This window comes from Pseudophryne corroboree, chromosome 4 (assembly GCF_028390025.1).
Source record: "Pseudophryne corroboree isolate aPseCor3 chromosome 4, aPseCor3.hap2, whole genome shotgun sequence".
Classification (NCBI taxonomy): Eukaryota; Metazoa; Chordata; class Amphibia; order Anura; family Myobatrachidae; genus Pseudophryne; species Pseudophryne corroboree.
Genome location: NC_086447.1, coordinates 336,509,534 through 336,918,668, shown reverse-complemented (window position 1 = coordinate 336,918,668; position 409,135 = coordinate 336,509,534). Strand labels below are relative to the sequence as shown.

At 44.5% G+C, this 409,135-nt stretch overlaps 1 protein-coding gene and 1 pseudogene across 1 annotated transcript; both read right to left on the bottom strand.

The window, feature by feature from the left end:
• Positions 1 to 15,482: 15,482 nt before the first annotated feature.
• On the bottom strand, positions 15,483 to 270,470 carry LOC134909502 (probable cation-transporting ATPase 13A4). Its single transcript, XM_063916437.1, has 30 exons — positions 270,361 to 270,470; positions 204,751 to 204,924; positions 202,769 to 202,903; positions 200,151 to 200,221; positions 199,984 to 200,064; positions 199,391 to 199,460; positions 194,701 to 194,835; positions 194,538 to 194,610; positions 191,888 to 192,019; positions 187,808 to 187,978; positions 187,266 to 187,423; positions 183,753 to 183,941; positions 173,591 to 173,652; positions 162,806 to 162,956; positions 155,134 to 155,220; positions 144,874 to 145,030; positions 130,346 to 130,463; positions 127,710 to 127,834; positions 108,452 to 108,621; positions 105,905 to 106,036; positions 95,051 to 95,130; positions 94,757 to 94,799; positions 83,976 to 84,085; positions 82,784 to 82,880; positions 81,256 to 81,328; positions 80,955 to 81,129; positions 78,867 to 79,036; positions 68,125 to 68,213; positions 35,202 to 35,282; positions 15,483 to 15,777 (listed from the first exon to the last, which is right to left on the bottom strand). The coding sequence occupies exons 1-30, from the start codon at positions 270,406 to 270,408 to the stop codon at positions 15,517 to 15,519; spliced, it is 3,618 nt and encodes a 1,205-aa protein (XP_063772507.1). The 5' UTR covers positions 270,409 to 270,470; the 3' UTR covers positions 15,483 to 15,516.
• Positions 270,471 to 406,427: 135,957 nt separating this feature from the next.
• LOC134912727 (5S ribosomal RNA) lies at positions 406,428 to 406,546 on the bottom strand (annotated as a pseudogene).
• Between the last annotated feature and the right edge of the window lie 2,589 nt (positions 406,547 to 409,135).

Sequence of the window (409,135 nt, the reverse complement as noted above, 5' to 3'; positions counted from 1 at the left end):
GTCTGGTGCTTGATATTATTATAATTATGTACTGTATGAAATAAGTGTCGAATCCATCTCTGTGGCATGTCAGTGTAAATGCGTGTGTTACCATATATTGCTGTGTTTGCTGCGCATATTTGCAAGTATAGCGACTTAAATGTGTGTAGTTTGTATGTTCTCTTTATGTAATATTTTTGACTTCGACAAGGTGGTACCACAGTAATATATTTTCATACTCATACACATATTTTGCTACACTGTGGGTGAAGGTGGTACCACAGTAATATATTTTCATGGTCATACACGTATTGGTGGTCATTCCGAGTTGATCGCTCGCTGCCGTTTTGCAGTGCAGCGATTAAGTAAAAAAACTGCAAAAATGCGCATGGTGCGCAGCGCGCATGCGCTAAGTACTTTCACACAAAACTTTGTAGATTTACACAAGCTCAAGCGACGTTTTCTTCATCGCTCGAGTGATCGTAGTGTGATTGACAGGAAGTGGGTGTTTCTGGGCGGAAACTGGCCATTTTCAGGGAGTGTGCTAAAAAACGCAGGCGTGCCTGGAAAAAACACAGGAGTGGCTGGAGAAACGGGGGAATGGCTGGCCGAACGCAGGGCGTGTTTGTGAAGTCAAACCAGGAACTAAACGGACTGCGGTGATCGCAGTCTAGGAGTAGGTCTGGAGCTACTCAGAAACTGCATCAAATTATTTAGTAGCAGTTCTGTTAATCTTTCGTTCGCTATTCTGCTAAACTAAGATACAGTCCCAGAGGGCGGCGGCCTAGCGTGTGCATTGCTGCTAAAAGCAACTAGCGAGCGAACAACTCGGAATGACCACCCTTGTGCATCACTGTGGGTGAAGCTGGTACCACAGTAACCTATTTTGATACTCATACACGTATTGTGTGACACAATGGGTGAAGGTGGTGCCACAGTAATATATTTTATTTCATACTCATACACGTATTATGCGACACTGTTGTTGAAATTAAACCAGTGTTTGATTACTATTTGTGACTCATACATTTATTGTGTGACATTGTAGGTGAAAGTAAACTGTAGCATTAGATTATTATCTCTGACTCATACATGTAGGTGGTACATTTTTTGCACAAATTGTGGTGTGTGCTGTACCCCACTTGGTTCGCATTTGTGGATTGATATGGAGGACAAAGAACTGAGTAGATGCAGGTGCTTCCAACAGTCATGATGATATAAGTCCATCAACGTTAGCTTAAATCAGGGCATGTAAAATCCAAGTCAAAGTCGGATTAGTAAAAGTCAGATTAGTGCAATAACCAATAAAAATGGTTGTCTATGCAAATAAAGATCGTCACCAATGCCCCCAATAATTAATTAAATTTTTTAAAATAAAAAAAAACGAGATTTATGGTAAGAACTTACTGTTGTTAAATCTCTTTCTGCGAGGTACACTAGGCTCCACAAGGATTAACACTGGGATGTAGAGTAGGATCTTGATCCGAGGCACCAACAGGCTCAAAGCTTTGACTGTTCCCAAGATGCACAGCGCCACCTCCTCTATAACCCCGCCTCCATACACAGGAGCTCAGTTTCGTTAACCAGACCAATGCCGTAGCAGGTACTAGAGACGACAATCGCTCGTACCTAGTTACACCACACACTCACTACAGAAGAGGGTGTCAGCGGCTATGCCACACCAACCCAAAGAAGCTAAGTGCATCAGGGTGGGCGCCTTGTGGAGCCCAGTGTACCTCGCAGAAAGAGATGTAACAACGGTAAGTTCTTACCATAAATCTTGTTTTCTACAGCAGGGTACACTGGGCTCCACAAGGATTAACATTGGGAATGTCCTAAAGCAGTTACTTATGTGAGAGGACACACTGTAGTGGGCACAAGAATCCGGTGTCCAAAGGAAACATCCTGGGAGGCAGAAGTATCAAAGGCACAGAACCTTATAAACGTGTTCCCTGAGGACCACGTAGCCGCCTTGCACAATTGTTCAAGGGTCGCACCACGGCGGGCCGCCTACGAATGTCCTACCGACCGAGTAGAATGGGCTTTAATGGTAACAGGAACTGGACGACCAGCCTGTACATAAGCATGTGCAATCACCATTCTAATCCATCAGGCTAGGGTCTGCTTAGAAGCAGGCCAGCCACATTTGTGAAAACCAAACAGTACAAAAAGAGAATCAGATTTCCTAATGAAGGATGTTCTATACACATAGATACGGAGAGCCCGCACCACATCCAAAGATCGTTCTTTGGAAGACAACTCAGGAGAATTAAAGGCTGGAACCACAATCTCCTGGTTAAGGTGGAATGAAGACACCACCTTAGGTAAATAACCCGGACGCGTTCCTTGAACCGCCCGTTCACGGGGAAAAATCAGATGGGGGGACTTACAGAATAAGGGGACTCAAGTCCAAGACACTTCTAGCTGAAGCAATAGCCACCAAAAACAGTACCTTAAGGGAAAGCCACTTAAGGTCAGCAGAGGCAAGAGGTTCAAATGGAGACTCTTGCAAGGCCTCCAGAACACCAACAGATCCCAAGGGGCCACAGGTGGTACATAAGGAGGCTGAATCTGCAACACGCCCTGGGTGAATGTATGAACATCAAGTAGGGCAGCAATCTTTCTCTGAAACCAAACCGACAAGGCAGAAATGTGAACCTTGAGGGAGGACAGACGAATGCCGAAGTCCAGGCCCTGTTGTAGGAAAGTTTAACAGTTTGGCCGTACTAAACTTGAAATAGTCATGATTGTGGGATGCACACCAAGTAAAGTAAGTATTCCAGACCTTATGGTAAATCCGAGCAGAAGCCTGCTTACGAGCCTTCAACATAGTTTGAACGACCACCTCAGCAAAACCCTTGGCCCTCAGGACGGAAGCTTCAAAGAAAGACGGGCCAAGTCCTGGTAAACAAAAGGGCCTGAATGAGGAGATCTGGCCGTTGTGGAAGTAGAAGGGGATGATCCAACGAGAGGCCCTGTAGATCTAAGAACCAGTGCCGCCTGGGCCACGCTGGTGCGACCAGAAGTAGGTTTCCTCCTTCTTGCTTGAACTTCCGTGTTACTCTGGGCAGGAGTGACACCAGAGGGAACACATACGGAAGCCAAAAGTTCCATGGGATTGACAGAGCATCCACGAACGCTGCTTGAGGATCCCTTGTCCTTGCTCCGAAGACCAGAACCTTGTGATTGTGTTGAGACGCCATCAGGTCCACATTTGGAAGGCCCACTTGTCCATGAGAAGTTGGATGGAGGCTCCATTCTCCGGCGTGTATGTCCTGATGACTGAGAAAGTCTGCTTCCCAGTTTAGGACCCCCAGAATGAACACTGCAGATTCTGCCCACTGAAGAATCTGTGATACTTCCCTCATTGCCATGCGGCTTCGAGTGCCGCCTCGATGATTGATGTACGCCACCATGGTGGCATTCTCTGATTGTACTTGAACAGGTCTGTACTGTATTAGATGCTGGGCCATTGTCAATGCATTGAACACTGCCTGCAGTTACAGAATATTTATCGGGAGTAGAGACTCCTTGGTCCACAGACCCTGAAGAGAGTGTTGTTCAAACACCGTGCCCCAACCTCTCAGACTGGCATCCGTCGTCAGTAGGACCCAGTTAGGTATCCAGAAGGGACGTCCCCTGCTCAATCGTTGGTCCTGAAGCAAGCCACCAGCTCAGTGACAGGCAGACCTCCGGAGACAGGGAGATCATATGAGATCTGAGCCGGTGAGGCAGGCCGTCCCACTTGGTCAGAATTAACTTCTGCAGAGGGCAAGAATGGAATTGAACATACTCCACCATGTCGAAAGCTGACACCATGAGACCTAGCACTTGCATTGCCGAATGTATCAACACTTGCGGACGAGATTGGAAGCATTGAATCCTGTCCTGAAGCTTCAGAACATTCTCCTGAGACAAGAACAACCGCTGGTTTTGAGTGTCCAATAACGCTCCCAGGTGCACCATGGGGGTAATTCTGAGTTGATCGCAGCAGGAACTTTGTTAGCAGTTGGGCAAAACCATGTGCACTGCAGGGGAGGCAGATATAACATGTGCAGAGAGAGATAGATTTGGGTGTGGTGAGTTCAATCTGCAATCTAAATTGCAGTGTAAAAATAAAGCAGCCAGTATTTACCCTGCACAGAAACAAAATAACCCACCCAAATCTAACTCTCTCTGCAAATGTTATATCTGCCCCCCCTGCAGTGCACATGGTTTTGCCCAACTGCCAAAAAATTTCCTGCTGCTATAAACTTGGAATTACCCCCTCTGTTCCGAGCAGGAACCAGGGAGGATTTCTTCCAGTTGATGAGCCACCCGTGGACTGTCAGATCTAGATGACACAGGAGAAGTTCTGGGGAAATTGCCAGGATCAACAAATTGTCCAAGTACGGTAGGATCCTGACCCCTTGACGGCGAATTGTAGCCATCATGACCGCCATTACTTTGGAGAAAACTTGGAGAGCCGTTGTCAAACCAAAGGGTAACGCCCGAAATTGGTAATGAAGGTTGCCCACCACAAACCTCAGATACTGCTGATGAGACACTGCAATAGGAATATTGAGGTAGGCATTCTGTATGTTCAGGAAGACCATATAGTCCCCAGGTTTCAAGGCCAGAACAATAGTGCGCAGAGTTTCCATACGAAACTTGGAGACCCGCACATACTTGTTCAAGGACTTCAGATTGAGAATAAGCCACGGGGACCTGTTCGGTTTTGGGACTAGAAACAGTGGTGAATAGTACCCCTTGCCTCTCTGAGTCAGAGGCACCTGTACTACCACTCTTGTGGTCAGGGGGGAATGTACCACCGAATGCAGAGTGTTTGCCTTTGTCAGGTACAGAGGAACATCTGCCAGGCAAAATTGATGAGGGAGAATGATTCTTGTAGGGTACGGCGTAACCTCGAGTGACGACTTCCCTTACCCAGGCATCGGAACTGGTCTTCAACCATTCCTGGGCAAAACCTAGAAGTCGAACCCCACCCTGGTATCCCCCAGAGGGAGGCCTGCCCCGTCATGTGGCAGGCTTGTTAGTTTTGGAAGCAGGCTGACGGGCAGCCCAGGCTCGCTTCGATCTTGGCTTGGCAGGTCTGGAAGCATGAGCTTGCTTTGGGTACGCCTGACCTTTTTGCTTTACCTGAGAGGATGAAATGGCCAAGGGAAAGTACTTTTAGCCTTCTGCGTGGAAGGAGCCACACTAGGTAGGCAAGCTGTTTTAGCAGTAGCCAGATCAGCCACACCCTTATTGAGGTCTTCTCCAAAGAGAATGTCTCCCTTGAAAGGAAGCACCTCCAGGGTTTTCTTGGAATCCATATCCACCGACCAGGATCTCAACCAAAGGATGCGTCTGGCCAAAACGGACATAGTAGCAGCCTTGGCCGCCAGCACCCCAGCATCGGAGGCCGCCTCCTTAAGGTACAGAGAAGCCATGGTGATATATACGAGAGACCTTGTCGAGCATGCTCAGATGCTTTGGAAGGCAGCTCCACCTCTAGCTCCTGAGCCCACGCCTCAACAGCTTCAGCAGCCCAAGTTGCTGCAATGGTTGGTCTATGCACAGCCCCCGTTACGGTGTAAATCATTTTTAAACAACCCTCCACACGTCTATCCGTCAGTTCCTTCAGAGAGGTGACGGTAGTTACTGGCAGAGCAGAGGAAACTACCATGCGTGCCACATGAGAATCTACAGGCGGAGGAGTTTCCCAATTTTTACATAGCTCCGCAGAGAGAGGATAGTGAGCCAACAGTCTCTTATTCGGTGTGAATTTCGTCCCCGGATTTTCCCAGGACTCCTGACGTATGTCAGCCAGGTGTTGAGAATGAGGTAAAACTTGTTTAACCACCTTCTTACGTTTAAATCTGTCCGGATTTTTAGAGACAGCCTCAGGCTCAGGTTCATCAGAGACCTGAAAAATGAGCCTGATAGCCTCAATCAAATCAGGGACATCCACCATTGACTTCCCTTCCTCATCAGAAGCATCTGAGTCAGTGTCTGTGGGGTCGGTATATGCACCATCCTCCTCCGAGGATGTATCTGGGACAGCAGTGGATTGTCAGAAGGTAATGGCTCATTTAGAAGATATCTTAGTCTTAGGTGGGCGAGAGATTTAGATTTAGTCAGTGACCGGTTCAATTGCTGTAACTGAGTGGAGATTTGATCTGCCCATGGCGGATTAATTGCAGGGACCATAAACTGCTGCATTGGCACATGTGGTCCCACAGGGGGTGCCAGTTTAGTTACAAGCATGTTTAACAGGATGGAAAAGGAAGCCCAAGGTGGGTCATTTGTTGCCCCCGGTGCTACAGACCCACTGGGGGGTAAGGAACCCCCTGAACCTGAACTCTCTGCTGCCAAATTTTCCTCCAAAATGTCTGCGGCATAACCACCACGCAATGTGGGAGAAGCCCCAGCTCTGTTGCCTCGTGTAGCTGACATAACAATAAGCACAATATTGGGGTACCTGGTACAATTTTTAGCAGTGATATACCTAGCAAGAACTCCCAGTGAAGTGGGACTTTCCTGTCAGCACAAACCGGGAATCCAAGAGATATATGGTGACTATAACTCACAAAGAAAAATACACAGCAAATATATTTTGTGAAATACCTATATCATTTAGAAAACCTGACACACTTAGCCCCCTCAGGTTACAAGATATAGGAGTAGCACACTGAGTGAAATACCTGATTTGGCAGCCACGCAGCAGCTACATGCACACACACATACATATATAGTCACAAGCATACCATGCAGAAATTATACACCATAAAACTGCACTGGACTAGCAATACAAAGTAATACTCAGTATAGCTATATATGTTAACAATAGATATAACAAAGCACAGTAGATACTGGATGTATATCACAGGGTGTTTGTACCACACAGCCCTGAATGTATGCACTCTATCTTAACTAACACTGTCCCATGACAGGTAGAATACTTAAGTGTCCTGTAAAAGGCACAGCGCTGACGAGCAGGCAGCTTTACAGAGGAGGATTTGCCCCAGCAGTCCCAGGAACAGCGCAGCTCCATGTGATGGCGGCTGACAGGGAGTGAGGGAGAGATATGCAGCTCCAGGGTGGGAACATTCACTGAAATGGCGCCCTGGGGCTGGGGGAGGGGCTACAGGTTAAGCCTTATCCCCCTGATGGCTTCCCCCCCGAGCGCTGCGGGCTTTGATTAAAACGGGGGTTTTATGAGAAAAAAAACCCCACCTGCACCCTGTGTCCCACTGACTAGTGGAGTGGCTTCCCCGTAACAGTGTCCACGCCAGCGCGCACGGCCCGCCTCCCACAGCTGTGCCGGATCATGGTTAACAGCGGGCAAAAGAGACCCCTTACCACCCCTTGTACCTGCGGCCACGCGATCCTGGAGGGCAGCGGCGGGTGTGTGTGACCAACAGAAGGACACCGGAGCCTCCGCTGTAGTTACCCGGCAAACAGGGTGCGGGAGAATACAGCGCTGCTGGTGGAGTGATGGAGCTGCAGCAAACGATGTCTTGTGTGACATGCATAAAAGCTGCAGCCCTTGAAGTCTTCAAAAGTTTTTCTTGCCTTCTGATTAAGCTATAATATGAGCTGCAATGGCAGCCCCCCTGTTGATTGCCTGCTTACTGCATGGCACCAACTTACAAACTGAGCTCCTGTGCACGGAGGTGGGGTTATAGAGGAGGCAGCGCTGTGCATCTTGGGAACAGTCAAAGCTTTGAGCCTGTTGGTGCCTCGGATCAAGATCCTACTCTACATCCCAGTGTTAATCCTTGTGGAGCCTAGTGTACCTCGCAGAAAGAGATTTAACAACAGTAAGTTCTTACCATAAATCTCGTTTTTTTTATTTTTAAAAATTTAATTAATTATTGGGGGCATTGGTGACGATCTTTATTTGCATAGACAACCATTTTTATTGGTTATTGCACTAATCTGACTTTTACTAATCCGACTTTGACTTGGATTTTACATGCCCTGATTTAAGCTAACGTTATAGAGGAGGCAGCGCTGTGCATCTTGGGAACAGTCAAAGCTTTGAGCCTGTTGGTGCCTCGGATCAAGATCTTACTCTACACCCCGATGTTAATCCTTGTGGAGCCCAGTGTACCCCTCAGCAGAAAATTAAATGAAATTACTAATCAATCCTTCCTTCCACTACATACATACTCTACCTCCCTTGGGCCCCTGATCTAGTTTTTTAAATAATACAAAAATGAGTTGCATATTTTGTTCAAACACATACATATTTACAACATGGTACATACTATGTGTAAAACTGGCTGAGGCAACCTGAGGCGCTCCACCCATGGACGACAAACAACTTCCAGCAGGGCAGACAACAGCATAAATCCTGGGAGTTATATTTCAGCAGGAGAGCCACAGGCTGCTTTTCTCTGATGCAGAACCGCAAATCTTGGTCCTATTATCCCCAACAACCACGCAGAGCTCAAAATAAACATCTGAAAACAAGGCCACCACCCTTCTATTAGATGTACAAATAATATGTAGCATATTGTAGCTGTCACTCATTCACACTGGGAGCAGCCATTTAAGGTCTGCTCCTTATGGTTATCAATATTCATGAGGATGTGGCACAAAATGGCTGCACACACTGTGTGTTAGTGACAGGTGCTCTGTAGATGTCACTCAGATGATCATGTTTTAGATGGTTGGTTGAATTTAGGATTGGACACACATTGGCTTCAGTGAGCCTACTTCAATATACGCCCTAAACATCTCTGTGCAATGGAATAAACAAATCAAACACTGCATGATATCTTCTGACAAACTCTCCATGCTTGATTAGCAAACCTTCTCCAGGTCAAAGATATTATTCTGGAATAGAAGAACTTAATTCTGTGTTGAAAATAATTTTAACAGATGATTAGCGAACCTTCTCCAGGTCAAAGATATCTTTCAGGAACAGAAGAACTTGATCCTAATTTGAAAATCATTTTAACAAATGATTACAGCATTTAGAAAATGCGCACTGTTGTCGCTTATCTTAGTCATCCAGCTATCTCGGTGCAATCATTTTGCTTAAACTGGATGAAAACAATATTGTGAGCTGTGAGGTGGTCAAAAATGTCTGGAAATGAGTGGAAATGAATGTTCTTGAGGGTTAATAATACTGTAGGAACAAAAACAGGCCCAAATTCTGTGATTTTAGCTGTTTTTATGATTTTTTCAAAAAAATACAGATCCAAAACTCGGAAAGGGCAGTTTTAGCAAAACCAATACAGATCCAAAACACAAAGGAGATACAGATCCAAAATCAAAACCCAAAACCCATGGTTTTGGCCGGTGCACTTCTCTAGTTGTAGTATATGTACATATTGGGCCAGATGTACTAAGCCTTGAAAAGTGATAAATATCACAGTGATAAAGTACCAGCCAATCTGCTCCCAACTGTCATTTTTCAAACACAGCCAGTGACATGGTAGTTAGGAGCTGATTGGCTGGCAGTTTATCACTGTGAAATGTATCACTTTTCAGGCTTAGTACATCTCCCCCATTATATTTGATGACAAGTATATTGAATGAACTTCAGCAAAGAGTATTTCTCTGACATCCTAGTGGATGCTGGGTACTCCGTAAGGACCATAGGGGGTATAGACGGGCTCCGCAGGAGACTAGGCACTCTTAAAAGAAAGATTAGATACTATATCTGGTGTGCACTGGCTCCTCCCTCTATGCCCCTCCTCCAGACCTCAGTTAGTATTTGTGCCTGGCCAGAGCTGGATGCACCCTAGGGGCTCTCCTGAGCTTCCTAGAAAAGAAAGTATTTGTTAGGTTTTTTATTTTCAGTGAGATCTGCTGGCAACAGACTCACTGCTACGTGGGACTGAGGGGAGAGAAGCGAACCTACCTGCTTGCAGCTAGCTTGGGCTTCCAAGGCTACTGGACACCATTAGCTCCAGAGGGATCGAACACAGGCCCAGTACTCGGTCGTCCGGTCCCGGAGCCACGCCGCCGTCCCCCTTGCAGAGCCAGAAGAACGAAGAGAAGTTGAAAATCGGCGGCTGAAGACTCCGGTCTTCATTAAGGTAGCGCACAGCACTGCAGCTGTGCGCCATTGCTCCCTTAGCACACCACACACTCCGGTCACTGATGGGTGCAGGGCGCTGGGGGGGGGGCGCCCTGGGCAGCAATTAGATTACCTTACTTGGCGAAAGGCACATAATACAGTCTGATAAACTGTATATGTGCATTAACCCCCGCCATTAAAGTACATAAAAGGACAGAAGCCCGCCGCTGAGGGGGCCGGGCCTTCTTCCTCAGCACACCGACGCCATTTTCTCTTCACAGCTCAGCTGGAAGGAAGCTCCCCAGGCTCTCCCCTGCAGTATCCTGGTACACAAAGGGTAAAAAAGAGAGGGGGGGCACATAAATTTAGGCGCAAAACTGTGTATATAAGCTGCTATAGGGGAAAAATCACTCAGTATAGTGTACATCCCTGTATTATATAGCGCTGTGGTGTGTGCTGGCATACTCTCTCTCTCTGTCTCTCCAAAGGGTCTGGTGGGGGAACTGTCTTCAAATAGAGCATCCCCTGTGTGTGTGGTGTGTCGGTACGCGTGTGTCGACATGTCTGAGGTAAAAGGCTCCTCTAAGGAGGTGATAGAGCGGATAAGTGTGTGGGAGGGTGTCTCCGTCAACAACGCCGACACCTGTTTGGATATGTGTAAGTGCTGAGGTAAAATTATTGCACAAAAGGTTAGGGAACAGAAAGGAAATCTACCCTGGTCTGTCCCTATGTCACAGAGTCCTTGAGAGTCTCTCTATGTTCACTATCCAAAATAACAAAGTATCGACACGGAGTTTAACTCCACTGTCGACTACGATAATGCAAAGTTACAGCCAAGAGGGCTAAAAGATATTCAATATATGATTATTGGAATAAAAGATGATTTGCATATCACTGATGACTCATCTGTCCCTGACACGAGAGTACACATGTTAAGGGGAAGAATGCTGAGGTAAATTTCCCTCCTCTCATGAGGAAAAAGAGCGGGAATCTCCAGACAAGAGACGGCAGCTTCCCACAAGAGAATTCTCAGGCTGTATCCTTTCCCCACTAGGGCCAGGATGTGTTGAGAATCTTCTCCTTGGGTGTCCTGTTTGCACTAGCTATTCTCAGGGATCCTGCAGATAGCGTGCACATTCTAGTATACTACCCAGACCGGCGATTGTGTCGGCATGGGTTTATAGCGCTGTGGCAGCGTGGACAGGTACTTTATCAGCAGAGATTGAGACCCTAGTATGCATATAAATATTTTAAGATGCTGTCTTAAGTGATAGATATATAATTATAAAGCATGCTCAAAGGGACATGAGTATACTGGGTCCTAGAGACAAAAGCTATGTCGATTTCTGCTTGACGTGTCCTGTAGAATATACATTGGACAGATGATGCCGACTTAAGAGGCATATGGAAGGCTGAGGATTGTGTGGAGAAAGGTTCTCGGGCCTGGTCTCCACAGCTATAGCTGGTAATTCTGATATTTTGCCTTATATTCCTGCACAGCCTAGGAAAGCACGACATTATTAAATGCAGCTTTTCGAATAAAGAAACAAGAAAGTCTGAGGTGCGTCCTTTCTTGTCAGAGCCGGGGGCAGAGGAAAGAAGCTGTACAACACAGCTAGTCCCCAGGAACAGAAGTCCTCCCCGGCCTCTACAAAAATCCACCGCATGTGGCTGGGGCTCCACAGGCGGAGCTAGGCCCGGTGGGGACACGCCTTCATAAGTTCAGCCACAAGTGGGTTCACTCCCTGTTAGATCCCTGGGCAATAGAAATTGTATCGCAAGGATACAGGCTGGACTGTGAGAAGATGCCCCCTCACCGAGGACCCGGCGGGCTTCCCCCCAAGAGAGGGAGCCAGTGTTAACTGCAATTCGTAAATTGTATCTTCAACAGGTGGTGGTCAAGGGTACCCTCCTTCAACAAGAGGGTGTTATTATTCGACCATGTTATAATCCCGAAACCAGACGGTTCGGTTAGACCCATATTGAATTAAAATCCCTGAACATATACCTGAAAAGGTTCAGGTTCAAGATGGAATCGCTAAGAGCGGTCATTGCATGCCTGAAATGAATCGGGACATAAGGGATGCATACCTTCGTGTCCCCATTTATCCACCTCATCAGGCGTACCTCAGAATTGCGGTACGGGATTGTCATTACCAATTTCACCAAGGTAATGGCGGATATGATGGTGCTCCTGCGGAAGCAAGGTGTCACTATTATCACATACTTGAATGATCTCCTCATAAAAGCGAGATCAAGAGAGCAGTTGCTGGACAGCGTATCACCTTCTCTGGAAGTGAAACGGCAACACGACTGGATTCTATATATTCCAAAGTCGCAGTTGGTTCCTACAGCTCATCTGCCTCGCCTAGGCATGATCCTAGACACAGACCAGAAGAGGGTTTATCTCCCGATAGAGAGAGCTCAGGAGCTCATGACACTGGTCAGGAATCCATTGAAAACCAAAACAGGTGTCAGTGCATCACTGCACTCGAGTCCTGGGAAGGATGATGGCATCATACGAGGCCATCCCCTTTGGCTGGTTCCATGCAAGGACAATGGAACTTACTGGACAAGTGGTCCGGATCACATCTTCAGATGCATCGGTTAATCACCCTATCCCCCAGGGCCAGGGTGTCTCTCCTGTGGTGGCTGCGGAGTGCTCACCTTCTCGAGGGCCGCAGATTCGGCATTCAGGACTGGGTCCTGGTGACCACGGATGCAAGCCTCCGAGGGTGGGGGGCAGTTACACAGGGAAGAAAATTCCAAGGTTTGTGGTCAAGCCAACAGACTTGCCTTCACATCAATATCCTGGAACTAAGGGCCATATACAACGCCCTAAGTCAAGCGGAGTTCCTGCTTCGCGACCAACCGGTTCTGATCCAGTCAGACCGCAGGGGCTCATGTAAACCGCCAGGGCGGCACAAGGAGCAGGGTGGCGAGGGTAGAAGCCACCAGAATTCTTCGCTGGGCGGAGAATCAAGTAAGCGCACTGTCAGCAGTGTTCATTCCGGGAGTGGACACGACCTCCACCCGGGAAAGTGGTGACTTCATCAGAAAGTTTTCACGCAGTTTTGCAAATTGATGGAAACTACATGGCGTCCCACCTCAATAAAAAGATAAAAAAGGTTTTACGCTGGGTCAAGGGACTCTCAGGCGATAGCTGTGGTCGAACTAGTAACACCGTGGGTGTTCCAGTCGGTCTATATATTCCCTCCTCTTCCTCTCAGACCCAAGGGCTGAGAATTGTAATAAACGGAGGAGTGTGAACAATATTCTTTGCTCCGGATTGGCCAAGAAGGACTCGGTACCCGGAACTGCAAGAAATGCTCTCAGAGGACCCATGGCCTCTGCCTCTCAGTCAGGACATGTTGCAACAGGGACCCTGTCTGATCCAAGACTTACCGCGGCTGCGTTGGACGGCATGGCGGTTGAACGCCGGATCCTAGCGGAAAAGGGCATTCCGGATGCAGTTATTCCTACGCTGATAAAGGCTAGGAAAGACGTGACAGCAAGACTTTTTCACTGTATATGGCGAAAATAGGTTGCTTGGTGTGTGGCCAGGAAGGCCCTACAGAGGAATTCCAGGGGGGTCGATTCCTGCACTTCCTACAGTCAGGAGTGACTATGGGCCTAAAATTAGGATCCATAAAGGCCAAGATTTCGGCCTTATCCCTTTTTCTCTCAAAAAGAACTGGCTTCACTGCCTGAAGTTCGGACGTTGTTACAGGGGTGGTTTGAGCCACTTAAGACCGTGGAGCTAAAATATCTCACGTGGAAAGTGGTCATGCTTTTGGCCTTAGCTTGGACTAGGCGTGTGTCAGAATTGGCGGCTTTGTCATGTAAAAGCCCATATCTGATCTTCCATATGGAAAGGGCAGAATGGAGGACTCGTCCCCAATTTCTCCCTAAGGTGGTATCATCGTTTCATTTGAACCAACCTATTGTGGTGCCTGCGGCTACTAGGGACTTGGAGGATTCCAAGTTGCTGGACGTAGTCCGGGCCCTGAAACTTTATGTTTCCAGGACGGCTAGAGTCAGAAAAACTGACTCGCTATTTATCCTGCATGCACCCAACAAGCTGGGTGCTCCTGCTTCAAAGCAGACTATTGCTCGCTTGATCTGTAGCACCATTCAGCTTGCACATTCTGCGGCTGGACTGCCGCATCCTAAATCAGTAAACGCCCATTCCACGAGGAAGGTGGGCTCTTCTTGGGCGGCTGCCCGAGGGGTCTCGGCTTTACAACTTTGCCGAGCTGCTACTTGGTCGGGTTCAAACACTTTTGCAAAATTCTACAAGTTTGATACCCTGGCTGAGGAGGACCTTGAGTTTGCTCATTCGGTGCTGCAGAGTCATCCGCACTCTCCCGCCCGTTTTGGAGCTTTGGTATAATCCCCATGGTCCTTACGGAGTACCCAGCATCCACTAGGACGTCAGAGAAAATAAGAATTTACTCACCGGTAATTCTATTTCTCGTAGTCCGTAGTGGATGCTGGGAGCCCGTCCCAAGTGCGGACTCTCTGCAATACATGTATATAGTTATTGCTTAACTAAAGGGTTATTGTATGAGCCATCTGTTGAGAGAGGCTCAGTTATTGTTCATACTGTTAACTGGGTATAGTTATCACGAGTTGTACAGTGTGATTGGTGTGGCTGGTATGAGTCTTACCCTGGATTCCAAATCCTTTCCTAGTAATGTCAGCTCTTCCGGGCACAGTTTCCCTAACTGAGGTCTGGAGGAGGGGCATAGAGGGAGGAGCCAGTGCACACCAGATATAGGCCCTCATTCCGAGTTGTTCGCTCGCAAGCGGATTTTAGCAGATTTGCTCATGCTAAGCCGCCGCCTACTGGGAGTGAATCTTAGCATCTTAAAATAGCGAACGATGTAATCGCAATATTGCGATTACACACCTCGTAGCAGTTTCTGAGTAGCTCCAGACTTACTCGGCATCTGCGATCAGTTCAGTGCTTGTCGTTCCTGGTTTGACGTCACAAACACACCCAGCGTTCGCCCAGACACTCCTCCGTTCCTCCGGCCACTCCTGCGTTTTTTCCGGAAACGGTAGCGTTTTTTCCCACACGCCCATAAAACGGCCTGTTTCCGCCCAGTAACACCCATTCCTGTCAATCACATTACGATCGCCAGAACGATGAAAAAGCCGTGAGTAAAATTCCTAACTACATAGCAAATTTACTTGGCGCAGTCGCAGTGCGGACATTGCGCATGCGCATTAAGCGGAAAATCGCTGCGATGCGAAGATTTTTACCGAGCGAACAACTCGGAATGAGGGCCATAGTACCTAATCTTTCTTTTAAGAGTGCCCAGTCTCCTGCGGAGCCCGTCTATACCCCCCATGGTCCTTACGGAGTACCCAGCATCCACTACGGACTACGAGAAATAGAATTACCGGTGAGTAAATTCTTATTTTCTGATATTATTACAATGCTTAAAAGTATGCAGTTGTTACTGAATAACAGAATTAATCACAATCACATCAATTTTTTGTAAACTTTGCAATCACATCATCGTTACAAATGTCTGTTCTGATGGAGATTCTTTTACATTATGTTGGGGTGTACAGTAAACTGGGTTACTGTACACAATAGCATCACAGTCCTTTACAGGAACAGCCTGAATTGCATAGTCTGTTCTGTTCTGAAGAGGCCAATCTGTCTCTTTCTGTAATGTCCTTTGCAATATTCTGTACTGACTTTTCGACTTGTAGTTAAATAGTCTCTTTATCCAGAGCCAGAGAGTTCTGTTTTCAATTAACCCTTCCTAGAATAAAAGATACAGGGATAATTGTTAAGAAACTTTGCAGTGAAGTATTTTTATTGTTACTGACCATCTTTAACTTTTAGGGGTTTATTTACTAAGCGGCGGCTTGTAAATTCTGCCACATCCCCATTTGTTTAAGGCCGTCATTTAAAATAGGATTTTAATTACCTACCAGTAAATCCTTTTCTCATAGTCCGTAGAGGATACTGGGGTCCATTTAGTACCATGGGGTATAGACGGGTCCACTAGAAGCCATATGCACTTTAAGAATTTGATAGTGTAGGCTGGCTCCTCCCTCTCTGCCCCTCTTACCAGACTCAGTCTAGGAAACTGGGCTCGAGGAGATGGACATACTTTGAGAGAAGGATAGATATGGATAGTGGTCAGGAGAGCTATGCTGACCCAACATAAAACAGGACCAGCAACAGCTGAACCAACATTACTTAACAAAGAAACAGTGCAGGAAGAACGAAGCACTGGGCAGGCGCCCAGTATCCTCTATGGACTACGAGAAAAGGATTTACCGGTAGGTAATTAAAATACTATTTTCTCTTACGTCCTAGAGGATACTAGGGTCCATTTAGTACCATGTGGATGTACCAAAGCTCCCAAACCAGGTGGAAGAGTGCTAAGGTTCCTGCAGAACTTATTGACCAAACTGAAGGTCCTCAGAGGCCAAAGTATCGAACTTGTACAACTTAGAAACGTGTTCGAACCAGACCAAGTAGCCAGTAGCGGCTCTTGCCATGGGCCAGCAGGCTTTTTGCCTGGGGAGCCGCTTCCCTGAGGGCGCCGCCTTCGTGGCAAGAGCCGCTAATAAGTATCCTCCCTCTTTCCCCGGCTCCAGCTAGCGCCGTGTGCGCCCGCTGCAGCCGGCGTCGCTTACTCACACTAGAGGTCAAAATTGACCCCTAATGTCAGTGCGGCGCTGGTATGGGAGAGATGTTATGACGTCTCTCCCATAGAGATGAGCCGGCACCCGGAGACAGCAGCAGCAGCGGTCTGGAAGCAGGAGCGAGGCTGGTAAGTATTGTGGTTTTTCTTTTAGGGTTTCAAAGCAGCGCTACTACTGGGGGCACATACAGGGGGCACAGCTGCAAGAGGCACTACTACTGGGGGCACAGATACAAGTAGCACTACTACTGGGGGCACATACAGGGGGCACAGATACAAGTGGCACTACTACTGGGGGCACAGATACAAGGGGCATATACAGGGGGCAAAGATACAAGTGGCACTACTACTGGGGGCACATACAGGGGACACAGCTACAAGTGGCACTACTACTGGGGGCACATACAGGGGGCACAGATACAAGTGGCACTACTACTGGGGGCACATACAGGAGGCACAGCTACAAGTGGCACTACTACTGGGGGCACATACAGTGGGCACAGATACAAGTGGCACTACTACTGGGGGCACATACAGGGGGCACAGCTACAAGTGGCACTACTACTGGGGGCACATATAGGGGCCACAGTTACATGGGGCACTACTGGGGGCACATACAGGGGGCACAGATACAAGTGGCACTACTACTGGGGGCACAGCTACAAGGGGCACATCTACAGGGGGCACATCTACATTGGGCACATACTGGGGGCACTGCTACAGGCGGAACAGCTACTGGCGGCAAATCAACTGGGGGTACAGCTAATGGGGGCACTACTACAGGGGGCACAACTACAGCGGGAACAGCTAAAGGGGACAAAGTTACTGGGGGCACACCTACTGGGGGCACAGCTACTGGGGGCAAATCAACTGGGCACACGACTACTTGGGGCAAATCTGGAGGCATAACTGTGGCCACGACCCTCCCCTATGAAGCCACGCCCTTTTTTGACGCGGGGGGGGCGCCAGTGGAAACTTTCGCACTGGGCGCCACAAGGTGTAGAACCGGCCTTGCAAGTAGCTGCTCTGCAGAGCTGCAAAGCCAAGACACCCCAGGCAACCGCACAGGAAGAACCCACTGACCTAGTCGAGTGGGCCTGTAAAGAGTTTGGAACCAGCAAACCTGCCGTGGAATAAGCATGCTGGATAGTAAGCCTGATCCAGCGTGCAATGGACTGCTTTGAAGCTGGACATCCAATTTTACTGGGATGATTAAAAAAAACAGCGAGTCCGATTTCCTGTGACGAGCTGTTCGCTTTACATACACCTTCAAGTCCCTCACAACATCCAAGGACTTTGAAGTAGCAGAAGTGTCGGTGACAACCAGAACTACAATAGGTTAGTTGATGTGAAAAGCAGACACCACTTTAGGAAGAAATTGCTGACAAGTTCTGAGTTCAACTCTGTCCTCATGGAAAATTAAATGGGGGCTTTTGTGAGACAAAACCCCCTGTTCCGACACACCTTTCTTAAAGAAAATGGACAAGGCTGAAAACTGGACTTTTATGGTGCACATACGTAGGCCCACATCCACACCTGCCTGCAGAAAAAGCAAGAAATGTGCCAGATGAAATTCCACCACAGAATAATCTCACACCAAGAGACATATTTCTTCCAAATACGGTGGTAATGTTTAGACGTTACCTCCTTCCTGGCTTGGATCATAGTCGGGATCACCTTGTTAGGGATCCCTCTCCTGGCTAAAATCAGCCATTCAACATCCATGCCATCAAACGTAGCAGCAGTAAGTCCTGATAGACGAATGGGCCCTGTTGCAGAAGATCCTCGCGAAGAGGTAGAGGCCACGGATCTTCGAGGAGCATCTCCAGAAGGTCCGAGTACCAGGACCTTCTTGGCCAGTCTGGAGCAATGAGTATTGCTTAAACCTTTTCCCTTTTTGTTTTTTTAAGAATCCTTGGGATCAGAGGAAGTGGAGGAAACACGTACGCCATATGATAGACCCATGGAGTCGTCAGGGCGTCTACCACCACTGCCTCTGGGTATGTCGACCTGGAACAATACCGCTTGAGCTGCTTGTTGAGATGAGAGGCCATCATGTCGATCTGTGGACATACCCATCGACGTGTCAAGCACCTGACATACCCATCGACGTGTCAAGCATACCCATCGATGTGTCAAGCACACTTCCGGGTGAAGACCCCACTCCCCCGAGTGCAGGTCGTGTCTGCTGAGGAAGTCTGCTTCCCAGTTGTCTACTCCCGTAATGAAGACCGCCGTGTTTTTCTGCCCAGAGGAGAATTCTGGACCCCTCTGACATTGCTGCTCTGCTTTTGTTCCGCCCTGCCAGTTTATGTACATCACTGCCATCACGTGGACCTGAATGGCCTGCAGAAGGGAATTGTATATGGTCCTGAGTTCCAGAATGCTGATTGGAAGGATGACTTCCTGACTTGACCATCTTCCTTAAAACTGCACCCCCTGGGTGACTGCTCCCCAACCTCTGAGGCTTGCATCTGTGGTTAACAGAATCCAGTTCTGAATCCCGAACTTCCGACCCTCGACGAGGTGAGAAGTCTGTAGCCACCACAGAAGGGAGATCCTGGCTTTTGGTGACAGACGGATCCTCTGGTGCATGTGAAGATGCGATCCGGACCATTTGTCCAACAGATCGAGCTGAAAGGGTCTTGCGTGAAATCTTCCGTATTGAAGCGCCTCGTAAGAGACCACCATTTTCCTCAGAAGGTGAATGCAAAGATGCATCGATATCCGGGTTGGCTTCAGGACATCTTGATTCATCGACTGGATTGCCAATGCCTTTTCCAATGAAAGGAATACTTTCTGCGACTCCGTGTCCAGTATCATTCCCAAGAATGGAAGCGTCCGTGTTGGCTCTAGGTGAGATTTCGTAAGGTTCAGAATCCACTCGTGATCCTTGAGAAGTTTGGTTTGAGAAAAATGCTGTCCAGCAACCTTTCCCTGGACGGTGCCTTTATCAGGAGATCGTCCAGGTACGGAATTATGTTCACTCCCTGTTTTCAGAGTAAAAACATAATTTCTGCCATTACTTTGGTAAACACCCTTGGTGCCATGGAGAGACCAAATGGCAGGGCCTGGAACTGGTAGTGACAGTCCTGTAGTGCAAACCGTAGATAAGCCTCATGAGGCGTCCAGATCGGAATGTGAAGGTACGCATCCTTGATATCCAGAGACACTAGGAATTCCCCCTCCTCCAGACCTGAGATCACTGCTCTCAGAGACTCCATCTTGAATTTGAACACTCATAAGTACAGATTCAACAACTTGTGGCTCAGAATCAGTCTTACCGAACCGTCTGGCTTCGGTACTACAAACAAGTTAGAATAGTACCCCTTGTTTTGCAGATGAGGTGGAACTGGAACAATGACTTGAGTCTGTACCAGTTTTTGGATGGCATGCTGTAAAGTTACACTTGTCTCTTGTGAAACTGGTAAGCCTGATTTGAAGAATCTGTGAGGTGGGAGCTCCTGGAACTTCAGTCTGTAGTCCTGGGAAATAAGATCTATGACCCAGGGATCCTGGCACGAACTTGACCAGACGTGACAGAAGAATTGTAGTCGTGCATTTGTCTAGTTCATCTCCAAACAAGGCCTCTCCTGTGAATGGTAGGCCTTCCACGCATTTCCTGGAGTCCGCGTCAGCAGTCCACTGGCGTAGCCACAACCCCCTGCGTGCCGACCCTGCTATAACTGTGATGTGTGCATTAAGCAAGCCTATCTCTTTCATGGCTTCCACCATAAAGTTCGCAGAGTCCTGCATATGCTGTAGGAGTAGAACAACATCCCCCCAGGCAAGGAATCTAACCCCTCAATTAAGTTACCTGACCATTTAACAATGGCTTTTGTGATCCACGCACATGCAATAGTGGGTCTCTGGGCCACCCCAGCAGCTGTGTACAATGATTTGAGTGTAGTCTTTGATGATCAGCCGAGTCTTTTAGGGAGGCTGCACCAGGAACAGGCAATACAATTTTCCGTGATAGCCTAGAGACTGATGCGTCCACTAACGGTGGATTTTCCCATTTCTTACTATACTCCAGAGGAAAAGGAAAAGATTAGCGCAACCTCTTAAGGATTTGATATTTCCTATCAGGATTAACCCCTGGTTCTTCAAACAGGGTATTCAATTCCTTTGACACAGGAAAAGTGACTGAGAATTTCTTTTTTTACATTAAAATAAGATTCCTTACACTCCTCTGACACCATATCAGGAATATGTAAAACATCTCTGACAGCCTCTATCAGACCCTCTATTCCCTGTGACAGAGCCGCATCACCTCCCTCCAAATCCACCTCACCCTCCTCCATGTTTCACCCGCCAGCGTCAGAGTCAGACTGCGATATATGGGCCAGAGATCGTTTTTGCGGACAAATGGGAGGGGATTGAGACGCTGTTTTGGGGACTGAGTCTCTGTTCATCATTGCGGGAAATTGCGGGTTCATCATTGCGGGACCCTCACAAATTTGTTCAAGGACTTGAGGATGAGAATGAGTCAGGAGGAACCATTCGGTTTCGGGACTAGGTACAGCGGTGAATAGTAACCCTTGCCTCTCTAAGCCAGAGGCACCGGCACTACCACTCCCGTGTCCAGGAGGGACTGTACCACTGAATGAAGAGTTTTTTTGTTTTCACCTGATCCAAAGGGATGTTTGTCAGGCAAAATTGAGGAGGGGGACGATTCTTGAAAGATATGGATTATCCGTGAGTGACAACTTCCCTTACCCAGGCGTCGGAAGTGGTCTTCAACCATACCTGGGTAAACCTTAGAAGTCGGCCTCCCACCCTGGGATCCCCCAGGAGGAGGACCGCCCCATCATTCAGTAGGCTTGTCTGATTTGGAAGCAGGCTGACGGGCAGCCCAGGCACGTTTAGGTTTGGGCTTAGTGGTTTTGGAAGTGCGAGTCTGTTACGGGTACGCCTGACCCTTTGCTTTACCTGGAGGTCGAAAGGAATGAAAGGAAGTACTCTTAACCTTCGGGACCAAAGGAGCTGTACTAGGCAGACACGCCATCTTAGCTGAGGCTAAGTCAGCCACAATCTTGTTGAGTTCCTCACCAAAAAGAATGTTTCCCTTAACAGGGAGCACCTCTTTTCTTAGAGTCCAGATCCACAGACCAGGACTGTAATCAGAGAATCCGGCGAGCCAGAATGGATGTAGTAGAAGCCTTGGCCACCAGAATACCGGCATCAGAAGCCACCTCCTTAATGTAATAAGAGGCTGTGACAATATACGAGAGACATTGTCTAGCAATACCAGAAAAACTGAACGGCAGCTCTGCTTCCACCTCCTAATCCCATGCTTCAATAGCTTCTGCAGCCCAAGTAGCCGCAATAGTGGGCCGATGCACAGCTCCCGAAAGGGTATAAATAGCTTTTAAGCAACCCTCCACACGCTTATCCATCGGTTCTTTCAGAGAGGTGACGGTAGTTACAGGCAGAGCAGAGGACTCCACCAGCCGAGCCACTTGCGAATCCACCGGTGGTGGTGTTTCCCAATTTTTACTTAATTCCGCAGCGAGGTGATAGCGAGCCAGCATCTTCTTGTGAGGTGTGAATTTCTTTCCTGGATTTTCCCAGGATTCCTGACATATGCCATTGTCAACTAAGTGGTCAGAATGAGGTAAAACTAGTTTAGTAACCTTCTGACGTTTAAATCTATCCGGTTTCTTAGAGGTAACAACAGGTTCTGGGTCATCATCAATTTGAAGAATCAGCCTGATAGCCTCTAATAGGTCAGGAACATCCACCTGTGAAACAGATTCCCCATCAGAAGCATCTGGATCAGTGTCTGAGGGGTCAGTATACACGCCATTCTCATCAGACGAAGTGTCTAAAACATGTGTGGATTGTGAGGAAGTAATAGCCCGCTTAGAGGATCCCTTGGACTTAGGCGGGCGAGGGTTAGGTTTGTTTGTTCAGTGAGTGATTCAATTGCTGTAACTGAGTGGACAGGAGATCTGCCCATGGCGGATTAACCGCAGGGACAATATGTGACTGTACAGGCATGTGAGGTCCCATAGGGGGCGTAAGTCTAGTTAGTAGCATATTCAGTAAAGTAAAGAAAGTAGCCCAATGTGGGTCATTATGTACCCCCGTTGCTACAGACTTACAGGGGGGTAGGGAACCCCCAGAACCTGAACCCTCCGCTGCAATGTTTTCCACTAATGTGTCTGCGGCGTCACCACCCCGTAATGCGGGATCAGACATAGACCTGTTGCCCCTTGAAGCTGACATAATCTGAAAGCGTGAACCATGGGCAACACAGTACAATATCAGCAGTATAATACCTGACCAAGAACCCCCTGTGCAATGTGATAGCACAAACAGAGGATTCAAGAGTTATACAGTGACTGAAAATCACAGGAAAAAAACACAATAAGAATATCCAGTCAAATACCTATATCAAATAATAACCCTGACGCACTTAGCCGTCCCCCCCCCCCCCCCCTCTCAGGGTACAGAAAATAGGGATAGCAATCTGAGTGAGATACATGAAGTAGAAATCACACAGCAGCTATATGCACACACACACACAGTCACATGTACAATTCAGAAATTATGACAAACAATAAAACTGCACTGGACTAGCAATACTAAGTAAAGCTATAGAGACTTATAGATATATCAATGCACAGTAAAGACTGGATGTATATCACAGGGTACTTGTAATACATAACCCTGAAGAGATTCACTATTTCTTAACTAACACTGTCAATAGATATGTAGAATACGTAAGTGTCCTGTAAAATGCACAGCACTGATAATGCAGGTGGCTTTACAGAGGAGACTTTGCCCATGCAGTCCCAGAATCAGCTCAGCATGTAATGATGGCACCCAAGCGCTGACAGGGAGTGAGGGAGAGAGAGAGAGATGCAGCTCCAGGGCGGGAACATTTACTCTAAATGGCGCCCTGTAGCTGGGGGAGGGGCTACAGGTCAGAGCCTTATCCCCTTGCTGGACTTCACCACCAGGTACTGTGGGCCATATTAAAATGGTTTATGAAGAAACGGACTTGTACCCTTGCCCTGGTGGTCTAGTGGGGTCCCTGTACCAACACAGTGTCTAGGCCAGTGCGCGTGGCCCGCCACCTAATGGCCGCGCCGGATCGCGATTTCCAGCGGATCCCGTCTGGGGTACCCTGTTACCTCCTCCCAAGATGCGGACACGCGATCCCAGAGAGCTGCGGGGAGTGAGTGTGCCTGACCTGACGAACCGGAACCCTCCGCTTTAAGTACCCAGCAACCAGGATGCGGGAGTATACAGCGCCACCGGGGGAGGTGATGGAGCTGCAGCAGGAGATGTCAGAATGACATCTAGCACTGAGAGTGCCTCTGCTGCAGCCCTTGAAGTCTTCTATCTTCACTTAAAAAAGCTCTTTTCAGCCTGTTAGTGACCAACTTACAAACTGAGCACCTGTGCACAGAGGCGGGGTTATAGAGGAGGCGGCGCTGAGCATCTTGGGAACAGTCAAAGCTTTTAGCCTGTTGGTGCCTCGGATCAAGATCCTACTCTACACCCCAATGTTATACCTGTGGAACCCAGTGTACCCCGCTGCAGAAATGTCTGTAATTTTAATAAAGGCCTTGGACAAAATGTTGTCCTTAAACTGCAGGTAAGTTTAGATTTGCATGTAAATTTAGTAGTTACCTCCTCTACCCTGAAACAGCGTATAAAGGAGATGAGCTCCCGTCTCCTATTTTGCCCACAAAAATCTATTATTACTTCCAAATGTTCTCTCCTTTTGGTATGTTCTTAATATAAGTTATACTCTTAATTTGAGAGTAGGAGAAAGGGAGAAGGCCAGCACATGTTCCTATTGGTGAAATTCAAATGGACCAGCATGATGTGAATTTGATACAGAATGTAAAACTCAAATTATTAAGCCCTGCAAGTTAAATCTATGAAATCACGTGCAATGCCCACGTATGTATGTTTATCCATCTTCAATCTGTACAGAGCAGAGACGTTTTATCAGATGAGGGAGCTCATATGCGGTCTACGTGCAGGTCCCCTCGCACTGGCGCATGTGCTGAGAAGACTCTAGCACTGTGCCAATGTCTTATTGCGCATGCATCTAATTCTGGGAAACTGGCACCAGTGATTTCTGCAGAGCTGGTAAAAAGGCAAGTGGGTACAGGGTGAATTGTGTGAACCCCCCTTGAGTCTTGTAACACCGGGCAGATGTAGTTTTATTAAGTAGTCCAGCAGGGAAGAGTGCTGACCATCCCACAATAATGCTAATTGCAGTGCTCAAGTCTTAGGGGCCTATTTATTAACATTATTTTTACTAAAATAATGTGAAAAAGTATGTTTCCACACCCTTTTTGACATTGTTTTAGTACTACTGAATGTATTAAAGGGTATTTAGAGAAGTTTTCGTGAAAAACTGCTCCATACCCTTTAATAGTAATTTTTTAGTAACCCACATCGCATTTCCCATACTTACTGTATAATGGGAAATGCTATGTGGCCGAATTTAGTAAAAACAAAAATGGACACACAAGCTGATCACCTTTAAAAAAATATATATATATATCATACTTACCAGTGCCAGAAGCCAGGGATCGGTGCTCCAGTGAGCACTGTCGGGGACCGGGGATCCTCCATGTGCTGCGCTGTGACCCCTGTGCAGTAAAGTCACTTTACCAAACCGGAGGTCACAGCACAGAAGCAGAACCCAGCGCCCGACAGCCTCCTGGAGCAGCGGACACTGGCTCCTGGGACTGGTATATATAAATCACAAGGGGGAGGGGGCTCTTTTGTGGCGCAGTCGTAGCAGTAGGGGGGACCCATCAGCGGCGATAGTGACAGAAGGCGGCGCATGCGCAGTAGGACATGGTGGATGCAGGGCATACTCTACCCCAGGCCCCCATTTGTCAGGGGACCCCTTGGCCAGAACACACTGATATCACTAGCTTTCCCTCATAAGCATAAGTAGAACCAGCAGACAGAATGCGAGCAGGACCATATGCAGTGCAGGTTTAGATATAGGAATATCATCTTTTATGAGCTACCGACAGCGCTTTCTGACCAGAGAGCTAGGAAGGTGGAGAGAGCTGTAAGTGACACAGGGATCCCAGCTTTTCCTCCTTCCCGCATGGGTGTCTGAGCGCTGTGAAAACTGTTATGCAACTAAACCATTTGGGTCTAGAGATACACACACACAGAGTCCTCCTGAGTCCTGTACCAGTGTGTAAGTAGTACAGAGGCTGCTGCTATTCTTGCATGTGACAAGATAAATTATTTTATTTTTCTATGTGTATTTTAAGGTTAAGTTGCCTTTGTTCCACTACATGAAAAGTTTATAAAATAGTTGTCTTTTAATTAGGTGGAGCTATAAACAGTACCCAGGCATTATTAAACTATTAGTTAAAACTAATATACACCATTGGTTTAAATTGAATATACACAATCTATATCTCCCACCATGACCCATTCCGTGAGGGACAAAATGCTCTCTACCTGGACTTCCTTCTTAATTTATGATTGCAGTCACCTGTGTTGAAATACCTTTCTTATCAATTATATATTAATAAAATAAAATATATTAAGTGGGAAGTCCAGGTAGAGAGAATTTTGTCCCTCCTGGAATGGGACATGTTGGGAAGTATGCGAAATTTAATATACATCCTCCACCTTCCATAGGGGTCCCCAGTCTTAAGTGTCCCAGGCACCCCCAAGGCTTAATCGAGCCCTGTACCACGATGATCCTGCGGAGAGGCATCGCAGGGACAGAATATATATGAGTGCGCTATCAACGGCAGCCCGTATAGGGAAGGTCAATTCCCAGAATAATTGGAAAGATAAGAAACAAAATATACTGGCGCCGGCTGTAGTTCAAATGACAATAGACATTTATACCAATAAAAATATATACATTTATTCAAACAATCTTAATAGATTCTAATCATTAAAAATGGTAGCAATTGCTCAAAGTATTGGGTATAAAGATAATTTGATAAAAAGATACACAAGGTACCACTGGTTATTCCCTTTATAAATGCAGTGTCCACAACTTCTGGCTAGGACTCTATTCCACTTTTGCTCACAAGTTCAATTGATGAAAGAAATTGTTACCAGACTTGCTTCCGGAAAAAGTCCCCTAGGTATCTCTTACATGAAGATCCAAATAGGCAAGCAGGGATATATCCGGGTCTGTGGATAACCTGTGCTGGAATTTTATCCGGTGGATGCAAAAGAGTCCATACCATCAGAGATGTTGGTAGGGGAAATAAGCACCTTGTGGTCCTTGGAAAATAGCTCAACGCGTTTCGCTGGTATGATGGCTGCCAGCTTCCTCAGGAGCATAGAACCAGTGTCTTACTGATACCCTTTATATACCCTTACAATCAAGGGGCAACAGGAGACATCTGTTGTCTCCATTCTGATACATTAAATAATATTTCATAAAACTTAATTCAAATCACAGCAGAAAGCAATCATTAATGTTTCCAGATCAACCTTTATATTTATTTATAAAAACAAAGCTTGAAAGTGGTACAAAACACTAAAAATATTTACTACAACTAATATCACATGATCGACTCCGATCACATGGTCATTGTCAGCCAATAAGCGCTATTTACAAGGCATTCATACATTCGCGCCCGTGGTCACGTGACCGCATCCGATCACGTGATCCCAGGGATGGAGCAAATCTCTTCCGTGCGGTCCACAAACACGGAAGTGACGGCCGCTGAGCGCAGCGCAGATGATACGGAAGTGAGCGCTGCGTTCCATTCTCGATGGAGCCTAGCGCTGACGGTTGGTTCTATATCGGAGGGGCTGAAGGGACCTTGTGACGTATTGAGGGGAGGAGCTACGTCACCAGGGGGAGGAGCTACTGGCGAACAGGGTACCCGAAAAGTACCCCCGCGGGCTCGCTTCGCTCGCCACGCTTCGGGCACGGTGGCTCGCTCCGCTCCGCTTCGCTCACCACCTAATTACTAAAGGTAATAGTTGGTGGCGTGGATAGTAGAGGAACTATCCCGCTGGCCTAGCTCCTCCCCCTTGAGTCGTAACTCCTCCCCCTTACGGAAAAGGTCCCTTAGCCCACTTGATTCTAGCATCTACCAATCTAATAGATACTATCTTACAATATAGAAGACTTTCATAATCCACTAGTTAATAGTAATCAATCTATCCCATAATTATCATATTCATAAGTAAGTTTCCATAGATATTATTCATTATTTAATAATCCACTGTATTTGATCCTATATTACTAACAATTATTATAGATCAATTATCACTCCATAAGTATGTATATAACATCATATAAATGAATTGCATTTCTAATAAAAAAAAGGGGGGGGGGGAATATTTGGATGCTCAGTTTTTTGTTTGTTTGGTTTTTTCCTTTGTATTTTATCATCATATATCCCAGAGCTTTCAGGGAAAGAAATTAGTCTTTTTTTTTTTTTAGGCAAAAAAGAAGTACAGGAAGACATCAAGGACTCAGGGGAAGGTACACACTAAATTAGTGGTGTATGTATGTGGGTGCATGCACTAAGTGCATGCAACCCACATCAATAGGTGCATACACCTTCATACAGACATATACACCTATACATAAATCCACTAAAGGTATGAAAATATGATGGTTCTAGAACAGAACAGGAAAATAAATTTAGACAAGATATATAGATCCTAAAGGCCTAAAGTTTTTATTGTATTGTATTTAGTTCTAAACTCTCATTTAATCCTTCTGGGCATAGAGAGCCAAATTTAAGTATCCAGTATATTTCTCTTGAACATCATTTATTGAACCTGCCCCCCCCCCCCCTAGGTGTGGGTTCGAAGTGTTTAATGCAAACCAGAGAAAGACTCTTCGGGTCCCCTGAATAGATCTGTGTAAAGTGTCTCGATACACTATGCTTATCATATTTCTTAATAATATTTCTGCGATGTTCCATAAACCTAACGTGCACGGGTCTGGTGGTCCTCCCAATGTAGTTGAGGCCACACCCACACGTGAGTAAATAAATGACAAAGTTTGTGTCGCAGTTCATTAAGGATTTCAACTTGTATTGCTCACTATTACCTGGTAGAACTAAAAAACATGTTTTTCTAGGCATATATGTACAAGTTGTACACCGGGACTTACCGCAATTGAAACACCCAATGGGTTTAGTAGATAACCACTCACACCCCAACGGTGTCCCGTTTTTTCTCTCAGTGGGGGCCAGATAAGTTGGAGCTAATATAGTTTTAAGGGATTTGTTTTTTTTGAAAATCACCATAGGTTTAGGGGGGAGCACTTGGTTAAGAGTTCGATCTTGTTTTAAAACTCTATAGTTTTTAGCAATAATAGATCTAATTTTTTGAGCCGAATTATTATATTTACATACAAAGGCTAATTGTCTCTCATTATTGACTCTAGCTGTATTATTTTCATTACTTTTGTCTTGAATTTTGGGAATAAGTAATTTCATTCTGTCCATATGGTACACATCTTCAAAGGCTTGTTTTAGTAGACCCTCAGGATATTTTCTTCGTCTTAAGGAGTCCAATAATTCATTAGCCTGTAGTGAAAATGTGTCAATATCAGAACAGTTACGTCTAAGTCGCATCATCTGCCCCCTGGGAATGTTTGGTTTCCAGGGGGCATAATGTGCACTATCAAAGTGCAAATAGGAATGTGTACTCACTGACTTTGTATGATTGGATGTGACAATGTGATTGTCTACAATGTCGAGGGTCACATCCAGGAAGTCAACGTGTTCCCGACTATAAGTGGATGTGAAGGTTAAATTAAATGTGTTGTGATTGAGATGTGATACAAAGGAAGAAATGCTGAGTGGGTCCCCATCCCAAATAATAAAAAGGTCATCGATGTAACGGCCATAGAAGACCAGGTTCCCCTCCCAGCCGCTTCCCCACACAAGTGAGTCCCCCATTTGGTCCGTCCCAGGGATCACGTGATCTGATGCGGTCACGTGACCACGGGCGGGAATGTATGAATGCCTTGTAAATAGCGCTTATTGGCTGACAATGACCATGTGATCGGAGTCGATCATGTGATATTAGTTGTTGTAAATATTTTTAGTGTTTTGTACCACTTTCAAGCTTCGTTTTTATAAATAAATATAAAGGTTGATCTGGGAACATTAATGATTGCTTTCTGCTGTGATTTGAATTAAGTTTTATGAAATACAGGTTGAGTATCCCATATCCAAATATTCCGAAATACGGAATATTCCGAAATACGGGCTTTTTTGAGTGAGAGTGAGATAGTGAAACCTTTGTTTTTTGATGGCTCAATGTACACAAACATTGTTTAATACACAAGGTTATTAAAAATATTGTATTAAATGACCTTCAGGCTGTGTGTATAAGGTGTATATGAAACATAAATGAATTGTGTGAATGTAGACACACTTTGTTTAATGCACAAAGTTATAAAAAATAATGGCTAAAATTACCTTCAGGATGTGTGTATAAGGTGTATATGTAACATAAATGCATTCTGTGCTTAAATTTAGGTCCCATCACCATGATATCTCATTATGGTATGCAATTATTCCAAAATACGGAAAAATCTGATATCCAAAATACCTCCGGTCCCAAGCATTTTGGATAAGGGATACTCAACCTGTATTATTTAATGTATCAGAATGGAGACAACAGATGTCTCCTGTTGCCCCTTGATTGTAAGGGTATATAAAGGGTATCAGTAAGACACTGGTTCTATGCTCCTGAGGAAGTTGGCAGCCATCAGACCAGCGAAACGCGTTGAGCTATTTTCCAAGGACCACAAGATGCTTATTTCCCCTACCAACATCTCTGACGGTATGAACTCTTTTGCATCCACCGGATAAAATTCCAGCACAAGTTATCCACAGACCCGGATATATACCTGCTTGCCTATTTGGATCTTCATGTAAGAGATACCTAGGGGACTTTTTCCGGAAGCAAGTCTGGTAACAATTTCTTTCATCAATTGAACTTGTGAGCAAAAGTGGAATAGAGTCCTAGCCAGAAGTTGTGGACACTGCATTTATAAAGGGAATAACCAGTGGTACCTTGTGTATCTTTTTATCAAATTATCTTTATACCCAATACTTTGAGCAATTGCTACCATTTTTAATGATTGGAATCTATTAAGATTGTTTGAATAAATGTATATATTTTTATTGGTATAAATGTCTATTGTCATTTGAACTACAGCCGACGCCAGTATATTTTGTTTCATATCATCGCAGGGACAGAGCTTGCTTGCAAGCTCTGTCCCTGCATGCGATAATTTATACATCCATGCAATGAACTCAATTATTGCATTGTGAGTTTGGGTGATTTTATCACACCGCATCCGCATCATCAGATGCGGATGGTAATAAATCAGCCCCTTAGTGTGCTAGACTGTAAGCTCACTTGGGTAGGAAACTAGTTATTTTCTTGATATTATTTAGCTTATTAATAGACATGCTATTACATATACTGTATTAATGCTAATACTTATATTAATGACATTTACCCCTCTCATACATGCATCTAAATCCCAGGGTTTTGCACATGAACGCGCATCAACCCAGGATTTCTGCATGTGTGAATGCAAATTACCTGGGACCAGTGGTGTAAGTAGAATTTTTTTCTAAGTGGTACTGATAGTAAAACTGGGCATGGCCACGTGTCATGAAGGGGGGTGGTCACACAAAACTAGTGGAGTGGCTACTTGACAATAGGGGCATGGCCACATTATGCCACACACGTAATGTCCCGTAGACATTATGCCAAACACCGTAATACTTATTACACATTATGCCAGACACTAACACCCATTACACATTATAACACACACCGTAATGCCATTACACAATATGCCACACACTGTAATGCCTATTACATATTATGCCACTGACACCGTTTTACAAAAATGCTCCTTATTAATTATGCCCCAGTGGTGGGCTGGTGGTATAATATTTCTTAATGGTACTCCGTACCATCCTACTTTCAGCACTGCCTGCAACTAAGTCTTGGGTTCCAGACCCTGCTCTTTACGAGGGTCAGGGATGAAACCCACGAATTTGTCGGCTTGCTAGACCCAGCAAATTTTTTTTTTCTCTGAATAATTTATCATATTGCAGTCTGGTGCGGGATAATTGCCAGTTTTTTCACTAGACCCAGCAAATTCACAGGTAACAAGTCCGAAAGGTATATCAGTGGCTCTGCTAGGTCATTAGCAGCAGAAGCCAAAAAACATTTTCAACATATTGGGCAATATTTACTAATATTCGTGTTTTGGCCGTTTTGAATGGTGTTTGAACTCGAATGGTATCGTGTGCATTTTACTGCAACTTTTTGAATCCTGATACGATCATTCACTAAGCTGCCGAGTTTTGCACAATCGTTTTTTCCGATGTCGATGTGATTCGTAATATCAGGCAGTGTTTTACGGGAGTGATGAGTAAAACACTGCCAGAAAAAACACAAGGAATCCCGGCCGGATCTGTGAGATCCGTGCAGGGCTTCATTGTGTACCTTAAAAAGTTGATTAAAGTCTTTAAAAATCTGAAAAAAATTGCGTGGGGTCCCCCCTCCTACGCATAACCAGCCTCGGGCTCTTTGAGCCGGTCCTGGTTGAAAAAATATCGGGGGGAAATGACAGGGGTTCCCCCATATTTAATCAACCAGCACCGGGCTCTGCGCCTGGTCCTGGTTCCAAAAATACAAGGGACAAAAAGCGTAGGGGTCCCCTGTATTTCTGAAACCAGCACCGGGCTCCACTAGCCAGATACATAATGCCACAGCCGGGGGACACTTTTATCTAGGTCCCTGCGGCCCTGGCATTACATAACCAACTAGGCACCCCTGGCCGGGGTACCCTGGAGGAGTGGGGACCCCTTCAATCAAGGGATCCCCCCCTCCAGCCACCTAAGGGCCAGGGGTGAATCCCGAGGCTGTCCCCCCCATCCAAGGGCTGCGGATGGGAGGCTGATAGCCTTTTTGACAAAAATTGAATATTGTTTTTAGTAGCAGTACTACAAGTCCCAGCAAGCCTCCCCCACAAGCTGGTACTTGGAGAACCACAAGTACCAGCATGCGGTGGAAAACCGGGCCCGCTGGTACCTGTAGTACTACTACTAAAAAAATACCCCAATAAAAACAGGACACACACACCGTGACAGTACAACTTTATTACATACATGCACACCAACATACACACATACTTACCTATGTTCCCACGAGGCTCGATCCTCTTCTCCATGTAGAATCCTAGGGGTACCTGTGAAAAAAATTATACTCACATAATCCAGTGAAGAATCCGGCCTTTGAATAATCCACGTACTTGGCAAAAAAATAAAACGCAAACCCGACCACGCACTGAAAGGGGTCCCATGTTTTCACACGGGACCCCTTTCCCCGACTGCCAGGACCCCCCCTGACTCCTGTCAAAGAGGGTCCCTTCAGCCAATCAGGGAGCGCCACGTCGTGGCACCCTCCTGATTGGCTGTGTGCTCCTGTAGTGTCTGTCAAGCAGCACACGGCAGTGATACAATGTAGCGCCTATGCGCTCCATTGTAGCCAATGGTGGGAACTTTGCGGTCAGCGGTGAGGTTACTTTCGGTCAACCGCTGACCGCAAAGTTCCCACCATTGGCTACAATGGAGCGCATAGGCGCTACATTGTATCACTGCCGTGTGCTGCCTGACAGACACTACAGGAGCACACAGCCAATCAGGAGGGTGCCACGACGTGGCGCTCCCTGATTGGCTGAAGGGACCCTCTTTGACAGGAGTCAGGGGGGTCCTGGCAGTCGGGGAAAGGGGACCCATGTGTAAACATGGGACCCCTTTCAGTGCGTGGTCGGGTTTGCGTTTTATTTTTTTGCCAAGTACGTGGATTATTCAAAGGCCGGATTCTTCACTGGATTATGTGAGTATCATTGTTTTCACAGGTACCCCTAGGATTCTACATGGAGAAGAGGACCGAGCCTCGTGGGAACATAGGTAAGTATGTGTGTAAGTTGGTGTGCATGTATGCAATAAAGTTGTACTGTCACGGTGTGTGTGTCCTGTTTTTATTGGGGTATTTTTTTAGTAGTAGTACTACAGGTACCAGCAGGCCCGGTTTTCCACCGCATGCTGGTACTTGTGGTTCTCCAAGTACCAGCTTGCGGGGGAGGCTTGCTGGGACTTGTAGTACTGCTACTAAAAACAATATTCACAATTTCACACTTGGCTATCAGACCCCCATCTGCCGCCCTTGGATGGGGGGGACAGCCCCGGGATTCACCCCTGGCCCTTGGGTGGCTGGAGGGGGGGGGACCCCTTGATTGAAGGGGTCCCCACTCCTCCAGGGTACCCGGCCAGGGGTGACTAGTTGGGGTTTTAATGGCACGGCCGCAGGGACCGATATCAAAGTGTCCCCCGGCTGTGGCATTATCTCCCCAGCTAGTGGAGCCCGGTGCTGGTTTCAGAAATACGGGGGACCCCTATGCTTTGTCCCCCATATTTTTGGAACCAGGACCAGGCGCAGAGCCCGGTGCTGGTTGATTAAATATGGGGGAACCCCTGTCATTTTCCCCCCCATATTTTTTCAACCAGGACCGGCTCAAAGAGCCCGAGGCTGGTTATGCTTAGGAGGGGGGACCCCACGCATTTTTTTTCCCCGTTTTTACACTAAAAAGACCTTTTCCCATAGATAACCATGCACAGATCTCACTGATCCGTGCATGGTTATCCAAACTCGACCGGAAAAAGCAGGTCTATTTTATTGCTGCTTTTTTTAACGAATCGAAAAAAAACAGATCCGCACTTGAGCACTCAGAAACTAACACCCAAATACGAATGAATAGTGAATGCCCGTATTCTATGAAATAACAGCCGCGTTTGACCGATGGTCTATTCATTCGTATTTGTGAACGTTGTCATTCAAACCATTACGAATAGTCCAAACACTGCCGATATTGGTGCTTAGTGAATTCCCGGATTGGGACTTAGAAAAAAAAACACAAATCGGGCAAACTCGGATTTTTAGTAAATGCTGGCCATTGTCTTTAATTCAAGGTATTGTGATGGTTAGCAGGCAAAAGTATTGGTATGTTACTATATTTTGTGGTTTAACCAATGTTGTGTATTAGGTTGTGTACACACAGTGAGATCCCTGCTATGTTCGATTTTGACTATGCGATTTCCCTTGAACTCCCCCAGAGCTCAGATAGCACAGATTGTACAGATTTTGACTATCTGTGCTTGAGATTTTGTCTATGTACGATTTTGACTAAGTGCCAATTTTGACTATACTTTGTACTAGATTGTACACTAGATAGTCAAGATTGACTTGCCTGCACAGTCTATCTAGCCTTACGATACCGACCCCACGGGAGCGCGCATCGGGATCGAATCTGTATCGCAAGCTGCCTAACACCTTGAGATATGCACTAACTTTTCATAAGATTTTGACTATATAGTCAAAATCTCACAGATTTATCTCACCGTGTGTACAAACCCTTAAGTATGCATTTTGTGTGAATGTCACGGTATGTACTGTAGTATTTTATTTGCTTACACCACTGCAAGGAAAATATTTACCTCTGCCACGTAAGACACAACGAACTGAACAAGGGCCATAATGAAGATGTTCACTCTCCAGTAATATGGGGTGCACACAAGCTACATGATTAAAACAAACAAAACTGTAAATATCCATTTCTTTCAGAAAATATGCAAAGAAATGACATTGTAAAAGCAAGAGAAATGTAGACAATAGTGCTCATACTGCCATACTATAAAATGGTTAAACATCACAAATTATTTTTACCTTGACAACAGGGAAAATGTTGAAGCACAATATAGAACATCTTTGGGATATTGCAGGAAATATTATAGAAATAAGAATAAAACCTTTTAGATGGTAAGCTAAATTATTTTCCATGGAATGAGTGCTACTGTCATACTGTAGAGCAGGGGTGGGGAACCTCAGGCCCGCGGGCCGTATAAGGCCCACAAAGCCACTTGATCCGGCCCAGCCAGGCTCACCTAACCAAGAGAGATGCCGGGTGCCCAATGAGATTTTGTTACCAGGGGTGCCCGGCTCTTTCCCCTCAGCTGTAGCCGGAGGCAGGAGCCCATTCCTGAGCTCCTGCTTCCGGCTCAGGCAGTGTACATGTGCGGTGCTATGGGAGAGTGGGCGGCCAGGCGGAGGGCAGCAGTCCGGAAGCAGGAACAGGGCTGGTGAGTATTGTGGTTTTTTTTTTCTTACTGGGGGTATAACTACTGACTTGGGACATATCTACTGGGGGGCAGGCTAATTTTTAAGATGATCATTTTTTTTATGGCCCCCGAAGGATTTTATAAATATCCAAATGGCCCTTGGTAGAAAAAAGGTTCCCCACCCCTGCTGTAGAGGAAGTGAAACCAGTTCAAATTGAGGTTAACAATTTTTTAAAAATACATATTAAAGGAGCTGTCCAAAAAAAAAGGATTTTAAATAACTACCGGTAAATATTTTTCTCGTAGTTCGTAGAGGATGCTGGGGTACACATTAGTACCGTGGGGTATAGACGGGTCTCTTGGGAGCCATGGGCACTTTAAGAGTTTAATAGTGTGGGCTGGCTCCTTCCTCTATGCCCCTCCCATAGTCTAGAAACTGTACCCGAGGAGACGGACATACTTCAAGCGAAGGAAATACACAGATAGTAGTGAGATTCACACCAGCTCACACATAACAAGGCAAACCAAGCTAACCAGCTTGAACAATTCAGTAACAGCTGAACAACAGTACTTAACCAAGTAACAATGGAGTACTTACCCAAGTAACAAGGTATTACCTAACCAAGTAACTACTGCAGGAGAATGATGCGCTGGGCGGGCTCCCAGCATCCTCTACGGACTACGAGAAAATGATTTACCGGTAGGTAATTAAAATCCTATTTTCTCTTACGTCCTAGAGGATGCTGGGGTCCACATTAGTACCATGGGGATGTACCAAAGCTCATAGTAAGGGAAGGAGAGCACAGAGGCTCCTGCAGAACTGATTGACCAAACTTTAGGTCTTCAGAAGCCAAAGTATCGAACTTGTAGAACTTAGCAAATGTGTTCGACCCTGACCAAGTAGCCGCTCGGCAAAGCTGTAAAGCCAAGGCAGCCGCCCAGGAAGAACCCACCTTACGAGTAGAGTGGGCCTTAACAGATTTTGGACACGGCAATCCTGCCATAGAATAAAGCATGCTGGATAGTGAACCTGATCCAGCGAGAAATCGTCTGCTTAGAAGCAGGACACCCAATCTTGTTGGGATCATAAAGGACAGAGAGTCCGACTTTCTGTGACGTGAAGTCTTCTTCACATAAATCTTCAAAGCCCTCACAACATCCAAGGACTTTGAGGTAATTGAGGAGTCAGTAGCCACTGGCACCACAATAGGTTGGTTGATATGAAAAGCCGACACAAACTTTGGAAGAAACTGCTGACGTGTACTAAGCTCAGCCCTATCTTCATGGAAAATTAAGTAGGGGCTCTTGCAGGACAAAGCCCCCAACTCTGACACACGCCAAGCAAATGCTAACGCCAACAGTGTGACAGCCTTCCAAGGTGAGAAACTTGACCTCCACCTCCTGTAAAAGCTCGAACCAATCCGATTGCTGGAACTGCAACACCACGTTAAGATCCCAATGTGCCATAGGAGGCACAAAGGGAGGCTGGATGTGCAGAACCCCTTACAAGAAAGTCTGAACCTCAGGGAGGGCAGCCAATTATTTCTGGAAAAAAATGGATAAGGCCGAAATTTGGACCCTTATGGACCCCAAACTTAGGCCCTCAGCCACAACTGCTTGCAGAAAGAGAAGAAACCGTCCAAGTTGAAACTCCACCGTAGGAAACTTTTTGGATTCACACCAAGACACATACTTTTTCAAAATGCGATGGTAATGTTTAGACGTTACTCCCTTCCTAGCCTGTATCAGGGTAGGAATAACTTTGTTCAGAATGCCCTTCCGAGCTAAGATCTGGTGTTCAACCTCCATGCCGTCAAACGTAGCCGCAGTAAGTCTTGATAAGAGAACGGCCCCTGTTGCAGAAGGTCCTCTCATAGAGGAAGAGGCCTCGGGTTCCAACAGTAGCTCAAGAACATGTGCGTACCAAGCTCTTCTTGGACAGTCCGGAACAATGAGGATCGCCTTAACTTTTGTTTTCTTTATGCGTTTTAGAATTCTTGAAATTAGTGGAAGTGGAGAGAACACATACACTGACTTGAACACCCACGGAGTTACCGGGGCATACACTGCCGCTGCCTGTGGATCCCGCATCCTGGAACAGTACCTCTGAAGCTTCTTGTTGAGGCAGGAGGCCATCATGTCTATTTGAGGTACACCCCAAAGATCTGTCACCTCCGTGAACACCTCCGGGTGGAGGCCCCACTCTCCTGGATGGAGTTCGTGTTTGCTGAGGAAGTCCGCTTCCCAGTTGTCCACTCCCAGAATGAAGATTGCTGACAGCACCACAGAGTGCTTTCCTGCCCAAAGGAGGATCCTTGTTACCTCCGACATTGCAGCCCTGTTCTTCGTTCCACCCTGTCGGTTTATGTAAGCCATCGTCGTTACATTGTCCGACTGCACCTGAATGGCCTGATCTTGTAGAATACGTGCCGCTTGTGGAAGAATAGATTCCAGACTGGACCACCCCTTGGGTGACCACGCCCCAACCTCTGAGACTTGCATCTGTTGTTAGGAGGATCCAGTTCTGAATCCCGTACCTGCATACCTTGAGAAGTGAGGCATTTGTAGCCACCATAGGAGCGAAATCCTGGTTTTCGGTGACAGCTATATTCTCTGGTGCATGTGCAGGTGAGATCCTGACCACTTTTCCAGGAGATCCAGTTGGTAGGACCGTGCATTTAATCTTCCGTACTGCAGAGCCTCGTAGGAGGCAATCATCTTCCCCAGAAGGCGAATGCACTGATGAACCGATACCCGGGCAGGCTTCAAGACATCCCGGACCATTGTTTGTATCACCAACACCTTCTCCACTGGTAGAAACACCCTCTGCACTTCCGTATCAAGGATCATCCCCAGGAAAGACAATCTCCTTGTCAGCTCCAAATGTGACTTTGGAAGATTCAGGATCCATCCATGATCCCTGAGCAATTGAGTCGTGAGAGCAATGGACTGAAACAACCTCTCTCTGGATGACGCCTTTATCAGCAGATCGTCCAGATATGGAATTATGTTCACTCCCCGTCTGCGGAGTAGAACCATCATCTCTGCCATCACATTGGTGAACAACCTTGGTGCCGTGGAGAGGCAGAATGGCAGTGCCTGGAACTGATAATGACAGTCCAGCAAATCTTAGATAAGCCTGGTGAGGCGGCCAGATTGGAATGTGAAGGTATGCATCCTTGATATCCAGGGATACCAGGAATTCCCCCTCCTCCAGACCTGAGATCTTCGCTCTCAGAGACTCCATTTTGAACTTGAATTCCCTCAAATAAGGGTTTAACGACTTCAGGTTCAAAATTGGTCTGACCAAACCATCCGATTTCAGTACCACAAATAGGTTTGAAAAGTAACCCTTGCTTTCCAGATGAGGTGGAACCGGAACAATGACATTTGTTTGAACCAATTTTTGAATGGCTTCCTGTAGGATAGCCCTTTCTGTCAGCAAAGCTGGTAAGCCTGATTTGAAGAATCTGTGAGGTGGGAGCTCTTGAAATTCCAGCCTGTACTCCTGGGACACTATATCCAGTACCCAGGGATCCAGGCCAGATGATACCCAGACGTGACTGAAAAGTCTGAGTCTCGCTCCCACCTGCCCGCTCTCCAGGCTGGGAGGTCCACCGTCATGCTGAGGATTTTGAGGAAACAGAGCCAGGCTTCTGTTCCTGGGAACCTGCAGGTGCAAGCTTTCTGGATTTTCCCCGACCGCCTCTGAAGAAAGTGGTAGGGGTTTTGGACTTCTTAACCTTTGCGGTCTGAAAGGACTGCATTGTAGATGCAGAAAAAGATTTCTTTGGTGTCTGAGTGGCTGAGGGAAGAAAGGTTGACTTACCCGCGGTTGCCGTGGATATCCACGCATCCAAAGTTTCCCCAAATAGAGCCTGACCTGTGAAGGGTAGGTTCTCCACACTTCTCTTGGATTACGCATCTGCAGACCCTTGGCATAGCCAGAGTCCCCTGCGTGCCGAGACAGCCATGGAAGACGTCCTTGCATTCAGATGACCCAGGTCCTTCATGGCCCCCACCATGAAACCAGACGAATCCTGTATGTGACGTAAAAACATTTCAATGTCACTTCTATTCATAGAATCTAATTCCTCTAGTAATGTGACTGACCACTTTACTATGGCTTTAGAAATCCATGCACAGGCAACAGTGGTCCTGAACGCCATGCCATGCTCAATCTTGCGGTTTGCCAGATCTTTCAAAACGGTAGACCCAGGGACTGGTAAAACCACCTTTTTAGACAGTCTAGATACAGAAACGTCTACTATAGGGGGGTTTTCCCACTTTATCCTATCCTCCTCAGGAAAGGGAAAAGCCACAAGAACCCTATTTGGATTTGGAATTTTTTCTCTGGGTTTTCCCAAGATTTTTCAAATAATGCGTTAAACTCCTTAGACGCAGGAAAAGTCAGGGAGGCTTTCTTATTGTCTGTAAAGTAAGTCTCCTCGACCTGCTCAGGTGCTTTGTCAGTAATGTGTAACACATCCCTAATAGCCTCAATCATGAGTTGCACCCCCTTTGCCAGGGATGCCTAACCGCCCCGCTTAGCCACATCATCATCTCCGAGTCGGTATCCATGTGGACTTGTATAATTTGGGCAAGAGCACACTTCTTTGGGCATATACCAGGGGAGTTTGAGGAGGCTGTGGGAACAGAACCAGACAAATCCTCTACAGATTTTCTCAAAACCTGCATTTCTGTCTCATTATGAGCTATCCTAGATGAAATCTGGGATATCATTCCCTTAATTGAAGTCACCCACACCGGTTCAGATTCAGAAGGCTGAGACATGACATTACAATCCTGAGTACATGGAATGGAATCCTCTGGGGAAGACACATACTCTGCAGCACAAGACACAGAGTCCCTGGACATGGTAATGTGAGAATTGTGTATGTACACGTACATACAGGAAAATGTCAGACACAGTTTCCCCCAAGTACCTTCAGAGAGACACAGAGTTAATCGAGCCAGCACCCCAGTAGGCAGTTATACCATAAAAGCCTGGCGCTGACTGTGCAACCTTAATAGGCTACACAGTGCAAAATTGTGACTAACACTCTTTCCCCCCCTTCTATAACCCCCTGGTACTGCACAGGATAGCTGGAGTTATGTGGAGGGTCAGCACTCCCTGTCAGCGTCTTCTGAGTAGGATCTGCAGGGAGAAAATGGCGCTGATGAGCTGCTGGATCCGCTCTGAGGAGAAGCTCCGCCCCCTGACATGGCGCGGCTTCCCGCACTTTAGGATTATACTGGCCTGAGGTAAAAACAGCGCTAGCAGCAGAAACACAACCCTGATAGCCTAGTGACCAGTTATAAGGGTAATGCGCTTGCCCAGGGCGCCCCTCACAGCGCCGCACCGCAGTACCTCTGAGCCGATGCTGCGCTTCAACCCTGATGCCGCCATACTCACTAGCTCCCCGCTTGACGGGTCACCGGCAACCTACTCACCACCAACATCTTCTGGCTCTGTTAGGGGGTGGTGGCATGCTGCGGGTGTGAGCGGTCACCTCAGGGGCTTGATTTCATCACCCCCAGGAGCTCAGTGTCCTGTCAGCGGAGATAGTGGCCATTAACATTAGGGGGTTGGATACTACTTCCCCCCCTAAGTCCACGAAGCAGGGAGGCTGTTGCCAGCAGCCTCCATGTGCCTAACTCTATTTAAGACAATAAAACTAGAAAAACTCCTATGGAGCTCCCCTAGCTGTGACCGGCTCCACCAGGCACATTTTCTAAACTGAGTCTGGTAGGAGGGGCATAGAGGGAGGAGCTAGCCCACACTCTTAAACTCTTAAAGTGCCCATGGCTCCCAAGGGACCCATCTATACCCCATGGTACTAATGTGGACCCCAGCATCCTCTAGGATGTAAGAGAAAGGGACAAATATGATATCCCAGTAGACAGGATGCTGGCCGTCACTATACCGCCAGCAGCATCCCGTCTTCCGGAATCCCGTCAGCAAGTCCCCTTGTACACGATCGGGACATGCATCAGGCCTAGTGGCCCAATTAGCTCGTCACAGGTTCTAGTCCCACTCAGTTGGTGGCCAGTGGCGTAACTACTGTGAACAAGTCCCGGGTTGAATTACCTGGTCAGGCAATATACCGGATTATTTGTGCGGTGTGAAAGGGGTATAAATGATCAGGTGGTGACTGTGGAACTTATAAGACATGCATGTCACATATTTTCACCTGAGGATCTCTTAATTTTGGTAGTGGTGGTGGGAAGGGGGGAGGTCAGGGGGGGAGGGTGCTGTCGATTTGCCTAGGGTACTGACAATCCTTGCTGCGGCCCTGCCCGCAGGATGCAGCTTATGCTGAGGATGTAGAGTGGTGTGCGGGGCACCTCCTGGCCAGCTCCAAGTCCCGACTACCGGTGCCACGATTCACAGACATTTAGGGGGTGGGGCCTAATTCTGTGACATGACCGCTCCCATCAGAGACCTCTGCTGGGTTTCAGGAGGTACAGGCAATGTATCTCCTGCTTGTCGTCATCCCCTCTTTCTCTCTCTCTCACCCTGACACACTCTCACTCTCTTTCTGAGACTTCCTCTCCCTGATACTGTCCCTCTCTCTCTCTCTGACATTATCTCTCCTCCTCTCTCTCTCTCCCTGATACTGTCCCCCAGTGCTGCAAGTATGGCAGTACAGGGTAGTACTGCGTACCGGTAAAAAATTGCCAGCCGGCATGCAGTACTGCTGGCCCGACTACTGTGCTTGCGGCTCCTGCTCTGCTGTGTGTGAGGGGAGAAGAGCGCAGCATGCAGCGTGCGCCTCTCCTGCCTCCCAGTGTTCAGTCCGGTCTCCAGCGGTGTCAGTGGCATGTATCTCTAATCTCTATCGTATCTCTAATGAGGCGCCAGTTCGTTAGTCAATCAGAGCTCGGGAACCAGCAGCTGTGGCTCCTGATTTGCTGCCAGACCGTGAGCTTTGATTGGCTTACAAACCGGTGCCTGATTGGAGATACACTGAGGGGCACTGAGGGGCAGGAGAGATGCGCAATACGCTCTCCTACCCTCACACACAGCAGCCTGGTGATCAGCACTGAGGAGGGGGGTGTACTTGGCAATGTGGGGGCATATGTATATCTGGCACTGTGGGGGCATATGTGTATCTGGCACTGTGGGGTGGCATATGTGTATCTGGCACTGTGGGGGCATATGTGTATCTGGCACTGTGGGGGCATTTGTGTATCTGGCACTGTGGGCATATGTTTATCTGGCACTGTGGGGCATATGTATATATGGTACTGTGGGGCATATGTATATCTGGCACTGTGGGGCATATGTGTAACTGGCACTGTGGGGACATATGTGGCACTGTGGGGGTATATGTGTACCTGGCAATGTGGGGGCATATGTGTATCTGGCACTGTGGGGGCATATGTGTATCTGGCACTGTGGGGGCATATGTGTATCTGGCACTGTGGGGGCATATGTGTATCTGGCACTGTGGGGACATATGTGTATCTGGAACTGTGGGGGCATATCTGGCACTGTGGAGGCATGTGTGTATCTGGCATTGTGGGGGCATATGTGTATCTGGAGCTGTACTACTAGGGGCATATGTGTATTTGGCACAATTGGGGGCATGTGTATCACACCCCTATTTTCAATGGCCACGCCCCATGTGGCACGCGGCCACACACATTTTTTGGAGCGCGTGCCTTCGGTGCACACACACAGTACCACTAAGGAATTTTTTATTACTTGCACCAATGCTGTGCCCCCCTCCCGACACTTTCTCTGTTTCTCACCGACACTGTCTCTCTTTCCCTCCTGATACTATCACTATCACTCTCCCTCCCTCTCTGACACTGTCTTTCTCTCCCTGACACTGGTGGTCATTCAGAGTTGTTCGCTTGCTGCTATTTCTAGCAGAATTGCTAATAGGCTAAAATCAAGCAGTTCTGCGCATGCATATGCACAGCAGGGCGCACGCGCTAAGCAATTTTACACAAAACTATGCTATTTTACTCACGGGCGAACAAAGCTTTTCAATTGCTCTGCTGATCGTAGTGTGATTGACAGGAAGTGGGTGTTTCTGGGCGGAAACTAGCCGTTTTCAGGGAGTGTGCTAAAAAACGCAGGCGTGCCAGGTAGAAACGCAGGAGTGGCTGGAGAAACGGAGGAGTGGCTGGTCGGACGCTGGGCGTGTATCTGATGTCAAACCAGGAACTAAACGGACTGAGGTGATCGCAATCTAGGAGTAGGTCTAGAGCTACTCAGAAACTGCAAGGAAATACTTATAGCAGAATTGAAAATCTTTCGTTAGCAATTGCTAATCTTTCGTTAGCAATTCTGCTATGCTAAGATACACTCCCAGAGGGCGGCGGCTTTGTGTTTGCATTTCTGCTAAAAGTAGCTAGCGAGCGAACAACTCGGAATGAGGGCCCCTGTCTCTCTCTTCCTCTCTCTGACACTATCTATCTCCTTCTCTCCCTGACACCCCCTCTCTCTCTTTTTCTCTCTCTCTCTCTCCCCCCACCAGCGCACTGTGTGTGTGTGTGTGTGTGTGTGTGTGTGTGTGTGTGTGTGTGTGTGTGTGTGTGTCTTACTCCCCTCACTCTCTCTCTCTTTCTCCTGCTTCCATAAGGGGTATTGTAGTGAAAATACTGGGGGGAAGGGGGCCCTTTCAAGATTTTGCTATGGGGCCAGTTAAGTTCTAGTTACGCCCCTGCGAGTGGCAATAAAGAGCGTTTATTGGGATTCCAGGCGTTGGTATTTCACAAGATGTTGGGATTCCGGTGTCAGCCTCCTGAATGCCAGGATCCCGAATGCTGGATTATTGACTGCATCCCATCCAAAACATTAGTAAACAGTGCTCCACTTCTCTAAATGAAGAATACATGTGCCAGCATTTTATTACACATTAATGATTAGTAACCCTTTTATATAAATTCTAAATATTGTAAGTAGTGACCCGTTATATAATTAAAAATATTATGTCTCCTTTATATGAATAAAAAATTTGCATTGATACCTCTTTATAAAACTAAAGCAAACTCTGACCTTATATTTGTTTTTCTTCATAAAGAGTCACTATTCATCATGTAGGGCAAGTGCCATTCATCATTATGATAACGTGAACACTACTATTTATGTTGTTTATTAGGAGACACTACAAGCTATCAGTGCATGCTGGCATTTGTAGTGCCACATATTCTTGCACTAGATTTATTTTATTTTTTTATTTGATACATACTGGCAAGAGGTACAAGAAGGAGCTACTCAGCATTTCATCTCTAGTTGCAGGGACCTGATCATTTCTTTGGGCCCCACCTAAAGGACTATGGACCTGATTCAGCATGAGTTGTAGTTACTACAGCTCATTCCACTAATATGCGGGGGGCACCCAGCACAGATCAAGGTCACCCCACATTTGAGTACTGCTCCTCCCGCTAAAATGCGAGCGCTTCACTACACTGCATAGTGCTCGCATTTTTAGGGAAGTCTCCACAGCCTAGCTGCGAAGGCAGTCTCCGTGCCATGTTTTCGGTTGCAGTGACTGCGTGTGACATCATACAGCCACCGTGGCCCATCCCGCACATGGTCCGGACACACCTGCATTTTCCGGACCTCGACCCCCCCTCAATGCTGCAATGCCACCACAAAAACACGTTGTCAACGCCCCTGCCCGCTCTGCAGAAATGCCTCTGCCTGTCATTCAAACAAAGGCATTCGCATAAGTGAGATACCATCACATCTCACTGTGTGCGCACGCGCAGTGTGGCTACTGCGCTTGAGCACACTGCACAAGGGCTACAGCATGCGACCGCATTCAGGGGCAAATGCAGGATTTATAAGCGGCGTTTTCTGTGTGTGCTTTGCTATGTTGTTGCTGCATATAACAGCGTTTAATAGCAGCACTGCGATGCGTATGCATCATGGTATGCCGCGCTCAGTCGAAGTTAATTGATAGTGGGAACATGCGTCCCACATTATGAATGACGCAATGTGGCAACAACATAGCAGGACACATCTATTTATACAAACTGGATCCCGGCGGTCAATATACCGATGCCGGGATCCCGATGGAGGACACCATCCCGGCGTAAATGTACTGACGTGAAACGGGATGCAGGCATCAAAAATATGATTTTAATTATCTGCCGGTAAATCCTTTTCAAGTAGTCCGTAGAGGGTGCTGGGGTCCATATTAGTACCATGGGGTATAGACAGGTCCACCAGGAGCCATTGGCACTTTTAGAGTTTAAGAGTGTGGGCTGGCTCCTCCCTCTATGCCCCCCCTACCAGACTCAGTCTAGAAACTGTGCCCGAGGAGACAACATACTTCGAGAGAAGGAATTACACAGATAGTGGCGAGATTCATACCAGCTCACACAAACATGCGAATCCGGCCAACATGGCAGAACAACTCAGCAACAGCTGAAACATAAATAACTCAGAACTTACCTAGGAACCAGGTAACACTGAACCATAAAACCAATGCAGCAAAACGAAGCGCTGGGCTGCCGCCCAGCATCCCCTATGGACTACGATAAAAGGATTTACCGGCAGGTAATTAAAATCCTATTTTCTCTTATGTCCTAGAGGAGGCTGGGGTCCATATTAGCACCATGGGGATGTACCAAAGCTCTTAGTATGGGAGGGAGAGCGCGGAGGCTCCTGCAATACTGCCTGACCAAACTTTAGGTCATCAGAGGCCAGAGTATCGAACTTGTAAAACTTGGCAAACGTGTTCGAACCAGACCAAGTAGCAGCTCTGTACAGCTGTAAGGTCGAGACACCCTGGGCATAGTAGAGTGGGCATTACCCGATTTCGGACACGGCAGTCCTGCAGTAGAATACGCATGCTGGATAGTGAACCTGATCCAGTGCGAAATCGACTGCTTAGAAGCAGGACACCCAATTTTCTTGGGATCGTAGAGGACAAATATAGAGTCAGATTTCCTATGACGAGCAGTCCTCTTCACATAGATCTTCAAAGCCCGTACAACATCCATGGCCTCTGAAGCAATTGAGGAGTCAGTAGCCACTGGCATCACAATAGGTTGGTTGATATGGAAAGCCGATACAACCTTAGGCAGGAACTGTGGACGAGTCCTAAGTTCCGCCCTGTCTTCATGGAAGATCAGATAAAGGACATTTGCAAGATAAAGCCCCCAATTCCGACACGCGTCGGGCAGATGCCAAGGCCAACAGAGTGACCGCCTTCCATGTGAGAAATTTGATGTCCGCCTCCAGTAGAGGCTCAAACCATGCTGATTGTAGGAACTGCAACACCACATCTAGATCCCAGGGTGCCGTTGGCGCCACAAAGGGAGGATGAATGTGTAGAACCCCTTTCAAAAAGGTCTGAACCTCTGGGAGGACAGCCAATTGTTTTTGAAAGAAGATGGACAAAGCAGAGATTTGGACCTTGATGGATCCCAATTTCAGGCCCATATCCACTCCTGCCTGCAGGAAAAGGAGAAAATGTCCAAGTTGAAACTCCACTGCAGGAAACTTCCTGGCTTCACACCAAGAAACATATGTCTTCCAAATACGGTGGTAATGTTTAGACGTCACCCCCTTCCTAGCCTGAATCAGGGTAGGAATGACCTCACTCTGAATACCTTTCTGAGCTAAGATCTGGCGTTCAACCGCCATGCCATCAAACGTAACCATGGTAAGTCTTGATAGGCGAACGGCCCCTGCAGCAGCAGATCCTCCTGAAGAGGTAAGGGCCTTGGATCTTCCAGCAGAAGATCCAGTAGATCCACATACCAAGCCCTCCTTGGCCAGTACTGAGCAATGAGGATTGCCAGAACTTTTGTCTTACCAGCTGAAGGACCTTTGGAATCAGAGGAAGTGGAGGAAACACATACACTGACGTGAACACCCACGGTGTTACCAGTGCATCCACCGCCACTGCCTGTGGGTCCCTCGACCTGGAACAGTACCTCCCCAGCTTCTTGTTGTGGCGGGAGGCCATCATGTCTATGTGAGGAACCCCCCACCAACCGGTTACCTCCTCAAACATCTCCGGATGGAGGCCCCACTCCCCTGGATGGAGATCGTGTCTGCTGAGGAAGTCTGCTTCCCAGTTGTCTACTCCCGGAATGAAGATTGCTGACATCGCTACAGCGTGCCTTTCTTCCCAGAGGAGGATTCTTGACACCTCTGACATGTCAGCCCTGCTCTTCGTTCCGCCTTGTCGGTTTATGTAGGCCACTGTGGTCACATTGTCCGACTGCACCTGAACAGCCCGATCCTGTAGAAGGTGTGCTGCTTGAAGAAGGGCGTTGTACATGGCCCTTAGCTCCAGGATGTTTAGTGGGAGAAGAGATTCTTGATTCGACCACCTTCCTTGGAAGGTTTCCCTTAGAGCGACTGCTCCCCAACCTCTTAGACTTGCATATGTGGTAAAAAGGATCCAGTCCTGAATTCTGAACCTTCGGCCTTCCAGAAGGTGAGGAAGTTGTAGCCACCAGAGGAGTGAAATCCTGGATTTCGGAGACAGGCGTATCCTCTTGTGCATGTGTAGGAGAGAGCCCGACCACTGGTCCAATAGGTCCAGCTGAAAAGGACGAGCATGAAACCTGCCGTACTGCAGAGCCTCGTAGGCAGCAACCATCTTTCCCAGAAGGCGTATGTATTGATGAACCGATACCCGGGGAGGTTTTATGACAACCCAGACCATTGCTTGAATCACCAACGCTTTCTCCACCGGGAGAAATACCCTCTGCACTTCCGTGTCGAGGATCATTCCCAGGAAAGACAGCCACCTTGTCAGTTCCAGATGAGACTTTGGAAGGTTTACGATCCAACCGTGCCTCCTGAGCAGTTGTGTCGTGAGCGCGATGGACCGCAACAACCTCTCCCTGGACGACGCCTTGATCAGGAGATCGTCCAGATATGGAATTATGTTCACCCACTGTTTGCGGAGGAGAACCATCATCTCCGCCATCACCTTGGTGAAGATCCTCGGTGCTTTGGAGAGGCCAAACGGCAGCACCTGGAACTGATAGTGATCATCCATCAGTGCAAACCTGAGATATGCTTGATGCGGCGCCCAAATGGAAATGTGGAGGTAAGCATCCTTGATGTCCAGAGACACCAGGAACTCCCCTTCCGTCAGTCCTGAGATGACAGCTCTCAGAGATTCCAACTTGAATTTGAACTCCCTGAGATAGGGTTCAAAGACTTTAAGTTTAGAATAGGCCGTACCGAACCATTCGGTTTTGGTACCACAAAAAGGTTCGAATAATAACCATTGTTCCACTGCTGAAGTGGGACCAGAACAATGACCTCTGACACCACCAATTTTCTGATGGCCTCCAGAAGAATTGTCCTGTCTGCCAGCAGGGCTGGCAAGCCTGACTTGAAGAAACGGTGAGGCGGGGGATCTTGAAACTCCGGTCTGTACCCTCTGGACACTATATCCAATACCCAGGGGTCCAGACCCGATGACACCCAGATGCGGCTGAACTGCCAAAGTCTTGCCCCCACCTGCCCCTCCTCCAGGCCTAGCTGTGCACCGTCATGCGGAGGACTTAGGGGTATCAGAAGCGGGCTTCTGGGTCTGGGAACCTGCGGAAGCAGGCCTCTTTCCTTTGGCACCACCACCTCTGAAGAAGGTGTTCGAAGGCTTATTCTTTCTAGACCTCGCGAGCCGAAAGGACTGTGACGTGGTAGATGAAAAAGGCTTCTTCGTAGCCGGTGCAGCTGAGGGGAGAAAAGGAGACTTATCCGCGGTAACCATGGCAATCCACACATCCAGCGCCTCCACAAAAAGAACAATAAAAAATGAGAACTACCTCAACCGCTCTCAGCTTGATGAAGTCCACTTGAATGTCTTAACCGTTCAGCAGTCTGTCAGTTCGAAAAAAGAGAGAAGGTCGTCTTCCAATCTTTTTTATATACACCTAGTCCATAGGATGGAGAAATTCCCTCTGGGTTAGTCCAAAGTCCCTCAAAAAGAAGAATGGGAGAACAGTATCGTGTAGTATGTCCTAGATTCGGGGACGATGGGTATTTCTAGATTCTGTAGTTAGTCACGATGGTTCGTACCGTACTCACGTCTACAAAGGAAGAGTTTCCACTCATAAAGGTTTCTTTATGGGTCCAAACTTCTCCTAGCTGGATGGATTGGGGTTCGCTTTCCTTTCAAATCCTCCCAGAGTGATACCACAGTGCAAAAGACAGGGAGAAGAACGACCCAATCAATAAATCACAATGGCGTTAGTTTTATCCACCCCACTGCTAGCTGAAAGTTAAATCAGCGTACCGTACTCACACTCAGAATGTATTCAATAATCACGTAAAGGTATCTTTAACCGTGGTTAAACGTTCAAACAGATCAACTTAAATGTCTGAATATAAATGGGCAAGCGTACCCCACTTACAGTCTTCAAAGGAGATGTCAAGCCCGTAGCGGTTTCTTTTTCCACTCCCTGCCTAGGAAGTGGACCTCCACCGTCAAAAAACTTTCAATCTCGGTGAAATGAAACATATATCACGAGTGGGAAGTGAGTAAAAAAATTTATTACAATAAATACCAATTGGGCACAATCCTAATAGACAGTCCAGAAGATGTTGACACAGTCAAAGAGATGAGATAGATCCGGATTACCTCACCTCAAATCATGGTAGTCTGGAAGGTCCGTAGGTAGTATATAGCCCTCACACCAACGCGTTTCGACCAGGAGGTCTTTGTCAAGGTGTGTGTAGAGGGCAGCTATACCTCTATTTATACCCCTAAACAGGAAGTCTTAATAATGTGGGAGGGGTCAATACATAATACATGAAGTAACAGTCTTCAGCGTTACATTAGGAAACTCACTCTTAAAAAATTCTTCAATGATCAAGAAATTAAGGAAAATGAACCTAGTACCTTCGGATTGGCCTTTAAACCGAAGTCCATATTTTATCCTACATTTAAAAAAGGATGCTACATTGAAAGTTTTGAAAAAATGGTGAAAAAGGATTTGGAGAATACAGAGTTTAAGAGGAAAGTCCGACACAATATGACTAGAAAAGAGAAAGAGGCTTTGCGAGGACTAGAGGAGAACAAACTCATTGTCATCAAACCTGCCGACAAGGGGGGTGCAGTAGTCATTCAAAATATTGATGATTACAAAAAGGAGATCGAAAGACAATTGGAGGATAACAATACTTATAAGAAATTACGGAGTAATCCATCGGAAAATATTAGCAAACGTATGTTGCATCATATTGACAAATACACACGTAAAGGTGTGATCACGGAAACAGAAAAAAAGTTCCTTATTATTCCCCATCCATCTATCCCAGTCATCTATACTCTACCCAAGATCCATAAAGATCAAGAACACCCACCAGGGAGACCCATTGTCGCTGGAACCGATTCTATAACTTCAAATCTGTCTCTATACGTCGACCATACATTACAACAATTGGTTAAAAAGACTCCCTCTTATTTGCGGGACTCAACGGATGTCATCAACGCACTGGAATCCATTGAATGGCAACCGGAATACTATTTGATAACAGCTGACGTGACCTCCTTGTACACGGTAATTGATCACCAACAAGGTATAGATGCCGTTACATCTTTTTTGGAGAAGGAAGAGATGGAAGGGGACTACCGAATGTTCATAATAGAAAGTATACGTTTCATCCTTTCCAATAATTTTTTCTGGTTTAATGAGACCTATTATTTACAACAACATGGCACAGCAATGGGCACCAGGTTCGCCCCCAGCTATGCGAATCTATTCATGGCACATTGGGAAGAAAATTCGGTTTTCAACAGCCATGGATTTGGGGCGAACCTGGTGCTATGGAAAAGGTATATTGATGATATTTTTTTCATTTGGAACGGTAACTCTGAAAGCTTGGATACTTTCTGTAAATACCTCAATGATAATTGCAGGAACATTCAATTAACCTTCGAGATCGGTCAGACAGCTGTCCATTTTTTGGATTTATCAATATTTATAGAAGATAATTCCATTAATACACGCACATATATAAAGCCAACAGACTGTAATTCGTACATCCCATCTTCCAGTAACCACCATCCAAATTGGCTTTCTTCAGTCCCGAAAAGCCAATTCCACAGGCTCCGGAAAAATTGTTCTAAATTGACCGACTACAGGGAACAAGGGAAGAGTCTTATAAAACAATTTGAGGGAAAAGGTTATACCAGGACAAGACTGGAGGAACCCTATCAGGAATTTGAAGCCACCGACAGGAACATTATGTTAAAATCTAAAGAACAGAAAGAGAGTAAGAGAGATGGAGGAAATAAGATCATGTTCATAACAAAATTTAGCAGCCAATATAAGGAGGTAGAACAAATTATTAAGAAGAACTGGGGACTACTACTCCAAGACCCCATCATAAAGGAATATCTAACGGAAAAACCACGGTTCGTTTATCGAAAAGCAGACAATATCCGAAAAAAAGTGGTTAGAAGTGTAGTAGAAGCACCAAAAAAGCTTAGAACTATCCGGTCAAAGGGTTTCTTCAGATGCGGGATGTGTCAAATGTGCAGAAACTGTAAGAGTAAAAATTCCACTATTACCCAATATACCTCCACAGCGAATAAGAAAAATTTTGAGATTAAGGACTTCATTACCTGCGACAGCAAAAATGTTGTCTATTTAGTCCAATGTACCTGTAATAAACAATATGTGGGAAGGACCACGCGGAAATTAAAAGAAAGGATGAGCGAACATCTTAGAAATATAAAAAAGGGAGTGGAAACCCACGGAATCTCATCACATTTTAAAAAAGATCACATGTGCAAACCTTCGGAGATTGCTTTATTTTGTGGGATACAATTAGCCCCAAATAATTGGAGAAGCACAGACATTGAGGATAGATTGGCAAGAACGGAGATGAGGACCATCTTTAATTTAGGAACCTTACAACCAAGAGGCATGAACCTCGATTTTGAAATTAAGTGGTTCCTGTAAAAACAAAAAAAAGGTATAATATGGACACTCCTGTCCATCACTCAATTATATATGATACCCTTCCCTTTCTCATTCATACAAACTGCAGATTCATTATTCTGATATTTTTCTGATACTGTTGTTCCCATGTTAATGTGGTCACAATTTGATTAAATAATTATTTACCATCTACATAGACACCCTCAATATTCATGCATACTGCTAACTAGGATCAGAGTTATCCTCCAGTGGGACTTTAGTAGTCTTTTCTCTACTATCTTTTTATATATACATCGGTATATTGACATCATTGTGCATTTTTAGTTGTAAGATACCATTATGAACTTTCACTTATTGAAAACGATCATGTTTATTGTTAAGTCCATGTAAAGTCACTCGTCGTATAATGGAATATTTTTAACTGTGTAGGAATGGTGCCATTATGTTTTTTCATTTCTTTATGCTATGAAAAAGGTTATGCCTACCTTCCCATTATTGAAAAACCCACCTACTACATAATGACACAATTTTAATGTAATTTATTTTTTAGTGTGAGATTTCATTAGGCTTTAATGAACTAATACCATGTTTATATACTATGTTAATGTTATATGTGCGTTCCATTGTGGTAGTGGAACGCACAATTATTATATAATTATTATATAGTTTTTTCTCATTCAGTTCCGGCGAAAGGTCCTTACGTCACTTCCGGGTGACGTTACTTCCGGTGACCGTGCGTTCCACGGAAATCTAAGGGAACGCAACTCTATTCAGTTAAAGGCCCATACGTCACTTCCGGGTGACGCAACTTCCGACGGCAGTGCGTTCCACGGACATCTAGTGGAACGCATGCCGGATGTCACATTACTCCCCAGACTCACTCCCGGGTACACACCAATTGGGAACATCCTCTCTGGCGGAAGTGCGTTCCACGAAAGAATCAGTGGAACGCACACCGTTTAATGTTCCCGGCCATGTATTTCCGGCGGAAGCAGTGCGTTCCAAACCTGGCAGGTGGAACGCACAGCACACTTAGGCTGGTTTTAAATAGTTTTAAGGAATTGAAAATGTCCCACAAATATATAAAGGACGCTCTACATATAAATGTTAATGTTTAATATGTTTTTACTTTGATTTTATCAGTTACTTCATGTATTATGTATTGACCCCTCCCACATTATTAAGACTTCCTGTTTAGGGGTATAAATAGAGGTATAGCTGCCCTCTACACACACCTTGACAAAGACCTCCTGGTCGAAACGCGTTGGTGTGAGGGCTATATACTACCTACGGACCTTCCAGACTACCATGATTTGAGGTGAGGTAATCCGGATCTATCTCATCTCTTTGACTGTGTCAACATCTTCTGGACTGTCTATTAGGATTGTGCCCAATTGGTATTTATTGTAATACATTTTTTTACTCACTTCCCACTCGTGATATATGTTTCATTTCACCGAGATTGGAAGTTTTTTGACGGTGGAGGTCCACTTCCTAGGCAGGGAGTGGAAAAAGAAACCGCTACGGGCTTGACATCTCCTTTGAAGACTGTAAGTGGGGTACGCTTGCCCATTTATATTCAGACATTTAAGTTGATCTGTTTGAACGTTTAACCACGGTTAAAGATACCTTTACGTGATTATTGAATACATTCTGAGTGTGAGTACGGTACGCTGATTTAACTTTCAGCTAGCAGTGGGGTGGATAAAACTAACGCCATTGTGATTTATTGATTGGGTCGTTCTTCTCCCTGTCTTTTGCACTGTGGTATCACTCTGGGAGGATTTGAAAGGAAAGCGAACCCCAATCCATCCAGCTAGGAGAAGTTTGGACCCATAAAGAAACCTTTATGAGTGGAAACTCTTCCTTTGTAGACGTGAGTACGGTACGAACCATCGTGACTAACTACAGAATCTAGAAATACCCATCGTCCCCGAATCTAGGACATACTACACGATACTGTTCTCCCATTCTTCTTTTTGAGGGACTTTGGACTAACCCAGAGGGAATTTCTCCATCCTATGGACTAGGTCAGGGCTGGCCAAACCAGTCCTCGAGATCTACCAACAGTTCATGTTTTCTAGGCCTCCTGGAGACCTGTAGAATTGTCAGTTAGGAATGAATGCAGCACATCTTAATTAGTAGTGATTACACCTGTGCACCAGCTAGGTGGTCTGGAAAATGTGAACTGTTGGTAGATCTCGAGGACCGGTTTGGCCAGCCCTGGACTAGGTGTATATAAAAAAGATTGGAAGACGACCTCCTCTCTTTTTTCGAACTGACAGACTGCTGAACGGTTAAGACATTCAAGTGGACTTCATCAAGCTAAACGCGGTTGAGGTAGTTCTCATTTTTTATTGTTCTTGTTGTAAGGTGTTGGGTGACACCAGGGTTCTACACAACTGCAGCCGCCCAGAGCGCAGTGGTTGACTATTCCTGTATTTTTTGTGCAAACCTCCACAAAAAGAGCCTGACCTTTGTATGGTAGGCCCTCCACACACTTCCTGGATTCTACGTCCGCAGATCAGTTGCGCAGCCAGAGACCCCTGCGAGCCGAGACGGACATGGAGGAGATCCCCGCAGCCATGGAACCAAGGTCTTTCATGGAATCCACCAGGAACCCTGCAGAACCCTGAATATTACGTAAAAATAAATCAACGGCACCTTTGTCCAGCGTAGTCGATTCCTCCTGCAGAGTGATTGACCACCTGGCAATAGCTTTAGCAATCCAAGCACAGGCTATAGTAGGCCGCAATATAGCACCTGAAGCCGTTTAAATGGATTTCAGCGTATCATCCACCTTGCGATCTGCCGAGTCCTTTAACGCAGTAGATCCCGGGACCGGTAATACCACCTGTTTGGACAGCCTGGAGACAGAGGCGTCAACTATCGGCTGGGACTCCCATCTCTTCCTATCTTCCTCTGGGAACGGAAAAGCCACCAAGACTCTCTTGGGTATCTGGAATTTCTTTTCCGGAGTTTCCCATGCCTTTTCAAAGATAGCATTTAATTCTTTGGATGCCGGGAAGGTGAGGGGGGGCTTCTTATTATCTGTAAAGAAGGCCTCCCCCACCTGTTCCGGAGCTGTGTCCGAAATGTGTAAAACATCCCTAACAACCTCAATCATCAACTGCCCCCCTTGGCAAGGGATGCTGTCCCCCTCAACATATCCCCGTCACCGTCTGCAGCGTCAGAGTTGGTGTCCGTGTCATCCTGCATAATTGCAAGTTCATGTTTGTGAGAATGCACCGCAGGGGACCCCGAGGAGGCAGTATCAGACCATACAACCATAGAGGACTGGGTGACCTGAGTGGTATGCTCAGTCCTAGCAACCCTATCGGAAATCTGAGAAATAGTCCCCTTCAGAGAGACTAACCATTCTGGCTCTCTATCTGGGATCTGTGCTAAAACAGTGCAATCCTGATTACATGGAATGGAGTCTTCCTGGGAAGACCAATCCTCTGCACCATATGAAACAGTGTCCCTAGACATGTTGTCACACACCCTCAAACACCCCACAAACACACAGGGTACTGGGCAGACAGAGTTTCCCCCCAAGAATGGCAGAGAGACAGAGAGATTGGAGCCAACCCACACACAGCGCTGCTAGAGTATAGGGAGACCCTAAACCCGCGCTGACTGTGTCCCTTAATAGGTGACACAGCCTTAACACAGTCTCCCCCCCCCCCCCCCCCCTTCTACAACCCCCTGGAACCGTACAGATAGCTGGAGTCATTCAGGAGGGACCTGGAATCCACTGGCAGTGAGCTGCAGGCTGGAAAATGGCGCTGAACGCTGCTGGGTCTGCTCTGAGAAGCTCCACCTCCTCAATGGCGCTGTCTTCCCACTCTTGTAGATTATACTGGCCCGAGGAATTTAGTGCTTGCTGAGATCCGCGGACCCCGACAGGCTTAATGTGCTCAGTGTAGGGCCCCGTGCTAGCTCAGGGCGCTCCTCGCAGCGCCGCAGTATAGTACTGCTGAGCCTTCCCAGAGCACGGTTAATACTGCGCTCCCGCCCTTAGCTGCCTTCTTTACACTGTCCCCCCGCTTGCAAGGGGGGACAGTGACTCACTCGCCACACTTCAGCTCCCTGAGGGGGTGACGGCTGGCTGCCGGGGCGAGCGTTCCCCTGCGGCCAGGCGTGATCAGACCCCTCTGGAGCTCAACGTCCAGTCAGCAGTAGCAGTGGCTCAAGACCCCGCAGGATGGACACTCCTCCCCCCCTCAGTCCCACGCTGCAGGCTGTGAAAAAAATTTAATTCTGAAATAAAGAAAATAAACTTTTCCCAAGAGAACTCTGTAGAGCTCCCCTAGCTGTGATCGGCTCCTCCGGGCACATTTTCTAAACTGAGTCTGGTAGGAGGGGCATAGAGGGAGGAGCCAGCCCACACTCTTAAACTCTTAAAGTGCCAATGGCTCCTGGTGGACCCGCCTATACCCCATGGTACTAATATGGACCCCAGCATCTAGGACGTAATAGAAATACAGACAGCCTGCACCCCAAACGTCCGCACCACGGGACGCACTGGGAAGGGGGGAGGATAGGTTCAGGCAGCAGAAGGGGGGTTAGGCTTAGGGTACACTCCCGGGAAGGTTAGGGTTAGGGACCGGAGAGGGAGGGTTAAGCACATATAGGGGGAGGTTGGGTTAGGCACCTAGCAGGGAGGGTTAGGTTTAGGCAGCGGGGAAGGGAGGGTTAGGGTTAGGCACCACTGGAAAGGGTTAGGGTAGGGAAAACATGAGGGTTAGGGGGCTAAATGTGGGGCTGTCAGTATTATAATAAACGGGATGCCGCTGTCGGCATACTGGCAGCTGGCATCCCATCGGGAACTTATACTGATCATAGATAGATAGATAGATAGATAGATAGATAGATAGATAGATATAATGGAAACCAGTCACTAGATAGATAGATAGATAGACGAGGCTGAAGTTAGCTTCTTATTCGGCCAGCTTCTTATTAACTTCTTATTCAAGCTCTAGCTCAGTGCTTTTCAACCTTTTTTTATTCGAGGCACACCAAACACTACTTTAAAATTGTCAAGGCACACCATCAGTTCCCCACAGAAAAAAACAAAATCCACACATACATTGTTTTGTTTTGTGTAGGCTAATCACATTGCTACCCACATGAATCATGTTGCTCCCCACATGAACTCACATTGTTCCCCACACAAATCCATAAATCCTATTGCTTCACACAGGAGAAACAACATAACAAATATTAGCCCCTACCGGTCCTCTGTCCACCTTCCTGTACCTCAGTGGCAGGGGTTGTTCATAGTGGAGTGCGGCAAATACTGAGCAGCAGGTGTGAATGTGGGTAGGCAAGGAAAGCAGTGGATGCAGGCGGGAACTGGAAGATGTGTATACAGGCCGGTGGGCTGGCTGGGTGTTGAGACGCGGCGGCCATGACCTATGATATCACACGGCTGCGTCTTCAAGGCATAGGTCATGGCCGGAGCATGACTGATCCTCTAAGAAGAGCCCGGCCAACAGTTCACTCTGAAGGTGCAGTAAGCTGCTATGGCTCCGCGGCACACCTTGCAACTGGTCGCGGCATACTAGTGTGCCACGGCACACTGGTTGAAAAAGACTGCTCTAGCTTCTTATTCACTTCTTATTCGAACTCCAGCTTCTTATTCAGATCATTCAGTTTTGCAAGGGTTAATGAGTCTTGGGTCACAAATTTGACACCTGAAATCAACAGAGTAGGGTCCCTTGCATATGACCCACTTGTATTTTGCTTGGCCCAACGCTGTTTTGGCCATGAAATACACTGGCAAAGTGGGCACAAACACCATAATTTACAATTTTGAATAAGTAGCTGTAGTTTTGCAAGGGTTAACTAGTCTTGGGCCACAAATTTGACACCTGAAATCAACAGAGGATGGTCACTTACATATGACCCACTTGTATTTTGCTTGGCCCAACGCTGTTTTGGGCATGAAATACACTGGCAAAGTGGGCACAAACACCATTTTATAAATTGCCATTTTGAATAAGTAGCTGTAGTTTTGCAAGGGTTAACTAGTCTTCAGCTAAAAAATTGACACCTGAAGTCAACAAAGCGTGGTCACTAACATATCACCCACTTGTATTTTGCCTGGCCCAAAGCTGTTTTGGGCATGAAATACACTGGCAAAGTGGGCACATACAGCATATTTTACCATTTTGAATAAGTAGCTGTATTTTTGCAAGGGTTAACCAGTCTTGGGCCACAAATTTGACACCTGAAATCAACAGAGGGTGGTCACTTACATATGACCCACTTGTATTTTGCTTGGCCCAACGCTGTTTTGGGCATGAAACACACTGGCAAAGTGGGCCCAAACACCATTTTATAAATTGCCATTTTGAATAAGTAGCTGTAGTTTTGCATGGGTTAACTAGTCTTGGGCCACAAATTTGACACCTGAAGTCAACAAAGTGTAGTCACTAACATATTACCCACTTGTATTTTGCCTGGCCCAAAGCTGTTTTGGGCATGAAATACACTGGCAAAGTGGGCACATACAGCATATTTTACCATTTTGAATAAGTAGCTGTATTTTTGCAAGGGTTAACCAGTCTTAGGCCACAAATTTGACTCCTGAAATCAACAAAGCGTGGTCACTTACATATGACCCACTTGTATTTTGCTTGGCCCAACGCTGTTTTGGGCATGAAATACACTGGCAAAGTGGGCCCAAACACCATTTTATAAATTGCCATTTTGAATAAGTAGCTGTAGTTTTGCAAGGGTTAACTAGTATTGGGCCACAAATTTGACACCTGAAATCAACAGAGGGTGGTCACTTACATATCACCCACTTGTATTTTGTTTGACCCAACGCTGTTTTGGGCATGACATACACAGGCAAAGTGGGCACACACACCATTTTATAAATTGCCATTTTGAATAAGTAGCTGTAGTTTTGCAAGAGTTAACTAGTCTTGGGACACAATTGTGAGACCTGCAATCAACAGAATGTGGTCACTTACATATCACCCACTTGTATTCTGCCTGGCCCAACATTGATTCTTAAATGAAATACGCTGGGAAAGTGGGCACAACCACCATATTCTAATTTACCATTTTGAATATGTAGCTGTAGTTTTGCAAGGGTTAACTAGTCTTGGGCGACATATTTGATACCAGAAATCAAGGGTTAGATTACCTCCTTATCGCACAGGGGAGTCATAGAGAGCCTATGTTGAGTTAAAGTTGTCTGAAGTCAGCTCCTATCCTAGCTTGAAGGAAGCTATACTCCGCAGGATTGGGGTGACGGGTCCCAGCAAAGCCCAAGAATATTATGAGTTGCAGCTGAACCCATCTGAGCCTCCAGTGGTCAAACTGGCATAATTGGCCAAACTGAGTAAAACCTGGTTACAGACAGATAAAAACTCTTCTCAGTGGGTAGTGGAAGTGATGGCTCTAGACCAGGCTATACGGGTATTAGACCGTGGTGTAAAACACTCGGCCTTTGCAGGCTGACCCCCAGATAATTGAGGAGCTAGCAGTGGTGATTGAGAGGTACCTGACCCTGGGAAATTTTAATAAAGCCAAGCAAGGGTTACAGCCAGTACCTAAGCCCAATACCCAGATCCCCATTGTTTAAACCAAACAGCCCATCTCCAGTCATATGTTTTGAGTGCAGAGAGCCCAGTGGATTGCAGCTCAGGGAAAACAGCACAACCTGTATTCAGTATGGCGCCTGGAATTATTTCCCCAGCTGAAACTACCCTGTTTCATCTGATGGTACAGATTGAAGGCTGGGATATCTGGGCCTTGGTTGATACTGGCAATGAATTGTCTATCATCTCTGCTAACCTGGTTCTTCCCGGGTCTGGTCAGGTTGTGCTTCTGGTAAAGATGCTATGTATACTTGGTGACATAGAAGAATGCCCATGAGTGCACCTGCCGGTGGTGCTTAAAGTAAGACCAGTAAAAATGGTAGTCACAGTAGCTTCCAAACCTTCTAATCCACTAATCCTGGGCCAGGACTTCCCAGTGTTGCAGGAGTTTGTCACCTGGCATGACATTGGCAGACAGACAGAGGTTAAGCTGTCGCAGGGGCTAAGATCTACTGGAAGCCAAGGTTGTATGACTGTAAAGCCCTCTCTTGCCAGTGAGATTAAGACACATTAGTCCCCCATTTGCGAAAGAGTGTCTTTGCAGGACTTTAGGCGAGATCAACATAACGATGGCAACTTGTCCAATACTGAAGGTGTACCTTACTTTATGTGAAAAACAATTTGTTTTACTTTGTAACTTATTTGCAAGGTAAAAGGGTTAGACCAGTTGCTGATTCCCCGAAAACACGAGCAGCTGGTATTGAGGGCGGCTCACATGCATTTATGGGGTGCCATTTAGGGGAGAGGAAAACTCTCCAGTGTATTCCAGCTATGGTTCTCCTGGCCAGGCATTCATGCTGCAGTAAAAAAAATATTGTCAGGAATGCCCAGTGTACCAAAAGAATGCACCCCAGACAGAATTTAGGGCGACCTTAGTTTTCCTGACTATAATTTCCATGCCTATTGAGCCAATTTTTATAGATCTGATAGGGCCAGTAGAAAAATCGGATCATGGGCATCAGTATATATTGGTGACGGTGGACTACTCCACCGGGTACCCGGAGGCCATACCACTATGTAACATGAAATCTAGCACTATTGTCCGGGAGTTCTTGATGCTGTATACCCGTCTAGGAATACCAATAGAGGTCCTGACTGACTAAAGTACCCCTTTTGTGTCTAATTAATGGAATACCTGTGTCGCCTGTTAAAGGTGGATAGAATTACCATTTCGGTTTACCACCCGCAGACAGATGGCTTGGTTGAATGCTTTAACAGAACCCTTATGCAGATGATGAAAAGGGCAGTGTCACAAGAGAAGCGAGATTAGACCTACTCTTACCTTAGCTAAATGTTGGCAGTTTGAGAGGTACTCCAAGCCTCTTTTATTATTTATTATTATTATTATTATTATTATCCTTTATTTATATAGAGACTTTATATAGATTGTATGGGGTTTAGACCCTTCAAACTCCTCTATGGTAGGCAACGCAGAGGGATACTAGATCTATTAAAAGATGGGTGGGAGCAGCAATTGTCCCAAGGGGATGCGGTCAAGATCCCGCCGGGATTCCGGCGGTCGAAATACTGACGCCGGAACCCCGACCGGCACAATCCCGACATATTCTGCCTCCGTGGGTGTCCATGACACCCATAGAGGGAGAATATAAAAGTGTTACGAGCGTACCAAGGAACCGTGCCTGCAGCGTGGCGAGCGAAGCGAGCCCACAAGGGGCTGCGTTCTGCTCGCCACCCCTGTCGGGATTGTGTGGTTGAAATTCCGGCGTCTGTATTTCAACCGCCGGGATCCCGTCCAGCGGGATTTAGTACTGATCCCGTCCCAAGAGCCTAATATCGTTCAGTTTGTGTCCCCAATTGTATGGCTGTCTAAGGCAAATTGCGCCACTTCTGACCAAGCATATGGTAAGAGCTCAACAGGATCAAAAACGCAGTCAGGGTGTTACTGCTGTCAACCGGACTCTCAGTAGGGGCAACAAGGTACTGATACTTGTGTCTAGGTACGGCAGGAAGGTAGAAAGAAAGAGGTAAAAGTCTACCATGTGAATTTGTTGAAGCCTTGGAAAGTGCCAGTCATCCCTCTTTAGTGGCCATGAAAACCCCAGAATGTCAGGTGCCTACTGAAGTAACTTTGAGTCCTAGCCAGAAACAAGAAGTGGTAAACTTAGTAGCACAGTACCAGGTTGTGTACTCTGCCCTCCTGGGGAAAACTCAAATCATACAGCATGACAATGTTACTCCACCCGGGGGGGGGGGGGGGGAGGGGGGTAGAACAAAGGCCATATTGTATATCTGAGGCCCAACAGGCAGCAGTAAAACGGGAACTGGAAGTGATGCGGCGCTTGGGGGTCATAGGGTAGTCAAACAGTGAATGGAATAATCCCATTTTTTTTAGAGCCCAAGCCTTTTGGAGCTTTGAGATTCTGTAATGACTTCAGAAAGTTAAATAAAGTTCCTCAGTTTGATTCCTATCCTATGCCCCGGGTTGATGAACTAGTACAAAACTTAGCAATAAGCCAGTATCTAACTACGCTAGATTTACTGAAGGGGTACTGGCAAATTCCTCTGATGGAAGCTGCCAAAGCAACAACAGCCTTCTCTACCACAGTGGGTTTGTTCCAGTATAAAGTCGCACCTTCCAAAGGTGGATGCAGTGTTACAGTCTCTACAGGCACAAGGGTTCACAGCTAACCTGGAGAAGTGTGCCATCATAACTGTGGAGGCAAAGTATCTGGGGTTTATTGTATGCCAAGGGTAAGTTAAACCTCAACCCAGCAAGGTGGAAGCAATCTTCACATGGCCTAAGCTAAAATGTATGTCGCAACTCAGGATATTCTTTGGTCTGGTGGGCTATTATCGTAGGTTCAGGGGTGGAACTTGCAGCGGTGCAACCGGTGCAATGCACCAGGGCCCCTCCACGATGAAGGGGCCCACAGCCGGAGGCACTACAATGAGTCAGACTGACTCATTACATGCCACCTGTCGGCGCGCTGCAAGCCGCCGGTTCCCCTTAACAGAATGAGGCTCAGCTGGTGTACAGAGCTGCAGTCTGGGCAGAGGGGGAGGTGGATGCAGTGGAGGAGTCTGGAGAAGGAGAAGGGGCCATCTTCCCCTCTCATTCACGGGCAGCCCAGCTGTTTCTTTTTGCTACCGGAGCCAGAGCATCACGTGACCATGCGGCTAAACTGTAGAGTATCTGAGGTAGTGCAGCAGCATTCCTTGTAAGGCGGTCAGGCAGCTGTGTGTTTATTTATTTTTATTTTATTATACATTTTTCTAATTGTACATTTCATCCGGCAAACTCAGAATTGCGGACCTCGAAGAGGCGGAGCCTACATTGAGGGGGCGGAGATTGGGAGGTGGTGGGCGGGGTTGTTACAGTAAGCTGGTCTCTCTGCAAATAGTAATGGTGACTGTGCATTGACATATAACATATAGCACAGCATAGAGTGACCCCACTAAGGCAGCCAGGCACAAAGTCATGTATTGTCACCCATGGTGCATGTGCTGCTGCTGGCTGCATGATGCATAGTGTGGGCATCTGTCTCCATGGGCCTTGTGTATCCTTGTACAAAGGAAGTGTCCCATCTTTATACAGTGAGAAGTCTCCTGAGTTTTTGTGGGAGTTGGATACAATTGGCCGACAGTTATCATATTGATATTCATTATGTCGACATGAAGAACTGTCAACAAACAGTCCCTTGTGATATAGCAGTTTCGTACTTTATACCGGTGACAGCAGTGCCTTTTTCTGGATCACATTGCATTGGCGATGTCTCAGCAGTGTTCTGGTGAGTATTTTCCCCATTATCCCTAATCCCTAAACCTTTCCCTAGTAGCTAACCTTAACCTTTTCCCCTCCCCACAGCCTAACCCTAGCCACCACCCCAGTGCCTCCCCCCCCCCCCCCCCAGCAGCCTAATCCTAAAACTTTACCGTAGTGCCTACAATATTGGCGTTATGTCTAAAATGAGCTCTACTGTGTGGCGTAACATGTATAAGAGGCACTACTGTGTGTTGTAATGTGTATAAGAAGCAGTACTGTGTGGCATAACGTGTTTCAGGAGCACTACTGTGTAGCGTAACGTATATATAAGGAGTACTACTGTTCAGTGTAATGTAATGTAAATCGGTGTAATTTAATAAGGTTGCACTACTGTGTGGCATAATTTGAAATGGTGGTACTATTGTGTGCCCACACCCCTTTTCAATGAGACCATGCCCTATTTTTTGACACACATGTTTTGGATCTTGGGGGGGGCTGGGGCAACGCATTTTGTTGCACCTAGGCCCACCATGGTCTTGTTCCACCTCTGCGTAGGTTCATGCGCGAATTTGCCACAGGGCAGCATCATTAACTGAATGTCTGAGGAAACAGTCCCCAGACAAGATCTAATCGCAGATGTGCTAAATGTAGCACATCTACGAATATTTACTCTGACATGCGGGTGGATGCCCAGCACAGGGCTAGTCCGCCCCGCATGACTGGCCCTAGCCCCACCCCCTCGCACAGGTACAAAACCATTGCACGGTGGCGATGATTTTGTACCTGATGAGTAGCTCACTGCAAACGAAGCTCCTGCACGCTGGCAGTCCGCTACTCGCCACATCCCGGGTCGCAGAGGCTGTGTGTAACACCACGCAGCTGCATTGGGCTGCCCCCCAACGGTCCAGACAGGCCTCTGTTGTCCGGACCGTGGTTCTAAAGCAGGTGGCATGCCCCTTCCCACCACGTGACCGCCTCTGCCTGTCAATCAGGCAGAGGCGATCGAAGCCCTGAGATGCTGATAGAATCTCACTGGGCTCCCGGAGTGCACACGCGCAGGGCGCACTCCACAAAGTAATTCAGACTGCGATCGCTGCCGCTGCAGTGATTCAGTCTGAATTACCGCCTAGGCCCGCAGAGACTACTTTGCAGAATTTAAGAAATGCTTTATGCGCAGAGACTGTATTGCAGGCTCCTGATTTCAGGTGTCAAATTTGTGGCCCAAGATTAGTTAACCCTTGCAAAACTACAGCTACTTATTCAAAATGGTAAAATATGGTGTTTGTGCCCACTTTGCCAGTGTATTTCATGCCCAAAACAGCGTTGGGCCAAGCAAAATACAAGTGGGTCATATGTAAGTGACCGCGCTTTGTTGATTTCAGGAGTCAAATTTGTGGCCCAAGACTGGTTAACCCTTGCAAAACTACAGCTACTTATTCAAAATGGTAAAATATGCTGTATGTGCCCACTTTGCCAGTGTATTTCATGCCCAAAACAGCCTTGGGCCAGGCAAAATACAAGTGGGTAATATGTTAGTGACCACCCTCTGTTGATTTCAGGTGTCAAATTTGTGGCCCAAGACTAGTTAACCCTTGCAAAACTACAGCTACTTATTCAAAATGGCAAAATATGGTGTGTGTGCCCACTTTGCCAGTGTATTTCATGCCCAAAACAGTGTTGGGCCAGGCAAAATACAAGTGGGTGATATGTAAGTGACCACCCTCTGTTGATTTCAGGTGTCAAATTTGTGGCCCAAGACTAGTTAACCCTTGCAAAACTACAGCTACTTATTCAAAATGGCAAAATATGGTGTGTGTGCCCACTTTGCCAGTGTATTTCATGCCCAAAACAGCATTGGGCCAAACAAAATACAAGTGGGTGATATGTAAGTGACCACCCTCTGTTGATTTCAGGTGTCAAATTTGTGGCCCAAGACTAGTTAACCCTTGCAAAACTACAGCTACTTATTCAACATGGCAATTTATAAAATGGTGTTTGTGCCCATTTGCCAGTGTATTTCATGCCCAAAACAGCGTTGAGCCAAGCAAAATACAAGTGGGTCACATGCAAGTGACCACTCTCTGTTGATTTAAGGGGTAAAATTTGTGGCCCAAGACTATTTAACCCTTGCAAAACTACAGCTACTTATTCAAAATGGTAAAATACGGTGTTTGTGCCCACTTTGCCAGTGTATTTCATGCCCAAAACAGTGTTGGGCCAGGCAAAATACAAGTGGGTGATATGTAAGTGACCACCCTCTGTTGATTTCAGGTGTCAAATTTGTGGCCCAAGACTAGTTAACCCTTGCAAAACTACAGCTACTTATTCAAAATGGTAAAATATGGTGTGTGTGCCCACTTTGCCAGTGTATTTCATGCCCAAAACAGTGTTGGGCCAGGCAAAATACAAGTGGGTCACATGCATGTGACCACTGTCTGTTGATTTCAGGGGTCAAATTTGTGGCCCAAGACTAGTTAACCCCTTCAAAATTACAGCTACTTATTCAAAATAATTAATTATGGTGTTTGTGCCCACTTTGCCAGTGTATTTCATGCCCAAAACAGCGTTGGGCCAGGCAAAATACAAGTGGGTGATATGTAAGTGACCACCCTCTGTTGATTTCAGGTGTCAAATTTGTGGCCCAAGACTAGTTAACCCTTGCAAAACTACAGCTACTTATTCAAAATGGCAAAATATGGTGTGTGTGCCCACTTTGCTAGTGTCTTTCATGCCCAAAACAGTGTTGGGCCAAGCAAAATACAAGTGGGTGATATGTAAGTGACCACCCTCTGTTGATTTCAGGTGTCAAATTTGTGGCCCAAGACTAGTTAACCCTTGCAAAACTAAATTTTTTGAATAAGAAGCTGGAGCTCGAATATGAAGTGAATAAGAAGCTGGCCGAATAAGAAGCTAACTTCAGCATCGTGATAGATAGATAGATAGATAGATAGATAGATAGATAGATAGATAGATAGATAGATAGATAGATAGATAGATGTAGAATCCAGATAGAAAGATAAATTTAGAAGCCCTAGAGAGAGAGAAAGAGAACAGGCATGTCCAAACTGTGGTCCTCCAGCTGTTGTGAATCTACATATCCCAGCATGCCATGCTGTAGATAGACAGAAACCCCCTAGAGAGAGATAGAGACTGTAGATAGAGACAGAGGGAAACCGAGAGAGAGAGAGAGAGAGAGAGACTGTAGATAGATCACACACAAAGCCACACTTATTCTTCCTCTGTAGGATCCCAGCTCCTGAGTGTGATCTCTGGAATCCCCTGTGTCAGGTCTCTCCCTCACACTTCGTGCTCTTGCCTCTGAGCAGCATGCCTCATTTCAGCTCAGCATTCAATTTGTGCTCAGGGAGGACTACTTGCAGTGTGGACAGCACAAATGGAGACGAGGGCCTCTAGAGGCACCCAGTAGTACTGCACTCGGCAATGGCACTGAATGATAGCTGCTCTCTGTCAGCGTGAGGCCGGCTCGTAACAGCCGTCCTCAGGTCAGAGATGCAGACAGAGTGTCTGATGGCCAGCACTGATGAGGGGGGGTTTCTGGGTACTCAGAAACCCCCCTGCATGCTCTACTGCCATTGCAGATTTCTTTCATCCTGAATTAGGCCCTATGCACAATGTTGAATAGTATTGGGATTGTCTGGAATGTAATGAATTGTCTGTTCTTTTATAAATTTGATGGGGGGGGGGGGGGGTTTCTCATATGAATCATGTTTATTTTCTTTAATCAGAAGTGACATTTTCCATGTGATTTTGCAAACCACCCTATAATATTTGGGACAGTTTGCATACTTCTAATATGTGAACATTTGGCGGTGAAATAGGGCTGATTTAAGTGCACTTTTAGCTTTAGTAACAAATCATACTTAGAAACAGAAAAAATATGCTATGTACAATACATCTCTCCTAGGATCTATTTTCTTTTATTTTTTTTATGTATTTTTTCCACTATTGTAAAATAAACTTGCCTGTGAAGTGATTATGAAGGTGTTCATTGAAATTAATATCTTATTGACAATGTTGTAATTAGGTGAGTGTGTACAATAAAATACTATACCTTTATAGCAGCGTACACAGACTCAATATCAGCAAAGAGGAGAAATACAAAGACTGCCACTTGTGCAATGATCAAAAAGGAATACAGATCTGCAAAACGAAGATGTATCATTATTTATGGAAACACATGAGTGGAGTGAATATTTCTATAATCCATTTATAATCTGTAAACTAGGAAATGCCTAATCCATGCACAAACCTATATATAATGGATTTAGTAGTTATTCATAAAGGGCCTCATTCTAAATCGGAAGCTTCTGTGTTGGCCTTAATGTTTGCCCTCAGTACCTACTTTCTGCCTTACTCTGCATAGATGAGCAGATAAATGCATTGTATCTGTCCATATTCATGCTGAATGTTGTGTTGCACACTGGTTTTCCATCTGCAGCTCCGATCATTAGTATTGGGACCTACATCCACTACAATTCACACACCACAAATGAGCATACAGTAGTAGTCGGCCTACATGCCCACGACACTACCACTAGACAGATCTTTTCTGTGCAATTACATGGCCACTGCCCATTTGCTGCACAGAAACGCCCATAAAAAAGATATAGTAATCCGTCAAGGGATGAATCACATCATCAGCTCTTTCAGTCTCCATCCGTATGTGTATGCATGGTGCAGTGCATGTGCAGTCTGCAATCACTTTGGGGGTAATTCCAAGTTGATCGCAGCAGGAATTTTGTTAGCAGTTGGGCAAAACCATGTGCACTGCAGGGGAGGCAGATATAACATGTGCAGAAAGAGTTAGATTTGGGTGGGTTATTTTGTTTCTGTGCAGGGTAAATACTGGCTGCTTTATTTTTACACTGCAAATTAGATTGCAGATTGAACACACCCCACCCAAATCTAACTCTCTCTGCACATGTTAAATCTGCCTCCCCTGCAGTGCACATGGTTTTGCCCAACTGCCAACAAAATTCCTGCTGCGATCAACTTGGAATTACCCCCTTTGTACGGCACATGCACAGTTTGCAGATATCCACAGGATCTGTCTGTATTTGGACTTGGGTCCAATTCAGAATCAGCCCCATACTAAGAATAAGGAGATTTATGGTAGACTTACCATAGTTAAATCTCTTTCTACGAGGTACACTGGGTTCCACAGGGAATACATCAAGGTGTAGAGTTGGATCTTGATCCAGAGGCACCAGCAGGCTAAAGCTTTGACTGTTTCCAGGACGCATTGCATGGCCTCCTCTATAACCCCGCCTCCGGACAGTGGAGCTCAGTTTCATTAACCAGTCCAATGAAGTAGCAGGTAAATGAGAAGGCAGATGTTAGTCACATAGAACCACATTCTCATGACAGGAGAAAGTATCAGCGGCTAATGCCATACAAACCCAAAGAAGCTAAGTGCGTCAGGGTGGGCGCCCTATGGAACCCAGTGTACCTCGCAGAAAGAGATTTAATTATCATAAGTCTACCATAAATCTCCTTTTCTGCAGCGAGGTACACTGTGTTCCACAGGGAATACATCGGAGATGTCCTAAAGCAGTTCCTCGTGGGAGGGTATGCACCGTAGCGGGTACAAGAACCCGGCATCCAAGGGAAGCATCCTGGGAGGCAGATGTATCATAGGCATAAAACCTAATGAACGTGTTCACTGAGGACCACGTATCCGCATTGCACAATTGTTCATCGGACGCGCCTCGGCGGACCGCCCAAAAAGATCCAACAGACTGAGTAGAATGGGCTTTGATAGCAGCAGGAGCTGGAAGACCAGCCTGTGCATAATCACCATTCTAATCAATCTGGCCAAGGTTTGCTTATTCGCCGGCCACGTTTGTGAAAACCAAAAAGTACAAAAAGGGTATCGGACTTCCTTAGAGAGGCACTCCTCTCCACGTAAATACGGAAAGCCCGTACCACATCCAAAGATCACTCTTTGGAGGACAAACCAGAAGAGATAAAAGCTGGAACCACGATCTCTTGGTTAAGGTGAAAAGAAGACAGCACCTTAGGCAAATAACCAGGGCGAGTTTGAAGAACTGCCTGGTCACAGTGAAATATCAGAAAGGGCGGACGACAGGACAAAGCTCCTAAGTCCGACACCCTCCTAGCAGAGGCAATAGCCAGCAGAAACACGACCTTAACTGTAAGATATTTAAGAGCTTCAAATGGAGACTCTTGTAGAGCATTCAAGACAACAGACAGATCCCATGGAGCCACAGGAGGGACATAGGGAGGCTGAATCCGTAAAACCCCTTGAGTGAAAGTATGAACATCAGGAATAGACGCAATCTTCCTCTGAAACCACACCGACAAGGCAGAAATATGAACCTTGAGGGAAGCCAGACGAAGACCTAAGTCTAGGCCTTGTTGCAGAAAAGCCAAAAGTCTGGAAGTTCTGAAACTGTATGCATCATAATTCTTAGCAGCACACCAGGTGAAGTAAGAATTCCAGACCCTGTAATAAATCCGTGCAAAAGCCGGTTTGCAGGCCTTCAACATAGTTTGGATAACCACCAATCCTTTGGCCCTCAGGAGTGAAGCTTCAATATCCACGCCATCAAAGCCAGTCTGGCCAGGTCCGGGTTGACACAAGGGCCCTGAATGAGGAGGGCGGGCATTGAGGAAGTAGAAGAGGATGCTCGATCGATAGACCCTGCAGGTCTGAGTACCAATGCTGACTGGGCCACGCTGGAGTGACTAGAAGTAGTATTCCTCCTTCTTGCTTGAACTTCCATAGTACCCTGGGCAAGAGTGACACCACAGGGAACACGTATGGCAGCCGAAAGTTCCATGGAATTGCCAGTGCGTCCACGAACGCTGCTTGAGAATCTCTTGTCCTTGCTCCGAAGACAGGAACCTTGTGATTGTGTCGAGACGCCATCAGGTCCACATCTGGAAGACCCCACTTGTCCACAAGGAGTTGAAACACTTCTGGATGGAGGCTCCACTCTCTGGTGTGTACGTCCTGATGACTGAGAAAGTCCGCTTCCCAATTTATGAGCCCCGGAATGAACACTACCGATATGGCTGTCAGATGGCGTTCTGCCCACTGAAGAATCCGTGATACTTCCCTCATTGCCATGCAGCTTCGAGTGCCGCCTTGATGATTTATGTACACCACCGTGGTGGCGTTGTCCGACTGTACTTGAATAGGTCTGTTCTGTATCAAACGCTGGGCCAAGTTCAATGATTTGAACACCTCCCGCAATTCCAGAATGTTTAGACTCCTCCTTTGCCCACCAACCCTGAAGGGAGTGTTGCTCCAACACCGCGCCCCAACCCCTCAGACTGGCATCCGTCATCAGAAGGACCCAGTTGTAGATCCAGAAGGGACGACCCCTGCTCAATCGTTGGTCCTGAAGCCACCAGCTTAGTGACAGACGGACCTCCGGAGATAATGAGATCATATGAGGAAGGCCGTCCCACTTGGCAAGAATCAGCCTCTGGAGAGGGCGGGAATGGAATTGAGCGTACTCCACCATGTCGAAAGCTGACACCATGAGAACTAGCACTTGCATTGCCGCATGTATCGACACTTGCAGACGAGATACGAAGCATCGAATCCTGTCCTGAAGCTTCAGGACTTTCTCTTGAGACAAGAACAACCATTGGTTGAATGTCCAACAACGCTCCCAGGTGCACCATGCTCTGAGCAGGGACCAGGGAGGAGTTCTTCCAGTTGATGAGCCACCTGTGGGCTTGCAAGAACCGGATAGTCAAATCTATATGATGTAGGAGAATCTCTGGGGAATTTGCCAGGATCAACAAGTCGTCCAAGTACGGTAGGATCCTGACCCCTTGAGGGCGGAGTACAGCCATCATTACCGCCATAACCTTGGTGAAGACTCGTGGAGCCGTGGTCAAACCAAAAGGTAATGCCCGAAACTGGTAATGGAGGTTGCCAACCACAAACCTCAGGTACTGCTGATGCGACACTGCAATGGGAATATGCAGGTAAGCATCCTGTATGTCCAGTGAGACCATATACTGTAGTCCCCAGGATCTAAGGCCAGAACAATAGAGCGAAGAGTTTCCATACAAAACTTGGAGACCTTCACAAACTTGTTCAAGGACTTGAAATTGAGAATGGGCCGGGAAGACCCATTTGGTTTTGGGACTAGGAACAGTAGTGAATAGAACCCCTTGCCTCTCTGAGCCAGAGGCACCTGTACTACCACTCCTGTGTCCAGGAGGGATTGCACCACCGAATGAAGAGTCTTTGCCTTCACCTGATCCGAAGGGACGTCTGTCAGGCAAAATCGATGAGGGGGACGATTCTTAAAGGATGCAGCGTAACCTTGAGTGACAACTTCCCGTACCCAGGCATCGGAAGTGGTCTTCAACCATTCCTGGGTAAACCCTAGAAGTCGGCCCCCACCCTGGGATACCCCAGAGGGAGGCCCGCCCTGTCATGCGGCAGGCTTGTCAGTTTTGGAAGCAGGCTGACGGGCAGCCTAGGCTCGTTTGGGTTTGGGCTTACTGGGTTTGGAAGTGCGAACCTGTTTTGGGTACGCCTGACCTTTTGCTATCCCTAAAGGACAAAAGGAGCAAAAGGAAGTACTCTTAGCCTTCAGCACTGAAGGAGCCACACTAGGAAGACATGCTGTTTTAGCAGACACTAAGTCAGCCACTATCTTGTCAAGGTTTTCTCCGAAAAGAATGTCTCCTTTGAAGGGGAGTACCTCCAAGGTTTTCTTAGAGTCCATGTCCACAGACCAGGATCATAACCAGAGAATTCGGCGAGCCAAAATGGACGTAGTAGAAGCCTTGGCCGCCAGAATACCGGCCTCAGAAGCCGCCTCTTTAATGTAATGAGACGCTTTAACAATATACGACAGGCATTGTCTAGCATGAGCACAAGCATTGGAAGGCAACTCTGTCTCCAGCTCCTGAGCCCACGCTTCAACAGCTTCTGCAGCCCATGTTGCTGCAATAGTGGGCCCATGCACCGCACCATTTAGGGTGTAGATTGCCTTCAAACAACCCTCCACACGCTTGTCCGTCGGCTCTCTCAAGGACGTGACAGTAGTTACAGGCAGAGCAGAGGATACTACCAGCCGCGCCACTTGCGAATCCACTGGCAGGGGTGTTTCCCAATTTTTACTAAGCGCCGCAGCGAGGGGTTATCGAGCCAGCATCTTCTTGTGAGGCGTGAACTTCTTTCTTGGACTCCTGACGTATGTCAACTAAATGGTCAGAGTGAGGTAAAACTTGTTTAACCACCTTCTGACGTTTAAACCTGTCTGGTTTCTTAGGGGCAGTGTCAGGCTCCTGTTCATCGTCAACCTGAAGAATGAGCCTGAAAGCCTCTAACAGCTCAGGAACATCCACTAGCGAAACAACTTCCTCATCAGGATCCGAATCTGTGGGGTCCGTATAAGCGCCATTCTCATCAGACGAGGTGTCTGGGATGTGGGTGGATTGTGAGGAAGTAATTGCCCACTTAGAGGAACCCTTGGTCTTAGGCGGGCGAGGGTTAGACTTTTGAGTAGTCAGTGATTGGTTCAATTGCTGTAACTGATTGGACAGTTGATCTGCCCATGGCGGATTAACCGCGGGGACCATAAGCGGTTGTCTAGTAACCAGCGTATTCAATAGCGTGGAGAAGGTAGCCCAAGGTGGGTCATTTTGCACCCCTGTTGCTACAGTCCCACTGGGGGGCACGGAACCCCCAGAACCTGAACCCTCAGCAGTTATGTTATCCTCAAATGTGTCTTCAGTGTCAACACCACGCAGTGTGGGATCAGCCACAGCTCCGTTGCCCTTTGTAGCTGACATAATCAAAAGCACAATGCAAGGCAACACAGTACAATATCAGCTGCACAACACCTGACAAGAACCCTCTGTGCAGTGTATCAGCACAAACAGGGAATTCAAGAGGTATATGGTGACTAAAAATCACAGAGAAAAATACACACTGAGTATATCCTGTGAACTGCCTATATTATGATAAACCTCATGTTATAGAATATAGGGATAGCAATCTGAGTGAGAGACATGAAATGGAGTTCACACAGCAGCTACTGTATATGCACACACACCATACTTGCCTACCTGACCCTCTCCATGATGGAGAAAATGCTCTGTTCCTGGACTTTTCTGGTAATGTATGATTGCCATCACCTGTGGTGAGCTAGTTAATTGATAAGAAAGGTGCTTCACCACAGGTGATGGCAATCATACATTACCAGGAAAGTCCAGGAACAGAGCATTTTCTCCCTCATGGAGAGGGTCAGGTAGGCAAGTATGACATACACAGAGTCACAGTTTGATCAATGCAGAAATTATGACATGCAATAAAACTGCACTGGACTAGCAATACAGAGTAGTACTATGTATAGCCATACTTGCCTACCTGACCCTCTCCATGAGGGAGAAAATGCTCTGTTCCTGGACTTTCCTGGTAATGTATGATTGCCATCACCTGTGGTGAAACACCTTTCTTATCAATTAACTAGCTCATCACAGGTGATGGCAATCATACATTACCAGGAAAGTCCAGGAACAGAGCATTTTCTCCCTCATGGGGAGGGTCAGGTAGGCAAGTATGTGTATAGCTATACAGTACACTGAATAGATATAACAATGCACAGTAAAGACTGGATGTATATCAATCACAGGGTACTTGTACTAAATAATAACCCTGACTAAATGCACTTTTTCTTAACTAACACTGTCAGCAGACATGTAGAATACTTAAGTGTAACTGTAAAATGCACAGCGCTGACAGGCAGGCGGCTTTACAGAGGAGGATTTGCCCAAACAGTCCCAGGATCAGCTCTGCTTGCTATATTGGCTCCCAAATGCTGACAGGGAGTGAGGGAGAGAGAGAGATGCAGCTCCAGGGCGGGAACATTTACTCTAAATGGCGCCCTGGGGCTGGGGGAAGGGCTACAGGTCAAAGCCTTATCCCCCTGCTGGACTTCACCACCGGGTACTGGGGCCATAGTAAAATGGTTTTATAAAAGAAAACCGACCTGTGCCCATGCCCTGGTGGTCTAGTGGGGTTCCTGTACTACCCAGTGGCGTAACTACTGCTCCCGCAGTCCTCGCGGTGGCTTGGGGGCGAGGGGCAGCGGGGGCGCCACTGATTTACAGCAGACTGACATGCGGACGAGCGTCCGCATGTCAGTCTGCAGTCTCCTTCCCTCCACCGCTTTTTGGAGGGACACGGAGGGCACACAGCGCGCCTCCCTGTGTCCCTCCTGCTGCATCATCTCCGGCGGCTGCGGGTCTAATAGGGGGAAGTGCCGTCCGTGAGCTCTAATTGGCTCACGAACCGGCACTTCCCCCTATTAGACCCGCGGCCGCCGGAGATGATGCAGCAGGAGGGACACAGGAGAGACGAACTGTGCCCTCCGTGTCCCTCCAAAAAGCGACGGCGGGGGGTAAATATCTGGCACTGGGGGCATATATGGCACGGGGGGGAGGGAAGAATATCTGGCACTGGGGCATTTCTGGCACTGGGGGGAATATCTGGCACTGGGGGCATATCTGGCACTGGGGGTGGGGTATCTGGCACTGGGGCATATATGGCACTGGGGGGGTAATATCTGGCACTGGGGGCATATATGGCACTGGGTGGGGGATATCAGGCACTGGGGGCATATATGGCACGGGGGGCATATATGGCACTGGGGGCATATATGGCACTGGGGGGGATATCTGGCACTGGGGCATATATGGCACTGGGGGGAATATCTGGCACTGGGGGGGGATATCTGGCACTGGGGCATATATGGCACTGGGGGGAATATCTGGCACTGGGGGGAATATCTGGCACTGGGGGGGGGATATCTGGCACTGGGGCATATATGGCACTGGGGGGGAATATCTGGCACTGGGGGCATATATGGCACTGGGGGGGAATATCTGGCACTGGGGGCATATATGGCACTGGGGGGAATATCTGGCACTGGGGGGGAATATCTGGCACTGGGGGGGAATATCTGGCACTGGGGGCATATATGGCACGGGGGGAATATCTGGCACTGGGGGGGAATATCTGGCACTGGGGGCATATATGGCACTGGGGGCATATTTGGCACTGGGGGGGAATATATGGCACTGGGGGCATATCTGGCACTGGGGGCATATGTGGCACTGGGGGCATATGTGGCACTGGGGGGGTATATGTGTACCTGGCACATGGGGACGACAACTATATTTGGCACTGGGGCATGTAAGTACCTGGCACCGTGGGGGAATATCTGGCACTGGGGACATATGTGGCACTGGGAGCACAGCCCTAGCAACAAGGACTACCTCCTAGCAATGAGCATGACACCCAGTGCATGAAACACCTGGCAACGAGCATGACACCCAGTGCATGAAACCCCTGGCAACGAGCATGACACCCAGTGCATGAAACCCCTGGCAACGAGCATGACACCCTGAGCATGAAAACCCCTGGCACCGTGCATGGAACCAAGAGCATGAAACCCCTGGCAACGAGCATGACACCCAGTGCATGAAACCCCTGACAACGAGCAGGTAATTGAAAAGTAATTAGAAGCCTTACTGTAGGACTTAATGTGTAATGGGCATTACGGTGTGTGGCATAATGTATCACGGACATTGCGGTGTGTGTCATAATGTGTCACAGGCATTACGGTGTATGGTATACTATATCGCGGGCATTGTGATATGTGGTATAATGTCCCAGGGTCATTGCAGTGTGTGGCATAATGTATCACGGACATTGCGGTGTGTGTCATAATGTGTCAGGCATTACGGTGTGTGGTATACTATATCACGGGCATTGTGGTATGTGGTATAATGTCTCAGGGTCATTGCGATGTGTGGCATAGGGTAAAACGGGCAGGGCATTGCGGTATGTGTCACAGGCATTACGGTGTATGGTATACTATATCACGGGCATTGTGGTATAATGTCTCAAGGTCATTGCAGTGTGTGGCATAATGTGTCACAGGCATTGTATGTGCTATAATGTATCGGGCATTGCAGTGCGTGGCATAATGTATCACGGACATTGCGGTGTGTGTCATAATGTGTCACAGACATTGTATGTGCTATAATGTATCAGGGGCATTGCAGTGTGTAGCATAATGTATAACGGGCATTGCGATTCCTGTCATAATGTGTCACAGGCATTACGGTGTGTGGCATAATGTGTCACAGACATTACGGTGTGTGGCATAATGTGTCGGGGGCATTACAGTGTGTGCATATTGTGTCGTGCATTATTGTGTGCGGCATAATGTCTAAGGGCCATTGCAGTATGTGGCATAATGTATACTGGGCATTACTATAAGGAGGAAAAATGACAAATAATGTAAGGGGCATGAATCAGGATTATTTTTCTTTCCTGTGGTGGCCAACGTATGGGCGTGCAGGTTGCAAAACTGGGGTATAAGGTAGTCTTTTCCTGCAATGCCACGCCCCTTTATGCGAAACCACGCCCACTCCAACAAAACCACACCCCTTTTTTGGCGCGCGCATATTTAGCCCTTTCTTGCTCCCAATTATGGAGCATGATGGGGGGGGGGCGCCGAAGAATTTTTTGGCTTGGGGGAGAAAAATTTCTAGTTACGCCACTGGTACTACCACAGTGTCCACGCCAGCCTCCCACCGGCCGCACGGGATTGCGATTAACAGCAGATCCCATTGAGGGGACCCCTTACCTCCTTTCTGTAGTGTGGCCACGCGATCCGGGAGAGCAGCGGTCGTGTGTGTGACTAACAATGAAGAAAACAGGCGACTCCGCTGTAGGTACCCGGCAACCAGGGCGCGGGAGTGTACAGCGCCGCTTGGGGAAGTGATGGAGCTGCAGCAGGAGATGTCTGACTGACATCTAACACAGTCAGTGTCTCTGCTGCAGCCCTTGAAGTCTTCAAAATACTTTAAAAGCTTCTTTCAGGGCTGCTGGAGCAGCCCCCCTGTTAAGTGCCTGCTTACTGCATGGCACCAACTACAAAACTGAGCTCCTGTGCACGGAGGCAGGGTTATAGAGGAGGCGGCGCTAGGCATTCTTGGAACAGTCAAAGCTTTGAGCCTGTTGGTGCCTCGGATCAAGATCCTACTCTACACCCCAATGTCATTCCCTGTGGAGCCCAGTGTACCCTGCAGCAGAAATATACAGATACAAATATACAGATGAGTAAAAAATATGCAGCACATGTGTACTCTGCATTTTGACTCAAGCCACTCTGCTCACATGTGTAACGTCATGTGTATCTCTCAGAAGAAGGAGGGACAAGTGCTTATGTGTGACTCCTATGCTTGCCTGCTTTTTAGTGATACCCTCCAGGAGTTAGAGGTCCAGGTGTGAGTAGTGGGGGCATGTTGATTACCAGCATTACACATTCGAGGGTAGCCATGATGATGTGATTTACAGCAAATATCATCATTATGTCCTGATCTACTTTACTGGAGAAGTGGAAGGGACACTGGAGGGGATGTGGTTAAAGTGCCAGCTGTCAGGAATCCGGTGTTTGAGATACCGATGCCGGAATCCCAACATGACACCCATAGAGGGAGAGTACAACCTGTGGTGAGTGCAGCAAGCAACCGTGCCCACAAGGGGCTTTCTAGTACTCACACCACTGCCGGCATACTAGCGGCTGGGATGCCACTGTCGGTATCTAGACAGTCAGCATCCCGGCCATCGGTAAAGCGTATGTATTCCCCACAAGCATGTGGTTTTTGTATTGACATATATACAACATAACCTTCATTTTTAAAATGTTACTAAAAAGCAAAAGTATCTTGTCAGTGATTCACACATGAATGTTTCACTTTCTCATTTTACATGCTACTTACAGTTGGTATACAAGCGCTGCCTGAATGGTCTGCCTTTGGAGAACACAAATTCTATAATAATTAGGTTGAAGCCTGTGAGAGGAAACATTGTAGTGGTATAATAATTCTCTGAAAATCCATGTTCCCTTATTGTAACATTTTCTGTGCTGAGGTTTAAGGGAAGACATGCACTGTGGATCAAGGAAACAAAGAGTTACACAACTGCTCGAGGAGTTCATGTTGTTTCAGGAATAAGTCTTATTTGTATTCATTTGTTATTGTGACAGCATTGTCATGCAATACTTCTTTTGGGATGATAACTTTATATAGATAAACAAACACAGAGGGGGGCGGGGGGTGTTCGAGTTGCCCAGAATTCACCCCGCCCCACAGCCTGGCCAGCGGCCACTACATGCAGTACACAGATAGGAAAGAACCTGCTGCACATGCCCAGTAGCAGATTTTCCTACCAAGTCTGTTGTTTGTGTCTGTGGGGAGCTCAATCATTTCCCCAGAGAGAGCATATGGTTAGTGGCTTACCGTATGCATTGGGACTGCATACTTGTGTGTGTCTGTGGGGAGCTCAATCATTTCCCCAGAGAGAGCATATGGTTAGTGGCTTACCGTATGCATTGGGACTGCATATGTCTGACTTACTGTATTACATAAACTGCACTATGTTTAGGGCAGACTATAACTTGTTCCTTGCTAATTATGAATCCTTCATGGACTGATGATAATCGCTCTATAATCAAACATTTGGAAACCCCCCTTCTTTCAGAAATCCTGTGTTTGCCGCTGCTTTGTGTTAGTAAAAGAACAGCAAAGATCATCTGCTAATAACGCAATACGCAGACTGTTTGCACCGACTTATCTGCCTAATGCACTGTGCAGCACTTCTCAACCTGTGGCCCTTGGTGTATTGCGCACGATAAAAGATCAAATAAATGTCAGCCAATATCCCTCATGCTCCACTGGATACTGCGTTGGCTCATGCAGTGACTAGCTACAAATGTAAGGAGTGGAGCATTGGCACAACAAAACCCACAGCTGCCATGTGGGGGCAGACCCCACAGCATGGTCATAACTAGGTCAGAGTAGGCTTTCCAAAATAGGACCCATGTACCCCCTGGCAGACATCTCAGCACCATGACATCTGTCATGGAGAGAAGCTGGGAGCAGGCAGACATTGGCTCAGTAGAAAAGGAGACTAAGAAGAAATGAAGAGGAAAGGAGCCCTAAAGTAAGTAAACTACAATGGTTTAAAGAGAACAGGGGGTGGGGGTATTTGGTATGTAAAGAACTACTGGTAGTGTGTGCTTTGGGTACAGACAGGTTCATTTACATGTATTTCTATAGCTTTCAGACTTTGTGTCACGTGTGTGCATGTCACTCTTCAGTGGGTCACTGGAGAAAACAAAATTGAGAACCACTGCTTAGTGAATCATACAAGTCATCCCCACCCCCCATCCACCAGTGTGAAAACAGTTCCCATGCAAAGAAAATGTGTGACCATGTAAGGGATTACACTTGTAAGCCCACATTCCTCATTAATGTGGCCATTTTTCTCCTAATGTACAGTACTATTAGTCCAAACCTCATGCATGCCTTACATCATTGCATATACATGACATTGAGACTGTATGTGTTCTATGTGTTTCATTAGTAACTTTTAAAACCCATTGACAGTGGGGATGCCCAGTTACAGACACCTCCAAGTAAGTGTGAACATGAACTCATTTTTGATGTAGGTTGGATCAATTGCAACCCACAGCAATAGATCACAGTCCAACATACACATTATCTAGCTTCTGATGCTTCTAAAATTGATCTAGAAATTGATCTTGTTGTAGAACACAGTAAAAGCAACACGTGAGCTAAACCATTTGTGCTAAAATAAGGGAATGGCCTCCCATAACTGCATTGGTGCTGCAAGCCTCCAAGTTATCAGCTTTGAGAAAAGCCTTACAGTATATAAGCAATGCAGGGATCTGTATGCTATGCAAAGAAATTTAGTCTGCTGTCCTGAAACCAGACATGCTTCAGTAAATGCCATAAATGCTCATCAGATGAAAAATAAGGGAATTCTACAGTGGACATAGCTCTTACCTGAACACGTCGGTTTCACTGAACCATGGCTGCTGCTGAAGCAAGAAGAAAGCAGTAAACTGGACTACCATGGTGAAAATTAAATGCATCAGAATTGAGAGTAACAAAGGAGGAGAGAAAAGATGTGCTGATGGTCGGTGCCGAGCAAGCTTCGGTGCAGGGGCATTCAGACTCACTAGAGGAAGAACAGAGCAGAAACATTGCTGCAGATCACTTGTGCTATCAGTCTGTTCTCTGCTCTAGTTCTCTGGATCTGGACAAAAATAACAAGACACTAATAGAAAAGAAAAAGGATACTTACTAGTTAAGGTGACTGAAAAGCTTATAGCCAAATCTTGCACGATGTACTGATAGCTTCCAAGAAGGGTTTGTTTCTGAAAGAAGGAAATTACAAGTGAGATTATGTACTGTATGTATGAATACAATTTAAAGATCAAGCACTTTAGACTTAAGGGGCCTACACACTGGGCAATGTTTTGAAAGCTATGAACGATATCATACATAATTGAATGATAAATTGTTAATATCTTGCAGTGTGGATGCATCAACGATGCCCGCAATCATTCATTGTTGATCGATCATCATTGATACATGCCAGTCGATTTGGATATAGATGTATGTACTCTCATGTCGTCAAAATTGATCATCAATATCGTCCAGTGTGTAGGTAAAATCAACCATCAATAATATCGTTGGACAATAATATCAATTGTCGAAAACATCGCCCAGTGTGTAGTCCCCTTTAGTTATATGCATTATAATAAATGACTGTACGTGCACAAAATTCTGTCCATGATTCTGTCAGATTACATGTAATACCCAAACATATCAGGCAATGGAGGGCTAACAAGGTTTGGCCTGTCACTGTGTAGCTATAAAAACAAAATATAGTTACTGCGTTGATATAAAAATAATAGTTTTGCCATGGTAGAATGAGCATCAGGACACATTTATATTTTAAACACTTAGGGGGATAAAAGCAGTGATAAAAGCGGAGAACTGAGCCAGTGGAGAAGTTGCTCATGGCAACCAATCAGCTGCTCTGTATAGTTTTACAGTATGCGAATTATAAATGTTACGTCAATGCTGATTGGTTGCCATGGGCAACTTCTCCACTGGCTCACTTCTCCACTTTTATCACTGCTCAGGTGAAAATTAATATGTCAATTTCATATTTAATACACAATGGGCTAAAGGCCTAATTCATACCTGATTACTATAGCGTGAAATTGCAAGGCGGACAATTATTGGACGACTGTGCATGCATACGGATCGTAATGGGCAGGTGCGAGGTCAAACTGCGTTTTTCAATTTATTGCTAGGTGAATGCAGATTGATTGACCGGAAGCAGACGTTTGGGGGTAGTAACTGGCCATTTTCTAAACATAAGCATGTACAGCAGCTCTATTGCCAATGGTTTATATTCCAATCTATCAACCTATGAATTCACATTAGTTCTCAAGTAAAAGTCAACCCTTCTAAATGGCTCATGCATCTTCATCTTGACGCATTCTCCTTTTACAATGGCTTTTATACAATGTACATTTTAATTACTGATGTAAACCAGGTTAATAATTGCAAATATGTGCTAATGTAGTTATGCGCTGCAGTTAATTATTTAATGCAGACAATAAATGAAGCAGTAAAATAAGTGAAGCCCAGAGAACACAATTCCAAGCACAATATAATAAGCAGGTGAAAGTATTTTAGCTATGAGAAACTTTTCATCTTAGTAACATTGAAATAAATAATACTTTCTTTTTGTTGTGCTTAACAAACATCAACATCATTGGATGGTACTTCTATGGAGGGTAGAATGATAGCCATACCCAAAAAAGAAGAAAAGTGGTAGGTACTGCAATCATGGAGTGCATCGTCAAGAATTTAAAGAGGGAGAATGATGTAACAAGCGTATTCCGACCTTCCCTGCCAGAGAAAACAACAGGTTGGTTAATAGTCATATACAGTATATTTAGCGTCATATAATTCACTACAAAGATGGATAAAACCAGAGCTGGCCCTGACCACTTCGAAGCCCTAGGTATGATTTTAGCTGGTGCCACTTAAATTGCAGCTAATTCTACCACCAAGAATTGTATTTCTACTGCTGATGCCACCTGGAGCAATGGCCCCTAGAGATAGTCTATTTGGCCTATGCCCAGGGATTACTCTGGGTACTACTGTGCACATAGAGAAATATCCACATTTAATTTTGTTAATGCAATGCAGATGCAATTAGTATTCATACCCAAAGGGCCTTATTCAGGTTTGTTAGTAAACCAAAAAAGTTAGCAATTGGGCAAAACCATGTGCAGTGCAGGTGGGACAGATGTAACATGTGCAGAGAGAGTTAGATTTGGTTGGGGGGTGTTCAAACTGAAATCTAAATTGCAGTGTAGATTAAGCAGCCAGTATTTACCCTGCACAGAAACAATATAACTCACCCAAATTTAACTCTCTCTGCACATGTTACATCTGCTCCACTTGCAGGACAACATGATTTTGCCCAATTGCTAAATTTTATGGTTTACTAACAAACCTGAATAACACCTAAAGTATGCTGATGTATACCCAGACAAATCATGATGAGAAGCAAGTTGGTGTTTTTGCATTCACACACAATACAGCTTTATTTTCACAGTTAGATTTAATGCTTTGTTTATTTTTTGGCAGTTTTGCAATGGGAATTATTATTTTTTGAATGCATTACATGTTTTGTATCTACCTGCAAAATCACATTATGATAACTCCTTAGAGTTAAAATAAGATGCACCCTCTCCAAAATCCAAATATGTCCACACAGTTTAAATGTAAATGAGACCCCCTTTGTCAAGACTTCAATGAAACAGTGGTTATAGACGGTGATTTACACAATACAGTATAATACATTGAGATGTTCTTGCTTAGTTTTAGTATCTTTTAGACAGTAATACTTTATTTTTATATATTTCAAGTCAAAAACAGTTCCCAACATTTTATGTTGTATACCTGTTGCAGATGAAGGGCAGAAGGACAACTTACTTGATGAGCTTTGGAACACATGTAATATTAGGAATATTTGAAGTGAAAGGAGATGCAACAGATGCTTCTAACTCTGACAAAGAAATTCCAGCATGTGCCATTTTAAGTGCCTTTAAAAAAAAATGAATAAAGTTTTATGAGTTTGAATAAACAAAATTATTCTGTATCCATATAATTCCATACATACATGCCAGTGGCGTAAGTTCGTCCCAGTTGCCAGGTGGTAAGATAAATATTGGTGCCCCCCTATTTCCTATATCAAGATAAATATATGTCACACATTTCTTAGCAGTCATACCCAGGATTAGAACCCATGACCTGTTACACTAAAAGCAGATACTGTACTGATGGAGCAATTTGCTCCTGTAGAGGAAGTATGAGCATGCTAATTATATGAAGTTAAGTGTAATTGTCAGAGAAGTATCTTCATATAGTTAAAATTCTCATATTTCCTATACAGGAGCAAACAGCTTCATCAGTAAGGTGTCTGCTTCCAGTGTAATAGGTTGTGGTTTCTAATCCTGGGTGTGACACTTGTAAAATGTGAATAATAAAGAGGGTGTGATTTGTAAGGTGCAGGGACCAGTGAGGAAGTCGGCCACTGAAAAGACAGCGGCAGCTATCAATTAACTTAGAGAGAGTGGGATGTACCAGCGCACTGGCTAATAAGTGATTCGTCAAGCTGCTGCAAATAAGGGTGACCAACCTATAAATCCAAGTATACAGAAAATTTGTAGTGCCCAGGAACCTCAGAATGTTGTATGGGAACCTTATGAATGAAAATGAGTAACGTATAATAAAAGTACAAATTCTTTATTTTTACCACAATGGTATATGCAAATCAAAATATCAGTCAGCACACACTACAATGTGCATTGAATGTGCTGGTTAAATCACTGTCTCTAGTGCAGCGGTAAATCAAATTACCAGCAGATATTTGGGATGCCTTATTACTAAGTAGGATTATGAGTGCAAAGCGTAACTGATAATTTACTGTATGATTGAAATATCAGAATAAAGTCACAATTGGTTGTCTGCAGCAGCAGTGGCATCACAAGCCTGGTGAGGGGGGTGTGGCCCGCACCCGGGTGTGACGCCTAGAAGGGGTGACACCACACTATGGGCTCCTTCGCAGTGACAGGAGCCGAGCGCTGCAGTGTGAAAGTCTGCTACAGCACTCGGCTCCTGTCATAGAAGAGGAGCCGACAGTGCTGGTGACAGTCTCCGGGGGCAGCTCAGTACAGCCCAACATCTCCGGAGATGCTTGGCACGCCCCCGGAGTGACGACCCCGCGAGGCCACGTCCCTTTGTTGTCGGCCACGCCCCATTATTGCCGCGAGCGCGCACCGGGTGTCACCCGGTGACGCCACTGTGCAGCAGTAATCTCCCGGTCAGGGAGTGAGTTGTTTTAGGATCTTTTTAGAGTCCAACTTGAAGAAAACAAGTCCTGTTAAGCTGCGACCCAGCGGTGTATGTGATAATCAGTCAGTGCAGAAAAGGTTCTACCAAAGCAGATTACGGCGTCCCGCTTTCTGTCCGTGGGTACTAGTACTTGCCGCCTTATCGGACAGAAAGCGGGACGCCGCAATCTGCTTTGGCAGAACCTTTTCTGCACTGACTGTTTATCACATACACCGCTGGGTCACAGCTTAACAGGACTTGTTTTCTTTAAGTTGGACCCTAAAAAGATCCTAAAACAACTCACTCCCCGACTGGGAGATTACTGCTGCAGACAGCCAATTGTGACTTTATTCTGATATTTCAATCATACAGTAAATTATCAGTTATGCTTTTCACTCATAATCCTACTTAGTAATAAGACATCCCAAATATCTGCTGGTAATTTGATTTACCGCTGCACTACAGAGATAGTGATTTAACCAGCACATTCAATGCACATTGTAGTGTGTGCTGACTGATATTTTGATATTTTGATTTGCATATACCATTGTGGTAAACATAAAGAATTTTATTTTCATTCATAAGGTTCCCATACAACATTCTGAGGTTACTGAGCGCTACAAATTTTCGGTAACAATTAACTTAATTCAATGGTGTCACAGAATGGGAGGAGAGGTGCCCCCCTTCAGAGCAGCAGCCCGGCAGCAGATGACTCCGTTGCCTCCCAGAGTTCTGCCTCTGATACATGCTGTATGTGTGTCAGAGTTTGCTTACAAAATAATCTAAGACCTATTGAAAACAAAGGCATTAAAGGCTTAGGGGTACATTTACTAAGCAGTGATAAGAATGGAGAAGTGAGCCAGTGGAGAAATTTCCCCATCAACCAATCAGCAGCTCTGTATCATCTTATAGTATGCAAATTATAGATGTTACTTCAGTGCTGATTGGTTGCCATGGGCAACTTCTCCACTGGCTCACGTCTCTGCTCTTATCACTGCTTAGTAAATGTAACCCTTAATCTGTGCCCACTTTGCCATTAATCAGTGAGAAATAGCTGGGATTGCATATGGCCAATAAATACGGTCAAATGTTAAAAGACGTTCGATTGTCATAGTTTTGTACAAAACATGCAAGCTGAGGGAGGTTTAATTTTACATCAATGCACATATTTGCCTTTCATATACATACAGTATATAGGTACACCAGTGATGTACTGTGAGGTAAATGGCTCAAGAGGCCGTGGCTAGTACCAGAGCCAGACCTACACACAAATATGAGCCAAAGGGTTCATGTGGGAATTATACACAGGTGCAACAGTATATACTGCTGGAAATTGATGAGTTCTGACCAGAGATGTGAATCCTGTCATAGACTTTTTACTCCACATTTTTCACTATAAAATGATTAGAATAATACAAAGAAGATATTTCTAATTTATTCTTTGGTTTTGTCATATAGTTTATATAGTTAAAACTCTAGCGTATATGTTAGTATGACAGGAAAGGCTCTACCTTACCTCACCGCATGTCACTGAGGTACACGTCCAGATTCTGGTTTTGAAAATTGCCACCAGAAAATGAGTATTGCCTAATTTTGTGGGATTGTTGGTCCCATTGGAAATGCACATGGTGGAAAAAGTAAAATGTAGCTTCATAGTCCATTCTGCTACCAATTTACGACTACCTCTTTATTAATTTCAGATGCTCTATTTTCTCCAAAATACATCTCAGATTAGTCTAGATTTTTTTTTTTTTTAATAATTATTCATGAGAATGAGTTTATGCAATGTGTCACTTATATATATTTGAATGTTTCTGCATTGGTTGAAATATACTGTACCTAGAAAGTCCCACATAAAGTTGTATTGGAATGATCAAAAGGAATCTCATGAAGAGACTTCCCAAGGACATGAAAAAAATATTTTTTAACAATTTCCTTTCCAAACCAGTCCATCCATTGCTCTAAATACACCTAGCAATCTCCACAAATGCCACACATTCCACAATCATAATCTTTATGCTTTGAAAACCATGTGTGCATCTGCACATGTGTGCCAGAAACAGCCTCAGCTTATATAACCCACATGGGGCAGTAATTTAGGGCTCACATACAAAGTGCATTCCCAGACGTTATTGATAGTGCAATTGGGTGCAGTACTGACACAAGGCTTCCATCTCTATGGCATAATGTGCTCAGTAGACAGACTTCTAAATGGTTAAACTAAATATCTGCTTTTAAGCATTGGAGGAAGCTTATCTACATTACTACAACTGTACAACACTATTTGTTTTATTAACAGTTATTTAAATAGTTATGTAGACTCAGGCAATGTTGGGAAGTATGAAGTCCTATATAAAGGAGCTGTGATATAAATTATGTTCAAGTGGCTCATAGAGCACATTGCCTAGTGTGTATCCACCTTATGAGAGTGGAGCAACATGGTGAATGTTAATGATCATATGCAGCAGTAGTGTTTTCCATGAATTATTTATTATTTATTTATTAGCAGTTCCTTATATAGCGCAGCATATTCTGTTGCACTTTACAATTAGAACAACAGTTATAGAACAAAACTGGGCAAAGACAGACGGACATAGAGGTAGGAAGGCCCTGCTCGCAAGCTTACAATCTATAGGGATATAGGCATTGATACACAAGGATAGATGCTACCTGTTACATAATGGTCCCCCAGATTGCTAGGTTCTTCATGGGTTGTATGATATGATCACCCAGCAATGTTGGAAGACAAAATGTGAGGTTATGTGGACTGTACAGAGAGGATGTAACTGGATAGGGAAGCATTAAAGGTTATGTGGGTGGGTCTGGAATTTGGTAGGCTTGCCTGAAGAGATGAGTTTTCAGGGAATGTTTAAAGGTTCGGAGACTAGAGGAGAGTCTTCTTGTGCGTGGGAGGGTATTCCACAGAGTGGGTGAAGCCCAGGTAAAGTCCTGTAATTTTGAGTGGGAACAGGTAATACATGTGGATGAGAGACGCAGATCTTGCGCAGAGCGGAGAGGTCTAGTAGGGAGATATTTTGAGATTAGTGAGGAGATGTATGATGGTGCAGTTTGGTTAATAGCCTTGTATGTAAGTAAAAGTATTTTATATTTAACACGGTAGAATACGGGTAACCAATGGAGGGACTGACAGAGCGGATCAGCAGACGAAGAACGTCTGGCGAGGAAGATTAGCCTCACAGCTGCATTTAAAATGGATTGTAGTGGTGAGAGCCTATGTTTGGGATGACCAGTAAGGAGATTATTACAATAATCAATGCGGGAGATGATGAGTGCATGGATTAGAGTTTTTGCAGTGTCTTGTGTAAGATAAGGGTGTATTTTGATATGTTTTTAAGGTGCATATAACATGATTTAGAGACAGATTGAATGTGTGGAACAAAGGACAGTTCAGAGTCAAGGGTGACACCTAGGCAGCAAGCTTGTGGGGTAGGGTGGATAGTTGCATTGTCAACAGTTATGGAGATATCAGGTTGGTAACTACTCTTGGCTGGTGGTAAAAAAAATTATTCTGTTTTGAAAATGTTGAGTTTGAGGTGGTGAGATGACATCCAAGAAGAAATGGCAGACAGGCATCCAGTGACACGAGCCAATACAAATGGTGATAAATCTGGGTGGATAGGTAGATTTGAGTATCATCAGCATACAAATGATACTGAAATCCGAAGGAGCTGATTAGTTTACCAAGAGAGGAGGTATAGATTGAGAACAGCAGAGGACCTAAGACTGAGCCTTGCGGTATTCCAACTGATAGAAGTAGAGAAGAGGAGGTAGAGTCATAGAAGTGAACACGGAAAGAGCGATTAGATAGGTAGGATGAGAACCAATTTGCAATACAAATTGTCAGTTCCGCACCAGCAATACACCATAGAGCCACATATGTAAAGTTAGTATATAACCAATATGAGTAGTGCTGATATCTAAACCATTAAATAGCACTTTATTATTGGTGGTGCTCCCAAAAAACTTTTCAACTACAGATATATAGGGGAAGGAAAGACAAAAGAATTCCTTTTTGGGAGCACTCTTCAATGTAATGTCACGTCTGAGGATTCTTGTGGATCCGGATTTGGGGAAGATGATTCTGGTGCACTTGGATCTCTGAATAACAAACGAGCAGGACGGATGAAGGTCTTGCGCATTTATTACTTGGAGTAGTTTAACAGGGTTCACCAAAGACAGTTGAAATAGAGATACGACTGTAGGTTAGCGGGTGGCTGAGGATACCGGAACCGTGACCCAGTACTTTAAAGGAGGATTTCCGAAGGCTGGTTACTGCGGCGTCCAGAACAGGTAGCTAGGCAGGACACGGGAACAGAGTCGGCAGTCTGCATAAGGCTATATCAGGAGGCTTGGGTACTTTGCTGTAACAAAAACCTGACACTGGAGACGCTGCAGGAGCACAGAGAACTAGCTTCACAGATACTGTGAAAGACGTTGCACTAGCAAATTCCCTCCTCCAGGCCTTCCTGTGTTATAGCAGCTGCTCTGAGCTAATTGGCCACAGGAAAGTGATAAATTGGTGAAGTGTGGGCAAGACAGGCTTTTCGCCCACATCCAAGATGGCCACCGGGAACACAGACCAGCCTGTTCACAGAAGCCCTGGCTCCACAGCAGCACCGCTAACCCCTACCGGAGGGACATGCTGCCAGTCTGCTGAGCTGCCAACCAGTGCCCCTGCCTGTCCACCCAGCGCACCGTCCGCCAGCTGGACCTCTCCAAAGGGACCGGACAGGTAAGAGCCGGCTCCCCTGCACAGTCTCCCGCCGGACCGTGACATGTAAATTCATACAAGATAGATTCAAAGTATGAGTCAAAGATAAATTGTGTAATGATGAATCATCTAAAACATAACATTTATTCTATTTTTTTTAAATAAAGACCTGTTCGGTCAAGATTTAAAAATATCTGTCTTATTCACTAATATGAATTCAAGACAAAGAAGAAAAGAGAAAGGTGAAATATATAAAAATCGGTTGTGATAGTATACAACAGTTGTTGTTCCACCAGTGTTTCAGATAGAAATATAAGTGATCATCTTAGCGATATCCACAATACCCAGTATTCTTAGGTGGTCTCCCATCCAAGTACTGACCAGGTCTATCCTATCAGCTTCCGAGATTAAAAGATCGGGCTGATTTCAGGATAATCTAACCGTGGACAATAATGAAATGATATCAGAAGGAAGAGAGAACCCACTTCTGCTGTCTGTACTCTGCCTGCTGTGTATCAATGGGTTAGTAGTCCCCAGGCTTTTCCAGATGAGAGTGTGTTGGAAAGAAGAACCATAACCATAGGGTGGTGGAAAATAGTTCACTACAAATTCTGATAATATTCCACTATCAGTATTGGAAGAAAGAAAGACACTTCTGCTTTCTGTTGTGATAGCAAAGTGTACGCTGAGAAGAGCTGAACTCTCATCAGCAATGCTATCAACCAGATGAGTAATAGAAAAATATAAAGTTATACACAGTGGTTAAATAGTCAAGAGTAGATCTTTTAAATAATTATTACTTTAATATAACATGAGAAATATTATAGTGAAGAGCAGAAAGCAGATAAATTTTGCTAGGTCCTTCAATGTTATAAGGTAAGAAAAATCCCAACTTATCTCCTAGCAGAGTATGAATCAAAAATCCTAATCTTGTGAATAATTAGACATCTCAAGAATCGCAATTAGATGTGCAGAAGAAAGAAAAAGAGCAGCAATAGATAATGGTCAGACATAAGGAGGAATTCTTGCACTGGTGTCCAAAGAATCTAATATATAATAGTTTTTCATTCATATATTCTATTTGCCCAAAAGAGCAAAATAAGCATTGCAAGCACTAAGCATTCAAATGCACAATGTTCAGCTGTACTTAATTGCAGTCCTGGGTTATGTAATCAAAGCAAAGGAGAGCAGCATCTGAAAGTGTAACACATAGGAATAGAGTGTGTACATTCGTCCTATCATATGACCATTTAGACATACATCAATCCAATATGTTAAGCTGCACTCATGTGTTACATAGCAGAAAAAAGTGGCATCATCCAAGGATATAATCACCATGTGTCAGCTTTTTAGAAACAAAGTATATGTATTACTGTGTTGCGAAATATTCGTTTGGAAAAAAGGTCCTGCATCTAAGAGCTGAAGTTCTCTCACACCAAATAGAACAATGTTGCAAGATACATTTAAACAGTAGGTCTGCAAAACTTATAAGACATTAATTTGTTATATGATAGTCATCAACACAGGATGATAATTAAGAAAGTTATGAAAGTATGCAACATTGAAACTGAATTCACATCGATGAGTATACAGGAACACAAGGGGGATTAAGATGGTTAATTATAAATACTGACCGATCAAAATATTAGTCAGCAATAATATAAACATATGACCCCCTTGTTAGAATCCCCTAATAGATAGCGTCGGTGTGGGGGAGGGAGGAGAAAAAGGGCATGGTGCCATTATGGATATGTGTTACCAGTCACCGCTGTATGTGGAGCCAGATCGAGCACTGATCATATGGATCTCCTCCACTGTCATCGTCCGGCACTCTCCCGCTTCCCCACAAAGTTTTCACACGCCGAAGTGCGGCGGCCGCCCAGTCCGGAAGGGGGGCGTGGTTGCAACGACGTCACCTGGTGACGTCGATCCCGATGTACGTTTCACCGCTGGGCTTGTTCACGGGAGCCTCAATCCCGCAAGCCCAGCTGTGGAATAAAAAGGAAGAGCATCCAATCATAACGGTTGAACTTGGATGTTATACAGATCATCCTAATTAACCCGATCCTTATGTGTTACATGATCATTGCTGTTATAACACAGCAGTCTTTGTCAATCCTAAGTACTACTGAGGTGGTTGACACATAAATTCAATCTGTTCTGAAGTGGGTCTATTGTAATTAATTAATTAATTAATTAATGAGAACCAAGTAAGGGCTGTGTCCTGAAGACCTAGCGATTGTAGTGTTTGTATGAGAAGAAAGTGGTCAACAGTGTCAAAAGCAGCAGAGAGATCTACAAGAATAGGTAGTGTGTAATGGCCTTTTGATCTAGCAGTGACTATATCATTCACTACTTTGGTCAGTGCCGTCTCTGTGGAGTGTTGAGCACGAAAGCCTGACTGAAGTGGGTCCAATAAGTTGTGGGAGTTAAGAAAGTGTGTAAGGCAAGTGTAGGCAAGTCTCTCAAGTAGCTTGGAGGGACCTGGTAGCTGAGAAATGGGACAGTAGTTAGAGAGTGTGTTTGGGTCAGAGTTGTGTTTTTTTTAGAATGGGAGTAATCACTGCATGTTTAAATAGAGAGGGAAAGATACCAGTAGAGAGAGAGAGAGATTACAGATTTTAGTTAAGGTTGGGATAAGCACAGGAGAAAAAGTTTTACTGATCTGTGAGGGTATAGGATCAAGAGGAGAGGTAGTGGAGTAGGAGGGTGAAAAGAGTGTTGATACTTCATCTTCACTTGTGGGATCAAATGAAGAGAAAGTGCCAGAGGGTTCAGGTGGGGAATTATACTGGTGTATCACTGAAACCTCAGAAAAGCCTACTGAAGAAAAACACCTCACATTTATTATATTGCTGTGACCCAAATTACTCCCTAACCCCACTTTCCTCATGATGTTACAGCCAGAGCCCTCATTTGTCCTGGGCAATGTATTGTACTACTTAGGGACCTCCTTCACTGTATCCATTCTTTTATTTTTATCTTAATGAATAAGACTTATAATGAATGAGTAGTTTCCTATTCTGTAGATCAGAAAAAATGACAGAAATCAAAGTGTTATGTTTCCCTGCCATATTCAGATTCAGCTACAGTATGTGGTGTTGGACACAGCTGCGCCAACATTTGTCCATATCGCAGATACCAGTATGCCATCAATTTCAGAAGAAGAGGTAGAAAAATGTAAGGTTTGAAGATAGAAAAGATATAATAATGGGGAGGGGGAAGGTAGAGCACAAGAGGAAAAGTGGTTTGTGAGGGCACACAACGGAAAAGGGAGTGTTGCCCATTGGTAGAAGAAGGTTTGGGGAAAGACATGATAAGAGGGGTAAATGGGACGGACTCATAAATGGTAGAAAGAAAGGACAGACAACCATGGGGTTGTTAAAGAGAGAAAGGTAAACAAACAAAATATAGGCAGACTAACAGATGTGGAAAGATAGGAACATACACATAGAAGAGGAGACAGATGCAGAGACACACAGAGGGCCCTGCCGCAGACTCCTGTGAAACCAGGCAATCTGGGGGAGGGCTTAGAAGGAGAAGAGAAGCTGAATGCTTTGTCCCAGGCAGTGGTGGCTCTGAAACGCACAACACTGCTGATCCCTGTGGAAAGGCAGCTAGCACATATATTACACACAACCATAGGTGTTTCTATAATGGGTGCAGTGAGTGCAGTGCACACGGGCCCCTGGGTCCATGGGGACCCACACTGCACACACTGCACCCATATATTATACTTACCCCTCCAGAGTCCTGTGGCGGCAGCCCTGCACTGTGGACCGAAATCATTTGAAAAATGTCCACCACTGCCATTTCCGAGTGATTTGCGCATGCACACTAGAGATTTCTCCGTGAACAAGGCACGGGCGCTATGTTTCAGGAGACCTGTGTATACACAGTGGACTATGGCATTATGACAGAGTCTACTGCTGCTGGAAAGGAGGGGACCCGCGATAGAGGGTGCATGCGGGTCCCTTCTTCTATTAAAACGCCCCTGCATACAACATTACATGTATGTTTATATGTGCTATCCCCCCCCCCCCTCCCCTCCATGCAATGCGTGGTCTGTGCAGCAGTCCATGGGCAGCTGCCATCACTGGCAGCAATGGATGAATGGTTTGTATACATGTCCGTGAGTGGGCTGGAAACCAGGTAGTAAAATAATCAAGAAAGGAGGGAGGAGAAGTGCATAAGAGAACCACACACCCATTGGAGTAGGAGTTAGGGTCACAAGCTGACACTATATGGCAATAGGAAGAATGTGCAGAGATGGTGGGAGAGACAGAAAGGAGCTTTATGGGGGGAAAGTGTCACACAGGAGATTTACTGAGAGGTGTGGGGGGAGGCAGGAGGTATGCAGAGGAAAAGATGAATGCAGGAGTTTTACTGACATAGTGAAATAATAAAATGTTATGTTGATAAGGAGAGACGCCAATTAGAGTTAGGGGGGGGTTGGGGATTAGGACTAGTCTCCTTACCACCTTGGTGTCGGAATCCTGACCTTCGGGATGCTGCTGTCAGTATTTTGACTGCTGGCATCCCAATAGTTGGGATCCCGATACCATCCCGCATGAAAAATAACAATACCAACACTTAATGTTATCACAACATAAATCTAGGTGTTTTCTTATCTATAATATTTGCTTACCCCACAGTCATTTGCTCCATCTCCACACATCCCAACAAAGTATCTAAAGCAATGAAAGCTTGTATAAATAGTAGTTCAGACACATTTTATTTTTAATCTTTTCCTTTTATATGTTTACTTATGTTTTAGTTTAGTAGTAAAGCAGCTATAGCACAAGGGTTATTTTACATGGAAAATGTTAGTCAACAGATTTTGGAAAACCAGGAAAGCGACTCAATCACAATAGTCAGTAACATCATGTAGGTTTATATAACAACTAGAATGCTTAGTTGTAACTTTTATCTTTACACTTACTCCAATTTTTGAAGTTCTTCAACAAGATTAGATTTTTGATTCGGGGTCATTCTAGCAAAAATGGTTCCATTTAGCAGTATCTTCAAGACAGAGAAGTGTCAAAAAGGATGAGCAAAAGTGCAACATGCTAAGTTCCAATACACTACATCTAATATTACTAATAATTACTAATAATACTCAGATTGTTATGAAGCACGTGTTACTGAAGCAGTACTCCTGATGTTGGCAGGAAGTAAGTTTCTTGCAAAAACAAAAACAATCATGTAAATAACAGCAATGTACAAACCTGGGACTACTTATCCCGGTTATCTGAATTAGCTGCAGACCACTGCATTCAATGTAACTCCATGCACAGTATGCTGTCCATGAGGCACCAGTGGGGAATATGTAAAACCTTCTATAAAGTAATAAGTTGTTCATACCAACCAATCAGCTTCTAAAAGACCATACACTGGATTTACTGGCAGTGGCTTCCCAATGGAAGCATTATCTGCTCATCACACGCCATTCAGGCACTCCCAGGAGAAGGTGTTTTCTCCCCATTGGATTGTTTGTCCAGAGTGTAATGAAAGTGATGCCAGTTGGAAGCACTCACCTGTCTTTCTGCCAGCCATGCCAGGCTTCTCAGGGCTGGCTGACCTCTCTTATCTTTTTGTGCAAGCACAATGGGTCTGGCAGGTGCCATAGCCATCTGAACCACCAACTGGACTGCAGTTTATGCAGTTACCACCACTCTAAATGGTAGTAGCCACCATTGCTCTCTAATGCTTTTTCTTTCTATAAATACATAAGAAAGAAATGTCTGCTTTTATACAGTAAATGTGATATCTTAAAAAAATATCATACTGTTTTGTGGTCTTCGGTACTGATAAATTATGTCCTGAGCACCTTTATGAATAGTCTGAAACACCCAGGACTTAATAGGAAAAAGGTGGAATTTGCCATGACTCATCCAGAGAGAGGTCCCACCACTTTTTTTCCTAGTAACGGAGCCAAAAGCTTGAGTTGCTTGACGAAGGTGATTCTCAAATGGGGAACAAGTTGTACCAGGAAAAGAGAAAACAGTAAGTGCATCTCTTAGGATACAATTGCAGTTACCACTATGTATTATTCAAATCATGTGGGCCCGCTATTGAGACATTTGCGAAGGGCCAACTCATAAAAGAGGGCCTGGTGATATAATTTTTTATCATATTATCATGTCATACAGAAAGTAAACTGTATTTTTCAGATATTTTCAGAGGGTAAAAATAAGAATTTACTTACCGATAATTCTATTTCTCATAGTCCGTAGTGGATGCTGGGGACTCCGAAAGGACCATGGGGAATAGCGGCTCCGCAGGAGACTGGGCACAAAAGTAAAAAGCTTTAGGACTACCTGGTATGCACTGGCTCCTCCCCCTATGACCCTCCTCCAAGCCTCAGTTAGGATACTGTGCCCGGACGAGCGTACACAATAAGGAAGGATTTTGAATCCCGGGTAAGACTCATACCAGCCACACCAATCACACCGTACAACTTGTGATCTGAACCCAGTTAACAGCATGATAACAGAAGGAGCCTCTGAAAAGATGGCTCACAACAACAATAACCCGATTTTTGTAACAATAACTATGTACAAGTAATGCAGACAATCCGCACTTGGGATGGGCGCCCAGCATCCACTACGGACTATGAGAAATAGAATTATCGGTAAGTAAATTCTTATTTTCTCTAACGTCCTAGTGGATGCTGGGGACTCCGAAAGGACCATGGGGATTATACCAAAGCTCCCAAACGGGCGGGAGAGTGCGGATGACTCTGCAGCACCGAATGAGAGAACTCCAGGTCCTCCTCAGCCAGGGTATCAAATTTGTAGAATTTAGCAAACGTGTTTGCCCCTGACCAAGTAGCTGCTCGGCAAAGTTGTAAAGCCGAGACCCCTCGGGCAGCCGCCCAAGATGAGCCCACTTTCCGTGTGGAATGGGCTTTTACAGATTTTGGCTGTGGCAGGCCTGCCACAGAATGTGCAAGCTGAATTGTACTACAAATCCAACGAGCAATCGTCTGCTTAGAAGCAGGAGCACCCAGCTTGTTGGGTGCATACAGGATAAACAGCGAATCAGATTTTCTGACTCCAGCCGTCCTGGAAACATATATTTTCAGGGCCCTGACTACGTCCAGCAACTTGGAATCCTCCAAGTCCCTAGTAGCCGCAGGCACCACAATAGGCTGGTTTAAGTGAAAAGCTGAAACCACCTTAGGGAGAAATTGAGGACGAGTCCTCAATTCTGCCCTGTCCGTATGAAAAATTAGGTAAGGGCTTTTATAGGATAAAGCCGCCAATTCTGAGACACGCCTGGCTGAAGCCAGGGCTAACAGCATTACCACTTTCCATGTGAGATATTTTAAGTCCACAGTGGTGAGTGGTTCAAACTAATGTGATTTTAGGAATCCCAAAACTACATTGAGATCCCAAGGTGCCACTGGAGGCACAAAAGGAGGCTGTATATGCAGTACTCCCTTGACAAACGTCTGAACTTCAGGAACAGAAGCCAGTTCTTTTTGGAAGAATATTGACAGGGCCGAAATTTGAACCTTAATGGACCCTAATTTGAGGCCCATAGACAGTCCTGTTTGCAGGAAATGCAGGAAACGACCCAGTTGAAATTCCTCTGTAGGGGCCTTCCTGGCCTCGCACCACGCAACATATTTACGCCAAATACGGTGATAATGTTGTATGGTTACATCCTTCCTGGCTTTGACCAGGGTAGGGATGACTTCATCCGGAATGCCTTTTTCCTTCAGGATCCGGCGTTCAACCGCCATGCCGTCAAACGCAGCCGCGGTAAGTCTTGGAACAGACATGGTCCCTGCTGGAGCAGGTCCTTTCTTAGAGGTAGAGGCCACGGGTCTTCCGTGAGCATCTCTTGAATTTCCGGGTACCAAGTCCTTCTTGGCCAATCCGGAGCCACGAGTATAGTCTTTACTCCTCTCCTTCTTATGATTCTCAGTACTTTTGGTATGAGAGGAAGAGGAGGGAACACATACACTGACTGGTACACCCACGGTGTTACCAGAGCGTCCACAGCTATTGCCTGAGGGTCCCTTGACCTGGCGCAATATCTGTCCAGTTTTTTGTTGAGGCGGGACGCCATCATGTCCATCTTTGGTTTTTCCCAACGGTTCACAATCATGTGGAAGACTTCTGGGTGAAGTCCCCACTCCCCCGGGTGAAGATCGTGTCTGCTGAGGAAGTCTGCTTCCCAGTTGTCCACTCCCGGAATGAACACTGCTGACAGTGCTATCACATGATTCTCCGCCCAGCGAAGAATCCTTGCCACTTCCATCATTGCCCTCCTGCTTCTTGTGCCGCCCTGTCTGTTTACGTGGGCGACTGCCGTGATGTTTTCCGACTGGATCAACACCGGCTGACCCTGAAGCAGAGGTCTTGCCTGACTTAGGGCATTGTAAATGGCCCTTAGTTCCAGGATATTTATGTGAAGTGACGTTTCCATGCTTGACCACAAGCCCTGGAAATTTCTTCCCTGTGTGACTGCTCCCCAGCCTCTCAGGCTGGCATCCGTGGTCACGAGGACCCAATCCTGAATGCCGAATCTGTGGCCCTCTAGGAGATGAGCACTCTGTAACCACCACAGGAGAGACACCCTTGTCCTTGGAGACAGGGTTATCCGCTGATGCATTTGAAGATGCGATCCGGACCATTTGTCCAGCAGATCCCACTGAAAAGTTCTTGCGTGGAATCTGCCGAATGGAATCGCTTCGTAAGAAGCCACCATCTTTCCCAGGACCCTTGTGCATTGATGTACTGACACTTGGCCTGGTCTTAGGAGGTTCCTGACTAGGTCGGATAACTCCTTGGCCTTCTCCTCCGGGAGAAACACCTTTTTCTGTACTGTGTCCAGAATCATCCCTAGGAACAGCAGACGTGTCGTCGGAATCAGCTGCAATTTTGGAATATTTAGAATCCATCCGTGCTGTCGTAGTACTACTTGAGATAGTGCTACTCCGACCTCTAACTGTTCTCTGGACCTTGCCCTTATCAGGAGATCGTCCAAGTAAGGGATAATTAAGACGCCTTTTCTTCGAAGAAGAATCATCATTTCGGCCATTACCTTGGTAAAGACCCGGGGTGCCGTGGACAATCCAAACGGCAGCGTCTGAAACTGATAGTGACAGTTCTGTACCACAAACCTGAGGTACCCTTGGTGAGAAGGGCAAATTGGGACATGGAGGTAAGCATCCTTGATGTCCAGAGACACCATATAGTCCCCTTCTTCCAGGTTCGCTATCACTGCTCTGAGTGACTCCATCTTGAACTTGAACCTTTTTATGTAAGTGTTCAAGGATTTCAGATTTAAAATGGGTCTCACCGAGCCGTCCGGCTTCGGTACCACAAACAGCGTGGAATAATACCCCTTTCCCTGTTGTAGGAGGGGTACCTTGATTATCACCTGCTGGGAATACAGCTTGTGAATGGCTTCCAATACCGCCTCCCTGTCGGGGGGAGACGTTGGTAAAGCAGACTTCAGGAACCGGCGAGGGGGAGACGTCTCGAATTCCAATTTGTACCCCTGAGATACTACCTGCAGGATCCAGGGGTCCACTTGCGAGTGAGCCCAGTGCGCGCTGAAATTCTTGAGACGGGCCCCCACCGTGCCTGAGTCCGCTTGTAAGGCCCCAGCGTCATGCTGAGGACTTGGCAGAAGCGGGGGAGGGCTTCTGTTCGTGGGAAGAGGCTGTCTGCTGCAGTCTTTTTCCCCTTCCTCTGCCCCGGGGCAGATATGAGTGGCCTTTTGCCCGCTTGCCCTTATGGGGACGAAAGGACTGAGCCTGAAAAGACGGTATCTTTTTCTGCTGCGAGGTGACTTGGGGTAAAAAGGTGGATTTTCCAGCCGTTGCCGTGGCCACCAGGTCCGATAGACCGACCCCAAATAACTCCTCCCCTTTAAACGGCAATACTTCCATATGCCGTTTGGAATCCGCATCCCCTGACCACTGTCGCGTCCATAATCCTCTTCTGGCAGAAATGGACATCGCACTTACTCTTGATGCCAGAGTGCAAATATCCCTCTGTGCATCTCGCATATATAGAAATGCATCCTTTAAATGCTCTATATTCAATAATATATTGTCCCTGTCCAGGGTATCAATATTTTCAGTCAGGGAATCCGACCAAGCCACCCCAGCACTGCACATCCAGGCTGAGGCGATTGCTGGTCGCAGTATAATACCAGTATGTGTGTATATACTTTTAAGGATATTTTCCAGCTTCCTATCAGCTGGTTCCTTGAGGGCGGCCGTATCAGGGGACGGTAACGCCACTTGTTTTGATAAGCGTGTGAGCGCCTTATCTACGCTAGGGGGTGTTTCCCAACGCGCCCTAACCTCTGGCGGGAAAGGGTATAATGCCAATAACTTTTTAGAAATTAGCAGTTTTTTATCGGGGGAAACCCACGCTTCATCACACACCTCATTTAATTCATCTGATTCGGGAAAAACTACGGGTAGTTTTTTCACACCCCACATAATACCCTTTTTTGTGGTACTTGTAGTATCAGAAATGTTCAAAACCTCCTTCATTGCCGTGATCATGTAACGTGTGGCCCTACTGGAAAATACGTTTGTTTCCTCACCGTCGACACTGGAGTCAGTGTCCGTGTCTGTGTCTGTATCGACCTGAGGTAACGGGCGCTTTAGAGCCCCTGACGGTGTTTGAGACGCCTGTACAGGTATTAACTGATTTGCCGGCTGTCTCATGTCGTCAACAGTCTTTTGTAAAGTGCTGACACTATCACGTAATTCTTTCCATAAGACCATCCAGTCAGGTGTCGACTCCCTAGGGGGTGACATCACTAACACAGGCAATTGCTCCGCCTCCACACCATTTTCCTCCTCATACATGTCGACACAACGTACCGACACACAGCACACACACAGGGAATGCTCTGATAGAGGACAGGACCCCACTAGCCCTTTGGGGAGACAGAGGGAGAGTTTGCCAGCACACACCAGAGCGCTATATATATACAGGGATAACCTTATATAAGTGTTTTTCCCTAATATAGCTGCTGTATATATTTATATGCCAATTTAGTGCCCCCCCTCTCTTGTTTTACCCTGTTTCTGTAGTGCAGGACTGCAGGGGAGAGTCAGGGAGCCTTCCTCCAACGGAGCTGTGAGGAAAAAATGGCGCCAGTGTGCTGAGGAGATAGGCTCCGCCCCTTTTTCGGCGGCCTTTCTCCCGCTTTTTTATGTAAAAATAGGCAGGGGTTAAATACATCCATATAGCCCAGGAGCTATATGTGATGTATTTTTTGCCAAAAAAGGTGTTTTTATTGCGTCTCAGGGCGCCCCCCCCCAGCGCCCTGCACCCTCAGTGACCGGAGTGTGAAGTGTGCTGAGAGCAATGGCGCACAGCTGCGGTGCTGTGCGCTACCTTAGTGAAGACAGGACGTCTTCTGCCGCCGATTTTCCGGACCTCTTCAGTCTTCTGGCTCTGTAAGGGGGACGGCGGCGCGGCTCCGGGACCCATCCATGGCTGGGCCTGTGATCGTCCCTCTGGAGCTAATGTCCAGTAGCCTAAGAAGCCCAATCCACTCTGCACGCAGGTGAGTTCGCTTCTTCTCCCCTTAGTCCCTCGATGCAGTGAGCCTGTTGCCAGCAGGTCTCACTGAAAATAAAAAAAAAACCTATTTAAACTTTTACTCTAAGCAGCTCAGGAGAGCCACCTAGATTGCACCCTTCTCGTTCGGGCACAAAATCTTAACTGAGGCTTGGAGGAGGGTCATAGGGGGAGGAGCCAGTGCACACCAGGTAGTCCTAAAGCTTTTTACTTTTGTGCCCAGTCTCCTGCGGAGCCGCTATTCCCCATGGTCCTTTCGGAGTCCCCAGCATCCACTAGGACGTTAGAGAAATAAGTATTAAACACATCAACACTTTTCTCAGTAAATATATTTGTAATGGGGCTATTGTAGTGACATTTTCGCCAAATGTCAGTAACAACCCATGCAATCCACTCAAAGAAAATTAAACCATAGATGTCCATAAATTACGTTACAGTATGTATAATAATGAGAAATGACCCAGGGAAAAATAATTGAACACATGAAGACATGGAGGTGCAAAAAGGCATGGAAAGCCAAAACACCAGCTGAAATCTGTCAGTAATTAGAAAGCAATCCTGCCCCTTGTCAGTGCAAATTAATATAAGCTGGTTCAGTCCCAACTCATGGCCTATTAAAAGGTGTCTCATTACCAAGGTGTCACACAAGAAACCTCTCATGATGAGTAACAGCAAAGAACTCTCTCAAGACCTTTGCGAGCTTATTGGGCAGCACAGACGGTGTAATGGTTAGTATTACTGACTCACAGCGCTGAGGTCATGGGTTCGATTCCCACCATGGCCCTAACTGTGTGGAGTTTGTATATTCTCCCTGTGCTTGCGTGGGTTTCGTCCAGGTACTCCGGTTTCGTCCCACAATCCAAAAATATACTGGTAGCTCCCTACAAATTAACCTAAGTGTGAATGTGTGTGCGTGTATATGTGGTAGGGAGTATAGATTGTAAGCTCCTCTGGGACAGGGACTGATGTGAATAGCCAAATACTCTCTGTAAAGTGCTGCGGAATATGTGTGCGCTATATAAATAACTGGTGGTAAAAATAATAATAATGATAATAATAATAATCATTGTTGCAAAACATGCTAATGACATTGGTGCAGAAGGATTTCTAAACTTCTGAATGTGCCAGTGAGCACTGTTGGGTCCATAATCCAGAAGTGGAAACAATGGCGTTTCTATAATGGGTGCAGTGTGTGCGGTGCACATGGGCCCCTGAGTAAAGAGGGGGCCGGCCTACACAGCACACTGCGCAGTTGAGAAATCACTTGGAGTTCTGTGCATCTGCAGTAGAGAAATCACTGGGAAAATGGCCACCGTGCGCAGGCGCAGTAGAGTCTAAGCCCTCTAGTGCTCAGACTCTACAGCGCTCCTGCAGAGAGGAGGGGGCCTGTATGGAGGAGGCAGCACATGGGCATCCTCCTCTCTTAAAGTGCCCCTGAGTGGAAATAACATTATTTCACCATAAACTGACCACGACCAGGTGCTTCTCACAAGATTTCTGACAGTGGAGTGAAAAGAATTATCATAAGAGTTGTCCAAGAGCCAATGACCACTTGTGAAGATCTTCAGAAAGACCTGGTATTAGCAGGGACAATTGTTTAAAAAAAAAAAAAAAAAAAAAACCAGTAAGTAATGCACTCAATCGCCATGGCCTGAATCACCATGCAAGACTCCATTGCTGAAGAAAAAGCATGTAGAAACTTGTTTTAAGTTTGCTCCACAACATTTGGACAAGCCTGTGAAATATTGGGAAAATACAGGGGGTCATTCTGAGTTGATCGCACGTAGCAACTTTTTGCTGCCCATGCGATCAACTAGACGCCGCCTATAGGGGAGTGGATTTTTGCATAGCAAGGCTGCGAACGCTTGAGCAGCCCTGCTATGCAAAAAAGTTTGCTGTAAAAGAAGACAGAGTATGAGTTACTTATCCTGTGCGATCGATCCAGCGATGCAGATCCCGGAATTGACGTCAGACATCCGCCCTCCAAACGCCTGGACACGCCTGCGTTCGCCAAACCACTCCCGGAAAACAGTCAGTTGACGCGCCGGAACGCCTTCCTCCTGTCAATCTTCTTGCGGTAGCTGCTGTGACTGCTTTCTTTGGTCGCGGCGTCGCTGCCCATTGATGGGTGTTCATAGGTGTGCGCAGGGGGGGTGCCTGGTGCGCACAGGCACCCCCTAATGTCTGACACCCCGATCTCACATGCCTGATGCAGTGATCGCCGAACAGGCTGATTACTGTCCCCTCTGCGCTGCACCCTGTCAGAACTGCATTACTGACCGGACGCCTGGGTTAATCAAGGGTGCCACTGACACCGGCTTTCAAATTCCCAGCTCCACCTCTATGTACAAAAACAGCGTGATGTGACGTGATTACGTCATGCTGCTCGCATGCCCACCCGTCACACATACAACTCTCTCCTTGTATGTTATGCCAACACCAGCCACTGATGAGGAGCAGCATGCAGCCAGCGTTCCTCTTAGGAAGACAAATTCAATACTGGCAGACGGCTGGCAGCAGCATTGACCCGTCACTCATTTTTCCAGCAGCAGCAGTACTAGTCTGTGACTGTCAGTGTGTGACTGACTTGTAAGTAAGCTGCTGCAGCTTACAGGGGAAAGAGAGGGGGAGCCAGATCAGGCTGAGGAGGAGCAGTGTAATTGCAGTGAGTGCCATCAGGGGTGTTTGTTTGGTGCACACCACAACATCTGCCAATGTATCTGCTTTATTAGGATTGGTACAAAAGGTGGATATTTTATATGCGTTGACCATCAATATATGGTGCTAGACACGCCCAAAAGGCGGTGCTACACCCCCCCCCTCCGACGGTGCACCCCCTAATAAAATGTGCTGCGCACGCCAGTGTGGGTGTTGCTGGGCAATGATGCACCTGCGCAATGCCACCGCCGCGCATGCGCAGTTCCAACCGGATCGCATGACTGCAAAGAAGTGCAGCGTGCGATCGGGTCGGAAGGACCCCCATAGTCTAGTCAGATGAGACCAAAACTGAACTCATTGGATGCCATAAAAATCTGCTGCCATCTACCAGGATGCTGAAGATGAAACAAGGGTATACAGTTCAGCAAGACAATGATCCCAAAACACAGCCAAGGTATCAGAGAAAAAAAAATAAAGCTGCTTGAATGGCCCAGCCAATCACCTCACTTGAATCCAATTAAAAATCTCTGGAAAGAACTAAAGATCAGAGTTCATAGAAGATGCCCAAGGAACCTTTAAGATTTGAAGACTGTGTGGAAGAATGGGCCAAAATCACACCTGACCAATGCATGCAACTAGTTTCTCTATGCAGGAGGCACCTTGAAGCTGTCATCATCAACAAAGATTATTGTACAAAGTATTAAATAAATTACAATAAGCATGTTCAATACTATTTCCCTGTGTTATTTCATATTATCACACATAACTTCATTTATGGACTTCTATGGTTTGTTTGTTTCCTTTGCATGTATGGATTACATGGGCTGTTGCTGACATTTGGTGAAAATGTAATTACAATAGCCTCATTATAAATATACTGTATTTTATTTAAATGTTGATATACTTATTTTACCCACTTACATACATAAATATAGATAGATAGATAGATAGATAGATAAATATTATTTGTAAGTATATATGGTTTGGGTATTTGCCTCATTTTAATGGAGTTTAACGCTATATTTTTTAATTTCACTTGCTCTTATATAAATATTAAGAGATGAATGCATTAAATATTCTTGTTACAGGACGTTACCTAGTTTCTATGATGCTGCTAGTACATATTCTTACAGAGCTCACCATTTAGTCCAGGGTTTCCTTCCATAATACCTGTATATTATCCAAGTGTTCTCCTGACAACCTAATTAAGGCGTGATAATCCTCACAATACAGTAGCCAATGGTAAGGAATGTGTATGACTTCAGTGGGAGCAGCATATAACATCATCTGAAGGTGTGGTGAGATCCAGAAAGGTCCAAACGTATGACGGGGCAGGCAAAGAGGTTGCAGATGTCATGCACTATGTTGCCTGAGGAGTTATATATAAAGGTGCTTATGACTTTAATATATTTGCCCCTTAAGATGCCCATGGTGGCATATGTAAAGCCACCTGTGTAAAAGATAGCATACCTTTTAATAAAATATTGGGGTCCCGATAAAGTTTGATTTACCCATGTACAGTAGCAATATGCAGAGTATACAGTTAATGAAAGTTAAAGTTCTATACTTACCTTTGGTAGTACATTGTAAAAGTGTTCAGTTATAATCGCGTAGGACTTTCCAGTCAGTACAAAGTGAAAGTTCCCCAAAATAGAGGAGTTTTTTTTATTTATCCACTCATCACTAACAGCAATATGGGAATCCTGAAAACAATATGCAGTCCTATTATCAAAGCAATTAAGTCACTAGTTATTCACATCAAAACAATTATTACCAATAATGCTATTAAATATAAAGCATGTATATGCATAAATTCTGGGATGGAAACCACAGTGCTCTACAATGCCCTTGGCCAAGGCTTTTTAAGGGATATGCAGAAAACCATCTAAGAGCTATAAAGTGTAGAAGTTGCCCATAGCAACCAAGCAGCTTTTACCTTTGATTTATCTAGCACAGTTTAAGAGATGACAGCTACTGTAGAATCCAATTGGTTGCTATAGGCAACTTCACTTTATCTCAGAGGTTTGCTAATTCTCCCTCATGCCTTATAAAAACCCCATAATCATCCTACCGGACAAAACCTTTTCCTAAAAATGATTTGTCCAGGCAGAGGTGCCAACAGCTCTGCTGGGCCCTGGTACTGGAAGGGGGCATGGCCAACTCAGTACTTCCCCTACTCTCGGCGCCACTGTGTCCAGGATTAATTCTTCCAGGGGATTCCCCTCTTTACTGATCATCAAATCCAGAGCAAAGTTTCAGTTTTAAAAGCTTGGAGACGGGATGCCGGTAGTCTGTATCCTGATGCTGGCATCCTGATCGCGGCAATGCAGACAGGGGTGCATTAGGTACCGTAACATTCCACCCCTACTCCCTAACCCTAACTCTCCCTGTCTACAGCCTAACCCTAAACTCCCCTATTGGTGCCTAACCCTAACCTCGCCCCGGTGGTACCTAAACCTAATCCCCCTTTCCCACAGCCTAAGCCTAACCCTCCTACCTTAGTGCCCAACCTGGTGGTGCCTAACCCTAACCCACCCCCTCCTCTCTGCAGCCTAACCGTAACCTTTCCCACCTCGCAGCCTAACACTGACTCCCCCTGGAGTACACCTAAACCAGTAGCGGCTCTTGCCACGGTCAAGCAGGCTTTTTGCCCGGGGCACCGCTACCCTGAGGGTGCCGCCACCACCATGGCAAGAGCCGTTACTAATCTACCCTCACTCCCTCCCTCCCCGCTCCCCAACTGCAGCGAGCGCCATGTGCGCCCGCTGCAGCCAGCGTCGCTGACAGACACTAGAGGTCAAAATTGACCCCTAGTGTCTGTGAGGCGCTGCTATGGGAGAGACGTCATGACATCTCTCACATACAGAGGAGTCGGCGCCCGGAGACAGCAACAGCAGTGGCAGCAACGGTCCGGAAACAGGAGTAAGGCTGGTAAGTAATGTTTTGTTTTTTTTAAGGTTTCAAAGCGGCGCTACTAAAGGGGGCACATACTGGGGGAATTACTACAGGGGGCACAGCTACAAGGGGCACAGCTACTGGGGACAGATCTACAGGGGGCACATTTACAGGGGGCAATGCTACAGAGGGAATAACAACTGGGGGCACAGCTACAAGGGGCACAGATACTGGGGGCACTGATACAGGGGGTACTGCTACAAGGGGCACAGCAACAGGGGGCACTGCTACAGGGGGAACTGCTACTCTGCTACTGGGGGCAAATTAACTGGGGGCACTACTACTGGGAACAGCTACTAGGGGCAAATCTACAGGGGGCACAAGTACAGGGGAACAATTACTGGGGGCACAGCTATGGAGGGAAAATCTACAGGGGGTACAAGTACAGGGGGCACAACTACTAGGGGGGCAAATCTACAGGGGGCACAAGTACAGGTGGCACAACTACAGGGGCACATACTGGGATCACTGCTACATGGTGCAAATCAACTGGGGGCACTACTATAAAGGGCACTGCTACTGGGGACACAACTACAGGGGGCACTGCTACAGTGGGAACAGCTACTGGGGGGAAATTAACTAGGGGCACAGCAGCTGGGGGCACAACTACTGGGGGCACAGCTACAGCGGGGCACAAGTACAGGGGGATAGCTGTGGGCACGCCCCTTCCTTTTGAAGAAGCCACACCCCTTCCCTATGAAGAATCCACACCCCTGTTTTGGGGCGTGCATCAACTGTATTTTACCTGGAGGGGGGGGGACGGGTGCCACAGGAAACTTTTGCCCTGGGCGCCACAAGGTCTAGAACCGGCCCTGACCTAAACCTAACCCTGGAGTGTGCCTAAACCTAAGGCAGCTATTAATACTTACCTTTGGGATCCTAATGTTGGGATTCCATTGTCATGATTCTGATCCTTTCGGGATTCCATCGTTAGTATTCTAACGGCTGTCGGGATTCTGGTGTTGGTATTACAGCTACCGGGATCCCAACAGCCGGGATCCTGAACATATGCCCAGAGTAATACAAATAGCAGAAAATTGGATTCTGGTAATAAAAATCAAATAACGTAAAAGTAGTTAAGCATAACTAAAATTAAGTCTGCCATTAAATTATAATAACTGTGCTGCCTTAATAAGTTATTTTAAGAAAAGTACAAAACATACTTTTGGTTTTGAAAGGTTTTCGTCGGTTTGGTTTTCTGTCATGGATTTCCAAGTAAGTGATGCCGGTAAATCTTTATCAGGTTCACAGGCCTCCAACATAATGATGTTACCGTTATCAGGAATCATCCCTGAATTTTTCCCAACTGTCACAGCTGTTTGAAGGTTATCACCTATAATAAGACATGATATATGGTAGTGTGTACAGGTAGTAACCATATTCATTTGTATGAAGAGATTTTTACTTTTAGCAAAAGTGCATTGGAACTGGCCATAACAGCATGAAGAGGTATGTAGAGCCATTGAGAGCGGGGACGGGATGGGGTATAGGGAGCGGCCTTATCATGGAGGCATGTCCACTCTCCATACACAAAATGGGGGAAAAAGAGTAGTATGTGTGGCACTTTGAAGTGCCACAGTGCTTTACAGAGGGGGGCATTGTGTGCCACTGTAACACCCAGGTAAGTGTCATGAAAGCTACACCTTGCTGGTTTTTGTTAACTCAGCTCAGTCAATTAAAGTTTTAATGCACTGTAACTTGTCGGTGAAGTCTTTACTTGCTGTAAAAGCTTTGTAATGTATCACTTTACCTTATATACATTACTCATCACAGTAGTGCTCCTTATTCACATTACATCATACTGAATTGATCCTTATTCACATTACATTACACCATATTGCTCTTTATTCATATTAGACCACACAGTAGTGCATTTTCTATACATGATTATGCCACACAGTAGAGCACCTTATACACATAATGCCACACATCAGTAATGCCTTTCTACACATAATACCACACAGTAATGTTCCTTACACATATGACACACATTATTAATGTCCTTTTACACATAATGCACCTTACGCATTATGTCAACCTTTAATAATGCCATTATACACATAATGACAAACATAATGCCCCATACACATATGCCGCACATTATTAATGAATTTATACATGTGACACAGATAATGCCCCTTACAAATATGCCGAACGCTATTGCAAAACGAACTTACCCAAACACAGCACTCACACGGCCGCCAACACTGTGACATCTGCCTCTGCTTGAATACAGATTTGTCCTCATACATCTTGCCTCAATATGCCATGCAGCTCCCGTCCATCTCTGCTAACGATGGGCGCCTTTTTTTGCAGAAAATGAATCTTATTTTCACTGCTATGTGACTAGGATGCACAAGCAGGTTCTGCTGACTAAAATGATCATTAACATGCCTATATTCTGTGTGCGACTGTCGCTGTATCTGCATACAAAATGCTACATTACAGTGATTTCCAGGAATATACTGTAACATTGTATTTCGTATGCAGATACAGTCACAGTCACACATAGAATATAGGCATGCTGCATATCATTTTAATCAGCAGAATCTGCTTGTGCCCCTAGGCATTCCAACGCCCTAGGCATTTGCATAGTTTGCCTATACCTAGGACCGGCTCTGGCTGCAGGTCTCTGCTTACGCTATATACTCTTTCTACGCTGCTGTGCTTTATGGTGCTGAAAGAGGACTGCTATTGCAGCTGTAGTCAACTAGCTGTGCTGGGCCTGGTAAGCCTGTGTAACATTGTTTAGTAAATACTCTGTGGAGTCTATAGTTCGATCTTGAGGAATGAGGAATAATAACTGGGGCTCTCACTGCTTGTAATAAGCGTCTGTAAGCGGTAGTGCATCTGTCCTCTGACTGCCGTTGCCACACTTCCTTCGCTCTGGTCACCAGGAACACCACTAAATTGGGTAAGTTACTACACAGCCCCCCTGCTCCAATTTGCTGCTCGGTGTCCTCATAAGATAGCCAATGCCCAACTGGCAACTATCCCGGCACATGGCTGTAACTGCCACACCACACGCCTTGTCTCTCCCTGAGATCCATAAGCCTCTTGCTGACTCGTCAGTGTCCATATGCCAGACGCAGCACTCAGGGCACAGTTAACCCTTTCCCTGCCACAAGTTTAATAGTGTCCAGCCAGGGATGCAGTTACCAGGGAAAGGGGCACAAAAGTTGCACTAGAGTTCATGGCAGGTGCCACACCCCTCAGCCAGAGGCAGATCTGGGGGTGGGGGGCAGTCATTGCAATCACTCCCACCTATACATCATGCAAGCAGAGGAAACCGATGCTTCTCAGTGGCAGCAGCCTCCCTGGATGACCCACAGCATCCCAGCATACAGCAGCCTGTGCTTGTCTGAGGAGAAAGGCTGCTGCCGCTTACAGGTAAAAATGAGAGGGCAGCAGACCTGGGCAACTTCAACAACAAGCCTGGGCCAAGGTAATTAGTATCCCTTTCCTTACCTCTTGGTGCCCCTGAAGGTACGTAACAGTGGTCAAACTCCTAAGGTTTAATTAAGGCATGGAGAATGGAGACATGATTGTTGCAAGTCATCCTCTGGTATTTTCACGGCAACTACACCATATATGTGTAAACAAATAATTTATTCCAAACTCACAGTATATTAAACAAAATAAGGAAAATGGTGAAAGTTGCAATCAGAGACATTTACCCACACTTTCCACTGCTGATTGACTGCCAGTGAATCTTTTAGTTTTGGATCTTTAATAACTTTGTTAAATTTGGTTTTGGTTTTGCGAAAACCACCCTCACATGTTTTGGTTTTGGCTTTGGATTTGTATGGGTTTTTTTCCAAACATTTATAAAAACTGCTAAAATCACATAATTTGGGCCTGTTTTTGGTCCTACAGTATTATTAACCTCAATAACATTCATTTCCAGTCAATTTTGATCACCTAACAGCTCACAGTATTGTTTTCATCCAGTTTAGGCAAAAGGCTGCAGCGAGCTGGTTGTTTACTGAGTGACAGAGCAGTGGCACAAACAGAGCAGCGGTATACAGTATAGTTGTTTGTCCCTGTGTACTTTTAATGAAGCTTTAACTTAGATACTCTCAATTTGACCTTATTAATAGGCTACCTGCCTCCCCCCCTTTTTATTTTGTTAACACTGCAAAACGTGCACTTGGTTAAGTTACTGCCTCCAGCAGCATACCAGCGGGCAGCACGTATGTCAGGATCCTGAACGTTGACAACGGGATTGTCATTTAACTGCCACTGTTCATATCCACCATTGATTTATTAATAACTGTTTTGGTGCATTACTCAGTCCTATATAGTATATGGGATGGGTTAACACTAGTATTCACAGAATCTCTTGCTTACATTGGTAGACAATTTATTTAGACCTATACCAATAGCCATATCCACGCTTATTATGTCATTTAACTAACCAAAATTTGAACTGATTGCATATTGCATTTTTGTATAGTTACAGTGCGGTATACACCTATTGTTTGGTACTTTAATTCTACCTGTCTGCATGGGTTTATTCATCTTGTGCATAAATACCCATATTTAGTTTTCTTACTACCTTTCTGGATTCTCACCAGCGATCCATAGGTATATGGGTGGTTCACCTTTTATACCCTTGCCTAACGCTGGCAGCAGATCCGACTAATTTTCTATATTTTCTGATCTTTTCTCTTACTCCTATTTTTAACAAACTTTTCTTGTTCTGTGAACTCTCATCAGCGATCCCAGAGTAATAAGGGTATTTGTAACCCTATTATCATGCCACACTGTAAATGCCCGGTTTCGTCCGAACTTGGAAGCTAAGAAGTGTTGTGCTTGGTCAGTACTTCGATGGGTGACCCCCGAGGAAGACCGAGTTTAGTTGAGGCACATTCTCTGTGCCTAACGCTGACAGCAGAGTCACTATCTATTTCTATTTTTTCTTGCAACAAGACGTATGATTGTCTAAATTGTTCTGTGAATATGACATCAATGGTTCATTCAGTTCAAACGCTGATTTTTTCATATGTGGAATTGTTAAATTTTTCATGTTCAGTTATATTTAAGACTAATTTTGGATATTGACCAGTAAGCACACCCGTGAGTTCACACAATATTGACTGATTTGGGGTTTTGATGACCACCACTTACCACTAACATCACATATCTGGTCCCCCTATTTAGGGCTACTATATGCATAACTATCAAGCGAGTGACCAACTATGTGACGTTTTTAACCATTTTGTTTGTTTATTTGCCTAGGACACATCAACTGTAACAATTTTTAATGATGGATTAATAAATCGTTATGGTTTAAATTTTCAATACTTTATTTTCCTTTGACTAATTCTAAGAGTGCATCCACACAAGAGTCTTCTTTTTCTCCACGTGTAACTGTTCAGTACAATACTGACTCAGGGTGCACCACCAATATAAACATTGAGAGGAATTTACTCATGTAATTGTTTAAATTTTGATTTGTTTATGCTGGTTAGCAAAGTATCATTGGTCAGTGCGGTATTCCCTACAATTGTCGTGGATAGACACTCGGCAGGTGCGTCAGTAGCACTGGAGCAGATGGTTACACTGAGAGCACAGGAGTAAATGGACACAGCTCAACACTGAACGCAGGAGAAGCCACTGGAGTGTATGGATGGAGCAAATCATAGCAGCATAAGAGCAGCCTCTATATTGGATGGACACTAGAGTTGGCAGACACAGGAGCAACACAGCCAAGCAGAGTGCACAGCAGTGTGGGTGAGTGGAACTGGCACAAGACTCACAGCTGCAGGGTCTTATATAGAATACAAAACTCGGCTGATGACATTTTACTTCGATCTGACATCTGGTGGAGAGATCCAAGTATCAGGTCTGGATTTCCCCAGATTGGGTACGTTAGGGTGGACTCGATCTTTGATATGCAATCCCCCTCATGTCTAATTTTCAGGGAAATAGACCTGTTTACCTTTGAAAAGCTGTTATTTACTACCCCCCGGACCTCCCTCCAATTTCAATGGCAACTTTGCTTCCTAGCTCCCTCACTTCTTCTCTTCCCTCCATTATGTTAGGTGACTTCAAAATTCCAATCGATATCCCACAAAATCCCCTGCCTCGAAACTCCTCAATCAAGTTGAAGACCAGATCACTCAAATGATCTTGTCTTCAACCGCCGTTGTGATATTTCCTACTACACCTATCCCCCATTCTGACCTGTGACCATCATCTTCTCTCTTTTAACTTGTCCCTGTTTCCTTCTCGACTTCAGCGACCTAAGGCTACCAATACTAAGTGTAATATTCATGCTATCAACATCATATCCTTATCATACCTGCTCAACTCACTTCTCTCCCCTCTCCTATTCTCTCTCTCTCTCACTCTCTCTCTCCTGTCCTGAGCAAGCCACTTACCTATACCATGCCTAACTTATTTCTGCTCTTCACTTTATTGCTCCGGAGACCACTATTCACTCTTCCAGATCCATACCTCAACTCTGGCATTCAAAAAAACCCCAGATACCTGCAAAAGTGTTCACATATCTTCAAGCTAAAGCAGAGAATATCATGCTCTAAGGCTGACTCTATTTCAAATTTATACACATCCTACAGTGCTGACTTTTCTCTCTCTAAACAGTCATATTTAAAAAAGCTCATCTTCTCCCAGTCCTCATACTCTAATGTCTGTTTGCCATTTTAAACTAGCTCCCTTGCTCAATCCCTCCTCGCCTTCTCTCCAAACTCTCTGCCCTTGACTTTGCCACCTACTTCACAGCTAAAAATGACTCCATATATATATGGACATCACATCCTCTCAGACCATCAGTACCCCACCCACTCCTTTCCCAGATTACTCCTACCCATCTACTCACTAACTCTGACTTCTTTTTCCTCCATATGGTGATGAAGTCATGACCATAATCTGGTCTTCACCCCTCCCCCCCCCCCCCCGTTTGATCCAATCCCCTCCACCTCCTACTTTAACTATCTCCTTCTGCCTATTCTCAACTTGACCACCTCCTCAATCTCATCAGCCATTGTTCTCTCTGCATTCAAGCATGCAACCTATTCTTAAAAAACTACCCTTGATTCCAACTCTCTCCAACTACTGACCCATCTCTCTAGTTCTCCCCTTTGCCTACAAACTCCTTGAACACATTGTTTACAACCACCATACTGCCTTTCGTTCCTCACACTCCCTGCTTGACCCATTTCAGTGTGGCTTCCACCTTCTCCACTCCACTGCAACTGCCCTCATGAAAGTCCGCAATGACCTCCTTGCTGACAAATCCAATGGCCACTACTCTGCTCATTCTACTTGACCTACCTGATGCTTTTGACACTATGGACCACCCTTTCCTCTTTTAAATCCTTTATTCACTTGACCTATGTGATACTGCCCTCCCCTGGCTGTCCTCTTACTTCTACCATTCCTTCTCTGTCTCCTCTCATGACTCCACCTCTCCCCCACTTCCACAAACAGTTGATGTCCACCAAGGTTCTGTTCTGGTACCTCTTCTACTCTCCCTCTATTTGTCCTCTTTTGGTGAATTCATAAGCTCTTTTGATTTTCAGTATCATACCTACGCTGATGATACTCAGATCTATCATTCCTCCCCTGACCTTTCCCGCGCTCTCCTCACTCATATCTCCAACTGTCTCTTTTCTATATTTTCCTTGACGTCCCAGAAATGTCTTAAACTAAACATGTCTAAGCCTAAGCTGATCATATTACCACTCTAATACACAACCTCTCTTCCCACAATTTCATTATATATTATATTACCTAAATGCACTCTCTCAAAGTTATCCTTGATTCCTCAATCTTCTTCAAACCACACATTCAGTATCTTTCACAGTCTTGCCATTTCCAGCTCAAAAATGTTTCTAGGATCACATGCTCTGTCACCCTGGATGCTACTAAGACCCTCATCCAGTCACTGGTCATTTCCAGATTGGACTACTGTAATCTTCTACTATTTGGCCTCCCTGACAACTGCCTCTATCCTCTCCAATCTATCCTCAGTGCTTCTGCCTTCGATACAGTGCCTCATAGGAGACTGATCAACAAATTACAGGAACTTCGTCTAGGTTACATTATTTGTACATGGATAAGTAATTGGCTGGATAACAGAGTGCAATGAATAGTGGTCAATGGGATGTTCTCCAGTTGGGCACCAGTAGTCAGCGGAATATCACAAGGGTCAGTTCTAGGCCCACTGCTCTTCACTATATTTATCAATGATCTAGGAATAGGCCTGGAAAACACATTATCAATCTTTGCAGATGATACTAAACTGTGTAAAGTAATTAATTCAGAAGGTGATGTGGAGTCCTTACAGAATGACTTAGTTAAACTGGAAACCTGAGCGTCTAAATGGGGAATGAGGTTTAATATAGACAAATGCAAAGTTATGCATTTTGGAAAAAAACACACACATTCATCCTACACTCTAAATGGGGAAAATATAGGGGTAACCGTGGTGGAATTTTTTTTTGGGGTGCTCATAGATAATAGGCTTAATAACAGTACACAAAGTCAAAGTGCAGCAAAGAAGGCAAGTAAAGTGCTTGCGTGCATTAAACAGGGCGTAGAGACAAGGGACGAGGATGTAATCCTGCCACTGTACAATTCATTGGTACGTCCACACCTGGAATATTGTGTTCAGTTCTGGGCACCGTATTATAAAAAATATACCAGGGAACTAGAAAGAGTTCAAAGAAGAGCTACTTAACTGATAAAAGGGTTAGAATCTCTGGAGTACGAGGAAAGGCTTGCTAGGTTAAATATGTATACACTAGAAAAGAGGCGTCTAAGAGGAGACATTATTAATATCTTCAAATATGTGAAGGGTAATTACAAGGAGCTAGCAGCGGATTTGTTTATTAAAAGAACTCTATATAGGACGCGTGGACACTCGCTTAGGTTAAAGGAGAGGAAATTCCGTACACAACATAGGAAAGGGTTCTTCACTGTAATGGCAATAAAGATTTGGAACTCCCTGCCAGAGAGGGTAATAATGGCAGACTCTGTAAATGTATTTAAAAGCGGATTGGACAAATTCCTAACTGGTAAATGTATCCAGGGCTATAGCATTTAACATATTGACATTGCATTATTTGGGAGTGGTAAGAATCATTGTTTTAATTTGGTACTAAGCCATTACTTCAGCAGACACATTATAATATGAATAGATTAACACAGAATACAGGTTGAACCCGATGGGCAGTTTGTCTCTTTTCAACCTCACTGACTATGTAACTATGTAACTATGCTCATCTTCCTCTCCAAATGTACCATGTCTGCCTCCACTGTCCTACAAGCCCTACATTGGCACCCTTCAGAACCCATTTCAAGCTTTTTACACTCACTTACAAAGCCCTCACCCATTCTTGTCCCATTTACATCTCTGACCTCCTTTCACTCTACACTCCCACCCTCCCTCTTTGTTTCACAAATGCTGTCTCCTGCCAACTGTTCCTCCCATTCTCACCTCCAAGATTTTGCCAGTGCTGCTTTCTATCTCTGGATTCTGAAATTCTCTCTCTCTCTCTCCATATCAGACTCTCCACCTCTCTACAAAACTTTAAACAGCTCTCAATTCCCACTTCTTCAGCAAACCCAGCCATATCTCATCCTAACCCTTTGTTCTATGCTCACTATCTACCCCATGTGTGTCACCACTTCTGTCTGTACCTCCCCTTTAGAATGTAAGCTCTCATGAGCAGGGCCCTCTTCCCTCATGCATTTTGGCTTCCCTTACTTATACTGTCATCTACTCTATACTCCCTATAACATCACTTAGCCATTGCTTTTAGCTACCCTGCTGCTTATTTGAGTGCTATGACCACTGATGCAGCAATAAATAAAACCATGTACTTATCCTGCAATGTATTTTACTGTAAGTCACTGTTTTCTTGTGTGCTCATTTGTTTATGTACTTTATTAGGTACTGCAGAACCCTTGTTGCACAATATAAATAATGGATAATAATAATAATAGATATAAAAGGAAAAAGATGAAACACTATTTAGCACTGTACTCTTTTAAAAAATTAAAATGAGATGCCTTAAAATAAGCAAACTGACATTGTCCATTATTTAAATATTGGTGAACTTAGCGCCTGGTTCATAGATGGCCATCGCAGGTGTGATCCGGTATACAGTGGCTGTACGAAAATATGAAAATGATGCAGCTGCCGGGATTTGTATTTGTATTAATTTTGGGTACAAAGACACAACCACCAGATGGAAGTCAGCCGATTATCGACCTTCTGGGTAACCCTCTGGTCATGCCACATGGCCATTGCTAGTAAGTGGGAGTAACTGTGCATGGCAGTTACTGGAAGTCACTGTGTAAGGAAGTAACTGCATATCGGATCGCAGTGGCAAGCTGTGACATGCCCCTGAAAATAGGACCGATACTCCTGCATTTTAGCCTCCATTACCATGTTTCCTACCACAAATTCTCACTGACTATCACTCTCTTTGCAAATAAATCTCCACTGCGACCACCAATACAGGAACATGCACATGCGCAATGCAACTGAGACGCACAAGCAGAGGCAAAAAATAGCTCTACTGCATACATCAACATTGCACCCATCTCTGCATCAGGCCATCAGTTTTGATTGTCCAAGTGACGTAATAATTAGAGATGAGCTGGCTCAGTCCACCAAACTTCTGTAATCTGTGTGAATCCTAGCCCGGGGTTTCCCCACCAGACTTCCAGGATTCCAAAACAAGGAAAAACGTCATCTTCCTGACATTGGATCTCACATGTTTTGGATTCAATATATGTCCCTCCAGCAGTGATTTGGGGGCTATTTCACACATTGGACTGGTGGAGGGGAGTAAGGGGATAATTCAGACCTAATCACTGCTGTGCGTTTTCGCACAGCGGGCAATCATATCCAAACTGTGCATGCATATGCACCGAAATGCGCAGGCTTCACAGACGACTGCAAAATGGATTGCCGGTCAGCGATGGGTTTGCGCAAAGGATCCATTTGCACGGGCGTTCACAAGAAGATTGACAAGAAGAGCACGTTTGTGGGTGGCAACTGACCGCTTTCAGGGAGTGTTTGGAAAATCACAAGCATGCCCAAGCATTTATAGGGAGGGTGTCAGATGTCAAATCCGCTCCTGAACAGCCTGCTGTGATCGCAGCAGCTGAGTAAGTCCTGGGCTGCGCAGAGACTGCACAAAATCAGTTTGTGCAGCTCTGCTACACATGTGTTCCCACACTTGCACAGCGAAAATACACTCCCACTGTAGGCGGTGACTATCTAATCACAGGGCTGCAAAAATCGCTGCCCAGTGAACAGGTCTGATTTATCCCCAAAGCTTTAGTGTACACTGATGTTCTTTTTTTTTTTTGTCCATGCACGCAGTGCTGCTCTAACTAGGTGTGTGCGGAGTGTTCAGGGTAGGGACACTGTTGGCGGAACTTGTCAATTATCTGTTTTGATTACTTTTACCTGCAGCTTTCCCCATTTTTGAAGTCCAGTGTCTCCTGACCCCACCCCTTCCATCACTATGATAGGACCGTAACATCAAAGGTCAAGACTGCAGCATAGCCAACCAACTGGACTTACACTCGGGGATTCAGAATTACAAACCACTGCTCATGTGCAGAATCTTGGCTTTATCCTGGATAGTGGCTTAACGCTTAAACATCAGATATCGGCCACAATCAAATCCTCATTCTATCACCTGAGGAACTTAGCCAGAATCAAGCACTTAATTCCCTCAGATGATCTGCCAAAAGTCATCCATGCATTTGTATCATCTCGAATAGACTACTGTAATGCCCTCTAGCTTGGTCTCCCAGCAAAAGAATTGCACTGCTTACAGCTGGTGCAAAACCCAGCTGCCAGGCTGTTAACCGACCAGTCACGTTCTAGCCACGTAACACCCATCCTCTACTCCCTTCACTGGCTGCCTGTAAAATGTCGAATCATCTTCAAGATTGGCTTACTGAGTTTCAAAGTCCTACATGACCAGGGCCCAAGGTACCTGAAGCAGCTTCTGACCCCATACTGGCCGACTTGATTACTGCGATCTGTAGATGAAGGACTTTTAGCAGTACCTAGAATCTCCCATAAATCATCTGGGGTTCGAGCTTTTAGTCATGTGGCTCCGACTCTGTGGAACTCACTTCCCTGCACAGTGCAAGAGGCCCCAACTATAGGATCCTTCAAAAGTAGACTCAAGACTTTATTGTTTATTCAAGCATTTCCATAATGTCCCCTTAGTATCTACATGCTTCTGTATTTTATGAAAAGCTTTTCTGTACTTTATTATTTTCTGTACTATATTATGCTATGTATCTGTTAAGCGCCTTGAGTCCTATTGGAGAAAGAGCACTATATAAATAGAATTATTATTATTATTATTATTATTATTATTACTACTACCTATGCAACATTCATGAACTTAACTTGAGAGCTCTTTATTATTCAGTCACACTGTCCTTTATTATATTTCAAGATGTTGACATACCTGGGATTCTAGAGAATACTAAGTATTTGAAACTTACCTTGTACTTTGTGAAAAAATTATTAGCATTGCAGCTGAACAGATCTCTGCAGTGTGTAGCTGCAAGGGATTGGATGTATGGTTGCATACTACATAGAACTACTCAACTTCAATGCTGATTTTTTTTTTTTTACAAAGTATAAGTACAGTATCTTCATATAGTTAGAAATCTCAGTTTTTATGCAGGATTAAATAGCTGAATCAGAAGGGTATTTGACTGGAGTGCAACAGGTTATAGTTTTGAATCCTGGGTATGGCAGTATATTAAAATGTGTTATTTATTGGGGGCGTGGCCTGACTTGAGAATCAGCAGGAAGCAGAGAGACTGAGCTCCTGCTCCCAAACGTGCCTATTGCTGCATAACTGGGCTTTCTCTATCCCCTGTGACCCCCATCTAAGTACCTGTCCGACCAGGCACCCTGATGTGTGGTTACGGAGCCGGGGGGGGGCATTATTTTGTCCTCTGTGGGTTGTAGCCTACACTGGAATTGAAGCCACGGCCTAAATCTCTACAGCTTCCCCGCCGGGAGGCTCCATTCGGCGCAATCTCCACTGCACTCCCCTTGACTGGGTGACCCCTCTACAACCTCCTCACAGCTTACCTTGCCACCTCCAGGGTCTCCCCAGTGCTGGTGCGGACGGCCCGTGAGCGGTGTGATCAGGTCCCAGTGGCTGAAGCTGGGAGAGGCCGCGGGGCCGCGCTTCCGGCGGGGAGCCATCTCATCAGAGTTACACGATTGTCGCCCACCACGGCTGCCCTCCCTGACATAGCTGGCGTGGAGCCACCCGCAATAGCCAGCCTTGGCCCATCCCATTGGAGTCGCCTTGCACTCGCTCACCTCGGCCAGCCGGGAGACGCCTTATTGGAGCTGCGCACGGCAGTGACATGCGGTGAGGTCAGAGGCTGGGGAGGCACAAATGGTGGTGGGTCTCAGTGCCAGGAGCCTGTCTCGCCCCCTACACAATTTAACTCTTATGTTCCTGCACTACATCCATGCAAACACAGGGAGAAAATACACACCGTAATAGACAGGTCACAGCCATCACCCTAGTGAGTAAACTGGTGCATACTAATTTCTGGGTGAGGTGCCCCCCATTGCCCCCTCACCTGCAGAACACCACTGGCCTAGTGCAGCAGGGTACACAGGGCAATACAGTCATCAGTGATAGTCAGCAGCACCTGAGGAGGTAGAGCAGGGGGGGTGGGATGTAGGCGCTGGTATTGTGAAAAGCGGTCTCCTGACTGCCGGTTACATTACTACATCCCGATGCCACACACACACACACACACACACACACACACACACACACACACACACACACATTCCTGTCCCCACATCACAACAGATAACACACACACAAAGAGTCCTGTCCCCACTCTCACTACAGATGACACACACAAAGAGTCCTGTTCCCACACTCACTACAGATGACAAACACACGCACAGTCCTGTCCCCACATCACAACAGATGACACACACACACAGTGTCCTGTCCCCACACTCACTACAGATGACACACACACACCTATCCCCACACTCACTAAAGATGCCACACACACACACACACACACACACACACACACACACACACACACTGAGTCCTGTCCCCACACTCACTACAAATGTTGCTGTCATACATACATACACACACACACGTACACACACAGAGTCCAGGTTCTGGCTGCTACTCACCCCAGTCACTGTGCACGGATCCTCACTTCCCTCCTCCCCTGCCATGCTGCTCAGCTCCAATGTCTGTCTTCCTGCACTTCCTGGATTGGTCACATGACCAATGCGAGCTGTCCATCAGAGCTCAAGCACACCCCCACTGTGAGGCATGCCTCTCATGTCTCTGTTCTTTGCAGTCTGGTCGCTGTGTAGGCCCGCCCATCTGTATAGGCAGTGTCCAACAGTGTGAGAGATGAAGCTGAGCTGCTGCTGCCTCATTTTTATCTCTCCCTGCAATTGAAGGAGCCCTGCAACCCTGGTAAGTTTTTTTTATCTATAAAAATGATGGCATTAATACAAAGAAGATGCTTATAAGTTATAAATATCTTCTTTGTGTTATTCCAATAATTTTTCTAGTGAGAACTGTGTGTATGACAGGGAGCATGACAGGTGAGGCTACCTCCCCTGACTGCACGTCCCTGGCGTGCGAGACGCCAACTATAGCCAGCCATCTGGTCTGATCTTGTCCTGTCCGGGAGCGTGGAGCCACTTACTGTGACCAGCGGTGACTCTTCTCAATGTAACCGTCTGGGATGGTCGGAGTGGTACGTACCAGTGCAAACTACCTGTACCTTTGCTCCCCCCCTTCCTCACCCATCCTTTTACCAAGGCTGCTTGACTCGCCTCTGACGCTTGGTCTCATGAAACAACTTTTGGCATTGTTCAAATCGGACATTGTAGCTGACTTTACGGCCGCACTACAGACTTGTCAACAGTCTGTGGACGCGATTGGACAACGAACAGATCATCTTGAAAACAAACTTAAGGAAGTGGTCAAGTCACATAATGATTTAATCGACAAATACGATGATTTACAATCTGAAGTCACAGAACTCAAATGAAAAACGTGCGATTTAGAAGACTGATCCTGATGTCAAAATATTAAAATCAGAGGTATCCCTGAAGACATCTCGAACTCTGACTTACCACAATTTGTCACTGATATTTTTCTGAAGCTACTTCCTACGGTGACGATACTCAAATTTTTGACAGACCACATCCACAGATTACCAAAGGCAAGAAACACTCCAAGGGATGTCCCAAGAGACACCTTGATGAGAATGCACTATTTTCATATCAAGGAGAAAATTCTCAGAGCAGCTCTTCCTTCGGATACTTCATCCGCTATCCTGGGTGACCTTCAAATATTTGGAGACCTCTCTGCAGCAACACTTGCTTTACGAAGATCCTATTACCTGGTCACTAAAGCGCTCTGAGCAGCGGAAATACCTTACAAATGGGGCTTCCCCTGAAGCTCCTGATCAGGAGAAACGGAACCACCACTACAGTGGGGTCCCTCTTAATATTAGGCGACTTTAACATCGCTCACAATCCACTGATGGATAGATAATCTACTCATCGCCTGTTGCGCCTGACCATGACATATGATGGTTCCCGAGCCTTTCGACATATTCTTCATGAATATGAACTGTATGATATATGGAGGGCTAAAAATCCTTCCTGTAGGGACTACACCTTTTTTTCCCTGGTCCATTCCTCTTTCTCGAGAATTGATCTAGTCATTTCCTACAAGTAGACCTTACAACAAGTATAAAAGGCCTCTATCTTGCCGGTGTCCTGGACGGATCATTCCGCCCTTCTCTTAAAATTTGTAACTTCTCCCTCTAAAGCCCCAACCAGAATATGGCGCTTTGGAGATTATTTACTGGAAGACTTAGTAGCCAAGCAATTCCTTACTCTAGCCATCTCTCAACACTTAGAGATGAACCATCCTGGGGATACATCTCAATTCAATAATTGGTGTGCTTTGAAGGCAGTGGTCAGGGGTGTGGCTATTCAGGCTGCAGCACGTATTAGAAAAACTTCCTTTCAGAAACAGGTGGAGCTGGAAGCTGTCATTTTAGAATTATAAAATAAACTTTAATTATCTCCAGATAATAAAAAGATTTATCGGACTCTCATGACTGCCAGAGAAGAAATTAATAAGATCTCACTTCAGGAGGTCCATAAAAATCTATTTAAATTAAAGCAAAAATGCTACACCCACGGTGACAAAGCAGGCAGAATGCTTGCACGAAAACTGAGGGGGAAAGCTGCTACAGACTGTGTGAAATCAATAAACACCTTAGGCTCGATAAAGGTATCTAATCCCTCAGACATAGCAAATGCCTTTGCCGAATACTATTCGTCCCTATATAACTTAAAGGATGACCCCTTGATCCCTCAACCCACTATACATTTAATTGATAACTTTTTAAATGGAATTAAACTCCTGACTCTAATTGAGGATACATTGCAATTCTTAGCATCACCATAAAGAAATTTCTGCTGTTATTGATTCCCCCCCATTGAATAAATCCCCGGGCCCTGACAGGTATACTAATAACTTCAACAAAAGCTTTAAGGAATACTTGGTTCCTCCCATGACTGCTGTCTTTAACCATGCATCTGAATATGGCTCATTCCCGGATGAGATGTTAGAAGCCTGTATAATTGCCTTCCCAAAACCAGGTAAAAACCCAATGTTTATGTCTAACTACCGCTCGATAGCTCTTTTGAATACGGACATTAAAATTTACGCGAAACTTATAGCAAACCGATTGTGCCCTTATCTACCTGGTTTGCTACATCAGGATCAGGTTGGATTCATCCAATGAGACAGTCCCCCGACAATACTAGATGGATTATTGACCTGAGACATTTATTTGAACATTAACTCTCCCCTCTTGCTGTTATCATTAGATGCGGAGAAGGCATTTGACCGTGTTCATTGGGGCTACATGCGGGCGGTGTTGGGTAAGTTCGGATTCACTGGTAGAATCCTATCCTCCATATTATCCCTTTACACTAACCCATCAGCCAAGGTGTATGTAAACGGCATGCTTTCACTGAAATTTCCTATTACAAACAGGACACGCCAAGTATGTCCTCTTTCTCCATTGGTGTTTGCGCTACTGATCGAACACCTATCGGAAAAATTCAGATCAAATCCTAATATAAAAGGACCAGAATTATTTGGTAAAGCTTACAAAATCTGTCTTTTCGCTGATGACGTATTACTCACATTAGTTGACCATCCCTCTGCGCTTTCCCATCTCTTCCCCATACTGGAAGAATTCTCTATAGTTTCGTATTATAAATTGAATAGTACTTTAACTGAAGCTTTGCCTATTAACCTTCCTGTGAATGAGATCCATAATTTGAAAGCTATATACACGTTCGACTGGCAGGATAGAGGTCTAAATACTTGGGCATACAGATTACACCGAATGTTTCAGATTTGATCTCAGCTAATTATTTACCTCTGTTACGACAAATCACACAATTGATGACACATTGGATGATGTACCTTGTGTCATGGTTTGGGCGTGTGTTGGCCTTAAAGATGATGATCCTCCCCAAAATCCTATACCTCTTTACAACTATTCCTATCCTCCTCCCCAACTACCTGATAGATAAACTTTATTCTGTTTTCAACAAATATGTCTGACAAGGTAAAAAAGCAAGATTGTCGAGAAAAATTATGTCTTTTGGTAAATCAAATGGGAGCTTGACTTACCCGGATCTTCGTAAATATCAGTCGGCATGTATATTAGCACAACTAGGTCCCTGGTTTACCCTAGATAACCCCATGCCTTGTGCCAAATGTGATAAGCTTCTCCCACTACCTCTGGCAGACCTTCTATGGCTCCCATCACCTGAGGGAAAATCCTTCACTAACAGACTACACTCTGTAAAGGTTTCACAGAAAATTTGGTTAGACTTTGTACATAAATCTGGGGACATATTTTTACCTTCCTCCGATTTACTTTAATTGGCTTGGCGTCCCTCATACCGGATCTCAGACTTGATGACTGGGTTTCTCGTGGAGTGCTTACCCTGAATGAAATTATGGACGGTGACTCCCTCGCATCATTCTCTAAAGTTAACTCCCAATATTCAGTGTCCCATAGAGATTTCGATACATTTTTACAAATACAACACTGGTGGAAGCAGACATCACCATATCCCCATAAACCCTCTTCTATCCCTATTTATATTCGTGAATTACTTACCAAAAGCGGTACTAGGGGTTCTATATCATGTTGGTACACTTTTTTGAACATTACTCAGAACCAGCATAAATTACCCTGTCAAACTAAATGGGAGGTAGATTTGAATTGTGGTATAACAAATGAAGAATGGGAATTGCTGTTTCAACAAGCCCAATGAATATCGAAATGCACCAACCATATTGAAGCATTCTATAAACTTTATTTATTATTTATTTATTAGCAGTTTCTTATATAGCGCAGCTTTTTCCATTGTGCTTTACAATTAGAACAACAGTTATGGAACAAAACTGGGCAAAGACAGACGGACATAGAGGTAGGAAGGCCCTGCTCGCAAGCATATAATCTATAGGTAAAAAGGCATTGATACACAAGGATAGATTCTACCAGTTGCATAATAGTCCATCAGATTGCTAGGTTCTTAATGGGTTGTATGATATGATCACCCATCAATGTTGGAAGACAAAATGTGAGGTTATGTGGACTGTACAGAGAGGATGTAGGGAAGCATTGAAGGTTATGTGGCTGGGTGTGGAATTTGGTAGGCTTGTCTGAAGAGATGAGTTTTCAGGGAACGTTTAAAGGTTTGGAGACTAGAGGAGAGTCTTATTGTGCGTGGGAGGGTATTCCACAGAGTGGGTGAAGCCCAGGTAAAGTCCTGTAATTTTAAGTGGGAACAGGTAATACATGTGGATGAGAGACGCAGATCTTGTGTAGAGCGGAGAGGTCTGGTAGGGAGATATTTTGAGATGAGTGAGGAGATGTATGATGGTGCAGTTTGGTTAATAGCCTTGAATGTAAGTAAAAGTATTTTATATTTAACATGGTAGAATACCGGTAATTAATGGAGGGACTGACAGAGCGGATCAGCAAACTTTTACACAGAGTATATTTAACTCCAATTTCGGTTACATAAAATGAACAGTGATATATCACGTAATTACTGGCGAGAATGTGGCAATATAGGATCTTATCACATATCTTCTGGTCATGCCCTACTATCATTAATTTATGGATCCTAGTATTCTCCCTTATATCTAAAGTGTTAGGCTTTAGGGCATCCCCTCACCCCAAATTAGCCCTCCTACATATCTACACAGGACACCTATTGAATAATGACAGATACATAATGAATCATATCTTAATTGCCACCAAGATACTCCTTGCATACCATTGGCGCACAAACATAATTCCCACGCTAGAGACTATTGAAAATGCAGTTCTATCACATGTTGAGTTTCAAACCGCAGGGGCGGCTTATTCCTCTTCAACCTCCTGTCCGCTTATTAGGTGGTTCATATGGAGTGATTACTGAATTCTAAGAAATCCTGGTGACCATACGCACTAAATATAAACCTATACTTTAGACCACCAACCTGTCCCTTTACCATTAAATTGTTTTGCTCTTCTTTATTAACACTTCCATATTTCTCAATCAGTCTATTTGTCTTTTGTTTACAACATGTGATTTGAGTTTTATTCTTATGACTATGTAATACTACCGGAGCCAGTATATTGCTGTCTGTATCATACTGCCGTACATCCCCCCACCTCCTCCCCTTTTTATTTCTGTACCCCCCATTTCCCTTTCTCATACACATGGTAAAACCTCAATAAAATTTCAATTTGAAAAAAAAGTGTTATTTATTAAACATGTTATATCTGCCCCACCTGCAGTGTTCATGGTTTTGCCCATTAGCTAACAAATTTGGTGCTGCGATCAGATCTGAATTAGGCCCTTAGTAATCAGCCAGCTCGCTGCAGCCTTTGGTCATTATAGGTGAACAAAATATTATGAGCTGTGTTGTGGTCAAAATTGACTGGAAATGACTGGAAATTAATGTTATTAAGATTAATAATACTGTAGGAACAAAAACAAGCCGATCTTTTGTGACTTTAGCAGTTTTTATCAATTAAAAAAAAAAATACAGATCCAAAACATGTGAGGGCAGTGTTGGCGAAACCAAAATCCAACGACGAATTTAAACCAAACTACAGGGGTTGGCGCACATCTCTAGTAATAATGATGGGTCATCATTAAATTAACTTGTAGAGTTATACAATTGTTCAGATTTATAACATGTATTGAATTCTAACACCTACCAGTCTAAAACTACAGTTCTTATTATCAATTACAATAAATATATGAATAAATATATACAGTACCTGTCACCATCACAGTTCTAATGTTGGCTTCGTTGAGCTCCTGCAATACCGCACTTGTCTCTGGCTTAAGTCGATTTTCTAGGATCAGTAAGCCTAGAAATATGAGGTCACACTCAACTTCTTCCCTTTAAAGAGATATCAAATTTTCAGTATAAATGAAATGCAAGCTACAGATCAACTAGCAGTCACACATATAGGATATCTACATTCTATACATGATGCAAAGAATGTGTGGTATTAGTTACCCCATTCTCACATAAAAAAAAACATATGAATGGCATTACAGTTAAGCTGGGTACACACCTTTACAATTATCGGACTGACCACCCAATTTCGGCTTACCTGATAGGTACAGGTGAAACTCAGAAAATTAGAATATCGTGCAAAAGTTCATTTATGTCAGTAATTCAACTTAAAAGGTGAAACTAATATATTATATAGACTCATTACATGCAAAGTGAGATATTTCAAGCCTTTATATATGTTATAATTGTGATGATTGTGGTTTACAGCTTAAGAAAACCTCAAATCCAAAATCTCAGAAAATTAAAATATTACATAAAATTAATTTAAAAAAAAGGATTTTAAATACAGAAATGTCAGCCCTCTGAAAAGTATAATCATGCATATGTACTCAGTACTTTGTTTGGGCCCCTTTTGCATGAATTACTGCTTCAATGCGGCGTGGCATGGATTCTATCAGCCTGTGGCACTGCTGAGGCGTTATGGAAGACCAGGATGCTTCAATAGCGGCCTTCAGCTCTTCTGCATTGTTCGGTCTCATGTCTCTCATCTTTCTCTTGGCAATGCCCCATACATTCTCTATGGGGTTCAGGTAGTTTGCTGGCCAATCCAGCATAGTAATCCCACAGTCATTGAACCTGGTTTTGGTACTTTTGGCAGTGTGGGCAGGTGCCAAGTCCTGCTGGAAAATGAAGTCAGCATCTCCATAAAGCTTGTCTGCTGAAGGAAGCATGGAAGTGCTCTAAAATGTCCTGGTAGATGGCTGCGTTGACACTGGACTTAATAAAGCACAGTGGACCAACACCAGCAGATGACATGGCTCCCCAAATCAACACAGACTGTGGAAACTTCACACTGGACTTCAAGCATCTTGGATTGTGTGCCTCTCCATTCTTTCTCCATACTCAAGGGCCTTGGTATCCAAATGAGATGTAAAATTTGCTCTCATCAGAAAAAAAGGACTTTGGACCACTGAGCAACAGACCAGCTCTTGTTTGTTGTTCTGGAGTGGCTTGACAAGAGATGGAGATTCTGACTTCATTTTCCAGCAGGACATGGCACCTGCACACACTGCCAAAAGGGGATCGGTATGAAATACCTCCAATCAAAATACCGACGTTCAAAATCCCGACACCAATGGACCGATGGTCAAAATCCCGACAAGGTCAAAATACCGACACGGACAAAATACCGACATTTAAAATACCGACAAGGTCAAAATACCGACATGTAAAATGCAACAGGTCAAAATACCGACATGCATTTTTTTGATTTTTTTTTTTTGTGTGTGTATGTCGACATAAATCAACATGGACACCATATAAAGTGTACCGCGTCCCCTCGCATGGCTCGCTGCGCTCGCCATGCTTCGGGCACGGGATTTTGACCATCGGTCAATTGGTGTCGGGATTTTGAAAGTTGGTATTTTGATTGGAGGTAAACTGACTGCATCCCGCCAAAAGTACCAAAACCTGGTTCAATGACCGTGGGATTACTGTGCTGGATAAGCCAGCAAACTTGCTAAGGATCCAATTGACTGAAATGCTTAGTTACATAAATGGTAACTGATTGATAGTGCTTTGTCACTATTACTACAGCAGGGCAATTATTACAGTATGTTCCTTTGGACCAGATGGTAGAGATAAGACCCTAACTCTTGCCTGGAGGGGGTCAGGCCAGGATCTTGATGGTCGGGATCCCGGCTATCACAATACGGACATAAGAATCCCGACATGGTTCAGAATGCCAGCGCTGGCATCCCAAATAGGAGGGTTAAGGTTATGCCCCAGGAAGGGAGGGTTAGGTTTAGGATGTGGGGAGGGGGGATTAGGGTTAGGCACCCCCACAGGAGGGTTAGGGTTAGGCTGCATGGGTGCGGAGGAGTTTAGGTTTAGGGTGTGGGAAGGAGGGTTAGGGTTAGTCACCACTGGGGAGGGTTAAGCAAAGGGGGGGGGTCAGAGGGGGTTACATTTAGACTGCAAGTAGGGAGGGTTAGGGGGGTAATTAGAATTGTTTCCCAACCCCTGTTGGGATTCTAAGAATCAGGATGCTGCAGTTTTTATTTTGACCACCAGCATCCCAACCACCAGCTTTTCAGCCCCAACCCATTTGGATCTAATGTGGGGTGTCTCCCTTAACTGTAACAATGGGTACAGCTAGATTAATACTAACACAAGCAGTGGATGAGAAGGACACCTGACATGTAGCTTTGCAAGGTGCAGCTAATACAACTGGTCCAGAACATCACACAACTCAGCCACATAACAGACAAGTTTTTGGACAGCAACCTACTCACCTCAGTAAACACCAGTGGTGGGAGGCTGCTTGGAAAGACAATGCAATATGATACTTTTTATTGATCCCAGTAGTTTAAAAATTGATATAACTTTTACCTGTCTATGTCTAGTGAATCTGGAAGTCCATTATTCTGCAGTGATCGATACGCCAATCCAATAACTCTGAAACCTTGTTTTGTGTAGAAGTCAAGCATCTTGGAAAAACCTCGGGGAACTATTTAAGAAACATGACAGGTTTATGTCTTAATTAAGTGCAAAACTAGTTGCCAGTATTGGAAACAATAAGGGGTTAATTTATCACCCGTTCTCAGTGAAATTGCCCTTCAAAGTGTTAGATTTATTATCTAGCATTTAGGAGAGTCAAAATTTGTTAGCTAATGGGCAAAACCATGGCCCTCATTCCGAGTTGATCGCTCGGTATTTTTCATCGCATCGCAGTGAAATTCCGCTTAGTACGCATGCGCAATATTCGCACTGCGACTGCGCCAAGTAATTTTACAATGGAGATAGTATTTTTACTCACGGCTTTTTCATCGCTCTGGCGATCGTAATGTGATTGACAGGAAATGGGTGTTACTGGGCGGAAACAGGCCGTTTTATGGGCGTGCGGGAAAAAACGCTACCGTTTCCGGAAAAAACGCAGGAGTGGCCGGGGAAACGGGGGAGTGTCTGGGCGAACGCTGGGTGTGTTTGTGACGTCAAAACAGGAACGACAAGCACTGAACTGATCGCACAGGCAGAGTAAGTCTGAAGCTACTCTGAAACTGCTAAGTAGTTAGTAATCGCAATATTGCGAATACATCGGTCGCAATTTTAAGAAGCTAAGATTCACTCCCAGTAGGCGGCGGCTTAGCGTGTGTAACTCTGCTAAAATCGCCTTGCGAGCGATCAACTCGGAATGAGGGCCCATGTGCACTGCGGGGGGAGGGGGGAGGGGCAGATATAACATGTGCAGAGAGAGTTAGATTTGGGTAGTGTGTGTTCAAACTGAAATCTAAATTGCAGTGTAAAAATAAAGCAGCCAGTATTTACCCTGCACAGAAACAAAATAACCCACCCAAATCTAACTCTCTCTGCACATGTTATATCTGCCCCACCTGCAGAGCACATGGTTTTGCCCATTGGCTAACAAATTTGCTGCTACGATCAGATCTGTATTAGGCCCCTAGTTTCCTTTAGATTGTAAGCTTGTGAGCAAGGCCTTCCTACCTCTATGTCCAGTGGCGTATCTATAATGGGTGCGGTGTGTGTGGTGCACACGGGTGCCTGGGTCCGGAGGGGCCCCACACCGCACCCATTTATTCAATACTTACCTTTCTGGTTTCCGTGCATGGGCTCCCTCCACTCCCATCATCATAGCCAGCAGCAGTGCTGTTAGCACTCTATCTGAGCACTAGAGACTCTGGAAAAGTGCCAGTCTACAGCAAATGCTCAAGTCTCCAGAGAAATGGCCACTGCACCATTTTTTTTGGAGACATGCACATGCATTGTAGACTCTGGCACTGTGCCAGAGTCTTTAGTGCTTAGACAGAGCGCTAACAGCATGGTTACGGGAGAGGAGGGGGGCCACACCCAGAGACTGAACACGGGTCCCCTCCTCTCTAGATACGCCCCTCTCTATGTCTGTTATTACCCAGTTATGTTCTCTTACTGTTGTTCCAATCGTAAAGCACAACGGAATTTGCTGCGCTTTATAAGAAACTGTTAATAAATAATAAATAAAATAACTCACATATATCTTAGTGATCTACAGGCAGTGTATGGGAAAGTGCTATTATTAGTGTAACAAAAAGCATTCCTTAACATTGCCACATATTGGTGAATAATTAAATGTGTGTACCCAGTATTTGTAAAATGCTAAATATTTATTAGTATATTCAATACTTAAAAAAAGAGATTCATTTGTCTCTGTACAGTTACATACTTACATACTGTGTTTTTTTTTTTTGTCTTAATAAAATGTGATACATGGGTTTAAAAATACAAATGAAGATAGATCTCTGATCAGAGAATTTCAATGCTGTGCTCATCTATGTCGGAGATGAGAGACCGCACCTAGATTATCTGGCCGCCTTTTAGGTAAGCAGGCTCCCGGATATTTGCTCAATCCAATGTGTTTTTTTTTTACATCCAAGGATATTTTAGGTGCAGCAAGGGCATATCAGAAGCACTAGGCATACCCTGAGTGATTTGCATTGCAACAATGTTGGGATGTATAGTACAGTATGTGTATGTGTTAAAGGTAAGCCATTCTGCCACAAAAACAAATCATGGATTTATGTACACATGTAAAAAAAAAAAAACATACTATGTAATAAATATTTAGATTTAGCATCATGGGAATGTATAAAATAAAATAAATTGAAAAAAAAAGTTTTGACCCTGGTTAAACTACAGAGTATACAATAAGAAGTTGATGCACAATTGTGTCCCAAGTTAATTAGTGACTTTCTGATTTCAGTGAAAGACTACAAAAAGATGAAAAAATTAATTGCCCCTGGAATACATGTTACTGTACATGGGTATGGTATATTGCAAAGACAAAATGCACTATGGGAGATAACATTCAACTGAAAAGAAAAGCTTCCCAAAAGATAATGGAGTAAATACCATTTTACAACATAAGAGTTCCACAAAAAGGAATTACTTTCCTCATAGGAGGTTGGTTTATCTCTAATTAACACATTAAACCTTATAATACTAAACCAAATATTACCTTCAAAATAAAATTAAATGAATGGCCTGTACATGACCTTAAAATAGCATATGGAATAAAACTTATCTATAACTGAAATAACGACAGAAACACACTGGGATCCAGACAGCCAGCAAATTAACTGCATCCCGGACACAGAAGCAGCTTGGCTTAAATGTCACAGCTTTTTATTCAATTATAATTAACCAAAGAGGAAAAGTGGCCAGGAGACGCTGCAATCTCAGTTCCAGACACAATCTGTACACTCCCACAGTAGAAAAAAAATAAAAAATTAAGTTATAGTTATTTTACACAGCATCCTCAAGAGGTCACTGTTTAAATAATCATATTTCATTTAGAGATAAGCGAGTCTAGTTCCCAAAAATAGCATTCCGAATCGGGATCCGAGTCCGGCTTGGGATTTACCACCTGACTCAGATCCCAAAACGAGACAAAACGTCATCCTCCCACGTCTTATTCTCAGTGGTTTTAGATTCTGTAAAGGTCCCCGGTGATTACACCATCTTCACTCCAGCTGTGGAGCTTGTATTGAGCAGACATATCCGTGCTGTATCCATCCAGAGATGCTGTGTTGTCCATCCAGGGGTGCTGTGTTGTCCATCAAGGGGCTGCTGTGTCCATCCGGCGGTGCTATGTCCATCCATCAAGGGGCTGCTGTGTCCAGCCGGCGGTGCTATGTCCATCCATCAAGGGCTGCTGTGTCCTCCAGGGGTGCTCTGTCCTGCCATCAAGGGGCTGCTGTGTCGGACATGGGGATGCTGTGTCCATCCATCCAGGGGCTCTGCCCAGTGTAAAAAAATATAAAAGCTAAAAATATAATTAAAAAAATCTATATTTTTTACGCTATACCCCAGTGTACTATACTATTGTTTTTGTGTGACACCTCTGGTCAGATTGCTATGTTGTTCATCAAGGGGCTGCTGTGTCCATCCAGGAGTGCTCTGACAATCTAGGGGTGCTCTATTGGTCCATCAAGAGGCTGCTGTGTCCAACAAGGGGTTGATGTGTCTGTCCATCCAGAGACTCTGCCCCAGTAAAAAAATTAATAAAAGCTAAAAATATAATTTACAAAAAAAAATATCTATACGTATTTTGTGCTATAACCCAGTGAACTACTGTATACTAATATTTTGCTGAGACACTGCTGGTCAGACCACAGTGTAATAATAATCATACATGTATTGCGACACTGTAGGTCGTACCCCAACTGTAGCTGGTCCGTATTCAGGGGTGCTGTGTTGTCCATCAAGGGGCTGCTGTGAACATCCAGGGGTGCACTGTCAATCTAGGGGTACTCTGTCGGACCATCAAGGGGCTGCTGTGTCCTCCAGGAGTGCTCTGTCCTTCCATCAAAGGGCTGCTGTGTCTGACAAGGGGATTCTGTGTCCGTCCAGGGGTGCTCTGTCAGTCCATCAAGGGGTTGTTGTGTCCGACAAGGGACTGCTGTGTCCATTCAGGGGTGCTCTGTCGGTCCATGAAAGGGCTGCTGTGTATGACAAGGGACTGCTGTGTCAATCCAGGGGTGCTCTGTCGGTCCATCAAGAGGCTGCTGTCTCCTCCATGGGTGCTCTGTACATCCATCAAGGGGCTCCTGTGTTAGACAAGAGGTGCTCTGTCCGTCCATCAAGGGGCTGCTGTGTCCGACAAGGGGCTGTTGTGTCCATCTAAGGGGTGCTCTGTCAATCTACCGCAGCTTAATATTCATACATGTATTGTGACGTTGTAGGCCAGACCACAGTGTAATATTCATGGTTGATGATTATTTTAGTGATAGCATCAAAATAGTCATGTCAGACAGTCCGTTTCACTATTGGCAGGACAAAAAAAGGCAATCTGGAGGCCCTTGCACAAACTGGCTTTGCTTTACTTAAGTTGCCCAGGTCCAATTTGTACTCAGAAAGAGTTTTCAGTGCAGCTGGGAACCTTGTCAGCAACAGGCGTAGGATGTTAGCCCAAAATGTGGAAGAGATGATGTTCATCAAAATGAATTACATTTTCCATGAGGAAGACATTTACCAGCAATTTCTTCCAAAAGTGTAATAGTGGATTCCTGCAGGGATGAATTAATAGTGTGTGAAGAAGATGTACACACTGATGTGGGTGAGGGATCAGATGATGATGATGATGATGACAATGATGACATCTTGCTTATGCAGAGCCAGCTTGTGCACATAGAGATCATTGCCAGCAATGTCCACTGCCCATTGGCAACTTGTTTTGTGGGGGCCCTAACAAACCAATCATTTCAGCCACAAGTGACAGTCTTTTGCTGAAGTGATTGTTTGGTAAACTGTGCATGTTCTGTTTAATTTATACAACATAAAGCTGGGTGGGAGGGGTGGAAGGGCCCAAGGACAATTATATCATGCACCTCTTTTCTTTGCATTATGCGCTGTTTGGAGCTTTGATGATTGTCTTCTTGAGTAGACGACGAACATGTTCGTAGTTTATTAAACTGCCACTCTGTCTTCCACTGCAGTGGCTTTCTGTTTTCTAGATGTGCCATGTTGGAAGTTTAAGTGCCTTATGTTTATGTCGCCCACTGCTGTCGCTTAGCTTAGTCATCCAGCTACCTTGGTGCAACCTTTTGGCCTAAACTGGATAATTCCAATATTGTGATCCGTGTGGTAGTCAAAATTGACTAGAAATGAGTGGAAATTAATGTTATCAATGTTAATAATACTGTAGGAACAATAACAGGCACAAATTCTGTGATTTTATCTGTTTTTATCATTTTTGTAAAAAGAAAAAACAAATCCAACACATGAAGGAGACACAGATCCAAAACCAAAGATCCAAAATCAAAACCCATGAAGTGTGCCGGCGCACACCTGGTGGGACGAATCTCACGACTGGACAATCTAGAAGGTTATACGCTGTTCAGGAGATACAGATTAAATAAACGGGGTGGAGGGGTATGTCTTTACATAAAACCTGATATACAGGAAGATATTCAAGAGGGGACTGTAAATACTGTTGAGACATTATGGGTAGAAATTGCATGCATGGATAAAGGAATAAAAAAGTTAGTATTGGCGTTATGCTACAGGCCGCCTGGTATTAATGTGTCTGATGAGGAATTGTTACTGAAACAAATTGAAAAAGCAGCAGGAGTAGGAAACATAGGCCCTCATTCCAAGTTGATCGGTCGCAAGGCGAATTTAGCAGAGTTACACACGCTAAGCCGCCGCCTACTGGGAGTGTATCTTAGCATCTTAAAATTGCGACCGATGTATTCGCAATATTGCGATTACTAACTACTTAGCAGTTTTAGAGTAGCTCCACACTTACTCTGCCTGTGCGATCAGTTCAGTGCTTGTCGTTCCTGGTTTGACGTCACAAACACACCCAGCGTTCGCCCAACCACTCCCCCGTTTCTCCGGCCACTCCTGCGTTTTTTCCGGAAATGGTAGCGTTTTCAGCCACACGCCCATAAAACGCCGTGTTTCCGCCCAGTAACACCCATTTCCTGTCAATCACATTACGATCGCCGGAGCGATGAAAAAGCCGTGAGTAAAAATACTATCTTCATAGCAAAGATACTTGGCGCAGTCGCAGTGCGAATATTGCGCATGCGCACTAAGCGGAATTTCACTGCGATGCGATGAAAAATACCGAGCGAACGACTCGGAATGAGGGCCATAGTAGTGATGGGAGATTTTAACTATCCAGAGATAAATTGAAAAAATGATTCATGCGATACTGCTAGGGGTAATATGTTTTTAAACATGCTAAATGATAACTACTTAGTTCAATCAATCGAGGAATCAACTAGGTACAATGCAATCTTAGACCTGGTATTAAGAAACAATGGGGGGTTGGTATCAAATATTATAGTAGGGGACCCCATAGGAAACAGTGACCACAATATGGTCACATTCAATATCAGTTTTCATAAGCAGTCCTATAATGGCTCAACTAGGACTCTAAACTTTAGCAAACCCAACTTTGACATGTTGAGGGAAGCTTTTAGGGACATTGAATGGGAAACTATGTTTCAAGAAAAAAATACTACAGAGAAATGGGATGTATTAAAATCCCTGCTAGTTAAAAATACTTTGCAAATTTATTCCCACAAGCAGCAAAAGAAGGAATAAAAACCCCAAACCAACGTGGCTTAACAAAAAGATAAAGAAACTAATGGACAAAAAAAGTCGAGCATTCAAAAAAACCAAATCTGAAGGGAATGCGAGTCATTTAAGCACTATAAGGATTGTAACAAAATATGCAAAAAAGAAATAAGAGCGGCTAAAGTAGAAACTGAAAAACTAGTAGCAAAGGAAAGCAAAGCAAATCCCCCATAAAAATTTAAATACATCATCAGCAAGAGATTAAAGAAGGAGAGTATAGGCCCTTTAAAAGACAAGTCGGGAGTCTTAAGCAAAAATGATAATGACATAGCGAACAAACTAAATTTCTTTTCTCTGATGTCCTAGTGGATGCTGGGAACTCCGTAAGGACCATGGGGAATAGACGGGCTCCGCAGGAGACTGGGCACTCTAAAAGAAAGATTAGGTACTATCTGGTGTGCACTGGCTCCTCCCACTATGACCCTCCTCCAGACCTCAGTTAGATTTCTGTGCCCGGCCGAGCTGGATGCACACTAGGGGCTCTCCTGAGCTCCTAGAAAGAAAGTTTATTTTAGGTTTTTTATTTTACAGTGAGACCTGCTGGCAACAGGCTCACTGCAACGAGGGACTAAGGGGAGAAGAAGCGAACCTACCTGCTTGCAGCTAGCTTGGGCTTCTTAGGCTACTGGACACCATTAGCTCCAGAGGGATCGACCGCATGGAACTGGCCTTGGTGTTCGTTCCCGGAGCCGCGCCGCCGTCCCCCTTACAGAGCCAGAAGCAAGAAGAGGTCCGGAAAATCGGCAGCAGAAGACTTCGGTCTTCACCAAGGTAGCGCACAGCACTGCAGCTGTGCGCCATTGCTCCTCATGCACACTTCACACTCCGGTCACTGAGGGTGCAGGGTGCTGGGGGGGGGCGCCCTGAGGGCAATATATGATACCTTGGCTGGCAAATCTACATCATATATAGTCCTAGAGGCTATATAGATGTAAAATACCCCTGCCAGTATTCCAGAAAAAGCGGGAGAAAGTCAGTTGAAAAAGGGGCGGGGCTTCTCCCTCAGCACACTGGCGCCATTTTCTCTTCACAGTGCAGCTGGAAGACAGCTCCCCAGGCTCTCCCCTGTAGTTTTCAGGCTCAAAGGGTTAAAAAGAGAGGGGGGGGGCACAAAATTTAGGCGCAATATTGTATATACAAGCAGCTATTGGGAAAAATTCACTCAATATAGTGTTAATCCCAAAATGATATAGCGCTCTGGTGTGTGCTGGCATACTCTCTCTCTGTCTCCCCAAAGGGCTGTGTGGGGTCCTGTCCTCAGTCAGAGCATTCCCTGTGTGTGTGTGCGGTGTGTCGGTACGGCTGTGTCGACACGTTTGATGAGGAGGCTTATGTGATGGCAGAGCAGATGCCGATAAATGTGATGTCGCCCCCTGTGGGGCCGACACCAGAGTGGATGGATAGGTGGAAGGTATAAACCGACAGTGTCAACTCCTTACATAAAAGGCTGGATGGCGTAACAGCTATGGGACAGCCGGCTTCTCAGCCCGCGCCTGCCCAGGCGTCTCAAAGGCCATCAGGGGCTCAAAAACGCCCGCTCCCTCAGATGGCAGACACAGATGTCGACACGGAGTCTGACTCCAGTGTCGACGAGGTTGAGACATATACACAATCCACTAGGAACATCCGTTACATGATCCCGGCAATAAAAAATGTGTTACACATTTCTGACATTAACCCAAGTACCACTAAAAAAAGGGTTTTATGTTTGGGGAGAAAAAGCAGGCAGTGTTTTGTTCCCCCATCAAATGAGTGAATGAAGTGTGAAAAAGCGTGGGGTCCCCCGATAAGAAACTGGTAATTTCTAAAAAGTTACTGATGGCGTACCCTTTCCCGCCAGAGGATAAGTTACGCTGGGAGATATCCCCTAGGGTGGATAAGGCGCTTACACGTTTGTCAAAAAAGGTGGCACTGCCGTCTTAGGATACGGCCACTTTGAAGGTACCTGCTGATAAAAAGCAGGAGGCTATCCTGAAGTCTGTATTTACACACTCAGGTACTAGACTGAGACCTGCAGATAGTGCTGCTGCAGCGTGGTCTGTAACCCTGTCAAACAGGGATACTATTTTGCGAACATAAGACGTCGTCTTATATATGAGGGATGCACAGAGGGATATTTTGCCGGCTGGCATCCAGAATTAATGCAATGTCCATTCTGTCAGGAGGGTATTAGAGACCCGACACTGGACAGGTGATGCTGACTTTAAAAGGCACATAGAGCCTTATAAGGGTGAGGAATTGTTTGGGGATGGTCTCTGGGACCTCGTATCCACAGCAACAGCTGGGAAGAAAAATTTTTACCTCAGGTTTCCTCACAGCCTAAGAAAGCACTGTATTATCAGGTACAGTCCTTTCGGCTTCAGAAAAGAAAGCGGGTCAAAGGCGCTTCCTTTCTGCACAGAGACGAGGGAAGAGGGAAAAAGCTGCACCAGTCAGCCAGTTCCCAGAATCAAAATTCTTCCCCCGCTTCCTCTGAGTCCACCGCATGACGCGGGGGCTCCACAGGCGTAGCCAGGTACGGTGGGGGGCCGCCTCAAAAATTTCAGCGATCAGTGGGCTCGCTCACAGGTGGATCCCTGGATCCTTCAAGTAGTATATCAGGGGTACAAGCTGGAATTCGAGGCGTCTCCCCCCCGCCGTTTCCTCAAATCTGCCTTGCCGACAACTCCCTCAGACAGGGAGGCTGTGCTAGAGGCAATTCACAAGCTGTATTCCCAGCAGATGATAGTCAAGGTGCCCCTACTTCAACAAGGACAGGGTTACTATTCCACACTGTTTGTGGTACCGAAACCGGACGGTTCGGTGAGACCCATTTTAAATTTGAAATCCTTGAACACATACATAAAAAAATTCAAGTTCAAGATGGAATCGCTCAGGGCGGTTATTGCAAGCCTGGAGGAGGGGGTTTACATGGTATCCCTGGACATCAAGGATGCTTACCTACATGTCCCCATTTACCATCCTCACCAGGAGTACCTCAGATTTGTAGTACAGGATTGCCATTACCAATTCCAAACACTGCCGTTTGGACTGTCCACGGCACCGAGGGTCTTTACCAAGGTAATGGCAGAAATGATGATACTCCTTCGAAAAAAGGGAGTTTTAATTATCCCGTACTTGGACGATCTCCTTATAAAGGCGAGGTCCAAGGAGCAGTTGTTGGTCGGAGTAGCACTATCTCGGGAAGTGCTACAACAGCACGGATGGATTCTATACATTCCAAAGTCACAGCTGGCTCCTACCACACGCCTACTGTTCCTGGGGATGGTTCTGGACACAGAACAGAAAAAAAAGTGTTTCTCCCGCAGGAGAAAGCCAAGGAGCTGTCATCTCTAGTCAGAGACCTCCTGAAACCAAAACAGGTATCGGCGCATCACTGCACACGAGTCCTGGGAAAAATGGTAGCTTCTTACGAAGCAAAATTCCATTCGGCAGGTTCCATGCAAGAACCTTTCAGTGGGACCTCTTGGACAAGTGGTCGGGATCGCATCTTCAGATGCATAGGCTGATAACCCTGTCTCCAAGGACCAGGGTATCTCTACTGTGGTGGCTGCAGAGTGCTCATCTTCAAGAGGGCCGCAGATTCGGCATACAGGACTGGGTCCTGGTAACCACGGATGCCAGCCTTCGAGGCTGGGGGGCAGTCACACAGGGAAGAAATTTCCAAGGACTTTGGTCAAGTCAGGAGTCGTCCCTACACATAAATATTCTGGAACTGAGGGCCATTTACAATGCCCTAAGTCTGGCAAGGCCTTTGCTTCAAAACCAGCCGGTACTGATCCAATCAGACAACATCACGGCAGTCGCCCATGTAAACCGACAGGGCGGCACAAGAAGCAAGATGGCGATGGCAGAAGCCACAAGGATTCTCCGATGGGCGGAAAATCACGTCTTAGCACTGTCAGCAGTGTTCATTCCGGGAGTGGACAACTGGGAAGCAGACTTCCTCAGCAGACACGACCTACACCCGGGAGAGTGGGGACTTCATCCAGAAGTCTTCCAACTGTTGGTAAACCGTTGGGAAAGGCCACAGGTGGACATGATGGCGTCCCGCCTAAACAAAAAACTAGATATTGCGCCAGGTCAAGGGACCCTCAGGCAATAGCTGTGGACGCTCTAGTGACACCGTGGGTGTACCAGTCGGTTTATGTATTCCCTCCTCTGCCTCTCATACCAAAGGTACTGAGAATAATAAGAAAACGAGGAGTAAGAACGATACTCGTGGTTCCGGATGGGCCAAGAAGAGCTTGGTACCCAGAACTTCAAGAAATTATATCAGAGGACCCATGGCCTCTACCGCTCAGACAGGATCTGCTACAGCAGGGGCCCTGTCTGTTCCAAGACTTACCGTGGCTGCGTTTGACGGCATGGCGGTTGAATTCCGGATCCTAAAGGAAAAGGGCATTCCGGAAGAAGTCATTCCTACGCTGATAAAAGCCAGGAAAGAAGTAACCGCAAACCATTATCACCGTATTTGGCGAAAATATGTTGCGTGGTGTGAGGCCAGGAAGGCCCCAACAGAGGAATTTCAGCTGGGTCGTTTTCTGCACTTCCTACAGCCAGGGGTGACTATGGGCCTAAAATTGGGTTCCATTAAGGTCCAGATTTCGGCTCTGTCGATTTTCTTCCAGAAAGAACTGGCTTCACTGCCTGGAGTTCAGACATTTGTAAAGGGAGTGCTACATATTCAGCCCCCTTTTGTGCCTCCTGTGGCACCTTGGGATCTCAACGTGGTGTTGAGTTTCTTAAAATCACATTGGTTTGAGCCACTTAAAACTGTGGATTTGAAATATCTCACGTGGAAAGTGGTCATGTTATTGGCCTTGGCTTCGGCCAGGCGTGTGTCAGAATTGGCGGCTTTGTCATGTAAAAGCCCTTATCTGATTTTCCATATGGATAGGGCAGAATTGAGGACTCGTCCCCAGTTTCTCCCTAAGGTGGTATCAGCTTTTCACTTGAACCAACCTATTGTAGTGCCTGCGGCTTCTAGGGACTTGGAAGATTCCAAGTTACTGGACGTAGTCAGGGCCTTAAAAATTTATATTTCCAGGACGGCTGGAGTCAGGAAAACTGACTCGCTTTTTATGCTGTAGGCACCCAACAAAATAGGTGCTCCTGCTTCTAAGCAGACTATTGCTCGCTGAATTTGTAGCACAATTCAGCTGGAGCATTCTGCGGCTGGATTGCCGCATCCTAAATCAGTAAAAGCCCATTCCACGAGGAAAGTGGGCACATCTTGGGCGGCTGCCCGAGGGGTCTCGGCTTTACAATTTTGCCGAGCTGCAACTTGGTCAGGGGCAAACACGTTTGCTAAATTCTACAAAATTGATACCCTGGCTGAGGAGGACCTTGAGTTCTCTCATTCGGTGCTGCAGAGTCATCCGCACTCTCCCGCCCGTTTGGGAGCTTTGGTATAATCCCCATGGTCCTTACGGAGTTCCCAGCATCCACTAGGACGTCAGAGAAAATAAGATTTTACTCACCGGTAAATCTATTTCTCGTAGTCCGTAGTGGATGCTGGGCGCCCATCCCAAGTGCGGATTGTCTGCAATACTTGTATGTAGTTATTGCCTAACTAAGGGTTATTGTTGAGCCATCTGTTGAGAGGCTCAGTTATATTTCATACTGTTAACTGGGTGTAGTATCACGAGTTATACGGTGTGATTGGTGTGGCTGGTATGAGTCTTACCCGGGATTCAAAATCCTTCCTTATTGTGTCAGCTCTTCCGGGCACAGTATCCTAACTGAGGTCTGGAGGAGGGTCATAGTGGGAGGAGCCAGTGCACACCAGATAGTACCTAATCTTTCTTTTAGAGTGCCCAGTCTCCTGCGGAGCCCATCTATTCCCCATGGTCCTTACGGAGTTCCCAGCATCCACTACGGACTACGAGAAATAGATTTACCGGTGAGTAAAATCTTATTTTTTTCAATGGTATTTACCAGAGAGGACCAAAAGCAGTGTCTAACACACAATCTCAATGAAGATATTGTCCCACTGCTAAGTGCTTATTTAAGTGAGGAGGTAGTCTGTGATCGATTAAAAAATGTAAAGATTAATAAGTCACCTGGTCCCGATGGAATTCACCCAAGGGTTCTTATGGAGCTTCACTCTGAACTAGCAAGACCACTATTTTTGATCTTCAAAGATTCAGTTCTATCAGGTATGGTTCCCAAGGACTGGCGTATAGCGGAGGTAGTGCCAATATACAAAAAGGGAAGTAAAGCTGAACCTGGTAATTATAGACCAGTAAGTCTTACATCTATAGTGGGGAAAGAATTGGAAGGTATTCTAAGGGATAGTATTCAGAGGGTCCTTGAAGCCAATAAGGTCATTATAAGGAACCAACATGGTTTTGTGAAGGACAGATCATGTAAAACCAACTTACTTGGCTTTTGTGAAACAGTAATTGTGAACCTTGATCAGCGTAAGGATGTAATCTTTTTAGACTTACCTAAGATTTCAACACAGTACCACACATGCGACTTATCAATAAGCTACAAGAAATAGGGCTAGGGAGCACAATATGCACTTGGGTCAAAAATTGGTTAGATAATAGGGAGCAGCGCGTTGTGGTTAATGGATCTTTTTCAAATTGGACTTAAGTGTTTTGTGGTGTGCCACAAGGGTCTGTACTTGGACCACTATTGTTCAACATTTTCATTAATGACCTAACAGTAGGTCTAGAGAGCATGGTGTAAATTTTTGCAGACAATACCAAATTGTGTAAGGTTATAAATACAGAGGGGGATGCCATGTCTCTTCAGAACGACTTAGTTAAACTAGATGAATGGGCATCAAAATGGAGAATGAGATTCAATACAGACAAGTGTAAGGTAATGCACTGTGGTAGCAAGAACAAAAATAACACCTACATACTAAATGGGGTAATATTAGGGGATTCTGTACTGGAAAAAGACTTAGGTGTTCACATAGATAGCAAACTAAGCAGCAGTACCCAAAGTAGGATTGCAGCAAAGAAGACTAATAAGATATTAGCATGCATAAAATGGAAAATTGATGCAAGTGATGAGAATGTTTTACTCCCATTATATAAATCACTAGTGAGGCCACATCTTGAATACTGTGTACAATTTTGGGCACCATACTACAAAAAGGATATCCTTGAGCTAGAAAAGGTTCAGAGGTGGGCGACCAAACTAATTAAGGGCATGGAGATGCTGGAATACGAGGAAAGGCTTGCAACGCTAGGCATGTTTACACTGGAAAAGAGGAGACTAAGAGGGGACATGACCAACATCTACAGATATATAAGGGGACCATGCACAGAGCTTGCGCGGGACCTGTTTTTGATAAGATCAGCACAGAGGACACGTGGACACTTGCTTAGGTTAGAGGAGAGGAGATTCCGCACAATGCAGCGAAAAGTTTTTTTCACAGTAAGGACAATACGTGTTTGGAATTCCCTGCCTGAGAAAGTAGTAATGGCGAACTCGGTCAACACCTTTAAGAATGGGTTAGATAAATTCCTTTTGGATAAGGATATTCAGGGTTATGGTACGTAGTCACGCACTATAGTTATTAAAACACAACGGCTGATATTGAAGCACAATGGCTGACATCAGCATCAAGCAAAATCAGTCCTAAATTAAAACTGCATAGGAGACCACAAATACTGTAGGTTGAACTCGATGGACAAATTGTCTTTTTTTCAACCTTAGATACTATGTTACTATGTTACTAATTTCATTATGATGCTACATTTTTGCATTAGCCTTTTTTCATTTATATTATCTTTTGCTTATGTTGCTTTATTTACCTGTATCAGGCTTACAGTAACGGATGACCATTTCTGGTGCTCCTTTCATGAACAATGCTAAGTTTCTGTCGCCAATATTCTGAGTGATCACAGACATGCGTTGCAAATTGGAGGAGAAGGGGAACTGATGCAGAATGATGATTCCTTCCACTGGCACCTAAATGGAAAAAAAAATATTATAATATGAACTTATTATGGTGAGTAACGATCAATACCACAAAAGAGGCCAGTTACTGACCACTGGCTACTCAGGAAACATTCCTGTGAACCTTGAACAACACTTTTATAGAATTTATACAAATCAACTATTTTGCTATGTAAATTACCTTAATAAATCCCTTAGAATCTTTAAAGTTTTCTACAAAGATTAGAATTGTGTTGGCAGGTAGCAGAATAGAGCCAGCACCAAAATTTAAAGACTTACCTGATCCCCTTGTTCTGGTAAGTGTTGGCCATCCACACAGACTCCTGGTTATGCTAGTAGTGAGTCTGCAAGATTCACTATTGTCCATAAAGTTAGCAGTGGATTGGATTATCGTGGTAGTTTAGATTTTGGGACCGTGAACCAATCTGGGCAGGCAATGTTACCACCTTGCCTACTTGCAATATCTAGCATTCTGATGGTTGAGAACAGAAAAGAGGCACTCCAGTGAAGAGTAAAAGCCACAAGACATCACAGAAGGAAGAAGAAGCAGCATGATCTGGAAAGAAGATTCCAGAGATCAAGGTAAAAGTTGCCAGAGAGGCGAGAGAGGATCGGTTAAGGCCTCAACTGGGTGTCATTCAAAGTCTGCAGATACAAATGTAGACATGCTTATCTTACTGCAATGCAGCATGCTGCATGATGTGCCAGGCTGTGATTATTTGCAGCTGGCGATTCCTCCATTAATTCCATTAGGAATTTATGGAGAGATTGCCAGCTGCAAATAGTTGCAGCCCGGTATGCCATGCAGTAAGCTGTGCTGCAACGTGCGGCATTGCAGCAAATATGAGCATGACTACATCTGTAAGCTAAATCTTTTTGTCATCCAGGTGCACTAGGCCACGAGGGTGGAATCCTCCTGGAGCAGGCATTCCTAACCATGGTCCTCAAGCCACACTAACAGTGCAGGTTTTAGTGATATCCAGGTTGCAGCACAGATGGTTAAATCAAAATAACTGAGCTACTAATTAAGTCACCTGTGCTGAAGCCTGGATATCACTAAAACCTGGCCAGTTAGTGTGCCTCGAGGACCGTAGTTGGGAATGCCTGCCCTAGAGGCTCAGCCCTAGGTAATTAATAGCCCCAATGGGCATGTGCCACACTGCCATGCAGGGGCATTGCCCCAACCCACTGTGCCGTGAAAATTTTGAGCCTCTGTGCTCCTATTACCATGTGCATACAGGTAGGCTTTTTGTCAACACAGATACTAGGCCTTGCATATGTTCTCCTGTATTGATTTGACCTTGGTACTTTCTGTCCACTGTGCCCCCATTCACTGACCCACTTTACAAAGTTAGAACAACAAAATAAAAAAAGACCAAGCAGAGAGGTGGAGAGATATTAACTACAGGCTCTAAGGTCACAATTACAAAAAATCTTCACAGAGCGAATGCAAGTACAAAACTAAAATGATATACAGGTTGAGTATCCCATATCCAAATATTCCGAAATACGGAATATTCCGAAATACTGAATTTTTTGAGTTAGAGTGAAATAGTGCAACTTTTGTTTTCTGATGGCTCAATGTACACAAACTTTGTTTAATACACAAAGTTATTCAAAATATTGTATTAAATGACCTTCAAGCTGTGTGTATAAGGTATATATGAAACATAAATGAATTGTGTGAATGTAGATAAACGTTTTTCAATGCACAAAGTTATTAAAAATACTGATTAAAATGACCATCAGGCTGTGTGTATAAGGTGTATATTGAACATAAATGCATTCTGTACTTAGACTTAGGTCCCATCGCCATGATATTTCATTATGGTATGCAATTATTCCAAAATACGGAAAAATCTGATCTCCAAAATACCTCTGGTCCCAAGCATTTTGGATAAGGGATATTCAACCTGTATACATTTTATACAGCAGCTAATAAGGTGGGAAAATGCATGCTAGGAAGCTAGGGGGCAAAGAGCAAGAAATAGGATTCACCATCTGCAGGATGATGAGGCTAGGAAGTCATACAACCCACAATGTATCACTAATGTTTTTGCAAAATATAATACAAAGTTATATAATTTAGCAGCTGATTCGTTAACTCCCCAACCAAATCAAGATACTATATCAATATTTCTCTCACGTTTAGACCTACCTGTACCAACTCTAACTCTAGATGATCTTTCTTTGCTGAATGCTCCATGGTCGGTTGATGAGGTAACATCAGTTATTAAAACACTACCTAAGGGTAAAGCCCCAGGGCCAGATGGCTTTATTAGTGACTTCTATACTTCTTTCTCGAGTACTTTTGACCCTATTTTAACCAATCTATTCAATGAAGCAACTAAAACAGGGTATTTACCTAAGGAACTTTTGGAAACACACTCACTATTCCTAAACTAGGTAAAGGCCACTCAGATTGTAAAAACTATAGACCCATATCCCTTCTTAATAATGATATTAAAATATTTGCTCAGCTTATTTCAAATAGGCTATCCACAATTTCCCTAGATTAACACATCCAGATCAAGTGGGTTATGTGAAAGGACGAAAGCCTCAGACAACAAACAAAGGGTCATTGATATTATTCGATTGTCATCTAGAGCACAAGATCAGTTAGTATTACTATCATTGATGCCAAAAAGGCCTTTGACAGACTTAACTGGCAATATATGTGACTTTTGTTGTCAATTTATGGATTTATAGGCCCTATTTTTGAATCAATATTGGCTTTATACCAAGCACCCAGTGCAAGAGTTTTTAATAACGGTTTTCTTCCAAGCTAATTTCTGATCAATACCGGAACAAGACAAGGGTGCTCTCTTTCTCCATGGATCTTTATCTTAGCAATGGAACCCTTGGCTCAGAAAATAAGAAATCCAGGAGACTTTTCGGGATTCCCCACTGTAAATGGTACTCATAAGCTATGTCTCTTCGCAGACAATGTTTTATTATTTGCCACTAAGGGGCCAATCAGCTCCTAACTGTCATTTTTCAAACCTAGCCTGTGACAAGCCACTTTATCTCCTTCCAAGGCTTAGTAAAAAGACCCTTAAACCTCTTATGTCACTACCCACCTTAATACTATATTAGATATATTCTGTAAAATTTCATATTACAAGATTAATACAAGTCGGAAACATTACCAATTAACATCCCTCCAAAAACTATGACATTACTCAAACATCCCAGTGTACATGGAAGTCTATGTACTGTATCTTACATATTTGCGACTAAATATTCCTGCTAATACTAGAGATGTTTTTAAGGTTAATATGAACCCGATGCTGAAATATTTGTCCCAACTAAAACATACATGGGACTCCTATGAGATTTCTTGGTTGGTGAGAATAGCTGCCTTTAAGATGATACTATTACCTAAACTAATGTATCTTTTCAGAACAATTCCTTATATATGTCCATCTCATTATCTCTTAAAATGTAGACGGCTTATGGTGTCTTTATGTGTGGAAAAATAAGCCTCCTGGTTAGGAACACACACTATGACATTATAGCAGAAATATGGGGGTCTTAAACTTTCAGATTTGCAGCAATACCAATACACATGCCTCCTAGCACAACTACATAACTGGTCTCTCCCTACCGGAATGAAGCCATGGGTAGATGTGGAGTCTGCAGCTACAGCAGGCTTTCCATTAATAGATTTATTGTGGATACCAAAAACAGACCGCCTTTGTATTAAGAACAGTTTACATACAATCACAGTTGTCTTAATGGTCTGGGAGAAAGTGATAGTTACGAGAGCAGAGTGGGGGTTATCATCTGGAAACCTATTGATCAATGCACTGAACACCCTGATCCCATATCTCTCACTGGAGAGGTGGATTATACAGGGAATTAACACTCTAATACCACTTTTATACCTAAAATAGCGGGTTGCAGCTGGGAGCCTGACACGGGTGCTACCCGGCTGCGACCCACGTCATTCCCCTTTCCCACTGCACTCACCAACCCGGCGTATCTTAGTTTTTTATTTTTTATAAATCTGCAAAAATCACAAAAAACTTTTTTCACATTGTCATTATGGGGTATTGTGTGTAAAATTTTGAGGGAAAAATGAATTTATTCCATCTTGGAATAAGGCTGTAACATAAAAAAATGTGGAAAAAGTGAAGCACTGCGAATACTTTCCAGATACACGTAAGTACAAGCAAATCAGTTAACCAATGTCCAAGATTGCCATGTCAAGGGACAATCCAGGGCCGTTTCTAGACAATTTGGCTCCCAGTGCGAGATTTCAAAATGCACCCCCCCATTGGTATAAAAAAAAATTGCGTGCCCCCCCCCCCCATATAGCCAGAAAAAAGCATGCGCGCGCCGAAGGCGCGCGCGCACCCGACAAGGCTGTGTGGCCTGATTAAAATGGGCGTGGTCTCATTTCAGTGGGCGTGGCCTCGTCTGATATCACACCCACCACAGGGGGAAAAAATAAAAATAAAAAAGTCCCCTTTTTACACATTACACCAGGCAAGTGTCCCCATATTACACAGCGCGGCAGGCAGGTGTCCCCATTTACAAAGTGCGGCAGGCAGGTGTCCCCATTTAACAAAGTGCGGCAGGCAGGTGTCCCCATTTTACACAGTACGGTAAGCAGATATCCCCATTTTATACAGTACGCAGGCAGGTGTCCCCATTTTACACAGTACGCAGGCACGTGCCCCCATTGTACACAGTACGCAGGCACGTGCCCCCATTTTACACAGTGCGGCAGGTATCCCCATTTTACACAGTACGCAGGCATGTGTCCCCATTTTACACAGTGCGGTAGATATCCCCATTTTACACAGTGCGGTAGGTATCCCCATTTTATACAGTGCGGCAGGTATCCCCATTTTATACAGTGCGGCAGGTGCCCCCATTTTACACAGTGCGGCAGGTATCCCCATTTTATACAGTGCGGCAGGTATCCCCATTTTATACAGTGCGGCAGGTATCCCCATTTTATACAGTGCGGCAGGTATCCCCATTTTACACAGTGCGGCAGGTATCCCCATTTTATACAGTGCGGCAGGTATCCCCATTTTATACAGTGCGGCAGGTATCCCCATTTTATACAGTGCGGCAGGTGCCCCCATTTTACACAGTGCGGCAGGTATCCCCATTTTACACAGTGCGGCAGGTGCCCCCATTTTACACAGTGCGGCAGGTATCCCTATTTTACACAGTGCGGCAGGTATCCCTATTTTACACAGTGTGGCAGGTATCCCCATTTTACACAGTGCGGCAGGTGTCAAGTGGGGAGGGAGAGAGAAAGAGAGAGAGAGAGAAAGAGAGAGAAAGAGAATACTTACAACTTGCCGCTCTTCGGGTCCCGCGCGCCGGCCGCCTCCTCCGTCGATGGTTATCTTCTCCAGTCCTCTCCTCCCTCTCTCTTCCACCCAAGCGCTCCTGCTCGGGGGGCGGGGCTTCACGGAATGACGCGTTTGCGTCGTGACGTCACGACGCAAACGCGTCATTCCGCGAAGCCCCGCCCCCCGAGCAGGAGCGCTCGGGTGGAGGAGAGAGGGAGGAGAGGAGTAGTCACGAAGTGCCGCGGCGGGCGCCCCGTGCGGTTGCACGGCTCGCCCGCCGCTAGAAACGGCACTGGGACAATCCCACATACGATGGACAAAAGTGGCCATAGGCATGCGCAGAACATTTTATTAGGGGGTGCACCATCGGAGGGGTGTATTTAGCACCACCTACTGGGCATGTCTAGCACCACCTATTGGGCATGTCTAGCACCACCTCTTGGCTCGCAAAGCAATATAAATCACATACCACAAGGGGCATTGTCACTGCAAATGTGAGCATGTCAACATGACACACCACCTTTTTCTCATTACTCTGGGAGCATTCCTTTTCATTCCATATGCACCTTACTTACAGTATATGGTGGTTTCTCACAACCGGGAACCTCTGAAGAAATGCCCTCCCTGGGCAGACAGCATCTTCTATCATTAATCACTATTCATGTAGGAAATTACATGGTCCAGAAGATGCTTCTTTGTGTAGGAATATAACCAAGATCATCATAATGTCACAGAGGTTCAACCAGACTCATGTCACCTCCTACCCCCCGCATCTCTAAGCCACACCACCATCATCTCCTCCCTGTGTCTCTCAGCCACACTGTCACCTACCAGCCACACCATCTCTTCCCCTCCCTGTGTTGTCTTTCACCACCACCATCATCCCCTCCCAGCGTTGTCTCTCATCAACATTCATCTCTTGCCTGCATCTCCCTGTCATGCATCTCTTCCAATCCACCTCACTCTGTGCCTCTTATACCCCTTTCACATCGCACAAATAACCCGGTATCGACACAGCATATTGCCGTATCGAAACGGGTCAGTGTGCGATGTGAAAGCTCCTTTGGTGAATTAGCGGGTCGCCTGACCCGGTAATTCAACCCGGTAAAAAAAGAAGGGTTATTACCAGGTTGAATACCGGGTCAGGTGCAGTGTGAATGGGAGCCATTCCGATGCGACATGGCTCCCATTCACAGCATAGGGAGAGGCGGCGCAGGACATGAGCTCATCTCCCAGCGCCGCCTCCACCCCCGCCCCTGCTGCTGCTGCGCCCCCCGCTGCTATGGCAACCGATCCGGTATATTGCCGGGTCGGAAAGCCAGCAAATGAGCGCAAATGCCGGATCACACCCGGTAAGGACACGTTTCTCTTACCGGGTGGGATCCGGCATTTGCGATCTGAAAGCAGCATTAGACTCCCACCCTGCACTCTGCCTCTCAGCCTGCCCCCTGCACTCTGTGTCTATTAGCCTTCACCTCCCTTCATTCTGTGTCTAGTTTCCCTTACACATATGCTCCCAGTAATGCCAGATACACATATGCCCTCCAGCGGTGCCCCTTACTCAATGCCCCCGGTGGTGCCAAATACACATATGCCCTCATAGTGCCAGATAAACATATGCCCCCAGTGGTGCCAGATACATATGCCCCCAGTGCTGCCAGATACATATATGCCCCCAACCTGCCAGATACATATATGCCTCCAGCAGTGCCAGATACATAAATGCCTCCAGTGATGCCAGATACACATATGCCCCCAGCGGTGCCAGGTACACATATTTTCCCAACAGTGCCAGATACACATACTGTATGCCCCCAGCGGTGCCAAATACATATATGCACCCAGCGGTGCCAGATACATATATGCACCCAGCGGTGCCAGATACATATATGCCCCCAGCGGTGCAAGATACATAAATGCCCCCAGCGGTGCCAGCTACATATGCCCCCAGTGCTGCCAGATACATATATGTCCCCAAGCTGCCAGATACATAAATGCCCCCAGTGCTGCCAGATACATATGCCCCCAGTGCTGCCAGATACATATATTCCCCCCAAGGTGCCAGATACATAAATGCCCCCAGCGGTGCCAGATACTTATTCCCCTAGTGCTGCCAGATACATATATGCCCCCAGTGCTGCCAGATACATATATGCCCCCCAAGGTGCCAGATACATAAATGCCCCCAGCGGTGCCAGATACATATGCCCCCAGTGCTGCCAGATACATATATGCCCCCAAGCTTCCAGATACATAAATGCCCCCAGTGGTGTCAGATACATATGCCCCCAATGGTGCCAGATACATATGCCCCCAGTGCTGCCAGATACACAAATGCCCCCCTGTGGTGCTCACCCTCCTCTGCTGCCGCCAATTCCCATCTCTGATGCTGAGGGGAGGAGAGTGCAGTGCGCATCTCTCCTGTGCCTCACCTCACTCACTGTGTCCCTGGCTGTCAGCCAATCAAAACGCAAGAGCCGGTCTGCGAGCTCTGATTGGCTGACATAAATAATATGACATGAATAAATAATAATAAAAAAATAAATATATATATATTTATTTGTGCTATACCCCAGTGTGCTATACTATTATTTTTCTACTGTCAAGCCATCTGTACCCTTTGTAAAGCCATAGTAAGTGGATGAAGGGACCTTAACCATCACAGACTGACTCCTCTCTTATCCGGGCATACTGAGAAAGATCCTTGAGTGCTATGCCATCTGCTGCTGCAGTGAGTGATCTTCCTCCCTGAAGGTGACCAGGAAGACTACTTGTAGTCTTTTAACAAAACAATTGACTATTAACCAATCCTTTGTTGAACAAGGTGGAACAAGTATGACAGCAGTCACCCAGTTGCACAGCGGATTACTGATGCCACAACAGCTATGCTGGCATTAGATGTGGTATCTGCCATTAATGCAGTGGGTTTTATCAGCTAATTCAGGTACTGTGTCCCCACTACCAAATCCCATCTAGATTCCATTTCACTAGAAAAGCAATTCCTATTCTGTACAAGCACTTTAAAAAAATCTTCATTAGTGTCCACAGATATGTGGACAAGCAGAACAGGGCAAACTAAAGATTACATGACTGTGACAGCCCACTGGGTAGTTGCATTGCCTTCAGCAGCACCAACAGCAGAGGCAGCATCTTACACATGCCAGCTCATTCAGATGCAGGCTACTTTGTGTATCACTAGTTTCATCAAGAGTCCCTGCTTGGACACTCCTCAGGATTTGTGATTTTAGACAATGCCACAAATATTGTGAGAGCAGTACAGCTGGGTTAATTCCAATATGTCCCCCGTTTTGTTCACACAATTAATTTAGTGGTATAAATTTTGTTTAAAAATGACAGGAGCATGCAGGAGATGCTCTATGTGGCCCCAAAAAATGTTGGGACATTTTTGACATTCAGCGAGTGCATATCAAAGATTGCAGTACCTGCAAATACTGCTGAAGCAAGAGGTAGTAAGTAGGTGGAATTCTACCCTTTATATGCTCCAGCAGATGGAGGAGCAGCAAAAGGCCATCCAAGGCTACACAACAACCTATGACATAGGGAAAGCAGGGAGGATGTAACTTACTCAAGCACAGTGGAAAATACTGTCCATGTGCAAGGTTCTCAAACCCTTTGAAGTTACCACATGTGAAGTTAGTACAGACACTGCCAGCTTGAATCAGATAATTCCTCTTATTATACTCATAGAAAAGCAGCAGGAAAAACAGAAGGAGGAACTGAAATGAAGCAATTCTGCTAAGCCCTTCATTCGCTTTGCCATCTATATTTTGGCAACCACACTTGATCCTTCATTTAAATCGTACGCTTTGTCTTTTTTTCCAACAGACACAAAGCTAAAGAGATGCAAGGAGCCATTGGTGAGAAAATTGTCACCTCAAGTAGAACATGACATGGCAACATCTACTCCTTCAGTTTCTCCAGCAACTTCGGCTGCAAGGAAAAAATTTAATTTTCTTAAGAGACCCACTGGTGGTAATGCAGATCAGTCAGCAAAAACCTACGCAATCGGCGTAGGACACTTCCCCAAAATGTGGAAAAGATGTTCATCAAAATGAATTACAAATTCCATGAGGAATACATTTACCAGCAATTATGTCCAGAAAATACAGAGATGACTGTAATGGTGGATTCCAGTGGGGATGAATTAATAGTTTGTGAAGAAGAGGAGGAACACAATGATGGGGGTGAGGAATCAGATGATGGTGACGACATCTTGCCTATGTAGAGCCAGTTTATGAATGTAGAGAACATTGGCAGCTTGTTTATGGCAGCCCAAACAAACCAATCATTTCAGCCACAAGTGGAAGACCCTATCACTGAAGTAACTGGTTTGGTAAACTGTGCATGTCCTATTTAATATATACAACATAAGGGTGGGTGGGAAGGCCTTCGACAATTCCATCTTGCACCTCTTTTCTTTGTATTATGCGCTGTTTGGAGCATTGCTGACTGTCTTCTTGTGTAGATGACAAACATGTTCATAGCTTATTAATCTGCCACTATGTCTTCCACTGCAGAGCCATTCTGTTTCCTAGATGTGCCATGTTGAAAGTTTAAGTGCCACATGTTTGTGCCACCCATTGCTGTTGTTTAGCTTAGTCATCCAGCTACCTTGGTGCAAACTTTTGGCCTAAACTGAATGAAACCAATACCAAAATCCACAAGGACGGTAAAGGCAAAACCAAACACAAAACCAAAACACGACATAGATACAGATTCAAAACCCAAGATTTAGGCAATATATATTGTACATTATATAAAAACACACAATTGACTTGCCTTTTTAGCCCTTGGTCCAGGTTTTACCATTGTGCAACTAAGCATATGACCATCTTCATTAACTGTAGCCTCATAATCTTCAAGTTCCTGTTACAAGTGATGACAGCAAAAGACAAAGTTACTTCTTTATAGCTCTTCAACAGAGTGCAACATTTAGCCATTGTGTATAAAAAGTTTTTTGTATATATAGATACACAGGCATACAAGATTAACCAAAAAATGGAAAAATGCACGTGCGTCTATGTATGAATAACATTCCTGCTCAACAATAAATATCTTTATAATAACTCCAATACAGGTTATCTTACTTATATAAAATTTCTACCTACTATGCTGGTCACCAAACAATTATAAAAACTAAATGCAGCTCCCACTTATAGCCTGAAGTTATGCTATATTACTGTCACAGATATACATACATAAGAGAGCGCATTAAGGGGGTAATTCCAAGTTGATCGCAGCAGGATTTTTGTTAGCAATTGGGCAAAACCATGTGCACTGCAGGGGAGGCAGATATAACATGTGCAGAGAGAGTTAGATTTGGGTGGGGTGTGTTCAATCTGCAATCTAATTTGCAGTGTAAAAATAAAGCAGCCAGTATTTACCCTGCACAGAAACAAAATAACCCACCCAAATCTTACTCTCTCTACACATGTTATATCTGCCTCCCCTGCAGTGCACATGGTTTTGCCCAATTACTATCAAAAATCCTGCTGCGATCAACTTGGAATTACCCCCTAAATTTTAAGTATATTTATTATACATTAAAGAACTCTTTAAAAATGCTTTTTAAACATTAGTTTATCATTCAGATGCAAATTAACACAGAAGAGCTATTGAAACACTGCAATTTATAATTAGCTGTTATAGTAATATAGGATAATTGACAAATTCATATATACGTCCAGCTTTAATGTACCCTTGTGAAGCTGAGAATTATATGCAGACCACTTGGACTGATAAAAACATAACTTAGGTCCAGAATAAATTGCTATATGTAGCGGCAATGGAGTCTCTGAATCCAATTTAAATGTCCAAACTGAATGCCTGATAGAAGTAATCACAAGCAGCCGGCTTATTTAAAGCACCACTTGGCTTCTCTCGTCTGTTGTATCAGTAAAATGTGCGGTTGCTGACAGAGAGCAGGACCGGCTAGATCAATGGAGAACTTTATCTCACCTCGGCCGAAGTCAGTAGTACTTTTGCAGGTATAGAACGGCACCCGGCTGCAGCAGCATGCCACTTAACTTCTCACTAGAGCCACTGAACTTCTCTTCACCAGACCCGATGTTAGGTGAGCTGTCTCCTCGCGGCCAAGGTCAGTGATGCTTATGCCGGTGGGGAGTGGTGTCCAGCTGCAGCAGTGTGCCGCTTAACTTCTCCTCGTTGGAGCTACTTAACTTCTCCTCCCCGGAGCCAATGCTGAATAGGATTGTCTGCAGAATAAAGGCATGCACTGCGGTCTGGAATAAGCAGGTGTTTCAACACACTAATGCAAAGTGTCCTTAATGCGTTTCTCCATTATGACAGTTTAACGGTTTCATCAGAAGGTATCCACCCAGTGTCGGACTGGGGCATGAAAGGCCCACCGTGGGAATGCAGTTATAGGGGCCCATATTTAGGGGTGTGGCCAGCCTACAAAGGGGGCATGGCAAGCCTCTACAGAGGCTTGAAATACACAATAGTTTAGTGCAGTGTAATGCAACATATCTACCGTGTATAATAGTCCACAGTGCACAGTCTGGAACCTGATCCCTAGATGAAGGAGCGGGCCCTTAGGCAGTGGGGCCTACCGGTGGTTTCCCTGGTACCCCTGTGGGCCAGTCCGACCCTGTATCCACCTGTACTTAATACCCTCCTATCTAAACAGGGTCTCCTCCAATCGATTGCTCTCACTCATTACAACAGACAGGTGTATTGCAGGTGTCATATGCATATATAAATTAATGACAGCTCAGTAATCTCTATAGCAGTGTATAATAGGGACTATATCCCTCATCATTATAACCATGTATATATTCCAATACATTATATAAATTTACATACACGCTAGAAGTTAACAAGATAAAAAAAAACATGTATATAAATATAACAATAACAATAGACAATGGCAACACGTGGATAGAGAGAATTGTCACAATTATACTAGTATGAGAGATAAGTGGCTATAGCATACCGTCAAACTGTTTATACAGTAGTAGGCATAGCCTAATGGATACAGGTGCTGCCTTGCAGTCTAATGCCACAAGTTCAAATCCCACTCTGCACTCTTTTTAACATTTATATTTTAATAATTTCTTTTATAAGTATATTATATTATTAGTCTAAAAGACCATTTTATTGTATGTTATTAATTATTTGTAATGTCCACTGATCTCTCAGCTATAGATCCGATAGATATGCTTATCTTATCAAAGACTCCAACTATACATCAAGTCTATCTCTAAAAATTAATCTATAAGACTTGATCTGCACTAATCAAAGGTATGTTCTTTTGTATGGGGGATATTCTTTTCAATTCAGAAACAGAGAATACATTCTATTCACAATACTAACTTCTACATTATTTTCACATAATATAGTTAACACCGCATTTCTTTGGTTTCCAAGGCGAGACAGAGGAAACGTTGAATACATTCTTGGAAGTATTCTAATACACTAACAATACCACCAACTGGTTGTCAATATCATCTAAAGCCCATATATCCATCTAACGTGATCAAAATGGCCCATCTAACGTAGACCAAAAAAGCATTAAGTCCCAGAATATTTAAAGAGACACTATATTAAACTGTATTAAAAGCAAAAATACAAGAATAAACAGTATTTTTAACATTGGGAAGGTGATTTGAGTTCGGCAAAAGGTTTTGTGGAATATTTAAATCAGAACCAATTTGGTTTAAAGCTCACCAGCCCAATTCACAAAAATAAGATCTCCTTTCTGGAGATTGCCCTTGAAGTAAAAAATGGTAATATAACTACATCCACCTTTAAGAAAGATGTCAATTGTAATAAATGTCTAAACTATTCTAGTTGCCACTACCAACCATGGCTTAGAAATATACCTAGAAGTCAGTATATGAGGCATTGACGAAATTGTTCAGATATTACAAAATATAATCAACAAGCCCATGATCTCATAATTGCACTCTTAGAACAGGACGTCCAGAGAATATTCTAGAGGAAGCAAAAGAACAGGCCAGAGCGGCAGATCGAGAGTCCTTGTTAACGACTAGTAAAATTAATTCCATACACTCTAAAGAGAATACTGAACTTAGGTTTATAACTAAATTTTATTCCAGTTCAAGGGAGATTAAAAATCTGTTAAAAAAGAATATGTCTAGCTTGAAGGCGGATAAATTATTGGCAACTCTGTTGGAAGTAGAACCCCAGATTGTTTATAAGAAAGCAAGGAATCTACAGAGCTTTCTAACACCTAGTCACTATATAGGTTCAGCCTCTGCCGTAAAAACAAACAAGACTTGGCTTAGTTCTATTCCTTTGAAAAACAGTTGCTTTAGATGTGGTCGGTCAAGCTGTATCACATGTAAACATATAGGGCACAATAGTACACACTTTCATTCCACCACTTATGGTACGGATTTTGAAATTAAAGGTCATATTGATTGTAATGCCACATATGTAAATTATTTAATAACTTGCATGTGTGGCAATCAATATGTTGGACGAACAACCCGAAAATTAAATACAAGGTTTTTAGAACATAGACGGAATGTAATGAAGGGGGTAAAAACATACAGTTTGTCTACACACATCAAATATAAGCACCAGGGAAGTCTGGATGGACTGGTGGTGCAGGGCATTGAGCTTGTACCCACCACAGCCAGAGGTGGTAATAGGTTTAATAGGCTCTGCAAAAGGGAGGCATTCAGGATTTTCTCGTTGGGCTGATTATCCCCTTTGGGTCTCAATGATAATCTAGAAATGAATAACATATGAGATTAGAATGAAATGTTAAAAATACTGTTTATTCTTGTATTTTTCTCTTAAATACAGTTTAATATAGTGTCTCTTTAAATATTCTGGGACCTAATGCTTTTTTGGTCTACGTTAGATGGGCCATTTTGATCACGATAGATGGATCTTTGAGCTTTAGATGATATTGACAACCAGTTGGTGGTATTGTTAATGTAATAGAATACTTCCAAAAATGTATTCAACGTTTCCCTCTGTCTCGCTTTGAAAACCGAAGAGATTTGGTGTTAACTATATTATGTGAAAATAATGTAGAAGTTAGTATTGTGAATAGAATGTATTCTCTGTTTCTGAATTGAAAAGAATATCCCCCATACAAAAGAACATACCTTTGATTAGTGCAGATCAAGTCTTATAGATTAATTTTTAGAGCTAGACTTGATGTATAGTTAGAGTCTTTGATAAGATAAGCATATCTAGCGGATCTATAGCTGAGAGATCAGTGGACATTACAAATAATTAATAACATACAATAAAATGGTCTTTTAGACTAATAATATAATATACTTATAAAAGAAATTATTAAAATATAAATGTTAAAAAGAGTATAGAGTGGGATTTGAAGTCGTGGCATTAGACTGTAAGGCAGCACCTGTATCCAATAGGATATGCCTACTATAAACAGTTTGTTGGTATGCTATATCCACTTATCTCTCATACTAGTATAATTGTGACAATTCTCTCTATCCACGTGTTGCCATTGTCTATTTATATTGTTTTATATATATATATATATATATATATATTATTTTTTTTATCTTGTTAACTTCTAGCGTGTATGTAAATTGATATAATGTATTGGAATATTTACATGGTTATAATGATGAGGGATATGGTCCCTATGATACACTGCTATAGGGATTACTGAGCTGGTCATGCATATGACACCTGCAATACACCTGTTTCTTGTAATGAGTGAGAGCAATCAATTTGAGGAGACCCTGTTTAAATAGGAGGGTACTAAGTACAGGTGGATACCTTCTGATGAAACCGTTAAAACATCATAACGGAGAAACGTGTTAAGGACACTTTGCATTGGTGTTTTGAAACACCTGCTTATTCCAGACCGCTGTGCATGCCTTTATTCTGCAGACAGCCTATTCAGCATCGGCTCCAGGGTGGAGAAGTTAAGCGGCTCCAGCGAGAAGTTAAGCGCACACTGCTGCAGCTGGACACCGCTCCCCACCGGCCTAAGCATCACTGACCTTGGCCAGGTATCTGAGATTAATACAGCTATACAAGTGATAGCTGGTAACAGCTGTATAATTATGGACTGGTATGCGTATGTATGATTTTGTCAATTATCCTATATTACTATAACAGCTAATTATAAATTGCAGTGTTTCAATAGCTCTTCTGTGTTAATTTGCATCTGAATGATTAACTAATGTTTAAAAAGCATTTTTAAAGAGTTTTTTAATGTATAATAAATATGCTTACAATTTCATGCGCTCTCTTATGTATGTATATCCATTTAGCCATTGATATGCCACTCATAGGGGGAATTGAATTGACAGCAATGATCTTCCCCAGCGATGATCTTGCCCAGGCAAGTCTGCACGACACCTGCCACACTTTACAGTGGAGGGATCTTGCACAAAAGTGTTCACTATCCCATAGGGTAGCAAGCACTTTTAAGCAAATCAGGGTGCTCATTGGTCAGACGAAGGGTGTGACCTGTCTAATACAGATCAACTTTAAACTACATTCTTATCTGGAAACCATTTCACCGACTCCAGCGCTGCACTCCATTTCCCTGATTTCACTTTAGAATTTTTAATCTCCACTCATCCTATTTTTCCAACCTTACAATACCACCAATAACCTACTAGTCAAACCCTTTTGCTAGGTGAACTCTCATCAGTGATCCCGGAGGGGGCAAACCAATTACTTTAACCTACTATCATACCAAACTGCGTACGACCGATATCGCCCAATCTTGGAAGCTAAGCAGTGGTGGGCTTGGCTAATACTAAAATGGAAGATCTCCTGGTAATACCGAGTTTTGTAGTTTTGAGAAATTAAGATACTCTGACCCTAAAACTGACAGCAGATTCACCACTTTTCTTCCTTCATACTAAGACCTAGCATCAGTGTCAGACTGGGGCGTGAAGGGCCTACCGAGGGAATGCAGTGGTAGTGGCCTAGTTTAGGGGTGTGACCAGTCTTAAGAATAACCATTAGAGAGTTCATGCTCTGGGCCCTTTGATAAATATATATAGTAAATACTGCCAGTGTATACATGATAATGTACCAGACTAATAACTGCAATGCACTGTAGAAACTACACCATAGTCCTGTGCAGTGTAAAGTAATATGCATAATGTATAATTTGCGTGCACTGTCTGGAACCTGATCCCTAGAGGAGTAGGTAGGCCCCCAGGCAGTGAGGCCCACCGAGAGTTTACTTTGTAACCCTGTGGGCCAATCAAACCCTACCTAGCATTGGCACATCTTGGAATAATCTTGGCAATACCGACCTGTCACCTACCAATGTTCATTGATATCATAATAAATTGTATTTTGGAGAATAGCTAACTTCAAATATAAATCCTAAAGTGTTTTTGAAAGCAGTTATTATAATACTCTATGGGGCCCTTTCTGACTTATCAACCCAATTTGGGTAGGATCAATTGAACATTCACTTTACTTGTAGTTCCATTTAATGAAGTACTTTTACCATCAGCTATGATACTGATATTAAAAGTTGTTTTGATTATTGTCAGATTGAATTGAATTTCCTTTTTGAAGAATAAACCCACAAAAGAATCTACAATTCTTTTTCTTGTAGTCACAGTGAATGTATGTGTTCAAGCTTTTCCAAATCAAATTTGTCCAACTTTTTTCTTGCAGTTTTATTTTAAAGTATGTACTGTTAAATATGCTGCTATTTAAATAAATGACTCATCATTAGCTAAATACACGATATGTGAACATATTTTTGCAAATTGTATGTTTGCATTCTCTCTTCTTGAATGTCCGTAGGATTCTCAAAATTAGGGATTTCACAAACTTGCATTAGAAATATAGAATTTGACAGCAAATAAGAACCACTTGGCCCATCTTGACTGTCCTAAACACATATACATGCACACACTTACACACTAGGTGTTTTTTTTCAGGAGCCAGTTAACCTTCCAGTATACTTTTGGATTGCGGGAGGAAACCCACGCAAGCAAGGAGAGAATATACAAACTCCACACAGTTAGGGCCTTTGTAGAAATCGAACCCATGACCTCAGTGTTGTTAGGCAGTAATACTAACCATTACACCATCCGTATTGCCCTCATTGAAAGCTATGTCTGCTAATACTTTATCCAATTGTAAAACGTATACTAATAAAATGTGACCGAGTTTATTCTTAGTGCAGGGCCTTAACCTGTGGGAGCAGAGTTTGACAAACTTGTATAGAAGCATGGGAACATATAGCCCTTTTCCACTAAACTCCCAGGATCAGCCCAGGATTTTGAACATGGTCTGAACCCGAGCCAGACCCTGTTCACTCCACACCTTCAACTCAGGTTATTCCCGGGTTGACCTGGTTTACACTGCACCTGTTTGTAGTCGCTCTGTTCTGTTGGCACCTGAAGATGACATCATCCATTGAATGATCTGTGTTATTTTTCTAGGACCCTGAGCAGTGTCTGAGTTATAAAAAAAAAAAAAAATCACTTACCCAACCAGTTACTTCAAACATCTTCAAGTCCAGTGGATCTCCCTGTAATTTTCCATCCAGCATGATAAGTGAATGACAGGTAGTCATTGCTTTAAATATGTGGGACCAGGTCAGAGTATGAAAAGAATTGAACAAATTCACATCCTGAAAACTGAAAAATGTGTTATGAATATTGTCTGGCGGTGTAAGTATGAAATCCTTAAAGATCACCGGCGAGATGTACTGACGCCTGAGTCCGGCGGCTGTGCGGGATGCCGGCCGAACTCAGACATTTTTTGAAAGGGCAATCACTTATGAGGCAAAACCATGCTCTGTAAGTGATTGCCCCTTTTAAAAAACGTCCGGGTTCGGCAGGCAGCCCGCACAGGTGGCATTACATCCCGCTGCATATCTGATTTTGTATAAAACTGAAATCTGATATACAGTAACTGACTATGAATCAAACAGGAACCCCCATGGAGGAACATTTTAATTGACCTTCAAATAAGTAAAGAGCATCCATTTACTATTAGAATATGGAAAGACCTTTCCAGCCTTGTCCATGTTTGAAAAACAACACAAAGAAATATATTGTAACTATTTACATTAACTAAAATGACAATCTACACATTATAAACAACATTAAGTTTATGATATATTTCTTTTATGTATTTTAAATCTACAGTATTTGCCCTTTCCATCACTGCTCCCCTCTATGGGGTTGACCCAATTAGGTGTGAGTTGGGTTCTGCAAGCTGCTCCCACGACGAACTGTAATACAATTCCAAATTCACATTTGCTTTTTTAGAGGAAATTTATGTCCCTGAGGGTGTGAAAAGGAAGAGAAATTTTGTAATTGAAGTCAGGGACTTATTTCAGAGGGTGGGGTTGGGATGGGTGCCGGCCGGCATGAGAGCCTGTCAACAGGATAGAACTATTTCTCCCTGTAGCCGAACTGCCTGCCTCTCTATGTTATCAGCTCACAAATTTATCTTCCCCCACTACTTCCATTGGCCACGTGCTGCTCAAGAAATTTGGGCTGATGCTGTGGCTGTACTGCACTGCCAGGTGTTCATGCTTAAACCGTGAGGTGTACACTCTTCGCCACTGCCCCTCCCCCTTAAAATCTGCCAGCCTCTGCCCAGCATATACTTTTCCCAGGCAGTATTGTGCGAGGTGCCACCTCCTTGCTCCCCCAAGTCCCCACCCCCTCCCACTCTCATACTCCGCTCGGCTAGTCCTCCCATGCAGCGATGTGTAAGGACCCCTCCTGCCCATCCCCTTAGAGAGTTCCACACCTTCCCTCTCTCCTTCTCTGCAGTCAGCATGCCTGGTCCTTCTCCTACCCTGCAGCAATGTGTGAGGAACCCTCTCCCAGCCCCCTCTCTCTCCTGTTCTGCCTGGCTCATCCTTCTCCCCCAGCCTGCAGTTAGTGTGTGAGGGAACATAGGGCCTGCTGCAAGATTCAGAGCATCAGTTATGTACCTGGGGTAGGCTGTGCATTTATTCATGTTATTTGGGAGGTGTAATGTATCTCAGGGGTCTATTCTTGTATTATATGGGCAGTGATGAGGATTGGGGGTACAGTAATGTAACCCTTGCAGCTGTAAATAGAATTGTCTGTCAGATAGGAAATAAGTCCTACATAACATCAACTCTAATAATGCAAGGAACAAGTCAGGATTGAATAAAGAACAATGCAAGAAGTTATTTAAAAAGTCCCTCATTGCTATCATACCTCCATTGTGAGGTATATATGTGTACAAGCTGGACACATCTAAATAACACATACTGTTAGTGTATTAGAGGGAACCTCTTTAAATTCCAACAATTTGATGAGAAAAGTAGTGGTGTCCTCTGTCCCTGCTGCCCTGCAGTCAATAATATGAACCCCTCTCACCTGTGTGCAACTGACACTCCTGTGGAACACGGAAATCAAGCCCTGTGAAACGCAACTGCTGCGGGTCCCATGGTAACCCGGGTCCATAAAACCGGAAGTGCGGCTACTTGACCAGCGGAGAGGGGGGTTTCCTGATTGTCTGCATGGTGGCAGGTAAGTATCTTGTTTGGGAGTATTTAGGAGGGGGGTTTTCTTATTGTGTATGTGTTACTGGTGTGGTCCTGAGAAATGGGCTGTGCCCCTGAAAACATTAGACTATTTGGCAGGTCTAACACAGATCTTTTGCACATGTAAGTCTGCAGAGTGCCTTTATTCATTGGATGTATATATATATATATATATATATATATACACAGATGGAGCTGCGCTCATCTGAGGTGGCTCCATCGCATAGCAGCGTTCCCGGTGTGACTAGGCGATTTGTCTGCCTAGACACGCTGGGAGCGCACAGAGATGCTCCCATTCAAGTGAATGGGGCACGTGCGCATCGCAGATGCGGCAGTAGGCACGCCCAGGCACAGATGGAGCCATGATTAGCGTGGCTCAATCTGTATATATATATATATATATTAGTGATGAGCGGGTTCGGTTCGTCGGAATCCGAAGCCCCCCGAACTTCACCCTTTTTACACGGGTCCGAGGCAGACTCGGATCCTCCCGCCTTGCTCGGTTAACCTGAGCGTGCTCGAACGTCATCATCCCGCGGTCGGATTCTCGCGAGATTCGTATTCTATATAAGGAGCCGCGCGTCGCCGCCATTTTTCACTCGTGCATTGGAAATGATAGTGAGAGGATGTGGCTGGCGTCCTTTCAGTTTTATTCAGGTGGCTGCAAATATCTGTGCTCACTGCTTTATTGTGGGGACTGGGGACCAGCAGTATTATATAGGAGGAGTACAGTGCAGAGTTTTTCTGACCAGTGACCACCAGTATTATACGTTCTCTGCCTGAAAAACGCTCCATATCTGTGCTCAGTGTGCTGCATATATCTGTGCTCACACTGCTTTATTGTGGGGACTGGGGACCACCCGTATTATATAGGAGGAGTACAGTGCAGAGTATTGCTGACCAGTGACCACCAGTATTATACGTTCTCTGCCTGAAAAATGCTCCATATCTGTGCTCAGTGTGCTGCATATATCTGAGCTCACACTGCTTTATTGTGGGGACTGTGGACCACCAGTATTATATAGGAGGAGTACAGTGCAGAGTTTTGCTGACCAGTGACCACCAGTATTATACGTTCTCTGCCTGAAAAACGCTCCATATCTGTGCTGCATTGTAGTATATAGTAGGAGTACAGTGCATAATTTTGCTGACCACCAGTATATAATATATAGCAGTACGGTACAGAAGGCCACTGCTTTACCTACCTCTGTGTCGTCAATTATACTATCCATCCATACCTGTGGTGCATTTCAGTTTTGCACAGTTTGCTGACCACCAGTATATAATATATAGCAGTACGGTACAGTAGGCCACTGCTCTACCTACCTCTGTGTCGTCAAGTATACTATCCATCCATACCTGTGGTGCATTTCAGTTTTGCACAGTTTGCTGACCACCAGTATATAATATATAGCAGTACAGTACAGTAGGCCACTGCTCTGCCTACCTCTGTGTCGTCAAGTACACTATCCATCCATACCTGTGGTGCATTTCAGTTTTGCACAGTTTGCTGACCACCAGTATATAATATATAGCAGTACGGTTCAGTAGGCCACTGCTCTACCTACCTCTGTGTCGTCAAGTATACTATCCATCCATACCTGTGCTGCATTTCAGTTTTGCACAGTTTGCTGACCACCAGTATATAATATATAGCAGTACGGTACAGTAGGCAACAAAAACCAATGTGTCTGGCGCTAGATTGATATGTACTAATCTCTATAAAGAAGAGAGGACAATCTATATTCGGCTGTCTTCCCAAAGTGGACCTGGAAATCCACCCAGTATACTAATGCAGACAAGAAAAAAATATAGGTGAAGGCGCACAAATATATAGTAACCGACTGCTGTTTTGATGCAAATTTGTAATTTATTTCTAATTAAATTTAAAATCTTAAAAAACACACACTAAAACAAAGGTAATTACCATAAGACCAACAAACATTCATAGGGTTAATACCACATATATTAGAATTCGCTCCACACAGACAATGCACACAGCAGTCGGTTACTATATATTTGTGCGCCTTCACCTATATTTTTTTCCTGTACAGTAGGCCACTGCTCTACCTACCTCTGTGTCGTCAATTATACTATCCATCCATACCTGTGGTACATTTCAGGTTTGCACAGTTTGCTGACCACCAGTATATAATATATAGCAGTACGGTACAGTGGGCCACTGCTCTACCTACCTCTGTGTCGTCAAGTATACTATCCATCCATACCTGTGGTGCATTTCAGTTTTGCACAGTTTACTGACCACCAGTATATAATATATAGCAGTACGGTACAGAAAGCCACTGCTCTACCTACCTCTGTGTCGTCAAGTATACTATCCATCCATACCTGTGGTGCATTTCAGTTGTGTGCAGTATATATAGTAGTAGGCCATTGCTATTGATACTGACATAATTCCACACATTAAAAAATGGAGAACAAAAATGTGGAGGGTAAAATAGGGAAAGATCAAGATCCACTTCCACCTCGTGCTGAAGCTGCTGCCACTAGTCATGGCCGAGACGATGAAATGCCATCAACGTCGTCTGCCAAGGCCGATGCCCAATGTCATAGTAGAGAGCATGTAAAATCCAAAAAAATATAGCTCAGTAAAATCAGTAAAAAATCAAAATCAAAATTGTCTGAGGAGAAGCGTAAACTTGCCAATGTGCCATTTACGACACGGAGTGGCAAGGAACGGCTGAGGCCCTGGCCTATGTTCAATGCTAGTGGTTCAGCTTCACCTGAGGATGGAAGCACTCATCCTCCTGCTAGAAAACTTAAAAGAGATAAGATGGCAAAAGCACAGCAAAGAACTGTGCGTTCTTCTAAATCACGAATCCCCAAGGAGAGTCAAATTGTGTCGGTTGCGATGCCTGACCTTCCCAACACTGGACGGGAAGAGGTTGCGCCTTCCACCATTTGCACGCCCCCTGCAAGTGCTGGAAGGAGCACCCGCAGTCCAGTTCCTGATAGTCAAATTGAAGATGTCACTGTTGAAGTACACCAGGATGAGGATATGGGTGTTGCTAGCGCTGGGGAGGAAATGACAAGGATGATTCTGATGGTGAGGTGGTTAGTTTAAGTCAGGCACCCGGGGAGACACCTGTTGTCTGTGGGACGAATATGGCCATTGACATGCCTGGTCAAATTACAAAAAAAATCACCTCTTCGGTGTGGAATTATTTCAACAGAAATGCGGACAACTGGTGTCAAGCCGTGTGTTGCCTTTGTCAAGCTGTAATAAGTAGGGGTAAGGACGTTAACCACCTAGGAACATCCTCCCTTATACGTCACCTGGACCGCATTCATCAGAAGTCAGTGACAAGTTCAAAAACTTTGGATGACAGTGGAAGCAGTCCACTGACCACAAAATCCCTTCCTCTTGTAACCAAGCTCCTGCAAACCACACCACCAACTCCCTCAGTGTCAATTTCCTCCTTACACAGGAAAGCCAATAGTCCTGCAGGCCATGTCACTGTCAAGTCTGACGAGTCCTCTCCTGCCTGGGATTCCTCCGATGCATCCTTGAGTGTAACGCCTACTGCTGCTGGTGCTGCTGTTGTTGCTGCTGGGAGTCGATCGTCATCCCAGAGGGGAAGTCGGAAGACCACCTGTACTACTTCCAGTAAGCAATTGACTGTCCAACAGTCCTTTGCGAGGAAGATGAAATATCACAGCAGTCATCCTGCTGCAAAGCGGATAACTCAGGCTTTGGCAGCCTGGGTGGTGAGAAACGTGTTTCCAGTATCCACCGTTAATTCACAGGCAACTAGAGACTTGATTGAGGTACTGTGTCCCCGGTACCAAATACCATCTAGGTTCCATTTCTCTAGGCAGGCGATACCGAAAATGTACACAGACGTCAGAAAAAGACTCACCAGTGTCCTAAAAAATGCAGTTGTACCCAATGTCCACTTAACCACGGACATGTGGACAAGTGGAGCAGGGCAGACTCAGGATTATATGACTGTGACAGCCCACTGGGTAGATGTATTGCCTCCCGCAGCAAGAACAGCAGCAGCGGCACCAGTAGCAGCATCTCGTAAACGCCAACTCGTTCCTAGGCAGGCTACGCTTTGTATCACCGCTTTCCATAAGAGGCACACAGCTGACAACCTCTTACGGAAACTGAGGAACATCATCGCAGAATGGCTTACCCTAGTTGGACTCTCCTGGGGATTTGTGACATCGGACAACACCACCAATATTGTGCGTGCATTACATCTGGGCAAATTCCAGCACGTCCCATGTTTTGCACATACATTGAATTTGGTGGTGCAGAATTATTTAAAAAACGACAGGGGCATGCAAGAGATGCTGTCGGTGGCCCGAAGAATTGCGGGCCACTTTCGGCATTCAGCCACCACGTGCCGAAGACTGGAGCACTAGCAAACAGTCCTGAACCTGCCATGCCATCATCTGAAGCAAGAGGTGGTAACGAGGTGGAATTCAACCCTCTATATGCTTCAGAGGATGGAGGAGCAGCAAAAGGCCATTCAAGCCTATACATCTGCCTATGATATAGGCAAAGGAGGGGGAATGCACCAGACTCAAGCGCAGTGGAGAATGATTTCAACATTGTGCAAGGTTCTGCAACCCTTTGAACTTGCCACACGTGAAGTCAGTTCAGACACTGCCAGCCTGAGTCAGGTCATTCCCCTCATCAGGCTTTTGAAGAAGAAGCTGGAGACATTGAAGGAGGAGCTAAAACAGAGCGATTCCGCTAGGCATGTGGGACTTGTGGATGGAGCCCTTAATTCGCTTAACCAGGATTCACGGGTGGTCAATCTGTTGAAATCAGAGTACTACATTTTGGCCACCGTGCTTGATCCTAGATTTAAAACCTACATTGTATCTCTCTTTCCGGCAGACACAAGTCTGCAGAGGTTCAAAGACCTGCTGGTGAGAAAATTGTCAAGTCAAGCAGAACGTGACCCGTCAACAGCTCCTCCTTCACATTCTCCCGCATCTGGGCTGCGAGGAAAAGGTTAAGAATTCCGAGCACACCCGCTGGCGGTGATGCAGGGCAGTCTGGAGCGAATGCTGACATCTGGTCCGGACTGAAGGACCTGCCAACGATTACGGACATGTCGTCTACTGTCACTGCATATGATTCTGTCACCATTGAAAGAATGGTGGAGGATTATATGAGTGACCGCATCCAAGTAGGCACGTCAGACAGTCGGTACATATACTGGCAGGAAAAAGAGGCAATTTGGAGGCCCTTGCACAAACTGGCTTTATTTTACCTAAGTTGCCCCCCCCCTCTAGTGTGTACTCCGAAAGAGTGTTTAGTGCAGCCGCTCACCTTGTCAGCAATCGGCGTACAAGGTTACTTCCAGAAAATGTGGAGAAGATGATGTTCATCAAAATGAATTATAATCAATTCCTCCGTGGAGACATTCACCAGCAATTGCCTCCAGAAAGTACACAGGGACCTGAGATGGTGGATTCCAGTGGGGACGAATTAATAATCTGTGAGGAGGGGGATGTACACAGTGAAAGGGGTGAGGAATCGGACGATGAGGAGGAGGTGGACATCTTGCCTCTGTAGAGCCAGTTTGTGCAAGGAGACATTGATTGCTTCTTTTTTGGTGGGGGCCTAAACCAACCAGTCATTTCAGTCACAGTTGTGTGGCAGACCCTGTCGCTGAAATGATGGGTTTGTTAAAGTGTGCATGTCCTGTTTATACAACATAAGGGTGGGTGGGAGGGCCCAAGGACAATTCCATCTTGCACCTCTTTTTTCTTTCATTTTCTTTACATCATGTGCTGTTTGGGGACTATTTTTTAAATCTGCCATCCTGTCTGACACTGCAGTGCCACTCCTAGATGGGCCAGGTGTTTGTGTCGGCCACTTGGGTCGCTTAGCTTAGCCATCCAGCGACCTTGGTGCACCTCTTTTTTTCTTTGCATCATGTGCTTTTTGGGGACTATTTTTTAAATCTGCCATCCTGTCTCACACTGCAGTGCCACTCCTAGATGGGCCAGGTGTTTGTGTCGGCCACTTGGGTCGCTTAGCTTAGCCATCCAGCGACCTTGGTGCACCTCTTTTTTTCTTTGCATCATGTGCTGTTTGGGGACTATTTTTTAAATCTGCCATCCTGTCTCACACTGCAGTGCCACTCTTAGATGGGCCAGGTGTTTGTGTCGGCCACTTGGGTCGCTTAGCTTAGCCATCCAGCGACCTTGGTGCACCTCTTTTTTTCTTTGCATCATGTGCTGTTTGGGGACTATTTTTTAAATCTGCCATCCTGTCTCACACTGCAGTGCCACTCCTAGATGGGCCAGGTGTTTGTGTCGGCCACTTGGGTCGCTTAGCTTAGTCATCCGGCGACCTCTGTGCAAATTTTAGGACTAAAAATAATATTGTGAGGTGTTCAGAATAGACTGAAAATGAGTGGAAATTATGGTTACTGAGGTTAATAATACTATGGGATCAAAATGAGCCCCACATTCTATGATTTAAGTTGTCTTTGAGGGTTTTTTGTAAAAAAACACCCGAAAATTTTTCAGGGAGGTTTTGCCAAAACGCGTCCGAATCCAAAACACGGCCGCGGAACCGAATCCAAAACCAAAACACATAACCCGAAAAATTTCCGGTGCACATCACTAATATATATATATATATATATATATATATAGATATATATATAGATATATATATATACTGTATATAAATACATACATCCACACACACATACATATAAACACATACTGTACACTCACACATGCACATTCTGGAGTCTCACCTAGTAGCAGTGTATTGTGGATACTGAGAGAAGAAAGCAGGCACAACATTAAGGACCACCCCCTCACGGCAAAATAACGTGATTAATATGTACATCAGGAGTGGACGGGGCTGAAATGACATATTTCTAATGGAATCTAGTCATATTGGCTCTGCCCCCTCCCCACTGAACCAGGAATTGTGGCAATTTTTTGTGAGGAGGCAGAGCTTTGTAATATCATGTCTGCTGTCTCTTGTCTGTCGGGGGAGGGGGGGTTCTGCTTACTCAGAATCCCACTTCCCCCCCATGTATGTCCTACTTAGTTAAGGATACATTAAATTCCTATTGCACATGTGCGGTGGCCATTTTTTTTACTGCGGCTGGAGCTCCGACAAGGGGCTCCGGAATGGAGTAATAAAACATGGGTGCAATGTGTGCAGTGTGGGCCCCCCCTGGACATGGATGCAATGTGTGCACCGCACACATTGCATCTATTATAGTAATGCCAATAAGTATAGTGTATAGAGCGGCTGGTGATGTAGTGTAAGGTATAAGGATATTTGATTTGGGGGTACTATGGTGTGGCCATGCCTCTTCCACATGCTATCATGCCCCTTTTTTGGTGCACGATGTAAATATGGGGGAGCCAGCCCCTTACTTTGACAGGTGCGCTTAGAACCCTAGATATACCCCTGCCCCTTGGCCGCCTCCCCTAATGACTAATTAGGCATTTGGAGGGTTCTAATTAGCTTAATTGGGCCAATAATTATTGTCATTATTGTGGGTTAAAAAAAATGGCCTCAAATTACTCCAAAATCAACTTCTCTTATGTGTATGCATCCTAAATGTAATTATATATTTCAACGAAAAATATTTCCATTTTATAATTTTATTACTTAGAAAAAAAATTGCACAAATCTGCCATATGACACCTTTTAGGAGCAACCAATTCATTCCTTGTGCCCAGTAACAGCCTGCTGTATGATTCTTGTAACAAATTTGTCACATTTTTTAGAGTCCAGGAAGTTCTTCCCAGTTTGTCATGCACTTCTCTCAGGTCGTATTTTGTAGAAAATGTGCACATTCTCGGCTTCCACAAATTGGCATGTCTACTTAGAGCTCGTATTTCTTGGTTATGCGCATTTGTGCGAAGTCTTCGAGTTTCATGAAACAAACTCGCATTAGCAGACTCACACCTAATTGAATCAAGTCCTATGTCTCCAACCATAGCTCCTGTAGAATGTAATCTCTTTGTGAGTTTCCTTTTGTGGTCTATATATAATTGTTTAATATGCATATTGTAATTATGTATATATTTAACTTTATAAACTTGTCTATTAAATGTCCTTTATGATCTCTCATGTTTTGTAATGTCACTGTATATTCTGTCCTATGTACTGTGCTGCAAAACCCTTGTGTCAACGGGAGCGGTATGCAAGGTCGACCACACAATGTCTAGGTCGACCACTATTGGTCAACAGTAAGTAGGTTGACATGGTTTATAGTTCGACAGGGACTTTAGGTTGACATGAACTAGGTTGACATGAGAGAAGGTCGACATGAGTTTTTGCACTTTTTTGTTTTCTTTGTACAGTGACCGGGATCCCCAATTAGTGCACCGTGTCCCCTCACATGGCTCGCTTTGCTCGCCATGCCTCGGGCAAGGTTCCCAATTGTAGTCCACGTGGATCGTAAAGTATGAAAAGGGTTAAAAAAATGATAAAAATGTGAAAAACTCATGTCGACCTTTTGTCATGTCAACCTAGAACATGTCGACCTAGAGTCCCTGTCGACCTAGAAACCATGTCGATCTACTTACTGTTGACCAATAGTGGTTGACCTAGACAGTGTCGACCTAAGTGTGGTCGACCTAGAGACTGGATACCGTGTCACCATACCAGAAAATTGACAGTTAATAATAACAATAACAGAAAGAAAACGGATTGTGGGATCATCTGTTACATATTTTCCTATTGATTAATTAATTAATTAACCTGAAACTTACCGACTGTTATCACAAGGAAGAATGCCATATACATCTAAGATGTCTTCTGTCAAAGTGCCTGTCTAGGTAAATATAAAAAGATACATTTTATTTCACTAAAGTTGATACTCCATTGTATATATTATAGTGTAGTGTAGAATTTTACCATATTCCCACTATTACTATTACTATTCGTATAGTTGCTCATTGTGAGGGCTTGCATTCTAAAGTGATAGCTTGGCTTTTTAAGTTAATTGTGAGTTTGAAACAGCAGCAGGTGAGTTAGAATACAGAAAAAAGTGAGTTTCATAATACAGAAACAGGAACACAAATCTTTGATAATTCCATTAACATCTGATACAATGTTTGGGCTAGTGCAGTGCAATGGATATAATGCATTTGTTTTGCATGAGGCATTATGGAGACTCAGCTGCTGTCCAATCTGTGAGGAGGAGATAGCTAAACTGCATGCTGAGATTTGTAGGATGTCTGTGTCCTTGAGGCCTCCGCTGCTTCAGAGAGCCACCAGACGACATTCTGCCTGGACTACTGTGGGTTCTCCAAGGCAGATATTTCCAGAGGGACACAGATACCTCCCATAAGCTGTGACACTGCAAAACTCATATGCTGCTCTTGCATACCTCCCAACATGACCCGCTCCAGAAGGGACACAATGCTCTGCTTCTGGATTTTCCTCTTAATGTATGATTGCCTGCACCCGTGTTGAACAGGTTAATGGATAAGTAAGGTGGTTCAGCACAGGTGATGGCAATCATACATTAAGAGAAATGTCCAGGAGCAGAGCATTGTGTTCCTCCTGGAGAGGGTCATGTTGGGAGGTATGCTCTTGCAGGGCTGGAAGATACAACTAATAGAGGCACTACAGAACAGGAGGATATGGGGACTTCTACTAACTATAGGAACAGGCAGAGCCGGCGTGACTCACTCTGTAAGGGAATGCAAAGCAGGTAGGTGCCAGGATGAGGAGGCGCTCTTCCTGCTCTGCATCCCTATGCTGTACAACACACACAGCCGCGCTCTCTGGCCCAGTAACCAGCTATACAAGGCAGCACTGTGGCTGCCGTGGGCAAAGACGGGCAGCGCCGGAGCCACAAACACGGCATCCCCAGCGGGCGGGCGTGGCTTTGAGCGCTGCACTTCACTTCAGGTCACTGGGCAGGGGAGGGTATGGGGGTGCAAGCAGGCTGGTTAGCAGCACCGGATTGAGGCAGCAGCAGCAGAGAGTAGGACGCAGGAGAGGAATCCATTTAAGTTCCTGGAGGTGAGATCACAAGGGACTTATTGGTAATTCTGTGTTCTGTCCCACGCCCCGATGTTTTGCCAAAGTCAATATGTCACCCCCCTGTGTTCTGTCATTGTGCCCCCCTGTGTTCTGTCATTGTGTCCCCCCCTGTGTTCTGTCATTGTGCCCCCCCTGTGTTCTGTCATTGTGTCCCCCCTGTGTTCTGTCATTGCGTCCCTCCCCATGTTCTGTTATTGTGCCTCCCTCCACGTGTTCTGTCATTGCGTCCCCACCCGTGTTCTGTCATTGTGACCCCCTTCCCTGTGTTCTGTCATCGCATGTCCCCCCTCCCTGTGTTCTGTCATTGTATGTCCCCTCCTCTGTGTTCTGTCATTGTGTCCCCCCTCTGTGTTCTGTCATTGTCCCCCCCCCCCGTGTTCTGTCATTGCGTCCCTCCCCGTGTTCTGTCACTGTGCGTCCATCCCCGTGTTCTGTCATTGCATCCCCACCCGTGTTCTGTCATTGTGCCCCCCCTGTGTTCTGTCATTGTGTCCCCCCTCCCTGTGTTCTGTAATTGTATGTCCCCTCTCCCTGTGTTCTGTCATTGTGTCCCACCCTCTGTGTTCTATCATTGTGTCCCCCCCGTGTTCTGTCATTGTATGCCCCCCCGTGTTCTGTCACTGTGTCACCTCCCCCCCGTGTTCTGTCACGAAGTATGGGAGGGAGGGCGCAAATTTATAGTTTGCAGGGGGGCGCTGTACACCCTAGCACCGGTCCTGGAAACAGGTAAAGGAACAGGAAAATTGCATCTCCAAAAAGGACTGCCCTTCTCTTGGGAGATTTCATTATTAGAGCAATAGATCTAGGAAATGCAAATGAAGTAGAGAAACAAGTAAGGTGCTTAACTGGAGCCACAGCTCCAAGGGATAAAGGGGGTAATTCTGAGGTGATCGCAGCAGCAATTTTGTTAGCAATTGGGCAAAACCATGTGCACTGCAGGGGGGGGAGGGGGCAGATATAACGTGAAGAGAGTTAGATTTGGGTGAATAATTTCGTTTCTGTGCAGGGCAAATACTGGCTGCTTTATTTTTACACTGCAATTTAGATTTCAATTTGAATACACCCCACCCAAATCTAACTCTCTCTGCACATGTTATATCTGTTCCCTCTGCAGTGCACATGGTTTTGGCCAACTGCTAACAAATTTGCAGCTGCGATCAACTCAGAATTAGGCCCAAAGAACACATGCTAAGAATTGTGAAGGCAGCAAGAAAAGATGACCTGGCTAATGATAAACTCATGGCCATAAAAGATTAATTTAGGGGCAGATGTATTAAGCCTGGAGACAGCATAAGGAAGTGATAAACCAGTGATAAGTGCAAGGTGATAAATGCAACAGCCAATCAGCTCCTAACTGTTGATTTACATATTGGAGCGATAGGCTGGTGCGTTTATCACCTTGCAGTTATCACTGGTTTATCACTTCCTTATGCCTTCTCCAGGTTAATACATCTGCCCCTAATTTAGGTAGGCTGACCATATTATCCCTTTAACCTGGGACACTCATGAATTACACAGGTTGTGTGGATGCTTAAAGCCATGTGAAATGCAGGCTTGTAGTCAGCCAGCCACAGAACCTGTGTAATTCATGAGTGTCCCAGGTTAAAGGGATAATGTGGTCAGCCTAATTTAGGATGTTAGGGACTGCTCTGAAGCAGGTGGCAACCACTGTAACTTTTTCGGAAGCATTGCCAGTACACAGAGGGGAAGACAGAACTCATTGCATCAGAAACATCAATGTTTGGCTAAGGACATGGTGCAATGAGGAGAGATTTGGAATTATAGGCCATAGTCACACCATCTAGCAAGATAGGAGCTTATACAAAAGTGATGGTCTGCACCCATCCTCAAGGGGAATTAGAATGCTAACTGAACAGTTTCTTCATTAAGAACTATTTAAACTAACAGAGGGGGACAGTGAACCAAATAGGAATAAAGAAATCTGCTACCCAAGCCCAGAGGTATGGTTTCTGCAGGCAGAGGGAATAGGAAGCATATCAACAGCAACTGAAGATAATTCAAATCAAAACCAAATAAACATAGGCAGAGAGAAGAAAAAACTGTAGCTGGGAACAGGAAAAGCACAAACAAAACTCTAAAATCTATGTGTGCAAATGCTAGGACCTTAGAAAATAAAATCCCAGAACTAATTGCAACAATGACAAGGGATGATCTAGATATTGTGGCAATTAAAGAGTCATGGTGCAATGAAAATCATGACTGGGACATAGCTATACTGGGATAAACTTTATTTAGGAAGGACAGAATGGGAAAAATTCAGAGGAGGGGAAGCAATGTATGTAAAAAAACCAAATCATAAATACTACCTTATTACAAAGTATTAAAGAAAAAACTGAGGCTCTTTGGGTGACCATTGCAACAGGGGAGAAGTCGATTCTTCGTATTGGCGTGATATACAGGCCACCAGGTCAGAACTGGACAAGAACCTTTTGCAGGACATAACTAAAATGGCATTGAAAGGAGAGGTAATAATCATGGGAGACTTTAATCTTCCTGGTAAACTGGGAAGTGTCTGTTGCTAGTCCCACTAGAAGTAGGGACATTTTAAGTTCCCTTCATGCAGCATCCCTCCAACAATTGGTGAGGGAGCCCACTCTGAAAGATGCAATATTAGACTTAATACTTACAAATGTAGACAGAATAATCAAATGAATACAGAATATCGGACGTAAAATTGGGTGAAAACCTGGGATCCAGTGATCATCATGCAGCATGTTTCAGCATAAATACAGAGACTGACTCATCCCATACAAATACAAAGGTGTTAGATTTTAGGAAGGCTGATTTTGTAGGAATAGGAAAACGTGTAAGCAAGTCTTTGGCAGAGTGAAGGAACTTGAAAGCAGTGCAGGAGAGGTGGGAAACATTAAAAAGAGCAACAATAAAGCCAACAGACCTTTGTATCAAAAGTGTTAGGAAAACCCCCAGGAAAAGGAAGCCAGTGTGGTTTGCGGAAGAAGTAGCAAATATTATGAAAGCAAAAAAAGATGGCTTTTAGGAAATATAAGCAGACACAAAATAATGAAGACAAAGAGATATATCTTGTCAGAAAGAAGGAGACTAAGAAGGTAATCAGATGTGCAAATGCACAAGCTGAGGAGAAAATGGCCAAGTCAGTGGGTAAAGGAGGCACAACTTTTTTTTAGGTATATAAGCAAAAGAGTAAAAACAAAAGGTGGAATAAAACTAAAGACAGAGACTGGGAGTTTTGTTGAGGGAGACAATGTAATAGCAGATCACCTTAATAACTATTTTTGCTCAGTAGTCACTACTGAAAGAGAGGGGAAGGGGCCACAGTTAAGATTCAGGGATATTCAGGAAAATGAAACAAGTACATTTACAGGGGAGAAGGTCCTAACGGAACTCTCAAAGCTGAAAGGGGACAAATCTATGGGGCCAGATGTCCAGTCCACCCTGCATGTCTGGCCCTACTTTCCCCCCCCCAAGGGTGCAAAAGCATTGCACACCCCCAATGCTTTTGCACCCACTGAGTAGCTCCCTGCCAGTGCAGCTCCTGCACTCTGGCAGGCCACTACTCCTCACGTCCTGGGTTGTAGCAGCTGCATGTGACATCACGCAGCCACCATGGACCGCCCCCGCAATGGTTCGGACATACCTGCGTTGTCCAGACTGCACCCCTCCAAAGGCGTTCTAACACCATTGGCTTGCCCCCTCACTCCCCATGACAGCCTCTGCCTGTCAATCAGGCAGAGGCAATCACAGCCCTGAGACGGGCACTCGCTCAGCGGGCGCACTCCACAAAAGGATTTAGACTACAATCACTGCCGCTGCAGCGATCCAGTCTGAATTAGCCCTTCTGTTCCACATCGCATACTGCTAAATAAATTTGGGATTGGATACTAAGGTTATTGAATGGATAGGATCTTGGTTGCAGGATAGAAAGTAGAGAGTTGTGGTAAATGCAGTACATTCACAGGAGGGAAATGTTGCCAGTGGAGTACCCAATGGATCTGTACTTGGACCAGTGCTTTTTAATATCTTTATTGGTGACATTGCAAATTACATTAAAGGGAAAGTATGCCTTTTTGCAGATGACACAAAGATATGCAACAGGGTAGACACACCAGGAGGGGTAAAACAAATGATTGAGGATTTAGGTAGATTAGTGGAATGGTCAAGAGGGTGGCAATTACAGTTTAATGCCAAAAAATGCAAAATCATGCAATTGGGTCTTAAAAATCCTAAGGCTAAATATAGTATTAATGGCACTATACTGGAAACTACTGAGGAGGAAAGGGATATAGGAGTCACTATTTCAGGTGACTTAAAGGTAGGTAAGCAATGTAACATAGCAATGAGCAAGGCTAGTCAGATGCTTGGCTGCATTGGGAGAAGAATCAGCAGCAGAAAGAAAGAAGTAATAATGCCATGTATTTGTCATTGGTACGGCCTCATCTAGAAGACTGTGTTCAATTCTGGAGGCCATATCTTCAAAGCGATATTAATACATTAGAGACTGTACAAAGAAGTGCAATTAAAATGGTGCATGGCCTACATCACAAAACATACCCAGAAAGACTACAAAATCTCAATACGTATAGTTTGGAGCAGAAAAGGGAAAGGGTGGACATGATAGAAATTTTCAAATATATCAAGGGTTTTAACAAAGTCCAGGAGGGAAACATTCTTCAAATGAAGAGAAGCAATAGGATAGGAGAACATGCACTGAGACTGGAGGGAGGTGGGTTTAGGGGAAATTTGAGGAAAAATTACTTCACAGAAAGGGTAGTAGACAAGTGGAATAGCCTCCCATCAGAGGTGTAGAGGCTACGACAGTAGAACAATTTAAACATGCATGGGCTAGACATAAGGATATCATTACACAGAAATAAGGATCAAATAAGGATTGAGATAAAAATATGGTAAAAAAAAGGGGCAGACTAGATGGGCCAAGTGGTTCTTTTCTGCCGACAAAATCTCTGTTTCTATGTTTAAATAATTGTAGTGCTCTGAATGATGGTTTACTAATACTGTATATCAGGGACGTGCAGTCAGGGGAGGCAGGGGAGGCAGTGCCTCCCCTGTCATAATCATTAAAATAATATAAAGAAAATACCTATGACACATATTCTGTGTCATAAGTATATGCGTTAGGCTTTATATTATTTTAATGATTCCTAGTGTGTAAAATATTCATTTAAATGAGGTTAGGAGGCACCGCTGTCGGTGCCTCCCGCTGTCAGTGCAGAGGACAGGAAGCGGGGAGGCGGGACCAAGAATTGGGCAGTAAAAGCCCATTAAAAAATGAAGCTTAAGCGGCACTTAGTGGAAGTGCCGCTTTGACAGGGGAGTGACAGGGGCGTGCTTTCAACCCATAGCACGCCCCTGTCGCTAAGACTGACCACCAGCAGCAGCGGTGTAGTGGGAACCTGCCAGCTGCCTCTGTCAGGCCGGAATCTGCAGAGCGGGAGGGGAGCTGCGATTCCCGGTCTCTGCCCAAGTCTCTGTCCCGCCACTGTTACGAGTGTGAGGTGCGCCTTCCCCTTGTCCCGCCGCCGCCGTCGTACCTGAGTCCCGCCGCCGCCATCCCTACTCAGCCAGTGAGACCTGCTGCCGCTGGCTGTCTGCTCCAGAGCGTCGCCGCAGCTGACAGGACCCGAGGAGAGTGTCTGTGGATGGTGGATTGTGACCCCCCCAAGGCGAGTACCAACAACACACACACACTCTCACTCTCTTTCTCTCTCTAGTCTGCTGATGTAATGTGTAAAAAAAAAAAAAGGGGGGACGCTGTCTGCCGTAATGTGTAACAAAGGGGGACGCTGTCTGCCGTAACACGCAACAAAGGGTACGCTGTCTGCTGTAATGTGTAACAAAGGTGGGTGCTGTCTGCTGTAATGTGTAAAAAGGGGGACGCTGTCTGCCGTAATGTGTAAAAAGGGGGACGCTGTCTGCCATAATGTGTAAAAAAGGGGACGCTCTCTGCCGTAATGTGTAAAAAAAAAAAGGGGGACTGTCTGCCATAATGTGTAAAAAGGGGACTCTGTCTGCCATAATGTGTAAAAAAGGAGGACGCTGTCTGCCGTAATGTGTAAAAAAGGGGGTCGCTCTCTGCAGTAATGTGTAAAAAAGGGGATGCTGTCTGCCGTAATGTGTAAAAAAGGGGGACGCTGTCTGCCGTAATGTGTAACAAAGGGGGGCACTGTCTGCCTTAACGTGTAAAAAAAGGGGACGCTGTCTCTCGTAATGTGTAACAAAAGGGATGCTGTCTGCCGTAACGTGTAAAAAGGGGGACGCTGTCTGCCGTAATGTGTAAAAAAGGGGGATGCTCTCTGCCGTTATGTGTAAAAAAAAAAGGGGGACTGTCTGCCATAATGTGTAAAAAGGAGACGCTGTCTGCCGTAATGTGTAAAAAAGGGGGACGTTGTCTGCCGTAATGTGTAAAAAAGGGGGTTGCTCTCTGCCGTAATGTGTAACAAAGGGGGACGCTGTCTGCCGTAATGTGTAAAAAAGGGGACGCTGTCTGCCGTAATGTAGAAAAGGGGGACGCTGTCTGATGTAATGTGTAACAAAGGGGGACGCTGTCTGCCATAATGAGTAAAAGAGGGGGTCTGTCTGCCGTAATGTGTAAAAAAAGGGGACGCTGTCTGCCGTAATGTGTAAAAAAGGGGACGCTGTCTGCCGTAATATGTAAAAAAGGGGTACCTCTGATCCCAATGCCTCAACTATTTCAACTCAAGGGTTACCTAAAACACATATTTGCAAAAAATAAATAAATGTTTAAATAAAAAAACAGAAGTAGGCAGGCACTGTCAACCTACTTCCATGTCATCACAAGTGGCGGTAAGGTTCATCGCTGGACTTTGCGGATCATTATGGCTGCAGTGCCTCACCAGCCAATGACCTCACTGCACGCCACTGCTGTATATTCTGATTTAAAGCTGTATGCACACTAGAAAGATATATCATTTGTTCAAGTGATGAATAATATATCCGTAGTCGATCAGCTGGTGTGTACACCCGAAATGTTTGTGAACAATGTCGATTACAGACTTATCAGGTCGGTCCTGCATCTCAGACAATGAGATATATCTTGAAGATCCTGTATATCGGCATGTCTGACTGTGAGTATGTCCGTCTCATATTCCGGCGGCAGGAACCACCGACAGGGACATCACTGCTGGCCGCCAAATTGTGGTGTCTGGCCTGACATAGCAAGCAGCCTATTGGTAAGTGTTTATGTTTACCAAATTGGCTGACAGCGTGTCAGCGGATCTGGCAGTTGGTGGAGAAGTCAGCCAGGTGTGTACTCAGCATAAGACAGGTCAGTCTGTTTATCATAGGAAGAAAAGCCCTAAGGCACACATATAAAGCTAATATTGTTCTGAAAACAAATGTGTGCAGTTGTGCGTCTTGCTCTGAACCCAAAAGTAAACTGATCCCATATGCTCATGTGACTGAAGGACCATACATTCCCCTGAAAAATTATTTCTCATTGGAGCAATTTGCGCATATGCAGAGTGACAAGGATTAATCAGAGGTGAAATACTGTAAGTGTCTTCTTACCGCTACGGTATTGGTGGAGAGATTTTCCGTAGCTGACATAAGCAGCAGTAGAAAAGTTATACTGTACTATCATCACAAATTAATAGAGACCTAGATCTACTAAACTGCTACTGTTATTTTATGTAATCTTACAATCTACACCAAAGAATGGCTGCAAATGTCAGTTCCGTTAAAGGGGATGAGCAATTATAACTGGCAGAAGAAGCGATCATGAGTAGATATTACTGTCATGTAACTGGCTCATGTACATTCATGTGTCACCGCTGCTGCAGAAATAATGAATCCTTTAACATTTAGGGTCTGATTCTGAGTTGCATGCTATGCCGATATTCGTGCAAATGGTTGATGTTTTCACCTGTGCATGTGTCTACGTTTCTAGCATGCATCCTACGGTGTGTACGCACAGAGTTGTAGTAGCAGGTTACATATTATTTACCAGAGGGCAGGATGCCAGCTGTCAAGATCCAGACAGTGTACCTTGACCGCAAGGATTGCATCCCGTAGCAGCACTTGATGAGTATTTGTATTGGGCATCCCTGGGAGGTGGCTATTCAGACATACAGAGATGCACTGTCTTACTATGGGAGTGTCGCAGGCATGTCGCATAACTCAGTTGCTTAATCACGCACACTGGAGGCCATTCTCTAATGGAGAATCTGCAGCTAGCATGAGGCTGGTGAAAGTTTCAATGAAGTGTTCAATGGTAGCATCTAAAGATGCACACAATAGTATTGCTGCATATAGACCCTCCCTCTAGTACCTAACACTAACCCCAACTCCGGTACTTACCTCTGGGATGTGACGGGATTAGGGCCATCTGGATCCCGACTGCTGTTTTTATGACCGCATACCACCGGCATCCCAGTTCTTACATTCAGATGTACACATGTACTCCAGTAGAAGGACTGATACTGGCATAAGTATAAAGTTGCAGACTTGACTAAAACTATCACAATAGCGTGCGACTCTAAATCTACACATTATGCCTGGTTCATGTATTTCTGCATCATTTACTACATGCAGAATTGTATTTTCTGGATTTCCTCCTTGGGCTAGGCTAGGCCTTTATCATCATCTGGCATAATTGCCTATATAGTTATCTTTGTTTATCACATACCTATGCTAAATCCTGTACTGCAGACACAGTCAAGAGGCATTCTATATACAAAGCCCCAATAAAAACATATCTGCCCAATTATATAAAAGTATTTCCAAATGTAAATAACAATTCCACAAAAACTTAAGGAATGTGCTCAGTGAAAGACTCAGCAGGGCATGTCCAAGATGATGGAAATTGTCTATGGAATGTGTATCACACAATAAGATTAAACTTACTTTATCAAAACACATGAGATTTAGTTGCCCGGCTAAATTAATCCTTTGAGGACTGATGCAGAAAATGCCCAGCTTCTTCAGCCTTGTCTGAGCATAGAGAAGAGCCAGCGTAATAGAAGCAGGAATAGCTGCATCCACCGTAGTGGTTAGCATCAGAAATGACATCAATACTATGTCATGAACACTGGCCTAAGGGTTAAAAAGATGTGAAAGAATTGTTAATCTATGGTTAGCATTATTTTCATAATTAATTTACAGTATGCACTGTTTTTAGCCCATATTTGTTTAAACCACAAAAGCAAAAGATGAATATATAAGTATAGACAATTTAAAAAATATTGGCACACAAAATGGAAAAAAAAAATAGTACTTAGTTTTGTTTTTATGTCATTAGGGAAACATGGGAACCTAGCTAAATACCTGAGATAATTGTAAACATTTATTATGTATTACTATTATTATTATTATTATTATTATTGTTGTTATTATTTGTTGTTATTATTATAATGATTAGATTTTTGTATCAATTGATAGGTGTCTACTAATGAGTTTTTCAAACCAAAGCATTGATATGACAAACAGAATACTGTGATGTTTAGCTTCATGCTACATGAATGTGCATGGTAGGGGAAGGGAAAAAAATGTAGTGAGCTTGGGATGGGTTGGGCATTGCCCTTTTATACAGTAACATGAAAAAGGCAAGATGAGACAAACTTCTTGTGACATGTCAGAACAAGAACATAAATATATGCAGAGCAGTATGTTGCAGTGAACCCTTCCCTTATAAATTACTGTACAAACTAAATATATGCTACATACGAGGGGTGTGCAATAAGTTTCCTGGATGCACAAAAAAGTATTATATTTACCATCAAAGCGAACAATACATTTTTCAAAGTTTTTCCCAGAGGTGTCTATGCAAAGTTGTATGGGCTCAAAACACTTGCTGAAGCAGCTGGACCAGTCTGAAGCACATATGTCTTCTACATGCTGGATGAAGGTCTCCACTGCGACTCAAAATAAGTCCTATGCATCTTGTGCTTGATTTGTGGGAATACAAAGATGTTTCAAGGGACCTGGTTAAGCTCCTGGATGCATTCATGGGCCAGAAAATCAACCACTTTCCAAGAATTGTGGGCAGATGCATTATGGTGATGGAGTAGAGCACCACAAGTGCAAGTTCTTAAAAATGGCTTCCAGCACTTGCTCAATCATTGGTTGGCATACCAGTCAGCTGCACAGCTGCGCTAAGCTATTCATGGAGTATAAAGTGGATGGATCCTGATGAGATGCCAATCTCCTTTTCTAAATGGGCCACGGTCATCCTGTCATCTACCTCAACTATGGCATGCACAGCTGCAACGTTGTCCTTGTTATGGCAGACACAGGTCGGTTGCAATCCTCCTTATCTTAAAGGGACCATCTCCCATGCCATATTTCTGCAAACCACACAAACACAGTGGGTTTGGGACGGTGCTTCCTTCCCAAAAGCAGCTTGCAGTTGGTCGGTACTCTCCTGCTCTCATAAACTACTCTTGTAGTCATAGAAGATCATGGTACTCCATAATGAGTTTGTGAAGGAAGTGAACATGCTGACTTCTTCGGTGTACAGTGCTACTTATGTACAGTACTGTTCTGTGCCTTTACATTTCACAAGAACTTTAGTCAGATATGACAGTTCACAACCAGACAGTCAGATTGTGTCTACTCTACCTATGCACTGCACATCCGGAAACTTACTGCACACCCCTCATATACAGCAGTTTAAATGTTTTTGTACAGCTGCATACATTTTGACATATTCCGGGCAAAGTGAACATCTCATATGCAGACAGAGGGTTACTGAGAAATGAAGTGGTATCATACCACCATGGGAAGTCTGCGGTCAGCTCAGGCTCCTCGCTGTGAATGGCCACATCAGATTAGTTTCACAGCATTGTCAGCTGGACACTTCCACCAATAATAACTGTAAAAGTTGCCTAGGGCATTATAGCAGGAAGAACAATGCAGGGGTTGATTTTCTTATTTCTTCTATTTATATTAATAACACATTGTAAACTTTTGCTCCAAATTAAATGTTAAGGAACTTGTAATGTACAAGTCAGGTAAGTAATCTATATTTTAACAGGTATACATTCAGAATCCTAGGATACCTAAAGCCAAGACCCCGAAGGCAAGTATACATGGGACAATTAGGATTTGGTTGCTGGGAGGGGGGTGTTAGTTATAGATGCTACCCGGGGGGGATTAGGGTTAGACTATAGGAGGAGGTTAGAGTTAGGCAGTGGGGGGGGGGTAGGGTTAGGCACTACTGAGGGGGGGTTAGGTTTAGGCACTAATGGGGGATGGTTAGGGTTAGTCTGCGGAAAGGGAGGGTTAAGGTTAGGCACTAAGGGGGAGGTTAGGGTTAGGCTGTGGTAAGGGAGTCTTAGGGGGTTGAGAGGGTAGAATACTTACCTCACACCTGTCGGGATCATGAACATCAGGACACCAGAGTTGGTATTGTGACAGCTGGCATCCCATCCGCCGGGATCACATACCGATTCCATCTTAAAATCTAAATTTGTTTTGTTCATTGCGTATTACTCAAAATATTGACTAATACAATGTTCTGCTAAGCATCCCAGACCTTTATTATATCTAATATTACTATACAAATGTGGGTGTTTTTTCAGTTTTTGTGGTCTCTTTACTAAGCCTTGGATGGAGATAAATTGGACAGAGATAAAGTACCAGCTAATCAGCTCCTAACGGCCATGTTACAGGCTGGGTTTGAAAAATGGCAGTTAGGAGCAGGTTGGTTGGGACCATGGGGTCTATTTACTAAACCCTGGATGGAGATACAATGGCTGGAGATAAAGGGGCAGATGTATTAACCTGGAGAAGGCATAGGGAAGTGATAAACCAGTGATATGTACAAGGTGATAAAGGCCCCAGCCAATCAGCTCCAATATGTAAATTAACAGTTAGGATCTGATTGGCTGCTGCCTTTATCACCTTGCATATATCACTGGTTTATCACTTCCTTATGCCTTCTCCAGGTTAATACATCTGCCCCAAAGTACCAGCCAACCAGCTCCTAACTGTCATTTTTCAAACCCAGCCTGTGACATGGCAGTTAGACACTGATTGGCTGTTACTTTATCTCCGTCCACTTTATCTCCATCCAAGGCTTAGTAAATAGACCCCTATATTTGTTGTTACATATATTTATGAATGTAACTCCATTAAGAAAGTTTCGGGAAAACAGAGAAGGATTAGCTTTGCTGAATACATACTTTTAGGCTCATTTATTAATGAGTGATACATTTCACTGTGAGTGATACATTGCACCAGCCAATCAGCTCCTAACTGTTATTTATCAAACACAGTCTGTAACATGGCAGTTAGGAGCTGATTGGCTAGTGCAATTTATGACTCACAGTGAAATGTATTACTCATTGATAAATGAGCCTACTTATGTATTGCATGTACAATTTGCACTGACTCGTTTGTATGCACAGGAACACTTACCTGATTCTTTGTGAAGACAATCGCTGTATAGATAACTAAAATAATATCAATACCCATGAGTCCCATGAGGAACCTAATGGCATCTCTGTGCAGCTTCACATCGACTGGCTTGTTATATAGAATGGATCTCACTAGGTCTCCCTTTGCTGTATTAAATCCTAATTAAAGATGTATTATGTTATTGACATCTGTTATTCACACCACTAGATTTTGCTAAATAATCACTTCACAATAATACAAATGTTGCATTCCTTTTTAAATCTAATGACTAAATAATTATAGACAGTGTATCATAAATCAGAATCAATCACTTTGAGACAATGAAGCTGTGTTGTATTGTGTAACAGCAGTAACATCAGTAGTGGCATACTAGTTATTAATTATGTGCAATAATTAGTCCTCTTCACTGGATGTTGTTTTGTGACTACAAAGTTGACTGTAATAATACAGTGTGACTTGTGTAGTATATGCAGTATTTGTAAATAGGTCTCTTTAAGTGTTTCACTCTTCCTGTGACTAATTGTTAGAATAGGAAAACCCACCAGTTTGTAGGACAACAGCTTTCACAAGATCTTGACCACTTCCCTTGGTCTGGATGACCTCAGTTCCACAAAAGAGAATATGTTTCTTGTAATCATCACCGCTGTGTGTTATCCATGGGATGCAGTTGTTTATATTAGGTAGTGTAGCTTTTGTCACTGGAATGCTTTCTCCTTAAATTTGAAAAATTATATTAGTAAATGGAGAGAAAAGTAGTTCACTAGGTTAATATTAGACTCTATAGGCCTCATTCAGTTTGAATATGTGTAAAGATGTCACTGCATGTTTGTTTTTTAAGCATTGAAGATCCAAGGTTCCTATGATCAGTGAATAAGAATTAATTTTAATGACCAATGACAATTTCAAGTGCAAAAATTAGGGCTTTCCTGTTTCAAGTCTTGAAGGCCACTAAACAGTGTGAACCGCCGACGCGCGTTTCACAGATAGTTTTTTCAGCTGAAAAAACTATCTGTGAAACGCGCGTCGGCGGTTCACACTGTACCAGAGTGTCAATCAATCGTGTATGGAAATGTGTGTTAGTGCCTAGTTAAAGATCCAGAAAGTTTTTGCACCCTAGTAGTTGGAGGCACATAGATAGAATTTAAGGCAGGATATGTACACTGATAATAGAAGCATAGTCCAGTAGTGTACCACAGCCTAAGTCCACATATGACATATGGTGTGGCTCTATCTAACTGGATGTGAGCCTCCTGCTGACTGTATCCAGTAATTGCTGGCAGTCACATGATTGATACTAAAAGCTACAAAGTATCAACAATCAATGTACACTGTCAGTGTGTTTTCTCACATGACATTCAATCTCTAATTATCCACAGCTGTGCATGATGAATTAAATCAATCATAAACTTGAAAAAATATCCAGGTGCAAACTGTTGCTGATCCAAACAATCATTACAAGATAGAGGAAATAATAAAGACAGCACATAGCACCCATATGTTTTCAGTGTTTAAAGTCATACAGAAAATGAATGTGTAAATGTTTGATGAGAGGTCTAGTGGATTGAGAAACACACTGGCAATATTCTTGTTACGTCTGTAACCAAGTATTTATAATAAATTTACACATAGATTGCATTCTTGTGTTGAAGGAATATTCTCAATTTAAATTACCAGCATATATAATTTCAAAGAATATATAGTGGGCTCCTTATAACATCCCCAAGATCTGATGCATGGTAGTCAGAGTGCATGAATGTGATAAATATCAATCAATTACAGCATACTACAAATTAGTTATAAGTACATATTAACCAGTGTGTGGTTTAGTGCGGGCTTATTGTACCTAAGCAGGGACATATTAATTAAGACATGAGGTATAACTAATAAGCATTTAAATGCACTTGAGGGATACATGTGAATAAGAGTAGATTTCCACAAATCACCTTCACTTATGCATGCTGGCTTAATTGAGGGACACATATGGCAGAGTAACACTAGTCAGGTATCTAAGTGTACTAGCTGCACATTGATTGAAAATTCTCCCATTGAGGCAGATCTGTAACAGTCTGTTTATAACTTGGTTCAGAAGACTACTGATAGAAGAAGCCTAATACTACGCATACAGGGTGTGCAAATAAACTTTATTGATACTCTATCAATTATAGGCATCACACATAATAGCACCAGATAAGGTCATAGTACCTAACAAGTTAATATTTTGGCAATGCAATACACGACACTCTGGGAACAGTGTGCATTTTTTTAACAATAAATGTCACACTTTGTCTGTCATTGTATGTTGGTTTTTAATATTTCACAGTTATAGGCCTTTTAACAATAATATAATAAAAGTTAAATTTTATGTATTCAATAATTTCTTGTGCGCCACTCAAGTCCAATCCTTCCTTCTTTCCCCTTTGTTAAATTAGTTCCTGCTATTGGCAACAATACAAATTGTATATGTAATGGATAACCCGCGCTTTAGAAATAATGTGGAGCTGCTCCTTTAAAAAATGGTAACAATAAAACGGAGTGAAAGGAGCGCTTAAGATGTATGAAAAAATAAGGGAAAAAGAAAATAATAATAAATTAAAATGAAAAATAATTTTTCTGCAAACACCTGTGAAAAGAAAAAATGGTTAGTGAGAAATGTTTACAGCACTTTCGTGCTAATGTGAGTGGTCCTGTGTGGGAGTCCTTTTTATAAATGCCGGCACTTTTGTCCGTACTGCGGCTGCAGTTGGGACGTCTAGCTAACTATCCCTATTGCTGCCTACCTTTCAGTCACGTCCAGACTGTAATTCTTTCTTGCGGATCGCATCCAGCCGGCAGGACGCGATCCGCAAGAAAGAATTACAGTCTGGACGTGACTGAAAGGTAGGCAGCAATAGGGATAGTTAGCTAGACTATTATTTTCTTTTTCCCTTATTTTTTCATACATCTTAAGCGCTCCTTTCACTCCGTTTTACAATACAAATTGTGGCAGCACCCCCATAATCAATTCAAATATATGAAATAGCAAATAATATGGGGTTACATAGTTCATTACATTCAACATATATCTAGTGCAGTAGTTTTCCCAGTCCCCTTTTTCCCTATATAAAAGTGACCCTATGGATTCTACATGGACATTTATTTATTTATTTATTATTTATTACCAGTTATTTATATAGCGCACACATATTCCGCAGCGCTGTACAGAGAATATTTGCCCATTCACATCAGTTGCTGCCCCAGTGGAGCTTCCCTATCACATGTACACACAGACACATTCACGCTAGGGTCAATTTTTGTTGGGAGCCAATTAACCTACCAGTATATTTTTGGATTGTGGGAGGAAACCGGAGTGCCTGGAAGTACACACGGAAGTACGGGGAGAATATACAAAGTCCACACAGTTAAGGCCATGGTGGGAATCGAACCCATGACCTCAGTGCTGTGAGGCAGTAATGCTAACTGTTACACCATCCGTACTGCCCCCCATGGACATGGGGGCAAAGGTGCTCCGTGGGAATGTAGGTATGTATATGTAAGTGTGACTGTGATTGTGCATTTATGTTTTATTAAAGTTTTACTATGTACGGTGTGTATGTCCTGTGTTTATTGCAATATTTCCTTTACTGTGTAACTACAGATACCAGTGAGGCCCTTTAATGCCCCTCATGCTGGTACTTGTGGTTCTCCAAGTACCAGCATGCAGGGGAGGCTTGATGGGACCTATATTTCCACTGTAAAAGTTAATATTTTATTCTCATTTTACACTTAATGGCTATCAGCCCGGCACCCACTGCTCTCCTCCCCCCCGTATTGTTTGGAACCAGGACCGGTCCAAGAGCCGGGTGCTGGTTCTTAAAAAACTGTGGACCCCTACACAAATTTTTCCCAGTATTTTAAGAACCAGGACTGCCTCAAAGAGCCCAGGGCTGGTTATGCTTAGGACCCCACACAATTTCTGTTCTGATTTTTAGCTATTTCAAAACTTCACACAATGAAGCCCTGCACGGATCTCATTGATCCAGCCAGGATTCATTGTGTCATGTTCAGTAGTGTTTTACTAAACTCCCCCGTAAAACACTGCTCTGCATTAAACTCACATTGACAAGAAAACTCGAATGATAGAAACACGGGAGCTTAGTAAATTAGTTTAGTTTTTTTTCAAAAAGTTGCAATATAAAATGGCTGATGCCAGCCGAGATTGATCTCAGCTAAAATCATCAAAAACATAAATCTTAGTAAATTTAGTAAATTTCCGCCCTTGTGAGGAACCTTATAAATACTTTCTTTGTTAAGGAAACAATCCCTTAAAAATCTTTAAAAGGAAAAACAGAATATCTTAATAATTAAACAATTAATATACATTCAGAAAGAAGAAGGCAATGACTTAAGAGATCAATATATCAGGGGAGAATTGGGACAATTTCCCATTCTACCAATGCTTGGGTAAGGGGATCAGGGAAATCCAACATTTTGGAAATCCCCAATTCTCTGATCGCCTATCATCAAAATCTACTGATTGATGGACAGGAGCGACATTGGGGAATCAGGGAATTTCCCAGCTGATGTATGGCCACATTACTATCTATAATATGATAATTGTATATAAAACTAGGGAATGAAAATACCTGTTAACATTGCTTCATTCACAATGCATCCTCCGCTAAGTAAAATAGCATCACATGGCAAAAAAAGCTTCGTTCCACGAATAACAATCACATCACCGGGAACCAGCGACTGAGACTGAACTTCTTCAAGGTCTGTATAAAATGGGAATTACACAGACTCATTTACATTACTGATTAATAAACAACTGAAACAACTTTATGGAAATCTCTGGTAATGGAAATGTATCTCTCCTAGGAGTGTGTAATAACTTGCAACTTTACGTGAGTTCCTATACCTCTTTTCTGTGTACAGCCCCCTAATAACAGGTCGGGATAATACTTAGCCTAATACTTGCTCTGGAAGATTAAGTACACAGTGGTGAAAAAAACCACATCGCATATGGTTCAGTGGGTATAAATTTATAACCCAAGGCAAATATGATTCTGTGTCTCTACTTTGTGAGAGATGATAAAAAGAAAAACTGCACCGAGAAAATAAAATATATTAAACAGAAGAAGGAACAGAACAGAATAGAAAAAACAAAAGGGGGTAATTATCAAAAATTAGAAAGTGGGCAGTGTAATGTATATAGACTTTCATGTGGTGAAGGTCTTCCCATGCAGTGGCGCATGCCAGGAGGGGTTTCTGAGTACCCAGAAACACCCCTCTGACAAACGGCAAGAGCGGAAAGTGCACTGAGGGAAATAATAATATTTGGCTGTCACCTGCATGTCCTTGACTGCAGTACTGCTGATTCGAGTGGGCAGCGGCCATCTTGCAGCTTCTGGCTTGCTACTCAGGGTGACTAAACTGTATTACTTCCCTTTAGCGTACTGCACCCCACAACACTGACTGGCACCCACTTGAATTAGTAAAGAAGGTAATATAAACTTTTCTAATAAAAACGGTATTTGCAGCTGATGAATATTATTAAGCTGCACATGTACAAGTGTTGGCTACTAGAGACAGTTCCAAAAAAAAAATATGTGTGTTAAAAATCAATATTCATTATCAAATTATCCAATTTCTAATTATATATTATTATTATTATTATTATTATTATTTTAGAATTGAACCCTGATAAAAATGAGGTAATCATGTTTGCATGACAACATAACTTTAGATGTGGTGAGCTCACGTCACACCCCATATTTGCATGTGGATAAATGCATGTGCATTAATAAATAAATAAATGCATAATTTGCATGTGGATAAATGCACACTGCATTTGCATGTGATAGCAACAGGACAGAAGAGGACAGGAATACGTAATTTGGGATGGAAGGAGGGGCAAATCATTTTAGGTAATCCAGGCAATAACGTATCCATTTATTTACTAGTCTTGTATAAAGTTACAATGTTTTTTAATGACACATGGTTGTATATTTTTACACCTTTTATGTTTAAGAACAAGTGAAGACATTAGAAATGAATGTTCCTTATATGGTAACAGTTTCAATCTGTAATATTGTTGCCTTTGCAATTGATACATTTACTATGTGGTATTGTTCTTTGTAATTCAGTTTGAATACTGTGCACAGTAAATTTTTAATAATATTGTAATACATATATATATATATAAAAGTATTTTTATGCATTCAACAATCAGTTTATTGTTTCTTTGACACACAGTGGTTTTTATATATTTTATATCTATATACATATATTGTTCCATACTCCGCTAATCCCAGGCACAATTGTTTTTCTTCCCTCAATTTATGGATTTAATTGTAACTAAAATATTTTCTTATTTAAGGAGTTTCTTCATTTATCCTGGGCAAAGAGGAAACCCATGGGACTTAAGGGGAGATGTACTAAGCAGTTAAAAGACTGGAGAAGCAAGCCAGTGGAGAAGTTGTGCATGGCAACCAATCAGCTGCTCTGTATAATTTTATAGTATGCAAATTATAAATGTTACTTCAATGCTGATTGGTTGCCATGGGCAACTTCTCCACTGGCTCATTTCTCCACTTTTTTCATTTCTTAGTACATCTCCCCCTTAGACTGTGATATTGTTGACTTTAGGTTAGAGTTGCTAAAATGGCTAATGCCATCCAAAGATGTTATTAGCTATGGGTGCCAGCTCCACAGAGCTAAGATTTTTGGATATTGGTACATTCTTAGTTCTCATAGAAAGCTGTGCGGAATACTTTTGCTAGTGAATATAGAGGTATATCTCTAATATCTGCAGCGGTACCCTCCTAGTAAATAAATAAATAAATAAATAAAGCAGCAATCCTCCAAAAACCTTTGACTCAATGCAAAAGCTGTGTAATAAATACAGCGGCGCTGAGAAGGGGGGGAACCAGGTACTAATTACCTGTTGAAGAGGCCCAGCGGGGCCTGGGTTGTGGTGAGTCCAGGGAAGCTGCTGCTGCTGAGTGCAGCAGTCTCTTCTGCCTGTAAGGGGGGGTTACCAGTTGCACTGATTGCGCCCCCCCCCCCCTTCCCTGGATCTGTGTCTGGCTGAGGGGTGCAGGCCAACGATGCTCTGCATCATGTTAGCAGTAGGCTTTTCATGTGTTTTTACCAGGGCCCGGCAAATCAAGATAGACAGTCTGTGATCTCTCTGCTCTAAGGTATTTTTATCCCTTTCTAAGGTTTTCCGCTGTAAACAGTTTTGCTCACTAGTGTTACAATAAACGTATGTCATGTATCCTTCTCTTTTACCTCCATTTTCATGAAGTACGGTAACCATAATGCTGTTATAGGATGCTGACATTTTGTGCAGTTTGACAGATTGCTAGGGAAAATGAAAACAAAAACATCTTAGATATTTCATACTTTGTGCAGGAATAGAATAAAACATTTATCATCTAATATAGATACATACCATTCTCAGATTGTATACGGTTGCAGCAATAGACAATAGGGTCATGCACACTATAGTCATGCAATATTCAAGGTATGATATAGCTATCCAAAAGCTTATAGAGTAAGCTTGAAAAAAATAAAATGGATTGAGAACCTGTAAAACAAATGACACATGAGTAATAATAACATATGTTGTAGATAATCACTTGTATAACAAAAAAGAGTTCAGTGGGAAAAAAAGGAATATGAGCACCAAATCACATCATCAGTCCAAGATGCACATGGACCACCGGTCACATAACTGTAACCCCACATGCATACAGTAGGAACCTGAAGGCTCTCGTTACTGAATCCCTTATACAATATGGGTACAGTTATTTGACATTACATTATATATAGTATACATAGAAACAGAAATGCCAATAATACAGTGCATGAGTAAGAGCTTGTTTTGCACACATAGAAAGATAAATCCGGCTTATGGGGGTAATTCAGATCTGATTGCAGCAGCAAATTTGTTAGTAGTTGGGCAAAACCATGTGCACTGCAGTGGGGGCAGATATAAAATTTACAGAGAGAGTTAGATTTGGGTGGCAGGGGCTGGGGCAGACATAACACATGTTATAACACAGACATAGATTTGGGTGGCAGGGGCAGACATAACACATGTTATGTCTGCCCCACCTGCTGTGCACATGATTTTGCCCAACTGCTAACAAATCTACTGCTGCGATCAACTCTGAATTACCCCCTATGTCTGGAAAATAAATTAATAATAATAATAATTTTATTTATATAGCGCTGTTTCTCCAATAGGACTCAAGGCGCTTAACAGCTACATAGCATAATATAGTACAGAAAATAATAAAGTACAGAAAAGCTTTTCATAAAAGTGCAGATACTAATGGGACATTATGGAAATGCTTGAGTAAACAGGAAAGTCTTGAGTCTACTTTTGAAGGATTCTATAGTTGGGGCCTCTCGCACTGTGCAGGGAAGTGAGCTCCACAGAGTCGGAGCCACACGACTAAAAGCTCAACCCCCAGATGAATTATGGGAGATTCTAGGGACTGCTAAAAGTCCTTCATCTACAGATCGCAGTAATCGAGTGGGGCAGTATGGAGTCAGAAACTGCTTCAGGTACCTTGGGCCCTGGTCATGTAGGGCTTTGAACTCAGTAAGCCAATCTTGAAGATGATTCACCATCTTACAGGCAGCAAGTGAAGGGAGTAGAGTTTGGGTGTTATGTGGCTAGAACGGGACTGGTCGGTTAACAGCCTGGCAGCTGTGTTTTGCACCAGCTGTAAGCGGTGCAATTCTTTTGCTGGGAGACCAAGGTAGAAGGCATTACAGTAGTCTAATCGAGATGATACAAATGCATGGATGACTTTTGGCAGATCATCTGAGGGAATTAAGTGCTTGATTCTGGCTATGTTCCTCAGGTGAAAGAATGAGGATTTGATTGTGGCTGATATCTGATGTTTAAGTGTCAAGCCACCATCCAGGACAAAGCCAAGATTCCACACACGATCAGTGGTTTTTAATTCGGAATCCCCGAGTGTAAGTCCAGTTGTTTGGCTATGCTGCAGTCTTGACCTTTGATGTTGCGGTCCTATCATAAGGACCTCTGTTTTATCCGGGTTCAGTTGCAGCAAGCTGGCACTCATCCATTCCTGGAGTTCAGCTAGACAGCCATTTAGGGTTGCTATTGGGTTATCAGTGCCCAGAGCAAAGGGCAAGTACAGTTGTGTATCATCTGCGTAACAGTGGTAGACCAGCACAAAAATAAAAAAAATAAAAATAAAATGTGGTTCAGAATATGTTCTAACAATGTGCTCTTGTGTAGAACTAATTCTTTTTTCTTTTCAGCAGATTGATATTCATCAGCTGTACAAAGTATAATATGATCTAAGCTTTCAAAAAACTATTTATTCTTTCTTGACCCTATAACCTTTTTTTAAATAAAAGCAAAACATATAGGTAAATTTTATTATGGTAAAAATTAATTTGCAAGTTTATGGTCTGCCAATTGTCTCACTTTTGGGCACATTTATTAAAAATCTTCAGGAAAAAAAGCTGTATTTAGAAGATAGTACTGTACCTGCAAAAATTCAGTATTCCCAGATATTAAGTATCCTTAAATAGGGGAGCCTGAGTTACAGGATGGGAGGATTTGGAATGTATAAAGCTGGAGTGATAAGAGGTTCACCTTAGCAGGTGTGATCTGACCCAACCAGGAGATGTAAAGGGGTATCAATTCATCTAAATAAGCTTTAATTGTAGAGAGGCATTGGGGGATGGGCAGACTAGATGGGCCAAGTGGTTCTTATCTGCAGTCAAATTCTATGTTTCTATGATGATAGCTGAGAAAGTTGAAGGGTAATGAAGCGACATCATTGACTGACACCTTTGCAGTAAGGAATTGACATACTGTAAGGCCAAGATCCCTGGGAGGAATATACTATTGAAACCCATCCATCTGACCACTGTGCTCAGGTCAGGAGACATAAAAAGCTTTTCCTGCATCAAACATTATAACCATCAGATATCTAGGGCCTGATGGCCAAGGATAGAAACATACTTAATCAGATGAATCACATGGGAAAGGGAGAAAATCTATTAGCTAATATTTTTTGGCAATAGTTAGTACATGAGGTGGGGTCCAACCAGGTTTGGGTATTATAATAATTTTAGCTAGTGATGCTGCCTGGTCTAAAAGGGCATCCTCCAAGATTTTGTTAAAAAATTCAGTTAGTACAGAGGACAGAACATCAACAGATTTGTTTGTAATACAAGGGGTCCCTGTCTTTTCAGGCAACAATTACTAAATGTTTGGTTCTAAATTCTTGTGAATTTGCAGAGGTATTTCTAACCTACAATTTATTAAGGCCAAAACAATTGTGAAACCACCAAGAAAATACAATTTATGCAGAACGGGTCTTGTGCCTGCACAGATCCACAACCATCCAACAGGTTTGCATACAAATTTGAATTAGGCTCTTTACACACATATTTGTTTTCTCTTTTTTTATTCTGGTTCGTGTTGATCTTTTTAAATTTCTGAAAGCGAATTAAGAGGCTTCTCACATAATTTCACCTTACACTCTTATGGGGATATCCTATTAGCAGCGGTACTTTACAGTTGCTAATAGGATTGCCGGGGGGGTATTTCCTTTAGCCCCGATGCAGGTGTACTTTTCCCCCTATGCCAGCACTTATTGAGGATTATGCTTGTATAATCCCTGATAAGCAGCCGCCAGGGCCGCAATAACACATGGAATCAGGGATTTAACCCTGATCCTATGTGTTATTCATTTATTAACAGTTTTATATATATATATATATATATATATATATAGCGCAGAAAATTCCATTGCGCTTGACAACTGGACACAATGATGAGACACAACTGGGTGATAACAAACTATCATAAAGGTGGGAGAGCCCTGCTCGCAAGCTTACAATGCTGAAAGAATGTTATCATGCGATCGGGGGTCCAATTTCCTCCATTAATAATGGCGTCTAATTGAATACCACAATAATGACCATTAGTCATAAATCGCAACATCCAGCCATTTTTAATGACTGAAATTGCATTGGGGCTAATTGGATACCCCCATTATTTGTTATTATATTATTATCATCAAAAGATACTTGAACTGTACTCATCTTTTGGCATTGGCCTGACTATACTATGATTGTACTAGCCAGGGCTTGCACATGTGAATCCAGGCTAGCAAGACGCACTAGTTTGTAACAGCAAGAAGAATCAGAATCCTTGTGAGTCAGTTATTTTTCATTGTCTTTGATATATTTTTTTATTTTAATTTCAATTTTTAGTAGACAATTAAGATTCTATAACGTATTTGTTAAACATTGTTAGATTTTTGAAGAATTAAGGACCTTTTTAAGAACTATTTATTCAAGGAATTATCACAAGAGATTGGGGCCCCCAATATACAGTATACAAAAGACCTGGTTTTACTTATGCATATGAAGATTCTCTGAAGGAGACAGCCTCTTGGTGTGTAGTGTATAATGTATAGCACTAGTATCATTATAAGACCTGTGCAGTGGAGAGATGAAGCTTAAACTGGTTACAGTACAAAATACATTGCAATCTTATCTACAGTAGGTGATAAATCATCCCTCCAATAAATGCCTTTATTATACATGAAATCATAGGACAGGTGAACCTGGCTTGGTGTCATCCTGTGTGAGATTGAGGAAGTGGGACAAGATGTATGATGATACAGTTGCATTACCATTCCCAATGGGAGGCCATGTGCATCATACAGTTTGTGTCTTCATTGCACATCTTCACCCACATTGCATGTCAGTGGGAGCTCCTCCAGGATCTTTACCTGATTTCACAGGAGGTCTCCCATTGATCTAATAGTCTCTTGGCTATAACCCAAAACTATTGTAGTAGCTGTGAAAACAATGTCCTTTTATTAAGTCCCATGTTATCTTGATTTTGCAATTGAACAACCAACATTGTGGACTAATCCGTAAACCAGTTCTACTATAGAAATGTGTCTGTGTTTACCTTTTTATAAAATCATGAGTGACAGGTATAATCTTTAGGACTATTGCAAAATCCCTGTGTCTATGTTGAATATACAGAATATTGATACATTGCCACTAACTAAATTGAATGTGCGCACACAGAGGTATTTCTATAGCATTAGTCCATATTATGATCCTACCTCTTTGACCAGTAGTGTCCAGATTGGCGTGATCTTCACTGTGATTGTGTTTAGCCCACAGATTTGTCGTCTGCCCAAACATAACATGAAAAATAACTGTACAACAGTTGCAGAAAAACATTCATAACATTAGCAAAGCTGGTAAAAAGAGAAGGTCCACTATAATTATCCTTTATCTATATTTTGCAAGCAAATTACGTCGATTTTAAAACCAGAAATGTTTTTATACATCTTAAATCCTTTCTCATTGGAGTTTGATATGGAATTTATCTACTACAGGGAGCAGGACCCAGGAACTTTGGAGAAAGCCCACAAGAACATTGGGAGAACATAGATTCTCTATGCAAATATCTCCATGATAACAATGGAACCCCAAACCCATTAATGGCTTAAAGCAATGGGGGAGATGTACTAAAATTTCTAAAAAGGATTCTATCATTTTCCAAGATGCAGTAGATAAAGATAGATCAGTCTATATGGGCAAAATCACCAGATAGTAAATCTACCCCCATGTGTTTGTGTGCTCCTCATTATTAATATCCAGAAAATAAGATAACGTGACTGCATATTAAGGTATGTAGAATGTTTCATACCTGATGTCTTGTTCTTCTTTGGAGAGACCAATCCCATATTTTGAATGGATGTCTGAGCACGACAGGCTATCATCTAGAACTCTGGGACAAAACACCACATAGTTATCCTTACAGTATGGATTTGATGCATGAATCTCTATTTCACATTTTAATTCCATTTGACTCACCCAATTTTTGTAAACTTGGATTCAGGAGGGACCCATACATAGCGTATTTTTTGTACTTGTATATAGCGCACCTAAAAGGTATTCGTTTTTTCTTATTAATCAATTCATTGTAACAAAAAAGGCATCTACTGCATGGTATCTTTAAAAAAGTGAAAAAAAAACTATATACGTGTTTTTACCCTTCTGTGAATTTTTTCAAATGTGTTGTTTAAATGATTATCTTATTGTGATGATGGCTGTTACATCACTGAACTTTTTATATGGTGTAAAAAAATTACTGTATGGCAAACAATATAAGTACAGCCATTCATATTGAGAATTACAAACAACGGGGCTATTCAATTAAACACACTACCGAACAGCACTAGGTTGAGTGCCTGGAGCTATTCAATTAACCACGGATTTCTGCTCACAACCTCTTGATGTGATCAAACAAAACTAGTGCAACAATGTGACTTGTTGGCTTACCGCCCGCGCAAGCAGCATCACACCAGGCACTTAAGACGTAGAATGCTGCGTACTGCGGCTAAACAGCATTCTTTAGGAGCAGTAATTTTCATCTCCCTACTTAAGTGTGGGGTACAGCTAATGGAATACAGCAGCTCCGGGCACTCATTCCCAACACTATTATATTGCACGTTTAAATGAATTCCTCCCACGGTATGTTCTTTGTATACAATAAACTATCATCATATGTTTTGTTACAAGGGAAGATAAATCCTCAAGTCCATGACATATACTGTACATTTCCATTAATGCTGGCTTTGTAAGTAAGGATTTTATTCAGCTTACAAACCATCTGCATATTAAGAATGTTGCAGAGTCTCAATAGTCTATATGGATATTCTATACTAGAATAGCAAAAGTGTGGTAAGATCAAGTTTATTTTATATTACTCTCACAAAAGACACTTTAAGTGGAATGTGATAGGTTGCAATTTGTAAGGATAAGCGAGTTTTCCACAAAAAACATGCAAGTTTTTAATAGGCTTCGAGAATATGTAAACACATCAAATTTACAAAAGGCATTCTCACACCGGCAAATTAAGGAAACTTGGAAAAAAAATAGGTAAAAAAAAAAAAACTCTGAAAAAAAATAGACTTGTTTACGGTTAGTGAGATAGCCTCAGCAGCAGTGTGTTTAGCAAAGGCCTGGACAGATCAGTGAGATCTGTGCACAGGCTTGGACTGGCCCACAGGGGTACAGGGGAATCCACCGGTGGGCCCCACTGCCTGGGGGCCCACCTCCTGCTCGAAGAATCAGGTTCCACACTATGTACTTTAATTATACATTATACATGTTACCTTATACTGGACTATGGGGTATTATCTACAGTGCATTGTTATTAATCTGGTACATTATCATGCATGCAGCAGCTGAATTTACTGTATATATTTATGAAGGGGCCCAGACGTTGCACTCTCTAATGGTTAGTCAAACCCAATGAGGTGGAAGGCCACACCCCCTCTGCAGACTGGCCACACCACTAACATGGGCCCCTACCACTGCATTCCCCCGGTGGGCCCTACATACCCCAGTCCGACACTGTCTGTGCAGACTTCTATCTGTTAAATGTTAATGAAAGTGTTATAAAAACAAAACAAAAAAACATAACAAGTTTCGGGCTCTGTGAGCCGGTTCTGGTTGTAAAAATATGGGGAGAGGGGAACAAAGGGGTCCCCCATATTGTCATCAACCAGCACCAGGCTCTGCAAGCCCGGTGCTGGTTATGCTTTATTGTTTTATTTTTTTAACACTTTCATTAACTTTTAACACATGGATCTCATGGATCTCATTGATCTCATTAATTTAACTTACTCCAATTAGCAGGCTATTACACACTGTGAGTTATGAAACAAACTCACATTATACTAATAGCTAGATGATGTGAGTCCATTCTCGCATAAAAACTTGACACTATTACATTAACCCTTATAAATGAATGCTTTGAAAACCATACCAACTGTTGTTAACAATATGGCAGTACAGATGGTGTAATGGTTAGCATTACTGCCTCACAGCACTGAGGTCATGGGTTAAATTCCCACCATGACCCTAACTGTTTGGTGTTTGTATATTCTCCCCGTGCTTGCGTGGGATTCCTCCGGGTACTCCGGTTTCTTCCCACAATCCAAAAATATACTGGTAGGTTAATTGGATCCCAACAAAATTAACCCTAGCGTGAATGTGTGTGCGTGAACATGTGGTAGGGAATATAGATTGTAAGCTCCACTGGGGCAGGAATTGATGTGAATGGCTAAATATTCTCTGTAAAGTGCTGTGGAATATGTGTGCGCTATATAAATAAAATAATAATAATAATATTTAACGTTTAGATTAGTTTTCAGTGGTGGGAATAAGCCCATAAGAAACTGCCAATCAAAATTAATTTGCAGATCTCAGACATACGAATGTATTTTCAAATCAAAACCTTTAAAACATTTTGCGCTACATTTTCTCAGTGGGTTGGAGCTGAAAATTCAAAGCCATACTAACATTTAGTGTAAAGCACGCCGCGCGTGTCAACTCCAACCAGCCTGAGAAGTAGCGGCATACAAAAGATGCTGTTTTGAAAATATAGCCCCTTTAATAGTTTAATCCTGGGAACAAAAAATTACCTTGCCATCTGGTTTCATAATGGATTTGCTTATAACTGAATTTTCATCACGGACAATCAGATGACCTGTTTTTTTGCTGGCTACATTAATATGGGTCTCTTTCACAAGGTTTCTTATGTATTCCTTACTTTCACCCTGTGCAAAGATTGAAGCATTGTGTTATTATGCATGTTCAACATATTACATTCAGAAAGCAATGGGAGAAAAATCACATTGAATAATCTGCATACAATATGTCCTAATAGTTTCTTTTTAAAATGAGATAAATACATTATTAGCAAAACTGCTAAAATGAAACTAAAAGTTTTTTTCTTTTTGAGAAAAAGTTGCTCTGAAAATGTATTTGCTTATGGGTATAAAAAGGCTACTGCCATAGGCAAATGCAGGGGGCGGGGAGCATCCAGTTGCCTGGACAACCCCTTCCCCACAGCCTGGCCAGCAACCACTACATGCAGTATAAAAGGCAGGATGCATCATGCCGCTGCTTAACATGACTTGTGGCATCAGAATTTCCTTCCAAGTCTGCTGTGTGTGTCTGTTGATCTGAGTGCTCACTTATCGCACTAAAGAGATAAGTGACTTACCATGATTATTGGGCCTGCATATGTCTGATGTACTGTATTACATAATCTGCACTATGTTTGGGGCAGACTATAGCTTGTTACATGCTATTTATGCATCCATCATGGGCTGGTAACAATTGCTCTAAAATCAAACATTTGGAACCCCTCCAGAAATCCTACGTTTGTCTCTGGCTGGATTTTGATAATTCCTATAAAATAACTCCAGCATCTGAGGTAATTTACAAAGGGAAAATTACTGCTGCATAGTGCAATTACAGGTTTGGGCAGGCTGCGTACCTCAACTTGGGAAAATGCTCTGAGGCTTACACTGGGCGCATAGCTCTGCAGACCAATATGGCAATATTTGCAGAGAAGCAGGAGTTTGCCTAGATGCAGAGCAGAGGAGTTGAGAGCAAAATGCTGGATTTCTAGTGAGGAGTTTCCCAATGCTTGACTTTAGATCCAGTTTGGACAAACCATGGAGAAGAGAATATAATTAGTACTTAACAAGTTATAGTCTGCTTCATACTAAGGGCAGAGCTCAGGTTCACAGATGTTTTCATGTACAATGATAACCTATTTCTCTTGGATATGGATAGAACACTTGCACAGCATATAATACTGGTCACAATCTTTTAGTAGTAGTGAGCAGGAGATGTATGGAATATCACAGACATGTCCCATGACTGGCTATTTACAGCTGTAGTTTATGTTTACTCCTACATGGTGATTCCTGAACTGCTAAAGATGTGACACTGAGTACAACCAGCTAAGATGTGGTCTATATCAGACCCTATTGTGTCTTATAGAATTACCACTGGTCAGTGCATTGCTGGATGCTGGCTTATGGTGTTACAAGTGGGCTGTGACCTATGTGAGGCCTATGATGAAGCCTGTGACTCATTACCAGGGTCCTGGGTATAGAATGTTGACCAATTAGATTATTCTTCCGGAGTAAGCTAGCATTCGGTCTACAACCACGATCAGCAACATCTTCCATAGTGACAATACGATTTCCCCCAATGTTCACTGAAGTCTGGACTGCACTAGAACACATTTACTATCTCTAATATGGGGTTTTTAGGGTTCACCATCCACTGTTCTACATTATGTGTGTAGATCTAGTCAACTTGTAAGTGCCTGTTCTCTTATAGGTATCATGTCTACTAATAAATCCTATTAATCAACTCTATTTTTGATACATTTCTAGGAAAAGTGGTAACAGAAAACTATGGTGTACATTATAAAGGGGGTTGTTTAATACACAAGAACTTATGCTAATTTTGCTGTCCTTATCTGATCTAAAATATATTAAAATGTTAACAAAATAAACCATGCCTTAAGAGCGTGGTAAAAAAACAAAGCAAATACTGGGCTAAGCAACACACTGAAGGGCTGTGTAAACATAAAGAAACTCACTGTGGTTCTGAGCAAGACAACGTTAGCTTCTGCCAAACTGCACGGAACGCAGTGACACCAAACATCCATCTCTGGCTTCCAATAGAAAAGGACTCTAAGAAAACCCAGAGAGAAAATGTAACCTAGAATACACAGAACCTTGCGCCACCTCTCTGTCCTGAATCCAAACAGTTCCTGCAAAACAGGTATAGAAATATAGCTGAACAACAGTTTAAAAGGTAATCACTGTTACATAGAGAAGTTAGAACTGGAATACTATTTGTTTTCTGAAAATTGAAAATGATCAATCACATGCATTTACATAATTATACAGGGTACCCAAGTCGTCATCCCCCCTTACCTGGCAGTAGCCAGGTTCTCTACTGCCTTGAGTGTACTATCAAACTAACTTCATGTGTTATAATGAGTCTATCCACGGCCAGCCCTGCTCTCTCTGCTGTTATCTGCAGCAGGCAGAACATGCAGAATTTCACAAGCACAATAGAACTAGTTTATCATCACATTTTAATCTATATAATAGAATAAATATATTTCAGGGTAATCCAAACAGTATAATGATATAGAATTCAGATATTAAAATGTAATCCTCCAGATTAACATTATTAAAGGTCAATGTTTACATTGTCCCATTTAGCTACTAAGGTGAAGCTGGTTTTTAACATGCCCAGTCCCATTCTCAGTTATGGATTCCATATGAGATTTCAGCATGGTTATTCCTGCAAAGATTCAGTTTAAACCTGATTTTTCTAAAGGATCTGTCCACTTTTAAGAAATCTCTACCAGCTCTGCAGCGATGCCCATTCTTATGTAGTATGTATATAGGACCTTATTCAGTATCGCATTGATGCAAAAGCCTCTGCCAGACAGGCGTGGCGATGCGGAGTTGCGGGGACATAACGACAGGAATGCAGGTGGGTCAAGGCCCTTTTTCGGGGTGGTCGCGTGACGTCACATTCGCCACCAACCCTAGTTGCGCCTCTGACAGTGGCAAGGTATTTCTCAGAGTAACATCGCCTGAAGAAGAGGCAGGGGAGATGAGTCCTACCACCTCTTTAGGATCACGGCTGGCAACAGGGGGGGTCAAAGGGGACACCCGTACTTGGCCCCTAGACTAAGAGGGGCCCCAAGGATGTGATGTGAGCCATCTTGTCCAAATAGGACAGCGAGCTGTAGGCGGAGTGACAGTAGCCTCTCACACACAGTAACTGTGCGGCGCAAGTGTGCACCCACTCTTCCAGGTCCAGCTCAGTTATGGGACATGACAGCTCCCTGGCCAGAATTCCCGTGCCCTGCACCAGCCTCTGCTTGCGGGGTGTGAGGGCTGCATGGTACCTGCTGTGCAGTGTTCGGGTCTAGGTACTAGGGAGTGCAGCGCAGGTGAGTCTTTCCCATTGTTAAGAGTGGCTTATATATAATCTGAGGGGGCCCCAGAAATATCACTGTACCGGGCCCCAAAATGTGTCTGTTGCCAGCCCTGTTTAGGATCACTTTATTTATACCTGTCTTTTATATACATTAAATGAGCTTCAATCCTATGCTGGATCTAAAAGACGGTGACAGTTTCATGTTGCATAGGAATTCCTGTTTGTAACCTGGATGTTTCCATAAGCTTGCTGCTGTCACAAGTTTAGCAGGCGCTGCTGTCAATGAGAATATGGTTGAACTCTCTAAAGGGGAATGGAGATGGCAAAAATCAATGTTTACTGAACTTTCTGGGACCAACATCTGAACTGAGATGGTCCTCAGTAGATCTCCCAAACAACCCTGCCCTTGGTGTGATGACACCACCATGTTATATCTGACTACCATCACAAATTTGTAACTGTATTACTATGCCGGATTTAAAGGTACGCTGATTAAGACTTCCGGCGGGCGGGCCATCCAGCATGGCTGCTTTTAACATGGGCTCCGGCTTGCAGGCTAGGAATTGTTAGCCATCCTCCCACATTATATCCCCCACTCTCCGGGAAAGCATATATAGCTGTTCCCTGTCCTGTGAGGAACCCATATCTACCCGGTTCGAGTGGGTAGTGTGCCCCCGGAGTCCGGCCCTCGTGGAGACGGCCCGCATGACCACCAGTGCGCTGTCTGGCACGAAAAGTGCTGCCCCGTGTCCGGCTGTCCCGACCCCCAGCACTGGCCCTGAAGCTGTTACGTGCCTGCCGCTTCTTGGTGTGAACGGCTGCAGGCGGTGGCCGAGTGGACCCAGTGAATAGCAGTGACAGTCCAGAGTCTCCTGCTGCCCGGAGACCGCCTGACTGCTCGGCCGGTGACGCGTGGAGTTCCCGCGGCTGCCCGTGACGAGAGACCCGGACGGAGGTGACCTGTGGCTGAGCGACCCCTGGACCCACCCCAGCCTCTCTGGCCCTTGTTTCCCGGGTGCTACCAGACCCAAGATCGGTTCTGAGGCGGCGGAGAGGAGAACAGCTTCCGCGATTGGAGGTGGGAGTGCGGCGGCGGAGGTTTCGGAGAGACACCTGCTGGCTGCTACGCGGTAGATGCCGACTGCACCTGAAAATGGAGGACGACTACCAGAAGCTGCCCAACCGCGTGAGGAGGTGAGCGGTATTCGTGCCTGAGACTCCGGGGGGGTATCCGTTGCTGCCTGTCCGCTGCATTTTACCTCCTGACCCTGCTCCCAAGCCCTGTGACTCTACATCCCGTAATCCCACTGATACCCCTGCTGACCTCAGTTGTCATCCTGCGGGGATCGGAGGACGCAGGGGAGTCTGTCGCAGGGGTCTGCATCTGTATCTGGGTCTGAGGAGCTTTGCAAGGAGGGCCTGCATCTCTGTACCTCGCTGCAACTAAACCTGATTGGCGGCTGAAAGACCTACTAACAGTAACGTTGACTGTGTCACTTGTTGCGAGACTCTGCTGCTGGGGCCACAATTACACCTTCATTATTATTGCTGCTTGATTTGCCTCACGAGGATTGACAACGCACTTGTGTGGGTTGCACTAGGAACTATTTTTGAGTTGAGGTACATCCTAGCCTCCGCTGCCACCTGGTGCCTGCTTGCAGTTGTGCAATATAACTTTACTGGCACAATTTCTCTGCTGTTGAATGCACGCTGCAGGGTTCCTTATTCTGAGCAACATCTGTAATTGCTAACGTAGTCATTGTTGCTTCTAATTGTTCCATTGATTTACCGCTTAGGTCTGAAAGTCGTTATTACTTTAACATATTCTAGGTTTCTGCTGTGCTGTGCTATCCCTGGTTACTCTCACAGGATTATTTATATCCAGCTAGCTATGGTACTGCTTTGAGTTTAATTTCCATCAGATGGATCCGCGACGTCATGATTATGGCGTGCCTTATTATGCTTAGTATGTAACTTGATGTTTTTCTTTTTTTATTTTTCGCTGAGTAGCTCTGACATATCTTCCAACTTGAGCTCTTACGTGAGGTGTTTTATTATCATATACCACCATGTGTTCACATCAGGGCCTGCTACCCTCTCTGTTTAGCGGTCTGACGACCGGGTGATGGACAAATTCATCCATAAAACTCCAGCGGTTAGACCTTCTCAATCCTCAGTGAATACATGAATGAGTAAAAACAAAAATACTGCGGGGAAGCTTAACCCCCCCTCTCCTCCGGGTGTGGGCAATCCTCAGGCTCGGCCTCAAGAAACAGAGGCTCTGCCTGACCAGCCCTCTTTACTACATATGGCACAGGAGATCTCGGGACTCCTCATGCCTCAAATTGACAAGAAACTTGAAAATATACCGTTAATTGATAAAAGATTGGAACAGATACAAACACTACTAGATTCCACACTTACAAAGATTGATCAGAACACCTCACGGATAAACTCCTTAGAGCAAAGGGTTAGTGACGGGGAGGATCAGATGCATACACTCCAACGATCCACTGCCACCCAAGATTCATCTATTGTTGCTCTGCAGGCAAAAATAGATGATCTTGAGAACAGAGATAGGAGATCGAATTTGCGCTTCGTGGGCATCCCCGAATCAATCAGGGATGGGCAGTTGGCTGATTTTATACTGCATGACATGTTCTCAGCTCTAGATATCTCAGACCCCCCATTTATAATGCATATTGAAAGAGCGCATAGAATTGGTCCCACTCGCCCTGATGTTGATGTGAGGCCACGGCCTGTCATTGCAAGATTTCTGGATTTCCGCATGAAGGAACATGTTTTGCGCTCTTACCTGAAAATCCCGCAATTGCTAGTGAATGGTAAATGTATTTTACTCTTTCAGGACTTCTCTGCCTCTGTTGCGCAAAAGAGGAGAGAGTTTTCTGACGTTTGCAGGATGCTTCACGAGAGCAATACTAAATTTGCGTTGATGTATCCAGCTAAGTTGAGGGTACATGACAATGGCCGCACGCTACTATTTGCTGATCCTGTTACTGCCAAATCCCATGTCACAAGTATGTTGACTCCTGAGAACCCGTAACATAAGTATTAGTTATTACTCCACAACATGTTTACTGCCTTGGGTGGGCTTATCTTTAACAACTAGGAGACCATGAGTCCCGTACCACACCAACCAGCTTACCCTTCAATGCAGTATCTATTATTCTTGTGGTCCTCGTCTGCGCTGCGGAACTCTAGTTGTTTTGGTATTCCCTGCTTTATATACTGAGGTGGTTTAATGTACACATGAATGAGGCCTTAGGTCTCATTATCTGCTGCTCAGCTTAATTTAATTTAATTTTACTTTACGTCAATTACTACAGTTATTATTGATGTGTTCCTCGCCAGTGCTACCGGACGGTTTAGCACTTGCGCTGTTACTAGTTTGGTTTGGAAAATGTGAAAATTGTTATGTGAAGCAATGTGTGTTTTGTTTGTTTTTCTTTTTGTTTTGCCCGTGCCGTGCCTCCCTCACCAGATCCGTTAACGAGCTCTATGGTTCACTGTGGTTCAGATTGTGCCTCTCCGCTCACTGGGATGGGGGAGGGCAACTGTGTGATGTAGTGTTCCTTCTGGATTGCCACCCTCGGGTGGGTGTAGATTAACAGACTCATGACTGCCTTCGATACAGGAGCCTCCTCCTCAGATGCTTTTTTTTAAGATTCTGTCCTGGAATGTGGGCGGCCTCAACTCCCCGATTAAACGTAAACGGGTCCTTACGCAATTAAAACGGTTTAAACCCCAGATTTTATTTCTCCAAGAGACCCACTGGATGTCGGGCGCCTCCTCTGCTCTTCGGGCACCTTGGTTAGATGACTGTATTTCCGCTGACAATACACGAAAGACCAGGGGGGTTTCTATCCTATTTAGTAAGAATTTACAATACACTATTCTGGACTCTATTATTGACCCACAGGGGCACTATTTAATTTTGGATGTGGAAATTTGGGGTACTAAATATACATTAGTGAATGTCTACGCACCCAATGTCGAAACTGCTGCCTTCCTCCGGGAATTGAGTTCTCAGTTGTTGCAACGAGACAATTTTCAGCTTGTCCTGGGGGGTGACTGGAACACTGTAGATGATCCTACTGTTGATAAATCTCCTGTCCCATGCACTTCCCAATCTTCTTTTTGGTCACACCTTCAAACTTTAATGGTCTCCCTCCAGCTTACTGACGTTTGGCGTCTCCTAAACCCCCCCGACAAATCATTCACTTTTTTCTCTGGGGTTCATCGATCCTGGTCCAGGATTGACTCGATTTTAATTGCGGATTCTCTTGTCACGCGGGTCGCGCATGCTGATATCCATAACATTTTGATTTCGGATCATGCTCCGGTGACATTGATGCTACAGAGAACTCTTCAGTCAGGGGGCTCCCCACACTGGAGGTTTCCGAGTTATCTTTATAATTGCGATGACTTTCGGAAATTCTTGATAACTAATTGGGCTAACTTCTTAGATGATAACCTTGAGCACTGGGATCGCCCGAATATCCTCTGGGGTGCAGCGAAGGCTGTTCTTCGAGGTCAAATTATTGAATATGTCCATAGATTGAAAAAGAAAAATCTGGCGACTTATACTGCACTACATTCAGAGTTAGATGCTGCGCTGCAGAATCACCATGCCCTACAAACTGAGGAATCTTTGCGGCTCTATTTGCAGGCAAAACAACTACTGAATGACCACTTGCTGGCGCAAGCAAAGTGGGACGTGGTGTTTTCTTCTCACAAGTATTACCAGTGGGGTAACAAGTCTGGTCAACTTTTGGCTAATATGGCTAGGAAGAAAACTGCTCGAAAATTCATAATGGCTGTTAAACATCGGGATACGGGGCATCTCCTTACCTCTTCCCCTGCTACAGTGAAGCATTTTGAATCTTATTTTGCCGACTTATATTGGGATCTCCCTTTTAATGAATGTGCTCATGCCGCACTTGTACCTGATTCAGCTTTGCCTCCTATAACGAGTACGCAGTCGGATTTTCTGGTGAGTGCAATTACTGAGGAGGAGCTTGTCTCGGCTATGTCCAAACTCCACCTGCACAAGTCCCCGGGCCCGGATGGCCTCTCCAATGAATTTTATAAAATCCTTCAGCCTCATATAACTCCGACTCTGCTAGAACTGTTTAACGGCCTGCTGCATCACCGTGCCCCTTTTCATCATTTCACAACAGCCCATACCATTATGATCCCCAAGCCTGCTCAGGACCCTCAATTGGTGACTTCATACAGGCCCATTACGTTGTTAAATACCGACATAAAATTATTCACCAAGATTTTGGCTGATCGACTACAAACGATTCTCCCCCACGCTCTAACTACTCATCAACTTGGCTTTGTTCGTAATACACATTCGGTAAAAGGAATTCGGGCTGCTTTTGCTGCAGTCATAGCCTCTGCTCATTCGCCCTAATCCAGGAATATACTCCTCAGCCTAGACACTACTAAGGCCTTCGATACAGTACTTTGGCCCCATCTATTCAGGGTCTTGGAACGTAGACTCTTCCACCAAGACTTTGTTAATATTATTCGTTACTTATATAACTCTCCTTCCACTACCCTCTTACTGAATGGCTATACCAGTGATCCGGTGGTTATGCATCGTGGCACACGACAGGGCTGTCCCTTGTCACCCTTATTGTTCAATTTGGCAATAGATCCCCTCCATCGTTTGCTATTGACTGATACTCAGTTTCATGGCATTCAGATAGGTCGCAGGGAGCTAAAGCTTACGGCATTTGCTGATGATCTACTGCTGTATGTTTCAGATCCGGGGACTTCCTTGACTCATATATTCAATCTACTGCAGGCGTATGGACATATTTATGGCTTCAATGTTAACTGGTCGAAGTCAGTGGCACTACGACTGGGGAGTGGTGCGTTTTTGAGAAACGGGCTGGGGGGTTTACCACTGACATGGAGCTCAGATCAACTCACCTATCTGGGGATTCAAATATCGAGACAACCGGAGCGACTTTACACCCTAAATTTTATCTCATCAGAAAAATTGAGGCAGAACTTGACTCCTGGAAATCTCTGCCTTTATCGTACATGGGGAGAGCGAATTTGATAAAGATGATATCATTCCCCCGTCTGATGTACTTTATACAGGCCATGCCACATGTCCTCATACCCAAAGATGTTCAACGCATCAATTTTCTTTTTAGACGCTTTATTTGGCAGGGAAGAAAACCACGTATAGCGTTGATTAAATTACAGCAAACCACGGAGAATGGGGGAATTAATTTTCCTAATGTTCTTTGGTATTCCCATGCTGCTCAACTACGGTATTTGCATGACTGGGTGCACAATGACAACAACTACACAAACACTGACTTAGATAGAGAATTTTTACAAGGGGGGGACCTGGTCGCCTTTTTACATTTGCATGCTCGAGAGGTGTCTGGGGAGTGGAGGAGGAATCCACTATTGTGGAACATTAAAAAACTATGTACTGATATGCGTAATAAACTAGATCTGAACTCCCACAAATCACTGTACCTTCCGTTCATGGCTAATCCGGACTTCCAGGAGGGTAGGGCGCATTATCCATTCAACATCTGGCGGATGGGGAGTGTCTCCAAGGTAGCTCATTTGGTGGATTCGCAAAGCTTGAGGCCGCTCACGTTCCAGGAAGCCACTGCTAGACATCCAGTTCTACTGGCCTATCCTGTGGCCTTTATATTAGCCCAACACTATGTTTCTGCTACTATTGGCTGTTTCTCACCTATGGATTGGAACAATCCGATAGATAAACTACTGCAACAAGCCCCTAGAGTTAGGAAAGCAATATCAATGGCATATGGATACTTTCGGACTGTTCTAGACTACTCTACGGGACAGGGAGGTATCCGGTCCTGGACGGAATGTCTCCCGGGGATCGAGACGACTGGCTTGCTTACGGCCCATGTAAAAGCTTGTAAACTGTTTCCCTCTTCTAGGTATAAAGAAATGTCTCTCAATATTTTGCACAGGACTTATTTATCGCCTCATAGACGATGTCTCATAGGGCTAGCTGACACACATGCTTGTTGGAAGTGTGGTTCTCCCCAAGCAGACCTTTATCACTGCTTGTGGACATGCCCTCTGATTAGACAGTTCTGGATAAGGATAAGGAATTACTTAACGACTAACCTAGTGAATTATTGGAGTTTGTGCCCACAATGGGTGCTTTTCGGTATATTCTCCCCGGACCTACGTCTCTCTCAGGGAAGTAGAAAGCTACTGCTAGCAGTTAGTATAGCAGCCAGAAAGGCTATTCTGCAAGTATGGATTGCTAGGGATCCACCTACACTTTCGTTGTTTAAGGCCAAATTATTTTATCTCTTTCGGATGGAATGGATAGGAATTTTGCTAGACAAAGATACTAAGATACAGAGATTCTTTGAAGTATGGGAAAGCTATATAACGACCTTGTCGACAGCAGTCAGGACATAGCTCCATAACTCTTTCTCTAATACAGAATGGTTTTTGACTAGAACGATTGCGGGGCATCCGCCGATTGTGCTATAGGACTGACTGCCATTCTCAGCTCTGTAGATGACTGGGAGGAAGTTGGCATACGGGCACGGGTTTTTTTTGTTGTTGTTGTTTTGTTATCCTCACCTGCACGCGTCTGGGTCAGCTGACTAGACCAGCTCTTAATCTAATGGTTACTGAAGCCCCGAGAGGCATGTTCCATATAAGTGTAATATTGTTGTTTGTACTGTGTTTAAAATGTCTCTTGATTGGGGACTCGGTTGTATTATTATTTACTCCCCTTTCGATTTTTCCTATTTGATATAGGTTTGACCTACTGTGAAAATTTATGTATGTATTACATATATTGCTTCAATAAAAAATATGTTTAAAAAAAAAAAAAAAAAAAAGGTAGACTGATTAGGCTGCAGCACTAAGCGGTATCCACCACTAGTAAGCAGGAGTGCACTAATAGCAGGAGGAACGCACTCATGGTATCCACCCTCCAAGGCCAGCCTAAAGCTTTTCATAGGCATCAGCCGGCCAGTCACCCACTGCTGCATCTTATCAAGAAGCAGTAAAAGCAGTGGAGGATTGTGGATATGTACAAATACTCACTGGTATTGAGGATTCTGAAACCTTATGGACTACATTTCACAGCATCCTTCATGGGCAGTCATCATCCATTGTGTTGCTGTTGTATCTGTGCATGCAGGACCCCACTTTCTAGGGGTTGCTGCTGTACCATGGCATGGCATGGCATGACTGATGCTTGTCCATGTCAGCATCTAGCTGTATGAAACTGCTACTTCTTAGTATGGGTGACCATCAATTTGACATTGTGTTCATTATGCTCTGTGACTTTGCATAAAATAAATGTAAGGAAACTCCTGGGAGTACTGTCATAATGAGTCATGATGGGTAACTGTGACACTTATGATATCACTTTTGGGTCACTCGTATAATGAGTACTAACTCTGGTGTAGTGTGAAAATTCTGTCATAACACCACCAGTGGCATACCTCTACCTGGTAGTAACAATAGTGATAGCAGTCGATGCATCATTGCCTGAGAGAGACTAGGCCACTGGGAGCATGGGACAGTTGCCGATGGGCCGGCACCATGCCCCCATTCAATAGCTTGCCACAGACCCTAGCAAAAAGGGCATATAAGGGGAGACCTGGCATTGGTTTTCCCCTTCTGACATTGATGGCCAGAATAGTAAAGTTTGCTTTGTCTATTGTGGTGCAGTGAGTATGACATCATTGGAGCCACTAATACACCCTGCTAAACAGGACCTACATTTAACAGAGAGCTACGAGCGGAAGACGGGACATCCCGGTCACGTGACCCCGAAGAACGTAAGCAACAGGACGTCACCTAGCAACCAGGAGGACGCTGTAAAGGAGGACGGGAGCCAGTGCAGAGACACAGTGGACGGCAGGAAGCGGCAGCAGGTGAGTCTCCGTACGCGGTGAGGGATTTCACGAGCAGACGCTCCGGAGAGCGCTGGTCGTGATTACCCAAACCCTAGGCACTGTTCGTCCCTCGAACCGATCAGGTACCAGGGGAACGCCTGAACACGGGCGCGACTCTCGGGACCAGGGGAGAAGTGGACGAACTAGCCCGGAGCTTTAACTCATCCACTCCTTGCCAGCTCACAATATCCAGCACTGCACTAACCTCATAGACTATCACGTACCCTGATATCATCCACTCCCTCGAGCGCTCTGAGAAAGTTTATGCGGGACGCCGCAAATTGTATGAACTGCATCTGAACTTTGGATACCAACGTTTAATAGACCTTTTTTGAAAATCCACACTACCCCATCATTCCGGACTGTGAGCATTTGCTCAAGCACCATTGCTTTTTTTATTTTTTTTATATTTTTTTCTATTTTTGACCTGTTTTTTATTCTTGATTTATCTTTGTTTTTTCAATTTAGAAATTTGCATCAATATTTATCATTTATTATTATTATTTTTATTTTTATGTTTTCATTTTTTTCTGTTACTAAAACGCACCATAACGGAGGTCAGTTTATGATTAGAATAAAGTCCTATTAATTTCTTCATTCAAGTCTGTTGTTCATTAAACTTACAAGGCAAACGGTACACACAGACACAAAATCTCCTTTCAGTTATCGTTTATTACTACTACCCTTATCAACTACACAGAACACTATCAGTATATAAACTTTCATCTTCTACAGATGAACATAGGACTGAGCGCAGTACAATTACCTGTCTATAGAGTATGACATCATGACAACACATGCTCCACATTGCTGGGAAGCACATAGAGAAGCAGCTGGAAGATGCAGGATAAGGTAAGTGGCTGGAGCTGGAGGGATGTAAGGAGCCAGAGCTGAAGAGACAGATGGGGGCTGGAGAGACAGTAGAGGGCTGGATAGAAAGAAGAGGGCTGAAGCTAGAGAGATACAATGAGGCTGGAGTTAGGGAGACAATAGGGGGACTAGAGAGAAGCAAGAATGGCTGGAGCTGAGGAGACACTGAAAGGCTGGAGAGACACAAGGTGCCTAGAGAGACACTGGGGATGATGTAGTCATATTGCGTTAAAGTTACAGACACAACAGCTGTATAAAATGCAGGGACTGCCTACAGCTAAGAATCAGGAGGAGTTAGTATCTGCCCCCCTCCATAGACCCTTCTCACTCAACAGATCTGTCCCATTAGGGCCGCTTCCAGAAATTTCCTTGGCTGGTTTCCATCCCAATGAGCCACTGAACACATCAATCCAATAATGCTGCAGAAGATCATGGATGCTTGTCCATTCCTACTTTGCTTGTGAGTGCAGAAGCATCAGAATAATGTTACTATTTAAGGACAGGTAAACTCTGATTCCAGAGGGCTCCATCTATTCTTTAGCCTTTAACTCTTAGGAGGACATGTACGAAGCAGTGATAAAAGCGGAGAAGTGAGCCAGTGGAGAAGTTGCCCATGGCAACCAATCAGCTGCTCTGTATACTTACAGTATGTAAATTATAAATGTTATGTCAATGCTGATTGGTTGCTATGGGCAACTTCTCCACTGGCTCACTTCTCTTCTTTTATCACTGCTTAGTATATCTACCCCTAATAGTCTTTAATCAGGCCCTGCGGTTTAGTATTACAGTACTGTATATCATTAAAAAGATAGTAGGGCACAGAGCTGATCTAAAGCGCAGCCATTTCTAACTCCCTTGCCTCATTTTTATACCATCAAGTGTAAACCATATTCTAGCAATCTAAACAGACCTACTGTACAGTGGCGTGAAAAAGTGTTTGTCCCCTTCCTGATTTCATCTAATTTTGCATATTTGTCATATTTAATTGTTTCATATCTTAACACAGAGTTTCAAATAAGAGAAAGACAACTTATTTAATCACAAACTACAGTTTTTCAATTGTCGTTTAATTTATTAAAGGAAAAAGTGTATCAAATACCAACTGCCCCTGTTTTTAATAGTAATTGTCCCCTTAGTTACTTATTCGACCAATGAAGCAAATTAACTGGGTTCAGTTACACTAGACACAATCAGGCTTAATTACTGCCAGACAAGCTTGGTATCTGCACACTCAGTATAGTATCAAAATTATTATGGATGTGTGGAATTCGTCACCACACGTCCATTGAATGGGACCCCTCTTTTCCAATTATTAAGTAATGTCCTATGTCTTTAGGGGGTGCCGCCAACTACAGTATGCATACATTCAGATTTGGAGAAGAAAAAGAAACAGAAGAATCTGTAGTGTTGACGCACTAACTAGGATTTTTATTAAAATATAACCTTTATTCGATATTCATTAAAATTATATTATGAATGATTGATCCAGACTACAGTGAAACATAGAGTTAAAAAATGACAAACTAACATATATGTGTATTTAAGAGATGAAAAGTGAATAAAGATTTAAAAAGTGTGTCCACGTGTGTGTTTGATTATAAGATCCTATCAGATAGCTATATGGGCATGAGTCTTGCCAGTATAGATGATTTTGATTAGTTATTTTGTCCCAAATGTTCTATCCCCCACTGAATCTATTTAATATGTTTAATTTCACTAGAAACTAAATTTACATATATCAAGACATCACTTACATTACTCACACTGTTAAAGGAAATGATCCTTATTTGTCTTACAGTGTGATTATACTACTATTTAAGGATATAATAGTCCTATTTTTATATAGTAGTAGATAGAGATTATACTCCTAAATCAAAGTGATGTTTCCTCCATTAAAGCTGATGGGTAAAGTTGTTTTTATGAAATATAGTAATTTCTGTTATTCGAATCCCACAGTCCACATTTGTATCGGTATTTAGCCAATATTTAGTCAGGCTGGAGATGTCAACAATATATAAAGCTTTCGTGAGGGGTATACCAGCCCCAATTTTATTAGAAAGCAGGCTATTTATCAGCACGGTTTCTTTCTAGTGCAAATAATTCAAATCAATTTTATTGAAGAGTGATTTTGCACATACCAAAACATAATTTACATTACTCACACTGTTAAAGGAGATGATCCTTATTTGTCTTACAGTGTGATTAAACTACCATATAAGGATATAATAATCCTATTTTATGTATGTATGGTAGTAAAATATAGATTCAGTGGTTAGTAATATAGGTAGAATCATTCATTTGGTGGCACTATATGCCCTCCCACTAGTGTAGGTAAAGAGAGTTTAATTAGAATTTTATGACTGAACAATAATATCTCTACGTATTAAATATAGCACAGTCGTGTATAGAGAGATGAATTTAATTAATCTAATAATAGGATTATAGTAAATGGATTAGAGCATTACGTACAGATCAGATACTGACTTTATTTTAGCATGTATATTTGGCTAGGCTATCTTACTGATAGCTTATGCAATTTTGGGTGCTTCAGCTGCTAGCTGGCTTATAAATGTTGCCAGTAGAATTGTTACAATGTACTGAGCTGAGTATGCTTGTGATTTGTTACTGTTTCCTAGTACTCATATGTTGCCAGTTGTGCTTGTTACAATGTATCGCGTGTCACTGCAGCCTGAGACTGTTCCCGTCTCACTGATTGTTATTCATCTGTAACTCTTCTGTGATACAAACATAGTAATATTCACATATATTTAAATAGCTGGTATTATTCTAGTGTGCAGTAACACATAAAGCACATTACAGCTATCAGTAGTGATATTATATTATATCGTATTGTGTTGTATATGTTCCATCCAAAATTATTATGGCATGCACAGTACACTCATTTACTATTGGTAATTAACCTGGAGTCCAGAAAGGCTCTGCTGGGTAAATATTATATAAAATCCAGTCAGGCTCTGTTGGATCAGTCTAATACCCATAGGCTCATATGAGTGTTCTTTCCCCTGTATTAGTGGGTATATGTAACACCATTGATCTCTCCACTACCTGCTGATACTATCAGCATGTGTGCCTTCCAAACCATTCACAATATTATAAAGCTCAGTCTCTCTCATAGGTGGGATCAGCTATTAACAATCATATATATCCTTTTACATTCATATATTTAGTACACACACGCGTGGACACGCTGTGCCCAACACGCGTGTTTCACTGCGCTAAAGCAGTTTCATGAGGGAGCTTCGTCAGGGAGCTGCTTTAGCGCAGTGAAACACGCGTGTTGGGCACAGCGTGTCCACGCGTGTGTGTACTAAATATACAATGCCTTGAAAAAGAGTCTCCTGACTCGAAACGCGTTGGATTTGAGGAGGCTTCTCTGCGGCGGACTTGTCCCTTTTTTTCTGGACTCTGAAGGAAGGTAGGACCTTGTCATAATTATACAATTATCTTCTTTTTTTGGAACCCCAAAGTTGGCCCCTTATGGTTCCAAGACGGTTCTTACTTCCATCAGAGCCGGACTCGTGCGCTGAGTTTAGCCGGTTTTATGTTATTTTATGCTGTATACCTGGAATAAAATTTTTTTTCACCTTCTTAATACCTTTGGAGCGAGGTTCTTTAAAGATACCGCTATATGAGGACATCGACCGTTCCACATGTGAGTGTGAGGTACGCCTCTCCTACCATTATAAAATTGGTTACTGACTAGCGACTGATAGAGAACCGCATATTTTTTGAAAGATACCGTTATGGGCATCCAGACACTTGTCTTTATGTAAGTCAGGTGTGTTTATAAGAATCTCATGTTTGCATTTGTAACCCAGAAAGATACCTAGGTACGCCTATATATAGCTTCTAGGATATCTTACGTATCTTGAACATACTACATATTGTGTGTCTATGTTTCACATTCCATATATGATCGAGCACTCCATCATTGAACATTGAACTATCACGGCAATCTCTGCGGAATGATGTCATAGAAAGAAACCGCTATATGAGGATATCTACTGTCCTTCACGTGAGTGTTAGGTACGCTCAGTTAAACCACCTATTGATAAAGAGCACATTACATCTCTAAAAAGATACCTTTATGGATCTGTCACCACCTGTCTTTGAGTAAGTCAGGTGTGTTCATATGAGGATACTGTCTCTGAATGTTGGGATTTAAAAGACTATCTATTTTCTGACTATTCATATCACCTAGTGAAAATCCCCAGTCCTCACTGACGAAATAATCCTTGTTAAAACATTTTTACATTTTGCCTATTGCAAACGATACCGCCACACATATTTTTTTTTTCTGTTTTTTTCTTAATATGGCTGAGCTCTCCATCAGCAACTGGACCTAAATTGTACCTGATCTTTCGTCTGGAGACAACCCAGCTAAGTATTTTCCCTAGCACTCTCATATTCACCATCACTGCTTGAACGTTAGCGCCATCTAGTCCACGCCACCACTATTTCCATTGTATCACAGAAGAGTTACAGATGAATAACAATCAGTGAGACGGGAACAGTCTCAGGCTGCAGTGACACGCGATACATTGTAACAAGCACAACTGGCAACATATGAGTACTAGGAAACAGTAACAAATCACAAGCATACTCAGCTCAGTACATTGTAACAATTCTACTGGCAACATTTATAAGCCAGCTAGCAGCTGAAGCACCCAAAATTGCATAAACTATCAGTAAGATAGCCTAGCCAAATATACATGCTAAAATAAAGTCAGTATCTGATCTGTACGTAATGCTCTAATCCATTTACTATAATCCTATTATTAGACTAATTAAATTCATCTCTCTATACACGACTGTGCTATATTTAATACGTAGAGATATTATTGTTCAGTCATAAAATTCTAATTAAACTCTCTTTACCTACACTAGTGGGAGGGCATATAGTGCCACCAAATGAATGATTCTACCTATATTACTAACCACTGAATCTATATTTTACTACCATACATACATAAAATAGGATTATTATATCCTTATATGGTAGTTTAATCACACTGTAAGACAAATAAGGATCATCTCCTTTAACAGTGTGAGTAATGTAAATTATGTTTTGGTATGTGCAAAATCACTCTTCAATAAAATTGATTTGAATTATTTGCACTAGAAAGAAACCGTGCTGATAAATAGCCTGCTTTCTAATAAAATTGGGGCTGGTATACCCCTCACGAAAGCTAAATATATTGTTGACATCTCCAGCCTGACTAAATATTGGCTAAATACCGATACAAATGTGGACTGTGGGATTCGAATAACAGAAATTACTATATTTCATAAAAACAACTTTACCCATCAGCTTTAATGGAGGAAACATCACTTTGATTTAGGAGTATAATCTCTATCTACTACTATATAAAAATAGGACTATTATATCCTTAAATAGTAGTATAATCACACTGTAAGACAAATAAGGATCATTTCCTTTAACAGTGTGAGTAATGTAAGTGATGTCTTGATATATGTAAATTTACTTTCTAGTGAAATTAAACATATTAAATAGATTCAGTGGGGGATAGAACATTTGGGACAAAATAACTAATCAAAATCATCTATACTGGCAAGACTCATGCCCATATAGCTATCTGATAGGATCTTATAATCAAACACACACGTGGACACACTTTTTAAATCTTTATTCACTTTTCATCTCTTTAATACACATATATGTTAGTTTGTCATTTTTTAACTCTATGTTTCACTGTAGTCTGGATCAATCATTCATAATATAATTTTAATGAATATCGAATAAAGGTTATATTTTAACAAAAATCCTAGTTAGTGCGTCAACACTACAGATTCTTCTGTTTCTTTTTCTTCTCCAAATCTTAATTGTTTTAAATAAAGGAGCGCTTGTTATGAATAGTACCGCTCATACCTGTAAAAAAATGGGTTAAAAAATAATGTTTACAGCCCCTTTTAGAGGTGTTTTTGTTTAAGATGAGGATATGGAGTGTTGAGGATTCCAAATGTATAATGGTCCGGTACCAGAAGTGGGTGATGTGCATGTGAAGCTGTCCCGTCCTGTCTAGCCCTACTGTCCCTACCTTGCAAGCCGCTGACCGCGGCTTGCTTCCGGTCTCCGGACCTGGTTTCCTCACCGCCTGTTAGCGGTATGCGAGCAAGTTGCTTTGCCGAGCGTCCAATGATGACGTGTAGCGGTACCCCCTTCCTCCGTCTCTCTCTCTCCAACGCGTTTCGGGGTTTAACCCCTTTCTCAAGGATGAGGGAGTGTGATTTCCTTTTCCTTTTTATTTGTTAAATTTTTAAAAAAACTTTCAAAAAACTTTATTGTTCTTCTGTTTAAAACCGGAAATGGTCATTCCGGAAGTTGTATATTTGGTGGCAACCATGTGCCAGAATAGTTCATTCTATTAAAAAGGTTTATTATATGGTATGGCGGTATTTTCAGTAGCTAAAAATATTAGGATAGATTTAAGATAAATTAAAAAAAGGGGGTTTAGGTGAATTATAGATTTATTTTTAACCATATTAGGCTTTCAAAAAAGCATTTATGTCTATTTCTACATTCAGGCCAGAAGGTTGCAATGTTTGCATGAAGTAGATCCATTTAGTTTCCTTTCTTCTAAGATCCAAACTTAAATTTCCTCCTCTCCAATTTTTTTGGACTTTTTGTATGCCCATAAACTTCAAACTAGATGGTTCCTGTTTATGATAGTCTTTGTAGTGTTTTGATACACTGTGAGTCTCCAGGCCTTTTCGTATATTGTAAATATGTTCTGAAATTCTGATTTTTAATTTCCTTTTTGTTTGTCCAATATACTGATATCCGCAAGGGCATTCCAGGAGATAAATGACTCCTTCTGAGTCACATGTGATTCTTTCTCTGATTTTATATGAGACACCTGTAGTCTTTGATTTAAATTCTGTTATTGGTTGAATGGAGTTTTTACTTGTCGTTTTGCATGCTTTGCAATTCAAACAGAAAAAATTACCGTTGTGTTCCATCCGATTCATTCCTTCCTCATGTAAGTGGCTCCGTACTAAATTTTGTTTTAAGTTCTTTGCCTTTTTATATATTATTTGTGGTTTTGATTTGATATATGGAGTCAGTTGTTTGTCCAAAAGTAAAACATGCCAATGTTTCTGTAAAATATCTTCTAGGTGATGGAATTGACTGTTAAATTGGGTAATAAAAGCTGTATTATAGTTATTGTTGTCTGTTTTGTGGTTGTATTGAATCATGTTTTTCCTGTCCATGGTCTTTATTTTTTCTATCTCTTTGTTTAGTAATGTTTCATCATATCTTTTCTTCATAAATTGGTCTCTCATATTTGTACATTGTTGATGAAAAGTGTCTTCTTGTGTACAGTTTCGTCTGAGACGTCTGAATTGGCCTCCTGGGATGTTTTGGAGCCAATTTTTATGATGATTGCTCATACGATTTAACATGTTATTACCACTGACTTTTTTAGTATGGTTCCTTGTATGTAATTGGTTATTCTGTACAAAAATTTCTAGGTCTAAATATATCACCATTTGTTTGCTGATTGTGAACGTGAATTCCAATCCATATTTGTTGTTGTTTATGTACTGCAAAAATTCTGTGAGTAGTTGTGTTGGCCCTTTCCAGATGATCAGTAGGTCATCTATATATCTTTTCCATAAGATTAGATGCTCTTGAAATGGGTTGCTGTTACAAATTTTCTCCTCCTCCCACCTAGCCACAAATAAGTTTGCGTAGCTAGGCGCGAAGGAAGAACCCATTGCGGTTCCTTTCACTTGATTATAGTAGACTTCATGATCCCAAAAGTAGTTCCTATTGAGTATGTATTGTATACATTCAATAAGGAAATTTATCTGTGCATTGGGTATCTGTGTACTAGTTGAAAGAAAAAATCTGCTTGCTTCACATCCCAAATCATGATTTATACATGTGTAGAGAGATCTTACGTCACAAGTACATAGAATGTATTCTTCTTGCCATTCAAAAGTGTCAATTATCTGTAAAATATGCAGGGTGTCTTTGAGATAGCTCTACTGTTGTTGAACCAGATCTTTCAGGAAAGAATCGACGTATTGGGAAAGGTTTGATGAAAGTGACCCTATCCCCGACACTATGGGGCGGCCAGGGGCATTGGTCAAGCTCTTATGGAGTTTGGGAAGTTGATAAAAGGTGGGAATTTTAGGATGTTCAACATATATGAACTCCTTTTCTTTCTCTGTCAGGATTCCTATGTCTCTACCTTCTTCTAAAAGTTCCAAAAGTTCTTTTTGATATAATCCTGTTGGATCTCCTTTTAGAGTCTTGTAGGTATTTGTATCAGATAATAAATTGAGAACTTCTTGTTGGTATTTCTCTTTTTCCATTATTACTAAACCACCACCCTTATCCACAGGCTTCAAGACTATAGATGTATCTTTCTTGAGTTCCTGTAGGGCTTCTTTCTCTTCTTTTGTAAGATTGTATCTTTTCTTTGTATTTTTGGAAATGTTTACGATGTCTTTCTCAACTAATCGTTGAAAAGTCTCTATATGAGGGCCTTTTACATGTGCAGGGAAAAATGTTGACGTTGGTTTTAATTGACTATGTTGAAATTCTGTTGATTGTTCACCCAAAAAAGGTTCTGTTGATTTTTCTGAATAAAACTTTCTGATGCACAATTTGCGTATGAATTTGTGGACATCTATGTATATGTCAAAGCTGTTTGCATTTGAATGTGGTGAAAACTTAAGTCCTTTCCTTAATAGGGATATGTGGTGCACAGATAAGTTCTTCTTACTTAGGTTGTATATTCCTTCGTCCTCCAGGCTGACTATTTTTTCTGTTGTAAGTCTCTTTTTGTGTAGCTTTTTTCCACCCCTGACCCCCCTTCTCCTGATGAGAGGGCCAGTCGTTTTGTTTTCGGTTCTCCTGAAGTCTGTTTCCATATTGGAGGTTGTGGTACCTCCATCAACTCCCCTAAAAAATGTAGTTCCTCTTCTTGGTCTTCCTCATCTTCTTCCTCTTGTCTGAGTGTTCTCTTTTTTGATGTACTCATTCATTTGTTTTTTTTCCACATTCTTCATAAGAGCTTGATATTCCAGTCTTTCCTCTTTCTTGGCTTCTTCTCGACCTTTATTGAAAGAATTCAATTCCACCGTTGATTTCTCTTTTCGATCATATTGAAAGTTTCTAGGATTGTACGGGGGATATTCTTTTTTCTGGTAGGGTGTTCGTGGTTTCTCCTTTATCAGGGTTTTAGTTGATATGTTTTCCTGATAGGTTTTCTTCATCTGTGGTCTATAAGAAGTATAATTTTTTTGTTGTGGCCGCACTTGTGAAGGGTCTCTTTTGTTCTGTTTTATATTTGTTATGTGTGGATTGGACATTCTTCTGTCATTCTTCATATATTGTGGATTTTCTTGATAATCCCTATAAAATTTCCTCTGTTTTTGTTGAATTATGTCTTCCTCTACACATGTATAAATCATGATTTGGAATGTGAAGCAAGCAGATTTTTTCTTTCAACTAGTACACAGATACCCAATGCACAGATAAATTTCCTTATTGAATGTATACAATACATACTCAATAGGAACTACTTTTGGGATCATGAAGTCTACTATAATCAAGTGAAAGGAACCGCAATGGGTTCTTCCTTCGCGCCTAGCTACGCAAACTTATTTGTGGCTAGGTGGGAGGAGGAGAAAATTTGGAACAGCAACCCATTTCAAGAGCATCTAATCTTATGGAAAAGATATATAGATGACCTACTGATCATCTGGAAAGGGCCAACACAACTACTCACAGAATTTTTGCAGTACATAAACAACAACAAATATGGATTGGAATTCACGTTCACAATCAGCAAACAAATGGTGATATATTTAGACCTAGAAATTTTTGTACAGAATAACCAATTACATACAAGGAACCATACTAAAAAAGTCAGTGGTAATAACATGTTAAATCGTACGAGCAATCATCATAAAAATTGGCTCCAAAACATCCCAGGAGGCCAATTCAGACGTCTCAGACGAAACTGTACACAAGAAGACACTTTTCATCAACAATGTACAAATATGAGAGACCAATTTATGAAGAAAGGATATGATGAAACATTACTAAACAAAGAGATAGAAAAAATAAAGACCATGGACAGGAAAAGCATGATTCAATACAACCACAAAACAGACAACAATAACTATAATACAGCTTTTATTACCCAATTTAACAGTCAATTCCATCACCTAGAAGATATTTTACAGAAACATTGGCATGTTTTACTTTTGGACAAACAACTGACTCCATATATCAAATCAAAACCACAAATATATAAAAAGGCAAAGAACTTAAAACAAAATTTAGTACGGAGCCACTTACATGAGGAAGGAATGAATCGGATGGAACACAACGGTAATTTTTTTCTGTTTGAATTGCAAAGCATGCAAAACGACAAGTAAAAACTCCATTCAACCAATAACAGAATTTAAATCAAAGACTACAGGTGTCTCATATAAAATCAGAGAAAGAATCACATGTGACTCAGAAGGAGTCATTTATCTCCTGGAATGCCCTTGCGGATATCAGTATATTGGACAAACAAAAAGGAAATTAAAAATCAGAATTTCAGAACATATTTACAATATACGAAAAGGCCTGGAGACTCACAGTGTATCAAAACACTACAAAGACTATCATAAACAGGAACCATCTAGTTTGAAGTTTATGGGCATACAAAAAGTCCAAAAAAATTGGAGAGGAGGAAATTTAAGTTTGGATCTTAGAAGAAAGGAAACTAAATGGATCTACTTCATGCAAACATTGCAACCTTCTGGCCTGAATGTAGAAATAGACATAAATGCTTTTTTGAAAGCCTAATATGGTTAAAAATAAATCTATAATTCACCTAAACCCCCTTTTTTTAATTTATCTTAAATCTATCCTAATATTTTTAGCTACTGAAAATACCGCCATACCATATAATAAACCTTTTTAATAGAATGAACTATTCTGGCACATGGTTGCCACCAAATATACAACTTCCGGAATGACCATTTCCGGTTTTAAACAGAAGAACAATAAAGTTTTTTGAAAGTTTTTTTAAAAATTTAACAAATAAAAAGGAAAAGGAAATCACACTCCCTCATCCTTGAGAAAGGGGTTAAACCCCGAAACGCGTTGGAGAGAGAGAGAGACGGAGGAAGGAGGTACCGCTACACATCATCATTGGACGCTCGGCAAAGCAACTTGCTCGCATACCGCTAACAGGCGGTGAGGAAACCAGGTCCGGAGACCGGAAGCAAGCCGCGGTCAGCGGCTTGCAAGGTAGGGACAGTAGGGCTAGACAGGACGGGACAGCTTCACATGCACATCACCCACTTCTGGTACCGGACCATTATACATTTGGAATCCTCAACACTCCATATCCTCATCTTAAACAAAAACACCTCTAAAAGGGGCTGTAAACATTTTTTAACCCATTTTTTTACAGGTATGAGCGGTACTATTCATAACAAGCGCTCCTTTATTTAAAACATTTTGGTATTCTTATTATGTGGAGCAGCTAATATACATAAACGCAGTAATAATCACATATTTTAATTCCAAATCTTAATTACTGCCAGCCCTGTTGAATCTAAACATCACTAAAATAGAACCTTTCCAGTCAGAGCCGGCCCTAGGCATAGGCAAACTAGGCAAATGCCTAGGGTATTTGGAATGCCTAGGGGCACAAACAGATTCTGCTGATTAAACTGATATTTGGCATGCCTATATTCTGTGTGTGACTGTGACTGTATCTGCATACAAAACACTATATTTCTGGAAATCTCTGTAACATAGCATTTCGTATGCAGATACAGCTACAGTCGCACACAGAATATAGGCATGCTAATTATCATTTTAATCGATGTGAAGTTAATTAAAGATCTCAACAAGCAGTATAGTATCCCATGATCAAGAGACCTTGCAGAGAAGTTGAGAAAGTAAGTTATTGAAATATATCATTTTGGAAAGGAATGTAAACCATTTCTAAAGCTATGGGTCTCCGGCGAACCACAGTGAGAGCTATTATCTCAAAATTGACACAATTTGAAACAGTGGTGAATCTCTAAGAGTGGCTGACCTACCAAAATTCCTCCAAAAGCACATCAATGATTCATAAAGGAAATCACAAAAGAACCCAGACAAACAAACAACTGAGGAAATGCAAGCCTCTCTTATCCTAGTTAATGTCAGCAATCATGATTCCGCCATGATTCATAATTCTACCATGATGCCAAAAAACACATTGATAACACCCAAACCTTTTGGACTAATATTCTATGGACTTAAAGTCAAAAATATAACTTTTTGGAAGACATGGGTACTTCTGACGAAAAGCTAACACAGTATTTCACAATAAAATTATACCAACAGTCACTCATGGTGTTGGTAGTGCAATGGTTTGAGGATGCTTTTTTACATCAGGACCTAGGTGACTTGCCATAATTGGAAAATGGAAACATGAGTTCTACTTTCTACCAGAAAATTTTGAGGAGGAATATTTGGCCATCAGTCCATGATCTGAAGCTTATGCACAAATGGGTTATGCAGCAAGACAATAATTTAAAGTAGGGATGAGCGGGTTCGGTTCTCTGAGAACCGAACCGTACCGGACTTTACCATTTGAGTCCGGATCCGAGTCAGGCTCGGGTTTTCCCACCAGACTCGGAAACCAGAAGGAGGCAAAACATCATCATCATCCCGCTGTTGGATTCTCATGGGTTTTGGATTCCATATAAGGACCCGCGCGTCCCCGACATTTTCACTCTGGCATTGGAGAGTATGGAGATAGGACGTGTCTCTGTTCTCTCAGTGTCCTTAGTGTCCGTGTCTTGTGCTGCATCTGTCCAGTCACAGTGGTTATGTCCTCTTGCTGCCATATGTCCATTGCTGCTGTGTTGTGCTGCATCAGTTCAGTGGTGGTGTATTGTGCTGCATCAGTCCAATGGTAGTGTCCTGTGCATCAGCCATCAGTTATTCCAGTGACCAGGCAGTCACAGTGGATGTGTCCTCTTTCTGCCATATGTCCATTGCTGCTGTGTTGTGCTGCATCAGTTCAGTAGGGTTGTATTGTGCTGCATCAGTCCAATGGTAGTGTCCTGTGCATCAGCCATCAGTTATTCCAGTGACAAGGCAGTCACAGTGGTTGTGTCCTCTTTCTGCCATATGTCCATTGCTGCTGTGTTGTGCTGCATCAGTTTAGTGGTGGTATATTGTGCTGCATCAGTCCAGTAGTAGTGTCCTGTGCATCAGCCATTAGTCAATCCAGTGACCAGGCAGTCACAGTGGTATACGTTGCTGCTATATGTCCACTGCTAGAGTATTATAATAATAATAATAATAATAATAATAATAATAATAACAACAACAACAACAACAACAACAACAACAACAACAACAACAACAAGTCCCTTACAGTGGTGTTGTGTTGTCCTGCATCAGACCAGTGTAACATAGTAACATACTGTAGTAACATAGTATCTAAGGTTGAAAAAAGACAATTGTCCATCGAGTTCAACCTATTTGTGGTCTCCTATGCACGATTATGTTGTATAAAATTTTAACTGAAGTTGATGACTGCAGTTATATTTTACCCCTCTTTTTTAAAATAACCATAGTGCGTGACTATGCCCCGTAACCCTGGATATCCTTATCCATTAGGAATTTATCTAACCCATTCTTAAAGGTGTTGACTGAGTCGGCCATTACAACTCCCTCAGGCAGGGAATTCCAAACACGTATCGTCCTTACCGTAAAAAAGCCTCTACGCCGTATTGTGCGGAATCTCCTCTCCTCTAACCTGAGCGAGTGTCCACGAGTTCTCTGTGTTGATCTAACCAAACACAGGTCCTGCGCAAGATCTGTATATTGTCCCCTTGTATATTTGTAAATGTTGATCATGTCCCTTCTTAATCTCTTCTTTTCCAGTGTAAACATGCCTAGTCTTGCAAGCCTTTCCTCGTATTCGAGCGTCTCCATACCCTTAATTAGTTTGGTCACCCGCCTCTGAACCTTTTCTAGCTCCGGGATATCCTTTTTGTAGTAAGGTGCCCAGAATTGTACACAGTATTCAAGGTGTGGCCTCACAAGTGATTTATGTAACGGGAGTATAATACTCTCGTCCCTAGCATCAATTCCCCATTTTATGCATGCTAATATCTTATTAGCCTTCTTTGCTGCAGTACTACTTTGGGTACTACTGCTTAGTTTGCTATCTATGAGGACACCTAAGTCCTTTTCCAGTACAGAATCCCCTAATTTTACCCCATTTAGTAGGCAGGTGTTATTTTTGTTCTTGTTACCACAGTGCATTACCTTACACTTGTCTGTATTGAAGCGCATTCTCCATTTCGCTGCCCAAGCTTCTAATTTAATTAAGTCGTTCTGAAGCGACTCAGCACCCCCCTCCGCATTGTTAGTATCCTGTGCATCAGCCATCGGTCATTCCAGTGACCAGGCAGTCACAGTGTTATACGCTGCTGCTATATGTCCACTGCTACAGTATAATAATAATAATAATAATAACAACAAGTCCCTTACAGTGTTGCTGTGTTGTCCTGCATCAGACCAGTGGTAGTGTCCTGTGCATCAGCCATCAGTCATTCCAGTGACCAGGCAGTCACAGTGTTAAATGCTGCAGCTATATGTCCACTGCTACTGTATAATATTAATAATAATAATAATAATAATAAGTCTCTTACAGTGTTGCTGTGTTGTCCTGCATCAGACCAGTGGTAGTGTCCTGTGCATCAGCCATCAGTCATTCCTGTGCCGCATATTGTGTTATATAACTCCAGAAAAATAATGCATAACAAAAATTTGGAAGATAAAATAGGGAAAGATCAAGAACCACTTCCTCCTAGTGCTGAAGCTGCTACCACTAGCCATGACATAGACGATGAAATGCCATCATCATCTGCCAAGGCCGATGCCCAATGTGATAGTAGAGGGCATGTAAAATCCAAAAAGCCAAAGTTCAGTCTGAGGAGAAACGTAAACTTGCCAATATGCCATTTACAACACGGAGTGGCAAGGAACGGCTGAGGCCCTGGCCTATGTTCATGACTAGTGGTTCAGCTTCACATGACGATGGAAGCCCTCATCCTCCCACTAGAAAAATGATAAGAGTTAAGCTGGAAAAAGCACAGGAAAGAACTGTGCGTTCTGAGATGGTATCACAAATCTCCAAGGAGAGTCCAAGTGTGTCTGCGGTTGCGATGCCTGACCTTCCCAACACTGGATGGGAAGAGGTGGCTCCCTCCACCATTTGTACGCCCCTTGCAAGTGCTGGAAGGAGCACCCACAGTCCAGTTCCTGATATTGAAGTTGAAGATGTCACTGTTAAAGTATACCAGGATGAGGATATGGGTGTTGCTGGCGCTGAGGAGGAAGTTGACGATGAGGATTCTGATGGTGATGTGATTTGTTCAAGTCAGGCACCGGGGGAGACACCTGTTGTCCGTGGGCTGAAGAAGCCCATTGTGATGCCTGAGCAAACTACCAAAAAAGCCACCTCTTCGGTGTGGAAGTATTTCTCCACAAATCCGGACAACAGGTGTCAAGCCATCTGTTGCCTCTGTCAATCTGTAATAAGTAGGGGTAAGGATGTTAACCACCTAGGAACATCCTCCTTTATAAGTCACCTGCAGCGCATTCATCATAAGTCAGTGTCAAGTTGTGAAACTTTGGGTAAGAGCGTAAGCAGTCCACTGATACCTAAATCCCTTCTTCCTCCTGTACCCAAGCTCCTGCAAGCCACACCACCAAAAACCCTCAACGTCAACTTCCTCCTCAGTCAGGAATGTCAGTAGTCCTGCAGACCATGTCACTGTCAAGACTGAGGAGTCCTCTCCTAACCGGGATTCCTCCGGAGGATCCTTCCTCCGGGGATTTCTCCGGAGGATCCTAGCTTTAAAGCCTACGTTGTATCTCTCTTTCTGGCAGACACAAGTCTGCAGAGGTGCAAAGACCTGCTGGTGAGTAAATTGTCAACTCAAGGGGAACGTGAGCCATCAACAGCTCCTCTTTCAATTTCTCCCACCACTGGGGCTGCAAGGAAAAAGATAAGATTTCCTAGCCCACCCGCTGGCGGTGATGCAGGGCAGTCAGGAGCGAAAGCTGACATCTGGTCCGGACTGAAGGACCTGCCAATGATTACTGACATGTCTACTGTCACTGCATATGATTCTGTCACCATTGAAAGAATGGTGGAGGATTATGGGGGTCATTCCGAGTTGTTCGCTCGCAAGCTGCTTTTAGCAGCTTTGCACACGCTAAGCCGCCGTGCGAATAGACACTTCTTAGCAGTTTCTGAGTAGCTTCAAACTTACTCGGCATCTGCGATCAGTTCAGTGCTTGTCGTTCCTGGTTTGACGTCACAAACACACCCAGCGTTCGCCCAGACACTCCCCCGTTTCTCCAGCCACTCCCGCATTTTTCCCGGAAACGGTAGCGTTTTTTCGCACACTCCCATAAAACGGCCTGTTTCCGCCCAGAAACACCCACTTCCTGTCAATCACACTCCGATCACCAGAACGAAGAAAACACCTCATAATGCCGTGAGTAAAATTCCTAACTGCATAGCAAATTTACTTGGCGCAGTCGCACTGCGGACATTGCGCATGCGCATTAGCGACTAATCGCTCTGTTGCGAGAAAAAAATATAGAGCGAACAACTCGGAATGACCCCCTATATGAGTGGCAGCACCCAAGTAGGCATGTCAGACAGTCCGTATGATTACTGACAGGAAAAAGAGGCAATTTGGATGCCCTTGCACAAACTGGCTTTTTTTACCTAAGTTGCCCCCCCTCCAGTGTGTACTCCGAAAGAGTGTTTAGTGCAGCCGGTAAACTTTTCAGCGATCAGCGTAGGAGGTTACTTACACAAAATGTGGAGAAGATGATATTCATCAAAATGAATTATAAACCTCTCCTGGAAGACCTTTAATAGCAATTGCCTCCAGAAAGTACAGAGGAACCTGTGATGGTGGATTCCAGTGGGGACGAATTAATACTCTGAGGAGTGATACTCTGTGAAAGGGGTTTAGGAATCGGAGGATGAGGATGAGGTCACCATCTTGCCTCTGTATAGCCAGTTTGAGATTGATTGCTTCTTTTTTGGTGGGGGTCCAAACAAACCAGTCATTTCAGCCACAGTCATGTGGCAGACCCTGTCGCTGAAATGATTGGTTTGTTAAAGTGTGCATGTCCTGTTTATACAACATAAGGGTGGGTGGGAGGGCCCAAGGACAATTCCATCTTGCACCTCTTTTTCTTCTTATCATCATGTGCTGTTTGGGGACTATTTTTTTAAAGTGCCATCCTGTCTGACACTTCCATATATGTCCAGTGGTACTGCCATTTAATTCCAGTGATTTGGACGTATACTGTAATTCCAGTGATTTTGCCATTTAATTCCAGTGATTTTGCCATTTAATTCCAGTGATTTGGCCATTTCATTCCAGTGATTTGGACGTATAATTCCAGTGATTTTGCCATTTAATTCCAGTGATTTGGCCATTTAATTCCAGTGATTTGGACGTATAATTACAGTGATTTTGCCATTTAGTTACAGTGATTTGGATGTACAATTACAGTGATTTTGCAGTATAATTCCAGTGATTTTGCCATTTAATTCCAGTGATTTTGACATTTAATTCCAGTGATTTGGACGTATAATTCCAGTGGGAATTGTTTGTGTCGCTTGGCTTAGCCATACAGCTAACTTATAGCACCTTTTCGACATCTTTGCATGAGGTGCTGTTTGGGGCCTAGTTTTTGAAACGTGCCATCCTGTCTGACACTGCAGTGCCACTCTTAGATGGGCCACGTGTTTGTGCCGCACACTTGTGTCGCTTGGCTTAGTCATACTGCAGCCTCAGTGCACCACTTTTTCTTCTTTGCATCATGTGCTGTTTGGGGACTAGTTTTTGAAAAGTGCCATCTTGTCTGCAACTGCAGTGCCACTCCTAGATGGGACAGGTGTTTGTGCCGCACACTTGTGTCGCTTAGCTTTGTCATACAGCCACCTCGGTGCAACTTTTAGGCCTAAAAACAATATTGTGAGGTGTTCAGAATAGACTGGAAATGAGTGGAAATGAATGTTATTGGGGTTAATAATACGGTAGGAGCAAAATTACCCCCAAATTCTGTGATTTTAGCCATTTTTAAGTTTTTTTCAAAAATCATCCAGATCCAAAACCAAAACTCAAAAGGGTGGTTTTGGCAAAACCAAGCCAAAACAAAAACATGAAAGTGGAATTAGAACCAAAACCAAAACACAAAACACGAAAAGTGCCAGCCGCACATCTCTATTAAAGCACAAGAGCAAGTCCACCACTGAATGGCTCATTAGAAACAAAATTAAGATTTTGGCGTGGCCTAGTCAAAGTTCTAACTTAAATCCATTTTAGATGCTGTGACAGGACTATAAAGAGGCAGTTCCTGATAGAAAACAGAGAGTTGTAGTGCATTCACAGGAGGGAAATGTTACTTGTGCAGTACTTTAAGTAACTGTGTAGAAAAGGGGGGTATACAGTGCTTAAAACACAGAATAATGTTAAATACACATTTTATTATTACATCAGAGAAAATATTTTTCCCAAATTAAAAAACAATTAATATTCGATAAAATTATTAAAAAGGAATTCCTTAGTATTGAATATAAGTCTCAGAAGTGTGCCCTTAGTGGAGATAATTTGATTATGACCAGATTTGTAATATTGCCAAAAAAAAGGGTGCGGATTTGCTAGCATATATACTATCATTGAGTATGTCCAGAAATTGACAATGAATGTTAATAATTCATCCACTTGGATGTGATTACCAGTTCTGTGTTCCAATTTAATAATAAAATGTGTATTTAACATTATTCTGTGTCTTAAGCGCTGTATACCCCCCTTTTCTACAGTTGTCTACTTCTAAAGGGTCTGACTACCCCTTATCTACTACAGCTGCTAGGTGAGACTACTCATCACAGCGCCTGACTATATACTTGTTATATACTGTGCTTGCACTTTAAGGATCTGTACTTGGACCAGTGCTTTTTTTTCTTTGAAGAAATCTTTTTATTTTTGTTTTATGTATATAACAGATGAAATGACACTTGACAGCCTTTTAATGTCTTTATTGGTGACATTGCAAATGGTATTGAAGGGAAAGTATGCCTTTTTGCTGATGACACAAAGGTATGCAACAGGGTAGACACACCAGGAGGGGTAAAACAAATAATTGAGGATCTAGGTAGACTAGAGGCATAGTCAAGAGCATGGCATTTACAATTTAATGGCAAAAAATGTAAAATCATGCAATCGGGTCTCAAAAATCCAAAGGCTAAATATAGTATTAATGGCACTATATTGGAAACTACTGAGGAGGAAAGGTACCTAGGATTCACTATTTCTGGTGACTTAAAGGCAAGTAAGCAATGTAACAAGGCAATGAAGAAGGCAATACAGATGTGTCGTTGCATAGGGAGATGAATCAGCAGCAGAAAGAAAGAAGTAATAATGCCACTGTATAGGTCATTGGTGCGGCCTCATCTAGAATACTGTGTTCAATTCTGGAGGCCATATCTTCATAAGGATATTAATACATTAGTAACTGTACAAAGAAGGGCAACTAAAATGGTTCATGGCCTACTTCACAAAACATACCCAGAAAGACTAAAAAATCTCAATATGTATAGCTTGGAGCAAAGGAGGGAAAGGGGGGACATGATAGAAACTTTCAAATATATCAAGCGCAGTAGCGGATCTTGCCACGGGCAAGCAGTACTTTTGCCTGGGGCGCCGCCTTCCGGAGGGCGCAGGGCTCCAACCGGAGGGCGCAGCACCAGGGCAAGATCCGCTAAAATCTCTGAATATTGACTGTCTTTAGAATTGACTTTACTGGGACTTCTCTGGATCTATTTTAAACGTTAAACTTAGATGGGTTTTACACCTATAGACATCTAACATAGAGTGTCTTATACCCTTGATTAGTGCGCATGAATTTGTTTTTTGTGTTTATACTGTGTTTTAGTGATTGGTGGAAGTCACGTTTAATTTCTGCAGCCTGATTTTAAGCAAGGAGCGCAGGTGATTAATTCTCTTTTGCATTCAAGATCCGCTGCTGCTGTGCCCCCCGCTGCCCGCTGTGAAGGGAAACTAGATGCGTACGCGTCTAGTTTCCCTTCGTGGAGAGGTCCTTTACTGTGCGGTGCGCGATGACGTCATCGCGCACCGCACATCATTTCAGTCTGTACATGGGGCGTAAATGACAACGCCCCCTGTATGAAGCCACGCCCCCTATTGCCACCCGGGGCGCACAGAGCCCCAGAACCGGCCCTGATCAAGGGTTTTATCAAGGTACAGGAGGGAGACATTTTTCAAAGGAAGAGAAGTATTAGCACACAAGGACATGCACTGAGACTGGAGGAAGGGAGGTTCAGGGGAAATCTGAGGAAAAATTACTTCACAGAAAGGGTAGTGGACAAGTGGAATAGCAAAATGCCTAATATAGATTAAATTCAGGAGCAACCAAATTGGTGGTGGTGGTGGTCACTTTAAATAATTGCAGCTCCCAGGTAGTGCTCTGGTGTACCAAATAGAAATACAAAGAAATAAACATATCACTAGATATCAGAGAGCGCAGATTCTATATTTAATTTAAAAAAAAATTGTAAAATACAAACATGTATAAAAATCAAACAATATATAATACATACATTCAGTGCTGGACTGGAACATGAAGGGCCCACCGGGGAACTGCAGTGGTAGGGGCCCATGTTTAGCAGGGACGTGCAGTCAGGGGAGGCAGTGCTTCCCCTGTCATTAATGATTAAAATATTATAAAGAAGATACTTATGACACATATTCTGTGTCATGAGCAGTGCCAGATTAAGGTCCATATGGGCCTGGAGCTGAAATTTATGAAGGGCCTATTTTATGCCACGGCAGGGTATGTGAAAACACTATGGGGGTGTGGCTAGTAATGTTGGGGGTGTGGTTGACGTGAGGGTGTGGTCTGCACAGGGGGTGTGACTAGCGCCTAACTTGAAAAACCTCAATCTCCCTCACTTCTTGAATGATATCAATAGTGTAATGTGAGAATCTACAAATGAACTAAGGAAGACATCTCTTGTTAATGTGACTGTAATGTGGAAAATGGTGCTTAGTGATGACATAAATATGAATCCTCTCTACGAAAGAGGCTACATGTTGCTCAGGGATGTCATCAATGTGAAATCTTTTTATATGTAAAAAAAAACCCCAAAAAACAAAGACTTTTACCTTTCTAATAAGTAGTTATACTAAGAAGATATATCAGGAATTGTGGATAGAGGGTGTGGGGTTGGAGGGAGGGCAGAACAGGGGGAAGACTGAGGTGACCCAGCATATAGTATTATGTGTATGTACATACATACATTCACACACACACACACACACACACACACACACACACACACACACACACACACACACATTGGGGTATATTCAATTGAAGTAGAAAGCTGCCGTCTGTCGGAAAGACAGCCGTTTTCAACTTTTTTAGGTCTACCTGCAGTAGTGATATATATATATTTTTTATATCATTATCATCTCTATACTAGCAGACGCAGTACGGTAGTCCACGGCTGTAGCTACCTCTGTGTCGTCAGTGCTCGTCCATAATTGTATACCTACCTGTGGTGGGGGTTTTTTTTCTATCTTCTTCATACTAGTAGTTTAGGAGTCTGCTGACAGTGTCCAGCAGGTCCGTCATTATATTATATATACCTGCAGTAGTGATATATATATATTTTTTATATCATTATCATCTCTATACTAGCAGACGCAGTACAGTAGTCCACGGCTGTAGCTACCTCTGTGTCGTCAGTCACTCGTCATCCATAAGTATACTAGTATCCATCCATCTCCATTGTTTACCTGAGGTGCCTTTTAGTTGTGCCTATTAAAATATGGAGAACAAAAATGTTGAGGTTCCAAAAATAGGGAAAGATCAAGATCCACTTCCACCTCGTGCTGAAGCTGCTGCCACTAGTCATGGCCGAGACGATGAAATTCCATCAACGTCGTCTGCCAAGGCCGATGCCCAATGTCATAGTACAGAGCATGTAAAATCCAAAACACAAAATATCAGTAAAAAAAGGACTCAAAAATCTAAAATAAAATCGTCGGAGGAGAAGCGTAAACTTGCCAATATGCCATTTACCACACGGAGTGGCAAGGAACGGCTGAGGCCCTGGCCTATGTTCATGGCTAGTGGTTCAGCTTCACATGAGGATGGAAGCACTCAGCCTCTCGCTAGAAAAATGAAAAGACTTAAGCTGGCAAAAGCACAGCAAAGAACTGTGCGTTCTTCGAAATCACAAATCCACAAGGAGAGTCCAATTGTGTCGGTTGCGATGCCTGACCTTCCCAACACTGGACGTGAAGAGCATGCGCCTTCCACCATTTGCACGCCCCCTGCAAGTGCTGGAAGGAGCACCCGCAGTCCAGTTCCTAATAGTCAGATTGAAGATGTCAGTGTTGAAGTACACCAGGATGAGGAGGATATGGGTGTTGCTGGCGCTGGGGAGGAAATTGACAAGGAGGATTCTGATGGTGAGGTGGTTTGTTTAAGTCAGGCACCCGGGGAGACACCTGTTGTCCGTGGGAGGAATATGGCCATTGACATGCCTGGTGAAAATACCAAAAAAATCAGCTCTTCGGTGTGGAAGTATTTCAACAGAAATGCGGACAACATTTGTCAAGCCGTGTGTTGCCTTTGTCAAGCTGTAATAAGTAGGGGTAAGGACGTTAACCACCTCAGAACATCCTCCCTTATACGTCACCTGCAGCGCATTCATCATAAGTCAGTGACAAGTTCAAAAACTTTGGGCGACAGCGGAAGCAGTCCACTGACCAGTAAATCCCTTCCTCTTGTAACCAAGCTCACGCAAACCACCCCACCAACTCCCTCAGTGTCAATTTCCTACTTCCCCAGGAATGCCAATAGTCCTGCAGGCCATGTCACTGGCAATTCTGACGAGTACTCTCCTGCCTGGGATTCCTCCGATACATCCTTGCATGTAACGCCTACTGCTGCTGGCGCTACTATTGTTGCTGCTGGGAGTCGATGGTCATCCCAGAGGGGAAGTCGTAAGACGACTTTTACTACTTCCACCAAGCAATTGACTGTCCAACAGTCCTTTGCGAGGAAGATGAAATATCACAGCAGTCATCCTGCTGCAAAGCGGATAACTGAGGCCTTGGCATCCTGGGCGGTGAGAAACGTGGTTCCGGTATCCATCATTACTGCAGAGCCAACTATAGACTTGATTGAGGTACTGTGTCTCCGGTACCAAATACCATCTAGGTTCCATTTCTCTAGGCAGGCGATACCGAAAATGTACACAGACCTCAGAAAAAGACTCACCAGTGTCCTAAAAAATGCAGTTGTACCCAATGTCCACTTAACATGTGGACAAGTGGAGCAGGGCAGACTCAGAACTATATGACTGTGACAGCCCACTGGGTAGATGTATTGACTCCCGCCGCAAGAACAGCAGTGGCGGCACCAGTAGCAGCATCTCGCAAACGCCATCTCTTTCCTAGGCAGGCTACGCTTTGTATCACCGCTTTCCAGAATACGCACACAGCTAAAAGCCTCTTACGGCAACTGAGGAAGATCATCGCAGAATGGCTTACCCCAATTGGACTCTCCTGTGGATTTGTGGCATCGGACAACGCCAGCAATATTGTGTGTGCATTAAATATGGGCAAATTCCAGCACGTCCCATGTTTTGCACATCAATTGAATTTGGTGGTGCAGAATTATTTAAAAAACGAGAGGGTCGTGCAAGAGATGCTGTCGGTGGCCAGAAGAATTGCGGGACACTTTCGGCGTACAGGCACCACGTACAGAAGACTGGAGCAACACCAAAAACGCCTGAACCTGCCCTGCCATCATCTGAAGCAAGAAGTGGTAACGAGGTGGAATTCAACCCTCTATATGCTTCAGAGGTTGGAGGAGCAGCAAAAGGCCATTCAAGCCTATACAACTGAGCACGATATAGGAGGTGGAATGCACCTGTCTCAAGCGCAGTGGAGAATGATTTCAACGTTGTGCAAGGTTCTGCAACCTTTTGAACTTGCCACACGTGAAGTCAGTTCAGACACTGCCAGCCTGAGTCAGGTCATTCCCCTCATCAGGCTTTTGCAGAAGAAGCTGGAGACATTGAAGGAGGAGCTAACACAGAGCGATTCCGCTAGGCATGTGGGACTTGTGGATGGAGCCCTTAATTCGCTTAACAAGGATTCACGGGTGGTCAATCTGTTGAAATCAGAGCACTACATTTTGGCCACCGTGCTCGATTCTAGATTTAAAACCTACCTTGGATCTCTCTTTCCAGCAGACACAAGTCTGCAGGGGTTCAAAGAACTGCTGGTGAGAAAATTGTCAAGTCAAGCGGAACGCGACCTGTCAACATCTCCTCCTTCACATTCTCCCGCAACTGGGGGTGCGAGGAAAAGGCTCAGAATTCCGAGCCCACCCGCTGGCGGTGATGCAGGGCAGTCTGGAGCGACTGCTGATGCTGACATCTGGTCCGGACTGAAGGACCTGCCAACGATTACGGACATGTCGTCTACTGTCACTGCATATGATTCTCTCCCCATTGAAAGAATGGTGGAGGATTATATGAGTGACCGCATCCAAGTAGGCACGTCAGACAGTCCGTACGTATACTGGCAGGTAAAAGAGGCAACTTGGAGGCCCTTGCACAAACTGGCTTTATTCTACCTAAGTTGCCCCCTCCCACAAGTGTGTACTCCGAAAGAGTGTTTAGTGCCGCCGCTCACCTTGTCAGCAATCGGCGTACGAGGTTACTTCCAGAAAATGTGGAGAAGATGATGTTCATTAAAATGAATTATAATCAATTCCTCCATGGAGACATTCACCAGCAGCAATTGCCTCCACAAAGTACACAGGGAGCTGTGATGGTGGATTCCAGTGGGGACGAATTGATAATCTGTGAGGAGGGGGATGTACACGGTGATGAATCGGAGGAGGATGATGAGGTGGACATCTTGCCTCTGTAGAGCCAGTTTGTGCAAGGAGAGATTAATTGCTTCTTTTTTGGTGGGGGTCCAAACCAACCCGTCATTTCAGTCACAGTCGTGTGGCAGACCCTGTCACTGAAATGATGGGTTGGTTAAAGTGTGCATGTCCTGTTTATACAAAATAAGGGTGGGTGGGAGGGCCCAAGGACAATTCCATCTTGCACCTCTTTTTTCTTTCATTTTTCTTTGCGTCATGTGCTGTTTGGGGAGTGTTTTTTGGAAGGGCCATCCTGCGTGACACTGCAGTGCCACTCCTAGATGGGCCAGGTGTTTGTGTCGGCCACTTGGGTCGCTGAGCTTAGTCACACAGCTACCTCATTGCGCCTCTTTTTTTCTTTGCATCATGTGCTGTTTGGGGAGTGTTTTTTGGAAGGGCCATCCTGCGTGACACTGCAGTGCCACTCCTAGATGGGCCAGGTGTTTGTGTCGGCCACTTGGGTCGCTGAGCTTAGTCATCCAGCGACCTCGGTGCAAATTTTAGGACTAAAAATAATATTGTGAGGTGTGAGGTGTTCAGAATAGACTGAAAATGAGTGGAAATTATGGTTATTGAGGTTAATAATACTTTGGGATCAAAATGACCCCCAAATTCTATGATTTAAGCTGTTTTTTAGGGTTTTTTGAAAAAAACACCCGAATCCAAAACACACCCGAATCCGACAAAAAAAATTCGGTGAGGATTTGCCAAAACGCGTTCGAACCCAAAGCACGGCCACGGAACCGAACCCAAAACCAAAACACAAAACCCGAAAAATTTCCGGTGCACATCTCTAGTTGGTATTAGGATCCCGACGGTTGGGATGCCAGCTGTGAAAATACCAACATGAACTAATTAACTAAGCTAACCCTGATCCCTAACCCACCTTTCCCGTAGCCTAAACCTAACCCCCCACCCACCACATCCTAACCCTAATGGGCCCTACACACTATGCGATCCGCTGCCGAGCTGCCCGACGGCGGATACGGCCGACGGGCGACCCGGCGGTGGGGGGGCAGTGACAGGGGGAGTGAAGTTTCTTTCTCTGGTGGTCTGTGTAATCATCGTTCGGGATTCTGGCGCCGAGATACTGATCAATGTCGGGATCCCGGCGCTGACTTTCCGAGTACTGTCCACACATTCGCACACTCCCTCCCCCCGCACTCTAATACACTCACACACTCCGGCCCCCGCACTTTATCACACTCCCTCCCCCTGCGCTATATCACACACTCCCTCCCCCCGTGCTCTATCAGTCACACATTCCCTCCCCCATGCTCTATCACACTCACACACTCCCTCCCCCTGCTTTGTCACACTCACACACTCCCTCCCCCTGCTTTGTCACACACTCCCTTCCTCTGCACCCTGTGCTTTATCACACTCCCTCCCGACGCGCTCTATCACATTCCCTCCCCCTGTGCTCTAGGACATTCCCTACCCCCGTGCTCTAGGACACTCCCTCCCCCCGTGCTCTATGACACTCCCTCCCCCTGTTCTTTATCACACTCCCTCTCGCCGTGCTTTATCACACTCCCTCCCCCCGTGCTTTATCACACTCCCTCCCCCTGTGCTCTATCACACTCCCTCTCGCCGTGCTTTATCACACTCCCTCTCGCCGTGCTTTATCACACTCCCTCCCCCCGTGCTCTATGACACTCTCTCCCCCCGTGCTCTGACACTCCCTCCCCCCGCGCTCTATAACACTCCCTCTCGCCGTGCTTTATCACACTCCCTCCCCCCGTGCTCTATGACACTCCCTCCCCCTGTGCTTTATCACACTCCCTCTCGCCGTGCTTTATCACACTCCCTCCCCCCGTGCTCTATGACACTCCCTCCCCCTGTGCTTTATCACACTCCCTCTCGCCGTGCTTTATCACACTCCCTCCCCCCGTGCTCTATGACACTCCCTCCCCCTGTGCTTTATCACACTCCCTCTCGCCGTGCTTTATCACACTCCCTCCCCCCGTGCTTTATCACACTCCCTCCCCCTGTGCTCTATCACACTCCCTCTCGCCGTGCTTTATCACACTCCCTCTCGCCGTGCTTTATCACACTCCCTCCCCCCGTGCTCTATGACACTCTCTCCCCCCGTGCTCTGACACTCCCTCCCCCCGCGCTCTATAACACTCCCTCTCGCCGTGCTTTATCACACTCCCTCCCCCCGTGCTCTATGACACTCCCTCCCCCTGTGCTTTATCACACTCCCTCTCGCCGTGCTTTATCACACTCCCTCCCCCCGTGCTCTATGACACTCCCTCCCCCTGTGCTTTATCACACTCCCTCTCGCCGTGCTTTATCACACTCCCTCCCCCCGTGCTCTATGACACTCCCTCCCCCTGTGCTTTATCACACTCCATCTCGCCGTGCTTTATCACACTCCCTCCTATGCTTTATCAGTTATACACTCCCTTCCCCCGTGCGCTATATCACACTCCCTCCCCCCGTGCGCTATATCACACTCCCTCCCCCCGAGCTCTATGACACTCCCTCCCCCTGTGCTTTACCACACTCCCTCCCCCCGTGCTTTATCACACTCCTTCCTGTGCTTTACCGCAGTCACACACTCCCTCCCACTGCGCTTTATCACACCCCTCCGCTGGCGCTCTATTACTCTCACACACTCTCTCACCCTTGCACTATAATAAATCCTAACCCATGCAGAAGCTCACATGCAAGACACACACATATATAGAAGTTCACATGGAAATCACACACTGAAGCTCACAAATACATACACAAGTCACACACACACATACAATTCCCCCCCAACTCACTCTTACCTTACACACTACAGCAGAGTGTACTCGCACTGGCTGGGCCGTAGCTGGATGTGCAGCAGCTTCTACTCTCCCTCGGCTCTCACAGCAGCAGCCATTTGAGCAGCAGGCAGGAAGCCTGAGTGTCCCGTGTAGCCCCGCCCCCTGGACCCCGTGTAGCCCCGCCCCCTTCCGATTTCCCTGCCCAAGTGTGGCTGCTTACAACATGTAACTGCGCGCAGGAGAGTGCGGAGCTTCATCCCGTCACTTGAAAGCTACTGTAGCAAGGAAACAAAATTCCTGGCTGCAGCAGCACAGCAGACGCTATGGGCCTATTGTGATGGGTGGGCCTGGAGCTGCAGCTCCACCCGCCCCATTGTTAATTCGGCCCTGGTCATGAGTATCTGCTTTATATTATCCTAATCGTACCTCCTGTCTAAAATGTGTTTGGGAGGCACCGATCGTGCTGCCTCCCTGTCAGATAGGGAAAGGTATGGAGAGCGGGGGGCGGGCACGGGCGGGGACTACCAATGGGCATTAAAAGCCCATTGAAATAACATGGGAAAGCGGCACCATTAAAGGTGCCGCTTTCACACAGGGACGTGCTTTCAACCTATGAAAGCACGTCCCCTGTCAGTCAGGCCACAGTGATTGGCCAGCGGATCCATCACTGGATCCGCTGTCAATCACTGTTGTGGGCGCGGCGGAGGTGCTGGCGGTGGAGGTGCGGGTGTCGGCGGAGGTGCTGGCGGCGGAGGTGCGGGTGTCGGCAGAGGTTCTGGCGGTGATAGGCGACGGAGGTGCGGGCGACGGAGGTGCAGGCGGCTGGGCGCGGGCGGCGGTGCAGAGTTTGGGCAGCGGAGCGGTACCAATTTCAAAAATGGCACCATAGCGTCATTTTTTAAATTCAAGATGGCCGCCGCGAGCCAATCACGGCTCGCAGCGTCATCGCCCCGCCCCCTCCGGCTGACTTATATAAGTCAGCGCGAGGGAGCGGCTGTCAGTCTGACGGCGGAGGAGGAGCGGAGAAGAGCTCCTGAAGGCATAAGACGTCGGAAGTCCTGGATGGGCGACGGCTATGCAAATGAGCTTAGCAGCCGCCGCCCACCAGGTGATGATCCTGGAAGCCCTGGGGAAGGCGGCGGCCATGCAAAAGAGCTTAAAGGCCGCCGCCTCCCAGGTGAAGACGCCGGAGGAAGACGCTGGAAGCCCTGGGGAGGTGGCGCCCCCCCCAGGAGAAGACGCCGGAAGCCCTGGGGAGGCGGCGGCCATGCAAAAGAGCTTAAAGGCCGCCGCCCCCAGGTGAAGACCCTGTCAAATAAACTATTTTTTTTTTTTTAAAGAGACTGGTGTTTTTATTTTAATATTTTCTTTACAGGTGGAGAACAGGTGCCAGCAGGCCATTTATGTCCGGGCATGCTGGCACTTGTGGTTCTCCATGTGCCAGCATGCTGGGACCTGTAGGCCACCTGTAAAGAACAATATTACTGTTCTTTACAGGTGGACCACAGGTGCCAGCGGGCCATTTATGTCCGGGCATGCTGGCACTTGTGGTTCTCCAAGTGCCGGCATGCTGGGGCAGGCTTGCTGGGACCTGTAGAGCACCTGTCAAGAACAATATTAACAATGAACCCCGCACCCACTGCCACCAAGGGTGCGGGGCATAGCACTGGGCTATCAGCCCAGTGCTGGTTGTTGCTCGGGAGATGGACCCCATTTTAATTTTTTGGGGTCCCCACTTCCGAGGAATTCCAGCCCTGGGCTGACTGGTTTGGGGGGGCAGATTAATGTTATGGCAGGGGGACCCCATACCGAGTGTCTCCCCTGCTATGGCATTACCCCATCCCCCCCATCCCTGGCTGGTTCTGCCCGGTGCTGGTTTCACGAATGTGGGGGTGGGGCTACACTTTTTTTTTTTTTTAACCCCACTCTATGGGGGGTGGGGGGGGGGGTGTTGGCTGCTTGTGCCTCCCCAGCCACCAACCTCACCGCACACCACTGATGTTTTGGGATGTGGCCAGTTGCTACAGAGGTTTGGGTAACCATTAGAGAGTGCGTCTTGGGCCCCTGATAAATCTATATAAAATACTGTACATACTGCTAGCGCATGTGTGACAATGTACCAGATTAGTGACAGCAATGCATTGTACAAAATGCACCATTGGCCTGTGCAGTATTATGTAACATGCATAACATATAATTCAAGTACACAGTCTGGAACCTGATCCCTAGAAGAGGAGGCGGGGCCCCAGGCAGTGGGGCCCACAAGTGGATTCCCCTGTACCCCTGAGGGCTAGTCCAAACCTGCACTTATTCGTAAAAAGTAGAGATGAGCGCCTGAAATTTTTCGGGTTTTGTGTTTTGGTTTTGGGTTCGGTTCCGCGGCCGTGTTTTGGGTTCGAACGCGTTTTGGCAAAACCTCACCGAATTTTTTTTGTCGGATTCGGGTGTGTTTTGGATTCGGGTGTTTTTTTCAAAAAACACTAAAACACAGCTTAAATCATAGAATTTGGGGGTCATTTTGATCCCAAAGTATTATTAACCTCAAAAACCATAATTTACACTCATTTTCAGTCTATTCTGAATACCTCACACCTCACAATATTATTTTTAGTCCTAAAATTTGCACCGAGGTCGCTGTGTGAGTAAGATAAGCGACCCTAGTGGCCGACACAAACACCGGGCCCATCTAGGAGTGGCACTGCAGTGTCACGCAGGATGTCCCTTCCAAAAAACCCTCCCCAAACAGCACATGACGCAAAGAAAAAAAGAGGCGCAATGAGGTAGCTGTGTGAGTAAGATTAGCGACCCTAGTGGCCGACACAAACACCGGGCCCATCTAGGAGTGGCACTGCAGTGTCACGCAGGATGGCCCTTCCAAAAAACCCTCCCCAAACAGCACATGACGCAAAGAAAAAAAGAGGCGCAATGAGGTAGCTGTGTGAGTAAGATTAGCGACCCTAGTGGCCGACACAAACACCGGGCCCATCTAGGAGTGGCACTGCAGTGTCACGCAGGATGTCCCTTCCAAAAAAACCTCCCCAAACAGCACATGACGCAAAGAAAAAAAGAGGCGCAATGAGGTAGCTGACTGTGTGAGTAAGATTAGCGACCCTAGTGGCCGACACAAACACCGGGCCCATTTAGGAGTGGCACTGCAGTGTCACGCAGGATGTCCCTTCCAAAAAACCCTCCCCAATCAGCACATGATGCAAAGAAAAAGAAAAGAAAAAAGAGGTGCAAGATGGAATTGTCCTTGGGCCCTCCCACCCACCCTTATGTTGTATAAACAAAACAGGACATGCACACTTTAACCAACCCATCATTTCAGTGACAGGGTCTGCCACACGACTGTGACTGATATGACGGGTTGGTTTGGACCCCCCCCCAAAAAAGAAGCAATTAATCTCTCCTTGCACAAACTGGCTCTACAGAGGCAAGATGTCCACCTCATCATCACCCTCCGATATATCACCGTGTACATCCCCCTCCTCACAGATTATCAATTCGTCCCCACTGGAATCCACCATCTCAGCTCCCTGTGTACTTTGTGGAGGCAATTGCTGCTGGTCAATGTCTCCGCGGAGGAATTGATTATAATTCATTTTAATGAACATCATCTTCTCCACATTTTCTGGATGTAACCTCGTACGCCGATTGCTGACAAGGTGAGCGGCGGCACTAAACACTCTTTCGGAGTACACACTTGTGGGAGGGCAACTTAGGTAGAATAAAGCCAGTTTGTGCAAGGGCCTCCAAATTGCCTCTTTTTCCTGCCAGTATAAGTACGGACTGTGTGACGTGCCTACTTGGATGCGGTCACTCATATAATCCTCCACCATTCTATCAATGTTGAGAGAATCATATGCAGTGACAGTAGACGACATGTCCGTAATCGTTGTCAGGTCCTTCAGTCCGGACCAGATGTCAGCATCAGCAGTCGCTCCAGACTGCCCTGCATCACCGCCAGCAGGTGGGCTCGGAATTCTGAGCCTTTTCCTCGCACCCCCAGTTGCGGGAGAATGTGAAGGAGGAGATGTTGACAGGTCGCGTTCCGCTTGACTTGACAATTTTGTCACCAGCAGGTCTTTCAACCCCAGCAGACTTGTGTCTGCCGGAAAGAGAGATCCAAGGTAGGCTTTAAATCTAGGATCGAGCACGGTGGCCAAAATGTAGTGCTCTGATTTCAACAGATTGACCACCCGTGAATCCTTGTTAAGTGAATTAAGGGCTCCATCCACAAGTCCCACATGCCTAGCGGAATCGCTCCGTGTTAGCTCCTCCTTCAATGTCTCCAGCTTCTTCTGCAAAAGCCTGATGAGGGGAATGACCTGACTCAGGCTGGCAGTGTCTGAACTGACTTCACGTGTGGCAAGTTCAAAGGGCATCAGAACCTTGCACAACGTTGAAATCATTCTCCACTGCGCTTGAGACAGGTGCATTCCACCTACTATATCGTGCTCAATTGTATAGGCTTGAATGGCCTTTTGCTGCTCCTCCAACCTCTGAAGCATATAGAGGGTTGAATTCCACCTCGTTACCACTTCTTGCTTCAGATGATGGCAGGGCAGGTTCAGTAGTTTTTGGTGGTGCTCCAGTCTTCTGTACGTGGTGCCTGTACGCCGAAAGTGTCCCGCAATTCTTCTGGCCACCGACAGCATCTCTTGCACGCCCCTGTCGTTTTTTAAAAAATTCTGCACCACCAAATTCAAGGTATGTGCAAAACATGGGACGTGCTGGAATTTGCACATATTTAATGCACACACAATATTGCTGGCGTTGTCCGATGCCACAAATCCACAGGAGAGTCCAATTGGGGTAAGCCATTCCGCGATGATCTTCCTCAGTTGCCGTAAGAGGTTTTCAGCTGTGTGCGTATTCTGGAAAGCGGTGATACAAAGCGTAGCCTGCCTAGGAAAGAGTTGGCGTTTGCGAGATGCTGCTACTGGTGCCGCCGCTGCTGTTCTTGCGGCGGGAGTCCATACATCTACCCAGTGGGCTGTCACAGTCATATAGTCCTGACCCTGCCCTGCTCCACTTGTCCACATGTCCGTGGTTAAGTGGACATTGGGTACAACTGCATTTTTTAGGACACTGGTGAGTCTTTTTCTGACGTCCGTGTACATTCTCGGTATCGCCTGCCTAGAGAAGTGGAACCTAGATGGTATTTGGTAACGGGGGCACACTGCCTCAATAAATTGTCTAGTTCCCTGTGAACTAACGGCGGATACCGGACGCACGTCTAACACCAACATAGTTGTCAAGGCCTCAGTTATCCGCTTTGCAGCAGGATGACTGCTGTGATATTTCATCTTCCTCGCAAAGGACTGTTGGACAGTCAATTGCTTACTGGAAGTAGTACAAGTGGGCTTACGACTTCCCCTCTGGGATGACCATCGACTCCCAGCAGCAACAACAGCAGCGCCAGCAGCAGTAGGCGTTACACGCAAGGATGCATCGGAGGAATCCCAGGCAGGAGAGGACTCGTCAGAATTGCCAGTGACATGGCCTGCAGGACTATTGGCATTCCTGGGGAAGGAGGAAATTGACACTGAGGGAGTTGGTGGGGTGGTTTGCGTGAGCTTGGTTACAAGAGGAAGGGATTTACTGGTCAGTGGACTGCTTCCGCTGTCGCCCAAAGTTTTTGAACTTGTCACTGACTTATTATGAATGCGCTGCAGGTGACGTATAAGGGAGGATGTTCCGAGGTGGTTAACGTCCTTACCCCTACTTATTACAGCTTGACAAAGGCAACACACGGCTTGACACCTGTTGTCCGCTTTTCTGTTGAAATACCTCCACACTGAAGAGCTGATTTTTTTGGTATTTTCACCAGGCATGTCAACGGCCATATTCCTCCCACGGACAACAGGTGTCTCCCCGGGTGCCTGACTTAAACAAACCACCTCACCATCAGAATCCTCCTTGTCAATTTCCTCCCCAGCGCCAGCAACACCCATATCCTCCTCATCCTGGTGTACTTCAACATCTTCATCTTCAATCTGACTATCAGGAACTGGACTGCGGGTGCTCCTTCCAGCACTTGCAGGGGGCGTGCAAATGGTGGAAGGCGCATGCTCTTCACGTCCAGTGTTGGGAAGGTCAGGCATCGCAACCGACACAATTGGACTCTCCTTGTGGATTTGGGATTTCGAAGAACGCACAGTTCTTTGCGGTGCTTTTGCCAGCTTGAGTCTTTTCAGTTTTCTAGCGAGAGGCTGAGTGCTTCCATCCTCATGTGAAGCTGAACCACTAGCCATGAACATAGGCCAGGGCCTCAGCCGTTCCTTGCCACTCCGTGTGGTAAATGGCATATTGGCAAGTTTACGCTTCTCCTCCGACAATTTTATTTTAGGTTTTGGAGTCCTTTTTTTACTGATATTTTGTGTTTTGGATTTGACATGCTCTCTACTATGACATTGGGCATCGGCCTTGGCAGACGACGTTGATGGCATTTCATCGTCTCGGCCATGACTAGTGGCAGCAGCTTCAGCACGAGGTGGAAGTGGATCTTGATCTTTCCCTAATTTTGGAACCTCAACATTTTTGTTCTCCATATTTTAATAGGCACAACTAAAAGGCACCTCAGGTAAACAATGGAGATGGATACTAGTATACAATTATGGACTGCCTGCCGAGTGCAGACACAGAGGTAGCCACAGCCATGAACTACCGTACTGTACTGTGTCTGCTGCTAATATAGACTGGTTGATAAAGAGATGTCTATGTAACTATGTATGTATAAAGAAGAAAGAAAAAAAAAACCACGGTTAGGTGGTATACAATTATGGACGGACTGCCTGCCGAGTGCAGACACAGAGGTAGCCACAAGCGTGAACTACCGTACTGTACTGTGTCTGCTGCTAATAATATAGACTGGTTGATAAAGAGATGTCGTAGTAGTATGTATGTATAAAGAAGAAAGAAAAAAAAACCACGGTTAGGTGGTATACAATTAAGGACGGACTGCCTGCCGAGTGCAGACACAGAGGTAGCCACAGCCGTGAACTACCGTACTGTACTGTGTCTGCTGCTAATATAGACTGGTTGATAAAGAGATGTCTATGTAACTATGTATGTATAAAGAAGAAAGAAAAAAAAACCACGGTTAGGTGGTATACAATTATGGACGGACTGCCTGCCGAGTGCAGACACAGAGGTAGCCACAGCCGTGAACTACCGTACTGTACTGTGTCTGCTGCTAATATAGACTGGTTGATAAAGAGATGTCTATGTAACTATGTATGTATAAAGAAGAAAGAAAAAAAAACCACGGTTAGGTGGTATACAATTATGGACGGACTGCCTGCCGAGTGCAGACACAGAGGTAGCCACAGCCGTGAACTACCGTACTGTACTGTGTCTGCTGCTAATATAGACTGGTTGATAAAGAGATGTCTATGTAACTTTGTATGTATAAAGAAGAAAGAAAAAAAACCCACTGTTAGGTGGTATACAATTATGGACGGACTGCCTGCCGAGTGCAGACACAGAGGTAGCCACAGCCGTGAACTACCGTACTGTACTGTGTCTGCTGCTAATATAGACTGGTTGATAAAGAGATGTCTATGTAACTATGTATGTATAAAGAAGAAAGAAAAAAAAACCACGGTTAGGTGGTATACAATTATGGACGGACTGCCTGCCGAGTGCAGACACAGAGGTAGCCACAGCCGTGAACTACCGTACTGTACTGTGTCTGCTGCTAATATAGACTGGTTGATAAAGAGATGTCTATGTAACTATGTATGTATAAAGAAGAAAGAAAAAAAAACCACGGTTAGGTGGTATACAATTATGGACGGACTGCCTGCCGAGTGCAGACACAGAGGTAGCCACAGCCGTGAACTACCGTACTGTACTGTGTCTGCTGCTAATATAGACTGGTTGATAAAGAGATGTCGTAGTAGTATGTATGTATAAAGAAGAAAAAAAAACCACGGTTAGGTGGTATACAATTATGGACGGACTGCCTGCCGAGTGCAGACACAGAGGTAGCCACAGCCGTGAACTACCGTACTGTGTCTGCTGCGACTGGATGATAAATGATATAAAAAATATATATATATATCACTACTGCAGCCGGACAGGTATATATTATATATTATATAATGACGGACCTGCTGGACACTGTCTGTCAGCAGAATGAGTTTTATTTTTATAGAATAAAAAAAAAACAACACACAAGTGAAGTCACACGACGAGTGTTTAACTTTTTCAGGCAATCACAATATAAGTATACTACTAACTATACTGGTGGTCAGTGTGGTCAGGTCACTGGTCAGTCACACTGGCAGTGGCACTCCTGCAGCAAAAGTGTGCACTGTTTAATTTTAATATAATATTATGTACTCCTGGCTCCTGTTATAACCTATAACTGGCACTGCAGTGCTCCCCAGTCTCCCCCACAATTATAAGCTGTGTGAGCTGAGCAGTCAGACAGATATATAATATATATAGATGATGCAGCACACTGGGCTGAGCCTGAGCAGTGCACACAGATATGGTATGTGACTGAGTCACTGTGTGTATCGCTTTTTTCAGGCAGAGAACGGATATATTAAATAAACTGCACTGTCTGGTGGTCACTCACTATATAATATTATGTACTCCTGGCTCCTGCTATAACCTATAACTGGCACTGCAGTGCTCCCCAGTCTCCCCCACAATTATAAGCTGTGTGAGCTGAGCAGTCAGACAGATATATAATATATATAGATGATGCAGCACACTGGGCTGAGCCTGAGCAGTGCACACAGATATGGTATGTGACTGAGTCACTGTGTGTATCGCTTTTTTCAGGCAGAGAACGGATATATTAAATAAACTGCACTGTCTGGTGGTCACTCACTAGTAAACTCTCTGCACTCTCTACACTTCTACAGTACTCCTCCTAGTCCTAAGCTCCAGTAAATCTCTCTCTCTTATAATCTAAATGGAGAGGACGCCAGCCACGTCCTCTCCCTATCAATCTCAATGCACGTGTGAAAATGGCGGCGACGCGCGGCTCCTTATATAGAATCCGAGTCTCGCGATAGAATCCGAGCCTCGCGAGAATCCGACAGCGGGATGATGACGTTCGGGTGCGCTCGGGTTAACCGAGCAAGGCGGGAAGATCCGAGTCGCTCGGACCCGTGAAAAAAACCATGAAGTTCGGGCGGGTTCGGATTCAGAGAAACCGAACCCGCTCATCTCTAGTAAAAAGGTTACATATCCTGACAGAGTGTAGTCTTTATGGAACTTTAGAGGTTTGCAATGAGCCAAATGAATCAGCTGTATATCCCCATATGCTCCTGTTAGCAGTGCAACTTTGCAGCTCCACAGTCTGGCAGTCACTGTTAGCGTTGCACAGAATAGCCTCCCAAGCTGTGCTATGCTCCACCTCCCCACACACTGTGATATGATATTAAGCAGTATAAATAAAGTAGACAGTGTCCCGTTTTTGCACTGGTTATTACTCACTTTAAAATGATTTTAAAAGTATTATAATAATATAATCGGAATACCAAAATGCCTGTACCAGTGGCTTATTCGTTAGCTATGCCATGCATGTTTTGCTGATAAGTACAGATGTGTCCTAATGTGAGAGGACGCCAGGCTGGGGGAACGGGGGAGGTTGCTCCCCTCCGTCTCCCCCGGACAGACAGCGGCGGGACATAAGGTAGGCAGCGTCGCGGCGAGGTTCCGACACGGAGGGGCTTGCATCCGCTGGGATTCAAGCCCCTCCAATCATGGCGCGGCGAGGTGAGTGTGGCGCCAGGCGGGAGCCAATCAGGGCCCGCGCCCGGTCAGCCAATGGGAACATGCCGCGATGAGCCAATCAGGGCTCATCGCGTCATAGCGCCGCCCCCTCCCAGCGTCTTATAACAGACGCTGCGGAGCGGGCAGTCGGCGCCGGACCCGGAGCAGTGAAGAGCTCCAGAAGAAAAGAAGAAGCAGCCGAGGAGAAGAAGAGGCGGCGGAAGAAGAAGGAAGAGACGGCAGTGGGGAACAAGAGGCGGCGCCCGAGGAGAAGAAGACGCCGAGGCGGCCGGCGAGGAAGAAGAGCCCGGGAAGTCCACGCGGATGTCCGGTGGAGAGTGCTGCAGTGTGTGGGAGGCAAAAGAGCTAACGAAGCTCCCCACTGCAGCCTCTCCCTACGGTCCGGTAAGCGGCCTCTTCCAGCGTGGTAGGCGGGCACCAGGCCCGGGCGACATATCAGGCACTAGGCCTGGGGGTACTATAGAGGGCATCAGGCCCTATGGAGTTTGCTAACAAGGTGGCATAAGGTGACCCCGGGCTTTAGGCCACGGTTACCCAACAAGCGACGAGTTAAGCAGGCACTAGGCCTGAGGCTGCAGTCAGGCCCTAGGTGTGTGCCATAACCAGGGAAAAAGGGGACTCTGCTTGTCTGTCCCGTGTTAGGCCAAGGAAGGGGGAACATTAGCAATAGGCCAAGGAGAGCTAGGACCTTGATCCTAACCTCGGCTGCGGGGGTCTGTGTCCCGGGACAGTCGCACCAGGGGAGGTGTTCCTGGTACAGGCTGAGCCCCGCTCTTTGGGTACCCCGGCGAGTGGGCTGTGTGGCAACTCGCGTTGGGCCCATTGTAGGTCAGGTACGGAGGGTCGGCTGACCCTCGTATCTTGGACGCGCCTTTGGTGCTCGGAGGGGGCTGTGGAGAGACCGTCCGGTTCCGCGCGGCCTGTATCCGGGTGCCGGAGTGGACGGCGATCCCCGTAGGGAGTTAGGGTATATCAAGGATTATCCTTCCGGTGCGAGGTAGCGGAACCTGCATCGGACCGGACTGGAAAGGTAACCCTCATTTGTATTGTATTCATACTGTGGTCCTGTATTTGCTTGTCCTGTTTATTGGAGCTAGGTGAAGTAGCCAACCAAGTTACACTGTTTGAAGTTCATAGTGAATAGGCTCAGTTCCGTTGTTAGCCATTGTTTAGTTTGTAGGGAGGCTGCTGTCATTTTCTCTCCAGGAGCAGAGGTTCACGACAAGCAAGTTGACAAGAGTACCAGTGTGAGTATACTCTGTGGGTGTGTGTCCTTGTCCGCGTTGAGCGCCGGTCGCGAGACCCCGCTAGGCCTAGCGGGCTTGCTCTCACCTAGGTGCGCAAGTGCCGAGTAGGTGACATTTTGGGTGGCTGAGGCCCACGGGCCGATGATGACATTCACCTAACCGGTGAACGTTGCGGCCACCCCGGTGTGCCACTTTTCCCCGGCGTGGAAGGAGTGAGCACGCAGTGATAGTGTCCCTTGTTTCCTTTAGCCGCCGGTTCCCAGATTGAGCCCCGGGCAGAGGCCCTGAAGAAGAATTTTGCTCGGACAAGCCGAAATAGAGTGGTCTGAACACGAGAAGCATTTTGAGGTAAGAAGCGGTACACTTGCACGGTCGCAGGCATTACACCGTACCAGCACCCTTACACTAATACATTCTTGACCGTAATGTGAACGCTTTAAGTCACGGCATAGCTTATGTTCACGGACCCACACGCACTATAGAGTAAAGAGTCAGGGGAGCAGAAACAAGTAGCGGGCAGCGGAGGGTAATTCACAGGGGTAGCAAGAGCTTATAATTATCCGGTAGTTATATGGTTACAAAGCAACAGCGGCAAGCGGGCGCAAGCTTACACATGTGCCTGCAAATAATAGCATACAATGGGGAAGCCACAGAAACAATTTGGTCAGATGTATTAAGCCTAAAGAAGTGATAAGTGCAAGGTGATAACACACCAGCCAATCAGCTCCTAACTGTCAATTTACATAGTGTAACTGATTGGCTGGTGTGTTATCACCTTGCCCTTATCACTGCTTTATCACTTCTCCACACTTAATACATCTGTCCCAATGGGTGGTCTTCTGTATGCCGAATGTCGGGATCCCGGCGCACAGTATACCGGCGCCAGAATCCCGACACCCGGCATACCAACAACTATTCTCCCTCGTGGGGGTCCACAACCCCCCTGGAGGGAGAATAAAATAGGGTGGCGCTCGTGCCCGCAGCGTGGCGAGCGCAACGAGCCCGCAAGGGGCTCCTTTGCGCTCGCCACGCTGTCGGTATGCCGGCGGTCGGGCTCCCGGCGCCGGTATGCTGGGCGCCGGGAGCCAGAGCGCCGGCATACCGTACGACACCCGTTCCAATGTATGAGGACACATCTGTATTGTTGTTTTCTGTGCTTATGTTATAGTCGAGCAACACAGCAACATTACATTGTGAAGGACTGGTCCATCAGAGTGGAGTTTGTCCTCAGAAAGCACTATACTGTATGCACCTTCAGTGAAACTTGAAATGATGCTTCTCCCTCCATTATATGTTAAATGTAGCCTCATGGAAAACATTGTAAAGGCTATGGAGATAAATGGTGATGATTTTGAGCATTTAAAAGGCCAGTTTCCAAAACTGAATGATGACAAATTGAAGGAAGACGTATTAGTAGACCCTCAAATAAAACTACTTTTAAAAGACAAGGGACTATGCATCAACGCTTGGAGTTGGAGAGTGATAAAGTGGAGAGAGATAAAGTACCAACCAATCCGCTTCTACCATGTTACATGCTGTGTTTGATGCTAATTTCGTAAAACCTTTGAGTATAAATTTAATGCGGCAGAATTAGCAGAAAACTATAAAAAGCTGATAGCTGGATACTGAATAACAACAAAAAGTTAGGATACAGTATGTGGTTGAAGGTACATTTCTTACATTCCCTGGACATTTGTAGTGCTGTGAGTGACAAGCAGTGGGATCTATTCCATCAAGATATTCCTACAATGGAGCAATTGTATCAAGGGAAATGGGATCCATCATTGATGGGTGATTTTTCCCAGGTTGCCAGGGACAACCACACTTTATATATGTGTGTCTTAAACATGCTTTCTATTATAAATGTGACTGTTTTCCAGTATTGTCCCTGCTTTAAACCATTCAATTAATTTTAGATTTGTAAAATAATGACATTAAAAAACCCCAACAAGATTATGACAGGATTACGGACCCATTCCCAGAAGAGAGAGATAAGGGAGATGCACATGCACCTACAGTATACTGTAGGTCATTTTTTGCAGTAGTGTTAATGTCTCTGACAACAAGTAACTTCAAAGGACTGATTTAAAGATTTACAGACCTTGGGGTAAATTTACTAAGGTTTGGAGTTCCATTTAAAATGGGATGTTGCCCATAGCAACCAATCAGCTTCTAGGTATTATCTTCTAGAAGGTGCTAGACAAATGAGAAGTTATTACGATCTGGGGCATGTAGCTGGATGGAGTGTTACGCAAGCCCAGCAGCCCGTAAGTCTCCTGCATACTAAAGCTTCACCTTTAGCAGCTGCCTTTCCTAGGTGGATTAAGTCCACCCAGTACTCAGATGCCCCCAGGTCTTAATGTGGACAAGGAAACTATTGGAGGCTGGGCAAGTGAAAAGAATATGCTGGAGTAGACACCCACCTGGCTCAGAGTGGGTTAAAGCTGGACAAATAGGCACCCACTAGACAAAACTAGACTGGCAGGTACTGGTAAATAGCAGCAGTATAACACACAGTGGGATCAGGACTGGATAAGACAAGACTGGAACATAAATGACAAGGAATGCTCTGAACTCACAGTGGTTGCTACTGGCAACAACAGAAATGCATGACAATAGAATACAGACAGGGAAAGCAGAACAGACATATAAACAACACAGAGTGCTCCAGGCCAGTGGATGTTACTCCTGGCAACTGCAGTACCAACACAAAGGAGCAGAGATAACTGAGACAAGGAATTGTTAAGAGAACAGACTAATAGGACTATGACAATGTACACAGATAACCAGGCCAGAGAAGCAACACAATCTCTGCTGGAGAGGAACAGAGTGGAGTCACGTCCCGGGACTGCAACAACACTTCATGAAACTGCTCCATCTTCCAATAGAAGAGGACTAAATCTGGATCATGGTCTTTAGGAGGAAGTTGTGAATCTTCTGCAAACATAACTGGCTTAGATTTTTTTCCTAGATCTTACAGGTCAGAAGTTCTTTCAGAAGTTGAGTGTCTAGGAGCTTTTTAGGGGACATGGCATGAACTACTCCATCTGAGGTCATGGCGGCACTCTCCCCTTCTGGGCACTCAACAGGATCTACCCCTCCCGGGCAGGGGTTGAAGTGAGCCAGAACGGGGCAGAACTGCATTCCACTTATTGCATGGGTGCTGGAGGGAGGGAGGGGGGAGTTCTAGCACCTCTGTAGGACCACTTTAAGCACTGCTCCCAGGTTCTCCACCGGCATTTCCCCTGCTGGGAACTCGGCAGGATCAGATGCTCCACAAGAAGCTGCAGGAATTTGATACATAGACACCCCTCTTGGGGCTACAGGACTTGACACCAAGTCAAATGCTCCACATTGACCTACAAGACTTGACATGAAGACAGACGCCTCTTCTTATGCTACAGGACTTGATGCTAAGACAGATGCTCCACATAGAACTACAAGACTTGACACAGAGACAGAGGCTTTGGAGTCAGATTACCTTTCCTAGGCCAGAGATTCAGAAGGCCCTTCTGGAACTGACCAATCAGCCATTATTTCGTCTACATCTCAGACTCCCCTCCTGTGGTCGGCACCTCAGACTCCCCTCCTGGACTCCCAACATCAAACACCCTTGAAGAGACCGGACCATCAGATTCCTTTGATGAAACCAGAACATCGGATTCCCTTGATGAAACCAGAACATCGGGTTCCCTTGATGAAACCAGAACATCGGACTCTCTCCCTGGGACTGGATCACTGGACTCTCTCCCTGGTACCGGATCATTGCACTCTTCCCCTGGGACCGGATCATCAGACTCTCTCCCTGGGACCAGATCATCAGACTTTCTCCCTGGGACCGGATCATTGGACTCTCTCCCTGGGACCGGATCATTGGACTCTCCCCCTGGGACCGGATCATTGGACTCTCCCCCTGGGACCGGATCATTGGACTCTCCCTCTGAGGCCAAGCCATTGACCACAACATCGGATCCTTCAATTAGACTCAGGACATCAGTTTCTTCTACTGAGGTTGGCAAATCCAAAGCCCCTCCCAGAGGTGCAGAGCTAGCTAGAGGACTCTTCGGAGATTGTGAAGTTAGAAGCATTACCTAGGGCTACAGGACCAGGGGTTACCCTAGGAATGAGGGATTCGTGTACCCTCAGTTTGGGTCAAAGACCCCCAGTTATAGACCTGACCCTCCTTTTGGGAAGCCATGACACTTTACTTGGGATTTGTGGAGTCTGGAGCCACCACTAGAGATGACTTGGCAACCAGTACCTTGATATGTTGAGCATAAATTTTACCTAACTTAAGAAGATAAGATATTTCATAAAGTGACTTGGACTTTTACAATACATGCAAAGCTTCTCATCCTTTCTTCGCTGCTGCTCAGCCTCAGAAAGTTTGGATTGCCAGAATCCCCTTTCTGATGTCACCCGTGACCTAGGGGAACCGGAGTTTACGGTCTTTACTGCACTAGCAGATGGAGAAGTGATTCTTGTGGTGTCCAAGGAATTCCCAAGCGCTTCAGGAATAAGACCATTGTTCCCTGAATATGGCTTTAACAACTGTTAACACAGAGACTGCTGAATCCTCAGTTGTTCTGGATCACCTGTGCTGGCAAACTGAGAAGGCAGCTAACAGCTGTTTTGAGAGGTGTAATTTCTTCTTTGCCCAAATGAATAGAAAAAGATTAGAAAAAAATTGTGTGCAGAGATCTGCTGCTGCAGAGCATCCACACGAATAGACAGCCCTAGAAAGGCTTGTGCTGTTAGATTTTGCATATCCTCACACCACTTGAGTCTGCTGGACAGGACCGTAGCTGGATCCTCATCTGGAATCTGGCTTGAGACGGAGGACTGGACTGGATTTTGCAAAGCAGGACATATCTTGCAAAACTCCAGTATGTTTTGGCTGGTCATAATATTACGATCTGGGGCATGTATCTGGATGGAGTGTTATGCGAGCCCAGCAATCCTCAAGTCTCCGGCATACTAAAGCTTCACCTTTAGCATCCGCCTTTCCTAGGTGGATTAAGTCGTTAAAGGATAAGAAAAAAGGATGTGGAAAGGGGGGTGAAACTCTGCACTAGTCTAATAATTTTACGTTGTTACGAGAAACCCTGAATAATATCCATATATTATTACATTCATTAGAGTAAGTCCTCGGGGGTGCTACCAGAGACAAGGTAAAAAGTTACAACAAACAAAAAAGGAAATAGCGGGGGTCATTCCGAGTTGATCGCTCGCTAGCAACTTTTTGCAGCTCTGCGATCAGGTCAAAACTCGGCAAAACTGCGCATGCACCACAGTGCGCAGGCGCGTCGTACAGGTACAAAGCGGATCGGTGCTCGGCGATGGATTTAACGAAAAATCCATTCGCACAGCCGATCGCAAGGAGATTGACAGGAAGAAGGCGTTTCTGGGTGTCAACAGACCTTTTCCAGGGAGTGTTTGGAAAAATGCAGGCGTGTCTAAGCGTTTGCAGGGCAGGTGTCTGATGTCAATTCCAGGACTGGACATCCTGAAGTGATCGCCGCAGCTGAGTAGGTTCAGACCTACTCAGAAACTGCACAAAACTTTTTTGTAACGCTCAGCTGCACAAGCGTTTGCACACTTGCAAAGCTAAAATACACTCCCCCATAGGTGGCAACTATCTGATTGCAGCGCAGCAAAAAGTTGCTAGCGAGCGATCAACCTGGAATGACCCCCAATGTCTCTTTGTTGGCGCACTTCAAGAGATTAATTTTAAAATATAACTTTTACTATATTGATTAAAAGTCATCCAAACACAAAATAAAGACATTACACCTAAACATACCTACATATATAAAAAGTAAATAAAGTGTATAAAGTATATGAATAAATATGCCTGTACAAAATCAAGGGTATAGCATCTATTGGACAGTCGCTCTATAATAAGTATACATATAAAAAGGTAAGTATTGAGGAATTGTAACTATTTCCTCAAGGAATCACTATTTAAATATATGTATCCAGATTAAATCAGTAAGTATCATGTATACATCCAATGTGCTGCAATTATTTATAATCATTCAATGATAAGTATATGAATGAATATACTCACATGCCCTCAAAGATACAGCATCTACAATAATAGGACCTACACATTAGGCAATATAACTGAACGATATGAATGTTCTCGTTCATTAATTAACAAAAACTCGTTCATATCGTTCAGTGTGTAGGCACCAACGATGAACGATGCGGTGGTGCCGGGTCACTTATGCATGCAAGCCAATATGGACATTCTAATCCATATTAGCTTGCACTGCTATGGAGCCGGGTGAAGTTTCTTCACTCCCCCGTTACCTCCCCCCGCTGTCGAGTCACCTGTCTGCCGTCTCGGCCGCCATGCAGCTCAGCGGCGGGTCGACGAATGTGTAGGGCCCTTTATTGTGTAGATAAGTAGATGTGGATAAACTACAGTATGAGTATGGTCTCAGGGAAACAGTGTTCATCAGGCCCGTAACTAGGTGTGGGTGGATGGTGCCTAGCACATAGCGCATTTGCGCTGTGGGCGCACCATCCACACCCACCTCAATTGACTGCCACTAGACACAGTGTTCCCCGCTATAATAAATAATAGTAGTGTTGCGCCCGGCTACTTCTATGCCGGACGCATCGCTACTGATTTACATTATAGCCATTAGCGCTGGGCACTACAGTGATCCGACTGTCTCTTCATGTGCTCCGCCCCGCTCTCCTTCCTCATCGCCTGCTGCAGCTGCACAAGTGTCTCCTCTCACATCATACAGCACAGGCCGGGCAGGGAGTCGCGCAGGGGATGCCGGGAGGATGGAGTTTATTGAATAGACTAGCGGCAGCTCCAGCCCGCGCTCACAATAAGAGAACACCAGTACTGCTAATCACACAGGTACGTATATGCCTCTCCCCTGTGTGCTCTTCCCCCCTTCCTACAGTGGGACATCCAGGTACTGAGCTGGCTGATGCTGCCTGCTGCTGCTTAAAAGAAGCACAGCATCTCTATCTTCTCTCAGTTTCCATCCTCTCCCATCTCACCTCACCCCGCTCTCTCTTCTCTCCCTCTCAGCAAAAAATAAGGGCGTGGTGTGATGGGGGAAGGGGCGTGGTCAGTTATGCCCCCTGTAGCTGTGCCCCCTGTAGTTTTGTCATCTGTAGAGTTGTGCCCCCAGTAGCTGTGCCTCCAGTAGTTTTGCCCCTGTAGCTGTGCCTCCAGTAGTTTTGCCCCCAGTGCTGTGCCCTCAGTTGTTGTGCCCCCATTAGTTTCACTCCCAGTGCTGTGCCCCATGTAGCTGTGCCCCTGTATTAATGCTTCTAGTAGCGCCGCTTACCCAAAAAAATATAAAAAAATAAATAAATAAAAAAATACTCACCATCCCCCCTCCTGCTTTCCGACCACTGCATTCCTCCATCTCCGGCCACCGGCACCGCTCCTCGGATCTATGGGAGAGACGTCATGACGTCTCTCTAATAGCACTGCGAAGACACTAGAGGTCAATTATGACCTCTAGCATCTATAGCCGCTTCCACAATGCCATGCAGTGTGCCTGATGTCATCGCGCACTGCATGGCACCAGTAGCGAATCTTGCCACTGCGGCAGCGGTTTCACCCTCGGGACAGTGGCACCCTGGGAAAAAGCCTGCTTACCCGTGGCAAGATCCGCTACTGTTCTCACCCTCTCTCATCTGCACTGTAGGCGCATCCACTGGCAGACACATGATAGGGCCGTGTCACACAAGGGAGACCAGCATGTAACTGGCAAGCTGCAGCACCCAGCAACCATATCAGCATGTAATATACATTGGTTCCCGGGCGCTGTAGCTTGTGGTCTCCATGCTGGTCTCTCCCGCTGTGTCAGGACTAGCCGCTCCCCCCGTGCTGTTGTCCAGCAGCGCCGGGCTCTAGGAGCAGTGACTCCCCACCATGCTGTGGGCTCACCTGAAGAGTGGCGGCACCCCCAACAGCTGGCAAGTTTCTCCCTCTCCCCCCGCCTAATGTGTAAAAAAGAGGGACTCTGCCTGCCTAATGTGTAGAAAAGGGGACTCTGCCTGCCGTAATGTGTAAAAGGGGACTTTGCCTTCCATAATGTGTAAAAGGGGCTCTACCTGGCATAATGTGTGATAGGGACTCTACCTGGCATAATGTGTAAAAGGGGACTCTACCTGGTATAATGTGTGTAAGTGGTGCTTCTGTGCAGCGTAATTTGAATAATGGAGATTTCTGTACAGCGTAATATAAATTGGTATTATTTTGTGGCCACACCGCTATATTTTTGGTACGCACCTTAGCCCTGTTTTGTTAATGGAGGGGAGGGGCACCATTGCGGTTTCTTTCACACAGCGCTAAAATTTTAGTTACGGCACTGGTGTTCATAAGTGCCGCACCATGTGTTCACTTAATTTGCTGCAATTTATCACTATTTGCTAGATTAAGTAAGGCTGTAATGTCACAGTACATTAATACTATTATAGCAGTGAAATAAATATAGTTATTCAGCCCAACATCATTGGTGCCTATCAAATATTGACTGATACATATATTGCATCAGACATATATCTGTAAGCACCATGGGGTATATTTACTAAGGTCCCGATTTTGACCGAGATGCCGTTTTTTCTTCAAAGTGTCATCTCGGTAATTTACTAAGCAAAAATGACGGCAGTGATGAGGGCATTCGTAATATTTTGGAAGTCCTTGGAAAAAAATCACGAATCAATACACCATCGGTCAAATACGCCTGCAATTTGGTAGAAATCGGTCATTTACTAAAAAGTGCAAAACACAAACACTGCCGACAATAGCCAAACACTGCCGTGCTAAAATACAAATAGTGAAAAAGTGCTAAAAAAAAAAAACAGACCTGCTTTTTTATCCCGTGTTTGTATAGGCATGCACGGATCCATGAGATCCGTGCATGTTTATCAGTGGGAAGGGGTGGGAAATGTTATAATTTTTCACACAAAAAATGCGTGGGGTCCCCCCTCCTAAACCAAACCAGCCTTGGGCTCTTTGAGCCGGCCCTGGTTGCAAAAATATGGGAAAAAAATTGACAGGGGTTCCCCCATATTTAAGCAACCAGCACCGGGCTCTGCGCCTGGTCCTGGTTCCAAAAATACAGGGGACAAAAAGCGTAGGGGTCCCCCGTATTTTTGAAACCAGCACCAGGCTCCACTAGCTGGACAGATAATGCCACAGCCGGCGGTCACTTTTATACAGTGCCTTGCGGCCGTGGCATCAAATATCCAACTAGTCACCCCTGGCCGGGGTACCCTGGGGGAGTGGGGACCCCTTCAATCAAGGGGTCCCCAGCCACCCAAGGGCCAGGGGTGAAGCCCGAGGCTGTCCCCCCCATCCAATGGGCTGCGGATGGGGGGCTGATAGCCTTTGTGAAAAGTGTTTGATAATGTTTTTAGTAGCAGTACTACAAGGCCCAGCAAGCCTCCCCCGCAAGCTGGTACTTGGAGAACCACAAGTACCAGCATGCGGCTGAAAAACGGGCCCGCTGGTACCTGTAGTACTACTACTAAAAAAATACCCCAATAAAGACATCACACACACACCTTGAAAGTATAACTTTAATACATACATGCACACCAACATACATACATACATACATACATACATACATACTTACCTATGTTCCCACGCAGGTCGGTCCTCTTCTCCAGTAGAATCCATGGTGTACCTGTAGAAAAAATTATACTCACATAATCCATGGTTGAAAGCTCCTCTGCTTGTAATCCTTTTGTAATCCACGTACTTGAAAAAATAAAAAAACGGATACCCGACCACGAACTGAAAGGGGACCCATGTTTTCACATGGGACCCCTTTCCCCGAATGCCAGAAACCCACTCTGACTGATGTCTAAGTGGGTTTCTTCAGCCAATCAGGGAGCGCCACGTTGTGGCACCCTCCTGATCGGCTGTGTGCTCCTGTACTGCCTGACAGGCGGCACACGGCAGTGTTACAATGTAGCGCCTATGCGCTCCATTGTAACCAATGGTGGGAACTTTTTGCTCAGCGGTGAGGTTACTCTCGGTCAACCGCAGAGCAAAAAGTTCCCACCATTGGTTACAATGGAGCGCATAGGCGCTACATTGTAACACTGCCGTGTGCCGCCTGTCAGACAGTACAGGAGCACACAGCCAATCAGGAGGGTGCCAAACGTGGCGCTCCCTGATTGACTTAAGTCCAAGAAGGTTCCATCAGCCAGAGGGGGTTCCAGGAATTCGGGGAAAGGGGACCCATGTGAAAACATGGGTCCCCTTTCAGTGCGAGGTCGGGTATCCGTTTTTTTTATTTTTACAAGTACGTGGATTACAAAAGGATTTACCGAGGAGCCTAAAACACTGGATTATGTGAGTATAATTTTTTCTACAGGTACACCATGGATTCTACTGGAGAAGAGGACCGACCTGCGTGGGAACATAAGGTAAGTATGTGTATATGGAGGTGTGGATGGATGTATTAAAGTTATACTTTCAAGGTGTGTGTGTGTGTGTGTGTGTGTGTGTGTGTGTGTTGTCTTTATTGTGGTATTTTTTTAGTAGTAGTACTACAGGTACCAGCGGGCCCATTTTTCCGCCGCATGCTGGTACTTGTAGTTCTCCAAGTACCAGCTTGCGGGGGAGGCTTGCTGGGCCTTGTAGTACTGCTAATAAAAACAATATCATTCACTTTGAACAAAGGCTATCAGCCCCCCATCCGCAGCCCATTGGATGGGGGGGACAGCCTCGGGCTTCACCCCTGGCCCTTGGGTGGCTGGGGGGGGGGGCCTTGATTGAAGGGGTCCCCACTCCACCAGGGTACCCCGGCCAGGGGTGACTAGTTGGATATTTGATGCCACGGCCGCAAGGCACTGTATAAAAGTGACCCCCGGCTGTGGCATTATCTGTCCAGCTAGTGGAGCCCGGTGCTGGTTTCAAAAATACGGGGGACCCCTACGCTTTTTGTCCCCCGTATTTTTGGAACCAGGACCAGGCGCAGAGCCCGATGCTGGTTGTTTAAATATGGGGGAACCCCTGTCCATTTTTTCCCCATATTTCTGCAACCAGGATCGGCTCAAAGAGCCCGAGGCTGGTTTGCCTTAGGAGGGGGGACCCCACGCAATTTTTTTTTTACATTTAAACATTTTTTTTTTTTTACAAGGTGCACAATGAAGCCCAGCACGGATCTCTCAGATCTGGCCGAGATTCATTGTATTAAAGTCGGCAGTGTTTTACAAGTCACTCACGTAAAACACTGCCAAAAAAACCGAATGACATCGACATCGGAAAACCCGAAAATGCAGAATACGGCAGCTTAGTAAATTAGTCGTAATCAATTCAAAAAGTTGCATATTTACACTTTCGATGTCATTCGTGATTGAACTTTGACCTCAAACGGGAAAATACGAATCTTAGTAAATTTACCCCCATGTGTTCACTTGATTCGCTGCAATTTATCACTGTGTTTGCTAGACTAGATAAGCCTGTAATTTCACAGTATATTGATACTATTATAGCAGTGAAATAAATATTTTTACTCTGCCCAATATCGTTGGTGCTTGTCAATTATTTGCAGCCAACCAGTACTTGCGGTTTATACAGTTTTAATTATGGAACATGAGATCATTGCAAGAATAAAGATACATTGTATGATAGAGTTCATCCAGCTCAGGGTACAGTGAGGGTAATTCCAAGTTGATCGCAGCAGGAATTTTATTAGCAGTTGGGCAAAACCATGTGCACTGCAGGGGAGGCAGATATAACATGTCCAGAGAGAGTTAGATTTGGGTGGGTTATTTTGTTTCTGTGCAGGGTAAATACTGGCTGCTTTATTTTTACACTGCAAATTAGATTGCAGATTGAACACACCACACCCAAATCTAACTCTCTCTGCACATGTTAAATCTGCTTCCCCTGCAGTGCACATGGTTTTGCCCAACTGCTAACAAAATTCCTGCTGCGATCAACTTGGAATTACCCCCAGAATTGGAAACAGTTACGAGGTTGAAATCACCCATTGCTACAAATGTGTCAACTAACGGCTGCATGTAACTAGCAAATCAGTAATTATACTGAGCTGACTGAACAAAGTGCAATCACTGAACAATTGAATAAATCACTGACTGAATAAACAGCAATCGTTAATGAAAAAGAAAAACACCATAATAATAGGGACACATTGTGGAAAATGAAGTTTAATAAGACTGATCATTATAATAAACAATAATTACCAGCATTATTCACAATTTCTCATATACAGTAGGTATCAGGTGGTGGCTGCAAATAAGTGACATGCACCAACGATATTGGGCTGAGTAAAAATATTTATTTCACTGCTATTATAGTATCAATATACTGTGAAATTACCGGCTTACTAAATCTAGCAAATACAGTGATAAATTGCAGTGATAAACAACAGTACCCTTATCTTGCGCCCAAACAGGAACAGCACTACTGAAGAGATCTCTGTTGACAGATCTCAATTACATACAATATAAAACACAGTTCCCAAGTGCACTATATTAAACATATTTACAGCAATTCTTCCAGAGAAACCCAAGTGGATGTACAATATGCACTGGAGAATACTATTTCCTGGGGACCTGAAACAGACAACCCCTCACCTAATAATCACCCAAACAAGAGGCCCAAGGCCAATTAGTAGATAATATTGGTTTAATATCATAGATTAAACACATAAATGTTAAAAATAATTTTACACAATCTTTACATATAAAAAATATATAAAATATAACTGCCAGTAAGTTATGTCCAGTATGTTCAGGATATGTTGTTAACTTTAAGTACTCCCTCCCCTTTTTCAAGGTGTGAGCTCAAAAGGGAGAATTTTCACAAACTGGGTTTATAGCTTATGACTGACAGACCCAGCGTGTTTCGTCTACACGACTTCATCAAGGGTAATTTGTTTGGGGATAAATAAAAGAAAGGAAAATAATTTCCTTAGTTGAAAGACAACACCGAATATAATATAGTAAATTTTAATTAAGGCAGGTACCTACCGATATAGAAATCAAACCTATTAAGTACTAAAGAGTTTATACATAAGGGATCAAACCTAAAAGTAAAAGAGAACACATTATGTAAATGTGTTCATAAACGGAAACTGAAAGTCAGATGACTTTTTCTAAGCGAGGGACCAAACCTTGAGAATGAATAAGTTCATCTCCTGTATGGCTCCTAAAATTAACTTGTGTTAAAGGCTCTTCTAGAGGGTGTAGTATGGCTGAGCGCCGGTCTCCTGACCGCCGGTCAGCTTACCGACGCTGGGATCCCGGCAGCATACCGACGCCGGGATCCCGGCGGGGAGGGGCGAGTGCAGCAAGCCCCTTGCGGGCTCGGTGGCGACCTGCGGTCGCCACGGGTTCTATTCCCACTCTATGGGTGTCGTGGACACCCACGAGTGGAAATAGTCCCTGTTGGTCGGCATGCCGACCATCGGGACAGTGACCCGTCGGGCTGGTGGAGGAGGTCATGTGACTGTTGGTCAGCTGACCGGCGGTCACATGAATACCATCCCTTCAAGAAAGTGGTGACAACAATATTCCGGTGTCTATCAAACCACCGGACAAGAAGGAAAACCAAATATAGGCAGGGACCAAACTGGAATATCTCAATGAAAAGGAGTGGCAGATTTCAAAAGCACATACCTGAATATATTACACGACTTCTATATTCTTGAATAGTTTGGCTCAGATTTTGGCACAGAAATATAAAGATCTATAAAGATCAAACTTGACTAATTAAATGATATGGGGTGTGTCAGTCATTAAAGACCACAATAAAAAAAATACATAAACATACATGCCAGAGTAATATAGCTGATTTAACAGACATAAAGGTATGAACACTGAAACTTCCCCAGTAAGGTTCACAAACAGATCTTTGGAAGTAAAAAACAATATTTAAATTAAAAAACACATAGTTCAACAATAACTAGTTCTTTATAAGAACTTCTATGACTCTTACCTCAAGCCCATAAAAACAAAGTGTAACGCGGATAGCTCAGACACTCACCCTGATAGTTTTAGCAGCACCCATATGTAAGGAAGTTGCAGAATAGTATGTTGCTTACCACGGCAGCTATTTAAGCTCCCTCCATGGTTAAATCACTTCCTCTGATCAGAAACTGATTCAGGAGTAAATACGAGATTATAGCATAGCTTTGAGTTCAGATTCACCACCCACTAGGTTATCAAATGGATTTGTCTAACCACATGGGAATAAAATATGTAGTATATACTTAAAAACCATAATATTGAGCTAATGAGGAACTGAATGGTCTACACCTGCCCGGGAGAACGTATTTCTGATATGCGTTCCACCTGGAACACTTACCATATAGAGCCTGGTGAGTATCGCATCCACCTGACTGTAATGATGTCCCACTCCATCTAATTGGATGTACTGTAAACTAACTCTGACGTTAAAATCATCAGGGACAATCCCCCCTCTCTGACGCGAATCGCGTCAGTGACCGCGCGGCAGAGCTGTGTTAATAATACCCCTGACGCTGTTTGTGCCAGGGATATCGGACATCCGCCAGTCGCGCCCACAGCCACGCTTACTCCCTCCTGATGCTCTCCACATCAGAGGTGTCTGACAGATAAGACAAGACTGGATCAGAATGGGAATATAAAGGGAGTACTAACCAATGACCAGGTTCATTACAGACAAGCCCCCTTTAATTACTAACTCAGTGGAACTGTGCTGCTGCACATCCACCAGGCTCCTGACTTTAACAAGAAACCACATGCTGGAGTAAGGTAACAAGGCATCTCCCATCAGGTGTGCTGCTACAGCAATTAAACAGACAGAATAGAGCTGCAATTAAACTGACAGAACAAAATTGCAGACAGCACATGTAACAGAAGTAGAATCTGATTGGTTGCAATGGGCAACATCCCATCTTAAATAGAACGCCCATCGTAGTAAATTTACCATTGTTGTAAGATTTTCTTTGGATGATGTTGATTGCCATATACAGTATTTACTTCAGACACATCTAAAGTATACATTAGACTTAATACACTTCATTTTAAAAATGCATGTAACTCAAAGCACAGCCAGGTAATACTGTATGTGTACTGACTCATATTGGTGCATATGTAAAATGACATCCTTACTATACTGTATTTAACTCTAAATCATCTTATATTGTGTATTTATTACATCATCTTGTTTAGAAAATTCAAGTCACAAAAATGCTTGCAATAAAAAAGAATAGTCAGGCAAGATCAGATTATGTGAAAAATAAGCAAGTTACATAACTTTCACAATCATCTTATCTATGGGATATAAGTTTATTATCACAATACAGGTACTGTAGCTGTTGTGTGTAGGGGTACCACCTCATCCCTTTAATTCTGGACACATATTAATTACACAGGTTCTGTGGCTGGCTGACTTCAAGACTCAATTTCACCTGCTTTTAATCAGCCACAGAACCTGTGTAATTAATATGTGTCCTTAATTAAAGGGATGAGGTGGTAACCCTAGTTGTGTGTATACACTTGTATTTAAAAATCCCAGAAACAAATAAACCCTAAGAGTAAGAGTAAACTCACCATTTCATTGTCTTCCCCCTGGTTAAGAATGGCATGGTTCTCTGCCATTTCTTCATGAACAAGTATCACAAGTACAGCTGAGCATGGGAATGTGACAGTACCTTATTCCTCCTGATCTGCAGTGTTTCTCACTGTGATACTTTTATTCCCTGAAAGTACATCCTTCTCATTTGCCTAAGGACTCTGATTGGAATATGTACAACACATGACACATTATTACTATTTACAAATATATAAAGGGACATTACAAGGATTCATCAGGAGATTTGTTTATTGAAAAATCTCTACATAGGACACGTAGACACCCTCTGAAGTTAGAGGTGAGAAAATTTCATACCCAATGAAGGAAAGGGTTCTTCACAGTAAGGGCAGTAAGGATTTGGAATTTCCTGCCTGAGAAGGTAGTATTAGTGGACTCAATCAATATGTTTAAAAATGAATTCGATAAATTCCTAACTGAAAGAAATAGCCAAGGATATAGCATTTAAAGTGAGTGTATTTCAGAATATTAGTTTTAGTTAGAATTAGTAACTTAACTTCATCTGGGTCAGTATCAGAGGGGATTAAGATCTTAGGGGGCCCTAAGCAAGACACCGATTTGAGGCCCCCTTCCTCAAACAATCCATAGCACTATAGTTTTGTTTCTGATTTATGCCCCTCACAATATTTGTTAGCTGTGTATGTGTCTATCTCTACAGCTACTACTATGTAATAATATAGGTCAGTTGTAAAGCGCAATAGAATATGCTGGCGCTGTATAAGTAATGGGATTGGGACCTGCTAACAGGTGAAGGGGTACATTTTCTAAATGTTTTATACATGTTTTTAAATTAATGTTTAAGATTATCTTTTAATTAATTTAGCCTATTTTGTTACCTTTTGCTGTGTTGCACATGTGCACATCTGCAAAAACAAGCCAGCAAAGTAGGAAGTTATCCGTTTGGGATCCGGTCTGAAGATCAACACTGTCTAGGTCGACAATGTTTAGGTCGACCACTATAGGTCGACAGTCACTAGGTCGACAGTGTTTCTAGGTCGACATGTGCTAGGTCGACAGGTCAAAAGGTCGACATGAGTTTTTCACATTTTTTTTCTTTTTTTGAACTTTTTCATACTTAACGATCCACGTGGACTACGATTGGAACGGTAATCTGTGCCGAGCGAAGCGCTAGCGGAGCGAAGGCACCATGCCCGAAGCATGGCGAGCGAAGCGAGCCATGCGAGGGGACACGGTGCACTAATTGGGGTTCCCAGTCACTCTACGAAGAAAACGACACCCCAAAAAAAACACCTCATGTCGACCTTCTGACCTGTCGACCTAGCACATGTCGACCTAGAAACCCTGTCGACCTTCCATCCCTGTTGACCTAGTGACTGTCGACCTATAGTGGTCGACCTAAACATTGTTGACCTAGATACTGTCGATTTGATGAACCACACCCATCCGTTTATGTCAACCCTGTGCAGCCTGACTCTTAAAGTGACAGTATCCATCTATCCTCCCCCACCCAAAATGTAGCAGGCAGGCTCCTCACAGTCAGTGTATGCTGCCCTACTCTGTTAAACATTCCCACTCACCCTTCACTGTCACACGTACCCACTCACCCCTCACTGTCACACATTCCCACTCACAGCGTCACACATTCCCATTCACCCTTCACTGTCACACATACCCACTCACCCCTCACTGTCACACATTCCCACTCACAGCACAGCGTCACACATTCCCACTCATCCTCCCACATTCCCATTCACCACTCACCGTCACACATACCCACTCACCCTTTACTGTCACACTTAGACACTCACCATCACACATACGCACATACCCCTCACTGTCACACATACCCACTCACCACTCACTGTAACATTCCAATTCACCACTCCCTGTCACACATTCCCACTCACCACTCCCTGTCACACATACCCGCTCGCCATCACACGTACTCACACGCCGCTCACCATCACATGTACACACTCGCCACCACACGTACCCACTCACCGCTCACTGTCACAAGTACCCACTCACCACTCATGCATACCTACTTACCACTCACTGTCACAGTTTCCCACTCACCCCACACTTTCCCACATTCCCACTCACCCCCTACTGGAACACATTCCCACTCACTGCTCACCATCACACGTACCCATTCACCCTCACACATTCCCATGCACACCTCACCGTCACACATACCCACTCACCACTCACTGTCACACTTACCCACTCACCGTCACACATATGCAGTCGCACTCAGCGCTCACTGTCACACATACCCACTCACCCCTCCCTGTCATACATTCCAAATCACGGCTCACTGTCACAAGTACCCACTCACCCCTCACTGTCACACTTACCCACTCACCATCACACATATGCACTCACCGCTCACTGTCACACAAACCCACTTACCCCTCCCTGTCACACATTCCCACTCACCACTCACCGTCACAAGTACTCGCTCACCCCTCACACATACCCTCTCAACACTCACTGTCACAAATTCCCACTCACCACTCACTGTCCAACATACCCACTCACCCCTCACTGTCACACATTCCGACTCACCCCTCACAGTCACACGTACCCACTCACAGCTCACACGTACCCATTCAACCTCACAGATTCCCTTTCCCCCCTCAGCATCACACATACCCACTCACCATCACACATTACCACTGACCCCTCATCATCACCCATTCCTACTCACTCTTAACTGTCACACATTCACACTCACCCCTCCCTGTCACACATTCCCACTCACCCTTAACTGTCACACATTCCCACTCACCCCTCCCTGTCACACATACCCACTTACCCCTCACTGTCACACGTACCCACTCACTGCTTACCTTCACACATTCCCACTCAGTGTTACATATACCCACTCACCGTCACACATACCCACTCACCATTCACCGTCACACATACCCACTCACCGTCACACATACCCACTCACCGCCACATGTACCCACTAACCGCTCACTGACAAACGTATCCACTTGCCGTCACACATACCCACTCACCACCACACATACCCAGTCACCGTTCACTGTCACACGTGCCCACTTGCCTTCACACACACCCACTCACCATCACACGTACCCACTCGCCACTCACCGCCACACGTACCCAATTGCCCTCACACGTACCCACTCACCACCACCTCTTGTTAAGACCAGCACAGAAAAGACATGGACACCCACTTAGGTTAGAGGAGAGGAAATTCCGCATAGAGAGGCGGAAAGGTTTTTTTCACAGTAAGGAAAATACGAGTTTGGAATTCCCTGCCTGAGAGAGTAGTAATGGCAGACTCAGTCAATACTTTTAAGAATGGCCTAGATAAATTCCTAATGGATAAGGATATACAGGGTTATGGAGGATAGATCACGTACCATAGTTATAATAAAATGAGGAAATACAACACAACGGCCGACTTTATGAACAGATAAAATTACTCCTGAAAATAATACAGAGTAGGAGAACACAAATAGGTTGAACTCGATGGACAGATTGTCTTTTTTCAACCTCACAAACTATGTAACTATGTAACCACACATACCCACTCGCCGTCACACGTACGCAGTCGCCGCTCACTGCCACACATACCCCTTCACCGCTCACCGTCACACATTCCAACTCACTGTAGCACATTCCCATTCACCCCTCATTGTAACACATACAGTTGTGCTCATAAGTTTACATACGATTTAAAAAGAGCAAACAGTTGTTTGACAATAAATGGCTTCACCCAACCACTAACCATGAGTGAAAGAAAAGTTTGTGAGTTATCATTCATATTCTCTGACAAATGGCCAGAAAATCACAAATTCTGCTAGGGTATGTAAACTTATGAGCACAACTGTATTCCACTCACTCCCAGAGACCCCAGAATAACCACACAGTCATACAGTAGTATCCTCCCTCCTCCCCTCCAATGCAACAAATGCCCCCTCTGCCCATCTATAGTACATCCAGGTGTCTCTCCACCTCCCTCTCACCTTGCCCCAGCATGACAGTGTCAAAAGCTTCACCATGTCAAAAGTGCTTCTTCCGGACACAGGCGCATCATGGCTCCCAGCAGCGGCAGGATCCCAGCAGCGGCAAGCTCCCAGCAGTGGCAGTCACACTGCGCCCTGGTTGGCTACTCTCTAAATACATGTGACATCATACGCATGTGCGTCATGATAGTCACATGCACAACACCTTATTTGGAATGGAAGGACACAGGCAAGCGCAGGAGGAGCACTGGCAGGCACCAGGCAGCTGTCTAAACACTGGCAGCCTGCCGGAGCCATTAAAGCAAGCTAGTGCAAGCAGATTTTTTTTAAAGCTGTGAGTCAGCCAGGCAATTTCGGTGGGCTCCTGGGACCCACCAGGCCCTAGGCATCCGCTTTGGATGGCTTGTGGTAAATCCGCCACTGGTCAGTAATATAGTTAAACTAGTTTTAAATACAGATTAGTGTACTAAGAATAATAATAAAGGTTGAACTAGATTGACATTTTGTCTTTCTTCAAACTCAACAACTATGTTACTATGTTACAGCTGTTTTCCAATACATGTAGAGTAGGGGTTATTCAGGTCTAGACCTACACAGCTAGACTCACCCCACAAACAACACTCATCTTTCTTTTTCTTATCACTATGGGGCCTATTCATTATACTAATTACACTACTCAACCGCCATTTTGCATCTGACATGAGATATATCAATTTCCAAGTAATTTTGTGCGTAGAATCCAAATATACCATCAGTAAACTTGATCTCACGTAAGGTGTTTAAGATATTATGAAAAATTGTAATTTAAGAACTAAAGTATTCAATCACAGAAAGTTATTAGTAAGACCGTTCTGCCTGCGCTACGGGGTGCACATTCTACCCAGACTCCTCATCCTCTATGTCACCAGAATCTCCCCCTCATATTCCTCATTCTCCTCCATGTGCTGGTCCTGGGGCAGAACCCTCCTCTTAGCACTGGATGCCATGTTGCTTGTTGGCTCCTGTCCCACTATATCACAAAGAAGTGACCAGAGAGAGAAACCTATGTTGCTGGAGAGAAAAACACTAGTACACTCCATTGGATAAGCCACATAAAATCATTTTACCTCCTCTTCACATTAAGTTGAGCCTATGGAAGAATTTTGTGAAAGCTCTGGATACAGAAGGCCAGGCTTTTAGTTTTCTGAAGAAAATGTTTCTGTAGATAAGTGAAGCAAAGCTAAAAGAAGGCATATTTGTTGGCCCCCAATATAGCAAACTGCTTACAGATTAAATATTTAACGCTAGATTGACTGCTGTGATGCATGGAGTAAACACACACACAGGTCAAGGAGACAGGGAGGTTACGCCGCCAGTGGGTCTAGGGATTATAATGCTCTGGCTTCTGCAGCCCTGGAGAATTAGGCCCAGATTTATCAAGCCTTGGAGACTGATAAACTGCATGGAGATAACGCACCGGCCAACCAGCTTCTAACTGTCATTTTTCAAACACAGCCTGTGACATGGAAGTTGGGAGCTGATTGGTTGGTACTTTATCACTCTCCAAGGCTTGATAGGTGGGGGCCTTAGTTAATTAACACAAGTCAAAAAACATACAGTCAGCATGCAGCTGCAGCCCAGCCCCTAGCCCCTCCCAGTCCTTCCCAGCTCCACACTGCATGACACAATTGTCCCGTCCCCCCCTCCTTCTGAGCATGGCTACGCGTCTAGTTTCCCTTCGTGGAGAGGACCTTTGCTGTGCGGTGCGCGATGACGTCATCGCGCACCGCACATCATTTCAGTCTGTACATGGGGCGTAAATGAGCACGCCCCCTGTATGAAGCCACGCCCCCTATTGCCACCCGGGCGCACAGAGCCCCAGAACCGGCCCTGATCAAGGGTTTTATCAAGGTACAGGAGGGAGACATTTTTCAAAGGAAGAGAAGTATTAGCACACAAGGACATGCACTGAGACTGGAGGAAGGGAGGTTCAGGGGAAATCTGAGGAAAAATTACTTCACAGAAAGGGTAGTGGACAAGTGGAATAGCAAAATGCCTAATATAGATTAAATTCAGGAGCAACCAAATTGGTGGTGGTGGTGGTCACTTTAAATAATTGCAGCTCCCAGGTAGTGCTCTGGTGTACCAAATAGAAATACAAAGAAATAAACCTATCACTAGATATCAGAGAGCGCAGATTCTATATTTAATTTAAAAAAAAAATTGTAAAATACAAACATGTATAAAAATCAAACAATATATAATGCATACATTCAGTGCTGGACTGGAACATGAAGGGCCCACCGGGGAACTGCAGTGGTAGGGGCCCATGTTTAGCAGGGACGTGCAGTCAGGGGAGGCAGTGCCTCCCCTGTCATTAATGATTAAAATATTATAAAGAAGATACTTATGACACATATTCTGTGTCATGAGCAGTGCCAGATTAAGGTCCATATGGGCCTGGAGCTGAAATTTATGAAGGGCCTATTTTATGCCACGGCAGGGTATGTGAAAACACTATGGGTGTGTGGCTAGTAATGTTGGGGGTGTGGTTGACGTGAGGGTGTGGCCTGCACAGGGGGTGTGACTAGCTCCTAACTTGAAAAACCTCAATCTCCCTCACTTCTTGAATGATATCAATAGTGTAATGTGAGAATCTACAAATGAACTAAGGAAGACATCTCTTGTTAATGTGACTGTAATGTGGAAAATGGTGCTCAGTGATGACATAAATATGAATCCTCTCTACGAAAGAGGCTACATGTTGCTCAGGGATGTCATCAATGTGAAATCTTTTTATATGTAAAAAAAAACAAAAAAACAAAGACTTTTACCTTTCTAATAAGTAGTTATACTAAGAAGATATATCAGGAATTGTGGATAGAGGGTGTGGGGTTGGAGGGAGGGTGTCGCCTGGACAGGGCAGAACAGGGGGAAGACTGAGGTGACCCAGCATATAGTATTATGTGTACATACATACATACATTCACACACACACACACACGCACACACACACACACACACACACACACACATTGGGGTATATTCAATTGAAGTAGAAAGCTGCCGTCTGTCGGAAAGACAGCCGTTTTCAACTTTTTTAGGTCGGAAGGGGTTCCGACCTATTCAATGTACCCCAAAATTATAGCTGCCGATCCGTGTGTTTCCGTGTGTTCCGACAGGTTTTGGCTCCCTTACCGACCATCTCAATCCGACTTTAAAAAAAGTCGGATTGAGATAAAGGACATTGAGGGAGCTGAGAGGAGGAGACGGGGGAGAGCAGCGGCTACAGCAAAGCATATGCAGGAGGATGGGGCACTGCCGCCGCTCACGGCAGCGTCCACCCGGCTCCAGCAAGCGAGGTCTTGCTTGCTGGAGCCGGGACGCTGCGGTGAGGTCTGGTGGCTGTGCCCCTTCCTCCGGCTAAACTGCTGTAGCCGCTGCTCTCCCCCGTCTCCCCGATGTCTCTCCGCTGCTCACCCCCTGTCTCCCTGCTGCTCTCGGATTGAGATGACAGGAACGGTCAAATCTGATCGGATTTGGCCGCATTGAATAGGTTCTGTCAGATCCATTCCGACAAATTCATGTCGGAATGGATCCGGTTTGAATTGAATATACCCCATAGTTAGATTGCCTATTACATTGTCCATAAATTAATCTGAATTGGTTCTGGACCACCAATCCAACGCACCCTTGCAAGAGGCTCACTTCACCCCAGGGTGCCACGGCGCACAGTTTGAGAACCACTGGCATAAGACACACGGAGACGCACCATCTTAAGGACATGTTATAGGAGTGTCACTGCAGTTGTAGCGGAATCAGATGATTAATCTTTGGAGGCAGTAGTCGGTCAGAGATCTGCACCTAGCATGGGGCAGGTGCAGGTTTTCAAGTTTGTGTTTCAAGATGCGCCAAGAGGGTTTGCAATGTCTAAAGAAGCTGAAAGTGGACATGTCACTGCTTGCATATGTATGGCTGTACACCAAAGACGTGCTTGTACCAATATTAGCATAAAGTCGCAAACGCTACAGCGGCAAAAGAGGCACACGCGGATGTGCCCGACTTTGACTCAGATTTAGGCCCAAATTTTTGGTTATTATATATGTTTTAATGGGGTTGGTATTAGAGATGAGCGGGTTCGGTTCCTCGGAATCCGAACCCCCCCGAACTTCAGCCTTTTTACACGGGTCCGAGGCAGACTCGGATCTTCCCGCCTTGCTCGGCTAACCCGAGCGCGCCCGAACGTCATCATCCCGCTGTCGGATTCTCGCGAGGCTCGTATTCTATCGCACAGCCCGACCTGTAGCACTGCAAGGCATGTAGCACCTCGGCAGCCAGACTAGACAGGAGGAGAGAGAGCCCAGAGTCAGTGCCACACAAAGCTGCAAAGTTAAAGAAATTCTGCGTGAATAAAACTGTGCGCATGTGTAAAACAATGATGGTAGGAACCAACGATGGCATGCCATAGCATGGTTTCATGGTTCCTCTCTTATTCTCCATCGATGGGAAACTATCTACTGAAAACACACCAATGGCCATCCCTAATTCTGACAATGGAGTATTGCTACCAAGGATGCTGCACCCCTGCAATGATGGGGGACTACTGCTGGTTCATTTTAGAGAGAGACCAATGAGCCACTGCACATACGGAAAGCATCAGCAGCTACTGAATTCAGCTCCCTAAATTGAACGAAAACACATATTCACAAGACTGATGCAGAGAACTTTTTAAAAATTTGTTGAGTAGTGTTATCATGGTCCCCGATAATTACGTTTTTAACTTGCCGAAGGGTGCCTGAGCAATTTATAATTGCTCCGGCATGGAGACAGCTGATCCAAAAGTCAATTGTCCCAGTGAAACTGTCAAGTCTCACCTCAGCAGCGCTACTGCACATGTGTAGCCATGGGTTCTTGCATGTGTGACCTCAGGCAGAAGAATGCTGGACTCCTACCAATAGGTAATTGGAGATGGCAAATGTTCCTGCAGTCAAGCATGAAAATATTGTATTTTTGGAGTTTGATAAATGTACAGTAGTTCCCCATACTAATGTATGGGGACAGATGGTCAGATCAGGAGGGAGAGGTAAGCAGGAGGCATCCATGATACATTTCTCTTGTGTTACCTTTTTAATTAAAAGCCCTGACTCTTAATTTACTCAAAAGTAAGTTAACATTTACATTTTCACCTGCTCTTGTATATATTAAGTGATGATGAATAGACCCCTATAAGGGAAGAGTGTTCTCACTAAATAGCGCCATCATATTGCTAGTTATTTTTCTAATCATTATATTATTCTATCAAACAATACACAAATAAAACTAAGGGCCTTATTCCAAGTCACGCAATATACCAATATTCACGCAGATAGACGATGTTTTAAGTACTGCACATACGTCTGAGTCACACTGCACATGCGTCCTAATTGTTACCACAACAAGACTCAACATAAATTTATATGCAGTTGGTTTATATGACAGTTTGGTTTTTATTGGGAAATATACAAATAAAATACTAATAATGGTATTATTAATAACAATACTATTAAAAATATTATTACTCAGCGCAAAAAAAAGGTTGCTATATATAAATGCCGTATAGTAGGTCGCTAACCATACAATGAAGCTGCTCCCAAATGAGTACTCTGAGGTGCTCACTAATAAAGTAAAAATGGGAAAGGATAAATAAATATTATCACAAGGGAGCGCTATATGTTTTTCAATCATACCTGGCTTATTTCTGACTATCCATTTAACAGTCTCTCATTGGAGTTACAAATAGCACCTGCAGTGTGCTTAAACATCCTAAATTGGAGCTCCTATACACACATTGTCTGTGAACTCTACACTAAAGAACTGTGGTAACAGAGATCCTTTTATGTGCAAGTGATTATTATTGGTGTAATTTGCATTTTTTATTATATTGATCTATTTTAGACATTCTTTTAAAATATTTTACATAATAAATTGTTATTTGAACCATTGAAAAACATATAGCGCTCCCTTGTGATAATATTTATTTATCCTTTCCCATTTTTGGTTTTTATTGGGCCTTCCTGGGAGGTAATATGGGGGATGACCAGGCTGAAGCAGGCATGTAGTGGGCATGTCGCACAATCACTAGCACAGGACACCGTACTTGGACGAAGAAGCTGCACCTGTCATAAGGCTGGTGAAAGCATCTGATCGTGCATCTAAAAATGCAGAAAGTGGGATTCTTCGTGTTCACAAAGTTTGTTTATGCATTAGCATAAAGACCAATGCCAGATTAAGAACCACATGGGCCTAGAGCTGAAATTTATGGCGGGCCTATTGTGTACCGCCGAAGGAGGTGTGACCAGCAAAAATACTAGTACTAGAGTCTTCTACTAGTGTTCAGTGCACTGAATATCAAAGCAATCTAAAAATGCGTAATATGGCCCAGATTTAACAAGCCTTGGAGAGTGATAAATTGCACAGTGATAAACTACGAACCATTCTGCTCCTGTCATTTTTCAAACCCAGCCTGTAACATGACAGTTAGGAGCTGATTGGCTGGTTGCTACTTTATCACTGTGCAATTTATCACTCTCCAAGGCTTTATAAATCTGGGCCTTTGGTTGTTGGTGTACAGTAGGTGCTGGCCAGTGTCTAACAGAAGTGTGTAGGATGTAATGTGTATGCAACACATACAACATGAAACATTTGACAGTACTCAGGGTGAGTTTGTGAGGTAAGCGTGTAAAGACAGGTACGGATGTGGGGGTCGCTGGCGGTCAGTAGAAGTCTGCTGAGGGAACACTTGTATAGTAGTGTCCTAGGGATGATAGCAAGATGTCCGGCTTTGAGTATGGGCTTGTGGTTTTGTGGTGCCAAGCTCTCTGTCAGTGCAGTTATATATGTATGCCAGCTGGTTGTTGGTATAACTTAGTTGGTCAGAGATGTGTGCCTCTGTCTGCAGCAGCAATTCATCCCGGCTTCCCTTAGCAATCAGCAGCTGCCAGATACATCAGTCACAATCTCCCGGGCTGCTTCCCGGAGCTAAGCTTGGCAGCTGCCAGGGGAGGGATGGCAAGGAAAACCAGCCAGAGAAACTTCTGTAAGCAGCCCCAATGGAGGCAGGGTTTGCTGAGGGGAGAAGGATCCCCCAAGCGGGACGATTAGTGGCCCTTTCAGCATCCTCACAGCTGTGACTCCACTCCAACGCCACTAACACAGCCCCTCACTGTGCACATAGTTTTGCAGTTTTGCTGAACGCACAAAGACTGAGTGTCCACAGACATGCAGATCACCTGTCTGAGCATGGCTGCCAATGTGAGGAACCCAGAGTCTGTCCACACACACACACGCAACCTATTCCCAAGTCCCCCCCCCCCCCCACAGTCACTCCAAACACAACCTGTCCCCTTCAGTTACTACTACACATGCACAGCCTGTTCCCGCCAAAACACACCGCCCCCCCACACACACACTAGTTACTGCAAACACAGCCTGTCCCCTACAGTTACTACACACACAACCTGTTAGCCCCAGACCCACCCCCGTCCACAGTTTGCCCTCTCCAGTCACTACACAGACACACAGCCTGTCCCTTCCAGTCACTATGCACACACAGAGTGTCCCCTCCAGTCACTACGCACACAAAGCCTGTCCCCTCCAGTCACTACACAGACACACAGCCTGTCCCCTCCAGTCACTACACAGACACACAGCCTGTCCCCTCCAGTCACTACGCACACAAAGCCTGTCCCCTCCAGTCACTACACAGACACACACACAGCCTGTCCATACACACACCTTTTCCCCTCCAGTCACTATGCAGACACACACACAGCCTGTCCCCTGCGGTCACTACACACACACACAGCTTGTCTCCTCCAGTCACTACACACACACTCAGCCTGTCCCCTCCAGTCACTATGCACACACACAGCCTGTCCCCTCCAGTCACTACGCACACACACAGCCTGTCCCCTCCAGTCACTACGCACACACAGACTGTCCCCTCCAGTCACTACGCAGACACAGCCTGTCCCCTCCAGTCACTATGCACATACAGCCTGTCCCCTTCACTCACTATGCAGACACACACACAGCCTGTCCTCTCCAGTCACTATGCAGACACACACACAGCCTGTCCCCTCCAGTCACTATGCAGACACACACACAGCCTGTCCCCTCCAGTCACTATGCAGACACACACAGCCTGTCCCCTCCAGTCACTACACAGACACACAGCCTGTCCCCTCCAGTCACTATGCAGACACACAGCCTGTCCCCTCCAGTCACTACGGACACACACAGCCTGTCTCCTCTAGTCACTATGCATACACACAGCCTGTCCCCTCCAGTCACTACGCAGACACACTGCCTGTCCCCTCCAGTCACTACGCAGACACACTGCCTGTCCCCTGCAGTCACTACACAGACACACAGCCTGTCCCCTTCAGTCACTCCACAGACACACACAGCCTGTCTCCTCCAGTCACTACGCAGACACACATCCTGACCCATCCAGTCACTACGGACAAACACAGACTGTCCTCTCCAGTTATTACGCATACACACAGCCTGTCCCCTCCAGTCACTATGCACACACACACAGCCTGTCTCCTCCAGTCACTATGCAGACACACAGCCTATCCCATCCAGTCACTACGCAGACACACAGCCTGTCCCCTCCAGTCAATACGCACACACACAGCCTGTCCCCTCCAGTCACTACGCACACACACAGCCTGTCCCCTCCAGTCACTACGTAGACACATAGCCTGTCCCCTCCAGTCAATACGCACACACAGCCTGTCCCCTCCAGTCACTATGCAGACACTCACACAGCCTGTCCCCTCCAGTCACTATGCAGACACACACAGCCTGTCCCCTCCAGTCACTACACAGACACACAGCCTGTCCCCTCCAGTCACTATGCAGACACACAGCCTGTCCCCTCCAGTCACTACGGACACACACAGCCAGTCCCCTCTAGTCACTATGCATACACACAGCCTGTCCCCTTCAGTCACTCCGCATACACACAGCCTGTCCCCTCCAGTCACTACGCAGACACACTGCCTGTCCCCTCCAGTCACTACACAGACAAACAGCCTGTCCCCTTCAGTCACTATGCAGACACACACAGCCTGTCGCCTCCAGTCACTCCACAGACACACACAGCCTGTCCCCTCCAGTCACTACGCAGACACACATCCTGTCCCTTCCAGTCACTACGGACACACACAGACTGTCCTCTCCAGTCATTATGCATACACACAGCCTGTCCCCTCCAGTCACTATGCACACACACACAGCCTGTCTCCTCCAGTCACTATGCAGACACACAGCCTATCCCATCCAGTCACTACGCAGATACACAGCCTGTCCCCTCCAGTCAATACTAGTGATGAGCGGGTTCGGATCCTCGGGATCCGAACCCGCCCGAACTTAACCTTTTTTTTCACGGGTCCGAGCGACTCGGATCCTCCCGCCTTGCTCGGTTAACCCGAGCGCGCCCGAACGTCATCATCCCGCTGTCGGATTCTCGCGAGATTCGGATTCTATATAAGGAGCCGCGCGTCGCCGCCATTTTCACACGTGCATTGAGATTGATAGGGAGAGGACGTGGCTGGCGTCCTCTCCGTTATAGTAGAAAAAGACTGAGTATAAAGACTGAGTGACTTACTTATAATTGTGGGGAGGATTGGGGACGGGGAGCAGCTGTTAGGGAGTACAGTGCAGGGTTTTGATTATACCACCAGTGAGTTTAATCCTTTGTTTGTTTCTCTGCCTGAAAAAAACGCTCCACCATATCTGTGCTCACTCAGTGTGCTGCACTGCTGCATGATATATCTGTGCTGAGTGCACTGCTCACACTGCCTAATTGTGGGGACTGGGGAGCAGTTATAGCAGGAGTACAGTGCACAGTTTTGCTGACAGTGACCACCAGTCCAGTATACGTTTGTCTGCTTGAAAAACACTCCTGTCTGTGGTGGCTTTTTTTTTCTTCATACTAGTTTAGCAGTCTGCTGACAGTGTCCACCAGGTCCGTTATTATTTATTATACAGTATATTATATTTATTTTATATATATCTAGCAGTACGGTAGGCCACGGCTGTACCTACCTCTGTGTCGTCAGTGCACTCGTCGTCCATAAGTAATATAATACTATACTATCCATCCATCTACACTGTATACCTGTGGTGGCTTTTTTTTTCTTCATACTAGTTTAGCAGTCTGCTGACAGTGTCCACCAGGTCCGTTATTATATTATACAGTATATTATATATATAAGCAGTACGGTAGGCCACGGCTGTACCTACCTCTGTGTCGTCAGTGCACTCGTCGTCCATAAGTAATATAATACTATACTATCCATCCATCTACATTGTATACCTGTGGTGGCTTTTTTTTTCTTCATACTAGTTTAGCAGTCTGCTGACAGTGTCCACCAGGTCCGTTATTATATTATACAGTATATTATATATATATAAGCAGTACGGTAGGCCACGGCTGTACCTACCTCTGTGTCGTCAGTGCACTCGTCGTCCATAAGTAATATAATACTATACTATCCATCCATCTACATTGTATACCTGTGGTGGCTTTTAGTTGTGCGCTTTAAAATATGGAGAACAAAAATGTGGAGGTTAAAAAAAATAGGGAAAGATCAAGATCCACTTCCACCTCGTGCTGAAGCTGCTGCCACTAGTCATGGCCGAGACGATGAAATGCCATCAACGTCGTCTGCCAAGGCCGATGCCCAATGTGATAGTACAGAGCATGTAAAATCCAAAACACAAAAGATCAGTAAAATGACCCAAAAATCAAAATTAAAAGCGTCTGAGGAGAAGCGTAAACTTGCCAATATGCCATTTACGACACGGAGTGGCAAGGAACGGCTGAGGCCCTGGCCTATGTTCATGGCTAGTGGTTCAGCTTCACATGAGGATGGAAGCACTCATCCTCTCGCTAGAAAAAAGAAAAGACTTAAGCTGGCAAAAGCACAGCAAAGAACTGTGCGTTCTTCGAAATCACAAATCCCCAAGGAGAGTCCAATTGTGTCGGTTGCGATGCCTGACCTTCCCAACACTGGACGGGAAGAGCTTGCGCCTTCCACCATTTGCACGCCCCCTGCAAGTGCGCCTCTTTTTTCTTTGCGTCATGTGCTGTTTGGGTAGTATTTTTTTGAAGGGCCATCCTGCCTGACACTGAAGTGCCACTCCTAGATGGGCCAGGTGTTTTTGTCGGCCACTTGGGTCGCTGAGCTTAGACACACAGCTACCTCATTGCGCCTCTTTTTTTCTTTGCGTCATGTGCTGTTTGGGGAGTATTTTTTTGAAGGGCCATCCTGCGTGACACTGCAGTGCCACTCCTAGATGGGCCAGGTGTTTGTGTCGGCCACTTGGGTCGCTTAGCTTAGTCACACAGCTACCTCATTGCGCCTCTTTTTTTTCTTTGCGTCATGTGCTGTTTGGGGAGTATTTTTTTGAAGGGCCATCCTGCCTGACACTGCAGTGCCACTCCTAGATGGGCCAGGTGTTTGTGTCGGCCACTAGGGTCGCTTAGCTTAGTCACACAGCTACCTCATTGCGCCTCTTTTTTTCTTTGCGTCATGTGCTGTTTGGGGAGTATTTTTTTGAAGGGCCATCCTGCCTGACACTGCAGTGCCACTCCTAGATGGGCCAGGTGTTTGTGTCGGCCACTAGGGTCGCTTAGCTTAGTCACACAGCTACCTCATTGCGCCTCTTTTTTTCTTTGCGTCATGTGCTGTTTGGGGAGTATTTTTTTGAAGGACCATCCTGCCTGACACTGCAGTGCCACTCCTAGATGGGCCAGGTGTTTGTGTCGGCCACTAGGGTCGCTTAGCTTAGCCATCCAGCGACCTCGGTGCAAATTTTAGGACTAAAAATAATATTGTGAGGTGTGAGGTGATCAGAATAGACTGGAAATGAGTGTAAATTATGGTTATTGAGGTTAATAATACTATGGGATCAAAATGAACCCCAAATTCTATGATTTAAGCTGTTTTTTAGGGTTTTTTGAAAAAAACACCCAAATCCAAAACACAACCGAATCCGACAAAAAAAATTCGGTGAGGTTTGCCAAAACGCGTTCGAATCCAAAACACGGCCGCGGAACCAAACCCAAAACCAAAACACAAAACCCGAAAAATTTCCGGTGCACATCACTAGTCAATACGCACACAGTCCACACACAGCCTGTCCCCTCCAGTCACTACGCACACACACAGCCTGTCCCCTCCAGTCACTACGTAGACACACAGCCTGTCCCCTCCAGTCAATACGCACACACATCCTGTCCCCTCCAGTCACTATGCAGACACACAGCCTGTCTCCTCCAGTCACTACGCAGACACACAGCCTGTCCCCTCCAGTCACTACGCAGACATGCTGCCTGTCCCCTCCAGTCACTACGCAGACACACAGCCTGTCCCTCCAGTCACTACACAGACACACAGCCTGTCACATACACAAACACACACACCCAGCCTATTGCCTCCAGTCACTACATACAGCCTGTTCAAACACACAGTTGCCCCCAGACACCCCACCCACATCATGTTTCCCACACTCACTGGGCCACCTGGACACAGCATGCAAGAGTAGAAAAGGATGCAGTGCCCAGGCAAATTTTGGGGGGTGGCCTAATCACGGCCATGTGGCCATGCTTCCTTTGAGGGGAAAAAGCCTACCATTCAGCCAGCAGTAGCCAGCCAAGCGGTGAAGCAACCCAGTGTCCGGTGATGGGGAGGCGCTTGTGGCATGTTCACAGTGTGACATCACGGCGCAGGGATGGAGCAAAGACATTTTGCAGCACAGGGAAGACTTCTGAGGCTGTGACAGGTGGGGAAGTGAAGGGGAGGGGTTGTAAAGTAGCAGTGTCAGTGGGCTGTTTTTAGCAGCTCCTGTGTGCCTATTATGATGGGCAGGCCTGGAGCTGCAGCTCCACCCGCCCCATTATTAATCTGGCTCTGATAAAGACGCCAGACACGGCTACAGCAAAAGATGCAGCTATGGCCGCATCTGCACGCAATTCAGAAAATGGACCAAAACCTGGGTACACACTTTTACCATAATACATGGAATGTGATTGTTATTACAATTTCACTGACGACTGAAAGTCCAGACGAACATACAGATTATTGTATACACACTATAACACTCTACCTTGTGATTTGTGATCCTCATCTTTCAAAACCATCTGCTGAAAAGATTGTAATTTTGTACACACTATTGGACCATTACGTGCACACTTCCAGGTTTGCTTGACATTGTGAATTTGAGGAAGAAAAAGGAGAAGAAACCTGTATTGTTGACGCACTTAAGAAAGAATAATTTAAAAAATTAGTCTTTCTTAAGTGCGTCAACAATACAGCTTTCTTCTCCTTTTTCTTCCTCAAATTCTTGTTGTATATATACTGTAGTTGATAGCACCGCCTAAGTAGATGAAACATTGTTCATGATACAAGAGAGGGGTTCCATTAGTGGCTGTATGGGAATAAACCACATACACTCACAGTATTAATTTAATATATTATGAGTGTGCAGATACTAAGTCTCCTTGCTTGACATTGTACAATCACGTTGCAGAAATATTGAGACAAACATAAAAACAAATCTGTAGACACAACATGCTTTATTGATATAAAACACAATCCTGTGTGCTTACCCTCAACAGGCTGAGTCATTTGATCTGCAATAACATTGTTTAGGTGTATACACAGCTTTAGGAGAAATTCAATCAGTAATGTTTTCTTCCAGTATTGACCCGATATGTGCTCAGCCATACATCATGCTGTTGAAGTATAAAGTGCGCTACTGCGCTATCACCAGGAATGCTACTTTATTGAAGCATTTTCTTTAGCAACATGGCCACTGTTAGGACTTCTGTGCCATTATGCCACTGTGTTAGAGCACCAGAGTGGGACATGGACGTGTTCCACTTAGCTCCAAAGACCCAGAGAGTATTCTGCTGAATCCTGCACTCCAAATGATGCATTACTACACTTCTACCCTCAATATAACACTGGCAGGTGCTCTGTATGTTACTGTGCTAAAATGTTATACCAAGGTATACTCAGGCGCTTGTGGCATGAGACGCTTTGCTTAGCAGCTGCCTCTGAAAACCGGGGAAGTCACTTCCACAATATACAAAGAATACAGAAAAAACAAAAAGGAGGAGGTGCTATAGTATATCAATGTACCAGAGCGATTTAAGTACTCTAATTATACAATTTATTATTGCAAAAAAAAATCAATATTAAAAATGATAAACCATTAAATTACATACATGTCACTATGTATGTCAGGCACAAAGTATTGTGCACTAGAAGGAGTCCATTCCATTAGTATTCCCCTGTATCAAAGAAATGTGTCCAAGTAAGAGTGTTCCTGCAAATGTGTAGAGAAATCCAGTGGGATATAAGGAATTCACCGTTAGAGGATGGTATGCTCCGATTTCTTTAGGATGAGCTTCTCATGCAACTGTTATGCACACCAGTGCCAGCAGGAAAGTACTGGTGTCAGAACTGTTATGCACTCCAGTGTCTGCAGGAATGTACTGGTGTTTGAACTGTTATGCAAAACAGATGGACTCACAGACAAACTGGGGGATATGACATAATGTACACAGAAGGTGATAGGGTAACAAAATACACACAAAGTGAACAGAGAAGCCCAGAGGCTAAGGAACTGGGTATCTCCCTTGTATTAGAACTGCTAAGATGGAAAAAGCAAGATGTTGTGTTTTAATACGTAGAGTACCCGAAATGCTGTTGCTAAGGGCAACAGCAAAACCCTAAAGGGTTACCAACGGGTGTGGCAGTAAACTCCTTGGTCAGAGATGGAATGATAGACACAAGGAGAATCTCCACAATCCAAATTCTCACTTGCAGTGCACAGGTTTTAGCTTACTGCCACTAAACTGACCCCTGACACCTAGCACAGTGAGACAGGATTAGACAGGCAAGTCTTAGAATACAGCTGCAAACTTGCTAAGTTCACAGAGTAGTAACAGAACCCCAGCAAGCTAAACGACTGACTCCAGTCTTACTGCTAGGTCTGGATTGGCAGAGTGTAATACCAAATTCCCAGGCCTATTTGCAGTAAGCAACAAACAAATACAAAGCTACACAGTACTGGCTAACGTTCATGAACTGACTAACCAACAAAGATTCAGCAGCATCTGCTTACCCTGAAAAGAGGCCTTATAAAGCAGGTGCTGTCCACGCCCCACTCAGACCTCACAGACTGTGAGCACAAAAACCAGCACCGGATCCCCTGCCGTGCACAGAGCCTATAACCACTGCACAGCAAAAGACCCGAACCGGAGTATCAGCTGCGCTCAGGTTACTCCACTAGCACTTGTCTCCCGGTTGCCATGACGACGTGGCAGCACAGGGCAGGAGACCCTAACAGTACCCCCCCTCTGACGAGGGGTCAAAGAACCCCTACCACCGGGTTTATCGGGGAACTGCGAGAAGAAAGAGCGTATCAGTCTGGGGGCATGAAGATCACAACTGCGCACCCACGACCGCTCCTCCGGGCCATACCCCTTCCAGTGCACCAAAAATGACAGCCGACCCCGAACCACCTTGGAGTCAAGAATCCTTTCAACAACAAACTCCCTCTGGCCACGTATCAGAAGAGGGGAAGGTCTTCCACTGGTAGAAGGATTACTAATCGCCCGTTTTAAAAGGGAACAATGAAATGTTTTATTGATACCCAAAGAACGGGGCAGATCTAACTGAAATGCCACCGGATTGATAACCCTGGTGATCTTATAAGGGCCGATGAACCGGGGCCCTAACTTATGAGATGGCTGTCTCAACTTCAAATTCTTGGTAGACAACCAGACGAAGTCTCCTAATTTGAAGCTGCAGGGTCTTTTCCGCTTATCAAAAACCCTTTTGGTCACTAATGACACAGACACAAGGGCTTTCTTCACTTTCCGCCAAATACCTCTAAGGACCGAAACCACAGAGGAACCACCAGGCGTGGAGTCCACGGGGTCAAAAGAATTGGCCTTAGGATGATGCCCATACACACAAAGGAAGGGAGAGATCCCTGTAGCAGAGTGAGCCGCGTTGTTATAGGCAAACTCCGCCATGGACAGATGAGCAACCCAGTCAGTCTGACACTTGGAGACATAACACCTGAGGAACTGCTCCAAGGACTGGTTCACCCTTTCAGTCTGCCCATTAGACTGCGGATGGTAGCCTGACGACAAGCTGACAGAAATCTGGAGATCGGAACAAAATGCCCTCCAGAATTTGGCCACAAACTGGGATCCGCGGTCAGAGACCACATCAAGTGGCAACCCGTGGAGACGCACAACATGCAGCATAAATAATTCAGACAGGCGTCTGGCTGATGGCAGCCCAACCAGTGGAACGAAGTGCGCCATCTTCGAAAACCTGTCAACGACAACCCAGATGGCTGTCATCCCCGAGGATTTGGGCAAGTCCACCACAAAATCCATTGAAATGTGGGTCCATGGCTTAGATGGGATAGAGAGTGGATGTAATGGGCCAACAGGAACCCCTCTAGGAGTCTTATTTCGGGCACAGATGTCACATGCCCGAACCCACTGATCCACATCCTTAGCCACCGAGGGCCACCACACCGCCCTAGATAGCAACTCCCGAGTTCTGGCAATACCCGGGTGACCTGCCGACTTCTTGGCATGGAATTCCAGGAACACTCGCTGTCTTAACCTAGGAGGCACAAACAAAAGACCTACCGGAAGGTCTGGAGGAGCCTGCTCCTGTGCTCTAAGGACTAATGATAAGAGGTCCTGGGTAATGCCCACTTTAATACATGATGGGGAAACAATGGGCAACGGCTCCTCGGTGGTCTCCTGGATTGGAGCAAAACTCCGCGAGAGCGCATCAGCCTTGATGTTTTTTGACCCAGGGCGATATGTTATCAAAAAATTAAAGCGAGCAAAAAACAAAGCCCATCGTGCCTGCCTGGCATTGAGACGCTTCGCTGACTCTAAATATGCCAGATTCTTATGGTCAGTGAGAATTGAGACCACAAACTTAGCCCCCTCAAGCCAGTGTCTCCACTCCTCGAGTGCATCCTTAATAGCCAACAATTCCCGGTTACCCACGTCATAATTCATCTCGGCAGGCGAAAATTTACGGGAAAAGTAAGCACAGGGATGAAGGCGATTATCAGACACTCCCATCTGAGAAAGCACTGCCCCAATACCCATCTCAGAGGCATCCACCTCCACCACAAAAGGACGCTCTGGATCTGGGTGTCGCAGCACCTTGGCCGAAACAAATGCCCTTTTGAGACGGGCAAAAGCCGCTTTAGCCTCACAAGACCAGTGAGCAACATCCGCCCCTTTCTTAGTGAGTGCCACCAAGGGCGCCACTATAGACGAAAATCCAGCGATAAATCGTCTATAAAAATTTGCAAAGCCCAGGAAACGCTGAAGCGCCTTCAAACTAGTGGGCTGCACCCAATCCAGGACTGCCTGTACCTTGGAACCCTCCATTTGGAAACCTTCTGGGGAGATAATATATCCTAGAAATGCGATTTGCTGAACTTCAAATTCGCACTTCTCCAGCTTTGCCCCAAGCCGGTGGTCTCTGAGTTTCTGGAGGACTAAGCGTACATGCTTCCGATGTTCCTCCAGGGAATGGGAGAAGATTAGGATGTCATCTAAGTATACAACTAAGAATCTATCCAAATATTCCCTGAGCACATCATTCATGAAATCCTGGAAGACTGCCGGGGCATTACAGAGCCCAAAAGGCATCACCAAATATTCATAATGCCCTGAGTGGGTATTAAAGGCAGTCTTCCATTCATCCCCCTCTCTTATTCGGATTAGATTGTACGCACCGCGTAGGTCAATCTTAGAAAAAATGGTGGCAGTACAAAGCTGGTCAAACAAGACCGAAATGAGAGGCAGTGGGTATGAGTTTTTAATCGTGATACGGTTCAATTCCCTGAAGTCGATGCAGGGTCGCAACGAACCGTCCTTTTTACCCACGAAGAAGAACCCCGACCCAACTGGAGACTGTGAAGGTCTGATAAATCCCTTAGCCAAGTTCTCCTGAATGTACTCTGCCATAGCCTGAGTCTCAGGACGTGACAGGGAGTACAACCTGCTCTTGGGAAGCTTAGCATTTGGCAACAAATCAATGGCACAGTCATAGGGGCGATGGGGAGGTAGTACCTCTGCAACTTTTTTGGAGAACACGTCCGCAAAATCTGCATAACACCCTGGCAATCCTGGCAAACTTAGCTGCGAGAGCCTGACTGGAAGGCTCAAGCAACTCCTGAAACAATCAGTACCCCAACTAAGAATCTCCCCAGAGACCCAGTCAAATTGAGGATTGTGGGCCCTTAACCAGGGTAACCCCAACACCAATGGGGCAAAAGTACAGACAGTCACATAAAAGGACAATTTTTCAGAGTGTGTGGCTCCAATAAACAAAGAAATCTGGCTAGTGCAAGAGGTAATTTTACCTTGGGATAATGGTTCCCCGTTTAACCCACAAATCTCAATTTCCGATGCCAAGGGTACTAAGGGAACAGAGTGTTTCAGGGCGAATTGGCGGTCCATAAAAACCCCGTCGGCCCCACTGTCCACAAAGGCCTCAGTCTTGACAGTTTGACCGAGGATCTTCAAGGTCACCGGAATGATAAAAGTCTTCTTGGGAAATTCTGACTTCTGGCCTGACAGGATATTTCCCATCACCCTCAGGCCCTGAAGTTTTCCGGCTTTTCTGGGCATGATACTACCACATGACCTTTATTCCCACAGTACAAACACAACCCCTGCTGTCTCCTCCGCGTCTTCTCACGCGAGGAGAGGCGGGTAGCCCCAATCTGCATAGGCTCCTCAGAAAATTCCTCAGAGTCTGAGGTTCCCTTGGGAAGGAAGGAAATCTCAGTCTCCCTTTCAAGCCTACGCTCTCTCAGCCGTCTATCCACCCGGATGGATAACTGCATGAGCTGATCCAAGCTATCAGGCAAGGGATATTGTACCAGTTGGTCCTTTATCTGGTTAGAAAGACCTCTTCGGTACTGGTGTCTCAGGGCTGGGTCATTCCACTGGGTATCATGGGCCAACCTCCGAAACTCCGTACAGTAAACCTCAACTGGCCTGCGCCCTTGCTTAAGGATCGAAATCTGAGCCTCGGCTGAGGCCGTCTTGTCAGGGTCATCATACAACATGCCCAGTGCCGTAAAAAAAGCATCAACACTTTTAAGCGACGGACAGTCAGGCTGCAACCCATATGCCCAGACCTGTGGGTCTCCTTGTAGCAAGGAAATCACTATGCCCACCCGCTGAATCTCCGACCCAGAAGACTGAGGCCTAAGCCGGAAGTATAGCTTGCAGCTCTCCTTGAAACAAAAGAACTGCGAGCGATCTCCAGAAAAACGATCCGGGAGATTTACTTTCGGCTCCTTAACCCCTGCAGGTGCTGCTGCTGCGGGAGCTCCGCCAGCAGCCTGGGAGGTGTGCATTTTAATGGACAAATCATTAAATTGTCGAGTCAGGACCTGCACCTGATCGACCACCTGTTGCAACGTATTTTGAGGGGTATGCTCCATATTCCCACAAAATTTCAACAGGAGTATTAGGCTGCTGAATATGTTATGCACACCAGTGCCAGCAGGAAAGTACTGGTGTCAGAACTGTTATGCACTCCAGTGTCTGCAGGAATGTACTGGTGTTTGAACTGTTATGCAAAACAGATGGACTCACAGACAAACTGGGGAATATGACATAATGTACACAGAAGGTGATAGGGTAACAAAATACACACAAAGTGAACAGAGAAGCCCAGAGGCTAAGGAACTGGGTATCTCCCTTGTATTAGAACTGCTAAGATGGAAAAAGCAAGATGTTGTGTTTTAATACGTAGAGTACCCGAAATGCTGTTGCTAAGGGCAACAGCAAAACCCTAAAGGGTTACCAACGGGTGTGGCAGTAAACTCCTTGGTCAGAGATGGAATGATAGACACAAGGAGAATCTCCACAATCCAAATTCTCACTTGCAGTGCACAGGTTTTAGCTTACTGCCACTAAACTGACCCCTGACACCTAGCACAGTGAGACAGGATTAGACAGGCAAGTCTTAGAATACAGCCGCAAACTTGCTAAGTTCACAGAGTAGTAACAGAACCCCAGCAAGCTAAACGACTGACTCCAGTCTTACTGCTAGGTCTGGATTGGCAGAGTGTAATACCAAATTCCCAGGCCTATTTGCAGTAAGCAACAAACAAATACAAAGCTACACAGTACTGGCTAACGTTCATGAACTGACTAACCAACAAAGATTCAGCAGCATCTGCTTACCCTGAAAAGAGGCCTTATAAAGCAGGTGCTGTCCACGCCCCACTCAGACCTCACAGACTGTGAGCACAAAAACCAGCACCGGATCCCCTGCCGTGCACAGAGCCTATAACCACTGCACAGCAAAAGACCCGAACCGGAGTATCAGCTGCGCTCAGGTTACTCCACTAGCACTTGTCTCCCGGTTGCCATGACGACGTGGCAGCACAGGGCAGGAGACCCTAACAGCAACACGGTATTAAGAGTCCTCCTACTGTAGGTGCAAACAACTGGATATTTGTTCTCCAAGGTCTGGTCAGCAAGTTGGCAGTAATCAGGGGATGGTCCGGTCCTATCTTTTATGTTCCTGACTGTGGTATAAGAACCCCTGACATGTTTCGCTGCATTCAGCTAGCAGCTTTTTCAAAGGTATATGCTGTTAGTACAAATGGGGTTTATATACCCTATTCAATATGGTGTCTGAATAGCACCTGGTGACATAATTAACTATTCAAGTGACAGTATACATGTAAACCAAATAAAAATATACAGGAGACAGACCCATTCCCCAAAGGATGGACAAAATATGTAAATAATTAAATTTTAAGTATTATTTTTCAATTTCTTAGTACGTGTTGCTAGGCAACTTATGTAAACAGGAATGTGTATTAAGTAATTTAAACCTATCATAAGATTTGTTGTCTCTGTCGTCTCTATAGAAACGTTTCCTGTCTCCTTTTGATTGGTTAGTGATGTGTCAGCTAAGTGCATTACAATCCATGCATACTGACTACATCATCAAAAGTCCTGGTCAAGTGACCATCTTCCGGTCACGTGACCATCTACCGGCCGCGTGACCATCTACCGGCCGCGTGACAAAATCGTTAGAGCCCCGATCATGTGACCACGCTCGAGCGTCGCCCTCATTAGTGGAGACTGAATAGATCAAAAGTCCTGCGTATACACGTCAACTGAGTGCGTCCTCGGAATCCCGATCACGTGACCGCATCCCGGTCATGTGACCCGCTTCTCAAAGTTATTCTATTATTCTAGGTACCAGGAATGCTACTTTACTAAAGCATTTTCTTTAGCAAAATGGCCACTGTTAGGACTTCTGTGCCATTATGTCACTGTGTTAGAGAACAAGAGTGGGACATCGATGTGTTCCACTTAGCTCAAAAGACCCTGAGAGTATTCTGCTGAATCCTGCACTCCAAATGATGCATTACTGCACTTCTACCCTCAATATATCACTGGCAGGTGCTCTGTATGTTCCACCCAAGCTAAACCCATCCAGAAGACTTAAGTGTATAACATTGAGTATAATACAAAGTTCTTCTGCTACAGTTCATATACAGTAAACCAAACGGATGTGGATTATTAGAGCCACACTAAAAAGGTCTACAGTCAATGGGTCTACTACTAATGGTAGACATGCATTAGGTCGACAGGGTCAAAAAGTCATGATTAAAAGGTCGACATAAAATAGGTAGACAGTAAGAAAGGTCAACAAGATCAAAAGGTCAACATGTAAATGGTTGACACAAAAAAGGTAGACACAATTTATTTATTTTTTTTTTTTTTTTGGGGGGGGGGTGTTTTGTCACTTTTCTGCCACAATGAAGTTCCATTAGTGTACCACATCCCCTTGTATGGCTCGCTTGGGCAAGGTTACTATTCCCAATCGTAGTCCACGTGGATGGTAAAGTATGAAAAAGTTGAAAGAAAAACGAAAAAACTTGTGTCTACCATATGTGTGTTGACTATTGTCGTGTCGACCTTTTGACCATGTCGACCTTTTGAACTATCTTCATTTTACATGCAGACCTTTTGACCCTGTCGACCTAATGCATGTCTACCATTAGTTGTAGACCTATTGACTGTAGACCTTTTAAGTGTAGATCTATAGTCCGGATAATAAACCAAACACATGGTTAAGAACAGCTGTTTTGTGCCTCTAGTCTCCGCTTGTGTTGCAATTACAACCTACATTTCATTATCAATAGCACATGCATACAGTATCAACAGGTTATGTGCTCAGCATGCTTCAGCTGAGTACCTAAACACTGGACACATTAGGCGCCAGAAGAAAAGTCAAATGTTAGCAAGGATTGTCAGCATAAAGTTAACCAGATAAGTTAATCAGTGAGACTACACAACTGTTTTCACTGCACAGCATGTACACAAGCTGCATCCATGGCGGGCTTATTAAACTGAATGGTTCAGAGAATTACACAATATGGAAATTTGCAATTGAGATGAAATTGAAGAGTGAGAGTTTACAGAGACTTATAGTTGACCCAGGTGCAGTGGCGTAAGTTCGTCCCAGTTGCCCGGAGGCAAGATAAATATTGGTGCCCCCCTATTTCCATATTAAGATAAATGTGTGCGTGTGTGTGTGTGTGTGTGTGTGTGTGTGTGTGTGTGTGTGTGTGTGTGTGTGGAGTGTTCTGAAAAATAATGTATATTCTATATTTTTACATTTAATTGTCTTTTATTTTGAATCACACATTTCTTAGCAGTCATACCCAGGATTAGAACCCATGACCTGTTACACTAACAGCAGATACTTTACTGATGGAGCTATTTGCTCCTGTAGAGGAAGCATGAGAATTTTAACTATATGAAGTTACGTGTAATTGTCAGAGAAGTATCTTCATATACAGTAGTTAAAATTCTCATATTTCCTATACAGGAGCAAACAGTTTCATCAGTAAGGTGTCTGCTTCCAGTGTTATAGGTTGTGGTTTCTAATCCTGGGTGTGACACTTGTAAAATGTGTATATTCAGTATAATAGAGAGGGTGTGATTTGTAAGGTGCAGGGACCAGTGAGGAAGTCGGCCACTGAAAAGACAGTGACAGCTATCAATTAACTTAATTCAATAGTGTCACAGAATGGGAGGAGAAGTGCCCCCCTTCAGAACAGGAGCCCGGCGGCAGATGATTCCGTTGCCTCCCAGAGTTCTGCCTCTGCCCAGGTGACAGTCCAGACCCAGACAACATAGAGAGAGCTATAGGAACAATAGGCTTAAGTGTTGAAGTGCAGTGTATTCTATTATACATGGGAAAATGTCAGCTAAATACATGTGGACAGCACTATGAGCAGCATATAAGGACTGAGGTCTGATTAGAATTAATATGAGTCATGTATTGTTTAATAGTAAGTTGAGTGAATGCATGAGTTTGAGTGACTACATTCATAATATGTAACTGTAATAGCCTCTGAGTTACAGAGGTGTGGGACTTTTGTGCGAGTTTGCCCCTTTTTATAAAGCAGCAATCATTTGCAAGGCAAAACCAGTGTGGTTTAGCTTGTGATTGCTGCTTTAAAAATACAGCTTGACTCACACAAAAGTCCCACACCTCCAGCAGTTAACATCTGTAGGAGTCCGAATCAATGATGAAGAGATCGCCATGGTGATGCTACAGTACTTAATATTTGAATTTAATTTCCTGGTAGTAGCATTAGAAGCTAACACAGACAAGCCATCTTTAGAAATGATCAGGACAAAACTGTTACAGTTCCAAGAATGTGTGCCAGTTGAGTTAAATGCAGAGAAAACTGCATTACATACTAAGGGGTAAATTTACTAAAGATCGATTTTTGATCGATTTTCTGTTGTTTTTGCAAATAAGTGATTTACTAAAGTCAAAAACAATGGCCCTCATTCCGAGTTGTTCGCTCGGTATTTTTCATCGCATCGCAGTGAAAATCCGCTTAGTACGCATGCGCAATGTTCGCACTGCGACTGCGCCAAGTAACTTTACTATGAAGAAAGTATTTTTACTCACGGCTTTTTCTTCGCTCCGGCGATCGTAATGTGATTGACAGGAAATGGGTGTTACTGGGCGGAAACACGGCGTTTCAGGGGCTTGTGGCTGAAAACGCTACCGTTTCCGGAAAAAACGCAGGAGTGGCCGGAGAAACGGTGGGAGTGCCTGGGCGAACGCTGGGTGTGTTTGTGACGTCAACCAGGAACGACAAGCACTGAAATGATCGCACAGGCAGAGTAAGTCTGGAGCTACTCTGAAACTGCTAAGTAGTTAGTAATCGCAATATTGCGAATACATCGTTCGCAATTTTAAGAAGCTAAGATTCACTCCCAGTAGGCGGCGGCTTAGCGTGTGTAACTCTGCTAAATTCGCCTTGCGACCGATCAACTCGGAATGAGGGCCAATGTGAAATTGAACAAAAAAACCCACAAACTTTAGGACAAGTTAGAACATTGGACCAATAAACAATACTTTTTCATAAACATCTATAAAACTGTCTGTTTCAAAATTGACCAAAAACCAAAAGCAAAATTTACCAAACATTAGACTTTGACTGACAGGTACATCTGACTTCTAAACCAGTTTCTATTGGCCCAAATTTCTTAATGATACCTTTAAAAAGAGACACAAATATGTGGTGCAATCTAGTTGTTGGAAAAAATGGCATTAGTAGGCAATGGTGTGCTCTGCAGTTTCTTAAGATATGCACATCATCACTTGACTGAGAGAACCCAGGTGCCTGAATCAGATGAGCAACAGCAGCTTATTGAGGTGCCTTGATCCTACGAAGGTCTAGGTTCTTTCATGAGCAGATAATTCTCAAGGCATTTTCTGCTAGCAATGTTATACAGATGTTCTGCCTCAATCATTCCAACATGCTGTATGACCTTGTCAAGACTCAGCTTGAGCCACACACTGCTCGGATACATGCCGTATCTTTCCTGCATAAGCTACTGTATGCTCTCCATTTATTTGCAACAGGCTCCTTTCAGGCAGTTTCTGGTAAAGTGCTAGGCATATCGTAGGCTACTTTTGGCAGACGACTCACACAGGTCATGGGAGCTCTCATCCTCATAAAGACCTACATCTGCTTTCCCAGGCAGGAGTCATAGTGAGCGTAACCTTAAATAGTATTTATAGTTTTGTAGTAAGATATAGCATATACTGTATATGTATATGTGTGTGTGTACAGATAGATAGATAGATAGATAGATAGATAGATAGATAGATAGATAGATAGATAGATAGATAGATCAAACAATAATAAGTGTGCACCCCAAAAGATTTCTGAGGTCAACCTTGGGCCTACCTAGCTCCAAAGGATACAATCAAAGTTCCTGTACACCTTAATTCACAGAGGCGGTATTTACCATAATATAATTTATTAAAACTAATTCATAAAAAATTGTATAAAAATTTTCTTATGCAGTTATTAAGTTTCCAATGTTCATTTTTGACAGAAATTCTCCTTCTCCGCTTCTTGTTACTGAAGACTGGGGATCAGAGAAAACAAGATTAACCCAATGCGTTTCATCTCGTACAGAGACTTCATCATGGGATCTATAAACATAGAGTATATAATTGAAATTTGTACATTACATGTCAAATATATACATGACAAGAACAATAGTAGAACAACAACACGTCCTGGCTAGGATAATAGAAAATGAGCAAGAACATGAGTAAAGAAGGGGAGACAAAGAGGAATAAAATGATTAGATGCGACCGCAATAACCCTGTCCTCGGCTACAGTGAGCATGCGCAGGTACCATCCTGCACGTGCGTGGATGCCGAATGCGTTTTGAGTTGCAGCGGATGCGAACTCCTCTGCCTAATTGACAGGCAGAGACATTTGCTGGGTGGGCAGGGTGCAGCAATGGAGTATTGTGGGGATGGCATGGGGAAAATGGTGGTGGCTCGGTGTCATTTTTGGGATGGCTGCGTGATATCAAATGCAGACCCCCCAATGGGAAAAATGGCGGCTGACCGCCTGCATATACAGCCTAGCTGTGGCTGCAGGGGGTTATCGACAATTGCTGCAACCACAATGTTGTGATCGAAGCTGGTGGCCCTGTTCTGCAATGGGTGGCCCCCAGCATGCGAAAGAACGGATTGCAAATTCTGCTTTTCAGGCTTTCTCAGGTTTTCAGGTGATCGGAAACAGTTTGTGAACTTTCGGGAAAGTTGTAAGCTGTATTTCAAACTCAGGCCTTTCTCTTTAGGTTTTGAGACCCAGCGCGTAGCGATAATCATTTCCTTGTTACAAGGTAACCCTCAATCTTGGGCCTTTGGCTTTTCAGCAGATCACCCTAATCTGCTTTCTTTTTTTAAGGCCCTAGGTGTTCTCTATGATGATCCAGATCGTTCAGCAACTGCAAAGGCCCATCTTCGTTCTCTTAAACAAGGGAGAAACTCCGCTGAAGTGCATTGTGCTGAATTTCGCCGATGGGCCAATGATTGTGGCTGGAATGACCCAGCACTTCGGAGTCAGTTCCAGTTAGGATTAACTGAACAAATCAAGGATTTTCTTGTCCAATATCCTTCTCCAGCCACCTTGGATGCACTCATGGAGTTATCCATCAAAGTTAATAGGCAAATTCGGGAACGAAGAATGAAAAAGGAGGTCCCCTCACCTACATACATCCTGTTGGTCGTTGCCAGAAGTGAAGGGGATATGGAGGATCCCATGCAAATCGGGGCTTTCCGTTTAACACCGCGAGAGAAGGTAAGATGTCGCACCCTTGGGCTGTGTCTCTATTGTGGAACCAAGGGACATCTGGCAAATAATTGTCCACAGAAGGTGGAAAACTAGTGGACCTTGGAAATTTTGGGAGAGTCTTTTTGGGTCTCTGTTCAATCTCCCCAAATAATTCATTGTTGTTACCCGTTAGGATAACAACCCCTTCTGGTCCTTGTGAGAATTCTGCTTTTGTTGATTCTGGGGCTGCCGGTAATTTTATAGACCTGGAATTCACTCTTGCCAGAGGAATTTCTGTTGAAACTCTTTGCTCACCTATTTCCGTGTGTGGGCTGGATGGTAGTCCTCTCCAAAATGGTCGGGTCAGTACCCAGACACCAGCTCTCCAGTTTTTTGTCAGAATGTTCCATTGTGAAGAGTTATCTTTTTTCCTGGTACATTGTCCCCTAACTCCAATAGTTATGGGCCTGCCTTGTCTTAAGATGCATAATCCAGTATTCAACTGGACTACTGGAGATTTGGTTTATTGGAGTTTGGGACGTGCAATCAAATGCTTGACCATGCTGGTTCATCCTGCATTTCCTGTCCCTGAAGGGTTGCCAACCCAGTATATGCCTTTTTTGGATGTTTTCTCCAAACAACAAGCGGAATCGATGCCTCCTTACCGTCCATATGATTGTACAATCAATCTTATACCTGGTGCTAGACTCCCCAAGGGCCACCTTTACGCTCTGTCCTTGCCCGAGACAGAAGCTATGGAAGAATATATCTGGGAGAGTTTAGAAAAAGACTTCATTAGGCCTTCTAAGTCACCGGTAGGAGACGTTTTTTTCTTTGTCGGTAAAGAGGATGGTTCCTTACGGCCATGTATTGACTACAGGGGACTGAATAAAATCACAATCAAAAATTCCTACCCCTTACCCCTGATTACAGTCTTATTTGATCAGCTCAGAAACGCTACAATATTTTCCAAGATCGATTTACGAGGGGCATATAATCTCATTCAGATTCGGCAGGGAGATGAATGGAGGACCGCATTCAATGCTCATTCGGGTTATTACAAATATTTGCCCATGCCTTTTGGACTCTCCAACACTCCTGCGGTCTTCCAGGATCTCATAAATTATGTTCTTCGAGATTTCCTCCGAAAATTTGTGGTCGTCTATCTTGATGATATTCTGATCTATTCTGCCACACTGAAAGAAAATTGAGTTTATGTTAAAGCAGTCCTCACCAAACTAAGAGAGAACCATCTGTATGCAAAATTGGAAAAGTTTGAATTCGAGGTTGAGAGGGTGGCGTTCCTTGGATACATCATCACCTCCAAGGGGGTTTCTATGGATCCTAAGAAACTTCAGGCAATTGTGGACTGGGTCCGTCCTTCTAATTTAAAAGCCATTCAACATTTCCTTGGTTTTGCAATTACTACAGAAGATTCATTGCTTCATTTTCCTCAATTGTGAGCCTGACTAAGAAAGGTGCAGATTCTATGCATTGGCCACCACAGGCAATAAAGGCTTTTAAGGACCTCAAGAAAGCATTTATCTCCACTCCTGTTCTCCGGCATCCTGACCAAATCTGCCCTTCATTGTAGAAGTGGATGCATCTGAGGTAGACGTTGGAGCTATCCTTTCACAAGAGGATCCACTCAGTCATAAGCTCCTGCGCCTTTTTCTCTCGAGAATTTTCTTCCGCAGAAGTCAATTATGACATAGGGAATCGTGAGCTTCTTGCAGTCAAATGTGCTTTGGAAGAATGGAGACACTGGCTGGAAGGAGCTAGGCATATAGCAACCGTTCTCACTGACCACAAAAATTTAGTCTAACTTGAATCAGCTAAAAGACTAAATTCTCGACAAGCCAGATGGGCACTGTTTTTTGCTAGATTCAATTCTATCATTACGTATAGGCCCAGCTCTAAAACCATCAAGGCTGACGCTCTATCCCAAAGCTTTTTGTCTTGCCATGAAACCTCTAAGCGTACTGAGACAATTCTTTCCCCAGGGTGTATCCTTGCTGGCCTAACCAATCTTGTCTCTCAAGTCCAGGTAGCACAGATGCATGCCCCATCTGAGACTCCTTCAGGACTCCTGTTCATTCCAGAGAAACTCAGACCAGCTGTGTTATCTGAGTTCCATGACAACAAGACTTCAGGACATCCAGGGGTTAATAAAACTTTACATCTTCTCTCACGCTCAGTATGGTGGCCAACTATTAAGGCAGATGTTCAAGAATTCGTTAGGGCCTGTCATGTCTGTGCCAAAAACAAGTCTCCTCATGTGCTTCCCTCTGGACAATTACTTCCTCTGTCTGTACCCTCCAAACCATGGACCCATTTGTCAATGAATTTTATTGTAGATTTACTAAGATCTTCCAAATGTTCGGTCATCTGGGTAGTGGTTGACCGTTTCAGTAAAATTGCTAATTTCATTACTCTGTCAAAATTACCTAATGCTAAGGATCTCGCATCTTTATTCATTCAGCACATATTCCGTATTCATGGCCTACCAGAGGACATTGTCTCAGATAGAGGCTCTCAATTCATTGCCCGTATCTGGAGATCTTTTTGTGCAGAACTAGGAATCAATATCAGTCTCTCTTCAGGATAACCAATCTTTGGAACAATATTTACGCTGTTATATCTCTAAATGCCAGGATGATTGGGTTGACAATCTGTCCTTTGCTGAGTTTGCGTACAATAATTCTGAACATTCCTCTACTTCCATGTCTCCTTTCTTTTGTGTTTCCGGTATTCATCCCAAATTCAATACATTCACTCCATAACGGCTGTCTAGTTCTTCTTCCTCTTCTTCTTCTTCTTCTTATTCTCCTGTGTCTTGCATCAGGGATATTTGGAGGAAAGTATATAAAGCCTTGGAGGACCTGGTCTAAGAAATTTGCTGACAGATTCCGGAAATCTTGCTCATTTAAAGTGGGAGACATGGTATAGTTATCTACCTGAAACATCAAGCTCCGCCAGAAATCTCAAAGTTGGGTCCCCATTACATTGGACCATTTCAAATCATCCAGAAAGTCAATCCTGTTGCTTTTCATCTACAGTTACCCAGGTCTCTGAGAATCAATAATAGAAAAATAGAAACATACATAGAATTTGACGGCAGATAAGAACCACTTGGCCCATTTAGTCTGTCCCTTTTTTTTATCCTTTAGTCAATCTCAACCCTGTTTGAACCTTAATTCTTTGTAAGGCTATTCATATGCCTATCCCAAGCATGTTTAAATTGCTCCACAGTCTTAGTCTCTACCACCTCGATGGGAGGCTATTCCACTTATCCACTACCCTTTCTGTGAAGTAATTTTTCCTTAAATTTCCCCTGAACCTCCCCCCCTCCAGTCTCAGTGTATGTCCTCGAGTTCTAATACTTCTCTTCCTTTGAAGAATGTTTCCCTCCTGAACTTTGTTAAGACCCTTGATATATTTGAAAGTATATATCATGTCCCCCTTTTCCCTTCTCTCCTCCATACTATACATGTTAAGATCTTTTAGCCTTTCCGGGTAAGTTTTGTGATCTAGGCCATGCACCATTTTAGTTGCCCTTCTTTGTACACTCTCTAATGTATTTATATCCTTCTGGAGATATGGTCTCCAGAACTAGACACAGTATTCCAGATGGGCCCGTACCAATGACCTATACAGTGGTATTATCACTTCTTTTTTCCTGCTACTGATTCCTCTCCCTATGCAACCAAGCATCTGACTTGCCTTTCTCATTGCTTTGTTACATTGCTTTCCTGCCTTCAAGTCACTTGAAATAGTGACTCCTAAATCCCCTTCCTCCTCAGTAGTTTCCATTATAGTACCCTTGATACTATATGTAGCCTTTGTTTTTTTGAGACCCAAGTGCATGATTTTGCATTTTTTAGCATTAAACTGTAGTTGCCACAATTTTGACCATTTCTCAAGCCTACCTAGGTCATCAATCATTTGTTTTACCCCTCCCGGTGTGTCTACCCTGTTGCATATCTTTGTATCATCTGCAAAAAGGCATACCTTCCCTTCAATACCATTTGCAATGTCACCAACATAGATATTAAAGAGAACTGGACCAAGTACAGATCCCTGGGGTACTCCACTGGTAACATTTCTCTCCATAGATTGCACTCCGTTAACTACAACTGTCTGTTTCCTATCCTGCAACCAGGTTCTTATCCATTTAACTGTTTTATAATCCACCTCCATGCTTTCAAGTTTATTTAGCAGTCTGTGATGTGGGACAGTGTCAAATGCCTTACTAAAGTCTAGATATGCTACATCTACAGCTCCCCCTTGATCTATTATTTTCGTCACAGAGTCAAAAAAGTCAATAAGATTTGTTTGGCATGATCTCCCACCAGTAAAGCCATGCTGTTTTGGATCCTGTAAGTTGTTTGATTTAAGATATATCACAACTCTTTCTTTTAATAGTTTTTCCATTACTTTCCCTACTACTGATGTAAGGCTTACTGGTCTGTAGTTACTTGCTTCTTCTTGCTTCCACTTTTGTGCAGTGGAACTACATTTGCTCTTTTCCAGTCCTCTGGAATGGCACCTGTATTTAGTGACTGGTTAAATAATTCTGTTAAAGGTGTAACCAGCACATCTATTAGCTCTTTGAGTATCCTTGGGTGTATCCCATCTGGTCCCATTGATTTATCCACTTTTAGTTTTGAAAGTTCTGTTAGGACCTTCTCCTTTGTAAATGTACTTTCATCTACCTTATTTTTATGAATGTCCTTGCAACTTAACTGTGGCCCCATCCCTTCTTCTGTAGTAAATACTGAGCAAAAACAATTATTTAGGTGATCTGCTATTGCCTTGTCTCCCTTCACTCTCTGTCTTAAGTCTTATTATTCCTCCATTTGATTTTCTCCTTTCACTTATATACTTAAAAAAAGTTTTGCCCCCTTTATCTACTGACTGGGCCATTTTCTCCTCAGCTTCTGCCTTTGCACGTCTGATCACTTTCTTAGCATCCTTCCGTCTAACAAGATACACCTCTTTGTCATTATTATTTTGAGTCTGTTTGTATTTCCTAAAAGCCATCTTTTTTGCTTTCACACTAGTTGATACTTCTTTTGTGGACCACACTGGCTTCCTTTTCCTGTTGCTTTTCCTAACCCTTTTGATACAAAGGTCTGTTGCCCTTAGTATTGCACTTTTCAGTTTTTCCCACCTATTCTGCACTCCTTCCAAGTACCTCCAGTCTGCCAGTGAATCACTTAAACATCTCCCCATTTTTGCAAAGTCAGCATTTCTAAAATCCAACACCTTTGTTTTTGTGTGATAGGAGTTTGATCCTGTCTTTATACTAAACCATACTGCTTGATGATCACTGGATCCCAGGTGCTCACCCACATATTTGTCAGATATCCTATCACCATTTGTAAGAATTAAATCTAATATTGAGTCTTTGCGAGTGGGCTCCCTCACCAATTGCTTGAGAGATGCTCCCTGTAAGGAATGTAGAAATTTGCCACTTGTAGCTGAACTTGCAAAAGGCCCCTCCCAATTTACATCAGGTAAATTAAAGTCTCCCATGATTATGACTTCTCCCATTAAAGCCATTTTAGTGATGTCCAACAATAGGTTCCTGTCCAAATCCTGCCCCTCGCCTCGTGGTCTATAGATCACCCCAATGCGAATAATGTCCTTCTCCCCGGTTTCTATGGTGACCCAAAGGGCCTCAGTTTTGTCTTCAATATTTTGTATTAAAGTAGCATTTATGCTTTTTTCTACATACATTGCTACCCCTCCTCCTATTCTTCCAATTCTATCCTTCCTAAATAAATTGTATCCTGGTATAGCTATGTGCCAGTCATGATTCTCATTGCACCATGACTCTGTAATTACTAGAGATGAGCGGATTCGGTTTTACTCGGTTTTACTCGGTTCTCAAAACCGAATCTTATTGGCTATCCAAAACACGTGACATCCGTGAGCCAATAAGATGTCGTTTTGAGAACCGAGTAAAACCGAGTAAAACCGAATCCGCTCATCTCTAGTAATTACCACAAAATCCAGGTTATCCCTTGTCATTATCGCAATTAGCTCTGGAATTTTGTTTCCTAAGCTCCTAGCATTTGCACACATAGCTTTAAGAATTTTATCTGTGCATTTGTTATTAGAAGCCATGTCCAGACCGTACAAAATAAATGACAAGTTTAAAGTTGAAATTACCTGTTTGGGGATGTTGCTCAGAGGTGTTTTTTTTTAATAATCAGGAATCACACTCTGTTCTTTACACCACAACTACACCCCACTAAATGTAAAGATATAGTACACCTGACCACAATGGCCAAATGATCAAAGGAGGTAAACACCAGAGAGCATGCAATAGTAAACTGTTTCACGGTGCAACTTCCCCACACATGCAATGCCAATTACAAGCCAATCATTACATGTATACATACATTAGAAGTTGCAAATAAGTTCATTTGTAGATGTTGTTGGTGCTTGATGTTTCCTTTCAGTTTTCGTACAGTTTAAGTACAGGCTAAGTACAGTAAAGGCTGAAAAACCACTTATATTTCTCCACTTTGATTTCTACAACCTTCCTATGTCAGCCAGGCTATGTCAGCTTTGTATCCGTTAATATGTAGGCCAAATACCAAGTGTTTGTATTTCCCCTGATTAAGGCCACACCTCACTACCCAACACCCACAGAGGGTCAGTGAGAAGAGCAATAATACCTTCCATTGTTCTCTGTTGGCATTTGTTTCTAAAAAAATGAAAGTAAGAGGTTTCAGGAGGCCTTCCCCAATCCTTGTTCAAGGACATCAAGAATTTGTTGTTGAGAAAATTTTGGACTCCAAGTATGTGTGGGGTCAAGTACATTTTTTAGTTCATTGGAAAGGCTACGGTCCTGAGGAGAGAGCATGGGTGCCTGGGAAGTTCCTTCATGCTCCTGATTTAAAGAGTTTTTTTCAAGAAATTCCCCCAGAAGCCTGAATCTAGGGGTTTCTTAACCCCTCTTCAAGGGGGGGGGGGTACTGTCAGGTCCCAGGGATGCCACGCCCCCGCTGACCTCCGCCCGGAACCTAGCAATAGGCAGATGCCAGGCACAAAGCTCCCTGGTCCCCGACCGGCGCCTAGCAACAGGCAGACGCCGGGCACTGGAAACCGCTGGGTGCCTAGCAACGGGGACGCTGCAGGCAGATGGCATTCCCCGTTGCCTGGATCTTAGTTCTCTGTATGTCAGACGTGCAGCAGGACAGCTGCACGTCATTTAGGGTTATTACTGGGACCTCCAGGATTGGTGCAGCAGCATATTTATTCCCTTCCTGGTCACTCCAACGACGCTGGGGATAGTTCTACTTCAGTGTGAACCCTTTAGCTCATTGGTATCCTGTCGTGTTGTACCGTGACCTGGAGCCTGTACCTGTTCGATCCTTAAACAGATCCTGTCTGCCGGAGTTCAGATTTTTTGTGGAGATTCCACACTTGACAGTTTATTATTGCATTTTATCTTTACATCTCTGAGCATTGTTGCTTTCACTGTTTAGTTGCTTATTACATCTAAGACCATTGTTGGTCCCATTATCACTCGTTCTTTTGGTGTTGCAGGGTTAGTTAGGTTTTCCCCTTGCTCTCTCGTACTCTCAGGTGGTGCCTTGTCACCTTATGAGACCGGGGGCATCAGAGTTTGGGCGGAACCTAATCCGCCCATTGAAACCTGGCTGTCGTGGGTACAAGAACTTTAGCACCGCAGGCACCATCCGACCACTGCGAGGGGTAATGGAGTCAGGGGTAGAACACGAGTGATCACAGTCGAAAAACCACAGCTGCTGCACCCGGTGAGTACTTAATTCGTAACAAAAGTCCTATTCACCCAATGCATGTTGCACTGAAGCCCGTTAGGGGCCAGCAAGTAGGCTACGGTTTTGTAGTGCCAGGGAATAATGACATTGGCTGTGCCAGGAGAGGATTGCGGAATGATTGCTGAGCAAAAGGAGTGCTAGGACTTTTTTAAGTTTGTTTATTCTCTGTATGTACCTGTGTGACCAGGCCTAAGCCTGTGTATGCTACGTGCACACATCTGACAGTAAAAGACACTGAGTTTAACCGGAAGACCTGCCTCATGAGTCCTTATTTCCAGTACCAGTTTTATTATACATATATATATATATATATATATATATATAGATAAAGATATAGATAGATATATATATCAACAGAAAAATGTACAGGTGTGCCAGTTGATTATAAATCCAGTACACAGAGCACTCCTCTGGACTGAGGCACTGATAAATTTATTACAGCAGCATCAGACCCCTGGAGTAATGGACTTTCTAAAAACAAGAATTGAGAGAAAGTGCGCTCATAGTGCAGATCAGTTTTTTTTTATAAAACAATATCACAGGATAAGTCACCAAGCAGAAGTTCAGACTCGTCCTGATAACCCACACTGTGGGCTGGTTACCACATGGTGAAGTTAATTCCACAAGGCAAATGCTGCATACCCCAGTCCGTTGATCGGGACCACACACCGCGCTGCCGGCTATGGATTACAGCCGTGACTCATCAGGACACCGAGACACGGGAACGATCAAAGCCGACGTGTTTTGTAGAACAATTCGTCAGGAGGCTGTCCTGTCAGACGCTGGGAATGGTTTATATAGCCCACAGCCCTACAACTGAGATCGTCGCAACTTAAATGCCGGGAAAGCTGTCCTGCATTATATCATACCAGCGTCAAATTACACAGTAAAACTAATTAATAGATGTCTAAAAAATACATATATAAATTACAGATTATAATACACATAACATAAAAATACATTTTTGTTTATATAAAAACATTTACGTTCTCAAGGAATTAAACAATAACACAAAATAGACAAATAATTAGTGAACAATAATCCACAAAAAAGCAGTTAATATCCATATACATGTATCAAGTACATATTCCATTTTTTTCTCTATTAGATTCCAATATGAAGTGCCTGAATAATTACTATATATGAAGACTGACTATTTCAGCTCCGTGTTCATATCGGAATGTTAGCTTTTCCCACATATAATGTGAGCTGTGTAATATATAACAGAACTAATTAGAGAATTCATATCCAAATAGAAGCAGATATTTAGAAGAATATTGCAAGAATATTACAAAAAGATGTATCTACATATTAATCTTCGTCGGTAACAAATAAAAAATGGATATGGCATATTAGGTGGATTAAGCAGACACTGTGTTACAATACCACTCCATCTTAAATTATTGATACACTTTACTAAGCCTAGTAAACCCCATCCATTGATCATTACATAGAACTCATATCCTTTTTACTAATTAACCACTAGACCTAAATCAAAGGGCGATCAAGGAGCACCTACTGAGACAAACTAGATATAATGATTTGGCTAAATGATCAAATGAAAAAGAGAAAGAATAGAAGAGAGTGCGGAAGTCAGGTACCTAAAAGAGGCATGTACTGATTTTTGCAGACAGTTCAAGCGCCCGTTTATTCAAATTAGCGCTCCGTAATAAATGAAGTGATCTCGTAGTTTTCATTAAGACCTCGCGGGATCAGCGTATCTAGAGATAGAATCCAAAAGGTTTCTCTTCTAAGTAGTTGTTCTTCCCTATTCCCTCGATCTTTATTGTGGGCAACATGCTCAATCCCTAGAAACTTTAAACAACTCAGATCAGCATTATGATGGTCTGCAAAGTGACTGGGAATACTGTGATTCAGGACACGATTCCTTATGTTCCGAATATGTTCTAAGATTCTAATTTTTAATACTCTATTAGTCTTACCCACATATCTCAACCCACAGGGACAAATTAGAACATATATGCAAAAGGTTGTATTGCAATTAATGAACGATTTTATACTAATAAGGCCCTGTTGTGTATTACCCTTGTCTGCTAAAAGGCACACCTTGTAGTTCCCACAGCTAAAAAAAAGCCCTTTAGTAGTACCCAAAAAATGATGATGGTCCTTTTTATCAGTCTGAACTTTAGCTAATTTGCTTTTAGACAGCATGGATTATACTGTCTATGCCCTTTTAGAAAGCAATTCAGGCTTCTTAGGGAGCTGGGGGCCCAAAATCGGATCAAATGTTAAAATATGCCAATTTTTGGGGGATATTTTCTCCAACTCCCTGAAACCTGTACTGAATTACCAGTGGACAAAACAGTTTCTTCCCATTAATATCATTTTTCTTGTACTTAAGCAGAGTTTCTCTCTCTCTTACTTTCTCTAGAGCTGTGTGTATGAGTTCATTAGGATATCCTCTCTCCTGGAACCTCTCAGTATACACTTCTGCCTGTTCATCAAATTTAGACAGTGTTACAATTTCTCCTGACCCTCATATATTGTGAGTAGGGAATATTTTCCTTCCACTGAGGAAGATGACAGCTATTAAACTCTAAGAAGTTGTTACTGTCAACCTTCTTAAAGTAAAATATATTTCTCTAACGTCCTAGAGGATGCTGGGGACTCCGTAAGGACCATGGGGATAGACGGGCTCCGCAGGAGACATGGGCACTTTAAGAAAGAATTTAGTTCCTGGTGTGCACTGGCTCCTCCCTCTATGCCCCTCCTCCAGACCTCAGTTTGATACTGTGCCCAGAGGAGCTGGGTGCTTTTCAGTGAGCTCTCCTGAGATTGCTGATAGAAAGTATTTTGTTAGGTTTTTTATTTTCAGGGAGCTCTGCTGGCAACAGACTCCCTGCATCGTGGGACTGAGGGGAGAGAAGCAGCCCTACTCTCTGAAGCTAGGTCCTGCTTCTTAGGCTACTGGACACCATTAGCTCCAGAGGGATCGGTACGCAGAATCTCACCCTCGCCGTCCGTCCCAGAGCCGCGCTGCCGTCCCCCTCGCAGAGCCAGAAGACTGAAGCCGGGTGAGTATGAGAAGCAAAGAAGACTTCACAGGCGGCAGAAGACTTTGTGATCTTCACTAGAGGTAACGCACAGCACTGCAGCTGTGCGCCATTGCTCCACACACCTCACATACTCCGGTCACTGTAAGGGAGCAGGGCGCAGGGGGGGCGCCCTGGGCAGCATTTGGGACCTCATATTGGCAAAAGACCACATATATACAGCTGGGCACTGTATATATGTATGAGCCCCCGCCAAAAATTACAATTTAAGAGGGACAGAAGCCCGCCGCCGAGGGGGCGGGGCTTCTCCCTCAGCACTCACCAGCGCCATTTTTTCTCCACAGCACCACTGAGAGGAAGCTTCCCAGGCTCTCCCCTGCTGATACACGGTAGAAGAGGGTTGAAAAGAGAGGGGGGGCACATAATTAGGCGCAAAAAAGATATAAACAGCAGCTACTGGGTTAACATTAAGTTACTGTGTTATTCCTGGGATATATAGCGCTGGGGTGTGTGCTGGCATACTCTCTCTCTGTCTCTCCAAAGGGCCTCGTGGGGGTACTGTCTTCAGAAAGGACATTCCCTGTGTGTGTGGTGTGTCGGTACGCTTGTGTCGACATGTCTGATGAGGAAGGCTATGTGGGAGAGGAGCGGGAGCAAATGAATGTGGTGTCTCCGCCGACGGCACCGACACCTGATTGGATAGATATGTGGAAGGTTTTAAATGATAATGTTAATTCCTTGCATAAAAGATTAGACAAGGCTGATGCATTGGGACAGTCAGGGTCTCAACCCGTGCCTGATCCTATGTCGCAAGGACCGTCAGGGTCTCATAAGCGCCCACTATCCCAAATTGTTGACACAGATACTGACATGGATTCTGACTCCAGTGTCGATTACGATGATGCAAGGTTACAGCCAAAATTGGCTAAATCCATCCGATATATGATTATAGCAATTAAGGATGTTTTGCACATCACAGAGGAATCCCCTGTCCCTGACAAGAGGGTGCATATGTATAAGGGAAAGAAGACTGAGGTAACCTTTCCCCCCTCACACGAACTGAATGAATTATGTGAAATGGCTTGGGAATCTCCAGATAAAAAACTGCAGATTTCCAAACGGATTCTTATGGCGTATCCATTCCCGCCAATGGACAGGTTACGATGGGAATCCTCCCCTAGGGTGGACAAAGCTTTAACACGCTTATCCAAGAAGATAGCCCTGCCGTCACAGGATACGGCTACCCTCAAAGATGCTGCTGACCGCAAACAGGAGGTTACCCTGAAGTCCATTTATACACATTCAGGTACCTTACTAAGACCGGCAATTGCGTCGGCCTGGGTGTGTAGTGCTGTAGCGGCATGGATGGATACCTTGTCTGAGGAAATTGATACCCTAGATAAGGATACTATATTATTGACCCTGGGGCATATTAAAGACGCTGTCCTATTTATGAGAGATGCTCTAAGAGACATTAGTCTACTGGGCTCTAGAATAAACGCTATGTCGATTTCTGCCAGAAGGGTTCTGTGGACTCGGCAATGGACAGGTGATGCCGACTCAAAAAGGCATATGGAGGTTTTACCTTACAAGGGTGAGGAATTGCTTGGGGAGGGTCTCTCGGACCTGGTCTCCACAGCTTCAGCTGGAAAGTCAAATTTTTTGCCTAATATTCCCTCACAGCCTAAGAGAGCACCGCATTATCAAATGCAGTCCTTTCGATCACAGAGAAACAAGAAAGTCTGAGGTGCGTCCTTTCTTGCCAGAGGTAGGACCAGAGGAAAGAAGCTGCACAACACAGCTAGTTCCCAGGAACAGAAGCCCTCCCCGGCCTCTAGAAAATCCACTGCATGACGCTGGGGCTCCACTGGCAGAGCTGGGCCCGGTGGGGGCACGTCTTCGAAATTTCAGCCACATGTGGGTTCACTCCCAGGTGGATCCCTGGGCAATAGAAATTGTGTCTCACGGTTACAAACTGGAATTCGAAGAGATGCCTCCTCAACGATATTTCAAATCGGCCCTACCAGCTTCATCCCAAGAGAGGAAAATAGTGTTAAATGCAATACAAAATTGTATATTCAACAGGTGGTGGTCAAGGTTCCCCTCCTTCAACAGGGAAGGGGTAATTATTTGACCATGTTTGTAGTCCCGAAACCGGACGGTTCGGTCAGACCCATATTGAATTTAAAATCCCTGAACCTATACCTGAAAAGGTTCAAGTTCAAGATGGAATCGCTAAGAGCGGTCATCGCAAGCCTGGAAGGGGGGGATTTTATGGTGTCTCTAGACATAAAAGATGCATACCTTCATGTCCCCATTTATCCACCTCATCAGGCATACCTCAGATTTGCGGTACAGGATTGTCATTACCAATTTCAGACGTTGCCGTTTGGTCTCTCCACGGCCCCGAGAATCTTCACCAAGGTAATGGCGGAAATGATGGTGCTCCTGCGGAGGCAAGCTGTCACAATTATCCTGTACTTGGACGATCTCCTCATAAAAGCGAGATCAAGAGAGCAGTTGCTGAACAGCGTATCACTTTCACTGGAAGTGTTACGGCAACACGGCTGGATTCTCAATATTCCAAAGTCGCAGTTGGTTCCTACGACTCGTCTGCCTTTCTTGGGCATGATTCTGGACACAGACCAGAAAAGGGTTTATCTCCCGATAGAAAAAGCCCGGGAACGCATGACCCTGGTCAGGAACCTATTGAAACCAAAACAGGTGTCAGTGCATCACTGCACTCAAGTCCTGGGAAAGATGGTGGCATCATACAAGGCCATTCCCTTCGGCAGGTTCCATGCAAGGACTTTCCAATGGGACTTACTGGACAAGTGGTCCGGGTCACATCTTCAGATGCATCGGTTGATCACCCTGTCCCCCAGGGCCAGGGTGTCACTTCTGTGGTGGCTGCAGAGTGCTCACCTTCTTGAGGGCCGCAGTTTCGGCATTCAGAACTGGGACCTGGTGACCACGGACACAAGCCTCCGAGGTTGGGGAGCAGTCACACAGGGAAGAAATTTCCAGGGTCTTTGGTCAAGTCAAGAGACTTGTCTTCACATCAACATCCTGGAGCTAAGGGCCATATACATCGCCCTGCATCAAGCGGAGACCTTGCTTCGCGACCAACCGGTTCTGATCCAGTCAGACAACATCACCGCAGTGGCTCATGTAAACCGCCAAGGCGGCACAAGGAGCAGAGCGGCGATGGCGGATGCCGCCAGTATTCTTCGCGGGGCGGAGAATCATGTGAGCGCACTGTCAGTAGTGTTCATTCCGGGAGTGGACAACTGGGAAGCAGACTTCCTCAGCAGACACGACCTACACCCGGGAGAGTGGGGACTTCATCACGAAGTCTTCGCACAGATTGCAAGTCGGTGGGAACTGCCACTGGTGGACATGATGGCATCCCGCCTCAACAAAAAGCTACAGAGGTATTGCGCCAGGTCAAGAGACCCGCAGCAGTAACTGTAGATACCCTGGTGACACCGTGGGTGTTCCAGTCGGTCTATGTATTTCCTCCTCTTCCTCTCATACCCAAGGTGCTGAGGTTAATAAGAAAAAAAGGAGTGAGAACAATCCTCATTGTTCCAGATTGGCCACGAAGGACTTGGTATCCAGAGCTGCAAGAAATGCTCACAGAAGACCCGTGGCCTCTTGCTCTAAGACAGGACCTGTTGCAACAGGGGCCCGGTCTGTTCCAAGACTTACCGTGGCTGCGTTTAACGGCATGGCGGTTGAATGCCGGATCCTAGCAGAGAAAGGCATTCCGGATGAGGTCATTCCTACGCTGATAAAGGCTAGGAAGGACGTGACATCTAAACATTATCACTGTATTTGGCGAAAATATGTTTCTTGGTGTGAGGCCAGGAATGCTCCTACGGAAGAATTCCAGCTGGGCCGTTTTCTTCACTTCCTAGAGTCCGGAGTGAATTTGGGCCTAAAATTAGGCTCCATTAAGGTCCAGATTTCGGCCCTATCCATTTTCTTTCAAAAAGAGTTGGCTTCTCTACCAGAAGTTTAGACGTTTGTAAAAGGAGGGCTGCATATTCAGCCTCCTTTTGTGCCTCCGGTGGCACCTTGGGATCTTAACGTGGTATTAAGTTTCCTAAAGTCACACTGGTTTGAACCACTTAAAACGGTGGAGTTAAAATATCTCACGTGGAAGGTGGTCATGTTATTAGCCTTGGCTTCGGCAAGGCGTGTTTCAGAATTAGCGGCTTTGTCACATAAAAGCCCCTCTCTGGTTTTCCATATGGATAGAGCGGAATTGCGGACCCGTCCACAATTTCTGCCAAAGGTGGTATCATCTTTTCATATGAACCAACCTATTGTGGTGCCTGTGGCTACACGTGACTTGGAGGATTCCGAGTTACTTGATGTAGTCAGGGCTTTCAAAATTTACGTGGCCAGAACGGCTAGAGTCAGGAAAACGGAGTCGCTGTTTGTCCTGTATGCATCCAACAAGATTGGTGCTCCTGCTTCAAAGCAAACTATTGCTCGCTGGGTCTGTAACACGATTCAGCAAGCGCATTCTACGGCTGGCTTGCCGTTACCAAAATCGGTCAAGGCCCATTCCACTAGGAAGGTGGGCTCTTCTTGGGCGGCTGCCCGGGGGGTCTCGGCGCTACAGCTGTGTCGAGCTGCAACTTGGTCGGGTTCAAACACTTTTGCAAAATTCTATAAGTTTGATACCCTGGCTGAGGAGGACCTTATGTTTGCTCAATCGGTGCTGCAGAGTCATCCGCACTCTCCCGCCCGTTTGGGAGCTTTGGTATAATCCCCATGGTCCTTACGGAGTCCCCAGCATCCTCTAGGACGTTAGAGAAAATAAGATTTTACTTACCGGTAAATCTATTTCTCGTAGTCCATAGAGGATGCTGGGCGCCCGTCCCAAGTGCGGACTTCTTCTGCAATACTTGTATATAGTTATTGCTTCAATAAGGGTTACGTTACTGTTGCATCGGGCATGAACTGATGCTATGTTATTTGTCATACTGTTAACTGGGTTGTTATCACAAGTTATACGGTGTAATTGGTGTCGCTGGTATGAATCTTGCCCTGGATTTAAAAAATCCTTTCCTTGTACTGTCAGTCTCCTCTGGGCACAGTTTCTCTAACTGAGGTCTGGAGGAGGGGCATAGAGGGAGGAGCAAGTGCACACCAGGAACTAAATTCTTTCTAAAAGTGCCCATGTCTCCTGCGGAGCCCGTCTATCCCCATGGTCCTTACGGAGTCCCCAGCATCCTCTACGGACTATGAGAAATAGATTTACCGGTAAGTAAAATCTTATTATTGGCCACACTTGTGGCACAAATGCTGCCCATGGCGAAACCACATACCTGTTGGTACCACTCTTCCAAAAAGGTAAAATAATTATATTTCAAAACAAATTCAAGACAATGACACATAAAAGTATGCTTTATGTCACTAACCCCTGGATCCTCTCTTAGTTTATTTTCTACGGCCTGAATCCCCTTATGATGTGGGATGGATGTGTATAATGATTGTACATCTATAGAGCACATGTATGACTCATGCCATTGTAGATTATTTATCAATTGCAATACTGCTGTGTAGTCCTGAATATACGAATTCAAACAAGGAATATATTTCTTGATACAAGTATCAACATATTCAGATACTCTAGATGTTAAAGATCCAATCCTACTAATAATAGGTCTGCCTGGGGGCTGGGAGAGGCTTTTATGGATTTTTGGGATGTGGTAGAAAGTAGCCATACATGGAAATTTATTATAAAGATAATTATACTCAGTCAGATATATACACTTAGAAGTGAGTCCTTCCTTCAGAATATTCTCCAATATCACTAGAAACCCACTGGTAGGAACTCCTTAAAGTTTTATATAGGACTCTGTATCATGAAATAATCTATAAGCTTCTTCCACTCCGTGTTTGGGCCCCCTCCTCTCCCGTAGCCGTCGCGCCGCTGCCAGCGCTCTCAGCGCTGTAGACTCTGGCACAGTGCCAGAGTCTACAGAGCATGCGCAGGACTCTGAAAAATGGGCGCAGCACCATTTTTTCGGAGTCCTGTGCCTGCGCTGTAGACTCTGGCACTGTGCCAGAGTCTCTAGTGATCAGTGCACTGGCAACGGCGCGACAGCTACGGGAGAGAAGGGGGCCCACACATGGACAGCGATGGACTCCGGAAAGGTAAGTATAGGAGAAATGGGTGCAGTGTGTGTGGTTTGGGCCCCCCCTGGACTCAGGGGCCTATGTGCACCGCACACACTGCACCCATTATAGAAATGCCAATGATCTGAACAGTCTGGGGAGGAGAGGAAGAGGCTGCCCAGCTGCTCGGGGAGCGCTGGCCATTCCCCCAAAATATAAACAAATGGCGGTGGTAGCGTGATGCCCCACCCCTTCTCATGAGACCCCACCCATTTTTGCAAGGTCATGCCCCTTTCCCATCTGTGGACACGCCTTTGGCAGGGCATGTTCCGCACTGACAGTTACAGAAGTTGGGAGGTTATAGTACACACACATATGGTATGTATATTATATGTATGCAAACAGATATATAAGTGTATTTACATTTGTAGATACACAAGTATTTTCTATCATCATCCGCCAAGTGACTAGCACCCCATTCACTTCCACCCCCCATTTTATCTTTCTATCTCTGTCTCCCACCTTCTCTCTTGCTCTCTCTCCCACCTTCTCCCCATTCTCACTCCCACAGTTTTCTCTCTTTCCCCAACCCTGCTTTCTTAAACTCCCCACCCCCTTTCTATCGCCCTCTTTCCTGTGCCCCCCCCCACCCCCTGCCAACTAAATTAAAATAAATATGATGGTATATGCACTGTTTCATTTAAATAATTATCGTGCAGCTGGTGTGGCTGTTTCTCACCACTCCTTTTCCATGTCTGGTACCTAACCCCCCCCCCTCCCCCTTCACCTCTGTCTGTGTCTATGTATCTGCCCTGTACCTTATCTTGGTCTATCCTCTACCTCCCTTTCTTTCTATATCTGTATGCAATCATTCCCTCATCTATCAAACCCCCATCTTGCCCTATCTCTGTTCTGTTCCCCTGCCATGTCACTGTTTCTTTCTCTTCAGTTTTTTTTTTTTTTGCAATTTGGTGCAGGAAAAACTATGCCGGGTTGTGCACCTTGTAGGGGGAAGTCATTGTCAAACACCCTTTGGGCTATCATTTAGCTGGGGAGAGAAGATGCTGTGAGGGGCATCAATGCAACATCAGGCACAGTGCTGCAGCACTGACACAATGGAACATAGTAGAGGTGTAGAACTGTCACCTGGCCACTGTGGGGAGGGAAGAAGGGAAGTGCTTCAGCCAACAAGAGACACATAAATGGAGACACAGAGGCAGAGAACTGGTAATAGAAGCATATAGAGGGAAGATTGGATCCAGTGAGTACTTGTCTTTATGCTGCAGGACCTCCTGTGCATGTGCAGTCATCACACAGTGTTTACTACCAGGGGAGAGATTCAGAGGATCCCTCTTCTTGTAAAAAGGAGATTTATGGTAAGAACTTACCTCTGTTAAATCTCTTTCTGCAAGGTATTCTGGATTCCACAGGGAATTACATCGGGGTGTAGAGTTTGATTTTGATCTGACGCACCAACAGACTAAAAGCTTTGACTATTCCCAGGATGCATAGCGCCACCTCCTCTATATCCCCACTTCCAGGCATTGGAGCTCAGTTTTGTTAACCAGTCCAATGCAGTAGCAGGTAAAAGAGACGACAACCGTTAGTAGCCACATAAAACTACATTCTCATGACAGGAGAAAGTACCAGCGGCTAATGCCATACAAACCCAAAGAAGCTAAGTGCATCAGTTTGGGCACCCTGTGCAATCCAGTGTACCTCGCAGAAAGAGATTTAACAAAGGTAAGTTCTTACCATAAATTTCCTTTTCTGCAGCGGGGTACACTATGATTCCACAGGGAATTACATCGGGGATGTCCTAAAGCAGTTCCTCATGGGAGGGGACGCACTGTAGTGGGCACAAGAACCCGGCGTCCAAAGGAGGCATCCTGGGAGGTGAAAGTATCAAAGGCATAGAACCTTATGAACGTGTTCACTGAGGACCACGTAGCCGCCTTGCACAATTGTTCAAGGGTCGCACCACGGAGGGCCGCCCAAGAAGGTCCAACAGACCGAGTAGAATGGGCTTTCATGGTAGCAGGAGCTGAAAGGCCAGCCTGTACATAAGCATATGCAGTCACCATTCTAATCCATCTGGCCAAGGTCTGCTTATAAGAGAGAATCAGATCTCCTAAGAGAGGTGGTTCTCTTCACATAAATACAGAGAGCCCGTACCACATCCAAATACCGGTCTTTGGAGGATAAACCTGGAGAGGTAAAAGCCGGAACCACAATCTCTTGGTTAAGGTGGAAAGACGATACCACCTTAGGCAGATAACCAGGGCGAGTCCTAAGAACCGCCCGGTCACGGTGATAAATCAGAAAGGGTGACCGACAGGACAGGGCACCCATGTCTGAAACCCGTCTAGCAGAGGCAATTGCCAGCAACAACAAGACCTTAAGAGTAAGCTATTTAAGGTCCACAGACTCAAGAGGTTCAATCGGAGACTCTTGTAAGGCATCCAGAACCACCGACAAATCCCAAGGAGCCACAGGAGGAACATAGGGAGGTTGAATCCATAAAACACCCTGAGTGAATGTATGAACATCAGGCAGAGTTCAAGTGGAGCAGCTGGTCACACACACTTGGATCACCTTTGGCTGCTTCACCCCCCTCCAATCGGAAAAAAGGACTACAAAAAGGACTTTACTTGGGATGCTACACTGCACATGAGGACAAGATCTCCACTTCCGTATAAAGGCACCGTGTGACTGGTGAGGACTCACAGAACCTTTGTTGAGGTTCGAATATCTTTGGATGTACCTCCAGCTGTGAATGTGTGCATAAAACTGTCCGGTTAAGACTGTGCTTCATTAGTCCCTGTATTGCATGTTCATTCCTCTGAAAAAGGAGGGGAGGGCAAAAAATCCACCATTGGTGTTCCAGGCAGCTTATTAAGCTTTTATTTATATTTTTATCATTATTAAAATTATTTGTTTTTTAAGTGTTGTGCACTCATCCATCTGTTTTAGTTTTATTTGGCGCTGCTATTTTTCTGTTTCTGTATTGTGAATAGTAGGTTTTGGCTATAATCTACCTATAGCAGCTGCATTAGAACAACACACCCATAAGCGCCCAATTCCACCTTTTGTATTGTTTAGAGTAGCAATTTTTCTCTGAAACCACATCAACAAGGCAGAAATATGAACCTTGAGGGAGGCCAGACGATGGCTTAAGTCCAGGCCCTGTTGCAGGAAAGCCAAAAGTTTGTCAGTACTGAACTTGTATGCATCATAATTCTTAGCCGCACACAAGGTGAAGTAAGAATTCCAGACCCTATGATAAATCCGAGGAGAAGCCGGTTTATGGGCCTTCAACATAGTTTGAATGACCGCCCCAGAAAACCCTTTGGCCCTCAGTACTGAAGCTTCAACAGCCATGCCATCAAAGCCAGCCGGGCCAAATCCTGGTAGACACCAGGGCCCTGAACGAGGAGGTCTGGGCACTGCGGAAGTAGAAGAGGACGCTCTATCGAGAGACCCTGCAAGTCTGAGAACCAATGTCGTCTGGGCCACACTGGAGCGATTACAAGTAGTATTCCTCCTTCTTGCTTGAACTTTCGTAGTACCCTGGGCAGAAGTGACACCGGAGAGAACACGTATTTCCATGGAATTGCCAATGTGTCCACGAACGCTGCTTGAGGATCCCTTGTCCTTGCTCCGAAGACTAGAACCTTATGATTGTGTCAAGATGCCATCAGGTCTACATCTGGTAGGCGCCACTTGTCCACTAGGAGTTGAAAGACTTCTTGATGAAGGCTCCACTCTCCGGCACGTACGTCCTGACGACTAATGAAGTCCACTTCCCAGTTGAGGACACCCGGAATGAACACTGCCAATATGGCTGACAGATGGCGTTCCGCCCATTGAAGGATTTTTGACACTTCCGTCATTGCCATGCGGCTTCGAGTGCCGCCTTGATGATTTATGTACGCCACCATGGTGGCATTGTCCGACTGTACTTGAACAGGCCTGTTCTGTACCAGAGGCAGGGCTAGCTTCAAAGCATTGTACACTGCCCGCAACTCCAGAATGTTTATCGGGAGGAGAGATTCCTCCCTGGTCCACCGACCCTGAAGAGAGTGTTGCTCTAACACCACGCCCCCAACCGCGCAGACTGGCTTCCGTCGTTAAAAGGGCTCAGTTGGAGATCCAGAAGGGACGACCCCTGCTCAATTGCTGGTCCTGTAGCCACCAGGTCAGTGACAGGCAAACCTCTGGAGTCAAGAAGATCATGTGAGTACTGATCTGGTGAGGCAGGCCATCCCATTTGGAAAGGATTAACCTCTGTAGAGGGCGGGAGTGAAATTGAGCGTATTCCACCATGTCGAAAGCCGACACCATGAAGACTAGTACCTGCATCGCCGAGTGTATCAACACACGTGGGCAGGATAGGAAGCATCTTATCTTGTCCTGAAGTTTCAGGACCTTCTCTGGAGACAAAAACAACTGCTGGTTGTGGGTGTCCAACAATGCCCTAGGTGCACCATGCTCTGAGCAGGGATCAGTGAGGATTTCTTCCAGTTGATGAGCCGCCGTGGGCTTGCAGGAATTGGACCGTCAGTTCCAGATGACGAAGGAGAACCTCAGAAGAGTTCACCAGGATCAACAAGTTGTCCAGATATGGCAGGATCCTGATACCCTGACGACGGAGCAGAGCCGTCATGACCACCATACCTTTGTGAAAATTCTTGGAGCCGTGGTCAGACCAAAAGGTAAGTCCTGGAATTGAAAATTTAGGCTGCCAATAGCAAACCGCAGGTATTGCTGATGCGACACGGCAGTAGGTATATGCAGGTAAGCATCCTGTATGTCCAGGGATACCATATAGTCCTTGGGCTCCAAAGCCAGAACAATAGAGCAAAGAGTTTCCATACGGAATTTGGAAACTTTCACAAATTTGTTCAGACTTGAGGTTAAGAATGAGCAAAACTGGCGAGGGGGATGTTTCTTGAAAGACATGGCATATCCGTGAGCGACAACTTCCCTTACCCAGGCATCCGTAGTGGTCTGCAACCATACCTGGGCAAACCGTAGAAGTCGGCCTCCTACCCTGGGATCCCCCATGGGGAGGCCTGCCCCGTCATGCAACAGGCGTGTCTGTCTTGGAAGCAGGCTGACGGGCAGGTTTGGGCTTAATGGATTTGGAAGTGTGAGCCTGTTTCGGTTACAACTGACCCTTTGCTTTACCTGGAGGTTGAAAGGAATGAAAGGAAGTACACTTAGCCTTCAGAGCCGATGGAGTAGTACTAGGCAGACAGGCAGTCTTAGTGGATGCTAAGTCAGCAAAAATTTTGTTGAGATCTTCCCCAAAAAGGATGCTCTTTTCAAGGCTGCCTAGCGCAGCCCTCCCTGTTAGCTGCCTGCACTGCAGGCACCAACTTACAAACTAAGCTCCAGTGCCTGGAGGCGGGGATATAGAGGAGGCGGCGCTATGCATCCTAGGAACAGTCAAAACTTTTAGCCTGTTTGTGCCTCGGATCAAGATCCAACTCTACACCCCGATTTAATTCCCTGTGGAATCACAGTGTACCCCGCTGCAGAAATCTGCAATATGTAGTCCATAGGCTGTAATGGCTAACACCAGCTTAAGATAGTGTAAGCTAATGTGCTACAATATATTTAGCACATCTACGATCAGGTCGGAATTAGGCCCATTGTGTGATGTACTGTTGCAATGCCTTTCTTCCTATGTAAGCATTGTGATATTAACATAGTGGCACCGCACAAGTCCAGGAATGCTGGAGCTTGTTGTGCCTCTACTTTACAGCCACAAATTCTACCATGCCTGAATGGTTTTGTGAGGTCTGGGATATAATCGGGATAGGTGTTAGTGGTGGGGTTACATGATGGATGCAGTGATCCCCTACGAAGGCGGTACTTTACTATAATACTGTATCTACTTTGGAGCACACTTTCGCAATAATTTATCAATGTTTTTGATGGGCAGTACTAGTGGCAGCTGTAGTGTAGGGTATAGAGGGGTCAGTAGCGTAAGGTTAGAGGGGTCAGTAGTGTACAGTATAGAGGGGTCAGTAGTGTAGGGTGTAGAGGGGTCAGTAATGTAGTGTAGGGTATAGAAGGGTCAGTGATGTAGTGTAGAGGAGTCATTGATGTAGTGTAGGGTGTAAAGGGGTCAGTGATGTAGTGTAGGGTGTAGAATGTTCAGTAATGTAGTGTAGGGTGTAGAGGGGTCAGTGATGTAGTGTAGAGGAGTCAGTAATTTAGTGTAGGGTGTAGAGGAGTTAGTAATGTAGTGTAGGGTGTAAAGGAGTCAGTAATGTAGTGTAGTGTGTAGAAGGTTCAGTAATGTAGTGTAGGGTGTAACACCTGCCTCACCCCACCACACGTCACTAGTGTAGATGGTTCAGTGATGTAGTGTAGAGGAGTCAGTAATGTAGTGTAGGGTGTAGAAGGGTCAGTAGTGTAGGGTGTAGAGGGGTTAGTGATATAGTGTAGAGGATTCAGTAATGTAGTGTAGGGTGTAGAGGAGTCAGTAATGTAGTGTAGGGTGTAGAAGGTTCAGTAATGTAGTGTAGGGTGTAGAGGGGTCAGTGATGTAGTGTAGAGGAGTCAGTAATGTAGTGTAGGGTTTAGAGGGGTCAGTGATGTAGTGTAGGGGTTAGCAATGTAGTATAGGGTGTAGAAGGGTCAGTAGTGTAAGGTGTAGAGGGGTTAGTGATGTAGTGTAGAGAGGAGTCAGTAATGTAGTGTAGGGTGTAGAGGGGTCAGTGATGTAGTGTAGAGGTGTCAGTAATGTAGTGTAGGGTGTAGAAGGGTCAGCAGTGTAGGGTGTAGAGGGGTTAGTGATATAGTGTAGAGGATTCAGTAATGTAGTGTAGGGTGTAGAGGAGTCAGTAATGCAGTGTAGGGTGTAGAAGGTTCAGTAATGTAGTGTAGGGTGTAGAGGGGTCAGTGATGTAGTGTAGAGGAGTCAGTAATGTAGTGTAGGGTTTAGAGGGGTCAGTGATGCAGTGTAGGGGGTTAGCAATGTAGTATAGGGTGTAGAAGGGTCAGTAGTGTAAGGTGTAGATGGGTCAGTGATGTAGTGTAGAGGAGTCAGTAATGTAGTGTAGGGTGTAGAATGGTCAGTAGTGTACGGTGTAGAGGGGTTAGTGATGTAATGTAGAGGAGTCAGTAATGTAGTGTAGGGTGTGAAGGGTCAGAAATATAGTGGTGGAGGGTATAGAAGGGTCCCTTATGTATTGTAGGGTGTATGGGGGGTCAGTAAAAATACTAATCCCAAGTACTTAGCACACGGTTATTGAATTAGGATTCAAAATGCAGGAAAAAGTACACAATCTGGGTAAAAAAAGGCAAAAGGTTAGAGATTCGATATGTGCCATGTGTTGTGCCATGTATCATTATGCTCATGAGGAGATATGTTAATTTTTTTGTAGAGGGAGTGCAAAGGAAATTTTCACTCTGGGCTCTGCTGGGCACTGATTGACATCACAGTAGTGTGCGGTCACTGAATAAACTGTTTAGTAGGACAGTGTTTGGGTTCAGGAACAGAACATGGGACCCCCTAGATTAGCATAGCTAAACTGCTTCAAAACATCATTAAACCTGTTCAGAACATTCAAAGGTGTACCCTCCCGGGCTTGCTCTGCTCACCACAGGTTACTACTATTCCCCATAGATGTCCACGTGGGTAGTAAACTGATAGCCCAGGCCAGGGCTTCCATGTTCTGAAATTGAGCCCAGTGTTTGATATCACAGCGTGATTTGCTATTATTCCTAGTTATCAGGTATTCACTGAAAAAGCTTTGTTTTGAGACAGTATTCAAAATCAGAGTATGATTTGCTACCTGGGTTGACAACAGGGGGCCCTGTCTATTTTGTCAGTCTGAAGCCCGACAATTTCTAATGGCAGCCCTGCACACACAGGCTACCCTCTTCTGTATTCTCTCCCCTCACAACCCCCTTCCCATTCGCTGCACCCGAGACCATAGGAGTGTGCATGGGGTGTGCATTGTGTGCACAGGCATACCCTAAAGCCGGCCATATCAGGGTTGGATTAATGGGAGGTGAGGGGGGGGAAGCGCGGGTGACAGTGATATGCATGGTGCTGCCCATTTACTTGGCGGGCAGCCATAGAGATGGAGACATCACCGTTGGCACTTCAAAAGTGGCACCATCCACCAGCTAATCAGAGCTCGTGGACTGACAACCAATCAGGAGCAGCCACTACTGATTGGCTGCTGGTCCGCGAGCTAGCCTCCAGTTGGCTGAAGGCGCGCGCCACATTTGAAGTGCCACCGATGAAGTCTCTGTGGACTGTTGACTAAGCAAGTTAACACTGTAGTGTAGGGGTGGGCAAAACACGGCCCGCGGGCCGGATGCGGCCCGCACACCGATCCTGCCCGGCCCACTGCCTCCCACCAGCGAGCAATGACAAGCGGCCCGACCGGCTGAGCTGCTTGTCATTGCTCTGCACTGCAGTACCTCCAAGCTGCCAGCGGCGCCTCTCTCCCCTGCTGCTCCTGCTGCTGCGTTGTAGCAGCCTCCTCCAGAGTCCCCAGTGACAACGGCTGTGTTCAGCCGAAAAGGGGGGGGGCTACGTGCCGATGAGGGGGCGGGGCTACACGGGACCTCAGGGGGCAGAGCTACACGGGACAAGAGCCAGACTGCTACAGATCCATCCTTCCTGCCACCGCCAGCCAGATCAGTAAGTTAATGGGAAAAATGAAAGAAAGGGTGTGTGTGTGATAGTGTGTGTGAGAGAGTGTGTGTGTGTGATAGTGTGCATATATTTGTGTGTGCGGGCAGTGGCGTCAGACTGTTTTTAGATTTGGGGGAGAGATCTTTAGCTCTCGCTGTACCGACCCCTCCCGTGTTCTGTCCCCATGTCACCCCCATGTTCTGTCACTATGTCACCCCCCCCCCCGTGTTCAGTCACTGTGTCACCCCCCGTGTTCTGTCACTGTCACCCCCCCGTGTTCTGTCACTGTCACCCCCCCGTGTTCTGTCACTATGTCACACCCCCCGTGTTCTGTCACTATGTCACACCCCCCGTGTTCTGTCACTGTGTCACCTCCCCGTGTTCTGTCACTGTGTCACCTCCCCGTGTTCTGTCACTGTGTCACACACCCCCGTGTTCTGTCACCGTGTCACACATCCGTGTTCTGTCACTGTCACCCCCACCGTGTTCTGTCACTGTGTCACACCACCCGTGTTCTGTCACTATGTCACACCCCCCGTGTTCTGTCACTATGTCACACCTCCCGTGATCTGTCACCATGTCACCCCCATGTTCTGTCACTATGTCACCCCCCCCCCCGTGTTCTGTCACTGTGTCCCCCCCCCCTGTATTCTGTCACTGTCACCCTCCCCGTGTTCTGTCACTGTCACCCCCCCTGTTCTGTCACTATGTCACCCCCCCCGTGTTCTGTCACTATGTCACACCCCCCGTGTTCTGTCACTGTGTCACCTCCCCGTGTTCTGTCACTGTGTCACCCCCCGTGTTCTGTCACCGTGTCACACATCCGTGTTCTGTCACTGTCACCCCCCACCGTGTTCTGTCACTGTGTCACCCTCCCGTGTTCTGTCACTATGTCACACCCCCCGTGTTCTGTCACTATGTCACACCTCCCGTGTTCTGTCACCATGTCACCCCCATGTTCTGTCACTATGTCACCCCCCCGTGTTCTGTCACTGCGTCACCCCCCGTGTTCTGTCACTGTCACCCCCCCCCCGTGTTCTGTCACTATGTCACACACCCCGTGTTCTGTCACTATGTCACACCCCCGTGTTCTGTCACTGTGTCACCTCCCCGTGTTCTGTCACTGTGTCACCTCCCCGTGTTCTGTCACTGTGTCACCCCCCCGTGTTCTGTCACCATGTCACACATCCGTGTTCTGTCACTGTCACCCCCACCGTGTTCTGTCACTGTGTCACACCCCCCGTGTTCTGTCACCGTGTCACACATCCGTGTTTTGTCACTGTCACCCCCCCCTCCCCGTGTTCTGTCACTGTGTCACACCCCCCGTGTTCTGTCACTGTCACCCCCATCCCCGTGTTCTGTCACTGTGTTACAACCCCCCGTGTTCTGTCACCATGTCACACATCCGTGTTTTGTCACTGTCACCCCCCCTCCCCGTGTTCTGTCACTGTGTCACACCCCCCCGTGTTCTGTCACTGTCACCCCCCCTCCCCGTGTTCTTTCACTGTGTCACACCCCCCGTGTTCTGTCACCATGTCACACATCCGTGTTCTGTCACTGTCACCCCCCCCTCCCCGTGTTCTGTCACTGTGTCACCCCCACCGTTTTCTGTCACTGTGTCACACACCCGTGTTCTGTCACTGTCACCCCCCCCCTCCCCGTGTTCTGTCACCGTGTCACCCCCACCGTGTTCTTTCACCGTGCCACACACCCGTGTTCTGTCACTGTCACCCCCCCCCTCCCCGTGTTCTGTCACCGTGTCACCCCCCCATGTTCTGTCACCCCCCACCGTGTTCTGTCACTGTATCACACCCCCCGTGTTCTGTCACCCCCACCGTGTTCTGTCACCGTGTCACCCCCACCTTGTTCTGTCACCGTGTCACACCTTTCCCCAGGGGCCATAACACACTGGATAATTTGCTTGCTGCACAATAATTATCCTAAATAAAATGTTAATGTGTAAAAAGGCTCTCTACCTGCCGTGATGTGTGTAAAAGGGGCTCTACCTAGTGTAATGTGTGTAAGTGGCGCTGTGTGGCGCAATTTGAATACTGGAGACTATTGTGCAGCCTAATATGAATCTGTATTATTTTTTGCCCACACCCCTTCCACATGAAGCCACATCCCTATATTTTTGGCAAGTGGGACGAGCTGCTATTTTGTATGTGGCCCTCGGATACTGACAGGAAATGTCAAGTGGCCCCTCAGCTGAAATAATTGCCCACCCCTGCTGTAGTGTAATGTACTGTACACTCCTAGTACCTGTTGGGGGAGACAATTGAACAGGAGACTGGGCTACAGGAGAGCCATGCACCAACACAGCTGGCCATCGCTGTCTGCTTGGGACTTTCCACACTCTGCAGCCCTAAGGGAGAAATCACAGAGACCACACCATTCAGATCCTGGCACCGCTAATAGGTAAGGGTAGGGACAGCTGCAGCACCTTCTTTTCTATACAGTGACAGCATGACTACAGTTACTTCTTCCAAAAGGAGCTACTGTATATACATTTAAACTGTGTGTGTCATTTATGTGTTATAGTGTGGTTCTTACTGCTGATTTGCATAATGTGTATAAGGGCTCTCTTGTGTGGTGTACTGTGTATAAGGGCTCTGCTGTCTAGAAAAATGTGTATAAGGGCTCTGCTGTGTGGTGTAACATGTATAAGGGCACTGCTATCTGGTGTAACATGTATAAGGGCACTGCTATCTGGTGTAACGTGTATAAGGGCTCTACTATCTGGTGTAACGTGTATAAGGGCTCTGCTGTCTGGTGTAACGTGTATAAGGGTTTTGCTGTCTGGCGTAACGAGTATAAGAGCTCTGCTGTCTGGCGTAATGTGTATAAGGGCTCTGCTGTACGACATAATGTGTATAAGGATTAAGGAGTACTACTGTGTGGTGTAATGTGAATAACGGACACTACTGTGTGGTGTAATGTGAATAACGGACACTACTGTGCAATGTAATGTGCAGTGAATTTGTGCCGCTGCTCTGTCAGTTAAGGCCCATACACACTAGAAGACTTGAAAGATGTGAAAGATGAACAATGTGGATAGGATCAATTTCCCTTGAACTCCCTGACAAACGAGATTTATGTTCACACTGAGCATTTTTACAAATGATGTGATCGACGAATGATCTGCTCTGCTGGGATTGAGGGGATTGAGCTGTATGCGTGGACGACTGGCAACCTGCTTCTAACGACCACGGGCGGGTGCATCATTCATCGTTTGCTGTGTACACACTAGAATGATCTGAATGATTTGATCATTCACACAGTCGCTATTACTCATATCTATGGTAAATATCTTCTAGTGTGTATGGGCCTGTTCGGCGCACATCTCCTATGTGACCCTTTGTGACGGCATGTATCACACCCCTCTAGTTATGGCCCTGTGTACTAATCTCGCCTACTTTGGTGTTGGGTCCACCTATCATTGATTTGGTGCTGCCCACATGAGGCCACTTTATCATTTTTTTCCAGGGCCACTTTTAGTTCCCAATCCGTTCCTGAACATATGTATAATGTATAATTCAAATGCACAGTCTGGGTCCTGGTCCCTAGAGAAGGGGGTGGGCCCCTGGGCAGTTGGGCCCACCGGGGGTTCCCCCTGTACCCCTGTGGGCCAGTCCGGCTCTGGTGGAGAGTGCCATAGGCTACAATTGCTGACACCATCTGATGATCTCAGCATTTATCTAGGATGCTGCTGTCCCCCATACATACATCGAGAAGGTACTTCATATTTGCGGGTAGTCCCTGAAAAGTATATCCAACAAATATATATTATTCTTTTAACAATTTTTTTTATTGAAACATCAAATATCATATACATACACATTTTAAGGAATAAAGGTGCAATTATTAAAGACAGAGATAATTAGAGACAATGGTGTAATATATGGAATACATCAGGGCGCAGTTTTAAATCTGCCGCCGGTCCATCAGCCAATCAGAGCTCGTGGACCGGCAGCGGCTGCTGCTGCAGAACCACGTGCTTTGACTGGCTGACAGACCGGCGGCTGATTTCAGGCAGGGGACCGCTAAAGATGGGACTGAGAGGCAGGAGAGGTGCATGCTGTGCTCTTCTCCCCTCACACAGCAGCAGCAGCGGAGGTGGCTGTAGCAACGGGAGCAGCAGGAGAGGCCGGCGGCAGTGAGCAGCACTACAGGGGGCATGTGTATCTGGCACTGTGGGGGGCACGTGTATCTGGCACTGTGGGGGGCACGTGTATCTGGCACTGGGGGGCATGTGCATCTGGCACTGGGGGGCATGTGTATCTGGCACTGGGGAGGGCACATGTATCTGGCACTGGGGGCATGTGTATCTGGCACTGGGGGGCACATGTATCTGGCACTGGGGGGTGCACGTGTATCTGGCATGGGGGGCACGTGTATCTGGCATGGGGTGGCATGTGTATCTGGCACTGGGGGAGGCATGTGTATCTGGAACTGGCGGAGGCATGTGTAGCTGGCACTGTGAGGGCATAGTATGTGTACCTGACACTGTGCGGGCATATTATGTGTATCTGACAATGTGGGGGCATATTATGTGTATCTGGCACTCTTGAGGGCATGTTTATCTGGCACTCTGGGGGGCACGTGTATCTGGCACTATGGGTGCATATTATGTGTATTTGGCACTGTGGAGGCACATGAGTATCTGACAATGTGAGGGCATACTGTATTATGTGTATCTGGCACTGTGGGGGCATATAATGTGTATCTAATACTTTTGGGGCATTTAATGTGTATCTGGCACTGTGGGGGCATATAATGTGTATCTGGCACTGTTGGGACGTATAGTGGGGGTAATTCCAAGTTGATCGCAGCAGCAAGTTTGCTAGCAATTGGGCAAAACCATGTGCACTGCAGGTGTGGCAGATATAACATGTGCAGAGAGAGTTAGATTTGGGTGGGTTATTTTGTTTCTGTACAGGGTAAATACTGGCTGCTTGATTTTTACACTGCAAGTTAGATTTCAGTTTGAACACACCCCACCCAAATCTAACTCTCTCTACAAATGTTATATCTGCCCCACCTGCAGTGAACATGGTTTTGCCCATTTGCTAACATATTTGCTGCTGCGATCAACTCAGAATTACCCCCAATGTGTATTTGGCACTGCACTGCTGGAGGCATATGTGTATTTGGCACTGCTGTGGGCATATGTGTATCTAGCACTGTACTACTGGGGGCATATGTGTATCTGGCACTGCTGGGGGCATATGATGTGTATCTGGCACTACTTGGGGTGTATGTGTATCTGGCACTGTACTAATGGGGCCATTATGTGAATCTGACACTATTCTGGAGACATTATGTGTAAGGAACACTACTGTGGGCGTTATGTGTAAGGCTGCTATTTGTGTATGTAGAGGTGGTGTGAAAATATATTTATTTATAGTTTGAAAAGTTTTGAGGCCATGCCAACTTTTCCAGGAGCACAGGGCACTAGTAGGTCTGGAGCCAGTCCTGGAATACATAACGGTTTTAAGACAATTAAGTAATGAATCAATAGGCTCCATCATAGATAAATCCATTACAATAAAGATTAAGATGACATACATATCACAGTTGTAAGAACCGCAGAGAATAGGTGCCTTGTCGTCTCCTCCACCTCTACCCCTGGCACAAAATTAATATGTAAAAAAAATGGAAGACACATGAGAGACATAGATCTTGCGAAGAGTGAAGAGATCGGTTAGGGAGTTATTTTGAGATGAGCAAAGAGATGTATGTTGGTGCGGTTTGGTAATAGCCTTGTATTTGTGCACCGGAAATTTTTCGGGTTTTGTGTTTTGGTTTTGGGTTCGGTTCCGTGGCCGTGTTTTGGGTTCGAACGCGTTTTGGCAAAACCTCACCGAATTTTTTTGGTCGGATTCGGGTGTGTTTTGGATTCGGGTGTTTTTTTCAAAAACCCTAAAAAACAACTTAAATCATAGAATTTGGGGGTCATTTTGATCCCAAAGTATTATTAACCTCAATAACCATAATTTCCACTCATTTTCAGTCTATTCTGAACACCTCACACCTCATAATATTATTTTTAGTCCTAAAATTTGCACCGAGGTCGCTGGATGACTAAGCTCAGCGACCCAAGTGGCCGACACAAACACCTGGCCCATCTAGGAGTGGCACTGCAGTGTCACGCAGGATGGCCCTTCCAAAAAACACTCCCCAAACAGCACATGATGCAAAGAAAAAAAGAGGCGCAATGAGGTAGCTGTGTGACTAAGCTCAGCGACCCAAGTGGCCGACACAAACACCTGGCCCATCTAGGAGTGGCACTGCAGTGTCACGCAGGATGGCCCTTCCAAAAAACACTCCCCAAACAGCACATGACGCAAAGAAAAAAAGAGGCGCAATGAGGTAGCTGTGTGAGTAAGCTAAGCGACCCTAGTGGCCGACACAAACACCTGGCCCATCTAGGAGTGGCACTGCAGTGTCAGGCCGGATGGCCCTTCCAAAAAATACTCCCCAAACAGCACATGACGCAAAGAAGAAAAAAAAGAGGCACAATGAGGTAGCTGTGTGACTAAGATAAGTGACCCTAGTGGCCGACACAAACACCTGGCCCATCTAGGAGTGGCACTGCAGTGTCACGCAGGATGGCCCTTCCAAAAAATACTCCCCAAACAGCACATGACGCAAAGAAGAAAAAAAGAGGCGCAATGAGGTAGCTGTGTGACTAAGATAAGCGACCCTAGTGGCCGACACAAACACCTGGCCCATCTAGGAGGGGCACTGCAGTGTCACGCAGGTTGGCCCTTCCAAAAAACACTCCCCAAACAGCACATGACGCAAAGAAAAATGAAAGAAAAAAGAGGTGCAAGATGGAATTGTCCTTGGGCCCTCCCACCCACCCTTATGTTGTATAAACAGGACATGCACACTTTAACCAACCAATCATTTCAGTGACAGGGTCTGCCACACGACTGTGACTGAAATGACGGGTTGGTTTGGACCCCCACCAAAAAAGAAGCAATTAATCTCTCCTTGCACAAACTGGCTCTACAGAGGCAAGATGTCCACCTCATCATCATCCTCCGATTCATCACCATGTACATCCCCCTCCTCACAGATTATCAATTCGTCCCCACTGGAATCCACCATCACAGCTCCCTGTGTACTTTGTGGAGGCAATTGCTGCTGGTGAATGTCTCCATGGAGGAATTGATTATAATTCATTTTAATGAACATCATCTTCTCCACATTTTCTGGAAGTAACCTCGTACGCCGATTGCTGACAAGGTGAGCGGCGGCACTAAACACTCTTTCGGAGTACACACTTGTGGGAGGGCAACTTAGGTAGAATAAAGCCAGTTTGTGCAAGGGCCTCCAAATTGCCTCTTTTTCCTGCTAGTATACGTACGGACTGTCTGACGTGCCTACTTGGATGCGGTCACTCATATAATCCTCCACCATTCTTTCAATGGTGAGAGAATCATATGCAGTGACAGTAGATTACATGTCCATAATCGTTGGCAGGTCCTTCAGTCCGGACCAGATGTCAGCATCAGCAGTCGCTCCAGACTGCCCTGCATCACCGCCAGTGGGTGGGCTCGGAATTCTGAGCCTTTTCCTCGCACCCCCAGTTGCGGGAGAATGTGAAGGAGGAGATGTTGACAGGTCGCGTTCCGCTTGACTTGACAATTTTCTCACCAGCAGTTCTTTGAACCCCTGCAGACTTGTGTCTGCCGGAAAGAGAGATACAACGTAGGTTTTAAATCTAGGATCGAGCACGGTGGCCAAAATGTAGTGCTCTGATTTCAACAGATTGACCACCCGTGAATCCTTGTTAAGCGAATTAAGGGCTCCATCCACAAGTCCCACATGCCTAGCGGAATCGCTCAGTGTTAGCTCCTCCTTCAATGTCTCCAGCTTCTTCTGCAAAAGCCTGACGAGGGGAATGACCTGACTCAGGCTGGCAGTGTCTGAACTGACTTCACGTGTGGCAAGTTCAAAAGGTTGCAGAACCTTGCACAACGTTGAAATCATTCTCCACTGCGCTTGAGACAGGTGCATTCCACCTCCTATATCGTGGTCAGTTGTATAGGCTTGAATGGCCTTTTGCTGCTCCTCCAACCTCTGAAGCATATAGAGGGTTGAATTCCACCTCGTTACCACTTCTTGCTTCAGATGATGGCAGGGCAGGTTCAGGCGTTTTTGGTGTTGCTCCAGTCTTCTGTACGTGGTGCCTGTACGCCGAAAGTGTCCCGCAATTCTTCTGGCCACCGACAGCATCTCTTGCACGCCCCTGTCGTTTTTTAAATAATTCTGCACCACCAAATTCAAGGTATGTGCAAAACATGGGACGTGCTGGAATTCGCCCAGATTTAATGCACACACAATATTGCTGGCGTTGTCCGATGCCACAAATCCACAGGAGAGTCCAATTGGGGTAAGCCATTCTGCGATGATCTTCCTCAGTTGCCGTAAGAGGTTTTTAGCTGTGTGCGTATTCTGGAAAGCGGTGATACAAAGCGTAGCCTGCCTAGGAAAGAGTTGGCGTTTGCGAGATGCTGCTACTGGTGCCGCCGCTGCTGTTCTTGCGGCGGGAGTCAATACATCTACCCAGTGGGCTGTCACAGTCATGTAGTCCTGAGTCTGCCCTGCTCCACTTGTCCACATGTCCGTGGTTAAGTGGACATTGGGTACAACTGCATTTTTTAGGACACCGGTGAGACTTTTTCTGAGGTCTGTGTACATTTTCGGTATCGCCTGCCTAGAGAAATGGAACCTAGATGGTATTTGGTACCGGGGACACAGTACCTCAAACAAGTCTATAGTTGGCTCTGCAGTAATGATGGATACCGGAACCACGTTTCTCACCGCCCAGAATGCCAAGGCCTCAGTTATCCGCTTTGCAGCAGGATGACTGCTGTGATATTTCATCTTCCTCGCAAAGGACTGTTGGACAGTCAATTGCTTGGTGGAAGTAGTAAAAGTGGTCTTACGACTTCCCCTCTGGGATGACCATCGACTCCCAGCAGCAACAACAGCAGCGCCAGCAGCAGTAGGCGTTACACTCAAGGATGCATCGGAGGAATCCCAGGCAGGAGAGGACTCGTCAGAATTGCCAGTGACATGGCCTGCAGGACTATTGGCATTCCTGGGGAAGGAGGAAATTGACACTGAGGGAGTTGGTGGGGTGGTTTGCGTGAGCTTGGTTACAAGAGGAAGGGATTTACTGGTCAGTGGACTGCTTCCGCTGTCGCCCAAAGTTTTTGAACTTGTCACTGACTTATGATGAATGCGCTGCAGGTGACGTATAAGGGAGGATGTTCCGAGGTGGTTAACGTCCTTACCCCTACTTATTACAGCTTGACAAAGGCAACACACGGCTTGACACCTGTTGTCCGCATTTCTGTTGAAATACTTCCACACCGAAGAGCTAATTTTTTTGGCATTTTCACCAGGCATGTCAATGGCCATATTCCTCCCACGGACAACAGGTGTCTCCCCGGGTGCCTGACTTAAACAAACCACCTCACCATCAGAATCCTCCTTGTCAATTTCCTCCCCAGCGCCAGCAACACCCATATCCTCCTCATCCTGGTGTACTTCAACACTGACATCTTCAATCTGACTATCAGGAACTGGACTGCGGGTGCTCCTTCCAGCACTTGCAGGGGGCGTGCAAATGGTGGAAGGCGCATGCTCTTCACGTCCAGTGTTGGGAAGGTCAGACATCGCAACCGACACAATTGGACTCTCCTTGTGGATTTGTGATTTCGAAGAACGCACAGTTCTTTGCTGTGCTTTTGCCAGCTTAAGTCTTTTCATTTTTCTAGCGAGAGGCTGAGTGCTTCCATCCTCATGTGAAGCTGAACCACTAGCCATGAACATAGGCCAGGGCCTCAGCCGTTCCTTGCCACTCCGTGTGGTAAATGGCATATTGGCAAGTTTACGCTTCTCCTCCGACGATTTTATTTTAGATTTTTGAGTCCTTTTTTTACTGATATTTTGTGTTTTGGATTTTACATGCTCTGTACTATGACATTGGGCATCGGCCTTGGCAGACGACGATGATGGAATTTCATCGTCTCGGCCATGACTAGTGGCAGCAGCTTCAGCACGAGGTGGAAGTGGATCTTGATCTTTCCCTATTTTTGGAACCTCAACATTTTTGTTCTCCATATTTTAATAGGCACAACTAAAAGGCACCTCAGGTAAACAATGGAGATGGATGGATACTAGTATACTTATGGATGACGAGTGACTGACAACACAGAGGTAGCTACAGCCGTGAACTACTGTACTGCGTCTGCTAGTATAGAGATGATAATGATATAAAAAATATATATATATCACTACTGCAGGTATATATAATATAATGACGGACCTGCTGGACATTGTCAGCAGACTCCTACTACTAGTATGAAGAAGATAGAAAAAAAAAACCACCAGAGGTAGGTATACAATTATGGACGAGCACTGACGACACAGAGGTAGCTACAGCCGTGGACTACCGTACTGCGTCTGCTAGTATAGAGATGATAATGATATAAAAAATATATATATATCACTACTGCAGGTATATATAATATAATGACGGACCTGCTGGACACTGTCAGCAGACTCCTAAACTACTAGTATGAAGAAGATAGAAAAAAAAAACCCACCACAGGTAGGTATACAATTATGGACGAGCACTGACGACACAGAGGTAGCTACAGCCGTGGACTACCGTACTGCGTCTGCTAGTATAGAGATGATAATGATATAAAAAATATATATATATCACTACTGCAGGTATATATAATATAATGACGGACCTGCTGGACACTGTCAGCAGACTCCTAAACTACTAGTATGAAGAAGATAGAAAAAAAAACCCACCACAGGTAGGTATACAATTATGGACGAGCACTGACGACACAGAGGTAGCTACAGCCGTGGACTACCGTACTGCGTCTGCTAGTATAGAGATGATAATGATATAAAAAATATATATATATATCACTACTGCAGGTATATATAATATAATGACGGACCTGCTGGACACTGTCAGCAGACTCCTAAACTACTAGTATGAAGAAGATAGAAAAAAAAACCCACCAAAGGTAGGTAAACAATTACGGACGAGCACTGACGACACAGAGGTAGCTACAGCCGTGGACTACCGTACTGCGTCTGCTAGTATAGAGATGATAATGATATAAAAAATATATATATATCACTACTGCAGGTATATATAATATAATGATGGACCTGCTGGACACTGTCAGCAGACTCCTAAACTACTAGTATGAAGAAGATAGAAAAAAAAAACCCACCACAGGTAGGTATACAATTATGGACGAGTACTGACGACACAGAGGTAGCTACAGCCGTGGACTACCATACTGCGTCTGCTAGTATAGAGATGATAATGATATAAAAAATATATATATATCACTACTGCAGGTATATATAATATAATGACGGACCTGCTGGACACTGTCAGCAGACTCCTAAACTACTAGTATGAAGAAGATAGAAAAAAAAAACCCACCACAGGTAGGTATACAATTATGGACGAGCACTGACGACACAGAGGTAGCTACAGCCGTGGACTACCGTACTGCGTCTGCTAGTATAGAGATGATAATGATATAAAAAATATATATATATCACTACTGCAGGTATATATAATATAATGACGGACCTGCTGGACACTGTCAGCAGACTCCTAAACTACTAGTATGAAGAAGATAGAAAAAAAAACCCCACCACAGGTAGGTATACAATTATGGACGAGCACTGACGACACAGAGGTAGCTACAGCCGTGGACTACCGTACTGCGTCTGCTAGTATAGAGATGATAATGATGTAAAAAATATATATATATCACTACTGCAGGTATATATAATATAATGACGGACCTGCTGGACACTGTCAGCAGACTCCTAAACTACTAGTATGAAGAAGATAGAAAAAAAAAACCCACCACAGGTAGGTATACAATTATGGACGAGCACTGACGACACAGAGGTAGCTACAGCCATGGACTACCGTACTGCGTCTGCTAGTATAGAGATGATAATGATATAAAAAATATATATATATATATCACTACTGCAGGTATATATAATATAATGACGGACCTGCTGGACACTGTCAGCAGACTCCTAAACTACTAGTATGAAGAAGATAGAAAAAAAAACCACCACAGGTAGGTATACAATTATGGACGAGCACTGACGACACAGAGGTAGCTACAGCCGTGGACTACCGTACTGCGTCTGCTAGTATAGAGATGATAATGATATAAAAAATATATATATATCACTACTGCAGGTATATATAATATAATGACGGACCTGCTGGACACTGTCAGCAGACTCCTAAACTACTAGTATGAAGAAGATAGAAAAAAAAAACCCACCACAGGTAGGTATACAATTATGGACGAGCACTGACGACACAGAGGTAGCTACAGCCGTGGACTGCCGTACTGCGTCTGCTAGTATAGAGATGATAATGATGTAAAAAATATATATATATCACTACTGCAGGTATATATAATATAATGACGGACCTGCTGGACACTGTCAGCAGACTCCTAAACTACTAGTATGAAGAAGATAGAAAAAAAAACCCCACCACAGGTAGGTATACAATTATGGACGAGCACTGACGACACAGAGGTAGCTACAGCCGTGGACTACCGTACTGCGTCTGCTAGTATAGAGATGATAATGATATAAAAAATATATATATATCACTACTGCAGGTATATATAATATAATGACGGACCTGCTGGACACTGTCAGCAGACTCCTAAACTACTAGTATGAAGAAGATAGAAAAAAAAACCTCACCACAGGTAGGTATACAATTATGGACGAGCACTGACGACACAGAGGTAGCCACAGCCGTGGACTACCGTACTGCGTCTGCTAATATAGAGATGATAAAGATGATAGAGATGAACAAAAAAAAATAACACTACTGCAGGTAAATATTTATATAATATAATGAATGACGGACCTGCTGGACACTGTCAGCAGAATGCGTTTATAGAATAAAAAAAAAAAACACCACAGGAGTGTTTAACTTTTTCAGGCAGACAATATACTGGTGGTCACTGGTCAGTCACACTGGCAGCAAAAGTGTGCACTGTACTCCTGCTATAACTGCACCCCAGTCTCCCCCACAATTCAGCTGTGTGAGCAGTGAGCACTCAGCACAGTCAGATATACATAGATGATATTATCATGCAGCACACTGAGGCTGAGCACAGATATGGTATGTGACTGTGTATCGTTTTTTTTTCAGGCAGAGAACGGATTATATTAAATAATAAATAAAACTGGTGGTGGTCACTAGTAACTATCAGCAACACTCTGCACTCTGAGTACTCCTAATGCTCCCCAAAATTACTAAGTTAGTAGTAAATCAACTCAAGTGTCTCTATCTATTCTAACGGAGAGGACGCCAGCCACGTCCTCTCCCTATCAATCTCAATGCACGTGTGAAAATGGCGGCGACGCGCGGCTCCTTATATAGAATCCGAGTCTCGCGATAGAATCCGAGCCTCGCGAGAATCCGACAGCGGGATGATGACGTTCGGGCGCGCTCGGGTTAACCGAGCAAGGCGGGAAGATCCGAGTCTGCCTCGGACCCGTGTAAAAAGGCTGAAGTTCGGGGGGGTTCGGATTCCGAGGAACCGAACCCGCTCATCTCTAGTAAGTATAGGTCTTTTATATTGAATATGGTAGAATACAGGTAACCAATGGAGGGACTGACAGAGCGGATCTGCAGATGATGAATGTGAAGCGAAGCTTAGCCTAGCAGCTGCACTGAGAATGGATTGTAGTGGTAAGAGTCTCCTTAAGACCAGCAAGAAAACTATTGCAATAATCAATGTGGCATATAATGAAAGCATGGATTAGAATTTTAGCAGTGTCTTCTGTAATATATGGTCGTATTTTGGATATGATTTTTTAGATGCATGTAACATGATTTTGAGACAAATTGAATGTGGGGAATAAAGGACAGTTCAGGCAGCGAGTTTGTGGGGTAGGATTGATTGTTGAGTCATCAACAGTGATAGAGATATCAGGTTCATAACCACAATTGGTCAGTGAATATATAATCAGTTCTGTTTTGGAAATATTAAGGTTTGGGTGGCGAGATAAAGTCCAAGATGAAACGGCAGAAAGGCATTCAGTGACATAGACCAATACAGATGGTGACAAATCAGGGGAGGATTGGTAGATTTGATTATCATCTATGTACAGATGATACTGAATCCAAAAGAGTTGATTAGTTTGACAAAAGTCATGGTATAGATTGAGAAAAGCAGAAGGACAAAGACTGAGCCTTGTAGTACTCCAACTGATGAGGAGGAGGATTCAGAGAAGCAGACACTGAAAGAGCAATTAGATTGGTAGGATGGGAACCAAGAAAGGGCTGTGTCCTGAAGACCTAGGGCCTAATTCTGAGTTGATCGCAGCAGCAAATATGTTAGCAATTGGGCAAAACCATGTGCACTGCAGGGGGGACAGATATAACATGTGCAGAGAGAGTTAGATTTGGGTGAAGTGCATTCAAACTGAAATCTAAATTGCAGTGTAAACATAAAGCAGCCAGTATTTACCCTGCACAGAAACAAAATAACCCACCCAAATCTAACTCTCTCTGCACATGTTATATCTGCCTCCCCTGCAATGCACATGGTTTTGCCCAATTACTAACAAACTTGCTGCTGCGATCAACTCAGAATTACCCCCCTAGGGCAGCTCATTGCTCGTGAACGACTGGTAGCTCACCACTACAATCATGGTAGCTCGACCCCTGGGGTGCTGCTGGCCAACCTCAGAAGGATTCCACAATTGACTCCTCCGAGTCCGCCTCGGATAAAACAGATGCTAGAGGTCAAGTATGACCTCTAGCGTCTGAGAGGGATCACTGTGCTACAGCACTACTCAGAAGTGCCAGGAGCGCTCAGTACTGGGAGAAGATGTAGCTTTGTGCAAAGCTCATATATGTATCCTTTGGCTCCTATATCTGTGTATATCTGTCTCTGGTTCTAGCCAGTGCCTCCTGAGCCATTAATCTCACCGCATGTCCCTGGATTACAGAATTTAGTTAAGCACTTACCTGGCATGGTTGCATCAGATGTGACCACACCAGCAAGTGCTTTATCTGAACTTTTTTTTACAAATATAAATTTTTTTACAAAAAGTGTTTTTTTTTTGTTTTTTTTACTAAAATCATTTTGGATAAGGTTAAAGACATGTTCTTCACCTAATTCACTCATTTAAAAAACCCTGACAATTTCTGAGTGATTTTTTTTTTGGGGGGGAAAAGGGGAATCATCAGTTAAGTGGTTATGGTTGGGTGAGCACAGGAGACAGAGCATTACTTATTCTGTGGGGGTGTAGAATCAAGAGGAGAGGCAGTAGAGTAGGAGGATGAGAAGAGGGTTGAAACTTCATATACATTTGTGGGATCAAATGAAGAGAAGGTGCCAGAGGGTCCAGGTAAGTAATTGAGCAGGTCACTGGCTAAGGAAGAGCATATCATTTCATTTTGGATCTTATTGATTTTGTTCTTGAAGTAGGAAGCAAGATCTTGCACACTGATAGTGGCTGGTGGGTTGGATGAGGGTGGGTTGAGAAGTGATTTAAATGTACTGAAAAGTTACTTGCAGTTAGAGGCTTGAACAGAGATGAGGCTATGGAAATGTGTTTGTTTGGTAGTATCCAGGGCATTATGATAGGAGTGGTACATAAGGGGTCATTCAGATCTGATCGCTAGGTAGCGATTTTTGCAGTCCTGCGATCAGATAGTCGTAGCTTACAGGGGGAGTGTATTTTCACTGTGCAAGTGTGCGATCGCATGTGTGCACAAACTGATTTAGTGCAATCTCTGCGCAGCCCAGGACTTACTCAGCCACTATGATCAGGCTATTCGGGACTGGATTTGACATCAGACACCTTCCCTAAAAACGCTTGAACCCGCCTGCATTTTTCCAGACACTCCCTGAAAACAGTCAGTTGCCACCCACAAACGGCCTCTTCCTGTAAATCTTCTTGTGATCGCTCGTGCGAATGAATCCTTCGCACAATCCCGTCGCTGACCAGCGATCCCCGTTGCAGCCGTGTCATGCGCTGGTGCAGTGCAGTGCATACGTATGCGCAGTTCGGATCTGATAGCCAGCTGTGTGAAAACGCACAGCAGTGATCAGATCTGAATGACCGCCACAGTCTTATATGTTAGAAAGTCACTTGGAGTATGAGATTTATGCCATTTACATTTAACTTTGCGTAACAGTTTTTGTAGGTGTCTTGTTAATTTAAAGTGCCACAATTGACATCTAGGCCTATGTGGTAGCTGGAGCCACTTCATTGAGTGCTGATTCAGGTGTGACAAAAAGAACGAGAGACTGTATAGGATAGAGAGAATATCAGCACCCTGTTTGTTATGAAGCTAAGCTGGCTGGAACTGGTTTGTGTGTTGATAATGGAGCATAGGGGGTTAAGGTTGTCAATCAATCAGTTAGCCAATAAGAGTTTGTTTGGGATGCAAGTTGTGTTAGGTTATATAGGTTAAGGCTGAGGAATTCAAATTCCTCTTGCCATTTTGGGATCACCGGATTGGTATAGTATTAGTATCACCCAGCAGGTTTTGCATTTTGTCATATTATTTCTCAATTTCAATTTATTTATCCTTTTATTATTTAACATTATTCAATTACTCTGTCATATTTAATAATTTTGCTTTTAGTTAATATAGTTCAGTTAAACTTTCTTTTAAGTTGGTGTGTTATTTTAAGTTACCTCAGTTTTCAAGCATGCCCCATCCCCGTCGCAGTGCCCCGCCTCCTCGCCGTTTAGTGGAGGCAGCTAGGCCACTCTCGGCCGCCGCTGCTTCTCTGGCGGTGAGGGGGGCCCGGCGCTTCTCAGTGCACGAACCGGGTCACGCGGCCCCCGGCGTCAGCTCTGTTTCAGCTGCGGCAAGCGGACCTCCGCCTCCTTCCCCCTCAGTGCTGAGGATGGCTGCCAGCCCCGCAAGCAACCCCTGCCGGCCATCCTCAGTTCAGGGCAGCGAGTCGGGGGACTCTACTCCAGCGGTGTTAAGCCCCACCCCCGACACCATTTTACTTAATACAACTGCAGGGCAGTCTTCTCCCACAGCTTTAGGAGCTGGGGGGATAATTACAAGCAGCAGGTAGCGCAGTCTCCAGCTAGACTGCAAGGGGGAGGCAGCTTGTTAGCCTCACCCACAACAAGGGGTGTCGGCAGTGATAGGGGGCAAATAGTGGGGTCTTCTGGTATTGTCAATCCACCAAGTGTGGTGATACCGGGTTTAGAGTCGCCAAGGGCATTATACAGAATGCCGGCTCCTTTCCAATATCAATTAGGCAGCGTGCAGCCCCCATAGGTAGCTTGGTCACCATATTTTAACCAGGGAGCTCAGCAGCATTTAATTCACTTGCCTTTCACTGGGCAACATCAGTTTATTAACCCTCAATTCCCTCAACATGTAGGGCAATTATATCAGCCGCATATCTTCCCACAATTTGCACAGTTTGCATCGGCTCCACAGTTATATAATCAATACGGGCAATTAGTGCAGCCAATGCCAAACCAATTTATAAACTCGCAGCAGTTGGGGCTACCACCTTTGCCACAGGCTCCTCCCCCAGTTTACCTCCGTCTCCGATGCAGTCGTCGGCAGTTCTTCCTCATATTCTCTCTGAAGTGCAGATGCCAACGGATGCAACTTTGGGAACGGATTCTTCTGTTCAGGCAAGGATTAATGCAGTTTTGTTAAGCCCGCAGGTTGTACCTTCTTATGCAGTTTCTGTAGACATGTCGGCAACAGTTGATCTGCAAGCAATGAGTCAAGATGCAGCGGGTGCGCCGCGCAATGAGGGACGATTGAGTACAAGAGATTTGGACGCGGGTCCTTCCACATCAGGAACTGGTGAGAAAAACGTAGAAGGAATGCATATTTTTGCAGCCTGTTATATAGAGTCTCGTCAATCTGAATTCTTGAATGTTCTAGAGTACTTGTATTTGGTACATAATATGTAACTGACAGCTAGGCATAACATTTGGCGTCAGTACGATGAGTTATTTAGAAAGAAGCAAGATGGTCAAAATTTTAAGCTTAGGTTTCAAAGACATTGAAGTCTGGTTGGAGGTAACTCAAAGCAACAGGACTTCCACGGATATAGCGGGACGCAGGCAGCCCTTTCAAGCCAGATCAGGTTTTAACACAGCAGGAAGAGGGAAATGTTATGCATTTAATAACGCACAATGTGGTAGAGGAACAACGTGTCGTTATAGACACGTCTGTTTGCTGTGTGGAGGAGGCCATGCAGCAAAGGATTGCAATAGGCCCACAGGTCAGTCAGCTGGTAGAGGGAAGCATAGAGCAGTTCCTAGGTAAGGCAGAGTCACCGGTAAATTTAGAAGTTTTAGAGCGTTGGTTGGGCCGCTATCCTCTTAGGGAGGAGGCGGCAATCTTATTACAAGGTTTTAAGTTTGGTTTTAATTTGCCAGTGGTTAAGCCGGTTTTAATTTCAGCCAGGAGGAATTTTAAGTCAGCTAGAGATCTACCAGAGGTGGTAAGAGCTAAGATTGCTGCTGAGGTTGGGTTGGGTCATATGTGTGGCCCTTTCAAGAGTCCACCTTTAGCTGAATTTTGCGTTTCTCCATTGGGCGCAGTTCCAAAAAGGAGCCTGAAAAATTTCGGATTATTCAGCACCTTTCTAACCCGGAAGGGGGCTCAATAAACGAAGCACTAGATCCTTTCTTTTGTAGTGTGAAGTATCAGTCTATAATATAGATATAAATATTTAACTACACAAGAGAGCGCAAGATAGTATAGTAGTAAAAACAATTTATTAAAATATTGACCATATAAAATATATAAGCAACAATATTGCTGAATAAGCAGAGCTTTAGAATCCACTGACCACCACTAATATAATGTTGGATCAATAAAAATGTCCCATTTATTTTTATATTAGTGTCTAGTTGTTTCCACTAGAATGAGACTTTGTAATCCTATAGAAAGTTCACCATTTCAAGTTCAAAAAGAAAGTATTTAGAAGATAAACAATGGTTATTTGGAGATCCCTCTGTAAATTTTGTGTTCACAAAAGCATTTTTTATTATTATATTTTATTGGCTCTGTGGGGCTGGTCTCTTCCAAGTGCTGCTGGGATTTCTAAGTGTGAGTTGTAAACAGCAAAAAGGTGAACTCTGATTAATCTCTGTCTATCCATATAGGGATAGTAATTTTGTGAGAGAAAGTAATCTGATTCTGATTGTTTGTATCTATACTGTTTCTTTTTGTTTTAATATATCTGTACTGGTTTTTTGGTTTTTTTTTTGGAGGGGAAAAAAATAAAAAAACAAATAAAGTGTGAGGTGAAAAGCCAGAGGGGTTAACTCAGGTGTGAGTAATCAGGAGTACTCAGGAGGGGGAGGGGCTGATTGAAGCAGCTGGCTGAGCCTATATAAGCAGTGACTAGACTCTTGGAGCCTGCTCTGTGGGGCTGGTCTCTTCCAAGTGCTGCTGGGATTTCTAAGTGTGAGTTGTAAACAGCAAAAAGGTGAACTCTGATTAATCTCTGTCTATCCATATAGGGATAGTAATTTTGTGAGAGAAAGTAATCTGATTCTGATTGTTTGTATCTATACTGTTTCTTTTTGTTTTAATATATCTGTACTGGTTTTTTTGTTTTTTTTTTGGAGGGAAAAAAATAAAAAAACAAATAAAGTGTGAGGTGAAAAGCCAGAGGGGTTAACTCAGGTGTGAGTAATCAGGAGTAATCAGGAGGGGGAGGGGCTGATTGAAGCAGCTGGCTGAGCCTATATAAGCAGTGACTAGACTCTTGGAGCCTGCTCTGTGGGGCTGGTCTCTTCCAAGTGCTGCTGGGATTTCTAAGTGTGAGTTGTAAACAGCAAAAAGGTGAACTCTGATTAATCTCTGTCTATCCATATAGGGATAGTAATTTTGTGAGAGAAAGTAATCTGATTCTGATTGTTTGTATCTATACTGTTTCTTTTTGTTTTAATATATCTGTACTGGTTTTTTTGTTTTTTTTTTGGAGGGAAAAAAATAAAAAAACAAATAAAGTGTGAGGTGAAAAGCCAGAGGGGTTAACTCAGGTGTGAGTAATCAGGAGTAATCAGGAGGGGGAGGGGCTGATTGAAGCAGCTGGCTGAGCCTATATAAGCAGTGACTAGACTCTTGGAGCCTGCTCTGTGGGGCTGGTCTCTTCCAAGTGCTGCTGGGATTTCTAAGTGTGAGTTGTAAACAGCAAAAAGGTGAACTCTGATTAATCTCTGTCTATCCATATAGGGATAGTAATTTTGTGAGAGAAAGTAATCTGATTCTGATTGTTTGTATCTATACTGTTTCTTTTTGTTTTAATATATCTGTAGTGTTTTTTTTTTTTTTTGGAGGGAAAAAAAATAAAAAAACAAATAAAGTGTGAGGTGAAAAGCCAGAGGGGTTAACTCAGGTGTGAGTAATCAGGAGGGGGAGGGGCTGATTGAAGCAGCTGGCTGAGCCTATATAAGCAGTGACTAGACTCTTGGAGCCTGCTCTGTGGGGCTGGTCTCTTCCAAGTGCTGCTGGGATTTCTAAGTGTGAGTTGTAAACAGCAAAAAGGTGAACTCTGATTAATCTCTGTCTATCCATATAGGGATAGTAATTTTGTGAGATAAAGTAATCTGATTCTGATTGTTTGTATCTATACTGTTTCTTTTTGTTTTAATATATCTGTACTGTTTTTTGTTTTTGTTTTGGAGGGAAAAAAAATAAAAAAACAAATAAAGTGTGAGGTGAAAAGCCAGAGGGGTTAACTCAGGTGTGAGTAATCAGGAGGGGGAGGGGCTGATTGAAGCAGCTGGCTGAGCCTATATAAGCAGTGACTAGACTCTTGGAGCCTGCTCTGTGGGGCTGGTCTCTTCCAAGTGCTGCTGGGATTTCTAAGTGTGAGTTGTAAACAGCAAAAAGGTGAACTCTGATTAATCTCTGTCTATCCATATAGGGATAGTAATTTTGTGAGAGAAAGTAATCTGATTCTGATTGTTTGTATCTATACTGTTTATTTTTGTTTTAATATATCTGTACTGTTTTTTTTTTTTTTTTTAAAGGGAAAAAAAATAAAAAAACAAATAAAGTGTGAGGTGAAAAGCCAGAGGGGTTAACTCAGGTGTGAGTAATCAGGAGGGGGAGGGGCTGATTGAAGCAGCTGGCTGAGCCTATATAAGCAGTGACTAGACTCTTGGAGCCTGCTCTGTGGGGCTGGTCTCTTCCAAGTGCTGCTGGGATTTCTAAGTGTGAGTTGTAAACAGCAAAAAGGTGAGTTAGAATACAGAAAAAGGTGAGTTTTATAATACACAATCAGGAACACACATTTGCAGTACCATTAAACTTCTGGTGAGGCTGCAAGGGGCTGACCTTGTGAGGGAGTGAGAGGGTCTCTTACTTGGAGTAGCAGAGGGGCTGTGATTGTGCGGGTGTGAGGGGCATTTTTTTTTTTCTTAGCAGGAGCTGGAAGCCGAGTGAAAAGGAGGAGCAGTGATCTGGAACAACTGCAACTGCTAAGTGGAGTATAGGTGCCGCAGGAGAGAGTACTACGGCTGCATAAAAGTGAAGGACCAAGAACCGCACAAAGATAGATAAGTATAAGCCAGCTTAATTATTGTATAAGTGAGATTGCTTGTCTTCTATTTTTTATTTTTGCCGCTTTTTCTTTGAGTGTAACAGGGAGTTAGACCTTACAAACAATATGGGAGGGGCTGTGATTGAGGACCTCACTCAGTGCATGTCGTAGAAGATGTATGCACACCTGGAGCTACCGGCCCAGTGTGAATACATCTGCACGAGGTGTGCGCGAACGGTTGCCCTGGAAGCCCGGGTAACTGATCTAGAGCAAACCGTTACGCAACTGAGGGAGATTCACAATCTCGAGCGTAATTTAGACAGAATGGTGGAGGAGTTGCGGGAGGGGTCACTGGTAGAAGAGGATGATGATCAGGTAGCCAGTTGGGTCACAGTTAGAAGGAAGAAAAAAAGGGGGAGGCACGACATCTCCGAACTATCAAACCCGAACAAATTTGCCCGATTGGACGAGGAATCGGAGGATGATAGTGAAGAAATGACGGTGCCGGAGGAGACTGCTCCCTCTAGCATCCAGAGGTGCGGTCCCTCTGGCGCGGTTGGGATAAAAGATAGAGAGGTACCTAGTCAGATGGTTGTGGTAGGGGATTCTATCATCAGGAAGGCAGATAGGGCAATCTGCTACCGGGACCGTGATCGCCGTACAGTATGTTGTCTCCCGGGTGCTCGGGTACGGTACATCGCGGACCGGGTAGATAGATTGTTGGGAGGGGCTGGCAAAGACCCGGTGGTCTTGTTGCACGTTGGCACCAATGACAAAGTTAGCGGAAGGTGGGATGTCCTTAAGAAAGACTATAGGGACTTAGGAAAGAAAATGAAGGCAAGGACATCTAAGGTAATATTCTCGGAATTATTACCCGTGCCACGCGCTAGTCCAGGGAGGCAGAGGGAGATTAGGGAGGTAAATGTGTGGCTTAGGGATTGGTGCAGGAAAGAGGGGTTTGTGTTCCTGGAACACTGGGCGGACTTCTCAGTCAGGCGCCATCTCTTTTGTCGTGACGGATTGCACCTGACTGAGGAGGGGGCAGCGGTGCTGGGGGGAAGGATGGTTAGAAGGTTGGAGGAGATTTTAAACTAGGAGCCTGGGGGGAGGGTTTAGCTAGAAACTACGGGTCATGCAGTGAGAATAGTGGGGATGGCGGTAGTAAACGAAATGGGGGAGAAGTTGGGGGGAGGGTAAGAGCAGGCGGTAAGGTTACTAACATGGGTACTAAAAGGGATTTTACCAAAGCACTAACCAATGACGATTACAGGTCATCCTTGCCACATAAGGTGAAAGATGTCCCTAACGCAAGGGAAAATACTTATCTTAGTTGTATGTATGTAAACGCCAGAAGCATTACTGGTAAAAAGGGTGAACTAGAAATACTTGCAGCAAGCAAACAGTATGATATTATAGGCATTACTGAAACTTGGTGGGATGAATCTCATGATTGGACAGTCAATCTAGAGGGCTATATACTGTTTAGGAGAGACAGACTAAATAAAAAGGGTGGAGGGGTGTGTCTGTACGTAACGCCGTTTTTAAAACCTAATATATGGGAAGATATTCAGGAGGGGACTGTAGACACTGTTGAGACATTATGGGTAGAAATTGCATGCGGGGAAAAAGGAATAAAAAAGTTAGTATTGGGTGTATGCTATAGGCCGCCTGGTATCAACGCATCTGATGATGAATTGTTACTAAAGCAAATTGAAAGAGCAGCAGGAGTAGGAGATATAGTAGTGATGGGAGATTTTAACTATCCAGAGATAAACTGGAAAAACGATTCATGTGATACTGCTAGGGGCAATATGTTTTTAAACACACTAAATGATAACTACTTAGTCCAACTAATTGAGGAACCAACTAGGTACAATGCAATCTTAGACCTGGTATTAACAAACAATGGGGATTTGGTATCAGGTATTATAGTAGGGGAACCCATAGGAAACAGCGACCACAATATGGTCACATTCAATATCAGTTTCTACAAACAGCCCTATACTGGCTCAACTAGGACTTTAAACTTTAGCAAAGCAAATTTTGAAAAGATGAGGGTATTTTTCAGGGATATTGAATGGGAAGGTTTGTTTTTAGGAAAAAATACTACGGAGAAATGGGAGGTACTAAAATTCCTGCTAGCTAAAAATACACTCAAATATATTCCTATGAGTAGCAAAAAAGGGTATAAAAATCATAAACCGATGTGGCTTAACAAAAAGATTAAGGAACTTATGGGCAAGAAAAGGCGAGCATTTAAAAAATACAAATCTGACGGGGAAGCACAGTCATTTCAGCACTATAAGGAATGTAACAAAAATTGCAAAAAGGAAATAAGAGCGGCTAAAGTAGAAACTGAAAAACTAGTAGCAAAGGAAAGCAAAGCGAATCCCAAAAAAATTCTTTAAATACATTAATAGCAAGAGATTAAAGAAGGAGAGTATAGGCCCTTTAAAAGACAAGTTGGAAGTCTTAAGCAAAAATGATAATGACATAGCGGACACACTAAATGAGTTTTTTTCAACAGTATTCACTAGAGAGGACCCAATTCAGGGACTGACACACAATCTCAATAATGAGAATATCACACTGATAGGTACTTATTTAAGCGAGGAAGTAGTCTGTGACCGATTAAAACATTTAAAGATTAATAAATCACCAGGGCCCGATGGTATTCATCCAATGGTTCTAATGGAGCTTCACTCTGAACTGGCAAAACCGCTATCTTTGATCTTTGAGGATTCAGTTATATCAGGTATGGTTCCCAAAGACTGGCGTATAGCGGAAGTAGTGCCTATATTCAAAAAGGGAAGTAAAGCTGAACCAGGTAATTATAGACCAGTTAGTCTTACATCTATAGTGGGGAAAGTATTGGAAGGTATTCTAAGAGATAGTATTCAGAAGTTCCTTTAAACCAATAAGGTCATTAAAAGGAATCAACATGGGTTTATGAAGGACAGATCCTGTCAAACCAACTTACTTGGCTTTTATGAAACAGTAAGCGCAAACCTAGATCAGGGTAAAGACGTGGATGTAATCTTTTTAGACTTTGCCAAAGTGTTCGATACTGTACCACACATGAGACTTATCTACAAGCTACAAGAATCAGGGCTAGGAAGCACAATATGCACTTGGGTCAAAAACTGGTTAGATAATAGGAAGCAGCGCGTTGTGGTTAATGGATCTTTTTCAACTTGGACTGAAGTGCTAAGTGGTGTGCCGCAAGGCTCAGTATTAGGACCGCTATTGTTCAATATTTTCATTAACGACCTAACAGAAGGTCTAGAGAGCATGGTGTCAATTTTTGCAGATGATACCAAATTGTGTAAGGCTATAAATACAGAGGAGGATGCAGAGTCTCTTCAGAACGACTTAGTTAAATTAGAAGCATGGGCAGCCAAATGGAGAATGCGCTTCAACACAGACAAGTGTAAGGTAATGCACTGTGGTAACAAGAACAAAAATTACACCTACCTACTAAATGGGGTAAAATTAGGGGATTCTATACTGGAAAAGGACTTAGGTGTCCTCATAGATAGCAAGCTAAGCAGTAGTACCCAAAGTAGGACTGCAGCAAAGAAGGCTAATAAGATATTAGCATGCATAAAACGGGGTATTGATGCTAGGGACGAGAGTATTTTACTCCCGTTATATAAATCACTAGTGAGGCCACACCTTGAATACTGTGTACAATTCTGGGCACCGTACTACAAAAAGGATATCCTGGAGCTTGAAAAGGTACAGAGGAGGGCGACCAAACTAATTAAGGGCATGGAGACGATGGAATACAAGGAAAGGCTTGAAAGACTAGGCATGTTTACATTGGAAAAGCGGAGACTAAGAGGGGATATGATCAACATCTACAAATATATAAGGGGACAATACACAGAGCTTGCGCGGGACCTGTTTTTGATAAGATCAACACAGAGGACTCGTGGACACTCGCTCAGGTTAGAGGAGAGGAGATTCCGCACAATACGGCGTAAAGGCTTTTTCAGGGTAAGGACAATACGTGTTTGGAATTCCCTGCCCGAGGGAGTTGTAATGGCGGAATCTGTCAACACCTTTAAGAATGGGTTAGATAAATTCCTATTGGATAAGGATATCCAGGGGTATGGTGCATAGTCATGCATTATAGTTACTATAAATAGGGATAAAATGCAATGGCTGACAGCAGCATCAGTCAGAAATTTTAGTCAAATCATCATGCATAGGACACCACAAATAGGTTGAACTCGATGGACAATTGTCTTTTTTCAACCTCAGATACTATGTTACTATGATACTATGTTATTGTTGTTCTTTTTTATTTTCTAGTATTTAAATATAAAACTATAATTCTATTTAGAACCCTTTTATGGGTCCATTATATGAATATATTAGCTATCTCTTAATTACCAATTATAAACCACATTACAGAAATGTAACACCAATTCATTATTATAGCTATTTTTATTATTCTTATTTTCATTTGTTATTTATATATTATTAATTATTTACCATCAATACCATTATTATACAAGAGAGGATGATAACACATAACCAAATATCGTATATATGCACATATGTATACGCGTGTGGATAGCACCCGTATACATACACGTGCACACACAGGTCCCAAAAATGGCCTGAAAATGGAACCATATACAGTGTAATCCTATAAAATAAAATTATATATAAAAAAAAACAATCAAGAATTTCAACAGATATATGTCACATGGAATACCGATGAATAAGTAGTACATATACATTCATTTTAAATGAAGTATCGACCTCAATATTTGTTTTCTAGGGCTAATTACAGGCATTCCTATTATGGTCTGTATAACTGTATATTAAAGCACTTATATAGACACAATGATCTAGTGTTCTCGATATTTATTCTATTATATATTAATCACCACATTAGTGCACCTATATGTTCACATACATTAGATGTGAGGGACCCAACACCAGAAATAATAGGACGTCCAGGAGTTGATAGGAGTGATGGTGTTGGGTCCCTCACATCTAATTTATCAGCTTTTGTTGATTCATTTCTTCAACCACATGTCACTACTCTTAAATCACATATTAGGGACTCCACACATTTTTTAAACATGGTCAAGAATGTGAGGTGGAAAAAGAACTACATGTTCTTGACATGTGATGTTGAGTCCCTATATAGTAATATACCTCATGGCCGGGGAATAATGGCTACTGAATCTTATTTAAAAACAGATGAATCTATGGACAGCCAATTATGTCAATTTATAGTGGATGCCATTAGGTTCATATTATCACATAATTATTTCACTTTCGATGGTTTGTTTTATTTACAGGTCCTCGGTGTGGCGATGGGTGCCAGGTTCGCCCCAAGTTTTGCCAACCTCTATATGGGTCAATTAGAACAGTCCCTCATTTGTGGAGGCCCATTTGGGCGAACCTGGTACTCTACAGTCGCTACATCTATGACCTGTTCTTTATTTGGGATGGGGATTTACAATCCACCGTATCATTTCTCACATACCTTAATTCTAATTATTTTGGTTTACAGTTCACTAGCACAGTTCACGCTTCACATATTAATTTTTTGGATATAGATCTAATAATCATTGATGATACAATTGTTACTTCCACTTTCCGTAAGGAAGTGGATACTAATAATTTCTTAAATTATAGAAGCTGCCACTTTCGTCCGTGCCTTAATAACATCCCAAAAAGCCAATATCTTAGGATCCACCGCAATTGTTCTCAGATGGAACAATTTGAGAGACAAGCTTTAGAACTTACTTCCTCGTTTAAGGATCAGGGCTATCCCAATAAAATAGTTGAGAATGCTTTATCAGAGACACGTTTGAGGGATAGAGAATCATTATTGTCATTCAAAACAGAAAAAGATTCTTCTCTCAAAAATAATGCACAACAGCCGAGATTTGTTACTAGATTTAATACATGTTCAAAAGAACTTCAAACTATAATAAATAAAAATTATTCTGTATTGAAAACATACAGAATTTTATCTACTATACTAGATGAGAAACCTTGCATCACTTTTAAAAAAGCTTTAAATCTACAAATTTACCTTGCTCCCAGTCACTTTAGAACAGTAGATACCCACTCAATAACCAACAAGGATATGTGGCTACATAGATATAAAAAGCCACATGGGTGCTACAAATGTAGAAAAAAGAAGTGTAGTACCTGTTTATTTATCATGGATAGGACCACTAAGGTACATTCAAACACTTATGGAACACAATTTGAGATACGGGGCAGTATAAATTGTAGAACTAATTATGTTGTGTATGTCATAAGTTGTGTGTGTGGTACCCAATATGTAGGTCGAACTACACTCCTGCTACACACAAGCTTTTTGGAACACAAGAACAACATTAATAGAGGCACTAGTCAACATAGCCTGGTTAAACATGTCTTTGGAACTCATGATGGAGACGTTAAAAGTATAAATATACAAGGTATAGAATATATTGAACCTACTGTTAGGGGAGGGGATAGGTATAATCTTTTGTGTAAACGTGAGGCTTTCTGGATACACACTCTGGGTACTCTCTTTCCTGATGGTCTAAATGACTGTATTGAAATGAATAATGGCCCTCATTCCGAGTTGTTCGCTCGGTATTTTTCATCGCATCGCAGTGAAAATCCGCTTAGTACGCATGCGCAATGTTCGCACTGCGACTGCGCCAAGTAACTTTACTATGAAGAAAGTATTTTTACTCACGGCTTTTTCTTCGCTCCGGCGATCGTAATGTGATTGACAGGAAATGGGTGTTACTGGGCGGAAACACGGCGTTTCAGGGGCGTGTGGCTGAAAACGCTACCGTTTCCGGAAAAAACGCAGGAGTGGCCGGAGAAACGGTGGGAGTGCCTGGGCGAACGCTGGGTGTGTTTGTGACGTCAACCAGGAACGACAAGCACTGAAATGATCGCACAGGCAGAGTAAGTCTGGAGCTACTCTGAAACTGCTAAGTAGTTAGTAATCGCATTATTGCGAATACATCGGTCGCAATTTTAAGAAGCTAAGATTCACTCCCAGTAGGCGGCGGCTTAGCATGTGTAACTCTGCTAAATTCGCCTTGCGACCGATCACCTCGGAATGAGGGCCAATATCTGATTTAGATGATTTAGTGATTAAAATAAGATAGATTACAAAATTATGGCCTTAGACACATGTTGGTGTATGTGAACATATACAGTAGGTGCACTAATGTGGTGATTAATATATAATAGAATAAATATCGAGAACACTAGATCATTGTGTCTATATAAGTGCTTTAATATACAGTTATACAGACCATAATAGGAATGCCTGTAATTAGCCCTAGAAAACAAATATTGAGGTCGATACTTCATTTAAAATGAATGTATATGTACTACTTATTCATCGGTATTCCATGTGACATATATCTGTTGAAATTCTTGATTGTTTTTTTTTATGTATAATTTTGTTTTATAGGATTACACTGTATATGGTTAAATTTTTCAGGCCATTTTTGGGACCTGTGTGTGCACGTGTATGTATACGGGTGCTATCCACACGTGTATACATATGTGCATATATACGATATTTGGTTATGTGTTATCATCCTCTCATGTATAATAATGGTATTGATGGTAAATAATTAATAATATATAAATAACAAATGAAAATAAGAATAACAAAAAATAGCTATAATAATGAATTGGTCTTACATTTCTGTAATGTGGTTTATAATTGGTAATTAAGAGATAGCTAATATATTCATATAATGGCCCCTTAAAAGGGTTCTAAATAGAATTATAGTTATATATTTAAATACTAGAAAATAAAAAAGAACAACAATAAAATATAATTTAAAAAAAATGAAAGTATCTGAGGTGGTACTTGAACCTGGGCCTCTATAATTGGGTACTCAGGGGATTAGTGTGCTGAGCCACACTGTCTCATAGTAATTGCAAGCTCCACTTGATATATTTAACATACTGATATAATACTAATATGCTGAATATCTCTCCGTGCTGACTATATTTATTTATTTATTAATTTGAATGGTTATATATGTTTAGATAAAAATATATAGATTGTTTTGTATCTTATATTGTAAATATTTTGTTGTATATACTTTATTGCATTTAATAAGGCTCACACCAAGTATTAATCCACACATGTGTTTTCAATAAAATGAGCGACCCAAGGAGGAATTTTGATTGGATAAGTATCTCTTTAAATAGCAGTAACCTCCAAGGCTTAGGAACTTATTCTGATGAATCCGACTGCCCTTACATCGGAGAAACGCGTCAATTAGGGCTGGAGCCGTATGATCCACGCTTCTGACTGCCTTGCACACTTGTGTCAGACTTACAGCTGATCTTCCTTGCTGAACCTGAGCCGTGCCTGCTCCCCCCTGGGACCTGCTAACGTTCACTCACTGACACACTTGGGACCTGCCTTTGTCTCCATATCGCTGCTCCCGCACTGCCTGGTTGTCCTTGTGCTATAGGACACGGCAACTGCATCATCTTATCTGTGGTGAGCTTAGTGTCATATTGATGGATGTGTGTGTGGGGGTTGAGCAGTGAAGTAAGAAGCTGACTAGGAGAATCTGAAAACCAGACTCCTTCAGGTGGCTACTAATTAACACCACAAGCATACTTTTGTGAACACATCATTTACAGAGGGATCTCAAAATTACCATTGTTTCTCTTCTAAATACTCTCTTTTTGAACTTGAAATGGTGAACTTTCTATAGGATTACAAAGTCTCATTCTAGTGGAAACAACTAGACACTAATATAAAAATAAATGGGACATTTTTATTGATCCAACATTATATTAGTGGTGGTCAGTGGATTCTAAAGCTCTGCTTATTCAGCAATATTGTTGCTTATATATTTTATATGGTCAATATTTTAATAAATTGTTTTTACTACTATACTATCTTGCGCTCTCTTGTATAGTTATATATTTATATCTATATTATATATTGTTTATCAGTGGATTACAGAAACCCCTTATGGGAGCTGCAGCTATTTATTAAATGCATTAGTGTGAATTTATATTAGAATTTTTACCATAAGCGCCTGTATTGATTTTGCTTTGTTAGGAATATAAATATTATTTGTACATGAAGTATCAGTTGTTTGAGGATGCTATTGCTTTGGTGCAAAGTTTTGGTTTTGGAGCTTTATTGGCAAAAGTGGACATAGAATCTACATTTAGGTTGTTACCGCTGCATCCCAACTCATTTAAGTATATGGGTTTTAAACTGGATGGTCAATTTTTTGTGGATAGGTGTTTGCCTATGGGCTGTTCAGTTTCATTTTCTTAATTTGAGTTTTCAGTTCCTTTCTGCAGTGGTGCATAAAAGCAGGCACTAAGCAATCGGGAGTCGCTCATTATTTAGATGATTTTTTTATTGGTTGGCCCTGCGGATAGTTCAGAGTGTCAAGAGTTGCTTTTTTCGGTACAAGCACTTTTTTCAGTCATGTGGATACCTATAGCAAAGGATAAAACGGAAGGACCGGTGACACGCTTATACTATCTGGGTATAGAAATCGATACTGAAGCAGGGTTTTGAAGATTGCCTCCGGAATAAGTTAATCGTTTAAAGAATTTGTTGGAGAATTTTATTTCGGCAAAAAAGATTACTTTGAAGCAGGTGCAGTCACTTTTAGGATTAATGAATTTTTCTTGTAGGGTCATGCCGATGGGAAGGGTTTTCAGTCATAGGTTAGAAAGAGCCACTGCGGGGGTTAAGAAGTCGCATCATTTGATTCATATCTCATCAGAATTGAAGGAGGATTGTAAGATTTGGCTTCTTTTCTTGCAAGATTTTAACGGGGTTCGCATTTGGTTGCATGAGGAATTGAATAACCGTGGGCTTCAACTTTTCACAGATGCTTCAGGTTTGGTTTTGGGGCATATTTTGAGGGCGAGTGGTGCGCTGAGGCTTGGCCGGAAGAGTGTCGTGTAAAAGGACTTACTAGCACTATGCTTTTGCATGAGCTTTTTCAAATTATTGTCGCAGTAGATATATGGGGATATAAGCTTAGTAATCATAGAATTGTTTTCTGGTGCAACAACTTAGGGGTAGTTCAGGCGATAAATAACCAGAAGACTTCATGTTCGCATGCGCTGCATTTGCTGAGGCATTCAACTTTAAGGTGTCTGCAGAGAAACATTGAATTGAATGCTGAGCATGTGCCCGGGGTTGAGAATGAGATAGCGGATTCTTTGTCTCCTTTTCAATGGGACAGATTTAGAAGATTAGCTCCATCAGCTAGGGTGAATGGTTTGTCATGTCCTGATTTTGTATGGCAGATCATCAAGCTGGCATGAAAGCTTTGGCGTTGAAAGCATTGGCCCCTGGAACTTTGAGAGCTTATTCTGCAGCTTGGGGTGATTGGCAGGCGTACAGGCATACATCGTTTCCAGTGGTAGGGGTAAGAGTTGGCAGGATGCAATTTTGGAGTTTGTATGTTTATGGCATGAGAGAGGTCGTTCCAAGGCGGCTATGTCAAGTACGTTAGCAGGAAAATCTTATTTTTCGCGCATAGAAGGTTTAATAGATCCCACTAAATTCTTCATTCTTTCAAGGGCATTGAGAGGATGAGCTAGGGAGCAGTCAAGATTTAGCGATAATCGTAGACCAATTGATTGAGGTCTATTGAAGGATTTAATAACGGCTGTTTCAGGTATTGCATTAGGTGATTATGCAATCAGTCTTTTTAGCTTAGCATTTGCAATAGCTTTCTTCTGAGCTTTAAGGGTAGGAGAATTAGGGGCAAGGAATAAAAGATCAGTGGAGACGGGTATTATGGAAAATAATGTTGTGCTTATTAAAATTCAGCATTTAAAATGGATCAGCTTGGGAAAGATAAATGGATCTCTGTTCCTGCGCATCCGGAGCCGAGCATTTGCCCAGTAAAATTAGCAGAATCATCCAAGTGGGGAGAGGCAGTGGTTGGTGCATATGGATCTTATTCTGTTATTTAGATTTCAGTTTAACAGCGTGTTTAATAAGTGTCTGATAGCGTTGGACCTTCCATTAGAACAGTATGGGACGCATTATTTTAGAATAGGAGCAGCGACTTGTGCAGCAGCGGCAGGTTCTTCCGGCGAAGAGATTAAGCATTTAGGACGATGGAAGTCAGATGCTGATAAGGGTTATATCCATGGTGATAAGTTGCATAAATAGAGGCTTCCAGCGAGGTTGGTGTTTGGGAATCCCAGGGCCTTAAGCTACGCGCCGTTATAGGGGGTTTGGGGCTCTTTTCACCTTTTTCCTCGTAAAATTTTGAGGTTTGGTGTTGTTCACCTCCATCTGGGCCGCCTAAACAACTAAGTATTTTCCTTTCCCTGCAAACAATGAATGGAATTTGTATTATTATTAAACAAATTGTGTTTTACTTTTTCCTACAGGTTTTTTGACATTATCAAGCCAAGTGTGGATTGTGGGTCATTGTTATGTATATTGGGCCGGTAGGCATCCGGAGGCTAAGTCGATCCCTTTCGATATTAGGTGGAAAGGAATAAGGGCTGTGAGATGGCGTAATTTATTGAACTTACTCTCGGATTGTGAAGGGAAGTGGGGTGCCCCAGATTGTTTAATAGTGCATCTAGGGGGTAATGATTTGGGTACTTGTAAAGGTATTGAACTCATTAACGACATAAAGAGGGATCTTAAGTTGGTTATGGAACATTGGACGTTGGTTAAGCTGTTATGGTCAGGTGTTATACCACATAAATTTTGGAGGGGCACTCAAGGGGGAGCAGCGTTCGATAGAGTGAGGAGAAAGATTAATGCTGCGACTTCCAGGTATGTCCTTAGTTTAGGAGGACAAGTTGTAAAGCACCCAGATTTACGATATGAGAAGGTGGAGTTGTATAGGCTAGATGGGATGCATTTGTCTGAGACTGGTATGGAGTTATTCGTCACAGCTTTAGTAAATGGTTTGAAGGAGTTGTGAGGCGTTGGTTTGTGGTGGCAGTTTCGCAGTCTTGAAGCCTTCGAATTTGGCGGAAAGCAGTGCTCATCGGCGGCTCAATTAAGTGCAGCAGAGCTTGGCTAGCATTTCCACTTTGAGAAAAGGCAAGTTGGTCACTACCTCAGGGGAGGACCAGGTCACCATCTTAAGGAGGGACCAGCACTGTGCTAGTTAAGGGGATATGGTTCTACCCAAGACGGATTGCGCAAGGGGCGGAAACTCCGCCCCATTTGTTTAACGATTAAAAAAATTTAAGCCATGGCCGAGTTGGCACTGCTTTTTTCGCCACCAGTGATTAAGATTTCTAATTCTGTTTCGAATTTAAATAGATTTGGCTGTGACCTCCTTTTTTCCAATCTATACAGTTGTCTGTGTCTTTATTTATTGATTGAATTATTTAAGTTGTCACGTAATAATAAAATATATGGGTGACTTATAGCCATTTCAGGAGAAGGGAATGCATAAATTGTCGAGAGCAGTTGTTGAAGAGAGGAGGAAAGATCTTGAAAGGTTTAGTGGTTCTGCTAAACAAATGAAATTATTGAAGTATTATTTTATAGTATAATATGAAGTATTATTTTGTTTTAGCTGCCACCACAGCAGGTGAATGTAACATTAAGGAAAGGAGAGACAACAGAGTCAGGTTACATTGAAAATAAGCCACAATCACACAATATTGTTTAGTACAGTGGTTCCCAAATGGTGTGCCCAGTTATCCTGGGGTGCCGCGATGCTCTTGCAGGGGTGCCTCGGGTTGGTGGTCCAGGACTACATCAAATTATTTATGGTCAAAGTGATAGGCAAAACCAGTAGTAGTGACTGCCAATCACAAAACATGTGGACAGATGCACAGTTGTACACCACTGCATACTGTAACCGGGCCTAAGGATGACAGGTAGGCATAATTTACTTAATTTAATATTCTCCCACATTTATCAATTAAAAACTTTTATTCTAGGGGTGCCGTGAAATAAATGCTGATTCTCTAGGGCACTGTGATTCAAGAAAGTTTGGGAACCACTGGTTTAGTAGCTTTATTGTGCCTTGTAATGACTTACCTCAGCAGGGCTGGAACCAGACAAAAATGACAGGGGGGTGAACACCACAATTAAGATGGGGTGGAGGGGTTGTGGCCAGGTGTATAAGGGAATGTGGTGCCTCATGTAAATATAGGGTTCACCTGTATATGATGTTCCACCACAAAGCGCCACTGGAGGGGTTAAGTCCTTGGAGACACAAAGTGTTGCTGGATGAAAGTTGTGACAATCCAATACAGCCCCAACAATGCAAATAAAAAGTGCTGCACTACTACATCAGAAATGATCTACAAAGACTCTTGGGTTGGCGTTTTTTATGGCAATAACCATCTACAAGATTGCACCTCTGCAGCTGTATGGAAGAGTTTATTGCTATTGCCTCCTAAACTATAGAATACAGAAAAAGGGAACCATTCGATCATGGTGAAGGCAGCCAGACGACCTGCAAGATTTCTACGTGTTTGACCCTAGGTTTTCACTTTACAGCCCACCAGACGTTGTCCCTACAGCAATGTTTTGGCAATCATATTCACTTACATTACAATAAGAAGTGTTCACAATTTCACATAATAGAATCCCTTGATACAAGAAGCATAAAAAGGGGGAGATGTTTCAAAGACAGACGCCCACTGGGGCGATCGCAAACTCATTCACAACTGCGTACACATACACAGCCGATACGCAACAACAGGGAACATCGACTGCTAGGGTAGCCCTATGGCTAGCACACTGGCTGTGGCAGTAGCAATGCATGCACCATGCTTCTATACATAAATGATCCCAACTGAAGGTAAACACCCCAAAAATGTCCATGACACGCTTACATTTTTGAAGCCACTTGCCATTACCACTCCCAAATGGCCACTTCTAGTCACTCACTCTGCCATGAAATCCTCACTTCCAGCAGAATCGCAAAGTCACCTTTACACATGCGCAGTTGCCTGAATATTGGCATTGCGCACAAACATGAATTAGGCCCTAGGTCACTAGATCGACATATGCCATGATCACCAATAAGGGGAGGGGGGGTCACATTGTGTATTTTTGCCCCACCCATTCATCACTATGCCGCTAATTGCATTATCATGCCCCTTAGCTTATCCCGTAGGATTTCCTGATTTGCTAGGAAATTGTTGTGATGTGGTAAGGATCCCTTCTCTTCTACACATCCATGTGAATGTTTTGGGAGGTATACAGAGCTGGCCTTAGGCATAGGCAAACCAGGCAAATGCCTAGGGCCTTTGGTATGATTAGGGGCATCAGCAGCTTCTGCTGATTAAAATGATATGCGGCATGCCTATATTCTGTGTATGACTGCAGCTGTATCTGCATACGAAATGCTATGTTACAGTGTATTCCTGGAAATCACTGTAATGTATGCAGATACAGCCACAGTCGCACACAGAATATAGGCATGCTGCATATCATTTTAAGCAGCAGAAGCTGCTTGTACATCCTAGACACATAGTAATGCAAATAATATAATGCATTTTCATAAACAAAAGGCGCCCGACGTTAGCAGAGCTGCCAGCTGACTCATGCCAGGCATCTTCTGCAGAACTAGCGGCAGTGCTAGGGGGCACCAGACAAAATTTTGCCTAGGGCATCATATTGGTTAGGGCCGGCTCTGGAGGTATACCATGTGATCTAACAAGTAAGTCCCACAGAAGTTCACTCACCACATTACTTTTTACTTACCAAGATCTATGTACAAACATTCTTCCTAGCTGTGTGCTGACATATAAACTGATTAATTAGAATAATATATACATACTGTATATAGAGCATTCATGCGACTACAGTATAGTCATTTATGTACTGATCTGTGTATGTCATATCAAGAAGTAAATACTTTGATTCTTGTACCAGTTTTAGCTCATCCAGTTTCTCTTCAATAAAGCTGAAGTTAAACTTTCCCAAGGCTTCAATACTTGTCAGTCTATAAATGTCTATGGTACAGTATATGTGGACAGAACACGTGTCATGTGCTGTTGCTGAATACAGTATGTCATTGTTTTTCTACTTTCGACTACAGTAGATGATGTGTTGCTCCAGTCATGAATGTGCTGCTGATGAACTCCATGAACCAAAAAGCTGAAACAAGAGCTAAATTGTTAAACTAAGATTATGAATTACATAACGCTTGTTGGCTTAAAGGCATGAAGAAAAACTATTAAATAGATAAATAACAAAAAAGAAACCATAGTAAATCAAACAAAAAAAATCAAACATTAAATACAAAATCCATAAATTCCTCTACAGTACTGAACTGTAGTTGTGCGGAGGAGGTTAAGATAGTAGATTGTTCTAAGCAAAAGCTACAGTATCTCTTCTTCCTATGTGTATTGTATTGGAGAATTTTGTGTTGTTCTACTGTGAAAGCCTTTTGCTAAGATGCAGCACTTTCCATAGAGGTATATTTCATAACATATGCAAACTAGGGACTCAGAATATCCCTCAGACCACAGATACACTGGGCCTAATTGAGGTTTATGTATAAATTCAATGGTTTGGTAAGGGCCCCAACTAGGCGGGGGCTAAGGGGGCATATGCCCTGGGTGCATGGTTTGAGGGGGTGCAGAGGAGTTACAAAAGAGCAGAGTTTCTTTTTCTTTTCTTTTTTACTGGCAGTGCTGTGCTGCTCCAGTGAGACAGCAGTTGGCTCCCAAGGCAGTGTCTCTGACCCACCTGTCTGACCGCCGCTGGTGCCAACGCTGTACAGGTGAGCACCAGTATCTGGGATCTCTCCTATGCCAGCTACTGGGCCAGATGTACTAAGCCTGAAAAGTGATAAATATCACTGTGATAAAGCACCAGCCAATCGGCTCCTAACTGTCATTTTTCAAACACAGCCTGTAACATGGCAGTTAGGAGCCGATTGGCTGGTGCTTTATCACAGTGATATTTATCACTTTTCAGGCTTAGTACATCTCCCCCACTGTCTTAAACTCTCTTCTTTGCCATGCAGTGCAGTGACTAGCATGCCATGCACTGGGCAAGCTATAGAAGTGAACGGTTGGGGTTGTGTTTTTCAGCAGGCTATGATCCCGGCTGCCTAACCAGCACCAACTGATAATGGGGGTCATTCCGAGTTGATCGTAGCTGTGCTAAATTTAGCACAGCTATGATCAGGAACACAGACATGCGGAGGGATGCCCAGCACAGGGCTAGTTTGTTGCGCATGTCAGTCCCTGCCCCGTCACTGAAGTACAAAAGAATTGCACAGCGGTGATGCTTTTGTACTTCAGGAGTAGCTCCCAGCCAGTGCAGTTTTTGAGCTCTGGCCGGGATCTACTCGTCACTGCCCGGCTCCCAGCAGCTGCGTGTGATGTCATGCAGCCGCTTTGGCCCGCCCCCAGCACGGTCCGGCCACACCTGTGTTGGCCGGACCGCGCACACAAAACGGCAGCCAAATACCTCTGTGCCGCCCCCTCCCGCCCAGCGACTACCTCTGCCTGTCAATCAGACAGAGGCGATCGCTAGGCAACGACAGCCATGCGCTGGCGCATGCGCAGTTCTGACCTGACCACTGTGCTGCGATAAACTGCAACACGCGATCACATAAGAATGACCCCCAACAAGCTGCCGGCTACACACCATTAAGAGGACACACTGCCCCAGGCTTTTGCTTGCTAACAGGTGCAATCAGCGAAGCTACAGAAATAAAAGACTCACTTTGCTAGCTATCTACTTGGCAGTGGAAACTAAGAGCCTGGACTACCTCCAACTCTCACCGAGTATCACTACAGCAGCTTTGTGGTGAATTTAAAAACAGACTTTATTATCGGCACTGTGCTCCCAGTTCAACCTCTACTTTGCCTCCTAGATGGGGGGGAATTGGTGTAGCTTTTAGGGGGATGTGATGTAGTGCAGCATATGGGTATGTAATGAAGTGTATAGGGGCATTAAGTTTAGTGATGAAGTTCAGCATGTAGGGGATGTGGTATAGTGATGTAGTGCAGTGGATCGGGGAATGTAGTGCAGTGATGATGAAGTGTTATGATATAGGGGGTAATTCATAGTTGATTGAAGCAGCAAATTTGTTAGCAGTTGGGCAAAACCATGTGCACTGCAGGGGAGGCAGATAAAACATTTGCAGAGAGAGATAGATTTGGGTGGGTTTTATTGTTTCTATGCAGGGTAAATACTGGCTGCTTTATTTTTACACTGCAATTTAGATTTCAGTTTGAACACACCCCACCCAAATCTAACTCTCTCTGCACATGTTATATCTGCCCCCCCCCTGCAGTGCATATGGTTTTGCCCAACTGCTAACAAATTTGCTGCTGCAATCAACTCTGAATTAGGCCCATAGGGGGTCATTCCGAGTTGATCGCTCGCTGACAATTTTAGCAGCGCAGCGATCAGGGCAAAAAATGGCATTTCGGCCATGCATATGCCTCGCAATGCGCACGCGCGACGTACGGGTACAATGAACGGCCGCACAGTGATTGACATGAAGTGGGCATTTCTGGGTGTCAATTGACCGTTTTCAGGGAGTGTTTGGAAAAACGCAGGCTTGGCTGGGCGAACGTTGGGCGGGTGTATGACATCAAATCTGGACAGGAATAGGCTGAAGTGATCGCAAGCGCTGAGTAAGTTCTGAGCTACTCTGAAACTGCACAAACTGTTTTTGCAGAGCGCGGCTGCACGAGCGTTAGCACTTCTGCTAAGATAAAATACACTCCCCAGTGGACTGCTGCATAGCGTTTGCACGGCTGCTAAAAGCTGCTAGAGAGCGATCAATCTCGGAATGACCCTATAGTGCAGTGATATAGTGCAATGTATGGGGACACACAGGGGGGCATGTAGTGGATCACACTGCTGATATTTGATGCTTAGGACATTTGGAGAACATAAGGGAATATTGGCCCTCATTCCGAGTCGTTCGCTCGGTATTTTTCATCGCATCGCAATGAAAATCCGCTTAGTACGCATGCGCAATATTCGCACTGCGACTGCACCAAGTAATTTAACAATGAAGATAGTATTTTTACTCACGGCTTTTTCATCGCTCCGGCGATCGTAATGTGATTGACAGGAAATGGGTGTTACTGGGCGGAAACACGGCGTTTTATGGGCGTGTGGATAAAACGCTACCGTTTCCGGAAAAAACGCAGGAGTGGCTGGAGAAACGGGGGAGTGTCTGAGCGAACGCTGGGTGTGTTTGTGACGTCAAACCAGGAACGACAAGCACTGAACTGATCGCACAGGCAGAGTAAGGTTGAAGTTACTCAGAAACTGCAAAGTAGTTAGTAATCGCAATATTGCGATTACATCGGTCGCAATTTTAAGAAGCTAAGATACACTCCCAGTAGGCGTAGGCTTAGCGTGTGTAACTCTGCTAAAATCGCCTTGCGACCGATCAACTCGGAATGAGGGCCATTGTCCAATAGTATCCCCATTTTTTTCCGAAATTTTTGATAATCTGATTATTGTAGTCTGAGTTTTTGTTTTGTTTTTATTGGGGGGGGGGGGGAGTGCCAAATAACTGCCTTGCCCTGGGTGACGAAAATCCTAGTTTCGGCTCTTGTGTGGTATCTGCGTAGGCTCAAAACCCGTTCTACGCTCATACAGAATGGGGCCTAACAATATCACTCGCAGGTGGTTTGGGTGGTTGAGCGGGTGCAGCACCTGCCACCATTCTTCAAAATGGAATTGTATTGTCCCCATTTTGAAGGCATGATGGGTCCTGGGTCTGCATCACTGGATGCAGACTTACTGGACACGGGGGTCCAGATCCAATGGTCAGCCCGAGTAAGCTTCAGCTTAAAAGGCTGACTGGTGCCTTTAAACATTGCGAATTGTGACAGATAATCTTGTTGGTCGCAATGGTGATCAAAGCCTGTATCCTCAGACGCCACACATGGATCTCGCAAATGCTAGAAGGAGACATCTATCTCCTAAAGATCAAAACAAGCAAGCAGGCCCAGACGCGCTGTCACAGCTGCCAGTAGGGATTGTCAGTCCCAATAGAAAATTGTGAAAAGAAAATATGAACTGGCGCTACGTGTTTCTCCAATAATAAAAACTGTGGATAGATTTCAATAAAATAACATTTAATTTATTAATTAACTAAACATCACATACTAAAAACAAGAATGAATTCCAATGCAAACATATAGTTTAGGGCATTAATGGAGCTTGAAAATAATTGGTAATGGCTGCTAATAAGTGTCCACAAAGGATCCCGGACTGAGAGAATATGCAAAGTTCCCTGGGGAGAAGGAATACAAACAGCTGGTGTTACCCGTGACGATGGAGACTTCCAGAGGTTTGGAATTGCCAGCAAGCAGGCTGTGCTATTTGTAGAACACTGGGTCTCTCCAATCGGTGCTGTACAGGTGAAGTCCCACAGAGAAAAATCCAAGGTAGCTTTTTAAAAGTCCATATCTGGATCCGTTTGAAGAACAGGACACTGGTGAGGTAGCAGCTTCAACACTTAACGCGTTTCCCTAGGCTCGGTCACCTAGCTTCATCAGCCAGTGTCAGGCAGGATGGCACTTCAAAAAAATAGTCCCCAAACAGCACATGGTACAAAGAAAAAAAGAGGCGCACCAAGGTCGATGTGTGACAAAGCTAGGCGACACAAGTGGCCGACACAAACACCTGGCCCATCTAGGAGTGGCACTGCAGTGTCAGGCAGGATGGCACTTCAAAAAAATAGTCCCCAAACAAGCACATGATGCAAAGAAAAAAAGAGGCGCACCAAGGTCGCTGTGTGACTAAGCTAAGCGACACAAGTGGCCGACACAAACACCTGGCCCATCTAGGAGTGGCACTGCAGTGTCAGGCAGGATGGCACTTCAAAAAAATAGACCCCAAACAGCACATGATGCAATGAAAAAAAGAGGCGCACCAAGGTCGATGTGTGACAAAGCTAGGCGACACAAGTGGCCGACACAAACACCTGGCCCATCTAGGAGTGGCACTGCAGTGTCAGACAGGATGGCACTTCAAAAAAATAGTCCCCAAACAGCACATGATGCAAAGAAAAAAAGAGGCGCACCAAGGTCGCTGTGTGACTAAGCTAAGCGACACAAGTGGCCGACACAAACACCTGGCCCATCTAGGAGTGGCACTGCAGTGTCAGGCAGGATGGCACTTCAAAAAAATAGACCCCAAACAGCACATGATGCAATGAAAAAAAGAGGCGCACCAAGGTCGATGTGTGACAAAGCTAGGCGACACAAGTGTCCGACACAAACACCTGGCCCATCTAGGAGTGGCACTGCAGTGTCAGACAGGATGGCACTTCAAAAAAATAGTCCCCAAACAGCACATGATGCAAAGAAAAAAAGAGGCGCACCAAGGTCGCTGTGTGACTAAGCTAAGCGACACAAGTGGCCGACACAAACACCTGGCCCATCTAGGAGTGGCACTGCAGTTTTCTAGCGAGAGGATGAGTGCTTCCATCCTCATGTGAAGCTGAACCACTAGCCATGAACATAGGCCAGGGCCTCAGCCGTTCCTTGCAACTCCGTGTCGTAAATGGCATATTGGCTAGTTTACGCTTCTCCTCAGACGCTTTTAATTTAGATTTTTGGGTCATTTTACTGAACTTTTGTTTTTTGGATTTTACATGCTCTCTACTATGACATTGGGCATCGGCCTTGGCAGACGACGTTGATGGCATTTCATCGTCTCGGCCATGACTAGTGGCAGCAGCTTCAGCACGAGGTGGAAGTGGATCTTGATCTTTCCCTATTTTACCCTCCACATTTTTGTTCTCCATTTTTTAATGTGTGGAATTATATGCCAGTATCAATAGCAATGGCCTACTACTATATATACTGCGCACAACTGAAATGCACCACAGGTATGGATGGATAGTATACTTGACGACACAGAGGTAGGTAGAGCAGTGGCCTTCCGTACCGTACTGCTATATATACTGGTGGTCACTGTCAGCAAAACTCTGCACTGTACTCCTCCTATATAATACTGGTGGTCCCCAGTCCCCACAATAAAGCAGTGTGAGCACAGATATATGCAGCACACTGAGCACAGATATGGAGTGTTTTTCAGGCAGACAACGTATACTGGGGGTCACTGGTCAGCAAAACTCTACACTGTACTCCTCCTATATAATATACTGGTGGTCCCCAGTCCCCACAATAAAGCAGTGTGAGCACAGATATATGCAGCACACTGAGCACAAATATGGAGTGTTTTTCAGGCAGACAACGTATACTGGTGGTCACTGTCAGCAAAACTCTGCACTGTACTCCTCCTATATAACACAGCTGCTCCCCAGTCCCCACAATTAAGCAATAAGCACAAAGATTTGCATCAACATTAATAAACGGAGAGGACGCAGGCCACGTCCTCTCCCTAACATTTCCAATGCACGAGTGAAAATGGTGGCGACGCGCGGCACCTTATATAGAATCCGAATCTCACGAGAATCCGACAGCGGGATGATGACGTTCGGGCGCGCTCGGGTTAACCGAGCCATATGGGAGAATCCGAGTATGCCTCGGACCCGTGTAAAATGGGTGAAGTTCGGGAGGGTTCGGTTTCCGAGGAACCGAACCCGCTCATCACTAATATAAACATGAATTAGGTCCTGTATAACTAAAGACAGGGGCATAACCAGAACTTTGTGGGCCTTATAGCTAACATATTGAAGGGTCACTGTCCCAATGATTCTTGAGAGACACCTCTCCTCAGCAGTAATTACTTTTATGCCCCATAATAGTTCACTAGTTCATTTTCTGAAGCATAGTAGTGCCCTAGTTAATATTATGCCTCATAGTAGTGGCCTAGTTTACAATATGTCCCATTGTAGGACTGCCAGTACACATTATGCCACACAGTATCTCCAATTCAGGACAGAGGGGACAGGAGGGACAGGACAGAGGTAATAGCAAGGACAGAAAAGAGGGGACAGGACAGAGGGGATAGGGATATGACATCGGGGACATGACCAAGACAGAGGAGGCAGGGACTGAACAGAGGGGAGAGGAGTCACAGGACAGAGGTAATGGCAGAGACAGGACAGGGGGCACAGGGACAGGACAGTGGAGACAAGGACAGGACAGTGGGGACAAGTACAGGACAGTGGGGACAAGGACAGGACAACCCAAAAAAGTATTGTATTCAGGCGCATACCTAATATGTTGGCAATAATGAAAATATATGTATCCAAATAAATTTAGATTGACTGCAGCTCTAAAAAAGGAGCTCACTACTTCTCCATAGAACAATACGGACCATTAACCACATACGCAAAAAATAAAGCGCTGTCAATCCAAATGTCTTTTATGCGTATGATGCCTGACAAAGGGTAATAAATCCCGAAACGTTGCGGCAAAGCTTCTGTGTCCTGAGTGACATTTCTTTAAGACCACCTGAATGCCTTCATTGGATTTGCTGTACTATAATCTTTTGGCACTGTGGCATGAATGCTGTGAGAGGAGGGTGCTGGGATCCTGAAGAAGGACGCTATCCCGGCATCTACATACTGACGCAGAACGGAATGCCGGTGTCACAATGCTGACAGCCGGCATCCAGAACATCCTGACAGTGGGACGCGCTGGCATCCTGCCGCAGTGGAGAGGGGAGGTTAGGTTTAGGCAGGAGAAGGGGGGTTAGGGGGAAGGGCCCGGAAAGTTAGGATTATGGACCGTGGAGAAAGGGTTAAGGTTAGGCACATAGAAGGGGAGGTTAGGCATCAAGCAGGGAGGGTTAGGTTTTAGGCAGTGGGGAAGGGAGGGTTAGGCACCAACCACGGAGGGTTAGGGTTAGGCACCACCGGGGTGGGTTAGGTTTAGGCAGCGAGGAAAGGAGGGTTAGGGTTAAGCACCAAGCATGGAGGGTTAAGGTTAGGCACCACCGGGGAGGGTTAGGCACCCACAAAGAAGGGTTAGGGGAGGGAAAAGGTGAGGGTCAGGGGGCTTCCTGGGGGACTGTCAGGATTGTGATTGATGGGATACGAGTGTCGGTATGCTGACCACCGGCATCCTGTCCATCGGTCATTTATACTGATCCCCAACATACAACATACACACAGACGGTGTTTCACATACAGTTAAAACCACCTCATAAAATATATATCATATCTTTATTACTATAATTATCCAGCTATAACGTCCCACAATATATAGCACTAGTATACTATCTGTATTTTATTGAAACCGCAATGTAGCCGTAATATAACAGATGCCTTCTTTAACACACGCAGCCTTATATTTGTATGACTGTATCATATGAATGGTTCTCCACAAATACTGTAGTTACTACACTTCTTGCCACTTTAGCAATAATGTAGCGATATCCCTGTTAGTATTCCTACACATGCACTCAGTTTGTTAGTAGCCCAAGGATATTTTTCAAGCTTCAACAGATTAATTAGCGGCTTGTCTATTGCTCACATTGTTATCCATATACATAGACACAATTTATAAATATGTTAGTTCAGGTATCCGGTCTCTAGGTCAACCACACTTAGGTCGACCAAATAACCGAAATGCATTAGGTCAACATGGTCTTTAGGTCAACAAGATCAGTAGGTCGACACGGCAGATGTCAACACATTAAAAGGTCGACATGTGTTTATTATTTATTTTAATTTTTTGAAACTTTTTCTAACTTTCTGTTCCACGAGGACTAAGAGGTAGCATGGCAAGAGAAGCATAATGTGATATTATGGTGATGGGACCTAAATCTAAGCACAGAATGCATTTATGTTTCATATACACCTTATACACACAGCCTGAAGGTAATTTTAGCCAATATTTTTTGTAACATTGTGCAGTAAACAAAGTGTGTGTACATTCACACAATTCATTTATGTTTCATATACACCTTATACACACAGCCTGAAGGTTATTTTAGACAATATGTTTTATGTTTTATAACTTTGTGCATTAAACAAAGTGTGTATACATTCACACAATTAATTTGTTTCATATACACCTTATACACACAGCCTGAAGGTCATTTAATACAATATTATTAATAACTTTGTGTATTAAATAAAGTTTGTGTACATTGAGCCATCAGAAAACAAAGGTTTCACTATCTCACTCTCACTAAAAAAAAGTCTGTATTTCGGAATATTTGGATATGGGATACTCAACCTGTATTAGGAATATGGCAGCATGCAGCAGGCTTAAGGGAGAGATACATGGGGGGATGTGTGCTGAGCGATCTATCACAGACCGCTCAGCACACATCTTCCCCCGTTCAGCACTCAGCGCGATGTGTGCTGAGCGGAGGGGGGGAAGGACAGGGGGGGCCACTCACTTCACACAGCAGTGAAGTGAGCGACCTGACTAGATTGTGGCTGCATGCCAATCTAGTGTCAGCAATAGCAACGCGCAGGTCCATGCATCGCTAGCGCTATGCACTGGCGTGCGCAGCACATTTTATTAGGGGGTGCACCGTCGGAGGGGGGTGTCTAGCACAGCCTTTTGGGCATGTCTAGCACCATCTATTGCTGGTCAACGCATATAAAATATCCACCTTTGTACCAATCCTAATAAAGCAGATACATTGTCAGATGTTGTGGTGTGCACCAAACAAACACCCCTGATGGCACTCACTGTAATTACACTGCTCCTCCTCAGCCTGGTCTGGCTCCCCCTCTCTTTCCCCTGCAAGCTGCAGCAGCTTACTTACAAGTCAGTCACTCACTGACACTGACAGTCACAGACTAGTACTGCTGCTGCTGCTGGAAAAATGAATGACGTGTCAATGCTGCAGCCGGCCGCCTGCCAGTATTGAATTTGTCTTCCTAAGAGGAACGCTGGCTGCATGCTGCACCTCATCAGTGGCTGGTGTTGGCATAGCATACAAGGAGAGAGGTGTATATGTGGCGGGTGTGACGGGTGGGCATGCGAGCAGCATGACGTAATCACGTCACATCACACTGTTTTGTACATGGAGGTGGAGCTGGGAATTTGAAAGCCGGTGTCAGTGGCACCCTTAATTAACCCAGGCGTCCGGTCAGTAATGCAGTTCTGACAGAGTGCAGCGAAGAGGGGACAGTAATCAGCCTGCTCGGCGATCGCTGCATCAGGCATGTGAGATCGAGGTGTCAGACATTTGGGGGTGCCTGTGCGCACCAGGAACCCCCCCTGCGCACACCTATGGCGCTATGGGTATACACACGGAGCGATGTATGCTTCTTTTCTAAGCAATCTAGTCAGATTGCTTAACAGGGATATCACTGCAATGTTGCTAAGGTGGCAAGAAGTCAAGTAACAGTTTGTGGAGAATTATTCATATGATACAGTCATACAAATATAAAACTGCATGTGTTGAAGAAGGCATCTGTTATATTACGGCTACATTGCGATTACAGGACCAGGACAGAGGATGCAGGGACAGGACAGAGGGGGCAACAGGGACAGGACCGAGGTAATGGCAGGGACAGAAGGGTCAGGACAGAGGTAATGGCAGGGACAGAACAGAAAGGACAGGGGGGACAGGACAGAGGTAATGACAGGGACCCGAGATAGAGGACAGGGACATGAGAGTGGGGACAGGGACACTAGAGTGGGGACTTGGACATGACAGTGGGGACAGGATCAGGACAGAGGAAGCAGGGACAGGATAGAGGGGACAGGAGGGACAGGACAGAGGTAATGGCAGGGTCAGGAGGAACAGGACAGAGGTAATGGCAAGGACAGAACAAAGGGGACAGAAGGGACAGGACAGAGGTGATGACAGGGACACGAGAGTGGGGACAAGAGAGAATTATGGAGGAGGTGGTGCTGCTGGCACACTCTGCATGGAGGATGTAAAAATAAAGACAGCAGGATGATCTCTTTACCCCCCAGGCCTGCAGATGATGACCTCATAGCAGCACTCACATTCAAAGATATGCAGGGAGAGGTGAGAGGCCAGCGGCCAGAGACTGCCTGGCTGTCTCTGGTATACTGAGCCCAGCCTGGCTGGTTCTGGTATGCTGAGTCACCCCTGATGGGATGTCCATGTTGTGCTGCTGATCACTGGTTTCCCAGCACACAGATGGCCGGGTGCTTTCAGTCCTGTCCCCTCTCTCCTACCCGGAAGTATATGGCCGGACACAGACAGTCAATATGGCAGTGAGATATCGGCGCACCTCACTGAGGGTGGCATCCCAAGCAGTCACACGTGTCGAATGTGCCTCGAGCCGGCCCTGGCACTCATTGTTAGATAGGGATGCAGTTGGTTTACCGGATGTAGAGATACCAGCGTTCCGGAAACCGACACCGGAATCCCAACACCCACCAATAAACTGTGAATTTCCGATTATTTCTAAATAAACATTTCAATGCCAGCTTTAATATATACTGCGGGCGCAAGGCGCATCTTACTACCATATATGATAAAAATGCGCTGAACATCACAGCACTGTGGAGCAGATGTATTAACCTGGAGAAGGCATTAGGAAGTGATAAACCAGTGATATGTGCAAGATGATAAAGGTACCAGCCAATCAGCTCCTAACTGTTAATTTACATATTGGAGCTGATTGGCTGGTGCCTTTATCACCTTGCACATATCACTGGTTTATCACTTCCTTATGCCTTTTCCAGGTTAATACATCTGCCCTATATCACTTAAGAGAAAGCAAGCAGTCGCACACATTGTAAGCTGAGGTCCAACGCTCAGAGATATGTATATTTGATATTAAAAGGGGTATGCATACAAAATTACATATGTACAGTACATCATTAGGTATAACATGTATTGTTAAATATCTGAATGCATAAGGAATATAATTTATTCTCTTAAAACAATATAGTCACATTTCTCATAGGTACAGCATACCGCTATACCTATCATATACTGTAACATATCTTATCATATAACATACCCAAACTCTTAATCCATTTTGTTTTATAAAGTGACCTTTATACAGACATTGGTTCAATTATCAGATACATGTACCTTTAAACAGAGTTTGGAAAACAGCAGACTCATTGTGTGTAATACAATTGGAATTAGCACCAAATAAGGCTAATTAGCTTCTAGCTGGTTCCTTGTCCTAATATGAGCATAATATTGTACTCAAGGTGCATGAAATCATATGGGAGTGTGATAGGAATTGGGCGTAACTGAATATTAAAAAAACAGTGTATCGCCATGTTTTTCTCTGTTGATGTATTTGACCCGGGCTGAGAGGATGTGGTCTCTCAACCTGTACACGGGTGTGTTCTTTTTAATAAATAATCAATTGCTTTTCTAAATCTGACTTCAATTCACTCTTTTACTTAACAACAACAACAACAACAACAACAACAGCAAGAAGATGGTTAAATTACGATTAGACAGTATATATATTGTTACAGAGTTACAATTACACAAGAAGCAGTTACAGTTACAAAAGAATCAGTTACAGCCAGCATATATTACCCTTTCCCATAGGACATTTCCTCCAATCTCTCCTTCTCAGCAAGCAACAGCAACTAACTTTCTAAGTACTAGAAACTGCCTATATCAAACAGTGGGAGTTAACAGTCTGTTGGTTTCGGTCTCCTTCCATTGGTCCAGAGGCCAGACCTCTCATTCATGATGTGTTATTGGTCAGTTCATATGCAAGCAATGTTCAGTTTGAAGATGTAATTATAGGGGTTAGCCACTGGTTTTTGCTGCACACATGCTGTCTTTGTTCTAATAAGAGTGACTTTAGATTTCATACATTTAATTATAACTAATCATTGCAATGTGCTACAATCTTCCCATAGCTATCAAATGAACACACACATTCTCCTGATCATTTTGACATTAGGCATGATATGTTTAACTTGTTCCGTTCCAATAATACATATATATATATATATATATATATATATATATATGATGTTACACTCTATTATATAATTTAATACAAAATGGTGCTAAACATGTTTTGTCTTTGTGTTGTATGAATATGTTATATATGTCTTTGTGGCTTCTCTATGCGAATGCATATGCTACCGTATATGTGCAAAACGCACGAACAGAGGCCACTCTGTTTGGAGTTTGTATGTTGTCTGTATGTAATATTTTTGACTTCGACAGTCCACCCTTTGACAGTAGACAATAACTGTCATAACTGTCACACTAAACATAATTTAATAAACAAATTTCAAACAATAATAGAGACACGTATGTATTAATTTCGCAAATCAGACATTGACTATAGTTGGGGAAGACAGGGAGGAGGACGGGACATTCTCTACATGCACTCGGCGGTCACGAGACCACTGGTTGGGTGTGGGGTGACATTCAACCTATAGAGTATGCTGGGACAGTGCTATGGCCCATGATGTCTAATTTGAACGAACGTTGCACACATACATGTACCTAAATCTTTGCACACTGATGTTCGGATTCAATAGAGGTTTTGCTAGGTAGAGGGAGAAAACACAAACAGAGACATAACATTTTCATGGTATATATTCCTATCACACCGTGAACATTGTTTCCATTTCTGGATCGTATTGTAGGTCTGTTTCATCATTGAACAAGGGTTATTATTTCAGGTAGTGTCCTTCCTAGATAACATAAACCTTCAGAGTTCGGGAGAGCCACTCATAAACTTTTCTTCCACATATATTAATGAGCTCTTTATCTGCTATGTGTGAATAAGCCATTGTCTGATTGTTCCTGATTACCTCCCAATTTCCTGATTTCTTGAAATTGGTGAGATTTAAACATACCAGGAATTTATCAATGGTACTGGTGGATCTTAAGACTAAGGGGTCTAGTTATATTATATTACTTGTCCACGGGTCCCCCCCCCCCCCCCACACACCTCATGGAAATTCAAGTACCTTAGCTAACTCTAAAGAATTTGGCACTAATCCTGCATTATATTGTCTTAGAGGTACCTGTAAGCACATCCAACATTCCGTTTGGTTTAAGACCTTACCCACTAGTGAGTGGTAATCACTCAAGAGATGTCTGTCAAATACTGCCTTATTGCTAGACCGACATCTCTGGATGCACACATCCTCAATTATAGGGTCACAATAACTACAAAATACAGCATTCTTCAGACAATAGCCTATCATGTTACCTCCAAACTCTGTAACTACTAGACCTTTGATTTTCTCTGACTTTAACAAAGTGATAGGCTGCTCCTGGGATCCTATAAAGACATCACTCCTTTCTCCAGAACCAGTTCCAGTCCCACACTGGACTCCTCATGAAACCTCACAAAAATAGAATTTCCTGGAAAAAACTGTCAACGGGAAAAAAGAAAGATAGAACAAAACAAATCTTGTTTATAGCAAATCCATTACTACGACTGGTCTTTCTGTAATCCTTTAGTACACTCAGGTAGTGTTCAACAGTGCCGCCACTCAGTCTTCACGGAACAGATTCTCGAGTGATATTTCTGCGATTTCACGCCCTTTACGAGTTCCTTCCAAACTACCGACTTTCCTGCGATGGGAATTCGTGGACCCAAGTCTCTCTCGGCTACTTTCACTGGGATCGTGCTGTCAACAAAACTTGGTATGGTCCTTCCCACCTATTAGGCAACCTGAGAGTAAGAACAATCACACAGTCTCTTGGTTCTCAATCAAGACAGTTGGGAGTAGGTATATCAGGAATCAACAGTTTCAAGTTCTTTTGTTAAGTTCTCAAATGCTGGCTCATCTTGAAAAGGTACTGTACTGTCACTGTCATTGGTGTATTTCTGATCATGGTGTGGATCTATCATAGCATGAGGTTGTCCTCCAAAAAAAATTTTCTTTTCAAAGAGGGTGATTCATTAAGTGGGGATCTGGGAGTGGTTCCTATGCTACACAACACTAGTGGCAGTGTCTATGACCACAATAGTCCAGTTTCAAGCAATCACTTTGCTCCTACTTCTAAGGATACCATATCTACACACAAATTTCTGCACAATTTTCTTTGCGGTAAACACAGCAGTATTTGTGGTGGCAGACAATGCCTCTACCCAGTTTGAGAAAACATCAGAGCACACTGATACATATTTCAAGTTCCTACAGGGTGTTAATTGTATGAAGTCAATTTGTATTACCTGAAAAGTTCCATCTGCAGGAAGAGTATGGGATGGCTCTGTCAGTGCTACCTTACCAAATGTTCTTCCTCGTGCAAGTAAGACAGGTCATTGCTTTCCTGCTTGCCAGAGAAGAGAACCCTGGTGCACGCCAGTAAGCTCTTACCAATTTGTACATACCTTCCTTACCCTAGGTGAGTCAGACCATGTGCCGCCTCAGCTAGGCTTGGGAGATATGCCCTGGGGGCGACTGGCTTACCTTGTCCATCTCTCCAGAGTCCTGAGGACTCCTGACCATACCCATTCACCTTCAAGACCTCCTTTTCCTGTGGGAAACACAAATTTGCATCTTCATTTAATTGTTGTGTGTTTGCAATGTAGAGTAAAAACATCTCTAGAGGAGGGAAAAAAATATCAGGTCTGTGTTCACTAACGGGCTGTCACTTATGTCTGGTCTCGTAGTAAAGGTCTGATTCAGATATTCCACACAATCATACGCATCAGTGTCCATACAAAATTTTTCTTCACCAGTATTCTCATCCAACACCCTTTGTGCATGACAAGGCGCATGCAGTAATATACTGGTGCCATCATACCGGGTTCGGGCAGAACTTTGAAGGACCAATACGGCATGTGGTGTATGAACTGTCAAATCATGTACCAGTACTACGTCCCAGGTATTTGTCCTTTGTCCTACACAATTGCAGCTTATCCCTTGAGACCTTGTGTCCTGTCTGGAAAACATGAAACAGAAACTGTTTCATATCTGTCAGGGATGACTCAAATGAATCAGTGCACAACAACAAGTCATCAACATATTGTATCAGCACCGACCCATTCTCAGGCTGAAAGGACTGTAAACAGTCATGTAGGGCTTGGGAGAAAATACTCAGGCTGTCACTTGAAACCTTGGGAGAATCGGGTCCATGTATTGTACCCCCTTTGTGAACGCAAAGATGAAGAGGAAACTGTGAAGAAACAGAATAGAGGTTGGTGACAGTAAAGTTTGTAGAGGTGAAGAGGATTTTATTAAAAGGACAACTGGATTGGGCACTATGGGGAATTGATTAACTACTTGGTCTACCCCCCTTAAATCTTGTGCTTGCTGTGTCACTACTGGGACTACCTCAGCCATCAATCCAGTGTCCTGTCCATCCTAAGTCTATAGGGAACCTGGTATCTGAGAGATAATTTCCTCTACCTGTGATGGACATGAATCTAGAACAGTGGAATGCCACATTAGTCTTTGAGGAGTATCTAATATACCTTGTACTTCCTGAGCGGGAGTACAATATATGTATTTCACATTTAAATTTACACAACAAAATCTCTGTTGATTAAGTTAGTGAGGGGTTTAGCATCATAGAGGCCCGATGGTAACTTATGCAGGGTTTTGTCAAAGGGTAATGTTGTACTTCTCTCGTTACTCCCATTTGCCGAATTAGTATTTACCTGTGATCTTTCTTACTATATATGTACTTGAATGGCTCCATACTTACCAGTTCCACTGGTCTCAGCCACTTCCCCTGCAGGCTATAACTCCTCTTTTACCAGTTGGATATTACTCCTCTGAGTGCATGAGAAATGACTGAAAACAGTCCGGTCACCTTCTCCTCCAAAAAAAAACTTTGACATTCATTAGTACCTATATAGGTTACATTCATAATTTTCATATTTTTATTTTTATTATTTTCTTTAGTTTGTATACTGGCTGTAACTGCTTCCACATCTACATATGGCGGTGTACTTGCTTTCTCTTTTTTACTTACTTATTGTTGCTACGAGTTCAAACAGTTATTATGTTTTCGTTCTTATATAACTTTGGTTAAACATATTTGTTTTCATATTACCTGCAATACCTCAGGATCGAAACCACCAATCACTGGAAATGATATTTCACCATTCATATGTACTCAATCATTACAAAAAGCCTATGCATGTAAGGACCATACTTCTTACACCTAATATACCGAGCGGACCTGTTCAGCCTCTGCTCCTCAGCCTCAACCCTGGCTCCTGAATGCCTCTCATGTCTGGCACCCATCGTGGGCTTTTTACCACGATCACCAAATGGCCAACACGAAACGACGGTGAAAAGTCCTCCGAGCGCTTTTCACCCACTCAAGCTCCTCTGGACAGTACCACGGCCCACTCCTGTAGTGTTTCTCCGCGTACCCAGTGAGGACCCTACCAGACCCCTCAGCACTGGAAGTATGAAGTATTAACAGCAATAAATCAATACCCCGCCTTTTTCAGTGGAGGTTAAAAGCCTGATCTTTTTGGTTTCTATCCACTGGAATTTTCTTGGGTTAGAAACACCTTATTGATCACCCTTTCCAATGAATGACCACCAGGAATATTTCCTGAGAGAGAGTCAGCGAAAAATTCCTTTACTTTATATAAATTACGTCTGTGTATGCTAACACAGCACGTATGATGACTCAATTTGCGTGAAATTACGCAAATGCTATCACGTTGCGCCGCCTATCACACACACACGTGCGGTCTAATCGCACAGCTTATAGATACTTGTTATCTATACGCCCTACGATCACGGGAGTCAAATTCACAAGCTGAGCTCCACAGCCGGAGCGTAACACCAAAATCACACTCCTCCGCACGTTTTACCTTAAAAACACACACTATGTGCCTCAATACCAATACGTGAGGTCGCTAGCCTTCACGCCACCAAGCCCCTGCTTACTCACTGTCTCCTCGACGGGATCCCGTTTTTGTCCTGGGGTTCGATGCACTCACACTTTCTTTCAACAGCCCACACTTTTAGATTTTCTGTACAGAAAAAAAAAAGTAATTTACCAGTGATTGATAACATCCCCTTCAGAGGTATTACACTTTAAACAAAGTATCATAGTAATGTGCTTTAAAATTGGATAGTTACCTGTTAAAATGTATTTTATCCCACCACAACAATCAATTTCTATTATGCGGCTAATTTCTGCTTGCGTAAAAATGCACTCACGTTTCCCGCCTTCTGTGTCCACGTGTGTACCCGTGCGTCGCTATATACGCGCCCACGTACTATTGTACTATGACACGTATATACTTGCGTATGCAAATGTGTATTGCTGCGTACCTTTGCACGCAGCTTGCCACACTGTCTTACCCAACTCTAGCAATACAATAAAAATAAAAACTATTTGTATTGTATTGTAGTAGTTAGATAAATGCTTCCATGTTCCCTTTGAGCACCAGAGGTCCCCTGCCGGAAAGCTTCCGCTACAGGCTACCTAAACTTTTAGGCAGGAACAGAGCTTCACTTATGAAATGCAAATATTTTGTGAATTTTCATTAACAATAACACTTTAACAATCAATTTTAAAACACTTCAATATAATATGGCTATTGACTAGAATTATAATTCAGTGGTGAATGGATTTGCAGATTTTTAGCAGCCTGCTGTACACATGCGATCGCACATTTGCATGGCGAATATACACTCCCCTTGGGCTGCGACTATCTGAACACTATCTGATTAGCAGCCCAGCAATAAGGTCTGAATCACCCCCTAAGTGTATTACTTTAGAGTTGGCATATCCGGATGACAAACTAGAGTCTTCTAGATCTGCTTGGTTGGGGGCTCAAAAGGAATGGATTACACATCTACAAGATGGTGCAGTTCGTCAGCTATTATTTAATTCTTACACTTGATATCTTAATGTTGATAGATCTGGTTAGGCCTTCTAATATTGTTATGAAATGACAAACAAATAAGGGTAACCTGGTTACCACAACTCCTAAAATTGTGGAAGTATTTTTAACCCATTTTCAAGATGTACATGAATCTAAGTTATCATGTAGTCAGAATGAATCACTAGATTATATTACTGCTGTTGGCCTCACCCCTCTTACAATGGAAGATCAAGAGTTTATAGATGCCCCTTTTACAATAGAGGAAGTTGAGTTAGCTATTAATTAATTTCCATGGGGTAAAGCCCCTGGGATGGATGGTATCCCTGTAGAGGTTTACAAAGAGCACATAAAGATGGGATTCAGTCAGGATCCCGGCGGTTGAGATCCCAGCAGTAAGATGCTGGAATCTCAACACTACTCGGAATGCTGATACCGGCATCCCAAATCGGGTCACCAGCCCAGCACCAGAATGTCGATCGCCAGGATCCCGAATGAGTATCTACCGGCCACCGGAGAGGTAAGCTGCAGGGCAGGGGGGAGAGGTTAAGTTTAGGCTGCAGGGGGAGGGTTAGTGTTAGACTGAGGGGGTGGGAGGGTTAGGTTAGGGGGCCAGTGGGGGAAGGTAAGTATATTTACCTTCTACTGTCGGGATTCTGATCATCGGATGACGCGGACGGTATTCTGACCGCCAGTATCCCGACCGCCAACATATCAATCCCAACCCTATAAAGATATTTGCTCACAGATTATTGAATTTATTTAATGCGCTCTATAAAGAAAATACTTTTCCTGAGTCTACATTTTGTGCAGTAATAATAGTTAGTCTGAAATCCGGTAAGAATCTTGGCTTGCTTCATATTCAGAGGACCTATATCTTTCATTTCAACAGCTTCTAAGATTTTGGCTAAAATATTTTCTTTTAGACTTAATAAAGTCATTACTAAAATAGTTTATCCAGATCAGACAGGGTTTATGCCCGGGAAATCTACTTTGGTAAATCTTAATCTGGGTACACAATGGCAGATATATCTGCAGTTCAATCGATTGGCAGATATATCTGCCAATGGTGGCTGTTCATACACACAGAATGATGCGCCAATATATCTGCATATATACTGGCCATCTCCTGTGTTGCACAGCAGATGCAATATATCTGTGAAAGACATCTTTCACAGATATATTGCTTGTACACACCTGCAGATCGGCAAAAGATATATTCGCCGATCAATTGATTGGCCAATATATCTGCCAGTGTATACGCATCTGCAGATCTTGCATAGGGAGGAGTCCTCATCAGTTGTAGTTTCATTAGATGGCAATAAGGCATTTAATTAGGTGGAGTGGCCCTTCCAATTATGTCATGCAGGCTTTTGGGGGGGGGGGCAGGTTTTCATTAAGTGGGCACAGTTGTTATATATGGCCCCTAGAGCTAAGAGTTGGGGTAATGGATATGTTTTATCCCCATTCCCCTTGACCGGGGGTATGAGACAGGGGTGTAACCTGTCTCCAACTCTATTTGCATTAGAAGTTGATCCGTTGGTATGTATTTTAAGATTGCACCCAGATATAGTAGTCCTTAGGGTAGAAAATAGTATGGAGACTGTGGCTTTATATGCAGATGATTTATTAATTTTTCATTCAGATTATATAAATCTACGCTGGTAATTTTGCAAGTGATTCATACATATGGTATATATTTGGGTCTTAAAATAAACTGGTGGAAGTCATATATATATATATATATATATATAGTGTTTGCAGTAGTCAGCAGCACTCCATACTACATAGTATAAATAAATAAAGCCGGTGCCCTCCGTGTAACATCCCCGGCAGGGATGTCCTCAAACATCACACCCAGTCGGCAGCACTCACAGCTCCCTCAGCAGGGAATAAAGCAAGACGGAGTCACGAAGCTGGTCAACGTTTCAATGTTATTAATAAAACATTTTCATCAGGACATAAAACACAATGTGAACACAACATACCTATATACCCACGAGGCCGTCCATGGCGCCCGCCGTCCGCCCGCTCCACGTCCATCAAAAATGACGTCATAGTGATGCGCCAGACGCGGCGTCACGGAGAACCCCGTAACACCTGTAAATAAAAACAGCATAATGAGCTGTCACAAAAAGAAGAAAGACAAATAATCTGCATTCAAAATCATGTAACAAAAAGACCATGTAACAAAAAAAATGGCTTTTAGAAGATACTGTTGATTAATACAGCAATGCATATATTCATTAAGGATAATGAGTTGGAATGATAAAATAAGATGATAATCTAAGATATATGTTACTGATAATGGATCATTATTCTTTTTGATGTTTCAATGGGAGACATCTACAATTTAATGCAATAATGTATTCAAAGATAAATATTTATATGTATATGTTGCAACAGTTTTTGTCATCCCTATACTGGAAAACGGTATAAAATCCGGCATAGATTAACCTGTTCTACAAAGTTCGTCATATATATGTTAAGTTGCCCTTGCGGCTTACATTATATTGGCAAAACTGAATGTACATTTAAAGAAAGGATGGCAGGTCATCGGGCTTCAATTAGAGCTGCACTGTCCACTAGAAAAAGCGACCAGCCGGTCGCCCGACATTTTTTAACCGCCAATCATTCTTTAGCGGTTTTGAGACATCAAATAATTGATCACATTCCCCCCCTTAAACGTGGAGGTGATAGGGGGTTAATTCTCTTGAAGGCAGAGGCTCGTTGGATTTTTTTGCTGGACACCCTTGCACCCAGAGGTTTAAATGAACACTCTGGGTTACATTGTTTTCTCTAGGATTAATATATTTATTTTTAGGTCTTCATCAAATGTATTCCATATTACAGGTGTCACATGATTACAGTCTAGTAATATATATATATACATATAAATATTTATCTTTGAATACATTATTGCATTAAATTGTAGATGTCTCCCATTGAAACATGAAAAAGAATAATGATCCATTATCAGTAACATATATCTTAGATTATCATCTTATTTTATCATTCCAACTCATTATCCTTAACGAATATATGCATTGCTGTATTAATCAACAGTATCTTCTAAAAGCCATTTTTTTTGTTACATGGTCTTTTTGTTACATGATTTTGAATGCAGATTATTTGTCTTTCTTCTTTTTGTGACAGCTCATTATGCTGTTTTTATTTACAGGTGTTACGGGGTTCTCCGTGACGCCGCGTCTGGCGCATCACTATGACGTCATTTTTGATGGACGTGGAGCGGGCGGACGGCGGGCGCCATGGACGGCCTTGTGGGTATATAGGTATGTTGTGTCCACGTTGTGTTTTATGTCCTGATGAAAATGTTTTATTAATAACATTGAAACGTTGACCAGCTTTGTGACTCCGCCTTGCTTTATTCCCTGCTGAGGGAGCTGTGAGTGCCGCCGACTGGGTGTGATATATATATATATATATATATATATATATATATTTCTCCACTCCGTGGCCCATGTCCACTTGTTCCTCATATCAATCTTCCTCTTCACTGGGTAAACCGTTTTAAGTATCTTGGCAAATGGATAACTAACTCTCCGCAGGATTTTGTTTCTCTGACTATATATCCTCTGTTTGAGTATCTTTGTACCAAGACTAATTCTTGGATTAGGCTGCCCTTTCTGCAACAGGATGGGTCAACTTGGTAAAGATGGTAGTCCAACCTAAATTTCTTTTTGTATTCCACCAATCTCCTGTTTATATTCTAGATTTGGTATTTAGTAAATTAAATAGTATGATATTAGTATGATATTCTCTCTGGTTTGGATGGATCGACGCCCTAGAATTCAGTTGAATACTTTAACTAGACCTCGGCAACTTGGGGGGTTTTCATTACCTAATTTTAAATTATATTATGTTGCTGCCCAGTTGGCTCACCTACGACTATGGGTAAGAAGGATGAAGAGGATGTACTGATTAGTATTCTAATTTAAAGGTTTCACCGGGACATACCCCTATGCAAGCTTTGCTTGAAGGTGGATTTTCTAGTACAGATCCACCTACCACCTATATTTATCCAGGCAGTTAAAATCTGGGGGTATGTAGCAAGGTTAATAAAATATGAGGGATTAGACCCAGATACTCCATTATTTGAATCTGTTTATTGCAAGTACAGTAGAGCGTATATAGGGACTGAAAGGAATATATTCTATATAGGTCAGTTGTATGATGTACATATTTTGAAACCTTTTTCTCAACAGCAAGAGTCTCTGGTACATATACTGGACCTACCTATTAAAAAATTTCTAATGGGCCTCAGTTCACATAAAACACTTTCACAAATATAAGGTTTTCTTTTAAATGCCCATCACTGTTAATATCTCCCTAGGTTTAGGGGCAAATGGGAGGCAGATATTGGTACATAAAGTGCTGAAGCATGATGTATTGCGATGGCATCTCCCAAAGGGTCAACTAATTCCATTAGATTTCAGAAAATATAGCTGTTTATTTTGCATAGGATATATCTTACTCTTATGAAATATGCGGGTAGGAATACAGATGTTTGTCCAAAGCGCAATGCTGCAATAGGAACGATCTGTCATGTCTAATGGGAGTGTCCTGTGGTGGGAAGCTTTTGGAACAGAGTGAAATATGCTATGGTAAGCACCAGTGAACCTACATATGTGATAATGTCTAGACTTTGCTCCCTTAAGCAAAATGTTATCAATTTGTGTTCATTGGCAAAGGTGATCATTGCTAGGACCTGGCTAGTGCCTCTTGAACCTGATTTCAATGTCTGGAAAGCATTAGTTAACTCTACTGTATCTCATAAAAAAATATGTATACTTTTCACGTAATGCAATGTCTAAATTTGATAAGATTTGGATCTGTTGGCTTTAGTCTCATTATTACCAGATATCAACAGAATCCATTTAAAATTTCTGGATATGGCAGGCTCAAAATAATATTAATACCTGCTTTTTATGAGATCAACTGCTATCCAGATATGTCTTCTACAGTACATGCTGGATGAAGGTCTCCACTGCAGCTTCTGGTGACTCAAAACGAATTGCACGCTACTTCCGCTTGATCTGAGGGAACATAAAGAAGTTGCTGTGGGCAAGGTCTGGACTGTATGGCAGATGGCAAAGCTTTTGAACGCGTTCATGGGCCAGAAAATCCACCACTTTCCTGGACTTGTGGGCAGGTGTATTGTCATAATGGAGAAGGGGACCATGTGTTCTTGCATGGCACCTGAAACTGCATGAGTGGTGTGGTAGCTACATAACCAGTCTTGGCTACTAAAATGGCTATCATCTGCTTGGCCATGCTGCACTCAAGTTTGAGCTACTATGGCGGATCACCCCTAAATGGTGCAATTCCATTGCTACTGATGATCTCGCACTGCTATGGTTGTCTTACCCAGTGCTGGATGTCTCTGCATTCTGTGGTTGTTCCTGCTTGCTGTCTCAAGGTATTCCAACTCCTGTGACATTGCTCCACTTAAAGAGACCTTCACCTATTTCCATCCTGCGGTGCTGCCTGACTCCAGAAGTGTTTCCACATTGCCTTCTGTTACCAGTAGTGTTCCATCACCATCTCTAGCTCTCAGTGATGTGCCCTCATTGTTTCCAGCTATCATCGGTGCTTCCACATTGCCTTCAGTTACCAGCAGTGTTTCTACATCGTTTCCAGTCACCAGCGGTGTTCCTACATCACTTCCATTTGCCTGTGGTGTTCCTACATCGCTTCCATTCATCAGCGGTGTTCTCAAAGCGAACTCCAGTTCACCATCGGTGCTCCAACATCGAACTTTGTCACCATCGGTGAGTTCCACTGCATCCTCACCATCTGTGCTAGTTCTACCCAGCATCCTCGGCAGTCCTCCAGCTCTCAGCCTACCTCGTGCTCCGTCACCAACTCCAGCTTCCAGTGAGTCATCTTCTGGTCGGTATCAGTTCATCTCATCAGTACAGTGGTTAGGTGTTATCTCTATGGACTTACCATCTCAGTGTCTTCCAAAACTGTGCCATATCGAGTTCTTACCATTCCAAACAGCATACTTATTACCACCACATCTGAGGAACTGTGCTGCTATATGTATACTGTGAATACCAATTGCTGAGCATTGATTCTTGCATCTGACTGCCGTTGTGATTTAGTGAACTGTGTGCTTAATAAAGAACTTAACTTTTACTACTTTGTCGTCTTGGTCACTCCTTTGTGTGCCGGTGCTAGGGTTCCCTGCATGTCTAGGAATCCCATACTGCTACCCAGGTTTACGTACATGCCAGCCCCTACGCCTGAGGCCTCCCCAGGTCAGCCTCAGCCCTCAGGTGTGGCAGTTAGCACTGACCAAAATGAATCCATCCAGAGAACAGGCCCAAGCATCCAACCCTGTACAACAGCTGGCAGTCCATTTAGAACAACAAGAGGCTGCACAGGGTCAGGTGATTCGCTGTCTCCAGGACCTCTCTACCAGGCTGGATGGAATCCAAGTAACCCTCTGTGGTTCAGGGGCATCCAGTGTATCTCCAGGAGTATCTTTGGTGGTATCACCACCCAACATTCAAGTTTCTGCACCTCGACTCCACTTGCCGACACCAGCCAAGTTTGATGGTTCCCCTAAAGCCTGTAGGTGGTTCTTGAACCAATGTGAAATACATTTTGAGCTACATCCTGGCAACTTCCCTACAGAGCGTACCAAGGTAGCCTATATTTCTCCTCTGCAGCTCCGCCCTGGATTGGGCATCACCTTTGTGGGAGAAATCTGATGTGCTACTATCCTCATACACGAACTTCATGGCGGCTTTCAGGCACATCTTTGATGAACCAGGGCGCATGATGTCTGCCTCTACCAACCTTCTCTGGCTGCGCCAGGGATCACAAACAGTCGGTCAATATTTGGTACAATTCCAGATTCTAGCGTCTGAACTCTCCTGGAATGACGAAGCTCTCTATGCAGCTTTCTGGCATGGGTTATCCGAACATATTAAATATGAGCTAGCTACAAGAGACTTGCCTCAAAAAATTGGATGAGCTCATATCTCTCTGCACAAAGGTTGATCTTCGATTCCACGAAAGGGTGGCTGAGCGTGGGAGGTCTACGCTTCCTAAAACATCTGCAGTTGTTTCTCCTTGCCAGTCATCTCCTCCTAAGGAAGAGCCCATGCAGATTAACCATTCTCGCCTGATGCCTACAGAGCGTAGAAGATGCCTATCCAAACACCTATGTCTGTACTGTGCTGCACCATCTCATGTTATTAATGCTTGCCCTAAGCATCAGGGAAACTCCAAACCCTAGCCAGTTAAGGAGAGGGCTAGCTAGGAGTGATGAACTCCTCTCCGTCATCCTGTGATTGTAATCTTCCTGTATCTCTACAAGTGTCTCAGTGCTTCAGGAGTCTTATTGCTCTTCTGGATTCTGGAGCAGCTGGGAACTTCGTTACTGCTGAACTCGGGAAATGGTGGTCCCTACCCACCGAGAGACTTTAGTCCTCTGTATGCATGACTGCTGTGGATGGAAGCAGGATTAATGATACTGTTGTTAATTACAAAACCCTACCTATCCGACTGAAGGTAGGAGCTCTCCACTCTGAACTGTTATCTTTCTTAGTTTTGGGCCTTCCGTGGCTTCGTCTTCATAATCCCCATATTGACTGGAAGTCTACACAAAGTCGTACCTGTCTACATGAGTCATTCCTGTTTTGGAACCTGTCTTCAAAAAGTTCTTCCAGCTCAAAGTTCCACTTCCAAGCCTCCAGACATTCCGCCTCTTCAATATCAAGAGTTTACTGATGTCTTCTGCAGATATTCTTCCTCCTCATAGAGAGTGGTACTGTCCTATTGACCTCAATTCTGGGGAAAACTCCTCCTCGAGGGTGCATCTACATTCTGTCTCTTCCTGAGACTCACGCTATGGAGGAGTATATAAAAGAAAATCTTGGCAAGGGATTCATCTGGCCTTCACCTGCAGGAGCAGGCTTTTTCTTTGTGAAAAAGAAATATGGCAGACTGTGTCCATGTATTGATTACCTTGGCCTTAATAACATCACAGTAAAGAATTGGTATCCATTGCCATTTAATCACCAAGTTATTTGACCGTGTCAGTGGAGCTACTATATTCTCCAAGTTAGATCTGAGGGGTGCGTATAATCTCATCTGCATCCGAAAGGGTGACGAGTGGAAAACCGCTTTTAACACCTGTGACGGACATTATGAGTACCTTGTCATGCCTTTCAGACTCAGCAATGCTCCAGCTGTGTTTCAACACTTCGTCAATGAAATCTTCCATCATATCCTCTACCAACATGTTGTTGTCTACCTTGATGACATCCTCATCTTTGCCAATGACCTAGAGGAACATCGTTTCTGGGTGAAGAAAGTTCTGTCCCGTCTCCGTGTCAATCATCTTTACTGTAAATTAGAGAAGTGTGTTTTTGAAGTCAAGTCTATTCCATTTCTAGGATACATCATTTCTAGCTCCGGTCTGGAAATCCAGAGAAACTCCAGGCTATCTGAGATTGGCAAATATCCTCCTCGCTTAAAGGCGTTCAGAGATTCCTGAGTTTCGCTAATTATTATAGAAGATTCATTCAAGGTTTCCCCACCATTGTGGCGCTGATCACAGCCCTCACCCAGAAAGGTGCCAATCCTTCCAAATGGTCAGAAGAGGCTACTTAAGCTTTCTATCTTCTAAAACAGAAATTTGTCTTCACTCCAGTCCTAAAATAGCCAGACACCAACTTACTTTTTACCTTGGAGGTGGATGCTTCATCCGTTGGAGTTGGTGCTGTGTTATCCCAGTGAGCCGCAGATGGCCACCTTCATCCTTGTGGCTATTTTTCCTGTAAGTTCTCTCCTGCAGAGCGCAACTACGCCATTGGTAATCAAGAACTTTTGGCCATAAAGCTCACCCTGGAAGAATGGAGATACTTACTCGAAGGTGCCTCACACACTATCACCATTTTGACAGACCAAAAAAACCTTCTGTATTTGAAAGCTGTGCAGTGTCTTAATTCTCGCCAAGCAAGAGGTGCACTCTTCTTTTCCAGGTTCGACTTCATGCTCTCATTTTGTCCAGGGTACCAGAATCATAATGTTGATGCCCTTTTCCACTCCTTGGAACAAGAAAGTGAGTCTTAATCCACTGGTAAACATCCCATTATTAATCCAGTGGCATCCTCTGCTGTGGAAGTGGACTCCATGCCTCCACCCAGGAAAAGTTTAGTGAAACCGGCTCTCAGAAAGAAGCTCTTGCATTGGGCACATTTTTCTCACTTCACCGGGCACGCTGGTATTCAGAAAACCTATGAGTTTGTTTCCAAATGATACTGGTGGCCAACCCTGAAACAGGACATTACTGAGTTTATTGCCTCCTGCACCAAGTGTGCCCAGCATAAGATATCTTTTCCCCGTTAACAATGGACTCATTTATCAATGGACTTCATTACTGATCTTCCTTTCCTGAATGTAACAACTATAACACCATCTGGGTGGTAGTTGACCAGTTCACCAAGATGGCACATATCATTCCGATCACCGGTCTTCCATCAGCTTCCAAGCTGGCTCAAGATTTTATTCAAGAAATCTTTGGACTTCATGGACTGCCCAAAGAGATCATTTCTGATAGGGGAGTCCAATTCGTGGCCAAATTCTGGCTAAGTCTATGTACAGCCCTCCAAGTCAAGTTAAAGTTCTCTACTGCTTATCACCCTCAGACAAATGGGTAAACTGAGAGGGTGAATCAGGACTTGGAGGCATTTCTCTGAATCTATGTATCTTCTTCACAAGACGACTGGGCTCATGTTCTTCCATGGGCTGAATTTTGTAACAACAACCAGTATCATTCTTCATCCTCATCCATGCCTTTTCTTGCCAGCTATGGGTTCCATCCAAAGGTCCCTGAATTTCAACTGCTTCCAGCAACATTGGTGCCTGCTGCTGATCTCACTCTATGACAGTTCTCCAGAAACTGGAAGAATATCCATTCAGCTCTATTGAAAGCTTCTGCTAGGTACAAGAAATTTGCTGACATGAAGCGCAAAGCAGTGCCTTCTCTCAAACCAATGGATCGTATTTGGCTCTCCACAAAAAATCTGAGGCTGAAGGTTCCCAGTATGATGATTGCACCTCGATATATCCGGCCCTTCCAAATCAAGCAAGTCATCAACCCTGTTGCTTATAAACTCAAGTTGCCTCCATTCTTAAAAGTTCCAAGGACATTCAACATCTCTCTCCTTAAGTCGGTGGTCCTGAGTCAGTTTCATTCAGCACTTCCCAAAGCACCAAGGTTCCAGACTCAATGCGGCGTTGAGTACGAAGTGGCAAAGATTATGGACTCCCACTTTTGGTACGTTCATCTTCAATATCTGATTGATTGGAAATGTTACGGGCCAGAAGAACAATCCTGGACAAATGCATCTTATGTCCATGTTCCAAAGTAGGTCCAGGCTTTCCAAGCCAGGTTTCCCGGTAAGCCTAAGAGGTGTCCTGGGGCCACCCCTAAAGGTGGGGTGCTGTTGCGATCTGGGTGACTAAACATGCTTACCTACCATCCAAGTGCCTTCTGAGACTGTCCCTGTACTCCAAGCCTGGATTCCATCTGCGCTGTCTACGTGCAGCAAGCTGCACGGCATCTCCACAGTCTCTCCTCAGCGATCCCAGCAGTGCTGCCATGACAGCTATTCAGCATGTCCCTCTTGTTCCTGCAGATGGTGTCTCCTGTTCTCCGTGGCCTCCGCCATCATCATTACAAGTTTCCACATGCTGTTTACAAACGGACCTTTCCCTACAGAACCAAACATGGGAGCAGCCATGTTTGGTCTAGTCACATGATTCTCTGCAGCCAATTCATTGTACACCAAATCCTCTCTGATTGCTCAGCCAATACCTGCTTCCCAGCAGGTATAAGCATCCTCAAAAAGACTAACCTGTTGTCAGTACTTTGGTTGTCCTACCCAGTGTTGGATGTCTCTGCATTCTGTGTTTGTTCCTGCTTGCTGTCTCCAGGGATTCCAGATCCTGTGACCTTGCTCCACTTAAAGAGACCTGCATCTATTTCCATACTGCCATGCTGCTTGACTCCAGTGGTGTTTCCACATTGCCTTCCATTACCAGCAGTGTTCCATCAACGTCTCCTACTCTCAGTAGTGTGCCCACATCGTTTCCAGCTATCATCGGTGTTTCCACATTGCCTTCAGTTACCAGCAGTGTTTTTACACTGTTTCCATTCATCAGCGGTGGTCTTACATCGGACTCCAGTTTACCATTGGTGCTCCAACAATGAACTTTGTCACCATCGGTGAGTTCCACTGTTCCTCACCATCTGTGCTAGTTCTACCCAGCTTCCTTGGCAGGCCTCCAGCTCTCAGCCTACCTTGGTGCTCCGTCACCGACTCCAGCTTCCAGTGAGTCATCTTCTGGTATGTATCAGTTCATCTCGTCAGTACAGTGGTTAGCTGTCATCTCTATGAACTTACCATCTCAGTGTCTTTAACAAGTAAAGAAAGGAGTTGTTCCGCACTTGTTAAAAAATACAGACAAGACCTTGTTAAAGGGTATGTATCTGAAGCCGACTATGAAACAATACAACACTATGTATTAATGTAAGGTCGGCGGTGCTCCCAGAGTCAGTAGGGACTACATGGAAAAAAGAAAAAAGAAAGACTCTGTGTTGGGGCACACTTAACTTGAAAAATTAATGGACGATAAAATGTAACTTTTATTTAGAATTATATAAAATTGGGTGTGACATACAATAAATAACAATAAACAGTAATTACTGCCTAGGTGAAGATTAAGTAATGTAGTATATAGTAATCGGAGTGGCTTATATGTTTATACAACAAAATTTGTTAAACGGCTTTCTATTCCCATTGTGATATCCCTTGTTAATTCCTTTTCCTGTATAAAAGGATTTATAAAAAGGTAGTTTGTTGCCTAGTGGGGGTTTTATTCACCCTCTGTCTTTATGTTTAACAGAGGTGTCACCATAGGCTTTTTAATTCAGCAGATTATTCAAAAGTTTATAATCAGCTAGGTATAATATATCAGAAAAAGGTTTGTAGTAAAAACTATATTGTTACTTCATTAGTATGTAATGATTATAGCGATTGACAGATATGATAAATATGCCTGAGTTTGAATGCCATTTATTCCTGGGCTTCTCATATACACTCACCACCCCCTTGTTCTCTCAAGTATGTAAAATAGAAATATATGATAGACATACATAAAGAGATTGTGGGAGAAAAGAAGCTCTTCCTTCTGCTGTTCAGCGAGTGTGTTTACTGCACCTGGTATTCCTTGGCAGTCTCCCAAACAAGCACTAACCAGGCCTACCAAAGATTTGCTTCCAAGATCAGACGGGACTAGGCATACCCTGTGAAGTTTGGCAGTAAACTGCTGAATGAGAGAGTACTTGTTTCTTAAGAAAGGAAAGTGTACATCTGCTGTCCAGGGAAACCCTCACACTTGTTTGTCTCTACTGGATAGAGACAAATCCTGGATGAGAGAGCACACATGCACAGATGTGCGTGGATGGTGCAGAGTGAGAGTGTGGTAGGAATTGGGTACCTTTTTAGGAGATCCAATTCTGCACAAGAGTAAAAGAGAAATGTGTTATCTGCAATAAAAAGATTATCTGCAAATCAATGCTTGCTGTGCAAGGTGCAGACTGGATACTGAGAGGAAGACACAAGTCAGAGAATCCAAATTGGGTGTATAGAAAAGATTACATAGTTATAGATATAACTTTAATATAATAATTATGTGTTCCAAATACTGTATTGGATATATAGTGTACATTCTACTGTCAATACAAAATCAGCAGACTTAAACTTGCTTGCAACAATTCCACTTGTGCTGGTTAGTATAAGTATGTGTCTCTCTGGTATTCAAGAGGGCATGTGAGTTCACATCTATACAACTTGTAAAACAGTGCACACAACAGTATCAAGAATCTAAATAGAGCCAGCTGCTGGCTGGTCACAAACACAAATAATTATGAAAGGATATATACATATTTCCACAAGCAAAGAGATATATCCTGTAATACCATCAGTATGGGTTCCAAGAATGACCATAAAATCCAATTGGAAATACTTATTAAAGTTTGCAAAGGGTCTAGCTCTTATGTACAGTATAAGCAGAGAAAATCTCCTATGGGTGTAGAAAAGTGATTGCAGAATCAAATATTGCCCGCAGGGCTACCAGAAAAACATGCTCCTAAAAGGGAGGCATGTGAGTCTCAGTCTGTCATTGTTAAAAGATTTTCATGTATGTTAACAGTACATAAGAAATGGTAAGGTAAGCTTAGAAAGATAATTGTAGATCTGCCCAAATGGGCGCTTACATGACCAGGATATCACTGCGCGCTGCCCTATACCTCTGTAAGAGGTGCGGCTGCGTGTGGTGGTGCCTGCTGCCGTGCAGGTGTAGAGTCGGTACTCACCAGGCGCCGCTCTCTCTCACCTTCAGGTACCGGAACCTTCAACGGACCTGGCAATCTTCAATCGGATCCGGACACGGCGATTCCCTCTCGGAGCTGACCGACGACCGAGCTGAGGAGAGAATAGGTTACCTCAAGGGGGGTATCAACCCTTCTTCCACCGGAAAAGGGGATACCCCAGGGGTGACGGCGACCTTCACCGGTTGGGTGAAAGGTCATCACAGGCACAAAGCCTCAGCCACCCAGAATTCACACACTCGCACTCACGCGCGTAGTGTGATGAAGGGGATTCTCACGTCCGTGAGCAATCCCTATTCCGGCGCTCGGGGACAGACAAAGGGACAACGTACACGGATGCTACTCACCGTCTCGAGTCTTGCACTCCGATCTTCTCCACTTACAGGTCCCTGTAAGGAGGCAAACAAACAAACAGCCGTGCAGGGCCTAGAACTACCCTAGTGTGCGTCCGCTACACTAGCTACATAAACAGAGCCCTCAAACTAGCTCGTGTGAGTGGTGCAACACAACTATGCACAACTTAAACAAACAGACACTTTGCCCTGCACGGTAACAACATACATCACAATATCGGATTACAAGAACACACGGTACTGTCCCTTTAAATCCCTACCTGCTGCTGAAAGAGGGTGGGCGCCACACAGCCTGCCCACCTCCTGTACACTTCCGGGGGCTCAGGTCAAGCGGACCTGCCTACCTAACACCTCAGGGTGGCCTGGACCTAGTGCCCAGTACCACCTTTATTTACCTCGGGGAACACTTATTCACTGGGCCTAGCGCCCCCCTGACTGCACACAGGCCGGAGGCCTGACTTCACCCACGGGCCTAGCGCACGCCTAACTTGTCACCCGTTGGGTGACCTGGGCCTAGTACCCAGCGTCACCTGTTTACCTAATTGGCCAGAATACACTAGGGCCTAATGCCCTCTAATGCCCCACAGTCCTATTGCCTGGATTGCCCCTCGGGCCTAATGCCCGCCTACTGTGCCGCTTAGGTGGCTTGGGCCTAACAAACTCCTATCTGCGCAACAGGCCTAGTGCCTGAATTGTGCCCCGGGCCTAATGCCCGTCCCTGGTGGTCGAGGGAGGAAAGGGAGGGGGTGAAAGCTGCCTCACTGAGGCCTCACCTGCCCCAGGGATCTCCAGCGCCCTCTTCTGCCGCTGACCCGTCCTGGCCAGCGGCGTCGCCTCCGCTGCTCCGCGTCCAGCCGCCGCTGGACATCTTCCTCCTGCCGGCCGGCGTCTTCTCCGCTAACCCGCGCGGTCTTCTCTCTCCGGGTCCCGTCCGCTTCTTCGCCGCTCTTCGGCGCGGCCTCCTTCCTCCGCTGTTCCCGCCCGGCGTCTCTCCTCCTCGCGCTCCTGCGCGCGGACCTATCTTCAGGCTCCCGCCCGGCGTCTGACGTCAGACGCCGGGGGCGGGGCCTATGACACGGCGAGCGCCGATTGGCTCGCCGTGCCCCTCTCCGATTGGCTGCCGCTCCGGGAGCCGCGATTGGCTCCCGGAGGGCGCCAACATTCAAATGCCCCTGCAGCCTCTGGTCCGGTGCAGGGAAAAGGGTAATCCCTGCACCGGACACCCGCCGCCGCCACACACTGACAGGCGCTGGGGACAGACAAGCTGTCCCAGCGCTGTCAGAGACATTGTCCCGCAGGGGACACAGGCGCCCTGGCTGCTGCAGCTGGAATGTGTCCTGTAAAACAGGACACATTCCCACATTTTCCCCCCCTTTTTCCTTTGTAGTCCCTACAAAGGTCTCCACGACGTCCATCGTCCGCGGGTCAGGGAATTCCGAGGTCCCTCCGGCGAGGTTGTGTTCGAGGGCCCAGCCCGGACGGGCTGTGACCCCACATCCTTCTACCTCCAGCTCCGGGTTCCTCTTCTTACCTCCTGACCTCCATCGGCGGATCCTCTGGGGGAGTGGCATCCCCTCACGGTCGCTCGACGTTGGCCACCAAGGGGACTCTTCCTCCACGGGGACAACAGTCACCCACTCCTGGCCCTTCGGATCGTCTGTGGCATCGTCCCTGTCTTCAGGGTGTGGTACCGACCACCACCCAACAGTGGAATCCTCCGGGGCATCCGTTTCCTCCCGGGCAACAACCACCATCTGTCGCATCTCCTCGTGGGGCATCTCCAAAGGTCCCATGTCTTCCTCTGGAACGGGTCCTCCCACGGCATCTCGATCCTCTCCCCGTACGTCCGTCCATTTCGGCACTTCCGGCAGGTCTTCTTGCTCCAGGACCATCTCCTCCTTTTCACGGAGGGCATTCAACTGGGAGCACGACTCCACCCGATCCTGCCAGTCACTCTCGTCGGCGCTTCCGATGCCAGAGTCGTCCTCCATCTGTTCTTGGAGGGATTCGTCGGCGGACAGCTCTCCGTAGTCCGAGTCCTCCTCCGATATCTGGACTGGGGTATTACTTTCCTCCTCAGCGTACTTCTTCGCTTCCGCTGGCACCTCTGCTTCCTCAGCGTACTCCTTCGCTTCCGCTGGCATCGTTACTTCCTCAGCGTACTCCTTCGCTTCCGCTGGCATCGTTACTTCCTCAGCGTACTCCTTCGCTTCCGCTGGCATCTCTAGGTACCCAGGACACATCTGTTCCGCACGTCCTGGTCGTGGACGGTTCCATCGCGGGGAGATTCCGGACGTCTCAGTCACTGGGTCTTCACGCTTTTCTTCGCCGCGTGGTCTCTTCACCTCCCAGTCATCCACCTCCGCCTTATGCGGGAAAGGATTCTGCCTTACTGGGGTCACTTTCTTGGGACAGAGTAAGTCCGCGGCATCTTCCCAGGGGCACTCACTGGCTGCATGTCCTGGTCGCCGACACTTCCAACAAGGGAGGGCCACTGCCACCTTCTCCAAGATGGGTTCCTGGTCCACCTCCTTCACTGGGGAATCTTCACCCGTTGGTTCCGGCTCAGAGGAAATGGGCACCTGCGAACTACCTTCAAGCAGGGTCTTCCGCTCCATTTCCCTGGTTTCCTCCTCCCATCTCTGGGCGCGACCATCCGCAATCATCCGGTCTTCATTCCACGGACAATCGGGAAGCGCATGTCCTCTCGCATCGCAGAGCGCACACACAGGCTCTGCAGCCACCCGGTCCCAAAGCTGCTGACGAGACTCCGTCATCTGCTTCACCGTGGCCTCGTAGTCCGTCCTGTCTTCAGTCCATGGACATTCCAGGAGCCGATGTCGGGGATCTCCACAGCTTTCACACCAGGAATCAACCTCGTCTTGGCTCAACTCTTCGTCCCAGGGACAACTGTTATGCTCATGCCCGTAGTTTCCGCAGAGCAAACACCAGGACTCCTTCTTCGCTTGGCCCTTCTGACGTCTTCGGTCCGCTTCCTGGACCAACTTCTTTGGGGACGTCTCTCGCCAAGTACACTCGTCGGAAAAGTGGCCCGTTTGCCGACATTTCTTACAGGACGTCAGAGCGGCCTTCTTGCGCCCCTTCTCCCGGCGCTCCTCCTTTTCACGCTGGACCGACCGCTGCACCATCTTCAGGAGGTCTGCCCCAGACACCGTCACCCAGTCGCTCTGGTCCGCACGCGTCCGGGGGTGAGTCTGTTCCGGAGCCGTCCGCAGGGAGGTCTTCTTGGCGGCGTTCCACATCGTGCCCGTGATCCGGTATCCTTTGTCCTGCCGACTACGCCAAAATGTAAGAGGTGCGGCTGCGTGTGGTGGTGCCTGCTGCCATGCAGGTGTAGAGTCGGTACTCACCAGGCGCCGCTCTCTCTCACCTTCAGGTACCGGAACCTTCAACGGACCTGGCAATCTTCAATCGGATCCGGACACGGCGATTCCCTCTCGGAGCTGACCGACGACCGAGCTGAGGAGAGAATAGGTTACCTCAAGGGGGGTATCAACCCTTCTTCCACCGGAAAAGGGGATACCCCAGGGGTGACGGCGACCTTCACCGGTTGGGTGAAAGGTCATCACAGGCACAAAGCCTCAGCCACCCAGAATTCACACACTCGCACTCACGCGCGTAGTGTGATGAAGGGGATTCTCACGTCCGTGAGCAATCCCTATTCCGGCGCTCGGGGACAGACAAAGGGACAACGTACACGGATGCTACTCACCGTCTCGAGTCTTGCACTCCGATCTTCTCCACTTACAGGTCCCTGTAAGGAGGCAAACAAACAAACAGCCGTGCAGGGCCTAGAACTACCCTAGTGTGCGTCCGCTACACTAGCTACATAAACAGAGCCCTCAAACTAGCTCGTGTGAGTGGTGCAACACAACTATGCACAACTTAAACAAACACTTTGCCCTGCACGGTAACAACATACATCACAATATCGGATTACAAGAACACATGGTACTGTCCCTTTAAATCCCTACCTGCTGCTGAAAGAGGGTGGGCGCCACACAGCCTGCCCACCTCCTGTACACTTCCGGGGGCTCAGGTCAAGCGGACCTGCCTACCTAACACCTCAGGGTGGCCTGGACCTAGTGCCCAGTACCACCTTTATTTACCTCGGGGAACACTTATTCACTGGGCCTAGCGCCCCCCTGACTGCACACAGGCCGGAGGCCTGACTTCACCCACGGGCCTAGCGCCCGCCTAACTTGTCACCCGTTGGGTGACCTGGGCCTAGTACCCAGCGTCACCTGTTTACCTAATTGGCCAGAATACACTAGGGCCTAATGCCCTCTAATGCCCCACAGGCCTATTGCCTAGATTGCCCCTCGGGCCTAATGCCCGCCTACTGTGCCGCTTAGGTGGCTTGGGCCTAACGCCCAAACCACCAACTCAGATGGTGTCCCCCAAACTCCTATCTGCGCAACAGGCCTAGTGCCTGAATTGTGCCCCGGGCCTAATGCCCGTCCCTGGTGGTCGAGTGAGGAAAGGGAGGGGGTGAAAGCTGCCTCACTGAGGCCTCACCTGCCCCAGGGATCTCCAGCACCCTCTTCTGCCGCTGACCCGTCCTGGCAAGCGGCGTCGCCTCCGCTGCTCCGCGTCCAGCCGCCGCTGGACATCCTCCTCCTGCCGGCCGGCGTCTTCTCCGCTCACCCGCGCGGTCTTCTCTCTCCGGGTCCCGTCCGCTTCTTCAACGCTCTTCGGCGCGGCCTCCTTCCTCCGCTGTTCCCGCCCGGCGTCTCTCCTCCTCGCGCTCCTGCGCGCGGACCTATCTTCAGGCTCCCGCCCGGCGTCTGACGTCAGATGCCGGGGGCGGGGCCTATGACACGGCGAGCGCCGATTGGCTCGCCACGCCCCTCTCCGATTGGCTGCCGCTCCGGGAGCCGCGATTGGCTCCCGGAGGGCGCCAACATTCAAATGCCCCTGCAGCCTCTGGTCCGGTGCAGGGAAAAGGGTAATCCCTGCACCGGACACCCGCCGCCGCCACACACTGACAGGCGCTGGGGACAGACAAGCTGTCCCAGCGCTGTCAGAGACATTGTCCCGCAGGGGACACAGGCGCCCTGGCTGCTGCAGCTGGAATGTGTCCTGTAAAACAGGACACATTCCCACACCTCCACCAGACAGACCGTTTCACCTGTTCTAGGCTTGTTCACTGGTGTGGATTGAATTACTTCTAAGGTATATAAAGAGTAAGGGATTGGGAGGGAGGAATAAGAATAATGATTCCCACCCTCCTTGCACCCATCATTGATTGGTGCCTGGTACCTGAGCCTTGGACTCCGGGTATGCTGGGTTGGCGTCTCTGGTGACGCGTTACTTCCGGTGACGCATCTAACATGTAGTGTGCACCCTGTGGTACCCCCTGCGTGTGCTTAATTCAGTCGGGCAGTTGGTCTTCGCATAGATGCTTCTGGGTGTACTTGACGCGTACATCCTGTAGCGCGTCATTTCCGATGACGCGTCAATCATGGTGACACTTCTCCTGAGGCCACTGTCTGATAGCAGTGTGTTGGACGGCCCCCACTAGTTGGCGGAAGTCTGTAGTGGTTGGAACAGGTACCCACATGTGTTGCATGAATTTATGACAGTCAATCAATGCCCTGCAAATACGTTCATGGTGTCACTTGGTTGGCAAATGGCCGCTATTAGACTTTACAGATGATTGGCAAAAACCATATAGAAAGTGCTTGAGACATTATTATTCTAAAGCTCAGACCTAAGTTTTTTACACAACTTCGTTATACATAAATATAGGTTATTTTCACTTATAGATAACCTGTGTTCAAACACTAGAGTGATTAAATATATTGCTTTAAATAGAAAAAATAGTCTGAAATATTTATTATAGTATCAAGGTTAGTCCAATTTAAGAAAGACAGGAATGACTGATAGTGAAATAAATATTGACAATAATATTAGAAGTATGTATATGTATATATATATATATATATATATATATATAATGTATAAATAAGAAAACTATTAATTATAGGTTAGAAAGGGGAGAGGATACCGATATTGGAAGTGGTATGCTCGCTCCCTAAATGTCATCCTACTTGTTAATATAAAAAAATGTGAAAGTGTGAGTGATTAAAACCGTTGTATAGTAGCCAAAGGGAAGAGTGTAAGTATATATGTGGAGTGTTGATAGGAGGGAGTAATGGGTGAAGCCCTAAGTGAGGCAAAATAGCTGCCAAAGCTGTTTGGATGTGTATCATGTGTGTTTATATCAGAGGATCTCTATAACATGCTTCCATGTTTTTTACTGGTGGAACATAAAATGTAAAATGAATTGCTGAAACGCAAAATAAAATTTCTAGCTTGTTGTGAGAGAAAGATGGTATGCATGTTCGTGCTAAAGGTGACACAAAAAAAACCTTTAAATAAAGTCAAGAATAAGGTGCATGAAAGCGAAAATATAAGACACAGTATTTAGACTGTGATAGGTGAATGAAGTACAACCATAACCCAATTATGTGGAATAAATTGCTGAAATTAAAATTAAAATGATAATGATATGAAATAGGACTAAATTGTAAACAATATGTAATGTTATTAATGATGAAGTGTCCATAAACACTAAGGGGAAGGCTGAGAATATTGATCTTGATTGTTTGCTTGTCCAAAAGGGTGATTATGGAACGAAGGAGGAGCTAAATTTCTCAAAGAAAAACCCCATAATTTATGTATTCATTCATTCCATAGGGTGTTACACTGTTCAGGCTGTAGGTTCATTCTGACTCCTTCTTTAGAAGTTCCTGGGTCAGATTTCCACCACGTATACCCAGTTTGATCTGTTCTATAACGAAGGCCTTCAGGTCTTTGACAGGGTCGGACTGTCCTACAGGGGTACCAGGGAAACCACCAGTAGGCCCCACTGCCAGAGGGCCTACTCCTTCCTCTAGGGATCAGGTTCCAGACTATGCACTTGTATTATACATGGTAGATATGTTGCATTACACTACACTAAACTATTGTGTATTTTAAACCTCTGTGGAGGCTGGCCACACCCAATTTGTAGGCTGGCCACACACTTAACTATGGACCCCTATCACTGCATTCCCCGGTGGGCCCTTCATGTCCCAGTCCGACACTGGTCTTTGACATTATTCCCATGGTGTCCTTATTGACCATATATGTTCCAAGAGTCGTTGTTTAAGACTCCTAGTTGTCATCCCCACGTACCGCAGACCACAGGTGCATACCAGGCAATACACAACTCCGGCTGTGTTGCTGTTTATAAATTGGTTAATTGTTGTCACATTGTCGTGTCTATCAGTGATGGTTTTGGTCTTAACCATATAGCGGCAAGCTCTGCAATTGCCGCATGGGTAAGATCCGGTAGTTGTTGGGGTCTTCCTGGGATAATTTGTGAAGCGGCTTGAAACCAAATGATCTTTCAGATTGCTAGATCTCCTCTAGCTCATTAATGCCTTAGTGTCCAAATTGTTAGATACATCCTCATCCAAAAGAAGGACAGGCCAATGTTTTTGAATTGAGGCATTGATCTCCCTCCACTCTCTGCAGTACGTTCCTACAAATCTCAATTTGTTTTCTGGGATCTGTTTGGATTTCTTGTTTATATTCCCTGGAAGGATGAGGGAGTCCTTTGAGGTTATCATTGTTAGATGTTTTGCCTTCTTGATTGATTGGCGGGTATAGCCTCTTTCTTCAAGTCTTTGGGAGAGGTCTTCACATTTTTCCTTGAAGATATTAACGTCTGAGCAATTTTTCTTCAGACGTAGGAATTCACCCTTTGGAATGTTTTCAATTTTTGGGGGGAAGTGCGCGCTGGTCTGATGCAGTACACTGTTGGAGGCTGTTTCTTTACGGTAGAATTTTGTATGAACTTGGCCAATCGAGTGCTTGTATATTGTAAGATCCAGAAATGGAATGGATGTCTCACTGATATGGTGCATTAGTTTCATGTTGATGTTGTTTTTATTTAATTCATCTATGAATTCCAACAGTGTTGGTTTATCACCTTCCCAAATCAACAAAATATCGTCAATATAGCACCATCAAACCATTATTAATTGTGTGTACTTCTCATTCTTTGCAGTATGGACCACCTCCCTTTCCCACCAGCCTAGATATAAGTTGGCATAGGTGGGGGCACAAGCTGCCCCCATAGCTGTTCCCCTAATTTGGAGAAAAAAGCGAACTTTAAAGTAAAGTAGTTTTTAGTGAGTATGAATGTTAGAAGCTGGATTAAAAGTTCATGGAAGTCACTAGGACCTTCCATGTCCAGAAAGTACTTGACCACCTCTATCCCTGTTTTGTGGTTGATACTGGTATATAGGGATTCAACATCCTGTGTTACCAAAAGATGTTGCTTGTCTAATTTCACATCATGGAGTTTTTGTAAAACATCCATGGTGTATCTAAGATATGAAGGTAGAGACAGCACATGTTTTCGTAAATGGAGGTCGAGAAATGAGCTGGGTTTCTCCAGAAGTCCTCCTTGACCTGAGACTTTAGGTCTTCCAGGTGGCGTGATCGCATTTTTGTGAACCTTCGGTAAAAGATATAGGGTGGGTATCTTAAGGTTACTAGTCATGAGATACTCCAATTCCTGATATGTAATTGTTCCTGCCGAGTGAGCGTCATTCAAAATCCTCATAAATTCTGCTGTGAAATTGTCAGTGGGATTAAGTAGTATGGATTTATAGCATCTGATGTCACCCAATTGTTGCATAGCCTCCGCAGTGTACATGTCAACTGGCCACAGGACAACATTGCATCCTTTATCTGATGATTTTATAACCACGTCCGTCCATGATTTGATTTTCTTCAGGGCGTCTCTTTCTTATCTATTGAGGTTGTCATTAGTTTGAGGTTGCTACCTGGATCTCGTATATATTCGATCAAGGTCTTTTGATACTAATTCCTGAAAGATGATTATTTCTGGACATATATTTTCAGTAGGAAAAAAAGTAGATTTTTTTCTTGCATTTGGGTCTGGCCTCTTGATGAGATTCCTCTGCCTGGAGCTCCTCTAAAAAAGTTAGGCCTTCCAGATCTTCTGCTGTCATGAGTTCAGTAATGGATGTATCAGATATGGGCTTATCTTCCTTTTTTGCAAATAATTTTTTCAATAGTCGTTTCCGCCCAAAAGGCCCTTCCTGAGTACGTTAATGTGATCTTCAGTGAGGGTCTTAGTTGTCAAATTGATAATTCTTAGGTTGGGGTTCTTCTGTCCGTTTGTTGGTAGTTCTGAATGGGGTACCTGGGTGACCAATCTGGTTGGTCTCTGGGATTTCTTTTTGCTCCTCCCCATCTTTCTCCTGTTCAGAGTCTTGGTCTGCCTCTCCTTCTGCCTGATCCTAAAAAAGAGGAGGAACCAGTGTCGTCACTTCTGTTATCTCTGCCATAGTGGTATGGTTCAGTATCATTAGTGTTGGGGTCTGAAAGGTACTCTCCACCCGAGGACTCGGCCTCAGAAGATGTGTTTCAATCATAGTTGTGGTCGTATTCCCTTCTTAAGACAGGCTTCTTCCATCTGAATATGTGACCTGTTTGAAAATCATTCATATCCCTAGTAAATTTACTATGTTTGTGTTCTATGATTTTTTGTTCATAGGGTTCCAAATCCTTTTTCAATTTCTCAAAACTCTGTTGCAATTTTGTCTCTTGTTTCCACTTTTCAAGGTTCTTTCCCAATTCCTCAATGCCCTTTTCTAAGGAGTTGAGTGTCAAATGACTATGCTTAAGCAGAATTGCCATCAAATCTTGTGAGCATTTCATAAGAGCCCCCTCCCATTCAGATGTCAAATTATCTGTCGCCAGTGGGAAGGTAGGGAATATTTTTGGCCGTAGGCCTCGTGGTGTTATCTTGTTTTTGGTGTAGCTTTCTAGAGTCTTAATATCCCAAGTTGTTCTTACTCTTTTCTGAAGACATGATCTTAATTTGTGCAGCTCCTGTGTCCAATCCTTGCTCATTAGATTTAATGTTCCTGTACTTGAGAATATATCCTCCATGTTGTCAAAGGTAGAATTTCTAGTACTAAGTTCATTCCTTAGACTGAAGGCAGCCATGGCACCAATCAGATGCGTATTAGAAAAATTTAATTATTGTCACACAAAAATAATTTTTTAATAATATTTATATTGAAATGGTATATTGAAACGTCTTAAACCGTGCTGGAACTATAAACTGAAATAAATAAGAATAGAGTACTTAATTAGTAAAGAAAGAAGTTGTTCCGCACTAGTTAAAAAATACAGACAAGACCTTTTTAAAGGGTTTGTGTCTGAAGCCGACTATGAAACAATACAACTGTATGTGTTATTGTAAGGTTGGCGGTGCTCCCAGAGTCAGTAGGCACTACATGGGAAAAGAAAGAAAAAAGAAAGACTATTTTTTTTATTCAGCAGATTATTCAAAAGTTTATGATCAGCTAGGTATAATATATCAGAAAAAGGTTTGTAGAAAAAATTATATTGTTATTTCATTAGTATGTAATGATTATAGTGATTGACAGATATGATAAATATGCCTGAGTTTGAATGCCCATTTATTCCTGTGCTGCTCATATACACTCACCACCCCCTTGTTCTCTCAAGTATGTAAAATAGAAATATATGATAGACATACATAAAGAGATTGTGGGAGAAAAGAAGCTCTTCCTTCTACTGTTCAGCGAGTGTGTTTACTGCACCTGGTATTCCTTGGCAGTCTCCCAAACAAGCACTAACCAGGCCTACCAAAGATTTGCTTCCAAGATCAGACGGGATTAGGCGTGTCCTCTGGAGTTTGGCAATAAACTGCTGAATGAGAGAGTACTTGTTTCTTAAGAAAGGAAAGTGTACATCTGCTGTCCAGGGAAACTCTCACACTTGTTTGTCTCTACTGGATAGAGACAAATCCTGGATGAGAGAGCACACATGCACAGATGTGCGTGGATGGTGCAGAGTGAGAGTGTGGTAGGAATTGGGTACCTTTTTAGGGGATCCAATTCTGCACAAGAGTAAAAGAGAAATGTGTTATCTGCAATAAAAGATTATCTGCAAATCAATGCTTGCTGTGCAAGGTGCAGACTGGATACTGAGAGGAAGACACCCGTCAGAGAATCCAAATTGGGTGTATAGAAAAGATTACATAGTTATAGATATAACTTTAATATAATAATGATGTGTCCCAAATACTGTATTGGATATATAGTGTACGTTCTATTGTCAATACAAAATCAGCAGACTTAAATTTGCTTGCAACAATTCCACTTGTGCTGGTTAGTATAAGTATGCGTCTCTCTGGTATTCAAGAGGGCATGTGAGTTCACATCTATTCAACTTGTAAAACAGTGCACACAACAGTTTCAAGGATCTAAATAGTGCCAGCTGCTGGCTGGTCACAAACACAAATAATTATGAAAGGATATATAAATATTTCCACAAGCAAAGAGATATATCCTGTAATACCATCAGTATGGGTTCCAAGAATGACCATAAAATCCAGTTGTAAATACTTATTAAAGTTTGCAAAGGGTCTAGCTCTTATGTATAAGCATAAAAAATCTCCTATGGGTGTAGAAAAGTGATTGCAGAATCAAATATTGCCCGCAGGGCTATCAGAAAAGCATGCTCCTTAAAAGGGAGGCATGTGAGTCTCAGTTTGTCATTGTTAAAATATTTTCATGTATGTTAACAGTACATAAGAAATGGTAAGGTAAGCTTAGGAAGATAATTATAGATCTGCCCAAATGGGCGCTTACATGACCAGGATATCACATGTGAGCTATGGGCTGCGCGCTGCCCTATACCTCCACCAAACGGACCGTTTTACCTGTTCTATGCTTGTTCACTGGTGTGAATTGAATTACTTCTAAGGTATATAAAGAGTAAGGGATTGGGAGGAAGGAGTAAGCATAATGATTCCCACCCTCCTTGCATCCGTTATTGATTGGTGCCAGGTACCTGAGCTTTGGACTCCGGGTATGCTGGGTTGGCGTCTCCGGTGACGCGTCGCTTCTGGTGTTGGGTTACTTCTGGTGACGCGTCTAACTTGTAGTGTGCTCCCTGTGGTTGCCCCTGCGTGTGCTTAATTCAGTCGGGCAGTGTGTCCTTGCATAGATGCTTCTGGGTGTACTTGACGCGTACATCCGGTAGCGCATAGTTTCCGGTGATGCGTCAGTCATGGTGATGCGTCTCCCGAGGCCACTGTCTGATAGTGGTGTGTTGGACGGCCCCCATAGGTTTGCGGAAGTCTGTAGTAGTTGGCACAGGTACCCATATGTGTTGCATGAATTTATGACAGCCAATCAACGACCTTCAAAGACGTTCATGGTGTCACTTGCTTGGCAAATGGCCACTATTAGACTTTACAGATGATTGGCAAAAACCATATAGAAAGTGCATGAGACATTATTATTCTAAATTTGTTATACATAAATATAGGTTATTTTCACTTATAGATAACCTATGTGTACAAACACTAGAGTGATTAAATATATTGCTTTAAATAGAAAAAATAGTCTGAAATATTTATTATAATATCAAGGTTAGTCCAATTTAAGAAGGACAGGAATGACTGATAGTGAAATAAATATTGAGAATAATATTAGAAGTATGTATGTATGTATGTATGTATATATATATATATATATATATATATATATATAAGAAAACTATTAATTATAGGTTAGAAAGGGGAGAGGATACCGATATTGGAAGTGGTATGCTCGATCCTTAAATGTCATCCTACTTGTTAATATAAAAAAATGTGAAAGTGTGAGTGATTAAAATGTTGTATAGTAGCCAAAGGGAAGAGTGTAAGTATATATGTGGAGTGTTGATAGGAGGGAGTAATGGTTGAAGCCCTAAGTGAGGCAAAAGTGCTGCCAGTGCTGTTTGGATCTGTATCATGTGCGTTTATATCAGATGATCTCTATGATATGCTTCATGTTTATTGGTAGAACATAAAATGTAAAATTAATTGCTGAAATGCAAAATAATGGCCCTCATTCCGAGTTGTTCGCTCGGTATTTTTCATCGCATCGCAGTGAAAATCCGCTTAGTACGCATGCGCAATGTTCGCACTGCGACTGCGCCAAGTAACTTTACTATGAAGAAAGTATTTTTACTCACGGCTTTTTCTTCGCTCCGGCGATCGTAATGTGATTGACAGGAAATGGGTGTTACTGGGCGGATACACGGCGTTTCAGGGGCGTGTGGATGAAAACGCTACCGTTTCCGGAAAAAACGCAGGAGTGGCCGGGGAAACGGTGGGAGTGCCTGGGCGAACGCTGGGTGTGTTTGTGACGTCAACCAGGAACGACAAGCACTGAAATGATCGCACAGGCAGAGTAAGTCTGGAGCTACTCTGAAACTGCTAACTCGTTTGTAATCGCAATATTGC

Excerpts from the sequence above, each read along its gene's own strand:
- LOC134909502 (XM_063916437.1), bottom strand. The coding sequence starts at position 270,408 with ATGGCAGAGAACCATGCCATTCTTAACCAGGGGGAAGACAATGAAATG. Across the intron at positions 200,065-200,150 it reads TCCAAGTTTACAAAAATTGG|AGTTCTAGATGATAGCCTGT; the intron begins GTGAGTCAAATG and ends GTTTTGTCCCAG. Across the intron at positions 81,130-81,255 it reads CTTTTCAGTCACCTTAACTA|TGAGTCTGAATGCCCCTGCA; the intron begins GTAAGTATCCTT and ends TTCTTCCTCTAG.